The 576,716-nt window shown below is 44.0% G+C and overlaps 1 protein-coding gene and 1 long non-coding RNA gene across 5 annotated transcripts; one reads left to right on the top strand and one right to left on the bottom strand.

The window, feature by feature from the left end:
* Positions 1-117,705: 117,705 nt before the first annotated feature.
* Positions 117,706-384,066, bottom strand: ZFHX3 (zinc finger homeobox 3). Of its 4 annotated transcripts, XR_013444232.1 has the most exons (11): positions 357,252-357,383; positions 267,916-270,671; positions 262,569-263,065; positions 210,570-210,801; positions 159,465-159,572; positions 142,542-142,675; positions 142,184-142,384; positions 130,102-130,204; positions 123,336-128,759; positions 121,875-122,011; positions 119,420-119,513 (listed from the first exon to the last, which is right to left on the bottom strand). XR_013444232.1 is itself a non-coding variant. In XM_036073293.2 (10 exons), exons 2-10 carry the CDS (start codon positions 270,623-270,625, stop codon positions 117,841-117,843), a joined length of 11,082 nt encoding a protein of 3,693 aa, XP_035929186.2. In that variant the 5' UTR covers positions 270,626-270,671; positions 383,996-384,066; the 3' UTR covers positions 117,706-117,840. The 4 variants fall into 4 exon arrangements, 3 of the variants coding, with proteins under 3 accessions (XP_035929186.2, XP_077919153.1, XP_035929189.2); XM_036073293.2 differs by lacking the exons at positions 121,875-122,011; positions 357,252-357,383 and adding an exon at positions 383,996-384,066 and having other exon boundaries at positions 117,706-119,513; XM_078063027.1 differs by lacking the exon at positions 121,875-122,011 and having other exon boundaries at positions 117,706-119,513.
* On the top strand, positions 346,628-352,608 carry LOC118523620 (uncharacterized). The gene is made up of 4 exons (XR_013444233.1): positions 346,628-346,691; positions 348,881-348,979; positions 352,165-352,222; positions 352,421-352,608. It is a non-coding gene; the product is annotated as an uncharacterized LOC118523620 (long non-coding RNA).
* Positions 384,067-576,716: the final 192,650 nt, after the last annotated feature.

Genomic DNA, 576,716 nt, shown 5'->3' on the forward strand with positions numbered 1-576,716 from the left:
TCACTTTCAGGTCTATAATTTTCAAGTATAGAATAAAAGTTTCCATTTACACAAAAAGCATATTTACCCAGGTATTTAAAGGTATATGATCGTTGGGGCTTATTTTTCCAAAAAGTAAGTATTCTTGAATAAAATTTTGAGAGAATGAAAACTGAGTTTCTAGAATTTTATTCCTATATAATACAGCTCTCATAGACAAAGAGAGAAAGGGGAGGCAGGGCATGGGGAAGTGATAGAGAGAAAGAAAGAAAATAACTTTAAAAAAATAAATAATAGAAAGTGAAGTCTGAAGAGAAGAAAAAAATTAAGAATACTAATTTCCACTACAGTTAATCTGAAGCCATGTAATTAAAACTGAGGACAGTTGATAGATAAGAATAAGACCAGAAATAATATTTTACAGTAGGATTAGTTCACTTGGAGGGTGCTTAGTGCTGGTGGAAAGTGGAAAGGGGGGGGTGGAGGAAAGAAGGCTTAGGGAAAACACTAAATTATGTTACCGCCTTTCAAATTATTTCTGCATATCCTATTATGGTAAAGTGGGCAGAAAAGGGGCTGCAGAACAAATCATAAGAATTTTTGTATCCAGCTGTCCACTAGTCACTAAAGAAAAGTGGCAGAGGCAGTAAAAGATGCTTTCATGTCCTGTTCATCACCATGCTGTCCTCAGATGCAAATATTGTTTGGCGCCACTGTAAAGCTAAAATTTGGTGCAAATAAAGACATACACTCTGATTTCAGATATTTCCCCCTTCCACTAATTCAGAATAACTCTGCCTTTTCCTCTTAATTTTCTATGGAAAATGCCATCTAATTCATTTCTTTTATACAATTTATCAAAATCTAGGACTGGCTTTTTATTCTTGTATCAGAATTAATAGTGTATAGTATAACTTTCACAAGGCAGAACTATTCTTCTGTTCCATTGCTTCCTCTAGCTTCAAAATAAAGTATTACAATATCTTAGACATATTCTTTAAATGGACCTTTTTTTATTCTTAATCTTTTTTTTTTGTTTGTTTTTTTGGAGCTGAGCAGAAAACAATAAATTTACAGAATGGCAGAATTGAGTGTTAGCTTCAGTATAAAGTATACAGGTTGTGTGTATGTGTGTTTGTGGGTGTGTGTTTTGAAGGGGAGACTCTGAACCATAAGCAGAAATCATCAGATAATGAGTCTAAGTGTTAAAGGTGAATAAGAACCTCATATCCAAATAAAAAGTTGAGTTACTAAGTAAAAGTCCTTTGGGATAATTAAATAGAATAGAAATATCTGTGTACCACTGTTTCCATTCAATTCAGTAATCTTGCTCCTATATTTATAAAACTAAAATTTGAAATAACATTTTTGTTAAACGGATTTTTTTCTCTATCCATGGAATGCTCAAATCAAAATTTTAAGATTGAAAGAAGAGATGAGAAAAATGTCATTGATACAGTCTCCATTCACCACGTGGACAAGGCAACAATAACTTTATTGCCTGTACCTCAAAAATAGTTTTTATAGAGCAGTTGAATTACTTAATCATTAAATGATTTCTCTCTCATCTTTGTAATAAGTACTATTCCAAAAGCACAGAGTAAGAAAAGTAATTTAAATATTTTATATTAAATAACATGCTATAAGATGAACATACTTTCTGAAAGATGTTCATGACTTCTTTGAAGAAAACCTATAACAAATTATTATTTCATCAATTTTTTTTCTTTCTTCATTGTTGGTTTCTTCTTCATCCCCATTTTAATCTTTCCTTTATCTGGAAGAAGTATAGTTACCTATCAAAACTATAATTTTCAAACTTCTATCACTTTTTCATTATATTTCAGTTAATCTGTTTGTAGTGTCAGTACATGTTAGGCTGAAGACTATTGGATCCAGTTTAATGACAGCAGGGAATGTAGGAGTCACAGAAGAGTGAAGCATTAGTTGTATTCATTGGTTGGTGATTCCTCCTATGGAAAAGCAGCAATGTTTAAAGGCCTGAAGATTTCTGAAATGTATTTGTGATCTTATTAAATACAGTGGTTTCCAATATTTGGAATGGTCCATGTAAAATCCCTTTGAAAATACCATGTCAGGCTAAATGTTTACTATATCATGAAAGTTTGATGATTTGATAATATACATAAAACTGGCCATTTAAAGCAGTCCCTGTATTTCAAACATGGGAGTTTTTTAAAGAGCTATTAGTGTGTCATTCCATATGCTGTCCCAAAATACTGAACACCACATCCAAAATATAGAAAATAGACCGAATAGAAGAAATAAGCAGTTATGAGCAATTATAGGCTAATGCAATAAATCAAGTCATTCATGAAATGTGTTATAAAGTTGGTAGGATAAATTTTGAGCCTTAAGTTTCCTTCCTGTTTCTACTTAATTCATTTACATTAAAAGGGACATTTCTAAAACAGGATTCTGACTACCAGTCCTAACAGTTTTGTGGATTTATCAACCTGAAAATTGCTATCAAATATTTCAAGGTAAGCTGTTTCAAAAATCTTTTTGAATGTATGACTAAGGTAACAGAAAAGTAAGGAAAATTATTTCCCAGTAGCCTAAAATTAAGATGATAAAGAAATTGGGTGTGAGTTAATAGCCATAGCTGCCTGTAGGAATTTGCTGGTCTCAGTAACCAAGGGTCTGTGGTTTTAACTGCCGTGTAGGACTTGGAGCTGTGAAAGGCACAGAATTGTAGGTGAGATTCCAAATATTCCAAAGACTACATCCCAGGTGAAAGGGCAGAACTAAAAAAAAAAAAAGAAAAGAAAAAAAAGTCTTCCCAATGGGATAGTAAGAGCTCAAGAAAACTTGTCTTACTAGCTCTGGGCTCTGGATTAAGGGGATGGGGGTAAAGAGAGAGACAGAGATAGAGAAACAGAGAGAGAGAAATGAAATAACTAGTTTCCTTTACGTATCCATAGCCAGAGGCCTGCCCCCATTCCTGTTTGGGTTCAATTTTACCTTGTTTACACAGTTCAGGAATTCCTAAACTCAGAAATTGAAATAAAAATCAACCTGGGCTAAAAAAAAACAAAACCCAAAACCTGGCCTGGAAAGATCTACGCAGCACCTATAAGAAGCAAAAGCTACAATTCTGGGGAGACATAACTTCATTCAAGGATTTCCACAAATATGACCCCAGTTAAAAATGAACTCATAACCCAAAATTCGGAAATAAAGCAATCCATCCAAAGAGTTAACATTCACAAGATAGCAGTATTGATGCCCACAAATTTTCAATAATAGCATTATCAGATAAAGACTATAAAATAACTGTTATAAACATTTAAAGCTATAAAAGAAATGGAAAACAAGAGAACAGACAGTATCAAATATCCAAGCAGATTTAAAAAAAAAAACTTCTAGAAATAAAAAAATTATTGAAATCAAAAGATCCATTCTCAAAAACAAAGATTCTGAATTTCCCGAGACAAAAAATATTTCCTTCTGAGTTGAACAGTGAGATTCCTTACAGATACTTTCTTTACCCAAACCACATGCCATTTCAGCAGTGACTTCTGGATCTTTACATGTGACTCTTATAACCTTTGAGAGCTAATTTATTGAGTTCTAGCAAATCCCAAGCCAGTATGCCATGTGTTAGTTACACTGAATGGACTCTTCAAAATAAACCACACAACACTGATGTTGATCCTGTTAGATTAAGACAAATTAAAAATCTAATACATAGTTTTGCTGTCAGGTCCTAAAGTTCAAAGGTCAATATGGTATATTGCAATAAGGCTATAGGTTACCCATACCCCAATATTTTATCATAATAAACCAAATAGGGATGAAACACCCAGCAGTAGCCCATAAATCTATTAGCAGTGAACTGTCAATGTCCTATATACCAGGGTAATTTGTTAATTCAGAGCTGGGTCTCTTTTTTCACTAGACCTTGTAAACTCCTTTCTGAAACATCAATAAACCATCTGCTTTGACTTGTTAATCAAATGACTTTATTCAGTCCAAAGCAATTTTTTCCTAATAAAAACAGAGTATTTATCTCCATGGCTATAAAAGAGGATTGTTTTCAACTGTTCACTTATAGTTAAGAAGCACATTTAGTTTGGATTGATTTCCAATGCTTCGGTCATATCTTGTCACTTTCCATTTCTTACACACAGCATCTCAGTTTAGCCATTTAGGAAAAGAAAAAACAGTCAAATTCTGAATGTGGTATGGGACCATTGCACAAAAACAGGAATAAGTTTGAGGAAAGAAGTCACCCCAAATTACTGTAGATGAACATTTCAATATCCTGATTTCCCTCTGTCTGGAAGTTTTGTTATCATTCTAGATTGAATGCTCATAATAGCCACTGTTTGTCTCTCAGTTGAGGTTTCCAGATGTTTGCCTTTTAGTCAGTATTGTTCTGTTCTGAGTCACAGGGCAGATAATGTTTATAATAGAAACTTTTTATTCTCTCTTAGGCTTTATTGTGTTAGTGTAAAATAAAGTCAGCTTCAGTGAGATGGGATCATAGCATGTGAAGCTCTGCAAAGCTACCCCAGAAAATTGACCCCCTTTTCTCCAACCCACCAAACCAACATAAAATGAGTATTTCTGAGGTATCCGGGGGATATTCTCAATGCTTTGTGAATGAGCATCTTCAGGAATCGTCACGCTTCTTGCACCCTCTGTCCTTGGAGCTTACTGCCAGCTGGCAAATGGGAGCACAGCCTATGACCTCTGACCTTGAATCAGCTCCTCTTGGACTGTTAGAAAAATGATGTCTGGGGAGAGGTCTGAGCATTTGAGTTATTACTGGATTCTGCCCTCTTAAAAAACAAAGAAGAAACTCATAGATGTCCTTAATGAGCAGAGGCTTCAAATGCAGCACAAATCATGGTGCATTCTGGGAATTGTTTCTCAGGGCACAGCTTCTTTTCCTACTGCAAGTCCCTGAAAAATATGCAGCAAACAAAAAGTGTAATTAAAATGCCTAAAGTGTTTTTGCAGACTTGTTTTGATTCTTTTTATTCAGACATTATTTGGTGAGCCACCATTTAGATTTTTTTATGTTTGAGGTGGCATCGTAGGGGAAGGATCGTCAAACAGTCCTGTTTCTCTCAATGTCCTTTTATCTACTCAGTTTTACAGAGAGGAGAAAAAAATCTTCTAAGCCCTTAATTCAAGTCTTAGGCTCTTTGTTGAGCCTAAGAAAGAAAATAGGAAAAACATCTGAGATTTTATGGTTATAGCAATGGGTTTCTAATATTGTGGCAAGTTTTTCCTAACATTTTACTTTTATTGATTTTGACATTATTCCCATGAGATTTTTCTCTTAATATTTCCATAAAAAGTATGAACCAAATACATTAAAACTAACTGCCCCTCAGGCATGAAATTCTGCCAAATTAAATATCAATTATCTTTCACTTAGTACTAATGAATTCATTTTTTTGAATCCCCACCTTCACCCTGGCACTGTGTCTTCACACTGTCCATAAGTAGGAGAGATTACCAATCATAAACTCATTAATGTTCTCCACACTGTAGCTCTCCACATTGTTGTAGGTTATTTTTATGAGGACAAGGAGAGCCTATTAATGGAAATCTTGATGAAAACAGTCCTTTAGATATGGTTGAGTAATATAATCTTTGCATGAGAGGAGCTGATGGACAGATTCCCAGACTTTAATATTGAGAAGGATAAATTGGACTGGAATAAGAATGGGAGTATCAGAAAGTGGAAGAAAATTATGTACATAATTTAAAATATGTGTTAAACAACACAAATGTATATTTTTTAAACTTACACTGTCATTATCAAACTTGGTGCTGTAGATTCCCAGAAACTTCTTATTAAGGGTTAATTTATGGACTTGAGTAATATTTTGGGGGTAGAGAACAGAGCATGATACAATTATATTTAGAATTCAGAGTCAAAAAGACAATTCATACAGTTCATGCAAAGCAAAATATGCTTGGCTTGAATAACTTGAATCGACTGTCAATATGCTCCCCAAATCCCTGAATGGGTAGGTTCTCTTTTAACCTTGTTGATTTGCCTTTTTGGCTTGGTTTTCCCCTAGTAACATACAGTTTGGATTTGGGTTTTTGTAAAACGTTTCACAGAAAGTTTTACTAAGACAGGACAGGAAAAAGAAGAAAAAAAAAAAAACACTGGTTTTAAGAGGCAGACTAAGTCAATGACTCAGAATCCCAAGAGGATTGGACAGCACAATTGAAGGTCACTTTTTTTTATCAGAGATGAAGAATCTAAGAGGGTGAATAACGTGCTGGGAAACATTGTGGTTAGATTAGGTTAAAAGATCAAAGACTGTGCAGAATATTTATGAAGTTGACTAAGCAATATGTAGAAACAAATAATAGGGAAATAAAAATTTGATTAAAATGTTCCTACCTGGCAAAGCAATAATCATATAAAAGCTAGTATATAATTGAAAGGAGTACAATGATATATTTCTTTTCCTTCTAGTAGGACTACCCAAGAAGATTGTGTTGCATTTTGAAGATCTTAATAAAAGGAAATTAATAAGACTATATTTTTAGGCATTAAGAGATTAAAGAAACTAATGTCTCAGTCAAGTTTAATAGAAGTTAATGTGTATGGCTTGGCTAAGCAAAAACTAGATTTGGGTTTTGTAAAATGAAAAGGGGCCATAAACATTTAAAATTTCAAGGATAAATATAAGCTATCTAACATGCCACTAGGGGTTATGTATGTAAGAGATTAAAATTATTTCTTGTTTCCTTCTTTTTTTAAAAAAAAGGTTTTATTTATTTGAGAGAGAGAATGAGAGAGAGAGCATGAGAGGGGGGAGGATCAAAGGGAGAAGCAGACTCCGTGCTGAGCAGGGAGCCTGATGCGGGACTCGATCCTAGGACTCCAGGATCATGACCTGAGCCAAAGGCAGTTGCTTAACCAACTGAGCCACCCAGGCACCCTTCTCATTTCCTTCTAAACATGAAATTTTTAACTCACCATTAGGAAATTTTAGCTAAGATTCATTAGGCTAAGTTTTAAATGTGTTCTATAATGTTTACGCTTACCATTTATCTTGATCTAACAATTCACTAAAAAAAATTCCAAATTAGTAAAAAAAAAAGATAAAATGGTTTCTGTTATTGGAAAGTTTCCTATTATAACATATCTTGGTCTTATTAATAAGATGACATTTTCTGGATTTGGTTCTTTCCATTTCATATTTTACACATATAGATATGGATCTCCTAATAATGTTTTAAAATAACAGTTTACATGGGGTGCCTGGCTGGCTCAGTCAGAAGAGCATGCAACTCTTGATCTCAGGGTTGTGAGTTTGAGCCCCACGGTGGGTATAGAGATTACTTAAAAATAAATAAACTAAAAAAAAGAAAATAACAGTTATATTTAAATAGAAGATTAGGATGTTAATATATGTTTTTTATGTGCAAAATTGCCAATATATTTACTTATCCATTTGAAAAAGATCATTTGAAACTAGAAGTTTGCTTCATAATTGTCTTTACTTTTTTTTTTTAAGATTTTATTTGAGAGAGAAAGAGAGAGAGAAAAGCAAGCACAAGCAGGAGGAGCAGGAGAGGGAGAAGCAGACTCCCTGCTGAGAGCGGAGGCCATGCAGGGCTCGATCCCAGAACCCCCGGGATCATGACCCGAGCTGAAGGGAGATGCTTAACAGACTGAGCCACCCAGGCACCCCTTGTCTTTCCTTTTCCCTAATTACATTTGATGCGTGGCTGGATCCCAGGACCAATGAGATCATGACCTGAGCCAAAGGCAGCCGTTTAACTGACTGAGCCACACAGGCACCCTTACCTAGTTACATTTTAAAGATGCAAATATACTAGGGCTTTTTGTTTAGAAGACAAATACTTCCATTAACTTTTCTTTAAAGTAGTAACTTTATGACTGGGTGGTCAATTATCATTATATAAAAGTATCTCTCCAGTTATTTATGTTTAGTTTAGAGAGAGAGAGCATGAGCAGGGGGAGAGGCAGAGGGAGAGGGAAAGAAGCAGACACCCTGCTGAGTATGGAGCCCAACACAGGACTCCATCTCAGAACCCTGAGATCGTGACCTGAGCCGAAACCAAGAGTCAGACACTTAACTGAATGAGCCACCCAGGTGCCGCTCTAGTTATTTATTTATTTTTTCTTTTTTTATTATGTTATGTTAATCACCATACATTACATCATTAGTTTTTGGTGTAGTGTTCCATGATTCATTGTTTGCTTATAACACGCAGTGCTCCATGCAGTACGTGCCCTCTTTAATACCCATCACCAGGCTAGCCCATCCCCCTCTCCCCCCTCCCCTCTGGAACCCTCAGTTTGTTTCTCAGAGTCCATAGTCTCTCATGGTTCGTCTCCCCGTCCCATTTCCCCCCCTTCATTTTTCCCTTCCTGCTATCTTCTTCTTCTTATTATTTTTTTTAACTTATATTATTATATTATTTGTTTCAGAGGTACAGGTCTGTGATTCAACAGTCTTACACAATTCACAGCGCTCACCATAGCACATACCCTCCCCAATGTCTAGTACCCAGCCACCCTATCCCTCCCACCCCCCACCACTCCAGCAACCCTCAGTTTGTTTCCTGAGATTAAGAATTCCTCATATCAGTGAGGTCATATGATCCATGTCTTTCTCGGATTTGACTTATTTCGCTCAGCATAATACCCTCTAGTTGCATCCACGTCGTTGCAAATGGCAAGATTTCATTCCTTTTGATGGCTGCGTAATATTCCATTGTATATATATACCACATCTTCTTTATCCATTCATCTGTCGATGGACATCTTGGCTCTTTCCACAGTTTGGCTATTGTGGACATTGCTGCTATAAACATCGGGGTGCACGTACCGCTTCGGATCCCTACATTTGTATCTCTGGGGTAAATACCAGGTAGTACAATTGCTGGATCGTATGGTAGCTCTATTTTCAACTTTTTGAAGAACCTCCATACTGTTTTCCAGAGTGGCTGCACCAGCTTTCATTCCCACCAACAGTGTAGGAGGGTTCCCCCTTCTCCGCATCCCCGCCAACATCTGTCGTTTCCTGACTTGTTAATTTTAGCCATTCTGACTGGTGTGAGGTATCTCATTGAGGTTTTGATTTGGATTTCCCTGATATGCTGAGTGATGTTGAGCACTTTTTCATGTGTCTATTGGCCATTTGGATGTCTTCTTTGGAAAAATGTCTGTTCATGTCTTCTGCCCATTTCTTGATTGGATCATTTGTTCTTTGGGTGTTGAGTGTAAGAAGTTCTTTATAGATTTTAGATATTAGTCCTTTATCTGATATGTCATTTGCAAATATCTTCTCCCATTCTGTCTGTTGTCTTTTGGTTTGTTGACTGTTTCTTTTGCTGTGCAAAAGCTTTTTATCTTGATGAAGTCCCAACAGTTCATTTTTGCCCTTGCTTCCCTTGCCTTTGGTGATGTTTCTAGGAAGAAGTTGCTGCAGCTGAGGTCGAAGAGGTTGCTGCCTGTGTTCTCCTTTAGGATTTTGATGGACTCCTGTCTCGCATTTAGGTCTTTCAACCATTTGGAGTCTATTTTTGTGTGTGGTGTAAGGAAATGGTCCAGTTTCATTCTTCTGCATGTGGCTGTCTAATTTTCCCAACACCATTTGTTGAAGAGACTGTCTTTTCCATTGGACATTCTTTCCTGCTTTGTCGAAGATTAGTTGACCATAGAGTTGAGGGTCCATTTCTGGGCTCTCTGTTCTGTTCCATTGATCTATGTGTCTGTTTTTGTGCCAGTACCATACTGTCTTGATGATGACAGCTTTGTAGTAGAGCTTGAAGTCCAGAATTGTGATGCCGCCAGCTTTGCTTTTCTTTTTCAACATTCCTCTGGCTATTCGGGGTCTTTTCTGGTTCCATACAAATTTTAGGATTATTTGTTCCATTTCTTTGAAAAAAGTGGACGCTATTTTGATAGGGATTGCATTGAATGTGTAGATTGCTCTAGGTAGCATTGACATTTTCACATATTTGTTCTTCCAATCCATGAGCATGGAACGTTTTTCCATTTCTTTGTATCTTCCTCAATTTCTTTCCTGAGTATTTTATAGTTTTCTGAGTACAGATTCTTTGACTCTTTGGTTAGATTTATTCCTAGGTATCTTATGGTTTTGGGTGCAATTGTAAAAGGGATCAACTCCTTAATTTCTCTTTCTTCTGTCTTGTTGTTGGTGTATAGGAATGCCACTGATTTCTGTGCATTGATTTTATATCCTGCCACTTTAGTGAATTCCTGTATGAGTTCTAGCAGTTTTGGGGTGGAGTCTTTTGGGTTTTCCACATAAAGTATCATATCATCGAGAGTTTGATTTCTTCTTTGCCGATTTGGATGCCTTTTATTTCTTTTTGTTGTCTGATTGCTGTGGCTAGGACTTCCAATACTATGTTGAATAGCAGTGGTGATAGTGGACATCCCTGCTGTGTTCCTGACCTTAGGGGGAAAGCTCTTAGTTTTTCCCCATTGAGAATGATATTTGCTGTGGGTTTTTCATCGATGGCTTTTATGATATTGAGATATGTAACCTCTATCCCTATGCTCTGAAGAGTTTTGATCAAGAAAGGATGCTGTACTTTGTCAAATGCTTTTTCTGCATCTGTTGAGAGGATCATATGGTTCTTGTTCTTTCTTTTATTAATGTCTTATATCATATTTATTGATTTGTGGATATTGAACCAGCCTTGCAGCCCAGGGATAAATCCCACTTGGTCGTGGTGAATAATCCTTTTAATGTACTGTTGGATCCTATTGGCTAGTATTTTGGTGAGAATTTTTGCATTCATGTTCATCAAGGATATTGGTCTGTAATTCTCCTTTTGATGGGGCTTTTATGGTTTTGGGATCAAGGTAATGGTGGCCTCATAAAATGAGTTTGGAAGTTTTCCTTCCATTTCTATTTTTTGGAACAGTTTCAGAAGAATAGGTATTAATTCTTCTTGAAATGTTTGGTAGAATTCCCCTGGGAAGCCATCTGGCCCTGGGCTTTTGTTTTTGTTGGGAGATTTTTGATTACTGCTTCAATTTCCTTGGTGGTTATAGGTCTGTTCAGGTTTTCTGTTTCTTCCTGGTTCAGTTTTGGTAGTTTATACATCTCTAGGAATGCATCCATTTCTTCCAGATTATCTAATTTGCTGGCGTATAGTTGCTCATAATATGTTCTTTTTTTTTTTTTTTTTTTTTAAAGATTTTATTTATTTATTTGACAGAGAGAGACAGCGAGAGAGGGAACACAAGCAGGGGGAGTGGGAGAGGGAGAAGCAGGCTTCCCGCGGAGCAGGCAGCCCGATGCGGGGCTCGATCCCAGGACCCTGGGATCATGACCCGAGCCGAAGGCAGACGCTTAACGACTGAGCCACCCAGGCGCCCCGCTCATAATATGTTCTTATAATTGTTTGCATTTCTTTGGTGTTGGTTGTGATCTTTCCTCTTTCATTCATGATTTTATTTAATTGGGTCCTTTCTCTTTTCTTTTTGATAAGTCTGGCCAGGGGTTTATCAATCTTGTTAATTCTTTCAAAGAACCAGCTCCTAGTTTCGTTGATCTGTTCTACTGTTCTTTTGGTTTCTATTTCATTGATTTCTGCTCTCATCTTTATTATTTCTCTTCTCCTGCTGGGTTTAGCCTTTATTTGCTGTTCTTGCTCTAGCTCCTTTAGTTGTAGGGTTAGGTTGTGTATTTGAGACCTTTCTTGTTTCTTGAGAAAGGCTTGTATTGCTATATACTTTCCTCTTAGGACCGCCTTTGCTGCATCCCAAAGATTTTGAACAGTTGTGTTTTCATTTTCATTCATTTCCATGAATTTTTGAATTCTTTAATTTCCTGATTGACCCATTCATTCTTTAGTAGGATGCTCTTTAGCCTCCATGTATTTGAGTTCTTTCCGACTTTCCTCTTGTGATTGAGTTCTAGTTTCAAAGCATTGTGGTCTGAAAATAGGCAGGGAATGATCCCAATCTTTTGGTACCGGTTGAGACCTGATTTATGACCTAGGATGTGATCGATTCTGGAGAATGTTCCATGGGCACTAGAGAAGAATGTGTATTCTGTTGCTTTGGGATGGAATGTTCTGAATATATCTGTGAAGTCCATTTTGTCCAGTGTGTCATTTAAAGTCTTCATTTCCTTGTTGATCTTTTGTTTAGATGATCTGTCCATTTCAGTGAGGGGGTGTGTGAAAGTCCCCCACTATTACTGTATTGTTGTCGATGTGTTTCTTTGCTTTTGTTATTAATTGGCTTATATAATTGGCTGCTCCCATGTTAGGGGCATAGATATTTACAATTGTTAGATCTTCTTGTTGGATAGATCCTTTAAGTAGGATATAGTGTCCTTCCTCATCTCTTATTACAGTCTTTGGTTTAAAATCTAATTTGTCTGATATAAATATTATCACCCCAGCTTTCTTTTGGTGTCCATTAGCATGGTAAATGGTTTTCCACCCCCTCACTTTCAATCTGGGGGTTTCTTTGGGTCTAAGATGAGCCTCTTGCAGACAGAATATTGTTGGGTCTTGTTTTTTATCCAATCTGATAGCCTGTATCTTTTGACTGGGGCATTTAGCCCATTTACATTCAGGGTAACTACTGAAAGATATGAATTTAGTGCCATTGTATTGCCTGTAAGGTGACTGTTACTGTATATTGTCTCTGTTCCTTTCTGGTCTATGTTGCTTTTAGGCTCTCTCTTTGCTTAGAGGACCCCTTTCAATATTTCTTGTAGGGCTGGTTTCGTGTTTGCAAATTCTTTTAGTTTTTGTTTGTCCTGGAAGCTTTTTATCTCTCCTTCTCTTTTCAATGACAGCCTAGCTGGATATAGTATTCTTGGCTGCATATTTTTCTCATTTAGTGCTCTGAATATGTCCTGCCAGTCCTTTCTGGCCTGCCAGGTCTCTGTGGATAAGTCTGTTGTCAATCTAATGTTTCTACCATTGTAGGTTATAGATCTCTTCTCCCGAGCTGCTTTCAGGATTTTCTCTTTGTCTCTGAGACTCGTAAGTTTTACTATTAGATGTCGGGGTGTTGACCTATTTTTATTGATTTGAGGGGGGTTTCTCTGTGCCTTCTGGATTTTGATGCCTGTTTCCTTCCCCAAATTAGGGAAGTTCTCTGCTATAATTTGCTCCAATATGCCTTCTGCCCCTCTCTCTCTTTTTTTTTCTTCTGGGATCCCAATTATTCTAATAATGTTTCGTCTTACGGTATCACTTATCTCTCGAATTCTGCCCTCATGATTCAGTAGTTTATCTCTCTTTTTCTCAGCTTCTTTATTTTCCATCATTTGGTCTTCTATATCACTAATTTCTCTTCTGCCTCATTTATCCTAGCAGTTAGAGCCTCCATTTTTTATTGCACCTCATTAATAGCCTTTTTGATTTCAACTTGGTTAGATTTTAATTCTTTTATTTCTCCAGAAAGGGTTTCTCCAATATCTTCCATGCTTTTTGAAGCCCAGCTAGTATATTTAAAATCATCATTCTGAACTGTAGTTTCGACATCTTACTAATGTCCGTATTGATTAGGTCCCTGGCAGTCGGTACTGGCTCTTGTTCTTTTTTTTGAGGTGATTTTTTCCGTCTTGTCATTTTGTCCAGAGGAAAATAGATGAATGAAAGAACAAAATGCTAGCAGGGTAACAACGACCCTAGAAAAATATACACTAAACAAATCAGAAAAGACCTGCAAGTGGGGGAAAAGAAAGGGAATGAAAGAAGAAAGAAAGAAAAAAAAGAAAAAGAAAAAGATAAAAACAAACAAACAAAAAACCCAACAGAATATGATCAAATATGATCAGGCTGGTACATAGATCAGTGCCACACACTAGATTTTGGGTGTGTTTTGATCTGTTAGAAGAAAGTGCCTCCCAAAATTTTAAAGAAAGAAAAATATATGACAAAAATAAGGGTAAATACGGTGAAGGAATGGAATATGACTGTAAAGATGAAAATTATAAAAGATTTTATAAAAGGAATTGATAAGAAGTTGGTTGAAAAAAGAGGATTAAAAAAAAAAGGGAGAGAATGTGATCAGGCGGGAGACTAGAATAAAGCCATATGCTAGAGATTTAGGGTATATTTTGGTCTGTTACAAGAAACTGTATCCCAAAATTTTAAAGAGAGAACAACTTATATATATATCAAAAATAAGGTTAACTACTCTGAAGGGATAGAATATGGCTCTAAAAATGAAAAATAAAAAGTATTTTTTTAAAAAGGGATTGATAAGATGGTGGTTGAAAAAGGGAAAAAGAAAAAGAGAAAAAGAAAATTGAAAAAAAAAATTAACTTTGAAAGACTAAACAGTCATGGGGAAAAAGCCATGAATTCTATGTGCAGTATTCCCCTAGCACTGGAGTTTTGCTGTTCTCATTGATCGATAAACTTGGTTTTGGCTGCCTGTTCTTGCTGATCTTCTGGGGGAGGTGCCTGTTGCAGTGGTTCTCAGATGTCTTTTCCTTGGGTGGAATTGCCCCACCCTTGCCAGGTCCGGGCTAAGTAATCTGCTCGGGTTTGCTCTCGGGAGCTTTTGTTCCCTGAAGCTTGCCATACAGCTTTGGAGGATGAGAGTGAAAATGACGGCCTCCCAATCTCCACCCCAGAGGAGCTGAGAACTCGGGGCCCCACTCCTCAGTGAGCCCCCAGAGAAAAGCAGTCAATCACTACCATCTCCCCGGTCTGTGGCCGCACTCCGTGCTCACCGGCCTGTGATCCAGTGTTTCTATCTCTGGCACACGACCCCATTTGGAGTCTCCAAACCCAGCAGATTCCTGCGGTGCGCTCCCGCGCTGCTCCTCCCGGGGGACGAAGGGGAGTCTCCCCGGATCTGCCGCTTGTTGGGTCCCTGCTGGAAGAGCAGTGGCCCGACTGTGCCGCGGACCACGGTTTATGGCAACCCCGAGCTGAGAGCCTGCGCCTTGGCTCCCTCTCTGCAGCTGGCTTCCCCGCTCCGATACCTGGGAGCTCTGCCGCACTCAGGCACGCCCGGTCTTTCTGTGACCCTGAGGGTCCTGAGACCACACTGTTCCCGTGAGGGTTCCACCCCCTGCGTGGCCACTGGAGCAATGTCCCTCAGTGGAGCAGACTTCTAAAAGTTCCGACAGTGTGCTCTGCTGCTCTGTCACTTGCCGGTAGTGGCTGACGGAGGCCCCCTCCCCCCGCTGTATATCTTCCTGAATATCGCCTCTGATTCAGTTCTCCGCACGTCCTACCTTCCAGAAAGTGGTCGCTTTTCTGTTCAGAGTGTTGCTGCTATTCTTTTCTTCGATCTCCTGTTGAGTTCGTAGGTGTTCAGAATGGTTTGATCCCTACCTAGCTGAATTCCTGGGACCAGGCGAAATTTAGGTCTCCTACTCCTCTGCCATCTTGCTCCTCCTCCCTCTAGTTATTTATTTTTATATACAGATAGGTACTCAGTGAACTGGGATGCTGGTTAAAAATGCAGTTCTGACTCAGCTACATTGGAGAGAGAATTCAGGAATTTGCATTTTAAATATATTTTTTAAAGATTTTTTTTTTATTTGAGAGAGAGAGCATGATGAGGTGTGGGACAGGAGGGCAGGGGGACAGAGGGTGAAGGAGAAGCAGACACCCCTCTGAGCAGGGAGCTGGATGGGTTGGGCTTGATCTCAGGATCTGGAGATAAGGCCTGAGCTGAAGGCAGACACTTAACTACTGACCCACCCAGGCACCCCAGGAATTTTCATTTTAAACCAGCATTATAGATGATTCTTATATAAATGATCTGCAGGCCATTTGTGGAAACTTACTCTGGCAGTTAAATAGGCTTTTTAAAATAAGTAGGTATGGAGTTTAGCTTCTAGTAATAATGTTAAAGTAAGTAATCTGAACCACCTCTCCTACTGAAAACAATTAGGAAAGCTGTTTTTTTGAAATAGAAACAAAAATCTGTTTGAGGCCTTGTAATACTAATAGTATAGTGAGAACCTATGAGACCAACTAGGAGGACCTTAAAGAAGATGAGTCTGGCGTTTAGAAGTGTTTTCCCCCTGGAGGTGTCTGCCATTTCTTGTAGATCCAGGTATCTGCCGTTTCCAATAAAGATGGCTAAAAGGCTGAGAGGCTAAGTAGAGATACTCAGAATCATGAAGTCTAGGGGAAAACTAGAGTTCAAGGCCCTCAAAGAGGGGAGTAATACCTGATTAACTCTAAGAGAAAGGATGAACCTAAAATAGACCAGCCTAGCCAGGGACTGAAAACCAATTTTACATGATTTCAAATCTTGATTTGATTCAGGTGATACAGAGTTGCTAGTAGCCTTACCCACTCCCAGAAATTTTTATAGAGGAAGATAAAATTGTCCTGGGCCATCAACTGTTTCTCTGCAGTTTTTTATGTACACTTAATGGTGGTCAATCAAAATAGAAAGAGGCACAAGAAAAGATAAAATTGTATTGTAGAAAATCAAGAGAAATAACACCCAGTACAAAGAGACTTACACAGACAATTTAGATGATGGGGTTTCTAGACACAGATTTCACAATAAGAATACTTAATATATGAGGACATTATATATTCTGATGTTAATTCCTTATCAGATATGTGATTTTCAAGTATTTTCTCCTGTTCGGTGGGTTGCATTTTTACTCTACTGATAGTGTCCTTTGATGCATACATTTTTAATTTTCATGAAGTCCGGTTTGTTTACCTTTATTGCCTGTGCCTTTAGCATCATTTCCAGGAAATCTTTGCCAAATCCAGTGTTGTGACATTTTTGTCCTATGTTTCTTGTAAGAGTTTTATAGTTTTAGTTCTAATGTTTCTGTATTTGATCCATTTTGAGTTTAGTTTTGAATATGACTTAAACAACAGAAATCAATTTATCACAATTCTAGGGGCTAGAAGTCCAGTATTAGAGTGCTAGCATGGTTGGATTCTGGTAGGAGCTCTCTTTTTGGTTTGCAAAGGACTGCTTTTTGTTGTGTGATCACATGGCAGAGAGAGAGAGAACTTTAGTGTATTTTCCTTTTCTTATAAGGGCACTAGGCCTACACATCAGGGATCCATTTTTTATGACTAAATTTAACCCTAATCTCTCTTTAAAGGCCTTATCTCCAACACAGTCACATGGTAATTAGGGCTTTAAAATATGAATTTTGGGGTCACACAGTTCAGTCCATAGCAACCATATATGCAAGGGTTTATTTCTGTGCTGTTTATTCCATTTGTTTGTATGTCTGTTTCTATGCCTGCACCACACTGTTTTGATTACTGTAGCTTTAGTAAGTTTTGAAATTATGAGTCCTCCAACTTTATTCTTTTTCAAGATTGTTTTGGCTATTAGGGATCCCATGAGATTTCATACAAATTTTAGGATGGATTTTTCTATTTCTGCAAAAAGCATCATGGGAATTTCAGTGGGAATTATGTCAAATTTGTAGATTACTGTGGGTAGCATTGACATCATTACAGTATTAAATAGCCTATCCAGAAGAGCCTATTCTTCTACTTAAGTCATTTTTAATTTCTTTCACCAATGTTTTGTAGTTTTCACTATACAAATCTTTTACCTCTTTGGTTAAAATTTCTAACCATTTTATTCTTTTGGTTGGTATTGTCAGTGGAATTATCTTAATTTCCTTTTCAGGTTGCTTGTTGTTAGTGTTTAGAAATGGAACTGATGTTCGGTGTTGATTTTGTAGCCTTCTATTTTGCTCAATTTGCTTATTCTAAAATTTTTTTATCAAATCTTTAGGGCTTTCTACATGTAATATCATATCATCTGCAGAGATAAATTTACTTTTTCCCAATTGGATGCCTTTTATATCTTTCTTGCCTAATTGCTCTGCCTAGAACTTATAGTACTATGTTGAGTACAAATGGCAAACACAGGCATTCTTGCCTTGTTCCTGGTTTTAGAGGAAAAGCTAACAAGTCTTTGACCTTTGAGGATAATGTTAGCTGTGTGTTTTTCATATGTGGCTTTTATTATGTTGAGATATTTTCCTTCTATTCCTAGTTTATTTTTTTTAAGATTTTATTTATTTATTTGACACACAGAGAGCTAGAGAGAGAGAGAGAGAGAGAGAGCAAGCACAAGCAGAGGGAATGGCAGGCAGGGGAGAAGCAGGCTCCCTGCTGAGCAAGGACCCTGAAGTGGGGCTCAATCTCAGGACCCTGGGATCATGACCTGAGCCGAAGGCAGCTGCTTAACTGACTGAGCCACCCAGGTGCCCCTACTGAGTGTTTTTTATCATGAAAAGATATTGAATTGTATCAAATGCTTTTTTTGCATCAGTTGAGATGGTCATATAAGTTTTTTTTCCTTCATTCTGTTAATGTGGTATATTCTGTTAATTTTTTTCTTTGAATGGGCAATACTTTGCTTATTCTTTGTATGCCTTGTGATTTTTTATGTGAAAACTGGACAAAAACTGAATTTTATAATGTAGGAACTCTGGAAATCATATTCTCCCTCTTTGCCAGCTTTTGCTGTTTTTGTTGTTGTTATTTTGTTGTGTTATTTGTGTTGTTGTAGCCTGATTCTGTGCTGGGGATCAGCCTGATATGTAAACTTAAGGTCTTTCTAGATCTATTCTGTGCCTTCTCCTTTCTTTGGGCCTTTGCCATGACTTTCTAAATCCCTTTTGAATTCATACTCCTTAAGTGTCTGGCTTCCAAAAGAAAAAAAACATAAACATTAAGGAGGTATAGGGATAAAAGTGTGTGAAGCCTTTAAATCTCCTGGAAGTCACTTTAGGTGGAGGTGGAGGGGCTTGCAGCAATGGCTGTCAGGAGCAGCAATCAGCAGTCAAAGCCCAGAGCCCCAATATTTAAAGGACAAGGTCTGGTTCCCCACTGTGACTCTTACAGGCTGTATACAAACTGCTTCAGGAACATGTATACAGCTACTTGCCATGAGGCTACGGAGTGGGGGATGGGGAGCTGCTGCTGTATTAAGAGCTAACAGAAATTATCACTGTTTACTCTCCAAGACTTCCGCTGGAAGTCTACGAGCTTTCAGATAGACTCCGGAGTTCCAAAACAGTTACATCAGACAGATTCTGTTGGTCCAATTGTTGTCTAGGTGGGGAGACGGATTTCTGATATGTCAGTGTTTCCTACTCTACTGTCTTCCCAGAATCCTCTGCCCCAGACATTCTTTTTTTTTTTTTTTTTTTTAAGAGACTATTTTTTTAAAGCAGTTTTGGGTTCACAGCAAGATTGAGAGGAAGGTACAAAGATTTCTCATAGACCCCTTGTCCACATAACAACCTCGTAATCTTCCCCATTGTCAAAATCCCCCCACCAGAGTGGTACATTTGTTACAGTTGATGAACCTGCCCTGACACATTATCACCCAAAGTCCATAGTTCACGTTAGAATCCACTCTTTTTTTTTTTTTTAAGATTTTATTTATTTATTTGACAGAGAGACAGAGCGCACAAGTAGGCAGAGCGGCAGGCAGAGGGAGAGGGAGAAGCAGGCTCTTGCTGAGCAAGGAGCCTGATGGGGGGCTCGATCCCAGCTTAACGACTGAGCCACCCAGGCGCCCCATAGAATCCACTCTTGATGTACATTTTATGAAATTGGAGAAATGTGTAATATTTATCCATCATTATAGTATCATACAGAGTATTTTCATTGCCCTAACAATCCTCTGTGCTCCACATATTCATCCTCCCTTCTCCCATCCCCTGGCAACCCCTGATGTTTTTACTGACTCCATAATTTTGCCTTTTCTAGTATATCATGTAGTTGAAATCATGACATATGTATGAAGCCTTTTCAGATTGGCTTCTTTTGCTTAGTGATAAACATTTAAGGCTCCTCCATGTCTTTTCATGGCTTGATAGCTCATTTCTTTTTAGCACTGAATAATATTCCATTGTATGGAAGTACCAAAATTTGTTTATTCATTCACCTACTGAAGGATGTCTTGGTTGTTTGCAAGTTTTCGCAGTTATTAATAAAGCTGCTCTAGAGGCGCCTGGGTGGCTCAGTCATTACACGTCTGCCTTCGGCTCAGGTCATGATCCCAGGGTCCTGGGCTCGAGCCCCACGTCGGGCTCCCTGCTCTGCGGGAAGCCTGCTTCTCCCTCTCCCACTCCCCCTGCTTGTGTTCCTGTTCTCACTATCTCTCTCTCTCTGTGTCAATTAAATAAATAAATAAATAATCTTAAAAAAAAAAACCAAAGCTGCTCTAAGTATCCATGTTACAGATTTTTGTGTGTACATGAGTTTGTAAATCCTTTCAATAAATACCAATGAGTTTGGTTGCTGGGTCCTATGGTAAGAGTATATTTAGTTTTGCAGGAACCTGCTAAACTGTCTTCCAAAATGGCTGTACCATTTTGCATTCCCACCAGTAATGAATGAGAATTCTTGTTACTCCACATCTTCACCAGCATTTGGTGTTGCCACTGTTCTGGATTTTTGCCATTCTCGTAGGTGCATAGTGGTATCCAGAAGTCTTTTTTGCCTCAAAATATCACAACTTCTTTTTTTTTTTTTTAAACTCTTCAGCTCTCTTATAAGATTTTTATTTTTTTTAAAGATTTTATTTGTTTATTTGCCAGAGAGAGAGAGAGCACAAGCAAAGGGAGCAGCAGGCAGAGGGAGAAGCAGACTCCCTGCTGAGCAGGGAGGCCTGACGTGGGGCTCGATCCCGGGACCCTGGGATCATGACCCAAGCTGAAGGCAGACGCTTAGCCATCTGAGCCACCCAGGCATCCCTCAAAATGTCATAATTTCTTTTGTCCCAAACTGGCAATGCGGGGCGCCTGAGTGGCTCAGTCGTTAAGCGTCTGCCTTCAGCTCAGGTCATGATCCCAGGGTCCTGGGATCGAGCCCCGCATCTGGCTCCCTGCTCTGCAGGAAGCCTGCTTCTCCCTCTCCCTACTCCCCCTGCTTGTGTTCCCTCTCTCAGTGTGTCTCTCTCTCTGTCAAATATATAAATAAAATCTTAAAAAAAAAAACAGCTGGCAATGCTTCTACTGATTCATCTCTCTTAAAAACTGCTGGAGATTTAATATTTGATTCTAATCAACTCTGTATGCCAAAAACCACACCCCTGATTCTTTTTGGGACTTGCCCTTCTTTCTATACTTAGATTACAGATACTTGGGGTGCATCACACTTTTGTGGGACTATGCCTTTTATGTTTTTAGAAGTCATCTTTTTTCCTTCAGTGGGCTGATACAGAAGGCACCACCATAATTCTTCCAGAGGTCTTAAGAAAATGTCTAACAGCCATATCCTTAATTTGGTCTTTACCCAGTGCCCTAGGTTTGGTCTTTTCCTTGAAGCTGTTTCTTACTAGCTACAGCTTTTTATTGGATGAGAAAGTTTTATTTTCCAGTCCTGAAATGTCTGGGCAATTTATAATCTCTTTAATTCTACCTGCAAATGGACCACTTCTTTTCTGAAGTCCTCTCATTCTTGTGGAATCTTACCAAATAAAATAGTTTGTGCACTTAATATTTTCCCTCAAAATCTACTCCCCTGATTCTATAAGTTTATTAATTTTCTGCTAGATTCCATGCAATGTTTTTACCAAATGTTTGCCATTATATGAGTCATCATTTTTCTGATCTCTATTTCCTTGCCATTTTTCCAGCTTCCTATTAGAGTTCCCTCAATACCTGCTTCCTGGTTCCAAACCTTATATATTTTAGTTTTTTGCTATTGGAGCACCCCACTTATAGCTTATCTCTTCTATATCTGTTCACTTTTACTACAGTAATGTTCAGTAGCTTAAAACAAAATAATTTATTCTTTTTGATGCATCTTGGGGATGAGCTGATCTGGGCTCCAAACTGGAGTTTAGGTCCAGGTCTACTCTTTTTCCTTGGACCACCAATGTGGTCGGGGCACATTCTTATGGTAATGTCAGAAGCATGGGCAAGTTCAGCAGAACAAACACATTTCAAGACTCCATATGCAGTATAGCTACTAACGTCTCAAGGCAAAAATGAGTAATGTGACTTACCCCAAAGTCAAAGCTCAGGAAGGTATTCTATCTCTAATAGAAGGAACAGCAGTCACATTGCAGAGGACTTAGAACATGAAGGGGTGAAGAACTATGGTCAATAATACAATGTACCAAATCATTGAAACACTAACCAAAACAAATATGAGAAAACTATACTCATATAAAGTTGTCATTAAAAAATATTAGAAATAAATGGTGATGTTTCTTGACCAAATACTTAATTCACCTGTAAGCAAAAATAATTCTGAATATGTATGTACCCAATAACGTAGCCTCAAAATATAGAAAATAAAAATTTATTATACAAACAGGAGAAATACGAAAATTAATAATCATGGGAGTTTTTTTTTTAAGTTTTCATTTATTTGAGAGAGAGAGAGAGATAGCAAGAGAGAGCATGAGTGGGGAGGAGAGGGAGAAGCAGGCTCCCCACTGAGCAGGGAGCCCTATGTGGGGCTCAGTCTCAGGACCCTGGGATCATGACCTGAACTGAAGGCAGATGCTTAACCGACTGAGCCACCAGGTGCCCCTGATCATGGGAGATTTTAACATACCATTCTCAATGACTTTTACAACAAGCAGACAGATATTAATAGAAGGAAACTTTTAACCCAAATAACAAGCTTGATTTATTTATCTTGTATGTAGAACTTGAGAATGCGTATTAAAACTACTTAATATCCTTTACTATTAAGTGCACACAAAACATTTTGAAAATTTGACTGTAGGCCAGTCATAAAGAAATTATGAAATTTCAAAGGATTGAAATCATACAGAGTATTTTCTCAGGTCACCATGGAATTAGATTACAAAAGAATAACATAAAGATAATTAGAAAAGCCCCAATATTTGTAAATTAAAAAAAAAACACTGTTAAATATCTCATGCCTCAAGTAAAAAAAAATCACAATGGGAAAATAGAGAAAATTATTAAGTAAGTGATAATGGAAATACTATATATCAAAACTTGTAGGTGTATAGCTAAAGCATGCTTACAGGGAAAATTTTGGCTTTAGATGTATATGTTAGAAAAGAAGAAAAGCTGAAAACTCAGCTACCTACACATCCATCTGGGGAAGGAAGAAAAAACAAGTTGAAATGAAAAGAAACTAGAAGGAAAAAATAAAGATAAGAATAGAAATTAATGAAATAATAAACTCAACAAATCAACAAAGCCAAAAGTTGTTTCTTTGAAATAAGAAAATTGATACTTATTCCTAGGCAAGGCTCATCATTAAAAAAAAAAGAAGGCATAACTAACTAAATTGAGGAATTAAAAAGTTGGGAAACATTACTATATATCCTAATTCACCATATGGCAACATATAATAATGTTAACGGTGTTCTACATTGTGGCATAATTTTTTTATTGTATAAATAATATATATATATAATATAGAAAAACAGATACCAAAGTAAAGTATTGTCCCAATACTTAGGAAAAAATGTTGCTCAATCCTAGGTGCACACTGGAATCATCAAGGATGCATTCTTTAAATATTGATGCCTGGGCCCCTTGGAGGATTATTTAATTCAGAATTTCTTTTTTTTTTTTTTTTAAAGATTTTATTTATTTATTTGACAGAGAGAGACACAGCGAGAGAGGGAACACAAGCAGGGGGAGTGGGAGAGGGAGAAGCAGGCTCCCCGCAGAGCAGGGAGCCCGATGCGGGACTCGATCCCAGGACCCTGGGATCATGACCTGAGCTGAAAGCAGTCGCTTAACCGACTGAGCCACCCAGGTGCCCTAATTCAGAATTTCTAATTGTGTCCTTGCATCGGTATATTTTAAAAATTGCCATGTTGATTCTAATATTCAGTCACATTTGTGAACAACTGATAGAGGAAATAACATTTTAATGTTGTCCTTCAAGTCTTTTTTGCTTGTATAAACATATACCATATAATTTTTATATATTCTTACTAAGCACACAAGTTTGGTTTTAAACTCACCAACGTGGGGGCACCTGGGTGGCTCAGTCATTAAGCGTCTGCCTTCAGCTCAGGTCATGATCCCAGGGTCCCGGGATCGAGCCCCGCATTGGGCTCCCTGTTCCGCAGGAAGCCTGCTTCTCCCTCCCCCACTACCTCTGCTTGTGTTCCCTCTCTTGCTGTGTCTCTCTCTGTCAAATAAATAAATTAAATAAATAAATAAATAAATAAATAAACTCACCAACATGTTGTAAACGTCTTTATATACCAGTAAATATGCTTCTACTGCTGCATTTTTAATAGTTACATAGTATTCCACAATGTGAATTTATTACCATTTATGTAACTAATACACTATTATTGGCCATTTGAATATTCAGTAGTATAAACAATGCTAAGAGAATATCTTTATAAAAGTAGTCTTCCCATATCTATAAAACGCACTTGTTAAAAAATCATTTATCCAAATATATTCTTACTGGATTAATGCAAATAGTTTATTTGACAGTTGGTAACTGAGCTGTTATCTTAGATGCTTGCCCAGGAATCATATAGGCTATTAAGATTGAAAGAGATGTATTAATATCTGTTTGGCTAACCATATTATCCCCAACATGGCTGTGCCTGATGTACAGAAGGCATACAAAAATATTTGTTGACTAAGGGAATGAATTTAATTCCTTGGAACCAACTTGAATATCTGGAGTATGTGGAGCAGTCACATTCAAAAGAAAGATAGTATAACCTTAGGAGCAAACCTAGTATGAGAAGCCAAACTTGGAATTGTGAGCTAAAATCTTTTACTTTCAGATTAATGATTAAGAACCAAGAGAGTTATTGAGGTTTATGTATACCTTGACTTTAAATATGGTCATTTTGGCATATGGATTTTAAGCTACCATTTACTGAATGTTTTATATCCATTATCTCACTGAACCTTCACAACCACCTCAGATAGTGTATATTACTATCTAATTTGAAAGGTGAGGTTCAGAGAAATGAGGTAATATGCTCAAGGTCATAGAACCAGCAGAAGACAGTAGATGGGAATTCAATGCTGGTTTGTCTGGCAGGAAAGTAAAAAAAAAAAGCACCTTATTAACCACTGTGCCTCCCATGTATTTTGTTTTCTACTGCACTGGAGCAGAATAAATTTTGATAGTGCAATAAAAGATAATATTCTTATAACCAATACATAATTATGGAGAAATATTAGACAATTCAGATAAGCAAGAAGAATACAAATTATACCTATGATTCTATCATCCTTTGGGGGAACAGTACTTTTTATCTAACTGAAAGAGATATTTCGTAACTCTGAAATTATTACAATCCCTGTCATTCATTTTTGTTCACTGTGTATAAACTTATTTTGAAATTTGGGTACTTGACATGCATTGAAGAAGCGGTACAAGGTATATGTTTTAAACTGACCATTTGCTTTTTTTTTTTCCCATAGCATTTATTCATTCTTTCATAATTATAAATATTTATTATGTTTATAACCTATGTTGTTCCAGTCATTCTGCTACCTTTTGAGAATACAGTGGTGCTCAAAAACAGATATGGTCCCTGCCCTAATGGAGCTGTCCGTTGATCTGAAGAGAGTTTCATGAATAAAAAATGACATAAATAAATGTAAATGTGCTACTGTAATAAGCACTAGGCAAGAAAGCAATGTGAGTTTGTACGAGGAGAATTTGACCTAATCAGAAAGGCTTTTCTGATGAAGTAATAAGTAAGCTGATATTTGAAGGAAAGTTGAAGTAGGGAAGGAGGAGCCTTACAAGGAAAGGTAATAATGTGTGCAAAGCCCTGAGACAAGAGACACCTTGAGAATAAGGGAGATAGAAAAAAGGCTGGCATGGCTAAGGCCAAAGAAACTAGCTGGAGACTCTTATACAACATGTGGCTGGAGAGGAAGGTAGGGACCAAACTGTGCAAAGGCCCTGAGGCAGGATCATACCAAGTACACTCAGCAGCAAAGATTCCAACATGGCCAAAGTGGCATAAGCAAGGCGAGAAAAGTGGTTAGGGAAGGCAACAAGGTGCCAAATAGTATTGCAGTGCTCTCCAGTAGCACTTTCTGCAGTGATGGAAATTCTTGCTCTTGTCTGCTGTCCACTATGTTAACCACTACTCACTTGAAATTGAACACTCAAAATATGGCTAGTATAATTGAGGAACTGAATGTTTAATTTTATTTAATTTTAATTTTAATAGTCTTTAGCTGTAGTGTCCAATATGGTAGCTTTTGAACACTTGAAGTAAGGCTGTTGTAGCTAAGGAATATAAATTTCAGTTAATTGAAATTGAAATTGAGGTTGCCATGTGTGGCTAGTGTCTACCATATTAAACAGTACAGGTATAGCCTGTGGCCTTTTGGCTTTTACTCTCGAGTAATTGAACTTGAATTACCTAAGGCTTATAGCTAAATTGGTGTTTTGCTTTACTTTTAAGCAAAGTAACAAGAACTTAAAAATATACATAATTTCCTTGACTGTCATTTTTAATTGATACCTTGAGACATATCTCAGAAGGTGAAATGTAGTTGGTTAGAGCACATATATTTTTTCTTTCCTGCCTCAGCTTAAATGTCTCTTGGTCGTTAAAGCCACCTCTGATTTCCTCGAGGTGAAGTAGTTCCTCCCAGTTCTTGTAGAACACTGCACTTTCTCTTCTTGTCTCTAGTCTTTGTACACTAACCTATGTTGATATTTGTATAATTATTTAGTATCTTCACAACCCCCAGCCACACATAAGATTATTATTTAGGGCAGGGACAGTGTCTTACTAACAGTCAATCTATATATAGCACATGGAATTATAATAGGCCCTTAGTGAATATTTGACAACTGAATAAAAGGATAAAGAAGTAAATGATTATATAGCAGTCTCTTTTCCACTATACTCATCTATCTGCATATTTATCCTTGCTGATTCTCATCCGCCCACCTCAGGCCATTAAGGACTTCCCTTAATCTTCTATTCAACCCAGTTGCTTAAAACTATTGATAAACATAAATCTCAATACTGTCCTTAATCAATTAAGCAGTCTTTATTGAGAGACCTTTTCCCACCCACCAAAAAGGGATTTAACCATCTTAAAATGAGATCCAAAAGAACTAGTAAAAAGGTAGCTTGGTGTCCTCTAGCTCAGAACTGAACTACTCTACAGTGACAACATACTTTGTCCCTTAAGACTTCTCAGCTTTCATATAAGTCATAAGAGTCTACCTCATTTTAAATGAATTGCCCATTTTAAGACAGAGTTATGATGGTGTGTGACAAATGGCACTTGTCTCATGGCATTTACTTAGCTGGCTTTACACAATTCAGTCATCCTTACGTTACCTAAGGATGTGTATACTCATATGATGAGTTTGTTTTGGGGACATTCTCTCCAAGAACCCTTTGTAATGATTCTGCAGCACATGACAGTGACTGATTTATTTTGATCCACAATGGGACTACTTTCTCTACTACATCAGACAGTTGAAGGACTGTCAGAGCATCTTCAAACAATTTGTATGAAACGTATAGTGATAGAGCCAAAGTGAGCATCCAGTGACCTGGGTTTCAGTCTTAGCCTGGCCACAACTCAGTGTGTCTGTCACCTTCAATGTACTTAACCATTCTGTACTTCAAGTTAGAGTCTGGAAAGGGAATCTCTCTTACTCTCTACCCTCTTTCAGTGATATTAGAAGTAGTAAAATTATCCACTTTAGTGAAACATAGTAAAGTCCTTCTACAATATAAGTTCTATGCAAATATTACTGAGTATGTTTGTGCAGAATTGGTGATTTTCAAGCCAGATAGAACAGTAGCACCTATTCAAGTTACCACCACAGGGGACTTCTTAAAAGGAGGTTGACTCCACTATATGATAGGTTAGGATTGTTATTGGTATATATTTCTCTTTTCCTGCCAAAAGAAAAGCCTTGAGTCTAGAAGGAGGAATTAAGAATAGTAGTTGCTGAGGAAACTAGTGCCACAATGAACCGTGTGTAGGTCAGTTTGTTTTTTAAGCAGGTCTGGCAATTACCTTGGAATACTAGGCCTTCATATTTTTTCCACGTTTTTTCTTTATGCTTTACCATTCCTGATGAAAGAAACAAAACAATAAAAAGAAAAGCTATAGGTTACTCTGAAAAGACACCAAGTTTCTTAGGGGAGTGGTTGTCTTAGATGGCGCTCTGACTATAGCACTGAGAGCCACACTGGTCCAATGAGTAAAGCCTGGCCTTTTTGGATCATAACGTGCTATACATTTCTATTCCTATCGCTGCTCCCAGAATTTCTTATCTCCTGCCCTGGCAAATCATAACACATACACACACACACACACACACACACACACACACACACACATACCCATCCCTGTCCAGTGCACCCAGTAGGGGGGAGGGGGCAGAAAAGACGAAGTCATTTATATAATGTGTCCCCCTGCTGAGCCCCTAATGGCCGAAGCCTTTGTTCTGCATTCAGTGGCTGCATGTGATGGGCAGGAAGCCGCAGTCTCCCTTTGTTCCATGGCCTTATTCAGCAATTTAGATCCATCATAAAAATCAAATATGCATGTTGCAATCGCCTTGCCTACAACAGCTTCAATTTTCACCTTTCTTTAATTTGAACTCCACAGGGGAAGAAAGAGAATGAAGGGAAAAAGGGAGAATGGGGAGAGGAAAAAAATTGCTTTGTATTTTTGCTTAGTGGACTGTGAAAATAGGCAGTAATGAAAAAAAAATTTTTTTAATCTCCTAGATGCATCCTATTCAAAACAGCACATACCACCAAACCAGGCCAGTAGAATCCCTTCTGAAAATGCCCTCAAACCATGCTGGTTAATTGAGGCTCCAAAACTGGATGCAAAGTGATGGGATAGAGGAAAGTATGAGAGCATTCAAAAGGGTGGAAAGAGGAAGACTGTTTTGGGTTTGAGAAGTCATCCTGTTCAGAGAGATGACATCTACAACACTTCTAATTATGACCAAAAAAGAATATTTTATGTTCAGCTGACTGTCATGAGTTTCTTTTGTAGAATAAACGATTTGGGAAAAGGGTTCACAGATGGAATGAAAGAGAGATTACATTTAAAAATAGATATTTCCTCTCCAAATAAAAATGAACACATTGACAGAGATGTTTTTGTCCACTTATTGATTTGTACACTATATTTAAAATTTTCCCAGAACTTCAAAGGATGTGTTCCCTGGGGTTCAAATAAATTTGCATCAGCAGCTTTGGTATTGATTATTCAGAAAAATACAGAAACCGTTTACCTAGTCCATTATTAGACTTGAGCAAGGACTTTACAGAGGAGTTCATGCCCTAAATATAAACAATATGGCCAATATTTATTTGATTTATTAAAAAAATAAAAGATCTGAAGAACTTTGCCTCTTTATGCCTGGTTTTACTTAATATTATAGATTTTGAAAGCTCAAGCTAAAGTTGAAGCTGAACAGTTTGAAGATCCTTTGCCGTTCTTATAAATGGAGCTTGGGTAATTCCAGGGAGATATGCTGTAGGCAACATTAGACAGCCGCAGAACATAATGTAGGATGGATGCAAACTGAAAGCGTGATCTTGGGGATCATTCAAGGTTGAAATGCCTTTGATTGTCTTGAGTGGAACTTCTCCTGGAAGATGTACTGAATGAGTCTGGGATCAAAACCAATTTTGCAAGTTTGATCCAGTTGTAATATGGAAATCCACCAGATTCTGCTATGACTAATTAGAGATGTGTGAAGAGGGTTTCTCTTTTCCAACATTATTGATTTTTCTTTCAAACCCCCCAGTTTCACAGGGAAAATCTCTGGCATTTAAAAGTGTTCAATTTAGTACAGTTCACTGATGCATGTAATCTTTGCTAACTGCATCCCATTTTCTCTGAACTTGGTTTTTCAGGCCCTCTTATGTTCAGGGTATATTTTAGGTTTACTTTCAGTTTTAAGTGAAATCAAGGATGCACCCAGGACATGTGAGCACCGAGAGGATAAGTTTAATATTTGTGGGGTTTTTTTTTTTTAATTGCAATTTTTCCCTCCCCTCTGTTGGAAATAGAGGAAATTATCTATGCCCAGAAAAAAAGGTATAATTTTTAAAAGTGGAGTCCACAATTTAAGCTTCCATCTGAGTCAAGGGATTTGTTTATCTCTTGAATCTCATCTGGAAAATGTGAGAAAATTAAGATGGTAATAGTGCCTGGAAATTTACAACATTGGAGGAAATCTGTGATTGTATAGCCTAACTAAGGCAAAAGCTATGGCTCTATGCCACCTCAACTCCTTTCCACCTCTTCATTTAACACTGCCCTATGTCTCTTAGACTATTGTGGACAGGTATCAGACCCTCTAACTTTTCGTTAAAGTCAGGGCCATATGCTGGCATTTTATGTTTTCAGCTTCTCTTATGTGAAAAAAGATGCTGCACAGATGTATCAGATGGTAAATGTTGCAATTAGAGAGTGAAGCCTTTCCTCTTTGAATGTAAGATAATTTAATGTGTAAGGGTTTATCTTTGATTGAACATTTTCCTCTCCCGTATCAAATGGGAACTTTTCATTGTCCTCAGTTCTGTCTTCTCAAGAAATAAACTGTAGAAAGCATAGAGGAAAAATTGTTCAGGTATTTTCTTGGCCAGGCTCCCTTTTAAGGCCACCTGGTTTATATTTCCAGTCATTCCCCTTACTTCCATGATGGGTTACTTATGCTTTAAACAAAATACTAGTTTTATTTTCCCTCAAGATCTCAGTGTCTCTCAGAGTGCCTCTGTCTCCTCAGTATTCTCCAACTCTAAGAGAGGCTGAAAAACAAAGAATGTTCTTAATTTAACTAGATTAAGTATGTACCTATGTTACCACCCAAATGAAAGAGAAAATTCTAATGAATTCCTTTTGACCCCCCCAGTTTTCTGATTCTGCTATCCCAAAATATCTTACCTATAAATATTACCTGCTAGTATGTACCTTGCTTGTGCTATGTTACTCTGTTGTCATATTATCTTTCCTGGTTTTATAATAGCTGCTGCCTTTATAAATTCGTCAGAGAAGGATCTTGGTTTGGCACAACCATCTACTATTCATAACAGCTTATAAGCTATTTCTCTTTGAAATAGTATATAATAATAAACAATGACAGCCAAAACTTTCTTTTGCACTCCAGAGGAAATAAATAACCCGATTAAATTCACCTTATTCTTACAGAGTTTTTATATTGTTTTAGATTTAAATATTGCCAAGTGTTAACCTTAAATTGTTACTTTGACAGAAATTTGATAGTATAATTATGGCCTTTATAATTAATCATGTAGAAGATCATTTAATTAAATAAAAACTGAAGGAAAAGGAACATTCTGATTGAGTTTATTCCATAAGAATAAGAGGAAGATTGACTCAAAATAGAAGCAGACATCTGTGGAAATGAAGAAAAATCTAGACTTCTCTTTTAAGGATATTATCATATAGAGATCTAGGAAATAGCACAGCTTCAAACATACTCCTTAATAGATAGAGTAAAGCTGCATTTTTGATGGCAGACAAAGCTATCATCTTTGTTCAGACTTTGAACTACTACTGTAGCATCTTCTACCCAGGAATCTCAAATTCCTGCAAATTCTATACATAGTAGTTATTACATGTTAAATATATAAAGCATGAAATTTCTTTTCCTACAAGTCCCTGAGAGTCTATAAATTAAATCTCATTGTTTTTAGAACTTTTTCTTTGGGTTCCTCCTGATTATCCCCAATAAAGGGAGACCTGTGCCCTATTGGTATGTCTTTTAGAGACTTATATAGCACAGGAGAATTTTCTATTTTCTGATTAAGAGATCTTGCTTCCCTAAAAAATATGAGGGGGCTAGATGGATTTTGTGAGTGTGTGTGAAATACACTAGAACGTTAGTTTTATTTGTTTTTTTTTCATAACTCTGTGCTTGGCATGGAGTGGGTACCTAATAAGTAGTAATGGTTGAATGAATCCATAAAAGTCTGTTGTCAGTTTAAAAGTGATTCTTTTGGGATGCTACGTATTTATTGTATCAATGTCCACAACAGTTCTGGAATTGCTTTCAGAGTTCAGAGCCTTTGGTATAGTCTTTTGAATATATTCATCTTTTCATATCAGTTAACATTTACTGAGTGCCTGTAGTACATATTTTTAAATACCATGATTTCACCCATCAGTAGTTCATTTCTTTTTCTTAGTTGAAGTATAGTTGACACACAATGTTGTATTAGTTTCAGGTGTACAGCATAGTGATTTGACCAGTCTATATGTTAGGCTATGCATACTGCAAGTGTAGCTACCATCTGTCACCATACTGAGCTACTACAATACCATTGACTGTATTCCCTATGCTATACGTATTATCCCTTTGATTTATTCATTCCGTAACTGGATCTCCTGTATCTCCTGTTCCCCTTCACCTATTTTGCCCATCTACCCCTCCCCCACTTCTTTCTGGCAATGATAAGTTTGTTCTCTGTATTTATGGGTTTATTTCTGCTTTTTGTTTGTTTGTTCATTTGTTTTTTAGATTCCACATATAAAAGAAATAATATAGTATTCTTCCATCTCAGTCTGACTTATTTCACTTAGCATAATATCCACTAGGTCTATCCATGTTGTCTCAAATGGCAAGATCTCATTTTTTATGGCCGAATATATTCCATTGTGTATATTCACCACATGTTCTTTTATTTATTTAAAGATTTTATTTATTTTAGAGAGAGCAAAAACACAAGTGGGGGAGGGGCAGAGGGAGAGGCAGAGAGTCCCAAGCAGACTCTGCACCAAGTGCGGAGCCCAACCTGGAGCTCAATCTCATGATTCTGAGATCATGACCTGAGCCAAAACCAAGAGTCAGCCGCGTAATCGACTGAGCTACCCAGCCACCCCATATATACCACATATTTTTTACCCATTTATCCATTGATGGATACTTAGGTTGTTTCCCTGTCTTGTCTGTTATAAATAATGCTGCAGTAAACATAGGGGTGCATATATCTCTTCGAATTAGTGTTTTTGTTTTCTTTGGTTAAATACCCAAAAGTGGAATTACTGGATCATATGTTATTTCCATTTTTAATTTTTTGAGGAAACTCCAAACTGTTTTCCACAATGGTTGCACAGTTTACATTCCCACCAACAGTTGGGAACACCATCCTCACCAACACTTATTATTTCTTTTTTTAATTTTATTTTATTATGTTATGTTAATTACCATACATTTCATCATAAGTTTTTGATGTAGTGTACCATGATTCATTGTTTGTGTATAACACCCAGTGCTCCATTCAGTACATGCCCTCCTTAATACCCATCACCAGGCTAACCCATCCCCCCATCCCCCTCCCCTCTGGAACCCTCAGTTTGTTTCTCAGAGTCCATAGGCTCTCATGGTTCGTCTCCCCCTCCAATCTCCCCCCCCTTCATTCTTCCCTTCCTACTATCTTCTTTTTTTTTTTCAACATATAATGAATTATTTGTTTCAGAGGTACAGGTCTCTGATTCAGCAGTCTTACACAATTCACAGCGCTCACCATAGCACATACCCTCCCCAATGTCTAGCACCCAGCCACCCCATGCCTCACGCCCCCCACCACTCCAGCAACCCTCAGTTTGTTTCCTGAGATTAAGAATTCCTCATATCAGTGAGGTCATATGATACATGTCTTTCTCTGATTGACTTATTTCGCTCAGCATAGTACCCTCCAGTTCCATCCACGTCATTGCAAAAGGCAAGATTTCATTCCTTTTGATGGCTGCGTAATATTCCATTGTATATATATACCACATCTTCTTTATCCATTCATCTGTCAATGGACATCTTGCCTCTTTCCACAGTTTGGCTATTCTGGACATTCCTGCTATAAACGTGGGGGTGCACGTACCCCTTTGGATGACTACATTTGTATCTTTGTGGTAAATACCCAGTAGTGCAATTGCTGGGTCGTATGGTAGCTCTATTTTCAACTTTTTGAGAAACCTCCATACTGTTTTCCAGAGTGGCTGCACCAGCTTGCATTCCCACCAAAGGTTTCCCTTTCTCCGCATCCCCGCCAATATCTGTCATTTCCTGACTTGTTAATTTTAGCCATTCTTACTGGTGTGAGGTGATATCTCATTGAGGTTTTGATTTGGACTTCCCTGATGCCGAGCGATGTTGAGCACTTTTTCCTGTGTCTTTTGGCCATTTGGATGTTTTCTTTGGAAAAATGTCTGTTCATGTCTTCTGCCCATTTCTTGATTGGATTATTTGTTCTTTGGGTGTTGAGTTTGATCAATTCTTCATAGATTTTAGATACTAGCCCTTTATCTGATATGTCATTTGCAAATGTCTTCTCCCATTCTGTCCATTGTCTTTTGGTTTGTTGACTGTTTCTTTTGCTGTGCAAAAGCTTTTTATCTTGATGAAGTCCCAACAGTTCATTTTTGCCCTTGCTTCCCTTGCCTTTGGTGATGTTTCTAGGAAGAAGTTGCTGCGGCTGAGGTCGAAGAGGTTGCTGCCTGTGTTCTCCTTTAGGATTTTGATGGACTCCTGTCTCACATTGAGGTCTTTCAACCATTTGGAGTCTATTTTTGTGTGTGGTGTAAGGAAATGGTCCAGTTTCATTCTTCTGCATGTGGCTGTCTAATTTTCCCAACACCATTTGTTGAAGAGACTGTCTTTTTTCCATTGGACATTCTTTCCTGCTTTGTCGAAGATGAGTTGACCATAGAGTTGAGGGTCCATTTCTGGGCTCTCTATTCTGTTCCATTGATCTATGTGTCTGTTTTTGTGCCAGTACCATACTGTCTTGATGATGACAGCTTTGTAATGGAGCTTGAAGTCCGGAATTGTGATGCCGCCAGCTTTGCTTTTTTTTTTTCAACATTCCTCTGGCTATTCGGGGTCTTTTCTGGTTCCATACAAATTTTAGGATTATTTGTTCCATTTCTGTGAAAAACGGGGATGGTATTTTGATAGGGATTGCACTGAATGTGTAGATTGCTCTAGGTGGCATTGACATCTTCACAATATTTGTTCTTCCAATCCATGAGCATGGAACGTTTTTCCATTTCTTTGTGTCTTCCTCAATTTCTTTCCTGAGTATTTTATAGTTTTCTGAGTACAGATTCTTTGACTCTTTGGTTAGATTTATTCCTAGGTATCTTATGGTTTGGGGTGCAATTGTAAATGGGATCGACTCTTTAATTTCTCTGTCTTCTGTCTTGTTGTTGGTGTATAGGAATGCCACTGATTTCTGTGCATTGATTTTATATCCTGCCACTTTACTGAATTCTTGTGTGAGTTCTAGCAGTTTTGGGGTGGAGTCTTTTGGGTTTTCCACATAAAGTATCATATCTGCAAAGAGTGAGAGTTTGACTTCTTCTTTGCTGATTCGGATGCCTTTTATTTCTTTTTATTGTCTGATTGCTGTGGCTAGGACTTCTAGTACTATGTTGAATACCAACACTTATTATTTCTTGTCTTCTTATTTTAGCCGTTCTGACACGTCCAAGGTGATACCTCATTATGGTTTTTTTTTGCATTTCCCTGATGATTAGGGATGTTGAGCATCTTTTCATATGTCTGTTGGCCATCTGTATATCTTCTTTGGAAAAATGTCTATTCAGGGGCTCTCCCCATTTTTTAACTGGATTATTTGGGTTTTTTTTGGTGTTGAGTTATATAAATTTTCTGTGTATTTTGGATATTAACCCCTTATTGGATATATAATTTGCAAATTTCTCCCATTCAGTAGACTCTATTTTGTTTTGTTGATGGTTTCCTTTGCTGTGCAAAAGTTTTTTATTCTGGTGCAGTCCCAAAAGTTTATTTTCCTTTTGTTTTCCTTGCCTGCCAAGACATATCTAGAAAAATGTTAAGACCAATAAAGAGTTTATTGTCTATGTTTTCCTTTAGGAGTTTATGGTTTCAGGTATTACATTTAGGTTTTTAATCCATTTTGAGTTTATTTCTCTGTATGGTATAAGAAAGTGGTCCAGTTTTATCCTTTTGCATGTAGCTGTCCAGTTTTCCCAGCATCATTTATTGAAGAGAGTATCTTACCCCATTGTATATTTTTGCCTCTTTCGTTGTAGATTAACTGGCCATATCAATGTGGGTTTATTTATGGATTCTCTGTTCTGTTCCACTGATCTATGTGTCTGCTTTTGTGCCAGTACCATACTGTTTTGATTACCATAGCTTTATAGTATCTGGGAGTATCTGGCTTTGTTCTTCTTTCTCAAGATTGCTTTGGCTAGTAGCTCATTTATTTTCAGTTATAGCAATTGCCTGCCACTTTACCTTTATGCTGAAGGGGGACAGTGAAAAATAAGAAATGGTTCTCTTACTCCAGAGTTAACATTTAGAAATGTATGTTCAAATTAATACAGTACAAAATACAGTGGTTTAATAGTTATAAGAGAGGCCTACCATGATGTAGAAGAGGTATCAGGGTGAGCTTCATGGAAGAGGTAATATTTTAGGTGGATCTTGATGGATATGGATAGGAAAATATGGGAGAAGGGTATAGCAGGCAAAAAAAAAAAAAAAAATTGTAAGCAAAGACCCAAAAGCAGAAAAGCACTTGGTTTAATTAGAGAATGGTGAATAGTAGGTAAAGTAGGAAAAGAAACAGGGAGATAGAACTCTGGAGCCAGGGTCCCTGGGTATAATTCTCAGTACTGACACATATTAACTGTCCTTTGACAAGTGACTTGAACTCTGTGTCTTAGTTCCTCATCTTTAAAATGGGGATAATATCTTTATCTCCTTCCCTGGGTTCATATGAAGAATAAGATACTGTATGTAACGCACCTAGAACAGTGCCCAGCACATAGCAAGCACTATGTAAGTGTTAGAAGGCAGGAGAGTGGAGAATCTTTCCTGGAAGGCACTGAAAGTTTTTGAGCAAGGGGGCAAAGAGATAAGAGCTGTGCTTTGATAGGATGATACGTAGTACTGTACATAACTGAGCATCAGAGAGAAGTTAGCTGGAAGACAGATCTGGGAAGGGGAAATGAGGGATTAGATTGGGGCATTGGCTGTGGGAATGACAAGGAAGAGATGTATGTAAGAGATACTGCACAGTTCCCAAGACACGCACATACTAACTTTTTAAGTTTTTGAATGAGAATATCTTTGTTTCTGAAACAATCAAAAGTCATTTTGAAATAAGTCTAGTAAACAAGGTGGGAGATTTTGGGTTATAAAACAAAAAATAGGTGAATTTAAAAAGTAATGAGATGGATTTTGTTTTGTGGCTTCTTAAACTGATACTAAAGGTAATTCCAAAAGAGATTTGCTAGATAACAGAAAATGTATAGTACATTTATCAGTGGAATAAATATATAATTTCCCCAGGTTATTACTGTAGAGGAAAATAGTCACTTGGTTGTATTAATGCGAGTGTACGTATTTAATCATAGGTAATATTGCATGTACTACCTTTTTAATGAAAAAAATTTAATAAAGTTTAAAAATAAGTCCTAATTTGTAATGATAATTCCTTGAATACCATCTTATAGAAGGAGGATAAAAAATACTTGAATGATAAGGACCAGAGTTTGGTCTTTCATTTATTTTACTTATGATGTCCTGCTGAAGTGTATAGCTTTTGGATGCTGCCGCATCTTGATTTTCTTTCTTTCTGTTACTATTTGTTTTTGTATTCTATTAAAATGAAAATAGGAAGGATGGGAAAGCCAGGATTTGTTAACTTTAGGTACTGCTAAAGCTGGGGAGGGGACTTACATTATATTTGAGCTGCCTGAAAGGCTTTGCATAGCTGTTTGAAGATGCATTCATACACTACCATTTTCTATATTCTGTTTGGTTTCTTAAGGGTCTTCTTACCATATTGTTGACCTATGTGCAGTTCATTGAATATTGCCCTATGTGCTAATAGCTTTCACTTATCACCTTGCACCTGCTCTGGGATGGTGATAAAGGGCCACAACTTTTCCTAGAAAAATTTCATATGATGCATTGAACTTAATATTTTACTTAAAACACCCTTTTCAAGCAAATGAACCACAATGCAAGTTTGTAAGGTGTAAAGTGGAACTGCTAGAAATGTTTCCAAGATAAAAGTACTCTTTATAGATATAAATCTTTTTTTTTTTTTTTAACAGGAAACTCACTTTATTATTTTTAAAATTTTTTCTTATTTGAGTATAGTTTTCAGACACTGTTGTATTAGTTTCAGGTCTACAACATAGTGATTCAGCTTCTCCCATATGTTATGATGTGTTCACCACAAGTGTAGCTGCCGTCTGTCAGCATATAATGCTATTATAATATCATTGACTATATTCCCTGTGCTGTGCCTTTTAGTCCCTTTTGTTCATTCCATAACTAGAAGTTTGATTTTCCCATTGCACCCATTTTGCCCATCCCCTCACCCCTTTTCCCTCTGGCAACCATCAGTTTGTTCTCTGTATTTATGGATTTATTTCTGCTTTTTGTTTATTCATTCATTTTTATTTTTAGATTCCACATTTAGGTAAAATCATATGGTATTTGTCTTTCTTTGACTTATTTCAACTTACATGATACCCTCTAGATCCTTTCATGTTGTCTCAAATGGCAAGATCTCATTCTTTTTTATGGCTGTATAATATTTATGTGTATGTGTGTGTGTGTGTGTGTGTATACACTACATTTTTAAAAAGATTTTATTTATTTACTTGAGAGATTGTGAGAGCAAGAGCACAAGCAGGGTGGAGGGGTAGAGGGAGAAGCAGACCGCCGAGCAGGGAGCCCAGTGTGGGACTCAGTCCCAGGACCCTGGGATCATGACCTGAGCCAAAGGCAGACGCTTAACCGACTGAGCCACTCAGGCGCTCTACACTACATTTTTTTATCCACTTGTCTATCAGTCGACACTTAGGTTGCTTCCAAATCTTGTCTATTTTAAATAATATTGTGGTAAACATAGGGGTGCATTTATCTTTTCGAATTAGTGTTTTTGTTTTCTTTGGGTAAATACAGTAGTGGAATTAATGGATCATATGGTATTTTTATCTTTAATTTTTTTTAGGAATCTCTATACTATTTTCCACAGTGGCTGCACCAGTTTACATTCCCCCCCAACAGTACATTAGTTCCTTTTTCTCCACATTCTTACCAACACTTGTTTTTTCTTGAAGACATAAATCTTTAAAAATGATCAATTAATGAATATATAACAGGATATACATTTGTGCAATAATAACACCACAAAAAGAGAGTGATTACTATTTTCAGTCAGTGAGGAGGGGCTCTACACCAGGAGTGGGGCTCTTTTCTACCAGGTATGTCCAAGGAACTAGACATCTGTTTTCACTTCCCATATGGAAAGAAGGTTTGAAATAATGTGTGATATCTTAAAAATGAAATAGAACTCCATGATGAATTAAGAGCAGAAACCTGACTGGAAGTCATTATGAAAGTAGTCTCTGCCTCTTGTTGAAAAGACAAGACTCAGTAGGAAAAACCTATAGTCATCACTAAAAGTCAAGACTTAGATTGGAGATATTGGAAGGAACTGGGACCTCTTTGTCAATTCCAACATAGGGTTTTATATTGATACATGTTATCAGAGCCTTATTTTGCAAATGAAAGCAAACAATCATTTGGCCGTGAAGATGCCAGTAATTTAGTGTTTTTGAAATGTAGTTAGTGCTGAGGTTAGAATTTGCTACCTGTACCTTCTACCAAATTCAAATATGCTGGTTCTTGCCAAACTCTGTAGTGGATTGAGTGGCAGGAAATAGATTCAGGCTGCTGATTCTTCAGTGTAACATCAAGCCAGTGAACTAGGAATAGGATGGAACTCATTAAGGGCATTTCATAAGTCCTAATAAACCAGCAAAGGAAGTGTATGAACATTCAAGAGTATGAGATTGAATTCTCAGCTCTAGATGCGATTCTTCTCCTAACACCCAGAAAATTTCAAAATAGCTCTGGGTAATAAACAAAAAGTTACCTGCTTTGATTTGCAGTTTTTCATTTGTTAACTATGGTGCGTCTTCATTTGTTCAGGCTGCTATAACAAAGTACCATAGACGAAGTGGCTTACAAACAGCAGAAATTTGTTGGAATTCTGGAGGCTAGGAAGTCCAAAATGAAGATACTAGCAGATTTATTGTCTGGTGAGAGCCTGCTTTCTGGCTCATAGATGGCCATCTTCTCTGTCCTCACATTGTAGGAGGGGTGAGGAATCTCTCTGGGGTCTCTTTTATAAGTGCACTATCCTATTCATGAAGGCTCTGCTCCCATGACCTAATCACCTTGAAAAGCACACCTCCAAATACCACCCCACTAGGGGAATAGATTTCAGCTTGTGAATTTTTTGGGGACACAGATACTCAGTCTATAATGTTGATTCTAGCTGTTCAGAGCAGCATAACTTGTACTAGTCAGAGAAGCAGAAATAAAAACCGGTGTTTATAGGGACATTTCCAGCAAATGAAAGCAAGAATTATTGTTTGTTGGGAATGGCAATAAAATCTTCAAAACTCATCAAAATAACACATTTTGTTGTTTTTCTGCCACTATCAATGCTGTGAAGGGAGTTTGGAGAATAACTGGGCATACAGCTATGCCAATAATTTAAATTGACCTGAGGGCCTTCATACAAATAAGACTCCTGTTAGCAAACAGAATTCTCTGATTTGTCAGTGTTTTTGATATGACTAGTTGATACACAGATCAACCACCAGTGGGATATTGACTATTGAAGTATATATAATCACCTTATAAATTGTGAAGCATTGCCAAATGTATCTCTTTTAGGATTGCCCTATTCCTATTGCCTGGTAATGGTCATTCTGCAAATATTTACCAAGTGCAGACTATGTACCAACTACTCATCTAAATACCAGAAAAATAATAATGAATAAAACATAACATTTTATATATAAACATATAAATAAAACAAAAATACATAAAATAAAACAAAATTAATTAATAAAGAACCTCAGAGAGTGATAAATGCAGTGAAGAGGAAAAAAAACAGGCTATGGAGATAGAGGGTAAGGAAGAGAGTGGGTTGTGGGCAGGGAGGAAGGAGAAATATTTTAAATAGGTTAGTCCGGAAAGGTCAGTTTGAGGGTCTGACAGCTGAAGAGAGCCATGGCTGTTGAGCAGAAGTCAGCCATAAATTGCAGGTAGGGGGACAAGAATTGCAAAGACACCCTGTGATAGGAACAGGCTTGGTTTATTCAAGGAATGACAAGAAGGCCAGGTTATGAGGTGAATAAAGCTCAATGGGACTTGTAATCTTACAGGCACAGAACAGCAAATGAGTGATGGAAGATACACAGTAAAATATTTTTACTCACAAATTTGTATTTTTCTTTTTGCATGGGTTTCTTCTTAGCTAAAGAGACAAGATGAACGATTTTAAAGAACAGAATTATCTTGACTGTTTTACTCCTTTCCCCTAGTGTCCTAAGAAAGCTTTACCTTTGAATACAATGTCTCCGTTCTTCCTCCTCTGAGTATCCAGAAATATCCTCTCCCATTGATTAACTTTTTGATAAAATTTATGGAGGAAATATAGATCAGTCATATATGCCTTTTTATCAAAACCCTTATCAAAGGAAATGGAGGAGGGAAAAATGCTGAATAAATATGTGTTACAATAATTCTTCTTTTGATGCAAAATCTGCCTTTGTTATAATAGATTCAGGTCATTGTGTTCCATCAGGTCCATACCACTTAATATGTAAATTTGGACAGGTTACTTAGCCTCTTTTGAAACTCCATTTTCTCATCTATAATATGTGAAGGTGACTACTCTTTATCTTGGAGGTTTGTGAGGATCACATGAGATCATGTATATGAAGTGTTTAGCACAGTGCTTGGCACACAGTCAGAATAGATAATGTTTATGGAGCACTTACTGTTAGGTTATGAATGTCTTCATTCCTTCCAGTCACCTCCCAGTAAACCTTTCTGCAAACTTCCTCAAGTAGCCCCAATAAACTTTTATGTTGGCTTTTCCCCCAGCTTGTCACTGATCAAATATCTTTTTCTCCAATGTCCGGCTGAAAGAAACTGTATATTTATGAGACCATCTTTTGGTAACAAAAATGCCAGGAGTCAGTGGTCTATTAAAAACCTAGTATTAATTTAGGCTCCCTGTCAAGCTCCTGACAAAGCCTATATGCACTGTGTAGCTATACCAAGGATTCTAGAGCATAGGTGAAAACGTGTGAGTATGTAGCCCTTGATCTCCTGAGCTGCATTTGGCAAGTATCCAGCCACTCATTTTTTTGTCTAATTAATGACATTCCTGGCATATGGAGATCATATAACACAGAATCTGTTCATACTCTGCCTGCAAAAACCCACTTTGTTCTCCTACCTGCAAAAAAAAAAAAAAAAAATTGACAACCTCTGCTATTCATTTCTTTATTGTGTCATTTTGAATGCACATTTTGAATTCTCCCTCCCTCCCCCTTCCCTCCCACTCTCTTCCCTCCGTCTCTCCTTACTTGTTCTTCCCTCTCCTCTCCCACTCCCTCCTGCGTTCCCCTGCATCCCATTCTCCTCCCTCCCTTCATGTCTGTCTCTCTTTTCTACTGAAGGGAAGAGAAGCTTTTTGGGGGAGGGGATATAATAGGAAGCTAACATCATCAATTGAACTGATAGTAGAAGTTTTCTTGAAACTCAAGGATGGTTTGCTTGAGTAATGCTAACATTATCATGGTCCTCTGAGAAGACTATGACCATTCCCACCACCACATTTTAGCTTCTGCTATTCTCCTTGCTTAGAATGCTTTTTCCTTTTCTTCCATCTTTCAAGACCAATCTTAAATCTTATCTCTTTGAGTAATCTTACTGACTCTGGACTTGATGGATCTTTTTTCTTCTCCCCACTATGCTGTTTTATACTTTTTGCTATTTAATTCATATTATTGAACCGTTTGTACATAAGTTTAAAGGCTTATTTTCCCACTTAGATTTTTTTTTTTTCCAGAACAATGACCAGGTCATATACATTTTTAGTTTCTTACTGTTACAATCTTTCCCCACCCCAGCCCTCATCATGGTTTTAAACACCTGGACATTACATCTTCTTTGGGGAAGAAGGCATGTTAGCAAATTTCTATATCTTTTGAACAGAATCAAAGACAACTGTATATTTTATAACATTATAGATACTACCCAGGGCAAAACTTAGGTCTTATTGTAAGAAGCCTACCTACAATAACCAATCTAAGCCAATTTGAATGCCTCAGGGCCTACTTCCATACTTCGTTTCACCCCAAATTTCCAAGGGAGTTTAGAATGTCTGAGTCTCAGCATCCAAGTCAAATCTGGAGAAGTCATGCCAACCCCCAAATAAATTAAAAGTATCTGAGGAAAAATTAGGCTTTTTGTTTCTCCTTTTATATACTTTTGGTTCATTTAGCCTCATATATATCACCTCCAGAAAGAAGAGGAAGAATGAATGCCAGTCATTTAAGTGTTTAAATTTTTTGTTGATAGCTTCAGTAATTTGGTTAGAGAAGTTAAGGAAAATTCTGAACTAAGAGGAAATTTAGAGACTCTGGTTTTCATTTACCCGCTCCTTCAATTTGTCAGTTAATGACAAACCATAAAAATGGATTAACGCATAAAGGGAAGATCACTATATATCCTCAGAAGAAAATAATACTTATTGAAGTTAAAAAACATGGGACATTTAAAAGTAAGGAGGATGGTAGCTAATGAGCTCTGTTATATAAATTCAAGAATATCACTGAGATCCTCAATAAACAGGCTACCTAACAAAGGATGATACCTGTACTCAGTAACTACATCCTGCTACATGAGTTTAAAAGGGAGGAAAAGAAGACAGTGCTGAGCAAGAAGCCATGTATACCTGGATGTGCTCTATTAAAAGAGGCGCTTGATTGCTCAGTAATTGCAGAGCTAGGCTCTTGGGGAGGCCTTTGTCATCCCTTCTTGGCTGACACCAGACGATAGTGTGGCTCTGTGATAAGAAACAGAGGACCAGTGTCTCCATGGTAACTAACCGAGTTCTATATATTACACTCATTACAAATGAAGATAGATAGTAAAAAAAAAAATAATGTATTAACACAGAGAGGGAATATATATATATATATATATATGTGAGTGTATGTATGTATCTTCTATCTAGAAAGTGAATAAAATAAAATAAAAATGTGATTGTGCAAAATGGACAAGGTTGATAGGCCTTTTTCCCCATTGGTGCAGGTAAATATTTCATTTTTCAGCTCCTCTGATGGTTTTGTTCTGAACCCACCCAGCTGTAGCTTGAAAGATTAATGATGGGCAGCAAAAGAACCTGAGAAGAGGCAATGAATAGAAACCAGCACCAGAGAAGAAAGAGTTCTGCCTGGCCTTTGGGACAAATAAATAAGGATTTACTAAGTCTGCTAGTTGCATCCACATAGCAGGAAAACCTGGAACCCATTAGAATGGAAACTGGACATTTTTATAATGTAATAATTCCTGGAGTTCCAAACTCACACAGACTAGTGACAGGAAAAAAGAAAAGAAACAGGGAAGGAAAATCAGTTTCCTTTCTAATTTTCTCTTCTGTAGGTATTGATTTTACTTTAACACAACTAACTTGACTGTGTCTCTCCTCACATAAGGCCATTACACCTATATGTAGATCTTTATAAGGTTAAACACATTTTCTAAAAGCTCAGCCTGCCTATGTCATGCATTTTAAAGAAAAAGACCAAATTAAAGAAGTCATCAGTGAGTAAACCATTAACACTAGAAATTAAAAGTTTTGATTCAAGACATAGAATGCAAATATTTGGTCAGAGAACAAAGACCCAGGAGCTTTTTGCAATGGTTATATTAGCTTTGATGTATTAGTCTATCTGCTCTTAAATGAACGACTTTACACTCTGGAAGGAGGACCCTCGGTAACCCAGCAGGGATTTTTGCTGATCTTTAAGTTTGGTTTCTGTGTTTCTTTCTCAGTCAGTCCAATTTCTGAACAAGTATTTGGGTCATTGCTAGAAAGGGTATAAATGTATTTTTAAAACAAAATGGCTATTTCACTTAATCTACGTAACATAGTTGTCTGCCTTTCATTTTTTCTTATGGAAGTCTTGCTCTTCTACAAGTCTTGTGAAAACTCTTATTAGAGTCTTCCAAGGTAGGGATGAAAAAAAAGGGATAGTGTAGGTACATACCCAAGAGGAATGAAAATATGTGTCCCACACAGAAACTTGTATACAAATTTCATAGCATTATTCATAATAATCATAAAGTAGAAACAACACGAATGTCCATCAGCTGATGAGTGAATAATATAATGTGGTATAACCATACAATGGAATGTTATTTGGCAATAAAAAGGAATGGAGCACTCCTACATGCTACAACATGGATGAACCACCCAGGTGCCCCAGAATTGGACATTTTAAATGGATTAATTGCATGGTATGTAAATTATATCTCCATAAAATGGTTACAAAAATAAATAAAAATCTCTTAGGTAGAGATGAACATGATAGTCTATAAGATGACCGTATGTCCTGACTTGTTCAGAATTTTGCCAGTTTTGGGGGCACCTGGGTGGCTCAGTCATTAAGCGTCTGCCTTCAGCTCAGGTCATGATCCCAGGGTCCTAGGATTGAGCCCCGCATCGGGCTCCCTGCTCGGCCGAAAGCCTGCTTCTCCCTCTCCCACTCCCCCTGCTTGTGTTCCCTGTCTCGCTGTCTCTCTCTCTGTCAAATAAATAAATAAAATATTAAAAAAAAAAGAATTCTGCCAGTTTTTGCCAGTTGGGCCAATAAATTATTGATAGCTCTGCTTTCACATTCAAAAGTGTCCTATTTGGATGATAAACTATATGGTAGCCATATATATAATCAGGAGTACTATGACTTTCTGAAGTGTATCCTAAAGTTACCTAATGAAAATACTACTTGGGATTCCTATTAATACTGAACTGTGTCCCTTCCATGGATTCAAATTTAGTAGGTCAGAGGTGGAAACTGGTGTTTTGTATTTTTGATAATTATTTCATGAATACTGTGAATGCCAAAATGAATTTAATGATTGCCAAAAATTCGATGTTTTACTTGTTTATAAAAAAGAGGTGACCTAATGACCTTTTGGGGCAAAGAGAATTCCAGGGAGATATGAGAAGACTGCAGGAAATGACCAGTCATGGGAGGCCAGAAAACAAATTCTGACTGTGATGAGGATCTAGAGAACAATGGGAGTGGAACAAGTGATGCTGCTGCTGCTTTTTTTTTTTTTTTTTAGGTTGTCTGATTTATTCTTTTTGTCTTCAAATTTTTATTTAAATTCTAGTTAGCTAACATACAGTACAATATTGGCTTCAGGAGTAGAATTCAGTGGTTCTTCGCTTACATATGACACCCAGTGCTCATCACAACAAGTGCCCTCCTTAATGCCCATCCCCCATCTACTTCCCTCCATCAACCCTCAGTTTGTTCTCTATCATTAAAAGTCTCTTATGGTTTGTTTCCCTCTCTCTTTTATTTTTCCCCCTCCTATGTTTATCTATTTTGTTTCTTAAATTCCACATATAAGTGAAATCATACGGTATTTATCTTTCTCTGACTGACTTATTTTGCTTAGCATAATACACTCTAGCTCCATCGACATTGTTGCAAATGGCAAGATTTCATTCTTTTTGATGGCCAAGTAATACTCCATTGTGTGTGTGTGTGTGTGTGTGTGTATACACACACACACACACACACACACACACACACACACACACATACACCACATCTTCTTTATCCATGCATCAGTTGGTCAATATTTCAATTCTTTCCATAGTTTGGTTATTGTTAATAATGCTGCTAGAAACGTCAGGGGGCATGTGCCCTTTGAATCTCTATTTTTGTATCTTTTGGGTAAATACCTAGTAGTGCAATTGCTAGATCATAGGGTAGTTATACTGTTAACTTTTGGGGGAACCTCCATACTGTTTTCCAGAGTGGCTGCACCAGTTTGCATTCCACCAGCAGTGCAAAAAGGTTCCCCTTTCTCCGCATCCTCACCAACATATGTTGTTTCCTGGGTTGTTAATTTTTGCCATTCTGACATGTGTGAGGTGGTATCTCATCATGGTTTTGATTTGTATTTCCCTGATGAGTGATGTTGAGCATCTTGTCATGTGTCTGTTAGCCATCTAGATGTCTTCTTTGGAGAAATGTCTATTCATGTCTTCTGCCCATTTCTTAACTGGATTATTTGTTTTTTGGCTGTTGAGTTTGATAAGTTCTTTCTAGATTTTGGATACTAACCCTTTATCAAATATGTTGTTTGCAAATATCTTCTCTCATTCTGTAAGCTGCCTTTTAGTTTTGTTGATTGTTTCCTTCACTGTGCAGAACTTTCAATCTTGTTGAAGTCCCAATAGTTCATTTTTGCTTTTGTTTCCCTCGCCTCCGGCAACATGTCTAGTAAGAAGTTGCTATGGCCAAGGTCAAAGAGGTTGCTGCCTATGTTCTCCACTAGGATTTTGTTGGTTTCCTGTCTCACATTTAGGTCTTTCATCCATTTTGAATTTATTTTTGTGTATGGTGTAAGAAAGTGGTCCAGTTTCATTCTTCTGCATGTGGCTGTCCAGTTTTCCTAACACCATTTGTTGAAGACACTGTTTTTTTTTTCCATTGGATATTCTTTCCTGCTTTGTTGAAGATTAGTTTGCCATATAGTTGTGGGACAAATGGTGCTTCTAAAAATATCTTTTTCTTCTTCCTTCTTAGAAGAAAACAGATCTATTATCTATTGTTTTGTAAGAATGAGTGAGGACAAAACTGGTAATGGTCCAGCTAGAAGTTTTTTCTCCAGAATGGCCCAAAGTAGAGGCAAGTAGGTTCTGGGATATCCCTGGCTGTTACAGTCCTACCACAGAGCCCGATATCCATTGCCTTCACCCAGATTCTTCTGGCTGGTTCCATCCCACAGCTCCTCACTCAAAATTTTATTATTGAGAACCCTTCAACACCCAGGTTTGGAGGCAAAAAGTAGAAACCTCAGGTGAGGCAGAGCAGTCTCAGAAACATAGGAAAATGCAGGAAACTTGAGCATAAGGATAATTAAAAAAAAAAAAAAACTGCCATAGACTGAAGGTTTGTGTCCCCCAAGATTTATATTTTGAAACCTAATCTCCAGTGTGATGCTGTTTGGAAGTAGAACCTTTGAGATGTGATTAGGTCATGAGGGCTCTGGAATGGAATTAGTGCTTTTAAAAATGAGACCCCAGAGAGATCCTTCACCACTTCTGCCATGTGAGAGCACAGTGAAAAGATGGCTGCCTATCAGTCACGACGTGGGTCCTTGCCCAGACACTGGCTCTGCCTGTGCCTTCATCTTGGACTTCCTCGCTTTCAGAATTTTTAGAAATAAATTTCTAGGGTGCCTGGGTGGCTCAGTCAGTTAAGCATCTTCTTTCGGCTCAGGTCATGATCGCAGGGTCCTGGGATTGAGCCCCACATCGGGCTCCCTGCTCAGTGGGGAGTCTGTTCTCTCTCTCCCTCTGTCCCACTGCCCTGCTTGTGCTCTCTCTCTCTCTCTCTCCCCCTCTCTCAAATAAATAAATAAAATATTTGAAGAAAAAAGAAATAAATTTCTATTGTTTATAAGCTCCCCTGTCTATGGCATTTTGTTATAGCAGCCTGAGCAAACTGAGACAGCTACAAAAAGAAGCAAAGGAAATTGGTCCATAGTTTCTTAAAATGAATATGAGCAATGATGGGGCATATAGCAAAATATGAACCAAACTTTGATAAGAAGCATTCCATCATAATATGCGTATGTAAAAATATGTATGTTATGAAATATTTGAAGTTATTTGTGACTTACTTGAATCAACATTAACTTCTGTTTAAAATGTTTAGTCTTCATTGCTTGTTGTTCATATTGAAGAGCTCTTCACAGTCTCAGAGTCTGAATCTGAAATGAAAATTGTGGTGAAGAAGCCTATACTTTCCCACATGTGCAGAATTGTCATAAAATGACTTGAGGAGAAAAAAATTGTTACAAACCTGTCCTCTCATTTGGCCAGATTGCTTTAATTCTCAGCCCTTTTTTTTTTTTTTTTTTTTTTTGCTTCTTTAATCAATCAAGAAAATGCTCTCCTGCAGATTCATAGCTCAGAAGTATACTCTTCCTTGCTCCTGTCCATGCCCAAGCCTCTTGATCTCCAGGGAAAAGGTTGACATCTGGGGAGATTTCCTCCTTTCACTTTGTTCCAGCAAACTGTTTGAAATATTCTGGCTTTTTATTGAAATTTGAGTCGTCTTTCTCTCTTTTAGGTACTGTCTAAAAGTTTTCAATGTTTTAAAAAGGATTCCTAAAATGTTTTTAAAAGGATTCCTAATTAGTTGAGGGAATGCAGCCCAGGGTGAATATTACTATTACTAAATAACAGCACAGATTGAACTTTGATGGTTTCTAAGCTGCTGATTTTTTTTTTTTTTAAAGATTTTATTTATTTATTTGAGAGAGAGAGAATGAGAGAGAGAGCACATGAGAGGGGGGAGTGTCAGAGGGAGAAGCAGACTCCCTGCCGAGCAGGGAGCCTGACGTGGGACTCGATCCAGGGACTCCAGGATCATGACCTGAGCCGAAGGCAGTCGCTTAACCAACTGAGCCACCCAGGCGCCCCCTAAGCTGCTGATTTTTAATGGAGCATTTCATGTATGCCTTTTAGGTTCCAATATAATAGTAGTAAGACATGTTAACTCAACAAGTCAATGTGGCAATATTAATTATCTCAAGAATATTTAGATGTCCAGGTTTGGTGCTTCTGTATGATTGGATACCCATGCACTGGCAATGAAAGCAGTTTAACATTGCCTAAAAGACAAAGATTTGGCAAAGCTTTAAAAAGTTTTGACTGCAAGGATTACAAATTTTAGTCTAATGATGCAGATTTACTGGACCCTAGTAAACAACAGGAGTAAAAAACATTTTCTAGAAGAAAAACCCTGGGATGAATTCCAGGTAACTGATTTCAGATGAGATTCTTAAGTAACAAAACATCAGCAGGTTTAGTAGACTCACAAACATGAGGCTACTTAGGACTCTAAGATAATAGACCCAAGACACCAGAGACTAAATACTAGGCAAGACCATGACTTTGAATTTTGATTATGGGCAGGAAATGAGGACGTTCTGAACAATGAGGATGCCATCCAGAGAAATGGTAGCAAAGCAAAACCAGTTTAAAAAAATAACTCTGATGTATATTGGGAGGGACTTTATTGAACTTGAAATCAGAAAATAACAGCCTCTAAGATTTTATTTGTTGCTTCTCCTGATCCTGATCCAGTATTTCGGTTCTAGGCTTCCATTAAGATGGAAGTAAATCCCAACAGTCAGCCAAGGGCCAGGCTATGATAAGGGTTTCCATTTTAAACAAATTCAAATTTATTTAAAGCATTGGTGTGTTTGTGGACTACATGGGTTATGCAGTTAGAGCAGGGTAGCAGTGAAGAACAAAGGCTGACATGAGATAGACCTACTTTCCTCCACTTCCTTTCTATGTGGCTTTGGGAGGGGCTATGATTTAATCTGTATGACCTTTGATCGGCCTGCAGTGAGTTTTGGTAGATACTGCCTGTCTTCTAATGTGGTGTTACTTATACCCCACCAGCAGTGTTTTAGAGTTCCAGTTTCTCCACATCCTCATCAGCTTTCTGGTGAGTAAATGATGACTTCTGATTGTGATTTTTGTTTGCATTTCTCTGTTGACTAATGATTTTTAGCATATTTTCTTATGTTTATGAGACCCTTGCATATCCGGTTTTGTGAAATGCCTGTTCCAATCTCTTGCCTGTTTCTTAAAACTGATTTTTTTTGCCTTACTGATCTGTAATTTAAAAAAATACATTCTGGTTATGAGTCCATTATTGGATATGCGTATTGCAAATACATTCTCCTACTCTGTGGCTTGCCATTTTAGTCTCGTAATGGGGTCTTTGTTGAGCAGTAGTTTTTAATTTTAATGTCACATTTATCCATTTTTTTCCTTTATGTTTACTACTTTCTGTGTTGTAAGAAATCTTTTTAATACTTAGTGGCTTCATTTTAAAGTTTATAACTTTAATACATCAAGAATTTATTTTAGTAAAGATATGAGGTAAGGATCCAAATTGTTTCTTTTCCAAATGCTCTTTCAATTGTCCAAAAACTTTTAAAAATAATTCATATTTTAAATGCCACTTTTAGGGAATTTCCATCAGAGTGACTTCATAAGTTTATGATATGAAACACTCTTAACACTTAGCATTGTTCAATAAAATATTAAAACACCGAAAGACACAGGTAAACTGAAAAACAGATAAATATCTCTGTGGAGCCTGTGTGGGGCAGTCAGTTAAGCATCCAACTCTTGGTTTCAGCTTGTCAGGATCTCAGGGTCATGAGATCCAGCCCTGTATCGGGCTTGCACTGAGATTCTCTCTTTCTCTCCCTCTGCCCCTCATGCTTGTGCTCGCACGCTCTCTCTCCCTCTCAAATAAATAAATAAATCTTTAAAAACAAAAAACAAACAAAAAAACCCCAAAGGGCAATATTATTTGGCTCCTGTGAGATAAGGAGTACTTTAAGTGCTACCTTATGAATCAGGAGTATGAATACCTCATTACCACATGAATTCAAGGGCTATGGTAAGGGACCTTCTCATAAAGAAGGCTGGTGAAAAAAAAGTTTCTGGTCACTGTGTTGGGCTGTGACTTTCAGAAAACTTCAGGATACATTTGAAGGAAGATAGATTCTCACAACCAAAATAAAACCAAGCTGCTTGTGAGCTTTGTGACAGCATCAGAGATATCCCCCAGGTCTACTTGGGACAGGAATCCTAACATGCCATTATCAGACTTCATTCTGGATTGGGGAATCAGGATTTGGATCAAGGTAAACCTAAAGCTACCTGACTAGGGGTTGGGTTAACACTTGAGAAGAGAAAGAGGCGGGGGAAATAAACCTCGAAATAGGTCAAAATTCCAGAGAAACAAGTTTAATTATCTGAGAGAAACCAACCAAATTAACAATCAGAGTATGAATTTACTCCAGAGAGAATCAATTTCTTGGAAGTTTAAGGTAAATATATTTAGGTTGTTAAAGGAGATAAATAAGGAATGCCTTCAATAAAAAAAAAGGGGGGGGGATGAAGAACGAAGAAATTACTTCTAGAATGAAGAGCACACAGAATGCAAGAATACAATGAAGTGATGGTAGAACAGCAGGAGGAAATAAAGCATTGGCTTTAATTACTTAGGAAGGAAGTAGAAGGAAATAATGGGATCAAGAGAACCTTGAAAGGAGCACAGAGTGAGTATTCAAAAAAGCCAATAGAGGATAGAAATGAGAAAAGTGAACAACATTAAATAAAAATGAATAATTAGTTGAAAAGGTTTGTGGGAGAAAAAAATATACAAGACAAAGGAGTTCTAAATCATGCATAACTGTAGTCTTAGAAGAGAGCAAAAAGAAAATAGAACAAATATTTGAAGATATAATTCAAGAAACATTCCCAAAGTGAAAGTTCTGGATCTATACATATTGAAAGGGCCACACACTGAATGTTGAACAAAATTGACCCCAAATAGTCAAAATATTTTGTAGTTAAGTTACAAGATTCCAAAAAATAATGAATTCTTCATTCAGGCAAAAAGATTGTGTCACTTACAATGAAACAAAGTATCAGGCTTACCTCAGTAAACTTTGGTTGGGTTCTCTGGGAAGCAGTTGCTGAGGTAGATTTAAGAGTGCAAATAACACCTTTGAAAGGAAAAGGAAGAAGCTCGGTTGTGCTGGGAGAGGGATTAGTCCACAATTCTGGCCTAAATCAATCTTTGTCAGCCCAATGAGTTGTTCCAGAGCAAAGATCCCCTATTAGAAGAGTCCTGCATTTGTCAGGCATTAGCTAGGCCCTGGTACCTCCACCTGGTTTAGTCATTGCTGGGACTGCCCTAAGAAGAATGTGCTTTCAGCTACTGCTCCTTGGCTCGATCATTCCCCAGCTTCTGCACGGAGAAAAGCATGACCTTGATTCAAAAGCTGAAGCAGACCCTGCTGAAACTAATAGCTAGGGGTTGTCAACTAACCATACTGCTCAGACCTGGGCAGCAAATCCTTTCCTAAAGGGAGATCTGAGCAGTACATCTCCATGTCTGCCACAGTTCAACCCTCGTAGGATGCAGATATACTCCATATTCATGAGGGTAGCAGCTCCTCTAGGACTCTGGTGGGCCTCTGTTCCAGAGGGCAAACTTAGAATAAGGAAATTCACAGGATGAACTACAGCTTCACTCTTGCAAGTTTGTCTCAGACCACAACAGATACTCATTGTCTCTCCATCTTCTACTTTTATTCTAAATTCCTCTCACTCTTAGCTACCACCTCTGCTTGTCTCACTGACTTGCCTGATAGGGTAACCCAGACTCTCATTTTTGAGGACAATCACAATTCAGTGACGTTTGGGCAAGAAAGTACTAACAGATGTCCAGTGATGTCATCTGAATTTCACACATACTCCTTTCTGCCCCACTATGTAGCAGAAACCCTAGTTTCTTCTGCTATCTATGGTTTTATCCCCTGACAAGGTGGTGACTCCTCTTAGAAGTAGCCCAGAGTACTCATTTGGCAGCTATAGCCTGTAGCTCAAAAATACCAGTTTGAAGGAATTCTTGTTACATCTCTTTGTGAGAGTATTCCCTCTTTGAGGACCAGGACCTCTAACTTTGTAGAGCCCAGAATTGCGGACCTGGGAAACACAAAATCACCCTGATAAGTCATTGGAAATGATGATAAGTGGAACCCTGTCCTACTTTTACTCCTTGGTTCCTGGATGCAGTGTCCTGTTGAGGAGACCAGCACCACATAAAAGTCTTGGATTCATTGTGTATACCATGAGCTGGGGATGGCTCCCCATCCCTGAGGGGTTTTACCCCTGAGCCAATACGTCAGCTCTACCTTTAGCAGTCTGTTCCAGTGCTCTGTTAGACCAGCAATTTCTAGATGGTTCAACAGGTGAATCCCATGGGCCCATGTCTACACTCCCTTTATTGTAAAGTGGCTGGATGCTATGTTGTGTGGGATTCCATACCTTTGGATCAGGTTTTCCTTAATCTCCTAGATAGTAGTCCTGGATGGGGCCTTGAGACAAAGAAGGGAAAATTCATATCTGGAAAAGATATCAGTTCCTGTAATAAAAAACTACTGGCCCTTCTGGGATGAAAGGAACCCCATGTAATCAACTTTGAATCCCATGGGTTGTTGCCATATTCGAAGTTTAGCACTGGTGTCTTTTGCTGGCAAACTGGATGCTTACAGATAATGGTAGGTAGATTAGCCTTGGTTAATGGGAGTCTGTGGTGCTGGGCCCATGTATCCTCTTTGTCTGCAGCTCTGGTCACTTCATTCAGAAGTCCATTGTTTTGCATGGCCAATGACAGAAATATGCTAATAGTAATTACCAAGTCATTTTGTTTACTTGCTTGTTTAACGCCCCTTCCATGATAGATGTTTCCTGGAAAACATAAATGTGTGATACAAAGATCTTCACACTTGATGCCTTCATTCTCATAGGCCTTTCCATATACCTTTGCCCCAGATCTCCGTATCTCCAATCTTTCAACCTTTTTTTTTTTTTTTTTAACCTTCCAGGTCCCTGGCCGGTAGGCTAGGCCATTTGTCACTGCCCATGAGTCCATGCATAGTTTTACCACAAGCCACTTCTATACAGAGGAGATAACCACTGCCTGAAGCTCTGACTGTTGGGAAGATTTTCAGTTACTACTGTCTTTCAAGGCCACTCCTGAATGAGGCTGTAATGCAGCTGCCATTCATTTTTGGCTTGAGTCTAACCCATTCATTCCATCAAAATTTAAAATGTATTTATCTCCTTCATATGATCTACATAGGTGTATTATATTTGGGTATATTGTATTTAGGTGTGTTGTACATACCTCACAGATATGAGCTGAAGGAGAGGCTCGTGTTAACAATAGTGGATGATATAGTGCTCTGGTCTACCTGTTCGTAACAGCTTCTGTGTACCCTCTGGTCCTCCTCATGATTATCCTATATGTACTATTTCTATCTTATAATGGATTACTGTTGGGCCTACTTAACTTTATGACTTGAGTTCAGTAGTTCTGAACATATGGTCACTAGATGTCCTATGGTCAAATGTTTGATCTGTCATGTCCCAGTATCATCCCAGAAGCTGGTTTGTTTGTTTCTTTTAGAATTATATCATCATCATTTATTAATATTTAATTCAAATATAATTGACATACAATACTTTATTAGTTCCAGGTATACAACATGGTGATTCAAGGTTTGTATACATTACAAAACACCACGATAAGTATAGTTACACATCTGTCACCCTACAAAGTCATTACAGTATGATTGACTATATTTCCTGCGTCATACTTTTCATTCCTGTGACTTAATTATTTTGTAGTGGAAGTTTGTTCCTCTTAATCCTCTTAACCCAAATCACCCATCCCCCAAAACCTCTCTGGAAACTATGAGTTTATTTTCTGTATTTATGAGTCTGTTTTTATTTTTTTGTTGTTGTTTGCTTTTTTTTTTAATTCCACATATAAGAGAAATCATTGTATTTATCTTTCTTTGTATTTATTTATATTTCATTGTATTTATCTTTCAAATAGCCTAATGTCCTCTAGGTCCATCCATGTTGTTGCAAATGGCAAGATCTCATTTTTTTATGGCTGATTAGTATTCCATTATGTGTGCATATGGGCGTGTGTGTGTGTGTGTGTGTGCGTGTATTGCGTTTTCTATATCCATTCATCTCTTTATTTTATTATGTTAGTCACCATACAGTACATCATTAGTTTTTGATGTAGTATTCCATGATTCATTGTATCCATTCATCTCTTGATGGACACTTACGTTGCTTCCATATTTTGGCTATGGTAAATAGTACTGCAATAAACATAGAGGTGTGTGTATCTCTTTGAATTAGTGTTTCCATTTTCTTAGGGGAAATACCCAGAATTGGAATTATAGATTGCATAGTATTTATATTTTTAATTTTTTGAGAACCCTTCATACTGTTTTCCATAGTGGCTGCACCAATTTACATTTCCACCAACAGTGCTTGAGGGTTCCCTTTTCTCTGTGTTCTTGACAATACTTGTTCTTTCTCCCTCCCTCCCTCCCTCCTTTCCTTCCTTTTTTTTTTTTTTTTTTTTTTTTTTGATACTAGCTGTTGTGACTGATGCTAGGTGTTATGTCATTATGGTTTTGATTTGCATTTCTTTGTTAATAGTGATGTTGAGCATCTTAAGTGTCTGTTGGCTGTCTTTATGTCTTTCTTGGAAAAATGTCTATTCAGGTCCTTTCCCCATTTTTAAATTAGGTTTTTGTTTTGTTTTTTTCTTTTTTGGTGTTGAGTTGTTTTTCTTTTTTTTTTTTTAAGATTTTATTTATTTTAGAGAGAGAGCATGCATGAGCAGTGGGGGGCAGAGGGAGAGGGAAAGAATCTCAAGCAGACTCTACGCTGAGCATGGAGCCCAACACGGGGCTCGATCCCACAACCCTGAGATCATGACCTGAGCCAAAATTAAGAGTCAGACACTTAACGACTGAGCCACCTAGGTGCCCCATGAGTTCTTTATATATTTTGAATATTAACCCTGTATTGGATATATCATTTGCAAATACTTTATCCCATTCAATGGATTGCCTTTTTGTTTTTTTGAGTTTCCTTCACTTACAAAAGCTCTTTATTTTGTTGTAGTTCCAGTAGTTTATTTTTGCTTTCCCTTGCCTGAGGAGACTTACCTAGAAAAATGTTGATATAACTGACGTCTGAGTTTACTGCCTATGTTTTCCTTTAGGAATTTTATGGTTTCAGGTCTCACATTTGGGTCTTTAATACATTTTGAGTTTATTTTTGTGTATGGTGTAAGAAAGTAGCCCAGTTTTATTCTTTTGCATGTAGCTTTCAATCTTCCCAGCACCATTTATTGAAGAGATGGTCTCTTCCACATTGTGTATTCTTGCCTTCCTTGTCATAGATTAACTGACCATATAAGCATGGGTTTACATTGTTACATTGATCTATGTGTCTACTTTTGTGCCAGTACCATACTACTTTGACTACTATAGCTTTGTAATATAGTTTGAAATCTGGGATTGTGATACCTCCATCTTTGTTCTTTCTCAAGATTGCTTTGGCCGTTCAGGGTCTTTTGTGATTCCATACAAATTACAGGATTATTTGTTCTAGTTTTGTCAAAAATATTATTGATATATTTTTTTAAAGATTTATTTATTTTTAGAGAATGGGGAGGGGCAATGGGAGAGGGAGAGAGAGTCTTAAGCAGACTCTGCACTGAACATGGAGCCTGATGTGGGGCTTGATCTCATGATCCCAAGCTCATGACCTGAGTCAAAACCAAGAGTTGGACACTTAACTGACTGCACCACCCAGGCACCCCCAAAAATACTATTGCTATTTTGATAAATATTGCATTGAATCTATAGGTTCTTTGTGCAATACAGACATTTTGACTATATTAATTATTCTAATCTATGAGCACAGTATATTTTTCCTCTTATTTGTGTCATTCAGTTTCTTTCATCAGTGTCTTATATTTTTCAATTGACAAGTTTTTTTGCCTCCTTGGCTAAATTTATTCCTAGTTATTTTATTCTTTTTGATGTAATTGTAAATGGGACTACTTCCTTAATTTTTCTTTCTGCTAGTTCATTAGTGTATAGAAATACAACAGATTTCTGTATATTAATTTTGCATCCTCCAATTTTAATGAATTGATTTATTAGTTCCAATAGTTTTTTGGTGGAGTTTTTAGGGTATTTTATATATAGTATCATGTCATCTACAAATAGTGAGTTTTACTTCTTCCTTACCAATTTGGATACTTTTTTTTTTTTCTTATCTGATCACCATAGGTAGGACATCCAGTACTATGTTAAATAAAAGTGGCAAGAATGGACATCCTTGTCTTTTCTGATCTTAGAGGAAAAGCTTTCAGCTTTTCACCATTGAATGTGATGTTAGCCATGGGTTTATCATACATGGCCTTTATTATGTTGAGGTATGTTCCCTGTGTACTCACCTCATTGAGAGTTTTTATCATGAATGGATGTTGAATTTTGTCAGATTTTTTCCATCTATTGAGATTATCATAGGATTATTATCTTTCATTTTGTTAATGTTGTATATCACATTGATCGATTTGCTGATATTGAGCCATTTTTGCACCCTGGAGTAAATCCCACCTGATCATGATGTATGATCGTTTAATGTATTGTTGAATTCAGTTTGCTAATACTTTTTTGAGGACTTTTATATTTGTGTTTGTCAGTAATATTGGGCTGTAATTTTCCTTTTTGTAGTGTCTTTGATTTTGGGATCAGGTAATGCTGGGCTTGTAGAATGAATTTGGAAGCATTCCTTTCTCTTTAATTTTTTGGAAGAGTTTGAGAACAGTAGGTGTTAACTCTATTTGAAACATTTGGTAAAATTTATTTATGAAGCCATGGTCCTGGACTCTTGTTTGTTGGGATTTTTTTTGATTACTGATGGAATTTCATTACTAGTATGCAGTTTGCTTAGGTTTTCTATTTCTTTCTGGTTCAGTCTTGGAAGAGTGTATGTTTCTAGGAATTTATACATTTCTTCTAGGTTGTCCAGTTTGTTGGCATATAATTTTTCATAGTAGTTCTTACAACCCTTTGCATTTATGTGATGCCAGCTGTAATTTCTCTTACATTTCAGAATATGAGTCCTCTCTTTTCCTCGATGAGTCTTGGTAAAGGTTTATTAATTTAAAAAACAGCTATTCACTTCATTGATTTTTTTTCTGTTGTTTTTTCACTCTCCATTTGATTTATTTCCACTCTAATCTTTATTACTTCCTTGCTTCTACTAACTTTGTGGTTTATTTTTTTCTAGTTCCTTTAGGTGTAAGGTTAGATTGCTTGATATTTTTTTTTGTTTTGTTTCTTGAGGTGGGCCTATATCACTATAAACTTGCCTCTCAGAACTGCTTTTGCTGCATCCCAGGGATTTTGAACCATTGTGTTTCCACTTTGTATTTGTCTCCATGTGTGTGTGTGTTTTTTTTAATACTTTATTTATTTGACCTAGAGAGAGAGCACAAGCAGAGGAAGCAGCAGGCAGAGGGAGAGGGAGAAACAGGCACCGCCGAGCAGGGAGCCTGATGTGGGACTTGATCCCAGGACCCCAGGATCATGACCTGAGCTGAAGGCAGACACTCAACTGACTGAGCCACCCAGGCACCCCTCTCCATGTATTTTTTGATTTCCACTTTGATTTCTTTACATTGACCCGTTAGTTTAGTAGTATGTTATTTAGCCTCCATGTGTTTGTGTTTTACCATTTTTTTCCCCATAATTGATTTCTAGTTTTATACCCTGTGGTTGGAAAAGATGCTTGATATGATTTCTGTCTTTTTAAATTTATTGAGACTTGTTTTGTGGCCTACCATGTGGTCTGTCCTGGAGAATATTCCATGTACACTTGAAAAGAATATGTATTCTATTGTTTTGGGATGGAATGTTCTGTAAATACCTTGGTCCATCTGGTCTGATGTATCATTCAAAAACACTGTTTGCTTATTGATTTTCTTTTTTTTTTTTTTTTTTTAGTTTTAAATTTTTTTATTGTTATGTTAATCCCCATACATTACATCATTAGTTTTAGATATAGTGTTCCATGATTCATTGTTTGTGCATAACACCCAGTGCTCCATGCAGAACGTGCCCTCCTCAATACCCATCACCAGGCTAACCCATCCTCCCAACCCCCTCCCCTCTAGAACCCTCAGTTTGTTTTTCAGAGTCCATCGTCTCTCATGGTTCTTCTCCCCCTCCGATTTCCCCCCCTTCATTCTTCCCCTCCTGCTACATTCTTCTTCTTCTTTTTTTCTTTCTTAACATATATTGCATTATTTGTTTCAGAGGTACAGATCTGAGATTCAACAGTCTTGCACAATTCACAGCACTTACCAGAACACATACCCTCCCCAGTGTCCATCACCCAGTCACCCCATCCCTCCCACCCCACCCCCCACTCCAGCAACCCTCAGTTTGTTTCCTGAGATTAAGAATTCCTCATATCAGTGAGGTCATATGATACATGTCTTTCTCTGTTTGACTTATTTCGCTCAGCATAATACCCTCCAGTTCCATCCACGTCGTTGCAAATGGCAAGATCTTATTCCTTTTGATGGCTGCATAATATTCCATTGTATATATATACCACATCTTCTTTATCCATTCATCTGTTGATGGACATCTTGGCTCTTTCCACAGTTTGGCTATTGTGGACATTGCTGCTATAAACATCGGGGTGCACATAGCCTTTCGGGTCCCTACTTTTGTATCTTTGGGGTAAATACCCAGTAGTGCAATTGCTGGATCATATGGTAGCTCTATTTTCAACTTTTTGAGGAAACTCCATACTGTTTTCCAGAGTGGCTGCACCAGCTTGCATTCCCACCAACAGTGTAGGAGGGTTCCCCTTTCTCCGCATCCCCGCCAACATCTGTCATTTCCTGACTTGTTAATTTGAGCCATTCTGACTGGTGTGAGGTGGTATCTCATTGAGGTTTTGATTTGGATTTCCCTGATGCCGAGCGATATTGAACACTTTTTCATGTGTCTGTTGGCCATTTGGATGTCTTCTTTGGAAAAATGTCTGTTCATGTCTTCTGCCCATTTCTTGATTGGATTCTTTGTTCTTTTGGTGTTGAGTTTGATGAGTTCTTTATAGATTTTGGATACTAGCCCTTTATCTGATATGTCATTTGCAAATATCTTCTCCCATTCTGTCAGTTGTCTTTTGGTTTTGTTGACTGTTTCCTTTGCTTTGCAAAAGCTTTTTATCTTGATGAAGTCCCAATAGTTCATTTTTGCCCTTGCTTCCCTTGCCTTTGGCGATGTTTCTAGGAAGAAGTTGCTGCGGCCGAGGTCGAAGAGGTTGCTGCCTGTGTTCTCCTTTAGGATTTTGATGGACTCCTGTCTCACATTGAGGTCTTTCAACCATTTGGAGTCTATTTTTGTGTGTGGTGTAAGGAAATGGTCCAGTTTCATTCTTCTGCATGTGGCTGTCCAATTTTCCCAACACCATTTGTTGAAGAGACTGTCTTTTTTCCATTGGACATTCTTTCCTGCTTTGTCAAAGATTAGTTGACCATATAGTTGAGGGTCCATTTCTGGGCTCTCTATTCTGTTCCATTGATCTATGTGTCTGTTTTTGTGCCAGTACCATACTGTCTTGATGATGACAGCTTTGTAGTAGAGCTGGAAGTCTGGAATTGTGATGCCGCCAGCTTTGCTTTCCTTTTTCAACATTCCCCTGGCTATGCGGGGTCTTTTCTGGTTCCATACAAACTTTAGGATTATTTGTTCCATTTCTTTGAAGAAAGTGGATGGTATTTTGATGGGGATTGCATTGAATGTGTAGATTGCTCTAGGTAGGATGGACATCTTCACAATATTTGTTCTTCCAATCCATGAGCATGGAACGTTTTTCCATTTCTTTGTGTCTCCCTCAATTTCTTTCATGAGTATTTTATAGTTTTCTGAGTACAGATCCTTTGCCTCTTTGGTTAGATTTATTCCTAGGTATCTTATGGTTTTGGGTGCAATTGTAAATGGGATCGACTCCTTAATTTCTCTTTCTTCTGACTTGTTGTTGGTGTATAGGAATGCCACTGACTTCTGTGCATTGATTTTATATCCTGCCACTTTACTGAATTCCTGTATGAGTTCTAGCAGTTTTGGGGTGGAGTCTTTGGGATTTTCCACATAAAGTATCATATCATCTGCAAAGAGTGAGAGTTTGACTTCTTCTTTGCCGATTTGGATGCCTTTTATTTCTTTTTGTTGTCTGATTGCTGTGGCTAGGACTTCTAATACTATGTTGAATAGCAGTGGTGATAGTGGACATCCCTGCCGCGTTCCTGACCTTAGGGGGAAAGCTCTCAGTTTTTCCCCATTGAGAATGATATTCGCTGTAGGTTTTTCATAGATGGCTTTGATGATATTGAGGTATGTACCCTCTATCCCTATACTCTGAAGAGTTTTGATCAAGAAAGGATGCTGTACTTTGTCAAATGCTTTTTCTGCATCTATTGAGAGGATCATATGATTCTTGTTCTTTCTTTTGTTAATGTATTGTATCACGTTGATTGATTTGCGGATGTTGAACCAACCTTGCAACCCAGGGATAAATCCCACTTGGTCGTGGTGAATAATCCTTTTAATGTACTGTTGGATCCTATTGGCTAGTATTTTGGTGAGAATTTTTGCATCCATGTTCATCAGGGATATTGGTCTGTAATTCTCCTTTTTGATGGGGTCTTTGTCTGCTTTTGGGATCAAGGTAATGCTGGCCTCATAAAATGAGTTTGGAAGTTTTCCTTCCATTTCTATTTTTTGGAACAGTTTCAGAAGGATAGGTATTAATTCTTCTTGAAATGTTTGGTAGAATTCCCCTGGGAAGCCATCTGGCCCTGGGCTTTTGTGTTTTGGGAGATTTTTGATGACTGCTTCAATTTCCTTAGTGGTTATAGGTCTGTTCAGGTTTTCTATTTCTTCCTGGTTCAGTTTTGGTAGTTGATACATCTCTAGGAATGCATCCATTACTTCCAGGTTATCTAATTTGCTGGCATAGAGTTGCTCATAATATGTTCTTATAATTGTTTGTATTTCTTTGGTGTTGGTTGTGATTTCTCCTCTTTCATTCATGATTTTGTTGATTTGGGTCATTTCTCTTTTCTTTTTGATAAGTCTGGCCAGGGGCTTATCAATCTTGTTAATTCTTTCAAAGAACCAGCTCCTAGTTTCGTTGATCTGTTCTACTGTTCTTTTGGTTTCTATTTCATTGATTTCTGCTCTGATCTTTATTATTTCTCTTCTCCTGCTGGGTTTAGGCTTTATTTGCTGTTCTTTCTCCAGCTCCTTTAGGTGTAGGGTTAGGTTGTGTACTTGAGACCTTTCTTGTTTCTTGAGAAAGGCTTGTATTGCTATATACTTTCCTCTTAGGACTGCCTTTGCTGTATCCCAAAGATTTTGAATAGTTGTGTTTTCATTTTCATTGGTTTCCATGAATTTTTTTAATTCTTCTTTAATTTCCTGGTTGACCCATTCATTCTTCAGTAGGATGCTCTTTAGCCTCCATGTATTTGAGTTCTTTCCGACTTTCCTCTTGTGATTGAGTTCTAGTTTCAAAGCATTGTGGTCTGAAAATAGGCAGGGGATGATCCCAATCTTCTGGTACCGGTTGAGACCTGATTTATGACCTAGGATGTGATCTATTCTGGAGAATGTTCCATGAGCACTAGAGAAGAATGTGTATTCCGTTGCTTTGGGATGGAATGTTCTGAATATGTCTGTGAAGTCCATTTGGTCCAGTGTGTCATTTAAAGTCTTTATTTCCTTGTTGATCTTTTGCTTAGACGATCTGTCCATTTCAGTGAGGGGGGTGTTAAAGTCCCCCACTATTATTGTATTGTTGTCGATGTGTTTCTTTGCTTTTGTTATTAATTGCCTTATATAATTGGCTGCTCCCATGTTAGGGGCATAGATATTTACAATTGTTAGATCTTCTTGTTGGATAGACCCTTTAAGTATGATATAGTGTCCTTCCTCATCTCTTATTACAGTCTTTGGTTTAAAATCTAATTTGTCTGATATAAGGATTGCCGCCCCAGCTTTCTTTTGGTGTCCATTAGCATGGTAAATGGTTTTCCACCCCCTCACTTTCAATCTGGGGGTGTCTTTGGGTCTAAAATGAGTCTCTTGCAGACAGCATATCGATGGGTCTTGTTTTTTAATCCAATCTGATAGCCTGTGTCTTTTGATTGGGGCATTTAGCCCATTTACATTCAGGGTAACTATTGAAAGATAGGAATTCAGTGCCATTGTATTGCCTGTAAAGTGACTGTTACTGTATATTGTTTGTGTTCCTTTCTGGTCTATGTTGCTTTTAGGCTCTCTCTTTGCTTAGAGGACCCCTTTCAATATTTGTTGTAGGGCTGGTTTCGTGTTTGCATATTCCTTTAGTTTTTGTTTGTCCTGGAAGCTTTTTATCTCTCCTTCAATTTTCAATGACAGCCTAGCTGGATATAGTCTTCTTGGCTGCATATTTTTCTCATTTAGTGCTCTGAATATGTCCTGCCAGTCCTTTCTGGCCTGCCAGGTGTCTGTGGATAAGTCTGTTGCCAATCTAATGTTTCTACCATTGTAGGTTACATATCTCTTCTCCCGAGCTGCTTTCAGGATTTTCTCTTTGTCTCTGAGACTCGTAAGTTTTACTATTAGATGTCGGGGTGTTGACCTATTTTTATTGATTTTGAGAGGGGTTCTTTGTGCTTCCTGGATTTTGATGCCTGTTTCCTTCCCCAAATTAGGGAAGTTCTCTGCTATAATTTGTTCCATTATACCTTCTGCCCCTCTCTCTCTTTCTTCTTCTTCTGGGATCCCAATTATTCTAATGTTGTTTCGTCTTATGGTATCGTTTATCTCTCGAATTCTGCCCTCGTGATCCAGTAGTTGTTTATCTCTCTTTTTCTCAGCTTCTTTATTTTCCATCATTTGGTCTTCTATCTCACTGATTCTTTCTTCTGCCTCATTTATCCTAGCAGTTAGTGCCCCCATATTTGATTGCACCTCATTGATAGCCTTTTTGATTTCTACTTGGTTCGATTTTAGTTCTTTTACTTCTCCAGAAAGGGTTTCTCTAATAACTTCCATGTTTTTTTCAAGCCCAGCTAGTATCTTTAAAGTGATGATTCTGAACTCTAGATCTGACATCGTACTAATGTCCGTATTGAGTAGGTCCCTGGCAGTCGGTACTACCTCTTGTTCTTTTTGTTGAGGTGATTTTTTCCGTCTTGTCATTTTGTGCAGAGGAGAATAGATTAATGAGGGAACAAAATGCTAGGAGGGTAACAACGTCCCCAGAAAATATACTCTAAACAAATCAGAAAAGACCTGAAGCAGTGGGAAAAGAAAGGGAAAGAGAGAAAAAAGAAAGGGAAAGAAAAAAAGAAAAAAGAAAAAGATAAAGATAAAAACAAACAAAAGCAGAACAAAACAAAACAAAACAAAAGCAGAATGTGATCAAATATGATCAGGCTGGATTATAGATCAGTGCCACACACTAGATTTTGGGTGTATTTTGGTCTGTTAAAAGAAAGTTCCTCCCAAAATTTTAAAGAAAGAAAAACTTATATATGTACAAAAATAAGGGTTGATATGATGAAGGGATGGAATATGACTGTAAAGATGGAAAGTATAAAAAATTTTAAAAAAGGATTTGATAAGTTGTTTGAAAAAAGAAAGAAGAGGATTAAAAAAGAAAGAAAAAAGGGAGAGAATGTGATCAGGCAGGGGAGTAGAAAAAAACCATACACTAGAGATTTAGAGTATATTTTGATCTGTTAGAAGAGACTATCTCAAGATTTTAAAGAGAGAACAACTTATATATATATATATGCCAAAAATATGGGTAACTACTATGAAGGGATAGAATATGACTTTAAAAATGAAAAATAAAAATGTTTTTTTTTTTAAAAAAGGGATTGATAAGATGTTGGTTGAAAAAGGGAAAAAGAAAAATTCAAAAAAAAAGAAAAAAGGAAAAAAGAAAAAAAGTTAAAAAAAATAATTAACTTTGAAAGACTAAAGAATCATGGTAAAAAAGCCATGAATTCTATGTGCAGTATTCCCCTAGCGCTGGAGTTCTGCCGTTCTCATTGATCGGTAAACTTGGTCTTGGCTGGCTGTTCTCGCTGATCTTCTGGGGGAGGGGCCTGTTGCCGTGGTTCCCAAATGTCTTTGCCGGAGGCAAAATTGCCCCGCCCTTGCCGGTCCGGGCTAAGTAATCTGCTCCGGTTTGCTCTCCGGAGCTTTTGTTCCCTGCAAGCTTTCCGTACAGCTTTGGAGGCGGAGAGTGAAAATGGCGGCCTCCCAGTCTCCGCCCCGGCGGAGCCGAGAACTCAGCGTCCCGCTCCTCAGCGAGCCCCCAGAGAAAAGCAGTCAGTCACTCCCGTCTCCCCGGTCTCCGGCCACACTCCGCGCTCCCCCGGCCTGTGACCGCGCCTTTCTATCCGGCACCCGACCCCGGGTGGAGTCTCCAAACCCAGCAGATCCCCGCGGTGCGCTCCCACACCTCTCCTCCCGGGGGAAGAAGGTGAGTCTCCCCGGATCTGCTGCTTGTTGGGTCCCTGCTGGAGGAGCAGTGGCCCGACTGTGCCGTGGATCACGGTTTATAGCAACCCCGAGCTGAGAGCCCGCGCCTGGGCTCCGTCTCTGCAGCCGGCTTCCCTGCTCCGGTACCTGGGAGCTCTGCCGCACTCAGGCACCCCCGGTCTTTCTGTGACCCCGAGGGTCCTGAGACCACACTGTCCCGCGAGGGTTCCACCCCCCACTTCGCCACCAGAGTGACGTCCCTTAGCGGAGCAGACTTCTAAAAGTTCCGATTTTGTGCTCCGTGGCTCTATCACTTGCCAGAAGCGGCCGACGGAGGCCCCTCCCCCGCCGTTTATCCTCCCGAATAACGCCTCGGATTCACTTCTCCGCACGTCCTACCTTCCAGAAAGTGGTCGCTTTTCTGTTCAGAGAGTTGTTGCTATTCTTTTCTTCGATCTCCTGTTGAGTTTGTAGGTGTTCAGAATGGTTTGATCCCTATCCAGCTGAATTCCTGAGAGGAGACGAAATCCAGGTCTCCTACTCCTCCGCCATCTTGCTCCGCCCCCTTGCTTATTGATTTTCTTGATGTTCTATCCATTGATGTAAGTGGGGTGTTAAAGTCCCCTACTATTATTGTATTATCATCAATTTCTCTCTTTATTTCTGCTAATATTTGCTTTATACATTTAAGTGCTCCTTTTTTGGGTGCATAGATATTTTCAATTATTATATCTTCTTGTTGGATTGATCCCTTTATCATTATGTAATGCCCTTCTTTGTCTCTTGTTACAGTCTTTGTTTTAAAGTTTATTTTTTCTGCTGTAACTATTCTACCTCAGCTTTTTTTTCTCACTCCATTTGAATGGAATGTTTTTTTTTTTTCCATCTCTTCACTTTCATTGTGGCCTTAAGTCTGAAGTGAGTCTCTTGTAGGCAGCATATAGATGGGTCTTGATCTCTTATCCATTCATTTACCCTGTGTCTTTTGGCTGGAACATTTAGTCCATTTACATTTCAAGTAATTTTTGTTAGGTATTCGCTTATTTCCATTTTGTTCATTGTTTTCTGGTTGTTTTGTATTTTTCTCTGTTGCTTTCTTCTCTTGCTCTCTTCCCTTGTGATTTGATGATTTTCTTTGCTGCTATGCTTGGATTACTTTCACTTTTTGTGTATCTGATAGAGGTTTTTGGTTTGTGGTTACAATGAAGTCCTATCCTATATATAGTTCTATATGTACGTGTGTGTATATGTATATGTGTACATAGTGTGTGTGCTATATATATATGCATATACATTAATATATATGACAGTCTATTTTAAGTTGATGGTTACTTAAGTTCACATTCTTTAAAGCACCACTCTTCCCTCCACATTTTATGTATTTGATGTTTTATTTTTTATTTTGTGTATACCCTAATTATTATAAATATAATTGATTTTACTTTAGTCTTTCAACCTTCATACTAGCTTTATAAATGATTAACTTACACCTACTATGTTTGCTTTAACCACCTAAATGTTTTCCTTTCATAATTTTCTTATTTTTAGTTATGGCCCTTTCTTTTCTGTCTGTAGAAGTCCCTTTAACATTTCTTTTAAATCACTTTAGTGGTGATGAATTCTTTTAAGTTTCATTTGTCTGAGAAACTCTTTATCTCTCCTTCAAATGTGAATGATAACCTTGCTGGGTAGAGTGTACTTGGTTTAGGTTTTTTTCCTTTTAGCACTCTGAATATATTGTGTCATTCCCATCAGGCCTACAGAGTTTCTGCTGAAAAATCAGCTGATAGTTTAAGGGGTTTCCATTGTATGTAACTAGTTACTTTTCTCTTGCTGCTGTTAAGATTACCTCTTTATTTTTTTGACATTTTAACTATTTTCTGTCTTGGGCTCATCTTTTTTGGGGCTCTTCTGTGTTTCCTGGACCTGGGTATCTCTTTCCTTCTCCAAGTTAGGGGTGTGTTCAGCTATTATTTCTTCAAACAAGTTTTCTGCCCTTTCTCTCATCTCCATCTGAGATTTCTATAATGTGAATATTAGTACACTTGATGTTGTCCCAGAGGTCTCTTAACCTATCCTTACTTTTTAATTCTTTTTTCTTTTGGCTGTTCAGTTTGGATGGTTTTCACTACTCTTTCTTCCAGATCACTGATCCATTCTTCTTCATTTTCTAATCTGCTGTTGATTCCCTTTAGTGTATTTTTCATTTCAGTTATTGTATTCAACTTTGTTTTTTTTAATATTTTCTAATTTTTTGCTGAAGTTCTCACTGAGTTTATCCACTCTTCTCCCAAGTCCAGTGAACATTTTTATGACTATTCTTGAGAACTCTTTATCAGGTAGGTTGTTTATTTTGATTTTATTTAGTTCTTTTTCTGAGGTTTTGTCTTGTTCTTTTGTTTGGAACATATTCTTCTGTCTTTTCATTTTGTCTGATTCTCTGTGTTTGTTTCTTGGTATTAGGTAGGTCAGCTATGTTTACTGGTCTTGAAAGTAGTGGCCTTGCATAGAGGTGTCCTGTGGGAACCCAGAAGCTTAATCTTCCCAGGTCACCAGAACCACACATTCCAGGGTATCCCCTGTGTGGACTGTGTGTGCCCTCCTCTTATGACTGGGCTGTGACTGCTGAGGGTGCACTGGTGGGCAGGACTGGCCCCCAGCCCAGTTGGCTGCAATGACCTGCCAAGACTACTGTGGACACACTGGGGGGTGGGCAGCACTGGCCCCTGGTGCAGTTGGCTGGGAGGTCCTGCTGCTGGTGTCCTGGTGGATGGGATTAGCCCCCAGGACAGCTACCTGAGAGGCCTGGTTTCAACTGCTGTGGGTCTGCTGGTGGGTGGGGCTGGACCCCCCACCTTTCTAGGGCAGGAGTTGCTTTGGAAGGGTGTGCATTCTGGCTGGGGATGCCTGCTGATTGTGGTGGGGTGGGAGCTGCTTTTGGGGGGATGCTAATCCTGATCACAGCTACCTTCCAGGTGTGGTGGGGCAGGAGCCACTTTGGAGGGGTGCCTGCCAAAGTGGGCAAGTTGGGTAGGGTGGGTTTGCATGGAAATGACAGGGAAGGGTGAATAGTGCTAGCAAGTTAGATATACGTCAGAACTGGCTCCCTTCAGAATCCAATCAGCTAGACTAAAGGAGGGGAGAAAAAAAAAATAGGTGCCAGCCAGCATTTCTATTCCTAGAGAAAGTTCCTACAGATTTCTGCCTCTCAGGCACCTGCCCTGTAATTAGTAAATAAGTCTCCTTCAGGAATAACCTAGGTGCTTTTCAAACTGCTGCCTCCGCTCTGGGTCATAGCAAGGTATGGTGTCCTGGTGCTTTAAGAGTAGAGTCTCAGTTTCCTATAGCCCTCCTGCTCTCCTGGAATTAAGCCCTGCTGGTTTTCAAAGTCAGATGTTATAGGGGCTCCTCTTCCCAGTACAGATCCCCAGGGTTGGGTGTGCTTGATGTAGGGCTTGATCCCCTCACTCCTGTGATATTTGGGTCACCAATGACAGGAGTTTGGTTCCCGACTTCATCTCTCCCCTTCCTGTCCTTCTCTATGTGGCTTTTTCTTTATATCTTTAGCTATAGAAGAGCTGTTTTGCTAGTTTTCAGGTTGTTTCAGTTATGGAAAGTGAACTACTGAAAACTTCTTGGTGTAGTATGTTTTGGGGGGGAAGGGTAGCTCTTTGGTAGTTAAAGAAAGGGAGGTGGGGGGATGGAGTGATTCAGTGATGGGCAATAAGGAGGACATGTATGTGATGTGATGAGCACTGGGTGTTATACGCAACTAATGAATCATTGAGCATTATATCAGAAACTAATAATGTACTATACATTAGCTAGTTGAATTTAAATAAAAAAAAGAAAACGCTTCTATCTACATAAAAGAATGTTTTTTTCTATGGTACTTAATCAGTTAAAATTTGCTCTGTCCTCTGGAAGTACATTTTTATGATTTATATTTTCCTAAAACACGATTCATTTCAATAATACTTTCAATAAATAGAATTAAACACAGTAATCTGTTATAATTTTATATTTTTCCATTTCTTTCAGTTTTATTGAGTTATAATTGATATACAACACTGTGTAAGTTTAAGGTGCACAGCATATTGACCTGACTTACATATATTACAGAATGTTATTTCCTCATTTTTAGTTTTTGCATTTATATTTTCTACCTTTTTTCTTGTTTAGACTAACTTGTTAGCTAAATGGTATGTTGGCACTCCAATTTCTTGAACTGGGAACTTAAACTTTTATGTGAAGAAATTAACATAAATTATTAAGTTTATGTATTTTTTTCTGAGCACTGTGGTTATCCTATATGGTCATATATATGCTCTCCTCTTGTCTTTTTATTTTATTTTTTTAAAGAATTGTGTAATCTTGGGTTTGATTTCCTTTTTGTTCCAAAAGTTGTTAAAGTTGTAAAAACATTTCTAGGGTGTTTTTCCCTATTTAATCAGAGAATTTTATCTGTACGATTTCTACATCTTGGAATTTATTGATTTTTTTTGAGGGGTAATATATGATTAATTTTTGTGAATGTTCCAAGGTTCTTAAAAAGACGATACATTATGTACATATGTATATAAATAGAACATGTATATTAGATATGTATTGAACGTAAATATTACTAATTATCAGATCTTCTTTGTGTATTAGTTATCTTTTGCTCTATAACCAATTACCACTGAATTTAGCATAATTAAGCAACATTTATTATTTCATAGTTTCTGTGGATCAGGAATCCAGAAACAGTGTATTTGTGTTCTCTGGGTTTCTCACAAGGTGGCAGTTAAGGTGTCAGCCAGGATTGGAGTTTTCTTAAGGCTCAACTGGGGGAAGATCTGCTTCCAACTTACCTGGCTCTCAGGAGGCCTCAAGTTCTCACTGCCTTTTGGCTAGAGATATCATCTCCTTGCCAGATATGCCTCTCCACGGGGCAACTTACAACATGGTAGTTGGTGTTCCTCAGAGTGAGTGAGGGAGAAAGCAAGAGAGTGATCAAGATGGCAGCTAGAGTCCTTTTGTAACTTAATCTCAGAAATGACATGTCATTACTTTGCCAGTCTTTTGATTAGAAGAGAGTCACTAGGGACAGCCTACACTCAAGGAGAGGATTATACAAGGGTATAAACACAAGAAAGCAGGGATCAGGGTCATGATCCCAGGGTCCTGGGATTGAGTCCCACATCAGGCTCTCTGCTCAGCAGGGAGTCTGCTTCTCCCTCTGCCCCTTCCTCTACTCGTGTGTGTGCTCTCTCTCTCTTTCTCCCTCTCCCTTTCTCTCTCTCACAAAAATAAAATCTTAAAAAAAAAAACACGGATCACTGGGACTATTTTAGAGGCTATTTATTATAGTCTTCTTTATGTCCTCAACAACTCCTGTCCCTGGCATATGCAAAATACACTCATCCCCCTCCAAAATCCCCCAGAGTCTCACCCAGTTTACAGCATCAGCTCACAGTTCACAATCTTATCATCTAAAATCACATCCAGTTGTAGATGAGGGTCCTCAGGTATAGTTTCTTCAATACAACTTTTGGCAGTGCTTTTCCATCTGTAAAACTCCTCTCTACCCACACAAATGTAGAATAGTGAGGAAGGCATAGGATAACCACTATAGACACTTTTGTTAAAAAAGGGGGTATATGGGAGACACAGAAGAGTCTCTGGTCCATTGCAATTCTGAAATCCAGTTGGGCCAATGTTAGAAGTTCCTTGATTAGGTCTGAATACCTAGGAATGATTCTTCATGGGTTTTGGATCTGCTATCTGGGCCCCTAGTTTTACCCTCAGAGTTATCCTTTCTTTTTTAAGAGAAGTATTGTGTTAGAGTCCAGAAGTTGTTTCAGCCTGCTTTTCTTGCCAGTAGAATTTGAGGGAGTCTCGTGGCTTTTAAAAAAATTTTTTTACTGTACTTTTCATTTGCTCCCTTTCAGTTCAAGCTGGCAGAGTTCTTGCTGATAAAATTCTTGAAAAAATTTGTGGGCCCCCTGTGAATCTCATTAGGGTCCGCTCCATTATATAAAAGTCACAACCAGAAAACTATTCTAGATGAGTCCTTCTTTATCTTAGGCTCCTAGATGTCAGTAGGATAAAGCTCTTGAGCTTCTTAGAGACCCTATTGTTTGAGACGATCTGTGAGGCATACCCTTAATCTTTTAAAAAGGCCCTTTGTGTGACTCTGCGTAGTACTTTGAAGGTAGCACCTTTTATCTTTCATAGTCTAACAAGTTTTTAGTCATATCCTTGGTTTCACCTTTAGACCAGGGTTCCCCTGGCAGTGCTACTGTATGAACTTTTCTTAGAAGTTATTTCTTAATGTTAGCATCTTTTAAATCTGGAGAGGCTGCAAATTTTCAAAATCATCAAGTTCTGAATTCCTTCAAAAAATTTTTTTTAGTTGTAAAATACATTTAACAAAATATCATATAGACTGGGTGGCTTAAACAGTAGAGATTTATCTTCTCACAGTTCTAGAGGCTGGAAATCCAAGGTCAGGGTGCCTGCATAGTTGGCTTCTGGTGAGAGCTGTTTTCCTGGCTTGCATACTCCTGCCTCCTTGCTGTATCCTCACATGGCAGAGAAAGAGCTCTGGTGTCTCTTCCTTTTCTTTAAAGAGTGCCAATTCTAACTGAGATCAGGGCTCTACCCTTATGACCTTGTTTAACCTTAATCACTTCGTTAAAGGCCCTATTTACAATAAAATCATATGGACTGTTAGGCCTTCAACATTTGAATGGAGGGGGAATGACACAGTTAAGTCCATGGTGACAGTGTATCTGGGGTTTATTTCTGGGCTCTTTATTTCATTGGTCTATATGTCTGTCTTTATGCCAGTACCACACTGTTTTGTAGTAGCTTTGTAGTAGATTTTGAAATGGTGAGTGTGAGTCCTCCTTTATTCTACCTTTTTAAGGTATTTTTGGCCATTCTGGGCCCTATGAAGTTCCATATTGTAGGATTTTCCATAATTTTAGGATGGATTTTTTTTTTAATAATGCAAAAAGTCATTGGGATTTTGATAGAGATTGCTTTGAATCTGAAGATCATTTTGGATAGTATCAACATTTTAGCAGTGTCTTCTGATCCATGAACATGGGGTATGTTTCCATTTATTTATGTCTTCTTCAATTTCTGTTTTCTTTTTTTTTTAGAGGTAGTTGGCATATAACATCATGTAAGTTTAAAGTATACAATGATGTGTGGATATGTTGCAAAATGATAACCACAATAAGGTGGTTAACACACCCATCATCCCACATGGTCACCATTTTGAGTGTGTATGTGTATATGTGTGTGTGTGTGTAATGAGAACTTTGGACATACTCTCTTAGCAACTTCTAAGGATATAGTACAGTATTGTGAACTATAGTCACCATGCTGTACTTAATCCCCAGGACTTATTCATCTTATAACTGGAAGTTTGTACCCTTTGACCACTTTCACCCATTTCTCCTGCTTCTGGCAACCACCAATCTGATCTGTGTTTCTATGAGTTTGGTTTTCTTAGATTCCACATAAAAGTGAGATCATACAGTATTTGTCTTTCTCTGTCTGACTTGATTCACTTAGCATAATGTCCTCAAAGTTCCTCTGTGTTGCATGTCAGGATTGTCTTCTTTTCAGTGAATCAATGAATGAGTAATATTCTAGTGTGTGTGTGTGTGTGTGTGTGTGTGTGTGTACACGCGCATATACTCATATACATACCACATTTTCTTTATTCTTTCGTCTGTCTCTGGATACTTAGGTTGTTTCCATGTCTTGGCTATTGTAAATAATGCTGCAGTAAGCATCGAGGTGCATATATCTCTTCAAGATGGTGATTTCATTTCCTTCAGATAAATACCCAGAAGTAGGATTGCAGGATCATATGATAGTTCCATTTTTAATTTTTTGAGGAACCTCCTTACTTTGATTTCCGTAATAGCTGTACCCATTTACATTCCCAACAGTGCATGAGGGTTCCCTTTTCTCCACAACCTTGCCAATGTTTGTTATCTCTTGTCTTTTTGATAACAGCCATTCTAAGTGGTATGAGGTGATATTTCACTGTGGTTTTGATTTGTGTTTCTCTGATGATGAGTGATGTTGAGCACCTTTTCAGCTACCTGTTGCCCATTTGTATATCTTCTTTGGAAAAATGTCCATTCAGTTTCTTTGCCCATTTTTAATTTTTTGTAATTTATTTGTTTTATTTTTTTATTAACATATAATGTATTATTTGTTTCAGGGGTACAGGTCTGTGATTCATCAGTCTTACACAGTTCACAGCGCTCACCATGGTACTTACCCTCCCCGATGTCCATCACCCAGCCAACCCATCCCTCTCACCTCGTTCTACTGCAGCAACCCTCAGTTTGTTTCCTGAAATTAAGAGTCCCTTATGGTTTGTCTCCCTCTTTGGTTTCATCTTGTTTCATTTTTCCCTCCCTTCCCCTATGATCCTCTGTCTTATTTCTCAAATTCCTCATATCAGTGAGATCATATGATACTTGTTTTTCTCTGATTGACTTATTTTGCTTAGCATAATACCCTCTAGTTCCATCCATGTCATTGCAAATGGCAAGATTTCATTTTTTGACGGCTGCATATATATATATATATATATATATATATATATACTACATCTTCTTTATCCATTCATCTGTTGATGGACATCTAGGCTCTTTCCATAGTTTGGCTATTGTGGACATTGCTGTTATAAACATTGGGGTGCACATACCCCTTTGGATCACTACATTTGTATCTTTGGTGTAAATACCCAATAGTGCAATTGCTGGGTCATAGGGTAGCTCTGTTTTCAACTTTTTGAGGAACCTCCATACTGTTTTCCAGAGTGGGTGTACCAGCTTCCATTCCCATCAACAGTGTAGGAGGGTTCCCCTTTCTCCATATCCTCGCCAACATCTGTCATTTCCTAACTTGTTAATTGTAGCCATTCTGACTGGTGTGAGGTGGTATCTCATTGAGGTTTTGATTTGGATTTCCCTATGCTGAGTGGTGTTGAGCACTTTTTTCTCTGTCTGTTGGCCATTTGGATGTCGTCTTTGCAGAAATGTCTGCTCATGTCTTCTGCCCATTTTTTTTTTTTAAAGATTTTATTTGACAGAGAGAGGGAACACAAGCAGGGGGAGTGGGAGAGGAAGAAGCAGGCCTCCTGCAGAGCAGGGAGCCTGATGCGGGGCTCGATCCCAGGACCCTGGGATCATGACCCAAGCCGAAGGCAGACGCTTAACGACTGAGCCACCCATGCGCCCCATCTTCTGCCCATTTCTTGATTGTATTATTTGTTCTCTGGGTTTTGAGTTTGATAAGTTCTTTATATAGATTTTGGATACTAGCCCTTTATCTGATATGTCATTTGCAAATATCTTTTACCATTCTGTCAGTTGTCTTTTGGTTTTGTTGACTGTTTCCTTTGCTCTGCAAAAGCTTTTTATCTTGATGAAGTCCCAACAGTTCATTTTTGCCCTTGCTTCCCATGCCTTTGGCGATGTTTCTAGGAAGAAGTTGCTGCAGCTGAGGTCGAAGAGGTTGCTGCCTCAAGGATTTTGATGGATTCCTGTCTCACATTTAGGTCTTTCAACCATTTTGAGTCTGTTTTTATGTGTGGTATAAGGAAATGGTCCAGTTTCATTCTTCTGCATGTGGCTGCCCAATTTTCCCAACACCATTTCTTGAAAAGACTGTCTTTTTTCCATTGGACATTATTTCCTGCTTTGTCGAAGATTAGTTGACCATAGGGTTGGGGGTCCATTTCTGGGAATCTCTATCCTGTTCCATTGATCTATGTGTCTGTTTTTGTGCAAGTACCATATTGTCTTGATGATGACAGCTTTGTAATAGAGCTTGAAGTCCGGAATTGTGATGCCACTGGCTTTGCTTTTCTTTTTCAACATTCCTCTGGCTATTTGGGGTCTTTTCTGGTTCCATACAAATTTTAGAATTATTTGTTCCATTTCCTTGAAAAAAGTTGATGGTATTTTGATAGGGATTGCATTAAATGTATAGATTGCTCTAGGTATCATAGACATTTTCACAATATTTGTTCCTCCAATCCATGAGCATGGAACGTTTTTCCATTTCTTTGTGTCTTCCTCGATTTCTTTCATGAGTATTCTATAGTTTTCTGAGAACGGATCCTTTGCCTCTTTGGTTAGATTTATTCCTAGGTATCTTATGGTTTTGGGTGCAATTGTAAATGGGATTGACTCCTTAATTTCTCTTTCTTCTGTCTTGTTGGTGTATAGAAATTCCACTGATTTCTGTGCATTGATTTTATATCCTGCCACTTTACTGAATTCTTTTATGAGTTCTAGCAGTTTTGGGGTGGAGTCTTTTGGGTTTTCCACATAAAGTATCATATCATCTGCAAAAAGTGAGTTTCACTTCTTCTTTGCCGATTTGGATGCCTTTTATTTCTTTTTCTTGTCTGATTGCTGAGGCTAGGACTTCTAGTACTATGTTTGAACAACAGTGGTGATAGTGGACATCCTGCTGTGTTCCTGACCTTAGGGGGAAAGCTCTCAGTTTTTCCCCATTGAGTATGATATTTGCTATGGGTTTTTTCATAGATGGCTTTTATAATATTGAGGTATGTATCCCTACACTGTGAAGAGTTTTAATCAAGAAAGTTTGCTGTACTTTGTCAAATGCTTTTTCTGCCTCTATTGAGAGGATCATATGGTTCTTGTTCTTTCTTTTATTAATGTGTTGTATCACATTGATTGATTTGTGGATGTTGAACCAAACTTGCAGCCCAGGAATAAATCCCACTTGGTCGTGATGAATAATCCTTTTAATGTACTGTTGGATCCTATTGGCTAGTATTTTGGTGAGAATTTTTGCATCCATGTTCATCAGGGATATTGGTCTGTAATTCTCCTTTTTGGTGGGTTCTTTGGTTTTGGGATTAAGGTAATTCTGGCCTTTTGAATGAGTTTGGGAGTTTTCCTTCCATTTCGATTCTTTGAAACAGCTTCAGAAGAATAGGTATAATTCTTCTTTAAATGTTTAGTAGAATTACCCTGGGAAGCCATCTGGACCTGGGCTCTTCTTTGTTGGGAGATTTTTGATTACTGCTTCAATTTCCTTAGTGGTTATGGGTCTGTTCAGGTTGCCTATTTCTTCCTGGTTGAGTTTTGGTAGTTGATACATCTCTAGGAATGCATCCATTTCTTCCAGATTATCTAATTTGCTGGTGTATAGTTGCTCATAATATGTTCTTATAATTGTTTGTATTTCTTTGGTGTTGGTTGTGATCTCTTTCATTCATGATTTTATTTAATTGGGTCCTTTCTCTTTTCTTTTTGATAAGTCTGGCCAGGGGTTTATCAATCTTATTAATTCTTTCAAAGAACCAGCTCCTAGTTTCGTTGATCTGTTCTACTGTTCTTTTGGTTTCTATTTCATTGATTTCTGCTCTGATCTTTATTATTTCTCTTCTCCTGCTGGTTTTAGGTTTTATTTGCTTGCTGTTCTTGCTCTAGCTCCTTTAGTTGTAGGGTTAGGTTGTGTATTTGAGACCTTTCTTGTTTCTTGAGAAAGGCTTGTGTTGCTATATACTTTCCTCTTAGGACTGCCTTTGCTGCATCCCAAAGATTTTGAACAGTTGTGTTTTCATTTTCATTCGTTTCCATGAATTTTTTAAATTCTTCTTTAATTTCCTGGTTGACCCATTCATTCTTTAGTAGGATGCTCTTTAGCCTCCATGTATTAGAGTTCTTTCCGACTTTCCTATTGTGATTGAGTTCTAGTTTCAAAGCATTGTGGCCTGAAAACATGCAAGGAATGATCCCAATCTTTTGGTACCGGTTGAGACCTGATTTGTGACCCAGGATGTGATCTATTCTGGAGAATGCTCCATGTGCACTAGAGAAGAATGTGTATTCTGTTGCTTTGGGATGGAATGTTCTGAATATATCTGTGAAGTCCATTTGGTCCAGTGTGTCATTTAAAGTCTTCATTTCCTTGTTGATCTTTTGCTTAGATGATCTGTCCATTTCAGTGAGGGGGTGTTAATGTCCCCTACTATTATTGTATTATTGTCGATGTGTGTCTTTGATTTTGTTATTAATTGGCTTATATAATTGGCTGCTCCCATGTTCGGGGCATAGATATTTCAAATTGTTAGATCTTCTTGTTGGATAGACCCTTAAGTATGATGTAGTGTCCTTCTTCATCTCTTATTATAGTCTTTGGTTTAAAATCTAATTTGTCTGATATAAGGATTGCCACCCGAGCTTTCTTTTGACGTCCATTAGTATGGTAAATGGTTTTCCACCCCCTTACTTTAAACCTGGAGGTGTCTTTGGGTCTAAAATGAGTCTCTTGCAGACAGCATATCAATGGGTCTTGTTTTTTTTATCCAATCTGATAGCCTGTGTTTTTTGATTAGGGCATTTAGTCCATTTACTTTCAGGTTAACTATTGAAAGATATGAATTTAGTGCCATTGTATTGCCTGTAAGGTGATTGTTACTGTATATTGTCTCTGTTCCTTTCTGGTCTATGTTATTTTTAAGCTCTTTCTTTGCTTAGAGGACCCCTTTCAATATTTTTTTTGTAGGGCTGGTTTGGTGTTTGCAAATTCTTTTAGTTTTTGTTTGTCCTGGAAGCTATTTATCTCTCCTTCTCTTTTCAGTGACAGCCTAGCTGGATCTAGTATTCTTGGCTGCATTTAGTGCTCTGAATATATCATGCCAGTCCTTTCTGGCCTGCCAGGTCTCTGTGGATAGATCTGCTGCCAATCCAATGTTTCTACCATTGTAGGTTACAGATCTCTTGTCCCGAGCTGCTTTCAGGATTTTCTCTTTGTGTCTGAGACTTGTGAGTTTTACTATTAGATGTTGGGGTGTTGACCTATTTTATTGATTTTGAGGGGGGTTCTCTGTGCATCTTGGATTTTGATGACTGTTTCCTTCCCCAAATTAGGGAAGTTCTCTGCTATAATTTGCTCCACTATACCTTCTGCCCCTCTCTTTCTTCTTCTTCTGGGATCCCAATTATTCTAATGTTGTTTCACTTTATGGTATCACTTATCTCTCGAATTCTGTGCTTGTGATCCAGTAGTTGTTTCTCTTTTTCTCAGCTTCTTTATTCTCCATCATTTGGTCTTCTATATCATTAATTTTCTCTTCTGCCTCCTTTATCCTAGCAGTTAGAGCCTCCATTTTTGATTGCACCTCATCCATAGCCTTTTTGATTTCGACTTGGTTAGATTTTAGTCCTTTTATTTCTCCATAAAGGGATTCTCTAGTATCGTCTATGCTTTTTTCAAGCCCAGCTAATATCTTTATAATCATCATTCTGAACTCTAGTTTTGACATCTTACTAATGTATGTAGTGATTAGATCCCTGGCAGTCAGTACTGCCTCTTGGTTTTCTTTGAGGTGAGTTTTTCCATGTTGTCATTTTGTCCAGAGGAGAATAGATGAATGAAAGAACAAAATTCTAAAAAAATGCTAAAATGGTAACAACGAGCTCAGAAAAATATACACTAAACAAATCAGAAGAGACCCAAAACCGGGGTGGGGGGGGAAAGAAAGGGAAAAAAAAAAAAAGAATATGATCAGGCTGGTGAAACTAACAGATCCACACACTAGATTTTGGGTGAAATTGTCTCCCAAAATTTTGAAGAAAGAAAAACTTATATGTATACAAAAATAAGGTAAATACGATGAAGGGATGGAATATGACTGTAAAGATGAAAATTAAAAAGGATTTTAAAAAAGGAATTGATAAGAGAAGAAGTTGGTTAAAAAAAGAATGAAAAAAAAAAAAAGAATGTGATCAGGCGGGAGACTAGGACAATGTCATACATTAGATTTAGGATATATTTTGGTCTGTTAGAAGAAACTTTATCCCAAAATTTTAAAGAAAGAAAATCTTATATATATATATAAAATAAGGTTAAATACAATGAAGAGATAGAATATGAGTGTAAAAATGAAAAAGATTTTAAAAAAGGAATTGATAAGATGTTGGTTGAAAAAGGAAAGAAGAAAAATTCAACTAAAAAACATAGAAAAGTAAAAAATAAAATTTAAAAAATTAGCTTTGAAAGACTGAAGCATCATGGGAAAAAAATCCATGAATTCTATGTGCTGTATTCCCCTAGCGCTGGAGTTCTGCAGTTTTCATTGATCGGTAAACTTGGTCTTGGCTGGATATTCTTGCTGATCTTCTGGGGGAGGGGCCTGTTTCAGTGATTCTCAAATGTCTTTGCCTGAGGCAGAATTGCCCTGCCCTTGCCAGGGGTCAGACCAAGTAATCTGCTTGGGTTTGCTCTCTGTAGCTTTTGTTTCCTGAATGCTCTCCGTACAGCTTTGGGAGGACAAGAGTGAAAATGGCGGCCTCCCAGTCTCTGGTCCTAGAGTAGCTGAGAGCTCGGGGCCCCACTCCTCAGTGCGCCCTCAGAGAAAAGCAGCCAGTCACTCCTTTCTTCCTAGTCTCCGGCTGCACTCATGTTCATCCGGCCTGTGACCGATCATTTCTATCTCTGGCACACGACCCTGTTTGGAGTCTCCAAACCCAGAAGATTCTGCGGCGTGCTACCGTGCCTCTCCTCCCTGGGGAGAAAGGGGAGTCTCCCCGGATTTGCCACTTGTTGGGTCCCTGCTCAATGAACAGTGGCCTGGCTGTGCCTCTGATCAGGGTTTATGGCAACCCCGAGCTGAGAGCCCACTCCTTGGCTCTGTCTTTGCAGCCGGCTTCCCTGCTCTGATACCTGGGAGCTCTGCCACACTCAGTCACTCCTGGTCTTTCTGTGACCCCGAGGGTCCTCAGACCACACTGTCCCAGCGAGGGTTCCACTCCCTGCTCAGCCACTGGAGCGACAGCCCAAGTTTCCATTTTGTGCTCTGCTGCTCTATCACTTGCCAGTAGCCAGCTGCCGGAAGCTCCCTCCCCCCGAGGTCTATCTTCCTGTATATTGCCTCGGATTCACTTCTCTGCATGTCTTACCTTCCAGAAAGTGGTCACTTTTCTGTTCAGAGAGTTGCTGCTATTCTTTTTTTCGATCTTCTGTTGAGTTTGTAAGGTGTTCTGAATGGTTTGATAACTATCTAGCTGAATTCCTGGGACCAGACCAGATTTAGGTCTCCTACTCCTCTGCCATCTTGCTCCTCCCCTCTGCCCATTTTTAAACCAGATTATTTGTTTCTTAGCTATTGAGTTAGATGAGTTTCATATATTTTTGATGTTACTGTCTTATCAGATATATGGTTTGCAAATATTTTTGCCAATTCTGTGGGTTTCCTTTTCATTTTGTTGGATTTTTTTTTCTGTGCCGAGGTTTTTTAGTTTGATGCATTCCCACTTGTTTATTTTTGCTTTTGTTGATTGTGTTTTTTTTGTGTTATGTCCATAAAATGATTGTCAAGACCAGTGTCAAGGATCTTTTTTCCCTATGGGTTCTTCTTAGATTTTGTGTATTTTTTAGAATAGGTTGAGGGGAATAGATATTAACCCTCCTTTAAATTTTGGTAGGATTCATCTGTGAATCCATCTGGTCCTGGACTTTCATTTTTTGGTACGTTTTTGATTACTGATTTAATTTTGTTACTTATTATTGGTCTGTTTAGATTTTCTATTTTTTCCTGGTTCATTCTTGGAAGATTGTATGTTTCTAGCAATTTATCCAATTTTCTAAGTTGTCCAGTTTTTCTGGCGTGTAATTTTTCATAGTATGTTCTTATAATCATTTATATATCTGTGATGGTGTGGTGTCAGTACTTCTCTCTCATTTCTAATTTTATTTATTTGGGCCCTTTTGCATTTTTTCTTGATGAGTCTGGCTAAAGGGCTGTCAATTTTGTTTATCTTTTAAAAGAACCAGTTCCTGGTTTCATTGATTTTTTTTTATTATATCATGTTTGGTTTTTGTTTGTTTGTTTTTTGTCTCTGTGTCATTTATTTCTGCTCTGATCTTTATTAATTCCTTTCTTCTACTCACCTTGGGCTTAGTTTTTTATTTATTTTCTATTTCCCTTAGGTGTAAGGTTATTTGAGATTTTTCTTATTTCTTGAGATAGGCCTATATTGCTTTTCTTTTAGAACTGCTTTCATGGGCACCTGGGTGGCTCAGTCGGTTAAGTGTCTGCCTTCAGCTTGGGTTGTGATCTTAGGGTCCTGGGATTGAGCCCCATGTCAGGCTCCCTGATCTGTGGGGAGTCAGTTTGTCCCTCTCCCTCTGCCCCTGTCCTCCCCTCCGCTCATGCTCTCTCTCTCTCTCTGCCACCCCCCAAATAAATAAAATCTTTGAAAAAAAAAAAACTGCTTTCACGGTGTCTCAAGGATTTTGGACCATTGTGTTTTCATTTTCATTTGTCTCCATGTATTTTTTTAGTATCTTCTTTGATTGCTTAGTTGACACATGTATTGTTCAGTATCATGTTGTTTATTCTCCATGTGTTTGTGTTTTTTTCCAATTTTTTTCTTGCAATTTATTTCTAGCTTCATGCTATTTTGATTGGAAAAGATGCATGGTATGATTTCAATCTTCTTAAATTTATTGACGCTTGTTTTATGGCCAATTATATGATCTATTCTGGAAAACGTTCTATGGACGCTTGAAAATAATGCATATTCTGTTGGTTTGGGATGGAATGTTCTGTATATATTTGTTATGTCCAAGTGGTCCAGTGTGTCATTCAAAGATACTGTTTCCTTACTGATTTTCATTCTTGATGATCTATCCACTGATGTACATGGGGTGTTAAAGTGTGGTACTAGTGTATTACTATCAATTTCTCTCTTTATGTCTGTTAATATATGTTTTATATATTTAGGTGTTCCTTTGTTGGTTGCATAGATATTTATAATTGTTATATCTTTGGCGGTCCCTTTATCATTATGTAATGCCCTTCTTTGTCTCTTGTTACAGTCTTTGTTTTAAAGTCTTTTTTTTCTGCTCTAAGTATTGTAATCTTAGCTTTTTTTTCCACTTACATTTGCTTAGTGAATTTTTTCATTTCTTCACTTTCAATCTGTATTTATCTTTAGGTCTAAAGTGAGTCTTTTGTAGGCAACATATAGATGGGTCTTTATATTTTTTCCATTCGTTCACCCTATGTCTTTTGATTGGACCCTTTAGTCCACTTACATTAAAGTAATTATTGATAGGTATGTGCTTGTTGCCATTTTTTTGTTTTGTTTTCTGGTCGTTTTTGTAGTTCTTCCTTTCTTCTTTTCTTGCTCTCTTTGTAATTGATGAGTTTCGATAATTTTGTATTTGGCTTTTTTGTGTGTGTGTGTGTGTGTGTCTATCATAAGTTTTGGGGTTTTGGTTACCATGAGGTTCTTGTATAACATCATAAGTAAATAGCAGTTTATATTAACTTGATGGTTATTTAAGTATTTAAGTTCAAATCATTCTTAGAAAGACAGAAAAAGGAAAAAAAACCTTTTTCCTCTTCTCTTCCCTTTTTACTCCTTCCTCCATGTTTGATGTATATGTTGTCATATTTTACATCTTTTTATTAATTTCTTATTTCTAATCATGGCCATCTTCCTTACACTAAAAGAAGTCCCTTTAACATTTATTGTAAGGCTGGTTTAGTGTGATAAACTCCTTTATCTTTTGTTTGGGCAACTCTTTATCTTTCCTTCATATCTGAATGATAGCCTTGCTAGGTAGAGTATTCTTATTTGTAGGTTTTTTACTTTCAGCACTTTGAATATATCATGCCACTCTATTCTGGCCTGAAGAGTTGCTGCTGAAAATGAGTTCATAGTTTTATGGGCTTTCCCTTATAGGTAACTTTTTCTTTGTCTCTTATTTATAACTCTGTGCTTCTTGTACTTGGATGTCTTTTTCCTTCTCAAGGTTAGGAAATTTTCTGTTATTCTTCAAATAAATTTTCTATACCTTTCTCTCTCTTCTTCTTCTGGGACCCTTATAGTGCAAATGTTTGTTCACTTGATGTTTTCCAAGAGATCTCTTAATCGTCCTTATTTTTAAACATTCTTTTTTCTTTTTGCTGTTCAGCTTGTGTGCTTTCCATTACCTTGTGTTCCGGATCACTGATACCTTCTTCTTCTTCTTTTTTTTTTTAAGATTTTATTTATTCATTTGAGAGAGTGAGAAAGAGAAAGAGCGTGAGCACGAGCAGGGTGAGGTGCATGGGGAGAGGGAGAAGCAGACTCCCCACTGAGCAGGGAGCCTGATGTGGGACTCGATCCCAGGACCCTGGAATCATGACCTGAGCCTAAGGCAGACACTTAACCGACTGAGCCACCCAGGCACCCTGGATACCTTCTTCTTTATTGAAGAAGATTCTTCTCTTTATTGAAGGTCTCACTGAGTTCTTCCACTCTTTTCTCCAGCCAGGTGAGTATCTTTATGATCATTACTTAAGTTCTTATCTCTGTTTCATTTAGTTCTTTTTCTGAGTTTTTTTCTTGTTCTTTCTTCGGAAGCATATTCCTTTGTCCATTTTGCTTGACTTTCTATTTTTGTTTCTGTGGATTAGGCGGAATGACTACTTCTCCTAAACTTAAAGGAATGGTCTTGTGTATGGTGTCCCCTGTGTAGGTTGTATATGCTTGGTGACTTATGCTGGCTGACTGGAGCTGTGGCTCTGTATGCTAGTTACTCTTTTAAACTGTGCCATGTCTTCATCTCTCTTGCTGTTCTCTATCTTTGGTTATTCAGAAGTTGTTCAGTCAGCCCTCAGTTCTTCTTCAGGAAGAAGTGTTCTATAAATAGTTATAATTTGGTATGTTGCATCGATGAGGTGAGTTTAGGGTCTTTCTGTGTCACCATGTTGGACCAGAACCTTGTCTTCGGATTTTGACAGTTTGATTACAGTATGTCTTGGTGTGGGCTTCTTTGAGTTCATCCTACTTGGAGTTGGTTGAGCCTTTTGAATATTTATATTAATTGCTTTCATCAAATTTGGAAAGTTTTCAATCATTTTTTCTTCATTGAATCTTCTCATAATCTTTCTTCCCCTTTCTCTGTCTTTTCTCCTTCTGGGACTTCTGTGATGTATATGTTTTTCCACTTGATAATGTCTGTTCACTGTTCACTTTTCTTTAGTCTCTTTTCTTTCTGTTCATCAGAGTTGATCATTTCAATAGTCCTTTCTTCAAATTCACCAATTCTTTGTTCTGCCTATTCAAATCTGCTTTCAAATCCCTCTAGTGGATTTTTCATTTCAGTTACTGTACTTTCCAGCCCCGCATTTCTTTTTGTTCATTTTTATGTTATCTTTTTGTTCATTGTTATTTCCACTGTGTTCATACATCATTTCCTTGACTTTCTCTGTATCTTCCCTTGGATCTTTTAGCATCTTTAAGACAATTGTTATAAAATCTTTGGTTAGTCTGCCATCTGATCTTTGTCAGAGATAGTTTCTGTTGATTCAGTAGATCTATTGATTCAATTAAACAGATTTTCATTTCCCAAGGTTCGCTTTTTAAAAAAATTTTAATTATAGGCTCTCTCTATGCCAGCAATCAGCCTGAAGTGTAAATTTAAGGTCAACTCAGGTCTTTTCTGAGCCTGTACCTTTCACTGTGTATGTATAGTGACTTTCTAAATTCTCCTGTATATGTGGTTGCTTTTTCATATCATAGTCTTAAATGTATGACTTCAACAAGGGGAAAAAGAGAAAAATGAAGTGGGGAGAAATGTGCACACACTTTAAATCTGCTACAAATGGCTTCAGTTGGAGGGAGTGGGTTTTCAGCAATGGCAGTGAGGATTCCAACACTGGCTGCCTATCCCTATATCTGTATCTTTGCAATCTGAAGCAGCAATCAGTACGTTTCACTCATATATGGAATTTAAGAAACAAAACAAATGAGCAAAGGTGGGGAAAGAAAAGAGAGAAGCAAACCAGACTCTTAACTACAGAGAATCTACTGATGGTTACCAGGGGAGGTGGGTGGGGGGATGGGTTAAATAGGTGGTGGGGATTAAGGAGGGCACTTGTTGTGATGAGCACCTGATGATGTACGAAAGTGTTCAATCTCTATATTGTTCACTGAAACTAATATAACACTGTATATTAACTAACTGGAATTCAAATAAAAACTTAAAAAAAAAAAAAGCAGCAATCAGTGATCATAGATCCTCAGTATCTGGAGGACAGACACCTACCCTAGTTTTGTCAAGCTGCATGCAAGCTGCTCCTGGAACATATACATGGATGCCTGCCACCCATCTAGGGAGTGGGCAATAGGTAGATGCTACTGAGCTAAGAGTTGATATTGACCTAAATTAATTTACTGTCCAAGATTTCCCCTAGAAGTTGCAGGCCTTTGAATAGACTTCAGAGTTCCAAAATTATTAGATTTTGCCTAACACATAGGGAGATGAATTCCTGGTGCTTTCTGCTCCACCATCTTAATTCCTAAGTACTGATTCCTTTTTATTTAACCATTCTTCCCTTTATTTTATTATAAACAACAAGAAAAAAAAGTGGTAACTCTAGCAGTTTGTTTGGGAATCTCAGCTAGGTCGCCCAGCTCTTTCAACATAAATTCTGCTTTCCATGTTACTCAAGTCAGTAAATAGTGTTACTAAACTTTCTGCCACTACATAACTAGGATCTCCCTTCTACTTTCCAATAACATGTTCTTCACTTCCTTTTGTGCCCTTAATGGCAGCATCCTCAAAGTCCAGATTTCCATTAATTACTCTGTTCAGGGGAGTTTAAAATGACCATTTTCTAAAATGCCCTTGAAAATGCTTTCAGCTTCTGCCCACTGCCTGGTTCCAAAGCCAAGGCAGCACCCCACTTCCAGATATGAAAACCTGTATTAGGAATCTATTGCTCTGTAACAGATTGTCCCAAATCTTAGTGGCTTCAATCAACAAACATATATCACAGTTTTTGTGAGTCAGGGATCAGGCATGGCCTAGCTGGTCCTTAGGCTCAGAGTCTGACAAGGCTGCAAATTGCTGGCTGCTGCTTCAGCCATCTTAAGGCTCAACTGTGGGAAAATGCACTTCCAAGCTCATGCACTTACTGTTGGCAGGCCTCAGGTCTTCACTAGGTATTGGCTAGAGATACCAGCTCTTGCCAAATGGGCCTCTCCAAAGAGAGCTTACAGTGCAGCAGTTGGTATCTCTGAGTTAGTAAGGGAGAAAGCAAGAAAGAGAGCAAGATGGAAGCTAGCGTCCTTTTTAAACTAAATCTTGAAAATAACATTTCATCACTTTCGCCATATTTTTTTGGTTAGAAGAGAGTCAGTAGGTCCAGCCCACATTCAAGGGGAGAGGATTACATAAAGCCATCAATACCAGGAAGCAGGGATCATTGGGAGCTATTTTAGAACCTGTTTACCACAGTGGGTTATACCTTTTTTATTATTGTTATAAAATACTTCTTTTATTTTGGACTAATGCTTTTTTTCCCTGAGCGCCTGTTTCCTGCACTCTTTACCAATAAGGTATATTAGCAAACTTTAGATGTAATATGTCAAGTTTTTAATTTCTTTTTAGAGTTTGAATGTGTTTCCTATATTTGAAAGTCATTAGTAACTTATTTTCTGTGAAGGATGTTTCATATTTTGGGGCACTTTTCTCTTGTATTACTGGTCTTTAAATTTATTATTTTGGGTTTTTTTTGTATTATATGAGGAAGTTAGCCCTTTTTCTGTCATATGTGTGGTTAATATTTCTCTCATTCTGTCATTTATCTTTTGATTTTTTTCATGATGTTTATGCCAACTAGACTTTTAAAAAAAATTTCATGTAGTCAAATTGATCAAGTATCTCTTTTATAGAGGAATCATACCCTTAAAAATAAAATCTATTCATGTTATTTCTTGATAATTTATCTTTGGTATCTCACTGTTACCTTTTTCGGATAAATTTGAATCTTCTTATCCTAACATATAAAGTTTTTATCTCATTCCTACTTAGCTCTTTCCTTTCATCTGTTGAACACATTTCTTATGAAAGTACCACTGAGGTCACATGTTCATATACATTGGCATCATTTTCTGACTCCTTCACATACCTATGGGAAGATACATAAAGGCAAGGACTTTTGAAGGTACTTTTGTAGGCCCAGAGCCTTCCACAGTACATGGCATGCTTACTTTGTTGAGTGAATAAATGAGTGGAGGTGATCAGAGAACAAGCAAAAAACATGACCATCATACTGTCACCTGTTATTTTCCTCTAATTCTCACCTTTTTCAAAAAGACAGCATAACTGTACTAGTTCAGTTTATAGCTATCTCACAATTTCACAATCCCCGTAGTGGTCTGAAACAAAATGATAAGCAGGTTTCTGTGACAAAGAAGACCAGCAGCAAAAGAATTCATGTCCTAGTCTCTCTGGAAGCCAAGTGTGGCCAAGTGATCAGGTTCTAACAATGTAATATGAGAAGTAGTAAGTAAACTTAACACCTTTAAAATAGAAGGGGCATGTTTTCCCCTCCCTTTTCTCCTTTCCTACTGGCAGGAAATGGGAATGTGGGCACAGGAGCTGGAGAAATGATCTTGGACAATGTGATGGAAACTGGGTGTTGAAAGTAATAGGATAGAAGGAGTCAGGATACCAGAAACAATGGAGCCACCTTTTCATCCAACACTGCTCAAACTTGGACTGTTATATGACACAAAAATTAACTGTTGTCTTGGTTAAGCCACTGTTATTTTGGCCTTTGTTACAGAAGTCAAATCTGCATATTAACTGACATATACCCTTGGGTATCATTACACCTGTGGAATCATTCCTTGCTAATCCTTTGTTACAAGTCAGTATCAGGCAGTTAGGGAATTAGAAGCATAGAAGGTTTGGATCAAGGAAATGATAACACTATCATAAAATTGAAGGAGGAAGAGGAGAAGAGAGAGAACAAGAGATGAATGTTAGCTGAGGTCATCATTGAAAAGCCACTTGTGATGAGCTAATAAGTCTGCTCTCCATGACTATGATATAGAGTCAGTCAAGAACGTTTTCAGGACCAGACAGGGATACATGGCAAATGAACATCCCAGAAGAAGAAAATGAAAGGAGAATGGTATGAAATAATATAAGGAAACACAGAAAAAGAGCAGGCTGGACTGTACTCTGTGGCAGTAATTTAATGAGGCCTAAAGCCTGTGATTGTTAAAATAAAACAGTCAAAAATACCAATGCAGGGGGTAAAGGGCAAAAGATACAGTCCTGGCAAAATGGACCCTGGGCTCCTATTTCAGGCACCTGGTTCCCATTAATCTCTCATCCTTACAGACTCTTACAGAGCCTCCTGCCTCCCTAACCTTGTCTTGAGCTGGTATGTAAATTAAACCAGCAGCTTTAGTCTTTATAACATTATAGCAGAAGAAACAAAGATAGTAAAAGTTGTGGATGGAGCCAGAGTCCATAGGATCCAAATATGTAGTAGCAGAATGCCCCAAATGGGGAACAGGGACAAGAGAAAGAACTACCATAAAACCAGATTGTATTTCCTTTTTTGAACCCCTATCTTTCCTTTACCCCTTTGTAAAATATGCATACATAGGTTGGGTTAAGAAAACCCTTTCCAGTTGGCCTTTTTCCAAGACGAGGGTACAGCTGGGCCGAAGGGCCACATGTTGAAGTTATTAATATGGCTATGCCCTTCTCCCCCACTGAGTTCACTGATCAAAGGCCCTGCCAGAGCAGCAATGGATAGCCTCGCATAATGGGAACTGAAATTCTACTTAAGAAACCAGCTTTGCCAAAACACACTACCTTTTTAAGTGAAACATTCCATGCACATATTAACCTGATTACAAAAAGGAAGGGAGATCTTTTTTCCTTCTGTACCCTGCTAATAATTTTCTGTCAAGTCTGATTTGGCTTTAGCTGCACTCCCAAGTTCTTGTGATGTGCCCCGATCACCAGTAAACTAAAAACAGAAGGTGCTGCACAAACTCTGAGACAGGATACTCTGTCCATGAATATAGACACTGCAGAATTCAGTTCCTGGCCAACAGGGAAGGCCAGTGACTTTTCCAGTCTCTGACAACCAGCAGCCTGCCTCTGATTCACACAGTCAGTGAGGAAACACATGGAGAAAATGGTGGAAATAATTAAGGGTTCTTAGAGTTAGCAGAAGCATCGACTCATTACACAAGGCCCCTGCCTCAAAAGGGAGTGAACCAGTGTGCTTATTAGAAAACATAAACCGTAACAAAGCATTTTAAAGTCCCAGTCAGTTCCAGCCCCAAGTTGGAGGGCCAGGTTGAAGAGTTGGTTAGGTAAGAGAAAAGGGAAATAAACCAGACTTAAAGAAAGCAGTATCATTTTGCTCTGCTTGGTAAACAGAAAGAAAAGTTTTATGGTTTATTTCACCGTATTCCAGGATAACTTGGTTCCTATATAGCTGACAAAATTTTGTCCTCAGGGTATCAACGATCTAGATAGTATGCAGTTGTCCAAATAGAATACCAGTTCAGGAAGAGTCTTAATATGATTGTCAGCTTTCTTCTTAGACACATCAGAGGGCAGTCTTTGTTGGCAGATAATCAGATGTGCTACATGTCTTTTTTTTTTTTTTTTTTTTTTTTTAGATTTTATTTATTTATTTGAGAGAGAGAGTGAGAGAGAGAGAGAGCACAAGAGGGAGGAGCGGGAGAGGGAGAAGCAGACTCCCCGCCGAGCAGGTAGCCCGATATGGGACTCGATCCCTGGACTCCAGGATCATGACCTGAGCTGAAGGCAGTCGCTCAGCCAACTGAGCCACCCAGGCGCCCCGTGCTACATGTCTTCTTTGAGAGCCTCAAGCACTAGGATGTGGCACATTGCAAACTCTTTGTCAAGTTTTACATTCTCTCAAATTCAAAGCCCCTTTGCCTACGATTATAAACAGAGCTGAGCAGTTGATATATCCCAGAAAAGGTCCAAAAATGCCCCAAACAAAAAGTAAACAAAAGGCAGCAAGGTCTAAATTAGTCTTTTTCTGTTTGTATTTGACAACTGTTAAAATCGCTTGTTAACAAGGACCAGGGAAGATTCTTTTCAGTGATGTCCTGCAAGACTTCAGATAGGTGTCCTGTCAAAACACATTAAGAACTCAAAGAAGTTTTTACCTGAAGAGGGTAGGCAACTAGATATTGCTAGCAAAACTACCACATAATTAGACACAATATTCCATTATCCTTAGTATATCTGCTGGCCTGTTTTTGTTTTTGTTTTTTGTTTTTAAAAATACTTTCTCCTATTATGAGAGCTATCAGATTAACCCACAGTGGATGTCCTAGATGTCCTGGACTAGATGCCCGGCGTGGTACTTCTGTTGACATCCCTCCAGCTGTCTTTCCTAGACTAATGAAAGACTCATTGCTTTACAGATTAGAATATCTTATTGGCACTGGGGTTTACATTCTTGTCATCTTGGGTAATCAGAGAAGGCTATATTCTAGATTGACACTGTTTACAGTTTCTCATAGTTAAGGTAGAGAAGATAAGGAAAGGTGGTTACTTATAGAAATACACTTGGCCTTTCAGTCTTGCTTGTCACTAAATGAGGAATGACCATTGCTGGAATTCACAACCATATCAGCCAAGAATCTTCAATGATTCACTTCTTCTTGGCATTCAGTAGAGAAGAGCATGGCTTTAAAGTGCTGAGTCCAAACCTAAAACTGAATAATCTAGGATGCTTTAATCTTGAGTGCTTACCTTTATAAATTTTAGCTGTAATGGTTGCATTTAGATATCAAAATGTAGGAAATCGTAATTTCTTGTGTGTTAATATAGCCAGTCTTTATATATAATGGACCTTTAAATTAAAAAAAAAGCTATGACATAAATTATTCTTTAAAAAAAAGTGAAGTTTCAGAAAATATTTCATTTCCTTTAGTAAATGTCTTTTCATTTATATTTACCATACTGTGTTATATTTTGTTTTACCAAAGGAACATTTCAGCAAGGTAAAAGAGGCTTGAGCAACATGACTATTTTACTTAAACTTCTTGACTGTGAAAATACGTAGAAGAGGAAAAGATGTCCTATAATTTCCTCAGTATACTGTATGGAGGGGCATTTATAATCAGTCACTGGAAATGGGATCCCAAACCACATACATGGAAGGAAGAAAGGAAGGAGGGGAGGAAGGGAGGGTGTGGGAGGGGAGAGAAGGAGAAAGAAAGAAAGAAAAAAGCAAGCAAACAAGCTGAGGAGTATGTACATGTAGTCCTTATTCTAAAAAGGATTTGAGACAGCAAGCTGAAGAGTAGGTAGGCAAGACACTAGAACCTAGTGATGACCTAGTGATCAAAATAAAAGATACACAAATGGGCCTTTCAAAAAGAGGATTCAGTGAAGTATTCTTTGCTGAATGAGTTTTAACTGTTGCATAGAATTTTCTCTTTTTTCTCATATTCCTAGTACTAAAATATTACTGAAATTACCAAAATTTTGCAAAATTACACAGCACATTACTGAATAAAAGCTCTATTCTCATTGTCTCCGTTTTCTCCTTGTGACTATTATCATCCAGAAGAGTTTTTTGAGTGTTTGAAAAGCACATGGTGATTTATTTACAGCCGCCCAAAAGAACAGAACATTTTTATTTTATTTTATTTTATTTAAAGATTTTATTTATTTGACAGAGAGAGAGACAGCGAGAGAGGGAACACAAGTAGGGGGAGAGGGAGAGGGAGAAGCAGGCTTTCCGTCGAGCAGGGAGCCCGATGCGGGGCTCGATCCCAGGACGCTGGGATCATGACCTGAGCTGAAGTCAGATGCTTAACGACTGAGCCACCCAGGTGCCCCAAAACAGAACATTTTTTAGAAAAATCTTAGAACTGTTTATGTGCCAGCCACCTCATGATTCTGGACATTTGCTTTAGTAGATTTGCTTTGCCATTATATTCAAGTGATGTGAATAGGAGTAAATATTCAGGTTGATGAGAGAGAAATGCCTTCATTCCCAAGTGACACACATTTAAACCTTGTCAAGTCACCTGTTAGTTTCTCTTGTTCCTAGAACCAAAGTGACTTTTTAATCACTAGTGTATAAAACTCTACTATGGTGTTACTGTACAAAAACACTTAAAACCAGGGTTGTGTCTTGGTTCCAAACTTAACCCAAGGAGGTAAGCTGTGGCTATAGGAAGCAACATCTGTATCTAAATCTTTTCTTCACTGGACAAATCTGAGATGGACACTCTTTTTTGTCCCACTATAATATTAGACTCGTGGTATAACATGTAATTTTTGTTTTGTTTATGTCTTAAGTAACATTTAAAACACATCTTGTAAAAGTAATACACTTGGTATAAAGTTCAAACAGCAAAAAGGGAATATAATGAAAATTAAGTCTCAATTCCACCCTTGGCCCCCAGTTCTTCAAAAGCAACCACTGTTAGTAGTGTCTTGTGAATCCATCAGAGATACACACACACACACACACACATGCACTTCTTTATAAATAAAACATTTGTTATTTATTTCTGTATACAAATGCTAGCATACTATGCAACCTGCTCTACCTCTTACATATTTTTTAATTTATTTTATTGTGGCAAACACACATATACAGAAAAGGGTTTAAAAGTACAGTTTAACTAAATTATATAAACAAAATACCATCACCTATGTTAAGAAATAGAACCCTACATCTCCAGCAGCACCTTCCTTTATCCACAAGCCCCTTTCTGATCACCATCCTTAGGGCAGAGGTAACCACTGTCCTGGTTTTTATGGAAATTACATTCTTTTATTTAAATTTCACTAAGTAAGTATTTATTAATAAAGTTTCCAGTTTGGGGTTTTACAAAAAGTGCTGCTAGGAAGGACATTTTTATATTGCATGCAAGTACCTGTTGCTGAATTTCTCTAGGGTATACAAGTAGGGGTGGAATTGCTGGGAGATATGGCAGGCATGTCTCCATCTTTACTGTATAAATGCCTGAGTGTTGTTCCCATTTACATTCCCACTATTAGTTTACAGGAGTGCTTGCTGATCCAAATCTATGGTAACACTTGGTATCATCAGATTTTTAGCTAATCTGGTGTATATGTAATAGTATCACATTGTGCTTTTAATCTTTATTTCCCTAATTACTGATGACATTGAGCATCTTTTCACATGTTAATTGGCATTCTGAATGTCTTCTTTTGTGAAGTGCCTGTTCAGATTTTTGCCCATTTATCTACTTGTCTGTTTTCTTAATGACTCGTAGGAGTTCTTTGTATATCCTGAACACCAGTGCTTTGCTTAGGTATACTGTTGTAAATGCTTTCTCCTACTCTGTGGCTTTCGTTTCATATTCTTTATACTGTCTTTGATGTGCTGAAATTCTTAATATAGTCACATTTATCAGCATTTTCCTTTCTTAAAAATGACTTTTTGTTTTAAAGATTTTATTTATTTATTTGACAGAGAGAGAGCACAAGGAGGGGGAGTGGCAGAGGGAGAGGGAGAAGCAGATTCCCCACTGCGCAGGGAGCCAGATGTGGGACTGGATCCCAGGACCTTGGGATCATGACCTGAGCTGAAGGCAGACACTTAACTGACTGAGCCACCTAGGTGCTCCAAAAAAGGCTTTTTAAGAAAGAAATATCCCCCATGAAACTATTCTTCTATCTTCTAAAATTTTGTTCTTTTGCTTAAAGAGATTTTAGGTCTATAATCCATGTGAAACTGATGATACACAGGGGTCCAGTTTCATACATTTTCACACCTAGATACCCAGTTTTTCTAATACCTTTTACTGAAAGGACCATTCTTTCCCCACTGCTCTGAATTGCAATCTTCATCATAAAGTAATTATCCATGTATACGTGCATGCATTTCTGGGCTCTCTGTTGTCCATCTGTGTATCTATTCACACTGTTTTAATTACTATAGCCTTATATCAAGTCTTGATATCTGGTAGAGTGTGATATTCCACCTTGTTTCTTTTTCAAGAGCACTGTGGTTCTTCTTGGTCTTTTGTATTTCCATATGTCTTAGTCTGTTAGGGCTACTGTAACAATATACTATAGACAGGGTAACTTACAAACAGCAGGAATTTATCCCACTTCTTGATAAATATCTGAGGTCAAGGTGCCAGCATAGTTGTGTGAGGGCTCTCTTCTGGGTTTCAAACTTCTCACTGTATCCTCACATGGTAAGGGAGTGAATTAGCTCTCTGGGGCCTCTTTTATAGATCCCTAAAGGCTCTGCCCTTAAGACCTAATCACTTCCCAAACGCCCCACCTCCTAATACCATCACCTTAGATATTAGGTTTTCAACATATGAATTGGCGGGGGGGGCAGGTACAAACATTTAGACCATAGCAACATACAAATTTTAGAATTAGCTTGAGTGCTACAAGAAAGTTTATTGAATTTTGATTAAGACCCTGAATCTTCTACATCAAATTATAAGGAATTGACAGTTTTGAAAAAAGAAGAACAAAGCTTAGGGGACTTGTAGTACCTGATTTCAAGACTTACTATGAAGCTACAGAAATCAGGGCAATATGGTGTTGATTTGCATAGATATAGAAATCAATGGTACAGAATAGAGTCCAAAAATAGTACCATACATATATGGTCAATTGATTTTCAACAAAGATGCCAAGATAGTTCAATGGAGAAATGATAGTCTTTTCAACAAATGGTATTGGAACAGTTGGACACCTGTATGCCAAAAAATGAACCCCAGTCTATGCTTCACATACTATACAAAAAAAAAACAAAACAAAAACAAACCTCAAAATGAATCACAGACTTAAATGTGAAACCTAAAATTATAAGACTTCTACACGAAAAGATAGGAGAAAGTCTTTGTATCTTTAGATTAGCATAGATTTCCTAAGTCACAGGAAGTATATAACACAGAAGAACTGACAAATTTGACTTAAAATTTGAGAGAGAGAGAGAGAGAGCACAAGGAGGGGAGGGGAGGGGCAGAGGGAGAGGCAGAAGCAGACCCCCTGCTGAACAGGGAGCCTGACGCGGGACCTGATCCCAGGACCCTGGGATCATGACCTGAGCCAAAGGCAGATGCTTAACCAACTGAGCCACCCAGGCACCTTCTTCAATATAAAATCTTAATGAAATGAAAATATGCATGGCAAATGAGCACATGAATATATAGTCCAAGTTATCAGTCATAAGGGAAACACAAAATCACAATGAGATACCAGTAGACATACCTTTTAATACTGTTATAACTTACAAAAACTGACACCACCAAGTACAGTGGGTGTTAAAGCAGCTGGAACTTTCATGTATTGCTGGTGGAATATAAAATGGTATAATCATTTTAGAAAACAGATAGTGTATTAGTTATCAATTGCCACAAACAAATTATATACATTTAGCAGCTGAAAACAATACACGTGTATTATCTCAGTTTCTATGAGTTAGGATTCTGGGCAGGGCTTTCCTGGGTCCTCTTATGTTCAGAGTCTGCAACAAAGCTGCAATCAATGTGTCAATCATGATTGGGCTCTCATCTGAGGCTTATATGGGGACAGATCTGTTTTAAGCCCATGTCGTTGTTGGCAGAACAACAACGTTCCTTGTGAGCTAAGATCGAGAGCCTCAATTCATTGCTGGCTATTGGTTGCTCTCACTTTGTTGCTAATGGACCATTCCATATGGCAACTTATTTTATCAGAATCAAGAAGGAAGAGAATGCATAGAGAAAGTCTGCTAGCAAGACAAAAATTAAAATTTTATGTAACATTATCATGGAAGTGACATCCTTATCACCTTTGCTGTGTTTTATTGTTTGGAAGCAGATTCTGCCCATACTCAAGGGAAGGATATCACAATGGGCATAGATACCAGAAGGCTGGGATAATTGGGGGCCATCTTAGAGTCTGTCCACCACAGGCATCTTCTTAACTAAGTTATATGTTAAATTTATCACATGACCCAGAAATTCCATGCCTAGGTATTTGCTCAAGAGAAAAGAAAATGTGTGACCACACAAAGATCTGTACATGAAAATTTATAGCAGCTTTATTAAAAATTGTCCCAAACTGGAAACAACCTAAATATGTATCAACTGGTGAATGGATAACTAAATTATGGTATATCCAGGCAATGGAACAGTATTCCAAAATAAAAAGGAACTACTGATAAATCTAATAACATGGATGAATCTCCAAAGCCTTAAGCTTAGAGAAAGAAGCCAGACATAAAGGACAGGCACAAAAGGAAAGCTACATACTGTATAATTCTGTTTATATTATATTCTATAAAAGGCATAGCTATAATGGAAAGAAAGCAAATCAGTGGTGCCTTGGCTGGAGATTGGGAGAGGACTGACAAAAAGGAGGGCGAACTTTTGGAAGGTAGTAATATATCATTCTATATATTGATTTTGGTGTTGTAGATACAATATATATGTTTGTCAAAACTCATAAGACTGTACACCTAAAAAGGATGATTTTTACTGAGTGTACGATTACACCTCAGTAGGTCTGACTTAAAAATAAGTCTTTAGTACTCAAGGATTTTTTTTAAAGGTAGTAGAGTTTGAGGTTTAGCTAATAGATAAATTCTGTTTTGCTAATCTTCAAAGTTGAAGACTTAAATGTTTGTCTTTTTTTCGGAATGCTGATTTCTCCTCTGTGGCAAGAATGTCTCTTCAATTAATAGACTGCTTACTGAACTGAGAGAACATTCAACTCAACATTTCCCTTGTAATTTTGAGTATTGAATACAAATGTATAAAGGCATAAAACTTAAAAAAGACATTAAAACCATCTTTCTTAACATATAAAACCCAAATTGTAATCAGTACTTCTACTTCCTTCCTGGATTATACAAGATCTTTAAAAGCTTTTAACTCTGTTTACTCTCTTCTAACCTAAATGCTAATGTTGAATATTTTAATTCCATATATTTTTTAAAACTTCATTATTTTTTATATATTTATATATTTATTTCTTTATTATTTCTATTGTTATTATTTTATTGCTTTATATATTTCTTTATTTTTATTATTGAGATGTATTTGACATATAACACTGTATTAGTTTTAGGTGTACAACTTAATGATTTGACATGTGATCTATTGCAAAATGTTTATTACCACAGTAAGTTTAGTTAAAACATTCATCACCACACAAGGTTATAATTTTTTTTCTTGTCATGAGAACTTTTAACACTTACGGTCTTGGCCACTCTTAGAAATACAGTATTGTTAACTATAACTGGAAGTTTGTATCTTTTAACCACCTTCACCCATTTCACGCATATCCCAGCCTCTGGCAGGCACCAATCTGTTCTTTGTATCTGTAAGTTTTTTTGTTTGTTTGTTTTGTTTTAAATTCCACATATAAGTGAGATCATACAACATTTGTTTTTCTCTGTCTTATTTTCACTTAGCATAATGCCTTCAAAGTTCATTCATGTTCTCACAAATGGCAAGTTTTCCTTCATTTTAGGAATGAATGCCTTTCCATTGTGTGTGTGTGTGTGTGTGTGTGTGTGTGTGTGTATACCTATACCAAAATAAATAGTAAGTGATGAACATTTAGGTTGTTTCCATGTCTTGGCTATTGTAAATATAGAATGCTTTGGGTAGTATGGACATTTTAATAATATTCTTAAATCCATGAGCATGGCTGCTGTGAACATGGGAGTGCATATATCTCCTCAAGATAGTGGTTAAGAAAATGAAATAATCATTCAGATAAATACCCAGAAGTAGAATTGCTGGATTATATGGTTGTTCTATTTTTAATTTTTTGAGGGAACTTCATACTGTTTTTCATGGCGACTGCATCAATTTACATTCCCACCGACAGTGCACAAGGGCTCCCTTTTCTCCACATCTTCTCCATTACTTATTTCTTATCTTTTTGATACTAGCCATTCTACCAGATAAGAGGTGACATCTCATTGTGGTTTCAATTTGCATTTCTTTGATGATTACTGATGTTGAGCATGTTTTCTTGTACCTGTTTGCCATCTGTGTCTTTGGAAAAATGTTCGGTTCCTCTGTCCATTTAAATCTGATTTATTTTTTTTCTTGAGTTGTATGTGTTCTTTATATATTTTAGATGTTAACCCCTTATCAGACATGCATTTGCAAATATTTTTTCCCAGTTGGTAAGTTGCCTTTTTATTTTGTTGGTTTCCTTTGCTGTACTGAACCTTTTTTATTTTATTTTATTTATTTTATTATTTTTTTTATTATGTTCAGTTAGCCACTGTATAGTACATAATTAGTTTTTGATGTAGTGTTCAGTGATTCATTAGTTAAGTATAGCACCCAGTGCTCATCACAACATGTGCCCTCCTCAATACCCATCACCCTGTTACCCCCTTCCCCCACCCGCCTGCCCTCTGAAACCCTCAGATTGTTTCCCGGAGTCCATAGTCTCTCATGGTTCATCTCCCTCTCTGGTTTCTCCCCCTTTGGATTTCCCTCCCGTCCCCTCTAGTCCTCCATGCTATTGCTTATGTTCCACCTATGAGTGAAACCATATGATAATTGTCTTTCTCTGCTTGACTTAATTCACTTAACATAATCCCCTCCAGTGCCATTCATGTCGATGCAAATGGTGGGTATTCATCATTTCTGATGACTGAATAATACTACATTGTATATATGTACCGCATCTTCTTTATCCATTCATCTGTTAAAGGGCATCTCTGCTCCTTCCACACTTTGGCTATTGTGGACATTGCTGCTATGAACATTAGGGTGCATGTGCCCCTTCTTTTCACTACATCTGTATCTTTGGGGTAAATATCTAGTAGTGCAATTGCTGGGTCGTAGCGTAGCTCTATTCTTAACATCTTGAAGAACCTCCATACTGTTTTCCAGAGTGGCTGTACCAGCTTGCATTCCCACCAGTGTACTGAATCTTTTTACTTTGATGTAAGTAATCCCACTTGTTTATTTTTGCTTTTTTACCTTTGCTTTTGGTGTCAAATCCCCGCCCCCCAAAAAAATCATTGCTGAGGCTGATGTCAAGGAGAGGAAGTTTATTACCTCCTATATTTTCTTCTAGGAGTTTTATGATTTTAGGTCTTACACTCAACTCTTTAATCCGTTTTGAGTTCAATAAGTGGTGTGAGATAGTGGTCTAGTTTCATTCTTTTGCATGTAGCTGTCCAGTTTTCCCAACACCATTTATTGAAGATACTGTCCTTTCTCCATTCTATATTCTTGCCTCCTGTGTTGTAAATTAGTTGACCATAATAAGCATGGGTTTATTTCTGGGCTCTCTATTCTGTTTCATTGATCTATGTGTCTGTTTTTCTGCCAATATCATAGTTTTAATTACTATGTATTTGTAATGTAGTTTGAAATCAGGGAGCATGATGCCTCCAGCTTTGTTCTTTCTCAAGATTACTTTGACTATTTGGGTTTTTTTTGTGATTCTAAACAAAGTTTAGAATTGTGCGTTCATGAAAATGCAATTGGAAATTTTGATAGGAATTGCATTGAATCTATAGAATGCTTTGGGTAGTATGGGCATTTTAACAATATTCTTCTAATCCATGAGCATGGCATATTTTCCATTTATTTGTGTCTTCTTTAATTCTTTCATCAGTATCTTATAGTTACCAGTGTACAGGTATTTCACCTCCTTGGTTAAATTTATTCCTAGGTATTTTATTCTTTTTGATAAGATAAAAAATGGGATTTTAAAAATTTCTGTTTCTGATAGTTCATCATTAGCATATAGAAATGCAGAAGAGTTTTGTGTATTGATTTTGTATCCTGCAACTTCACTGAACTGATTTATTCTAACAGTTTTTAGGTGGAGTCTTTAGGGTATTCCATGTATAACATCATATCATCTGCAATAGTTACAGTTTTGCGTCTCTCTTTCCAATTTGGATGCCTTTTATTTCTTTTCCTTTTGTTTTTTCCTAATTGCTCTGGCTGAGATTTCCAATACTATGTTCTTAGAGGAAAAGCTTTCAGTTTTTTACCATTAAGTATAATAGCTGTGGGCTTGTCATATATGACCCTTATTATGTTGAGGTACATTCCCTTTCTACCCACTTTGTTGAGAATTTTTATCATTAATGGATATTGACTTTTGTCAAATCCTTTTTCTCTATCTACTGAGCTGATCATGTGATTTTTTTTCCCCTTTATTTTGTTATTGAGGTATATCGTATTGATTGATTTATGGATGTTGAACCATCTTTGCATCCCTGAATAAATTTCATTTGCTCATGGTATATGATCCTAGTAATGTACTGTTGAGTTTGGTTTGCTGATATTTTGTTGAGCATTTTGCATCTATATTCACCAGCAATATTGGCCTATAATTTTCTTTTCTCGTGGTGTCTTTGTCTTCTGGTGTCAATGCTGGCCTTATAAAATGAGTTTGGAAGTGTTCCTTCCTCTGCTGTTTTTTTTTTTTTTTTTGGAAGAATTTGAGAAGGACTGGTATTAATTCTTCTTTGAATGTTTGGTAGAATTCACCAATGAAGCCATCTGGTCCTGGACTTTTGTTTGTTGGGAAGTTTTTGGTTACTGATTCAATCTCTTTATTAGTAATATATCTGTTCAGATTTTCTATTTTCATGATTCAGTCTTAGTAGGTTGTATATTTTTAGGAATTTGTCCATTTCTTGTAGATTGTCCAACTTGTTGGTATATAATTGTTCATAGTAGTCTCATGATTCTTTGTGTTTTTCTGGTATCAGTAATATCTCCACTTCTCATTTTATTTATTTTAGTCTTCTTTTTTCTTGGTGAGTCTAGCTAAAGGTTTGTCTTTTCAAAAACCAAGCTCTTAGTTTCATATATCTTTTCTATTGCCTTTTTAGTCTCTACTTCATTTATTGACACTCTGATCTTTGTTAGAATCTTTCTTCTACTAAGTTTGGGTTTCATTTGTTCTTTTTCTAATTCATTGAGGCATAAAGTTAGGTTGTTAGAAATTTTTCTTAAAACTTTTTTTTTTTTAAGATGTATTTATTTGAGAGAGAGAGTGCGTGGGGGAAGGGGCAGAAGGAGAGAGAGACAAACAGACTACCTGCTGAGTGGGGAGCCTGATGCAGGGCATGATCCCAGGACCCTGAGATCATGACCTGAGCCAAAATCAAGAGTAGGACACTCAACCGACTGAGTCACACAGGCGCCCCAGATAGAGATCTTTCTTGTTTCTTCAGGTAGACATATATTGCTGACAACTTCTCTCTTAGAACTGCTTTTGTTGCCTAAGTTTCATAAGTTTTTATTATTACTCTTCCATTTTCATGTGTTCCAAGATGTATTTTGATTTCTTCTTTGGCTATGCAGGGTAATTGTGGCTCCTATCAATCCAGAAAACCAAGTTTAAAGTTTGAGATTTCATGGGCTTCCTAGGGAATTTGAACCTAGACTGTAAATCCATGAGAGGCCTGTTCCATTTCTGGATTATCCAAACCCTTAGGTTGTAGTCTCTTGGGGTCTTAGTTTATTATAAACAGTATCTCCTGTTAAAATCCTCTTTTTGGAAGTTCTGGGCTTTAATTTCTATACTCCCTTAATGATGGTTTCTTAATATTATGAAATTCCTAGATGATCAGACTTTTAAAAAATAATATGAATGAGGATCCACATAAATCCATGTTGCCACTTTGTTTTTAATATAGTTTTTAGATATCTTTTAATGCATAGGTATTTGTTTCCAACTCCTTCACTCTCTTTGCAATTTATTTGATAAAGAACTGTTTGATCTAGAGAGTTTCCCACAGAGTGCTTTTTGTTTAGTTTATTGCATCTCTGTGCTATAGTGTGTACCTCTTCTCCATATACCTTGCGCATTAGCTTGCGCAGGCTGCCATAACAAACACCACAGACTGGGGGACTTAAACAACAAATTTGTTTCTTTACAGTTATGGAGGCTAGAAGTCCAAGATCAAGATACTGGCAGGACTGGTTTCTTCTAAGGACCTCTCTTCCTCACTTGTAGATGGCCCTCATTTTCCAGAGTCTTTACCAGGTCTTCCCTCTGTATGTTTTTGTGTCCTAATCTCCGATTCTTATAAGGACACCAGTCATATTGTAATAAGGCCCACCCCAATGACCTCATTTATCTTCAATTTGGACTTTATCTCCAAATACAGTCACATTATGAGGTGCTGGAGGTTAGGACTTCAATATAAGAATTTTAGGAGGACATGATTAAGAATTAACACCTGGAGAATTGGTTGCATCTAGAGACTTGATCATTTCTTTTTATTTTTTAATCAAAGTAACTTCATGAATGATGTTATATTCTTCCATAGGTAGTCACATAATGTTTGTTTGCTTTCTTGGTGGTATAGAATAGTAGGGAGTAAGGTAAATAGTATTAATGTCTAGAAATGGGCATGCCTTTTCTCTGTTAGGGGATTGAGTCAGTAAAATCAGCAGTTGATCAGTACACCATGAACTTCAAATTCTTTTAATTGTATGCTGCTGTTGCCCTGTGTTTAGGTCAGTGGTATGAGTATCAGAGGGTTTTTCCCAGTGTTTTTCCTCTTCCCTTAGGCTTTCAGTCGCTCCTGTATGTCTGCGCCATGAAGAGAGTCTTTCTAAAGAAAGACTCTGAATGTTGCTCATCACTTGATGGTAGGTTCGTGGTGGGAGCAGTGAGGGGTTTTCTGTTGTCTATGTTCAGCCTCAGTTTTAGGGAGTCCCTGCATATCTTGAAGGGGGCTTTTTCAGCATTTTTGCTCTTTCTTCTTTTCCTTTTGGCAACCAACCTCTATCTTGTCTTTTGTATTTGGCCCTGGGCAGTTTTCTGCTCCCTCCTCAGTGGTAGCATATATCAGCTTAATGTAGGATTCTGGGCCCAACATCTTTTCCTGCCCCTGCCCCCGTGATGTAGGGTTTTTTTCTTTCTACCTCCTCCTCCAGCCACCAGGTGTCTTTTGCCTGTGACTTGGGGCAAAAGTCCTCTTTGATGCTTTTACTTTGGAGAAGAGAAGGGTTTGGGGAAGCAGGCAATGCTTAGTGCTTATTTCCCAGCACCAGCTGATTACCGCCCACAGGTCTGTACTAGTTTCTTCAGAGCACCCAGTAGAGGCCTTTGTTAGAGTTGCAAGTGAATGCTGTCACTTGGCCATTAACCTTCTGTTAAATTTGTAGTTGGTTTCTTTCTCCTGTGCTCTGCTAAAGGTGAAACAGTCTTGAGTCCTCTCTGTCCTTGGAAGGGCTTGGTCCTCTTTGGAACCCAGATTACTTCATTATTATCTAACCTCAGCTCTCTAGTGGATTAAAAAAATAATTTTATAGATTATTCATTTTTTTTTGAGTGGGAGTGGGAATCTGCAGCTTTCTACATTTTAGTGGGAAGCAGAGAAAAAAACCTCTTTATGTCTTTTTGAATCTTAAAATTTCTTTTTCAGTTTCTACTTTTCTTGAAGGATTTTTTTTTTCCTTGAAGGATTTTTGTTTACTCATCCCATTTTTAAAAATTAACTTTTATTTCTAATCTTGTTCCAAGTTATCTGAATTCTGATTATTCTAATGTTCTTTTATATCTAATATCTTTTCAAAAGTTTCCTTTTGGCTCATTTTGAAATATTAAGCTACATAATGTTCATCTATTCATGGGTGTGTCTTTTCTTTCATTCTGTTTTTTAAATAATTACTTTTTACAGGATTCAACCACCATCCTATCCTGTTAATAATTTTTATGTGAAATTAGTTTTCCTGAACTTTTAGGAGTAGATGAGTTGGGATAACATTTTCAGTTTCCTGGATCTAGTGATCCCTATTACATTATTTTCATGAAGTGTTCAAAAGTATGGTCTCATACAGGAAAATTCTTGGTCTCTTCTCCCTCCTCAATTTTATCTCGTGTTCCTGCTTGCTTGCACACTAGCTCTCTCACATGTCCTTTCTTTCTCCTCCTTTCCCCCCCTCCTCTTCCTGTCTCTATTATCCCTGTCATGCTCAATTTGAATTATCTTGATGGGAGTTTCTTCTCATTGGGGTGAACTGAAATTCTAGTCCTTTCAGATCTTACCTTGCCTTGCTCCCATAATTAGAGTATGCAGAACCTTCTCCTAGTTTCAGCTGTTCTCAGGAATACCTATTGGATATTTTAGGGTTTCTCTTTATTCAAGCTCATCTGATACTTCTCAGACACTTGTTAATGCCATGTAGCACATGTAGCTTTGGTGGTTTGTTTCTTTCTATTCATATTTTGGGGTTTGTGAAGGTATCTTAACACCTACTTTTTTGGTAGATCTTGTTTGTGGATTTTGGTTTTGTTATTCTAGTCTTTCTGTTTTCATGCGGGCAATTATGAGAGATTTTAAAAGTTAACTTCTGCTTTCTGTTATAGTTAACTTAATTTCACCAGAATTTCATTATCCTCTCTTGAATGATAGTTTAGCTGGGTATAGAAATCTACATTGCCCTTTCTTTTCTCTCAGCACCTCATGGCAGTTATTCTGTAGTCTCCTGTATCTGTTATTGCTGATAAAAAAAAAAAAAAAAAAAAAAAAAAATCTGCTCATGGCTAATTGTTTTATCTTTACCAAATATTAAATGTAAAAATTGTAAAAGCCACCAAGGAGGAAAATAGCTAACCCATTACCTATAATTTCACTGAAGTGTGTCTCATTGTGGACTTACTTAATTCATCCTCAGTACACTATATGTACTTTCAATCTGAAAAGTATTTTTCCATTCTGGAAAATGACCATGTCATTATCTCTCTGATGATCACTTATTAATTGAATTCAGTTTCTATATTTTTCATATATAGTACTTTTAATTTATTTTCTTTAGTTATACCTGTTTGCTTTTGTTTCACAATTAGTAGTTATTAATGGATCATAGGCCATTAGATTTTAAGTAAATCCATCTACTGATTATTAAGTTCTTGGTTATCTTGGTAAATTTTTTTCATGTGATTTGGAATTTTTGGGGGGGGACTTAAGTGAAAGGTTTTTTTCCCCTCATATCTCTTTTTTATATTCACTTATCCCTCAGTAGTGGCTTTGCAGTTGCCTCTGCACTGGCCTTAAAAGGTTTGGTGAAAGTTACCCATGAAATATTCTGGGCATGTTGCTTTTTTGGGAGGAGAAGGGGATGTTTACTTATAGAGCTCTTTGATAGCAATGGATGTTTTTAAAGTTATAGGGGATGCCCTATAAGTCAGACCCATTAACCTGAGCTCTAAAAGTCTGCATCTTTTATTCTATACTTCATTATTTTGCATTTATACATAGTGTATGGAAATTTCTTCACCGGTCTGAGATTTTACAGACAGAAAATCATAAAAATATTCCATATATATATTTTTCTAATGAGCCAACCAAAGAAACCAGCTGGTAAAAACTGAAGGCAAATTTCAGACTTCATAATTATTGAATACTCTCTACTAGGGTTATATTCTGATGTTCATTCTAGGTTTGGTGTGAGGCCTGGCTTTCAAATGTTCTACAAACATTTCTATTTTGATTAGAAAACCATAACCATGTAACTCTTTTCAAATAACTACTTAATGCCATCCTTTAATTTGGTGAAAACTACAAAGAGTTTCGACTGGTACTTCTAAATACCTAGACTGTTTTTTATTGCAATTATTTTTTTTTCCTAAAAAGCAAACATTTGCCTTGTATAGTTTTTAATCCTATCACATTTGATTTTTTCATTGATTCTATTTTCCTTTACTCTCTGCTGAAAAATATTCTCCCTTACTTTCGGGCTTGGGACTGAAAAATTTTTAAAGTGTTTGAGCCCCATTATATATAATTTGAACTGTACTCATTTAAGACCTCTCTTCCTATTAAAAATCATAAAGATGAATGTGACGACCCTTTCCTTTATTTATTCTTTAATTTACTCAGTCATTCAAACATTAAATATAAATGTAGGATAGCAAGTGATCTAAGCATAAAACATATACATGTATCATTGCCAAAAAGACATTATGTGTATTACCATAAGGGGTCAGAAAAGGGTCTGGGAGGATGTGATAAGATGTCATGGAATAAGTGACATTGCCAAACCTTTAAATGTAGAGGGGAAAGTACAGGGTGTGTTTGGAAGGTAGGCTAGTTTTAGTGGAGTAGATTATTTACAAATAAGTATAGTGGGAAAGGTACCCTGGAACAAATCTTGAGTTTGCAAAGCAAGTAATGAGTTAACACCTTAAGAATTTTATGTATTATGGATGTATTATATACCCAATTTAATTAGAAACAGATGTTTGCCAAAATAATAAACATACAAAAAAAAAACAAACTATGATTTGAGTTTAGGAAGAATAACTAGTTCAGTGCTGGGGACTGATTTTTATTATTCCTTTGTATTAGTGCAATGAGTTCATCTCCAAGTGTGAGCCACACTTCCAAATTAATGGATCTCCTTGAGCCACACTTAGGTGTCCTGAAAAATGATCTGAGTGAATCAAGACCATGAAATGGAAGTGTTTTGTTTCATTTTGTTTTTAAGACTTAAATAACTTTACGAATAGTGATAGCCCTTATAGTTAAGTGGGAAGACCTAATATAGTCTTTTACCATCAGAAATACATCTACTGCCATGGTGTGACTTTGAAACCTAAGAAATGGTTTTCCCATTCTACCTGGCATTATGGTATGGCAAAAAGTGGCTAGAATTTGTGCATTTACCTACCCTTCTTCCACCTCTGATTATTGTGATTAAGGAAAAGGATGAATTAGTTAGAATCTTTATCCTAAGAGTTACCATGTCATGTTCAGAGAAGTCTGCTGGGGAAATAAGACTCCTATGTTAATTCAAACCTTTTGGGAAATTTCATAAGCGTAGATAGCACTGTAAAAAGGAATACAGGACCTTACTTGCATATATCTAAAAACTAAATTTGACTTTTGCTTCCAGCTGAGATGGAGTAACAGAGACCAGACTTAACCTTCCCAGCTGAAACAACTAAAAAGACAAGACAAAATACATGAAAGAATGGTTCTTGAGTCATTGAACATCACACAGTAAAGGACAGTGATTGCTGAGAGATGAGAAACAAACAAGGTAAGCCCTATGATTATTCCATCTTATTGTGTTGAGACTGTTTCCAGGCCACAGCACAGGGTATGGAACCTAGGTGGAACCCAGCAGACTCTGACTTAGGAGATAAAGCTGAGTCTGGGGAAAACAAGGCAGCCAGAATTTGCAGGACACAGTACCAGAAAAGAGAGACCTCTGGAGATCTTTACAGGGTCTCCCACAAGTATTCACAAAAGAGCTGACCAGTGCTTCCATGTTAGTAAACTCTGTAAGGCTGGGAAAGAACTAGCCCAAAGGATAAGATGGAGCAGCACCTGATGTTCACACAGATTGGTAAAGTTCATGGGGCATTTTTTTTCCATGAGACATTTGAGTAGAGTTCTCAGAAGGGTCCTTTGCAGTAGTAGGGAATAACTAGCCCTCAACTAAATAGTGTTTTCATCCTACCCAACAAAATTAAAAAAACAAGACCCACAGGGATCAAACTGTTTTCAAATCACATAAGTACATCACATAACAAACTGGAAATTTATAGGAATACAAAAATATCTACTCAACAAAGCAAATTCATAATGACTAGGATCTAATCAAAGATCGGCAGACATGCAAAGAGGCAGGAAAACACAACTCATAATGAGGAGAAGAATCACTCAATTGAACCAATGTAAAACTTACATAGATATTAGGATTAGAAGAGGATGACAGTAAGGCAATTATTATAACTGTATTTTCATGTTCAAAAGTTACATAGAGACATGGAAGATATAAAAAGCTCTCAAACTTCTAGAGATGAAAATGGTATGAGATGAAAAAACACACTGGATGAGATTAATGGCACATAAGAAGAAAAGATAAGTGGACTTGAAGGCACAGCATTGGAAACTATGGAAAATGAAGCCCACAGAGAAAAAAGTAACCCCCTGCCCTCTCCCCAGCTCCCTCCTCCAATGAAACCAGAGCATCAGCAAGCTATAGGTTAACCTCAAATGGCTGAACATATATAATTGGAATCCCTGCAAAAGGGGGGCGGTGGGAAGCAGGGGGGAAAGGAAAATATAGTTGAAGAAACAATGGCTGAAGAATTTCCATTTTTGATGAAAAGTAATACCCCAGAGATCCAAGAAGCTCAACAAACCCCAAGCATAAGAAGTAAACCCCAAAAAACAGAAGTAAAACTACACCAAGGTACATCATAATCAAAACATGATGTGATAAAACTAGTGGTAAAGAAGAGAATCTTAAAAGTAGATAGAGGAAAAAAATTATTAAAAAATAAGGATGACAGCAGATTTCTTGTTGGAAACAATTCATATGAGGCATCACTGCAGCAACGGCTTTACAGTTTTGAAAAAACAAATCAATTCAGCTGATTACAAATCAGATTTTGAAAATTATTCACTGTCAAGCTTAGAACCATGTAACAAATCGAATGCAGACACCCTATGATGAAATCCTATCTATAGGTAATATGTCAAACTGCATTTAAAGGTTATTATCCTCAGAGAAAAGGAAAAATCACCCACCAGTCATCCTCCATAGCTTTTACTAATCCTCTCATACCAGTGTCTGTACTCTTATTTCCAGTACCATCACTGTTTTAAAAATGGATAAAGTTCACAGATGGAACTATAGCTATCTAAAGCCTGTATCACTGATGAGTTCTTATATGCAGAGGCTATCATGGAAACATTCTATTCGAACCTTTTCTCTGTGCTGGTTTTTTTTTCCACTTGTTCCCATGCCTCTCCCAGATGTTTATTTTGTAGGTTACTAGAATAATAGTATTTTTAAAACTCTTCCTGTGTTTGGGGGTGGAAAGATCCTCTTGCTACATTCCCTTGTGTGTATTCTTCTTTCAGTTTTGTCTCACATACAGTTCATTCACTCTCACAGTCTCATTTTATTTATTTATTTATTTTTTTAAGATTTTATTTATTTGAGAGAGAGAGAATGAGAGATAGCACGAGAGGGAAGAGGGTCAGAGGGAGAAGCAGACTCCTTGCTCAGCAGGGAGCCCGATGTGGGACTCGATCCCGGGACTCCAGGATCATGACCTGAGCCGAAGGCAGTCGCTTAACCAAGTGAGCCACCCAGGCGCCCACTCTCACAGTCTCATTTTAGATGCTACAGCTCCTAAGCTGTGTATCTGAACCACCTCAAAACAGGCTGTGGCAGTGGGCAAATTGTCCCAACTTACTCCTTTTTCTCTATTCTGTAACCCCAGACATTTATGCTGCTCACCTGTCAAGGGATGATAAAGAACGACTATGTCCACTTTTGCAAACAAAAGCAAATTAAAGCCATTCTTTCTTCTGACCAAATTAATCACTAGAAATGGGGCACCAAGAGACTGAAATGCAAGCTCCTGTACTGTATTCCTGTACAGTTCTGAGCAGAACCTCCCTGAGGGGCCTCTGGATCCTCTGAGATATGTATGGACAGGGAAGCATCAGATATAAACATAAGACAAAGCCTTGATGGGACTGATTTATACAATTGCAGCCCCCAAACCCTCTGTGAATTAAAGCAAGACTTAGCTGCAGTCCCAAGGGACCTACAATAAGAGAGACTTGGAGAGTTAAAACTGACAAAAATATTAGCAACAGATATTTATTACTCAGTATGTACCAGGCAGTGTTCAAAACATTTTCGCATATATTGTTTAATCTTTGCAGCAACCCTGTGAAGCAGGTACCATTATCCTCATTTTACAGTGGGAATAAATAACACAATCAAGGTCACAGTGCTGGAGCCAGAATGAACACCATTAGTCTGATTCCTGAGCCCACACTCTCAACCACTCTTCCTTAGCACCTCTCAGGAAATCGGGGGGTGTGGGGGGGAAGAAGGAGCACTGGACAAAGGATAAACACATGGTTAGTGCCTGTTCCCCTCGCTCATTACCTCCCTCTCCTGAATGCCTGGGATGTCACCCACTTTGCTTACCTTGTAGATCATTTTAAGGAACAAGCAAGAAATAATTTTCAAAAGTACTTTTCAAGTGTTATGCAAATATAAGGTATTATAGAGGGGGTCTAAAAGACAGCAACATATAAGGCTGCTTAAGAAAGAGTAGTGTATGGAGAATGGGAAGACAAGGAAGAGCAAAGGTCAAAAAGAAGTATTTGGGGGCACTTGGGTGGCTCAGTCGTTAAGCGTCTGCTTTCGGCTCAGGTCATGATCCCAGGGTCCTGGGATCGAGCCCCGCATTGGGTTCCCTGCTCAGTGGGAAGCCTGCTTCTCCCTCTCCCATTCCCCCTGCTTGTGTTCCCTCTCTCACTGTGTCTCTGTCAAATAAAATCTGGAAAAAAAAAAAAGTATTTGGCATTACACGGAGGCAGAGAATATTTACTGATGCCTTCCTTAGCTGCTACTCTCAGCTGCTTCTTTGTACTCATTTCTTAGCCTGAAGAATCTTGGCCCAAGAGTAAAACTGTTCATCTGAAAGTTCCTATTCCCATGTTAAGGGATTCATAAATTGGATTACATAGTCTCTTTGTTCCATATAGGATAAGAAATGAAGCAGTCATAAAGGATCAAGAACAAATTTATTTTTGCACCTATAATTTAAAAACTCAAGAAGATAGACTGAGAGGAATCTAAACTAATTGGCTAAGACATCTTAAAAACATGTGCCTTTAATTTAAAAAAGGATGAAAGAGGAAGGGAGGGAAGAAGGAAGGATGGAAAGAAGGAAAGGAAATACCCACCTTTGCTGTGAAGTAAAAAGTAATGGAAAGCTGCCTCTACTTTAATGGCCTTGAGAGTACTAATTTCTTTACAAGTTTTGCCAGAGTCTTGGCTGGTCCACCCCCAGCAGTAACGTACAGAGCCTGAGTGAGCACATGTGTCCTGCTGTAATTAAGGCTGCAGAGCAGAGCGGCAGGTGCAAACTTCTCATCCTTCAACTTGACTCTTAAACTGCTTGTGCTCTTGTAACTTAAAGTCTAAACTTGTTAAAAGTGAGATTTGGAAGGTCATTAGTCTATAACAGGAGCTAGGCACTACAGACATTTCTTTAAGGCAAAATTAGAAACAGCTACCTAACACATATCAGCCGTTTTAAGATGTTGCCGTTTCACATTTTCCAGGGGGGAAAAACTATTAATTCCAAGGAGATTAATATCCACATGAGCATGATATTGAAGCCAGATTGGAAGCCTTCTTTTCCCTTAAGAAAAAGCTTTTCTAGTAACAGAGTCCCTTGCCCAACCCTCTTTCAATGTATTTCAGGTGCTTAGAGATTTTCTGATACAAAGGGCTCAACCATCACTGAGGTTTTGTCTTATTTTCTTGTTAAAAATTTATCTGTAGAAGCATTTGAATTGTAGTCACTTTCCTTGAAAGAGCTGAGGCAGCAAAACCCCTCTGCAAAATAGTTCCATTTAAAATGTTTCAAAGTGATCCTGCCAGATCCTAAAATAATTATAGCTTAGAAAGGCAGACGTGGCTTTGGGTCTGAACAATTTTTATCATCCTGTACCTTTTCGTGGGGTCAGAAGAACGATCAGTGACATAACTGTGTGCCAGGAAAACATACTGACATAGAAACCATGTGCTCCTATGGGAACACCCAAAAGAAAGGTACAATGCCTGGGGAAAGACCAGGGTTTTATTAGGGATAGTATTAGGGATACTACTTGTTTGGCACAGAGGTTCTAGCATTGGCACGGGAACCGACGTTTCCTTTCTGAGCACTAGCAATGCCTGTGCCAGTTGTAGAACGCTTTGAAATTTGTAGCGAATAGGGTCACTGCCTCTTCTTGAATGCCTGCTCCCGGAACTAAGGAAAAAGACTTGGTTGACAATGGCTGTCAGAGCCAAGAGAGGAGGATTTCATAGCTTAACTCCTGGGGTAGAAAAGACCTCTGTTGGCCAAGGGCAGATGCCACAGACCTTGCAAGGACACAGCTAGCCTGCAATGCTGTCCAAACCCAGCTACTAGAGTTTTGTAAATTATTTATCAGCTGTGGCTCTAAATTAGAGATGAATGGAAGGCCTTTGGGCCTGATCTTGGATATACTCCTTATTAATGAATTTCAGGCATTTTGTGCTGTAAGAGAGAGTTTTTTATAAGAGGACTCTTGTATGTAGGAATGACTAACGCTATTACTGTTTTGCAGACTGTTCTTATCTCAAATTCTGCTCTAAAAGGCGTTTAGAAAAGTCCTTTGATAGGAAAGGTAAATGTAGTGGATCACCCACTTAATTCAACTTACCTTTCATATCCTTCTGTCATAAACAGTGGATCCAATTCCCATCTCAGAAAAGTTTAACTTACCTCTCTTCCAGCCATCAGCAAAACTTACTTGCTCATGGTTGTGCCAAGTGTCCACAATTCTCATAGAAACATTTGGAAAAAAAAAAAAATACAGGTACTATTAAGGCTCTCGAGGGTCAAATATTACCCAAGCTGTCAGACTTACCCTTCTCAATGAAATAAGCTAGTCAGCACCACGGCCAAAACTTGCTGCACTTTCATGAACGCCAGAAGATAGGAAATACAAGGACACTTAGAAATACTAAAGAGCTATGTACCTTGGATTAAGTACATGCAACCTCAAGATACTGTTCAAATTTACACTTTGCCAGTATCAATCTCTTTCTCTCTCACACATGCGCACACACAAAATCTGAGGGCATAAGACAAGAACTTTTGCTCATATTTTTTTAATGTATCACAATGAGCAGGAAACATACTTGATGAAATATTTTCAAAGGAGTATATTCAATTACCATCTACAATCAACTTAACTATGACAACAAAGTTTTTGTGACAAATTTTTTTTTCAGTTTGAAAGTTCCATGTGGTTCTGTTTGTTAGTCTCCATGTATTTTGGTACAGTTCGAGATCAGCATTGTTACAGTAACAAAAAAAGCTAACAAGACTACATTATAGAAAAACACCAAGAACATCATTTTTGGTTTCACTTGCTCTATTTTTTTTTGTTTTTTTGTTTTTTGTTTTTTTGTACATTGCAAAGGCTGTTCATATACCTCTTCACCTCAGGGTCACGTTCATTTATGCTTTCTTTCCTACCCAAACTTGCCCCCCTCCCCCCAAGAAAGTAAACAAACAAAAAAAACTAGTCAAAGCTTTGTTTCACAGTGGGCAGTATCTCAGCGCCAACAAACAACCAACTCAATTTATGCTTCTATTTAAAATGTTTTAATTTAATTTATTTAAAAAAAATATATGTCCATGAACATCAAGTGCACTGGCTTGGGTCACTGCCTCTCTCTCCTGCAACTTCCTGCCATGCCTGATAAACTCAGGTTTAAACACATGCCGTCTGTTTTACTTTATTTTCAATCATGTAAAACTTTGGCCACATTCATCTCTTTAAATAGCTTTTAATTAAAAAAAAAAACTTCCTAGATTTATTAAACTTTTCCATGTGTGTGTGTGTGTGTGTGTGTGTGTATGTTTCCTTCTTAAGTTTCTTTTTGGAAGGATGGAGGAAGGATGGTTGAAATAAGTTCCATTCGGTGGGTTCATATGGTGCCATGACTGAATGGTGTCAAGCACCAACCCACTCTTTGGAGTATTTGAAAAAAAATCAAACAAACCAACCAACCAACCAAAATATGAAGTGTCAATAGAGGTGAAGAACTAATTTAAAAAGTGAGTTGAGATATCCTGTTCAGCTACCTACTATGCAACAGGAGTTAAATTCGCCTAGTAAGACCAATCTAAACAGTTGCGCATTGTAGTGAATTCATGCTTTGTAAATGATACCAGTCACAGCCATAGCGGATGTCAACCCACAAACATCTAACTAGCTCATATTTGACGTCTAATTGTCACCATCACTGACTGCTTTGCTACTTCTGAGTTAATGCTGAGAATTTTTTTCTTTTTTGAATGAACATATATGTGGGTGGTAGAGTTGTAGAGGAAAGCATCAAATGTGCAACCCACTCCAGGATAAAACAATCACATAACCCCTCTGAGAAACACTGGTGGGTGGAAGCATGCTTAGCCAATCTACCCAACCACCTTGCTGTTGCCAAATATACCCACAGGTCAAGGCATGGCATAACAAAACACTGACAGTCACTCTGCCTCACAGAGGGAGGATGGCATAGTAGCTCAAAACAAATAAACAAACAAACAAACGAAACACCATTGTGGAGGGGGTGGCAAAATTACAAGGAAATGAACTTAAAGTTGAGGGGAGAGGGAAAGGGATAGAAATTGCACTATTACCAAGCAATATCATTTTTAAAAACAAAGTTTTCAGAAAAAACCTAGCAGAATTTGACATGTAAAGCTAGTGTTAAATTGTTAATTAATTGGTATCACATAGAGAACCAAAAACAAAAACAATTTTTTTTCTATATGATACAGACACAGAGTAACATACAACAGTTAAATGGCAAAAAATATATATATATTTCATAGAGTTACAAACAAGATAAAATAATGGAAAACAAAAAACTGTACAACTTTAAAATTTAAAAATGTTCATCTCAAACACAGGGAGAAATACAAGAATTCTTGTTAAAAGAAAATAGTTTGTTAAAACAGCAAATGTTTTTGTGTACTTGTTTTTGACACCTTATGCTACAACTGGATACTGGTATGAATAGTTAGATGGTACTCTTTAGTATTTCTACTTAAAAAAATTAAAAAAAAGGAATTTGCACTGTGCATCAGCCTAGTTAGAAATATATACAACAGTTCAGGATCTACTCTTTCATTAAACCAAAAACAAATTCATAAAAATAAAACAGTCCCGGCTAAAAAAGAGAAAAAAGAAAAAAAGAAATCCATTTTCAGATCTTGGAATGCTCCAGTCTTTTGCAAAGTCGTTGAGTGGCTTCAGCACTGGGGAAAGAAGCCCGAAAGATGACCAATGGAACCTGCATTCACAGTCTTCAAAGTTCCCTTTTGAAACATAAGGAAGAGAACGAAGGGGAGAAGGATTTCACACTTTCGGGGCAAGGGGAGATTGTTTCTGTTGATGTTTGGCTATGAAAGTGAAAAGCAAAGCATCTATTTGTCTCCAAAATCTACATTTTAGCAGCACAAAGTTTTCCTTTCAAAGTTCAGACCGTTGTTTTAAGATGAGAAAGGGTGTATGTTGCGTTGTGTTATGTGTTACAGGAATACAGATATTAACATAAATACAAGTGCCTCACATACGGTTCCTTTTTGCTCTCTGTACCTTGCTATCTGCTTCTTTGTTGGCTGCACTCTGGATCACTCGCCGCTCAGACTGCCTAACACAAGGACAAAACTTTGAAGTAAAAAATGTGTCTTTTGGTATATGGAATTGTCATTAACAGTTGCCTCTCTGCTTGCAGAAGAAGCACATAACAACCTGGGAATCTTTTGTTTTACTCTTTCTTTTATTAAACTAAGTCTTGTTTGTTTAAATCAGAAACAAATTCTCAAGTAACAAGAACCCTTTCCCTTTTTTCTGCATCAGCAGTGAAAGGGTGTGTCTTTGGATTTTATTTAAAGCATGAAATTTCTTTTTCTGAGAGGAAAGAAAACAAAAACAAAACCCCTAACCAAAAACTTTTTTAGAAAGAAAAGCACACAGCCCAATTACACAAACCAAAACAAATGCTTTAGTTTAGGAAAAGAATATTTGAAGCATCTACCAAACAAGGAGGAAAAGAAAGGATAAAAAGAAAAGCTAAAGGAAGGATAAATAAAAAATAAATGGCACAAGGCTTACAGACATAGGTAACTAGAATTATATGCCTTTAAAAAGTTTCAACTCCCCAACCAAAAATAATCTGTGAGGATCCTAATGACCCCTAGAACCTTTTGAAATTCTTTCTTTAGTTTTATAAAATAATTCTGCAGCTACCCTCTAAGAAATGAAGGCAGCTACCTTAAGTGGGAGATTATAGGGTGGGAGGAGGAAAGAAAGTGGAATTAAGGGACAAAGGGGAGAAAAGCTTAGGCGAATCAACGGATTGCAATCTATCTGCTAGGAATGAACAAGACAACATCAAATGAGGAGCTGTCAGCTGGACCATACAAAAAGCTAAATGTACACAAAAGGTTTTTTTTTTTTCCTTTTAAATCTACCATACTGCTTCAGTTCATTTCCAATGCAACAATCTACTCAACACCAAAAATGGTCATATCTATCATAAATACAGAAAGTCAGTTTTTAAAACTTATTTTTTTAAGCTACAAGTCCTCAACACTCTGTGTGTGGGTTTTTTTTTTTTTTTCTGAAAGTGGGAGTGCTTAACTTTTCCCCTTGAAATTGGCTTCAGCAGAAAAGCTATCCTTTAAATCCCCAGAAAGCTAAAGCAGTTCACATTGTTTTTCTCAAATACTTTCTGCCCGTTTTTAAATTAACAAAACAAAAAATCTTTTCTGGAACAAAAAAAAAAAAACTGAAAAAATAATATATTATAAAACAATGATTCTGAAAACAGAACAAAGTGTGAGCGATTGACCTGAGAATAAAAAGACATTACATTTCTTTTTTTTCTTTTAGCAAGCCATTGGTATCTGAATGCTAAGATAGCAAGAAATTTAAAACTGTAACAAGGTGGACTGCTTTCCCATACAGTGCATGCCGGGCTCCTCCTGTGCTATCAACGTGGGGTGTTTATTGAAAAGGGGCAAATATACAAGGGGTTTAAGCTCCAAAGACATTAGGGAGGCCCTGCGGACTTCTGTTTCCCAGACCAATAGTACCTTCAAAAGGACACAATGTAACAGGGTTAAGGTTTTTTTTTTTTTTTTATATTAAAAGAAAAAAGAAAAGACAAGAATGTAAAATCACCGGCATAGATAGGTATATGGGAAAACAACCCACGCTTTTTCTTTTTTTTCCTTTTTTTTTTTTTTTTTTTGGTTAGAAGCTTTGGAATTGCAGTTAGTCTATTTTTGAAATTGGTTTCTTATTAATCTTTTTATTTAAATTCATTTGTTTGTATTGTTCATCTTCAAAGCTTACAATCTGAAGGTGTCCGTTCCTACACTGGTCAGACCACTGTCCTTGGGGCAGCTGGGGTCTTTGGGACCCTCCACCGGGCTCGCCGGTCCGTCGGACTTTTGGCTGAGATCCGTGTCAGACTCCTCCGAATAGTCGTCTGTTGGCATCGAGGGCTGAACCCCTGAGGTGCTGCATGAACTTGAGGTAACCGTTGAAGATGAGGAGAGAGGAGGAAAAGAAGGGGGCTTCGCGGCCGAAGCCCGGGAGACCACTTGCGGCCAAGACTTCCTGGAGGCGTGGGGGGAAGCGGAGGACGAGGAGGGGGCGGCGGCCGACGGGGGAGGGGGGCTGTCGTTTGAGTGAGCGGCAGACTGCGAGGTAGATGCGGTGCTAGGATCGGGGAAGCAGGCAGAGTGAGGTAATAAACTAGGGTGCTCTTTGGCGTTTCTTGCTGCTCTCGTGATTGTTCTGTGTTTGTGCAAGGCCGACTCGAGATGTTGACTCAGAGCTTCCTCCCCACAGAGCGCGCTCTCGCACGCCAGGCAGTGGTACGAGCCGCCGCCACTCCCGCCGCCGCCGCCGCCGCCGCCGCCGCCGCCGCCGCCGCCGCCCGTGGGGACGTGAAGCACCATCTCTTGCAGGTTCACCACAGACTGGCCGAAGAAGCAGAGGGACTTCAGGTGGCTCCTCGCCGCCTCCTCGTCACCGAAGCCCGCCTGGCACTTGCGGCAGACCAACTTGTACTGCACCTTTGGAACAATGAAGGGGTCGTAGAGGGAGTCCGCACTTTTGCTTTCTGCTTCTGGCTCTTCGGGGGGTTTCGGCAGGAGGGGGGACACCTCACGGGGTGCGCTTTTCTGCTCTTCTGGTTTGGGGGATTCTTTGGCAGGGTCTTTGTCTGGGGAAGCAGCCCCCTGGGGGACTGGGGTTTGGCTTGCTTTGGGCTGCTGCTGCACTTTTTGCTGCTGCTGCTGCTGCTGGAGCTGCCGCTGCTGCTGCTGCTGGATCGCCTCCTGCAGACTCTGCTGGTATTGCTGGTACTGCTGCAGTAGGGAGCCCGGGGACAGCCCCATCAGGGCCTGCGACAGCGCGGGGCTGTAGGGGAACAGGCCTTCCATGCCATACATAGGCTGCAGGTACCCGCTCTGCAGGGCGCCAGGGATCTGGGGGGCATAGTAAGGAGAGAAGCCTGGTACAAAGTAAGGAAGGAACTGGCTCGTGAGCAACGCTGTGGGGTCCGAAGTCAAGGCTGCCTGCAGGGCCTGCAGCTGGGCAGGGTCCACGGCATACTCCATGGCGGGCAGCGGGGCTGAGATCGTGGCTGTGGCCGCTGGGGGGGCCTCGCCTTTCTCCTTCTTGGGGACAGGGAGGGGCTCCCCTTTCCCTTTGTGTGCCTTTTCCTTCTCCTTTACCTTCTCACTGTCTTTGTCCTTGCGTTGCTGTTGCTGCTGTTGCGGTGGGAGCTGTGGCGCGGGCGGGGGCTGAGCTGCGGGCGGCGGCGGCTGCACCTGTGGCTGCTGCTGGGGTTGGGGGGGCTGCTGAGGGGCCAGCGCCATGGTGGCTTGTGCTGGGGTCGGGGAGCTCAGCGATGCTGAGGACGGTTTATTTGGTAATCCAGATGTGGGGAGGCCAGGGGAAGGAACTGTTGTGCTGGGCAGACCCATCAAGTTCGGTTTAGGAGACGTTAAAGCTGAAAGAAATGAAGACAGAAAGAACCACAGGTCAGTCTGGGGTGGTGAGGCTGAAGCTCAAGATATTTTACTTCTGTCACTGGCATGAAGTCTGAGATCTCAAGGTTTAAAGTTGAAAGACCCTCTCAAAACCACCATTTTCAATAGAGGGGGGTCTCACCAGAGTTGGACAGCCTTGTATTCTAATCAGTGCCCAATCCTGGGTCAGCTGCCCTACTTCCCCTTTCAGTTAAACAACTTTTAACACCTTCCTGCCACACCCACTAATTCATATGTTCTTTGCCCAGTTCCCCCAACTAGCTGTTTCCAGCTGGGACATTTGAACCAAAGGCCTTCATCAAAGCTCCACAGAAATAGTGTGGCTAAGAGGCCCCACCAGAAGTTGCAGAGGAGAGAGGTAACAGAAGAGGGCAAAATGCAAGAAATCTGGCCAAGCCCCAAGACCATGTGAAGAAACAAATGTGCCTCTCTGGCCTCCGCTGCTACAACTGAATGGATGTGTTTTAAGAGGGCAGAGAGGAGGAGGAGCAATGGGAAGAAACAAAAACAATCCATTCAGGGAAAACTGTCCCATTATTTGGCTCAGCTAGTCTGCTTTAACAAATCTGTTGAAAAATGTAACCATCTAGGAAGATGATTCTGAAGTTTGCTGGAGAAATGAGCATTCTCTTCCTACCCATTTGAATGACATACAGAAAGACTGCAGCTGCTTGAGAACGCACCCCCAGCAAGAGGAGAAAAGCAGTATCAGAAATGGAATGGCCCAAAGTGTTGGTACCACTGCTTTCTAAGCCATCGCTGCAACCTACTCATACTTATGGGTAGCAAAGGTCTTTGAGCAAGTCACCAGGCCCACCTGGGGTACAGCCCCATCTGCAGTCACACTCTGCCTATAAGGCCTTCACCCACTCCAGAGCCTAATATCCTCCCTCACCCATATTTCTCTCCTGGTTTGAGTCTTTTGTTCCAGGGTGATGGAAGATAGCCTTGCTCCTGGTACATCAAGTGGGAGGTGCATTAAGACTAGCAAGGTGGTGGTGGAGGACAGCAAAGTGGGACAGAGAGACCAGATTTGCTGAATGATGAGATGCTGAGAAGAAGTCACAGGCAGTAGACCTCAGATCATTCCATTCACTACACTTACTTAAGACAATGGACCGTATTCATCCCTTCTCTTCAGAGGGCACCAAAATGTAAACTAAAAAATCCCACAGCTCCTCACTACTTCATCTGGACTACCTTCTGCCAGAAAGCTGGGGTTGGGGGGGTTCTGTAATAGGACACTGTCACTGTGAGGAAAAAACAGAGAAGCCCAGACCTGGGTGAAGACAATGTTGGCTTATTACACTGGTGCAGCATGTAAAAACCCTCAAACTTCAGATGAAGAGAACAAGGTTGCCTCAAGGTGCCAATCCCAGAAAAATATCCATTATTGTTTGGAAAGCCAAGGGAATTTTTGTATAGCAGCATTAATTTACTCTTTCAAAACAGCAGATAGGCACCACTGAGGTGAAGTCATCCAATTTCCTCAAAGCACAGAAGGAACTGAAACCAGAAAGAAGTATCTGACTCAGAAAAAGCCGGTAAAGGTTCACTGGTTAAACTGGCATGCACAAGATGGAGAGTGAATGGATTATGAATTCGACAACTTAGGACATGGCTCTTTCTGTCTACATCTAGGCAACAGGCCTGCTCCAAGTTGTAGGTTGGAGCCAGAGCCAAAAGATCAGCGAGGCAAGGAAAAAACATCTAGAGATTTCTCCATCTCTGTGGTATCAGGCTTTCAGGAGAAAGATCCTGGTCAGAAGGCCTTAAACTGACTTCTGTATCTTGAGTAGAAGAGAAGGAAATGGTAAGGATCATTTACAGAATCCTTGCTATATTTACCAAGCTCTGTACTAACCATGTTTGATATAAGCTCAATATATTCTCAAAATAATTGTGGCCTCAGTTTTCTCATCAGCAAGATTAGAACCAAGCAAGGCATTTCATCGCCCTGATACTTGTCATGCACCTCTGGAGTCAGTCAGACTGATGTAGTATGGATTGTGTTTGATACACAGCTGCTATGTGGCCTTAGACCCCCATTGACTCCACGGAACCTCAACTTTCTACAATACATGGTTGTAGGGACTAAATGGAAGGTCATATGGGAAGAGCTTAGCATTGGACCTGACATATTAAATACAAGTTCCTTCCCCCATTCCAGATCCAGTGCTCCTGTGAGCTGTGGTACAATCAGGTAGGTGGTGGTAACTGGGACACACTGGTAACCTGGCTGCCTCTAATAATTAAGAGCATACCTTTCTATCTTGAGTCCACTCTTAGTGGTCAGAACCTGAGTAGCACTAAACATATACCTGTTGACTGACTGGCTCATATTGGGTGTTGTGGAAGGAGCACATAGCACTGGGAGCCTGGAGGCCTGGGTGGGAGCTCTGGCTCCTACCCTAGCTTGCTGAATGGTCTTGACCTCTCTGGCCCTCAGTTTTCTCATCTGTAAAACAAGGGGAATAGATCAGACATTCTAATTTTTTTCACATTATTATGAAATGTTGGGCCATCCCAAGCCCTTCTGCTAAGATTCTGGGCTGCAAGGGTAATTCAGTGCCTAGACGCTTTCCATAGCTTGATTCTTGGCTTATGTCTAGTTGGCTTTAGCATAATTCTGTGACCTTACTTGCCAACAACTATAAGCAATGACTTATAGATTTTAATGCTTTTACCACTTCAACCCCTGGGAACAGGGACCCATTTTCAGGCAAGGAAGCACTCTGAAGGGCTCTCCTTTGGTAAAGTTACACTGGTCAATGCAGGCCTGGGGGGTGGGGGGGAATCTTGCTGACTTGTGCCTAAGTTTCACAGAATCCTGGAGGTCCAATTTAGGAAAGAAAGCTGGCTACAGAGAAGACAGGTGAGGACAGAGGAGGAACAAGAGAGGGACACAGGAAGAACTATCAAACTCCCTATTAATAATAGTAGAAAAATAAGAGTACCAAGTATATGTATGACTGAATTAGGGGGCTGGGGGGAGCAAAGAAAGAGAGATGGGTGAAGGGAAATGAAGGAGTGATGAAGACTCCTAAAAATGAGCATTAATGTTTATTGTCTGTCTGAAGATTCAGAACCATATTGCCCAATACAAGATTCCTGGCCAGGGCATTCAAGCTTGTACAGAAGTAGTCTCATTATAATGAAACTAGTATAACCACTATTGTTCTGGCTAGGTAAGAAGCCCAGGAATAAGGATCCATTTATGAGAGCTTCTTCCTGATAGCAGTTCTGCCAGAATAGCTCTCTAAAAACAGGAGCAGGGACCACCGGTAAGGACAAAGACTTGATTTAAGTTCTCTTGAACCAGTTTCCATAAAGCACGATCCAGAATTAGCTAGGATATTCAAATGTCTTCTATTTTCAACAACTATCTAGATGGGATTGGCAATTTCACAAAGACTGACTAGAAGGGTCTATGCTAGAAACCTTTTTCTTGAAAATAACCCAGGATTTAGGATGCCAGGACCCTCAAGTTCTTCCCTGTAGCACGCACCCTGGTTGTGTTACTGAACACAGGGCAAAGAGAATAATTTCATAGCAGACTGTTCCAACCAGGAGGTCCCATCTCTGAGACTGGGAAGTCATAGAACCACAGCACTGGGGAGACTCAGTAAAAGGGACCAGAAGTTCTGTTGCTGTTAGAAAACTGGAAAGGGAAGCTTCTGCCTATCTGCCCAACATTCAGAGAGTTTGGGTGGTAGCCACAGAACAAAATGCTATTTGGGCAGCTATTTAATGCTGTAAGAATCACCTAGAGCAGAACCCACCTGTGTTGGATGGAGTAAAGCCCGGCAAGGAGGGGCTGTTGAGGCCGGGGAGCAACACAGGAGGAATGCCCTGGAGCGCCGGATATGCTGTAGGAAGGTTAAGAGCCTGAAGAGGGGCATTGTCAAACATGCCTTGCTGCTGAGCTGCCAGTCCGAGGACCTCGTTGGCCTTTTTAATCCGGTCCAACTCTTGTTGAGCCATCAACTGACGTACAGTGGCTGGGTCAAAGTATTCTTTCTCCTTGTCCAACTGGCTTCCAATGGTGTCCTTAACTTTGGAGATATGCTGCTGGGAAAAGATATGGTCACGTACAGACAGCCGAGCGCTGTACTTGATGCCACACAAAGTGCACTCTGTTTTCGGCCCCTCGTAACTTGTTTGGTTTATACCAAAATGCTTGGCCATGCTTAACTTGGACTTCTTTTCTTTTGCCCGGGCATTCTGGAACCAGACCTGAACAACTCTCTTTGGCAGTCCAATATCATTGCCCAGGACCTCACACTCTAGCATGGTGGGCGTCCTGTAGTCATTAAAGCATGACTTGAGGACTTTCAGCTGCAGATTGGTCATTTGAGTGCGAAAACGTTTCTGCCCTGGCCGATCCCCACTGTCTCCAGATTTGCCTGCTGACCCACTTGCACCAGGACTCGGGGAGCAGGGGTCTGCAAGGCTCGAGGTTTCACTGTAGTCCACTGTACCTTCATTGTCGTATTCCTTGCTGTAAAAGCTTGGGGCTGGGCTGACCAGACCAGACGACAACCGATCTTCATACTCAGACATTGCCATCATGGCTGCTTTGGTCAACCCTTCGTTGGGTGCAGAAGAGGATTTGGTTTCAGTTGCTATTCCCGTCGCACTGTCATTATCCGCATTGCCCTCGTCTCCGGTGGTGGTATCCGTGATTGCTGTGTTGACAGAGGAACAGTCGTCGTTGTCCAGCTTAGTTTGGTCAAAGTTCAGATTAACTGAGGACATGGAGGGGCTTTCAAAATCCTCAATTCCCTCCACCTTGATGGAAGAAGGGCTAAGAAGAGTTCGGGGAGACAAGTCCATGGTTTTACTCACAGGTGAGAGGGGGACACCTTGGCCGTCACTACTGCTTGGGGGTAGGTGGGAAAAGCTGGCTCCATCAAAAATATCTCCTTTCATCTGGAGTCCCCCATCACAGTCCAAGAGCATTGCAGACAGAGTTAGGTTGTAGCCAGCTCTCTTGGCCTCATGCCAATGACGGGACCGGATATGAGCCTCGAGGGCAGTCTTGGCTTTGAAGAGTGCTCTGCAAAAAGGGCATCTTCTGTGCGCCTGCGCTGGGCCCACAGCCCGGAACTGTCCTTTCCGTTCCCGGGCTCGGGTATTCTGAAACCAGACTTGGACCACACGCTTCTTCAAGCCCACCTCATGTGCGATGTGATCCAACATCTTTCGAGTTGGATTGGAGTCTAACAGATACTTCTGGTACAGAATTTCTAGCTGTTCTGGTGTAATGGTTGTCCTCAAACGCTTGTCTCGCTGAGGTTCTTCTCCTCCTGTCCCACTGTCATTTTCTCCAGGGCTTGCACTGGCCTTTTCCTCCAGCTTCCTCTTCAGAGTGTTCATTGTGGAGGTTGGAGTTGAAGGAGAAGTGGCCGAGCTGGCTGGAATCTGAGGTATAGCCCCAGAGAGCAGCTGGCTCGCCAGGAGTGGGTTACTAGGGTCAAACAGCATGAAAGGCATATCCAGTGACCTGTCCAAAAACTGGGGGTGGATGAACTGGTTCTGTGCACTCAGGAAATGAAGCTGCTGATGCTCCTGCCAGTGCTCAAATGATGGAAATGCCAACTTACATTGATCACACTGGTAGGGGATTAGCTGAGGAGGTAGGTTTGCCAACTGCTGAGGAGTCGACGTGTGGAGGGGCTTGAGGGGCAGGTGGGAGAGCTGAGAAGGACTGGGGCTCGACTGGGGTAAGGGGCACTGAGGTGGGGGTGCTTGTGGAGGAGGCTGTGGTAACGAAGTGGGGGAAGTGAGCTGTGGGAGCTTTTGCTGGGCTGCGTTTGTCTTCTGCTCGGGCTGGTCTTGTTGCTGCAGCTCTGCCTTTGGTTGTCCTTGCTTTTCTTGTGTTTGGTTTGGCTGTGCACTGGGAGGGTCAGCCTGCTTTGGTTTCTCATCACTTGCCTCTGTTTTTGAACTAAAAGTGGCCAGTTCATCAGGCTCCGCCGTGAGCTGTAAGAAAGCGGAGGAAGCTGTGTTGGCTGATGGTGCTGGGGCACTGTAAGCCTGTGAGGGCATCGGGGTGCTGCAGGAGGAGCTGGTGGGTGTCAGGATTTCCATGGCATCCATGGAATCCTCATTTTGGCTGTCATCCTGCCCCTCCTCATCCTCATCTTTGTAACACAGCTTCTTCTGATGCTTGATGAGATCAAAGATGCGCTGAAACACCAGGCTACATTTTTTGCACTGGTAGTTCAAGTTGCTTGTTCGAATATACCTATCATTTGTAAGCTCACGCCGCTCTCCATCTTTGCCCTCCCCCTGATTCTCATAATTTTTCCTGGCCTTCTGTCGGGCATTTTGAAACCACACCACTATGACTCGGGTTGGAAGGTTTAGTAAATTAGAGAGTTGCTCAAATTCGTCATCCTTTGGGTAAGCATTGGCATCAAAGAAGTCCTGTAGGACCCTCAGCTGATAGTCAGTAAACCTTGTTCTTGAAGACCTCTTGCTTCCCCAGTACTCCTGCTTCTGAGGTTCTGGTGAAGGGGGCCGCGAGTCTATCTTGAGCTCCTCCAGGCTGGTGATGGGAGGATTGCTAAAGTTGTAAGGGGAATCCTTGTTACGCTGCCTCTCTTTGAAGAGGGTGTTTCTGAACCAGTGCTTGATCACTTTCTGGGGCAACCCAGACTTGTCTGCCATTTCTTTGATCTGCTCTTCACTGGGGGAGTTGTTAATGTCAAAATATTGCCGCAGGACCCGGAGCTGGTCATCCGTGATCCTGGTGCGAGGCCTCTTGTTCTGCTGTTGGAGCAGGCTTGGATTGAGCTGGTGCTGGTACAGCTGGGCCAGGTCCGCAGGCAGAGGCTCCACAGGTCCAAGCTGAGGGGGCAGCTGAGCCGGCAAGGTCTGCAGTGGCATCGTCTGCATCATCAGTGGTGAGAAGATGGGCAGCTCCATGGGCATAGAGAGCTGGGTGAGTGGCACGGATGGCTGGGTGGGTGCAATCGTGGGTGAAGTGATGGGTGGGGCTGACGCAGGGATGGCTGGCGTGGAAGCTGGCTGAGGCGGTGCTGCAGGAAGAGGGGGTGGAGGAGGTGGCGGGGGAGGTGGCGGCGGCTCTGGGGTCTGGGGCCTCAGCGGGTACAGTTTATCGTACTGCTCGCGGTACTGTTTAGCAAATCTCTCTAGCTGTTTAAAGGGAAAGTAGTTTTGATGAACGTGCTCTTGATGACTTTTTAAGATCAAGATGTTAGAAAACAACTTGCCACAGGAGTCACACTCAAGCTTCTCCAGATTCTCTCCCTGCTCAGTCTTCCCATTCTTCTTCTGCACCTTCTGCTTGTTCTCGTTGTACTGAATGACCAGCTCAAAGCCAAAGTTCTCCAGCAGGGCCTTGGTGGCATTCCCCCTGGCATCTGAGGCGATCCGTGGTGGGAGCATGGAAGGCTCAGAACTAGCTGCTGGTGCCAGTTCTTTCTTCTCTTTAGCCTTCAAGGCATCTGGCAGCGATTCCTTAGGTCCTGGGTTGCCCTCTCCCACCTCGGCACTGTCCCTCTCTCTCTGGCTTTCTTTTTCCTTTTCTTTGATGACCAATTTGTTTTTCTTTTCGGAGTGCTGGCTGGGTTGTAGAAGGGCAGAGTGAGTCTGGGACAGAGAAAGCTGGCTTTGCTGTTGCTGCTGCAGGATCTGCTGGTGGCTCTGTGTTGGGATCTGAACCTGAGCCTTCAGATCGTCTAGAAGGCCCGGGCCCGTCCCCGTCAGTGTCAGCGCCCCGCTGGTCACTGGCAAGCTCACGTCAGGGTTGAGCTGGAACTCTGCGCTGGGGATGTAGAAGGGAAAGAGGAGATGCTGCTGCTGCTGCAGCTGCAGCAGGGTCTCTGTGGTCATGGGGAAGTGAGGAAGCAGGGCGGGGTTGAACAGCTGAGACTGGATCAGGGCAGCCTGCTGCTGCAGCTCCTGCTGCAGGTGAGCTTGAACTTGAGCCTGGGCCTGGGCTAGCGTCTGTGCTTGCTGCTGCTGCTGCTGCTGCTGTCTGGATGCAATCATATCCGCCAGCTTCTTCCGATTGGCCTCCTTGGGCTCTGAAGGGGAAGTGATGTTGGCACCGATGGGATTCCCCAGGGCCGGCATCCCTGCACTTTCAGGGGGCACTTGGCTCAGTAGATTGGAACTCGGAGTGATGCCAGCACTGCTTGGGTTGGTGGTGGTAAAGGTGTTACTACCACTGGTGCTCACAGGACTTGGGGTGGAGGAGCTCAGGGAGACACTGCTGCTGTTCCCCGTCCCATTGCTACTGCCACTTGCAGCCTCCAGCTTGGCTGCTCGGGCCTTGGTTTGATGCAACACAGACCGCATGTGGATCTCCAAAGTGGAACTCTGGCTATAGGCCACGTTACAAGTGTTACACTTGAAAGGTTTGTTGTCTGGGCTGCTGGTGGGTTCTGGCTGACCAGTTGCCGATTCTTGAAGGGCTCTCTTCAACTTATGCAGGTGGGAGACAGAATTGTAGTGCACTAGCAGGATATTCTTTTGAGTGAAAGACTCCTTGCAGACTGTACACTTGTAAGGGCGAGAAGGGTCTAGAAATTTTTCCATGGTGAAGTTGGGGCCTTTTCTGAAAGGTAGAGCTCTCTTTGGCTCTGAGCCTGAGTCTTCTTGTACTGACCCAGAGTCACTGCCCGTTGGGCTCTGTTTGTCTTCTAAGTCGCTCTCTTCCTCCTTGTCTTCCTCAACAATTATGGTGTGGTCCTCTGCCAGGGTAGGGTCTCCCATTGCCAGGAGGTCCCCATTGGCCAGAAGGCCACCATAAAGCTGTTGGATGTCAGCCTCACTCAACTCCAGATGGCTTGTCTCAAGGTGTTTTTTCAGAGCCTGAAAAGTTCGGAAACTACGCTGACAAAGACAGCACATTGTGGCAGCTCTGATCACATGGTACTGAGAATGGAGCTGCAGCTTTTCAATGGTCTTGAAAGCCAGGCTGCATTGATTACAGCGATACTTGTACACATGGCGATCTGACACAGGCAGCTGGGGCCTCTTGGCATGAACCTCATTGAAGTGTGTTTGAAGAGTGGCAGAAGTTTTGAAAACCTGATTGCACCCCTTCTTCCAGCATAGGAAGCCTGAATCTTCTCTCACAGAGCCTGGGTCAGCAGAAGAGGGTTTCAAATCTCCACTGTGCTCTGTGCTTACAGAGGGCAAGATGTTCTTTCCCAGATCCTCTGAGGTTTCTGTAATTTAAAAAAGAAACAAAAAAAACAAAACAAAAAAAAAACCAAGCCCAATGATAAAGAAGGCTTTGTTTCAAGGATGGCACCCACGGCTATCTACCTAGCAAGTCCTCATGAAGACAGACTCTCTCCACACAGCCCCTGCAAAGAGTACATATTAAAGCAAGTGCACATGAACAGAAGGGACTAAAAGGAAATACAAAAGTTTCATTCATAATAGGACTGTATCATATCTTGGATCAGTTGCTTGACTCAGAATCTTAAATTTCTCAAGAACTGGTTTGAATGTTACTGATCTTAGACTGGACTTCCCTTTTACGTGAACCTGAACTGTAAAATATGTGAATAAACGATATCCTAAATTGTGGGGAATTTAAGATAACTATTGTCCATTGTAATATAAAAAATTCTGACAATATAAGAAACTTTGGAATATGTCTTTTAGCTTAATTTGTTATAACATTACTTTTGACTGTCCTCTCTATTAAGAAATGAACATTCAAGTGGCCATTAAAATACATAAAAATTATTTTCTACAGTGATAGCATCACACCCATACATATTCTGACCCTTTTAAAGTCAGCTGTCTACCTTCTAATATGGAAAAATCACAAGGGGGGGAGGTGGGGCAGTAGTGGGGCTGAGGTCTTCCCAACTTAAATCTTAGGTGCTGACAAAAGGTGAACGATGTAGGACAGCCTCCTAAGTGGAGGTCTAATGACCCATCTAGCTAGGAACCACCATAGGGCACCAGCACATGTCTAAAACATGCTCTTTCTAAATGCACCTTTTTAAAAAATTATGTTATCTTAGTCACCATACAGTACATCATTAGTTTTTGATGTAGTGTTCCATGATTCATTGTTTGTGTATAACACCCAGTGCTAAGTACACCTCTATTCAAGGTCCTAAGGCAATCCCAGAAGACTCAAAGAAGAACTTTGTGCAGAGGAAAGTTAGAGAGAGAGCTAATCCAGTGCTCTGAAATCCCTCACATGCTCCAAAAGTCCCTAATAATTAAGTCCTGAGAGATTGGGGAGTCATGGGTCTACTGACTGAGTCTCTGGTTATTCACTCCCAAAATGTATAGTCTGAGGGGACATGTGTCCACCAGAATCCCACTGGTTCTCACCTTATTTTCTTTCCACTCTAAACCATATGAATGGTATACAAATACATGCCAGAGTATGAAGTAGGTGACCAAAGTGCCACCTCCTCTCTTGATCAGTTACATTCACCTTAGGAGGACTCTGTAAGGATTCCTGGCACTCCTGCTCAGTGAAAATTGTGGCCCAATATTTCATTTTGTTTCCATTTCTAGGGGGTCAAGAATGACACTAACCAGGCTGCTTTCCTGCCTCCTCCAAAGTGGAGTTCCCGTCTCGATCTGGAACAGCTGCTGGGAGGAACATGCTGCTGGGCATCACCATCTCAGGGGTGGTCACCTGCGGAGTAAGAGGCAGAGAAATGAGGAGAGTCAAATGGAGAGGAAAGAGACCCAAAATAGAGAGATTTGTAAAAATTATTTAATAAGCAAAATTAGCCTTCACCAGTGTAAAGCGGGAAGTGTCACTTTTCATAGCTCACTGAAGATTCATGTTTATTAGACAAAGCTCACATCAGTCAAAAGTGTTTCTACGGTTACATTCTGGACATAATTAGCAGTGCACACTTGAAGAATAATCTTATTATTAATATTTTTCCTTTATGCAGAATTTTGACTTTGATCACTGACAATGTTTTGTCATGGGCTGTGAAACTTCTTGTGCAACCAATTAGGTAGATAAGTTGAAAGGCCCACCTTAAGCTGCTGAAAACATAATAAGGGCCCTAATTAAATCATACCTAGTAAAGTACACTGTAATCTTGAAGCAGGGAGCATTGTAGTACTGTTTTCAAAATGTATTCAGGCAAGAAGAGGAGGGGAATAAGAGTGAAGGAAAGGGTAAGAAGAAAAGAAGAGAACAAAGAGAAGGCTAAGGACACGCAGACACATTGGCAGATTCTCCAGGAAACAACATTTTGTAACCCTTTAGAAGCTAGATCAAGTGCAAACGAGCATTTCTTACGACTCACTTCAGCCAGGATTTCTTCTAGAGTCTTTGCTTGAGGTGCCCAGCATCAGAGGGTGGGTGCCCTACACAGCATTCTACACCAGGGCAGCCCCACCTTGACCATGGCTATTGTTTGCTAATATAGCAATTCCAGAATCAGCCTGGATCAGGTCAGATCCTCAGACATTTTTCTCTAGGCTTCTCTGACATCTGGCTAGAAGTCTGTCTGAAGAAGTTATCATTTGCCCCACATTAACATGATAAGCAGCCCTCAAATTCAACGTAAGGATAAAAGGTTCTTCATTTAAAAAGAAGTAATATCCCTTTGCCTGCTATAGGGTGGAAAAGTAGGAGGCGATGATCTTGCAAAATGAATTAGAAATGGTCTCTGTTTGACGACAGCCTGAGAAACGAACTGAACAGAAACCACAGTCACACCACTAACCTTTCTACGTGGCTTCCAGCCCTACCTGAAGGAATTATTTTCTCACGAAACTCACGTACCTCAATGATACCTGTACTTGCTGGTGCAAAGATTGGAACACCTAGTTTACTGTTCAAAATTAAATATTTTAAATAAATTACTATTAATTTTTAATGGTTTGAAGATCCTGGACTTGCTCCTAATAGCTGATGACATGTTCCCTAGAAACCTCGGTGGCAGGCTCCAGTGCTAGGAGAAACCCAGACCACTTTCCCCATAAACACCAAAACGTTAACTCCTCAATACATTTAGAGGTATTAGAATAATATCAGCAACTGCGATGCTTATTAAAGGGGTAAAAATTAAGCAACAGGCACTATGGAGAAGGGTTCTGAGAAGGCTTGTGTTTATGAAGAGCAGGTGCATGGCAGGTGAATGTGCGTGACATAGAATTCCTACTCACAGACATCCGCACCCTCACACAAAGCTTGTCGGCAGCTGGTTAAGGCTAGCTGTTGATGAATCGTTAGGAATGGAGCAGAGATTGCCAAACTCATTCCATCTATTTTCTTTTTAATAGAAAGCATTTCTGACCAGTATGGTTGGGGAGTCCAGCGGGAATCCAAGAAGTGAAAGGTCACCGATTAATTTATAGTCCTCAGCCAAGGGGGAGCACGAGGTTGGGGGCAAGAGGGGGAGAAAGGGAAAGGAAAAAAGACTCCCCCCCACCTCCTTTCTCGGTTGTAGCTGCAGGATCAGTCCTTTCCAGGGATCTTTAGGAATTATGAAAAATGAATCATGAAAAATAAAAAAAAAAGCCCTACAGAGTAAAAAAGAATAAAATTATCTAACACCTCAGCTGCACATCATTATAGAAAACTGTGGGCTTTTTATACGCATTACAGTAAGGCAGACATCCCCTCTAACAGACTCAGTACGACGGATCAGTAATTGTTTTCATACACTTTAATTAGAAAAACTCAGATGGCTATGAATAATAATGGAAAAGAGAGACTTTTGCACTTGAAAGGTTGAAGTCAATCAAGTGTGAATGACGGCAAAAAAGAAAAAAAAAAAAAGACACCAATTCATCAGCCCTCTGTTGTCTCGCCGCGACTTTAATCATAATTCCTGATTGGGATTCAAGAAGGCAGTAAGCAGAGGTTCTTTGTCTGCCTTCACCTTCCATCAATTAACTCTTCCTGAAATATAATCATCAACCTCACATGCTCCTCTGCATCTTAATCTGGGCCTCCAAACCTGTAAGTCTTGCCCCATATGTGTTTAAGTAATTACTTTTATCTACCTGCATCTTCTCATCTATAGTGTACCCAAATTCTATCGCGGGGGGGGGGAAGGTTTGGTATATAAAATTCTGATGGGCAAGAAACTCCCAGGAGGCAAAGAGGAGAATATCCCTAAAGGGAATCTTGAGGATCTAGAAATTCTGGTGGGGTTTATCTGTGCATGTGTCTCAACAGAGAGGTTGAGAATGGAAGCCTCCTTCCCGCACAGGCTACTGGAGGGCCCCACAGCGGCTCTAAGACACTAGAGTTCCTGTGCCCGAGCCCATTCCTCCCTCTCCTACTAGTTTCTAAAGGTTTTCACTCAAACTTTACATGTTTTGTAAAGAGCCATAAATATACAGCTCGTGGAGGAGTTCTGCTCAATAAGGAAAAGGAGAGTTGGCTAAAGGCAGAGTTCCTTCAACACTTGCCTTGGCATCCCCCTTGTTTTCCAGTCCTATCAGACTATTCTAGCCACAGCATCTGATGGAGAGCTCAAAGTCATGGGAAGGGCAGTCACTCAAGTGTGCTGAGCACAGTTCTATGAAGACCTTCCCTTTCACTACGTGCACTGGAGCATGTAGGTGTATGAGAGGACACGACCTGATTGCAGCCTAACCAGAGCCATCCCGGATGTGCCCAAACCTCAGAAGCCCTCAAATAACTGGATGGCACCACCTTCCCCTACGGAGAAAACGCACGCATGCAGTCTTTCCTCCCTCCCACCTCTCTCCCTCTTCCCACTTCTCCATCCCAGGCTCAGAAGCCAAACAAAAAGTTACAGGTTTGGCCAGATGACAGTACACAATTGGTAAAAACAAGTACATTTTCTACATTTCACTATACCACCATATAGACTGCATATTCTCATAATCTGTACACCCACAGACATCCAATGTTAAATAATGTCCCCAATACTCAGTGTATAGAGGGGACCTGAGACTGTTAAAACAGACTTTTGGGGCACCTGCCTGGTGCAGTCGGTTGGGCAACTAACTTTTGGTTTCGGCTCAGGTCGTGATCTCGGGGTCATGGGATCGAGTCTCGCATTGGGCTTGTGCTCAGCACAGAGTCTGCTTGGGATTCCCTCTCCCTCTCTCACTGCCCATCTGCATGCACACACACTGTCTCTCTAAAATAAATAAATCTTTAAAAACAAAAACAGACTTTTAACCTAAAGTATAACAAAGCTTGCTTTAGTAAGAAAATTCAATTAATTAGAGCCATTATTTCCTCAGAATTTGGGTCTTCCAAGATTGGCCTTGGTGATGCAAAGGGCAATTCCATGGTAATCTTCTAGATACCACATATGATCTCCACCCCCACCAGAGTATGCAGAGTTGGTGGGAATGTAGGAAAAAAACAATCATTTGATCTGGGGTGCTGAGAGTCAGGAAACAGTAGCTCTGCTATCTTCCTAACAAGAGGTCTCATGTATACAAGAAAAATGTGGAGTTCTGTTCTGATGCTAGAAATCTTCAAGTTTAAGCAGTTCTCATAAATAACAATAGAAATAAAAGCATTCCACACTGATACTAAAAGTCTTAAAGCTTAAGCAATTTTAAAACAACTTAGTGTTGAGAAGGAAGGGCCTCAAGTGACTCTCTGCTCACCCATCCATTTGACCATCATTCACTATATATTGTACAGGGTCCCTGTATTGCATGCTTGCATTGCATCACAGTGAGACACTGTCCTTGTGCCCAAGAAGCTCACAAGCCAGAATATTAACCTTTTAGACATCATAACCTCAGAAAATCTGATGAAGGCTACAGATGCCTAAAGAAATAGTTTCACACAGAGACTACTGCAGATAATTTCAGGAAATCACAGGCTCCCTTGGGGGAAATTCCATGGACTCAAGTTAACTATCTTTAGATAGTCACCCAGAGGTGACCTGGGTTCATAAATACCTAGGTTCCTACCTCTATTGGGTTCACCATTGTTTTGGATTATGATTTGATGCCTTTCAAGCTTCTATCAGGTGAGCTGGACCCTAAAGCCCCAAGGACACTCCTTATAAAACCCAGAAGCTTGGATGTGGGTCTGGTCCCCATTATGATATTTGGGAGGGATCACTGGTATTTATTCTTTCTTGGTATCTAGGTATTCTTTCTAGGGTATCTTTCTGAAAGGCTCACTATTCCAAGTGAAAAAATACATTTGCCAAAACCTAGACTCCCCAGGAAGCCTCAAATCCTTCACTTTTCAGTGGAAATCAATAGAATGAAGAACCTCAAGTGGAAGGAAAAAGAGGCAAAGCCTCAGACACAGGCCTTCCTGATACGGACCTGGCCAGTCTCTACATCCTTGTGAGTAAGGAGTTGGTTAGGTTCAAAAAATGAAGTTAAAACCCAACGGCTTCCAGAGCTAAGCATTCTAGCTGGTGGTGTATGTGAAGGCTGCAGTGGAAGTCAGGTTGCTCACTTCTGCACCCAGTCAACCGCTGGGCCTGCCAGCAAGTCTCTGGACTTCTGCAACCAGAGAACCAGAGCGCCTCTTGGCAGCAGGGCCTCAGAGCCGTTTTCCCTTCCTTTACTACCTTGCAAATGCGCCAGGCTGGGCACTGGACCATGGAGGTTAGAGGCCTAGTTCCTCTCTCTGTTTCCTTTCTAAAATGTCTTCTTTGTGGTTGTCTATCCCCCCCACTCCTTTTTTTTTAAACCTAAAACTCATGAGGAAAAACTGCAGGGCCACGTTCACATTCGTGTGGACCAGAAACCAACATAGTCCTAACCAGAGTTTAAAAACTAAGAATGAGAAAGACAAAAAAGAAAAAAAAAGGAGGTGTGTGGGAGAATAGGAAACACAGGAACAGTTAACACACACTCACACATACATACACACAGGGCAACAGAAAAGAGAGTGGAGAAGGAGAATGGATTGGAGAGAAAAGCTTCATTAGACTCAGAGAGGCAAGCAGTGGCAGTATACCAAGGTCACTTCTAATTTAGACCATCTAATTGGCAAACAGGCTCCAAATGGCTATCATCTCACAGGGCTTGGAATTAATGAAGCCCGATTATTTTCATTACCTTCCTCTGAGATAGGGACAAAGTGAGAGAGCTGGTACCCACGCAGGTGCAAAAGCCCCAGGGCTGGTGGCCACCCGCTGCCCCAGTTGGAGGGGGGGGCAGCCAGCCAGCCTGTCCCAGAAACTCAGAGATGCACAGGCACACGAGCACAGGGAGACCTAGACAATGACTGAAAGAAATCACAGGAGACAAACTACGGCTCCTGAGTGGGGGGAGGGCGAGGGAGAGAGACACGGATGGAGAGAGGGAGAGAGAGAAAGCTGCAGGCAGTGCAGGGCCAGAAGCAGAGAAGGGAAATCTGTGCGTGTACAGCAAATACAGGATAATTAAGAACTACCAAAGGGAGAAAAGATGAAGGGCTAGAGAAAAAGGTGTTCCTGGGCTGCTCAGGAGCCCATCTCCAGTATGAGGTTATATGTTGTTAAGTGACCGAGGAACAAAAACAATTTCCCCATATTAATGCTCCAGGAGCCCAGTGGTGTGTCCTGTCACTTAGAAGGACAGTGATCAATTAGAATAATTTAAGAGTATTGAAATGCATGGTAGGTGGTCTTTCCCATTCTCACGCAGGGGCCAGAAACATGTCCCCCCTCACCCTCACCTCTCCTTCCCCAAAAAAGTGGGAAAATGAGGGTATAGAAAAGCAACTGCTACATTCCCACTACCAATCTGAAATCTCTTAACTTCTCCGTAAGTAGGTGAGAGTTCTGTGGAGCCGACACTGGGGGCAGCCTGCTTGGTCAGGTCTGGAGGGGGCACTTGTCTCATCGCCCTTAGGCTTTATAGATTTCCTTCTTTCATATGACGTGTATAAGGACAGTCTTTGGAGGTCTGTTTCCAATAGGCCAAGCAGAATGAAGTGCTGCGGATGCAGTTTCCATAGTGGAGGACCAGAGCTGCAATTGTTCCCAGTGGAGAATATTTTTCAAGCCCCTTCATCGGTAAAGAGAAGGGGGCCCATGGAAGACACAGATATGAGATGCAGAGCATAAGCAAGCAGCTGTTACCATAGCAACAGACATATTAGACACTGCAGGTTCCTGAAAGCTGTCTGATAAGGTATTATTAAATGAAGCCTCCTCAAAACACTCTCCATTTACAACTGAACGGAAAGACATTGTGTAGAAAGTAATCTATTTCCATTTATCAGGGAGAAATTTACTTTTAGAAGGACTGAAACCCAATTCAAGCCAAATCCTGCGACCTTGGACCCAGACAGCAGAAAATGTTTATCAGAATTTATAGCTTTCGATACCCTGGACATACCCGATGTCTACCAAGAATTGTCTACTGGGTGGGTTTTGCTGGCTTTTCCTATTCTGCAGCCGACCGCAGCTAACAGTCAAACCATCTGGCAAGGAAGGAGATTCACTCCTCTCACTGCCCTTCATCCTAGCCACTCAGGGACAAAGCCGATGTAACTTTCTCCTCTTAGAGGATGAATGACCATACACTGGCCATTCCTTAACGACGTGTTTTTAAAAATGTAGCTCTGATTTGGGGGCATTTCTCTTCATGCTGTCTTCCGAGTTTTCTGCTCCAGTTGACCAGGAACAAACAGATATATAGTCAGAAAGCCCAACCAATAGTTTCCCATGGCCAATTCTCTAATAAAATTACAGTAAAATACCCTCGAGGGGCATGATTTTAACCACAGGTTTACTATAATCACTTAGTTGTAAAACAATTGAAAATTCCATTTTAACACCAAACTTTCCAAAGGAAGAACAGTGGCATCTGTTTTGATTCATCAGGGCAAACTCCAATCTTCAAACAGGATTCTGGGTTCACCCTAAGCTACAGCCACAAATTCCCCTCTAACCCTGGTTGCTCATCTTTTCCCACTGAACTAAAGGATCAAGGTAGAAATGTTACATCATCTCAATGCAAACCATGCTCATAGTTTGAAAAATCAATTCAATACTGACAGCCATGCAGTAACTCCATCTTCTCATGTAGAGAGTACCAAATCATCCTTACATATACCTTTAGGTAAAGAGTGAAACCCTTATATGATTACATTTCTCATAACTTTCAACTTTGTTTCTGAATCCATTAACTTTCTCTGTTGCTAGCAAAGTGACTTCTTATAATCAGTACATTTCCCACAATGTGCACACTTTATTTTTTATATATTATTTTTATGTCTACATTTCTAATTATGAAAACAATCCCACTTATAATTGCGCCAAAAATAATAAAGTACCTAGGAATAAACTTAACCACAGAGGTGAAAGACCTGGACTCAGAAAACTATAAAACACTGATGGACGCCTGGGTGGCTCAGGTGGTTAAGCGTCTGCCTTTGGTTCGGGTCATGATCCCAGGGTCCAGGGATTGAGTCCTACACTGGGCTCCTTGCTCAGCAGGGTGCCTGCTTCTCCCTCTGCCCGCTGGTCCCCCTGCTTGTGCTCTCTCTCTCTCTCTCTCTGACAAATAAATAAATAAATAAAATCTTAAAAAAAAAAAACACCAATGAAAGAAATTGAAGACAACATAAAGAAATGAAAAGACATTCCATGCTCGTGGACTGTAAGAACAAACACTGTTAAAATGCCTACACAACTTGAAGCTATCTACACATTTAATGCAATCCCTATCAAAATACCAACAGAATTTGTCACAAAACTGGAAGAAACAATCCTAAAATTTGTATGGAATCACAAAAAACCCTGACTTGTCAAAGCAATCTTGAAAGAGAAGTACTGGAGACTTTCCAGACTTCAAGTTTATATGACAAAGCTGTAGTACTCAAAACAGTATGGTACTGGCACACAAAAAAAGACCTACAGATCAATGGAACAGAATAGAAAACCCAGAAATGAACCCATGACTATATGGTCAATTAATCTTCGACAAAACGGAAAGAATATGCAATGGGAAAAAGACAGTCTCTTCAATAAATGGTGTTGGGAAAACTGGACAGCAATATGCAAAGAATGAAACTGGACCATTTCCTTACATCATACACAAAAATAAATTCAAAATAGATTAAAGACCTAAATGTGAGACCTGAAACCATAAAAATCCTATAATAGAAGAGGCACCTAGGTGACTCAGCTGGTTAAGTGTCCAACTCTGGATTTCAGCTTGGGTCATGATCTCAGGGTCATGGGATTGAGCCCCGCGCTCAGTGGGGAGTCTGAGATTCTCTCTCTCCATCTCTCTCTCTGCCCCTTCCCCTCCTCCACCGTGCTCTCTCTCTCTCTCTCTAAAATAAATACATCTTTTTTAAAAAGTCCTGTAAGAGAGCAAAGCAGTAATTTCTCTGACATCAGCTGTAGCAACATTTTTCTAGATATGTCTCCTGAGGCAAGGGAAATAAAAGAAAAAATAAACTATTAGGATTACATCAAAATAAAAAGCTTCTAACATAGCAAAGGAACAATCAACAAACCAAAAGACAACCTACTGAATGGGAGAAGATATTTGCAAAAGACATATCCAATAAAGGGTTAGTATCCAAAATACATAAAGAACTTAAACAACTCAACATCCCCCCCAAAAATAAACCAATTAAAAAATGGGCAGAAGACATGAACACAGACACTTCTCCAAAGAAGACATACAGATGGCCAACAGACACATGAAAAGATGCTCAACATCACTCATCATTAGGGAAATGCAAATCAGAACCACAATGAGATACCACCTCACACTTGTCAGAATGGCTACAATCAAAAACACAAGAAAAAGCAAGTGTTAGTGAGGATGTGGAGAAAAGGGAACCCTCTTATACTGTTGGTGGGAATGCAAACTGGTGCAGCCAAAGTGGAAAATAGTATGGAGGTTCTTCAAAAAGTTAAAAATACAACTACCCTATGATCTAACAATCCCACTACTGGGTGTTTACCCAAAGAACACAAAAACACTAATTGGAAAGGATATATGCACCCCTCTATTTATTGCAGCATTATTTACAATAGCCAGACTATGGAAGCAGCCCAAGTGTCCATCAATAGATGAATGGATAAAGAAGATGTGGTGTGGCGCATATATACACAACGGAATATTATTCAGCCACAAAAAAGAATGAAATCTTGCCATTTGCAACAACATGGATGGATCTGGAGAGTGTAATGATAAGTGAAATAAGTCAGAGAAAGACAAATACCATATGATTTCACTCATATTAAGAAGCAAAACAGATGAACAAAGGGGGGAAAAAGAGAGAGGGAGGCAAACCAAGAAAAAGACTCTTAACTGTGGAGACCAAACTAATGGTTACCAGAGGGGTGGCGGGGGTGCACTGAGTAACGTATAGAATTGTTGAATCACTATATTATACACCTGAAACTAATATAACACTGTTAACTATACTGGAATTAAAATGCTTTTAAAAAATGTCTCCATTTCTGTAGAAAACATCTCTGTTGTCTGCTGTGGGAAGATGAGGTACACAGCAGTTTCAGTACAAGATGCCAAGTGCAACAGCTTTAGGGAGCACATTTCTCCTACATAATTATGTTGTCAGGAATTCTTCTAGAACAGGGTTTATTAGCCTGGTTCCATGTATGAATTTTAAGGTATTCTTATGCTCCCTGGCATTGTACACACAGTTTTGTATATGCAGAATCCTCAACAGTGGTCTTAACAGTTGTTGTCCAGCTTTACTGTGCATAGGATAACCCAGTAAGGCTATGGAATCACTTTTATTGGAGTCTCCAAAAAGGTTGAGAATCACTGCTTGAGAAGGTGCTAGTTAGTGAGTAACATCCAGAAATATCTTCGGGATCGGTGCCCCAGAAACACAGTAGTAACACCTTGTCTTTCAAGACTCTGTTGGTAAATGAAGTTCCTAATGACCACCTGACTCAACTACGTGCAATGTACACTACTTTTGCCGCTATAAAAAATGATAAACAATGGATATTTGAAATATAATTTATATTCTAGTCCCTAGTGATATATAAATGACACCTACTGTTTAATGTAAACCGGTCATACAGATCACTATAGCTCATATTTCCTAGACCAGATTTATATTAAACAGGAAAAATAACCAGCTGAGCAAAAGAAAAATGTCATTAAGTATTGAAAATGTTTCCCACATCTCCTTCTGTTCCTTCAAGGTTCCTATGGTTCCAGGCCAACAGTGGGAAGTGTGATGAGGCCTGAGAAATTCCCCTTGGTGTTTCCAAGGTTGGTGAGAATGCCAATATAACATAGAAAGCCACCCATCCAAAGAAGAAGGTTTCCACTCTCAATCTTTTCACGATGTTCACCAGTCTATCTGAAAATACCCACGGAAAGTGAATTTATACTTGAAAGATCTCTGAAATGAAACTTATGCTAGGTTACCTTCAAGTTTCCCATTGGCTGCTAAAGTTCTCTTAACCAACTGAGCCACCCAGGCGTCCCAAAGTTTTTTTTTTTTTTTTAAAGGTTTTATTTATTTATTTGAGAGAGAGAGAATGAGAGAGAGCACATGAGAGGGGGGAGGGTCAGAGGGAGAAGCACACTCCCTGCAGAGCAGGGAGCCCGATGCGGGACTCGATCCAGGGACTCCAGGATCATGACCTGAGCCGAAGGCAGTCGCTTAACCAACTGAGCCACCCAGGCGCCCTGGCTGCTAAAGTTCTCTTGATGCCTTATAAGTTCCTCACGACTAAACATCACTTAGAACACTATTCATTCATCTTGCATAACGAAATGGAATGGGAAACGCCTAGAGGTTATATGCCTGTGACCTGCACGTTATAACGTGGAATTCTCTAGGAAGAATACCTCTCTGGGAACAGACGAAAAGGCAACCAAATTAATTTATTCCACTACTGAAATAAGTTAGAGGTGAGAATAATTCTCTTGGGTAGTTTTCCCTCTAGTGATCGGGAAAGGGCTTGCACAGCTGTCTCATCACAGACAGAAAAACCAAGATATTAGTATGATCTGTAGTATTTTGAAAAGTTTTCACATTACAATTAGATTTAAATCTTTACCCTAAACTTTTGGGCCGTGTCACAGAAGTCACTCAGAGCCAGACTTTTAAAACCTGTAGGTGTAGCAACATCATGTTCAAAATGCAAAGCCCTTGTCCACGAATCAACACGTGCTATCCCACGGGCCATTTTCCTCTTCTGAGAATCAACGTAGTCACTTGAGAAACTCCCACATTACAGGGTCACATTTGTAGCATTGGAAAATACGGGCTCAAGTTTCAACTCTGCCGCTTACAAGTGGAATCAAGTCAGCTAACTTGTCTGAGTCTCGGTTTCCTCTGCTGTTAACGTAGACACATCAAACTCTTATTCTTTGAAACAAGGCTGTTGTGAGGATGAAAAGAGACTAAGCGCAACCTAGAACATGACCTACTTATTAAAGGTTTGGAGAGTCCGAAGAACAACTTCTTCACGTGAATGGTGAGTTAATCTAGACCTCTGCATCAGACCAGGAGGGGGGACGATCGGGGAAGGTGGGCAACACAAACATGCTCAGTGCTTTGGGCCACGGTCACACCACGGCCATGCCGAGCTGAAGGCGGGTACAGGAGAACAAAGGTCACAGAACTAGGATCACTTCTGACATGTCCAACTCTACACTGGCTTTTTCATCCAACGGCACAGAATCTTGTCCGTGTTCCTCCATCACCTGTGACCTCTGGGGAGAGCGACGCCACGGGTCTTACCGTCATTATGAGTTTCTCCACGCAGTCAGGCGCCACGCTGTGGAGGTGGGTGAGGTGCAGCTGGAGATGGATCTTGTTGTTGAGCATGTCCTGGCACAGGGGGCAGCGCAGCATGGGCTGCACGGAGTGCTGCGTCATGGCATGCACCCGCAGCCGGTTGACGTCGGCATTGCTGTACTTGCAGTAGGGACACTGGTACATCTGTGGGGAACACAGCCACCCCTCCGGCTGAATCTCCAGTTCCCACCGGTGCCTGTGTCTGCCCCGAGCCCGCCCACCCGAGACTGCGCTTCCCGCTGGTGTCTCCAACACTCCCCCCACCTCCCGCCCGGACCAGCAGAGCCCCTTCTGGTCTCACCTGCTCTGGTTTGGTCTCCTCTGATGTTTTGGGTCGCTTTGAAGAGAGAGGAGATTCCGAGCTACCTGTGAAGGAGATGCGTTTGGAGGTTGCAGGAGAATCTGTCAGCTCCTTCTCTGCTTGGCTGGACGACGCTGGAAGAAAAAGCAGAAGATGCGATGTAGCAGCCAGACCAGGCCAGCTCCCAGAGGGTTTGTGTTGGGTGAAAATCAACATTCATTTATAGCACAGGATTTTCTTGAAACACCAAAATTCAAGTAGGATGAGCATCCGGACTGACTTATCAAGCACGCCGGAAAAGAAGCAAGTGTTCCTTTTTCCCCCATGAATTTCTGTCACTACTTCAACAACTGAACGCTAAGAAAAAAAGATAAAGAAATGGACTAAAATGCTTGGGGCTGGATTAAGCTAAATTCAGTGTATGGACTTCTCCCAATCAAGAGACACTCTGCTGGCCTATGGGGGGCAGTAGGGCTGAGAATGGGTGGGAGAGTCTCACCAGTTGCTTTGCCAACCACCAGTCAACTCAAGAACCAGACACACTCTGCTTCCACAGATGTAATCAACCATGTGCTCCCAACTTTACTGTCCCAACTTTACCGCTTGGAATCACAGCACAGCACGTCACAGGGGGCATAATAAGTGTGACTTGAGAAAGGTTCACATGGATCTGCACACAAATACTTGGGGGAAAAATCAAGTTTGGGTTTAGCAACCTGCTTTTGGGGAAAAAGTAATTGAAGAATGGAATAGGTAGGGCATGAATCCAACTTAAAATCTAGCCAATGCTCCAAGCTCAAGCATTTATTCAGAGTGGGCGGTAAGGGGGAAAGTCTTCTATCTGCTTGCCCAAACCACACCCCATTCCACCAAAAAACAAAACAAAAAAACCAACAAAAACCACTAATTAATGAGGAGAGTCACATGAGACTTAAGTAGCATACAGTGTGGGTAGAAGGGGTTCTCTGAAGCATGGAAAAGGGTCTGGAAGATTTTGACGAGAAAACTGCTGGGTTAAGGGTTTAACCAGGATAAGGCGGGAGGTGGGGGGGCTCTCCATTGTAACAAATCCCAACATGGTTGGATTTGGTCATTCCAAAACCTGGTCAGTATTCAAGGGTTGGTTCTCTCACTTGTTTTGGACGCATAACTTCCTTTTTCATAATCTGCTAAAAATGATTAGTAAAATCCTGAAAATGGTAGTGAGAAATATATACCCGTTCCCCTCATTGAAAAATAATTTGACTCGGCATTGAGGTCACTGGTTTAGAAAGCCTAAGTTTTGCTCTTTCATAAAACTGCTGCCCGTCTCATCTGGTCTGGTTACCTAGCTTGTGTTTCCACTTTAGGCTCCACTTTGAAATCTGTTCTGACATGGATACCAAGATGCTGTCATTATAGATGTGTGCTTTAATAAACAATTTTAGAAAATCAATTTTATTCATTAAAATCATAAGGCCACAAATAATTTTGAAAAAAAATTGCTAAATGCAGGAAATATTCCAGGAAGTTAATGCTCTTCCCAGAATGCACATCTTGTGACCTTTAAACCCCAGTATCTTGGTAACCTGGTCTACATAAGTTCGTAGGGCATCTATTATTTAAAAAGTACAAGGACAAGCATTTTACACACAGACCCCTCCTCCTCTCAACACACACATTCATAACAGTACTTTAATCTGTCTCGAATCGACTTCAAACCCATTTTGCTCTTAATGGGAGTTATTCATTTTCACTTGAAAGGTAATACATGACGGCTGGATATTTAATGTGATGGACTGGCTGCCGATTAACTACGTGCTGTAACATTCTAGACCAGTTCCCCCACGGCCCACTTCCCATCTCCCGGCCCCTCAAGGAACCCCATGTCACAGGTTTCCAACCTCACAGTGTGATGGGCTCCTATCTGAACACTCCCACAACAGGAGTCCTTAACTGATGGTTCAGGGACTTAAGTGCCCCCCACTCCCAAAAGGTTCCTTATTCTCCATCATTTTTCATTTTTGCTTACTGGTTATCCTCTCCATATTAACAGTTCAAATGCATTCTACAGAGGGGGTGAGTGGAGGCATGAGGTGATATTTCAGATGCTTATTTGGTATAGCCATCCCTTCCCCATTTCTACCTCCAACCTGTAGGCACTGGATAGTCTCTGTGCTGAGTTAGGAAAGAGCCGCTATCTGCTCCTCCTCCCACTGGAGGCAAACCAAGATAGAGATGCCATTCCAAACACCCAAACACCCCGTCTTTTTGTTAGTCTGCCTGACCTGAAAACAACACTCTCTCTTATAGGACCATGCACTCTGTTGTAAATGCTCTCTGTCTGCCACTAACCCCCTTCAGAAAGGTTGTCCACTGTGCCACTGCAGGGCCACGTGAGTGGATGAACGCAGAGGCTACGACCACCCAACTCATCTCACTCGCTGGGAAGCGAAAGGCAAACACAGGGTAGCCCAGTGAGGCGTTAGCTTCCTCGTCCGACAAGAGTCCACCCTCTCCCTTCAATGTGGAACGCATGGTGAATTGTGACGAGGTTGCAGAGGTGAGAATTCTGGTTTCAGAAGCCACTATTCTTTCCCCCCGCATGGAGCAGGGAACTTTTATCACCTTTCTTTTTTTTTTTCAAACTCTCAAACTGCTCTGGAATTCTAAAGCTTCCTTTGTGAGCTCAAGCTAAGGAGTCCTATGAAGTGTTTTAAAAAATAAAATCAGCATGATCTCCCTTGTTCCTCTTTCTCCGCAGTAACACACCAATATGAAATACTGCACCTGCTGGTGTAAAAAACTTCTGGGGCTCATCTCCCTTCTATCCTGGACAGCCTGCATGTTTATTCGATCTGATCTGTTTAGAAGTGGACATTAGCCACCTGCAGCTCACTAGCTCGTTCCCTGAAGATAAAGCTGTGCCATTCTTGTAACAGATCCTATTAACACCCGGTTACAATCCCATTGTGTTTCCCTGGGTGATGTAGGGATTGCTCCTAAGAGTTAGGTTAACTAGGCCGACAGCCCCCTCCAAGCTTGACCCCGGACATTAAAATGTCAATCTCTATCAAGACATGGCACCGAGGTCTCCATACAATTTCTGTAGACGTGCAAACAGTTGTGCAAGTTCTCCATCAGCATGCTGGATGAGGGTTGACTACAGGCCACAGACAGTCTGAGGTTTCCTCAAGCTGCTTCTCTCTGAACTACTTCAAAAGGGCCAGAGTCTCAAAATCAATTTCTATTTCAGTTCTGTCACCAGCATACATTGTAGGCCTAAGTAAATGAGGTTGTACGAATACCAAGAGAGAAAGTACTGTGGTTTTCTGCTTTGAAGACTTTTCTAAACTTTAACTTAAATTCTAGGAGAGATGTCACAGTCTAGGAAACATTATTTAAAAAATCAATTACTGGTCACTTTAAGGCCACTGTGACATCACAGTAGTTAATTGGAAATACACGTACTTCAGAGACAAGCCTTAGTTTAAACAGTGCCTGGAACCTTTGGTTATATAGGCAACCAAAAGCCAAACAACTTGAAGGGTTACTACCTGTAGTGGGTTTTATAATAATGACAAAATGAATTGGAAACAATCTCGGTCTCTTACAACAGGGCATGGTCAAGTAAACAATGGCAGAGCTACTCTACTGGGTGCTAGAAGACATTATGAATGATAGCTGTGACCCAATGTAGAAAGTTCTTGAGAATGCTGATCAGAAGAAAAATAAGATAGAATATATATTACACCATGATACAGCTATGGAAAAAAATAGGTACTAGAAAAGGAGACTAGAAGAAAATGACTGTTATATTTAGGTAACGGAATCATGGACCATTCTCCCATTTTCTAAGATTGCCAGGTAGTTATATTATTTTTAATATTATAATTAAATAGCTCAGCATTTAAATTCAACTGTCCATGGAAACATTGATATTTGGATCCATACTGTGTGAAACATCGGGTGGTATTTTTTTTTTTTTTTTACTTTGCTGGTTAAAGCAATTTTCTCATTTTTGGCAGCTATGTCATACAAAAATATGTGTTAAATCTCAACGAATCTTCCACAGGCAACATGCTGGGCTCCTGGCACTTGGAAGGGGATAGAAATGTGGCAAGGACCCACGCAAGGGCATGCGCTACAGATTACATACTCTCTAAAGCCAGGCAGATGGAAGAGTGACACTGGGATGGTGGGTCCAACCCCTACCACGGCCTGATAGGATGTTAAGCTGTGCATTCCTTCCCACACAAACTTTCTAAGGAGTGAAAAAGCACTTGCTTGTTAGGAATTATGGTTGTCCCACCCAACTTGCTGATGAGGCACAGAAAGGACCAGCATGTCCTTCTTATGGGGTATGAAAAATTACAAGTTGCCTTTCCGGGCCAAAAGCCACCATTTCTCCCCTTAAACTCTGATGGGCTGGCCACCAACTGACAAAGACAAATACGAGGAGAGTCAGACCCGATTCATGACTCTCTGTCTTACTTTCCACACAGGAGGCAAAACAATTTCATCCCAAAAGGAAACATAGTAATCAACGCATGGCTTCCTTAGGAGAGAAAATCATTCGTGCACAGAGACATCAACTTCCAGATTACCTGTGCTTTTAACATATTTGTTTGGAAAGTATTTAACCTCTAAAAATAATTATTTGAAAAGGTACCCCTCTTGTCATACTTAATTAGAGGAAACGGGAGAAAAGGAGCACCAACCTGAAATCATGCCAGTTTTCCTTGCAATTTTCAAGAAATGGTCGCACACAGAATAATTAAAACAAGCCAAGTGAAGCTTCATATAGGAAGTGACTTACTTTAAAAAAGAGGTTAAGAATAGTATAAACTTAGGGGGTTATAGAATGACCAAGTATGGTTGAAAACACAGCCTCTGTAAGTTCACCTGTTAGAACCAGTCTTCCAATTCCAGTCCTCATTATTGAATTAAAATCTGAGTCACTGAGATTTCGGCCACAGAAAACTTAAAAGACGTATTCGCAATGCCATAGACCACCATGGACTTAACGCCCGATTTGTTACCTGGTGATGTGCTCTGTACAACTCTGAAGCCAGGCAAGGCATGGAGTTGCTGCCTCATGAAAAAGAAAACTTAAGAAAAACTGGAAATGAAGAAGTTTTTACTTCCTCCAACTACAGCCAAGACATCAACAAAAATCCAAAGTATGAGTAATTTCTGTATTTCATGAGCAAAATTCATCACATCACTCAACACACCAATGGGGCTGTTGGCATGGTGGATATTCTATGCCAAAGGCCAGCCTCCCTCTGGCCTGCGACCTCCCTTGGGGAGACCCTGGGCATGCACTGAGCTGTTCATGTTGCTGGGAGGTTTCTTCTGCATTTCTTCTCTTCATGGTGGGGTGGCAATTGGATTCTCCTCTTCCTTATGGGGGCCCCAAGGTGAGCCCACTGAGGGCCTAGGCTGCTGCCCGACATTTACCCCTTGTGGAGAAGCCAAAGGCAGCCACCACCTCGTCTCAACCGTCAAACTCTTAGCTGAAGTACCACTGACAGCCCCTCCATCTAAACTTCCATCTCCCAAACCAGCAACATAATGGAGGAGCCAATTAAATGATTATTAATTCATGCTATTTTCCGTAAGCCAGAGGTTCATCGCCTTGTGTTCCGTAAACCAGCTTGCCACCTACCCCAGAAATTTACAGCAATCTTTCCTCTATCTCCACTGACTAGGGGGAAAAAAATTAACACAACTCCGTATCAGTGTTTGAGTTGGGATAACTACCCCCAGCACACTAGACTCAGAAGCTTCACTAGATCTGAAAATGGTCATTTCAGCTCATAATTACAATGAAATGAAAGGTACAGTGTGCTCTTTCCATAGCTCTTCTCCTTCAGCTTCTCATGAGCCTCAGACTTCCTCTAGACAACAAAAATGCAACGTTATCGCAGGCTAATCTGTGCTTCTGGACTTTGTGATCTTTATACTGTCACTGAAAGTGGAGCTGCTCTGGCCATTTGCTTGCAATTCCTTCCCCAGAGGCCAGGGTAGGATTTCATACTCCCATCTCCTATGGAACTACTGCACTTGATCAGTGGCCAGAGATCTGGCTAAATTCTCTTCCTCCCCTAATACAGAGAACACCAGTTCCTCTAAAGGATTTGCTTTGCTGCCAACTTGGTCTTTAAACATGCATGGTCTCATTCTGCCTCCAAGCACTTAAAGATGTTTCAAAGAGGAATCGGAGGCATGCACTGGTTACACACACCCAGGGGGGTGGTCTCTGTGCCGTGGGCTCCTCTCCCTTCCCTGCTCAGAGGTGTGGGGTATGTCTCAAACTCCAGCGCAGTGGGGTTAAGAACCTTCTATTCAGACACAGTCTCATTCTCTGTAACTGCAAGCTACTCTGCTTGTGTATGTCCCTGGAAAGCATTTTAGAGAAGTACAACCACCTACTCAAGAGGTACAAGAATAGGACTAGATGGGGAGAGTAAGACATAGTGGAATCATCAACTTACCAGACATGTCTTTCTGTTTCTATAAAGGGTTTCAGAGAAAATCTGAGTAATAATACTACAGATGGGTGTAACTTGTACTCAGGGAACCGCTACTTATTTTTCTCTTCCAAGTCAGATGTGAACTAGATAGGCCAACACTTTGGAAATGCAGAAGATCTAGGTACTGCTGTTGCTATTATTATTATTGCTGTTGTTGTTATTATTTTAATGATTTTCTTTTTGCTTTTTATTTGGAAAGAATTACAGATTCACAGGAGGTTGCATGAACAGTACACAGAGGCCCCGTGTCCCCCTCCCTTGTGTTTCCCGTAGCCAGTGTTCTGGCAAAGATTTCTAGGCCTTCAATCACTCTTCTTTGTGACCCTGTCTCTCTGACCAAACTTCTCTCTCACTTCCAATCCTGCTATCTGAGATGATATCTGCCAAGGCTCAGGCTTCGGGCCTCTTCTAGGCACTTCTGCCTTTCGGGAAAGCTCAGTACCTACTGCACCCAGCAGGGGCTCAGGACCTGCCATTCAGTTAAATGAGAAATAGTTCTCGAAACCTCATGCATGTCACGAGATCACAGCCCCAAGGTTCTCAGACTCAAGTGTGAGTCAGAAATCCCTGGGAGGACTTGTTAAAACACAGATAGCAGGCCACACCCCCCAAAATAGGTCTGATTCAGAGAATTTGCATTTCTAGGGAGTTCCTGAGTGATGCTGATGGCTCACGGACCTTACTTTGAGAACCGCCATCAGAGTCGGGGCTTTCTGTAATTGGTGGGGACCAGAATTAAATGAGGGGGCCCAGCAGGTGTAGGTGGATCTGCCAGTCCACTTCCAAATGACTGCTGCTGACAAGACACTCTCATCCTCTCTGCTCACGGAAGAAAGCCAGGCCTGCTCTCAAAGCTAGATGTCTCCCCCCTCGGGCCAAAGGTGAAAGACTAAATATGGCTGTCCCTCAGGGAACCTGCCTGCTCTAAAACAAATGTAGACACAGTTTCAAAGCCAGAAATTCAGAGGAACAACCTCCATATGCTCTGCTGGTAGTATAATCCAAAATCATGACAGACCGCCTTGCGTATGAAGCCTCGTTCTTCCTGTGAGTCCTGGAGAACCTCTGTGAAAAGGGCAGACACTTGTGGGCTCTGCCCACTTTGCAGAAGGAGGAAGCATCTTTCCAGGCTGGCTTGCCTGGTCTTGGCACCCGCAGGCCTCACCAACCCAAGGTCCCCTTTGCTTCAGCCCTGAGAGGGATGCAGAGGTCCACACCAGCCCCTGCGCATACAAGCCACCAATCTGGGAAAGGAGGGTCACGCCGTGCTGTGGGGCCTCTGCTTTCCCAGTAAGCAGTCTCAGGGTGGAATGGCGGGCCCGTGCTGACTGCTGGCTACTGCCCTTGCTTTGCATCTTGGGGGAGAAAACAGTGCTAAGCCCCACATCAGAGGCATCAATCTGTTACACTAATTCCTTGCTGAAATATGCATAAGGCTGCTTAACTGTACTGATTTGAGCCCCCAAAAGGCCATCGCACAATTCGGTTTGGAGATACCTTGCTCCCTGTGTATCAGGTTTGAGAAGGAACCACCTTTACAAAACAGAACCACCAGCTACCCCCTTTTAGACCAACAGTGGCTGACAGGTTATTTAATAACTTCTAGACACTGGGCTGCCACCATGAGCTTGGCTTGTGTGCCGGGGGCTGGGGACCCCAGGGGTCAAGCCCTGACTCCTCGCTTTGAGGTCTTAGTCAGCCTGCCCGCTTCCGGCCTTTTGTCAGTTCCCGCAAAGCATCCTGGCCTCCTGAGCTGTGCAGACATGCCGTCTGCAACCGTGGTCACAGTGTCCTTGAGGACGGAGGGCCACGGTCGGGGGTACGGGAGGGGCTGCACGATCAGTCTGCCCCCTGGCTTAATTACAGGATTGTGAAGACCAGGGATTTGGAGAAAACCAGGGTGGCAAGGACCTCAGAGACCCTTGCACTGACAGAAGAAAAAGTCCAGAGGTCAAAACAAGGGGGCAAAGTGGGTCATTCAGAGACTAGGCCAAAGTTAATTAACAGAGGTTCATCCAGTCCCCATCAAATCAAACATTAATTAGGTTAGTTAGGGTCTCTGAGCCCCAGCACAGCACAGATTCCCAGAGACTGAATAAAACAATACTCTTCCCGTTTCTTCTCCATTCCAAACCTATCTTCCTAAAATACTTACTAAATTTTGAGAATGAAAGTGAACTTGTGAACATGAACACATAAAATCCAGGTCCAGCATAGTGACAGACACCAAGAGCACTGAACTGAACTTCTCAGCACCCTTTCAAATCAACTTCCCCCATGATCTGCTCAGGGTTGTTTTTTGTCTTTTGGCTTTTTGGGTTTTTTTTTTTTTTTTTTTTTTTTTGCTAGTTCAGGTTCAGCAGGACAGTGTGAGAATCTGTACTTGGGGAAGAAAGACATCATCACTCAGGCCCCTTCAAGGGTGGAAAATGCCAACGATTCTCCACTTTCCTGTGTGGGTTTAAAGGACCAAGAAGACTGGAAAGGTCTCATCTTGGTCTTCTGCACAGTACAGAGAGAGGAGGACCCCACACGCATTTGCACCCCTGCTTTCTCCGTACCCCTTGGGTCCCACATGCAGTTGGCTCAGAGCACTCCGAAGGGCTGGGGAGGTGGCTCTGGCGCACCTTCAGGGACTCCTCCAGAACGGATGTTTCCCACATGCTGTTTTCCTACGACCGAGGTCCCTTTATACAAAGGCCTCGGTCCCCCTTGCTAGGTAACGAAGCGCAGCGGTTTGCAGCGCTGACCACACGTTGGTTCCCAACCTGGCTGTGTGACCTTGAGCATTCCACGTGATACAATGAGCTCTCAGTTTCCTCATCTGTCAGCGGGATCGCAGTGTCTACTCACAGGGTTTCTGTGAGGCTGGCGAGAGATCAGGCATACAAAGCCTACCACAGCGTCCGGCACAGGGTGAGAGCTCAAACACTGCTTGCTATGGTTTCATTTTTAGAAACATCTCTGGGAAATAATACGGGTCCATGAGAGGCCTGGTTTTTAAAGAAGCACAGATACCCTACATTTGCCGTTTCTACATATTAACATGGAGCAATCCTACTAACCCACAGGTTTGATGTCTAAAAAGCACAAAGTAGAATGACTTGGACTTGAAAATGTTTATAGTCACGGTATTTCACCAAACCAATTGTTAATGAAACACTCAAACAATATCAAGCACTTGCTAAGTGCTGGAGATGAAAGAAATGAATGGATGCCATGTTGGGGAGAGATGAAGAGGCAGGGCACCGAAGACTTTAGGGCAGTGGAAATACATAATGTGATATAATGATGGATATATGTCAGTATGCTTTTGTTCAAACCCACAGCATGTACAACACTAAGAGTGAATCCTAAGATAAACTATGGACTTTGGGTGATTTCTGATGTGTCAACGGTTCATCACTTGTTAAAAAAAAAAAAGTGCCATTCTGGTGAGTGATGTTGATTATGGGGGCAAGCTATGTATGTATGTGTAGGGGCAGAGGGTATATGGGAAATCTCTGTACCTCCCTGTCAGTTCTATTGTAAACTCAAAACTGCTCTAAAAAGGGAAAGTCTTATTAAGCAAACAAACAAAAACGAGTGAATGACACAAAGTTCAGATCATAAAGAGCTCACAATCCTGTCTGACAACTAGTGAAACGGGATTTTCAAGTCTCCTCCTCCAATCTTCACATAATAAGAGAAAGCTACCATGTTATGTATTCTTTAGCTTTATGATGTGGGGAATATATCCAGCATCGACAAGGCCAATTGGGGTTTGAGCACAAATCTGGCACCCAGGTGTTCACCATCTATGTGTCGTACTCCTCTAGTCTGCAAACAGAGAGAGTGTTGGGCCAGGAAGAATGTGAGAGCCTAATGAAAATGCTCAGCTATCCCCTGAGGAAGGCACTATGGTGTTTTTGTTGTTGTTTTTTTTAATCATGATCATGATTCTAATAACAGAGGTGCTTCCCCCATCAACACAAAAGCTCATACTGAAACAAAGCAAGATTCACATGGCCCCTTTGCATGAGTAATATGCAAATCTATAAGGTATTTCTTAGAGTGATGAAAAATGATTTTCTCCTTAATCTACATTTCCACTGCCCTTTATCTACACCTTGATGACAGTTCTCATCACACTGTACCACAGTTATGTGATTACATATGGTGTCCCTTCTAGAAAGTGAGTTCCTTACTTTTTTGCGTATGCCGTATCTGCCTTAGATTATCTCCGCTCATTTTGTTACTGCATGTAAAAATATTTGCTCCATTGATGTGGTCCCTTTCCCTCTCTTACAATTTACAATATAAATTCTCAAAGCCAAGACCTCTGAATTACTGGAATTCAGGCGAGTCCAGATATACACCACACCCTATATCTATTTTTGCTTCCCAACATAAAAATAGTTCGAATGGTTTGTTTCCAATTGTGAGGCAGAATTCTGCCTGCAGTCACTTTGAGCAGCCAAGTTATACTGAAAGAGACCTGGAAAAAAAGGAGGGTGGGGAGTGGAGGTGGGGGAGGGGAATGGAGGACTCTGGAAAAGCCCACAGAGCTGCACAATTCCCATCCGTGTGTGAAACGTAAAACCAAAAATGGTTTCCGTTGGCAGGAATGCGAACCACAAAGGAGCCATGTGAGCCAGGCTCCCAGCATTCCCTCACACACACCCTACTGCAAAGACAAATTTACTTTTGGGTAGGTAGGAAAATGGAACCAAATGCCAGAAGGACAGAGACTCAGGCTGAAATGATTTGGGGAGAGGTATGGTGGTGGTGCTGAACAGCCTGGTTTCTAGCCAAAAACAGAGCTGGGTTGGGGATCCACTCAAAGGCGCCCACACCAATCTCCGGGGGCTCCTCCCCTGATGTCCTCATCACACGGAGCTCGGACAACACAGGACCAGGTGAAAGAGCATGTGGAGCTCTGATACCCCGCCAAGAAAGGCGGCCTGGGACTGTCCGACCCTCATGGAAAAAGCCGAAGGGGCCTCTCTGAACTCTCGATGCAGGCTCCCGACCCATGCCATCTCACCTGGTGGGAGACTAGGGGAATCCTGGCAAGTTACCAGCATTCCAACTTTAGAAATTATTATTCCCCAAGATGCTCCCGTACAGCTATTCCTCCCCAAATTCTATTTTTTAAGGAATTCCAGAACTGTTTAGTCCAAACCTGCCATTCTACAGATTTTGAAACTGAGGACCGGAAACCTGAGGTCGTGGAGCTCGTCTCGGCGGCCGAACGAGGCCTCGAGCCGGGGGCTTCGGACTCCTAAGCAGGCCAGTGCTTCTCCAGACCCAGAATGCTCCCTCTCCGCGTACAGTCTTCTGTCTTAATGGACTCAATTTGGAGGGAAAGAAAGGGGGGGGGTATTTTTTCAGCCCCTTTCCATTCTCTGTCACAGATCACACTTCAGGCACTAAGTTCCCCATACAATGGCATCCCTATTTATACAAAGCTGTAAACAACAGGGAGACTAGGGGGAGGGCTGGTAATAGATTTCCACCAGGATGTGCCTGACCTGCTTTTTTTCAACCTCAGTAATTAGAGAGGCTGTGGGTCTGTAGGAATTATTCATATGCAGCAAGAGCCGTACACTATACATTTATGTTAAACATGTCAAACCCGATTGAAATCATGCCTGCCAGCACCATATTCCATAAACACACTTTTCCCCTCACAGTCGCCCAGACCTTGCCAGCCCATTAATACCGCCTTTTAACAGCAATCTTCCATAGATTCAAATCAGGGACACTCCACTGCACTAACTGCTCTGTGTTACGTGAGCATCATGGATTTAAGGAAAAAAAATTAATAAAATAAAATCCCTTCAGGCCATTCCCCTAGAAAAACAACACTCAAACTACAATTCTAACTCGAAATTTTCCAAAAATACAGACACAGACATCAATTAGGGATTTCGGAAGCATTATCATGTTGGTATTTTCAGTTGGGCTATGGGCCCATCATTGTGTTTTCAAGCACTGACACCCCCTGGTCATCTTGTCTCAAATTAGCTTAACTAGACCCAGTTTAGTGCTCTGTGGCTGGAAACCATGGTGGCTACAGGATTTAAATAACCATCTTGCTATGATTCTTTGCCAAGAGTTCAATTTTTTCCCCTAATTATTGGTGATAAAGCATCACATTAATTGTATACCACTTAATTTATAGCAATTAACGGTGGATTGGATAATCACTGCATTAATTATTGTTCAGTTGCCGACACTGGGGCCTCTTCAATCTAGAACACACACTTTTAAATCCACACTGCTAAAAGAGAACGAGGGATCGTTTTCATGTTTCAAAAGAGAAAACCACAAACTTGGATGGTGGAAATTGCTGTGCATTAGGAAAGAGACTGAGCTTCAAAGAACCCTCCTGCACCCTCCGTTGGCCCACAAGAGTGCATCACACTCACCCCGAAGAGGTGGGATCGCTGAAGGGTTTATCAAGGGCCACCACCTGCCATCATGGAGCCCTCAAGAGCCCTCATCATGGAACCCAGGATGTGGTGGCGGGTGTTATCCATCCATGTTTTACAGATGAGATGCCCGAGGCTTTGGGAGGCCAAGGCCATCTGCTGAGTGGTCCGCTTCACCAACCTGCTTTCAGACTGAGCAAGACGTGGACCTACTATGAGGTAAACTCATGGTGGACCATCCACCTGGCTGTCATGCTCCTGTCACTGCTGTGCCACTTTGGGAGAATGCTACTCTCCACACTCAGAATGGAGGTGAAAGCAAGATCGAATGACTCTGCTGAAAAATCGCATTCCTGGAGAAGTGGGACACTGTACTGGTACGAGCTCGGGCTCCGTCCTAACAGCAGGGATGCTCAACAAATCTGAACCTCGCTGTGTGCCTTTTGGCAACCTGCACGAGCTCAGCCGTCCCGGGCTCAGTTTGCTTCTCTGCACAATGGCAGGGGGCCTGGGGGGGTGCGGGGGGCGGGTCACTTACAGCACCTGTCTCACAGAGTGAGGGGTAGGAACCCAATGAAATAACGTGGGTAAAGCAGAGCTTCCCAACTCTCTTTCATATCGCGGCGCACATAGAAAATGGCAAGTGAGTACAGGCAGATGAAACTGCAACTGACCCCGGCTTCAGCAGCGCCCCCTCCCCTGGCCACCCCCCCGCCCCCCGCCTCCCGGGCCAACTCAAGGGCTGTACAGATCAGTACCTGTGCACCTGTGAGCCATTCCCGGCACGCCTGCTGGGAAGGACAGGTGTGGTGCACTAGAACGGTGCCTGGCACCCAGTTAGAGCTTGGTGCAGCCTTAATAGTAACTGGGAAGTTAGCGTAGCTGGGAGGCACCCTTTCAGGGGTAGTGTTGCTCCTTCTGAGTATCTAGAGCTGCGCTGTCCAGATTTAAAGAGCCACATTTCAATTCATTATAATGAAATACAATTGAAAATTCGGTTCCTCAGTGGTACCAGCCACGCTTGAAGGGCTTAGGGGTCACTATGGCAGGCAGCTACCATACTGCACAGGGCGGAACATCTTCATCAGCCCAGGAAGCTCCGTGGGACAGCGCTGGCCTATAGCAACGCTGTTCTGAGGACTACGGCTCTTCCTGAAAGCCCGGGGTGTGCTCCGTTCCCAGAGTGACAGTTCCCACTGTCACCTCATGGAACCTGGGATCAGTGGAACTCTGCCCAGTGCCCTGCACGTGGGAGCGACCCAGCCCCGGGCCCTGGGGTGGATGCTGCTGGGACTCAAAGCACCATCTTGCCTGCCCCGCTGCCACTTGAGGTCAAAGACCTGACACCTCCATAAAAGAAGCCCAAGGACGGTGGCCAACGGACACCGAAATGGACACCAGGAGTTCCCTTCCAACATAAAAATAAATGACTAAAAATTTTTAGTAAAGATTAGCCATTCCTGCACAAACCCCAAACTACATAATCAATAGCCGAGAAAATGCCAATTATCCAGGCTCATTTGAAATATTATTAATCCGCACCGTGAGCAGCCACTAATCAACGGTACAAATTGTGAAATCACTATTTATTTATTTGCTGGGAGGAAGCACTCCCCATCACATTTAATCAGATAGGAACAGCTCAATTTAGGGCATAAATGGAACAAACGCAGATTTTTTTTTTTTTTATATAAAATAGTTAAGGATCCCAAAGAAAGCTGCGAAGAGGTTGCTGCCACCTGTATCGATTCCAAGATCAAATCGGCTCAAGTGCCTTAATAAAGCCTGTCATTACACACTCAGACAACATAGACGAAATTATGCTTCGGGTCAAAAGAGGATCATTTGCAGGAGTCAGCAAAGAATTTCCCCTTCTCTCTTCACTACTATCCGACTAAGGGGCACCTCTGAGTTACTCGTCCACGGTCTCTCTCTCTCTCTCCTCTGTCTTCTGGAGATAAAGTACAGCCTGCTGCCTGAACGAATGAACAAACGAATGAGAACGTGGGGCTTTATGAAAGACGCTCATTTTTACGGCGCTCCCAGTTGCCTGGCACAGGAGGAATTTCACAAATGGCAGTCACGTCGTGTCACCGACTCAGTGTCCTTAGCGCGCAGAATGCAGGCACCGCCCACACAGACTGTCGACACCATCCAGTAAGTTCTTACGTGCTGTCCTTCCTCCGCTTCTCAAAATTCCTCAAAGCCACAAGCTGTCTGGCGACAGTTTCACGTTCACAGGAAAGGACCCGAAGAGAAACTGCTACTAGTTTCCCTCATCTTATTTAACCAGATTATTAAAACAACAACAAAAACCTTCCTAAGGTAGAGCTTCCTACATGCCAGGCACTTTCTAGGATTCCCATATTCAAATAATCCTCACGGCAATCCTCTGAAAGTAGGTACTACTTTTAATCCCCATCTCGGGTGAGAAACGGAGGCACAGAAAGGTGAAGCCACAGTTTCACAAACTGTGAAAACGAAGGACAGACGGCCTGGAAGGTTACTCGGCCTTCCGACGGTGTGCGTGAAACCCTCTTCCCCAGGTCACCCCTTTCTGCAAAGTCTGTGTCCAGCTCGCCCTGACAGTACAACAGAAAGCCGGATCTCGGTCGGCGACCCTCCCCGGTGCAGAAGGCCTCTGAGGAGAGACGTCTGCGCCCTACCTCCTGGCCCGCCCTTGCAACCCTTCCCAGGGTGCTCGGCCCCATCCCTCAGTGTCTCTCAAGCGCGGGCCTCTGGCCACCACAGTCCCAAAGGGGACGGTTTCATTCACTCAACTGCAGTGACACCCTGTGTCTGTGTCCCAGGAAACACTGAACAGGGCCTACTCCGCCCCAGCCCTCCTGAAATTTGGAAGCTGTTAAGCTGCCTCTCGAGTTTCTCTTTTACAGACCGAATAGCCCCAATTTCTTCAGCCTCTTTTCGGAGGTAATATTTCTCAGCCTTCAGTGATTTTCATTGCTCTCTCCTGGCCTCTTGCCAAGATTCTGTATCTTGTGTAAATAGTGAAGGCCAACACTGAACATGATTTAAGAACAGTCGTGCCTGGAAAAGTAACAAAGGCCCAACCAATACAGACCTCAGAAGGTAAATATTTTCTCGAAAAAACACAAAGTATTACAATATTAATAATGGAAGGCAGTAAGAATTAGGTTGACCAAGTAAAATAATTTCTGTTGCTTGTCATATCATTTCCTCTAATAACTGTGGTGGTTTCTGGGAGACTTATCTGTCCTGAGAAGTCTTCTCAGAAACAACTTTGCTCCTCTCCTCCACAAGGTCTAAACTTTTCCTCTCCAGCTCAGCTCTTCTTTCCTCCAATACAGCGATCCTATCATCACAAGAGATGCCTGTTGCCCTTCTCACAACACCAAGTTTTCCAGAAATAGCACTTCCTTCCCTGACTTCTGCTTGTTCTGATTTCGGTAACATGTCCTGCCTGGCCTCACTGCCTGCCCCACTTTGGGTGCACTTCAGGGTGTGGGCGCTCGCCCTGGAGGCAAGGTAGGAGACACAACGTGTGGAACAAAGCCCCCCCCTTCCCTGCTGACGGCTTGGAGATTCAGGGGTGACCCCAATCAAGGTGTACAGGGCAAACCCCTCCACTGGGCCTGGGGAGAAGGGGCCTAGATGACTGGACCTTCAACGGAGAAAGACTCACACCCAGGGCGATGCACGCCAGGGAGGAGCCACGGAAGAAAGGTGACCTCACCAACACAGAAGCCCGTGGCATAGAGCCAGACACCTGGATGCTCAATAAACAAGCTGGTCTGGGGGCCATTTAGGAAACGCTTTAAAAAATCTTTAATATAACCTAAGAGAAGGAGAATGAAGCAGACCACTCAAAAAAGCAAAACCCATATCCTTCTCCCGCTGTACAGAACCGACAGCTTTTCTGGGGAGATGAAGGATGCGTCTGCTCCCTGACTTGGCCTCACGCTTCCAGGGGAGAAATGTCGGGACCTCGGGGGCCACACACACACTACCTGTCCACTTGCTCTGGTCCTTCTCGCCTCCACTCTCCTGGTCTTTAGCAAGCTCCTCTGGATCAGCAGCCGCGTCACTGGGCCCTTCAACATCTTCAATGGCTTCTTCTGAAAGAGAAGAAAAATGAAATGTCAAGGATCAAAAGTGGACAGAAGATGAAGGACTCTTGGCTCCTACTCCAAAGAATTACGGAGCACAACACAGAGATGCCAGTGACTGTCCCTCGTGTCTCCCCTGTGGCCCCCAAAAGGCTGACTGTACTTCGGCCGCGCCAAGGTCTAGGTAAGCAGCGGGGCCTTCCCATCCCCACTCACTGGTAGGAGACTGACTCGTTTTTAGACTTGTGGATGTTAGGTATTTCCAGATGGATTCTGAATGCCTCATTTGAGCTTTTAATACTGGAAAGCCAGTCCTGTTGAAGAAATAACTCCATCTAAATTCCTGAAGTTGCATGCAAGTCTTTTGCACTTGAAAATGCAAGAAAGGAGCCACATGTCGGCTCTTGCCTAGCCCCAAGCCCAGCGCGTCCTGGATTTGAACCAGACCAGACCCTGTCGCTGACCCTTCAGAGGTCTCGCGGTGTGGGTGCATGTGCCAGACCGCGGCGGGAGGTGTTGTTGGTTTTCTGTTTGTTTGGTTTTTAACAGTCACTCAAAGTTTCAAGGATCACAGAATATCAGTGATAGGATTTCATTAATGTGAAGAGTTCTAGAAAACAAACAACATCTGTACAAACAACATCTGTAGGCCTGCCAGGCGTCAGTGGCGAGAAGCTAGATTTGTAGAGAAAGGGAAAAAATGTGCAAGAGAATCATGTATTTTCCTTTTGAAGTCAGTCCATTCTTTACCCATCACTGGTTTAAAACTAGCCATGGAAATTCTCTCCAGCTCAACATATAATGCTTTGGGTGAAGACAGAAGAATGGTCATTTCCAACATGAGGCTACTCCTGCGATAAAACTCCACCTGCCCAAGTGGAAAGGAAGAGGCTAAGTTACCCTATCGGTGCTGAGGGAAAGGAGGCGAGACATTTCTCTTCTGCTCTCCTGGCCCTCTGGATCATTATCCAAAACACTCATTAAGGATGGGTTAAATGAATGAATAAGGCAGGCTAATTGAGGTGGGTTAATGATGACATTATTCGCAGACTTTGAAGAGCACACCTTCCTGGGACGAGAACCTGGCTGCGCACATCCATCACCTGGCTGGAACCAGCCCGGATGCACGGGGACCAGGTATTGGATTCGGGGCTCTGACCAATGTCACCCTAGGTCTCTGGACCCGCTACCCTACCTTTCAATATTTCAAGGTGTTACCCTCCCCAACCCTGCAGAAAATAGCTTCTAAATTTCATCACACAAAAGAAGTAAAACGAGTTCAGAATAAAATGACCTCAGAGGGTTTACAAAACACTTGAGGAAGAAAGTATCTACTTAGAGTCAGATTTTCCTAATTCTTCCCGAAAAGACAATGGAAGTCCAAAGACTGGAAAACTGAACTTGGGGTCGGGGAACATTCTTCATTCCCTCCAATAGGGGATTTATGAGGCAGTCATGGGGAACACAGATGAAATAAGAGCATGCTTATTTTCACCCCCAAGTAAGAGGGAAGGAAGGAACCCCACATCTAATTTCTGTATCTCCCTTTTGTCTCACTGCACAGTAAAGTTAACAGCAAGTCTCCCCATACCCATCCTCAGTTCTGAGAAAAATCAGGCAACCATGGTTTGAGGTCAATCTGATATACGGTGCCATATGAACACCATACATCACTGAGTAGAGAAAAAATGTTATATACAAATGTGAGTCAAAAATAACATGCGTGTTACACGGTATGATGTATGCACAGTCTTCATTATGTCCAGGCAGGATGTTCAATGCACATTTTTTACACTTTTGATAAAAATGTTCAACACTGTAATTATAAAATTCATCTTTGAATGGTGATACCAGAATTCAGTCAATCAATATTAAATTGGGCCTACCCGAAGGAGCAAGGGCCCTTAAAATATAATCATTTGCCCCCGTACATGCTGTGGCACAAACGCTCTGTAGTGGTGTAGGTATGAATCAAACCTGATTATGCAGAGATGGCTGAATGGCTGAACCTCTCTCTCTCTCTCTCACGCACACACACAGGCACCTTAGGTGGAGAGAGTCTGACACCTACAAAACAGACGACACCCTGCTGTGAACAGTGTCTGAGGTGCTGCCCTGCAGAGGAGGGAAAGGACTGGCCCACCGGGAGGCCAACCCCAAGGCCAGCTCTGCTCTCCTCCACGTCACGTGGGCTGCAGCCATGGGCACAGAGTTGAGAACTCACAGTCACTCTGGCGCTGACCCCAGTTCTCTGAGCCTTTCCAAACGAATCTTATTCAGAAGATACAGAGTGTGAAGAATAAGCACATCGTGGATTCGACGAGCAAGGAAAACCGCACAGTGCTTTGTGAATATTCCTGGAGCCCTCATTCCCTCCCTGCCCTACAAGCAGAAAAGTGAAGGCAGCTGAGGAGTTCCAAAGAGAGGACGGAGGACAGAGGTGAATTCAGGAACTTGTGTTTCTCTCCCCCTTCCCCATTTTCTTCTTTATTTTTAAGATTTAAATATCAAATCCTCTTCTTTTTCAGTTCCCAGGCTTAATGTTATCATTTGTCACTCACTCACTAAAAGGCTGTTATATGCTTGGTGGGAGAAGGAATGATCAGGAAACTCCTGGACAGCTTCCTTCACAAGGGGATCAGAGTCCTCACCCCCAACTAAAAACCGGGTCCCGATCAGCCGGGCAGGCACTTCCCTGCAGTTCCACCTACGACCTACAGGTGTCGCCCTCTGCATGGCGAGGCCTGGAAGGGCAGCGCGCTGCGGAAGCAGACACTGTCTGGGCCTCCCAACCTGAGCATGTGGAAATAATACACGTCTTCAAGTGAACTGTCTGGTCCTGGGGAAATAAAATAGGACATTCATAAGCAGTTACACCATCTGTCTTTATACCATCATCATCAACAGCAAGAGGAAAAATAGCTCTTTAAAATGGATGAAAGCCCAGGCTGACAGTAACCAGAAAACTGTGAGCTCTGAATACCAATAAAGGTAGAGAAATGATGAAAAAACAGAGATACAAACTATGAATTTGTCTGGACGGCTCAGACCCACAGTGCTTTGCGGGCGGCCCATGTTTAATGGGTCTCCAAAGCCTAAAGAAACCCCCACTCACTAAGACCCAGGCCGCGGGCCCCCAAGGAAGGGTCTGGTGTCCCTGCATAGGAACCACGATGTGGGGACCCGGGGAGCAACGGCACCCACACACTCTGAGCTCCTGGGGCTGGTTATCTAGCCCTCGTTCCCCTCAGGGATGTATATTTGACCCCCACGTGCCGATTGAGCAAGGAGGGGGGAGGGCAGTTTCCCCCAGATCACAGATTGCATTTTCCACCCGTGAAGTCAGTGGCAACTGGCCGGGGTCATTACGGAAGTCGATTTTTTCTCCCCCCTAAATAATATCAGCTACTGACAGATGGTGGGAACCAGTGAAGACTTGATGGACTGATGATCTGGTTTTATCTGGAAAATCCTGTCTTTCCCTCAGTTGACGAAGTCGTTTCCCTTCCCTAAGACACACAGCAGTCGCTGTGCCACTTTGAAGACTGAAATGGACAAATCAAAACCATCTTTTCCCCAGGAGTTTAGTACTATTTCAGAACCAAGCAGAACACACCAGGCATGTTTTCTCAAGGGCAAAGCCTGGGCCTGGGTGAGGAGGTCATCTCGGCTCCCTACGCCCTGCCTGTTCCTGGCAGGGGGCAGCAGGCCCAGCACAAGCCAGGTAAGAATGTCTGCTTTTTACAAGACTCCAGAGAAGCTGCAACAACCTCTACAGCAGAAGCCGACTTTGACGGGTACACCCCAAGGGGGCCCTCAAACGAGGGCACCCATCCTATTTGAATGTATTTTCACGTTAAAGGGCTAGGGAACCAGAAGCAAATCTTGAATGACTGTGAGGTCTTCCTGGTATCCCTTCTGCCTTCAACCTCCACATAAAACAGCGGCCGCAGGTCTTTAAAAAAAATCGATTTCCATCCCTGCCTCCTTTTCACAACTGCTTCTCCCAGACAGCACTTACTAGCACTCAGGCCAAACCCAGCCCACTCACGCCTGTCTCCTGGCTGAGCGCACGGCCCTCAGGTGTAAGAATTTCAAAGGGAAGGGTTCCTGGGGCACCTTAGGTTTTGAGGTGACGATACCACGGCTGCAGAAAATTTCCCTTCAGTCGGGGTGGTTTTGCTCACCACAAACGCCAACTGTTTTCTGAACATACCTTACACGTAGCATGTTGGCGAAGGTGACTGCATGATTCCCCCACGTGTGGTGACAGCTGCTCCCGAAGGAGGTGTGCGTGCCAACCGGCAGCCCCGTGGTGATGTGCAACCATTTCATGAACAACCTGGAAACGTGTGTGAGAGGAGCCCCGGGCAGAAGCGAGAACGGACGTGGCGTCATGCTCAAGTCGGCGCTCACCGCCACCGCACGCATCCCCCCAGTGCGTTACCCAAGGAAACGTGCCGGGTGGGGTGCCGGAAACACAATCCTGCTCACCCCGTACCTGGGGTACCTGGGGCCGAGGGCCACGCCCACTGGGTATCCTTCACAAACTGCTCTCAGACTCGAAGGAAGGGGTCAGTCAATGACTGAGACGAGGCCCTCCGTTCCCAACTCTTAACAGGAGGACGGAGATCAATTCAAACCTTCCCCCAAGCCCAACAAAGCCCCTGGAGTGCCTCGATGTGACAGAAATCTGGAAATTCTCCTAAGAATCAGGGTGTCTGTACCCAAGGCTCTCGGGCGATCATGTTACTTAAATAATACAATGATCCGGGATCCCTGAAGAACGAAATTGTTCTTTCCTTTTTCTTTGGGGTGAGCCATATTTGGGGGGGGATAAAGTGCGTTCGCCTGTCGGCAGGCTCAAGAGCCGAGAAACATTAGCTGTCATGAACCACAATCAAATCGGGTTTGAAATATTTAGCAGTGGCTTGGAAAATGCGGTGGTGCAGCTCTGACAGGCGAGATGTGCACAGACACCCACTTTCCATTATAATGGAAATATCAGGCCTGTTCTGAATATGTATAACCCAGAAAAATGTATTGATTTTTCATTCGGCATTAAAATAAATGAAATAGCCTGCAGCTGTCAAAAGCCTTTTGTTAAAAGCTCATCTTTCCTGGAATGAGGTTTACCAGAAACAAGTTTTAATTGTATATAGGACCTCTTCTTTGAAAACAAAATAACCAGTCAGCCTACTTTGAAGATAGGGTTAAAGCTTTTCCGTTCCCCATTTTCAACCTAATTAACCAAGGACAACCACAGAAGCAAGTGAGAAAGGGCTGCAACGTAAGGACCATCAGGAGTACCCCGGAAGGTGGCGGCCACTTACGCTGGGGTGTCCAAGACTGTGTCCTGTCCTCTTGTTCCTGTAAGTCCTGTGCAGGTGCTGCACTCTGTGGCTAGAGACTTTGTTTAGGACACTGTGGCCCATCTGCTGTCCTTCTGAAACGCTGGTTGGCACAACTGGAAAACAAGGGCAGAACACTCCAGTGTGCCCAATCCTGTTGGCCTTTGGTTATCCACAGGAAACCTCTCATGGCTGAGCCTCTTCTACAGAATATGCATGCTTTATTTTTGCAAATACAGGTCAAATCAAATCCCACCATATAAAAGATGACTCTTAAGGTCTAGACCGCTTGCTTCTAATAAGATCCAGTGTGTTAAAATTCTGCTATACCAGAAACTTGTAACAGGATATGATCGACAATGCTGACGGCCAGATAACCCTGTTGCTCCCAGCTCTTCGACCCGAGTCCTGTCTTCCCTCTCCAAGCCAGGGAGGAAGAGGGAAATGGTAGCGATGCTCGTGACTATGCCAGTCCCCATCCCGGACATTTTGGCAAGTCTGGTTTCACTGAATGACGACCATGGGTCCGACCAGTGGGGGACTCTCCATGTGCCCTGGCCTTCCTCCTAACTGCACAGTAACCTCCAGATCCAGGATGTGATAATCCATTCTACAACATCCCCAAACACGTTTTCTCAAACATTTACTCCAGGGTTTTATTCCAATGGTGTCTCTTGCCAGCCCTGGCCATGTGGCTGGAGACTACGTGAGACACAGCTTCGAGCAGTTAGGTTTTCTGGTCGACAATACCGCAGTCCCAGAAATTTTCCCTTAGATGAAGGTGGTTTGGCTTACCACAAATGCGTAGCGTTCTCTTAAGACACCTTATACTTAGCATCTTGGTGAAGGTGACTGCATGTTTTCATGCCGACACATGGAACGGGAAACTTAAAATCTCCCTTGAAAGTTCCTTGTGGGGAATCATCTGAATATTACTTTTAACTTCAGGCAAAACTGGTCCATTCTACTTTCTACATCTTAACAGGGTAGAGATTAAGTGAGGGAAATGCCAAATCACAAGACGAACGGTCCAGGAATCCAAACTGACGCTGGCCAGGGGAACATTTTGAAATACAACTATCCCAGTGTACACAGGAAACCTTAAAGGGGCAAAGATGAGGGGGTGGGGTGTGTGTGTGAGGAGCGTGAAGCGGGAAGGGGCTCCAAGGCTGCAAGCCTGCGGCACTCATTGAAGTCATCAGAAGTGTAATATTCTCCCACCTTCTCAGGGTAAGACGCCGTTTCTTTCCCAACAGACATGAGGACAGACAGAGAAGACAGGCAAGCTGACCCCCCGCACTCCTGCTAGCCCAGGTCTTTCCGAAGTCCCTCTCTTGCACAGGATCTACGGGACAGAGCACGGGGGAGGCAGAGGGAGGCCTCCCCTCCAGGTGGCCCCAGTCTTTGGTCCTGTCCATTTTCTCACCAACCTAAGCTCCATGCCAGGCCGGGCCAGCCAGCCAAGGCCCCCTCTCTACCAGCTACCAGCTGGGGAAAGCTGTCCAGGGGGTGGGCGGGTCGGGCCCGGTGCTGCGGCAGGGAATTTTCCCACCCTGGTCACTTCTCAAAAAATAATGTGGCCAAGGTGCTAACCAGTTGTTTTAAACAAAACTGCCTTGTCGAAGGTGATGTTTCTACACGTGGATTTCAGTCCTCCGAGGGAAAAGGGGACGGGGAGCAGGAGAGGAAGTGAGGGACGCGCTTGGCTGGAGACACACTTCCTTCCTCCAGGGATGAGCTCTCGTGCACTCGGATCCTTTAAGGGATCATTTCACCACAAGACATCTTCTGACCACTAGGTGTTCATTTACCAAAAACACCTGGGGCCACAGTGCCTGGAGTTTCTGGACAGAGCCTGAAAGGCGGTGGAGGCCTGCCAGCCCTCGGAGGGGGCCTTCGGGAAAAGCTCTGCAGGAAAACGCAGCACTGAAGGACCTCGGCCTCCTCGCTGCCTCCACCCTGACCTCGTTTCCCGGCCCCCACCCTGGCGACCCTGCCTTTTGGCACCAGGCTTCAAGAATCAACACGCCAAGGGCAACTCCGAGTATTATTAAAATGAATAATTGGAGAATAGAGACCATTTATGCTTTTGTATATTTGAAGATCGTGCCACTGTTTATAGAAACAAGAAAAATGGGGATCGTGTGGCAGGAGGGAGCCTGGGAAGGCCGGGCGTGCGGCAGCCTGCGTGCGCAGCCCCTGCTGGCTGAAGCCAGGTCGGCCTCGACAAGAACACAAGCCTGCGGGGGGCGTCTCTCCCTTTGCTCTGTACTTATCGTCACCTCTGCCTTGCGCATCAACGGGAGGGAGCATCTTACGGGTCCAAGGTGGCCGCGGCCTGTGGAGGTCTCCCGGAGAAAACATCCGCTCCCGGGGCTGCCCTCCCGAGCGGACAGCACGGAGCGCCCGAGCGCCCGCTGCAAACTGCTCTTGTTGTGCGGGGAGGGACGGGCCCTGCCATCTCCCGTCTCCTGGGCAAGGCCGCTTGGTCCATCTCAACAGTCTGTCAAAACGCCGCTAAAATTACAGGGGTGGGTGGGGGTCAGGGGAGGAGAGAAAGGGAGGAAACGCCTAGAGCCAGGATTGCAACAAGTTCCATTTATCTGTGTTCTTAGCAAAAGCACCTGGGCTGCCCCCTGCAGAAATGCAGAAAGGATGAAAGCAAATGTGCGGTGACAAAGCACAGGGAACTAAATATGTCCGCTGACTCGCCTGGTGGCTGTTCACACGAAGAGCTGGTGCGCGCGCTCGCTCGCTCTCTTTAAATAACCGAAAGATGTGAGTTCCAGTGTGTAAGACACAAACCCAACCCTGAGACGGTGTCGGAATCCACACCGAACAGGAAACCCAGCTCTGTCCCAGAACTCCGAAGGAGCCTGAATCCAGCGGGGATTATCTCCCTCGGATTTCCAGAGCCCCGACCGCCGCTCTGCTCTCACACATGAAATGTAAAAAGGCAAATTCCCCGAGCATGTTTGTAGCGGAGCGTGATGTGATTGTGTTGTCATTTATGGGAAATAATCGCAGACCCATCTCTCCCCGTTCCCCCCCCCCCCCATTTTCCAGTCCAAATAACCATGAAAAATTACACTTCAATGTCAGGGCGACGACAAAGGAGGCGCGCTCTCTGGGAGCTCAGCGGATTTGCAGGGGTTTTTCCTTTCTTTGGACAAAAACTACCTTCAATTGTACTTCATTTAAAACGTGATCTAACAAATGCATTTTGACAAGTTCCTTTCTCTTTTGCTCCTTTCTTTCAAACAGTATTTTGCACAGTTTAACCTCACACCAAACTGGAATGTTCTGGAAAGAAGAGGCATGCAAAATAGAAGGCCCTTGAAACCAAAAAGGGTGTTTTATTTCCCCCTCTGGTAAAAACAAAGTAGTGGAGGAAAATAATGATTCTAACTCAGTGTGCTGCCGAGAACGCATGGAGGAGGGGACAGAGTAAGTCACAGAGTCTTAACAACAGAGTATCTGACGGGCAAAGGTGAGAAAAGCCAAGGTTAGTAGAAAGACAGCCTTGATGGAGGAAGAAGGGGCCTCATATGTTTGCTCAGTACAACAGAGCATTTCGTGGATTTGGAGGCACCATCTAAGGTGTCTGGAAGTATGGTCAGAATTGGGGGTTCATGCCCACACGGGATGAGGAAGAGAAGCCTCTTTGAGGGGGTCCCATCTCCCTCCGAGTCCTGCTCCTCTACAGAAAAGGACATCTTTTGCCCAAACAGATCTGCCTGAAAGCTTTTTAACATTCCAGGTATGAGGCCTAAGCAGTCCCTACAAGCATCTGTCTTTCAGTAACACTCTGCTTGAAATAAACACTGCCCAGCTTCCATGTTTGGAGGGGAGAAGACAGGACAGATAAACACACATGAGTGATAGAAAGAGTGTAAATAAAAAAAAATTTACAGTTTCCATTAAAAAGACTGCTATCATCCTTCTGCGTTGAAACTGACTTGGTGTGTGAGGGAGAAAGCTTACGCTTCATGCAAAAAAAAAAAAAAAAAAGACCCTATTTATTTTTAATTGGAAAATGTTGGGAACACATGGGTGAAGAGAGTCGAGCAAAGCCTGTAAGTGTACTTAGGCATCTATGTACAAATGAAGGTGTATGGGAAACGAACGGGATGTACCAGAAGTGATATTAGATGGCGGTGATTAGAACCTAATGGGTCTAAGTGAGACCGTGCGGGATGGCTCTTGTAACAGGACGGTCCGCCGCTGATGGATGCAATCTGTACGGGAATGACAGCACGGAACGGAAGGTGGAGGGGAGGCAGTGCAGACCCAAGGCCTTTACAACACTGGGGAGACAGGAGGTGACATCACCCAAGGGAATGGTAGACCGTGTGGGGCAAAGATATACAAAAAAAAAAAAAAGCAAACTGAAAGAGAAACAGGTGAGCATTTTGTGGCTGGCCATCAAAACAAACAGCACCCAACCCAGAAAAATAAAGCCGTAGGCTCCAGAAGTCTAAGTCACAGGCTAGAACAAACGAGGGGCTGGAATTCCCAGCCTGTGTGTGGCCTCAGTCTTACGCCCACAGTGTCCGAAGGGTCTGGAGCCTGTTAAGAAGTCAGCCTTGTCCCTGGGAAGCACCGGGTGCATGCAGAAATAGGCATCCACTCCCACTCGTGGACAGCAGCGTCACGGCCTGTCCACGAGCTGCATTTTGCATGAGCATCAGCCACTGGTAAAACAAGCTGATTCATAAAAATAAAGCACAAACAAAGGCCGACACTTTCCAAGCCTAACCCAGGAAAAAGACATCAGGCCAACTTCGGGCAACACCGCACCCACAAAAGCACCGGCTAAGCCTGTTCTCCTTCGGCCAGACCCGCGCATGCACGCAGACGCACGCGGACCCCCGCAGACCTAAGGGCACCGGGAACCGCAGAAGCCCGCGCCAGACATACACGTGAACCCTGGCGACAGCCCGGAATGGAGTCTGACACCTCCGCGCGCGCGGGCCACTCTTCAGGCGCCTACCGCGCGCTCACTGCCCGGTGCAAGCAGAGAAGAGCCCGCCTCTGCCAGAAGCGTTTACGGTCACACCGGAGACATTTAAGGATGCGTCTACACGGGGAAAGCAAAAACCTGGGCCGTTCTCCAAAACCATCGAGTCCCCCAGCACACTTCAGCCTGAAAAACCAGGCGGCAGCAGCAGCGGCATGTTTCAGCTGCCATTTCCTAGGAAATTGCAAAGAAAGTGAGGCAGGAAGCTGAGGGACTGAGAAAATCCAAAGGTTTATGTTCCAGAGCTTTCCTCCATCCACGTGAGGAAAAGCAGACGGGGCTGCTAAGTTGTTGTCATTTTTAACACGCACCTTGTACAGCTCTTCTGTGCCCAAAGGGAGAGCGAAAATTCTTGGATCTTCTTCCTCCCTTTGAGAAACTTCCAAAGTTATGCCAGTGGTCGAATACAAAGCCTCTAGATTTAAAAAATTTGGATCCCGTTCAATGAAATGTTCTTTTCCTGGGGTTTGACAGAAGACCACCACCAGCACGCCTGCCCTTTCACGATGATTTCAGCTGAAGCGGCCCGTCACCAAATCTCCCAGAGCTGCTAACTAAACTTAGGCTCAGCCTCAGGACTGGGTGCACCTACCGGGCCTTTCCTCCCGTGAGAGGCTAGCCTGTGCCCTAAGGACAGGCTAGAATCCCCGGAAAGGGAATGCAGTCCATCACACGTCCCCAAAGTGACACCGTAATGCATCTTAAGGCACAAAAACAGTCATAATCATCAAGGCAAACAACTCAATAGAAGAACCTAAATTCTAGACTCTTACTCATACTCTCTCATGGTGGGAACATTTGACAACAACTAACACACGAAACCAAAGGGAAAGAAAATGGTGTCAAGACACGAGAAGGTCACTGAGGATCTGGGCAGAAAGTGTAAATTCGGCGACCAAGAGTTGGACAGTCAGGAATAAGGGATCTGTGGCAACTGACAGCACACGGTCCTACTTCACAGAAGTAATTGTGGGGGCGCCTGGGTGGCTCAGTCGTTAAGCGTCTGCCTTCGGCTCAGGTCGTGGTCCCAGGGTCCTGGGATCGAGCCCCGCATCGGGCTCCCTGCTCGGCGGGAAGCCTGCTTCTCCCTCTCCCACTCCCCCTGCTTGTATTCCCTCTCTCGCTATGTCTCTACCTGTCAAATTAAACAAATAAAATATTTAAAAAAAAAAAAGAAGTAATAGTGGACATTTACACTCTTCTGTGTACATGCTGCACCAGGAGAAAGGACTAGAAGCTCCCGGAAGGGAATATCTTAAGTCAGAATCCTCCCCAAACTTCCGAAAGTGGACAACTCTTCCTATGGGAATATGGACCCTGGGGCAGAGAGAGAATATGGAAATGAAGCCTGCAATAAGTGAAAGGGTTTGCTTCACTTTGTAAGGCCAACATTTATGGCAAGGAAGGGAATAAAGCAAGCCAGGGATGTGAACGAAAAGTAGCCGAAACACAATGCTGTCTTGAAGATGAAATCGCTCAGTGATTAGGAAGAAAAAACGAGAATGACTTCTCACTTACCAAGCAACAATTTTAAATATCAAAAGAAGAAGAACAGGGGGAATAGGAGGATTTAGACAGTAACCAATGAGCAACTTTCAAAAAAAAAAAAAAAAACCAAAACCAAAAAACCGTATCTTTATATTCAATATAAACGATGGCTGGAAAAAAAAAAGGTCAATTTCTGTGTGAAAAGACTCTACGAATTGACTCAACTCCTGGAAGACACTGGTGACAAGCTGGAAGAACAGAAAACTGGGCTTTTAAGAGAAAGGCACGAGTGAACAGATTTAGGAGGAAGAACTACTGGCCGTTTGCAGAAACGTGGTCATCAGAGGGATCTGCCTTTGTTTTGAGGGATTTGAGGGAGCTGACAGCAAGCGCCTCCATTTTCCAGACCAGGAGACTGGGGCGTGGAGAGGGGTGAGGCTCAAAGTCCACGGGGTCAGGAAATCCATAGGAGGACGAACGGAACGAGCACAAAGACGAGTGAAGAAAGAAGCAAAGGCCTGTGGAAAAGCTGGAAGGCTGAGGCAAATGGATTCCAAGAGTGGAACCATAGTTGTTCAAAGCAGCATCTAGCTTTTCTTTCCATTTTGAGACAAAAGGCATAATAGCAAGGATAAAAATGGGCTCGCCAAGACCAATAACCATCCCCTAAGAACCTAGATATCCGTTAGTTTAGGCAAATAGTATCCTGTTAACTTCCTGCCCCGTGGCAATGTGGTACCCGGAATGAAACCATCACGTTTAAAGACAGAACAACCCATAGTTCTCGCACATCCCCCCCACCACCTGGCTCTTTCCTACTCTCTCTCTCTCTCTCTGTCTCTCTCTCATTCCTACTTTGTCCCTCTCTCCCTCCCTCCCCTTCTCCTCCCTTCATGCTCTTTCTGGAAGGGGGCTGTCCCAGAACTACTCCTCCCAAATGGTGCAGGGCAGAGCCTGTCAGAGATCTTCTGGATCCAGGGTGAGGTCCAAGGGGCTGGTGTGGCCCCGAATCCCTGCCTCGGAGAACTAGCAAAAGCCAAGTAATTGCTTTTTCTCCTTCCACTAATAAGCTTTTCAGCAGAGGAAGAATTCACCTTCCTGTAGTCAACAGACCCTTTTTTCCCTGCCTCTCCTCGCTCCAAATAATCTAAAGTGACTGCAATTTCAGTCCTGGCTCTCTAGCATTCAGCTCCACCGGCTGAGGTCAGAGGGTGTCAAGTGAGGGCTCTCCATTTCTTTTCGACTCTGCCTTCACACCACCCATGCTTCTTTGTAACTGAGGCAACCTGCCTCCCCAGTCCAGCCATTATGTGCACCACCAGCCCACGGCACACACAGACTTCAGTCAGGATTCCAGGAAATGTTTTTAAGGCCTAGAAAACACTGGGGGAGAAAAAAAAATCTCTTTGCTGTAAACAACTGATTAGTAATGACCAACTTCAGATGCTCGGGTGACCTGAGCCACTCATTTCCTGGTTTTGAGAAAATGCATCACGCTACAACATTTGTGTGTGTGTGGTGGTTAAACCATGTGGCTGGTTGTGTGGTTTTCGGTTTAGCTGAATGCAAATGACTCCGGTTGCTGAATTTGTTTCTGACGACGTCGCTACACACTCATGGTGTTGGAGGCTTCGAGACGGGCTTCGTGCCTGTGGAACCGGCTGCAAGGAGGCTGCTCGGGGAGGGGGGGGGGGGAAGCGCCCCACCCCCTCCCCTGCCTCATTTCCCAGATGAATGAAATGGGATTTCAATTAAGAAGGGCGGCACCCGTGCCTTCCCCTCCTCTGTCTTCATGGAGAGCTAAGGGGGGGCACAGGCAGAGTGTGAGGCAAACAAACACATGGACAAAGGGAGATGGACTGAGTGAGAGGAAGAACAGGTGTGTGAAGGGTCGGAGGGAGGCCCCGCAGGTGCCCGTCCCATGGAGAGGATGAACGGAGGCGCACGTCCAAGTGCACGAGGCCAGTTACTGGAAGAGCAGCCCCAAGCGGGGTAAACAGAGGCAGGTCTGCAAAGAGGCTGCTCACTGGGCCTGCAGCCGATGCCTGTGAGGTTCTGGAAGGGGAGGAGAGAAAGGGAGAAGCATCCAGGGAAGACGTGAACACCTGCACACACACCCGGAGGAGGTGGACGCTTACTCCTGGCTACAGCCAGGCCTGTGATGGGAATTTATTTCCCTCAATTATGTGCTCTCGTCCCCAGTCTCAGTTCATCAGCACAGTGCAGCCAAGTCAATGAAAGGCTCCATAATGAAGTAATCACATGCACGGGGATGGCCCCGCACCTGCCTGCTGGGCCCTGAATCAAGCTGACATCGGCCCTCCAATCCCTCCCCAACCCCGTGTGCTCCCAGGCTCCTTGTCAGGTCACCCCCATCCTGCCCCAAGAGGCTCTGGCCCGGCTGCCATTTTCTTGACCCCATCACAAATGCCCTGATTGCAAGAGAGGAGGAAGGGACTAGCTACGTGGGACTGGGCAGTATGTAACGTTCCATCCCTCCCTTTTCTCCTACCTGGGAAATCCTTCGCTGCAAGGAGCCTGATCCTAAAAACCAGTACCATGTGCCCAGAAAGACTCCATTTGCTCAAGTCATTGGTATCTAATAATAATAGTAATGGGGGAACACAACTGGAGTAGATTTCACAGGTGAGGGAACGGAGGCTCACAGAGGTTACATGAGTGGCAAAGGTCACGCAGCTCAGAGGCAACAGAGCTGAAGCTGAGGCCCACGCTCTTCACGACCGCCTCGAGAGCTGCTGCGTTGTCCCAAGAGAACTTAAACTTCTGCTCACGCCGTCCGTCCGCCCGTCTGCCGCATGTTCGTGGGGCATCTCTTCTAGCACTGACAACACAGCTGGGAACAAGAGAGGAAGACTCCCTGCTCTCGAAGGGCAAGGGGGAGAAAAGAGGACGGGGGGGTTAAGACAGACAAGCTGCCACCCAACAAATGAACATACTTCAAGTCAGGTGCTGATGGGGGAGGATGAAAAAGTAGGGATGGGGGACAAAAGAAATCCCAGGGGTCACTTCCTACTGGCAGCTTAGAGAAGACCTGGAGGAAGCAAGGGCGCGAGCCACAAGGGCCATCCAGGCAGAGAAGAACGGCACGTGCAAAGGCCCGAGGTGGGAGCAGAGAGAGAGAGGAGGGCCCCGAGAGGAGTCAGACAGGTCATGGGGGTGAGTTCCCGTGGGCCAGAGGCCCCGCTAACACGCAAGGGACTTCCACGAAAATGACAACAAGGGGCTCCTCTTCAGCATCCCGTCCTCTGGGCAGACGTGGCCCCACACTCCCCACCCTGCTTGGTAAGCCGAACCTGGGATGGATTCCTCCCCTTGGGAGAGAGCTGCGTGGGCGAGATCCTGCCCAGCCTCCCACGGTTACACTGCTAGGGCTTTCCAGTACAAGGCTAAGGGACCTCCCCAAACACACGTATGTGTAATATATACGATCTCCTTGAGCCTTTCCCTTTCCCGGGGCGGTGGGCAGAAGCTGACCGTGAGTGCAACAAACGCAAAGAGGGGATGGGGAAGCCTGACCATCCTTTGTCACAGGCCGCGCGGCAGCACTGGATGGTGGGGGCACCCATTCAGCAAAGCACCTCCCTGAGAGGCTGGAGAGTCCGCACCAGGACTGGGGCGAGGGACGCAAGGCTCACGAGAGCTGTAGCTCCAAGCCAGGAACGCCGACCATTCTGCACGTCCCTTCTCTGAAACCGTACTGCCCTTTCACATACGTGAATTTCAACACACTTTGCAAACTTAATAATCATATAAAGCTACGTGACCCCGGCAGAGCTGCTGTTTCAATGCCGGCTCTTCCCAGCACAAGATCAATCTGGGGGCGGGGGTGGGGGGGCGGGGCGGCGCTTTGCTTTTCTTAAATGGGCTGTTGTGGGAAAAGACTGCTCCACTCGCCACAACGTAACAGGTGTCTCCCCCTAGTGACACACACACGCAACACACACATGCGTGCACACACATACACGCACACATGCATACACACGCGTGCACACACATACACGCATACACGCACGCACACATACACACGTGCACACACATACACACATGCACACGTACACACGCATGCACACATGCATACACACATGCGTGCACACACATACACGCACATGCATACACGCACACACATACACACGCGCACACACACACGTGTGCACACATGCACGCACACATACACACGCACGCACACATACACACGTGCATACACACGCGTGCATACACACATGCATACACACACGCACACATACATGCACACACACACACACACACGCTTCCGGCGGCAGCACCACCCCCCGCCTCTGCTGTCCCGGGGCTAGAGCCAGGTAGCGAGGTACAGGTAGATGGGCATCACCTATCTCCGCGGGCTGCACTTGGCCCCCATCCTCAAACCAGCCATCTCTAAGTACCCTGGGGCCTCCAAGACAGAATAAGTGGGCAAGCCCTCAAGTGTTCTGGGTTCTGTTGTTAAACATGAATGGTGAACCCGGAACACCTATGGAGGAGCTGCTCTGTATGCTGTGTCTCTGGCCAGGACACCAGAGGAGCTGGATCTTGGCCAGAAGGGAGAGAGGGAGGGGCCCTGCAGAAAACACAAGAAGTCAGAAGGGGACAGGATGGGGGGGCAGCCGGAGGAGCCCCTTCTGGGCTTGCTGGGGATCCACAGGACTGCCCAGAAAGGCAAGGCCAAAAGCCAGAGAGGAACAAGAAGGCACCAAGCAGGGGACTGTAGGTGATGAGCGAGGAGGCAAAACCTAGAAAACTGGGAGCTGAGTGGAACAGGATGCATAATGGGCCAGACCCATCACGGCTTAAGGCGCACATTAATTCGGATTTCCGCAGTGACCAGAAGCCTGAGGAGCCATAGCCCCTTCTCCAGTTCATTCCATTCCAATCATCAGGAGAACTGTGTTTTGGGGAAGGGGCCAGGCCTGTTATTGGAGCCTTAACTTGGTTGCTGCCTTTTACAGTACACTTCCCAGAATAAACTGCCCCAAGACTTCATCCATCACCAAAAAAGGCAACTGTGAAAACACTCATGGCCGGCCCCTTCCCTCACACCAGCAGTCACCCTCCCCTCCACTGGGGGGGGGGCGGCGGGGGGAGGTGGCTCGGCCAGTACTAATTGCTCTTGTGGATGCTGTGCGGTGTGGGGGCCGTTCCCAGCGATGAGCAGTTAGGAACTTCCCAAATCATTAACCTTTCTCGGAGTGCATTGTACTGGGAGGTGCTCCCTCTGCAGCCTACTCAGGAGCCCTATTGATCTGCCGCACACTCGGCGCCTTCGAAGTTGTTTATGATCGATATGCAAATTGCCCATGGCATTGATCTAGTATTAATTTTCAATTAGGGAATCCACAAGGGGTCTCTGAGGGTCAATACCTAACAATGCAAAGGAAACTCTGCTGAGGAGTACCGGGCCTGATGCTGATAAAAGCTTCCCTAAGCCTCCTTCTCAATAGTTCCAGGCCCTCGGGGCTGTCACCTTCACTTTGGCTCATTTGGTTCCCTACTAAGTCAGACCCCTTCGGTCGGCAGCCTCCCAAGGCTGGCTCTGGGGTTGTTGCCCTGAACTCCACCCCCCTCCCCAACACCACCACCCCTGCCCCCCAGCCCGGTGCCACAGGGACACTCCCTGGCCTGCCAGTGCGTTCCCCTGACGCCCGCCCTCTTGATCGGATGCCCCAGGAAATGCCTCCACGTCTCCCCATGCCACACCCAGCCCCAGGACCACTCTCTCCCCCAGCTCCCCAACCACACATACCTTTTTCCTCCCTCTCTCCCTCTCCCTCGTTTCTGCTTAGTCACGGAACGTCACCTTGGCACGCTGCCACGGCTGGAGCTGGCGAGCTGCACGGTCCCCAGAAATCTCAGGCAGTCAGGCAGAGCCGCCAGGCTGCCAGGTTATGCTTGGCAAACAACCCACTGATGTCATTTCAAAAAACCAGCAGGGGGAAGGAAAAAGGCACAGCTTCAAATCATCTGTTTCTCCTTCTTTCTTTCTTCTAACAAAATGTTTCTTCCTAAATGAAACATGGGGGCAGGGGGCTGGAGGGTTGTTAATGACTTTACCACTCGCTCATGGTTCCCAGAAGAGGCCTCGGCCCGCCCTCCAGGAGTGTGCAGGGCAGTGCGTGTGAGCCACGGATGGGGGTGTCCCCGGGGAGGGTGTGCCCAGCTGGGACTCGAGTGACCCGGGGACTCAGTCATTCCATTACGGCCCCTAACAGCCCCTGAGAGACTTGCGTGGGAAAGCTGGGCAGGCAGGAGTTGGGAGAGGAAAGTGTCCTGCTCCCCTCCCAGCAGGTGTGGGGATGAGCAGGGTCCAGCTGCGCTCCAGCCTGGGGCCCAGCAAGGACTCTGTTCGCCTTCCCTCTCTGCCAGGGGCTCTGCGTGCTCCACGTTTTCTGCACATCCTCCAGTTGGAACAACCTTCCAGAGTCTCAGGCTCTGTCATACCCCACGGAACCCCCTGAAGACCCACCTCCACGCCGGGAGGGTGGGTGCCTGCCCACTTTCGGCACTGCCGCTCCCAGCGCGAACCGGCGCATTAGCTAGCCAGGCTAATTGGTTTATGGATAACATTAATTACCATGTTGCTCATTAATGGATGAAATCTTTATTGGTGCCATTGATCAGCGGACTTGTTAGCTGGCCTCCTAACCAATGGCGGATATAACAAGCTCTCTTATTGGCATATCAATTAATGCAATCAATTCCTGGCCAGAGGCTGCCATTCGCTTCCCTGGTTGTTCAGGGGTAGAAGACAGAGCCATGTCAAGCATGCCTTTCTTTAGAGTTCCCACTTCTCAACTGACTTCCAGGTGGCTTCTCAGCCGCTTGGGGCTCATCTAGCCAAATTAAAAAAAAAAAAAAAATCACACCTACCCTTCCATGTGAAAATCACCTTTCCATGTTCCACTAGTGATGTAAGTGCTATCTATCAGGATACATAAGCTAGAAGAAAAATGGGAAGCGCCTGGAGACTGTTAAAGCAAACAGGAGGGCTGAAGGAATCAGGAGATGTTTCTAGATTGGACACTGATGGAAATGATTTGGTCCCCAGACCGGCCTCTGGACAATGATCACACAAGCCTGAAAACAACAAACCAGAGGCATCAGCCCTCTGCCCACCTGGGGAAGCCTTCCCAGACCTCCCAACCTCCTCGACGCACAATCACATCTGCTGACCACACCTAACGGCATCCACCTCACTCCATGCCTCCGACTGACCGGTCCTGCAGGAAAACCTCGCCTGCTCACCTTAAATCCCAAGCTCCGGTACCAAAAAGGCCTTTTCACATTAGGGACCACCACGTGCCCAGTAAATCTGTGCACACAGGGGCACTCTGATGTTTGTTGAAACGCATACAATAAATCTGTTCAACAGCACTTATATCCCTATAAAGTCACAGTTGGGGAAAAATTTTCTCGAGGCAGCAACACGTCTTTAGTTGTTTCAGAAAAGGCTCAGGGACTGGGTGTAGGTGGATCCCCAGGCCCAAGGATTTGCAGCTGGACGTTACTGACGACGAGCGAACACGAGGGCATTAACGCTCCGGCAAAGGGGATGAGCCGACAGACCCGTGGCTCTGGGAGGGTAAGTGGGGAATGCCTGACCCCCAAGACGTGCTTTAAAAGGATTACCTGGAGTTTGCCCCCAAAGGGAGAAGCTTGGAATATTATTCCACATTTGTTTCTAAAAGCCAAAAATAAATGTAAAAAGGGAAGAAAATCACTACTCTACTCAGCGGTGCCAGTGCTATTAATAAACTTTGCAAGCACAAACATTTAATTCAAGGAGAGAGGGTAGAAGCAACAAGAATTGGTTAAAAGCAGACAGGGTGGGAAAGCCAGCTGCTTTGGGTAGAGCGGTGACAGAGCACGGGAGGGTGGCTGAGGCTGTGGCTCGGGGACATAATTCTCAGCATGTGGCAGCACAGCTCGGGGCTTCTAGGATAAACAGTAGAAATATTTCCTCTGATTTATAAATAGAAAGTGACATCTTTCCACGTGGACCATCAGTACCTTCCACATTCACAGGGCAGAGGCAAGTCCTGAACAGACCGAGGCAGGGGCCAGAGAGAGATGCCCCAGCCAGGGGTCACCCTGACAGAGAGCAGAGAGGAGAGGGGCAAGAGGCCTCAGAGGGGAGGCCAACACCTCCTCAACGTGCAAAGTCCTTCTCCATGGAGCAGAAGCCTGCACACTCTCCGCCGTGGTCATCCGACAAAGGTGACGGGTAGATACCCAGACGAGGGGCCCGTCGCCAGCCACTCAACACCACGGTGATTCTTTCAGTCAGAGCAGCCCCAGGGTCTTCCAACGGCAGGAGTCTCTGGGCGCCTCTAAGGCAGAGTTCGTAGAGTACAGTGGTCTCGGAACAGCTCGCTGGGGACCCCCATAATACTTGCAGGGGTTCTGCGAAGTTTGACTCCAATTTTAAGTTGTTTATTAAATTACTGGTTCTTACTAAAGGCTGTCATAATAAAACCTACTCAAATATGGTATTCGCCAAAATGTGACACCCTGGAGGTCAGGCCATTAACTCTGGCCACGCTAGAGTTTGTGTGGGCCTCAGAGTGATACGTCTGCCCTCCCTACTTAATCGGAGATTCTTCTGAGGCTGCAAGACACAATGCTTATAAAAAACAGCACTTGGAACTCCTTCCACATGGTCAAGGATTTGCAGAATAATGGAACCAAAATGAAATCCATAAACAAAACAGAAGCGTAGCTGATCCTATTTAACTATACCTTCCATAACTCTTGATTTTGATCAAAATGTTGATCACCTCTGCTTTATTCCCATTTTATAAAGCTTTCCTAGAAAAATTATTTATATATTGGGTGAAAATCAGATTTCATTTTCTAGAGAAGAGAGCACTACTTAATAAAAGTTTACAAAGCACTGTTTTGTCTGAGGTATCGCTCTAGATGAGGAGCAGAGTGCACTCTTTGGAGAGCCTCTCTTAGAAGCAACATGGATTATTTATTTATTCATTTATTTATAACATGGATAATTTAAAGTTTCGAGAAAGAATGTAAAAACTCACAGCCCTCCACTGACAGAGCATGCTCACACACACCGCATTCACTCTCAATACTATACGGGCGCGTGAAAGACCACATGCCCAAATGGAGAGAGCTGTGCCATGGGATGATGAAAGCGGACTTCAAAGCATTGTGTTATGTTGTGTATTTGCTTTCCAATAAAAAGTGAAGAGGGAGCACGATCTCTTCATGATCTGCCATGGAAGCAACACTCAACTCCCCTTAAGAAAGGGTTGCCTGATTCCTCTGCAACAGTGGGCACAGAGAATGCAGTTGTCCTTGTCTTAATACTCTAACCACACAGAAAGCTTCCATGGTTGTCTTTTCTCCCACAGACTAGAGCTTAGAAGCTCTCTCTCCAAGACAGAAAAGAAGGGTTGTCTAATTTGTTCACCGATTGATTCACCAAGTCATTAAACATCTCTATGAGTGTGCATTGACTAGGTTCTAGGCATTGTGGATCCAACTGGACCACAGCAGATCCCACCTTGGGGGACACAAGATGGCTGAGTTACATCCAAACTTGCCACTGAACCATCGTGTCGACACGCACTCAGACAAGAACGTCACCTCTTTTACTAGGTCTCTGCTCACCTGAGGGACAGATAACAAAGTTGGCCCTCCATGTTCTAAGAGAGCTGCCATGCTAGGGCTCTAAGTTGGCCCCATTCAGTACTCTCTGGGAACATTGGAATCATTGCAGAATCAAACCGCGTCCACTCTAAAAAGGCTCTTCATTCCCAAGACCCTGGCCCATGCTTCCCTGACTCTTCACCTGGGTGATCACATATCAAGGTTCTTCCACACCAAACACGATAATAAACCAAATCTTATCAGAATTGAGCTATAAATCTGTGAAGACTCCAATAATTTCTAGCCAAGGGAATAACACCACAAAAGTACTTTTTAAACTAATTACTCGGATTCCGAAGCGCAGCCCTAATGAGCCTTCTTTTCTGCCCAGAACTTACTAAGAGGAGAGACTACGTTCTGGTGCAGTAATTACCGCTTTCCCCTTCAAACTTCTAACTGGAGATCGATGCTGCATTTTAAGACCCATTGATTTACAATTAGCCTGGCTTTCCTGCTAAAGTGTTTTTTAAGCAGAGTTTACTTTTATTTTATTTCAAAATCTCTGAGATCTGGTTCTTGGATTTTACACCCTCACGAGAGGGGACTGGAAATCTCCAAGAGGAAGATACTCATCAGAACAGAGAGGAGGAGGGGCGTGGAAGTCAGAATCAGGAGGGTGGGTAAGGGGAAAAGGGAACTTAGTTTGCAGGATCCATGCGGAGACAGAAATTTGAACAAAAAATTTTTTGAAAGCCAAAACTTGTGCCAAAAGGGGAAGGAACGAGGAAATCCGAAGAGAGGAATCAGGCGGCAGGGCGGCAAGGGGAGAGCGCGGGGCTCGCGGCCTCATCAAGTATAGCTGCTGTCAGGGCGGCTGGAGCGGCTCTTTATTGCCTCGGCTGCTTATGAGCATCCTCGGGACGGGGGAGAAAAAAAAGAAAAGAAAAGAAAAAGCTTTGTGCATCTTTGCAAAACAAAGCACTAGTTAAAAATAGTGTGTGCAGCAGGGACAGTGTGCTAACATGAGGGTCCTGGCAGCTCCAGCATCTTGCACAATCTGTCCCATGAGGAGAGCAGAAGTAAGCGAAGCAATTAAGAATTTCATGCTGATTGCTTCGAGCATGTTTTTCTATGCCATAAAGATAATAGCATAAAGGATACAGCCTTGCTTCCCTCCCTGCCTCCCCCCCCCCACTCCCCTGCCTGGCAACTTCTGCCTTCTGTCTTTGGGACTCTTTCTTTTCTTCACCTCCCCTGGCTGAGGACTCGAGATGCTGGCTAGCTGGCCTGGCACCCCTTGGTGGAATCGGTCACTGCCACGCCTGGACAAACAGTCAGTGCTCGTGCGCGGGAGCTGGGCCCTCCCTGCTGCTGGCCCAGGGCAAACCCAGAAGAGGAGCCATGAGCTGGGCTGCGTTATCGAAGCCCCAGAGATGGAAGGGCCTAAAAATGGGGAGACGGCCCCTGAGGCCGGGAGATCCAGGCTCTCCACGGCCCCTCCTGCCACTGCTGCCCTGGGCCCGTCCCTAGGGCCTGCTCCCAAGAGGGACGGGAGAAAGATGGTCCTGGAAAGTGAAAAATAAAATCCCCCAACGACTCTAAAGGGGGGGAGGGGACAAAAGCCACTAACTTTTTGCTTTTTTTTTTTTAATGTTATTTTATAGCAAGATCGTATAGGCCAATTTCAAAGACTAATACAAAAAAAGTGCAATTAAATCCTTGAAAAACTGACAGATCAGCAAAACAAAACCACCCTGAGGAGAGCCCGATTGAGCCTCATTAAGAAGGAGTTCAGCCTGTTTTTAAAACCCTTCTTAACCCTTATCTGGGTACCTCCCAGCAGTGAGGGCTCCCAATGCGGCTGGCATAATTAGTGTCAGAATGGAAAGTGGGGGGGAAAAAATCAACGTAGGAAATAGAAATTAAAACATAAATTTAAGGGGGGTGATGTTTCAAATGGAAAAACCGTTCCAAATTCAAACAACAAACTCCCGTCAGTCCATCTGAGAGCAATGGGGAGACAGCAAAATGCTCCACCATGCCCAGAGATAAATATGTTCCAATTAAACAGAGGGCTGGGGCCATGCGAGAAGATTTATGCTGCAATGCGCCACCGCCAACCTCTCTCCCTTCCCCCCAAAATATATTCCCCATTGTGGTCACATCAACTCCAGGAGGCTGAGTTAATGGCAGATGGACGGCAAATTGCACTGACCTCTACATCAGTTATAACCATCACGCCTGACAATGGGGAAAATGAGATCTGGTGACAAATTCCCGCACCTCCAGCCACCAGGATCCCCCAAAGCTGATGTGGACACACATGTGTGAAACAGTATGTGCGTGAGGGCCCGCGAGCGGGTCACACGTGAAGCTACTGGCCTGTAATAAGGAGATGTGGCGCTGGGCTCCGTTATAGGACAGCCGGCGCTACAGAGGGAATACTCTGGAGATGGGGGAGATGGCAGAGAGATGAAGCCATTTTATTAAATCAGGCAAATTCTAATTTATTCTGCAGAGACCGAGGAAAGAAAATGGATTCATTCTCAGTCTACCTTCTGAGCCCGCTCTGGTCACCCCAGCAGAGGAAGGAGGGGACAAAAGGTGCCAATGGCTCACCTAGAAACCATGGGAAGGTGTCCCCCTTTGAACGGCAGCCATGAAAATAGGCCTATTCCAACTCTTGCACCAGGAATTTGGAAAAGAACGCTTACACCGGAGAAACTTAGGGGTTTTCCTCTGGCCTTCGGATTACTCCAGCAGGTGAAGGGGCTTACAAATTTGATTCACTGCAATATGAAATCAAAAAGGTGACAGCAGCCGAGAGAAGAAGCGGGCAAGGACTGAACAGGAATCGTGGGACATCTCCCCCAGTGGCAGCAAACACCCCCTGCCCAACGGCGGGCACAGAAATGGTGGTTTCCAGGAACGTTGGAAAAAATGGCAAAGAAGAACACCTAGCACAGACGCTGCCTTTCGTCGACAAAAGGCACTTGTGTTTAGACCCCAATGCAAAAACCGAGGTTTTAATGAAACAATCCAATGGAGTTAGTTTAGCTCTCCTGATGGGCTGACATTTCACCTGTGTCTTGGGGTTAGCTTGGCAATGAGCTCCAGGTGGTGTGAAGGGAAGGGACCCAGTGACACAGGACGTGTACCTGTAAAGCTGGAAGCTCCACCTGGCCGTGGTTCCCCCGCCACGTTCGAGAACAGAGGGGAAGCCACTGAGACTGCGAGAGATAGCAATGCTTCCCAAGTCGGCCACCAACACTCTCCCTTCTCAAGAGCTGTGAACGGACATGAAACTGGGCGTTCCAGGAACCATGTCAGCCGGGATGGAAAGAAGGCAGCCAGCCACCTTCTGCTGGACCCTGTTGAATCAACAGCTTGGGCCGACTTCACCCCCAGGTCAAGCAGAATTTGCCAAGTGCACGGGGTCTGGCTTATAGGAACAGACAGGCAGGGTGACCACTTTTCATTCCAAGGCTCCCAAGGGGCATTCCACCCCCGGGACAGTCAACCTGGAGATCTCCTCACAGATACCTGCAGGCTCTGCTTTCTGACCGTACCTCCCCAGGAGCTAAGTGCAGCTTTGGCCACCATAACCCCACATCCCCCTACCTTCCCAGCATGTTGGGAACACGGTTTTCAAATGCTTCCGACTCTGAAAACGGCCATGTCAAATGCCAAAGAATCCAAGATGGCCAGTCAGGTAATCCTGACCAACGACCTCATACATGCCTAGCACTGAGCTCTCTTCCAAGGCATTTCTAATCAAATCACTGAAAAGAAAGCCTAGTAACTGAGTGCATTAGTTGGCAAGATGCTCTGTCCCATGTAAGACCCAAGGCTTACCAAATTACAGGGTAATCAGTACACTTCCGGTTTTACAGACCTCCGCGACACCATTTTGGTTTTTCAAGAACAGGAAAATCTTCAGACTAACCGATAACGGAAAAAATTAAAACAACAACACGGACTAAGCAAACTTAACCTGAGGTATAAAAATGCAGAGGGGTCCGTCTTCCCCATCTTCAGGCTGCTGCCCTGCTAGGTTTGTAAAGAACTGGGAAGTCTCAGGATGACTCTGAAGACTCTGTAACTCATTCATTCCACTGGAGGGGAAAGGCCAAGTTGCCTTCCCCACCAGAATCCTTCATCTCTCAGACAAAGAAAGGTTTTTTTCTTGCCCTTTCCACCACCTGCTTGTGTGAACTGCCTACAAGAGCAAGGAAAAGGGACCGCAGCTCCTCAGCCTGAATGCGAGGCAGCCAATCAGAACTAATCTCTGCGCTGGAAGTAAATTCAGTCTGTTCCATGATCTGGTACCCAGGAGGGCTCAGGCGGCGGGGGGTGGGGTGGGCTCGCTTCCCTGGGTATCCCCCACCCCAGACCCCCAAAAACTAACCAGGGACTTTCTGGGCAATGCCTTTCCACCACAGTCAGCCATGGAAGAAATTATTTGAGATTAAGCCCAAAACTAAATCCAAAGCAACGAGTTTGACTTTATGACTTATTTATTTATTTCTTCCTTTGCGAACAGAAGGTTAATATAAGAGCAACTCCTTGGCAAACCTTTAAGGGTAATTCAAGCGACACTGATGTGAATCAATGTTCTCTTTGTGAACACATTACTTGGCAGAAACTGGCTTTTTGTAACCCCCTTAAACCTAGCCGGCAAAACAAAAAGAAGGGGGAAAATGTCCTTCAAACAAAAGGATGAGGTGAAAATAAAGAGAGGGTCGACTGCACTTTATTCTCTTTCATAGAAGCAAATGGATCTAGTGCTTTTATACATTAATCAATCAATATCACTGACTGTACATCAGCGGGGTAGCCAAGTTATGAATGACCTTTCTGGCAAAGAGGACACTTTTAATGCTCATAAGACTGCTCATAGCTTAGCAACTTTCCGAATTTATGCCTGCATGATTACCCCTTAGAGGCGAGTGGCCGTTAGCGCTGCACTAAATATGGCAAGGTTAGTCATTTCCAATTTGTGCAGAGGGAAGGAGGGATGTGGACATGCTGCCCCATTTCTGCACAGGCTGCCACAACCTGGATGAGGTAGGAGGGCAGAGGGCCTGGGAGGCACAGTCCCCGCCCCAATGGCAGGCTAGCTTCCCTTCGGAAAGCTGGCCGGGCCTCCTGTTCAGCTCTGGGCCAATCCAAACAGGGAAGTTTCAGGGAGCTAATCTAGAAAGCTGTGCCCAGCTCGACTGCAGCTCCTGCCTGCTGCTCACACTTCGCTGCTGTGTCTGCCCGACTGGCCACAGCAGGGCATTCCCAGGCCACCTCCGCATCCTCTCCCTGCCGGCTCCTGTCTGGGTCTGCAAGCCCTCCCCACGCAGACTGGACTTCTCCAACTGGGCAACACAACTCCATGTTTCCAAAAAGAGAACAGAGCTTCCATCTTTCGGTTGTTTTTCTTTTTTGAAGCAATCCACAGAAGGGCATTTCTACCAAAAAGATGATGTTGACTTACTCTTTCTAGAAATAACCAGCTCGGATAAATAAACAGTTAAGCCAATTCTCTTTCTTTCCCCCTCTTACCAGCTCAGCCATTCTCTTCATGTCCAGAAGGCAGGAAAGTTCTCTGGATTCCATTCTTTGTGGGTGGAAATGGGTCAAAGGGCTGTCTGTGGGCGTGGAGTTCTGTGACAACCATTATTGTCTCAATGAGGCCGATGGGAGGCAAGAGACAAACCCCCACTCCCCATCACCACCTCAGCTTTCTCCCCCACCTTCCCTGTGCTAAAAACCTCTGGAAAAATCTGTTGGTTCATCCACAAGACCCCGCTTATTTCTGTCTCCCATAGAGGGAGAAAAAAACATCTGGGAACTTAGAATGTAGCTTTAAATTCCTCCACATTACAACAGAAGAAACCCTAGGCTCAAGCTCACGGTGCTCACTAGAATTCAGGTGGAGGTCAGGGCCGAGGGGAGCTGCGCCTTGCCCCGCTGTGCAAGATCATGCCAGAGCGCTGGTTAGACGAAATGCAACAGTTTGGTTGTGGCCACTTCTGGTTATGGACATAAGGACACCTCTGTCCGGCCGCTCCTGGTTCATATTCCTGAAGTCCGTGGAGTTTATTTAGGGAGGACCCAACTCCAACAGTGTTCTCGCCAGAAGCTGAGCCTCCAGGCCACAAGATCCTGAGTCCAGTTTCCAGAAATGGGTGATCAACAACAACAAAAACAGGGAGAAGAGGAGCTTGTTTCAAGGGCTGTAACTGGGACGTCTCTGAAGGGGTGGAAAGTTCTTCCATCGGTGCCTCTCGGGGTGATGGATGTTTGTGGCTCCTGGCGTGGTGGGGAGGCCACGCTGCCCAGCAGCTGCGGCCCCGCATTCCCTTCCCTGTGGACAGACAGAGGCCTCCTTCTCAGGGGGCCATCCTCAAATACCTAATGCTGCTCTTGTCGCCAATTTTTTCCATACATTCAGATTCCCATCTAGGAAATCTACTTTCTGTTTAGGGCAGGGAAGAAAACACGGAGTCTGTTCTAGTGGGTCGTCCCTGAAGGAGTGGGTCTGGGCTGGAGCACAGACATCCCTTTCCTGTTTCATCAGGAATCATCCTGAACGTCTCCATTTTCCCATGGGAAGCTGCCAATCCGCATATTTTAACAGCTGTTAAAAAAAGACTTGCTAAAGCACACTTTTTTCCCCTTTCCATCATTTAACAAATACCAAAAACTTGTCCGTCTCTGCCTCCTTCATAATATACAAACTTCTAGGTCCCCGTTGGAGCTGCCGTCCTATGTCCGTCCCTCACATGCAGGGCAAGGATTTGGCTAAACCCTCCGTCCCCCGTCCTTTCCAGACCTTGACCCAAGCCTAGCTGTTACTCTGCCATCTCTCGAAAATTTATCCCGTGTCTCACAACTAAAGATGATGAACTTTTTCTTTGGGGGGGGGGGGGGCGCATCAAATTGACTTTACAGGCTCTTAGAGTTTCCCCAAATGACAAACACGACTTTCACGACTTTCCTTCACGTTGCTGTCCTCCCTGGCCAACAGCAACCAGTCCGCTGATGCCCTCCCCTTGTACCTTCTCCTCCACCATCCCACCAGCGGGCCAGACGGCAGACAGGCATGTCCCCCGTAGGTCTAGACTTCTCTTCTGGAAGCGCCTTGGTACCTAAGATTCCCTACAGCCACAGGGCTGTCTTGTTCCAGATGTCCAGACAACAGCATTGTCCCCCTTCTGCATAGTGAAATCTCTACATAAAGAATAATATCAGCAAAGATAAAGGGGCATTAGATCTTTCCTCCGGGCATTTGGTGGAAACTCTCACATTAGTAATGGTGCAGAGTGAACCTAACGCCCGGGGCGAGGGGAGACAGCAACTCGGATGTGGACAGGCCACCCCATTTCAGCTGAGCACAAGCACCGCCTCACGGGTATCCCTGTAGCCCCAGGTGTGAGAATTAGTCCCCCCTTGGATCTTGGACGAGGCCTCAAAGTCTGTAAAAAGAAAATATTTTCCCACTCGCACACACATTTCGCTACACCAAGGACTCCTTATACCCTCAGGAATTTCAGTCCTATGAAACTCAGCACACCCCTAAAGGAAGCTCCAAAGGTCTCCCTGCAAACCAGAGTCTGGGACTGGAAGAAGACATCACAGAAAATTCTATCAGAAAAAGTAAAATCAACAAGATGCAAAAGATTCAAGAATGTGAAAGTGCTTCTGACTGAAACATTTTGCACAAGAACAGGTGTAACTATCTTCTGTCTCCTTTTCTGTGTCTCCCACTTCCTGAGACAGAAGCCTCTATGTGTACAGGAACGTGTGACAAGGTGTAAACTATGCAACCTGCAGCTGAGTCCAACCATGTCAGGCCACTCCTAAACTCCTCTTTTCAGAGCATTCAAACCCCAAACTCTGGGCCCTGCTTACAGAGGTGGGTCCAGTGATCTATGCTACCTGCCTCCTCTTCCCCAGGACACGCCAACCCCACTGGCCTTCCTACTGCCCCAGGGCCTTTGCACCAGCTAGGCCCTCAGTCTGTCACCCATGTTCACTACCATGCCTGCGAGGCTTTGAAGGTGCCTGACACAGAGGAAACTTCATGAAATACATATTAGAAAACATACAGGCACATGTACGCACACAACTACATCAACTAGTAGCGACTCAAATTACTACGCGCCCATGTATTTGTATGTGGTTGTGAGGGGGTGCTTACCCCACATCTCAGGAAGATGCAAAGTATTCCCATGCCACTCCAATAGCTTAAACATTAGATCTTGCAAACAGGTTGTCATGTATCAGAAGACATATATATACAACTTGGAAAGCTTCCTATAAACTTGTGAATGAAGTGCCATATCATGGAGTAGAGAGGCGCATGACCTCTCAGGTGGCCCATGTTCCCCTGAGCCTCTCCACACAGCCACCCGTGCTCCCAAGTCACACTGGGGATGCACACTGCGGCTACCCATTCCAGTCCCAACAACTGTGGCCTAAATCAGAATCTGTACCAAGAATGAAAGCCATCATCATCCACATGGCAAGCTGTCTGGAAACATCCAGATGTTACAGTTTGAAGATGGAGCCTACGGCAATCCAATGGAAGTGGTGTTCAGTTTCTGAGTCGTGATGATGCGGACTGAAAACGGACAGTCTCCAGAATCCTGGAGGATGTGAATGAAGATGGGGGTCAGTGTGTCTCCAGCTGGGAGAGCATGAGCAGGTGCTAGGTGAGACGAACATCTGTCTACCTACCAGAATATTTTAAAAAAGTGGAGTCTGCATTCTTTCCTACCCTCAAGCTAGTGAGAGCCAGCTGAACTACCTCCGTGAACTACTTTATATATTAGCGTAAGAACCTAAAAGAGTTTTTTACGCTCTCAAAATGAACCTGTGATCTGAAGGACTCCTACCACCAAGTGTTCTCAGGGGACCACCATGCAGCCAGGCAGAGCTGGAATCAAATGACAAGACCAAGGACCGGGCTGAGGACCAGGCAGGCCGTAAGGGGAGGAGGCCAATGGGAGAAGGCACTTGGGGCAGGACCTCACCACGGGCCCATCACTGTCATCCAGGTGGGCTCCCATTTCACAAACAAGCACACTGGGTCCTGAGTGAGGCCACGGCTGTTTCAGATGGCCTTCCCCCTTGAAGGTGGCTCCATGCTGGGTCATGTCGGGAACCTGGGCTGTGACAAACCTTTGTTAGCACTAGTGCTTTGACTGCTCTCTAGTGAGCGTCAAAAATGAATGTGGACCTTGCCCCCACCCAATGTGCCAATAACGGCAGGAGTCAAGACCCACAGTCTATAGGGTGGGGTACAGGAAAAAGAAAGAGGCAGGCTTCTTGCAGCTGAGATAGAAGGGGCCTCTCATGGCCTATGACCAGCCAAGGAGGCAAGTCACCAATGTGTTCAGGGTTACCTCTAGCCCACAACAAAGTCCTCCACCATTAGGGCCGGCTCCTCCCAAACCCACCACTGATGAAGGCCTTGGTATCTGCCGGGAAGGCCCTCCGTGGGGCTGTGCGTCCTGTGGACCAAGGACATTGCTTATGCTACGTGTACTTGTCTGAAGCATGAAATGTGAAGCAGGGCTTCCCGTGCTCCCAAGGACAGAGGAAATGCCACCTTGAAGATTCTGCACAACTCCAGGGCAGCCGTAAGTGGGAGAGGCAGACCAAGGGCTTCCCCAAGCTCCACCAACACTAGACCCCTCCCACAGGAAGGAAATGGGTGTACTGAAGCTCAGACCAGAAAGATAATGCGAGGCTTCCGGCCATGAGAAGCCCAAAGTGGAGGGAGAAAAAAAAGGAACAAAGAAATCATTGTGGACAGATAAAACGAAAATCTGGCAGGGCTCTGTCCTAACAAATGATCCAAAAGTGAAATGAGACTAACTTTTCTCCCTTGGCAAATGTCCTGTAGGTCAAGGCGCAGCGCTTGGAAAAGAGAGCAGGAGAGGGAGAGAAATGGGAGAGACTGAGGATCAGAAAGAATGTGCCAGGCTTCATGCTAAGTAAGGCACTCTGATGTACATTCTCTCACTTAACTGTCATATGAGAATTAATGAGACAGACCCCCAAGACGCGCACGGCCATCCCCTTTTACAGATGAGAGAATCGATGCTTTAGAGGTGTGCAGTTGGGAGCCTGAAGTAAACATGCAAACATTTTTGTATGCCTGCATTTTTCTTGGGTGAGGATCATTTCATTCATCCAATTACCTGAAAAGTTCATGAATCTCTGGGTTAGGTAACTTGACCAAGGTCAGCCAATTCAAAAAAGCTGGGCTCTAAACTCCCACGTAACTTTTAAAAGCTCTTGCAACCAGGTCTGATCTGAGAGTCTCCAATGTTCACTGCATGAAAAAGGAAGGAAAAGAACCACAGAAGGGTTTCCTCAGGGTTGAAGAACTGCAGAGGGAAATGGGATGGACTGTGGGTCACAGCAGAATGTCCGAGGACATTCACGGGCCCTTCCAGTCTATTCCAGAGGATCTGCCAAGCAATTTCACCTTTTCGAACACATTCAATGTCACAGGAGTGACATTTTTTCATGGAACCCAATCAGACTGCCCTATCCATCACAGACACAGGCACAAACCCACCAACCGACAGGGGCAACTTTACCTGATGTCAAAAAATGACCTGGCAATGAGAGAAAAAGCAGTAATAGAAAGCCACATTCCCTAAATTATAGGCTTCCTGGAAGGAAGTTCTACAAAATATGAAAGGTCATTATCCTTGGGGAGGTAGAAGTCTTATCCTCATGGGCTCTGTGATTTTCCAACCCCTCGTACCCACATGGCATTTTAAGACATAATAACCATGTATTGCTTTTTCTATTTTGGAGGGGAGCTGCACATACACTAATTAAAAATGCATCTCAGTGACATGAATGTTTCCCAACAATGGGCTGAAGAAAAATGACCCGGAGGCTCCAGTGTTGAGTCTCACTAACCCAGCATGAGACCATCCATTGGCATTCTCACCACCAGCCTCGAACACACCAGAAACCAGTCATCTGTGTCCTTGCTGAGAGAACAGACCCTTAATTCTACTTCACAAAGTGAAAGATGGCGGGGTGGCATATTATGAGATTATCCCAAGTAGTCACACAAAATTCAGAAAAACCAGCACTTTATAAGCAGGGTAGGGCCAGGTCCAGAATGGCATCACCCAGATAATAGAACGCTGGAAATGTGCACCTTATCCAATGCAGAGGTAGACCTTGTGTCATTCAGAGTAGGAAGATTTCTTAATTGTGGCCCCCCCCAACCGCTCCCCCCCAACCTCTTCTATCTGGAGGAGAGAAAGACACGTGAAACACATTTTGGAACATAAAACATGCCCAAATCTGGAGCAACACTGTGATCTTATGAGCTAGTGCCCTCTGGAGTCAATGAGCAGTTGGACTCTTCTTCCCTTTACTGCTGACACCAGCTTAAACCTGGAATCCACATTTATTTGCTTGGATTCTCTGTTTTTGCTCATGCAGTCACTTCCTGTCAACTTTCTGGCCAAGGTAAAAAGTAACAGACCCAGGAAGAGGATGAGCTTTTGCAGAAACGGAAGAGAAGTGATGCTGTATATGATCCGGCATTTTTTTCTCAAGGTGGTGGCTCTCCTCTTCTAATGATAACCCCGGTCCACGCACCAACCGGTTCAGGTGGTTTTTCTGGGGTAGTTCTCACTCATCATCAAAGGGCTGAATGACTATGGAGCAGGACAAAGACAACAACAGCAAAGAGGACACAACAGAGTAAGTGTGTTGGACAGGGCGCTCAGAGCTCATTGTAGGACCCACAGGAATCCAGCAAGATGGCACCCAAGGAAGCATGGACTTGGTTGAGCTATGAATCAACGGGATAGATCCTGGATCAGGGGCTACTAATCAAAGTAACACAAGAAAAGGTCCCTGCTTCACAGAGGTTTAAGATTTTAGGCATGAACAGTAAGAAGATATTACAAAGTCAGCAAAACAAAGTTGTCAAACCCTTCTGGAACAATATGAGATAAATAAACAGCACATAGTTAAAATTATGTGTAAGAATCTGTGGTACTGATTAAGCGATACATTTCCTTGGAAAAGTGGGAAATGAGGGGAGAATGTGCGGTTTCAAAGATAACATCCTTTTCATGTTCCTTTCTTCACGACACGGGCTTCTCAACTTACTCTCTCCCAATGAGAGCATCAGGATCCACCTCGGTACCCACACCAGACACCTTGCAATCATCCTTGGCTGCTTTCTCCCTATTTCTTCCAGATGGAATCGCCTAAACAGCAGGAAGTGTCTCACTTTTTTTTTTTTTTTTAAGATTTTATGTATTTATTTGACAGAGAGAGAGAGACAGCACAAGTAGGGGGAGCAGCAGAGGAAGAGGGAGAAGCAGGCTCACTGATGAGCAAGGAGCCCAATGCGGGGCTCAATCCCAGGACCCCGGGACCCCAGGAACATGACCTGAGCTGAAGGCAGATGCTTAACCGACTGAGCCATCCAGGTGCCCCTAAGTATCTCACTCTTAAACCCCCATTCCACTAGCCCAGATCCTCCCTCATCTTGTACTTTACACAAGCTTCACCGTCAATTATCAAGTATCACTATAACAAGTGATCAATGGAGAGAGAAATCAGTATCATGTCCCTCCGTCACAGGATGCTCGAGAAAGAACACAATGTCACTTTTTTGGAATTTCTACCAAAACACAAAGGCTGATTCTAATCATGAGGAAACACCGGACAAACCCAAGTTGAAGGACATTCTACAAAAGAATGGACCTGTACTCATCAAATATTTTGAGGTTATAAAAGAAAAAGGAAAGACTGACGATCCATTCCAGATTAAAGGGCATTAGAGAGGACAGCTGAATACAACAAGTGATCAAGGATTTTCTTTTCATGGAAAGGGCATTATTGGGAAGAGCAAGATCTGTGGATTACCAAGAAGTTTTGTATCAATGCTATTTTCTGATCTGGGTAATCTCTGTGTGGTTATTTAAGATTGTGTCCCTGTTCTTAGGAAATATACACTACCATATTTGGAGATCAAAGGCCACCATGGCTGAAACATACCCTGAAATGGTGCAGAACAATAACAATGTGCACAACCGCATATATATTTTATACATGGATGTAGGGGGTGAGAGGTTGTGAAACAGAGAGCTTGGTAAAGCAAATGTAGTAAAAATTAAGATCTGGGGAATCTGGATAAAGATATATAAGAATTCTTTTTCTCTTTACTTTTCTGTAAACCTAAAATTATAACAAAATCAAAAGTTTTTAAATAAGTACAAATTTAAAATAAAATACAGTAAGATTCCTAACACCTCTAGTGCAATTATATAATTTTTCTATTGTTAAGTATTCCCAATTATGCACATTACTGCATAAACATCGTAGATTGTATGGAAATTTCATTTACTATTTATTGTTTTCAAGCTACTAATGAAAATATTAAATAAAAACAGAGCTCTCACCAGCACATGGAGTTCCCCTCCACACAAAGAGCCCAGAAATCAATATATTATTCCTATTTATTAGTCTTTGTTTTAGTCAGGGTTCAATACAGATGAAGGTTTAACACATGTGGAAATTTCTCTTTAGGCTCTGATTTTGATTAGATTATGGGAAAGAAGGGAGTTTTTATGTGTTTGTTTTTAATAAATCTATGATATTCGCACTTGTAATCCTATTTGTCTTTCAAAAAAGCAGACTGTGTAGTGGAGGGGAAAAGGGAGGAAGCTAGATACAAAAGATGGAAGAAAATGGGACTGCAATTGTTGATCCTGGCCCAACATCCTCTCTCTAGCTAGAATGACCTGCTCACCGGCCCCTGAACTCCTCATCCAAACTCCTGAACTTCCTTCCACACCCCTGGGTCCTCTTCCTCTGCCTGTTCCTACCCATCCATTCTGCCAGGAACAGATTAGCCTGCTCCTTGGAGCTTCCCCAGTTACTCAGCTCAAGAATGCCTCACACCTTGGAAGGTCCAGGATATTTACTGCCCTGCCCTACTATGTGAGAGTGGGTCATCCTAAACCCTGTTGATTGTGTGTGTGTGTGTGTGTCATGTCCCTAAAAAAGATCATGGGGGGGATCATTTCTTCTACTCTTTTATAATCTCTCAGAGAAACTAGCGCTTACAACTAACAGGTGCATAAGAAACAGCTGCAAAGCTCCACATGCCCCAGAGTTTCCAGTGCAGAATGGGGGGAAAGAGTTACCACTGAGTAACCCTGAAAAAAAACTGCTGAGAGATAGAGAGCAGTGAATGTTTCTGAAGTACATTTAGAGTCCCCAGAATATAAGTTTGCATTTGTACAATACAATTTCCCTTTTCAATGAGAATTCACGTACATTATTTCATTTCATCTTATTAGTATGATGGGATTTGTTCTTGATAATCCACAGCACTATGGTTACCCATCATCATCCCATTATCATTACATGTTTATAGATTTTCCTCTTTATTACTCATTTTATTTTTTCCATCAAGTATATTTCAAATACGAGGTAGTAATTACCAAGTTCTCTACGCCTTACACTTAAAGTCTGCCATTTTTCCCCCCGATCATAAAAGCAGTAAGTGCCTATTGTTGATAATCTTGAAAATAAAAAAAAAGTATGAAGGAAATAAAAATCACCCATCATCATCTCAGTATATTTATATATGTTTTAAAGGAAACTAGGACAGTTACATAGGCTTTTGTGTTTTGCGTCCCTGTCTATGGAGCTTCTTCCATATCCTTAAATATTAATCAAGAACATTCCTAATGGCTATCCAGATTTCCACCACATAATCATAATAGTTTACTTAATCCCCTCCTTATCTTTTAAAAGATGCATGGCAGAGATTCCTAATTGCCTTCGTAATAACTATCCTTCCTCGTGAACACAACACTCAATACCCCCGGTTAAGAATGGCATCTCCCAGTCTCTACCGTACTTAGAAAGACCAAGTTCCAGCCAATGAGATGCAAGAGGAAGCCAGTGGGTGTGGCTTTGTGGCAAGCTCTTTAAAGAGCACGCTGCAGCGGCCAGGGCTGTCTGCAGAGACGCAAGGGAGGTGGGTCCCTACTGATCCTGGGGGGCCTTCACTCCTGCACCTGACTGCCCTCCTCTCAAGATAGTTATGTCAAGGAAAATGAAAACTCTAATTCATTTTAATCCACTGTTGGGGTGTCTCTGTAAGTCACAGCTGAAAGCTATGATAAAACAGTATTTTTGTCTGTTTCTTCCCCCCCACCCCACCTTCTGCTACCTTCATAGTCTATGTAACATAGTCTATGTAACTATGTATATAACTAATATACAAACCAGATGTTCTGTGATCAACCTGAGACAGAAGTCTGGCACAGGGGACTGGCACGGAGCCTTCCCTAACCTGTGGATGACAAGCCCGAGTCAAGAAGCCTGCAGGGAATGATACGGGCGTTTGTTCGTTTCTACTGTTCCTACAGCTCCAGCTGAGAGTGACCAAGAAAGCTGCCTCTCACTGGTTCAAGTAACTCCCATAAAAGAATTCCAAAGTCGCAGGCTGCTAGACTGCTTGGCACACTCTCCCATCCGGAACACAGCCAGCTGGGCGTGGCAGAAGCCAGCAAGCTTGGAACGGCGTCTGGGCTCTGGGTCTCTTTCTCAGGGTCTGAACGCAGCCCTGCAGGGAAGCCTTCCACCCAACACAGCTCCTCATGGAAGCCCCAGCACTACCCGGCATAGCCCAGAAGCCCAGGGGGTCTCCAGACCCCAAGGGAACTTTGCTGGAACACACGACCGACAGGCCAGCCTGCCAGGGGCCAGGACGTTCACTCACACAGCAGCTGGGCTGAAACCCCAATGCAGTTTCTACTTGGTTCAAGGAACTGGAATCACAGCTGTACCTAGAAAAGCTGCTTCTCTACTGAACAAACCATTTCCCCCATAAAAACAGCAGACAAAGTACTAGAAAGCCCTAATGTAGCCCAAACTTCAAGACTGGTATATATTAGGGCTCACTGAACTACCTGCTTAAGTCAGGTTTAACGAGATGACAATGCTTTAATCCTACTGCTTAAAACAACGGCTGAAGTGTGCAAGTCAAGCTTCCAGCCTTCGTGAGAACGGAACGGCGAACGCGATTTCATCATTCTCAGGGGATGCCGCGGCCTGAGTGGTCTCGGCACCAGGGTTCCGAACCCTCGTGCTCCTGCAGTTTCAGAGCCACGGAGGAGCGGGAAGACGGCGCTGGGCCTGTGGTGCCTCCAGGCCACACCCAGGCGGTGCCACACAAACGCATTCACTTTGAAACAAGCTTACTTTACTGGCCGAAAGGGAAAATGAGCCGGAAGTCCTGTGAAACCAGGATCCTACGTACTCTGTTTTACCATAATTTATGAGACAGTCTTTCTACTCAGAAACTAAAGACTACTGGTGTTTCCTAAAACGCCGGCACACAGTATCAGAGGTTTTGGCCTAAAGCAAGTCTTCAGATGATCTGGGTGCAAGTATTTCATTGTTACGGTAAGGGGCTAGAGCAGTCTAACAGAAGCGAATTCTCTTGTTCTCTGTAAATTTAGACTTCTTCGGCTAGAAATGGCTTAGGGGTCTGGGCACTTGAGAACCAGGAGAGAATAAGACAACGGCGGGCGCTTGCTCTCACATTTCGGTGTTGTCACAGTGTGCCCTGGTCAGCCTGCTGTCCCCAGCCTTCCAACCACTTCCTCCCCACGTGGTGCCGCCCATTAGAGTTTTATTAACCAAATGCTTGAGGGTTTGTGTATATTTATGTTACCTCCTCTTCTCTCCCTTCTGTTCTACCCGGGCACGTTGGGGGGAAAAAAAAAAGTTATGATGAACTTTAATAAAAACAAAATTAAAATGATTAAACCTTTCATATCCTTTAGAGATAATCTCTCTTCTGCTGGCTGGTCAAATCTGGAAGAAAACAAGCGCAAACCATAGCTTTGCTGCTGCTCTTCCCAGCCACTCCCCCCCCTAAAGAAACAAACAGAAAGGCTGCCTGTGGCCAGATTTTTAAAATAAATTAAATCTGTCCTCACACACGGAAGCCAGGTGTGGCTGAAAAATTCTTTTCAAATATCTGAGATATATACCAACATCCTTCCCTCCAGGGGTCTTTCAACATGAGCCTGACAATCCCAAGGGGAGGGGGACCCTAAAACAGTTACTGAAAAAGAGTCACTATGTCCCAATTAGCCATGTAAAACTTGTCTTACAAAAGGGACCCAAAGCCCTGTGTCTGCATACCATCTAACTGGAAACCCCAGAGAAAACAGTACAGTATGGCACAAGTCTCCCTGGTCTTATGTGTTCTAAGGAAGCCTTCAGATCTGCCTGGGGTCTGGGCACATGTCCGTGGAGAATAAAATGGCTGCGGAATTAGATCAGGCCTGTCTGTCAAAGGATGGCTAGACACGCACATCAGAGCCGGGTCATTGGCCCTTCCAGAGTGGGATAATGACCTCTGGGCACGCAGCAGCAGGGACACCAAGAGAACAAAGGTGTTAGGGCACTGAGCCCTTTTTGGATTACAGTAGCAGGCAGTGAAATGAAATTCTCATTCTAGAAATGCACATCACAATCTTATACACCGAGTTCTGTGGAACGGGAACGCCCATCAGAAAGAAGGTGGAGGGTGGGAGGATATGAAAGGTTCCGATCCTCTGCCTTGGTCATCCTCACACATACCCTGCCCAGAGACAGTGTCTCATTCTTGTGCTTGGTGTTTACATTGTACCAGAGACAACGCATCCTCAAGTCAAAAGGACAAGTCTTTCCTGTGCTTCACACTCAGGCGATGAGTCACCAGTTAAGGATTTTGTTTTTGGAGAAAAAAGCTGCTGACCCCTGGGCTAAAGCAGAGGATTCCAAAGTGCTAGGCTGAGCCCCAGGAGCAGCCTCTAGGCAGTTCAGGGTCAGTGGTGCCCTTTCTACCTGCAGTCACCCCTTTCCTCCCGGCCCCGCGGGGTGATGGGGAGGGACATAACTCCCATCTGAACTATGGTGGACATGCAGATTTCCATAGCAACCTGACTAGTGTTGGTCATGCTGTCACCCCCCTTTCTCAGACCTTGCCAATGACTTCCCATTTTGACAGGAATCAAATTCAAATCCTGACTCCTTGCCAGGGCCCAAGGGATTGGGCTGCCTGAAAGGCATCTCCCTGCCCTCTGCCTCCCCGCCAGCCCTCTGCCTGCCCTCCTGCCCTGACCCCAGCTGAGGGGCTTTGGGCTTGCTGGGCCCCTGCCAGGACCGCTCTCACTCACATCCTCCCGCTCAGCTCCAATGTCACCTCCCCAGAGAGACTTCTTCTGGGGCACCTTATATAAAACTACTCCACCATCTCACTCAGCCCTGCCCGGCTCTATTTTTACAGCACCTTGCACAAGTGATGTTCTGTATTTGTTTATTTGGTGTCTGACCCCCCGACGAGAGGGAGAAACCCAGACTCTGCGTTGTCTCCTCTGGCAAACTCCCCAGAGCCTAGAGAGGTGCCTGGCCATGCTAAGGACACGTCCATGTTTGCAGGGCTAACGAACCCCACTTCCAGACTCAAATCAGTTCCCTCTTCACCAGCCATAGTTCTTCTCTAAAACCAAGAAAGGTCAAATCTTGTCTTTTCCCTACCTATGCCTTACCTTTACCTCTTCATTTCCCAAGTCTTCGGCACCTGCCCCTCCCCCTCGTACCTTCCCTTTTCCACCCTTTTTCAAGAACTGTGGCCCAGTTTTCATTTTGTTCTGAGTTTTACTGCCAACATAGCCTTTGTTGTTGCTTTGTTAATCATTCGAGACCCACCAAGCCAAATTCCAGCTAATATCTGCTATAAAATTCCAGTTGTATGACCATAAAAATGCCCTGAGTGGACACAAGTTTGCATGGCCAAGGGCGGGGCCTCATCCTCCTCACATCAGGGCCTCACAAGGCTCCGGTGACAGGCTGGAACCACTCGAGTAAAGACCCCTGCCCCAGCTGACCGGATCAGAGCTGCCCTCTCCACTCCTTGGGGTTTCTCAGTGCTTTTGGAACTGACTCACACAAGAAAAGCACAAAGGACTCTGAAAGTTGGGAAAACCATGTAAACCACTGCCAAGCGTCCGAGAAGACCCAGGCTTGCACTCCGATGCATGCAGAGTCACAGATAACTGTTGCCCCTTTGCTCATCTCAGTCTTAATGGGTTTCTTCATTTCCACACTGAGAATCGAGCAATGGACCACATTCCCTTCTAGATATGAAAAACCCTGTCCCTGAGGCAAAGCGCTACTTATCCCTTGGATGAGTCAGTCAACCCACAGCAAGGAGGGAAGACACAGTGGGCAGAGCATTGCCCTGAGCCTTGGTTCCAACTACCAGCTTAGCTGCTGTCTGGACCTGCACTGTCCAGAACTTTCTTCTGCTCTCTGTAGTGTCCAATATGGCAGCCACTAGTCACATGAGGCACTGAGCACAGACAGCCCAGAACGGGGCACCTAGAGACTTGAGATATCTACGCTTGGCTGTGCTTTACACTGCTGCAGGAAAGGAAAGCCCTTCTGGAGGTTGGCTTGGAAGCCTGCATCCCAGGCTCACACTTGGAAAGATCAGAATTGGGAAGGAGGATGTGCCCACCCTATGGACACATGGGGATAGGCCCTAAATGAAAGTTATTAAGGGTGAAAACCTCTGCACTGGGATCTTTATATAATGTCAAGCATGGAGTATCCACCGCAGAGTAAGGTAAAAGCAAAGAATACCAAGTCCTTCAGGTACTTCCAGCAATCCAAATGCTTTGGACGGAAGCCCAACCAATTCATACCATATAGAATCGTCTGCCGTAACAGGTCACAGAATACGGCAAGGCCCTGGGGGCATTTACCCCAACCAGAGCAAAATAAAAACAAAACCAAAAAACCAGGGCTACCCAACATTGTCCACAAATCCCATGAGTTCCGCTCGCCCCTGAAAGCACCAATGGGCAACAGTAAGGAGTCACGATGGCTATAAATTCCTCGCACACACCTTCGACACAACCAGCTTGCTGGAGCGCCCAACAAGGGTGAGCTTTATTGATGCTGACAGGTTTCACGGGCATGAGAACACCGCTGGTGACCCTCCTCATGGAGGGGTGGTTCCCCGGGGTCCCCCCAGGAGGAGGTCTGAGTGGAGGCTGTGTCAGGACAGGCGAGAAAAGATGGTGACTCGGGCTCAGTGGGCATGTGCTCCGACCCCTCCCCAGACCTGACAAGTTTCCTCGAGCACTTCTGCCTCCCTCTGGTGTCCCCTTCCGAGGAGCTGGCTCTGCTTCCTCACAGGCCGGGGGCCTCAATGAGGATGGAGGCTGGAAGCTGTGGGGGCGCTGGGAGGGACTGACGCCCTGCGTCTCCTCGACTTCCCTTTACCCCCGCGTCCACCACCACTCCCACCCTCCCTCCACATCCAAGAAGACCATGGAAAAAGGAACATGAAACAGGCCTCAGATGTCCTCAGAAAGCCCAAGTTACAGACTGAATTGTGTTCCCCCCCAAATTCCTATGTTGAAGCCCTAACCCTTCAGTTGCTCAGATGTGAGTGTCTTTGGAGAGAGGGCCTTTGAAACGGTGATCAAGTCAAAGGAGGCTGTTCGGGTGGACCCTGAACCAGTCTGACTGGTGTCCTTATAAGACACACAGAGAGACGCCAGGGAGAGGAACGCAGAGGAAAGGACACGTGAGAACAGGAGGCGGCTGCCTACAAGCCGAGGACAGAGGCCTCGGGGGAACCAAACCTGCCAATAACTGGATCTTGGACTTCCGGCCTCCGAACGTCAAGAAAACAAATTTCTCTTAGTTAAGCCACTCTGTCCATGGTATTTTGTTGCGGCAGCCCCAAGCAAACTAAGGCGGTCCAGAAGGAAAAACTCTGTCCTAAGCTCAGGATTTTAAACCACTCAAAACAGTGGAAGAAAAGAGCACAGGTTCTTTTTTTTCCGACTTCATGAGAAGACGACAGTTTGGGATAAAATTTTAAGTTAAAACAACGGGTCTGTTCCAAGAAAAATCATACACTGTCCAATTTTTAATATTCTAATTGAAGCAAAGGTCAAGGATCTTTTAAAAGCAATCAATAGCTCCTTTTGTTAACATATACACCAAAGGTCTCAAGATAGTCTTGAGGTACGGACTATAAAAAGCCCTTCAACATGCACTCTGAAAGACGCATCTTTGGAAAGCCCGATCAAACTCCCTCAACACTGCTGAGAGGCTTACATGGCTCTCTAAAGTATACTGCTCTCATACGGAGAAAAGGAAGCAGAGAGAGAGATGGGAAAGCAATAAAAAATATGCCCACTCAGCCTGGCAGAAAGCAGGTAGGGGGTGGGCACCATGTTCTTTAAAATGGAAGCCAAAGAACGTTTTAGAAAATGCAGCTCAAAGCCAGCCTGGGCCTGCCCGAAATCTGAGGGATCCCAGGGAGGTTCCCAGCACTGCCCAAAAGAACTTACTCAATTATTCTATAAATCTGTACTGTCCACCAAGGTAGCCATAAGCCACATGTCACATTACGCACCTGAAATCTGGCTAGTATGACAGAGAAACTGAATTTTAAATTTTCATTTGACTTTAATTGATTTAAGCCTAAACAGCCCCATGTGGCCATTGCTGCCATATTGGACAGGCAGGCAACGTATCTGGAGAAGTTCCCTTGCTGCTCTCGAGGGACCCAGGGACCCAACAATCAGGGAACTATGGGCAGTGCTTACACTGATTTGGAAGGACAGAAAACTTTTCACTTCTAGTCGATGTTTAAAAAAAAAAATCATATGTGGCTATAATTCTCATAATTGGGTCACAGTTTGAAGGGGGTTCCTTAACATCTCTAAGTCTGAGAAGCCTTTGAGCTATTTCTGTAAGCAAAGGGATGCATGTTCTAGTTTCCTCCCTGGCCCCCAACCAAGGTCAGGAACAAGTTTAATATAGAACCTAAGTAGCCCAAGAAATGGATTCTTTGCACATTTCTAAAGGCAAGACAAATACAAGTCATTATTTCTCTTGAAAAATACATTTGGGCAACACAAGGGGTATTAAGTGCAGGGGCTGGGATGAGGGATCTGCACACATGGCGGGGCTGTTTCCTGAGACAGTGGTCATCACAAGGCCCCTCTCCTCAAATGAAATCCAGGCACAGAACTCCAGCCCCCAACGCAGCAAAAACACCCACTCACTGGCTAGCCATCCATGTTCTCCTCAAGGTCAAGGTGCACACTTTCAAATTCCTTGGATACCCCCCCTTTGCAGAGGTGAGCTGGCATAAAGGTTTCACTAAAGTAACACTTGGTGTGATACGTCATTCTAAGTCTCCCCTGGGGATTCCTGTGTTTTGGGGCTCTCGGGCATGCCCTTCAACAGGGCACCACCCAATGCTGACCCTCAAAACACACACACACACACACACACGTACATCTCTCCTAATTCCAATAACCACCAGCAGGTGCCTTTTTTCTTTTCTTTCTTTTTTTTTGCAGTGCCCCTTAGGAGCAGCCTCCCTAGAAGGCAGTGGCCATGATGTTGCTGCCTCTCAGAGTGGGTCACACTGGGTGGCCGTGAGGGCACACACGACTACCTACCCAAGAGGACAGGATGGAGGACAACTGAGAGCCACTGACCAAGAGCAAGGCTAACTGGCCCAGCAGTGTGTAGCCATATGGGCAGCCCGCGGTACAGGGCAATGTATGCTCCAGTGTTTTATACTGAAATAAGACAAATAAACAAATCCCTAGCAGCTTTGATCATTCCATGAAAACAAATCAACTAGTGAATGGCAGATCTAGAACAGGTTTTGAATAATTTCTAAAAAGGTCAATGTCTTGGTGTGGATGTTAGTGTCTCCTGGAGAAGAAAGAGAAGAAATAGATGACACCGGAGGTTGGAGGCTCTGGACCCACTGCGCAGGCGACTACTATGATGATGTCCCATCCTCTTTAGAGAGACCCTTCCAGACCAGGAGCACAGGAGAGCAGTGAAACTGTGCTTTGCACGTGTCCACCTTCCAACAGACCAGATCATTAGCTTATTTTGCAGAGAGCAAACAGAAAAGTTTAATTGCCCTTAATTACCCAGTTCAAGAAGGCTCCTAGATAATGGCTCTCAGATTTCTTGCCTGGTATCAACGTAATTTCCCTGACTCTGGCTTCATTATATTCCTAACTTAGAAGCAACAGCCTCTCGAAGATGCCTTTCCGTAACAGACGCTGAAGTTCGAGAGCAGGCTGGGCCGTCACCACAAAGGTTTCTTGTCTGAAGAGTCAGATCCCTGGCTTCCACACTGGTCTGGCGGGTGGGGGGGAGGGGTACGGGGGGAAGGAGAGGGGAGGACACACTAGCATATACTTAGAGGAAGGACTGAGACAAGGAATATGTAATCAGAAGCCATCACAATTACAAATGTAAATGAACAGGCAATTGGCGCTGACCTTTGTAGATTGTTAGAGGACTAATTAAGGCAAATCAGGAACTCTGTTCCAACAGAAAAACAAGACAGTGTACACCCTAAGAACTACTCCTGTCCTCTCCATGTAGATCCAAAATGCAAGAGAATCAGACAGTAATCAAACTACGGATGCTTTCCAGGGACAAACAGCAAACTATCTCCATGAACAAAAGAACCAAGACTTACTCCTTGGTATACTGTGAGTAACCATGCTGGTGTCTTTATCTACAAGCACCATGGACGCGTGAGCTCTTGCCATGTGCCTGGCGCTCTATCAGACTCCACAGAAGTAGATCCCACCCCCGAAGCAGCCAGAGACCCCAATTACAAACTTTTGGTTATTTTAAAGCTTTCAAAGCTTTAAGAAAAATACTTTTCAAAAAGAGAAGCGAAGTAATCAAACGAACAGAACCAAATCACATTATTCCATAAACTCCATTTTTTCCTTTAACGATACCATACTCTCTTTCGTGCTGATCCATCATGATCTCTCTTTATCCGTGTGTTGTAAAGCATCTTTCCCAAAAGCACACTGAAGTTTACAATCCTATTGTCCATAGAGTCCTTATCAGGGAATATATTTAAGACAGATAAAGTCACATTTTCTCCACTCCTCCGTAAGTGCTTTAAATTTCACTCACTCCAATGTGTTTGATGTGCTTTTACGTGCAATGTCTTTAGTTAGAAATATGTTGTCCCTATGCCTTCCCCAAGTCCCATCAACAAGACACAGTAAAAAGGAAAAAAGAAAGAACGTTGCTGTTTGGTTTCACAAAAACAATGCTTCAGAATTATGGAACTGGCCATAACATATATCAATGTTATGGGGAAAATTACACTAAAATTGCATATAATTTAGCTACTTATAAAAAAAAAAAAGACATACTTCATACTTAGTATGAAGGGCAGCCTTATGCCAATTTTGAAAAATAAAAACAGAACAAAAGGAGAAAGTTGAAGAGAGAACATTTTCTTACTCTCTTAAGCTGTAGGAGTTCAGCAAACCTTCCCGAAAGTTGATTTGAAAAAATAATCCATCAAGGGAAGCCAGTGAGTGTTTCAGTACGGGTTGTCACCAGATCCCGGTCATCACTTGGCCGGCCCCTGCCTCCCAACCCCAGGAATTCACGACCTTGAGCGCCAAAGATGGGTCAGTAAAGGGGGATGCCAGCTTCCGCCCCAAACAAAATATTCTCTTAGACTCCAAACAGTTGCGTCCTCTGTAAACTGAGTCATCATCTGATCGCCTCGAATGCCTGGGCTGGCGTCTCGACCAGGGAATCCACATGGAGAGATGAGAGGAGACGTCAGCGGCGTCCCCCAACTCACACACAGTCTTGTACACGGCACGCGATCGAGAACCATTCAATTATATGCGGGCAAAGTTTGGAGATCTAGGACTATGTGAAGGAAAAAGTAGTGAAGGCAAGGGTGAGACAGAAAAAAAAGGAAGAGGAGGAGGAGAAGGCAGGGGGACAGCAGGAGCACAAAGGGCCTCTTGTCTCCTGGAAGCTCGGGGCACTGATAGAGTGAAATTAACTACAGTTTCACCCGGGAGCCAGAAATGCCTTTTTAATAAGCAAACAGGGAAGCTGATCCTACACATGACCCACCTATGAGAGCTTTCCATCTTTCAAGAGCTTCTGGTCAACTAAGGGGAAGTAAACAGCCAGTGACAGGAACTGAGAGACATGACCCAGTGCGTCAGGACCTAACAACAGGCCTTCTCTACCTCTACCTGGTTGTGCGGATGAAACGAGACCAAATCGCAACAAAGTCCAGACGCTACGTGGTCTTGCAGAACATACACTCAAGACAACAACCACACAACCAGGCCAGGGGAGACTGGGAGGTGGGGGGAGACCTCATCTGTTTAAGTTACTCCCTTTGCTCTGAGCTGTGTATTTCCAAGTCATTTTTTTTTTTTTTAAAGATTTTATTTGACAGAGAGACAGAGAGATAGAGAGAGAACACAAGTAGGCAGAGGGAGAGGGAGAAGCAGGCTCCCCGCAGAGCAGGGAGCCTGATGCGGGATTCGATCCCAGGACCCTGGGATCATGACCCGAGCCGAAGGCAGCCGCTTAACCGACTGAGCCACCCAGGCGCCCTCCAAGTCATTTTTTAAATGGGAAGGCCCACTGTGTGTCTGTCTGTCTGCCTGCCTGCCTTTCTAGTGTGGGGGTGAGAGTGGCAAGCATAACCACAAAACTATCACACTGGGTTAAAGATGATACGATATAGGACGTGGCTCGCCCACTGACGTAAGGGTAAAGCTTGACCCCATGCAGGACCACGTAGGGGACAGTAGCCTAATTATTAGCGCACCTCCAACAACCGAGACTTGGCCCTCTGGTGCAGGGCAGGACCTCGATGGTTTATGTCTGGCCATGAGGCCTCTCTGGGGGTTACGTGATCGGTGACAGGGGTGAACCCTGACCACGACCACAAAGAGGTGAAGGGCAGCGGAGACCTCCAGTGTTTCCTTCTCCATACTTCCAAATTCACCTGGGTTGGCAGAGTAGGCAGTAAGCTGGACTGACTGGAAAACATACTGACTTAAGGGAACAGGTAAAATTTGAAAGGCTATGTTTGCCCACCATCGGGAAGAAACTCTTCTAGTGTTCTCTCCACCAGCCGCAGCAAGGGAAGTCTGGGTACCTGCAGAAGGGGACAGGAGACTGAGCTCAGAGAAGAAAAGAAAGGGATTTCTGCTGTAAAACTTTCTGGTGCATGGACAGCAGAGGAGGAGAGGAGGGAAGAAAGACCACCGTCCTTTAACGAGATGTTGACAGGAGGCCAGTAGAGAAAACTCTAGACAGCACACCAGTTACGTGCAGCTCACAGTCAGAACAAGCAGAGTCCCCAAACGGTGCTCAAAGACTCCCCGAGGCTTCCTTACACTACACGAATGACGTTTCCCACTGAAGATTAATGTCCTGACCCTTACGTGAGAGAAGAGAAAACCGGGAATATAGGATCAAGTCTCTGTTGATAAATTTGAAGTTGATGACCTTCATTCTGTGAGGTCCACAATGTCCCTTTTCTTAAAAAACATTCTTTCAAGAAGTTAAAAGCCAATCCCTGGGGGGAGGGAGGATATATTTTAAGATGAGTTGTCATAAAGGGGTTTCTGAAAGGGCACCCAGTTACTTTTAATGTCAATGTGAATATTACCTAATAATTTGTCCTTTTGTCATGATTGAGGAGTACGGACGTAGCCCGAGCGCGAGTGGGAGGAGGGCGCAGGGTGGGGAGGGAGGAGGGTGGAGAGCAAAAACATGACTTCAGGCCAAAGACAATACAAAAGGATTTTGAAATACAGAAAGGAAGTCTATCATCTAGACTAAAGTTGCTCATACACTTCAGGGGGAAAAATAACTCCTAATACGCATTAAACGAGAGAAACCCAGAAGGCCATGGTGTAAGAAAGCAATTCCGAGCGGACTGCATAAATAGGAGTATTACATTATAAAACAGGGAACTGTTTGTTCCAGTCCATAGACCCCGGGTGAAATGGCAGCTGTACACTATTTAGTTTGGGGCACCTCATTAATAAAAAGGGAATTCTGAGTAGAGTGAAAGAAAGAATTGAAGGGTGAAAGGGACCAGCTTTTAACAGAAGATTAAAACAATGACGTGTGCAGAGCTGGCAAAAAGAAAGAAAGAAAAAAGAAAAAGAAAAAGAAAAATTTAAAAACAACAACAACGAAAAACCCAACCCTGAAATAAATAGGTCTGCATTTATGGGTGGAGGAAGGAGAATCCTATAAAATGACTTTACAGCAAAATAATGGGAATGGCAGGATCACACAGAGGCCAAAATGTGGAGAACGGGGACCCCCACAGCCAGATGGCACAAGGGGACAGATGGGTCTGTGGGCGCCGGTCTCATCCCCCGCTCCTGAGCGCGCACACATGGAGAGATGTGCACACACACCAACCAGAAGCCCCAGAGATTACGACATGTGAACTTTAACCAGAAGGGGCATTTGAAAATCAAACGGGAAAGGACAGTTTTGCAGTGATGCAGAGGTGATGAAAATTATCCTGGTACCCAAGAAATGATCCTCGTTCCCGAAGAAATGATTCACCCAGCCTGCCAGGAGGACTCGCTTTTCCACGGTGATAATGAAACCTCAGCTACTCCAGCAGGGAGGACACAGTCTCCCACTTCCGGATATCCGGTCATTTCATTTACTTGGAAAAAAAAAGAGCAAAGGAGCAGCTGGGGGATGGGGGCAGGGCAGGGGCACAGGGGTCTGCAGGGGCTCAGGAGGGACACCTCCAGGGAAGAACGAAGCTGAGAGAGCAACTGATCTGGCAGGGCCTTCAGAGATTAGGAAATGTCTACTCTGGCAGAGGGCTAGCCATGAATTAATCATAGGTACCTAGAAAACCAGGGAAAATAAAAAGTTGTACAAGAAGGTAAATGAAATTATAAAACTCTACATGGCTCAGCTGTGATTAATATTTATAGAGTCAGAATAACGAAAACACTGAATATTAATATAACCCCAAATTATTATTTAATCATCATGGAAGACGGAGGGAGGGGAAGACTGGGTATGCAGGGAGGGCTGGGGAGTGTGGTGTAGGGGGTGGAGGGATGGTGTGTGTGTGTATGTGTGTGTATGGAGTTTGGGGTGTCTGTGTGTTAGTCTGTGCGTGGGGTGTGTGTGAGGAGGAGTGTGTGATTTGTAGAACGGTGTACTAGTGAAATCCTCATCTTTCAGAGTAGAAAGCCAACAGGGAATGTCTAAAACAACAACAACAAAAAAACAAAATGGTAGTAGAAGCACACTGAGAAATATGGAAATAACAAGAGTAGCAAAAGAAACAAGTGGAAGTTGAAAGCTATTGCTCTGGGCACGGGGATATGGGAGAGGGAGGGTCATGCCATTTTTTCATTACGTTTCTATAACTTGTTGCCTTTAGAAACTATAAAAATGTGAAATTTGGTAAAATTAAGATTAAAAACCCCACTGGGCCACTACAGCTCGGTGGCAAAGGGTGCAGCGGGTGATGGGCGGATGAAGGAAAGCCCTGAGTCTCCAGTGTGGCCAGCCGGGGTAACAGCGTGCCACCAGGAGAGTAAGTCTGGAGGGGACAGTGGTGAGCTCAGAGTCTATGCCGTGGCACCAACGAGAAATCCGGGGACCTACGTGACAGCATCTGGTAACGCCAGGAGATCAAAGCTTTAAAAGGCCGGGAGCCAAAGGCCAGGGCCTAATGCCCGGCTGACGCCAGCATGTGGGGCAGACTGTGGACCACAAGCCAGGGACAGGCATGGAAGGATGCTCATGAAAAGCAGGAGGACAAGAGAGAAACACAGGCTGGGAGCCCAGGGAAGGGAGCTGCGGGACAGGACTGGGCAATACTTCCAGAGACCACAGAAAGAAAAGAAGGCGTCCTAGCAGGTAGCTACTGGATTGGGTAAATCCAAGGTCAATGGTGAACTCTCAAGGGTGGTCTGATGATGGGGGGAGAGAGGCTATGGTAAGCTGAGGCGTGGACTGGAACGAGGCACCTGCAGTTGGAGGACAGGACAGGAACGGGGGCAGAAAGTGGAGAGGTCCCCCCAGAAGGCCCCGACTCTTTGCGGACAAGCAGGAGGTGCGGGGCCATGACTCGCAGAGCCCACCCTTGAACCCAGTGAACATGTTTACAGCAAGCATTGGCTGTATGGGATCCTCTCTGAAGTTCAATCTTCCACGCCGGACTTGGGGCCACAAACCGCCCATTCTTACCACCGAGACTGACATCATTTGGCATTTGCTTTATGTCCCTCTGAAGCAACACACTGAATGTGGAGTCTAGAACCAGAGGAATTGGGGGACAGGGGACAAAACATGACAAAACATCTCCAGGTGTCCTGCTCCCTGGGCAGCAGCCCGTGACACCTGAAGAAAAGCGGTGCTGAGTTCCTTTGGTTTAAAAAAAAAAAAAGAAAGGGCACGAATGCTCGCCATGTTCCCTCTGGAACACAAGGGTCCCCTGTGAGGTCGGTGACGGACACGAGAACCAGTAGCAGCCAGCCACAGGCTCCCCCACCCTGGGCCTCCCGGGCCTGCGAGACCACTCACCCGGCTCGGTGGAGGGGCACCTGCGGATGGTGAAGATCTGCCCCAGGTCCTCGTCCTCCTCCGGAAGGCCCTTCTGCAGCCGCTGCAGCTTGCGCAGGCTCTCGCTGCGCTGGTGCTTCATGGAGCGCACATGCTGGATGAGGTTGAGCTTGGCCTTGGTGGAGTAGTTGCACAGGACGCAGTGGTAGTAGCAGCTCTCGCCCTCCACTCCGCTCTCGTGCTGCTGCAGGTGCTGTGAGGGCAGAGGAGAGGGACACGCCGTGGGTAAGCCCCTCGGAGCCCGCCACCGCCACCGCCACGCGCCCGCCCTGGACCGGCCGCAGCCCGGTGCTGAGACTCCTCGGAGGGGTGGGTCCGTTTCCACCAGTGTACCTCCCTCCAAGGACCAGCAGCCGGCGGACTCTCGTTCCCATGTCCCCCCAGTGCCCCCCCTCCTCCCCTGTGGCTTTTCACAGGGCTGCTGCTGATGGATCGGACCCTCCCCATGCCACCTGGGTCTTCCTGGCACGATAATCAAAGGTTCCCCCTCTCACCCTCCAGAGCGTCCTGCTTTATTTAGATGAGGGCTGGCAAACAGTGGCTCACGGGCCAAATCCAACCTGCTGCCTATTTTTGTAAATGAAGTTTTAACCGAACACAGCCACCTCCGTGCATCTGCGTAGTCTCTGCTTTCAAAGCACCAGAGTTTGAGTCGCTGCAACAGAGACAGCATGTCCCACAAAGCCTCAACTATTACTATCTAGCCCTTTGCCGAAAAAGTTAGCCAAACCCTGCTTTAGGTGACCGCCAAAGGGTCACCCTCCCTGTACCGAATCCCAGGTCACTAACACAAAGCCAAAGCTGCCGTCTGGCTTTTTCACAGGAATGACAGGTCAAGTTTTTATACTTAGAACCACAGTCTATGAGGAGAAACGAAAATTAGATTTTCCTTTGGATTAAAAAAAAAAAAAAATGACAGAAAAATAAACTTCTCCAGACTGGTTCCCTGTCAACATCTGAAGGTCATTTGGCTGTAGTGCATCAGATGGTCAAAATTACACCCTTTCTTGTGTTTGTGTAGGTACAGTACTGATTCCAGAACAAGGAGGCCCCAAAGCTGGCAGAAAACAGGCACACACAGGATTAAAGTGAGGGGTGCAAGGACAGGAGAGGTCATGGAAACAGTTAGCGGACCCCAGACTTCCGTGTGTAGAAGACTCAGAGATTATCCAAGGACAAAATCCACAAACTTTTTGTGCCTCAGAATACGATGAAAGCTATGGGCCCTTTTCACTAACTGTTGGGGAAGTGACATGCTCCTGGTATAGAAAGGATATGTCCTTCATTACAAATGACCCATTTTAGGAGAAGAGGGAATTTTTCCATCGGCTGCACATAAAGCAGGGGAAACAATTCCAGAAAACTTAAGTCAATGATCCAAGGTAACCCAGCTAGTTAGTGGGAGACAGAGAGAGAACTAGAACCAAGGTCTCCCATCCCCCAGAATCCTTTTGGAGGAGGAAACTCAGATCATGTGTTTTATGTGCTTATGTTATTACCCGCTTTCTCTGCACTCACAGCCCCAGACCCCAGAGCCTGGTCCAAGGACCTGCAGAGAAGACACAACAGATGCCTTGGAAATAATTTGTGTTGTTCCTCTCCTTTCTGACCTGTGCTTGTCCCATGCAGGGCCCACGTCATGAAAACTGTTGCTCATCCTGCTCGGACAGCCTTCTTATACAGATTATAATTTGAGACCCTGAGAAGGCAGAGCAGTTAGAATGCCCTGCACTCCATCCAATATTAAAAATACCAGAGTGGCCCTACCAGCACTTCCTATCAAATGACACAGCTCTGCGGCTCAGGTGCTCATGGGTGTATATTTTGTTCACTGGAAAAGTATGAAAATTCTAGAAGCACGTTTGAGCCTTAGTGCAAGAGGAAATATGAATGCACCAATGTCGCAGATAAATTACTGTGGGGGAGGGGAGGGAGGAGGCCCAGGTTCTCAATCATGTAAACTGGCTAAACCAATCCATAATAACTCTTGCTCTGAGGCCAAGGTATAGGTAAAAATGTGAAGGACTTCATAGTTACCAACAGACAACAATCCCTTCTTTAGCCCCAAATGGGTGATGTGACACACTCAGGAGCAGAGCTTTGCAACAACGTGACACCCCAACCAGGAACAGCCACCCTAAAAGAATTTCACAACCGGAAGGGGTCTGAAGAACCAGCGAGCTCAATGTTAACTGGTAAGGCAACTATAACGACTGATAATAAAAAGCTACTTTTCCGAAGGGGTACGTGCACCCCGATGTTTATAGCAGCAATGTCCACAACAGCCAAACTGTGGAAAGAGCCAAGATGCCCATCGACAGATGAATGGATAAAGAAGATGTGGTATATATATACAATGGAATATTATGCAGCCATCAAAAGGAATGAAATCTTGCCATTTGCAGCGACGTGGATGGAACTAGAGGGTATTATGCTGAGTGAAATAAGTCAATCAGAGAAAGACGTGTATCATATGACCTCACTGATATGAGGAATTCTTAATCTCAGGAAACAAACTGAGGGTTGTTGGAGTGGTGGGGGGTGGGAGGGATGGGGTGGCTGGGTGATGGACATTGGGGAGGGTATGTGCTATGGTGAGCGCTGTGAATTGTGTAAGACTGATGAATCACAGACCTGTACCTCTGAAACAAATAATACATTATATGTTAAAAAAAAAAAAAAAGAAGAAGATAGAAGGAAGGGAATGAAGGGGGTGGAAATCAGAGGGGGAGATGAACCATGAGAGACTATGGACTCTGAGAAACAAACTGAGGGTTCTAGAGGGGAGGGGGGTGGGGGAATGGGTTAGCCTGGTGATGGGTATTAAAGAGGGCACGTACTGCATGGAGCACTGGGTGTTATACGCAAACAATGAATCATGGAACACTACATCAAAAACTAATGATGTAATGTATGGTGATTAACATAATTTAAAAAAAGCTACTTTTCTTGAAATAAATTTGAGCGGATTTTTTTTTTTTAAACAGTTTATCCTCTGTTTGCCTGGTCTGAGACAACGCTCCTTGCAGAGGATTTCGGGAGGGTGGAATGCACCAAAGCCCTGTTTTCCTGAGGCTGCAAGCCTGGGGAGGAGGAGGGTCTAGTGGGCTAGATGTAAAGGAAAAGGATGAGCTTGCCCATGTTCATTCTCCCCGACCTCTCCACAAAGTCCCCCCCAAAAAAGCCAGAAAGTGGACTAAGATATTCCTGGGAGCAAGGGTTTGGCTTGGGATTAAGGAGCAGGAAACTTTACAAGAGCCCCTACAAGGAAATGTATACCATTGTTTTGGGTCACTGAAACCAAAAGAATTACATTTATTAGAGTTTCAACAACAACTGATGAAATACAAGATAACAGAGAAAACAGCCATGGAATCCAAAGCAATAAGTATTACCAAGGGATTTCGGTAATATTATCAACTATGAAATCAGAACAGGAATCACTAGAGCTTTAGCCCCAAATTCCCATTACCTTCCTGTGAGACAGGATTTCCTTGCAATAAGGCACTGGATCTTAAACATAAAATTTTAATATGGATATGAAGGTTCCTTTCCAAATGGCTGGAGTTTCCAATCTCTGAGCCAGAAGAGAGGATAACATGGCCAAAAAAGAGTTGGATGGGAGTTGAGATGTCAAAAGTCTTTTGTCCTCAAATCCATGGGCTCTTGGGTAATAGAACTATATAAATCCTGAATTGTCATGAACATCATACTGGGGAACTCCTGATTTAAAAATAGTAAGATGAAAACGTTCCAAAACCATTCTACACTCGCACTCATGATGACCAATGGCAATCTCTTATGCCATGAGGAGTTCTTCTGTCTGCCATTTGAGAGCCATTTTGGAAGGGAAATGGACACACGCTACAAATGGTAGAGGAAACGAGGTGAACAGAGCCAAGGCCTCCTCCTCTGATCCTGGTCTAGGGAATATTTAGTGTCTTCTCTTAGAGGCTTGCACAAAAGCTCAATTCAAAATTCCAAGCTGGCTTTTGAACTCCAGGCTTATTCTTTAACACATTAAAAAAAAAAAAAGGAAAAAAAATCCAGAATAAACCATTTTTTGGTTGTCAGGAAACACCTGCTTATAAAGGTTACACCCCAACCCAAAATTAGGCTCACAACCTGAGTCTACCTGCGTGTCAAAGATCCTGTTCTTAACCAAATTTTATAAGTTCTCACTCAGTACCTCTCAAGCCGTCCAGCCTGGAGCAAACAGGGACCCAAAGCTAGCAGTTAGGGTCCTGCCCTCTGTGACCTTCTCCACACCATGTGGTCATTTCCCAGGTCTTGAGCTGGTCAACGCCCCGACCTGCTGGCCAGATGCCCTCTCCCTCCCAAGTGGCACTGGCTCTATCCCCAGGATTCCACCCGGGGAACCTGCCTCATCAGAAGCAGCGGGAGGCGCTGGGGCTGGGGAGGCCAGTGAGGACCCCACCAGGGCAAGCCAGTCAGCCAAGGACACGCTTGCCCTGCAGAAGAGAGTAGATGTTTTCATCTGGAGAAGGAGAGAGTCTAATTTGTTCCTGACCCAGCTAATTAGAATACCCTCAATTGGGATCCCAATGTATTTAATTAAATTCACTGTAATATATGAAGAATCCACCAAGGCACAAGTCCCAGTGGAACACTCAATAAAGGAGCTGCCTCCTTTCAGAGTTCTTGCTCTTCTCGCCAGGCAGGACATTTTTCTCCCACACAAATCCTCAACTCCCCAGCCCTCTCCCTGTCTACTGCAGAGCCCTCCCATTCTTGGGGAGGGGGACCCAGGTTTTACTTTCCTTTTTCCACTTCTCTTTACTCTGCATTCAAGACTCTTAGCTGCTTACCTCGATCAGGCTGGGTATACGGCTTGAAAAGGGAAACAAAGCAACGACTTCAACTGTGCCCGAGTGTGCTATCTGGCGTGCACGATTTGGTTCACATGGACCCCAAGAAAACCGGCTGCTATGCCCAGTGGGCAAGGTTTGGTTCTGATTCCCTTCTAAGTGCCGCAACCCATCCCACCCTGCGCTAACACACACACACACACACACACACACAGAACACGCCCTACCCCAGGGCCTTAACCTGCAGATGATTAAGACCGTGACACTGGTGACTTAGAGGACATGCCAAGGGGATGTGAGGAGGGCATCCCTTTGGCTTGAATAACCTTGTGAGACTATACCAGCTGGACCCGTGAAAATCACGGGCTTAGTCAAGAAAAACTGCCCTCTATCTACAAACTCATAATGATGAAGACGCACGACCAACTAATAAATCAAGAAAGAAAAATCGACTTAGCTAAAGAATGGTGGCAACTGAGGTCTACCCCAACTCACTGGGGCCAGGGACCTATGACCCCTTGAACCTGCCTAAGGGTTCCCGTGATTTTCCTCAATGTCACCGGCTGGTTTAAAAAGTGCTCGCAAAACACTGGGGTATATGAACTGCAAACATACGGTCCTTTCCAAAGAGAGAGACTTCCACACTTGGCAATATGATTTACTTTCTGAAGACTCAAAGAAGTACACTGACCTCTAAGAAGGAAATAAGTATCCAGTTTGACTCATTCATGGAAGAAGAGCCCAACGATCTCCAACTTCTCCAAATTACCTCCATGTGGCAGGTAACAGACTGTCCTCACCGTGAGCAACTTGGAACTTGACTCACACACACTGGCGGCCAGTATTTTATACTGAAAACAAGGGAGTGTGGACTCACTCGTATTGCTCAGGGACCTCTTCCTGAACCTCTTTCTGATCTTGCTGGAGCTCTTTCAAAATGCTTGTCCCATCTGGATTTAGCTGCAAGGTGATGCTCCTGTTCCCGGACATGGAAACATCTAATGCCCCCCATCTTCCCTTCTGGGTCTGGCATGTTGGGGGTGGGGGAGGAGAGAGCTCAGAGAGGAAAAGCCCTCATTGTAATAAGAAGCACCTCCAATAATGAGCCTGGCACGTAAATCCAAGAGCAAAAAGCAAATTAATAATTAAAAAAGAAAGGAGAGAAAAGAAGCCAGCCCGCGTTACTTTGTAGGATTCGACCCCATTAATATGTTGCGCTCGTTCACCCTGGCCAACAAACTGGAAGTCAAAGGGAGGAAAAGAGGGCTCTTGTTAGAAAATAATTCATCGTGAAAATCAAAAAAATGTGTTCCTGTTACTTGTTTCCCAGGAAAACTAACCAACTTCTGTCAGAGAACATTGATTTCTGTAAATCTGGCGGGGCCCCGCTCCTTCCTCCTCCCCAGTGATGGAAACTTCTAACATCTGGTTCTTCATGCATGGAATGCAAAATATTGATTAGGTTTTGTCAAAGCCTTCCCTTTAAAGTAGAAATGGACAAAGTACATTCACACACACACATTCACAAGTGAAAACACACAGGACTCATAATGAAGCTTCCTCAGGGGAGGAACACCTGTTACTATAAACACACCCTCACCTACCCCCTCACACTTTCCCATGCACACAATGCAGCTCCACTCCTCGGGCAAGTGAACCTCTGTGATGCATGGGGCAAAGCAGCTCTCAGGCACCCCTCCGAGCAAATAGGCTACCCTAGGGGCTACCAGCCGCCTCCTGCTGAGCAGAGAAGAAGCCCCACAGCGGGCATGCAGAAGGAACCCCAAGACACCTGTTGAGGTGCATCTGAAGTGCATCCAGCCAAGGGCAGGTGGAAGGGCACCCCAGTCCATAAAACGGAGGTCCCGGATGGAGGTGGCCACTCTTACATCGGGCCTCTGGAGGTGAAATTATAAACCACAGCCTGCCAGGGGCCCCAGCTTCTGCCCTCTGGGCAAGAACTATAACCATCCTCAGCACTTCCAGTGAGGAGGAATGGGAAGATGAGAGTCCAGAGTTAGTTTACTAACTCCCCACATTGTGAGGTGAAATAAGGAAGGTGTAAGTGGGTGCTGTGCCCGTTCTCGACATTTAGCGCTGAGAAGACACCCACAGCGACTTGTTCTCTTCTCCTTACGGCCCATCCCCACGAGGCAGGTAGCCTTTGGCTCCTGTCCTTGGAGAAACCCAAAACTCGGAGAGGTCATGTGACTCCCCGCAAGGTCTCACGGAGTATGGAAGAAACAGGACTGGAAGCTGGGGCTTGATGCCAAGTCCACAGCCGCCCAGCTCCACGGCGCTGACCGCAGGGGCGCTCTGGAACATGAGATTCCCCACACCCAGGTATTCACCTTGGATGCTTAAAAAAAATAAATCGTTGCAGGTGCAATGCGACCGGGAATGGAGGCAGTTAATTTTTTAATCAGTGGTTGTGTTACAGTTTCAAACTTAACGTCACATTCCTAGGAAAGCTTCCAGAAGGTCAACCTAAATATATATGTATTTTCTGTTTAATGTTGGCTTTTCACCCACTCATGCCCTCATCCTTGGCACATGCTAATTTAGTCCTATTTCACTGTCGGAGCCCTGCAGACACCATAAGATACAAGCCCCAACCATGATTTATAAGAGAAAGTGAAAGGAAGTAAAAATGTTCCCTTAGATCAATCCATTTAACGTTACTCTGACCTATTTTCTGGTTTCTAGGCCAGACTCCTTTTGCCCTGGACAAGCCATGAGTGTTCACTCTCTGTATCTGAGCTCCAAGGCCGAAGGCGAGACTTCCCATCCCTGCATCTTTTCCCTTTCCTGAATGACATCTCCTGATTCAGAAGTCTCAATTCCAGTATTTCCTTGAGAGACATACAGCACATCCTCAAAGGAAACGGACAACGAGAAATCCAAACATGGTCTCTCGTGGAATGCTGATGCCTTCCCATAATAGATTTCATTCCCCTCTGTTAGCGAAACTCCAGAAAGGAGAGGGAGCTTACCAGGTATGTAGGGGTTCTCCCAAAGGAAGGGGCCCATCAGAGCATGAGGTCGTATGTAAGCCAAATTAGGGCTAGTTTCCCTGAGGGTCAAACGAGCATCTACACACAGAGCTCAGAAGCTGAAGGAGGTATGTGGTGGGTGAAATCACAAAGTGGGTCCCACAAGGCTAACATCAAACTGACTGCCCTCCAGAATCTACCAAAAGCTCCTAGGATCTGAAAATTACCCCTTCACTAGGATAAGACACTGGTTACAGTAACCTTCCCCACTCATAATGAGGCATTTCTTCCCTAGCACTACTTTCCAGTTCTCACAGATATCAAATCCCAAATAAAAATAAGGGCCGCCATCTACATGCCACTCTAGGGTGTCCTCCAACTTCACGCCAATATGTTGCCAATAATGGTGGTTTAAGGTGCACTCCGGATTGAGGCAGCCCGGTGGAAAACCCTAACTGTGCTACCCAGGGCAAGTTATATACACTGTGTGGTCTCCGTTTACTCACATGCAATACTGGGACAATAAAAGAACTTAGGCAGAGCACTGCTGGGAGGATTCAATAGGATATGGATAATTCATAGGAAGTGCTTAATTCAGTGCCTGATGCATAGTTAGCCTTTACAATAAGGCTAGTCTTACCATTACTTTTCAAACGAGTTAAGGTTTGCGATTAGGAATAGAAATGAAGGTCTACTGAATTTACCTATTTGACATTTCTCTCCTTACAACCAACCCTGCCTGCCCCACACTCCCTGCGACACCCCCCAAACCCCAAAGAGGAATCCCTAGCTGACAATAAAGAAAACTGTGATATACAGAAATTATAACATGGAGGGGATACTGAACACGCACAGGACCCACTTCTTCCTTGTAAGAGGTGCTTAATTTTTATTTTAAGTCACTTGCCCAAAGTCATGCTGCTGTTGCAGGCACAGCCAGGACCCACACCTCAAGCCCACGTCCTTGCCCCAGAACCATATGCCCATCAGGATGTCGGCATAATGAAAATCCAGAACCATATTCTTTATCATGTCTGCCAACATCCCAGGTGAAGGCCAGCTGAAGGAAGGAGAACCCAGCTGGAATGGCTCACAGACACCTCCCTGATGCCCTAAATCCGCTCTGAAGGATTTGTGTATTTCGCTCTCCAGTCCCATGACAGTCAACACAGCAGAGACAACACATGCCCGGTGGTCAAAACAGGTGCGTTACTTCATCTGTAAAATGAAGATGTTTATACTTGCCCTGTCTTCCTCGGAGGCAATTTTCAAAACCACATGAGAAAACAAATGTGCAAATCCTTCGGAGGATGTGAAGGACTACCCAAGTATTTGGCCCAGCCATCATCTTTCTACCCTGGGTCCGGGTTCTGCTTCCGCACTCCTGATTGGCAGGTACAACCCGGCGGGTGTGGTTGTTAATGATGCGGACGGTGTTCTAGCTCAGTGGTTCTCTAACTGGAGCGCGCACCAGAAGCACCTGAGGGTGAGTGATGCCAGGATGGGGAGGGCACCCCAGGGTTTTGGTTTCACCTGCTCTGGGGTGGGGATCAAGAATCTGCATTTCTAACAACCTCCGGGGAGATGCTGAGCCTGCTCATCTGGGACCACATTCCGAGAGCCACTGCTCTGGACAGCAATGGCCACAGACCAGAGACCCTGTAAGAAGAAATATTTCCAGAGTCTAAAATCTCTGTACCCGCCTTTTCCCAAGGAGTGTTTCAGATTCTAGCAAACCGCAAGAGATAGATCACACGCACGATGCCAGCACACAAGAAGTCACCTCTTCAGTGGAAAAGTCACACGGAAGCTGCTGCCTGCTACTAGCATGCTCCAGATACTTCATAAAAGTAGGAACTGGCCCTATTCATCTCTCTCGCCCCTTCTGCACCTGCACTCTGAAATTTCCCAGGGCTGTCGCTGAAAGCGTGACTCTTGATGGCGAAACATGAGGCATCACTTTTTCCTCATGAGCTCTGCGTCCTGCTGAGCGCACCTGTCCAGATGTCTGGCTGGAACAGAGCCCACGAAAGAATTTCAACCAAGTATGAGAAAAATAAAATGGTCTTTAAAATTCCTCCCATGCTCTTGAACTTTCTGGCTGTTGCTGCTGAGAGCATGAATTTGGCGCTCAAACCTGGAGGCTTGTCTTGAGCTCCCATGACTTGCTGACAAATACCCTCATCACCTTCATTATGAGAGGAGACAATAGGCAGCCAGCATGAGATGGACCGGGGTGTGGGGGGCAGTGAGCACACACAGGGCTGAGTTCTTCCAAGAGGTGCTTCAGGTTTTGCTTCCTTTTTCCCTTGAAAGAGACAATGGGAAGGTGACAAGGCAGGGGACACAAATTCCCTCTAAACAAATGCCTTTGCAGTCGATCATCGTGGCTACTAAGGCATTTAACCCTTTCTCCTTAAGTTCCATGGATTTTGCTGAAGGCTGAAAAAGATGGTGACCCTGGCGGGAGGGGGACAAGAGACCAAGAGAGGGAGAAGAGAGAAATGGCTCTTTGAGGAAGTTGAGCTGAGTCTGAGCCGAGAGGCCAGGAGATGGCCGGCTGCAAAGAGGACAGCCACGTGGCCGGAGGGGAGATAGTTTTGCCAACGATGACACGGCTGGTTTCTCTGCCCTGCTCTCGGGTTCCCCCATAAATAACCCAGACAAACACCCAGTGCACCAGGTTTTGCACTCCTTCCCCCCCTTTTTAGGTCTCATTAAAAGCCGATATTGTTCGGTCTCAAGATGGAGAGCTCAGCATGGATTTTACTGAACGTTAAATCAACCAGCAAGCGTAGCCAGCAAACTCTGTGGCACTTTAACTTTAAATAATGCAATAATTATTGAATTTCCTTTTTATAACTGAAGTGCTGGAATGTAAACAATGGGGCTGTAATTGCAGGAAGGGGGGATCAATAGAGGCAATCGTTTTCAGCCATGTTAATTGTAAATACAATTGCTCCAAGATGTCAGCCTTGTTCTTCTTGCTCCCAGAATCATCCTAACGGATGACAGAGTCCAACTTTCCCATTACAGCTGTTCGTTCCTTTAAGAGGTTCTCAATCAGGTCTGATCAATCTGTCAAGATAATGCATGGAGTAAGTAAGACTCTTCCAAACACAGGCTCCCAATCAATAGCCCGGACCAGCTTAATGAGGTGGGGCTAAGGCCCAGAGGGAGGTAACAGCCCCCAGCTTGTGCCTAGGTTTGGCAGGCCGGCTTCCTCGCATGGCCCTGATAAACAGATCAGCCCTTAATGAGGACATTACTTATGCATGCTTCAGCAAGCAGCAAGGCATCCGTCCCTTGGGACAGACGGACAGAAAACAAAATAGATTAACAGAAAACAATATGGTGCCAAATTAGGTCTAACTGAAGACTTTTCCCTCCTTCTTCTTCTTTCCTTAATTGTCCAGAAGAGTGGAGGACATCAATTAATCATTCCAATGGGCATGAGCTCAAAGACTGGGAGCACTCATAGGGCTGGAGTATCTCTGGGTGTCTGCTGGCCTCCCTTGGTTGTCACTGAATATTAGCACCCTAATCTCCTCAACACCATTTCCAGATCACAAGGGGGGCCTCTCACAGAAGGGTCCCAACACCAACCAGCAGGAGAGAACAAAGACATGGCTGAATCCTGAAGTCTGACAGCCACACTGGAGGGGCCAGGAACTGAAGATGGACAAGAACAAAACCGCTACACCTCACAGCCAACACTGGTTTCTGAGATCAAGTCTTGGTCTTGAGAATGGTTGTTCCCTCACAGAAGAAGGGGTGGAAAGTCAAGAGTCTGGAATCCCATTTCACATGGCCCAGCACCCTCTGCGAATAGCACAGGCACTATGGGAGTCTAAGTTCTCAAAAGGATCATCTGGAGGGCTCCACGGGGCGCTCAAGAGCTATCTTTCCTCCCTTGGAAGCCACCATGTGGCTTCACATTTGTTCTCGCTGACTGGTTATGAAGAGCAGTCCCTTGTGTAAGTCCTTGAGAAAGACCACAGTAAGGGAAGGTCTCACCCAGAATACAGCAGGTACTTTTCCCAGTGGCTAGGTTTCCCAGAAGGGGTTCTCAAAAGTGTAGCCCCTGGACCAACAGCATCAGTACTCCCTAGAAACCCCTTCAGACCACATCTAGACCCACAAGAGTCTGGGGGTGGGCCCAGAAAACTCAGTTTTAATAAGCTCTCTGAATGCTTCCCACGCAAGCCCATTTGAGGGTCACTCTCTTCAAGGGTGAGTTAGGCAAGGCAGGTTCGAGCAGTGATGACCTACAAAACTGCAGAGAATTAGCAAGCTGGCCTTTTCTGGATCAGTAACCGTTCAGTGTCTAAGATGTAGCTGGAAACCTACACTTTCCCTGAGGTCTGGATCAGAGCCCACCACCCACCTGCTCCAGAATGCAAAGCCTCTGGGAGTAATGACACCAAAGGAATGAGGCCCTTGTGAAAAGTTCATTTTATTAGTGGGGAAAGATCATGGAATGGGCCATACCACTGAACTGCAAAAGTCAACAGTCCCATAATATGAATGAAGTAAAATGAAAATAAACTGGGTCTTTATAAAGATATCAGGATGAGCAAAAGAGAAGAAAATAAAGACATAGCTGGAGAAATGAGATCCCTCTTTTGTGTAAAGGCCCAGCACTCCCCAACTTCCATGTTCTCCTTACCTTACTGGGTTACAAACCACACCTTGCTTCTCTGCTGCCCCATGCACAGCAATTCAGGCTGGGAGACTAAGCTGCACCTTTCTGTCTCAGCACAGCTCCTGATCTGAAAATTGTTGGCCGAAAGTCTGAACAAATGAGAAAAATCCTCTAATGCTTCATGGTTACTCCTGGTCTTGAGCTTGCCAACCTTTCTAATCTAGTCCAGACTCCCTCCCTCCACCTCAGCCTTTCCATCCTCCACTCCATTCCACACCTGACATAAAATTAGCCTCCTGGCACTTCCCACCTTACCCCCCAACCCTACTCTTTCTAGTCGCTGGTCTCAATGGCTTTTCCTGACTGGAAACCCTCCCGAATGACCCCCTCCACTTGCTGAAATCTGCCCAGCTCTGCGGGTGAGTAGCGGCCACCCCTACCTGGACGTCTTTCCCTATCATACCCAAGCTAGAATTCTTGTCTCCACCACCTCCGGGGTCCTGTAGCAGGAGGGGATCCCCACCCGCATGTACCGCTAATCACTTCCAGGCACAGCGCTCACTTGGTTTCCACGTGGGCGTAGCCTACATTCCTTGATGACCGAGACAGGAGGCTGGGACTGAGAGGATAAGCATGTTTGCTAATATTTACTGCTTGCCTGAATAAGATTTTATGGCAGGATATAATTACCATAAACGGTTGTACTCAGTTACTTATCAGTATATGAATCGCAGAAGTGCTTCTACTCCCCTGCTCCGAATTGGCCAAAGTGTCCGCCGGCCGGAAGACAACTTAGTTGGTCACCATCATTCTATCCCCCCACTGTGTCTATGTAGTTACACGGCTTTAATACCGGCAGGCTCTTTCACGAGAGCTCGCTTGCGATTAAACTGACAACTGCCGGACTTAGGGGTGCGGACGACCATCTAGAAGAAGATCACAGAAAACAGGGACAGAGAGCCAACTCCACAGATGCCCCCCCGCCCCAGGTGGGGGATGGAACTCAAGCCATCAGGACTCTGCAGAGGAGTTGGCCGCGTCCACCACACCTTTGCAGATAAAAACAATTGAGCATGTATTTGAGTTCTAAACGTGCAGCGTCTCCGAGAGCCAAGGGCAAGGGGGGACCGTGTGCAGACCCCTGAAAGGAGACAGCTGCACGGGCTGCCTGGGCGCTCCTGGGACATTCGCTGAGCAGCTGGACTGTCTCCAGGTTGGGAAAGTCGGGATGAGGACTTTTTTTTTTTTTTTTAAACACAGACACACGGGCTCATCTTTATTTTCTTCCCCAACTCCCCAACCTCGTCTACGACTGACTGCTGCTGAAAACCGCGCCTGCGCAGACCCTCGATTCTCGTCACTCCCTTAAAAGAACTGGTTACATCTACTTCTGTGCATTTCCTGAACTACCAGACCTGTGACGAGGGGAACATTCTCCACCTGGGCTTAGATGGGCTGCTTTCCCTTTCTGGTTTATGCCCAAACTACGGGCTCCCCAGCCTGCTCACTGGCTGCCAGCCCAGCTTACAAGAGACCCTCCCCAGAGAGGTTCCAAGCAGTGTGGTGGGAGACACAGTCTCTTGGTTCTGCTCTCAAGCTCCCAACTGAATGTGGCTGGGAGGCCAGTCAGAGAGATTTTTTTTTTTAAGCTTATTTTAAATGGTAAAATACAGGAAGGTTTTTCATCAGCCAGTCCACATCGACCAAAACATCCTCCCCTTAGAGTCACCAAGTTCATTCTGTTTCAGGAGGCCCAGCAACCAGTGAGGAGATGGGAAGAAACCCCAATAAAAGATTTGCTGGGGACGACAATTTTATCCCAGACAGACGATGGTTTACAAATCCTGCTAGAGAACCAGGTGGCATTTTCCTCAGTAAAATTCCAGCTCCAGAAAACTGCGTTTAAAACACCAGCCAACTGGGAACATTTCTTTAAGCAAAATGGCAGGGTTTAGAGAAGGCTGGAGGTAAGGTAAGTAAGAAGTTTGCTAAGATTTCCAGCTCGGGGCACTGGGATGCTGCGGCAGGCTTGTTAAGCACGTCCGTGGTTCTTATGCTTCTAGTGCGTGGTGACATCTGGACACAAACCTGCCAGTGCTTTCTTCCCAGGGAGACGATGTTAAGATGAGGCCAATTGACCACAGCAACTGGCAGGTGACGTCTTTGGAATCTCAAATCCAGTAACCTACTCTGCAAGTATTAATAGAGACTACAGATACTTTTTTAGTGGGTATTTTAAAGGCTTAAGTCTTAAAACGTCAATTTCTCAATGACCTTTCCAGATTACATTATAATGACATGAAGCCAGAGGAACCGACAGTCAGTCCCAGTTTCTGGTAAAACCTGTATTTTTATGGTCTTTAGTGGTCTTTCTTTGAGCTTTGGATTCATTCATTCCCCATCTGTCTGTCCATGTTCCTGTTTCTGGTTTCCTCAAATAACAATGAAGGGATGATTAATCTCTAAACATTATTTTCATCATTCTCTGTCCCTAAGAAAGGTCATCCACTACAGAGCTTTTCACCCACCACTCCCTTGTACCACCCTTGTCTCCTCCTTGGTCCCTCAGTGGTGTCTCTCTGTCTCTGTCTCTCTCTCGCGCGCGCGCGTGTGTGTGTGTGTGTGTGTGTGTTGGGGTGGCGGGTGGGGGTTGGTTCGTGCCACTCCGTCCTCCTGTACACACTTCCATTCCAGCTCAGCCTTTCTGAACATCCCATCTCCCACCCTGTTTCTGTCTACAGGGATCCTTTCTCCTCTGAACTCAAAGGCTTAATCTCTCAGCACATCTTTTCCCACTGACACCTTAGACGGTAGTTATCAGCATAACGTATGTGGCCTCTTCTCCAATGAGACTGGAAGGTTCCTGAGGACAGAGACTACGTACCCTCCTACTGGACACACAAGAGTCAGGTCATTTGGTAGCAAGGACACGGGCATAAGTCAGGAGCCTTGCAGAGGAGAGGGGGCCCTGACACTAAGTTCTCTCTTCGACTGTGAAATGCAGTAACACCACCTCACAATGAGGGGCCGTGAGACTCCAAGGAGTGAAGCAGTGTGAATGGACTTCAGAAGTGGCCAAGCAAAATTTTTTTTTTTTGAAGTGGTCAGGTGATGAGAAAGAATTGGTGGGAAGGGGCACCTGAAGACTCAGAAAGTCTTCCCTACCAGCAGATTTCATTGGGGTCCGAGGTCTACACAAAGATGAATTAATTACTTGATCGCCTGTTCACTTACCCCGCTAATGAAATCATGGGATTTTCAGGGGGAGGAACCTGTTAGGAGGACCAGCTTGCCTCTGGGTGTGAGTACTGTTGGTCCCAGCTGCGGTCCCCAGCGCTAACATGACTCATGAGATGACACAAATTGCCAGTAGGCTTTGTTATTCTATGACCTTCAGCAAGTCACCCTTCTTTCCTGCTTCAGTGATAAAATCTGGATGGCAATACTAAGAACCTACTTCATGGCATTATTGTGAGGAATGATGATGGTGCACAGCTAATAATGACCAGGAAGCACTTTGTCTTTGTAGAGAGCTATATTACTTAACATTTAGAATAATACCCACTGTTTCAGGTTGAGAAAGCATTCAGATTTTAGCTAAACTGAAGGCTGAACATAGCCACTAAGGAGCAGTGTCCTTCCCATAGAAACGCTGAAAGCTACTCAGTCTACTGAATAAAATGACTAGCAGTACATTAGCGAGAAGCTGAGGCAGGTTTAGTTACCATGAAACCAGGGTCATTGCATTCAACATCTAATAAGCAGATTCTTAAGATCACAGAAATAAACCAGAGCCAAGTGAGCTGACAACAACTGCATTGGGATAGAATGATTTTTTTAGTCCATGGCTTCCCCAGATTTCAGAAAAATACAATCTCTTAAAAGACACGTTTCTATCATCTAGACCAGCAGTCTGTAAGTATCAGGACGGTAACTATTTTAGGCCTGGAGGGCCATACGGCCTCTGCTGCAACTGCTGAACCCTGCTCTCACAGCACAAAAGTGGTGATGGGCAATAGGAAAAATAACATGCATGGCTGTGTTCCAATAAAACTTTATTTATAAAAACCAGTGGCCGGCTGGATTCCCTCCTCTGGCAGTGATGTGCTGACCCCTGATGAAAAACACTGTGAAAAATTTACTCATTTGGAATATGAAAGAAGAGGGGAGAGGAAACATACACACACACACACACTTTGTTGAGCAAAATAAGTTCCTTACAACTTGTCAAAACACAGTAAGAGCAAGGCTTGCAAACTTGATATTAAAATAAGCAGTTTCAAACTGAAGATCAACAGTAACTCAAGTACCATTTAACTGGGAATTATGAAATGACTCCAGAACAATTAAACTTCACCCCTTGTTTTCACGCTTTTGAACGTAAGAACTTGCGTGTAAGTATGTTCTCTATCCGTGGCAATCCTTCTCAAATTCTGCATCTCCTTCTATAAACACGGTGAATAATGCCGCATGAGTAAGTGAGGGTTATCCATTTATTCAGAACTAAACAATACCTGTAACTGAGTCAACTTTTAACTAACCTAATGGTGGAGTTACTAACAACAACAAAAGGGTAGTAGGCTTCTTCCGCGTGCCCGCCAGTAGCTGAAAATAATGCAGGTCTGAAAAGCAAGGGAGTGAAACTAAAAGGAGAAAAAATTAGGTCACTCTCATCCCTGGGTACCTTCCTGCACATCCTGCTCTTACTCCCTGAGCATCTCTGGAAAGGAGAATGCTAGCAATGATCTTGACATCCAACAATGAGCGGCCAGCAAGTCTGGATTTAGAAAAATAAAACATTTAAGTGTTTGCTCAATATCACCATCTCCATGTATCTAGCCCTGCATAGATTTCAAAGGGTTTGGCCTTTCATCAGTTCAAGTGATTCTCACTACCACCTTGTGAAATTAAGGGGAGGCAGATGCCTTTCTTCGCCTTGGACAGAGGAGAGAGTTAAATCAGAGAAAGCAACCTGGCAGGAACTGGGGGAGCCTGAAGGTATGGACTACGTAACTCTTTAGAGTTTAAAAAAAAATTCTTCGTTAACGGTTAGCACTGTAAAAATCTGTGAGTTTCCCACACAACTGAGGGGTTTTTTTTTAGCTCTTTTTAAACAAAAAAAAGACAAAGGAATATCTGTTTGTACTGGCTCCACATTCCCTCAGCTCAAAAATTATCTGGGTAAGGTGGGACAGGCGCTCTGCAAACCCCCTGTAGGGGCCTGGGCTGTGCCACGTGTACCAGAGTGGGTGGCTGGGGTGTGAGGGCCGGGGAAGCTGGCCCCGGGCCTTCCAGTCCTGGTTCAGCGCGGGTCACGCCACACTGTGCCACCTGCGACCAACCCAGTATAAAGACACCCCTGAAAAACAGTGCCTGCTTGAGGTGCATACCATACAGCACCAGACTCACGCCGTGAGGGAGCTCGGGATGGATGTGGCTTCATAAGGGAAGCCAACTTAATTCTGCCAAGGAGTTAATATTTGCTAATTGGTAGAAAAAGGTAAAATTAATGAGGACATTAACATAGCTATTTAAAAACAGCTCCATGTTTCTCCCATTGTAACACATGGAACTATCAGGAAGTAATTGAGGGAAAAGGACACTGTCAATTCTCAATTATCTGCATGAATGAAGCGCTCAGTGACACGGATAATCCAAGTCATTTACATTTGGATTTAGAAAGTAACATCTTTTTCCTTCGGAAAACTTACCTTCCTAATTACAGCTTGCCGAATGTGAGGGTGCGATCAGTTTACCTTCTCTGCTGAAGAGGAAAGCTGCTAGGGAAGGTAGAGAAACCCGCAGGGGGCTTCGGACCCCCCGCAAATCACCCACGGCAGACAAAAGATCACCAACACTGGTTGTCCAATGTGGGAGCCATCTGTCACATGTGACTATATTTAAGTGAAAGAGGATTAAATAAAATGAGAGAAGTTCAGTGACACAAGCCCCGTTTCAGGTGCCCCATGAACGCAGGTGACTACAGCGGCTACCATGTGGGCCGGCACAGAAAGAGAACATTTCCGGCGTCACAGAGAGTTCCAGCGGCCGGCAGGGACTTCGAGGTCCAGGACCATCGCTAGTTCCCTGGATTCAGGAGAAAGTGGGGGGCGGGGTCCGGGGCAGGGGGACGCAGGAGATGCTCTGTCTGCTGCCACTTCCATGGAGACGAAACGGAAACACCAGCTCGTTTAATTTCAAGCCCTGCAATGTCGACTCTGTCTAGGGAACGGCACCAAAAATAAGCATTCCATTCTAAGTAAAATGAGGCTTTTTAATTAACAAAGCAGAAAACGAGTGGATAAAAGGCAAGGCAGGAGAGCCCGATTTTAAGTAAACATTTGCCATCGGTGCCGCACCTGGCATGGCCACGCAGCCCGGGGCGGCTGCAGGTAAACAAGGGGGAGAAGGCGGCCTCGGGGCGGGGGGGGGGGGCGCGCTTGGTAGGGGCCTCGCTCAGGTGCCACTGGGAGCCGTGTCAGGCCCAGTGCCACTTCACATCCTCATTAATTATCTTGAAAGGAGAGGGTTAGTAAACAGCCAGTTAATTAAATTCTCAGATGATGCTAATTTGGGAGGCTTTAGAAAGACTGGCAAGGGCAGAGGCAATATAAATGGGACCTGGATGGGTTCGAAGTACGAATGGAAAATAAAATTAAGCTCGGGCAAACAAACACCACTTTAAATAAGTCTTATGGAAGAGCCAAGATATGTCCGAAGAGGAATTTATGTGGAAAATAGCTGTACTGAAACGAGAAGTTTTTGCAACGTCTGAGGCATAGAATCAGAATGGGAGTTTTTTTTTTCTTAAAGGTTTTTTAAGATCTTTAATAAAAGTGTTTATATACGCTCAGAAAAAGATCTGTAAGGTACACCAGCTGTTAGGAGTCGTTGCCTTGGGAGAGGTAGGATCACAGGCAAGGGGACGACGCAGGGTGGGGCTCCATATTCTTTTAAACTGATGGAACATCTCTCAAACAAGCACACACTGTGAGGTTTTTAGTTGTTTTTGTTTGGTTGCTTAAGCTTTTTAGTTCGAAATCATTTAGACGTAGAGACGAGGTGCTACTCAGCTCCCCTACTGTTAACATCTTACATCTTCACGTCTGGGACGCTCATCAAAACCAAGAAACTGACATTGGTACAATACTATTACTAAAGAACGGACTTCACTCAGATTCCGCCCACTTTTCCAAAGTTCATGCCCTTGTTCGTTCCAGGATCCAAACTCAAATCCCATACAGCATTTCGTTGCTGCACCTCTTTCCAATCTGTGACGGTTCCTCCGTCTTCTGTGACCTGGACACTTTCAAAGAGCTCGGGCCGGGTATCTGTAACAGCAGCCCTCAGTCTGGGTTTATCTGATGTTTTCTTATGATTACAGTGAGGGTCTGGATTTGGAGGAAGTACCCTTCCCACTGTGTCGTCTCAGGGGTATGTGACATCAACAGGACTCATCCCTGTTCATGTGAACCTTCATCACTGGCCCCTTCCCACCAGGCTCCTCCACAGGCAAGTTACCCTCTTCCGATTCCATCCTGTATTCGTTAGAAGTGGATCACTAAGTCCAGCCCACACTCAAGAGGAGGGGAATGAAGCTCCCGCTTCTGGTTATTATGGCGTTAGGTAAAATAAAAATAACTCCTAACACAGATAAGCTCCTCCAGGCAAAAAAGAAGTATCTAGTGAAAATGTCTATCAAGAAAGTCAGAGTTGTTGTCATTGTTTTGAATCCTCAGGTTCTCAATGACAGGGATGAATAAATGCCCACAGCTGCAGAATCCTTGCCATATGACAGGCGGGGTTCAGCCTGCTTACATGCATTATCTCACTTAATCCTCATAGAAGGATGCTTCAACATTACAATGATCAACTCCAAATCACAGATGGGGAAATGTGGCACAGAAAGGTTAAATTTCCTGTTCATGTTAACACAGTTACTATGTGATGAGGCGGGATTCAAACTCAGGCCCCTGGATCTAAATATTATGCTGTCTAGAAAGCTCTGTGCTCTCCTAATTCTCCATATACAATTCCAAAATTTCAAGCTACTCAAATGGAGCAGCAAAATATAATTGAGAGAGAAGTGACCTGGGGTAACATGTCAAGAACCAAATGGGACAGAGGCCTGTCTAGAAAGAAGCGCACTCATCGTGGCATTCAGGGGGTTAACAAAACCGACATGCTCTGAGGGGTCTCCAACAGAAGGCTGTAGTCCTTCACCTTCATAGTGTGGCAAGAAATACAGAGCACCTGAGCTGGTCAAAGGGACTCCCCATCAACAGCTATGCAAGATGCTCAAAATCCAAGGACCGCAATGCTCACTGATATCCCAGCCCCTGTCTGTCAAAGAGACAAGCCAGGAACTGTCTCCTCCAATAACATTTACTACTGCTACTCTTCTGAGGTTCACTGTGACTGAGACGTAATAAAGCAGGGGTCAGGGTTGGAACAGGTCTGTCTGGCTGTGGAGACAGAGGATGCCAAGACAGAAAGAGACCAACAGCCCAGACAGAGCAGGGGAAACTTAGCCCAAGACCCCCCAGATCTATAACATGGGCTTGTTTAATCCCAACTGTTAACGATTTCATATTCTGACATCAAAAAGAAACAAGGAAATGAGCCACTTCTAGAAAAACAGGGAAGCGTGGATGAGAGCCCCTACTTGCCCCCAAGTACCCACATTATTCAATTCCCACATTGATCTTGACCATTCTCCTTTGCCACACAGAAAAAAACAATGAAGTAAGCAGGAAGCAATAAGGGCCCCCTTCCTGGATGCCCACCCCATACTGTCTTCTCCAAATATCTGGCATTCATTTCTCCTCCACAGAACCTGGCCTTGCTTTGTTCTCTGTTCCAACTGCAAAACTCTGCCTTTAAAAATGGTGCCAACAAAGGAGCACATCACACAAATTATTCTCCCACCACACTGGTCCCACCTCACGAGGGGGTTAGAGGTCAGATCACCCCTAGACACCTAGCGTCACAGAAGACGGGGAACAGCAGGGACGGCCCATGGCTCTCATTCAATGGGAAGGTCCCAGTCAGCACGGCTGGACTCTGGTTAAACGTGTCCACCGAGCCAGATCTTAAGGAAGACAGAACTGCCTCCTCTCAGGACAGAGTCTCGGAATTTTACAAGCCGTATACTCATTTTATTAAATGCAGAGGAGAGTTGCTTTCAGCAGCTGATATCTGAGTGCTTACTACGTGCCAGGCACAGTTCTGCCGAAGGGCTGTTCCAAAAAGAAACAGACACAGCACCAACCGCCCTAGAGGTAACTCCTTGACGCGTCAATGGAGTCTCCACCAGGCACGACTTCAGGGTTTTACATCATCCACACAAAATACAATAGCATTCAAGAGGGACGCATTTCCTGATTTTCAGTGGCACCAAAACCTGAGAATTATGGCCTGGAACATTATCTGTGGCAAAAATCTGAAGTCTTTGAGCAGACTTTTGTAAGCACCTAGAAAAGCAATGAGTCACTAGAAGTAAACACAAGTTCACCAAGTACAGAACAAGAGAATAACTTCTTTCCTCAACACTCACCCCTGTTTTTCCCCCCCAGTAGTGTCCCTACTGCAGTTCTTACTAATAGTGAACTGGTCAATCAGGGGACTATCAGAGAGGGGCCTCCTGACATGGAATGTTGTCTCTCATGATACCCCTGTGAACAATGTGTAAATAGGAGGATGGGATTCTAGGATGGCAAGGTGTCTCTCCACTTCAGGATGTTGACCCAAAGAACAGTGATCATATGTCAAAGTCAACCTGGAGGAAAAGGTCTACTGGGGGTCATCATTACCCATTGGGACTTCTCTTGTCTAACATTTCTAATGAGATGTGCAGAGAGAGAGAAGTCATGCCCATCAACAACCAGAAAGACTCTCTAAAAGCCACAGAAAGGAATGGGTAAATTAGAAAACATTTTTAAAAGGAGACTGAGGAGAATTATTATACTTTAACACCAGGCAGTACAAAACTAAAATAACTAAGTTCTGTATGGTCCCAAGTCAAGGCAAATTAATGGAACAAGAGAAAGTCTAGGACCAGATCCAAATACAAATTTAGCATGTGATACAGTGGCATTTCTAAACACTGCAGAAAGGATGGGTGGATGGCTTAGTAAATGGGACTGGGATGGACAACTAATTTAGGAAAAAAAATAAACATGGGAGAATCCTTGCCTCACAATATATACCAAAACAAACTCCAGATGGATTATGGAGTTTAGTGTCAAAACATTACACCATAAAAGAACTAAATGGGGATATAAGTGAACCTGTTCTTGGCAGGGTAAAGGGATTTCTTAGCTCAACAAAAGGGAAGGAAGCAGAAATGAAAAGATCCGACGAGATAAACATTTCAAACTCTGGAAATCTCAAAACCTAGGATGAAGAGTCAAAGGTAATGATGAGTGGGAGAGGCCGTGAAACTCGGAGCACACACGTTTCACATCTTTGATATCAAAAGAGCACTTTTAACTTGTTTGTTTATATTACGTACTTACTAAAAACTTTTTAATAGTGGAAAATTGAAAAGAAAAAAAAAAAAAAACAACCCTGAAGACCAAACAGACAGGGAACAAAGGAAATCACCGCATCTTCACACGGTGGTGCACTATGCAGCTAGTAAAAAATCATGTGGTAGGAAAATATTTAGTGATATCCAAAAAAATCAAACACTGTGAAGTTAAGAGCCATTTACAAGATATACACATAGCATCATTTAAATTCTACTAAATAATATCACATCTGTACAGAAAAGGCTAAAATGTTTAAAATTAGAACCATCTTTGTGGGGTGAGATTAGGGATGATACTCTTTTTTGTGGTTCTCCACATTTCCGTAAGTCTTGTTTGTTTTACAATGGACAAGGAGTATTTTTGAACCCCAAAATAAAAATAAATGAAAATAATATATAAATAGGACATCTTTTGAAAGGGCAGCCAGCTAATGCACTGAAACAGTACAATAAATGGATGAAGGAAAATAGCAATTTACATTAAAGTTCTGTTCTCGGGTCTGGGGAATGGTGAGACCTGGTTTAATTGTCAGTTCTATGAAAACGAAGACATCAACCAAACCCTGATCATTTCAGGGGACCGCAAGTTCCACTGGAGCCAAGGGTCTGATTTGGCTTCTTAATAAAAGAATAAAAACTTAATGATTAAGTATCTTTATCAAGGAAGGAGAAAGATTCCCTGTAATCAAACAGTGAGGTCTCACCAAGAACACCACACACCCAATAATGAGCTTTGTCACCCAAGAGACATGCAATTCAGGGTTAGGTAATAGGGATGGTAAGGAGTTTGGAAGCCACTTCATACCAAGAATTAGGTACAAATGCCAGGGAGTGTATTCAGTAGGATGGAGAAGGTGCCTACACAGAAATAACTGACAAAAAGAGGAGGGGGGCACCTAGGGAAATGAGCCATGGGACTTTCACCCTGGGGACACTGTGTAGCTGCTAAAAATCATGCAGTATAAAAACATTTAGACATCCAGAAAAGCACACGTAGCAAAGTTTAAAGAAGCCAGTTACAAAAGCAAATGATACATACAGTATCATTAACATTCTACCAAATACTAATATCATCAGGAAGACTGTGTTACCAGAGAGGAGTAGGAAAAAACTGCCTTTATCCCTGCAGGGAAAGAAACAGACCGCACCCCAACGGAAAGGATTTTTACCAATTAGAGGTATCCCTTGACTCACTGATGTAAACAAAGTGGAAATGTTCAAAGAAAGTTGAAGACCACTGTTTAGAAGTCTTTTTACAGGACAGTCCTTCATCAGGGCCAAAATTTCCTAAGTGCCCTTCGAGGACCAGGTGAGTCAGGAGCTTGCTAGAAACACAGATCTCTTGTATTTCCCCAGCCCAAATTCACAGAATCAAATCACGGGCAGAACCCCAGAATTTGTACCTGATTCTGATGCACAGCCAGATCTGGGAACCCTTGGGAAGGTGACATCTTTAATAGGCTTTAAGAAACGGTATCTGAGGTGTTTTTTTTTTTTTTTAAGGCAATACAGAAAGGAACAAAAAAGTAACAAATGACCAAATTCTATCACCGAGATACACATTTTTGGCCAGCACCCATCTTGGCACGTCTAATCTATACATACAAAAATATATTCCAATTTTACATAAATGGAATAATCTGTATACATAACATTTTTATACTATGTTAGCCATCTTTCCAATTAAAAAATACATACACACCATCGTTTTTAATAGCTGCACAGTAATCCACAGCAAGGACTTGCTATGATTTTAACCGGTCCAACTGACCAGTTTACCAACTTAAAGTAATAATAACAAAACCGAAATAAACAACGCTGTGATGAAGAGCATTTCAGACATATTAATGCCTGGAAGTCAGAGACAGCCTCATCAAAGAACAAGCCCAGGTGACATCTGGATAGGCACTAGCAAAACACGACACTAAGCTCTGTGTTCACCAACAGGACACAGGAACGAGACTCTGGATTCCCTCGTGATTAGGAATACAATCAATGGAAAAGAAGCATCTGTGTAAGTTGCAGAGCAGTTTCCCCAAGAGGAAGAGGACAACTTGCTTAGGTTGGAAAGCAAATCCGACAGAATTCAGAGAAAACTCCTTGCAGAACGCCACCAGCATTCTTTTGCCTCTTAACTGCAGAGTGCAGCTGTGAATTCTAGTCCTTGCCCTCCCTCTGCCACCACTCCTCGCCCCCACTGTCCTCAGACAGCAGGAAGGCAACAGGGCAAGAGAGGAGCAAAGCGTCTGGGAGATGCAGCCGTGAGACTTAGGACAAGTTCTTCATGGAAATGCGACCATGGTTACTTCCTTCCAGAACTCCATGGCCAAAAATATATCCAGCTTTTTTCTTCAAAAGGCAGGAGGCGCTGCTTGGGAAGCCGGAGACCCAAGGGGCTCCGGCAGGAGACCACGCAGGTAGGAGAGAGAAGGACAGAGAACGGAGAGGGAATTCGGTCTGCTCAGGTGTGACCTGACAAAGGCCCTGGGGAAAAACGAAACTGGAGGGCATTTCATTTTCAGTTGGACTGTGGGCTACCCCCAGCCCCTGATAAAGCCATCTGACCACCAAGAGGAGAGGCATGACCGAGATGGTGGACACTGCAGGGCCTCCCCTGAATGCTTCCATGTGGCCGACGGCCCCTGACCATGCAGAAAGGAATCCAGGTGTCTGGGGGGAGAGGCCCGGCACAGAGAGCAAAGAGGGAGGCGGCTGGTGCGTTTGGCTCAGCTCTCATGTGCTTGTGACGCTTGCTGGTTCCAGGCCCCAGGAAGCTGGCTGGGGCCTTGTCCTGAGCAAGAAGACAAGCCTCTGCCAGTCTCCTAGCAACCCCCACAGGCAGCATCTGAGGCAAGGCCATCTAGGGGAAATTTTAAACGGCCACATGCACAGATGCAAAACTTAAAGCAGGCCCGACTCCCATTTGGGAGGCAGCTCCAAAAACCAAGCGCCACTGAAAAGGCCCTTCGGGGGACTGACGATGGAGGCGGTTGTCCACACTTCTCCGCAGCTCTGCAGCCCCAAGGAGCACAGCCACACCTGTGAACCCGGGCCCTGCGCCCCGGGGGAGAAACAGCACACTGGCTTCCACACTTCAAGGGTCCCATAACCCCAAGTACACCCTGATGGTCCTTCTTCTGAGAACTCGGGCCCCGGGCGGTGACACCAAGCACTCTATCTTAACTCTTCTCTCCGCAGTTCCTTCGCCAAGCCCACTCCCGCTGGTATCACCTGCTTCTCAGCGGCTGTCAGTTCGCCATCATCTCCCAACTACTCCAGCAGGACGGCGAGGCCCACCCCATGTTGCCAGCTCAACTCCACCTGTTCCAGACAAATGGCCTTCCCCCCTTTGGCCACTGTCACTGTTGCTTCTCTCTCCACCTGAATTCATCCCATTCTATTCAATCCACAATACCAGTGATGCCACATGGGAGGGGACAAGTGAGGGGAGAACTTTTCCTCACCCTATAGCACATACAGGAAAGGGCCAACATCAAGGCCAGCCCCTAGAGTCACAGCAAGGAGATCCATCTGATTGGCCACCTTGAACACAGGGACGGGAGTAAAACTGAGTGCTAGATACACCTGTGTGCGGCGCCAAGCACATTTTCTGTCCACTCCAGGCGCTCTGCCTCCCACCGGGATTTTACCTATGAAACTGTCTTGTGGGCTCAGATATTCATCCTAAGATACTCCTGTCCGATGACTATGTCCTATACAGGGTTCATAGTCCTTTACCTGTGTCCGGATACCCAATGCTACTCACTCCGGGAGGCAGACAGCTCCATTTTACAGATGGCACTAAGGCACGCATTCAGGGTCCGGGGCTGGTACGTGTGAGAGCTAGGAACAGAACGGAAGCCCACCCTCTGATCTGTCTTCCTGCTCGGTCCATACCAGGGTCCTTAGAGGGTTTGTCACCTGTAGGTGCTAAAGCCACTATAAGGACTGATGACATTAGCAGTGTCTTATACTCTAAGACACTGCACCATATATAAAATTACAGCAGATATATATACACACATCTATGCATACGTGAATATATACATATATGCGTATTTATGCATGAAGAGATGTTTTTTACATATATATGAGCTGGCATCTATAAAAGCTCTAGATAGATGGAGGTATTCATATCTCTGCTGCATCAGAACTCCTCACTTCATTTATAAAACTAAAATATGACGTTAATGATTTTCCAGGGTCCCAATTTCTAGGGCCCCGATTGAGGCCAGGCAGGTGGTCTCCACAGCTGTTTCAGACACACCACAAAAAAAAAAGCACCAGAATGCCCCGGAATTAAAACGATTCCACAGCCAGCAACACCGCTTCCCAGTTCTCTGTCCTGACCTCATCAATCTCAAGTCTGTTCTCCTTGGTACAAGATGAAGTGGGAGCTAATGAAAAAGCTAAGGAAATCAGCACCACTAAGAAAATGCCAATACTCATTTGAAATCAACATAAACAGTGGACTGTTTTTTATCCTACTTTGAATTGCTTTCGTCCTTCCTGAAGGGCCTCCTGGACAGGATCACGTCTCTAGGTTCTGTGTAACGCCTGCCTCACAACACCGGTCCTCATTAAGTGTCAAAATAATAATTACCCCGGATAGAGAATGCACGAGTGGGCTAGTCATCAGCTATAACGGGGCTAGCTTGCACTTGCCCCGGGCACGGCAGTTCAGCCATCAAAATATCCTAAAACCAAACTATTCTTTCTTCTGGCTATTTATTTTCTAGCATCAAGGAGAGGCGCCCATTTTCTCTTTCAGAGTTGGTTTCAAGAGGTTAAACCTCTTGGAGGCCACATAAAACAATGTTCACTTTGTAGTTGATCACAAAAACGAGAACAACTCTAGACGTGACCGAGCTATACTCAACATTCCTTCTTCCCTGCGACCCGATGCATCTCTTCATGATGACCCCTCAGGGGCAAACACTGTGGTGGCTTCCTAGGAATGCTTCCGGAACCCCCGCTTACCTGTAAGAATAGCCACTGATGGTAAAACTATGGCGGAGGAAAGAAAGCGTGAGAGCCCAAAGGCTTCCTAACCAACGCTTCTTATTCCTGACTCTGCACCATTGCTTAGAGGTTTTGACCTAAGTTGTTTCAAGCCAGCCGAGGGGACGTCGCTCCATTCCGGAGTGGCAGTGGGCATCCTCGGGCAGAAAGGGGTGGGGTGACACCGATGCGGCAGCCTGTGGGCTGGGGGTGTAATTACAACGCCAGCCTTAAAAAGCCAACAGGCTGTTGAATGCCAAGCCTGCACTATTAATTTGCATATGACATTAATTTTGCTGTCAGTGTGTTAATGTGTGATTAATTCTGTCATGGGTTGGAGCAAGGAGAATTAGTTAATTGTCAGAAACCCTTCTCATTCACTCTCTCATTCACTGCCCCCCCCCACCTGCCTCTAACTTCCCCCCGTTTTTCTCTTCTTAGTAAATGAGCCTCCTGGGTTTTCTTCCTCCGGGGACTTCCCTCCTATGGGATTTTAATCCCATCTCCTCTGACCCTTTAAATAAATCCATTTTCAGACCCCAGAAGTGAGAACGCAGATAGGTCAGGCAGCCCCCCCCACCACGCCCCCCGCCACACACACACACCAGCAAGACTGAACTTCTCCCAGGCTGTCACGGGGTGGTTTGGGAAGGACTTACAACAGGGACACACAGGTCCCATTCATATCTGTGGTCCATTGCCAATGCCAGCGATACCTATATGCATTGTACAATCCGCTGTTTGTGTGTTATGCAAATACTGTGGGGCTGGAACAAGCTGGAATGTGGAGTTAACACAGAGCCATTGCTGTGCTATAGAAACGGGTCAGTCGGCTGCCCATAATCTAGCTGGCTTCTTCCTGCTGAACAGGCCCTGGCCACCACTGATGCAGTTTCATGTTCAGCCTAGCCATCATGAGTCCAGTGTATTTTTACTCTGACATTATTCCATCACCTAGCTGGCTAGCTAGGCTGATTTCAATAAAGTCCAATAGAAAGAATCTCAAGACCCCTAATTCTATAAAGGGCAAGGGAATTCTAAAGCCCCCTGAGGGTCAGAAAGCTTCGGGGATGATGAGCATGTTGCAGATCAGATTAAACACCCCCAACCATGGCAGCCAACATCAAATATACATGCCACTGGTCAAGGATGGGTGATTCCGATGATGACCTCCCCCAGCTGTGCCAAAACAGAGACCACGCCTGTACCCATTCACCCCATTCCTGTGTCTCTTCATTACCTTTCATTACACATTGAGTTGCCTTTTATTTATTTTTATTTTTTTAATTCTTTAATAATCTCTACACCCAACATGGGGCTCAAACTCATGACTCCCAGATCAAGAGTCACATGCTCTACTGACTAAGCCAGCCAGGTGCCCCTGAGTTGCCTTTCTTTTTGAAGGAATGAGGTTAAGAAGAAGGAAGAAAGGAATGAAAGCAAATTCACTGATTCCCCCCACCTTCGACGCTACAATCATCCAGAATTCTTCTCATTTATGGGGCTGAGAAACCAAGTGTCACCCTCTGACCACTTGTCCAGGGGGCTGGAATGGGCACCATGCAAGGGCAACAGTGACCACCAGTTTTATATCCTCTGGAACATGAATGAAAAGAGACACAACCTGCTCCTACCCACTCCTTAGCAAGTTATAGAAATACATTTCAATTTATTGAAAGGGACCCTAAATTTGTCTGAAAGCATGTTTCCAACAGTTAACTTATATTCACTATAGTAATGAGAATTAGGTAAATGAGGCCTACGTTCATGTTGCAAACAACATCTTTTTGTTTTGTTTTGTTTTGTTTTTTTACAAAGCACAGGCCTTTTCTACCTGGGCAGCCAATGCTTGTTTTAATTTGGAAAAACATATATATCAATTGGAACTTTTTTTTTAATTAACCAAAGAGTAATGTTCTTATGAGCCTCAATTGTTTTAATGTCTCATCATTTTATTTCATGTATACTCTCACAACTAAACTCTAACTAGATGCTGAAGAGAAACCAAGTATATTTTCTCATAGTAGCCAACTAAACAGCCTCCTAAGCGATGTGTATTCTCTCTCTCCTTCTCTCTCTGCCCCTCTCTCTGTCTCATTTGGTCCCACCGTCCTGCTCACTTCCTTCCCCCAAGTAATAAAAGCCAGATAAATCCACGGAAGAGGCTACTAAAGAAGAGTCTTCCGCAGCAACCCCACTTTTCAAACACACTTGTCTGGATTACCACTTTTCAAAGAACTCTTTCGAGCTCTCATGGAAGTACCGAGAGATCAACGAGCTGGAAGTGTCTCTGATCAACAGGAATCTGGGTCCCTTCTTCCTTTTCAGTTGAGGTGTCACTCTAATTGCTTTAATCTGGGCATTATTCACACATGAAACTGGAATTACTCAGCACGTGGGAAAGAGGTCCCGACCACCCATGGCCATTAGAGATCCCATGACATTTTTGTAAGTCAGCCAAATTCCAACACAGACAGTAGGCCCAGCAGTTGCTGTATTCAGAAGGGGGAAGAGTGTGGACCCCTTCGGTGCAAAGCAGGAACCAAGTTTCCTACGTCTGGTCCATTCTTAAGTGTCTATTGATGATGTCATCCCAGCCAAACTCCTCTGGGCACAGCACATCGAGTCTCAAAATGGCTAATTCTAACTTTTTTGAGCACTGACATTCTGCATGCATGCTCCTCTAGCTTCCTTTTAAAGGGAAGTCTCAAATAAGGAGAGGAGAAGCCAGGAGATAGGGTGCTGGAACCAGTGAGCTACAGCAGGGTCCTAGGACAGGGGTTTCTCGGTTGTTCTCACTGGACAACTGCCTCCTAAAATCTACTTCAAAATCTCCTCCCTTGAATTTCACTTTGAGAAATGGAACATGCAGCATCTTCAAGGTTCCACTCTTTCTTCCCCTCCTGCACAAATACCAAACCTTCCTTTTTCCTCCATACATCTTAGCCATCCTTATCTGCACCATTGTCCTTCCTCAACTTCCCAATCTGCACCCATCCATCACATCCTACAGAATCCTTTCCCACCCATTCTCCCAAGGGGACGGCCAAGCCCTAGGGAAGGAAACACCTGCTCCAAGGTACCGCTCCCTTGGCCTCCTGGCTTGCTTTGGAATCCAGAGTCAGTGGGTTGTGCTCCAGGGGCTGGTGATGGGGGAGGTGACATCATGCCCTGCGGCAGGAGGAACAGAGCTGCACAGTGACTTTGGGGAAACACTCAGCTGTCCATGCATCCAGTAAAAATATCCTGGGACTCGGTCCCAAAGGTGGTGGACTCCCCGGTACCCCGGGGAAGGACAGGAAGGTGAACAGCTCAGCGCTGGGGCGCGCAGCAGGCCCTTTGCAAGGCCGGCCCGCCCTCACAGCCACCCTGGGTAACTGTAAAAGGCTTTCCACGCCAGGCACACTCCCAGCATTGTGTGCTCTCCAGCACTCTCTCCCCCACCAAAAACCCCGAGGCCTCCGGAGTGTACGCTAACCACAAGCCTTTGAGTGGCTCATGTATTTACAAACTGAGGCATGTCGAAATCAAAGGGGATACCACATGACATAATTCGCATTAAAATGTCAACAGGCTGACAATTTATAGAGTCAATCCACGGAAGGTGGGGAGGACTAAGACTTAGTAATTGTTTAATTCCTGCTGAAACCCACGGCCGCCGTGCCTTCAGGAAGCTGGGATGCGCTGGGGGCCTCCGGCCCACACAGCACCCCACGGGGCTGGCACCATGCCAGAGCCAGGCACTAGGTTTAACCATTTAGGGCACTCCGTGTTGAGAGAGAGAAGGAAGAAAAAGGAAGAGCTTAAGTGAACATGGCAGGAGAGGGGGGCATGGGGTGCAAGAATGTGTCTGGATGTGGCTGACAAGATGGCTCAGGTGGGTCCCAACAAAGGAAAGGTGTCCTTTGTTGTACCTCGGGTACTGCCCTCATTGTTCGGGTATCCAGGGGCTAGAGATTTGAATACATGCAAAAGGCCCGCCCAGCCCTGCTTTCCCAGCTATCCTAAGCAGGTCTAGGAAGAGGGGGCAGCATTTGCACCTCGATTTCAATGGCCTCCAACCCCAAAGAAGTGAGAGCAAAGTCATGACCCAAACCAGAACCCCTTTCGTAGAAAATTACCCGTGGAAGTTTCTTCTAGCTCTTTGACCCTTCCAACCAGCAGCACTGCTCTGATCCAAGGAACAATGCAATATACATTTTTAGTGCCTGTTTCAGACTCTCAGTATTGCACACACCGGGGTATGGTTCCTCCTGGTTTCTCCTGCACTGCTTCAAATGCTCTGAACCTTCCCCAGAGAGGGCTCCGTCTAGGGGTGTGCGCTAGGGGAAGGCGGGCAGAGCTGGAAAAGGCTTTTGGTGGAAGGCGGACCAACTCCTTCAACTACACGCCCAGATCTGAGCCACGTTATAGTCTTTTAATGACGGCATAGGAAAGACACATCAAGGAAAGAGAAATGGTATTAATAAGACTATTTGGCAAAGCTTATGGGTAATAATCATTATCTGCATTAGCCCTGAAAAACCCATGTTCCGAAAAGGTGGCTTTGCTCTGTGGGACTTGCCCCTGAGGACATCCGGGGCCACGTGGCCTGTGGCAGGGCTCTCTGCACAAGCTCACTGTCTGTGTATAAACAGTAACACCTCGTTCTCTCTTCTACCTCATTAACTGAAACACATTAAAACAAGTGTGCACTGGGAGCAGAAAATGAGACTGTTAAACCAAGCTGATATAATCCTCATCAGCTGTGGGAAATGAGACCACATCAATTATGCTGAATCAAGCGCAATCACAGGGATGCTGGGCTCCCAGGCCCCCAACATGAGCAGGGGGGAAGAAGAAGGGAAACCTGCACTATAAAAAGTAGACACAGAGCATACTCCACCATACACCCCACTCCCGCTAAAAACAGCTTCCTGCCCATTCTATCACCCCAAGGTGACAGAGGGAGGAGTGGCATCTGAGAAAGTCTTTGCCCAACCATTTAGAGTTAGAGGGAGAAAAGAAAAATGAAAGTAAACTTATTTTAAAAAGCGGGGGGGGGGGGGGGGGAGGGAGAAGATATGACACATCTGTGTGATCTGCTTGGACAGGTTTTCTAAGTCTGGAGTACACTGAGGCCAACAGAAGTCCTTCGTCCTAACACCCGCAATGACCAGGACACAAGCTGCACAGGGACTAGCAAGAACAGTGCAAAACCTAGGCAGCTGGGAAGACACCAGGAATTCAAACTACACAACAATGAAACCAAACTAGCACCCGCCTTCACCTGCCACTGCCCAATGGACACCACAGCGCAGGACCGACGCTTTTAGAAATACCCATAAAACCAGCTAAGGAAGAAAACAAAGATAATGTCAGTACCTTGTTAAAATAAGGAAGATTATGATTATATTGACAGGAAACGGAAGAATCATTACCTTCATCTAAATGTATCAAAAATGCAAAAGAGTTGCATACAATAGTTGTAAAATTTTGCCCAAGGACCAGCAATGGTAGGACATGAGGATGTCCCAGATCCTGGACATTAGAATATCCTATTTGGTAGTAATAATTGCCCCGCATGTGAAATGAGTGCTACCATGCAAAGCTTTCTTTTTGCATTTCCTCATTTGGGTTCAAATTTGCAACCTTAGCATGTTATTGCCATTGATTTGCATTGCATTTCATAGGTGTTTCCAAACATAAGCCACGGACACGATCCTTACATACCCCTTGACACCAGCATGAAACTCATGTTGCCAAATTTCAGTCCTCAGAGTGCCCTTTAAATTCACCATTCAAATGACAAAGAGCGACTCTGTTTCTCAAGAATACTTTCCGGATCCGCTCACGCTGATCTAATCATCAGGCAGGCAATGAACTTGGTGAGATTTTCCTGTTGCACATACTTCGCACATCATTTCAGATGTTAAAGATTGTTTTGCATTAAGTTTTGCTTCTCTCAAATCAAGGAGGGAGGCATCTCCTCCCACTTATTGACTCAGAGCTGTAATCAGAGATCCTGCCTGGGCTAGCCATTTATTTCATTAAACCAAAAAAAAAAAGGGGGGGGGGGGAATCAGCTCTCAAAAGAGGTGGGGTAGGGAGAAAACATCCAGAACTTGAGTAGCCAAGGAGATTAACTTGCAATGTACAAATAAGGGAAGAGGAGGAATGCACGGTGTAAAAAAAAAAAAAAAAAACACACACACACACACACACACAAAAGTTTCAGCTGAAGAAAAATTTTGGAATATTTTAAATTAATGGATAACAAAGGGTTGCCATAGAAACAGTTTTGCATACTTGACTGCAGGTGTTTGCTACAGTGAATGGGGACTGGGATGGTACAGCCGCAAGCAGGGACTCAAATGTAAACACCGAAGGAAGACTCCTAAGGCAATGTGAAGTCATCCACACCACCAACACTGTGCTTTTCAATAGGGATGAACTCACTTAGGCAAGGTGGGTATGGCAGCTTTGCAGCGCTACCTAATAGCTCACTTGCGTTCAGAGGCTGTTGCCCCTTTACGATCTTCTGTGGTATTGCCAAGGCGACAAAACGTAAACAGACACAAATACAAAACATAAAGAGACACCAGAGCCAAAGGCGCTCTAGGTTAACTTAAATATAACTTTCGCTTTTCAGTCTTTGCTCTCCATGCTGTGCATTTTTGGATTATAATGTCTTTGGCGGGGGTGAATATGCATTAGCTTTAATCAGAAATACGTATTTCTGAAATATAAGAAAAGAAATAAAAGGACGTTCTCTAGGTGTGCTGTGTACTCTCAACCAGTTTCCAAGCCTAAATTCTTACCTAAATGCATCTAATTTTGGTCACATAAGGGAAAGATAGGTGTGCTGGTGGCTTGCAGGGAAGTCCTGCTTTAAAAAAAAAAAAAAAAAAAAATCAAATAGTGAAGTCCCCCAGGTTAGGCAGGGCAATATAAAATTATGTCAGTAAAAGTAACTTCACTGCTCACTCCTCTCACAACTGAAGACCTCTTAGGTACTTCTCCAAACAGGGGTCAAAGAAGCAGTAGCAAAAATAAAGCTGGACTCGGATTACTTTCTAGCTTTCCCAAATACTTCACTAGACCACCTCTGGCTCCATTACTTAGAAAAGACTTAAGTATTCCCCTAAAGAACAAAAAACGTCCTATGAACACACTCAAGGCTTGAAGGCAACTCTCCAAGCCCCCCATTCTTGAGATCAGACCATGACTGACTGGCCATGGTTAATTACTTGCCCAAACTAATTTTCCCACACTTTGGTCATGTTTCTCTCAAGGGTATTCTTTCTCCCTCCTCCAAATCAAAAAATCAACCAACCAACAAACAAACACTAGTCTTGCTATCCTCCAGACCCAAAGTGTGTCAAGTTCAAAGCTAAAGAAAACCAAATTATAAAACAACTTCAATTACGTGGCCTGCATAAGACAATAGGAAAACTAACACAGAAAAACAGTATTCATAAAGACTAATACACCATATGCTGACTACACTACAGACATCCCGTGTATTATCTCATTTAACTCACTCAAGAGCACTCTCAGGCACATCCTTTTAGTGGCTCATTTTACAGTGAGGGACACAGACGGAATAAGCTACATGTCCAAGCCACTCGGCTGTGAAAGACAGGGGCTGGGATTCAAACCCAGGCAGCCTGACATCAGACAGACTTTCTCTCTTTGAAACTCCAAGAACAGCCCCGGCTTCCCTTAACGCATCTGGACATCTTGTCTTAGAGTTTTCAATGCCTGGCATCTAGTGGGCATCTGAAATTTCTGGAATGGCCCAGAACTGTTGGGACTCCCACCACCTCTCCTGCAGTGATTTGAGGGCTCTCAACTGGCCATGCTCCTGCCTCCAGTGAAATACATGCCCTTGTCCAGAAAAAAAACAGAAATAACTCACCTGAGCCCTGTCTTCAGAGATACAACAGAACATCAATATCACTCTCCCCATGGCCTGGGAAGGCAAAGAGGAAGACGGTGGGGGTGGAGAAGAGAACTCACTTTGAACACAAAGCTTCTACGTGGTTGAGCTCAAGAACACCTAACCACTAGGTTTCAGTATTTTGCCCGCACGCTGTATTATGAGCATGTACAGTTATAGAGAAGAACTGGAAAAAATCACTCCGTAGACAACTTTATATCCACCACCCAGATGCTAAAACCAGCATTTTGCTGCATTTCTATCCATTCTTTTTTTTTTTTTTTTAAAGATTTTATTTATTTGACAGAGAGAGACACAGCGAGAGAGGGAACACAAGCAGGGGGAGTGGGAGAGGGAGAAGCAGGCTTCCCGCGGAGCAGGGAGCCCGACGCGGGGCTCGATCCCAGGACCCTGGGATCAGGACCTGAGCTGAAGGCAGACGCGTAATGACTGAGCCACCCAGGCGCCCCATCTGTCCACTCTTTTATCTGTCTTTCAATGCAGCTCCCCTTTGTAAGGCTTTGTGAAGTAAACCACAGACTGTGTATACTTCAGCATGTATGGCATTAACGGGAGTTCAGTATTTGCTTACAGGGTATTTTTTTCATATTTTTATTATTTCAACAGATCATATGAAGCAGACCCCCAATTCCAGTGAGTTATTAGTATGAGATGTTTAGCTCATAGCTGATTTTCTTTGAAGAGGTACAGTAACCACAAATGCGCGAGAGGAAACACTAGTTCCTAAAATGAGGTTAGTAATATGGCCTCAGGTTTGATAGGGAGAAAAGAATTGGCCCTTGTCTGGCTTACCCATCTCTGTACGTGCTCTGTCTACAAATCTTGCCCAAAGTCCAACGGCCCTCTCTTTGAGGAGGTCTCTTCTGATCTAACCAAGTGGATGAGATTTCTCCCTCCCCCGATCCTCCCTGAAGACTTGGACAACTCGTGTCCACGTTTGACTCTTCTTACTGAATGATCAACTCCCCTTTGTACCTGACATAGCACTGTTTTCCAAACTGTGGGTTGTGATCCATTGCTGCGATGGTTTTCAACCCAGGGCTACGCATGAGAAGCCGGCCAGGAACTAAATCAGAACCTCTGTGGGCTGGGTCGGGCCAGGCCTGCCCATTTGTTTTTAAAGCTCCCTGGGCTGAGCGTCACTGCCTGAGTGGATCTTCAAACCAACGCAGTGGGCAGAACCAGTACTTGTGTAAAACAACAGGAAAGAATAGTAAGTACCAATATGAAGCACAGGTTTTAAGGATAAAATCGAATTATAAAACTTTTGTTTCAGTGATATATACAAAATCTATGTATGAGCTGAGTCACCGAAGTAAAATCACGTAATCAAAATCACAAATCAAAAATCATGATTTCTGAATCACAGTCAACCAAATTTGCCAAGTTTAGGACCACAGTCCTGAAGAAGGTGGTACACAGTCCTGCTCAGAGAAGGTGCTCAAAGGTGTGCAGCTTGAACATGGAGGCAGAGGATAGAAGCTGACGGCAGCTCCTCTCTTACTGGGAATGTATTCTGCCACCAGGCTCATGGATCTCTTGGGGACAACCAGATCGGGGACTAATTAGCATCATTTAGACACGGACATTTGCCCAGGGAGAGGGGGAGTAAACAGAGAAGAGAAGATTCTAAAGAAATAAGAGCAGGCTTTTCAGGGCTAAAACTAATCTTTACATTTCTATGTTTAAGATTCCATCCTTGGGTATTAAATCTTCAGTTGACACTTCAGAGTCTATCTAACATCTTTAAGACACTGGGAAGGACACAAAGTTGGATGAGGATAAACAGATCCTGCTGTTGACAGTCTTATAACCAAGTGGAGGAGAAAGACTACTATAAAAATGGACCATAATATGAAGTAAAAGGGGCAAAGCACCATTAATTTTTCTACCACCACATCTATCTCTATGACCCCTGAGTAGAAAGAGTTGTGATTTGCATCGGCAGAATTTTGGGATACCGGTATCAGGACCGTTTCTCAGTGGGCCAATACAGGAGTATAGCTCTGCACAAAACTGAGGGTAAATGTCGTGGCTATGAACAACTCTGCAATGTCCTCGGCTTACACCAACATACGCTTCTGGACTCTCAATTGTAAATGCCAAGTTGCTCAGACAGGGCTGCTATACCATACTGTGGGGTGGGAGAGAAACCATACGCACGTACTGCTAGTACTTTTGTCACTCCAATAAACGCTTCCTAGGCTGGTGACCAATACTGTCCTAAAAACCAAGGATATAGCCACTAAAAAACAACCATGGTCCTTGATCTTTTGGGAGACAAATTTATGAACAAGCAAGAAAAATAGGTAATAACTGTTGACGCAGATGAGTAAACTTGGGTGAAGTGAAGAGCAGTCAGGGAAAGCCTCTTGGAGGACCAGACACTTAATGACGGCTGAATGCCAAGGTCAGGAAAGCCCATTCTGGGCAGTGGAGCCGCAGGTGCAAAGGCCCCGTGGCAGGTGCAAGCGTGGCATACTGAATGTAGAGAAAGGAGGCCAGTGTGGCCGAAATGTAGCGGGCAAAGGGAAGGGTGTTACAAGATGAAGCTGGCATGGAGCGGAGATAACAAAATAGTTTATAAGCCAGAGTCACCAGTTTGGCTTTTATTTTATGTGGGGTGGAGGGCCACTGTTGGGTCAATGCAGGGAAGTGCTATGATCTGATTTTCCTCTTCATAAAATCACTGTATATAGTGGGTTGTAAGGGGCAAAAGCAGGAGCAAGGAGAGAACTGACACAGTGAGAGACAATGGGGTGGGCGGTAAAAACAGTCTGAGGGTAGAGCCAACAGGACTTACTGATAGTCTGGCCCCAGAGAGTGAAAGGAAGAGTGGCCCACAAACCACTTCCGGCTTACTGGCTTGAGCTAATGGTAGTCTGGCAGTGGCCCTCCGCAAAATGGGGGAGCCTACGGGAGAAAGGTGTCGGGGGTTATGGTCATCAGGCCCTCTCTCTAGACCATGCTGAGTCTGAGGAGTTGATGACTGGACATTCGGCTGGAAACATCCTACAGGGAAGGAGATAGAGAGCTCAGGGCTCTCAGATTCAAGTGCCAGCAGAAGGGAGCGGTTTAAGACCGCTGGAGTAAACAAGACACTCGGGAAGAGTTACACACGGAAGAAAGGAGGGCACCTGGGCCAAGCCCTGGAAGCCAGTATTTACCATTATGTGACAGAAGAGAAGCCAGGAAGGGGACCACAGGGAGGGCCTAGACAAACCGCAAGCCTGGTGTCACAGAAGCCAGAGGGGGGAGGAGGATGAGAAAGGGTGACAGGGCTGCCAAAAAGTCACATGGGGTTCAAACATGGCCAACGGATTTGGCCACATGGGAGCCACTGGTGACATGTCACAGTGGTGGTGAAGTAGGTCACTTCCAGATCCAGGGATTGGGGGGGGGGGACACTGTGAGTTCACGCACAGGGTGGGCAAGCAGAGCACAAGGGGTTGTTGGCAACAAGACTCGGTGAGCCTGGCCTTGGGCAGGTGCCACCACCCCCAAGAGGAACCAGTCAGCTTCTGCTGGCACAGGCTGCTGGCAGGAGTGCCACGGCCACCGGCGACACCCCCCAGCCTCCCCCAGGCCACCCGCATCCTGCCATCCTGTCTGTTCCATGCCTAACGCTGAAGGGGGGCGGGAATGAAGACACCGCCTCCCTCCTGCTTCCTGACACCTCTCCTTCACCTCCAAGAACCCTTTTTGTGTCCCACACAGGCGTTGTTCGATTTTGCTAACAAAATCACGGGTGCTCTGTCTTTTTAACCATCTGATAGCAAAACTGCTCCTTTCAAACACTCCTTGGCTACTCTCATTGCAAACAAACCTGCTTTCAGTAAAGACAACGAGGTGAAGGGAAAGAAATCTGCACCTTCTCCCAGTGTCTACTTGTCTTATCTCATGCTGCCTTCCTGAGAGATACCCACGATGCTAGAGGCAGCCCCTATGCTGAGGAGCCTTACAAACCTGTTGGGGAAACCAACTCACACACGACACACAGACCAGCTCGGTGCCAAATGGTGTGACATGCACTAGGGCAGAGATACCATCCGTGGCTGCAAGAGCAGGAGAGAGCTTTCCGGAAAAGCAAGGCCATGGCACTTGTGCATAAAGGTGGGGCAGGAAAGATACTCGTCCTTAAAGTCCGATAAAAAAGGAAAAAAAAAAAAGACGTTTTGCAATCGGCCCAAAGCCCGTGTCAGCCATGTGGGATGTGTGTATCCACATTCTAAAGAAAGGAGCACTTACAGTGACATCTGTTGGATTAATTAGCTGTGTAATTAGTCTCCCCTCGGTGGAGTTGGGCTTTGTCGCTGCCGAGACTTCTTCAGGTGAGATTTTATTCCGAATGCCACACTTCAAGAGGAATAAAGAAGAGGCCAGGCAAAGAAGAAAAGCACGTGACTGTGTCTGGAGCACCGAGGGGAGTTTTGGGGTCCTCTGGGAGCCACAACGTCAGAGAGGAAAAGTCTGAACTTTGGATAAACTGCAAGCACCAAAGGCTCGGAGGTGCTCAGTATGACAGCGAGATCATGGAAATGGACAGAGTGGGGTATGGATTTGACAATGGACACATTACTGGACAAAGTACAGATTTCTTGTCCCTGAAGAAGCCATGCGGCCTTCCTATCCTGGCAGTTTGTGGCCATCACTAATGGGAACCCAGTCTGGGCAAAAATAATAACAACGGTGAGATTCTAATCTGAGAACCAGAAAGCGAACAAACACAGAGGCAGATGCCCCCAGCCACATGGCTCCCCACGGCGCTTCCTCAACCACAGCTGGCTGTAGTCACACCCGCTGACTAATGTCTAGGACACCGAGGAAATGGCAGTCCCGGGACCCACGCCTCTCGGTTTGGCTGACTGGAAGAGCCTCGGAATGTTCCCCCCAGCTCCTTTTATCCTTAAGCATTTTCAAAAAACAAGAGAGGTGGTAGAAGAAAGCAATACAGAAACATGAAGGCCCAGTGGAGGCTGAAAACCACCTTGGTGTGGGGGACACCAGAGCAGAAGGGGAGCCCTTGGGGGTGGCCCTCTCTCTCCCCCACACATATGCGCTCCCTCCCACGGGACTCGGAAGGACCACAGGGAACCAACACAAAACCCCGACATCATCATTCCCACTGTCCCAAAGGCCCTGAGATGCATCTACGTAAGAGCCAAGGATGAACTGGGTGAAACTGACGTGTGCGCGCCAAGACCACTCAGTCAACGACTAGCCTGGTGATGCCAGTGCCCCCCCGACAGGAACAGGCCACAGAATCCCCCTAGAACAGCCGTGAGCTCATTCGGGAGGCTGTCCTCCTCGGCTGTCAAAGAAGCACAGGTATCACCAGGCTGTGGTGGGTTTTGTCATTGTTCCTGCTTTGGGGGCTGGAAGAAGACAGAAAGGAATAAGAAGGTGTCAGGAAAAGGTTCCGGCCCCACACAGATTCGGACTTGTTTGCCCCAAGTTTCTGGAAGAATAATCTTCTCCTAATTCAGAGCCTGGTCTCTGCTCATGTCCCCCTGGCTTGGCCAAAGGGCCCTCTCTGGACAAGATGCGGACTGAGAAGCAAGGGCAACGTGGACTGCTTGTGGAAATGAGCGGGGTCCGCGGCCAACACCACCACCAAGCACGGACACTGGAGGCAAAACACGCCCCAGCACACGCCGCTCACAGAGACAGCCCCACACAAAACGGGTTTTTCAAAAAAAACGTGTTAAAGATCCATTACCCTGAGTCCACACAAAGTCCTATCTGGAGCTCAGCACGAAATTGGCACTCAATACACGTTGTTGACCCAGAGGGAGAAATTCTCTCCCCATTCACTTGTGTCCCAGAGACCACACGGGGGAATGTTGTCCTAAGTGCGGGAGTCTGAACCAGCAAGAGGAAAGCCAATGAACGTGACAGGTACAGGGACATCCGCCGTCAGAGAACCACCGGTGCCTGGGCCTGGTCTTCGGCCTCGTTCTGAGGGACAAGGAAACGAGGACGACCTGCTACAATATGTCGGCTCAGGTGTGGTTACAAAGGCCCAACGATCCTCAAGAAAGAGCTTGTCACCAGAGAGCAAGACTCAACAGGCACAGCAAGTGGGTGAGAAATTCCTTCCACAAGGCCAATGCACAGGACGTCCCGGGCAGACGACAGGACGGCTACAACTGTTGACTGAAGAGACCAGATATGCTTTGGAGGCCCTCGTTCTGGGTCCGAGAACCTGCCCTGCTAATTAACAGGTTACAAACCAAACACTCTTGGTAGATAAACATTTCTAACCTTCAAACTAGTTTGCCTTTTAGAGGATGAAGACGTGGGCCCTAGAGAAAGTTCCCTGATTATTCTTGATGATTAGTCCCAGTTCAAATCTACTCTCGGCAATTCCTATTAGCATCCTATGGACGATAAGAGCTCCATACAACAGCTGGGGCTCAAGCACTGGGAATTTCTCTCACCTACATATAAATAACAGGTGCACAGGGAGGCCAGAGAATCCCGAGCATGAGCAGGGAGACTGAAGCATCTGGTACAGTTGCACGGGGATTCAATGGGGCAGTGTGACGTCTGTCTTGCTGTATGACATGAAAGCACTTCAGGAAAAGGAAATAATGAAAAAATTGTTGAAAAGCAAATTTTAACAAATAGCTCTGGAGAAAATTTCAGATTTCATTATAGGGAAAGCACTTTATTTAATGTAGAAAATGTGAAAATCTGATATGACAGTTTTCTATAAATAACAAAAATTGGAAATCATCATTAGAGGCATTTGTAATTTTCCTCTTTTGTTGGGAATCACTGGGGAAAAAAAAAAAAAGAGGTTTACCAACAAGGAAGCCACTTATCTCTCTTTATGCTCCTGTCGAGCCTGCTGGCAGAACACTATGAAAGAGTTTCCTCACCATCCAGAGGAAGGGTTGCCAGATAAAACACAGGATGCCCAGTTACGTGTGAATTTCAGAGAAGTACATGAAATGACAGCATATAGGATATACTTATAACTAAGACATTATTTGTTGTTTGAAATTCACATGTAATTGGGCATTCCACATTTTTCTTCACCAAATTTGGGGACTCTACCTGGAGGTTTCTGCTGTGGTGGGTTCAGTTCTCCTCGGGGTCACCACCCCCATGTCTCTCCCTGGTTTCAATAACGTCCAACATTTCTGTGAGCAACAGATTTTCTGTCCAACATTTTTACCTTTCACCCTATATGCTGACCATCTTTTTTTTTAAACAAGTGCTGGAAACCTAATTTTATTAAATATTAAAGTAAAAAATGACTCACTGCTAAGTGTTCACGGTAACAGCCTTTCCCACCCCACTTACAGGGCATTTGTAGTTTCAAGTTATGTCGAGAACAGAATTAAGACTACGGTTCAGGGTACTGTGTAATTATTTAAAAACTCTTGCCTGTTCCTGACAGTGTTCCTGACAATACTTAATCGTTCATTTACAATTTCCCTTTCAAAACAAACAAACAAACAAAAAACCCCAGAAACACCTGCTGGAACTAGATGTATTCAAATTTGCCCTTCTCAACCAGGTCCTCAGCAAGTTGGAAGGACTGGAAATTGGGTTTGTACCTTTGTCCCATTCTATGGCACTGCTTTCCTGTTAGACTAGGCTTACCTAGAACGGTAACACATAGTATTATTCTGGAATGTGGAGGCAATGGAATTTTCACAGCAAAATTCTCCTCAGGGTTACAGAGCACCCCCTGGGGCAGCAGATGACATTCCTGCAAAGCATTCCCCAAGTGTGACTTTTCCCTCTACATGGCTGGAGGGGACGGACAGTTAGAGATTTTCCTCTCACAAGAAGATCTAGGGCTTTTGGCTTGAGGACTGGGAGGTTGGAGGCTTTCAAGTATTTTGACAATGTGGTAGTTATTAGATTATCTGAAGGGAGACCTCCTTGCTCCTCAGCCAGAATCAGGAGCTCAGCACACCTTTGGAATCCAAAAGGAGACTTATCACCAGTAGCTGAAAACAGTTTATACTGGAACTATGTGGACAGAGTCAGGCTGTCTCCTTGTTATCTGAATAAGAACTTCAGGAAAGAGAACTTCTAGAAGTTTCAGTATTTGTTCTCGGTCTTTTTTTTTTTTTTTTTCCAAAGATACTTGGTGAGTATCTCCATGAAGGAACAGTAAGAAACTCAGCCCCTCTCCCAAACCCCGGTCTCTCCTGGAGACTCCCTCATCCTAGTAAATTTGATTAAGGTAATTAATCCAAAAAATTTCACCCTGGGGAAGAGGCTGGAGAGAAACATGAAAAGGTCGGAGGAAGAAATTTCATCCACAGGACTTTCCATGTCTTGAAAAGAGAACTCTGTCTGTTCTCTCTTTTCCTTCCACAGAGCTTTGGACAAACAATACTCTGTAAATACGTTCAGACTGATCTAAATCAGCTCTGTAAGACTTAGAGAAAAGGGGACGATAAATATGGCTTTTTACATCAGCTAGGAAAGGATGGTTATTTAAGAAATTGTGGGACGAGCAACCATCTACTTTGAAAGAAAATACAGTCCTAAATCATACAATGCAGAAAAACAGAGTCCTTACAATGCACCCTACACAAAACAGATTTCTCAGGGATTAAAGACTTAAGCGGAGGGAAGAGGTATTGAAGAAAAATATCGGTCAAGTAGCACCAACCCGCTTGAGTCTGAACACTCACTCCAACAGCCCTCACTAGCTTGTGACCTGTAACCTCTCTCTGCCTTGCTTTCCCCACTTGAAAACAGGCTCATCAAGAGATGAGGAAATCAATTAATATATGTAAAGCTAGTGTAAGAGGACCTGGATTGTAATGAATGCTGTATAGGAGGCTATTCTTTTTATAATTTCATAATACTGCCAAGAGAGAGCCTCCTTGGGAAAAGAGAAAAGCTAGAAACATAAAGAAAAGGATGCACAGACCAGACATCATACAAACAAAAATTTCCTCTAGGTGAAAATGCCTCATCAGCTAAGTCAAACATGAACAAAAGACCAGAGAAACTACGGCAACGTCCCCGGCACAGCACAGCAGGGACTTCAACCCCGATAAGCCAGGAGCCCTTGCCAATCATTCAGAAAAAAGAACCAGGAAAGACAAAGGGCAAAGGCTGTGAACAGGAAAGCTGCCAAAGAACTGCAAATGGCCAATAAATACATGAAAGAATGTTCACCCTATCTAATAATTAAGGAGATCCGTGTTGTAACAATTTTGCCAACCCGACGAAAACAGAAAACTAACACCATGTTGGTCACTGCTTGGTCACTGCGTGGGGCTTCGAGCATCACCTAATAGGGAGGGGGAAAAAATGGGTCACCTTCTGTCAGAAGAGGCAGTAAAAAATATCTGCTGGCATTACATCTCGGAATCCAGCGACCCTCCTCCCCCTTCTCGGGACAGCACAAGTATAGACAGATCTATGTACACACCTGTTCCCTACCTCACTGTGTATAGGATCAGAACACCACAGATAACCTCCCTGCACAGCAGTGAGACTATCTGCCTTCTATTGTTTCTCTTCTTTTTTGCACAACATGGCACTCTGTACTGATTTTTTTCCTAAATGCTATGCTTTTTTTTTTTTTTACAACTCCTAAACTGCCAAGACATGATGATTTTTGGTAAACCTATAGCAAAGGAATGAAGAGTTCCTGTTGGTAAGCTTTCATGACAGCTAATACATGGAATACTATGTAGCCATAAAAAAGAGTGAACTAGATCTCTATGTACTGACCTGAAATGATTTTCAGGATCAAAAGTTACAAGAAAAAAAAAAAAGCTCAGAGCACAACCTGTGTCTATAAAGCTTTTTTAAGGGAATAGTATGTATGTGTACGCATTTCTATCGGCGTAAGCACAGAGAAAAGCTTAAAAGGATATAATCTAAACCTAACAGTGATTTGCTTCTGGAGAGCAGAAAAAGGGCTTTCACTTAAAAAGTTATTTACTTAAAGATATTATAACATATTAGAAAGGTATAATACTGTACACATGCAATATCATTCCGCTTCTATAAAATGCCTGTTATACACAAAATGAAGGAAATAAAAATACGTTACTGCATGGTAGGATTAGGTGGATACTTACTTTCTCTTGTACTTCCCTGAATTTTTCAAATTTCCTACAGTGAACATACATTATTCATACTAATTATTTCTACCGCAAAATATAAGGGACCCAACTTACACTTGAGGTAAACATGGAATGCCAGTCTAGTAAGAAATAATTAAGAATACAATAATGTTCTAAACGGGTCTTATCAGCTCTTTACCAAGCACAAAAAAAGAAAAAAGAAAAAAGATTTGGAACAAAAAGAGAGAAAACAAAACTATTAAAAGCATTTAAAAAAAAAAAAAGAAAGGCGCATTAGTGTCACAGTGGTTCAGTGGTGGCATATTTAGTGCTGGACTTTTTAAAACTAGGCACATCGGGTAAGATTTCAGTTGAGGGGTATCTAAAGCGTGGAGCCAGAAGGTAACACTGACCTTACCTTCTCGACATGAGGGTGTGTATAAGACTAGAATCACAGGGATGCGTGCAGATCTTGTGCATAAAGCCAGCCAATCTGCTGAACGGACGTTTTGAATGAAGTAATACGCGTGGGCTAGGAGAGGGGGCTACCGATCAAGGTGGGTGAGACGGTTCTAACGGGAAGGGAGGGCAAGGAACCTCCGCAGAGAAATGCAGAGAGTGCATTCCCACTGCACACGCTGGCAACATCACGGCCACAGTGACCACAGCAGAGAAGGAGTAACTCCCTCCAAAAAAGATCTGACCTTTCCATCTTCCTAGAGAACCCTTTAAGCTAACTGGTGGTCAGAAATGCCACGAGAGCCAACTCAGGCTCTCCGGGAATGGCCACGGGGCCCACGTGCAGTCTCCCAGCGGCCCACATCCGTGAGCCCAGGAATCAAGGGAGGGACATGAACTTCAGATGCCCTCAGAGATGCTTGCTCTCAGAGATGGATGGCATGGAGACGAACTGGGATAAAATTTACCAAAACATCTGGCTTTTCACACCTTCCAAATCAACCACAGGAAAACATTCCCCTCCTTTCATTTTTGGATGAAGGCACCAAGGTATGGAAGAAGAAGGCGAAAGTATGCACTTAAAAAAAAAAAAAAAAAAAAAATAGTCAACGTAATGAGAAAATAAGGCCTGAGGAAACCGGTTCCAGACTGACGATGTAAACCCGATGACACTTGCACCAGAGCCGCCAACACGTCGCAGAGCCGGGAGAAGAGGACGGGGAGGGAGGCGAGGGTCACCAGAGGATTTATGCTTTCTGCTTGCCAAGCAAGACAAAGGCTCCCAGTCACCACCTGTAGGCATGAAGCGTGCAGCTGTCTTCCTAGGACAGCCCACCCCCCAGGTGTAACCATCCAGGAGCACGGAGAATGCAGACTGTCAATGAAATCTTTGTCGGATTTGTTCTGTATCTTCTGATCTGTCCATCCACCCTAGGAAGGATTTAATGGCCCTGCTGGGAGAGAGCCCCAACAAGTTTATGAGTCAGGGAAAGAACAGGGAAGATGGATTCTCAAGTCATGCAGAGTCTGACGGAGGGTTTCCTACTTCCTCTCACCTTGCAGAATCCCAGTAGGGTGGCAAGTGTTCAAGTCCACTGTGTGGAGAAGGTGGGTGTGTGTTTTGAGTCAACTGGTGTCATAGTCTACCTCCTACGTTAAGCCAAGTAGAGCTGGTGTCTCACCCTCTGCCAAGCTGGCCCACGGCAGCTCACGTGGGGCCCAGACACAACTCCATGGGAGATGACCTCCTTTGTGTATAATTTAAGATTAATATGAAACCTTCAGGCTTTCATATCATACCCAATCAAAGGCATCTCGGCTGGGAACTCTTTGAGTAACAGATTCTGGTGGGGTCTTCATCTATCTGCTAAGGTCGATGGATTTCCAGTCCAATGACTCTCAGGTGAAGAAAAATATCAAAGGGAAAACCAGATTCTAATAGTTGGCAGGTGTGCACTGATCTCCAACTGTCCTTTCTGCACTCTCTCCCCCCAAGCAGAAGACACTACAAATTTCAGAGAGCTCATCATGGACGCCACATAGCAGGGAAGTCCAGATAAACACCAAAGGAAGGGCCCACACTAGCTCTGAACCCACTAGCTCTGAACCCACACACCGGGGACTCAGGACCTACGCGAGCATGGAGAAGAACACAGGGCAGGCATCTGTCAGTATCTGTCGCTCCCCTGCTCAAGGTAAGCAAGAGCACCCCACATCTCTATGGGTGGAGGGGGAGGGGGAGTGGGCAGGTCCTCAGAGAGAGGAGTGATCACTTACACGGGAAGGGAGAAAGGTGTGGAATTCACATTCTGGAGCTCAAGCCCCGAAGAGAGACAAGTACCTTCCTCACAACACACTTCCTTTCTGGCTCAGATGGATCACTGCAGACAGAAACCAAGAACCCAGCCTGCTGGGCTTCCCACAGGCTCGATCAGTCACAGTGCCCAGTAACAGCAGGTGTGAGGATATGGGCAGAGGACCACTAAGAGCTGGACCAGAGCCCACCACTCTTTAAGACACACAAAAAAAACCACTCAAGGAATTCGATCATGAGTGTTTCACAAAGTGACCTAGTGGCCCAGAGAAAAGCAAACAGCTTCCATCTGATGCCTGGGGCTCTCCAGCCGCCCCCCGGCCCCCCCACACACACACTCCCCTCCACTTCTAGGAGGCAGGGAGGAAGAATTCTCTGAACGTGAATCTTGACTTAAAAACTGCTCTCACACAATCAAAACTTGACAATTCCATGCAAGGGTGATACTATCACCAGGGTTCTTTGTTCGTTTCTGTTCTTCTCTGGGGAGGTGGAATAAGGGTACTGGATTAACAAAACCCTCTCTCGGTCCGGATTAGAAATTAGCTCATGCTTTCAGACATCTCAGTCTTAATACAGCACGTCTGTCCCAGCATTTATGACACCAAGGGAAGGGACTCTGGACTGGTGAGGTCAAACGACACACCAGAAAGCTACGCCTCTGCTTGCATCTCTTGAGACGGCTGTTCTGTCTCCTCCAACATGAAAAAGGAGGAGGAGGGAATAAAGACCTCAGTTGAAAGAGAGGGCTGGGAGACCCATTAGGAAGTCTCCTCCATCATGGCTGCTTGAGCAGGTGCAGCAGAAAGCAAGTCTGGAACTTTCCCTGACCAATAATGAATACTTTCCCAAGGAACCAGGATGGGGCAGGGTGAGGACCAGGACAGGTTTTGTTGGGGGAGAGGGAGGGGCTAGTGAGGGTGGGACCTGGGGAAGGGGTGAGTAAGGAGGGCTGTGTGTGAGAAGCCTTGTGCCCTCCCCAGGTCAGCAGCATCTGGAGCTGTTTCTCTAGCAGACAGTAAAGAACTCGATTACATCCAGTTAACTGTGCTCTAAACTGATTATGCATGTGCTGGGCTAATGGATTACATTAGCAAGAGGAAAAATAACATGCAATCAATCTCCATTTACTACAGGCCACACCAGGGCCTACAGAAAAACTGACTCTCAACCACCTCCAGTCCCCACCCCAAATCTACAGACTCGTGACACCCTAGGACAGAGAGCCCCCTCGGTGGCAGGAGAAGTCTGTCTTAGTCACACTGCAGGACAGAAAGGCTTGGTGCATGTGTTGGAATAAGCCCATCACTGTGTCATTCAGGAGTGGTTGAGAGCTCCCCGCCCCCACAGCAGAGCCACCGCGAGCCAAGGGACATTCATTACCCAAGGACTAATGAGACCAGACTAATGACCCACGGCTCCTGACACAGGGAATTCTGCTGTGAATGTGGGGGGGGTGTTCACCCCTGGGGTTGTGCCAGCCAAGTGCACTGTTAGGGGACTTCTCCTTTGGGTGCTGGTTCCCAAGTTCTATCCTGCACCCCAATATCTACGGCCCTTCCACCGGCGCTGACTTTTTTTAAGTAGGAGTTTTCCCCATCTTTTGAATTAAAAAGAGAGAGAGAGAGAAAAATAAGGCCAGAGAGGAGGACGGTCCACAGTTCAGCAAAACACAGATGGAAACACACAAAATGCCTCCCTGACACCCACCCAGGAAACCGCCTCAACCTGACTTGGTAGGTGTGACCCATGAAGGTGGTTTGGGGACCAAAAAGGGATCATCTCGGTGAATCCTCCAGGTTCCAGGCCCTTCAGAAGCAAAGCCAAGGGCGTGGTATACTCTTATGGGAGGATGCAGCGTGGAGAGTTAATCACCACCATGCACGTTTTATCATCTAAAGAGCATTTTTTTCCCCTCAGATGGAAGAGGCTGGCTTCTTGCCACTTCTAAACAACCCTCATCAAAGTTGCATACAATCTTCCATGGCCACACGCAGTACTTTGAACTAATTTTGCTCAGTCAGGTCCTTTGGAAACAGGTTTTTTCTATGGGTTTTCCATCAGGTTTTCTGGACATCAGCACCACCCTACGGCCGCCTGAGACCTCTAACTTCAACTGACCACTAGGAGCCTTTTCTTTCAAGGGTGGCCCAAAACTAAGCCATCCAGTGAGGTTCTTGCTCACTTAGAACAAGGGGTTGGCTGCTTGGTGTTCAGACCTTCCCCACTGCACCATGCCAGCCCATCCATGCTGGGGTCAGCAGTCAAATCCAGAACCTTCTAGTCCCACCACCTCATTTCTGCTTTCTCCTCCTTTCCATAAAATAGTTTCTTATCCACGCTACACAGGCCTCCCACCAAGCTGAAGACGACCAATTGTAAAATGAATCACAGTTATCAATCTCGGCAGAGACGGATATGGGGAAAGGACCTGAAGTCCTCCTTACTTGGGAGTCTCCCTTTAAAATCACCATGAGTAGAAAGGGGATTAAACTAGCTCAGGGTCAACAGAAAGGCTCCCTCGCCCAAAAGTGTGGGAACTGGTGTGAAAGGGAAGAGGGGTGGGTGGGGGGGAGGGGAGGGAGAGGCTGATGGTAAAACGGAGAAAATGCAAAGGGAAGAGTGAGGGTGTGGACGGCATGTGGGAGGAGGCTGGGCAGATTTATGGCGATTTGTACCTGATTGTTCATACTAAAGCCATTATGGGATGATTAGAGAAAAAGGTGAGGCTTTAAGTCCAGTGAAAATCAATAGAAACGTCTGGAGCAATTCTGCCTCGCAAGTGAAAGGACTATTTACAGTATGTGAGCACCTCCTCCTCACCGTTACCGTCTATGGACGGAGAGAGAGACTGGAGGGGGGCGGGAAGGGTAGGGGCGGGGAGGAAGGAAGGAAGGAAGAGAAGACAGAGGGAGAGGAGGAGGATGGGAGAAGCCCAGGGGAAGAGAGGGGAAATGTAAATATAAGGAATAGAAAGGAGGTACAGAACAAGGAAGTAAAGGGAGAAAGAACAAAGGAGCCCCCTTAACGGACCCTAAATTCTCCCCATAGCATGTGCCACCCTGTAGTCAACTATGTAATTTATTCATTGTGTTTATCACCCATCTCCCTGCAAGAGAATAGAAGCACTATGAGGGCAGGCATTTTTTTTTTTTTTTGGTCTACTTTGTGCATGGAGGTAGCCATGTGTCCAGAACAGGACCTGGCATATAGTAGGTGCTCAATATATATCTGCTGAATGAATGAATGAATGAATCCACAAACAAATGAACTACATACTCCAGGGGCATCCAGGAGAGAGGAGATTAAAGGAAGAGGAGGAGGGACGAGACGGAAAAGGAGAGTGCGAAGCACGCGGGGGAAAGGGGCAACACAGGAACACAAAGGTACACAAAAGCCACGACCGTAAGGGAGAAAAGCCAGGTGACAAGAGTCTAGGGGTAAGTATCGGGCTGCTGTCTCTGTCCATAAAACCTGCCCTCCAAAATGGGGCAGCTCTCAAAGAGAACCTTCAGTTACTAGAAGCCGCCAGCACGTTGCAGCTTCACGAGGAAGCAGGTGCCAACGCCCCTTCCAACACCAACCGGTCGCCGACCCCGCCGTGACACAGACTGTCACCCGCCCCCAGCCATCCCCAGCCCCCAGCTCCCAGCGATCCCACGCACGCCTTCCAGAGGCAGCCCGGGTCCTACCTTGTACAGCTTCAGGCTGGCCTCGTGCCTGGAGTTGACCGTGTGCAGCCGCAGCTTCTCCAAGCTGTTGGTGTAGTAGTCGCACGCATTGCACTTGAGGTGGACGGGGTTGCCGATGGCCACGCACTTGAGCCGCCACTCGTTGGCTTTGCCGCCCTCCTTGATGTGGGCCACCAGCTGGTACTTCTGCACGTGCTTGTCTGTCTTGCAGTGCAGCTGAAAGTTGGCCTTGAGCTGGGTGTTGTAGCGGCAGAGCTTGCACTGGTACGAGTCCCCCATCACGGCCTTCCACTCGTCCTCCGGGAGGCTGCGCTCCACGTTCATGTGCAGCCCCAGCATGTCCAGGTTATCCGTGGTGAACTTGTTGCAGACGGCGCACTGGAAGAGCTTCAGCGATGGGTCGTTGGTCTGGATGAAGCTCTCGCCCAGGTTCATCAGCTCCTCCGACACCAGCTGCCCGCCCCCGAGGCGCATGTCTAGGGGGATCTCACCGCCCACTGCGGGGAGGGGAAAGGAGAGGGGAAGAGCATCAGAGGCCAGGCTCACAGCACCAGCCAGCCTCCCCCACCCTCAACCCAGGTGCGAGGAGAAAAAAGAGCATATTTAAAGTGTTGCAAGGTGCTACTAACTGGGAACACCACCCCCTACCCTCCCCCTCCCCCAAAAAATCAACTTTATGTGTTCAGATCTTTCCCACGGACACTCTGAAATTTGCAGAAGGCTTTATGGTTTGTTGTTTTTTTTTTTCTTTTGGGAAAGAACACCCAGAACCATAATCTCTTGAATATTTCGATTCAGTCCCTCACTCAGATCCAAGAAAAGATAGAAATAAACATCGTTTACTGGACATAACAGAATCTGAAACTCCAGACCCCTAAAAGCTGGACGTTAGTTACAACTGCATTCTAAGATATGAAGCCTTCGTGGTAAATCAGAACCGGGCCCAGAATTTATCTACGGCAGTACAGCCCCAACAGAACTTCCTGCACTGTCCGATGATGGGCTAGTCACCAGCCACGGCTAAGTTGCAACCAAGAAACTGGATTTTCAGTTTTATTTATTTTTAATCCATTTACATTTAGATCGCCACATGTGGCTAGGGGCTACTGCGGTGGAGAGTGGACAGTCTCCCTAATTCCTCAGCACACCCCATGGGTCAATATTCTGTCTGCCTGTCAACGGGGCCAGCTCCTCCCACATGTCCCCAAGAATACGGTCACTCCCTTTTTCTGAGCCCCCATCGTGCACGAAATGTAGGTCTGCTACGGGACACGTCACATTCTCCGTTGTCGTCAGCCACGTGCAGAGCCCTGTGTCCCCATCCCTCTTTAGGGCAGGCGTCCAGACTTCTCCTCACTGAACCTCTAGAGAGTGCCCGGCCCCCTGCACAGATGTTGTGCGGGACAAGGTTAAAAGGGAACCAAAATGGTACCGGTTCAGGAAGTGGGTCAAGCTGGGTAATGACATGCAAAGGTCAGCTCGCGAAGTTCCCAAAAAGAGTCTGAGGAAGCCCTGCTCCTCCCTCTCCACCCCGTTACTTCTCAGCTCATCACTGCCCTGCATAAAGCAGGGATAGGCTCTCAATCACCAGTGGGAAATTACTGCTGCAAACTCATTTCTATCGTGAAAAGGGCTTGGAAAGAGCGGTCTTCCCTCCATTCCCGAGCCGAACGCTGAACACTGGCTTGTTTTCCGCCTCGCCCGCAAACACATGCGCACGTGAGCTACTATGTCCTTCCTGCCCCTCCCCAACTGATACTCAGATTTGACCTTTTACATATGGTTGGGCTGAGGTTATTTTTTTTTTTTTAATGACTGATTACAATCCAAGTTAGTGGCTAATCAAATAAAAGATTTTTTTTTTTAATGATTTTCTTACTTATGCTACATGAGGCACCTCTGAGAGACGATCCGTTACAGGTTCTACTGAGCAGTCTGGCTGTGTTCGAAGCCTGTGGACAAGCTAGCAAGCCACAGAAATCTTTTGCACGTGCATTCCAGAAGGCTCAGGAAGCTTTCTGCTTGTCTTCTCCTTTGCCATCTCCCCTGATGAGAGGAGCCATAACTAAGATATTCTTTTTAGAACAAGGGAAAAAAAAAAAAAAAAGAAAGAAAAATAGGAGGGAAAAAAAAGCCTAAAAGCTCCATCCCTTAATGGGGACGAAGGCCAGGTAGCAGCCATGAAACACACACGGCGTTCAGTCAAAGCGGAGACTGCCCAGAGGGTAAGACAAGGAGCAAACATATATTTGTTTCTGATGCCAACCACCTGAAGCATCAAATCTTCCCCACTTTTTAAATTTAACCTCAGCACATCAATATTGCTCTAAAGAGAAATTCAGCTGTCACTTGTGGGATGCCTGAGTAAAAATGAGAAATCCTCCGGACGCACAGAGGAAGTCCCTATCCCCATTCCAAGCTCTTGAAATGCAAATCGAAGACCGACACAGAGAAGCAGTGGAATGAAGGTAAGAGGCAAGCCAAAACACCCTCCAGGAATGGTACCTTGGAGGAACAAACCCAAGGCTTCGAATCCTATAAATCTGTAGAGCCAGAAGGAACTAATTCAGCCCCCCAAGCAGTGAAGGAACCTCACCCCATGCAGAGGAAGTTAGGAAGAGAGCCCCGGTAAGTGAGAACTCAGCACGGGTTTACTCTTGAGCTACACTGGAGAGATCACCTCGTCGGCGAGGGGGCCCCCACGTCTAACACTAGAATTCACACCCTGGCACAAAAGTCTGCGTATCAGCACGTCGTCAGAGAGGCACGTGGGTTAAAAGACACCTTCTAGACTCCAAGGCAGAAGCAGAGGACCGTCCCCCAAATCTGTGGCCAGTCGGCTCCCTGGGAAACATGCAGGTGCCTCGCAAGCGACCTGACTGGCGATGCCGTGCTCAACTTTATCGTCTAAAGGGATGTCTGGAAGGATATTTCCGAAGGCCTCCAGCCTAGTATCTTATCTACAAATGGCAGCACATCCACCCAGACCAGACCCAAGGGTGTTGACCCTCTCCTTGGAGCCCTCCAGAAAGAAAGCATCCCCGGAATCAGCACCTGCTTGGTATCACAAAAGAGAAGGTTCTGTCGAAGGAAGTGTGACAACAGTAACTTTGTCGGCCGAAGTGTATTTCACAAAAATGTTTCTCCCCCTGCAGAGCCCAGTCATACCTAATTAACACCTAGAGCCTTTTCACAAATGGCCTCATGAAAGATCGGTAGGGTTGCAGACCGAACTGAATGTTACCGCCCTTTCACATTTGCATATGTAACGTCACACGAGTACACTCTAAGCCTTTGGGCATGCGCTCCCGTACCCACACCCACTCAGACTTCCAGGATAAAGTACTTGTGACTCTCCATCTCAGCAGCTCTGTGGCCTACGGTGGGCGCTGGAGGTTTCCAGAGACTCAACCTGGCTGATAAGCAGTAACCCTGAAAATTCAAGGGCCTTTGCTTGGCTGACCTGGAGAAGGTCCTTGGAAGGAAAAGCTCTGTTCTCTTTAAAAAATAAAGTATGGATCTGCTATGTACGTCCAGAACACAGGGATCCATTCTTCTATCTCTTTTGCACCTGCCATATGCCCGTAATGCATGATGCCCTGCAGACTCACAGACACTTGTATAAAAAGCACGATATTTTTTTACCGCTTAATTCAAGCCTTAGTCAGAATTACTGGTTTTCAAGGTAATTAGAAAGATCTCACTTTGACCCAGTATGAACCCATCCGTTTTCTGTGTCTTCATTCCATTTACATTATATTTGATTTACTCCAAGATCTGCCTCCAAGATTTTAAATCTCCAGATGAGAAAACCCCAATTCCCATAGGCTTAACAAAAAAAAAAAAAAAAAAAAGTCTTACAGTATGATGCCATCCCTTGGTGTGTATCCCCTATGGTTCACTCTGGGGACAAATAAGATGATTGATCCCTGTGCATCCATTATTAACCAGTTGGTAAAACATCTTCAAATCGTTTGGTAATAAAGGATCCACAGGTCAATATTACAAAATAGAAAACAAGATTAAAGTAGCAAGGATTCAAATTTAAATGCATAGCAGGAAAAACAAATTAAACGCTATGAAATATAACTCATCAGCAGCAATTAGCACTAGAACACCACACAAAGACATGCTAACTGGTGAGGCTTGGCCCCTGGCATTAACCTAAACCATGCCAGAATAAAGGTACTTGATCACGCTTTGTTGCCGAGAACAACTTATTCTCAGGTCAGGAAGGGACTACTGTTTGATTCAGGCCACTGCCACCGGTCCCACGAGATTGGCAGGGTCGGGGGGACAGAGACCAGGCAGTGCCTGTCGGAGGCACAGGGGGGTGGGGGCAGGAACGACCCAACCATCACACTGGTCCTCGTGAAACTGATTCGTACCTTTTCTTGCCACAGAGGCTCTCCCCCGAAAGTGATCCTGATTCTTTTCATGCAAAGACTCATGGTTTTTGGCATCCAAATCCTATCCTCTTGATCCCATTCTAGGTCTATGAAGCCAGTTGGTTAGACCTGCTGCCCGGACACAGCCAACTCACCTTCTCTAACATGGGTGGTTTTTTCATGGTAAGAAAGGCTCTGTTAACCAGCATCTAACGGATATTAAAACTTTGCTTTCTCTAATGTACAATTTTAGAATTTATTCGTTCTTCATCTAGCACACCACTCCTTACGGTGCCCCAGGGCAATTTAATTCCCAACTATACTTATCACTGACAACTCACGCAAAACAGGAAAGAAAAGGAACGGGTCTCTTTCATCAAGATCCTCACGAATACACTGGACAAAGAACTTTGAGAAACCTATCTGGATGGCTCCCTGCTCAGCGCAGAACCAGCCTTTGGTTATTTGAATAAGGTACGCTACGGTTTCCAGTTGCTCTTATGGAGACGACTGTCCCTATTTAAAACTTGAGCTGCAAGTTTCCTGTAAGTTACAGCAAATATTTAGCGGAACCCAAAAGTTTCAGATAGCTGTGGCGATTTTTCAAACTGAGAAAGGGACGAAGAAAGAGAGGATGGGAAGAGAAAGGAAAGTGGACCAGATGCCAAACACCAGAGGCAACACTGAAATTTTCATCCCAGCCTGTGGAGCCGGAATATAATCGTGGGTCTGCTGAATGCATACGATCCTCCACATGCACACGAGAAGGGGTGCTTGAGAAAAATATCTGATGGCCAGACACTCAAGTTCACACAAAACCAGTCTTGAGAAAATCACAAGCAGAGCCGAATCCACGGGACTTGACAGAATCAACTGGATCAACAGGACCTCGGTCTACTCTCACTGCTCCCCCGTTAAACTCAAGCCATCAGAACACACAAACACGCAGTCAGCCTCACCTAGAGCAGGCGTCACGGTGGCCATGGGCCCGGTGGGATCCAGCTGGAATCCGCTCATCATGAACTGGGCGTCCGAGGCGGTGCTGTCCATCTTCAGGTTGGGCAGGTTCATGTTCTGGGCCAGGTAGTACTGGTAGAGCTCGGCCTCGGCGGGCGAGGGCAGGCTGCCCAGGCCCAGATGTCGGCTGTGCTGGATCTGGGTCATGTTCTGCTGCAGGAGCATCATGTTGTGCATGTGCTTCTCGCTGGTCATGTGGATGCGCAGGTTCCTGGCCACGTTGGTCTCGTAATCGCACACCTCGCACCGCCAGGTGGGTTTGGTTTTTGGTTTGGTGGGCGAGGGGGCCCCGCAGGAGCTGCCGATGTTGGCCGCCGCGGCCGCCGCCGCTGCCGCCGCGGCCGCCGCCCCGGCCGAGTGGCTGAACACCTGCTCCCCCCCTCCGTTCTGCAGGTTCTGCATGTTGTTGAGATGCTTGTCGGACTGCATATGAATACTGAGGTTGCCTTTGGTAGTTGTGGAGTAGTTACACACCTCACAGCGGAAAGGCTTGTAACCACACGTGTAGCTCTCACCTCGCGCCAACCGCGGGTGGGGCTGCCCGCTTTTGCAGTAGACACAGGAGCCCCCCGGCTCCGGGTGCTTCTCCTTCATGTGTGCCTCCAGGGTCTGCTGGTATTTATAATGCCAGTTGCACTTGGGGCACTTAAGTGTCTTACATGAGTTACGAGAATGCATCATGGTCATGTGGCCGCCCAGCGAGCGGGAGGAGCCCAGGACCGTGTCGCATTTGGGGCACTCCACGCCGCTCCCCGAGGGGCATTCCCCAACCCCCAGCTCGCAGAGGGAGCCAGCGTGCTGGTGATGGGGGACAAAGCCCCCATCGTCGCCCTCTGTGCTTTCATTTGGTTCCGGTACTGTGGCATTGTCTTTATTGGCACTTTCGTCAGCGAAGTCCAGCCTCCTGCCGCCCTCTGCCACACTGGCCCTGACACCCTCACTGTTAAAGCTTAAACGACTCCTCCTGTCCGCACCATCAAAGACAACAAAGGAAGAAGCAGAATTAGAACTAGTAGAAGCTGCGCCCCTCGACAGGGTCTGGAGCACATTAGGCATTAAGGGGGAGTTAGAAATGCTTTGGTTTGAGAGAGCAAGGTCCTTTTTGCTGCTGCCTGCCGCGGCCCCAGACTCCTCGTGGGGCCTGTCCTCCAGATCGTCGTCCAACTCGCTTGGAAAGAGTCCTTTGCAACCCTCGTCCTCCTCCTCCTCCTCTTCCTCATCTTCCTCCTCCTCCTCCTCCTCCGCCTCTTCTTCCTCCTCTTCCTCCTCCGCCTCCTCCTCGGCTGGCTCTGCTTTCTCGGAGAAGCAATCTGGATCGCCCACGTCTTGCTTCTCTCCTGCGGCTACCCCAGAGTCCTTGCCCTCTGAGGATTTGGTAGGACTGGAGGCCAGAGGCCCCAGGGGGACTGAGGTAATGGGGGTCTTCAGGACCGAGCTGGTGAGCCCGCCAAGGTTCAAGAGGGTGCTGGGGGTCAAGATGCCAGCCTGGGGCTGCTCGGGGCCCGCGGCAGAGCCGGCTGGGAGAGCCTCCTCCCCTTCCATTCGAATGCCACTAAATTTACCATAAAAACTGTGTCCGGGGCCTATGAGGTTAGCTGTGGAAACTAAAGGGTGTTGAAAGTTTTTGTTTTTTGGTTCCAAAAAACTTACAAGGGGTTCCTTGTCTTTGCCAATCCCTTGGATGATAGCGGAGATGTTCTTATTGCTAAGAATTTTCCGCTCATCTTCACTCAGGGTCATTCGATGGTCGTGCACCGCGTGGGTCACAAACGAACGGACGTACCCGAAGGAGAGTTTGCACAAGAAACACATCAGGATGGGCTTCCTCTTGCCGTAGAGCACGAAGCCATCGAATTTGGACAGGTCCACATTGTTGGGAACATCTTTGGATACGCAGGAGCTTTTGGCGGAGCCGTCGCTGTTCAGGTAATCCTTGTTGCTTTTGTGTCGCACGTCAAAAACGCGGAAGCTGTGCAGGACGGGGCTGAGCCCCGTCAGGGCTGAGGTATTCGGGAAAGCCTGGTCTGGGCCCTCAAACCATTTCCCGAAGGATGAGGCTATGTGGAAAGTGTTGATGATCTGTGGGTAGACTGGTGCAGCACAAGAAGGGTCCCCCTGTTTGCCCCCCGCCCCGGGGAGAGAGTTCAGGAAGAGCGAAGGGAGAGGCCCGCTGCCGCTGCCACAGGTGCCCCCGCTTTGGGTCAGCTGGCTCAGGCTCTCGACAATGTAGGCCGAGCCATCGGGCTGGTAGACGATCTCCCCAGCCAGGTTCTCCACATCACTCTCCTCGTCCCCCTCCTCACTGGTGTCGCTCCCGCTCTCCTCTCTCAGGGGGAGCGGGGGGCGCGCGCTGGGGCAGTGGTGCTCCATGTAGGTCTGTAAGCTGGCGAAGGAGGCCGAGCACTCGTCGCAGCTGACCTCCTTGCCGGCGGGCTCGGCGGCGGGGCCGGCCGGGGCGGTGCCCTCCGCGAGGCGTTCATTGAAGGGGGCCCTCAGGCTGTCCAGGGGCCCGTGGTTCTCGCTTGTGGACTGCTCCATGCTACTGGGTTTGTCGGGGAGGTGGGTGCTGTTGAGTTCAGTCCATTGCTGGTGCTGAGGGATACCGCACCCATTGTCCTTCCCCGAGACGACAGGCGAGTCACAGCCTTCCATGGTAAGGCCTGCGTGGAGCTTTCATTGCACCCAGTACGGATCGGACCTGAAGAGCGGAGGCAAGGGGGGAGAGGAGGGAGAGAGGGGGAAGAGAGAGAGAAAGGAAAGAGGTTAGGAGGGCCGAGGCTAGGTCCCGCACAGAGCACTCTAACAGGCTTCTGTCCACACCCACAACAGAGACCGCAAGGGCAGCGGGGACCCCAGCGATCTCCCCACGCCGTCCAACGAACGCACAGAAGGCGGCTGGCACCGGGGTCTTTAAGGCCAGGGTCTGTGGCAGGAGTGGGGAGCACAGGGAGGGGGGCACACAGGAGACTCCCTCTTGGTCTTCGGACTGTCGGCTGCTCTACCCCCTGGAGGCCAGTTTGAATTTCCGTTCTTTGCAAGCACAGCGTTCGAGTCACGGCCGGGCTACGAGCCACAGCAGAAGAGGAAGATCGCGTCACCTCGCCGGGCTGCGCCGAGGACACAGAGTGGCGGCCCTACTGCACACAGATGGCCAACACCAAGTCCGTGCTGACCGACCGCACTGTCCATGGGCCAAGGGAACACCAGGGACGGATGGACGAGAGGAGGAAGATTTTGTACCCCCAGAAAAAGGACGGTAAGCCCGTGTGGGGACACGCTCGCTGATCTGGAGGTGAAGCTGCTGCCATTGCTCTTACTGGCCGAATGTCTAGTTTGAGGAGCTCAAAGGAAAGTGACTGAGGGCTGCACGGCTCAGAGAGCAAGTCCGCAGGGCACACACAGGCTCTACCAGCCCTCAGCGGGGCCTGTGGCTACATTCATCCTCTCCGGCTCCGGGAAGCACCATCCCATTTGACAAGCAGTAAAACTGAGGAGCTAACTGTAAGAACAGGCCCAGGGCCGCCCTGACACTGTGAACCAGAAGGCAGATCTCCAAAATCCCACCTCCTCCCCACAACCCACAGAACACCCTTGCTCGCGAGTGAGCTGGCTTCAGACTACGACTGTGACAGCACACAATCTCAGCCCGAGGTAGCTGGGAAGACTCTCGACTGGTCGGCTCCCCCTCCAGCAGCGTCGATCCTGCCCTGTCTGGATGGAGCCCAGTCACCACTGGTGTGGTGGTTTCTGCTGTCAGGGATCTTAGCGGCAAGCCGAGACGGCAGCTGGGCTCGGCCAGCCCCCGTTCCACACCTGCCTCGTAGTTATTAGTAGCTGCTGGAGCAGCTGTCCTTCAGCCCTGGGGCTTTTCCGTTTCGTACTCCAAAGCGCCACTGAGCTGAATCTGCCCCCTGAGACTTCACCTCCCTGGGGAGGGAGGCTTCAGGCCACCCGCCACCTCTCTTGTTCCTGTGGTCACATCATCACAGGGGCATTCCTTCCATCCCGGCATGGATCCTAAGGCAACTCAGACTCTTGCACGGCCCTGATTGTTCGGCTGCAAAGCCCAGGCTGCCCTCCCCCCCCCCCCATACACGCCTCCTTCCTGGAGAACACTTGTTTGCTTCTCCACCCAACATCTCATTCATACACATCGGATGAAGGTTTTGGCTGGGTTTGGTCTCTCTTTTCCCCCACCCTACCCCCATCTTCCCACTCCTTTTTTCATTTCTTGATTCTTGACTGCACAGTGAGCCAACAGCTCCCCCTCGGGAAAAGACAGGGAAGGCAGGTTTACCAGAAGTCTCCAGAAAAATAACTTTTTGGAAGAATGCGTCCTCTGTTTTGTTCAAAACACACACACACACACACACACACACACACACACACACACACACCCCATCTCTCAAGCTTATAACCTCTAACTCCGTTACAACAAAGTTCCCTGTGCCTTAGAAAAGACACAGTGATTTTAAACGAAGATGACTACACTAAACCAAACCAAACAGCAAATGCAATGGGACTTCAGAAGGCTTAGCTGGGATACAGGTGAGAATCCAGGGTGGCTCTTCTTAAGGATGCGCCTGATTGGCTGGACGACATCTGATTGACAGCTCGGGCCAAAAAGGTTGGCAGGCCTGAAGGGGCGGGAGGGTTAACAGCCCGATTGTAAAATCAATGTCATAAATGCTTGGTAAGTTACAGGAACATGCTGGAAGGGGAGGCCACGATTGATAAAGGAGAACAGCTTTGATGCTTCACTAGGGACTTGAGTATCGACAGCAAAGCCAATCTCCTCTCCAGCCTAGGCTAGGCCAGAGAAACCTGCAAGCGTTTACCAATTAATTGGTGGGCTTTTCTTGCTCTGCTCTCCCCTACCTCCTCCTCCTCCACAAACCATTCAGCTAAATGACTGGGACTTTTAGAAACTCACCTAACTTTGTTTTCTATAGCCAAGCAAAAGGTGTCAAGAAAGGATGACACTGTGGCCACCTCCAAAAGCCAGATGACCCCATGGTGGTGACACTTGCCCCACGAGAGAGGCCACGTGGGATACCACTCATTCACAAGGAGTGAGGACAGCCCGTTAAGACACCAGTGGCCAAGAAGGATCCCACTTCACGATCCATGCTCTGGGCTTCCTTTCAATGCATGCTGGCCACGACAAGCAGAAACTTTTATAACCATGCTCAACAAAGTGTGGCTCAGGGACAAGTAGCATCGTTCTTCACCAGCGAGCCTGCGTAACACAGACCCTTGGGCCCCACTCCAGATCAGAATCTGCATTTTCACATGATACCCTGGGGACTGGCACTAAAGCTTGAGACGCCTTCACCAGATTAGCATCTTTTCCATGCTCTGTGCCTGGACTGCCGGGAACCAGGCGGAGGCAGTCTTGGATTCCCCCGCGGGTCCCAGAGAGGTGTAGGGATGGGGTGGACCAGAAGGGACCTGAGGACAGAGATGAAGCAATCTCTTAAACCTGCCCAATCCTTCAGCTCAAGGACCTCAGGCTATCCAGAACTCTCCCACCCAGCCGGCTGTCCCTCTCGCTCTGTTTATCAGCCAGTCAATAAGAAAAAGGTAGTTCTTACTTAAGGAGGCAGAAGTCAACTCGGCAGGTCGATCAGCACTCTGTCTGTAAACATGGTTTCCCGTAAAATCAATGATCTTCAGTTATAGAGGGCAGCCTGGGAACCCAGCGGGTCCCCACGCTCTCACACACAGCCCCCCCAGCAGCTCTGTTCAGACCCCCCAACCCCCAGCCCTGGCTCTGCTTCCCCTTCCTCGTCCTTCGCTCACGCCAGGGCCAGCTCACACATCACAAACCCACAACCCTTTCTGCGGCCTGCTTCTCTTCTGCTGCTTATGACCCCAAATTCCCTTATAAACACAGACACATTCTACTCACGACGCCGCCCCCCCGCAATACTGTACTCAACATGGTTTTGGCGTTTATGTGCAGCGTTTTAAGAATTATGTTAAACTTCAGAAGAGCACATCTTTCCAGTAAGACAGTCAAAGGGAAGATACAGGAACAATCCAGATCTCTCCCATTCATGCTCTCTGCTTAGGGTTTAAATCTGCCACTTGAGAAGTCATCTTGTACAGAAAAGTTCCAACATCTTCATCAAGAGCCCTCACCCTCGCCCCTCCCAAGTTACAATTCCCTTGGAACCTACCTGTAAAGCCCCCTGCATCTTTGCTAACGGCAGTCTTTATTTTCCAAAGATTTTTCAAAATGATAAAACTCCGTATTACACTGGGCCCCGCCACCAATGAAGTCGTTCATCTCCCTCTTTCGACTGAGAAGATGTGAAAGGACAGTTTTGTTACATTCCTTTAAGGAGACGGGGCTGGGTCTAACGCAACAGTTACTGGGAAGCTGGGGGGGGGGGGGGCGGGCAGGATACAGTTATTAAGGAGGGGAGGGGGTTCCTGCTGTTGCTCCAGCACCCAGAGAATTAAACATGAACAGTCACACTGTGTAATTTTAAATTGTTAATTAGCACAGGGTTAATTAGGCGGTCCTTTCATAAGAGGCTGTTTGGCAGAAAACCAAGAAAAGAAACAAAGGGGAAGAAAAGAAAAACAGAATCCAGACTGCGAGAAACTGTTGCCTCCGTGAGTAACGCACACGGCTGTCGCCTCCGTCAGTAACCCACGCGGCATCGCCAGAGAGAAGTGACCCAGCAGGCGCGCCATTCTCCAGAAGCAACCTGCTCTGCTGGAGGGCAAGTCAGGGGGAGCACCATTTTCCTGAAGGCAATCAGGCAAGAGGTCTCAAAAGCCTCAAAAAATGCACATGCCCTTTGACTCAGCAATTCCCCCATTCGAGGAAATCACCCAAGATACACACAGAGATACAACATTATTCACCACAACATTTTTAACAGGAAAAAAAATTGAAATAATCTGGCAAAACAAGGGGCTCTCCGAATAAATTACAGTGCATAGAGTTCCACAAGACATTATAAAACATCACTGTTTAAAGAAACTACTTACAGGCATGGGAAAATGATCACATGGGATGCTAACTGAATAATGCATATATAGGTCTGCATATGGAAATACATGAGATTTGTATCAGAACTTTTAAAATGGTAATTGCTAGGGGATGAGGTTATGGGCAACTTCATTTCGTCCTTGGTGCCTTTCTTTCCCGAAGCTTTTTAAAATGAGAACCATCCTGAGGGAAGTCATCCCTCCTTGAATTAGGCATCACGTTAAGTCCTGCAGGGACTACACCACCTTCCTAGCCACGGTGTGAGATGGGTATCACTTATATCCCCATTTTAAAGACGGGAAAACTGAGGTTGTGCAAGTTATACAGCCTAAAATCTAAAACCCTAAGCTGACTGTGCAGTCTGTGTTCTGAGCCACTCTACAGCATTCTTTTTTTTTTTTTTTCTTTTTTCAAGATCATATTTATTTGACACACACACACACACACAGAGAGCATAAGCAGGGGGAGCGGCAGGCAGAGGCTGCGGGAGAAGCAGGCTCCCCACTGAGCGGACAGCCCGACGTGGGACTCGATCCCAGGACCCCGGGATCATGACCTGAGCTGAAGGCAGATGCTTAACCAACTGAGCCACCCAGGCGCCTGACATTTTTCTTTAATGTCTGTTTCTCAAAGAGAACTTCAGAACACCCTTATATCTGACATTCAAATTCAATCTTTATGGACCTGGGGACTGTTCTAAGATCCTGGGAATCCAGGACTGCCATGTAAAAACCACATGCCCGTTCACACACATACCCCTCTCTAGGAGTGGTAGGGGAAGGAGAGTTACTTGGAGGTCTTCACACGGGAGAAGGGGTAACGAGAGTGGGGGCAGGTGTTCCAAGGAGTTGAATGGTAGGCCCATTACCCTGATTTTTTTTTTTTTAAGAAAAAAAGGAGGATTCCGAGTCCATAAACCAAAAAATGTATTCATTCATTCATTCCTTCCATATTTACTTTGCACCTACTATGTGTCAGATGCTAGGGAATCAATGATAAACAGATCTTAGTGTATATTCTTGCTGGGGAGAGACCACAAAGAAAGAGAAAGTTAAGTGACGAAAAGCACTCAGAAATAATATAAAGCAAGAGAAGAGGAAAGAATTATGTGTGTGCACATCCTTTTGGATAAAGTGATAACTAGATTTAAAAAGACATGTTGTATATTATACAGTGCAAGTTTCCCACAGTTTTAGAACAGAGTCAACAACTGCCGAATTAAAAAAAAAAAAAGGAGGTCCTGAGAAATTAGCAATTAGCTGTTAGGTTCAGTAAGAACATTCACATAAAATCAACTGAAAAATAGCTGCACTTAGATTCAATGATCTGAGAAATGCATTAGAGAGGACTTCTTGATTTTAATAAGGTATCCCAAAGTTTATCATCTCTTCATATCCATAGCAAAATGTCTTTGAGATAATAAAGTCTGGCTGATTTTATGGCTGGAAGAGGCAATTGCCTCAAGTATCCTCTCAAAGGTCAGTGCATCTAGCGGCATGCCTCAACCTTCTGTCTTGTCCCGGGTTCCCTTCACTTACATCAACAGCTTAAGGGACAAGACCAAGCACACACAAACAGTATGTGAAGTACATAAAGCTAAGAGGACTAACTCCTGTGCCAGACGGTGGCATCAAGACTCAAAATAAGATCTCAGCTGGTGGGAACAACAGGCGCAAAGAAACAAGACGAAGTTCTGAAAGACTGAGTATGAAGCCCCATATTTAAAGCTCAGGCAATCAGTAAAACCAAGAGAGACTGGAAGAGACTTGGATTAACAAGAGTTCACGCAAAGAATACTTGGGGGTGTCACTTCACTACAAAGCACAATGTTGACATGGCAGCCAAAGAGAGAAATAGGACCTCCAGGCTACAGGACCACACCACAGCTGTGGAAACTCAGCAGGGTTCACATCCCCATCCTTTTCGCTCTCTGCATGAAGAATGTCATGATCCACTCAGGAGAATCCTGTAAGAGCCTGGTCTTACAGAGCAGAGCGTGGTCACATGGCTGCCCAGCAGCAGTTCGGGAGAGCAGAAGAGACAACTCCCATTGTAGGGCAAGGCGATGACGCTCAGCTACGCCTGCTACAGCAAGGAGGATTAGTTACATGTGTTCTACCGAGCTTCAAGGTTTAACTACGAGTCATGAGGGAACCTGAACAGGAATTCAAGTTCGGTTTCATAGAAAAGAAAGTCTTTCTCAAGATTTTCAAAGCTCTCAGATGGAATGTGGACTCTGTGAAATACTGCACTCCCCAGGTTCAGGAATGGAGGAGGGGATTTTGCTGTAGCCAAAGGGTCCCATCGGCAGCCTCCCAGGCCCATGAAAGGTGAAGACGCCTGGGTTATCAAGTGGGTTCCTCAGTCAACTTTAACCTCCTTCTCTGTGATCCCATAATAGCACTTTGCATATGGAAACACACTGTAATTCTTGCATTATCACACTGCTCTAATTATCCATTAGCTGGTCTATCTCTGCCTCAAAGCTGTTCCACGTCTCATTCATCTGTCTTCTCCACCTCCAAGATGTCATATATGCTTAATAAAACTGTAGGGAAAATTAAGGTACTGGGAGAAATGAGAATAGTTGAAGAGGGGGAAAAAAAAGATGATCCCTGAAGACGGTCTGTTTCTTTTCCTCTTAGTTGAAGAAACATCCTTTCTCCACCAAATGGAACTAAGGCTCCTTGAAGAAACAGCCAATACTTGAGCCTGGAGCATCTTTGTGAGCCAGAACATAAGGAAGTGCTCGAAGAATGAAGAGAGTGTGCTAAAAAGGACAGAGGAGCTGGCTGCAGGGTCCCCCACTTGCTCAAACTGGGACAATGTGAGCAAGAAAATTACATGAGAGTAAAGGTTTACGACCCAATGTATAAAATAAGAATCCATAATTACAGACTTTTCATAAATTAAAAAAAAAATGTGGGATTAGGGAAAGTTCTTCCTTCGAACAGAAATGCAACTAATAAATGCAGAGGGAATTATGGGGTTAGAAAATCACCATTTGGGAACCATCATAATAATAACTCATTCAAGCAAGAATCAATGGATGCTAAAACTGGTGGATGAAAGTTTGAAGAGTAACAGGATATTTACACAGTCTCAAAGTATCTCCCCACAAGATACTTATTAATTACAGAAGGAAAAACAATAACTTTACAGTGGAGAAACCTGGCAGACACCACCTTCACCACATGATCAAAGTTAACATCACCAGGAATGAGGCAGACATCATGTGCCTCCCGAGAGGATACACCGAGAAGAACACAACATCCCTTCCCTGACATTCCTGCCAAAAATGCAAAACCTGAATCTAATCATGAGGGAACATCAGACAAATCCAAATTGAGGACAGTCTACAAAATGTCCCATGCGCTTCAGTTATGTCAGTGTCATGAAACGGAAAGACTGAAGAGCTGTTTCAGATTAAAGGAGTTAAAGAGACATGACAAACGAACCTAACACATAATCTGGAATTTTTTTCCCCATAAAGGGCACAATTGGGGCAATTGGCAAAATCTGAATAAGGTCTGTAGGTCAGATAATTGTCGTAGGTGACTGTTAATTTTCTAATTTTGATAACTATGGTGTGGTGATACACCTTTTCCTTTTCCAGGAAGAACACACTGATATATTTAGAGATGATGTTTCAGTTTTCAAGTGGCTTAGGAAAAATCAGTAAGAGCGTGTGTGTGTTCAGACACACATATGTACATATAGACAGAATAGGAGATAATGTTAACATGAGGTCTGACTGAAGGGTATACGAGAAATCTATGTTCTATTATTACAACTCTCCTGTACATCTAAAATTATGTCAAAACAAGGAGGAAAAAAAGTAACTGTCCAGTGCAAGACTCTCCATATTGAACCACAAAATTACACGTGAACAGCCAACCCACCCTGATCCCCATATCTTTATTTTCCTGTAAAATTCATTGTTGGCACAGCTTCAGGAAAGAAACAGGCTGCTACGCTGGACAGGGAGGTGTAGACAGAAAGACACAGAAAGTGGGCTTCTCTTCCCCTAGATGAGTGGTTCTAGACAGAGCTCTCTAGTTGGAGAAGACAAATGACCTTTCTAGCTTGGGCAGAATTTCAAGTACCACACATCGAAAGACATTTACCCAAGACATCCACGATCCTGGATCAGGGCAGATTTCCCTAACTTGGTGAATGCGGTTCTAAATATAAGGACAAGAGCAGGAACTGTAAAAAGAAAAGAACCCCAGCAACCTACAGAGGGTGAGCACTGCTACCTCTAGACTAAAACATATTAGAGAGAAAACACATGGCAATGAGTAAACCATCCCCACATCTCCCCGCCCCCAAAAACACTCAAAGGCAACCCAGATTCTGAGATAAGTAGGAAACTCATTCAAGGGGCAAAGAAATAATACCCTCATCTGTTTAGCTTAGAATCCACTGAAGAACCATATCCAATCCCATTCTATGCTTTCTACAATAACTGTATTTGTAATATTGCTACTGAGTCAAAGTCAGTAAGTGTGAAAGCATAAAAAGGTGAGATTCCATCGGCTTGGTAGCAATTCCCCTGAAGAATTATTCTGTAACTATGGCAAAGTCAGGGAATACACACATGCTTGAACAGGTCCCTCGTGTTGCAGGGGGCCCATGGCCTGGAAGGCCCAGAGAGTCGCCCAGGCCCTGGGCTTCATGTCTTGCTAATGAGTGCATCTGTGCTCTTTCCAGCGTGAACATAAATCAGCCTGGAAGTGAAAACTGCTAGCTCAGTCCATTCTGCAGGGAATCCACAACTACCGCGATATTCTGGTTGCAGTCGAGTCATGGAGGGGAGGAAGAGGGTGTTGCAAGATCCGGAGCAGAGCCAGGCAAGGAACCCAGTCTGTGTGTGTTGGAAAAAATGAGCTGCTATTTGAGGAACCCAATTTCTTACCAACTATGTGGATACACACATGGTTCGACAAGGACCAAAGCCACGAATACAGTTAAAAAAAAAAAAAAAAAAAAAAAAAAGGCAAAACTACCCAACTATTACTTAGGCTTGTTCTGAAAAAGTATCTGGGGCAATTCAACCAGTTATTCAAGTAACTGCATCCCAGCACTTAGGTAAGTACCTGCCTACGGCTTTCCACCACGTCCTGAAGACAGACAAGCAGCATCTTTGGCCATCGCTGGCCTGAATGGTTCCCTCTTGACCTCGATTTAAACCAGGAAGCACTGGGGTGCCTGGGTGGCTCAGTCATTAAGCGTCTGCCTTTGGCTCGGGTCATGAGCCCCGCGTCGGGCTCCCTGCTCAGCGGGAAGCCTGCTTCTCCCTCTCCCACTCCCCCTGCTTGTGTTCCCTCTCTTGCTGTGTCTCTCTCTGTCAAATAAATAAATAAAATCTTTAAAAATAAATAAATAAATAAACCAGGAAGCACTGAGCCCCTTCCCAGATGTAAAGCAGCATCTCCTTTCACCAAACACAGCAGCTGCCCTACTCCCCTACCTCATCAACCGCCCCTCCTACCTCGCAGGTGCACAATTCACCCAGCCCATCCTTCCCCATCCCCTGCCGCCTTCCCAGCTAAATGGGATACCTTCCCACACTGACTGTAACCAACTACTTCAGTGTTTTCTTTGCCAGCACCCAGAACTTTTTGTCTCTTCCCAATTTCCTCAAAACCCCCCTCAAAAGATCCTATTTCTGATCTCTCAGTTCTTGCTGCTCGGCTGCCGAGCAAAAGCTTGAAGAGGATGTAAAAATGTGCCATCTGGGCCCATTACGGTTTCAATCTGGCATCTCATGATGTTAAATTTATTTTAAATAATTTCTCCTGATTAAAGTAGTATGAGTTCATTACCCAAAAAAAAAAAAAAAAAATGAATATGTGCAGAAAGACTCACTAGCTAAAATAAAAATCACCTATAATTCCACCAGCCAGAGAGTCACTGGCAGGCAAGATAGTTTTTAGGGTTTTTTTCTCCTTCTGCATGTCTAGAGATGCAGATCTTCTTCACCAACCTCAGACCGCACCATTCCTTAAGTGAGCCGCCCTTTTAACTTCATCTAGCATGAAAGTTTTCCATGACATTAAATATTCTTTGGAAGTCAGAATTAATGGCTACAGAGATACTGCATCCTTTGGACATAGCATAAATCCACTAAATTCTATTACTGGACCTTTAGGCAATTCCTAATTTTGCTGTTAATGCTGCAATACACTCTTGTAAATCTTTGTAGCTATGTTAACAAAATAACTGACATAAATAAGTAACAGCTCCAATGCTACCCACTTAGTAGGGACAGGCATGGTTCTAAGCACTTTTAAAATATATATCGTTTCATTTGATCCTTGCAATGACCCATTTTACAGATGAGGGAGCTGAGGCTTAGGTTAAGTAACTTATGTAAGTCCCATACTAGCTAAGTCGGTCTTTGAAACTAGGTAAGTCGGTCTTTGAAACTAGGTAAGCCTTCCTTCCTAAAACCTAGGATCTTACCCAGGACATGACATCTCTCTTTCCTTAGGACATACTTCTAAAAGTAGAATTGCTGGCCTAAAAGATAACAATAGGTAAGGTTCTCTGGCATATGCCAATCTAATCTCTAGGAAAGCCCTTCCAACTCATGCTCAATGGCATGTGAGCGTCAATTTCCCTGCCCCTTCATCAATAGTGGGTATTATCTTGTTCAAAAAAAAAAAAAAAAGTCAATTTGGCAGGCAAGAAATGATATCTCATTTTAACTTAGATTTTCTCCTAATAAGACAGGGCCCATCCGCAGATACTTATTAGCAATTCTTATTTCTTCTGTGAATTGCCTGTTAGGTCCGCCGCAGGGGTGTACTGTCCTTTCCTTGATGGTGAGTAAGAGGGCTTTGTAGGATTTTACTGGTGATATCTCCCGCTCAACTCTCTATCACATTCCACTATCCTCGAGCTCCTGGATCAGAGTCTGACCCACTCGCATTGCCAGTTGAGACAACGCTCTGTCCTTCCTTCCAACAATCTGTCCTCGGCTCCTTCAAAGAACTGGACTCTGCCCTCTGCTTCACCTGCCCAGCACCGTCTTCTAGAGCCGGATGAGTCTCTCCTCTGTGAGTTTACAGAGAGGTCGACAGCATTTCTCCAGTTCTGAGTGCAGTGGAAGCCACTGTGGAGCTTAGTGATGATCCACACAGACGCCAGGACCCCTCCCAGAAGGCAGCATCACGGGCTCTCTGGACATCAGCTCAGCTGGGTTAGAAGGCCCTGTGGCTCCAAGATTCCGTCCCCTCTCCAAGGTCACCAACGCCCCCCTCAGAGCAGCCAGGGGCTCCTCTTCTTTCAACGTCTTCAATCTCTCCTGCATTCGGAATGGCCAACCACCCCACCTTGAGACCTCCCCTTCATTTCCCTGACACGCTTCTTTGGCTCTCCTCCTACCTCTCTGATCTCTTCGTTGTCTGCCCCTCTTCCCATTCCTACAGCTCTCCACGGATGTGCTTTCCCACTTATTTGGTAAGACTCCCTATGACTTTAACGCACAGAAACCTTTCCTCTCTGTTCTCCTCCAGTCTTTAACCATTATACTCCCCGCCTCCCCCTTGGCTCTCTGCTCTTATCTCTGTACATCAGCTACCTTAACTACTTCTGTGGTTTCAATTACTGAAATTATGTGTTGACTCCCAAAACAAGAATATCCATTCCTGACTTATCGCTTGCGTATGGGCCTCATACTTTCAGCAGACCACAAGATGTCTCTAAGTGGCCAGCCTTCCATCACTCAACACTCAGCATGGCTCAACACCACTGAACGGAAGTGCCCCTCACTGACCACTCTGGTCTCTCTGGATGGAACTCCTGGTACCATCTTTGATTCCAGAAAACAGAAAGGAAAGATCGGTCTAGCCTTCCCAATGTCATATTCATGCAGTGCCTTTCCCCTGCAAGAGCCAAACGCCAAAATATTCAAACTTACACCCTCCACACTGGTTTTAAAATAGTCTAGAATCTACCCCTATGCGACTACTCAATCATCTCTCTTGCTTCCCTCCAAGAGAAGGGTCTCTCCCCATCATCTCCACATTTTTATGCATTCTTGCCGCTGTCCCTGCAGCCCCAAGCCTTTGGATGTCCTTTCTCTGCCTCAACATTTACCCAAACCTTGGACATCCTTTAAGAAGCTCAAGTTCCACCACACAGGAAGTAAAATCCCCTCTGATCACTCGAGCCCACGAAGACCTGTCTCCTCTCAGTACTACCACAGTAATCACCACCACACTGTCACTAAATTGTCGCTCCTTGTGTCACGTGGGTTGCTTTCAACCCTCCAACTTGACGGAAAGCTGCTTGAGGGCAAAAATCAGCTTGTATTTGCCTTCATCTCTTAGTGCAGTGCTGAGCACGCAGTATGGACAAAAACTTGATGAGCAGCACACTTTTTCCAGGAAACACCATAAGTAACAGTGGAAGTGTGCTGATCTCAACACTGCAGGGAATTAATCACCAAAGACCCAATCATCCTAATTCTGAGGCTCGGGTACAATACTTGAGTACTTTAGTATTCTGTGGTTTATAGTGTCAATTTCCTTTTCCAAAATTACAGAAGGCCTGAGATCTATGGAGGCAGCCTCATTCTGGCTACCTTAAATAGTTGGTCAAGGAAACAGAAATCCAGGAAGCCAAGCAAATCCATAAGTACAATTCTGTTTGGGGCGGTGGGCGGGGGGGGGGGGGGGGAGGCAGGTATGGACCATATACCAGTGATTGCGTACAAGGTTTCTGCCTCATGAGCACTGTTATCAGAGCCATGCTCACTAGTTTAATAGGACGAGGAGTCTACTGGGGTTCTTGAATTCTTACTAGGGAGTTCTCTGTAGAACATTTAATGTGAACAGCAGGACCACCTGTTGTAGCTCAAGGCTGCACACATCCGAGAGAACCCGAACTTGGGCAGATTCTTTGTTAGCACTTGCTGTTTCAGGAAGGAATGCAGGTAGAAGCAGCCTCAGGCCTTGAGCCTCCTTTTATACAGATCTGATCTACGTGGGAACAGATGAACAACATATCACAGCTGCTTTTCTCTGGTCTGGGGCAGCACCTGGAAAACCCTATCCGACTTTCCTGGAGAGAGGAAATCCATGCTCTCCAGTAAGTCCACCACCTGTTGTACCCGGGACGATGGGGAAGGCCGGTACCGGTGAGGCGAGCGGTGGCCTTGAGGAAGCAAAGTCTCCCTCAACTGGCATCTCTGGAATGACTCTTGGAAAGGAGCGTCTTTCCCTCTTAGCAGGAAGAAAGCCACACGGTGGGCTCACCAGCGGCAGTGCACTCTGGCCCAAGGCTCTGGAATTGGCACCATGACAAAACAAACAAGGCTTGCCCTTCGAAGGCTCATGAATGGGGTCACACACACACACACACACACACAGAGGGCCTCTCACCAAGGCCAGCGCAGCAAGTTCTTCAGATCTTCCCTGGCTCATTAGCATAAACGGTCTTTTCAGCAGCTGGGAGCAAGACGCACCACTAACCAGAGCAGGAATGGAAGCTGGAAGGCCCAGCGCCTGCCGGTGGCATGAACAGGGGGTCACCACGCAAAGGTGAAACCACCACAAAGGGTGCTTCGGGAAGGATGTGTCTTGGCTGGATGCCCTCAGATTCCCCTCCAGGTTGTGTTTGCCAAGCGATCCCCCAAATTCGTATTTGGAGGGCACATGTAGACACTGATTCTGCCACAGAAGTCCCCCTCAACGGCTTCCTCTTACTCAGCTGAAGATGTGAGAAGTGCATATTTCCTACTGGGCAGTACTTAAATCCTAGTGGCCTCAGGAGTGATTTCAAATTTCAATTCCCTTCCTTATGGCCAAGTGGAAAAGCAGCAGGAATGGTCATTGGGGCCTTGGAGGACTTCAAGATAGAACTGAAGAGAGGCACAGTCTGTTTGCCCTCTGAGTGTGCTCAAAGCACTTCCAAATTCCAAAGCTTAAAACACAATTGGGTGGATATGAGACCGAATGACATGTCCTACTCTCCACAGCCCCTTCTCCATCCCACGTGGTATTCAGGAAATCCATTATGTGCACTGTTACTTTTAATCGAGAAAAACAGATTGAGACATATTTACCAGTGGCCACTTCAAAGAATGGCCCTGGGAATTCGGCAAAACAACAAAGGAAAACTTCTTCTTCAAGTGCAAGGATCCAAGAGTTCACACTTCCTTAACCCTCCGGAAACCACCCCAAGAACTAAGCGACTGTGGGTAATAATTACACCCTCTCAAACTCAGCAAAAACAAAAACAAAAACAAAAACAAAAGAGGCCCAGATGGTCTGTCTCCTCTCGTTGTTCCAAATGCAAATGCTGCTTTTGGGTCAATGGCTGCTGTGAAGCCTCACCAAGGTCCAGTTAAATAGGCCTTGGATTAATTGTGCTTGAAAGTTTCTTATCCAAGCACTGCTAAGACCGAACAATTGAGTTTGGGAACGAGTGTGGTTACATATTTTTCCTTAATGGCTTCCTGAACACCCTGGTTAGGTCTGATCCCTGGGGGCGAATTGCCAGTTCAAGTCATAAAACGTGATCAATGTAGATCAAGACCCTGTGCTAAGTGTCTGAGAGGAGAGAGGAGAAACGTATTTGTCCAAACACACAAACATATGAAAAATGCATGTTAGCAGAAAGAACTTCGGCTTCCGTTCTGACCAGGCATCACCTCTCCTTTCGCCCCTAGAGCTCTGCTCATCCCGCCGGAACTTTCAGACGGCAGTCCTAACCTTGCACAGTTGTAGAAACTGTTCTTGCCTCTCCACAAGATCCCTATATGAAGCCAGGCTAAGATCAAGCAAATCCAAGCTGGCCAGTTCATGGGCCACAGTAATACAGAGGCTGCTGGGGTTCTGGCCCTAGTGGTCTTCGTTTCAAGCTCCTGTGCTGAAAACATAGCCCCAAAGTCACCCAGTGCTCTAATGATTTTTATGCATTCCGGCAACGTGTATTTACGGAGGCCTACAATATACACAGCATCGCTCCTGGCAAGACAGAGTCCTCGTATTGAGCTTTGCTCTCATTAGGGTCCAGACGTATGAAATAAGAACCTGGACAGTGACAGGATGCTGGGAGGGACAGAGTCGGCCCTTCCCATGGCCACTGGATTCACTGTACCCACACAATTATCTAGGCTATTGCCCCCCGCCGTTCCAGAGTCTTCTGCTCGACCGCCAGAAACTGTCCTTCTACTAACCAGATGTACGCAGTGATGACCTCTGATGTCCACGCCACTGAAAACCACGGTTTGACTACTGCAACACATGGTTTGGCAGGTTGTGCAACTGCCCTGAGACCCTATGGTGCTGGGGACATTGCCGCCCCCGCACTCTGATGTATCCCTACTACACCCCCATAGGACTAATCCCTCGCCCTCAACCCACAAGGAAGTCAGCAATTAAAGGACTAGTAGGGATGTCTGAGATCAGCCGTTTCCCAAGAGCCCAGAATTTTCCCCCACCCTGGCCTGAAGGACATGCGACGTTAACAGCACCAACGAAATGGCTTTCATTCGAGCATTTATTTTCCTCTGATGCTGTCAAGTTGACAAGAGAGGAGATGATCCCATGTCTCCTGGCTCCTCTCAGGTGATCCAACAGGTTTCCCGCACCCTCGCTTGCCCTTTATATTCCCCATCCTGGTTTCTTTGGCCTCGGTTGCTCCTTAGGCTGGACTCCGTGACTTTATAGGCTCCACAGGCTTAAGTGGCAGAATATTCTGGAGGCGGTGTTCAATCTCCCCCGTTGTTACCAAGAGGTGCTGGGGTTGGCGTGTGCCCATGTTCACTGCAATCCACAGGGAGGTGGCCCGGACCAGCTTCCACACGACCAAACAATGCCCTTTCATGGAGCCTCGTGTTCTTGACACGGTACTGGGCGTTTCAGAGACTAATGTGGGGCGGGTTGGCTGGGAGGTGGGGGGGGGGGGGAGTGCGGGGCAAGTCTTGTTCTCAATGGCCTGATAAACTAAAGCATCAAGTCTACAAATTCAAATGAACCAGCTCTGCAAAGCCTATTCACCAACCTTACCTCGGCTTCCAGCTATCTCCCCCCCTCCCACCCCGACCATCTGGTTCCCTGTCTCAGGCCAGTGGGAGAAGCTGCAGTGTCTAGAATTCCTCTGGTGTCTATCTGCGGGCGACTCGGGAGAGAGAAAAAAGCAAATGCAACCCCAGAATATGCCTAGCACACAGCAATTCTACTGGCCTCAGAAGTAGGGCAGGAAAAACCCTTGCCTAATTTTAAATCATCCACATGTAAGAGATGGAGAAACTGTTCAGGGGATGTGAGGGGAAAAAAAAAAAAGAAGGACGAAGAAAAAGGACTAGGAATTTTTTCTTTTCTTTTCCTTTTTTTCTTTTCTTTTCTTTTTTTTTTTTAAGGGAATCTTTCCTAAGCATTAACTACCCAGCCCTTTCTGCCTCTGGGATGGAAAGTGTTACTCAGCTGCAAGGCCTCTTGCTAATTGTGGGTTTTTATTTTTATTTCCTATTACCCTCTCGCACGCCTGATGAGATTATTTTACCGGAACTGACACAGCTGGAAGCAGCGGCCATACGTGGAGCCTCTGAGGAGGTGATGCAATTTCATTTTCATTGATCAGAAATCAGCAGGGCAGTAAGTGATGGGAAATTCCATTAGAAGAAAACTTGCAAGCCATGAGCCTCAACTTCCTCGCCACACCCAGGACCCCCCAGGGGTCTCGCCTTCCTCTGGACTAAGTCCGCACGGAGCAGAGGATGGGAAGTGCTCTCTTCAACATGGCAATGAGAAGATAAAGGCCACGCGGCTGGCTTGGGAGAGCAACAACAGAACTCCTTTAACCAACGAGGGCATCTCAGTTCTTCTCTGTCCATTACAGAGAAGTTTTCCAGGGACCCAGAAGAGGGGCGCTCAAAATCAAGCCCCAGAGTGCCTCAAAACCAATGCTTAAAGGATCCCTTTCCGGGCGCCTGGGTGGCTCAGTTGTTAAGCGTCTGCCTTCGGCTCAGGTCATGGTCCCAGGGTCCTGGGATCGAGCCCCACATTGGGCTCCCTGCTCAGCGGGAAGCCTGCTTCTCCCTCTCCCACTCCCCCTGCTTGTGCTCTCTCTCTCAGTCAAATAAATAAATAAAATCTTAAAAAAAAAAAAAAAGGATCCCTTTCCAAGTGTCAACCAGTAAGAGAAGAGAAAGCCGCTGCACAATAGTTAAATATATCCCCCAACCACCTGTAGACATTTTCCTGAAGGCACCTACCATTTGTGAGTGCTCACTGTGTACCAGGCCCTACCCTCCGTGCCCAGCACGCACAAACTCCGATCCTCCCCTAACACTCCAGGACCAACATCCAGCCCTCTTCTCTCTTGGACAGTAGAGGAGGCAGAGTTCCAGGGAGGTGAGGGAGAGAGCCAGCTGGGACCAATGCCTTCCTGAGGGTTCGCGAGGCTCTTAATCGCAAAGGAAGGCTGAGTGAGACAATCAATGAGAAAACATGCTCACTCACACTTGAGTTTTAAGAGAAGATGCAGCACATCTGATTGTCTAGTCTACTTTCTTCCAGAGATGGCAGTTGACAGATTCTGATTCATCCATCTCCATCATCCCAGACATCCCCACCACAGCCTTATGTCCACGGCTAGAACCAGAAGTGAACTTCGGAATGCACAGAATGGCTACTGTTTTAGCAGTTAAGATGCCCCCATCCCCAGCTGTTGGCCCAGCAAGTATTACTTCACTCACCAAAGACCTATGGAGAAAAAAACAACAACAAAAAAACAAAACAAAACAAAAAACAAAAAACATCAAGGAGCTACTCAGGAAGACAAGTTCTACAAAAAACAAAAACAAAAACCAACAAGCAAAAAAACATTGCTGGCTGAGTGGCTCACCAGCCTTTCTTGGGCTGTTTTGCCATAGGAAACGTGAATTAGAGCAGAACCAGGCCATCATCAACAAAATTAACACTGCTCCAAACAACTCTTTGCCACTAAAATAGGAGACTTTTAAATGCAAAAACGATGACAATAGGTCAAACCAAAATCTATCCGTAAGCTTCTTCTGAGCATCTAACCTGTGGCTCAACAAAACAAACAATACATAAAGAAGGGGCCCCTGGCCTCCATGAGCGCACAAACCAAGTCAGAGTCCTTTATTTATGCTCTTACAAGAATGTACAATACAACATCACAGCCTAAATTGAGGCCAGGGCAAAAGAGGAAAGAAAAAAAAAAAAAAGAGGGGAGGAAAATTTGAGCCAAAAATGAAGCTTGCATGTATGTATACGGCAATAACCAACACACTAAGCAATAAATTTGGCTCTAAACTTTCTAAGTCCAGAAAGGAGAAAAACAAACCAAAACAAAACCATAATAACCTTGTTTTAGGTATAGCACTCACAGTGGCCAAGAGGAAAGAACAAGCCAACTGCTCGCTATATAGTACCAATAAAATCTCAATTACAGAAACCGGGATAAGGACTGGTAGCAAGAGGTGCCTCCACCCCCGTGTCTCTCTGCGGCGGTCGGAATGAGATCGCTGGAGCTGGAGACCATTCAGTCTTATGGCCTCCTCTGATGGACAAGAATAATGACCCCAGAGGGTGCTGGTGGTTTGCCCAAGGTCAGAGAGCTCGTCAGTGGCAGAGTTCTCTGTATCTTCACCCCACACGAACAGTGCTCTTTCCACCACACGTAGCTATTCCCTGGGCTGATTGGGGGGGTTGAAGTGGGGACACATATGGAGCCTAGAGTTGGGGTTCTGGGGTGGGGGGTTACTGTCCCAGGTAAAGAGGCCTGAGAAAAATCAAATACACTACACAGGCCTCCTATGGATACCAATTTTAACAAACCAATTGTAAAAAACCATTCTGGGGACGGCTGGATCATTTTGAAAAGTGATTTGGGATTCGATGATGTTAAGAATTTGTTAATTTTGTTATGTAAACACAACATCATCACCTAACAAGATGATAAAGTCTCATGATATCTTTAATTGGACTTAAAGTCAAAGCCAATGAACAAAATGATTAAACAAATCTAACAAAAAGTGAACTGCTGGGGACGCCTGGGTGGCTCAGCCGGTTAGGCGTCTGCCTTCCGCTCCGGTCATGATCCTGGAGTCCCAAGATTAAGCCCTGCATCTGGCTCCCTGCTCAGCAGGGAGTTTGCTTCTCCCTCTACCCCTCACCCCCCTTATGTTCTCTCTCTCTCTCAAATAAATAAAAATATTTTAAAAATATGTTTTAAAAAAAGTGAACTGTTAAGTCCAGATGATGGGTTCATCCTATTATTCCATTTTTATATAATGCATTTTTTTCTTTACAAGAAGCAAGCTCAGTCTTTAACCAGTTCAGGAGCAACTTCTGAAGAGAGCACAGCACTGGCCAGAACCAAGCTTCTCAGTACCGAGTTGACAAGTTCATGGCCAGCTAAGCCTTTTTCCAAAGAAATATGGGTTCTCCTTCCTTTAGATGAGCTGATCTCTATATCTTGCTTTCAAAACTCACCATCTGCTGACCCCACCCCTACTCTTAACCCTTGGAAGGTACCAAGCACTACCAAGCCGCTACCGGAAGAGACTGCTTGCATCACACTGTGGGCTCGGTCCCCGACACGTTTGTATGTGGTAACTATCCCTATCATCACTGAGCAGAATGGGCCCCCTTTCACAGCCTCAGATAACGTAAGAGCTCAGAGCCAAACTCTGGTTAAGAAAACCACATCCACTGAGAGTTAAAAGCCTCCACTTACTGATTTAATGGGTTAAAACATAATTTTAAACACTTTCAGTGAGTTTACAAAATAAGGCAATATTTGCCAACCACTGTTTTTGAGTTCATTGTTTTTCATCTCGGTATGAATGTTTTATAAGTCACCTTAATTGCTTTGTAAAGTCTGAACGGAGCTGCTTCCCACTGGGCTGGTTCTCTTGGGCTCGGCTGCAAGGAAGATGGCCCCATGACAAGTGGGCTTCTTGCCACATGTGGGTCCATACACACCCATCACCGTGCTGAGGCTTCCGGGAAATACTCTTAGCAACAGCCTTTTCCCCAGTAGCGTTAGTATTTGACCAAGAAAACAATCACACCCAGCACCAACCTTCCCAGGAACAAATAACAATGTTCCACCAATTTACACAGGCTTTTATACATTTTCAAACACTCTTATATTCATTTCTCATTCGACCTCCGGCAATTTTGTCTTAAGTAGACAGAATGGGAATCACAATTCAGATCTTATGGGTTTAAAGAGATCCATCAGACATTAGAGTAACTACTGTTAAGTCATTCTTTCCCTAGGTCACCGGCTGGTTAGTAGCAGATCAGGGACCAGGATTCAGTCTCCAGTTTCTACTCCAGTGTTTTTTTCTCTATGAAGATACCACTTCCTGAAAGAGAATTATCTTTCCAAACCCTTCAAAAATCACATTCCATCTTCTAAATAAGAAAAAAAAAAATCTGAGTACACCAAAAATCATCCCAAAAAAGATAGTTCACTGCTCACACCTAAAAAGCAGAGTTATAAATAATACCAAACACTGGGTTGTGCCACACAGCCAAGATCCTCGATGGAAGACATTAAGTCTCAAAATTTTACATAGATCAGAGTGTTACAGGGCTTGGAAAAGCACCTAGTAAAGTGCCAAATGCTGAAGCAAGGATCTCTGGCCATAACAAAATATAAGACATCAGCAGGCGGGAGTGCAACTCCCTCTAAAACGCTCCTGACCACGCAGACCATACTCCTGCCTGAGACCGTCTGACAGCTCGGCTCAAAAAGCTATTTGTGAAAAGAAGAAAGTAAAATGCTGTCAATGTCTAGGAGATCCTCACGGATGAGGTCAGATTTAGAAGAGCTAGTACCAACCCAGCGTTCAAGCTAAGACCCAGCCGGGTAAGGTAAAGAGTGAGGCTGGCCACAGTATTACTTCTTCGCGACCCATCTTCATGACTTAGAAGTGCACAAATCTACAGGAAATCAAAAGTTGAGGAATTGGCCTCATTCCTCATGCATATTGTATGGTTAGGAGCAGTTGAGTCCACCCTCTGTCATCATGGTGCAGCCCTCTGAGCTATAGTCCCTATCATGAGGGAAAGCAATGGAGCTTTGGTCAACTTATTAACTACCACCCACCCTCTGAGCCCGATTCATCTAAGGGACATTTTTAGGAAAAGCATTATGTTTAAAATAAAACTTTCCAATTTGTGGAACCAACATAGTCTGGGCAGAAGGAGAATGAGGACGGAAGTGGGTGGGTCCAGAACACAAGACAGTGGGGACATCCCAGTCCCCAGGGCATCCCAGTCACAGGGAAGGTGACCTGGAAAGGTAAGGTCAGAAGGGAAGGCTGAAGCTATGACCTTGTGCAGACTCTCCAACCACGTGTGGAGAACCATTCCCACCAGCTTCCCCTCTGGACCGAAAAGACCCACCATCACTCCTTGGGACCCTCCCCTCACCTGCACAGGTCTAACTATTCATGCCACCTGTGAGCTCAGCCCTGCCCATCAAGCCCATGGCTTGATGCCGAGGTCAAGTCTTGCTGTTACCACCCTGGGCCTCACCAGACAAAGCCTGTAGCCTTACATTCTTGCTGCCCAGACCCTGTGGCCTGGCTTCCTGACACTCTTACAGGGACCCTTAGCCCTTGGCTGGGAATCCCACACACCTCTAACTCCCTTGCCTGCACCTCCCTGGACTTGCCCAAGCTCAGCCCACAACCCTCCCCTCATCACACACCTACAGGCCTCCTCCCCATCGGATGAATTTCCACTCCTGCCTTTTCTTGGGCAGCCACGAAGGACAAGGAAGCCACAGGCTGAAGCCTGGCAAGAAGGCAGGAAGGCGGCAACTGCTGACACAGTTCGCTCTCCTCCAAGTCCAAGCATTGCTTCCTCTGCTTTTTCCTCCTCCTCCACTCCCCAGTGACACCATGAAACTCAAAGACTTTACAAACTGACTCTCAGAGGTGGCAGCTGGCTTCTCACGAGAGGTCACTGTCACCCGGGTTCGACAGCGCCTGTGTTCCTGCGTATGTGATGCTGAAGACCCCTAGGGTAGTCTTCACTAACATCAGACCAAAGCGGTGGAGCGACTGGATCTGGCGTGCAAGCTCACCCCCAGCTTCATGCTTACTTATACATATGCATACGCACACACATATTTACTTATTTAAAACAAAACAGAGAAGTCAAAAGAAAAAAAAAAAAACACACAGTCAACATAAACACACACACACACCACCACCCCTACCGCTGGCAAGATCTTATCCCCGAAGTTTCTGGATGACTGTCACTTACTATTACCTGGTCCCTAACTACTGGCTTGATCCGGGGGCTCCATCCCAGATGCTTCCTAGAGCAAAGAGTCCCTGTTGCCTTGGTTTCATCAGGAGAAAAGGGGAGCATCAACATGAACCAGACCAGACACAGGGGACAGCCAGTGAGAGGGACAGAATCTCAAGTGGCACCAAAATCTATCTCCAGCATTCTGTCATCTTCTGGCTGGCCAATGCACCTCAGACACTCACTGAATCCTAGAACGAGATGTCCCCAAATAGGTGTTTTTCTCTCTAAGAGTAAAATGTGGATCACAAAACAAATGCTCAGAGTCCCAGGAATGCCTGTTCCGGGAGGACGTAAGCACTGCAGCTCCCAGTTCTATTCCACACGTGTCCATCCTCCGCTGGGGAGAGTGGAGGAGGGGCTGAGGGGAGCACCGGACAGAGCCCGGGCAGGGAAGGATCAGGATCGTCACTCTTAACATGCAGAGTCCTGAGTCACAGCTGAAAACCCACTACTGTACCTGTTTTACACACCACCTCCAAAGAATAAAAATAGAGGAAAGAAAGATGCCTTTAAAAAGTTGCACTAGCCTCAGGATTCCCTGGTTAAAACCCTTCCTTCTGTTGGGCGCCTTGAGATAAAAAGCTTTATTGGACTCTCTGGCCAAGCTGTCCAATTCCAGCACTTGCCTGGGCTGGGACCAGAGCAGTCTCCCATCCAACCGTGGAAGCAGAGCAAGGGTTAACGGGAGCTGACCGCAGCACAGTTGTTAAGGTAATCAATACCACTGAGATACTAAAGCAGCATAAGCCACAATATTGATTGCCAAGCAGATGATAAAACTGTTTATTATGATAATTGCAGGGTCCCTGCAAGATGCTCCCAGCGCTTCCTAAAGCTGTTTACAAAACTAATAAAGATTTGCCATTTCAAGGTCCTCCATTTTAACCACCTCCCTCCCCCAAACACCTACCCCCGGCCCACCACCAAAAAAGCAGAGCTCACCCCCGGGGGCTATTAACACGTCCCACCCGGGGACAGCACCCAAGCCTGTCCCGGCTGGGTCATCAGTCTGAGCCGAGGCCTCTCAGTCAGCGCCCTCGCCCCGCCCCCAACTTCAGGAAAGGGAGGCCGGAAGCACAGCCGACTAGACACGCAGGGCGTTGAGATTTCCTCCTCAGAGCCCGCCATGTGATAATTGCGGGGTTTTATCGATGGAGGGGGCTGCTCAGGGCTACTTGGACTAACATCCATTTGTTCTAACACATTTAAGAAACCACATCACCTTGGTTTGTAATTAAAACTTCTCTGGAGAACTTGGTGGCCATGGAACTAAGTGAACACGGTCAAATGTCGGGTTCAGAAGGCGCATCCGCAGACACAGCCCCACGGTGACTCGGGCTGCCACCCTGGGCTCACGGCTCAAGTTCTGTCAGGCCCGACGCAAGAGCTGAGTTTTATTAACAGTGGAAATTAACTCCTTCTTGGTTGCCAACACAGCCATCTGCCTTGAGACCCAAGTTTTCACTGTTCATGATGATTATGATACTATTTTCCAGATGAACTAGATGAAGGTGGAGATTTTTTTCTCAACAGAAATAGGCATCTCCCAGGTGTTCTTCAAAGTGCTCAAGGGAAAACCCATTCCGTCTGGAGAGTAAGTGAGGTAGCAAAGCTTGCAAAGATACTGAAAGTGTGTTTTCAGAGTATGCAAGAGGGAAAAAAGGAACCCCAAGATTTGAGAAGAACCCGGTAGCCATTCTGTTAGCAATTAGAAGACAAAACCCCATCCCTCACTCAACCTTCGATGACAGTTCTGGCTCACTCCATAGCGGCCAACAGGATTTTTACCCACAACAGAATCCGACTGGACTTGGCCTTCAAAGCCACATCTGCAACTTAGGGAACGCTACTCTAAGAGTTCATGGGCCAAAGATGATCTGAAGGAAGTTGTTCCCCCTCCCCCCCAGTCAAAGCATGGAGAAATCTTTAATCAGTGCTCCTGCCTCTACCCTGTTCCACCACCTCAGCTTAGGGAGCGAAACCCCCAGCCTCCGGATTCTCTCCCCTTTCAGCTGCACCTCACGGCCCTGGCAGATCATTGCCCACAGAGCCTGCCTGTGCATACATATGCATGGTTTAATTCTGTGGGCCAGCAGAGACTCGCACCTCCTCTGCAGACACCTGTCTGCTCCGCCTACTCCCAATCACACAGAAATCAGGAGACGGGAGCCAGTTTCATGCGAAGTAAAATCCTCTTGCCAAAGACCTTGCCATGAACTCACAGATATCACAGCATGCTGGAAGGGATGCACCAAGATTAGTTTAACCTGGTTACCTGGTCTTGCAAGAGCGACTTGGCAACCAGGAACAGTTGAAGAAAATCTGAGGCTTCCCCGTTACTGCATTCACGAACAATATACTTCCAGGCCAAGTGGCAGAGAACAATCACCAACTACTGAGCTCCCAGCTGGACGCCATGCTCACTCACCAGATGCCCATGCGGCCCATGTGAACAAACCCATCCCGGAGTCTGATACCAAGAAAAAGTTGAATACTAAGTGTGACTAATTCTGCTGTTACCTCTTAACCTCGCTTACACATACAAAGTTGTACTCACAACAATAACTTGAACAAAAAAAAATATACATACCCTCAGAATGATATGGTCCACACTTGGAAACCCGCCCAAAATGGCCAGCCAAGCCTGCCTAAGTGCTAAGAACCATTTAGGAGCACTGTAAACCATTAGGGCCATTAGCTCTAATTTGACCTCAACAAAATAAATCAACCCACTAGGAACAAATTTAGAAGCTTTCGAAAGTCAAGTTCTCAAGCCCTGAAGACTCACGAGCACAGTCCATCAAAGGGAACAAATGCGCAACCTCTGAGCCATTCTCCTGGCTCCTACCTTCCCTGCAGCTGACTGATCAGAGCAGGCTCAGGTGGGACCAGGACTCAAAAATCCTCCTCAACCCACTGGATCAGGAAGCTGTGACCGGTAGAGGAGAGAGTCAGCCTGTCCTGCAAGTCAGAATCCACTTACCGTTGTGGTTTAAGGGATTCACTCTTTCCTCTGAGCTTACATCCTAGACAGTTTTCCATCTGCACTGCTCTAAATGTCCTCTTTCAAAGCATGGGGACATTCAGACTGATTTTCACAATATCCTGATGGGCTTTCAACTCTGCTGATTCTCACCTCCAGGTCAGAGTTCACCTAGTCTTGGTATCTTTAAATGGGCAGGTATCATATACATTAAGAACCAGGATCCCCCCACATTAATACATGTGTCAACACAATAAACAATCTCGCCAACAAAACGTATAACCATCAGCATATACTCTAAATAAATTTAAATTGCAAAGCCATCCTAATTTTTCATCTTTATTCTTCCCTGATAATTACTTACTGCATTTTTTAATACTGATGGTACTGCCTTGACAAAGCAGCAGCAAGGGAAACAAACTAGGGCACCATCCAATTGCACCAGCCAGTGAGAGTAGAGAGCTGAGGACACACGTACTAGAGACCAGAGAAGCAGGCAGTCCACGTGTAGGAGTCAACAACCCTTCAGTTGTTTAAATGCAAAAACATACCGTATCATCATTTCACTCATCTGCACAGGACAGAAGCAAGAAATAAGTAGGAAGGATACTGGCAAAACAAGTTAGCAGTAACAGGAGAGCTGGGACACAGCACACAGAGTTCTATAACCCAAGAGTCTAAATTGCTTAAAGCTGAGTAATCCTTTCCAGCTCCACCCAGCATGAATTTCTAGGTATCAAATTATATGTTAATTACAAGAACGTGAAGTTATATGGGGGGAGCGGTGTTCCTCAGCACCCGGGGTGGGGGTGTGTGTGTGGGGCGAGTTCAGTAAAAGAGTTTTGTAAAGCATCTTTCATGCACAGGCCTGGGGCTTCCTGGCCCAGGAAAAGAAGAGGAACCAGAGGCCCGGGTTCTGGCTCCAAATATTCCCCTGACAACTTCCCATGGCCCAGTTGCTAGAACCCTCCAGCCAAACCTTCCTAACTTATAAAGTAACACAGGGTCCTTTCCCTCTCTGAACATTTGTTACAGCGATCAAAGAGTTAGGTCTGGGCTCACCCCAAAGAGGGGCACACACCCCTAACAACAGGGGCGTGGGGAACAGCGCTAAACCTCCCGGTGCTGTCCCTCAGCCATTTCAGAGGGTCAGGAAGGCACAGCGTCCTCCTGGGTCCCAGCAGTGCCAGAGACTGAACAAGGAGTTCCCAAACGGTTCTGAAGCTGTGTCCCGGGCTGCAAGAACGTTATCAACTTAACACACTGTCACCCTGCCTCCGAGGCCCCCACTGACCGCATACTGATCTCGCCCTGATGGCAAGGGGGAGCGCTGCGGGAAGTCCAGGCCTGTCCCAGCCAGGGCCGGGTCAGACAGACAACTGGAACCGAGCACTCCTCGGCGACGGTGCCACAGCTTCTTACAGAGTTGAGAGACCCACCCCTGAGAAGCTGAGCCTTCCTTCCTTCCTTTCCAGTCCTTCCCACTTCGGTCGACTTTTTTCTAACACTGCGCCTGACAGGCAGATACAGGACAGACCCACTTCGGGGTGGGTCAGTAAGGAAAAAAAGACATAATACAGCACAGAACAGGCCACAAGCCATGGGCCTTTAGCTGGCATCCCAGCACTGCGGCCGTTTAAAAAGCTCTAAGTTCTTAACCTACTTTGGGTTCCTCAGACATGTAATGGGTGTAAAGATCGTATTTGCCCCGTGTGGTTGTAAGGGTTAATAAGACAGTGAAGTATCTGGCACAGCAGATGCTGGGTCAGCCTCACTGTTAAGGCTCAGAGAAGCAGGGAGACTCACCCACGACCCCACAGGTCACGAGAAAGCAATGCTGGGCTTGAGAACACACACTCACAATTCCAGGCTAGTGTCTTTCCCACCGCTGTTTTCCACTAGCCAGAGGCTGGGTGACAGAAGGCAGTATGTGGATGAACAATTTAAATTCGAATCATCATCTATGTAGTATCGGAACCAATACAACCAGCCCAAAGCTGTGAATCGTCGGGGATCACTGCTTGGGATGATGCTAGAGCAGGTATTCAGGGTTTTAACAGGAGAGCCGATGGAAAGAAAAAAGAATTAAGCCAACAACATAGCACAGGTGGTAAGAAGATAGAATGGTTTGGGGAGCTCAACTGTAGGCACCGCTGCCCCCCTGAGAGGCTGAACTGCCTCTTGTAACAGGGTCAACCAGGAAAAGTCACTAGCCAGCACCTCGTGGCTTCCTCCACGTATCTCTGTATGAAAGGAAGGGCTTCAGCCCCCTCCAGGCTTTCTGAGAAAGGTTGTGAGAAGGGTTACGGGCCTCCGTGACCCCTTTATAGTCATCAGCGGCTCACTTCTCCCTCTCCCATCCCCCCAGCAAGGACCGTGCAGCCTGGAGCCGGCCGCCCAGCCTTCCCCGCTAATGCCTTCTTCCTTGTACAGTGATCACAAGAGGGCTGGTTAGTGGGAGGACCTCAGGCTGACCTTTGCTGACAGGCCCCAGCTCCCTCTGTAAACTGATCTAATGTGAGGCCGGGTAATTAGCGACCAAGTAGTAATTGCAGCTTCTAACTATGTGGGACCAAGATTGCAAAAATTCCCTGGGGAGGAGGGGGCGGTGGCCCTGCTGGGGACCCCAACCCACACAGAGGCATCTGCTAACAGCCAAAAGGAGGGACTCAGCAACATTTCTGAGGGAGGCCAGCATTTTCCAGGTTTTAATTAAAGTGGGACCCGGGTAAGGAGACAGCTACAAAAGGAAATTAGTAAATAAAGGACGGTAACTAAGAAAGAAATCCATGGCTTGCCTGGGAGAGCCCATTCGGGAAAGTACAAGCTCTCAAGGCCGATGGTCATGCCCAAGGAACTTTCATGGCGGCCACAGAAGAAACACGGCAAGTGGCCTTAAAGAGGCAGCAAAAGAGAAATGCAAACAGGCAGGACACACGGCTGCCCCGCCTGCGCCCCCTGCCCAGGACACCCCCCTCACCCACTCAACTCACAGTCATCCGCCTCCCCCAACAGCTTGGCCGCCCCACCTCATACTGAGAAAATCCGAGATGCGGGGCTGTGTGGTCTACCCTAAGGGATCTGCAGGATCACCTGCTGTGAACACACACAGCAGCATGCTCAGTCCCCACAGAGAAACAAAGAGGCGGGCACTGCCAGGTACAGCGGGCAGCCCTCATCATGACTCTGAAAAGAAACACGACTGCACAGAAGAGAACATGGCCAGAAAGACTCGAGAACTGTCCCCCTTCCTATACAGCCGGGCCGTTTCGAATCCAACGGGCACACGAGCACGTTCCCTTCTCCCTGAGGAAACCCTTGGGTTTTCAACCCCATCCCATCCCGATCTGCTTTGTCCTAAAAAAAAAAAAAAAAAAAAGCCACTTCACTGAACTGCCCACGGTAACTGCTGAGCCTCAGGGGCCGCACAGTAGCTTTCCCGTGTGGACCAGATGCTCTGCCAATCTGAATTACGCTCGAGATTTCCTCAAACTTCAGCTCCTCGGCCCCAGCACCGCCCGAGGCCCCCGTGCCTTCGAGGCGTTACAGACTCTCGGCGCTGAATCCAGTGACAAAAACCAGGGTAACAGCAGCCGACAGCACTAACGGACCCTCCATTTCCTTCTCCAAACAATTAATACACTTAATCACTACAACCCCAATGACAGACTCCTCAAACACCCCTCTATTAACCCATCCCCACCACAGGCGGCAGCCCTCCACCAGGATCCTTCTGTTCCCCGTCACTTTCTCATTTTTTAATCCACAACGAGGACTTTACACCACACTGGGGTTTTGTTCTCTCTAAATCTTTTATGAGGGACCTTATCAAAAGCTTTTAGAAAATACAAGTGAATTGATGCCTACCAGGTCATCTTTATCATTTGAGAATTCGGTATGAAGAAATTACAGACTTGAACGTTATAAATGAATATTTAAGACTCGGCATTCACTTGGACACGCAGGTCTGACTCTTCCACGTTTACGTCGCCGTGTTGGCCTCGGTCTGTGGACAGACTCCTGTCTGCCTGTTAGGAAGGAATGAGGCCCTTCCCAACTTCCTGGTATGGGATCCCCGCGGGACCTTCTGGACCTACTGAGTACCAAAGAGACATGGTGTGTCAAGGAACCTCAAGCCAAGGAATGAAAGTCACTGTGGCACGGAAGGCCCGGAGGTGGCAGCCCATCCGATTTCAACCTTCCCCCCTAGGAGGACAGCAGGGAAGTAGCCTGGCTTCCCTGCATCACAGCTGGCCCACACATCCATGGGGAGCCAGCGACGGCTTCTCGGTGTTGACACCACTGATGCTCCCTCGTAACACCTGCTTGTTGTTGCTACTATTTCTAATTAGCACTCCGCAACAAATTCAGGCCCGAGAGCAGGGACAGGTTTCCCCCTGATGGATCAATTATAGATGCGCACGGGGCGGATCCTGGTCACCTAAAATTATTTTGTCGCCAAGTTCAAAAGTAAGCCATCTAGTCAAATACTTATCTCTTTAAGAACTGCCTCTGGGTACAATTCAAAAGCTGCAGTGCGATTCGGAAATCCCTGTCTGAAAGCCTTCCCGTCGAGTAAAAGACAGGGTTAAGGTGATCCACGCTTATACTAACACACGTTCCTAATCACTGGGGAAATCCTCAGCCTTCAGAGCACACACGTCAGCTTCCAGCGCCACATCTAGTCCCATCGCCAAAAATGTAAGCAGGGTGCCTGGTCCTCTGGCCGGAGGAGATGTGCCTGCCTCATCCCTGTGATATACTGGTGAAATTCACGAGTCCAGAAAATTGTCTCCGGAGTCCAGAGCACTGGGAAATTCTTTACCCTTGAGGAGGACCACCGATGTCCAGTCATAACTGGACGTCTGTGAAAAGGGTCACCATAAATGAGCTTACCAAAATCTCCTCGCTCAGCACAGACCGCTCCAACCTGGGTGTCCTAAAGGCTGAGATGGGAACTGCAGGCCCAGTGGCTCCATTATGGCAATGCAGCCGTGCAGCCTGGACTTAATGAGCTCTTGCAAGGAAACAGGAAGTCTATAAAGTAATTTAAATAACTTCCAGTCCTGAAATAAAGGAAATTAAGCCGCTGGCACAGACCTCTCTGACAGACACCTTTTTTGTCCCTCCAATCACATCCACAACTACAGCTGCCATATTCCTCTCCCCAAAGCCAGCCCCCAAATTCCCCAAAGACGAAACCTACAAAGGCTATCCGTCATTCTCGGAGCTCTCCAAGCTTCTGCAGAAACTGTAGACAAGGGACGTGGCACGGTGTGCAGCAAGATCACCAGAATCAGACTCCGAACCCCATACTGAGTCCTGCCCCTCCCTATCTACATGACCTTGGGTGAATCGCCTAAGTTCACAGGGCCTTGGCAACTGACCATGAACCCAGGAAAGGTCCTGGTCTGGACAAACGACCTCTGAGATCGTGAAGAGGGTCAAAGGAGCACATATGAGAACAGGACAAACTGAAAATGCAAATAAACGTTTGTATTATTCCGGCCACCAAAGCCCTTAAGCTCCAGAATTTTTCAATTTTCTGTTCAAGAGGCACTGTGCTATCCTTGTCTCCCACTTAACTGTGACTACTTATTCATAGGTTCTTCTACTTTTCCTAAGCCCCTAAATGTAGGTAATTATTTGTGTGGGTAATTACCAGTCCAACTAGACGTGGCTTCCTTACATGCGGGGGCTGTGGCTTTTTGTCTTCGGTAACCTCGTGTGTGCAGGCCACTGACCGCCACCTCGTAGGTTCCCAACAAAGGATGAGAATCTACAACCCATGCAGTTACCCATTCATTCTCACGTACCAATATGCTAACAACGATCATCAACTCTCTGTGGAAAGAGACCAAGCTCGTAACAACATTCGTAACCAGCTGTGAGTATACAAGAGGGGTGGGGGCTCATGTCGTCTCCCCACCCTCACCCCCCATGCCGAAACGGTCCCAACTTCTCACATGAAAAGCAAACCACAGTCACTATGGCAGTTTCACCTGGTAAACCTAAGCTGCTAGCTGCTAGAGACGGTTTCTGGCCACAGAGTTAAGTTTACTTTATTGATAATAATCAGCCAGATACAGACTGGTTTAACCAGTATTCTGGATGTAGGATCACAAGAAAGATACACTGAAAGCAACTTAGAGTCAATCTCGTTTTGCTAGCCCTCTAGTTATTACTACTGACAACTGGTACGGTGAACCCTTGACCCTCTGACTGGTAAAAAACCATTCCTTGTTGCCAAGAAAGCCTCCCCACCTCTCTCTCTGCATGAGGGCACGATCCGGTGCTCTTGAAAGAGAACAGTAGGGCCCTGCTCATAAAGGGATGCTCCCAAACCAATCTGGGAAAGAAAATCACCACCATAAACCTAACTTCGCTTTATATAAAGGCATACCTTCTTCACAAACAGGTTCCATGTGAAACTGCTCTACAGTTCCCATCGATGATGGTGGAATAAGGTCTTAACACCACTGAAGAATTAAATGGGGCTGTCTTGCCCGTGGGCCTGGAACGACTGGACTGAGAGGGTCCAGAGGTCCCTTTGAGCAAGAGTAGTCTTCCCCTAAAGGTCCCTCCATTGGGTGAGAGTTCTTTACCCGGGAGGGCTATTCCAGCACTTGAGCAATAATGCACGCGCGCCCCCCCCTCGGGCTTGCCATGGTGAGGCCCCCCAGCCCCTGCACATCTAATGACACTCGTGCCTCCCCAAGAATGTGGGGCGACTTGTTCTCCTGGCCGTGGCATCTGTCCCATCACTTTACAGTCACAACGTGGCCGGAGGGACGCAGTCTGACAAATTTCCGTCCAGGGTAGGTGAATGTGAAATGCAAACACAGATGGTCTCCCGCAGCATACGTCGCAGGACTCCCGACCAAGAACGATGATGAGCACATCTTGGGGTCTCCCTTGTGCAGCCATCCTTCATCTAAAATGGGAGCCACACAGTCGGTGGTGCGTGAGACTCTTCATTCTCAAGGTTGAGTTCAAGCCCCGCGCTGGGTATAGAGATTACTTAAAAAATAAAATCTTTAAAATGGGAGTCACATTTATAATCTTAAAATTTCTCAGTAGCCTGTATGTTAACTAAGTTGAATTTAAATAAAACATTTTTTAAAAAACTTAAGCAAGGAAAAAAATGTCTTAGCAGCCATACGAAAGTGGGGGGGAACAGGTGAAATTATAATTTTTAAATGTAATCCAATATGGCTAAAATCTTCTTTCAAATGTAATCCATCTCAAATGTATTAGGATATTTCCCCCTTGTTTTCATACTAAGCCCTGGATACGTGGTGTGTGCTCCCCTTACGGCACAACTCAACGTGCACCAGCCACATTTTAGGTGCCCGGCAACCACACGTGGCTGGTGGCTACCAAATGACAGCGACCTAAGGCCCTGGCCTCCTCTGCGGATGAGAACCTAAAACGGAACTCTACTCTGGCCTCGCTGTAATAATTCATGCTTGTTTTTCCCCACTCACAGACTTCACAGAACCCACCCCTACTTCAAGATTCTTTCCCACGGCATTTACAATTATATTTGGGTGACATGTCAAGAAGTTAAGCTGGCTGGGCCTGGAACGAACAGATTTTCAAGAAATCCTGTGCAACTTATCTGGTCAATCAGATCTTCTCTCCAGGGCTCATCCACGACTCAACTAGACCCCTGGGGTTTCTTAATTTAAAATCCTCGCAACCCTCTAACTTGAACATTCACGATGGTATGTAGTTAACTCTGTGGCGGCCACATCATGTCTCCGTGCTGGTGTGTTCTCAACAGACTCCATTCTGAACTCAAGATCACACTGAATGATTTCTGCCCTGGTCACACAAGATGCCCATATCCTACAGACACAAAGTTACAGGGAATCATCCACCAAGACTGCGTCTGTGGGATCCTAAGACACAGAAGGACTCGGGATGAACCCACCACTTTGGGAGTTGCTATAAACAGAAGAAAAAGATGTCTCCATGGAAGATAAATGTTGGGGCAAGGTTCTCAGCTGAGCGCACCAGACACATCATCCCAGCAGCTGCTCCCACGTCAGCCCCTTTCCATGCATGGACATCAGCCCTCTCCAGAGGAGTACAGGATTTGCTCTAGAAAGTGACACTCAAATACCAGAAACTGCTGCAGCCTCATCCATCCAGATTCAGCTCAAAGAGCAGTACAGCCAAGGGGAAACTAAAATGCACCGAAAGCAGTCCCGACTCCTGCCTTAGGCAAGAGAAAGTGCGTGCATCGCCTGCAGGAGAGAACTGAACCGGCTGAGGCCAGGATTTTTGCTCCTGGAGCCCCCAGGGCCCAGGCCTGGCTCCCGAGCCTGGAAATGCAGAGGGCCACATTCCAACAGGTGGACGGCTGCCCACCTGAAGTATCCTGGGCAGGGAGAAAAAGGGAAACCACCCTCTGTCGATGCTGTTTGCTGGCATCCTCCCATCGCCGAGGGTCCCTTGACCTGTCCCCAAGGCAACAGGGAGATGAGCAGAAGGCAAAGAGCACGTGGAGAGAGGAAGGAAGGAGGCGGCTCTTCTTGGCGAGCTGATGGGTGTGAGTGGTGAGCATTAATTAAAAAGCCATCCGGGAACAATGGTCTTTTCATATTTGGAGCCTGTTCTGCACAAAGCTCGGCTTGTTCTAGGGGGAGGTCGCTGCTTTTGAATTTTTTTCTTACTCATTTCCGAGGGTTGTGGCAATGTCTGGCACCCGGCTCTCTCCAGTGGAGTGTCCCCAACCAGAGGCTGTACCGGGCAGACCTCCTCGACTTCACAGGTGGTGGCATTCGGAGACCGAAAGGGGAGCAACTTCAGGAGGCTGTGCTGTTTCAACCCGCGGGCTCCCAAAGAGCTCCCGGGCGTTTCCCTGAATAGCTGCCTAACCCACGGAAACACACACTGGACGTTTTCATCGGCCAAACGCCCATTTCCCTCTCAAATTATGCTAGACGTGCCACACCCAGCAGACACAGGCCGGCCAACACACCCTCCAAGGCTTCACCAGAGACGCTGCGGGGGCACGAGACGGTGGGATGAGACCCTCCCCAGCCTCCAGCCCACTCCTGCAGGCTTCGCTCAACCCCGCAGACTGTCCTTAAACCAGGGGTACGGATGGGCGCAGGAGCTAACACGGAGCTTCTAAGAGGTTCCCGACCCTTCAACAAACCACAGCCTCTCCCAGTCCTTACAAACCCTGGTGGGCAGGCCCCTCGGATCCCACCTCCTAATATTCACATAGTGGTGTAATTCCCTCCCCGTCAGTGTGGGCTGTGCAGTGACTCACTTCTAACTGAGTCTATGAAGAGAACAAGTCACTTCCGAGATGAGGTTACAAAGAGACTGTAAGTTTCGGTTTTCTGCACCCCCTTCCCGTCTCCCTGATGGAGCCTACGTGCCGTGCGGTGTGCCGCTCTAAGGAGAGGCCCACGTGGCAAGGAACTGGGGGCAGCCTCCTGCCAACAAGGAGCACAGGCCCTCCATCCAACAACCCCAGGAGGAGCTGCATCCTGCCGACCATGTGAATGAGCTCAGAGGAGGTCCTTCCCCAGCCGAGACCTCAGGTCAGAGTGCAGCCCCGGCCGGTGCCATCACTGCGCCCTCATGACAGAGCCTGAGGCAGAGGGCCCAGCTCAGTCCCATCCAGAGTCCTGACCCACAGAAAGTGCGGGATAATAAAGGTCTGTTGTATGAAGCCACTCCATTCAGGGGTAACTTGTTATGCAGCAAGAGAAAGTTAACACTTGCCCCCTCTTCACAAATGAAAAGGAGAAGGTCTCGGCGAGGACGCGGCAGGGCCGGGATTCTCACTGAGGCCAGACACGCCGGTCACAGCCGCTTTTCCCCTCACCATGCGACCTTAGCCAGCCAGCTTACATTTCGGTCCCCGGAGCTATGAAGTGACAGCACTCGCTGGGCCTCCACGTCACCACGGATAACACAAAGATACCTAAAATTCATGCCTAAATGGGGTGCCTGGCTGGCTCAGCTGGAAGAGCACGCAACTCTAGATCCTGGGGTCGTGAGTTAGAGCCCCACACTGGGTGTAAAGATTATTTAAAAATAAGTAAACTTTTAAAATAAAAAAAGAGAAATGCATGCCTTAAAAGAAGACATCAGATTCCTTTAGAAGGTCAGATCTCAAAGGAGAGCTGGGAGACGACTAGTCTAACCTCCTCCTTTTACGGAAAAAGAAACTGAGACCCACAGTCATAAAGTAGCACAGACAGAATTCAAATGCTGGCCGAGATGCCACATGACTCTAGGGATCTGGGAAATTTCAGCTCAAATATGCTGAACATACTTCTGATTTGCTGGCCAAGAAAATCCTCTCGGTAATAACTCTGACCTTTTTTGGCACACCACTGTTCATTAACGTCCTGTGGTGGCCCGTCATCCCCTTGACATTTCACCCTCTAACTTGGCAGCTTCTCCTTCCGCACAGTGATGCGTCACAATAGGTAGACAGTGGGCCTCCTGGTTAACGTGAGAATGGAAAATCCTCATTCCCAGCTTATGCTGAGGCACAACCTAAATTTACTTTGAAATTCTAGGACACACCAGGACGAGGACAGAGCATTTCCATCGAGAAACCTAAACTGGGCAGAGGTGTTCTTGAATCTCCAGGATTCCACAAGCTTGCCCAACACGGACTAAGACTTCCATTATTTTTATAAACACACACTCCAGACACTTACAGTATAGATCATAAATATTTAAGACTAACTAGCCTAAGGACATTTTGTGAAGCATTCTTGCTAATTTTTTTTTTTTTAATTAGGCTCTTGCTAATTCTTGAGATTGAATAATCTCCAAAAGCCTTGTAGAGGTGGCTAGAGACCAATGCTATTCAAGGAATTCTATGCTGTCTTCAACTTTTATACATATGTATATTTTATTATGAAAGTAACAGATGTTCACCATTCAGAGTTCAGAAAACAAAATATTACAAAGTAACCTGCACTTCTATCACCTGGAAATAACCACTCTGTTAATATTCTGTTCTATGTATTCTTTAGCCTCTCCATATTTTAAAAGTTAAATCGAAGTTCTAGGGTATACACAGCCTCCTTTAATTTAACATCACTGTTTTCCCACATCCATTACCAGGAGACAGGAGTTTTAAATAGTCAAGTAAGAATCTGCCATATGGATGCACCAAAGTTTAAATCAATCCCCTGTGAGAGATTTAGATTGTTTCCATTTTTCACTCTTATAAATGTCGATAATAAAGTGTTTATTTATAAATTTCTTTTGTACAATTGATGATTATTATAAATGAAGGGGCTAGGTTACCCATCCTATTCTAGAAATTAAGGAACAATTAGCAAAAAAACACACAAAGATCCCTGCCCTTGTGAGGCTAATATTCTAGCAGGGGAGGCAACTGAAGTTACTAAATGTAAAAGTAATATTTTAGGGGTGCCTGTGTGGCTCAGTTAAGCATCTGACTCTTGATTTCATCTCAGGTCATGATCTCGGGGTCATGAGATTGAGCCCCTCATGGGGCTCCATGCTCAGCACAAAGTCTGCTTGTCCCCACCCTCCCCCACTGCCTCCCCCCCCCCACATTGGTGCATCTCCCTCTCTCTAATACTATGAATAATAAAATCTTTTAAAAAAAACTATATAGTATTTTATTAGGTAACACAGGCTATGGTTTAAAAAAAAAAAAAAAGGAAAGGCAGGACAGGACAGAGTAAGGAGAATCAGAAATTTATAGTGAGAAAACCTACAAATATAAATACACCTCATTTTAAAGCTTCTGAACACATACTACCAAACTACTCTTCAGGAATGGTGCATCAACTTTTCTACCCCTTTACCATAACAGGGTGTTTGCTTTCTAATAAATTCTTTGTTGGGAAATAAAATACATTCTTGGTAGAAAAAAAACACAAAAAGAGCTCAACCTCATTGGTAATCAAGTAAATTAAAACAAGGAGCTACTTATTTGACTCTTCAAATGGAATGGGCAACATGAATTTGTCCTTCATATGAGTTATTTATCCATTCATATTTTTCTTACCCATTCATATTCTTTGCTCAATTTTTGTTTTTTTTTAAGATTTTATTTATTTAACAGAGAGAAATGCACAAGCAGGGGGAGCAGTAGACAGAGGGAGAGGGAGAAGCAGGCTCTCCGCTGAGCAGGGAGCCTGATGTGGGACTCGATCCCAGGACCCTGGGATCATAACCTGAGCCGAAGGCAGACACTTAACTGACTGAGCCACCCAGGCGCCCTAAGATTTTTATTTTTAAGTAATCTCTACCCCCAACATGGGGCTTGAACTCCCGACCCTGAGATGGAGTCACGCGCTGCACTGAAAGAGCGAGCCAGGTGCCCCACTTTATTTTTCTATTTTGTGTATCATTGATTTTAAGAGCTCTTTATATGTTAAGGATATTCAGGACAAACTCTGTCAACTATATGTGCTTTCAACATCTTTTCCTGGTTTGTCCTATGCCTTTAAATTTTGCTGTTAGTGCCCAGCATACAGAATTTTTTTTTAATGCAGTAAATTGGTCTTTTCTGTTATGATTTCTTCACTAGAAGAATTAGGTCGAATATTTCTCCCTGTCTCACATTAAGATTAGTATTAACTTATACTTTCTTGTACCTCTTTCATGATTTCAGTTTTCCTTTTACCTCTCTAATTTATCTGGAATTTATGGTAATAGATGCTGTGAGGAATGGCTCTATCTTAATTTTTTCCCTATTTGGTTATCTAAGTATGCTACAACAATTTATTGCATAATAAACAAGATTGCATAATACTACAGGCCGTAAAGCACGGTGTCAGAGAACCAATGGTTTTGCTGTCAGTCAAGATCAGTGTTCAAGTCTGAGTGACTCTGGGCGAGTTACTTAAACTCTCTGAACACAAGTGAATGGAACTATTCATAGTGTCTACCTCATACAGTTCTTGCATAGATCAAATGACCTAAGTTCCTGTGAGAGTGTTTAGTATAATGCCTGGCACTTAGAAGTACTGGAAAAAAATGTGAGCTTTTATTATTTTAATTCCTCTCACTTATCTGAAATGCTACCTTTACCAAACACGTTTCTATTTGATTCCACTGCATTGAGCGGGCTCTATAATATTTTGTAACTGAGTTTTCCTGATATATGAGAAAGCTAATGATTTTTGAAATTTTGCTTTGTAACTGAACTCTATGCTAAATTCAATTTAACTGTGTACTGGGTATTCCAGGACGACACATGTGCAAATGATTTTTGTTTCTTTTTAACCATTATTTGACTTTGCTTTGTATACTCTGGCCAATTCAATAAGGCAGGAAAAAAGAAATGAGTACCCTGGGCAATCTATGTTTTATTCCCAGTTTCATTCTGCTGCCTCTCACCGTTCACCAGTGAGCTTCCAGCTGGTGGTGTTGGGGCTGCTGGTTTCTTCAAATTAACGCAATCTCTTCATAGGTTGGTTTGGTTTTTTTGTTGTTGTTGTTGTTTTTTTAATCTAAGCAAACCAGGAATAAGAGCAGAGAATTACCAAATGTCTTTTTTTGATATATATTATGTTTTTCTTTGTTCTACTTAGGTGATGCATTGAAGAATAGACATTCTAATGTTAAGCCCTTCTTACAATTCTGGGATAAACCCTATGTGGTCATGATTCTTTCAAAATGCCACTGATTTCTATCTGCAACTGTTTTCTATGGTGTTTTTGCACCTACACTCATGCCTGAGCTCAGTCCTCAGCCTTCTTTTTGTATCATCTTTATAATGATGTTGGGTTCCCAGAGTTATGCTAGCTTTGTTAAAAAAAAAAAAAAATCAACTGGAACACTTTATCTCTTTTTCTACGCTCTGAAACAGTTTATTTAGCAGGTAATTATTTTGCCCCCCAAAGTTTAAAAGAACTCACCCATTAAAGGGCTTGCATCCAGAGCTCTTTTGGAAGTATTTTTTTTTTTATAAATGTTCAGTTTCTTCTCTAGTTCCTTGTTTCAAGTTCCAGACTTCTGAGTCATTTCCCTAGAATAGCCATGTCAACTGAGATTTTCAAAATTGTTGTATTTTAAGTTACTTTATTTTTGCTATAAAATAATTCCTTCAAATATAACTTATAATTTGCTACTCTTTTTATACATCCCATAAACTCATTTTTAGTTTTGTGTTATTTGGGTCTTCTCTTTTTTTAATGAGGCATGATAGTTGTTTGCTCTATTTCCTTGAGTTCCCCCCCCCAAATACATAGCTCTCAGATCTACAACTTCAATATTTTTGCCTGTTTTCTAATTCATTAATATTACTTGCATCTCATTAGGCTTGTTTTATTCTTTCCAACTTTGACTTGAATACTTAATTCACTTCATTTTCTCTTACGTAATAATGAAGGGATTTAAAGCTATGAATGTGCCCCTGGGTATAATTTTGGCAATAACCCAGACATCCAGGTATCCAGAATTCTCAGTATTTCCCAATGATTCTGTGGCAGGAATTTCATCTCCTCTTTGACCAGAGTGATTCGGGAGCATATTTTTAAATTTTCAAATAACTGGATTTCCTTCATGGTTTTAATATTAAGTATTCTATAGAGTATAAAAACATCTCTGAAAGAAGATAAAGAAACTCTGACAAAGGGGGAAAAATATTTTAGGCAGAAAACACTACTTAAGTAGTGAAAAAAGTATTTTATAATGCTGTGACAGTCCTCTCCAAATATATACCTTCTAGAAGGGATATAAGAGCAGGTGATTCTGGGGAACTGAGTGATTGCGGGGCTCACTGCACAGGAAGAGAGGGAGAGGAAATCTCTGTACCTTCTGAAAATTTTATTATGGGCATGTATTGCCTGTTTAAAAATTCATTTAAAAAGCAATGCCATCTCTTAATAAATGGAATTAAACCATCCCAGATAGTCTGTGTAAGTATATAACCAAGTAAATTTCCATACTTTCTTTGATGAAATTTAGAGATTAGTTTCATTGAGCAAGACTTGGCTCCAAAATGATAAACATCTGTGGCTAGAAAAGAAAGGAGGTAAAAATAATTTCTAATTCTGGAACCTCCAAGTTCAGAAGAATTTAAGAGCTTCAAGGAAAAGGAAGTATCCAAAAAAAAAAAAAAAAGTTTCATCAGGTTTCAACCAGACTACCATTTTGAAACCTGAATTCACAAATGTTCAGCTGAGAAGTTTCACCCTCAACGAGCCTTTCCCATCTTAGGAATGCTCCACACATTCTGCCTCTCGATTGTTGCAGACCTCTCCACTCTTACTCAAAATGAGTTGTAATCCCAAACTAATACAATTAACTTGCGATTATAAACATTATGCCACTGTCCTTCCCACCAACTTTGCAATGTCGAGTTTCTTAAAAAAGAAAAAAAAAAAAACCTCATTATTCTGTTTTCCAATTTACGTTGAAGAAATCTGCTTCCCACTTTCTAGTTTCTGCAACTGGGAAATTCTGTATATTGTTACCATACAACGAAGGATGCCAGTAAACAGCCCCTGCCTGCGCGCACGACAGATTACACTGTGTATGGAATTCCGAACACTACCAAGTCATGTACTCCTTGGAGTATTACTAGAGAAATGTGATTTAATGCCTCACCTATTTAAAAAAAATATTCCATATGGATGAAAAATTAGTCTACTAGCCTGAATACGGGGAAGATATAAGAAGTAGTCATTAACACAACATATAACATATATTATATAATACACAATATAAAATGTAATCGTTTAAGATCTAGACCATACTATATATGCAAGGATAAGGTGGTAGGAAAGCTTAGGAACTCAGAATGTCACCAATTACAAGGCATCAGCTCCGGGCTGGCTACCAAAACTGCCCCCCGCACTGGGGCTGGAGGTGACCAGCGGCAGAATTCAGCACCATCCTCTGCACCTCACTTGATCGTTTAAGAAACTCTTAAAGGGGCAAAGCACCTTGGGACTTCGCTTGAAAGCACCGATGGAAGCGCAGCCCCTTGAGAAAGGAGCACTTAGCAAGGCATTCTGAGAGCTAAGAGGCTGCAGGGCAAAGCATGCCCAGCTCTGGGGAAGGAGACAGCCCCGTTCCCCTTGATGGCCCGTGTGCCAAACGGAGGTCCAGACCCAGGACTGTGCCCCCTCTTCGTCCCCCTGTCCTGGTGAGCCCCAGAAGGCTTAGCAGCCACTGGTGCTAAAACAAAACACAGATGACAGGAAGACCTCCTGCCCTTTGGCCATTCCCTAGCAAAGGGGAAGTGTAAAAGTGCAGGGGGCAAGGCAGGCCAGCCGCACTAATCCCTGTTTTGTCCAGCAGTAATTAATAGTATAATCCACATTTAAGATGCATTAAAGCAAAAATGCTGCGTTATCAGAGAGCTCGGTGCATCGCCCCGAGGCAGAACCTCCCCTGCTGACCTGCAGAACCAGGTCACCTCATCTCGGCCTCCTCCTCTCGGGGGAGCGGACTCTAGACACCCCATCAAAGGACTGAGCTGGCAGCCACAAGTCTCGGGTGGGCCGACGTGCTCCGTGTCCATCTTCACAAACAACCCCCCTCCAAGGCCGGGCTGTCCGGCACCCAGGCTCTACTCAAACCAAGGAGGCATTCGAATCCAGGGGCTAACACGGGACACTTTAGTATCACAAGTCCCCGGATGGGTTTTTAAGATTGAAGCTAACCACCCGCCCTGCCCCGAAATAATGCTGGGATAGCGCATGGAGAATTCTGGTGCCCTTTAACTCAGTTCGGCGGGCTGCTCTTTTTTGGCGTTCCCAGGGTGTTTCACACAAATCCCGGGGGCACCAGGTGGGTTTCTATCACAGAGAAGACGTCAGCTGCGGCCTCGCGGGGCCCAGGGAGGGGGAAGGCTCTTCTCCACCAGCACCGAGACGCTCTTTCAGAAAGGAGTGCTATCAGCTCATCAAGCACAAAGCGCGTTCAAGCCACAACCAAAGCCAGAGCCACTTCAAACCGATGCACGTGGAGAAGCAGAGTCTCCTCAACTATGCTTTGTGGTCACGGCTGACTGAGAACCTGATCTCAGTTCTGCAACACCACCCCAACTCGTGGAATAGGTATGCCTAAGAGCAGGCGGGGAGCCTCACAGTCCTGTTCAACCTCATCTCAGCTCCACCTCTGCACCGTGACAGGGCCCCATGGCCGACATGTGACGGGGGCCACGAGCAGTGGCAGCAACTGGCCTCCATCCCAAAGTGCTTCTTGGAACCTCTTTTGTCGTCATCCTGGCAAATGCGTATGAAAAAAGAGGAATGTGATAAAAATCACTTTTCTCTCAAGTTTTGAGATCCTGGCACGTGGGAGGGCAACCAACTACCTATACTTGTTCCAAAAATCGTGCCTTTATGATCCTTACCTAGAACCGCACACATTCCTCCATAATGTTGTTTAATTACTCTGTTGCCAAAAGGGGCAATTCCAGAGTTCAAACTAACACTTCCAGGGGCTGGCCAAGGAATGAAGTATCATTTGCAATTGCACTTCTGGTAGAAAATGTCTCCATGATGGTTCTAGAAACATATCCCCATGCTATGAACATGTTCTCCTCTGAGGCTGCCAAAAAAGTCATTATCCAGTGACTGGACATACCACCTGGGTACACAGGGACCATTTCTGACAACATGTCACAGACTTGCCACTCAGGCAGGCAAGGCGCCTGGTCGAGAGGTTGTACAAGGGGCGCAGAGGGGAGGCCGCCATCCCACCCACCATCTCCGGTTGCCTGTTTGTATCCTGCAGTTGACCCCTCAAGTGCTGTCATTCTCTCCTGAAACTTTGCTCTTACTCTTACGACGCCTGCATTCTTCCTCAAGAAACCTTTATAAACACATTCTTTCTCCCTCCAGGACTACTCTTGGTGCCTCACTACATTACAATTTATTTGGGGTGGAGAGAGGCTACCAAATTTCCCCTCAAAGCCTTCCCCCTCCTTCCCAAGGAAAAATCCTTTGCCTGAACAGGTACACTGCTTCATGCTTTCACAGAAACACTCGGTTTAGCTTTAGCTCCCCCAGCCGCCCAACTCCAGGCCCACGTGGGGCTTTCCTTCTTGGTCAACTGCACGAATTCCTCCACAGGACCCCTGTGCTGACAGTCCCCCAGGATGTCCATGTCCTAATACCAGGAACTTGTGAATGTGTCACCTCATATGGCAAATGAAACTCTGCAGATGGGATCAAGCAAAGGATCTTGCAAAAGAGTGCCAGGTGGGCCTGAGGTCATCACAGGGGTCCCTATAGTTCAAGAGAACTAGATATTTAAAAAAAAAAAAAAAAAAAAAAAGGACACAAGAGAAGAGTCAGAGAGAAATAGACATGGTCATGGGAGCAAGAGGTGGTATAATGGAGAAAGTGATCGTGTGCCAAGGAATACGGGTTGGTGCCAGAATCTAAAAAATGCAAGGAAACGAATTCTCCCCTCCGAGCTTCCAGAAGGAAGGAGCCCTGGCAACACCTTGACGTCAGCCCAGTGAAAGTGATTTCCAAATGCTGGGCTCCAGAACTGTTAGACAATTACTCTAAGTTGCTTTAAGCCACCAAGTTCATGGTAACTTGTTACAGCATCAATAGGAAATGAGTACGACCCTTCTGGAGAAGAGGAGAGAGTGACAATGAGCACACAGAAATGGGAATGTCCCTGAACGTCAGGATGAGCTGTCCTCCTTAGGGTCCACACAGCCTCCCCTCAAAGCTCTGTGAGCCAGCTGAATCCTCTCTTTCCCCGTCATCAAAAAATCAGAACCGAAGGTCCTCGATGCCATAAGCAACGTGTGTTTTGCGGGTGGTGCTCACTGGGACATCTTAGAAGTAGACAGAAAAACCTCCCACACTCGCCTACCACGCTTGAGATTCACAAATATCTACAATAAGCCATAGGAACAACAGAGAAACTGTAAACAAAGAATATACGTGTACAACATTTTTATCTAATAGAAGATACTGGACTAAAAAAAAAAAAAAAAAAGAAATCTATATGGAAGAATCACCAGATCCAGGGCTCCTTTTATCAGATGGACACAGCCAGGCCAAGCCAACCTCACCCAACCTTGCCCAACGGATCCCACGGGTGGGCTGGCCTGAAGCCTCACTGTGATGCCAGGCAGTCAGCCTGAGGAAAACCAGGGCCGGTGCCCATTGGGCTCCTGCAGACAAAGAGAGGAGGAAAGCTCTGGAAGGTGGTGGCATCTTGCCCACCTCCGTGGTAGCCTGGGGCCATTGGATCTTGCCATCCCGCCAGCACCTCAGAGGTGTGAGCCAGGCAGCCAACCACATCAGAAGCTGGCTGCCGGCCGGCCCCAGTTGCAGAACACCTCCACAGAAGCCAGCTTTCCAGGACCAGGTGTTACACAGCACACAGGTAACAGGCCACTGTTGACCAAACTCAGCTGTGGCGCCTTGAAGAACATCCCACATGAAGACTGGCCGGACAGCGAGGGGAAGATGTCCTGTTGCAGAGCAATTTAAATGCATTTGTGCTTCACATTGGCCTCCATGCAAAGAATATTCTTCTCACTACGCAGACGAGGATCCCACCAGGGTCCTCCTCCTTCAGTCTCCCGCAGCTTTCTTTCCATCACGAGTCAGGCCTTCTGTCCTCCGAACCCACCTTATATAACCATATGCTCTTCATTCTCCGGGGCCTACCAACCCTCCATGTTTGTCTACACGCTCCCAGTCTGGCCCGTGTCCTTAACGGTAACAATCAGCATGAAGTATCGTGTCAGAATGTTCTAGGTAGGGGTAACTAGGACTGCTCAATGTGATCTAAGCATGCCATTTCAGTGTGCATGTGCAAAGTGCGACTTTCAACGGGGTGAAGTCGTTAATAAATAAATAACCCGACCTTCCACTAAGGGCTCACGTTTGGCCTCCTACTTGACAAACATATAACTTGAAATGTTCAAAGTCTAGGAAAAGGTGAATCCTGGCAAAATAGCCAGGTAACCTGCCCAGGAGTCCAAATCTTTCTGCTACTTGACCAGTTTCTCTTTACCTATGGCTTCTGATGCCCTCCTCAAAATAAGCCAGCCCTAGAAATAGAATCCCATCTTCCCTAGCGCTTATGACTAATTTATGGCCTTCTTTTAAAGCCCTTGCACCAGAGCCCTGACTACAGTAATTTCCTCTTCTTCTATATGAATGTCCATTTACAGCCACTCTGTAACCTCTGCATGAACCGAGAATATTCTCTGTGCCTCCCACGGATGTGGGATCACGCCCTGGTGAGAGCCGGGTGGCTCTGGAGCAGAGTCTCTCCATTACAGCGGAAGCTCACTTGGGACCCTACCCAAGTGCAGCTGTATCTCCGTAGGGAGTAGCGTGAATACTCCCCTTTTGCTTTAATGAGCCTTTCTTTTAAAAAGGCAAACCTTTAAAAAGACCCTGGCCGGGTCAGCAATTAGCATGTAGCATGTAATCTTAAGACATGATGTGGGTTTACTTAACACATTCAGATTAAGGGGAGTTGGGGGTCTTAATTTTGTTTTTGTTCAGGGAAGACAGCGTGGGAAGATGTCCCCAGAAAACATCCTCTGCTGGCCACAGGAGGAGGGATACTTCAAAGGGGTATCTGAGAGTGCTCCAAGTTTTTTCCAACCCTCCCCTGCCCATCCTAAAGGTTCCCCTGGCCCAGCTACCAAAATCTAACCAATCCCATTCTCCTCTGCCGCACTTCCCTGGGCTCCCCGCCCTCACATCTAAATACTGCCTTCTCTTCTACAAGGCTAACCCGAGCCATTCTGGTCGGTGGCACAACCCAACAGCTGACTTCTCCAATCCCAGGGTCCTAGAAGACACAGTCCTGCACCAAGAGCCTTTCCATCTTAGCACCCTTACAGTCAGAGCCCGTCCGGGGACTTGTCCATCCCCGCACTCAAATGTCCGAGTGGCTACGGCATGACGGGGATTGTCCTAGGGCTAGGGATGGTGATGAGCAGCGGATCAAAGGGGCCAAGACCCCTGCTGCCGGCAGAGTTTGTGCCACGGCAGGCTCTCATGCCACAGGCGCTGCCCCGATCACAGTTCTGCACATCCTCCTCCCGCCCCTACTTTGACTCTCTTCCGGGAAGGACTTCTCCATTTGAGCTGGAAAATTCTGGGGGTTTTGCGGGGGGAAGCTGGGAAGACCGACGTTTTGATCTTATAGAAAAAACTAGCTTTGTGCAATAAATGGTCAGAATTTTCTTTAATTGAAGTTTTTAGGGGCCCCTGAACTAAATGAACCCATGCCTGGCGTATGCTACCATAGTCTCTTCATCTTGGGAATCTGAAGGCACTCTTTTGCTTGGAGACTGAAGCCCGTCTCTGTCAATTCTACACGCTGAACTCTGTTGGTCAAACCATCTCCCCGATGGATCCTCGTCTGCCATGATTTTATCCCCAGAGCTACTCTCATTCTCAAAGGTGATCCTCCCTCAAGCCAACCCTCAAGAACTCTGTATCCAGTTCTGCTGCTGCCCTAGCATCGACGCCAGTGTCTGGGCCCACAGAGACTGTGACCCAGCTTTCTAAGAACAGGGCCCAGGAGACACAGCAGAACTCCATTCCATCGCGTTCCTGTAACTACACTTCCTTCGACGCATCCTGCAGGAGTCCTGAGAGCTGTCACTGGACCTGACAGTAAAACAGCAAGACATCTGGCACTTTCTCATCCGGTCTCCAGACACAGAGTCCTCTGGGGCAAAGACCCTGTGGCCAGTTCATCTTGGGAAGCGGCCCAATGCTGCAGAAGTTGCCAACAGCAAGCGAATGCCTGCTCGCTCTGCTTTATCATCAAGGCCCAGGAAAATGGCCCTCAGGCACAACACTAAGCCCTAGAGGTGCCTTCGAATCTTCTATCAGCAGCAGCGTGCGTGTGTGTGAGTGGTGCGTACATATGACTCACATGGTATACAGGCCTCTGCCCCCCTCCCACATCTGCACACACATCCACCCTTGCTGATGCAGCATCCCGGGCCCCTCCCGGCCACGCTCTGTGGGAAGGAGCACCACTCTCCTGTCCAAACCTGAGCTGCCCCTGGGTGGTTGCTCTACATGGCTGAACTGGTACCCTCAGATGACCACTTCTCCTTGTGCAGACTGTCCTGCTCTAAAGGGCTTGAACCTGGAAAGCGTGAGTCATCAATCCTCGCAGGACGCAACTCCTCAATCCAGAATATGAGCCAGTTCCTAGAGAGATTTCTCTGGTCTCTCTTCCCCCACCCCCACCCCCATTACATAACGTGCTTGGCTTACCTACCCCCATGACCTTTCTCTACGGCCTTTTCAAGATCTCTTCTTCCATCTACCCACAACGAAGACTGTTTATTTGTTTAGCCCACTGGTAAGAAAAATGAGAGAGCTGTCTGCCATTCTTAGCAGGGCATAAACACTTAAAAAAAAAAAAAATGTGTCCTGTACTGAACCTTTTAACCTTTCAAAAGAAAGGCAGACATTCCATGTGAATTGACTATCACCCTATCATTGCTGAAAGACAAAATCCACTTCATCCTGCAACATCTCACATGGATCCTTCACATTCTTGGTCTGGGAGCTGAGCGGGGTGGGGGGGGTATTTACCAAGAACGTGGGAAAGGCCACCGTTACCAGTACACGAGGCACCAGCACCCATCCCTCTACCAAGATACCAGGATACTTCGTTTCAAGTTTTTCAAAAATAAATTGAAGGAACCACATCCCAAAAACTGCACACTGGAAGAACACTTTCCTAAGCAATCAAGATCAAATTTCAGATCAGATCAAAGGGAGATTGCCCAGAGAAACTGTGAAGAGAGCGAACACTGCTATCATTCTATCGAAAAGTCAAGATACGGTTCTGATTTCTTACGGGAAGTTTCCAAACAAAAAGGTCTGCCTCTTAAATTCTGAAAGCAGAACAACCCCCACCCAGCCTGTCAGGGCCAAGAAGGACCTCACCATATGGGACAGCTTCTGAAATACACAGAAAATGGGAAATGCAGGACACATGGGACAAACTGCCGTGAAACCAGCTGCCTGGGCTGGACCCGTCCTACTGACTTCGGCAGCGCCTGTCAGCTGTGACTCAGCAATGAAGTTATCGAGGCCGAACTCAAGTGGAACTGATCAGTTCGGACCTCCGGAGCTGAGTTCGACTCCACGATTCTTCAACACCCCACGTGCTCTGGATAGGTTTTCCATTCAAATATTCACTGGTTTACGGGAAGACCAGGGAAGTACAAGCATGGTCACTAGTCTTTGTCTATTCAAATCTAGCTGAAGGGGGAAGGGACGATAAAGCATTAAGTGTAACTGCCCCATCAGCACCTGGACAATTATGCACCAGGCAGGAAATACACCACCCGCGCTCTGCTTCATCCTCCTGATAACCCGGGAGACGGGTACAGGAGCAATTCTGTTTTTGCCCACAAGGAAAAGTGGAGACACAGAGAGTCCAATTTTCTCAAGGTCCCACAGCTGGAAAGTATCCGGGCAAGAATCCAGTCCCTGGTTTTTCTGTGACCGGGGCCTTTCGTGGTCACAGAACGCCTGCAGACGCTCTTCTTAGTTGCGTGGTCCGTATACCTGCCAGCCAACAAACTGAGCATGTGCACTGACTGCAGCTTTCAAGCATGAAATAGTTCCTGCCGGGGAGGTGGGGGGGCGGGGGATGGGGTAACTGGGTGATGGGCATTAAGGAGGGCACTTGGTGGAATGAGCACTGGGTGTTACATGCAACTAATGAATCACTAAATTCTACCCCTAAAACTCATAATACAGTGTATGTTGCCTAACTTAAATTTAAATAAAAAATTAAAAAAAGGAAAAGAAAAGAAATAGTTCCTGCCGGGCGCCTGGGTGGCTCAGATGGTTAAGCGTCTGCCTTCGGCTCAGGTCATGATCCCAGGGTCCTGGGATCGAGTCCCGCATCGGGCTCTCTGCTCCTTGGGAGCCTGCTTCTCCCTCTGCATCTCTCTCTCTCTGTCTCTCATGAATAAATAAATAAAATCTTAAAAAAAAAAAAAAAAAGAAAAGAAATAGTTCCTGCCAAGGAGCTCAATTCAACCTGTCTCTCTTCTCTACACACTCTTATTAGGGAGACGCCTGGCCACGTCAGGAGGAGGCGTGCAGCCCATTCCCTCCCTTTGTACAGGCCCTCAAACATCGAGCCCCCAGCATGCACGCAGATGGTTCTCCCTCGGTCTGGATCCTCAGCCATCCCCGGGTGGCGGGCAGGTGGCAGGGGAGGAGGAGCAGAGAATGTCTCCCTACAATCTACACCCCTCCCACTGCCTAACACCTGTCCCAGGTCGGGCCTTGCCTGCCCACTGGAGTTCAAATTCAGATTGAAACCAACCGCTAGGCCATCCTCTTAAGACACTTAGCCTCTGAGTTTTTTTCATCCAGACAATGACCGGTCCGCACCCTGCACACCTCACCGAACTGTGAGAAAGACTTAAAAGAGCACAGGCTCCAAGGCTTTGAAGACAAAGTCTCTTAAATTCCTGTCCAGTTTTCCTGGTACCAAATACGGTACCTCTCTTTTCTACTGAGAATTAAACAGTTAAACATTAGAGTGGCTAACTCAGAGGCCTAACCAGTAATACTGAGGAGACACGCAATAGCTCAATCAAAGATCGATGGGCTCACTTGGGTGAGGAAGTCGTAACCGAAGAGGTGGGGCTGGTGGCCCTGCGACAAGGGAGGGAGGGCCTCTGAGGAGGGACCCCATCCTTCCAGTCACCCAGACATCCTGGACTCTTCCTTCTCTCCCACCCCACACCCCACCTTCAAAATACATCCAGAGGGTGACCACTTGTAGTGGGATTGGAAGTGTCCCCCCAAATTTCACGTTGACCCAGAACCTCAGAATGGGATCTTATTTGGAAATAGGGTCTTTGCAGGTACAATTAAGGGAAGGGGAGGTCGTGCTGGATTAGGGTGGGCCCTAAGCCCAATATCTGGTGCCTTTGGAAGAGGAGAGGGCACACAAAGGTACAGGCAGGAAGAAGGCCACATGAAGACAGGCAGAGACTGGAGGGATTCAGCCATAAACCAAGGAATGCCAAGGATTGCCAGCAGCCACTGGGAGCTAGGAAGGATCTCTGCCTAGGGCCTTCAGGAGCATGGTCCTGCTGACACAAACTTCTGGCCTCCAGAAAGGAGAGAAAACGAATTTCTGTTGTCTGAAGACACTGTTTACATTGCTTTGTTATGGCAGCCAGAGGAGACGAATACACCACTTCTCAGCCCTGCACGGCGAGGGCCCTGGCTGGAGTCGCCTCCCGCCTGGGCGGTGCAGTCATCTCTCCCGGACCCCTTGCTTCCACCCTCAGCCCAGCACAGCTGCCGGAGGGAGCCTGCCAACCCCAGGCTGGGCACGCCACGCCTGCAGACGAAGCCCTCCCTCCCGTCAGGGCCACCACACTCAGGGCACCTCGGCCTTTGAGGTTGTAAGCCCACTGCTAGCTCATTCCCCCTCATACCTCTCCTCACCCCAGGCTCTGGCCAAGCAGGCCTGATGCTCCTCAGCCACGCCAGGCTCTCCCCACTCAGCACTTCTGAAGGGCTCTCCCCTCTGTCCAGAACCCTCCACCATCACTTACTCCCTCCAGCCCTTGCTCACATGTTGCCCTTCTCACGGGGCCTTCACGGCCCCACTTAACCTGCAAACCACATCCTCCACGGCACTCCCTCTTCCTTTCCTGGGCTTTTTTTCTTCCCCCCACAGCACTGAACATGTTTTAAAATAGGGCAGCTTACTGAATATATAGATTGAGGGAGAAGGCAAAGTATAAGCTCCTTGAAGGCAAGGATTTTTCTCTTTTTTCCCCCCTCCTGGCCCTGAGGCATCACCGGCACCTAGAACAGGGCCTGGCACACAGGAAGTTCTCAAACATTTGATGAAGGAGTGGACAAAAGATCAAGGGCAGGAAAGGAGGCTGACACCCAGAGGGAGCAGCAGCACCGAGCGCGGCCTGGCAAAAGCACCGATGCTGGGAAACGTTAGTGGGGCTGGCCAGGTGAGCGGGAAGAGCCGGCCTCACGGCAGCACGCTTTGCAAGTCCTTCCAGGAGGGTGGAAAATCCTAGGCGTCAGGGAGCCCCTGCAGGCCCCTGATCAGGAGAACAAGAAGAAGAAAACAAAGCAGGATCTCTTGAGCTCAGCATTACTGACATTTGGGGCTGGACAGTTATTTGGTGGGGGGGGCTATCCTGTGCACTGTCCGAGGTTCAGCAGCATCCCTGGCCTCCACCCACCAGATGTCAGGAGCATCTCCCCCCTGCGCCCACCCCGGCTGTGACAACCACAAATGTCTCCAGACATTGCCAAATGTCCCTGGCGCAGGAGGGGGGCAAAATCACCTCCACTGAGAACCGCGGAAATACAGAGCTTCGGTGGCAGTATACACAGAGTGAACCCAGACCACACTACCCGTAAGGGCCAGGCAGGTGACAAACACGAGTGAGCTGGCCAGGTGCAAGGTAACAGAATGACAGGGACCCACCCTGCGGAACAAAGCACATGCTCCTTCTAAGAGGGGCAGCCACTGTCCTGTTCGGGCCAGCCCTTGCTTGCCCTTGAAGCCCAGAAGGGCCAAATCGCTCCATTTTTTTTTTTTTTCAAGTTAAGGTGCCAATTCAGATTTTTACACTGAAATATGGCAAGTTTTAAAAATATAGTATGTGCTGCACAAAACACACCCGTAGGCCAGGTTTTGCCTGGAGGCCACAACTTTGCAATCTCTGGCACAGAATCTCTTGCAGGAGGTCAGCCACGAGGGGACAGGGGTCCACACTGGGCCTGTGAGCGTGGGGCTAAAGAGAGGGCCCAATCCCAGAAACTTCAGGTGAAATCAGAGAAACACAGCATGACAACTTCCCAAATTTTACTAACACGCAGGCCTTTCCCACAGGGCAAAGTAAGAGCCACAGACTTTGGAGAGTCTCTTAAAGATGGAAAGAAATCCAGGAAGTCCTTTCCTTAGATCTCAAAGGCGCCGAAGCCTGTGCACACGTGATCCTGGACAAAGCCGAGGCCTCTGCCTCCTTACACTGGTCGTCACCAGCCCGGCCATCCTGGTAGACCCTTCCCTGTCAATCCATCCACTAAAACCACCAGCCAAGGAGCAGCCAGATCGTGATCAACTTCTCCAGGTACTGAGCAATGTCACTGTGCGGAACGAGAATACTTCCTGCTGCCCCAAAAGGTTCAGCCACCCCCAGACTCCTGCTTGTGATCATCTGGAGCTAGAAGGACCCCTACGGCATCCTTCAAGCTGCTCTCTCTGTGATACAGACACCTGGGGCTCAGTAACTGTTAACGTAAGCATCTTGAGGCCTGCTGGAATCAGAGCTCAGGTGGGTCCACAACCTCAAACCCACCACGTGTGCTCTGTGTCGTCTAGACACCACCTACCATCCCAGAGCGGAGTAACCAGGAGAAGGATGCTCCCACCACACATACCATGGTGTTGCTCTCAAGGCAATGTGCCCCCATCTAACGTTAGACTGGGACAAAAAGCAACAAAGCTCTGAGTGACACCTCCATTTCTGGACAGGCTTACTGGAAGGGACGCCAGCTTTCATTGCCCCATCTATAAACTAGGGACAGTGACTTCCTTCCAGCACCGTCATCTTCCCAGAGAAAGTTCTCCTATAAACAAAGCATGTGCATTATCGTAATGAAGTAACAGCGTCCCCAGTGTGGTGCTCCATCAACAATGGACACACAGGCTGCTGCCCACACGTTTGCATCGAATTCTGGTCAAGGTCACTGGATAAAAGGTAAAACAGAGCCCCCTAATCTCACTTGCCACACAGTTTTGCTGGACATGAATAAAACAACGGACTCTCTGGCAGAGGAAGGAGGAAGCTGGAGTAAGCAGGGGAAGGGAGGGAGAGGGAGGAGTAAGGTGGATACTGGAGGCAGCAGACTCCAGGGAATTGATGGCCAGGCCCCATGGAGCCTCACAAGACCCCACAGGCAAAGAATCCCTCCTCCGCCTTCCCTTCTCCACCCACAGGCGATAGGCACCATCCATGGTGACTGGGTTGGAGATCCAGCCTTCACAACCAAGCCTGATTCTCCCTTCACCCAACCTCCAAGTAGTGGTTGCAAAGAGACCCACATACGCACACTAAACACAGTCTGGACTGGGTCCCAAGGCACGGGAACACAGAGAACTCAAATGGCGCCAGAATTCAGAGAAGCCAAGGAACCAATGGGAACCATGGACTGGTCTCTCCCAAATGTGTTAGACTGGGCCTCCCAGAACCGGGTTACCCTGATTTGTGAGCCGATTATTCAGAGAAGAATCCGGGGTCTGAAGGCATCTCAATGACTTGGCCATGTGAAAACACTGTAAATCAAGCGGGCAGACACTTCGCAGACAGACTCCACATGCATAGTTACAGAAGGAAGAGTGTGGGCTGTGCCCAATCCCAGCGCCCTGGAGTCATATGTGCCCCCGGAGCATGGGCACGGGGAGTCCCTGCCTTCCCGCCCCCACCCCCAGCACATTCCCAGCCCCTACCGCTCCCTCAGACACCCGCCCATCTCCTGGAGATGAGACACTCTTTGCCTGTCTCCCACATATGATTTCCTCATGTATCCATTTTTAAGGAACAAACTTTTTTATGGAAAGAGGAGGAGAAAGTTCCCACATGCAGAAAATTCACACCCCGGGGAGGAATGAAGAGAGGGTCATTTAGCACTTGTTGAAAGAAGACAAGTACAAGAGCGATTACGAAGAGAAGAAAATGCTTTGTTGGCTATGAAAGTTAAACAGGAGGACCATCTCCCCATTGCCACCCCGCCCTGCTCCTGCTCGTGCCCCCAGCCGGGAGGCAGCCACTGGCCCCGCACACCACACAGTGGCGGACCCCCAAGGTAGGGGAGGGCCTGGGAAGGGGAGAGAGCTCCCCTGGTCGTTTGCAGGAGCTCCACCTCTGGGAATGGATTTGATGTCAAGTGTCAGCACGTAAATTGCTATTGGCTTCTCAATAAGCAGCAGGAGTGAGCTAAGTGTTTCCCTGTATTGTGCGGGCTCTCACGGACTCAATACGGGAGTATTGACAGCACAATCACACCGTAATCCAGGCTCCACTAATACCTACACTTCCTCAATGAAAATACACTTTCCGCTTGGACATCAGCCCATTAGCTTTGGGCTGGACTCTCCGGCCTCCCTCCTCCCCCCAGCCACCCCTGGGCCCTGCGACTGGCATCTCGCCCCCGAACACCCTGGCCAATGTGAACATCCCAGCCAGCACACTGTCAGGGCCCAACCAAAAAGATAAACAGTCCGAGACCTCCAGGAAAAGGCCTGGACTCTCCATCTATAAATCACCAGTTGGGAAGGAAAGAAAAGTGATCCAACTCTTTAAGGATAAAGATCTCAGCGGTCGCGGAGGAAAACTGATGGTCCCTTCCAAAGCAAAAGATGTTTGCTCCGGGAAGATGCATGCCTTCAAGTCTGCAGAGAGTCCAAGAGACTCAAACTTCACCCAGCCCAACAGAGAAAGGAGACAAGGTACACAACCCCCGGAGAAGCTCTCGCGATCACACTGGGCACTAGGTCTATATGAGGAAGAGCCCCACGGCCTAGCAGCCTCAGGTAGGCTTACATTCCGGAGCGTCTGCTGACTTCGTGATAAGCGCTGTGTAAAACGCTAGCCATTTTCATCCACTTTCACTTGATTTCCCGAACACCCCGGAGCAGGCAAGGGGCAAGATTCTATTACACAGACCAGTGAAACAGAGAAAGTGACTTACCCAAGGTCACATAACTAGTTGGCAGTTGGTCTGAGATTAGAAGCTAGACTAGGGGTTGGCAACCTTCCCCTGTCAAGAAGCAGGTAAACGTTTTCGGCCCTGCGGGCCACGTGGCCTTTGCACTAGCTACTCAGCTCTGCCCATTGCCAAGTGAAAGCTGCCGGAGACAACACGGAAACGGACAAGCCTGGCTGTTCCCCGATAAAACCTGATTTTCACCAATTCTCATATGTCACAAAATATCACTCTTCTTTTGACGCCCCCCCCCCAACACACATACCACCACCACCATTTAAAAACGTAAAAACCGTTCTGAGCTCACAGACCATATAAAAACAGGCCTCCGGGCAGTGGTTTGCCAATCCCCAACCACTGGGGGACTGGTCAATGTCTAGAGCTCCACAACGGCAAAAAAAAGACAAATCGGGGCCATTCTCTAGCTTAGTGCAATTTTAACAATCAGCCCGGTCCAACCGCTTGCCACCAAACCCCAAACATAAACCCCAGCCCCCAGGAGTCCGACGGCAGCACTGCCGCACACCCGTAACACACGGACGTAGTCTGAAGACGTCAGTAGAAACGCTGACTTTTTATGAGCATTTCTGCACAAATTTCAAAGTTAAGAAACTCCACAAACACATGGCGCATGCCTGAGCCGCTGCTGGGTTAAGATGCTAACTGCACGAGGCGTTCCCAAAAACCAGCACAGGAAGATTCCTTAAATCCAGTGTTAGGGGGCTGGGGGGGGCGGGGCGCGTTGACACCTGGCCCCTCCCTCACCAAGAGAGAGTTTGGGTCTGTGTTCAGTTAAAAAAAAAAAAAAAAAAAAAAAATCTGGCCAGAAAGGGGTTAATGCCCTTCCCGGACTGTGATCTGATAAATGGCTGTGCAGAAAGCAGGTTCCCTCACTTTGAGATATGATGTCACTAACCTTTATTGATCCACTATCAGAGAACTTTGCTTATCTCTCGCCCGTGATATACTGCCCCTCCTGTGCTCAACTAGTGTTTAATACACTGCCGGGTGCCCCGCACTCCTCATCGCTCAACACTATGGAGCGAGGCTGCCACGGGGGACAATATTTTATAGCCAGGCCTTGCCAGGACAGAAGACGCCCTGCGACCGTGGCGAGGGAAAGACCCACTTGCCTCGGCCTTCCGGCTGCAGGTCCCACGTGCACCTTGCCCGTGGGCCAGGGGACGACGCATGGGGCCGGGCCCGAGAGCTTCTCCTGTTTCTTTTTTAAAGCAGCGCAGGCGCCAAGACCCCCTTCTTCTACCGTGACAAGACAACTGGCAGCCCGACGCGTTCGTGTGGCAGGACGCAGGCACCTCCGAGTCAAACCTCCTGTTCGAGAAACGAGCTTCCTGCCTTCCCTTTCCACGGTCGCGAGACCTCCGTCCGCCAAAAGGTGGAAAACACCGTCCACCAAGGTGCCGGACGGTCATTCAAGAAGAATCGTGCCAGAAAGGAGGCCGGAGAACAGATTCCCAAAGGTAACAGGGTTCCGGGGCTGGGGGCAGCGGGATGCTGAAGCTGCCCCACACTGGATTTGGGGTTGTTCTCCCCTCTCCCAAGCCGTATGCAAACTGTGAGGCTCAGCCTGCGCCCCACCCATGGGCCGGGGAGTCAGCAAGCGCCCACACACAGGGGAAGACTATTACAACCGAAGGCACGCAGCTGGAGTCTGCACCCCGTCCCACATCTAGCGCCTCAGAGGGGCTCCCCCCTCCACGGAGACCCCAGCTGCCCCTGGAGGAGCCCTCGGACACACCAGCTACTCCCCGTGCCATCCCTGCAAACAGAGGCAGGGGCAGCCAGGAGAAGTCAGCACGCCCTTCCACTGCCCCAGGGCACCCAGAATTTGCCTAATTGAACATTAACAAGTTGCTACAATAAAGTTCCTCTGTTGTGAGCTAGAAACCTTTTCGGCAACAACAACAGAAGTCTTGTTACAAACTGCTCTCAAAGCCAGGCCTCAGCCTCGACAGGTGTGAACAAGATTTAAACACCTCCTACAACACAATGCAATCCAAACAAAGGGGAAAGTCAATCCCAACCTCCTGGGGTTTCTCCTTGTCTAACATCTCCTTCACTCACTCAGCCCAAGGGAGCCAAGGGAAGCGTGGAGAGGCTATCTCCGGCCCGAAGCAAGGAGACCTAACCCACCCTGAAGGAGATTTCCTTCACCGCCTCAGGCACGCCGCCATCTTAGCTGCCCTCTGCCAGTTCTGCAAGGCCTGGGCTAAGAAGGGGAAGCCACTCAATGCCTCCCACCTGGTCTTGGGCCCCCATGCACCTTCCACTCTCCCCCCTCAACTCAGCCAGCTGATGAACCCCTTGGCAAGCTTCCCACATTACCTGACCTGAGCTCACCATCAACCCTCCCACTTGAGAGGTGAAGAGAGGGAGAAGACAGAGGAATACCAGAAATACTCCCAGGGAACAGGGTCTACATTGTTCTTTCTACTAACTGGGACATAGGCACTTCCCAACACTTCCTTCCTCACAGTGCTGGAGAATGGGACTCCAGGGCTGAATGTTTTGTTTTAAAAAAAAAACTTTGAGGGGTGCCTGCCTAACTCAGTCGGTAGAGCACGTGATTCTTGATCCCAGTGTTGTGAATTCAGGCCCCATAGTGGGTGTGGAGCCTACTTTAAAAAAAAAAAAAATTGAATAACGCTCAAGGTAGAAACACATTGAAGTGTGTGTTGGACAAGGGAAAGAATTATCCCTCCCATTGATTTTTTTGCTCTGGAGTATTAGAGAGAACAGAGCATTTATCTGGAGATTTCTTCTCAAAGCCAACCACATAAACGGGACTTGAAAGGAGCTTATCAGAGGAACGATCTGCCCAAACCACCACGGCGGAAAGTGGGCATCCCGGTAGGGAACTCTATGAGCCCCATTGTTCCTGCAGGGACATCTTTAAGCTGTTGTTATTGTTACTCAACTTCAAACCAGTAAGCAAGAGGCAGAGAGGGGAGTGACAAAAGGGGCACCGTGGGCAAAAGTTACAACGGACAAAGCAATGGATTCTCTCTCCCGCTTTCCCCTGCTCCAATGAGAATGCAGCATGCCTCCAGTCATTCGTATCTTGGGCAGCCCCTCTGATCTCTTCTTTTCCACAAACTCTCAAGTGTTTCTTTCTTTTTAAGTGACAAACACAAATAACCCAGCTTTTAATTAAAACAAAACAAAACAAAAACTCCCATTTTCTTCCAGTGCAAGAGAAAGACTGTCCGTCAACAATGTTTAAAAGTGAGAGACAGTTGGGGCACCTGGCTGGCTCAGTCACAAGAACGTGCGACCCTTGATCTCGGGGTTGTGAGTTCAAGCCCCACATTGGGTGTAGAGACTACTTGAAAAAAATAAAACATTTCTTTAAAAAGTGAGAGACAGGGGCGCCTGGGTGGCTCAGTCGTTAAGCGTCTGCCTTCGGCTCAGGTCATGATCCCAGGGTCCTGGGATCGAGCCCCGCATCGGGCTCCCTGCTCCGCGGGAGGCCTGCTTCTCCCTCTCCCACTCCCCCTGCTTGTGTTCCCTCTCTCGCTGTGTCTCTGTCAAATTAATAAGTAAAATCTTAAAAAAAATAAATAAAATAAATAAAAAGTGAGAGACAGTCATAAAAGACACCAGGGTAGCTCCAACAGCGGCTGCTCTCAACTTTATCGCCAAACTTGGAGCAACTCCAAGGGTAAGAGCAGCCTTGCAGAGTTGCTATAAGATGTATGTAACCACCTTGATGGAATTTGTTTTCCAGAAATTTTTTAGTAATGAACCTGTGGCATGAACACAGATCCCATACAAGGAGCTAACCTGGTTCATTTTCCTCCACACTCCCCTTTCTAAAGCAAAGCAAACGCCCCCAACCCCATGGAAGGACAGCAGTCCCCTGGTAAAACAACAACAAAAAAAACGGTTCTAAGGCTCAAGTCCCCTTTCCAGGTAGCTGGGAGGATGTAATTGGTGAGGCAGGAGATTAGAAATATCGGCAGCCTCTAAGTAAGACTTTAATTTACTGGCAGATCAATAGAGCCGGGGTTATATTGGCAAAGTGTCTACAGCTCTATTGACTCACGCAATGCCTCTTATCAATTTATCAGAAATCTGGAAGTCAGAAGATATTGTTTGAAGGGAAAAGAGGAAAAAAAAAAAAAGAAGAAGAAGAAGAGACAGAGACAGGGAGCGTGAGACAAGAGCCTGAGAAGTGAGAAACCGGGGTCTCCAATGACAAACTTGGTGCGAAGAGTTTTATTACGGACGTGTCTCCTGGGAAGAAGGCCGACATGATGTAATTCAGAGTTCACTTGTCCCCCCCTTACACAGCTCCCTCAGTCTTCTCCTGCCATTGCATTATCCATGAGCCTTGCATTCTGGGGGATGAGAACCCTACCAAAGCAGCGGGCTGCTTGTTTCCACAAGAAGCAGCTCCTTGGGGCGCCTGGGTGGCTCAGTTGGTTAAGCGACTGCCTTCGGCTCAGGTCATGATCCTGGAGTCCCTGGATCGAGTCCCGCATCGGGCTCCCTGCTCGGCAGGGGGTCTGCTTCTCCCTCTGACCCTAACCCCTCTCATGCTCTCTGGCTCTCATTCTCTCTCTCTCAAATAAATAAATAAAATCTTTAAAAAAAAAAAAAAAAAAGAAGCAGCAGCAGCTCCTTCCTTTGGGTTCCTGTCAAAGTTGTGGGTAATGCACATGTGCATCCCCCAGACCTTTTTTTTTTTTTTTTTTGGCATTCTAGTGCCTCTCTCCAGCTCCACCTTAGCCTTAGCCTCTCTTCCACAAATCCATACAAGATTTTAGGGAAAAAGGAGATTTATCCCAGTGCCTCAACACTCTCAGGAGGTCAAGAAGGGTTTATCAGACTAACAATGGCACCTGATCTCAAAAACTATGAAGAAAATATGTTCAAGTTCTATAAACAGAAGTCATGCATGAGTTTTCACAAATAATTAATCTTCATTTGAAAAGGGTTTTTGAAACATCCCAGGTAGCAGACCAAAAAAAAAAAAGGGAGGGGGGAAGTTACCATTAACACTTCATCAAACCTCAATGTCCACACCAATGAAGGAAGGACACAGGAAGACAAAGTTCCTGAGTATTTCTATCAGACAACTCTAGGGAGCAGGTCGTGAAGACATAGAGGATCTGGAGCAATCCAGTTACTGGGAGGCCGAAGGAAAAGCGATTTTACTTGGTTGGGAGGAACCACAACCTGCTTTTGACAATCCATTTTGGTTCCTGCCTCATACAACAAATTTCTGCTTAATTGCTGTTTTGCATTTCGTTGAGACATCGAGTAAACAGTACTTAAGTGTTTCCAGACAAAAACAATAACTCACTAATGACTAAGGCACTGCTAATTAAAATGCCCCTGTGATGGCATGACTGGACTCCGAGCCACCACAGCGAACAGAGAGAACTGCCCGGGCCTTGAACGCACGATCCAGAAGGTGAATGGACTGAGGGATGATGCCCCCCTCCTTCCCCCGCAGGTCACAGTGGTCCTCTGGCTGCAAAGAAGGGCGCCCTTGGGGGCGCCTCGGTGGCTCAGGCATTAAGCGTCTGCCTTTGGCTCGGGTCATGATCCCAGGGTCCTGGGCTGGGGCCCCGCATAGGGCTCTCTGCTCAGCAGGAAGCCTACTTCTCCCTCTCCCACTCCCCCTGCTTGTGTTCCCTCTCTTGCTGTGTCTCTATCAAATAAATAAATAAAATCTTTAAAAGAAAAAGAAGAAGAAAAAGAAGAAGGGCGCCCCTGACTGCGACCGGTTGGGAGAAGCGTGGAGGAAGAGGTGGGAGTGGGGAAGTGAGGGCACTGGGATTTCAGAGGGAATACTTGCTCCCTAACAGAACGTGCACTCTGGAACCTTGTGGAAAAAGTGACCCCGTGTGGCCCTCAACACTTTGAGTTCCCATGTTCCCCTGAGGAAAAAAAACAAATACCAATGTCCCACCCTGGCAAGGGTGAAAGCAAAGAGATGTGCCACACTGACCAAACAGATCCTTCGCCACACTTCTTATTGGGGGGGGGGGGTCCTAAAGCCTAAGTTCCTAATTATCCTTTAAACAAGAAGACGACAGGCAAAATGAAACAGAGGTATACTACACCACCTGGTCAGTGCTAAGGTCTTAGTTTAACCAAAGAGTCAAAATCCACAAGCACATTTGACAAACTAAGGGGAACACAGGAAACTTTTCTCCCTCCCCAAACAAGAGATCAAAACCACCAGACTTCTCCCTTCAGAGAAGCTTTCCTCTCTGCGCTCTTCAACTTTCAGTCCTACAGATAGGGGCCTCCCAACATCACTCTTTAAATCAGAACCAAGGGGAAAGAACAAGGAGTCCGGCCCTAGTCCTGGCTGGGGGCTTGCAGAGGGCTGTATCTTCCTCCTCGGGGCAGGTTAGAGACCTGCCCGTTAGCCCTGGGAGAGGGTGGGGAAAGTCACTCACACCGCAGGGGTCCAAAGCCCATCTGCATTCAGACACGGATCCTTTAGGGATATAAAATCGGAGAGGCTGAACTGTTTACAGTCACCTAAATGCTGAAGTGTACTAATCAGAGACCGAGTAGAGGGGTTTCCAGGCAGGGCAATGGCCAGACAGTCCTCAGTGCTGGGGGGAAGTTGGCGCAGGATGGGGAAAGGGGAGGAAGGCGGACACTGTCACTTCTCGGGGCTGAAGGCGAGGAGCAGGCCAGGCTTCCCTTTCCACCCCCACTGCTCCCCCCCGCCACCCAGGCCTGAGCCCTCCTTGACCCCTCGTAGGCCATCTCGATTTCCTCCCCAAGGCCATGGAAGGTTGGAGACAGTGGGACGGCAGAGGGGGAGGGGAGGACTGCCACACTCAGCCCAAACAAACCCGGCACAGCCTTTTAAACCACCAGCTCAAGCCAGGGGACCATCCCCTCCGTGGAAAGGGAACCTGCGCCACCAGGTATCACTTTGCTGCCCCCCCCCAACAGGGTCCCCTGGAGCCCTGCGTGCACCTCCACACAGCCCATGGTGGCCTTCGAGGGAGGAGGACGCTGGAAGAGGAAGGGCCCTGCCAAGAGCGTGTGGAGAAAGGGGTTGAATTCCCCTTGTCTGGCGGAGGAAGAAACTTCCCTCTCCGTCCAGGCGGGGTGGGGGGCGCCTGGTGCGCAGCAACTATTGTCAGAGAAGTGCGTCCCAGGGGAGCCCACCCCCTCCCTCCAGCTTCCAGCCACCACCGCCCCCCACCCCCGGGGGCTGGGCCGACGGGAACTCGGAGCCGCTGGATATCCCGGCGCAAGGCCTGACCAGAGCCTGGAGAACAGGAACGGTTTCAACTTGACTGGGGAAGAGGGGGGGGGTCCTGGCACTCTTTTTAAATGCAGATTTGAACTTTTCACCCGGGGTCAGACAGCTGCGCTACTTCGTCCCCAGCAGAGGCCGGCGCCGGGGGCCACTCAACCTCACACTTTCACAGTTTTTTTCCTGCCTGTCGAAGGAATCAGATACCTCCCTCCCTAAAACCCCGAACCCACACCCACCTCTCAGCTTACCGGGGGCACAAATCCCACCCTTGTCCCCCAGGAGGCCCTGGAATCAGCGGAGGCTGGCTGTGTGCCCTGGGCACAGCACTGCTGAGGGGAAACTGTGCTGATCCCGAGCATCGAACTAAGGAATGCTAAGATCAATAGTGAGAAAACCCCAGTCCTTCCCGGGGCCTCTGAACGAAGATGCATCCTCTGTGGGACTCGCTTTACCACTGCTCTGTTAGCAGAAGCCAGGGGACAGCTTTCCCTGCTACTTTACTCGAAGAGCTGTAAAGGTAGCAGGACCTAAGCCACCTAGCTTTGAGAAGAAGTCACTTCATAAATGAACAGGGAAAAATATTAACAGCCTATTAAAAAAAAAAAAAAAGGTCCAGGGGCGCCTGGCTGGCTCAGTCAGTAGAGCATGTGACTCCTGATCTCAGGGTCGTGAGTTCGAGCCCCACATGGAGGGGCGGGGGGGGGGGGAGTCTGCTTAATTAATTAATCAGTTAATTAATAATTTTTTAAAAAGAAGCTCTGTTCTCATTTTTAAAAAAAAGTCTAGACTGGGGCTTCTTGTTTCTACCACATCGCTTATCCTCACGTGCAAGGTGGTTTCTGATTTTTCCTTATCACCCTCTGTCCCTCCCTTTCACCTCCTGCAACTAGAGATGTCCACCGGCCCCAGACTAGAGAAAGGAATGTTATGTGCATGCCATTAAGATACTGTGAGAAATGAGAAATCCAAAATGAACACTAGGGGAAGAAAAGGAGAAGGGCGTTCTGGTTGGGACTGGTGACCTGGTCAAGAGCAGTAGCTCCTGCACCTTACAGCTGGGCAGCACTGCAGACTCCAGAAGGAAGGCCCCTCCACGCGACAAACCACACCTGCCAACCACAGCTGCCCGGCACGCTAGCCAGGAAGCCCGCGTGCCATGAGAGCGGAGAGTGCGAGGCTTACCCACTCACCCGAGGTCCTACATCCACACCCAGTCCTGCCACTGTCCAAAGCAGGAAGAGTGTTGTCCTCAACACACCCCCTCTCCCACCAGGGTCTGGCCCACCTTGCGGCCACTGCTGGGATTCTTTGTTTGGAAAAGCCTTCGAAACTGGGCGGATACCTCCGCTTTCCACCTGTACATTTGGGCGGCGGGAAGCAATTTACAAAACGTGTGCACGACAATGTCCTAGTTTTGCCTCCTGAAACTGCGTGCAGTCTCAGCCTGTGCCCCTGAATTCCAGTAAACGGAAGCAGCTGGTCACAAGGGACCACGGGTGACTCAGCCCCATCAGTGGAATGCATTGGAGGAGAGCAGAGCAGCATCCTAAGTCAGCCCTGCCCGGTCCGATAGGGAGCCACTAGCCCCTGTGGCTACCGAGCCTGCAAACTGTGGCTAGTCCTCAGGGGGATGTGCCGGAAGTAGGAAACACACAGGATTTTTTTTTAAGAATGCAAAATGCCTCATTAATAGTTTTCTTGATCTTGATAACACGTTAAAATGACACCATTTCAAGTATACCGGGCTAAATACAATATCGAAATTATTTCACCACTTTCTAATTGTTTAAATGTGGCTACTGGAAAATTCGAAGTTAGCCATGTGACTCGTACTGTGTTTCTATCTCGAACAGTGCTGTCCTAGAACCTCAGTCTGCCTTTCAACTTCTGATTCAACCAAGAGCTCAGTGTCCTTCAATATAACTGAGACAGAATTTTTCTGGTCTATTTTGAACATCCCCCTAAAGCTACAATGTACCGACTCCCAAGTGATACTTCTAATTGCCCCGAAAATTCTTAGTATCCAAATAACCCACTGCCCAACTGCAAGTATAAGTTAAGGAGGAAAAAAAAAAAAAAAAAAAAAAGGTGGAAGGTCAGGTCAGGTGTCTATCAGAAGCTAGACAAGGTCAGGGGCATGGTGCACCTCTTCCAAAACATCATCAATTACTTCTGAGACCAAAAGTGAGCTTTAAAAAAATATTGATAAGAAGTTGTTTGTTGTGGTTTAATGCAAGGATTGCCTATGACAAGCCTTGCCTGATAATACTCCAGCTTGATTTCTTACTGTCAAAAGCGGAGTCCCCCCCTTTTAATTGCCCTCCCCATCCCATGAAATATGCCCAGCAGGAGCCTGGTACCCACCCCACCCCCCCCCCCCCAGTATACAGACACTTTAAAATGGGGAGAGAAGGGGGAGGAGAAAGTGCCCATCCTACCACTAGGGATCACAGGCCAGTCTCATTTCTCCATGTAAATGAACTTTTTAGCCACCTCCTCAAAGAAGAAAAGCTGCACAGATGCGGAAGGCCCGTCCTGGGGCACACAATTACAGCCATTTGCATTCCTCCAGCAGCAGGATTAACACAGGAATGTGCTTTGCAGCTTTGTGGGGGGAAAAGGAGTTTAGGAAGAAAGGAATGGGGGGTACTGCTCCCTGGTCTGTCCATCCGAAGCTCTAGGACACACTTCCACCTCTCTGAGAGTCAGAAAGTGGAAATAACTCCTGCTCAGGCTTTCTAAAGAGGGGGAGGTTGAAAAGGCCAGGGAGGGGGGAGCAGGCGGCGGGAGGCGGGAGGAAGGGGGACCGCGGGAGGGAGGGGGGCCGCGGGCATTAAGGGAACTGCCCCTCCTGGTGCTTTGATCCCCTCGGTCGCTAGGAGAAACCAACTTTTCTCCTTGGGTTAATCAAAACCAAATTACTCAGGAATGTGGCAGGACAGGTCTGAGCTTCCAGGTCCCTTTGTCTTTGAGGATTTAAAATGAAAAAAATAAATTTTTTAAAGCAGATGGCAGTGGCTTAGAGGATAGGTAAAGTGAAAAGTCTGAAGGAACCTGGGACCACATCCCCCACCCTCAAAACAAACAAACAAAAAAGATACCTGTAAACGTACTCCAATCTATCCATAAGTTATTTTTGTAATTAAGTCCAAAACTCAGAAGAACTTCCCATTTTATCCTTTACTGCCCCTCAAGAAAAGACTCCCCCCACCCCACCCCACCAAACTATACCTTGTCAAACTGCAAATAAGAAACCATGCAGGGATTTAACAACACCCAAGTGCCACGACCCGGTTATAAAATGTATTATTAAAAGCAAAGTCCCCCGTAGCTGAAGAACACACTTTTTCCAAGCACAAAGCATGGGAGTATTCTGTGGTGCAAGGTGCTTCCTAGGGAATACTGGGGTAGGAAGGTGAGCAGCCAGTCGCTGTTCCAATGCATCCATCGAATCAATGGTGGCTTTGTAAGCTTTGGGATCTCTTTAAACTAGAAGAAGGGCAGCGTTTAGGGACCGGCTCAATGCAGGGATGAAAGAGTACCAGGAGTGACAGAAGACACCACTACGTATCTGCTGTCCAGAAAAAGCTAGGATCTCACCACCCAAAGTGATCCTGTCTGGTAGGAACGTGTGCTGGGTGTGCTGGACGGCCCAGAGACACTGTTTCAATAACTGGAGAGGCAACAGGAAAAGGCTGACCTCGGAGATGAAAGAAACCCAGGGGCCGGAGCTATATCAAGGCCTCCACACCTCCTCCCTAGCTCACACCTTTGGCAGGCTTGTGGCCCTGGTGGGAGGTGTGGCCTCACGCTGCAATACCCCAGCTTACGTTATTATTAGGGACAGCTAGGAGTGAGGTGTCCCAAGGCACTCGGTCGCAGAAATAAATAGCTCCTTGTGCATTATAAAATGTCGCTCTGCTTCCCTGAGAAACCTGATGAGCCCCCACTGTCCCCCTCCAAAAAATGATAAACAGAGCACCAACCAGTTAAGCTACAGAGCCTGGACTCCACAGATAAAATGAGGCCAACACACAGGCCTGACGACCAGCTCACCATAAATTGTAACTGGCCCCAGGCCTGCGATTATCTGGGAGGTTGCACTAAAGTAACTTTTAAAATACTCTTCACCTTATCTTCAGGCCCAGTCAAACACACACATACATCACCCGTCTTAGATCTCTGCCATTAGTGTTCCATTTAGACTTTCCAAAACAAGGTCATCCCAGTAGGCCCTTGCCCTGTTTCCGGTCACAGCTGCGGACTTTCACCCCCTTCTCCAACAAAAGGGGCCTTGTACACAAAATTAACCCGAACCATTAGTCTGTGCGGTGTGAGAGAGTACATTGAGCCCTCAGAATATTTACCCTCCTTCCAGGCCCGGTCCAGGGTACTGCCCAGAGGGCCTCCCCCACGGAGGGGAGGCCGGGGGAGCTTCCCCCAGAGATTAGAGGCCCAGCTCCCTCCATGCTCCTGCAGCTGCGCAGTCAAGGCCTACTTTTCGGAGAATAAACATAAAGCCTTCATTTTTTTTTTTTTTTTTTCCTTTAAGAAAGAAGGAAAAAAACCTTCTCCCAGACTCAGTAGAACATGGCTTGATTTCAGGGCTGACAAGGGCTGGAATCATCCTAGATATTGCTGAGCTGTCCAATAGGGTAGCCACCACCAGAATCATGCCAGGGCTGAGCTGTCCAATGGGGTAGCCACGAGCCACATACAGCTCCCGAGCGCTGGAAATGCAGCTGGTCCCAACTGCTGAAACAAGAGCGTCATGGCGATACTGCGGGGGGCATAAAATAGATGTATATGTTATATATTTCAAGATTTTTTATTTCTAAGTAATCTCTATACCCAACGTGGGGCTCGAACTTACAACCCCGAGATCAAGACTCGCATGCTCTACCGACTGAGCCAGCCAGGCGCCCCGATTTTAGACTTCATTCCACCTGCTTTTTTTTTTCCTACTTTTTGTTAACATGACCGCTAGGAAACATACCATTACATATAGGGCTTGGGTTCTATTTCCGTGGGACAGGGCTCCAGAGGACAAAAATGATAAAGCCTCAAACACGAGCCCATTACCATGCCCTAAAAAGAAAGGGTCTTAATTTTCAAATGCTAAAAAGACCAGAAAATTAAGCAAATGGCAACACCTGATATCTCTGGGTCAGAGGCTGGTCAACCTGTCTAACTTGGGGGAGGAAGCAGGAATCTGCCATCTTTTTTTATCCATGAGAAATAAATGTAATCTCTGTCCCAGTGGTTCTCAAGCTGGGGTGATTCTGCCTCCCCAAAAGACAGTGGGCAATTCCTAGAGACATTTTTGTTTGGGGGGGGGTGGGATATGTGTACTACTAAATGGGGAGAAGTCAGGGATGCCCCCCAACAAAGAATTACCCAACCCCAAATGTCAACAGTGCTCACACATAAGCAGGAAGCAACTAGAGCTGAGATCCACTCGAGCACATTTCAATACTCAGGTTTCCAGGGGCAGGGGGCTGGAGGGTGAACCCCTTCGCAAAATGGTTTCTCTGTATGCTCAGGAGTGGTAACAAGATTTAGTGGTATAAACAATGTGGGCACGTGAAAATAATAATAATAATAATAATAATAATAATAATAATAATAATAATAATGTTAAAACAACAGTCACTTTCTCACCAGACTGAGGACTGAGTCTCAAGGGTTGACAGGTCTGGGTAGCTCTGTTTTTCAAACTAGTAGGTAAAAAATGGGGTTTAAAATTCAGAGCATTGTGAGCCAGATCGCCCTGCATGGAAAGGGACACCACTCATGGAGGATTTCAACTGGGCCAGCCACTTGCATGCCCACCCTGAGGACAGAGAGGTTCCAGTGATGGGCGACAGAGCAGCAAGGAGCTGAAATCAGACCTGCAGGGACAGGAAGGGGACAGGGCAAGGGACGGAGGAGGCCAAGACAGGAAGAGTGCAGGGATGAATGAGAACAGTCCCCTTCGCAGAGCCAGGCTGGGAGGCAGAGCAGGAGGGGTGGGGGTGGGGGGGAGGCACATGATAATTAACTCAGCAAGTTGATAGTATTTGCATATAAATGCCTCCACAAATCACTACGAACAAGCCAGGACAAGGCAGGCCTATTAGCATATACAAGCCAGCCCGGGAAGGCCTCTCTAGGTGGGTCATTGAGTGGGCTGCTCACTTAGAAGGCCGCCTGCCAGCTTTCAGGGGGCAGGGTGGGGGGCACGTGAGGGGAGGGCTGGGGAGGATGAGGACGCTATGTCTATTTCACTCCTAAACACGTTTAGTTGCAGGATGTCAAAAAGAGTTGGCCTTATTCCCAGCCCATGAGGGAAGAGCCGAAGAAATGCTGGACCTTTGAGTTTATTTCTTCCAGGGTGCTGGGTAACAAAAGCTAGCAGAGGCCACCAGCCGCAACAAAAGAAACACAAAGGAAAAGCATATGGGGATGGGCACCATCATTTGTGGTGAGGCTACTCAACATGCTAAGTGCTGTGAAGATGGTTTTTCTCCTGAATTGAATTCCCCCTATAGATGGGAAGCGTGTGTTGTGCCCATTTTAGAGACGAAGGAAGTAAGGCTCGGAGAGGTTCAATGACTGGTCCACAGTCACACAGCTAGGCCAGACCAGAGCAGGGCTTCAGGTCTGGGATCCCGGCAGACGGGTACAGGCTAAAGCAGAGTGAAGAACAGGAGCCGGCTCCCCCCAGAAGTAGGCTCCTTTGATTCACCTCTGCTTCTCCCACAAAACCGAGCGTGAACAAAAGAACCCCCCTTATGAGGGCTGGTTCATAAGCTGCTCTCTGATCCTGAACTGACCTCTCCCCAGTTTTACTGTGTAATTACCTCATTCCTTCAACCAATGAGGAAGACTGCACCTCCCTCCCATTAGACACTGGGGAGTCTGCGCCAGGATTTCCTCTATTCGCCAATTTCTCCCCTGTCCGGACAATTGTGATAGCTTTCCCGGCAAGGGCAAAATAAAGTGACGGTCCTTTCCCCAGATGTAGGGGTTCTCCACTTTCCCTAAAGACACCTCTACCTCTGGGTTTCATACCTGCTACAGGAAAAACCAGCCTCAACTTCTTCTTTGAAAATGTCAGTGGGGGGGGGGGGGCATCTTTTTCACTACTGCCATCCTTTACCGGGAGCTACATTTTAGAAGCCAGGTAGGCCCAGGTAACAAGTGTGTATACAGCCAGGTATAAGATTGACAGTCTTTATCAAAGCCTGTCCCCCTTGGCAATAATTACGTATCGAATATAAAAGTGACACCATTCAAGAACCTGGCAGAACAGAGGTGGTATTTAAAATCAGTCACTTCAAGGGACGCCTGGGTGGCTCAGTCAGTTGGGCGTCTGCCTTCGGCTCCGATCGTAATCTCAGGGTCGTGGGATCAAGCCCCGCGTCTGGGCTCCCTGCTCAGCGGGGAGTCTGCTTCTCCCTCTCCCTCTCTCCCTCCTCCTGCTCTCACTCTCTGTCTCGCTCAAATAAATAAAATCTTAAAAAAAAATAAATAAAAATAGTAACAGTCACTTCAGCAGTGATCCACAGGCTTCTTAAGAGTCTAGAAGTCAACTTGACGCTTGAGCAAGGATGCAGATGTTCCATGGAGAAATACAGAGCTGTTACAAGGAAAGCAAAAACCACTCCCCCTACAAGCCAAATGTACATTAAGAACCAAGGCCCTGAGCCAAAGAGCATTTTAGGAAGCAGGGCCTGAAATGGTGGAAGAGACCTGCATTGTTTCTTGAGCAGTTAAGAAAAATTGTTTAAAAAAAAAAGAAGAAGAAGAAGGAAAAGTTGTTAAAAAGGAGGAAAATAAGCACACACGTGTTTTTTAGCACATTTTCACTGGACAGAAAGATGTCAGGAAGAGAAAAGTTGTCCAAAACAGGCCACTCAGAGACCGTAAGTGTGGGAAGCAAATAAGTTCACGTCTACACATATGTACTTTTTATAGACTTACAAGAGTTAAAACTCTTTTGAAAAGAGCTTTTTATACACTGAAGGGAGACTTCCATATTTGAACAGGCACTTATATGACTTTGGGGGGCGGGGGGGGCACTGCAGGGCTGAAATCAAATATCAAATTAAACCCCTTGGTCTTTTCTTCCCTCCGCTCATCTGACTCCAGCCTCTCGGCTAAAGAGATTCAAGTGAGAAGTTACACAGCTGTCTGTGACCTGGCCGTTTAAGACTGAAATGCAGAGCCCACAACAGAGATGCTCATTCAAATCCAGCTCAACCAGGAGACTCAGAAACATTCTTCTGCAGTCACACTCCTGGATGAAACTAGGCACAACCAAGAAACCAAAAAAATTGTTTTTTTGCCCCCCACCCCTCCAACCCCCCCGACCCTGCCCCCAATCTCCAAGAAGTTCAGCCCTTCTTACCCCTGAGGAAGTCTACACACTGTGTCCCCCCCACCAGCCTATAAGCTGCCACCATGCCTTGGCCCCAATCACCCAAACACCCAGCTCTTCTCTTCAGGGCAATAGCTCTCCCTCAACACACCCACACACGCTCTCACACCCACACACATTAACACCAACACACACTCTCTCACATACACGAAGTAGGGAGGTCTGAACAGTCACCAATTCCTGCCTCCAGAAGCATGAAGTGGCGGCGGCGGGGGGGGGGGGGGGGGGAGGGTCTCACTCCCAGATCAAAGGTTTGTGGCCAAAATCACTTTCAGGACAGTGCGTGAAATCGGCAGCAGATGAAAATTCCACTGTCTTTTCACACAGCCCAACGGAGCCAGTTTTCCCAGTTCAGAGTCTTCCTAACAGATGACTGGAGATATTCTGTAAACTCCCAAATGTTGCCCCAAAAGACCCACTTAAAAAAATTAAAGACAAGATAATCATTTAAGAAAGCCTTTAAGGCCATTATGTGATTAGGAGAAGAGAAGGGGAGAGGGCTATTGGCACTTCCCCATCTTTCCCAAGAGTGGTCTGCAAAGGGGTTTTCATGACTTCAGTCCCAAATCAGCAATAGCCAGAGGGAGCAGGGGGTGGGAAGGGAGAGCATGCTCTGTCCACCCCACTGCCCCCCTTCTAGGGAAGCCTGAGACCCACTTCAGGGAGGGAAGAGAATGGAACAATCTCGGAGGAGGCACAAAATTCAAAGCATGAGCAGCTGAACCACCTAAACACCCCCCACGCCCCCACCCCCACCCCCAGGACACAGGAGGACAGCTAAGGCTTCTCTGGAGGGGTGCACCAAAACCCCCAGGCATTAATCCTCGTGTTGACAAGACTGCGTGATGGCCCTCCGGTGGGAAGGGAGAAGGGCACACCCACAAGGCAGATTAAGCCGAGACATTTTACTCAGAGGCCCTGTCTGGGGTTAAAACCAACAAAACAGAAGTCTTACTCTGAAATGCAGCCAAATTTGTCACCTAGCAAACTTTCTCTGTCTCGTTTCCCATTTTTATTCACACCCCTATCTTTGCAAAAGCAAGAAACTCCAGCAATTAAGGGTAAAAGAAGGGAAGAAACATCAAAGGAAAAAAAAATCACCTCTAAAAGTTACAAATGAGAAGCAAAGGCACCTTCCTTGGGCAAAGAACTCTCTAGAAACACAGCCATCACTGCTAGACCACTCACTGCCTTGTCCTCACCATCCTGTCCCCTGCCCCAAAGAATGGAAACCAGAAAACAAAACAAAAAACACTCACGTCGTCACACTGCTGTGAAGCTTCAGCACAAAGCTGCTGTCAATTCCCCAGTTTCTGTCCATACAGGAGACATTTACCACATTGGGGGGGAGGGGAGCCTCTAACATCTGACTGTCCTCTGAACATGTGCAAAATGACAATCTGGCAGCCAACTTTAAATCATATAGAAAGGAAATCTGACAGTTGTTGATTTTGTACTTTTTCTCCTTAATCTGGATTTTGAGAGGGACTTGCCAGTGAGCCAAGATTTTCGCCAGAGTTCCTCCCTCAGGGCAATTTGACTCAATCTTAGCTTCTGTATGTTTCTCCATTTGAGCTGCCTAAGGACTCAGGACACTGTGCTTTGGACAGAAAAGGCACCCTTTCAAGTCTGATGGAGACTAGCTCCTGCAAAGGCATTCCCCTGCCTGGATTCTATTAACACCGGGTCCCTGTTTCCCTTGACCGCAGTCTCGTAACGGAGGCAGAGGATGGTGGTTCTGGGCTATGCTGTGACTTCTAACAATCACCATTATGACCTAAGTTCTCACACCAGAGCCTTTGGATACCCCTATGAAGTACACTGTAATGGAATCTGCCTTCCTGTTGTGCTTTTAGGGTAACGCCCCCATCCTGGTTAATTACACCAGACTTGGGAACCAGAGTAGGCCAAGGGGGCCGAGCATTACAGAAATAGGCCAGGCTAAGAGCGAGCAACCATTTTAATAACCAATGAAAGCATAAACCACAGCACATACCATACTTGTTGAGGTTACCGAGTCAGGTGCATTATCCCTGTAAGGCTGGCAAGTGTGAGACGCAGCTTGCAAGGTTCTTCAGGCCACAAGAATCACTATCACTGTCTCCTAGAAGATGAGGCTTAAACCTTTCAGGTTAGACAGCAAACTAGATACTCTAAAAAGTGGGTGTAACAAGTCGCTTTCCTTTCTAGTGATGAGAGCGGTTCCCTACGCTTTTATAAAATGTTGCCTAGTCACTTAAATATTTACGTTGTAACATGAGGCTGCTGCAAGTCTACAAATCATTTCTTAGGTAAGGGTCTGCTCTGGGCCCTCTAGTATTTCCAGGCTCTCACAGTAACACTTCAGAAGCACAAAAACAAAACAAAAAAGTTCCAATGCCCAAGAGCACACAGTGACAATAAGGGCACACTCTCTCTGGATCCGACTTGTGACCAGAACCGAAGGAATCAAGCTAAATCATCCACCAGCCCCAGATGATACTTGGCTAGGATTCCGCAATCACAGATTTATTCTAACAAACTAACCACCTGTGGGTCCCCCAAGGTGAGCTAGGCCTGTCCTGGGAGTGTCTAGTAATCATCATTTAAAGTCATAATGATGAAAACTGAAATCTCGCTTATTTTAGCTCCTTGCCACTGGGCAGTCCAATTGGCACTGAGTTTACACAGCAGTTAAAGCCAATCCCAAAGCAGCAAGAAGGAAGGCACTTCACTGTCCTGTTGGAATGAGCCAAACAGAGGCCTGCAGAGAGCACTGTTTTATTTGGGTCCTTTCCACCGTCCCTGAGTATTCATTTGTGCAAATAAAAGACGGAAGGGAAGAAACCAAAATTAAAGTTTCAGGTGGTTGGGGAAGCAGCTCAGATTTATTTATTTATTTATTTTATTTTGGAAGAGTTACCAAGTGTTTCTCAATAGTTCCCTGTCAATCAAAACTGTTTTCAGGAGAACTGGAAAACAGCAGCTCTATCCCAGAGAAAGTGCAGCACTTCAAAAAGAGCTGGGAGAGGGAGGTGACCCATGTCAGAAAGACAGAAGGTCTCCAAGTCATTTAATTCCCTGTGATTCCAAAAGGGCTGATTTTAAAGTGTAAAAGTGCTTGCTTCTGCATCTGCCCCATGTTGTTAAATAACACTTGGGCAATTAAATAAAACAGCAAAGTGTGACCCTAGCCCATTCTGAGAGGCACTTACACGCTCTCTGAAAACATGCTGGAAACTAAATGCAGACAATCTCCTTAGTCCTGTAATTTAAGGATGGGGGAGAGGAAAAGTTCTCCTGGCCTTCATAGCCACACACACGCTCTGAAAGGGGGCTTCGGGGTCTCTGCAAAAGAGAATGAACAAAAATGCAGGTGTGCAAACATCCAGGTGTAGGCCTCTCTCCAAGGACTCCATTCTTGAAACCCTTCAATTATTTAGAACTGTGGCCTCCTGACTTCCCACACATCCCACCTCTGTTCCTTAATCGCCCGTCGCATTCGGCTTGGGTAAGGAGAAGGATTTGGAATCTCGGGCCGCCTGTGGCTGTTGTGATAACAAGGAACAGGCCACATTCCGGCCGTGGCCTCTCTGGATCGGTTACCTTGGAAGGTATATGCTTTCCTCTCACTGCAGGCCTCTGCCCCAGCACTCGGGCTTCCTGCTCCAGCCCAGCCTCCTGGAACTCGGGATTTTTAGGGTTTCCCCTTGAAACCTATCCAGAAACCACAGCCATTAAAAGAACATGAAGGTTTGACACCTCCTGAATTTAGAAATGAGGGGACTCAAGGGGCCAACTCTGCAAACTCGCACCTGCTGCTTGATGGCAAAGAAACAAAGTTCCCCAGCTAGTGGGAGCGAGCTTTAAATTATACTCTATTTATTTAGTGACTTGTCTCCAAGGATCTCAAAGCATGGGGTGAAATAAGATGACGTGTGACTTTCTCACTATCTACCTTCAAGGCTTAAGTTTGTTTTCCTTGCTTTGCCTTCATACATTCCACCAAGCAGGCCCGGGGCCTAGGGAAAGGCCTTCTCCCTGTGCCCAAGTGGGGGCCCTCTGATCTCTCTGAACTTATCTGTCAATGGCTTTTAGAGTCTTCCAGTCCTGTTAAATGACACAAACAGGGGGGTAGAGGCAGTGATGACCCTCCTGGATTCACCTGCTGATGGGTTTCATTTAAACCAGTTTACGTACCGTGCACCACTAAGCCAGGCAGTGCACTGTGTTTTGCCATTCTTATAACGCAGGTATGTCCAAAGCAGAAAAGACCATTTTCCAGAAAGTTCTTTTCCCTCTGTAAGTCTGCAATGATTACTTTTTTTTTTTTCCTGCTATTGACCTAACTTGGGCAATCTTTCTCCTTTAACAGGACAAACATCACAGCTCTTCCTCTCCTCCACCCCTCTCCCCACGGAAATGTTTTTCCAGAGTGGGAACAAACTAAAATTAGAGGGTGGGCAAGTGGATCTCCAAAAGGTGCCTTCCAGCTCCAAACCTCTGATTCTCCCTTTAATTACTCCACAATAAGCACATTCTTCGCATTGTTTCAAACTGACCAGTGACTTCTCTTGTGCTGAAAAGGGTGCATTTTTAGGAGGAAGAACCCAAACTTTTAAATGACACTAGCACTGCAAGTATTCAGAAGGCAGAAACTAATCCAAAAGCAAAATAAGGAAGGAAGGAAGGAAGGAAAGAAGGAGGGAGGGAGGGAGGGGAGGAAAGATGGAAGGAGGAAGGGCTTTACTCTGTGCCCAGCAGAATTTAGACACTCTCACCCCAGGTAGGTTCCAATTGGAATCTACTAGTTCAAGTGCATCCAGCCTGCCCTTCCCCCACATGCCCCAAGAGAATGGGAAGTTCAGCCAAGACTTGCAGCACCTGCCCGCCGCTCTAGGCCGGCTGTGCGAACCGGGCGGGCTGGCCGGTGGGGGGGGGGGAGGGGGGGTAGCAGGGAGGCTCCACTCACCTGGCACACAAAGGCTCCGCACACCTCCAGAGGGAGGAGGCACTCGCAGGTACGGGGGCCACGGCGCGCACGACAATGGGAAATTCCAGCGGCACCCGAGCCCCGAACTTAAGCACCCCAGGCGGCATTCTCCCCACCTCCCGCCGCCCCCGGGACTCCGAGGTGGCTCTGGCTAGGTGCAGGGGGACCGCAGGCAGGGGAGGGGGGCTCATGGTGGCGGCCGGGGGCTGGCGGTCGCCCCTCCCCGGGGAGGGAGGGTCCCCCGGGCGCGCGGCGGGGATTCACCCACGGGGCGCGGCGCTCGCGTCCGGGTCCCCGGCCTGCCCGCCGCCGCCGGCTCGCCGCCCGCCCGCCCGCCCGGAATCGCTTTATGTAAATGAAGCTCAACTCGCAGTTTGCAGGCTCACCGCCCGGGGAAGGGGGGCGGGCGGGGCGGGGGGCCTTCGGGGATCCACATTACACAGCAACAAAGCGGAAGGTTAATTTGAAACTCACAGCCCCGCCGCCGCTCCGCTCCCCGGGCAAAGCCTGACATCTACAGTCGTGCCGGGCGCAGGCCGGGTACTCGGCGGCGGCCGCGCCCGCGGGGACACGGGGACACACAGCCGCGCTCCGGGCACGGGCCTCTGGGCAGGCCGGGCCCCGCGCCCGGGGACGGGAGCCCTGGGCGGCTGAGCCTGCGCCGCCCTGGGAACCGGCCCGGCGGGAACAAAGCCCGGTCCTTCCCAGGCGCTGACCCCTCTCTCATCAAAAGTCAGAGGCCGGCCTAGAATCGGGCGAGAAGAAAGGGGCGCGCCCTCGGCCACAAAAAGGAGCCTGGGGCCTCAGAACCGGAGCCATGGGTCTCTGGGCCCCATCCACGTCACAGCCAGGCCACTCTAGCATGGGGACATTAGCCAATGTGGACAGGAATTTATTTGAAACACACACCCATCCTATTAACTGCTTTACAGAGCACTTCTGTTTTTCAGCTGCAGAAACTTAGAAAAACATCCCGGCTCTCCATTGAGAGTTTAAGGATAGAGTTTTTCAAGGGAGAGAAAGAAAGAAGAGAGAAAGGAAGAAAAGCAGTCCGCAGCTTGCAATTAAGCTTACAGTCTTTTTACGAGACTTGCCTTAAAAAGCCACATCATTTCAGATAAGGCATACATCATGCCCTTCACAGGGAGATTCCACTGCCAGGTCAAATTTAATGGGGCCACCCCAGTTGGTCAAAGCAATTGCTGGACACTTTTATATCTCCCCAGGTTCACCTTTTCCATTCTGATATGCAAAGGCGGCACCACAGAAATCTCACCGGAAGTCCCCTGTCCTCCCTGTCAGAATCCCACGCTCAGTCTGATTTTACTCCTGATTCTCTCAGCACAGAAAGGCACCTGCTTTTCCCTTTCTGAAAGCCACCCACCCAGGCTGGCCCCACAGCCTTGAGAGTCCTTTCCGACTGCACAATAATGAACCATGCAAGTGTTAGAAATATAACAAGCTCACGAGGCAAAAAGCTGTATGTATGGACTCATGTTAGCATTAAGCACACACTGGGTCAGGAGGAAAGAGGATGCCTAGCTGATTAAAACTATCATGTCTCCATGTAGAAGGCGTTCTGCACAACGTAATTTGGGTTCAAATTCACGTAAATATCCAACCTGTTGGGGACAGACAACCCCTCTCTACAGTTTACATTTTAGTCCAGAAAAGACTCCAAACATTTTTTTTTTTCTTCAGCTAGGGCCCTGGGAGAAAAGACTGCCTCTAGGGAATAATGTCCGATTAGGGACAAAGGAGAGCACAAGCCAAATTCTGTCACACATGAGAGAGTGTGTGGGGAGGGGGACTGGAGAGCAAAAAAGGAAAGTGGAGGATGATTTTGCAAACCAGAGTGTGATCACTGCCGAGCTGTTTCCAGACCACCTGACTTCAGACCCAAGAACAGGTGGTGTTTTCAAAACACACTATTATTTATATTAGCCACATGAGTTGAGAACACCTTAAAGAAAACCAATTAATAATTTAATTGAAAAAGTGACTATGAATAATGCATGAAGATGATGATGCTAGCAATAACGCAAGTAACACACAACACAGAGATGTCCCTGGAAAGGTCTTCAGGAACATTTGGAGCCCCAAGCTCCTGTCTCTACCTGGGAGCAACCCGTTAGCCCGTTAGATAAAGACACTAAGAAAATGTTTATACGCCCAGAAAATCTAATTTCGCTGCTTTATCTTAACTTTTATTAACAGGGGACGACCTCATCATCTGGTGACATCATGAAGCTGGTGGGCCGACAGATAAATATCTTCAATAAAATAAAAGCTAAATGCCAAAGAACCAGCTATAAAGTAATCTGGAAGGAGGTGGAGGTGCTGGGCAGAAGGCCCTGGGCCGGGGGGGGGGGGGGGGGGCGGGGATCTGCAGGAAAGGGCTGGTGTCCCAAGCGGTGGACACCGCAATCCGCCTCCTGCACCTCACAGGCCTGACAAGTGGAACTGAGAGTGACCCTGGGTCCCTCTCCTTTATCTTAATCCAGCACCAGCTACAGACATGCTGAGAGCCGGTCAAGCTTGCCTTTGTGACAGGCAACATTTTAACAGGTGAATCCACAGGCAGGTCATCTATGGCCCCTGTATCATGACGAATATAAACCATTACCAAAAAGCTGGGGCACTACCTCTCCCGAAACTTATTTCCATCATTCGCTAAACAACACCCCTTCAGAGGGATTCAGAAACTTCTGCACTTACAGCTGGAATCAACAGTTACCCTGAAATCCATGTTGCAAATTCTGTCCTCCAGCTCTGCAAGGCCCTGGCTCTTCTGAGGGCAAGACGCCTGTAGGGAGACTCACAGCCTGCCCAGCACAGACGGCCTGGCACTATCTCATGGCCCCTGAACACTGTTGACAAATAAACCTACTCTCAGAAAAGGCCGTTCTCCATAACTAGTCTCATCTCATCTGGCAACAGCCAAAAGGATAAATATTTAAAAATAAATCAGGGAATGCTCACCTCTTCCCTACTCCTCCCCTTACCCACTCTCCGAGCCAGAGGCCAGCCCCCCGGACACTTAGCTGGCTGGTAAATTACAGCGATCCCAACTGAGCCAAACTGGCTTGTCTCTCTCCACATACACATTCACTCTCCAACGCTGTCTCCCTTCCCTTCAGCAAAGGTAAATATGATCTCTGAGCTAAGATACAGTGAATGTCAGCATTCTGACTTGTAGCTAAACCTGGACTCTCTATTTTCACAGCACAATGGGGTTTAGGGAGATTAGTGTATCCCTCCAGATCCTGGTATTTTTAGGAAAATATACATACACGTGGATTTTAAAATTAGTGCTTCAATAACCTTGAGGTTTTAACAAAGAAAAAGCCAGGAGAGGGCTTTTTCTTTGTTAAAAACAAAAACAAAAGTCCCTGAAACAAACAATAAAACATTTGGAGCTAAATTGCACGCCATGCCCTGAATTCAACCCTTCATTTCTAGGCAGTTATATTTAAGGACCTGGTACCCGCTGGGTGACCAGGCCCTCCTGGGTAGGACAGAGTGCAGGCTTTCCTGAGAACAGCCCACACTCACCTTCATAACCATGGGAGGCTGGTGTGCCAAGACCTACACACAGATGTTTTGATTCACATTTCTCTGACACATACCTCAAGGCCTCCATCTATCGCTACAATGCTAATTCCAGAGATTAATTTTTACCCCCAAATCGTGGCTGCAACAGTATCTAGTTTACTTATCCACCCTCCCCAACTCAGACCCTAAATCTCTCATGTCACACATACAAAAGACACAAATGAGTAACCATTTTCTAAAAACCATGATTGGAAGGAGCTTTTCCATATTGATTGTAAGTTACAAGAGCCCAAGTTTTAAGACAGCAAAAAATAAAGAACTTGCCTTAAAACAGCTTTAAAGCAGTAGGTAAAGAGCCTGCTTTTTTTTTTTTAAACAAAAATATTATTTCTAAAAGGGCAAAGAGAATTTGTCATGCAAGACTTTTATACCCAGGGGGATTCTTACATTTGTGTTTCTAAACCTTGAAATTGAGAATTTTAATGAAAAGGCAGACAGATGCTTAAGGACAGCATCGCAATCAGGGTCCATACGTTACAGTAGAGAAGCGCTTTGTTTGGGGCCAGGAAAAAGAGGTGGATTCCTATTTTGTTCATGGGCCATACCCACTGTCTGACACATCCCTTTGCGCTCAGCCTGATGCAAACCACTGAATTCTTGGAGGGAAGCAGGTTGGAGGGAGAAGAAAGGAAAAAGGAAACAGGAGAAGAAAGAAAAAGGGGGAGGAAATATGGCCTCTTTATATGAATCGTAGTTGGAAAAAAAAAAATCTCAACCCAGCATCAATTCCATAGGATGTACCAACAGCTCCCATACACATGTGTTAAAACAATCAATTAAACAAAATGCCAGGAGCACAATAACCAGGATCAGGTTTTTTTTTTTTCTTTTTAGTGAAGAATTTCATTTAGCTTTGCAATTCCTTCCTATCAAGCAACCAGTTCTTGGGGCAGGACACTAAGAGATAAACAAAAGATGACCCTGTTCACACTTCCCAAATGAGAATCCCATTTTCTTATCTTTCCATTTGAGTGCATTTTTGTTTGAAATCTGGGCTAATCTGACTTAAGAGCCCGAGCTGAAATTTCACATATCCTCCAAGTCAGCCAGTGTTTTAGAATTTGGATTTCTATTCAGGCTGTTCCAATCGTCAGTGAGGCCTACGGTAAAATGTGCTTCATGCTGTTTCGTTTGTCTCTCTTCAGACAAATAGAAACTGTGAAATTTAAAGAATGGATAAAAAAAAAAAAACCTAAAACAAAGAGGTTAAAAAAATAGGACAAATGTTTTTGCTTTTGTGTCTCCCTGGAGCAATTGTTTGGGGAAGTCTGCATTGACAATAACCATGAGAAGGCCATCTAAAGGCGATGCGCACACAAGGGGACTCCTTGCCTGCTGCCTTTGGTCTGGGAGAAAAAGCACCTTAGCTCCGTTCTCCAGGAACAAAAGGCCAGGGCCACAGAAGGGGGGAGAGGTTACTGGGGCTTTCACAGGGAGCCAAGTGTCAATGCAGGTTCATTTTTCACCCGTCTTAGTTGGAAAGCAGCTCAGTGAACTTCCTAATGACTGCTTTTCCCTCTCCCCCTATTATTTCTAAACCTAAAAGAACAAAACAATAATATTTTTTTAAACCTAAAACCCATCATCCTATTAGACGAAAGCCTTGGGGACATACAAAGTTTTCCCTCCTTCCTTTCCCCACCCTGCTTTTTTTTTTTTTTTTTGGAGGAGGGGGGATTCCCATTGTAGATCACATGGAAATAAGAGACAAGTGGACATTGTGGTCATTTTTAGTAGCGCCAGAGAACTGCCTTTATGTCTACAGCAAGGCAGGGAGCAGAAAAATAAACGCAAAAGGGGAAAAAAAAAAAAAAACTGAAGAGGGATAGAAGGTGATAGTCCGGAGGCCGTGGGGCAACGCCTGAAAACATTTTCTTTTTTCACAGCGTGCAGTGGCTAATGCTGGCTTCAGAAGTGCGAGTGAATCAAAGTCATCACTACAAGGTTAGGGTTTTTTTTGGGGGGGGGTCATGGAGAAGTGGACAATAAGGCTGTATTAAAGACAGAGGTGTGTGGGTGTTGTGGGGGGGGGTTGCTTCAAAGAAAGGAAGCTGAGATGAATCACTGCATGCCATGGAAATGCCAGGGCAAGTGGATGTCGAAGTGTTTCACCAGATTCTAAGCTGGAAACATCTTCCCCAGCAGGCGAACCCTAGGACGAGGCAGTGACCCGCAAACCTCAGCTTTTGAACCCGAACCTGGCCGTTTAGGAGCGTGTCCCCCCTTCCCCAGGCAGTCCCAGGCTTGGGCTGAAAAGCGAGGTGGGGGTAGGGATGAGAGGGCCCTGCGAAGAAGCACAATAAACAACTCAAATATGAACGGAAATGACATCAGCAAAGTGAAGGACCTGTTTATTGCAGATCAAAACAAAACAAACTTCCAAACCTTTTGTGTATACAAGATAACTCTATAAAAAGCCTTCCTAAAATGTCACCAGGGTCGACACATCAGCATCCCAAGAAAACGGATGACAGTTACCAAAGGGGGAGGAGGCAGAGGGAGGAGGAAGGGGGATGAAGGGAAGGAGATGGGAGGAGATAGAAAACCAGAAGGGGCCAAAAACCCAGCTGACTAGTTCCCCCCTCTGCTGATCCTTAATATTTATTGGTGTTTATAATCTAAAAGCCATGCTCTGTGTTTCACTTAATACAAGGCCAGACAGTGCTGTCTAATGAGGCAGCATTACAATCAGCTTGTAATACTGAATTTTTAATGCTGCCAAGGATTCTGTTACATAATAATACGAAAAACAGAAGCTGAAAGTGGGCTCGCGGTGACAGGACACTGGAAGCTTCAGGCAGGCAAGCGCCCCACGCCCGCCTTCCCTTCCCTCTCTCTGCCCACCCCCATCTCCCGATTTGCAACCAGCCCTCCATCCCTATACAGGAGGTCGGTATAGAAACCAAGAGGATTTCTTAGGAAATCCACTCTTTTTATTATTATTGCTATGATTATCATCTCTGATCCAGAGTTATAATTCAAGAGTTTGAATCCTAGCCTATCTGGGGTTAGAAGTCTGAGATGAAAACTGGGGGAGGCTGAAGAGACAAGGAGTACAGGAGTGGGGGGTAGCTTATTTTGAGAAAGCTAAACAATATGGGGAAAAAATCACAGCGGGGGGAAAAAAAAACTAAGATGCTGGGAGCGGGGACTGAAACCTGCCGACCATATTCACAGCCGCTGCACTCAGTTTACACTGGTGTAATTTAAAAGCATATATATAGCCGCCGTTGCTCCTCTCTGTAATACCCCAAGACTGTAAATCTATAACCACTGCAATGATTTAGTGATTAAAAACATGATAACATATTGTGTAACTGCAAACCACAGAACCCCTGCCAACTCTCCTCTAAGATAAAGAGAAAAAAAAAAATACAGAAAATGTGTTGCTTGCAGCGATCTTCCTAAACCGAAAAGATTTTAATAAAAGAACCTATATAGTAGACTGATCGGAAAAGGGTGAGTGAATTCTATGTGAAGCCAGCAAAGGGAGGGGGGGAAAGGGCAGCTTTATGTGGGATTCTTTTCCTTGTACTAACAAATTACGACCTAAACATGCCTTTTCTTTTCTCTCTCTCTCTTTTTTTAATAGTTTGTTGTAACTGGAATAACTGGTCTTGTGTGCTGTCTTGCATATTCAAAGCAGCTTTGTAATCGGATCTGGAGACCCAACCTTATTTGCCTGAACTCAATAGGGTTTTTCTTCTCCCCCCTCCTCTCTTGTTTTGTTTTGGATTCGGTATTGTGGGTTTTCTGTTCTTGCTGGGAGCAGACAACTACGCAGGAAGAGGCTCTGGTGCCTTTAAGCTACAGAGCAAACACCTGAGAGGGGGAGGCACAATTTGTAACCTGGCAGGAGGAGCCTAAAATATACACAAAAAAATAAAATCAAAGCAGCTGTAGGGGTTTTGGCCTCTGAGCAGCTGACCTGACCCCATTCTGTATATTCTTTTATTTCCCCATTGCAGGATTCCTGCACCTTGGGTCAGATTCGAACTCAATGTGACCCTGAGAAGAAGGCAGTCACCGAGCCCTGGAAAACTGCTCCATATGTAATTGGGGGGGGATGGGGGGGAGTGTAAGTGCATATGCATTCAGACTCCCCCAGTGTAGACACCCACACACTATGTCCTTACACACACACACACACACACACACACACACACACACATCTGTCAGGAATGCCAGGCCATGGGGCCAGCTCCAGCCCAGCTTTCACAGCTCACACTGCCAAGAGCCTGAACTCTCCCTAAAGCCCCCCAAAATCTTCCTATCTACAACTTTACCCATAAACACATGCATGCACAGACGAACACTCCTCCAGAGACTTTATATGTTTAAAAAGTCCACAGATCTGAATTGCCTCCTCTCTGGACCTGAGCAGGCCAGTTTATTCAGAGAAATCAATAGGAAAGAGCATTTGCAAATATTTATATAAGCCCTGTGCGTTTCAGCATTAAGTAATTAAAAACTAAAAGTCAGGGAGGGGGAAGGGAGGAGACACACAGAAGAAGGCTGTAGGCCTAGTGGGTTTTCCTGCCCACACCTCATTTCCCCAAACCACAATCCTTTCAAAACCGATTCCATGTACACTTTTTACGAAATCCTGTTCGTGCACCATTTGCTAGACTATTTCAAAATCATCTCCAAATATGGATTCACCTACCACCAAGCTTTCAAGCCTGACTGTAAGTGTCCGTATTCCCTTTTTCTCTCTCTCTCAAATGCACACACAGCAATCCTTACTTTTGACATTGCTTCAATCTCTAGTGTATTACTCTCTACTGTATTTGTATTTCTAAATTATTTGCACTAAAAGATATCTAACATTAAGAGAGGAAGGGCCCACAATGTGGTAATTCAATGAATGAATACCCACCCCCTAAACCCCCCAATACTTTCCACTTCCCTCAACCTACAGGATACCCACACCTTGGGGGTTCAGTACTTGAAATCCACATATGTAAACATATTTGCCCCCCCTCCAAAAAATGTACAGTAAAATGAAGGAGTTTTTAAATGAGCCACTATCGAGTGGACTTCCTCTATACTGTTCCAGAGAGCTGGGCAGTAAATTCTGCTCGTACTGCTTCCAAATCCGCTGAGAAGCCGACCAAGGCACTAGAGCACCCACACTGCAGATACTGTAGAAATATGTAGAAATTTACAGTAAATGTAGGTACACGATTGCAGCATGCTGCCCTATTGATTATGCAGATTGTGATCAATCTTCTCCCCTCTCCCACGCCTCTTTCTGAAGACCTCCAAATAAGTTGCTCTGTAACTAACCATTCTCCCAAAGTAGGAAGAAAAAAGTAATTTTTTAAAAAACATAATAAATCCTCAAGTGTCCCCACTGAAAGGGCTTGAGTCTTTTTTTTAATTCAAAGTGAATTTATGCAATTTGCATTACAGTCAAGCGATCACCGTATGTCATATTCTTCAAAGGTGCTTAACAACCCCCCTTTTAAAAGTCACTAGAACTGGAGGCCAGAAAAAGGCAATCAGCCTCCTTCTTCCATATAATCCTTAGATCAAGTTTCAATAACTGAGACCAGTAAAAACTGTCATATTTACCTTAAGTTGGAAAAGTTAAGAGTGGGTGATTTTTGAAAGCACTTGTAATCAAAGAATTTGCCACAGTCGAAGGAATTGCACAACATTGTTAAAAGTCAGCTGAGCAACAGACTAATTTGTAAAGTAAAATGTATTTTTTAATGTAATAGCTCCACAAGACACCTACGACTATTGAGTCTTTTCACAATTTAAATACACTGCATAAAATACACTCACATCTACTCTCCAATAGATATGGAAAAAGGTACACGAAAACGCATAATGGAAAAGAGTGAAGCAGGACGAGGGGTGGGTGAGTGGAGAATGGAACGTAAACAATCCCAGATTCGTGTGATCAAGAAAAAAAGAAAGAAAGAAAGAAAGAAAAAGAAAAAAAAAAAAGAAAAAAGAAAGGAGAAAAGAAAAAAGAAGGAAAAAAAAAAAAGGAACACTCCGATGTCTCTCAACTCAGCTGGTCAAAGAGAGGCCGGCCAGGCTAGGTCTAGTCCTGGCCGGCGGCGCAGCCCCGAGCCCCCGGGAGCCCCTAGTGTCCAGGGCAGAGCCCCCTCTGGGCGCTCGCGGCGCTGCCAGTGGGGCAGGGCGGAGAGCGCGCAGGTACAGGGTCGGGCGGCCGCCTCGCCCCCTCGCCCCCTCTCGGACCCCCGGCTCCCGCCGGGCGGCCGCATCCCCCGCAAGTCGAGCCCCGGCGCGGAAGGCGACCTCCCGGCCGGCCAGCGGTGGTGGTGGCGGCGGCGGCGGCAGCAGCAGCAGCGGCAGCCGCGGCGACTGCTCCGGGCCGGGTGCGCGCCCCGCGCGGCGGCTCAGCCCGGGGCCCCGGCGCCTCTCGGGGTGGGGCAAAGTTGGGGGCCGGGGGCTGCGGGGGCGGCGGGGGCGGGGGCGCTCGGCACCGCGGACCCCCACGCCCCCCCCGCCGGCCGCCGCCTTTGTCTCGGCGCCCGGACCCCGGCCGCCCTCCCGCCCTCGGCCCGCGCCCTGGCCGGCCCTGCCCCGCGGCGCCTCCAAACTCGGCGCGCGGGCCTCGCCCCGGGCGCCTCCACCCTCCCGGGGGTCGCTGGCGGCCGGCGGCGGCGGCGCGGGGGCCGGGGAGGAGGGGGCGGCCCGGGCTCGGCGGCGGCGGCGGCGGCGGGAGGAGGAGGAAGAAGAAGAGAAAGAGAAAGTTTGGCGCAGGGGGAAGGCGAGCGGGACGCAGCGAGCGAGCAGGGCGCGGGCGCGGGGAGCGCGGGCGGCGGCGGCCGGGCGCGGGAGCCGGGAGGGGGCAGGACGAGCCCCATGCAAAGCAGCCCGGGCGCCCCGAGGAGCCCCGCGTCCGGGCGGTGGCGGCGGGAGGAGGAGGAGGAGCAGGCGGCGGCGGCGGCGGCGGCGGGAAAAAAAAAAAGAGGGAAAAGTTGCCACTTACGCGGTTGCTTCTCCGGCGGCGGCGGCTGCAGCGGCGCTGCTGGCGGCGGCGGCGGCGGCGGGAGCTGGCGGCGCTTTTAATCCCGAAAAGAGGCGCTCGGGCCGCGGAGCCCATCAAGGCAGCAGCGGCGGCTGGCGGGGGTCGGCGGCGGCGGAGGACGCGCTGCTGGCGGCGGCGGCGGCGGCGGCGGCGGAGCTGGAGCGCGCTCGGCGGAGCCCGGGGCGGGAGGCGGCCGCAGCCGGGGAGCCGGAGCCGCCGCCGCCGCTGCCGCCGAGCAGCATGGTTGGCGGGGAGTTTACAGCCCCCGGAGCGGGCAGGGGCCACGGAGGAGAAGCGGCGGCGGCGGCGGCAGCGGCTCTAGGCTGTAATTGGGATGCAAAGCAGGCGGTGGCGGCGGCGGCTGCGGCCGGGAGGAGGAGGAGGAGGAGGCGGCGGCGGCGGCTGCAGCGGTCGGAGGGGACGCGCTGGAAGTGGGAGCTGATGAGTGAAAAGAAAAAAAAGTCTTTGGATCTTTATTCTGCTAATTAGTTTCCTGCAAAAAATGGCTGTGATTAATTCAGTGCGCATGTGCTTCATTACCCAGGCACGACGGGAAGGGCTAATTAGCCACCTTCTGGATCAATAAGATTCAGCAAAAAAGAAAAGGGGGAGGTGGAGGGAGGCAGAGGGGAGGAAGGGAGGAAAAAAAAAAAAAAACCGGGGGAAAGTGATGAGCAGGGCAAGGAGAGCAGGAAGAGAGGATGGGAGAAGAGCCCAGGAAGAGGGAGAGAGGCACCAAAAGTTTATGCATGTATTAAAAACACATACACACACACACACACACACACACGACACACACACACACGCACACACACACATACACACCGAGAAGTGAAATGCAGAGAAGCAACAATAGGAACCTGGCTAAGATTTTTTTTAAAGATTTTTTTCTTTCCTTTTTTCTTCCTTCTCTTTTCTTTCTTTCTTATTTTTTCCCTTTCTTTTTCTTTCTTTCTTTTTTTTTTTGGCAAATGCAGCAATGTTTAAATTGAATAGTCAGAGAGCATCTTCAAAGAAGAGGGGAGCAAGGGGGGGCAATAATGGAGTGGGACAGCTTAAAGATTTAAGTGAAAGGCAGAGAAGCAGCAGAGACAAAATAGAGGCCACTTTAAATTGCAAATCTGAGATTTTTTTTTAAAGGAGGAAAATTACCTCCCCCCCCAAATCAGAGGACAAATAAAGAAAATATGGAGAAAACTTTAGCACGTACCATAGACTAGACAAAATGTATATATATGATATGTTAATTTTGTCTTCTGAAATAAGATGCAATCAATCTTCTCTGGTTCTTTAGAAGGAGAGGGGGAAGCAGGAGTGATGATTAGAAGGAATAAAAGGGGGAAAGTGAAACAGAACTGAAAGGGGGGTAACTTAAGGAAAGACAAGAAAAGGAAAAGTTGCACTTGGAAACAGGTCCAACTTTCTACCTTTCTGGACCTACGAGAAAAGTAAAATCAATTTTCTAGTGTAAAACCTGGAAAGCAGATGTTTTCAGAACACAGGAAGCTATTTTGCCATCAAAAGCAGGGATGTAATAAAGGCAGTGAAAAATAATTTCAGACTAAAATCATAAGAAAGAAAGCCAATATATTTGAATAGCGAGGAAAGGTCTAGAGTGGAGAAAGGGGGGAAATTACATACCCCTTCCCTAATGCCAAAAAAAAAAAAAAAAAAAAAGTCTTACAGCTTCCTCCAAGAGTTTGGAGCAGAGTCTTGAAGCCAAAGGGCTTGAAATGAGAGGATGGATTTCAGATAAAGACTAGGAGCAGTACATCCCACCAGAGCCCAAAGGAGATCCCTGGAATCAAAGACAGCGGCCAGGGACCCTGCTACTGTACCGATTCCCAGTACATCAAAGCCATCACTTAGGCGGGTGTACGGTACCTCCAAAAAGCAAGCAAACAAACGCAGGAAGAACAAGAGTCTCAGTCTCTCCCTCTCTCTCTCTTTCTCTACCCCTTCTTTCAAAGCCTAGCCTTAGCGTCACTGCTAATGCAATAGATTTTTTTAATGACAAGTATGTATTTATGTAAGTTCTAAATATGAACTAGTACCACTGAAATTACAATGTCTGGAATAAAATAAAATGCCATTTGCACTTTAAGTGATCTGCAAACAAATGCAAAAACAACATTTATGTTTCTGAAGGCATTTTTAGTGCACCCTGTAACATCAGGTAGACACAGAGCTCTCACCAAAACTTATTTTTTTAGGAAAAAGATTTTTTTGCCAGCCTAGCTGGATTATTTATTTTAGAAGGAATTTGGGAATTAATCGGGAAATCTATTTGATTAGAAAGGAATTCTTCATTTTGAGAGATTTTCCAGTCCTCTTAAGGAGCATGCAGCTTCTTAGTCAAGACTAGGGGGAGAAAACCGGTTTAGGATTTTGCAGAGTTACCTCATCTAATCCTTGTGAATTCACTCTGGGAATAATGCTGTTTTATTTAGAGAGAAAAAAAAGAAAATACATTTAGAAAAATCGGGGGTTTCCTCTCTATGAGCCAAATCTGGATTGCCATTCAAACTTTTCCTGGCTGCTTTTCCATGCGGGACAGTTGATCAATAAAGCCAAGTCCAGGCTAGCTTGCTACAGGTTTCAGCAGTCAGTGCTTGCAAAACCTTTGTCATTTTCTAAAAATAAAAAAGCTAAAAGTTATTGTAGAAGAAGGGGCTTTTTTTTGTCCCCTGCACAATGTGTCTTTTGTGAGGTTAATGCCATTCTGGGCTCTCGATAGCCCTGGACAATGGGAACTCTCCAGGAGCCTGCAAAGACTCTGGCTTTTTTCTTTCTTGATTTTTTTTTTTTTTTTTTTAAGGGAAGGATGAAACATTCCTACAGTCCAAACACAACTTCTACTTTGATTAAATAAATATTTATCTTTATTGTAACCATTGTATATTTTTACCTTCAGTTTGTCCGGTTTCTGATTATTATTTTAAATTTTTCATTGGTAACAGTTAATCTTTTTTTTTTCCCTTTCAGTCCAAAGTGCAGGTCAGTGTAAAATGTAGCTGACTGAGAGAAGACTGGTAAATTCTGAATTTTTCCATAATACATCAGGTAAGGAAAATTGTTCAGACCTTCAGGAGTATATTTGCCTCTTATTTATCTATCTTCACGAATCTTCATAATTCTGTTTATTTTTTTCGGTTTATTTTTTTAAGATGCAGCAGAATTAAATTTCTCCCTGTAGATCTTGGAAACTCACTTAAATGCTATGTATTTATTTTCTTTTAAAAATGTAAATAGTACTAGGAGCGAACTTGTAGCTGGTTATACAAAACAGCACGGAGGAAGTCCGTATCTCCACTGGTATAGGCTATTTGGGGGAAATTCTGGATATAAATGTATTTCATGTTGCAATATAGGAAAATGTCAGCTTAATCTGGTAAATACTTATGCTAATTTTACTCAGTGAATTCGTTATAAGGAGGAGAGGTACCAAGCTTGTATGATTGAATAATGCTTAGGCGATAATCCAGCATCTATATGGATTATTTTATGTACAAAATGAAAAAAGGAACCAAGAAATTCAGAATCTAAATCCTTCATTTAGCTGGCAAGAGGGCAGAAAATTTTAGACCAATCTGTTTTTAAGACATTTACAGTAGGGAGAGAAAGTAGAATGTAGGCTAAATATTGCATTGATGTGTATATTTCTCTGCCTCTCCCTCCAATGAATGGATACAAACACAAAGATATATGCATAAATGGGTACATAAATATACATTTGAATGACTTTAGATGTCTTTGCGTCTCTGTGTGTGCGTGTATATATGTGCACACAAATATACAAGGTATACATAAATGCAGGTACTGTACAGAGCTATACGTGTGCTCTCTAGCTAGGGGTTTTTGTTTCCAGATCTGTTTGAAGCTACTTTTTCGCAAATATAACATAGAAGTGTTGGTTTAATGATGAAGATATGGATGGTGAATTTGAGTAAGAATCTGCTTCCCTGCAATTTTCAGAATCTGGGGTTGCAATGTGAGCAGCTATTATTTGGTCCAAGGGCTAAAGATGCCGTGGGCCAGTCTTAAGGGGGAAGAGAGGTGAAGGGGATCTTAGGAGATCTCATTGCCAAAGAGCCTAGCTTCTGAGCCCTGGGTTTTCTTCTGCTGTGGGCCTGGGGGACACAAAAACAAAACAAAAAAGGGGGAGGAGGAAGAAAAAAAGAAAACCGTGAGGAGCCAGGGGAGGTTGAAAGGATGCCTCTGCGCACAACTCTAGAGCTAGATCTAAGAGCAGGGTTGCAGGGTGAAGAATGTGCGGGTCTCTTTTTGAATGCGTATTGTTATTCTAAGTTTATTGTATGTATGTGTTACTGTCCTTTCATTTGCCACGACAACATATGGATTCCATAAATGCAGACATGCTGAAGTGCATCTGTCTGGGTAGTTAACACGATCCAAACATCCCTCTTCGTTCCGCTAACTCTGGCTCTTCCTTGGGTTCCCTGGCAGCGCTCCGGGCTGGCCAGCCCTTGCCCCAGGCTCTCAGCACCCTGCAGTCTCGCCCTTTTGTAGTCTCCTGGTGGGATCCAAGGTGCCTGGCCGAGGAGGCGGGCTGCTCCGGGTTCCGGGGTCAGAGGCGCGGCTGCAGTTAGCCCCTGAGCGCCAGGGAACGAAAGGGTTAAGCTGCCCGAGCTCTGGGAAGGGGCTGCGCTCATCCCGGAGCGAGGTGCAGCCACCAGCAGCTGTGATTTAGGGGTCAAGTCCGAGATCACCTTTCTCCTGCCTCTGGAAATGGCAGAAGATGAGGCAGGGAGGGAGAGACAGGAGAGAGAGGCAGCCAGGCGCGGCACTTGGCGCTCCATCCATCCGTTCCCTCCCCTGACCTCCCAGCCCACCTTCTGACCCCCAGACAAATCGAACAGTTCCCCTTTCTCCTCGGGGTGCAGGGTGAGGATCTTCTGAGCGTCCAGAACTGTTCCATCCCCCAGATCTATCCTAGGGCTAAACCACTGTGATCCAAGCCCCAACCACCAAATCAGAAAGTTTGCTCTTAATGCACCAGAGGGTGAGCAGATGGGTCTGGGTAAAAAATGCTCCCCATTTGTGGAAGACAGGGGTGCCCTTGGCAGGGTGGGGGAGTTTGGATGTTGGCGCCAGCCCCGCAGACTCGGGTCATGCTCCTCATAGTCCTGAGCGGATGTACACAGTGGTGTCCATTACATGCAGCTTCTTGCTTTGTGCCCACAATCTCAGTCCAAAGCTTTCTTTCCCCAAAACTTGGGCAGCCTGGAGAATACTTTCATCAAAATATTTTTCACGCCTGAAAGATAACCAAAACCCAAATTCAGATTTGTTTCTGAGGCGTTTCACTGGAAAAGAGCAAAGCGTCTGAAGTCCCCTTTTGTTTTGGCGCTGCACGGAAGCACCTGGTTGTGGGGCTCAGTGTCCAGGTGAGGTCCTGGGGACCCTGGGCCATGTACGCGGTGCCCACAAAAGGGGCTTTCATTGAGAAAGAGCTTCCCAAATCCACCCACCAGGTTGGACTTTAGGACAACGACAGCTCTTTTAGAAAGTTACTCCAAGAAAAAGGAGTTTCTGGTGGGAAAAGAACTGGCTGGAAATGACAGAGAGAAAGGAGAACTAGATCTCTGGGGGCACACGAGACAGGTTGGGGATGCTAAGAGTAGATAGGGAGATGAGGGCACAAGGAGGTCCACATACAAGGCATGTAGGGCACGGCCGCGCGCGGAGGCTCGGTGACGCGCTCCCCAGACGCTCCCTCCAGCTGTCAGAGCGAGAGGGAATCACCCCGATTTCCGCTTCTGCTTCCAGGGCCAAGAGTGGACCAGCTGGTCCAGTAGGCAGCTGAGGTCTGTCTTCCTAGCCCCGGCACCCCTAACCCCGCCAGAGCCTCCAAACCACAGAAATCAAACCAAATTGGCCGCTCGAATCTAGAGAGGTTTCATCCCTGGGGCAAGGGGGAGGGAACAAGCCTTTTTTTTTTTTTTCTTCTTTTGAACTCCTGATTCAAAAGAGACCACAACCTACTCTTGAGTGCCATCCCCAATACAAGGATTGTGGGTATGTTTCATTCTTTCATTCTTTCTTCCCTATTTCTCAGAAGTAAAATCTTTAAAGAATTAGCCCCAAAGTTAGAGCGCCTGGGTCACTGAAAGAGTTCCAAATGATAAAGCCTGCCCTTCATTTCCAATACATGGCGCACTGTGAAAATGCAAGGCAATTATTCAGTTCCAGGGTTTGAGTCAGATTTCCAGTTTCCTCGGCTCCTTTGCAATGGAAATCTGAGATCCAACCTTGGGGCAGGAGTCGCCTCAGAGTTGGTGGCTCTCTTGGGTTCCACACAGCCTGCACCACGGGTAAGCGCTGGCTTCCCTCTTGGTGACCTGGTACCAGAAGTTTGCACTAACGTCTAAAGCCTGGGGCGGGGGAAGAAGAGAACTAACCTCATCTCTATGCAACAAAGTGAACAACTTGAGGGCAAGAGACCCTCGGTCGGGCTATATTCGCTTTGGGGATTTCCAAGGGCATAACTTGGCAGGGGGAATGATCGAGGTTTCTGACTTGCCAGCCAGAGGCAGAAAAAAGGGATCCTTGAGAGGCACGGGCAGCGGGCTTGGGAGCAGGGCTGAGAACGGGCAACTGAGACCTGGCGCCCACTTACGCAGAGCCCGTTGGGGCTGGCGTGGGGAGTCAGTGCCCGTGCTAGCACGTGCATTGTTGACACGCAGACACGCAGGCGTGCGCTAATGGAGGGATGCGCGGCTGAGCAATCCCCGATGCCTGCATTTCTTGCAGGCATGGCTTGTTTAATAGCCAGGGAATTGAGTGCCTTCCCTCCACCCCCCACTTTTTTTTTCTTTTCTTTTTTTCTTTTTTCTTTTTTTGCTGAGAAATGTAAAAAGGGACCTATACCGTGTACATAATCTGAAGAAACATGTGCATTTTTTTTTCTCAGAAATACCTAGCACCATAATATTTCTGATTTAAGGGGCTAGGGAAATCTTTGAAGTGAAGAAAATCAGTGGGGGACGAACTATCTTTTCCTGATTTTTTTCTTTTGTGTGCCTCTCCTCAAAGCCAGTAATGGGATTTAAAATCAGAGATTCCCAGTCCTCATCCTCCCTCCCATTCCATTTCGCTCTCTTTGCCCCAGAAAACATCTGCAGTAACCGACTGCACGTCTAAGGGGACGGTTTAAAGAGAAACAAGGTTTGGGGCATGTGTCAGGTTTCCTTTTCTTTTTCAAATAAAGCTGAAAAAAAATTCCAATGACAGTTTAAGCACCAAACGACATCGAACAGATATTTTTCCAAAGCAAAAATTTTCCAATTCGTTTGTTTCCAATTCTTAGAAATAGAGAAGAAGGCAAACCCGATCTTCCTGCACACGGATGACTCGAAATTTGGGGCCGGCGCTTGGTTAGGGCCGGGAGGGGCCGGGCAGGGCGCAGCCCCGTGGTCTTGGAGAAGCCCAGTGCATGCCAACCCTGGGGCGCATGGGCTGAGGCTCTGGCTAGCTGGGCTCCCCGCAGATGTCCTGCAGGCCCACCGCATGCCAGGGCATCATGCAGGGCAGTGGTCCCCTGTGGGCTTGGCCACCTCCCTGTTTCGTTCCAGTGCTCAGCGGGGCAGCAGGAACATTCGACGCCACTTTCCTCTGGTCCTGGCATAGGGCGCACCCTTTTTGCGTCTAGTCTCCTGCCCCCTGGGCTCAGCATCGTGGAGACCAGGCGCTGTTCCCACCTCCCCAAGAACCATAATCTCAAGGATCCCGACAGCTTCCTGAGGCACTGACCACAGTTCACCAGGCCAGGGCATGCATCCTTAAAGTCTGGCACACCCAGCCCCATTTTGGGAAACCTTTATTCTCCGGCCCGGCTCTGGGCTCCTGAGAGGAAGCCCGGGAGCTCCTGCCCCTGGAGAAGCTGGCTGGGGAGCGAAAGCGAGTGCAGAGCCCCTGCCCTTGGGATCCAGGCACCCCTCACAGGTGCGTGCTTAGCAAGCCTCCTCACCGCCTCAAATGGGTGGATAAATGGCCTTCCTGGGAACAACTGGAGCACCCCATTATGCCCCAGCGGGGCACCCCCAGAAAAACCAGCAGGCCCCGGGGCCTGGCCTCAGCAGCCATCTGGGCAGGAGAAGGCAAGTCATAGGTACACTTCAGGCCTGAGCTGAGCTGCCCAAGCCCAGTGCCTGCCTCCAGCTTTGATCCCACTCCCCACAGAGGGCAGCTGGTGGTTTGATTCCCTCCCCACCAGCCTCACTGGCCTTCCCAGCTTCTTTCAGGACACAGGGGCCCCAACCCTGTCCTGTGGGGCACCATGGCGGGCACGCAGCAGCAACCACAGGGGGCAGCTGGGGGCCCTGAACCCACCTGCAGGAAAACACAGCCGCTTCCAGTTCAGGCCAGCCCAGAGTGGTTCTGCACCCCGCAGCCTGGGGCGACCTGGGAGTGGAGAGCCCCCTGGGGTCCTGCTCATCACTAAGGCTGACCAGACACTAGGCTGGTCAAGAAGGAGGGACTGGATGTGTAGGGTTAGCTAGGGCCTGACTTGTGGAGTGCCTGTGTCTGCATGTTTGGTTCTGGGTATCTCCCTCCCTCTCATTTTGTCTGGGGGGAAAAAAAAAAGAAAAGCGGGCAGATTAGTGCCGACCCTCTTTCCAGTCTGGGAGTGCTTGCAGCAGGAAGAAGTGCTCATAACGACACTTCAGCCCCGACACTTGAATGCTAAAGGTTAAACTCACAGTCTTCGGGGTAGGGCTTCCTGCCAACTGGAAAAACTGCACTCTGCCACAGGCCCCCCAGGTACGGCCAACATCAGAGCCTCCTGCCATCTGGCCACTTCAGTGAGAGGTGTCCCTGGGGGTTGGCTCTTCCCACCCCCCCCCCACCTCCGGGGAACCTCTCCTTCCCTGTTGCCCCCATTATCTTGCCCGTGGCTATTTGTACCTCACTTTGCTCTATGGGTTCCAACTAGTTCCTGCTGTGGAGTTGGAATGAACTCTCCATGGCAACAAGGATGCAAGGCTCACACAAGTGGACGCTTTGGGAGAAACCACACTTGTCCCCTGTCCCTTTGTTCCGGGTATGTGGTGGCCCCCACAACTCGGTGCAGGCAAACCTAGAGCTAATACATGAAGTTAGTGCCCAGCCCTGGAAGGGTCTGCAGGGAGACCCTGACTGTCAGGGGGCACGGAGAGGCCAGGTTCGCAGACGGGGAAGGGTCTCCAGAAGGAACAGCCTGAGGGTCTCTATCCCAGGGACCCTGTTCTTGGTGCCTGTGACCAAGAACACCTCTTCCCTTTCCCTTCCGACCCCATCCCCCCAATGATGGTGAGACTCAATTCTGCACCCTTAAAAAGAGCATCCCAGCAGGAGATCAGTGGTGTAGTAAAGGGGATGAGGTTAGCTCCTGGGAGCTTGGCAAGGGAGCCCTTTTCTCTTCTTCCCTACCTCCCTGAAAACACCTACTATGTGTCAGTCCCTCGGCAGGAACTTTACATGAATTGCATTCCATTCTCTTAGCAGCCTTGGGAAACTGGTATTATTAGTCCCATTTTATAGATGAGGAATATCAGACTCTGAGAGATTAAGATCACACAGCTATTAAGTGGCTCAGCTTGAAGTCGAACCCAGCTCCATCTGGCCTTAAAGCTATTTTTATTACACCGTCTGCCTCTAGTCAAGGTCAGGAGAACCAGGGACTCAAGGGAAAATAAAAGAGAGATTTGCAGTGTACATGGGCTGTGAGGAGGGAAAGAAAAATATCCCAGGAAGGGTTCTCTGGTTTTGATATGGATTCAGGCCTGGGAGACACATCATAGAAAGTCATGGAGGAGGTTCTCGAAAGGCCAGAGACAGAAAGGACAACGAAATATAAGGTGAACAAGTCCCTAGCCCCAGATGACAGCAACAGAATATCACCCTGAAACAATCGTCAGTGTACCCCTGGATGTGTGGGCCCGCACCCAGCCATACCAGGCCAAGATCATACCAGGCCTTTTTCATTTTCCTTTGTAAATTTTCTTACTGTGTCTGAAGCTCAGGCAAGTTCCTAACTTCTGTGAGTCAGCAGGCTGACAGGAAGGGGTGATCAGATGACCAATTACTCATGAACAAATGTGAGGAAATTCAGAAAGTGGGAAGAAGAGAGGGCAGTGACGTCTGAATGGCAGGCCCACGGAGGGTCTCCTGGTCACTGCGCTCAGCTTCGCAAGGCTGGGCGGCGGGAGGGCAGGAAGGGTACTGCAGCTGCAGGCCTGCAGCCCCCTCAGAACAAAAATGCTTGCCTTGTGGCTACTGGGCTTTGGCTACAGGAGAGTCTTCCTCCAACTCTGGCCTCCACACTTGCCACCAGGTACTGAAGCACTCCTTTGAGGGGGGCTTCTGCAGCGAGGGGAGGGGGTCATTAGGTCAGTGGCATAGGCTGACATCTCTTTGCTCTGTTTCACTGGGTTGTCTTGGGCTGAAGTGAGTGTGGAACTGGGCAGGACTGGCCAGGCCCACACCGAGGGGTTGCTGAAAGCCTTGTTAAGGAAGTCCTCCTGACCAGGCAATCCAATTACATAATGCCACAAAAATAACTCTGGGCTGGGAGTCTTGTCAGAGTGACGTATTTAGTTAGAAGAGAGGGGTATCAAATATCTATCTTTCAACCCAAGGGCTGAAAGTACACTTGTGGCACCGATGGACTCCTCCTCCCGCCACTGAACAAGGAAGGGTGGGGTGAGGTGGGGAGGGACCAGCGGCAAGGATGCACATTTCTTTCTCCCCTCCCTTTTTCCCTAGGTGCAACAAAAGCCAACTGCTCAATTTAGCTGCATTCTGCCAGCTCCTAGGTCCATACACAGAGTCAGATACTCAGATGGGTCAGGGACAGCTGACAGAAAGAAAGGAGGGGGGAGGGAGTGGGAGAAATGAGAAGAAGTGGAGTGAAAGGGTTTTTTTTTGTTGTTTGTTGGTGGAACAGGGTGGGCATGAGGCATGAGTTATCATATTATTTCTATCTAGACTAGACTAGGCATCCCACTACAGTTGACCAACTAGTCCCACTTTGTTCAAGACTGTTCTAGATTTAAAACTGCATCCCAGGAACCCCTTCAACTCTAGAAACTGGGACAGTGGGTCACTCTCCCTCCCATAGGTTTGGCCATATTTCCACAAAGGACATAGAAAATTATGACCAAGATAAGGTAGTTCATTTTGATTCAAAATTATTCAAAGAATGACCTAAATAAGCTATTTCATCATAGATGCAAAGGCCCTCTTTCCAGGAATTTGAAGAAAGAGGCATACACTCTGTCCTACCCACCCCCCCAACCCCCCCCCCCGCTCCCCCCCAGGCCACACACACCATTTTGGACTCTAGAGATTTCCAGGTGGAAAAATCACCTGTTCCATCTGCTCTGCTTTTCAGATAAAGTTTCCAGACATGCTTTTGCCATTCCAAAATGTCCTGAACTCCTGCCACAGTTTGGTTAGGGACGGTGTTATATCACTTTGAAAAGAACTCTGCTTGTAACATCTTTTTGTCACCTAACCCCTTTCCTGGGTCTCAGTTCCTCCCTGGGGCACCACGGTCACATTCTGAGCTGTACCCTTTAATATATTCACCTAGAGCCTGTTAGCATTTTCTTTTTCCCAATACTGATACTCGCAGCATCCCATCCTTTTATTCTAAACCGCGGCCTTCCAACCCATCCTTCATCTAGACCCATCTGACCCCCACCGCCTTGGAAGGAGACAAATGAGGATAAGCAATGCCCGGCCCAAGACACTCTCACAGTATCTGAGCTTCCATGTGCCTTCATCCCCACCTCGTTCTTTTTTTTTCAAATCAAAATGTCTCTAAACTCCTCGAGCTCATCATAAAAGCAAATAGCTTTCCCTCCCCGAGTCCTACTCCCTGGCTCGTCACCAGGCAATTCCACTCAGTGACCACCTTGTCGCCAGCCCGAAAGCCAGCTCGTTTAGGACGCAGCAGAGAGGAAAGGGTGCAGCGGCAGCGCCTCCGCCCTCCCCCAGCAGGCAGGCTCTGCCTTTATGGAGTCTATTTCCAGTCTGTTTACCTGGCAAGGACCACGTGACCAATCCAGAAGGAAATGCTGACATCACTGTCTCTCTCTCACACATGTGCGCCTCCCTCCCTCCAGCCCGCTCTGCCCGCATTCCGGCATCCATCCTCCCCGCCTCTCCCGGCGCCGGCCCCTCCCCCCAGCACTCGCGCCTTCTCCCACTTATTTCTCTGTCTTTCTCTGTCACACTTTCCTTTGTTTTCTTTCCCCTTGTAGGCTGTCTCAGACTCCCTCGGGCGCGCGCCCGGGCGCGCGCGCGCGCGCACGCACGCACACACTTCTGGGAATCCTTTTCCCTTCTCTTCAGCAAGCCTTTCTTCCTCTTTCAGTCTCTTTCAGATCTGGGGCCATTGAATCTTCACTGTTTTAAAAACACACTTCCTCTTTCTCTATAGATTGGAGATTTATTAAAAAAAAAAAAAAAGTCTGGAAGGCCTGCAGAACCTTCCAGGCCCAGGATGGGGGTGGGGTGGGGTGGGGGTGGTGGGGAGGGCAGAGAAAGGCTGCTCCGTCCAGCCACTCAATTTCCTGCTCCAGTGGGCTTAGAGATTTAGGTGTTGGGGGTTTGGTCAAACATGCCTTTTTTATTTATTTGTTTTCAGCCTTTCTTCGTCCAGCTTCCCTCCCACGCTTCCTCGTTGCTGCAGTTTGGGGTGCCTTCCCTTCCCCACGGCCAGACCACAGGCCCCAGCAGCTCTTGGCCTTGTGTGCAGGGAGCGCACGCACCTCGCTCCTGGTCTTTGCTGCTGCTGTTGCGCTGCCTTCTGTCAGGGGCTGAGGGGGCTGCTCAGCATCCTTCCAGCCCAGGGAGCTGGGAAGACCCTGGAGGCAGAGGGGAGGGGCAGTGGTCAGCGCAGGTGCCTCCTGCCTCTTCAAGGGGCTATTTATACGAGGAACCAAGTGGCAGGGCTCTGGGGTCTGACTGCTCCCGGAAAGCTTGCTTGGTGCACGTGGGCACAGAGCCAAAGCATGCAGTTTAGAGGAAATGTTTAATAAAGACACGGGAGTCTCCAACTGTTTATTTATCCTTACGGAAAGGTGGAGATACGATGTCCCTGGAAACTGCCTCAGAAGTGGACTGCAAGGTTGTGAGGCCAGAGGGTAGAACAACTGGGGCCTTCAAAGGGAATGGGTTAGCCTGGGCAAAGGGGCAGAAGGCAGACTGTGAGAGCCCTTTCTCTCCCACCTCCCACCCCAGGCTGTCATCTTTTGGGGTCATATACCTTTTACTTTGGGGTGGGGCAGGAGGTAGAAGGAGGCATGGGAAGTCATGCAAGAGCGAGACCATTAATATATACAATGGAATATTACTCAGCCATAAAAAAAGAATGAAATCTTGCCTTTTGCAACAACAGGGAGCTGGAGAGTATAATGCTAAGCGAAATAAGTCAGTCAGAGAAGCACAACTATCGTATGATTTCACTCATGTGGAATTGAAGAAACCAAACAAACAAGCAAAGGGGAAAAAAAATGAGAGAGAATGAGGGAGGGGGAATCAAGAAATACTCTTAATTACAGAGAACAAACTGATGGTTACCAGAATGCAGCGGGTGGGGGGCGCGAGGTATGGAGGATGGGTGAAACAGGTGATGGGGATTAAGGAGTGCACTTGTCCTGATGAGCACAGGGTGATGTATGGAAGTGTTGAATCGCTATATTGTACACCTGAAACTAATATAACACTGTATGTTAACTAACTAGAATCAAGAACTTTTTAAAAAACGAGTGAGACCATTAAGCAATCATGACTTATTACTTCGGTGTGAACTCATAATCCCCAATACTCATAAAGGTAGAACCCTACCAGGAGGACATGAGTGTTTTAATGGGCATGTTTACCATTGGGTTATGTTGAAAATCAGGAATATAGCATCCAGGGGTGCCTAGAGTGGCTCCGTCGATTAAGCGTCTGCCTTAGGCTCAGGTCATGATCCCAGCGTCCTGGGATTGAGCCCGGAGAAGGACTCCTTGCTCAGTGGGGAGCCTGCTTCTCCCTCTCCCTCTGCCTGTCACTCCCCCTTTTGTGCTCTGTCTCTCTGTCAAATAAATAAATAAACTCTTAAAAAAAAAGGAATATAGCATCCAGTTGGAAGACCCAGTAAAATCTAGGGGTAGGACCTTCAACATTAAAATAGTACTGTTCTTCAGTGTTCAGATGCATTCCTACTTCTTGAAAAACGTTTTCGGCACACATTTAAATAGCCCTGGCAGCCAGTAAGGAGAGAATTCAGATGTTATAAGGTCACATTCTGGAGAGACCTTTTCATAGGTCAATATACAAAGCCAGCAGGAGGGTCTTTTAAGGAGGTCCAGTCATAGATCTGTCTCTTCAGGCATGTTAAGATCTAAATCCTCTTTAGACATGCTGGGAATCCAGAACTTTCTACTGGATTTCTTTAAATATTTTGTACAAGTTCTAATTTTAAACTTCTAAATGTTAGAGGCCAAGGACTCACTGTTTCAAGTTGTCAATTAGGTAGACAGCTCTGTTGGTCAATTAAATGATTTTTGTGGTTTCAGAACCCAAATAAAGTGGTATGCAGAGTCTCAATGTCATTCTTACCATCTCCATGAATATTTATGGAGCCCTGGCTGAAGTAAAAGCACAAAAGAATAGGTAGAGCCCAGGTTCCAAAAATCCCTGTGGGCTTGAGATGCCTCTGTTACGAATTCCACGCTATCTAGTTAATTATCAATGTTTGTCAAACTAAAGCCCAGAGTGGTGGAGAGAGGTGATAGAGGGTTGGTGGGAATTACGCAAAAAATATACAAGGAGTTTAGGTTTTTTAATATGCTGACTTTCAACTTTGGAGGGATCTGGGAAAGGACATCCAGAAGTTCTTTTCCCATCCCTGAGTCTAGCTCAGGCTCACTTTCTCCTGTGGAGGCCCAAGGCTGGAGATGACCTCACCCAGCTTCTCATACTCCGCCCTCTGGGGGAAGTTTCCTGGATCAGTTGACAGGCACCAAAAAAAACGTCAATACGATCCATTTGTTTCACTACTCCATACCTGTGATGCTGTGGAAACGCACATGCATTTATGAATAGATTTGTATTCATGTTATGTGTTACCCCACCTGCTTCCCCAAGGATAGGCACCATATGGAGTATACTCTGTACGCATCTCCACAAATGCCCACAGTGCTAATTGGTACTCAGTGATGTGCCCACGGTGAAGTGGAGGGTAATGATAATGTGGATGATGAGGAGGAGGATGACAGTGATGATGACACTAAATTGCTAATAATGATTCAAGGATGAAAACAGTTCTGGGCAGAGAGAGATGCTCAAAAAACACAGAATGAATGAATAAAGTTTAGGACTTTCACCAAGTGTTTTCTGAGATCTGGCTCTTTTTTTTTTTTTTTTTTTTTTAATATTTACTTCATTATTACTTATTAAAAGAAGCCATCTCAGCTGCGGAGCCTGTGGCCTGGGCTCAAATGGCATAGCAATAACACAAGGTGGGGGCGCCTGGGTGGCTCAGTCGTTAAGCGTCTGCCTTTGGCTCAGGTCGTGGTCCCGGGGTCCTGGGATCGAGCCCCGCATCGGGCTCCCTGCTCGGCTGGAAGCCTGCTTCTCCCTCTCCCACTCCCCCTGCTTGTGTTCCCTCTCTTGCTGTGTCTCTCTGTCAAATAAATAAATAAAAGCTTAAAAAAAACCCAAACAATAACACAAGGTGGATTGGCAATCCCTTTTCATCAACAGTAGATTTTTTAAAAATACGATTGAGATACCTAATAGTTCTCTCAAGGCAAATCACCACAGAACATAAAGTTTTTTGCTGACAGCGCGAGCATAGAATCATTCTCCTAATCTGCTCAGGGAAGGATGTTAGAGAGGTGATGCTGGTAACACAGGAAAGACATGCCTAACGGTCTAGCATGAAGGCCTGCAAGCCAGAGGTGGTCGCACCTTGCAGTGATACACAACACACAAATCAACCAACAGTTTTTAAAACATATAGAAAAGTAAGTAAATATCAGAAAAAATTCCGTAACTACCTGCAAGAATCAAAGCCTTTTCTTAAAACTTAGAGTGCAAAGATCACCAAAGAATTGGGTTCTGGTCCCAGCTCCACCAATGAGAGCCGATGGCCTCTGGTAAGTGACTTAATGCTGGATTGTGTTTTCTCCTTGTAAAATGGAGACAACAACACATACCCTACAGAGGTGTCAGAAGATCAAGTGAGAAGCTTAATATGAGGTGTCTGTCACAATGCCTGGCACCTGGCAGGTGTTCAATATGTGGTAGAAATGGTTAATATTATCCTGACACCCCCTCCTCACCTGTCTGCACCTCCGAGGTTGGAGTGTGACGAGCAAGCAACTTTGAACGTGCTGTACAAACTAGATAGCCTTGCACACATCCAAGACATTCTTTCCAGGTATTACTGGGCTCTGGGCTCGCTCTGTTAGTACTGGTATTCCCCCCACCTCTCAAAAGTTCACATTACTCTTCGCTTTTACAAAAGGCCTACTACCTATTTTTACTAACCGAAAGACACGCGAAGACAATTTTCACTTTTACAGAAAAAGGCAAAAAGCAAAAATAGTGTCGAGCATTTGTGTTGCAGCAAGCCGTTAACAGGGCAACACGCACCCTAAGCAGCCAGAGTGGCCCCACCAAGCTCCTTCCAGATCCACTCTCAGCATCTCAGCACCAGCTGCCAGAACTTTGAACTGTGTCTGTGAACATCTGTGCTTTGTCTCGATTTATTTTGTGCACCCGTTAGCATAATGTGTCCTAAGGTAACAGAAAAGCCTAAGAGAGTTTATTTTTGGGGACTGGAAACATTCAAAGATTTTTCCATATAAATTAATGCTAATTACTGCTTCACTTTACGCCATTTTGGCTTATGAAAACTTTCACAGGAGCGTTCTACTTTCAGAAAGTGGGGGAAACCAATATTGGGAAATGGGACAGAGATAAAGACACATTATCAAGGACAAGTTTTCTCCATACACAGGTATCTGATATGCCTAATTCTGGGCATACAGTTACTGAAATGAGGAATGCAAGCAACCACCAGACTTCCTCCGGGAGGGTTTTGTGAAGATTAATAGTTAAAAATGACACAAGTTATCACGGTGCATGGGCTCCGTGCAGCACAGGAGATATGTAAATCCAAGAAATAATCATCAACATAATATCATCACCATTTCTAGAAACAGATTCTTTCCTAGGCCAGAAGAGAATTTCCAGAAGTATCTTTCCCTTTTGGAATTACTGAGTATGACAGATTTATTTCCACACATCTCACTTGCTTTCAGAGTTATTGTTTCCTCTTATTTTTTTCCCCCTTCTTTGGTGATAGAGAGGCCTGAGAACCGATTCTGTCAGGAAGTTCTTGGGGAATTTTCAGGAGGATGTACAAGTAGGTTATATGAATGACTGTGAGCAGCAAGCATCTTTTTTTTTATTTTATAAAAAATATATATTCATAACCAATCTTCTGAGCATATCTACATAATCAAAACCATGAATGACAAACATATCAGACATATTTTTTCAGAGCATAATGGATCCTTTTGGGGTAAGTGACTATCATTTCTATTTCTTCCTCTTAAAGCAGATCAGGTAACTTTTCCCCTGTTACAAAAGGGATGTGCTATTAAATCCAGACCCCAGGATAGAATCTCAATTGCCCCCTAGACATGAAATGCCAATGCCCCAATTTTTTGAATTTATCGACCGAAATGTTGGCTGGAGCAGGTTCAAGCATCTTGCTAAATAAAATATAGATTACATTTATCATTTCCCCTCAATCTACTAAAATCTTGTTACTTTTTCATGGAAGGAAATGAATCAGTTTGACAGGACTTGTTCTGTCAAGTGATATAAGTTCCCAACACTGTATTCACTGCAGATTATTCTAGAAGTGATGTGGCAATCATTTTTTCCAGGTAAAGTTCCAGATTAGGACATTATGAACCTCCTCTTTGCTTTTTTAAAAATAGAGGTATTAATCTTGCTTCTTTTCAGTCTTTCCAAGTTCTTAAAAATGAAGTTACTCTCCCATGATTTTAGCCAACAACAGATTCCCTTATAAAAAACTTGGCCCTGCAAAAAAATCTACTTAAAAAAGAGGTGTTTCTACCAGTATTTAAGGCATATTTAAAAGTTGATCATGTGAAAACAATGAGGAAGCAAACGGTTAAGGCTTAAGACCTCTACTTTGACAGGCCTGTTTCCAGATCTCTCCCATGGATTTAGACATGATCTGAATGGATTTCTGAATTGAATGGGCTCAAGGCCAAAGACAGGTATGGTAAATTTTCGGATTCTGTCTATCTTGTATGTCTCACACAAGTCAAAGCTATTATTTTCCAGAAATAAACTGAAAATCCCCTAAGAAGTAAATGAGAAAAATGAGAGAAACAATGTGGAAAACTCTGTAGTTTATACCTCCCAACATAAATTACAGCGGCCATACGGTCCACACACTTCCTAAAATCTTAGAGTTTCATAAAAACTCAATGTTTCTAGAATGCACACTACATGTTTGCAACCTTAAAGTCAGCACAGCCCCAACTCTGTAAAGACCAAGATGGGAACACAAAGGCCACATCCTTGAAATGAAATTCAGATTATGTTGGGTACTTCTGGGTATCTCTAGGGTTTGGGCTTTCTAAGTTTAATGGAGACAGATGCTTGCTTAAATCCTCTGAAGTGGCCCTTGACAGGTCAAAGCCTGTTATTTACCAATCTGTGTGAGCCTGAAATTTAAGTTCCTGTATCCTTTCTTGCGTGCACCAGGCTGATTCCCAGTCCAGATTATCCCAGCTACCTGCCTCTCACTTTAGCCTCTAGATTGCTCAACACTTCTGAGGACATAAGGACCTTGAGTTGACTGTACCCTCTATGGTGTTCTATAATGCAATAGCCAGTCATGGATGGTTGTTGACTCCTGAACAAATTTCCCAAGCCTGCCACTCCATGCCTTTTCCACACTCCTCCAACTCCCACCAACTGCACTCTTTCTTAATTCACAGCAAAAGATTTCAAACCCTTATTTCTTGAAACCATGACTGGAATGAATTTCATCAACTTGCCCATGGCATTACCTTAAAGTGCCTTGCTCTACACCCTCTTCTCCACCATAAATTGCCTTTGCATCCTTACCCATTACCTCCTTTCTCTTATTCTGCCTTGCTTCTACCGCAAATCTTTCCTGGGCTCTAAAGCCTGATCTTCACATGTCCCTCTACTCCCCCGCTTTTTATTTCTCTCTCCCTACTCCTGTCTCCATGGCTTGCCTGCCCCCACCACTCTCCTACCTTTCTTTAATCAATGCACTTCTATTTGGAAACCTAGACATGCTCTATTCTCTCCTACTAAAAAAACAAAACAAAACTAACAAAACTTCCCTTGATTCTACCACCTATTCAACCCTTCTATTCACTACCCAACTTCTTAAAAGACTCATTTAAACACGTTCTCCGGTCCGTGATTGAACACCCCCAGCCCTGTGGACAGCTCTTACTACTGGAGAAGGATGGTCACTCTTTTGAGCATAAAGCAATTTTCCTGTAGCTCTTGCTCACTGGTCCCTTTTGTCACCTTGTGAGGCCACCCAGAGCAAGTCTAATTCCCTGACACAGACAACCTTTCTCCTGTTCTGTCCTCTTCTTTCAGATCTTTCTGAGCTAGGCACTACCAGTTCCTTCAATTGTTCTTTACAAGACCTGATTCTCAGTTCTTTTGCCTCCTTGTTTTTAGTTTGACTCTCTTAAAGGGTCCTGTCCTGAGATTAAATGTAAACTATCTACATCTGCTCCTCTACCTAGCACAGTAGAGCAGGGTTATCACCTCCTTTGTTCTCCTAATTACACTTTGCTAATACAATTGTTGAATCCCCTGCTATCAACTTAAGCCTCTAAGATAGTGGTTCACAGAGTGTGGCCCACAAGCTTCTATTTCAGAATGACCCAGGAAGCCTTAATAAACGCAGATTCTTGGGCACCACCTCAAACTTGTTGAATCTAACAATCGGGGGGGGGGGGGCAACGACACCTGGGAATCCGTATTTTATTTTTATTATTATGATTTTGGGGGGAATCCACATTTTAAACAAGAATGCCAGATGATTCTTAATGCCCTCAAAACCTGGGGAGGGGGGAATGCTCTCTAAACATCTGTTGCCAAGCCTGCATCTAGCCCCCATGTTTGCGCAGATGGATTTTTGGATCCAAGACAAGAATTTCCATTTTCTTGCATTATATTTTGTCTTGTTAGATTTGGTTCATTGCCTTGGCCTATCAAAATCTGTTGAACTCTTTATTCTGCAACATATGACTTCATGACAACCACACATGGATTAAGATGAAAAACCTTCATGTCACAGCACTCAGGATTTCCCTCTACACTGACACCAATGATGGTCAACCAGTTCTACCAAACTCCTACTTCATCTTTTTCCCATAAGATAAATGGACAGATTGTCATTTGCCATGTTGCCAAATGCTTCGGTAAAGCCCAACCGCTCTTTGTCTTCTGTATTTCCCTGATCTGCTGTCATGTCAAAGAAGAAACTGAAGTATTCTTTTTTTTTTTTTTAAGATTTTATTTATTTATTTGACAGAGAGAGACACAGCGAGAGAGGGAACACAAGCAGGGAGAGTGGGAGAGGGAGAAGCAGGCTTCCCGTGGAGCAGGGAGCCCGATGCAGGGCTCGATCCCAGAACCCTGGGATCATGACCTGAGCCGAAGGCAGACACTTAACGACTGAGCCACCCAGGTGCACCTGAAACTGAAGTATTCTTGAGGGTCATTTATGTATGCCTTCTACAATCTGTGGCCAGGCAATGGAGTGTTGTGTGCAGAATCCACCTTTTCCTATGACCTTGTTCTGAATGCCTATGGCACTTAGGCATTGTATTACAAATGTTCTTGTCCACATTTTGACTCTACTACTAGAAAAAGGAGCTCTTGGACTCTGAAATTGTGTCTTATGTGTCTCTAAAAATCTCATGGTAACTAGCACAATGTCCTACTTTTCTTTGAATGAATGAATGAATTTTACATTTTATTCCCACTAACTTATTTTACCTCTTTGTACAAGATGAAAGCAGACTCTAGTGAAGACTAGGAGATTATGCTTCTTAGGCATGAAGGAAGTGGTGTGCCTGGACAGATCTCCACAGGCCCAATTATTTCTTTTAGTCACTGCCCATTCAAATGAGCTTGTTAGAATAAAGGCATTCTTTGAGATGAAGTGTGATGAAAACACTGAGAAATGATGACACAGTTTCTAAAACATCACAACTTTACTAGACTCTATGGCAATGACCAAATGAGACACAGGAAAGTGCATTTCAGAAGAACCTTGGCGGGGTGCCTGAGTGGCTCAGTTGGTGAAGCAGCCAACTCTCAATTTTAGCTCAGGTCATGATATCAGGGTTCTGGGATCGAGCCCCACATTGGGCTCTGTGTTCAGCAGGGAGTCTGCTTGAGGATTCTCTCTTTCTCCCTCTGCCCTTCCCCCCCCCCACTCTCTGTCTCTCTCTCTCTCAAATAAATAAATCTTAAAAAAGAAAAGAGAAAAACCTTGGCTTAGTGGAGCCACCTAAGTCAGCATAACATGCAAACCTATTATGGGCTTCATTCTAACTAGACCCCTTGGGATGACACAGACAAAGCAGATCAACAGGACATGAGATGGCTGGACAAGGAAATCTAACTTCCCTCTATGTCACAACTGCTAACACATCTAAGTAATCCTCTGATACATAAGATTGTAGAGTGAACAACTATAAACGAATGACAGGAAGTCATGTTTTCTATGGCTCATGTGACCTTCTTCATGGTCACATTTTGTCTTTCCTATTTTTTGTAGGCCAGAGAAGAGTCCATAAATACTCCAGAACACTGGGAAATGTTCTGCACTGGGAAAGCCAGATAGCCCCAGGTCTACTTACTTGTTCGGCATGAGGTACAGGGCAGTGATTCTCAACTAGGGGGTGACTTTGCCTCTTTGTCCCAGGGATATTTGTCAATGTCTGGAGACATTCTTACTTGTTAAAACTGAGGAAGAGGTACCACTGGCATCTAGTGGGTAGAGGCCAGGGATGCTGCTAAATACCAATGCACATGACAGCCTTCCTCAACCAACAAAGAATTATCTGGTTCAAAGTGCCAATCGTAATTATATCAATGAAAATTTTCAATTAAAAATATCCAGTGCCACTATTGAGAATCCCTGGTCTAGGGCTATGGTTCTAGTACCAAACCTGGAAAGACTGATCCATCTCAAAGGGTCATGGAGTTACCTGTTGGGAAATCTGTGAAGTAACTCATGGGTGACAAACACTGTAAGATATTTTGTGGTTCTGTAATGAGGCTGGAAGACCTATCTAGTGGGCTGGAACGGAAGTAGAGAGGCTCTGGAAAACTCCTAACAGCTATAGGTTTTACTTCAGAGTAGCTTACTGGAAAGGCTCTTCATGAACTCTGCTCAGAAGGCAGCCTCCTTCTCGACAGATGAAGGAATGCAGGCTCAGTAGAATCATGCAAGGAGCATCAGTGATCCATGCTTATGGTCATAAAAAAGCCCTGAACCACAGCTGCTAATGATATAACTGGAGACTTAAGTCTCCAGGAATGTGAGGTGGGCATGAAGCAAATGTACCAACTGGAAAGGGTGCTGTTTTGGTGCCGACTGCAAAAAAGTCTTAGTCCTATAGAACGAAAGGGGAATTCACTCTACTTGAAGCTCCTAGATGACAGATACATTTCCCCCAACTTCCTGCTATTTTTTATTTGACCAAGATTTTAAACACAACCAGTTTTATAGATCATAGGGAAGCTGGTAGATTTAATGAAGCCTCCAGATGCCCCTTGAGAGATTATTACAACTCTAATTAAAAATGGAGGATGACAGACGAGAATCCCACGGGACTCCATAAGCAAGTGGCATTCATATGTCTTCTTCCATGGAAAAGATTACTTTGTTCATGTCAGTCTGGGCTCTTTCCAGTAGTAAAAGATAACGTTGCCAAATTCTAATACATTAGGAGATTTAATGTGGTTCAAAGATCTGGGAATGTTTTAAAATGTAGGGGACAAATAAGTTTATCAGCTAAGCTGGACTCTCATTTCTTTTATTTCATACGCCTGTACTCACCATCTCTAAGATTACATGTAGCCTAGACTACAAGAGGAATCACCTAAATGAAGTCTGTCTTAGTATCAAATCTAAGCATGGAGAACAAGGGAGGTATTAGTAGGGCAAATAAGGGTTAGGGCTTCATACTCAGGGCTTTAGGGACCAGCTAGGTATGGCAAGTCAGAGTAGATTGTGGGGTCACAAATCCAGGTAATCAAATGAGGTTTAAAACATTACAAAGTAGGTCTTGAAGGTCAAGGCAGTCAAATATATAGACAGGGGAGGTCAGGGATATTGAGATATCAGTTTCAGATGACAGAACCACTAATAAGAGCTCATCTTATCACAGGAAGCTGACCTGACCTTCCAACCCTACAGTGCTGGTCATGTTGGCTAGTCATTGGAGAGTTTTGGTTCTGAAAGGGAGGTCATACTACTTAATATCCATGGTCAGAGTATAGGGGTGGGAAGTAGCCAGGGAGAGCCAGAAGCAGAAAGGTAAGGCTCACTGGAAGGCTTTGGATTGGATGGGGCTTCTGCATATGGACATTAATGCAGCCCTGGGGCCAGATTTCAGTAGCCTGCATAGTCCTACACCGGCTTCCAAAGACAAAGGTGGTACTACATCTTCACAAAATGTATTTGCATCTCTTTAGCCAATGCGCATCTTTTACCAGAAGGAAATCAAACAGGAGAGAGTTGGGGCAACATGAAACCAACTGTATCATTGAACAAAGGGTCTAATATAAGAAACATCAAGGACTCCACTGGGATTAAATCATGGAGGCATTGACCGCACTATCCACTGACACTGCACTGGCTGTCATAAATCAGGTCTGGCCTCTGACAACAGAAGCCCAGTGAATCAAGATTCATTTCTAGATAGGATGAATGCACAAGGCAGGGATTTCCTCCTTGGAGTCACAGAACCTGAGGTAGGATGTCACTCTGGGAGACTGACCCGCAGGTCTTAATAATGATCATCATGTCTTTTATTAACGACTGGCAAGATTTGGAGATTCCTCCTACCAATGTCCAGGCCTGGGGAATTGTCTGCAGGGTATAGGGATAAAGAAGTATTCCTGAGCCTCAGCTGTGGTTGCTTTGAGGCTGGAGGTCCTCAAACTCATCTTCAGCCTCAATTCCTCCCCAGATCCTAAATGTGACTCATAAAATGTGTACCCATGATTTCCAAATAGGCTGTGTTTCCTCTGCTGGGAATGTCTTCCCTCCTTTCCTTCGGTATCTACCAGAAACATCTTCTCTAGGACCCCCTCTAGGCTGGGTTACTTTCTTTCTACGCTGTGCTCTCCAAGTTTGGTGTATACAACTTTATTTAAACTATATTGGTGATTATTTGTCTACTTGATGATCTCTTTCCTGAGGCTGAAAACTTTGAGCTCAGGGACCATTTGTTTCAGTATATGAGTACAGTGCACCTTGCACAGTGTCTGCCACATAGTATATATTCAATAAATGTTTGTGGAAGGAAGGAAAGAAAGTTAGTAGGAAGGCTTAAAAAGCAGTAAGGATCACTAACCCAGGCAGAGAGCAGTGTTAGGCTCTTCCAAAGAGGATATTGACCAGCCAGCCTGGGAGAGACCACCTCATGGAGATCTACAAAGAGTTGGCAATGGCATTCAGTGGCTGTAGGGCTGTGATTCCCACTGCACTTAGTGGCAGAACCCCAGGGAATCCCTCTGTCTTGGCCAAGCTACTGACTTACCTTCCTGGAAGGCCAGCACACGGTTCTGTGTTGGCGACACTTCTGTCGAGCTAGCCAGCACCAGGTTGGCTATGCCAGAGGGTTCCTCGCATCCTAGAGGCCGGGCCTTGCTAAGTCTTGTCACTATCCTCCTGTTTCCTCTGAGGCCTCTGGAATTTGATATTATGATCTTTGATCATTATGAGTAATGGTCAAAATAGTCAACCTTAGTTTTCGTGAATTGCTTTTCTCTTTGCTGTTCCTCATCAGATGAAAGAGTTTGCAGAGCTGGGTGGGGGGGTCTCATTCAGAAATTCCCAATGTATAGTTTTTGAAAGTGCTTCTTAATTCTCAAAACATTATCCACTGGTGACAAAGATTATTATAGATGACAACCCTGAGTACATTAATAAAGATTTTTCAAGACCCGAGAACTTGACAACACAGATCTCTTCTACTTTCCATTCACCTTTGCAAACCAATGAATTCAGTATTCAGGTGACTCAGTGGAACATTCAGCACATATCCTTGACGGCTCTTAGAAATCGGTTCTGTTGATGTGTAAGTTATTCCAAAAAAGAGGTTTTAAGCTCATTGTCAAACATGGTACAGTATCATATAATCACAGAGTTGAAGAATGAACTAGAAGGTACCTTAAAGATAGACTAGTCTGAACTGAAGGTGCTAATGCCCAGCAGGACAGGAAAGTAACCTGACCAAGGACACACAGCTGGTGAGTGGCTGAACCTGGCTTGAAACCAAACATGATGGTCTTAAACCTTTTTGCTGTCCAGTATATATATATGGTAGTATATTTACACACACACACACACACACACACACACACACACACACATGCACATAAAAGGATAAAGTCCTGCACCATAGAGATTGAGTTGTCTGCGGAAACCAACAGCCCTACTGAAACAATAACCCATTTCAATTTAGGGCAGCCTGGTCGGGAATAGGCCCAGAGCCTCACCAGCCCCCCCAGAAAACAGAGCATTGTTTCCATCCAAACCTTGCACTGAAAGGAAGCCTGTCAGCTGGCAATGACCTCGTGAGACAACTTTGGGGAGAGCAAAGGGCCGAGAAGAGAAAGGCCTCATTCTCACTGCAAACAGGAAAAGGGAAGAGAAAAAGAAAGCTCTGTCTCCACACAAGGTTTGCTGGGCTGGCTATGAACTGTTCCAGTACGTTCCATCAAATAGACGCCTTCATAGAATCAAGCCAAGCGCGAACACCGGCTCTGGGACTCCCACTCCCGGGACACACACGGGCCAGCTCACACATGCTCTTGCTCTCTCGCACCCTGGGAGAGCACTTATATGGGCTTCATGAGGCTAAGTAATAAACACTTTGTCTTCACCCTGCTATTTATGGGTTGCTTGGGGCATCCTGTTCTCTCTGCTGCCCTTACCTGAACAGACAGCTCCCGCAGACCCCACACTTAATAGGGACAACAGTAAATGTGAAAGGCTCTGTGCGCACCACACGCTCCTGTTTTCCCTGCACCCAGTGCTAATTGCAAAGGAAGGTCAGTCTGCTTCCATTTAGCTATTCTCTCTGCTCCCCTCCTTGAGGTTAAATCTGTTCTCCTTGTTCCCTGGGTCCTCATTTTCTTCCTTCCTTTCGGACATCTAAGACATCTTTCAGGGATACCCTTTTCTATTCACCACCACCAGGGACTCTTCCATTCTTCCATGATGGCTCAACCCTCTAGGAAAACGAGAGCAACTCTGAAAACTGCAAACCACCAGCCGTGGCCTCCAGCAGAGGTTCTGGGGGCTCCCTGGGTGACCACGCACATGCAGAGTTAAGAAGCTGATCTGGTCCTACCTGTCGCTGACTTCAGGTTCACTTAGAAGCCTTGAGCTTCCCTTGCACGCATTGTGTTTGGGATGCCAAGGGGAGAGATGCACGTTTGGAAGCAAAGAAGTGTGTCCGGGCCAACAGACGCCTGAAAGCTGCAGGGGCAGACTCCAGAAGTGTCCACTGGAGGCAGGGCCAAGGTTGATCACTTTGGTCAGGTATGGGACCGTTTTCCCTCAGCTCCTTTGGGGGTTTCAGGGCTCTGGGAGCCGACGGGGCCTGCGTGAAGAGGATGAGTCACGGCCGCGTCCTGTCCACCCGTGGGCCATCACACAAGCCTGGAGCCCTGCCACCTGTCAGTCTCGTCTTCATCTCGGGCTGGCCCGACGCATCCTGAAAGCAGACAGGACACAGGAGGATGCGTTAACTCGGCCTCTCCCTGCAGAACCCAGTTCGCCATGGCCACAGTGATTAAATACAGGACATTATCTCACCATAATGCCCTCCTGGCGGCGTTCCCAGGAAAATTCTAACTAATCACAAAAATAGAAAGAAAAACGCACCCTGAATTCCATTCCTCGTCTTAAATGAGTGATGTGTTCACTTTTATTTATTTTTCTGGAAGCAAGGCGGGAAAAGAAAATGAATTTTAGGGCTTAGAAAAACAAGCTACTAATAGTACGAAGTCGAGCCGGGCCGCGGTGCAGACAGCCGGGGTGTAGACAGTATGGCATCGTGGGCGAGTCCCCGGCCCGCTCCTGGTTACAAACTCTGAGTTTCAAACCAGAACACCTAGCAGGACGGGGTGTGGGGCCAGGTGTGGACACACACGCACCCATGCAGGCTGGGCGCTCGGCAGCATTGTCACGGCCCCCGCAGGCAAATGTCCTTCCCACACTCCTTTTAAGCAATGCCTGCCTCTTTTTCTATCATCTTTCTTTCTGGACACTCATGCACAGTTCAGAATGTCCCCTGCCTGGAATTTTTCCGGGAGATTCTCCTCACTAATTCCTACTCACCCTTTAGAGATCAGAGCAAATGGCCCTGCATTCAGGAAACCTTCTTCAAGAACCTCTCCCCCAACTCCAGGCCCCGTGCTGGCGTTCTCAACCTTCCCTTCACGTCAGTCACATGGCTGGCCATAACTGATTGCATTGTTGGTGGTCTAAGGGCTGTCTCCTCCCTGAGACCCTTTAGATCTTGTCTTGTTAACCACTCTGTATGTGCCTGGTACGTAGTAGCTGTTTAATAAATGTCTCTGCTGGATGAGTGCTGATGGACAGGCCCAGCCTGTGAACGGTACCTTACGTTACACGTAGGTCCCCCGCTAAGAAGCAGCAAGCAAATGTGGACGCAGATCATAGGGGGGTCCACGACCCCGAGGACCATGCCTTGCCCAGATGATTCCTGCTCTTCTCCCCCCCGCCCCCACCCCGCCGGGTGTCTTCACAGAGAAACTCCAGGAGAGTTCAAAATCCTGAAAACCAGCTTCTGAGATGCTTCTCATAGTGTTCCACTGAATGAAGTGAAAATAAAGACACCTCGCACCCCTCCTACCTCTCCACCTGCCCCCACTTCTGGCATTAGAATCCCAACGCTGCCATCCCTCATCATTGCTACAGCTGCAGTAATGGGCACTGCTACTTGATGGCAAAGTTCTAGCTGAGCTAATTAAGCATACTGAGCTAATAACCTTCCATTTTGGGACCGGTATTATTCATAATTTAATGTATTGCTGCTGAAACATTAACCTTTCGACAACTGGCATGTTGCCCACAGCAGCCCAAGTGCTGACCATCTTTCAGTAAAATGAGTATTATTGTTAAAACAGGTATAAATCATTCATGGCTGCAGCTTTTGTGTCAGACCCTATGTGAAAATAAGCAGTAAGCTGGGTAATTTATTTACCTTTTGGTGATTATTTTTTATGATTTTATGATCATATTCAATGATTCATAAACATTGGCCTGGTGCCATTTTGTAATCATTTTACATTTTAAATATTGTGTGGCTGTTCTGCTTTTCATCTTTAAAAATTTCAGGATTGATACCGGGCAACTTAATCCAGACACAAATGCAATTTCATTTGAAAGCAAGGTTGGGGGGAGGTGGGGGCTGAGTCCCAACACCATTCATTTCAATGAAACCATTTTCAGCAGAGCTGTTTGGCGCGTCCCCTTGCTCCAGAGCTGCACTTACGGGAGCAAACTTTCTTTGAAGTTTAACACACAGAGGGTGCCTTGAAATCTGAATAAAAGCACAAGAAAACGGTTAACAAGCTTCTGGTTGGGAAGATGATGGGAAGGAGCCCAAGGGTGGAGGAAAGCCTGCAAACTCTGGCCTCGGGCCAAGAAGGTTGGAAGCCACAAGCCTTATTCCCAGCACCTGGTTGGAGAATGTGATTCCGTGCCCCCTGGGGGGGGGGGGGAGGGTGGTTTCGAGACTGCTCCCCCCGCTCGCTCCTGCTGCTGGCGCTGGGTTTGGGCTCCCATAACGGTTCCAGAAAGTGGCCTTTTCTTCTCCTGACAGCAAGTAGGAGCTGGAGGCTGAGAGGTGGGCAGGTCTCTCATGGCCTGCGAGCTGAAGAGACCTCCCCACATCCCACAGACTCTCTTACGGGCTTCCCTTCGCGTTTCTTCAACCAGTGAAAGCAAAGGATTCCTCCTACGCAGTAGGAACGATGATCTGATGGTGGCCGGGAGACAGGGCAGCAGAAGACAGGGAATGGGATGCGGTGTTCAGACTCCTCCTTAAAGCAGGAGGGTGTTCGAGAGCGAGCTTGCTCCTGGAGCCCATCTCATGACAGGCCCAGAGGGGAACTCAGGCAGAAGAGACAGGTGCCGTCACCCGAAATGTAGGAGGTGAGATCTCGAAATACAGCCACAAGGACGTGCCACAAACAAACACCACATCCATAGGGGAAGCCCAGGCCAGGGGAAGATTATAGATGTATTTCGCTCTGAGACAGTGTGAATTGAACGAATAGCTCTGAGATGGCTGCTTACTGTCTTTTCTACCTTCCATTTATTTAATTTCCTGTTTATAGCTTTCTTTTTTTTTTTTCATTTGATTGTCTGGTTTTAGGATTTATCTGGAGATGTCTATCATCCACCCGTCTATCTCCATATATATATATATATATCTACACATATATATGTATATCTGAAAATTATTTTAATAGGTATCATTATTTAATTTTTCAATGTACAATTCAGTGGCATCAATCACTTTTACAGAGTGGATAATTCTCACTACTATTTCCGAAACTTTTTATCACTCCAAACACAAACTCTGTACTCATTAAGTATTAACTCTCCACTCCCTCCTGTCCCATCTCCTGGAAACCTCTTATCTATTTTCTGTCTTCATGGATTTGACTGTTCTGAATATTTCATATAAGTAGAACCATACAATGTCTGTCCTTTTGTGGCTGGCTTCTTTCCCTTAGCATCATGTTTCCAAGGTTCATCCATGTTGTGGCATGTATCAAAATTCCATTCCTTTTTTAGGGCTGAATAATATTCTATTGTATGGATATACCACATATTGTTTTACCACTCAACTGTTGGTGGACAGTTGGGTTGTTTCTACGTTTTGGGCATTGGGAACAATGCTGCTATGAACATTGGTGTCCAAGAATCGGAGTCCCTAATATACAGAGACTAATATTTCTTGACCATTACGTTATTTTCTCATAAAAGTTCACTGCATGTTACATACACTGATCTACCTTTATATTGAGTGCTCTACTTGCTAGCTTGGCAGAGCTGGCCTGGGCACAAGGAACAAAGCCACTCAGGCCTGGGAATTACTCTCTAGCCATCCTGTCAACACTTCTGCCTCAGAGGATGTCTTGCAGTCACCTTCTAGCATCTCTGAGGCTGGTGCAGTTTGTGAATTCTGTACCAGGAGCTCCCATTCTCTATACTGGACTTGCTAAAACAGGCTTGCTTCTCAGGTATGATAAAGAACAAATTAAGAAACCGAATAACCTGGCATGAGTGAAATTTCCTTTCAATCATGTCAGCCAGAGCAGATGTTGTCATGAAATTTGATGTTATGGATTTATTTCCTAATATAAAGTCTAAAAGGGAAAACAGCATAAGAGCTGAAATGTGAATTGGACATGTCTATAGAGTGTGAATTGGATTCAAGACAAAATATTGTGAATGGTTAATAGGGTCAGTCTAAGCATACTTGCTAAAATAATCTCTTGGATATGCAAATATTCTGAGAACTACACTGTCAAATATCTATTGTATCCTCTTATCTATGTGTTCACAGAACTGCTACATGTTATAATAAATGAAAAATGTGAATTTAAAAAATAATGTCACCCTAAAATAATACTTTACTTTGAATAGTAATTTTTGTTGTCGTTTTTTTTTTTATTTTTTATTTTTGTCACACACCAGGCAGCCAGGTTCTTAAAATAGCATTATTTGGAAACATTAAGAGGTGAGCTCTGTGTGTCCTGAGGAGAAACAGAAGTGTGGTGGGGGTAGGGAGGGAGCAGGAACGGGTCACATGTTCCTCTTGATCTGGGTCCCTCAGTCTGCCCTTAGCACCTCCCATGCCTTGGTATTATCCCATAGGAACTTCCGCTCTCACTGTCCGGGGCCCTATTGGTGGAATTCCCTTTCCTGGGAAGATTGTCTTCAGGACATGAGTTGCTACTTTGATGTTCATCATCTCACTATATTAATAAGTCCATTACACATGAGGAAGGGGGGCAAGGAGAATTCAGATAAGGAGCACTTGGAGAGAGGTCTTAGGTATGATTGTTGACAATTTCCAAAACTCCACCATAAAACTGCTCATTAAAACTGTAAGCAAGGAGACAAACGGATTGAGTTTCATTTAATTTCTTTTCCTCTCCTTTCCCTAATTTCTGTGAGTTGGGCTAATGAGCAGAGAAAGAATGAAAAGGTGGACAACATATGGATGACCCTACCATACTGCTCATATTCTAGAACAGTCTCTGGCCCATGGTAGGCAGTCAGGAAAATATTTATCAAATGAACAAATAAACATCAGTTAGTAGATCCTCAAGAGTTGATGTGATCTGACCAGTGGGTGTGCCTTGTTTCCTCTTTGGTCTGGCCAAACAGGGTCAGCTGGGTTTGATTAAATCTGCAAATCCTTGGTAAAATTTGGCTCTCAGAAATACCAGGAAGCAGCAGAGCTCAAGAGAGCCCTTTCACCCCACTTCAGTCAGAACATCTCCCAGTTTTTTGTTTTTGTTTTTTTGTTTTGGTTTATATGTTAGAATTCCCAGGATTTTCTTAAAAACGGATTCTGAGGGTGAAACATCAGAAAACAACTGATTCTCAGCACTTCTCTGGTTCTCCTCTTCACCCATTCTTAGAGCCCACCATGTCCTTTCTCTTGTGCTCCACACTCTTCTCATCCACTGCATTCATTCTGTACCAATTGAAACCCATCTGGTCTGTATGCCATCAGCTCAGAGCCCAGCTTCCTTTGCCCTGTCCAGTCTGATGCAAATGCTCCTCCACCCCCCACCCCATTTGCACCCTTATAGCAAGGATTTCTCAGTTGTGGCCATGGCCCATCTTATCAGAGTTTCTGAGGGTACTAGTTAAATACACATATTTCTGGGCCCCATCCAAGATCTACCAAAGGAGAATTTCTCAGGTCAGTTTGGACCCCCTCAGAATTATTCATAAAGTTGAGAACACTGTCTTTTGGTATGAGTAATATGATTACCAGATTAATAAAATATCGTACTACTGCGGAGTTATCATGAGTGGGATTCTGTAAGGCTACTCCTTTCCTGTCTGTGGAGGGAAGGCACAGGATTGGGGTTTGGTTTGAAGTTGACACCTGCCATTTGTTGACAGGAGAGAGAAAAAATCTGGACGAAGTGGTATTAGCTCTTCGGGGGCCTAGAATGTAGTCATCAGAGGTGAGCATTCTGGAACCCTTTACAAAGTTCTCTGCTCCCCCCTTCCTTGGAATTTTACAACTAAAAGTGTGTACTTTGAAAAGCAATCCATTTTTGCCTTTGAATTATCCTTATTTCTCCATTTTCTCATGGGATGCTGAGGCCACACCTCTGGAGATGCTCTAAGAATGAATTTCTCAACCTTGGCACTATTGACATTTTGGGCCAGAAACTTCTTTGCTGTGGGGGTTCTTCTGTGCATTGTGGCAGCACAGTAGAACTGTGTCCCTACCCAGTAGATGCCAGTAGTACCCCCCCCCTTAGTTGTGACAACCAAAAAAGTCTCCAGAGAGTCCCAAAAGTCTGACAGGGGGCTAAATTGCCCCTAGTTGAGAATGCTGCTCTAAGAGAAATATCCAGCTCAGTGCCACAGAGAAGTATAGCATTTCTTCTGAATTCAATTTCATTTTGAGATCGGCTTCTTCCTGGCTTCCTTATTTTTTTAATGACACCACTGCTCCCACAGGCCACAAGCTTCAAAACTCAACCCTCCAGTGATCTCCCTGTTCACCACCCCTCCCAGTGTGCCCCTCACGAATCTGGGGCTACCTCCCCAGCATTGTTTCTACCACCATCACTTCTGCACCTCTAGATGAAGAATTGGGAATCATTCACGTTGGCTGGCCACCAGATGCATCTCAAATGCAGCCTTTAAATCCAGGATACATGTCCCCCCTTTTCCCCAACACTTATTTTCCTGTCTACTTTTTGAGGATGTATCTCTGCATGCTTACTGATTTCTTCCACTGGACTTGAAGCTCCCAGAACTGAGTTTCTTTGCTGTAAGTCATCTTTGCTTTTCTATAGCATAGGACCTCCCATGATGTTGGTGCTTCGAAAAATATGTGTTGAATTGAATTGAACAGGTGAATTTCTCAATCACAGGCCCACTGCTGAGGTGTAGTGATATTTCTATAGATTTTTCAACCTTCCAAAGCACTTTTGCAATCATAATCATAGCTGGCCTTTCTCTCCTTGGTATTTGCATCTTTCAGTATATCTGCATTTGCAAAGATGGAAATTAAAACCACAACAACCACCTGGACTTGAGCTTAGAACCTCCACTTTGTCACCCACTGGGGGAGGGCAAGTTCCTAACCTCTCTTAGCCTCAGTTTCACCTGCTGTAAAAGGGAGTAATAATAGCACCTAAGTTATAGGTTGTTGTAAAGGTTGAAAGAAAAAACACATGTGAGTGCTTAATGTGGTTCCTAGCCCATGTTGGGTGCTCAATACATGGGAGCCATTGGGTCCCCGTGTCCCTCCATTTACATCTCTGTAAAGGCCTCCACTGGCTCCTGGTTCTATTGAATGAGGTTTAAAATCCTGGTCCAAGAGCAACTCAAGTCTCCGGCCCCATCTCCAGGCATTGCCCCATATACTTCACACTCAATCACCCCAACCCAGACTCTCTCTCTCTCTTTCTCTCTCGTCCTTCAACAAGACGTGTGCCCCCCATCCCTCCAGGTCTTTCTGGAGCAGCTCCCTCCACCTGCAGCATCTGTCCTCCCCTTGGCTACCCATTTGCAGATACTTGCCGAGAATTAATTACTTCCTCATCCGTGTTTCCATGGTACTTTGAACCTCCCTCTATTATGGCACTTTTCATATTGAATTACAGTTAATTTGTTTTTGTATCTGAACTCCTCTGTGAGTCTATGAACTCCTCAGGGTGGGGATTAGGTCTCATGCTTCTTTCTGTCCCAATCACAGTGCCTAAAAATTCTAAGAGGTTGATGAATATTTTCTGGGTTTAATAAAATAACAACACCTTTTTATTTGCAGACCTCTTCACAGAGACATTTTACATAGATCATTTTCCTGCATCTACAGACCAAACCAGTATTGTTCAGGCATACTGAGAAAGACCTAGAAATCAAGACAAGGAGTTTGGTAATTTGGCCAAAGTTCCAAGCTAACTGGGGGTATTCTGATGCCTCTTGACATCTGTGTTAGGGGTTTATCCTCTTAGATCCCTGAGCTTCTGCTACTCCTGACCTTTGTTGTCATGTTCTGATTATTTCTGTTTCCTTCAATTAGAGGGCAAGTTCTCCAAGGGCAAAGATCTTGTCTTGTTCTTTTTTTTCCACACCCAGTACCAGGTACTAGGTGGCTGGATGAATGTTTATGAAGTAAGAATCTGTGTAATCTTACATTTCTTTTTTATTTAATAAAGTTGAAGTTCTTTACCAGCTCTGAGAAGACTTTAAATGTACACTGGTTTTAGTATGGTGTCAGTTTTTGGTTTCCAGGACTCTTGTTTTAGCATAATGAGAACCCAGGATTAGGGAAGCAGCATACGTACAAACTCTTTTTCCAAGGATGATGCTCTTCAAAGGCCATAAAAGATTGAGCAGTGAGATGGCTGCCATGCTGCTGTCCAATTTTGCTATCTTTATTGTGCCTTTGGGCCTGGTCAAATCTGCCAGCGAAGCTGACATAACATTTACAGCTAGTTTTATGAAAATGTGAATTTTTGTGCAACAACAACAAGAGAAGCTTTTGTAATTCTGTGCAAGTTGGAAAAGACTGGGGGCCAATTTGGCCTTTGAAGATGTGACTTTGCCTCCTTGTCTCCATCATTCATCACAGAGGCCCTGCTTTGGAAACTTTAAGTAATCAAAATATTTATCAACTATCCATCGACAATGATGACGATAGGCCTGTGTGCAGTTAGTCGGTCCAGTTCCAAGGGTGTTCTCATGTGATAATTATGCAAGAGTGTACTTGGTCACTATGTGGGTGATGAGAAGTGGGTCATGACATTGCTATCTTATCAGGCATTATGAAGTTGTGCTAATGGATGGGACTAACTTTCCATCTAACTCGTTTGCAGGTGAGTCACTTGCAACACCAAAAAAGTATTTAAGTATGTATTTTAAAATTAATTACTCTTTGGTTTTATTTCCAACCTTATTAAGGAAGAAAAATGATTTAAAAAAAGCTTCAAAGACACAGAGAGATCCATGTAAGCCCGTTATGCCCAGCCAACAGATGTTGTCACATCTACCTACTACAAGATAGCACTTGGCTGGTACATGTGCCTTCCCTGACTCACCCAGTAAGGTTGATAATTCCCCCCTCTGTACCACCCCTATGCCCTGAATAAACCTATTCTGTCATGTAGCTGCTGTTGTATGGCAAGTGTTTATTCCCATGTCTATGAGCATTTGGGGGGCAGGACAGTCAGTGGCTTATTTATTTTTGTATCCCATCTACCTAGCACAGCTCTTCAATTAAGGATGATGATGATGATGATGAGGTAGGATATCATTGGGTAGACTCGATTTTGGATGTGCCCCCCGCTCACCACTCACCACCCCCACTCCTTTCTCAACTCATCCCTGAGCATAACCACCAGTACCTCTCTGGCTTTCCCCACCAGCCCTCCTCCATCCCCGCCCCATCAGACCCTGTAGAGTTAGGGGCACAGGACTGCAGGGACGTTAGCTTTCTCTGCTGTGGTTAGGATAGGGTTAAAGCTGAGGTTTCTAATTGCTCCCATGAGGTCTTATTACCTGTTGATTAGGTCCTTTTGGGATCAGCATCAAACCGACAACAATAATAAACACTCCCTTCTTTGGAAGTCAGTAATGACCCTGCCTGCCCCACAGGCCTGGTGGTGGTGGGGAGGGGCTTTGTGTGGGCCTGGAAAGGGCAGGCCACGTTAAGGGACATTTCCCGTAGATTTGGTGGTGCAGGCTCTGAGGTGCAGCTAATAAGCTGATGGGCACGAGCTTGAGATTTTTGGCTGGCCGGAGGCACCTCTATTGTTATAGCACAAGGCGCCTCAGAAAGGACCCTCCACAGCCAGCCCCAGGACTCGAGAGAGGTGTCTGGGTGGTCTTTCCACGGGACTTTAGGAACTTCTGGAGAATGGTCTGGGAACTGTTTCATGTTTATTTCTCCAAATGTTTTCCTATGTACATATAAATGTGAGTGAGTGAGAGTGTGTGTGTGAATGCATGTGTGTGTATGTGTATAGTGGTTTTTTTTTTTTTTTTTTTTAAGATTTATTTAGTTATTTGAGAGAGAACGTGCATGAGCAAGTGTAGGAGAGGGGCAGAGAGAATCCTAAGCAGACTCTGCATTGAGTGTGGAGCCTGATGTGGGGCTCAATCCCATGACCCCGAGATCATGACCTGAGCCGAAACCAAGAGTCAGGTGCTTAACTGACCGTGCCACCCAGGTGCCCCAGTTTAGTGTTTTTATTACAAAAATGCAATCACGCTAAGCATTTTGTCCAGCACATTGCTTTTTTTTTTTTTTTTAACCCAACCATCTATCTTGGACACCTTTCCATGTCAGTGCATAAAGATTTGCCTCAATCTGGTGAAGAGTTTATAGTAATCCAGAATAGGACTAAAGGAAAATACATCTAACCATTATCTAGTTGAACATTTGTTTTTTTTTAGTTGAACATTTCGACTGTGTCCGATTTCTTGGTATTACAAATAAAACTGCAGTGAACATCCTTACATGTTTTCTCATGTACTTGCACAAGCACTTCTGTAGGATACATAAAAAAACTTGTGCCTTTTGCATGCCCAATAGTAATGTCTGAGTGTGTTCTTTCCATGGCCTCCAGACAGTATCATTTTATTTATTTATGACAACTTAATTATAATAAAATATATCCTCATGATATTTTAATTTGAATTTCCCTGATATGACATTGCATTTGTTATGTAATTTAAAAATATCTAATGCAAACCTAAAAAAAATTATAAGAATAATCCAAAGAATTTCCACATACTCTTTACTTTTGTCCCATTTGTTTTTTACTTCCCCTCTCTGTTTATATCATTGCTGTCCAATATGGTAGCCACTAGCCACATGTGGTTATTTAAACTTAAATTGAATAAAGTTAATTCGATTCCTTAGTTGCAATAGTCATATTTCAAGTGCTTGGTGATCACATGTAGCTCTTGGCTCCCATACTGTCAGAGCACCTATAGAATACTTCCATCATCGTGGAAAGTTCCACTGGAAAGCTCTGTATTACATAAATGCATATTTTTTGAGCCATTTAAGAGTCAGTTGGAGGGCGCCTGGGTGGCTCAGTTGGTTAAGCGACTGCCTTCGGCTCAGGTCATGATCCTGGAGTCCCGGGATCGAGTCCCGCATCGGGCTCCCTGCTCAGCAGGGAGTCTGCTTCTCCTTCTGACCCTCCCCCCTCTCATGCTCTCTCTCTGTCTCATTCTCTCTCTCAAATAAATAAATAAAAAATCTTAAAAAAATTAAAAAAAAAAAAAAAAAAGAGTCAGTTGGAAAAATCACCCCTAAATACCTCAATGTGTACTTCCTAAGAAAAAGAATATTTTCTTAAGTAGAATTTTTTTAAGATTTTATTTATTTATTTCAGAGAGAGAGAGTACAAGTAGGGAGAGTGGGAGAGGGAGAAGCAGGCTTCCCACCAAGCAGGGAGCCCGATGCGGGACTTGATCCCAGGACCCTGGGATCATGACCTGAGCCGAAGGCAGCTGCTTAACTGACTGAGCCGCCCAGGTGCCCTAAGAATATTTTCTTATATAACCACAGTATGATAGTATAAATCGAGAAATTTAACATCAATATGATATTATCTAATCCACTGATTACATTTGAATTTCACCAAATGTCCCAGTATTTTTCTTTATGGCTATTGTTTTTCCTGATCCTGGATCAAATCTAGGATCAGACCTTGCATTTTAGTTGTTATGTCTCTTTATGCCATTGCATTTTAAGAATTGAGTATTTAAGTACTAAGTCTAGACTAGGATATCGTCCGGGGTATGGAGCAGGTCTCACTTATCTTCACACGCCCAGCATTAGAGCAGGGCCTAGAATGGAATCAATGGTTAGAAAAAAAATGAATGAATGAATACATTTCTAGGTCTCCCCTTATTTCTTTCTAACTGGCATCATTTTCCCACCTTTCCTGGAATCAAAACAGAAAAGGACTACATATGATTATTCTGGAAACATGTCAAAAAGACACCTAAGAAAAGGTATTATTAGTAGGTCTATAAACTGGTACCACAGTCTTTGGAAGACATTTTGGCAAGTATTGATCAATATTTATAAAAAGAAGTCTTCTTTGCCCCAGCAATTCCACTTTTTAGGGCCTGTGGTAGAGTAATCCATGCATATGTGCACAAAAAGGCAGGCATAAGGATGTTCACTGTAGTTTTGTTTGTAATAGGAAACAAAAAAGAAATAACCTAAATGTCCACCAGTAGGGGAATGGTTAAAAATGCATGTGGTGATTTGAAGGGGCACATGCACTCCACTGTTTATAGCAGCACTATCAACCAAATTATGGAAAGAGCCCAAATGTCCACCGACTGATGAATGGATAAAGAAGATGTATATATACATAATGGAATATTACTCAGCCATCAAAAAGAATGAAATCTTGCCATTTGCAATAACATGGATGGAACTAGAGTATGTTATGCTAAACAAAATAAGTCAGAGAAAGACAAACACTGTACAATTTCACTCATATGTGGAATTTAAGAAACAAAACAGATGAACATAGGGGAAGGGAAGGAAAAATAAAATAAGACAAAAACAGAGACAGAGGCAAACCATAACAAACTCTTAACTATAGAGAACAAACTGAGGGTTGCTGGAGGGGAGGAGCGTGGGGGGATGGGCTAAATGGGGGATGGGCATTAAGGTGGGCACCTGTGATGAGCACCAGGTGTTGTATGTAAGTGATGAATCACTAAATTCTACTACTGAAACTAATAGTACATATATGTTAAATAACTTGCATTTAAATAAATTCTTGGAAGGAAAAAAGCATTCTAGGTGATTCTGATGCAGGTAGATCTAGGGAACACCTTTGAGAAAAAAAACGCATTTGGTGCATCCATATTAATTCACCTAATCATTTAAGAAATATTTATAATTGTTAACATAGTAGTAAAACACCTATTATGTGACAGGTAATGTTAAAAGTTTAGGGAATAAAGAATTGAAAAAGACAACATCTCTTTCGTGAGTTTATATTCTAGTGGGAGGATTATGGAATACACCGCAGCAGGTGGAAAAAATGAGGTGGGGCTCTACACAATGACAAGAAAAGATCTCCAGAGCATTTCACCTAATAAAGAAGCAAACAGCCAAGTTGCAAAATAGTAACAGTGAGGATACATTTTATGTTTAAAAATCCCAAAATAAACCTAGACATTTCTAAATGTACACATATGCATGTGAATGAAAGTTTATCTTTTTGGTCTGAATGGACACACATCAAGCCATTACCACCTCTGGGACAGGGTTAAGATTTCTGGGGATGGCCAGAGGACATTTTCGTTTTATCTTATCTTGTCTGACTTTGCTTTTTTTCCCATGAGAATGCTTTCATGCATTGCTAGTGAAATTAAAAATAAATAAATAAGCACACTATGGGAGGTCTAACCATCATGCCAACTAAAGGAAAACAGTCTCTATTTAAACACTAAAGAATCTAATGCAGTTACTATAGCATACCCAGAATAAAAATTGACCTGTAGGCTCTTGCTATCCACAGGAAACAGTACCAACCAATACATGAAATGCTGTGCTCTTACCAGCTTCAACTGCTAAGCTTTATTATTTATCCTAAGTTCCTACAGATTCAATATTCTCAGGAAAGAAAGAAGGAAATTAATATTCACTATGTGCTTAACATATTCCAGACACTTGTCAGATGTGCTATTTCATTCTGTGCTTGGAACTCCAAGAATTATTACTGTCCCTCCATTTTACGGATGGAAAAACCAAGGCTCAAGAGGTTTAACATATTTGTGTAAGGTCTCATATATACCAAGAGGCAGGTGATGGAACCTGGATTTATTTATTTATTTATTTATTTAAGGTTTTTTTTTTTAAAGCTTTTATTTATTTATTTGACAGAGAGAGACACAGCGAGAGAGGGAACACAAGCAGGGGGAGTGGGAGAGGGAGAAGCAGGCTTCCCGCTGAGCAGGGAGCCCGATGCGGGGCTCGATCCCAGGACCCTGGGATCCTGACCTGAGCCGAAGGCAGACGCTTAACGAATGAGCCAGCCAGGCGCCCCTGGAGCCTGGATTTAGACTCAGTTCAATGGCCACCAAGTATCCTCACTTAAGAATCACTTAAGAGAGGTTGGAGAGTGGGTTTGTGGTTGTGGAATTTTAGACTCATGGGTCTGGGTGTCTCATTGTCCTTTTCCTCGATTTTTACAGTTGCTCTAGAGAAAACTTTGGATAATGTCCTGGATACATTTGACAAACTTTTCTCCAGAGTGCCCCATTTTTCTTTACTCCTGTCTGCTCACAGCACCCCATAGCAAGGGAGATGGGAGAGAGAAATAAGGAACAGCATCAACAAAGAAGGAAGGGTAAACAGAGAAAGAGAGGCAGGAGACCACAGAGGAGTCACTAAAATGAGAAGACAGGAAAGTGGACAGAAGGAAAGGGGAGGGACCTGTGATACAATAAACTATGGGGAATCTTGGTCTCATAAATTAAAAGGATGACAACAAAGCCACACAGGAAGGATTTTCTATTTAAATAAACACTTTTCCTCATAGGGTGGGAAGGGAGAGGTTAGTGAAGGGTGGACAGGATAAAAGCATGCCAGACAGCACCCACTTTCCTTCCACATCAAGGGGAGCTGGTGGTGGGTCCTCAGCTGCTGACCCGGGGACCTGGCTGATGAGGTAAGGAGGTCTGCAGCCCCTTTTGATTTGGGCATGTCCATTCTCTCCTTCACGCCATGGAGACATTGCCTACACTTCAGGCCCAGGCACCATAGAAACCTTGCACCTTGGATGTTACTGTCTTAGGGATTTTCTTTTCTTTCTTTCTTTCTTTATTTATTTGACAGAGAGAGACACAGCGAGAGAGGGAACACAAGCAGGGGGAGTGGGAGAGGGAGAAGCAGGCTTCCCGCGGAGCAGGGAGCCCAATGCGGGGCTCAATCCCAGGACTCTGGGATGATGACCTGAGCCGAAGGCAGACGCTTAACGACTGAGCTACCCAGGCGCCCCTTAGGGATTTTCAAAGGTCTCCCTTTGCCTGAACATCTCTGGGCACACATTCAAAGCGATCTAGCAAATTTAACAGTGCAGCAGTGAACCAGTTAAAATGGTCATGGGAGAGAGGGCAGGGGCATGAAAGAGAAGTTGAGAAGAGAGAAATAAAAGAGGGAGCGCAAGAGTGAGAAAGGAGAAAAAGAGGGAGTGCTAGGGAAAGAGAAGGACCAAAAGAAGGAGGACAACAGGAAGGGAGAGGACAGGTGACAGGGGAAAGGGACAGGATAAGAAACAAGGAGAGGAAGGAAAAGAGCCGGCAGAAAGAAGGGCCAGGAAGGGAGGAGGAAGGCATTTTGCATTCCTAGGAAATAATAACCTAAGACCCTTTACCTTATCCTGAAGGTCAGTAAACCTGGCTGGGAAATCAAGAACAAGTTCTTGTTGAAGGTTAGCAAAAGCCCTGCAGAAGTACAAAAACGTCTGCCAGCAAGCCATGATACACATGGCCCACACCTATCCACACCTAAGTCCAGGCTACAGCCTGGAGAGCCAGCATCATCCTAGGTGCTGCTTTCATGTAATTATAATTCAGCCAGAACCACATACACCCACATACCACATACACCCACTATGGGAACTACTGGGGCGAGGCAAGGAGGTAAGTGCCACAAAGGCACAGGAAGGAATGCTCTAGAAGAGATAACAGGAAGTGGAATCAAACACATATGGGAGGTCTTGATTCTTACAAGATGGGGTGGAATGGTGTCAAGTTCTATATATGCGGGGTAGAAAGTTTAAATTAAGTGGTCATCCTCATGACTAGGACTCCTTTCAGAAACTTTAAGGGGTATGGATTTTGCATATGTTACTCATTTTCTGAGGCTATTTGGTGACCAGTCAAACACTATGGTTGAAGGTAAGTTGGAATTTTATTAACTGAAGTTGCGTTTTTAATATTCTTTATTAATCCTCCCTTAAGTTGTTATAAAACATTGGGCAGACTCATTTGCTGATTTTCTGCAAGGAGCTAAGCTTCGCCACCTCATGAGGCAGATGGTTGGCCTGTCTTTCATTACAGGGGCAGCTTATAGGCAAACGGTGGCCTCTGTTTCCACCCTGGGATCCTAGGCCTTGCTGTAACTATTCCAGAAGAGTCTGAAGTCAAAGAAGTATCTGTCTTCAGTTCTCTTCAGGCCTCTTTGCTGGCCACCAACTCTGAGCATGGCTCTTCCTTGTGGGAGTTGACACCTGGAGGATCAGGACCAACGCCTGAGGAAAGAAAACTTTAACCCCGGCTGTCTCATCTCCAAGTGTCAGTGGACACTGTTGAGTTACACCTTCAGGGGGACCATGCAGTCTGATTCTAGGGATCCAAGGGCCACCCGGGCCCCAAGATTATTATAGGCTTCTGGAACCCACTATCCATACTTGGCTACCTTCAGCATCTCCCACATTTCCATGCTTCTAGAATGGGATGCCAACATTTCTTGGCACCTAGTCTATGGCCAGCATAGTGCTAGGTGCTTTATATCTCCAATTCAGCCTTCATAATTATAGAAGATATTACTGTTCACAATTTTACAGCCAAGAAAACTGAGTCTTAGAGAGGTAACTGGTTCAAATTCACACAGCTCGTGATTAAGCCCATGTTCAAATCCCACTTGCCTGGTTCCAAAAGTCTCACTCTCCCCACTCCATCATCCTGCCTTCTGTCCTATGCCTAAAATTCCACAATTAGATTCAGCTCTTGGGATGCTAAAGACTATTTCTACCTTCAAGAATTTCTCTGCAGAAGTCCTGACACTCCAGAAATGCGGTGGGGGGGGGGCTCTTATAAAAATTCTGACTAATACGTTAACAGGTATTTGCTGAAGGTTACTCACTTTATGGCCTTTTCCTTAGGACAAGGAGGGCTTGGAAGAGTCAGGCTAATTTTCAAGGGGACATAATGAGAGTCTGGACCAGAAAGTGTTGTAAGAAATACTCCTTAAATTATGGAATTGCTACTGGAGGTGGCCAGGAGTGGCCTATGAAGATGCCAGACCCCAAGCTGGGAAGTTGGAGGTCTTCACTAAGCAGTGGGTGAAAATGTTGCTTTTTCTACCTAGGGATCAGTCCGACTACATATCAAAGCTTAATTTGGTAGAAAAAATTCAGGATGTTGTAGTGGGTTGGCTACTTCTGGCAGCCTTCAATAAAGTACTATAATAGACAGGCTGAAGGTGGCTTGTTTTCCAGCAGAAAGTGAAGGGAATATGGCTTTACTAAGAGAGATTCTTTCTGCCTATGGCATGTAATTCAATATGGCTGGAAGTCTTTACCTTGGGGCCCACGGGGCTGGCAAAGCCACATTTTCTATCTCAAACCGAGGTTAATACACACAGATGCAGGGAGACCAGTGGATTCCCAGGAGGTGAGATTGGGACACAGAAAAATCCCATCCTAGGCTGATCCAGCACATCCGTTAAACATTGTCTAAGAAAGGGGAGATTCACATGCTTTGTGAAGCTGTATCTGGGAGCAGTCTGAAGACTAGAAGAAATCATAAGAATCTCTCTATCCAAGGCTATTTTTTTAAATTTAAAATCAATTAATTAACATATAGTGTATTATTAGTTTCAGAGGTAGAGTTTCGTGATTCATCAGTTGCATGTAACACCCAGTGCTCATTACATCAAGTGCTCTCCTTAATGCCCATCACCCAGTTACCCCATCCCCCCACCCACCTCCCTTCAGCAACCCTTTAAAGCAGAGGCTAAAATGAATGGGGAGGCTTATTAAACTAGGCCTCAACCAAGGGTAATGCTTTCAAACTCTGGGTGTGACCCATTAGTTGGTTGTAAAATCAGTTTAATGGATTGTGACCAGCTTTTCTTTTCTCTTTTCTTTTCTTTTCTTTGTCCTTTTCTTTCTTTTAATGGAATGAAATAGGAAATATCAGCATGCATCTCATGCAGTGAGGGTAAATATTGTTGCATGAAATTTGTGATTTGATTATACATAAATACATATTAATACACACGCATGCATAATTATATACTGGTCATGAAGTAAAATGAATTTCTTATCATGAGTCATGGCCAAAAAGTTTGAAAGTTAGTCGTCTAGGCAGACAGATAAAGCATAGAGGTTTCTGGCAGAAAATACACATCTCCAGGTTTGAAATGCATGACCAAACAAAATCTCTGGCTATGGATGCTACTCAATAGAGCTGACTAGAAGCAAAAGACAAAGGCCTATAACTTTCCATGAGCTATGTTGCCACCGAAACTGTGTGACAGGGTGACAGTTATTTTCAGTTGCTCAAATCTTAGGGCAAACTTTAGGACAATCTCTAACACCCAGACTTGCAGCAAATGGTTGTGAATGGCTATAGCGACACAATTCTCAAAGAGCACATCCTTCCAGTGCCTTTCTCAGATATGCTCATGAAGGACAAATGGACAAAGATGATTTTCCTTGGTCTGTATCAGATGCCAAGAATTTTTCCTATTGCCAGAAGTCTTCATTATTTCTGTTCTACAGGATATGGTATGTTCTTTCCCCCATTTTCCCAGAGTTTTTAAAATTATGCACATTTTGTTTTTATCCACTGTGTAGATATCTTACCATTAGCCAAAGGTCACTGAACCACAAGGAATTATGCCTGGATTTCAAGGAGAGGGACTTCATAAGATGTAATTATATGAGCCTTTGGGTTCTTTCCATTTGAGGTGAATGAATGTTTATGTAGGTGTGGGCATTGGTGAAAGTATCTCTGTGGTAGATGGGCATGAACAGATGTTGAGTGGCCAAAGGGGTGGACTGTAGTTGACACTTACTGGTTGCTACTCAGCACTCATGTGTCCTTCTCCCATATTAATAGTATACAGATTTTCTTTGAGGCAACTATACCCCCATGCAGCCTACGGACTTTGTGGGCTGCTCTATCTGTGAGCTATGAATGACTTGAGACAGTCAGGACCTTTTTTACTCCTGATTCTAGTTATTCCTCCAGGTAGGTTCATTGTGTCTTGGGATGGTCTCATCAGGTACATTTCAGGATTCTTACTTGGAATGATGGAACACTCTACCACTGAATGTGAATGAGGAAACATGGGGCTCCAAACTCTGCTGGCAGTCATCTTAGGGGTCCAAGGGGAACAGGTCTTAGGATGAGGTCAGTAGTGTGAATGACAGAGTAGAGAGGAAGAAGGGCGGTGGGCCCTTCATTATACTCTTGAGCACTTGAACCAACCAGTCACATGGCCTGCCTTACTCCTGGACTGTCCCCTATGAGCCAGTAAACCCCCTTATTGAAATCCATTTGAATTGATTTCTGTTACTTAGAGAAAATATACATTTCATCTACTCTATACTTTGTTTTGCAAAGCATTGTCATCCCAGAGGTAGACTCGCTGAGCCTTTGTCCTAGGCCACCAGGAGTGTGGATTCCTTCACATTAGGTTTTAGTGACCCCAACTGGGGCATACATCTGAGACTTCTCTCTGTGCTCAATTTCCCTCATATCAAGTACATATTTATGAAATATAGAATTCTTTTGGAGCACTCAAGTCTCATTATGACTGTCTCTTGCCTATCCCTTCACCTTTGGCTCATTTCCCATCACTAGTCTTATCCATTATGTCACAATAATATCAAACTGCAGAGCTCCATACCCCATACTAACTAACTTATGTGCCTTTGCTCACACTATTTTTCTTCCTGCCAAGAGTGCCCTATCTTCTCTACTTTTTTTGTTTCACATCTATTTATACTTTTAGGCCTGTGCTCTCCAATATGGTAGCCACTACTCACACATAGATATTGAGCTCTTGAGATGTGGCTCGTGGAAGTTAGAAACTAGATTATTTTATTTTACTCTACTTAAATTAATTTAAATAAAACATTTTAAATTGGAGCAATATAAAATATCTTTCTATTAAACACAACTTTAGGGGCACCTTGGTGGCTCAGTCGGTTAAGCATCTGCCTTCAGCTCAGATCACAGTCCCAGGGTACTGGATCAAGCCCTGCATCAGGCTGTCTGCTCAGAGGGGAGTCTGCTTCTCCCTCTCCTCTGCCTGCGCTCCCACTGCTTATGCCCTCTCTCTGTCAAATAAATAAATAAAATCTTAAAAAAATAAAGTAAAAATAAACAACTTTGTTGCTTTGATAGGACTGCATTATACTTTAACTGTTGAAAAGTTGGTGTCCAAATTGAGGTGTGCTGTAAGTATAAAATATACACTTGATTTCAAAGACTTAGTACAACAGAAATAATGTAAAGTATCTCATTAATAATTTTTATGTGGATTGGGTAGTGCAATGGTAATACCTTGGATATTTTGGATTGAATGAAATGTGTTATTAAGATTGCTTTCTCTCAGGTGCCTGGGTGGCTCAGTCTCTTAAGTGTCTGCCTTCGGCTCAGGTCATGATCCCAGGGTCCTGGGATCGAGTCCCACATGGGGCTCCCTGCTCAGCAGGGAGTCTGCTTCTCCCTCTAAACCTTCTCCCTGCTCATGATCTCTCTTTCTCACTCTCTCAAATAAATAAATAAATAAATAAATAAATAAATAAATAAAATCTTAAAGATTTTCTCCTATTTTTTTTTGATGTTCAAGCTATTGTTCTGCTTCTTTTTTTTTTAATTTTATTATGTTATGTTAGTCACCATACAATATCCTATTTGTTTTTATTTCACTTTTTTTAAAGTAGGCTCCATGCCCAGCAAGGAGCCCAATGTGTGTCTTGAACTCATGACCCTGAGATAAAGACCTGAGCTGAGATCAAGAGTCAAATGCTTAACCAACCAAGCCACCCAGGTGCTTCATGTTTTTACTTTTCTAATGTGGCTACTGGAAAACTTAAAATTACATACATGATTCATAGTATATTTCTACTGGACAGCACTGAACTAGACCTTATCAGATGTCATCTCCTTGAAAAAGCCTTCCTCAAACACCAAGGCTAGGTACAGTGGCCTCCTGCCTTCTCATGACCTCCTCTTACATAGCACCTACCTCATTAATTGTTATTATCTCTTCATGTGTCTATCTCTTTCCACCTGCCCCCAGACTATAAGTTCCTCAAGGGCAGTGACCATGGTTTATGTTTCCAGGGCCTCCACAGTGCCTGGCACATAGTAGGTACTCAATAAATACTTGTGAAATGAATTCATGAATGGCTAACCATATGGAGTTCATAATCTTATAGGTATTTTAAAGTATAATTTCACATACAACTACTTTCTACATTAATATTCTGTCTTAGGGCTTCCTGATGGTCCAATTCTGGCTAAGTCTCTTGGCCACTATATGCAGTGTCCAACCTGGGGGTCTATAGAGGGGCATCCCTGGAAGCAAACCTTCCAACTCTTCCTAGAATCTTGCTCATAGGAGGGCACCAGATGGGTACAGAACAGGAGTGAGCAGACAAGAATAAGCACCAAGAGGACTGGAGGAAAGAAAAGAGGAAGTGAGGAAAGCAGGAAGACTTCTCCCTCTGCCCTTTGTGGCAATGTGAACTAAGCATTGCTGCCAAGCAAACAGTGGTGTGGAAGACTGGGAAGAAGAAGCCAGGCTGACTGTGGTATGCCACTGGGTGGAGTTAAATTTATAACAAGGGAGAGGCAACTGAAGAAAAGAAAGATTCTTTTAAAAATTCTGCTGAAGCCTAATTAAAAAAAATTCCACTCCCTCATGGTAAGTTTTAAGAGACTTTGCTTTCAGAATTATTTTCAGTCTGGTGGTAACAGGCAGGAAGAGTGTCAGATGTTCATAGATTGGATACTCCCTACCCCCTAAAACATAGGACCTGCCTGCATTGCTTTTCTGACTTGGGTTATAAGGATACAGGATATGAAGTTGTCAAGACAGAGATCTTTCCAGAAAGGAGTGTCTCAAGGATGGAAAAAAAAAAAAAGAAAGAAAGAAAGAAAGAAAAGCTGAAGTATTCTGCAGCTCCTCCCAACAAAGAGGTGAAATGGATTTTGTGGGCTCTTGCATCTGGGTTGTCCTCAGAGGATGTTAGACAACCTGATGCAAGCACAGGCTTGAAAAGTGCTTGCCCACTGGGGCTTGCTCTCTTTGGCTCCCTTTGGAACCCAACCACCACATGAAGAAGTCTAGGCTAGCTTGCTAGATCCTGGAGACATGTGGCCTGGTCACCTCCGTGGCTTCCCACCAGCTGCCGGACACATATGTGACACCATCAAGGACCACCAGGTCTCAGAAAAATCTTCCAGAGAACTACAGCTATATGAGCAAATCTAGGTGAATCCAGCAGAAGAACTTCCAGCTGAACCCAGCCCAAATCGCTGGCCCCCAGAATGGTGAGATCATGGATGATCCTTGTTTGAAGCCTCTAAGTTTTGGGGTGTTTTATATGTAGCAAAAGCAAACTAATACATTTGACTGAGAAGTGTGGAAATATGTAGAGAAACAGCTACCTTACACCTTACTATGATAGAGTGATTCAGAGTATGGGTTTTGGAGCCGGGTAGATGTGGTTCCATCACTTGCTTGCTATGATCTTTGGTAACAACGACAGTACCTTTGTGGGGTCGTAATGAGAACTGTGTCAGCCAGGGCGGCATGCGGGAATGAGGATAATTTGGGGAGAGTTTATATAGCGACACTTGTATTTACAAAGGTGTGGTTGGGGTTCAGGGAACCACAAGGGAGAGTGCAGTGTCCTGGGGCCATGTTATCATCCCGGGTGTGAAGAGGCAAGGAGAGCGCATGATGACTGGAAGCTGGAGACAGAGCAGGCTGGTCCAAGAGGGCCACCTGACAGGAGCCATGGCTTTGGGTTGAGAGATGAAGCTGTTCTGCAGTGACACCACTGGGAAGAAGCTGGAGGAATAAAAACTCTGATCTATACTTCCTCCTCCTGCTTACTTCTTGCCAGCATTCCTCATTGGCCAAACCTAATTAGAAGCCACTGAACATACAGATTACTCTCTAGTGGCCACAAGCAAGATGGAGCAGGAGGGAGAATGGACGTAGGGCAAATAGAAGGTGTCCGGTCCAAGAATATAAAAGCAATAATGCCCACATAGAAGCACTGAGTATGTACTTAACACCCAACAATCATTATTACATCATCAGTATAAACGAGGGGCAATGGGTGGAAGAAAAGGAAATGAATATTTTTTCCTAGGGTAACCTGGAGAATATTCATGGATAAGGTATGCTTTGGGTTGTGGCTTGGAGAAGTGGCAAAATAATGACAATAGTGATAAGAAGAAACATTTACTTGGACTTTACTATGTGCAGGTACCATTCCGAAGGCCTTACATACGTTAATTTATTTAATCCTCACGACCATCTTACGTGTAGGTACTATTACTATTCTGATTTCACAGATAAGAAATTGAGGCAGAAAGAAGTTAGATAAGTCAACTGAGGTCACACAGCTAATAAGTAGCGGAGCTGGGATTTGAACCAATCTCAAAGGTAGTGTGGGGCACGACATTTTTTAGGAACCAAGCTAGAAAACTCTTGCAGAAGAAGTAGGGAGTCATCTAGATGGAGTAGAGTCTAGGGTTTCTGCTGGAGGACAGCAAGAGACAGTCTGGAGAGAAAGGTAAGAACCAGATTTCTGAAGGCAGGAATGATAAGCTAAGGAATTTGACCTCCATTCTGGTAGGTGATAGGAAGCCACTGAGGATTTCTGAGAAGAGAAAGGTAGTCACAGCAGAGGACCAGGAAGATTAATCTGTGTGCAGGATGAAACTAACAAAGCAGGGAACAACCGGAAGCCAGGCAAGCAGCAAGCAGATATTGCAACAGTCCAAGCATGAAGAAATGAGGGCTGGAATAGGATGATACCAACAGAGATGGGGGCGGGGCAGGGACATTAGCACTGCACTGCAAGAGAAGGCTCAAGGGGTTTGGGGACTGATGAACGGAGTATGTGAGGGGGTCTGAAAAAAGAGAAATAGGATAGGAGGTCTGAGACCCAGGTGACAGGGTCATGATGCTGTCATATGTACCATTCAGCCACACTTAGCGTACACGTTGGGGAAAAAAGTGTGTATTATCCAGTCCTGCATGTGTTCTGGTTATAGCACAAATGTCACGAAGTTGTACCAACCCCCAGTCCATTTCAAAATAACAACTGGGTTTGTAACACCAGCTCCTGGCATATTCACTTGTGAGCCTGGAGCAAAGATGGGGGTGGATTCAAGGACTTCCCCCCTGAGGGTGTGAGAGAACCAGGGTTGCAGGATATTGTGAGATTAGTTCTGGGGAAGCTGGGAGGATGCTTGGTTGCCCGGCGACAATGCTGCCTCCACAGCGGACCTTGGTTCCCTGCAGTCCCGGATGCATCTCATTAAAAGGAAAGAGGGATGGCTGGCTGACACATTTTCTGAAGTGGCATTTTCAATGTCCCAAGTCTTGGTATCTTGTTTGTAAGTGGCACTTACAACATATAAGGGAAGGGGAAAAAAGGGGAGTGGAAGAAAGGTCTCCTAGGATCTCGAGCATACGAGGAGTTGATCTTGACTCTATGATTTCAGCTTGTCTAACAGAGACGGGGTGCAGAGCCTCCTTGAAATCCACCTGAAATGAATTAGCCTCAAGTTAAAGTAGGTGTTTATCTCCAGTCATTGCCTCCAATAGCTGACTACCTGTTGGAAGAAGGGTCTGATCGATGCAAACCAGAGCAGCCGTGCGTGAGCTGTTACACAGCGGTTAATATTGATCAGAGCTAAAGGCTGCTGATAGGAATGTGGAGTGAACTGACAGGCAGAGAAGAGGGAAGGAGGAAACAGCCTTCGCTGGTGGCAGATGTACAGAGGAAAGCCGATAAAAAGTCAATTCCACTTAACTGAATGGCTGCTAACTAAATATTTTTGGGGCCAGAGCCTTCCCAGGTAGCAGCTCGAGCATCTCTGTTCCGGAACTGAGACATCAAGCGAGAGCTGGGCATCGACAGGCAGGATTGCAGGGCTCTGGTGATGGATGGGGGAAGAGGAGAGGCCCTCGGACGGAGGGCTGGGTGGCCCTGGCCTTGGCTGAGCTGACTGGGTGCCCTGGACACCAGCCACCGCCCATGGAGGGCTGCTGACATGCACGAAAGGGACAGGAGCCGGGCTGGAGTTTGTGAAACAGTTGATTAATTAGTTCATTTAAAACGCTGATGCTCTTCTCTCAACTTAAGTAAGGCATGTTGAAACTAACTGCTGCAGTAAGGGAAAGTTGAACAATGGAGGGACCTATCACTGAGAGAGGCAGAACAGTACAGTCTAGCGTGGTTAGGAGGCTGGCTTTGGAGGGTATGGTGTTCAAGTGTAACTTATTTTCCCGTGCTTCCATGTGCTCAGAACGGTTGCATGTCTCTTTCTTAAATTCGGAGTGACTGTATAACCCTGTTTTGGCCAATAACTTGTGAGTAGAAGAGTCATGTGTCCCTTCGGGTGGAAGCATTTAATGGCTAGTGCCCAGCTTTCCTGCTCTTTGCTTTGCCACTGGGATCACAGAGCGTTGGTATGGATAAGAGCAAACCCATCTGGAATGTTAAGCTTACACATGTACAGTTGTCCAGAATTGCATTGGATTTTGCACAGGTAAGGAATCAGCTTCTATGGTGTCATACCCCTGAGCTTTTGGACTTGCTCGTTATACAGCATAACCAAAACTTTCTGACCGCTACAGGCAGATCAGGTTTTAGAATCCTATGTCTATCAGTTGCTAGCAGTTGGGTGATTTGGCCATTGCCTAATCCACCCAAATCCTGGGTTATGTATATAAAGCATATAAAAACAGCAGTAACGATAAAAATTATGATGCATGGAACGCTTCCAAGGTCTAGGCATGGCACAGGTTCTACCTATATTAACTTGTGTAATTCTCAAAGCAGCCCTGCAAAGGATCTATTATTATCCCCATTTTACAGCTGTGGAACTCAAAGTTCACAGAGGTCAAAAGACTTTCCATGGTCACACAGCTTATAAATGACAGGCAGGAATTCAAATCCTGGCAGACCCCTCCAGAGTACTTTTTTTTTTTTTTAAGTTTCATTTATTTGTTTATTTCGGAGAGCGAGAGCAGAGCCTGTGAGAGAGAACACGAATGGGGAGGAGGGGCAGAGGGAGAGGGAGAAGCAGGCTCCCCACTGAGCAGAGAGCCCGACATGGGGCTCGATCCCAGGACCCTGAGATCATGACCTGAGCTGAAGGCAGCTGCTTAACCAACTGAGCCACCCAGGCACCCCCAGAGCACTTTTTCTTAACTATTTTCCTATCCTGGTTCTCAGCTTAGGTGCTTAATAAATAACAGGTCTCCTAGTATAGACTTGGGAATAAATTCACCAATTGTCTCACACCCAAGCATTCTACATAGGAGGAGAAGAAGAAAATGTGGCTAGTATTTCTTTTGATTGTTCACTGTTCCCTTTCCCTCATCCCCATAAGCCTCTGTAAGGTTTGAGCCTGTCTGGAATATTCTATTGCACTTATTACCCCAATCCTGGGTATTTCTAAAGCTCCATATCAATTTCCTACTCATCTGTGATACAACAAGGGAATTCCTTATCACTGGAAGAGGCTGAATGAACTTCTGTCAGAGGACTCCATTCTGAAGAGTTTCTCATCTATAAAATGGGGATAATAAGCCCATCTTACTGTGTTATACTATTTTTCACTTGTTTTTTTTTAACATCATATTCTAGGTTCTAGACACTGTATTCTGTGATTTTATATGTATATGTGTGTGTATACACATATATAAGAGATCTATGATCTACTTATCTATCTATCCATCCATCTATCCATCTTTTTTTTTTTTTTAAGATTTTATTTATTTATTTATTTGACAGAGAGAGAGACAGTGAGAGCAGGAACACAAGCAGGGGGAGTGGGAGAGGGAGAAGCAGCAGGGAGCCTGATGCGGGGCTCGATCCCAGGACCCTGGGATCATGACCTGAGCCAAAGGCAGACGCTTAACGACTGAGCCACCCAGGTGCCCTATCCATCTATTTTTAAATCTTCACAGCAACCCTAGGAGGTAGATATTACATTATATCCATTGTTAAAGATAAGGAAACTGAGGCTCAGAGAATTTAAAAACTTTCCCAGAGGTCACCCAGCTAGAATGGAAGATGGGGGGGGCTAGTTCAAATTATGACTGTAAAGTCTATTCTCTTTTTTATTAAACTCTTGTGCCTCCCTCTTACTGGTGGACTTAAAATGAAATAACACAGTTAAGATTTTCTTGAAATACAGCGCCTGGCACATAATAGTAGCCCAGCAATTGGCAGACTTCTTATAATTCCTTCATAAACATTTGTTAGCAGCTCTTAAAAGGCTCCTTACCCTTATGTCCAGCCTGCAGGGGATCTGGGTGCCTATGCAGGTGGGAGAGGAGCCCCTGGAGAGCAGAGCAGCCCAGAGCAGTCAGAACCTGCTATGTGCTGAGCACGTGTCACTCAGGTTCACATTCATTCTTCACAACGACCTTCAGGATGGTGACATGAGTTGTCCCATGTCCAAAGCTGGTATTTGAACCCAGGACTCAACTTTTAGCCACTACCCCATGCTGCCCTTTCCTTATGACCATAGGTGTAGGAGAGAAGGATGGTGACTGACTACTCCTTGACCATAGTTGGAATTTACCTGGACTGACCTGTAGAGCCCATCCAGCCCTGTGGGGAGGAGGAAGAGTGCCCATCTCTTGTCAGTTGAATGACCATAAGACCCTATAGGATTAAGGGACCTTACACTAAATACCTCCTTCCTTTGTGCCAGTTGTCATGCTGGGTATCTCCTTATGACTTCCCCATATCCTTCCCAAATGGATATTACTGACCCCGTATGATTGATGAGAAAACTCAGCCTCCAAGAGGTTAACTGGTATCTATTATTGGTCCCTGTTTTCTCTGTGCTCTTATGAGACCATTTCATGATTTTGCTGACTAACAGTCCTTCTAAGTACCTTAATTAGGGGGTCATCTTTGCTCTCTGCTTGTCAAATTCTAGTTACTTGACAAATGTATTCCATTTATTGATACATCAATGTATTGACGTGTGTGTGTGTGTGTACACGTGTGTGCGCCATCTCTATGCTCAGGTTCCTTTCAACCAATATTTTGGTTATATGCTGAGGGGAGTATGCTCAGGCTATTTTGAGTTTCTGTACTGAACACTTAGCAACTTCAATAAACTTCATTCCTTTAGGTAGTAGACTTAATATTTTCAGTATGGTTTTAATTACCATCCTCCTCATGTTGAAGTCAAAACCAGGAAAAGGGAGAAAAAAAAATCTAACCTATGAGTGTTGCCAACGATTCCACTCTTTGTGAAAATGAAGGTCAGGATTCCAGAATGTAGAGGCTAGAGCTCTTTCTAAATTGTTTCTTCGGGCATGGGTACATAATGCTTAAATCACTTTGAATTTCACTGGGTTCTATTCTCTCAGCACAGGCTGTAAACATTTATCTTTGGGCTTTCCCAGAAATGTGTCTTATGGAAGGGATTAGCTGTTTGCGCATTTAAAGTTCCGAAGGTGAACTTCTCTAACCTAACCCACATAATTAAAGTGGAAAATTTCTGGTGGGGGGAAAAAAAACCATCAGGGAAAATACCATGTTTGGGAAGGGAGCTGTACTCTTAAGGTCTCAAGAGATGGCTCTGCATTCTCGGGCACTTAATTATAACTCGTCTTGCTGGGCGCTCCCATGTTTCTGCCTGTTCTGTCTCATCTCTGTGTTAAGATGATAAGCAGCTTGAGGGTATGACATCGGAGTGGAGAAGGTGGTTGGTTTTGTGGTATGATTTTTAAATACGACATTCATTAATTTTTTAATGTGAAGTGTATCAGTTAAAAATAACACATAACAAAAGAAAACAAAAGTCTTGTGGTTCTGATAAATCCTAATGGTATAAAACAAAACCCACATGCGGAGGCAGATTTGAAAATTCAAATGCTACAGATGAGTACAAAATGAAAATGAAAAACCCTGCTATCCTCACCTGAGCTCGGTCCTGCTCTACAAAAACCATCACTGTTAACATGTTCTTGTGATCTGTTCCTTCAATTTAAAAAACATATTCATAGTATAACTTTAGCAGGACCTAGAAAGCCCTCTTTCCTACTTATTGTCTGTCTGTCCTCTTGGCTATAATGGCTGATATTTCACCATTGTAAACTCATTCCTTTCCATGTGAGTACTATATGCCCACGCTATTTGTTTTATTCAATGATATTTTTAGTTAAAAATGTAAATGGCAGGAGGCAACGTTAAATGTTTGCGATCCCCCCCACCTCCCACAGCTGGAGCTCGTGCCTGAGCTAAGGGCTCGTTCTGGAGTTACACCACTTAGGCCAAATCCCGGTCTCTCTCTTGCTGCCTCTATTTAATCTCTTAGTTTCTTCCTCTGTCAGGTGGGGTAATCACAGTATTTGCTTCATGGAGTTGTCTTGAGAAATCAGGGAAAGAAGAGTACAGGAAAAGTACTGAGAACAATTCAATACCTAGCATTACATAGTAGGTCTTGAAAAGCGCTAGCTATTCTATATCATTAATGACTAAACAGGAATGATTTCTGAAACAACTGCCCTTTTGGAGTGCTTAATAAATGCCAGACATGGTCTGGAGTGCTTTACGTAGCTAGCTCTTATAATCGTCCATATAGCCACAAGAAGTAGGAACTAGTAATAATCCATTCTGCAGAGGGGGAAACCCCAAAGCATAATGTAACTTGTCCAAGGTCGTACAGCTAGGTCTCAAGGGTGAACTGGGCTTTGAGGGCACATCTGTCTTTCCACTGTGCCAGCTAAAGACCAGGGCAGTTTCGGGGGGGGGGGTTGGGGAAGGACCCCTGGGCCTGGGGAGGCTATGGAAGTGTGAGCTGACACAATGGGAGGGCAGAGGGTGGGAGGGACACCTGGAGGAGAGGAAGAAGGCTGGTGAAGGGGAAAGAGGAAAAGCTTCTAAGGGGCTTTGCCTATAATGTGATTTTCCCTGGGGCCAGCACAAGATCTGATTTCCTCTGTGGTCTCCTATGTTGCCTGGAAGTTGCTGGAAGACACAGGATCCGAGTCCTAAAACCAGGTGTTCCAGTTTTACCACGCGTTCCCTGACCTCGCAACTCACATCACTTCCCCAGCAAATTTCCTTTTCTGTAAAATGGGGATCATAAATCCTGGCTCACCTAACTACCTTATGGGGCTATTGTGAGGCTCAAATGGGCCTGGGGACTTTTCAGTGTTTGGCTAACTGGAAAGAACTGCACAGAGATGCTAGATATTTTTACTGACTTGATGTGTACCTGGGAGTCAAAGAAGGGGATGCATTTGTTGTTAAACTTAAGATTTAGAGAGGACCCCAAAAATGTGCTCCCCATGGGGTAGACCTTATGGTACCAGGGATGCTGGTATTGTCTGTGTTCTATTCAAGAACAGTGAGGGAGACTGGGAGCCTTGTGGATGAAGAGCATCATCATTATCTAGGCTCAGTGATAACAGGTTTGAGGAACACATCATCATCAGTCCTCTCTCCATTGTACTCCCACTCCCAGCAATTTGGGGCAAGGTAGGGGGGACTGGTGATGATGTCCTCTCTGATGTGTCAAAATCTGTCCTGTTGTAGAGTCGGCTCAGCTTCAGGTCCACATACTGTGTGGAGATGCAAAGCGACAGATGACATCCTGGCCATTTCTTATGAATCTAGTATCCTGTGTCTAGGTTGTATTTCAGCCCAACTTTTAGTGAAGTGGATCAATGCTTGAAGCACATAATGTAACATGATTCTTCAAGAGTTTGATTAATTGTGTCACAGTCACAGCCTCAGTTCAGGTTCAACCTTTTAAAAGTTTTATTATTGTATAAAGTGATCCATCAGGAGGGGAGAAAGGACAAACGCTCCACTTGGGCCATATGTCTCCCTTGTCTTTGTCTGCAAGTGTTCCTCTCCTGGTCAGTTCATCTGGACCGTGCTGGAGAAACGGGGTTCATCCAGACCCATGGTGGAGCAAAATGTGGACCAAGAAGGAGGCAATCAGGTACTCTGAGTGGAAGAGAGACTGCTCCAATGCATCAGCCTTGGTTTTACATAGGAAGAACATGGGGAGTTTTAAGATGTTGAGTCCTGCATCCCACCCAGAGAGATTCTGATGTCATTGGCCTAGGGTGTGGTCTTGGCATCCCCTGGGATTCTAATGTATAGCCACGGATGAGAATTATTGGTCTAGTCAGGGAAGCGCTTGGTAAAACCATCAGGTGTGTCCAATTTATTTTAGGCGTCTTTGTCCCCCAACTTCTGTTTTCTGTCTCACTGTCCCCAGGATCCTTTCTTACAACTCATCCTGCTAGAACCTGCTCCCAGCATAATCCCCACAAAATATTAGTTGATAAAGACTTAAGGGTTTAGCCCTTCCAGAAATACATACATTTTAATATAGGATTTTTAAGTTGAAAAGACCTGGGGGAATCTATCTATAGCAAGAATCTTGACCTTTATTGAAAAGGTGACTGAGATGCATTTGAGCTGATGGCTTTCCAGTCATCATCACTGTAGTAATGGTTAATACTTATTATGTGCATGGGGCGCCTGGGTGGCTCAGTTGGTTAAGCGACTGCCTTCGGCTCAGGTCATGATCCTGGAGTCCCTGGATCGAGTCCCGCATCGGGCTCCCTGCTTGGCGGGGAGTCTGCTTCTCCCTCTGACCCTCCCCCTTCTCATGTGCTCTCTCTCTCTCATTCTCTCTCTCTCAAATAAATAAAATCTTAAAAAAAAAATACTTATTATGTGCCAAACACTGTTCTAAGTATTCTCTCTCTCTCTTTCTCAACGTATATCCTCACTCACTGAATCCTCTGAACAGCCTTATGAGGTAGGTGTGCTTGCATGAAGAAAATGAGACACAAAAGCATTGAGTATTATCTCCAAGGCCTCACTGCCAAGAAATGGTAGAGCCAGGATTTAAACCCAGGAAATCTGACTCAAGATGCCATGATTTTAGCCACTCACCACTTAAATTGCCTCAGTGGTCCCCACCAAAGTCAGAATGGACCTTAAGGGTTAGCATTGTTTCTCCAACATAAGATGTTGGGGAGCTTCCCCATTATTCTTCTCTTTCAAAGCCCCCAAGGCAGTACCCTCTGTGGGAGACTGTTTTATTGGTCCTAATTATTGCCCTTCCCTATGAGAAGGTAATAAGTCTCTTGCCTCATCAACATCAGGCGTGGCCATGTGACTTGCTTTGGCCACTAATAAAATGAGAGGAGTAGTGATGTATGCTACTTTTGAGTAGGAGCTTTAAAAGCCATCATGTGGTTTCTCTTCTCCCTTCTAGTACCAGATTATTTTGAAGCCAGGGAGGAGCCGCTCCTTTAGCGCTGGGCTCAGAATAAAGATGAACTAGAGGAGAGATACAACCAACCTATGCATGAAAAATACATCTTGGTTATAAGCCACTGAGATTTGAGGGTTATTTGTTACTGTAGCATTATTTAATAAAAACTGACTAATATAACCTCTGAATACTAATATTTCTAAGGTGAAATGCCAGGAATGCTATAAGGATAATATCTTTAAATAACTAATAAACTGTATTATAATTTATCCAAGAAATTTTGCAAATAGGCTCAGAACAGCTTTGCACCTTCTACAAATCTTTTCTAGGTATCAATCCATCCCCATCTCAGAAGACGAAGAGATCATAAGCATTTGCCTAGCTCAGTATACCCAGAGTTCATTCGCCAGCCCAATACTTACAAAGATCATCGAAAGAAAGGATAAAGCAGATTAAAAGTTATTTTAGATTTGAGGGCACTGGATAGAAGGAAGAGAAAAAATATATATTTTCCTGTATAGATAAGAATTAGTACTAAGGCTTGATAAGACTCTCCCTTACCTGAGACAGGGGATGAAAGAACTCTTTAATATAAATTATCCATTCCATGCTTCAAAACCTGTTGCTAGTTTTAGTTTCAAACTGCTTACTTCTAGCTCATACAATTTACAAATGTAGAGCCCATGAGCTAAACGTGGCATGTAGAAGGCTCTGATTTAATTCATACATTGTGTGAGTATTTGAATAAAATTGACGGTCAACATTCAAAATTTGAGATATTTCCAGGGAAAAAAAGTCTACATTTCCAGCTCCTCCTGCAAAAATGAAAGCTCTGGTTACACTGGGCCTGGGAACTTTCCTCTGGATTTGAGCAACAGATGCCCATTATGCTGGGTGTATTTTCCACAGTCCCCACTGCTCCCTATTGCCCACTTCACCTATTTATATTTTTTGCTTAGTCATTGCAGCCGTTCAGGTTTGCCACTCTGGGGATTCAACTTTTTTCCTTTTTTTCCTCTTCTCTTCTGTTCTGCTCTCCTCCCTCTTTTCATTCTTATTTCTTCCACAGTAAGGAAGGAGATCTCTGGGAGTCTGTTCTGGGCCACTCTGAGAACACCACTCTCTGCCTTAATCTCAGAACTTTAAGTGACCTAAATTTGCAGTACAGCTCTCTGAGCCCTAAAGAGAGTCACTCTAAACTAAGACCATTCTGGGAGAGGAGGGAATAGATGCTTCCCTCTGGAAATCTTGACTATGCTTGTTCAACGGATTCCATAATACTTACTGATTTGCATACTTACGTAGCTAGAAGCTCTTGGAGCAGCATAAACCTCCTTCCCACTAGATAATTCTGTTGCTTAACAAACCATAACAGCTCTGATTACATGGAGAATACTAGCAGTAAATGGTTTGAAAATGACTTTACTGTTTTCTGTTATGGAAACTCACATGTAGAAACATTATGGAACTGTTTTGAAATTTCTTTAGCCTTCCAAATGTAAAATCACTAGACTTTGATATTTCAGTAATTTTACATTTAAAATAGAGTTAATGAGACCCGAATCTGCTTTATGGACACATACACTGGAGAAGGCCATCTAAAGCCATCCGGATGAAGTAGTCAGTGGGTAGGCATTTCCAAGCCTCCAGTATGTCCTTTTCTTTTTCTGCACCAAGTGTGTTGCTAGACTGACCTCTCATTGACTAAGACTTCACACAGGCTTGAGGATTATAAATCTCGGACTAGGACTATACAGATTGCAATATGGAGTGTGGGCGTGAAGACATACACTGGGGTTCCCGAACTTGGTAATAAAATCATTCTGAGAGTTCTCATGCCCGCGTTCAGCTAGCTGCAACCTTCTCCTGCTTGCCTTCTAAGGAGATTAGAGCCAGACATTTTATTTTGTTTCCGTTTTAGTTTATTTGAAGGTTTTATGATGTCTTAGTTGAGTTGCTTGTGAGATTTCCAAATAAACAGGCTGCTTTTAAAAATGGCAAGTTGTTTTTATTTATTTCTTTTAGGTGCCCGGTGACCTCTGGGTATATTAGGCAGCTTTAAATTATAATTAAAATAATAACCGTGGTCCTAAAAAAATAATAGATGTTGAATTATACAAACTCCAAATTAGGATGTCCAAAAAATCTGTTTGAAGGAAACCAGAGTAAGCACGGAATTTAAAACGTTATCTTTGTGGTAATGTGACCAAAGGAAACTTCTTTCCAACAGCAGCCTTGTTATTATTTCTTGCTTTGTTTTACCTTCCTTGAGGCTACTCAAATTTTTATTTTTTATGTTTTCTGGACTTGGGGTGTGTGTGTGTGTGTGGGGGGGTAATCTCGTTCCTTAGTTGAACTTGTTATGACTTTATAGACAAGAAAAAATAATAAAACTTGCTTGTCATCTGAGCAAATCCCTCTATTTTAATGATTTCTTGAAAATTTCTCAAGTCCATGGACACAAGCAGTAAAAGCAGACATTGTGCTTCACTGGATGCCAAATCCTCAGAGTGCTTTTGAGTCCCTCTAAGGCGTACACATCTGCATTCCTCCATCTGTCATCTTAGCTCATCTTCTTCTCCCAACCGTTCTTAAATTAAATGACTACATTTAATGGGAGATTTTCTCAGGAAAGCTTATGAGAATTTATCCAAAGACAAATTAAAACATTGCAATGTAATCACGCAACTCAACTCACTGCTTGGCTGGCCTCAGTGCTGACTCTAACCCAAAGGAGTTAATCAACTGTTGGGCCCCATATGGAGAAAAGCCACCAGAAAGAAAACCCAGTAAAGAGAAAATGGAATCCACTGTGTCAGAGTGTCTGCGGATGAAGAGTACTGCAGAGTGGGTTGTACGGTGTGCAATGGATCCAAAGGCCAGGGCAAGAAGAATAGTTGAAAAAAAAAAACACAACACAAAACAATATAAGTTTCTAGAACCTCATGGCATGACACTTAATCTCAGGGATATGGAAATTCACCTCTGTCACGCTCATTTCCCCATGGATGAATGGATAAGGATCACTAGGATAGACAAGACTCTTCAGCTTGGCTGGTCCTTTGCCCTTCTATTCCCTCATTGCTCCATGTGAATCCTTCTTAACAGTGGTTGAAGGGGGCAGTTTCCTTAGCAATTCCAACTTGTGGGAATTTATCCTCAGGAGACAACTGGATAGATTCACTAAGCATAGGGATGTTCATCAGAGTTTGTTTATAGTAACATTATTGCCCATCCATAGGGCATTAGTTAAGTAACTGATGGTACATCCAACAGTGGAATACAATGTAGTCATTGAAAAGGAACATGCAAATCTATAATTCAATGACATGGTATATTGTTTTGGATAGCACGTATAATATGATGCCAATAACATAAAATAAGATACATGTATGCACATGTGTACAGAAAAGATGTCTGATAGGAGGTAGTCCAAGTTAACAGTTTGCTTCTGGGTAGTGGAATTTGGGGTGGTTTTAATTTTCTTTATACTTTGATAAATTTCTTGTATTTTTTTTTTTTAAGATTTTATTTATTTATTTGACAGAGAGAGACAGAGTGAGAGAGGGAACACAAGCAGGGGGAGTGGGAGAGGGAGAAGCAGGCTTCCTGCCGGGCAGGGAGCCTGATGCGGGGCTCGATCCCAGGACCCTGGGATCATGACCTGAGCCGAAGCCAGACGCTTAATGACTGAGTCACCCAGGCGCCCAAATTGCTTGTATTTTAAAGAGAGATTATATATTACCTCCATAATCAGAAAAAAGGCATAAAGCTAGGTCCACATTTGAAAGAAAAAAGAAGGTAGCCTTGGTTAATGGTATACGAGCATTTGTGCTATTCTACTAGAGTCTCCAAACCCAGAGAAGTCCCCAGGAACTGAAACCTGAGGAAGACGTTTGTCTGGGTCATGACTGGCATAGGGGTTGGTGGCCCTGGTGATGCTCCAAGTCTTTATTCCCACGCTGCTACAGCCTAATTTGATAATCACTTCCACTGGAACTTTATGTTCCCCACCAAACACTCAAAGTGCTTCCTCAGATCAATGCTTTCAGTTTATCCTCCTATCATCTTTGCAAGGTAGAGGTGGGCAGGGAATACAAAGGTGCTAATCTGGGGACCTGAGGCACCAGTGGCTGTGGGATGTGAGGGAAACCAGGGCACTGCTGAGCCCAGCATGCTGGTCCTCACTCTATCCATTCAGTGCTTCTTCCCCTAAACTAGACACACATCACTTTTAGAAGTAAGAGGGTAAAGCTTTGAAAGAATCTTTTTAATAACTCAGAAATGGAACTGAAGCCTTCTGCATCTTTGTGGGATTCAAGAGTTGGATTATAATCTGCTACAATGACAGTGCCAGTTAGGAGAAATGTTTCTGGATCTCAGATGGCCCTCAGTGGGCATAATTCATCCTGATGCTGCTGGGCAATCTCCCTTCTGAAAGCCTGGAGGCTGAGATAACAGTCTCAGTTCTACTATGAATGGCTGCAAACAAAAGCAAGGGTAACCTGCCTGGGTTTCAACTTTTCCTACATAAAATGAATGGGGAGAGTGACACCAGCCTTACCTGCCCCAAGGCATCATTTGAAGGACAAAGTGATAAAAGAGAAATGAATGTCCTCATCTCTCTGACTTCTCTCCGATCTCAAGAAGAGTCGGCTGTCCCCACCCCATGCTATATTCTTGAAATACACTACCACTTAGGCTCTAAGACTTGATGTTCTTGTCTCCCCAGCGAGGTGGTGAAGAACAAAGTCAATTCAGCACCACCCAGGACCTAGCACCGTGCTCAGCACTCAGGAGTTCTCAATAAATGTTCATTGACCAGGTGAGTGGTTCAAAAGTTTGGAGTGCTCCTCCAATGGGAAACAGTAGAATTCCCACTGTGAAACTGGTGGAGCCATCTTGGTAGGCTGTAACACACAACTTATTAGCCATTTTTAAAAAAAAAAAATGACTCTATACCACGCACCATGCTACGCCCTTGACATGAATTTTCTCCTATAATTCTATGAACCTCGCTTTGTGGTAGGGACGATTTTCAGCTTTCCAGGTAATGATGCTGAAGCTTAGTGGGTAGTGCGCCCAAGAACACAGAGAGAATAGGTCTGGAATACATCTCTAAGCCCATGTTCTTGACCACCTTTCCTTACTGTGTGCCTGGGGCCAATATGAACCAAAGAGCAGGTGGGTTTAGTACCTGCTCATTTTCATCCTAACCTGGGATTTGTACAGAATTAGCTTCGCCCAAATGTTCTTTCAACTAGCTTGTATTCAGCAGGTAAAATTGAACAAGGCTATAATGAAGGCTCAGATGGGCTGCGTTTCATCATCCTGCGTTCTGACAACATCTGCTCACTTTTGGAGCACCAGCTCAAATGTGGTCCTTCTTTTTGTTTCTTAAATGCCCCCATTTTCTTTTACTTCCCTCTCAGTTTCCTCTTAACCAGCTGAGTGACAGAAACTCAATGCTGACCACTTCATTAGCTGATGACCTTGTCCCTCTGGCCTTCTGCCCCACTTGCTCTCCTGGGCAGGTTGCCTTACGTCATAAGTTCTTGTTAAAGGTCAGGACCTTGGAGCCATCAGCACTGGGCATGTTGTTTTAATATATATCTGGAGAAATCAGGCCTGTCGGATCACATTAGGCCCTATTTGTGGAGTGCACACCAATCCCCACGGTGGAGATGAACTGTTACCTTTGAAATACAATCATGGATAGTTACCAATGAGTACAGAGGGGGATTATATTCCATCAATGAGGCCCTTCTAATCTGTCTATCCCCTCATTGGTAGGGCTGCCCTTCTTCCTGTACAGAGAAAAATCCTCAGAAACACTAGTCTTGGAAAGGAGCGAGGTTGGGGGATACAGCATGTTTCTAAAGCTAGATGTGTTAATGAGCACACGAGGGTCGGTGTGGTATATGATAAGTCAGTGCTGCAGGAGCCCATGATAAACTGGCACATTGCCCCTGCTAGTCATTGGTGTGGTAATAAAATTATAAAGTTCGCAGCTACTGTTTGTTGAGTGATTACTCTGTGGCAGGCATAAGACTAAACATTTTGTATGCATTAGCCCATTTGTTCCTCCTAATATCCCTGTGAGGTTGTTACTACCAGTAAACCCATTTTATGGATGGAAAAAATGAGGTTCATAAAAGTCCAGTGATTTGCCCAAATTCACAATGCAAGCAAGTGAGGGAGTAGGGCTGATTCCAAAACTGCTTCCAACCACCAGGCCACCATAATTCTGCCATGATACTATTTGGTCTCTTCTTTGGAGTGGGATTTAGATGGTTTTCAAGAGAACCATACTGTAATTTCTCTCCTAGGGAGGGGCCACAAATATATCACTTGACCCAACAGATTTGTTTAAAAACAGAGTCTGGGACTAAGCCAACCCTTCCTCTTCTTTTTTCTTCAGGATTGGTTTTAAACTCATTCCTACATCCCGTGGGAGTCTGGCTGGACAGATCCCTTGACAGCGGACAGAAATAGCTCTCCTAGCCTATTTTTAAGGAAAATGTGATGTTAGAAAATGAGGCAGGAATTGATACCAAGAGGAGAAAAGAACACACCAAACTTCCAGAGTGCTTACCCAAAAAATGCTTAGAGAAGGAGTGGGGATACTGACAGACGAATGTTGGCAAAGACAACCTAGAGTGGGTGGAACAGCTTCTCACCTGGCCAGCGTATTTCTGTCATATTCCTTGTGTTTTGCCCACAGCAAGCTCAGCCAGGGAAGGTAAGTGCTGTTGTCCCACAGCAAACCCTCTTTTCTGTGTAGAGAAACCGAGCCTGACAAAATGCACACAGAAATGCCCGCTCGCCTCTTTCCTGGAACCGCAAGGCACAATGCAGAACTGTCTAGTAACAATGCAACTTCCTTCGAACTGTTTGGTTTTGTTTGGTGCCCTTGTCTGGCAGGTTAGTCTTTTTGACTGAGTTAACTCACCTGGTACAACATTTTCTTTCATTGAGAAACAAGAAGGCTGGAACTCACCTCTCTGATTCCGGCGAAGCTGGACACCGTCCAGTTGCGCTCGGCTAGACTTCTGGAGGCTGTAAATTATATCTTCCGAGCTAAGGAAGAGAAGAAAGAACAAAAACACTGTTGGGAAGACAGTCAGTGAACCTTTGTAGGCCAAGTGGTTAATGAGCGAGATGATGCTCCCATTCCTCTTCACTTATTTTTCTTGGGTAAGATCTATATCTAGGGGTGAAGGTTTATTAAAGTCGTCCCCACCTAGGCCAGCATCACAAGCAAACAACTTAGCTGCCGGTATTCATCCATGTTGATGAGGCTATAGATCCTTTAACTGCAAAAGCCGTCTTTGAAAATGGAACTCAGGGCAGCCAACCTCGAGATAGCATCTGATATTAATTAGAAACTATATAAGGCTCTGAGTTGAACTGAAGAAATATTGGTAGAGGGATCAGGACAAGAATGAGGAAAATCGAAAGTGAAATCCTGTGCTGATTAAAAGTGACTGTGGCCCCCACATTTCTCCCGGGCCTGTCCATCCCAGAAAAAGCATTCCGACGGTGCTAACTACTGAATACTCGCCTGGCTTCCCATTCCCTTTTCCCTGGGTAGCTGCGGTGCATTGGCTGCCGAGATGGAGCCCTGAACCTATCCATCAAGTCTAGGGAAGAGAGAGTTAGAAAAGCAAACATTATCCGGGATCAATATCTTTACAAATCCAAAGGAAACCCCAGCTCCCGAAGGGTTAAGCCAGGGAAGGAAAAGCCATCAGGCTGTTTAGTGAGCTAATGTTTTTATTGATGGGGGAGGCCTGTAAGTCCCTAACAGGAAAAATGGGGAAAGTGGCAGGTTGTTTGGCTGGGAGAAAGGAGAAGGGAAGGAACATTATGTATTTCATACTCTCATTCCCCTGCATTCAAACCCCTGAAATCCACGTAATGCAGAAGACGTTCCATAAACTTGAATAATATTCAACACAAGGTGTTTTCCTCGCTCTTGTCCCCTCCCAAAGTGGAATCCACATCTTCCCCTAACAATTTTGCTATAATGCACATCTCGGGCTAATGCCTGCACTGAAGAGCACATCTTAATTTAACAACTGTGTTATAAAGCACATCTCAAGCTAACATTCCTAGGATAATCCATATTTCAACCTAACTACCCTGGCATAACACTTCAATCTAATTCCCCCACTGTAAAGTACATTGCAATCTAACACCCTCATATAATGTACATCTCGGTCCATTATTTTGTATTTTGTAAGCCATATTTTGATATGTCTTTTCCATTAAGGAGCAGAACTGTCTGGAGACAATGACTACCTCTGCGCTGAAAGCTTCCATAGTTCTTACATTGTTCTTTGGTGACAGGCTGCTGATGGATACGCTTCTGAATGTTCACCTTTGCCATCTTGGGTTCAACTCCGACTTGTTTCTGTACTTTGAGCCTTAAGCCTCCGGCTGGGACCAGGGGTGACCAGCGAAGCCTGCTTGGTCCTGATGGGCCTTCTCTCATGCTAACCAGCAGGGTGGGCCACCTCAAATGATGAGACTCTACCTCAGGAGAAGGGTGTCTGAGGTCAATGTCAGGGTCAGGGGTCAGGGTGTAGCTGCTGGCTAATAGAGTGTAAGCTAACACTGTTGTCAAATTGCTTGGCTAAACGACAATGCCTGCCTCCTGCAGATGACCTTACCCTGGGGGAGGGGGCTATTGGCTTTATTGGAAACCTGCCAGTCTCAGAGGTGATGGAAGTGGCTGATCACAGCTAAAGACTGTTTGATTGTTGATGGAGAGCCCGTTCTGTGGTGGGTCCCCAACTGAAAGGTCTGCAGAGGTACTTATTGATGGCTAAGTTTTCCACGTGTGATGGATTTCTTTTCTGCTTCACACGCAGCTGGCTTACAGTTAGTTGTGAAGACGGGCTGCCGTGGCTCATGGACCCAGAATTTTCTGGATCTGAGAGCCACCAGAAGCTCTGATGTCTTGACTTCCAGCACCAACCTCCTATTGCCAGGCGAATGGGGTTGATGGTTCTTAAAAGGAAACCGACCCAGAGTGAATTGAAAATAGACGCAAAGGGTCCTTTAATTCCAAGTCATTTTGGTGCCCATGGAAGAAAATAAATGTATGTCCTGGAAGAGATTCTGTATTCCAACCATCAATATCTCAGCCTCAGAATTTCAACCTATCCCATGCAGAAGGAAGAAACTAAATTTCTTTATTTACTGGTGGCATATAACCAAGCTAATAGTGCCAGTAAATATTTGAAGAAAAGGAGTTCACTGAAGATTTAGAATTCCAAAATTTCCCAGCACAGTATGAATTTAAGAGAGACAGGTACAAGAGGTAGAGAATAAAGTATAGACATGAAAAATGATCTTTATGGAAGACATATGGATTGTGGAGGATCACCACCTAATACACACCCGCAACACAACCTAGTAAGATACACAATACATGACTAAAAGCATAATTGGGAGAACAGCTTACTGAAATTGCAAGGTTATCCTCTTCCCCTGTTAAGCCTTGGGAAAACTCATATAGAAATCCCTAACTTAATAGAGATGGTGAAACATCTGGGGGGCGGCAAAGTGAGGTCATGACGTGAACTTGACTGCTTTTTCCTAGGGAAGAATCGCCAGTGGCTGACTAATCAATGACCTTCCAGTCTGTTACAAGGCAAGACAAGCAATGTGGCTTTAAGCCATGTCAATATGGTGTGATGGTGAATAGGGAGGGAGACTGTGGCCTGACTCTAGTTTAGTTACTCTTTTCACCTCTGTAAGCCTCAGTTTCCTTTTTTGTTAAAGGGGGTCCTGCCGTTCACCACACACAGTTTCAATGAAGATCAATTCACATGGAGAGCCATTAGTAGATTACCTGACACAAAGTCCACATTCAATACATGTTAATTTCCTTTCCCTTAAACTGTGGCAGGACTTTCTGACAGATGACAGGTGCTAATAAATATGGGGGTCTTGGACAGTGTACCTTCTCTTTGTGGGCAAGCAAGACAACCCCTATTCAGAAAGTTTGGGCAAACTCCACTTGACTATGGGGGACGGCCTAGACCCAAGGTCAGCAGACTATGGCTACTTTTATAAATGAGGTGTCATTGGGGCACAGCCACATTCACTCACGTACATACTATCCATGGCTGCTTTTATAAGACAACAATAGAGTTGGGTTGCCGTGACACAATGTGGCCTGCAAAGCCTAAAATATTTGCTATCTGGCCCTTTACAGCAAATGTTTGCCTGCCTGAGACCTATACCAATGGAATACTCTTTCTCTCTTTTGTTTGAAAACAAAATGTTACGTGGAAATCCAATAACCAAAGCAGGTTCAACTCATCGCTGTTTGGCACAAATACTTTATGGTGGGTAGGACTGGCTTCTGAAGCAAATCCCATGCTTCCATGGAGCAGTGTGAAGACTACGGACTGGATAATTTCTGGGTATTTCTCTCTCTAAGGTCTTGGAAACTCGTGATCTCTTAAGAGATTGGGAAGTGGCACAGTGAATATACTTCCACTTGGTCAAACTTGGGCGCTTTTCATTTATTTATTTATTTATTTTTACTACTAACTGCGTGATATTGGGAAGGTTACTTAACTTCTTTGTGCCTCCATTATCTAATTTTAAAAATGAGGATGATATTCGCTACACAACTTGTTACACAGATGAAATGAGATGCTATATTTAAAGCACTTGAAACAGGACCTGGTTCATAGCCGGTGCTCAGCAAATGTTAATTCCGGTCGTCACTGGGGTTCTTAATATTCTGGGCCTTCATTTGTGCTGGAGATCATCTCCACACTGTTCTAAGTATCTCTAGAGACGTTTTCTGCGTATACATTAGCTCAGGTGGTCATTCACTCAACACGTCGCTTGTGTGCCCAAGTAACCAGTAAAATGAGCAGAAGTTTGTTTGGCGCCGGCTGCACATCTAGCCTCCTGCTCAGTCACTTCCGGCAGTTTGCATTTGTGTTTATTGCCCCACATCTTACGCGGAGTTTCAGACTGACATCACTGCTCAAAACAACTTCCTACTGCTCCATCTCCGACGGCTCCACAATTAATTTCTCAACTAGCAGTTTGGTTTCAATGCCAACGAAGTAATTAGACCTTTAAGGTTCTTTCCTGGGATTTTATCCTGTCAGTGAATGTGAAGGAAACAATAATTATTATTTAATATTTATTGAGTGTCTTCATTGTGATATGTAGATTCACGGATGTAACCTGCCTTATTGTTGAAGATGACAGCACAGTACAGTCTGCGTGTCTCAGGAAGGTAGACGGACAGTTCTAGAGGTCCCAAACGGGAAGTCGGAGTTCCCCAATCCTGCCGTTTGTCATGCTCCTCTACCAAATGGTACATGGGGGGGAGTTGACAGGATCCTACTTTGTTATCCCTAAGCACATCTTCTAAAGTTTGATTCCAAAATGGTACATTCCGAAGATGACATCCAGTGATTTCTTGTACCACACAGAGGGAGTTCTGTGGGGAGCTACATCTTCTATCATTGCCAAGAGAACAATGGAATGGACGCAATGGCCAATGCCACAGGATGAAGACTTGAGACACTCTGACTTTATCCTTCAGGTTGCCAAGGCCCAGGTGCAGAGCTGCCTACCGGAATGGCAGGTAGACGGTATCATCTACTGGCTGCTGAGGATGCCTTTCATGCAGCTGCGGGCTGATGTAGTCCAGTGACCACCCTTACCAGGTGAGTGACCTTCAGCTAGTTGCTTTATCAGACCGAGCCTCAGTTTCCCCATCAGCAAATGAAAATAACAACAGCTACCTCACAGGATTGTTTTCCAGATCAATAAATAATAGCTGACATAATTATAATTAATACTATTATTATAGAAGTAAGAAAATAGAGTGCGTAGTTCCTGTCTTGGGGTGGCTTACATAATAGCATCGTATAAACATAAAAACACATGAAAGAAACTGGAAAAACATTTACACATCTATATCAAAACAATGCAAATTCAAATAGTAGTTACGGGTGCCTGGCTGGCTCAGTCGGTAGAGCATATGACTCTTGATCTCAGGGTTGTGAGTTCGAGCCCCATGGTGGGTGTGGAGCCTACTTAAAAAAATATTAGTGAAAAGCTAATGGTCTCAGAATGACTCATGGACACGATTTGCTCTCATAATTTGATGTAAATAGATTGTAAACCCCTGAATGACAGAGGCAGTGTCCGTTCATCTTTGTATCCCCAGCATTTTCTAGCAAAGAACCTTGCATATTTCAACACTCAATATGTATCTGATGAACTGAATGGAACTGGATTTCTTTGTACATTCAGTAGACTCCTACAAAAGAAATCAAGGAACAATTAAAGGGTGCACAGATGGGAGAAGCAAGGGCCACTTGATTCAGTCGAGTGCTGAAAGCAACATTATGAAAACAAAAACAGAACAGAAGCTCTCATATAGAACGGGCAAATAGAATGGAATATTATTTGGCAATAAAAAGGAATGAAGGAATGCTGTAATGGACAGACTAATTTTGAAAACATGCTAAGTGAAAGAAGTCAGTCACAAACACCCAAATACAGAATGATGCTTTTTATATGAAATGTCCACAACAAGGTAATTCAGAGACACAGGAAGTAGATGAGCAGTTGACTAGGGCTGAGGGGGTTTGGAGGGAAAGAGGAGTGGGAATGATTGCCAGCAGATGTGGGGTTTCTTTTTGGGGTGACGAAAATGTTCTAAAATGGAATGTGATGATGGTTGTCCAACCTTGTGAATATACCCCTATCCATGAAATTGTACAGTTTGGGTAAATTGCTTGGTATGTAAATTATATCTCAATAGAGCGGTTAAGAAATTTAAAAAAAGAATGGGCAAACATATTGAGATATCCTTGGAATACTGGAAATGTAGCTACATGCCCTAAGATTGTTCAACTCTGTGTTTTAGGGTCTAAAAGCTTCCAGATAATGAAGTTTCCAGACTTTTCAATAAATGTATAAAATAGGAAACCCATATTTTTATTTACAATGCATGTAAAGTTCAGATGCACTACATATACTCTTCTTTCTGTATAATATATAGATCAGCTTATGAAGGTACAATGTAAGAAATTATAAAATAATGTAAGAAATTATAAAACTCACCCACTTTTTCAGTATATACCTATTTTTTACAACAAAAACATTTTATAAAAAGAGAGGCATATGCATCAATATGTATATGCTAATGGAATTATAAGTCATTTTAATTTTCTACTTTTTTGTATATCTGCATTTTCTAAAATTTGTACCATGAATTTACATGCCCTCGTATTGGACTTTCTGGAATTCCTCCTAATACCATGGACCCGTATTCTCTAGAACGGGAAGAGAACCAGCATCGGTGCACAAGATAGGCTGAAGGAGAATGCTAAAAGCCATGCTAAAATCAGCTCAGAGTCTCCTGAAGTAGTGCAGGGCCCAGCAGGAATGGCACAGAGCTTTCAACGTGTGTCCCAAAGCAGAACCACTGCAGGTGGCTCCCGAGGTATTGTGTTGAGAAGGGTACAAGGGCTGTCTCCTGGCTCAATGGAAAAGAACATTGGGACTGATAAGTGAGACCTGCCACGGGCATAGGAACAAGGAGTGATGGTGCCCACGCCACATTATCTTCCATCCCCAGAAAAGGGGCGCTTCTCGGAGTTAGCCTAGCCCCCTTCTGCACGTCACTAAGAAATCAAAAACACCATTAAGGTCTGCCTTAAGTGCTGAGATCTGACAAAGCAGCCTTGGAGGACTGATCAGAATTCCTTTAAATTCCTATGAAAATATTCCAATCCCTATGTGCTCCTTGAGTCAAATCCGGGATAAATTCCCTCGAAAACACCGGCCACTCTGGGGGTCTACCCAAAGAAAGAGGACGTTTCTATTTCCAGCATTGGACCAGTCAATAAACTGAAAAATGCAAGACTGGGAAGGATGGTGGATGGGGCATTGGAACCTGTTTGTTCCTGAGCAGCCCTGCTACCTCTGAGAGACAGCTTTCTCTCACGCCAACGGAAGGTATTTTTAGTTTATCCTGGGCACCAAGTAACTGTTCATGTGTTCTGGGTGATGATGAATTCATTCAAACAACAAGTCAAGACCCTGGATATCACTCAACTCCAGTCCAGTCATAACAGCTGACAAATATAAAATATAACCTACACCCTGTTAGACTTGCTTTTCCTTTTTCTTCAATATGCATATTCAATAATCTCATTCTATTCCTGGCTGTCAGAGATGCTGACAGTTGTGGGGGGTTTCTAGCTTTATCAAGGGAGATTATTTTTTAACCCAAATTATTTTCCATTGTAAATGTTTAAATCCATATTAAGTCCAGATTAATGCAGGAAGCAGCTTCAAAGGATATCGACTGGGGGGGGGGGTTGGATAATAATAAATGAAATTGTTAAGGATGGGACCCATCTCAAGAAATATTTTCCAACTAGAAAAGAAAGTTGTTTGGATTTAAAAGATAGCTAAAGGAAATATGTTTCCCAGGGATTGCTGGCCCCTATCACAAACACCCAAACTTTGTATACAAACCAGGGCCCAGAACACTTTCTTTTTTTCATGATTGGAATTAATAATGCAGATAAATCCTAAATAAATCAGGATTAGTGTTAACCGCATCTTGAGGTTTAGGATGCTATAGGAAAATGAAAAGAGGACAAAAAATGGGTTGCTTTAAAAAAAAGAAAAACCTGCCTGGGCTACTGGACAAGGTGAAGGGGGCTGAGGGAGGGGAGAAGGGGATTACAGAGAAGGGTGGACCGGCTGAGCTGAGTAATCAAAGACCTTCTAATCGCGGCAGCTCTGGAGATGTGTTCAAAGGCTCTTTCCCCGACCACGGGCTGTACAAGGTCACAAGTGAAATGTGTCATTCTGGAGGGGGAAGGGTGTCTGGGATTTTTGGATGGCATTGATATCAGGCTTTGTTAGGGGGAGGGCAACTGGATTGTCAGATTTTAGCATCTCCTCCGGATGCAGGTTCAACTTGCTGGTTGTTCAGGAGTGATCGCTTCCCCCCCCATCCTCCCCAGGCCCCTCCTGCCAAACCAGTGAAGCAAAGGAAACTTCCAGCCTGGATGTTCCTTCCAACCTGGGGAAACAATCACCACAACAGTTTTTCCCAGCGCTTTGAACTCAGGCATAGGAATCATTTTTGGACAAATAATTGCACCTTTGGATGAATTTTAATGACGCCATTTAGAGTCTTTGATGTCTCTGTGTTCCCAACCCATTTATTCCAGACTCTGTTCCCTCCTTTTCCTGGCATGAGCCCTAAAGACTGCAGATGTGGAAGACTGAGTCCCTTTCCTCTGGCCACCATTGCAGGCTTAATTTTTTATTTTATTTTTTACTTCTAATTTTTTAAAGTTTATTTATTTATTTTTGGGGTAACCTCTAGACCCAGCGTGGGCCCGAACCCACGGCCCTGAGATCAAGAGTCACATGCTCTTCCGACTGAGCCAGCCAGGTGCCCCTACATGCTTAATTTTTAGTAAATACCTCTTAATTCTTGGTAAAGAAAGAAGTGTTCTTAACCCCAAAGCACATGATTACAGAGATTTCAGCTGTCAACATGAAGCTAGGGTTGAGGCTATCCTTGCAAGAGTGTAAGGCTCCTCCCCACCTCTTGGCCCAAATTAACTCAGTAATGGTGGAGCTTTCTCACTTCCCCTTGGCAGGCTGAACTGCAGCCAGTTGGATTTGGGGTCCTTGTGACAGGACTCCCTACTGTGCCCGCTTCTGCTGGCCTCTCTCTGGTAAATGCACAGATCCCACTTTTGTCCTAATCTTCAAGCAACCAGGCTGGTCTGAGGTTTTTCAGAATTTGGGGAGCTTGGAGAGATCACATCTCCCATCTGTTTCCTGTTCCGTTTTTCAACGTTTCCTCTTCTCTGGCCTGCAGACCACTGGACAGTCAGTGGCTCCCTGTCTGCGAAACAACGAGAAGAGTCTGTACTGACAATCTTATTATCCTCCTAGTCTGCCATTCGATCTCCCCGAAGACACACTAAAATGGAAAGAAATGAGTGATGTGAGGGTGGGTGGCTTTTTTTCTCAGCCATCGATGGCATTCTTTTGTCATCTCTGTGGCCATTTGCGGTGACTCTGCCCTAGGTTGAGTACAGAAAAGGCAACGTACATTTTAGGGACTCCTGATAGTTACCATGGTAATCTGAGATTTTGGTAAACAGAAATACATTCTGGGCAAAGAACGTGAGTCAGATCTGAAATGCTTAACCTTCAGAAAACCTCATAATACTAAAGGTGGGTGAAGAATGGGGGAGCTGTGTGTATTGAAGTCCATTAAAAAAAAAGAGAAACTGAAAAGTAAGATTATGGAAATAAAGAAGCATGAATACAATTCCAGCATAAAGTAGGATTTTTTTCAGTTGGCGTGTATACGCCCTTAAAAACTGTTCAGGTTGCTCCAGAGCCGAAATAGCACACGTTTAAAGGTAAATAATCCTTAGAGCTTTAGGTTTTAGTGGTTAATAGAAAGGATGTTGTTCCTGCATGAAACTGGGAGCATCTCCGAGACACAAGGACTCTTGTTTCAAAGAGAAAGCTGAGTGGAAAGAAAGCCTTCCCCCGATCCCTCAACCTTCCACGTAAAGAGAATCGCCCCGTGGTGACAAGATGCAGCCCACTTCAAAGGGATGCTAGCAATATAACAACACACACACACTTCAGATGTATTTATACACACACACATTTATGGACATGAGTCCATATACGTGTGTACACACACGTATACGAAGCTTGTTTTTCTGGTTATGCGAAAGTCAGGTTTATGATAAGAACTATTTGATAGGTGGGTAGTTCCCATTTAAAGAAGCGATTTTGGGATTTGGGGTACTAAAAGAAAACTGGGGGTGGTTCTTTTTAAAAGATGATCATTAGAGACAATGGACTAGATTGCAAAGCACACTGAAATGGGTTTACAGAGAACTGCTACCGTGAACCCATCATTACTTCAAGAAGACAGTCCCCAGATAGGTAGGGCTGTCTCAAGGGACGCTTCTGCTTCTTAGCCCTGCATTCTCAGAGGCCACGTTTCTGAAGCTTGGCCAGAAGGGCCTGACTCTAAAGTCTAGCCTTGCACAGGAAGGAGGAGAAGTCATGAGTGGGACCATTCAGAAGCCCCAAACGTGCTATGTGGCCCCCCTCACTACCCATCCAGTTTCCTTGCCTCACCCAACAGATGGTGCAGAGTAGCTCCAAGGTTGTTTGGGCTGACAGTGACCGTTAGATCCTGGGTTTTCCATGACAGTTCTTACTTAAAACGCCCTCTGCCATTGTCAAACCTTGCACTGGCTCAGCTCTCAGACATGGGCTTTTGTTCTGGAAACTACAGTCTCTTAGGCCAACTCAGACATTAAGGCTCATCACAGTTTTTATTCGGGGTTGATGATAAATGTGGAGAAACTGGCCTGGGGGATTTAGGGAAGTTTGGTAAAGAAATGGCCAGTCAACAAGAAAAATTTTATCAGGAAGAGATAACAATTATGCCATTTTCCTGCTCCCCCTTAAAAAAAGGAGTCGAATCACCATCTTTTAGCGGTAGTTCATGATTTCCAATTATACATAATTGAAAACGAGAAAGTTCTTAAAGTTTGAACACTGGTAATTAAATTTGAATTGGATGGGATATTTGTAAGTTTAAATGCTTGAATTCTGAGAGGAAAAAACTGTGTAATGTTGTTGGCCAAATAACCCTAGTCATTAAGATTCCTATGGCATTATTTAGTGAGTTGGCTTTTTATAACACCATGAGGTTTGCTGTGGGACGTAGAGGAAGCCTCTGGCCTCACAAGGGGGAGAAGCGCCTTGGAGAAGAGCTCTGAGTGAGAGAAGCAGCTCTTGAACAATTTCTACTGATAGTTGGCTTTAGCATGTCTGCACTCCTTAAGATCAAGGAACTGAGACAAGTTGAGGAAAACGAACAGAAATGACTGTTTTTGTGAGGCCAATGGAAACCATGTTCAGATCCAGGAAAAGAAAAATGAGACAGGAAAGGGAGGGTCACATTTTTGAAGGAAATCATGTGGTATTTCGGTAATCCTTTGCTGATGAAAAAAAAATTAACGGTGCATTAATTATGTCCTAAGAACGGGGCGTTGCTGGTCTGCATCTTCGGTCTTCCTGAGGCTGCGCCAGCTGCTGAAGCCCTACCGCTCTGGGGAAATGGAAACATGGGCTTCTGTTCCTTGAGAGGGTCCCGGACACACATGGCCCAGCGCCTCCACCGTGGCCGACACCTGACCCATGCACAAGTGCAGGAGATAGGAGGCTATTTTACAAGACAAGTAATGACAACCACAGAGTTTAGGATCTTTATAAGGTTGCTAGTGTTCTGCCCGTGCAGAGGAATGCAACTGGATAGGCCAAGAAAGATATCTTCCTCTCTCCTTCCTTTCTTCCTTCCTTCCTTCCTCCCGTCTTCATTCCCTCCTTCTCTCCCTCCTTCCCTCCTTCCCTCCCTCCTTCCTTCCTTCTCTACCCTTGCCTTCCTCTCTCTCTCTCCTCCTCTTTAAAACTTTGTAAAAATCAGTCATATATATTTATGAATTTCTTTCACAGTAGTTCAAATATATACATTCAGACAAGGACAGCATAAGCCCAATTTGACCCTTATCCTTCCAGATCCTTCAAGCAAGATTAAGTAGACAGTTGCCACTTCCTTTGGAGGAGCAGGATATATCAGACAAACATTGCTATGGCAGTAAAAATGGCCAGCCATTCCCCCTTCCTTTTTCTCTGTGCTCTTGGGCAGTGCCTTCCCAGACTGTGGTCTAGCTGTGTGACTTTCCTTGGCCAACGGGGCAACAGCAAACGAGGCTTCAGAAATGCTTGAGCACTGAGGCTGGTTCTCTTGCCGCCCTCTGAAACCCTGAGGACACCATGGGAAGAAGCCCAGGTTAGTCTGTTGTGGGGTGAGAGAGTCACTTCAGCTGACCCTGAGCCCAGCACCAGGAGTCCAAGGCCACTCTTGTTTCTCCCTTATAGTCAAACCAACTCAGCCCAGGTGCATTGTCCTGCCTACCCACAGAACTGTGAGAAATGATTTCCTGTTTTAAAGCAACTAAGTTTTGGGGTCATTTGTTACCTGGCAAAAGCTGACTAACAGACCATAACCAAGTGCCTTGTTATTTTTCTCCTTTAAACTTTATTATGAGGGACACAGTTCCTTAAACATAAGGCATTGTTTGGACTTATGATTATTAACTATTACACAATGAGAGCTCTCCCTCTCTGATTAAGAGTCTTACCAAGTTTTCCTGAGGAGTCATTGTGGTCATTTGCAAAGGCTGCTTCCCATGTGTTTGTGGACTGGTTTCCTAGGAAGCAATGGTGCCCCTCCCAGCTCTCAGGAGCAGGGTGCTAAGGATGAGAGCTCCAAGCAGGGCTTGGCAGATGTGGCTTTGCATGCCCTTCCCTCCCTCACTTTCCAGGCATTGTTTTCTATCTCTGAGGCCAGTTAGACCCCTTCTTCCATCTTCACATCCCTTCTTCCTGCTTTTTTCATCTCACTCCCTAATTGCCTCTTTCAAGTTAGCTTCTCTCTCATTGTGAGGGTAAGAAAGGAACAATATCGGTATTGCTTTTCCCTTTTAAGTATAATAGGAATTCTGGCTGTTTGGGCGGGCTAATCCTAGACCTTCCAAATGGTTCTCTCATCTCTGGTCTTCTCTCGTTCTAGTCCCTTCTGGACTCTACTTCTGTTGTGCTATTGCTTCATTATTTATGTGTCATTTCATTACGAAAATGCTCACAGTAACTTATTATTGGATTAATCCTTTTATAGCACTGATCTCAGCTTGCCACTCTCCTGTTTGAAAGTGGGTCCCCACCCTCTATGGGTAAAATCCCAGTCCCTCGTCAAGGCATTCAGGGCCTTCCAGAATTTGACCTCACGCTGCTTTACCACTGGGCCTCTTCTCATTCCTCGTGTAAACATACTATAGCCAACTTTTCTGAGACAAATTTCCCTCATTGTCTGCGTGAGATTCTTCCATTTACCTCTTTACAATCACAGTCACCTTTTAAGGTTAGGCCTAAGTAACCTCTCTCCTCCATGAAGTTCTCCAACCACCTGGGCCCATGGAGCTCTTGTGCTCTTTTGAATTCTTACACCCATGAGGGTCTCAGTCACTCCTTGGTTATCGATCATGTCCAGCGTGCAGTCAGTTATCATGCTTGTCCCCTTCAGGTCTTCCAGACTTGACTGTGTGCTCCGTGGGGGAGACTGTATGTCTTCCTGTCGCCCAAAGTGCCTAGCCAGTGCGTGTGTAAGGTTGGTATACAATAAACATCTGGCAGGGTGTTGGTTCCCAACCTTTGCGTGTAGCATTTCTTGAAGTGTGATTCACGCATTCTTGCATCAGAGTGACTTGGGTGTTTGTTAAATATTCTGTCTCCTGGGCTCTTCCTCAAACCTACTGAATTTGCCTTTCTGCTTCTAAGGCCCAGGAATCGGCATGGCATACAAGCTTCCTGGGGAATTCTTATGTTCTTAGAAGTCTGAGAACCCCTCTTTTACTGCAGGTCCTCGAGTGAAAAAATACAATCCACATGTGGCCTAGACTCCTTACTTGTTTATGTAAAACTTAGGGATCCTGAACTTACTGAAACTTCTAGAATCCAGAATGATGATTTTCAACTGGGGATGGGGGTGGTCTGTCCCTGGGAGAAGGGTTTGAAAAGGCAGAGTTAAGATGATAATATGATTGATATTTAGAGAAAATGCAATTGTTCTTATGATACAAACTACAGAAAAGTGGAGTGAGATGAAATCATCTTGCTTAGCGTAATGTGCAAAGAACTACTGAACCATAAGCTTCATGATCCTAGGATCTGATTCTCTCCTATGTCCCTATGTCCAAGGTCATGTGCAGCGCACAGTAGGTCCTCAACACATAGTTATAGGCTCTGAGTGATTCTTTTTTTTTTTTTAAGATTTTATTTATTTATTTGAGAGAGAGAGAGCATGAGCAGCAGAGGGGGAGCAGAGGGAGAGGGCGAAGCAGATGCCTCACTGAGCAGGGAGACTAATGTGGGGCTCTATCCCAGGACCCTGAGATCATGACCCAAGCAAGGCAGACGCTTAACCAACTGAGGCACCCAGGTGCCCCAACTCTGAGTGATTCTTAAAACTAACTGGAGTTTATAAATGAAGATTATATATACACATCCTTGATAAGTACATTTAAACACCATGGGTGTACGAACTTAACTAATAACTATTCTGCTTTTTTTTTTTTTTTAAGATTTATTTATTTGAGAGAGAGAGAGAGAGCATGAGCACAAGCAGGGGGAGTGGCAGAGGGAGAGAAACTCAAGCAGACTCTGTGCTGAGTGCAGAGCCCTATGCGGGGCTCGATGTCACCACCCTGAGATCATGACTTGAGCTGAAACCAAGAGTTGGACACTCAACCGACTGCGCCACCCAGATGCCCCATAACTAATCTGCTTTTAAAATATATCTGCACATGACACATATTTTTTGTGTGTAGAATTTTTAAACTATAAACTCCTAGCTCATATGAAGGGAAAAAAAGTTATATATTACCGATTAATTTTTGATGAGCCTAGCTAAGTTAATTTACTTTTTAAAAAGTCTTTAAAAAATAGCTTCATTGAGATATAATTTACATACCATAAAATTTGCCCTTTTAAAGTAGTTTTAATATTTCACAGAGTTGTGCAACAATAACCATTATTTATTTTTAGAGCATTTTCATCATCCCAAAAGAAACTCCATTCCTATCAATAGTCACGCTTCATTCTCCCCTGCACTGCATCTCCTGGCAACCACTGATCTACTTCCTGTCTCTATGTATTTGCCTATTCTAGGCACTTCACATAAATACAATGTGTGACTTGCTTCTTTCACTTAGCATGATGTTTTCAAAGTTCATCCATGTTGTAGTGTGTATCAGTACTCCACTGTTTTTTTTTTTTAATGGCCAAATAATATTTCATTGTATGGATATACCACATTTTGTTTATCCATTTGACAGTTGTTGCACATTTAGGTTGTTTCCACTCTTTGGCTATTATGAATAATGCTGCTATGAACATTCATGTACAAGTTTCTGTGTATATGGATTTTTCGCTGTGGATCTAGGTTTTCATTTCCCTTGGGTGTATTTAGGAGTGGAATTCCTAGGCCATATGTTTATGTTTAAAGAATTATCTTTTACTTCTGTGATTTTGACTGCTACTACTACCACTATTACTAGATGCTAATCATTACCGAGTATTTACTCTATCCTGAGCCCTATACTAAGTTCTTCATATACGTGGTCCCATTTAACCCTCCTAAAACTCCCATTTCACAGAAGGGAACACTAAAGCTAAGAGAGGTTAAGTGACTTACTCAAAGGCCCATAGATTTGAGTTAGGTGTAACTCCAGGCCCTGCTCTTCTTAACCACTCTTCTACCTGCCCCTGGAGTATCACATTGCCACAAATAAAAATATTTATTTTCGGATGAATCTAAATTGGAAAAACAGTGAAATTATTCTAAGTTCATGGATAATAATAGAAGAGTTACCTCTAAAGAATGGTGGTTGTCTGTGAATTCAGAGTTAGAACTATATCCTTAGGAAAGAGGCAGGCTACCTATATTCTGGGTCTTCTATGGCATTATTCATGCACAGAGCTCAAATACCAGGAACATGTGGTCTTCAGGTGTTTTCCATAGCTTTTCCCTGGGGATATGACAGTGATCAGTGGGCAACGTTTCTCTTCCACTCATGTGTTTGACATGCAGATGGCTGTCTCTCATTCCATAGGGACACTACCTCTCTTTTCCCTGATTTAACCCTTCAGGGCATTCGGCATGGCTTGGTTGCCTGAGTTAATTTACTCACAATAAATATACAGTTTTCCCATGAGATAGTTTAACCCAACAAGTATGTACCGAACCAGGTGCTGGGCTCAGGAGACGAAGGAAGTAGGGTATTATGAACACCTAATAAAGACTCTTGTCCTTGAGGTCCTGACAATCCAGTTGGGTAGACTAAAAAGGCACAAGTAAAGGTGTTCAACAACAAACTCAATTAATTAGGAGTTGCAAACCACGGTTCATGGGTTGCACCTGTTTTTGTAAATAAAGTTTTATTGGAACACAGCCATGCCCATTCATTTACATATTGTTTATGGTGCTGCTGTACTACAAGAGCAGAGTTAAGTGGTTGTGACGGAGACAGGATGGACCACAAAGCCTAAAGTATTTACTATCTGGGTCTTTGTAGAAAAGCCTGCTGACTCCTGGAATAGATAAAGTACCAAAGCAAGTGAAAAGGACAGTAGTGCGCTAATAGTTCAAAAGAGTGAAAATTTAGTTGTGTTTGTGTGCCTATGTGCAGGGTGACTTTTTAGAGGAGGTGAGGCTTAATTTGGGCATTAGAAAAGGACAATGAGATGGGAGAAATGGAGTACTCCGAGGATATGTTGTAATAGTCTATATAAATATAGACAAATAAGTTTTAAAAAATGTTATTATTGATTTTAAGATAGGTCATTTAAGAGAAACTATGTGTCTCATAATAACAATAATTATATTTCCAAATGCTTTTACTCTCTTGCTTGCAACAGTCTTGTGAGGTAGGCCTTGGCGGTGAATCACCCCAGTTTGGCAGCTGAGGGTCAAGAGGCTGGCTGAAGGTCTTGCTGGAGGTTGCAGAGCTGCTGGTTCGCCCTGAAACTCTGGCAAGGTTCTGGCTTTTATGGGGAACCCACGTGAGGACTGTTCAATTTGTATCTCTGTGCAGCAGAGGAAACAATAAGAATTTTGAAATGAAATTCTTGTATTAATTTTTACACCAATGTTCCAATTTCCTGAGTCCCCATGTCCTTAAATAATACTAGGCTGTGAGAGGTTGAGTCACGGATTGACTGTTAGTTTTGACGTAAGGTTATGTTTAAATGCTGTCAAGTGAAGTACAACCTGAAGACAGGGCTGTGCTCATCATTCATCCCCTTGAGAGCTTGAGCATCTTAGATCTTTGAAGGACCAGTTCATCTCAAACCAAAAACAACGTAGCTGATACTCCTTAGAATATTTGGAAGATAGCCAACACCTACTGAAGGCTTGCCATGGGCCAAGCTCTCTCATTAACCCTTCATGTGCTTAATCCTCACAAAGACCCCAAGAGGAACGTTCTATTATTCCCTACGATACGCATAAGGCAAATGAGTCATGAGGGTTAAGTTAACACGCTTGAGGTCAGACAGCTAATAAATGTCAGAGCTGGGATTTGACCCCAGGTGGTCAGGCTTCAGAGCTTGTATTCTTATTCACTGCACCATTACATTCTGCTACTCCTTGACAAGCATGGGGGATGTAATTTCGAATCATACTCAAGAAGAATGGAACCGAAAAAATGCTATGCATAAACTGCAGGGAAAATGACCACCCTCTTCAGTGGGGTAGGAATCGGACTTAGAAAGCTGTGAGCACAGACCTCAAAAATTCCTAACAGGTTCTCAGTCCCGTGGGTATGTCAGAGGGAAGACAGGGAGCGCAGGAGGAATACACAGTCCATGCTGGAAGCAAGACATGATAGCATCCGAGAGGAAAAATGGAAATAGATTCTTATTTGGGGACAAAGATGAGAAAGGTGCAAGTGCAGAAGGTTTTCAACAGGCTGCTGAGAAAAACCGCATGGCTCTGCTGGGGCTCCTGGATTCTTAACATACCACACGTGTCCCACTGGAGTCAGCTACTTGCAACCCCAGCCACGCTCCGCCTGGCACCTTGTCTTGCATCCTTGCCTGGCTTTCCCTTCTTTCTGGAGTTGTTATGGAGGACTAAGACACTGACAGAAGAAAATCGCAGACTTGGGTCCGTGGAAAATGCAACCAGACATGGTTAGAAGGTGGAATGCACCCACCTCTCTCAGAATGCCCTGGTCCGTCCCATTAATTTCAAGCCACTGGACCAGACTCAGGGAGTGGCGATCCACTATGTCTTTCCTCCTCAGCCCTCAGGGCCAAAGCAGCCGAGCTCTGGCACACGGGTACGCATTTCATCAGCTCTCCTGCACAAGCCTTGTGAACGGGCTCCTCTAGAGAGTAAGGTTTGAGAATAGAAAGAACTTCCTAAGATATCAAAGAAAAAGTGAAAGCCATTTAAGAGAACCAAACAATTTCCAACAATAACATGGATAGTAGAGTCGAAGGTAATTCTATTTTGTACCAGATCGGGGGATAATACAGAAGAGTACAGTACAATTCAGAATGCCTGGAATACATTAAGGCCGTGGGCCTAGTAACAGGCTTATGTAATTTGATGAGCAGAAATATAAGTTATAAAATGAGGAAGATAAACTAAGAAACAAGAACATCCCTGAAGGGCTTGGGATGGGCTTTTGAATGACGCGGTAGATATTCCTTCAAATTACAGGGAATGCAGAGGGTTGTACTGAACCTAAGTAAATTATTCTCACTCCTGTGTAGCAACTATCGAGGCTTTATCTCAACACTGTTCTCAGTTTGAGCCACCTATTATAAAATAAAAATGGACACGCTGACATGGTCAGAAGCCCACTCTAGAAGTGAGCACAACGTGGGGATTTATGGAGCTTCCAATGTTGTGAGCAGCTTAGACTGTGGCCCTCCAAAAGGAAAGGTTCAGGGCTGAGTTATGGAGACAGAGCAGAGGATAACTGGGAACGGTTACAATGAGCATTTTCAGAGCGATGGCAAAGTATAAAGAACTTGAGCATGGCAATGATTTGGGTAATGTGTTTTGATGTGTTAAAGACATAGCAGGATGAAGCCACCAAGACGGTAGTGAACTCAGTTAAACCAATGAAGGGAGAGATCCAGCATTGGGCAAGAGCACTGGGGTGAATCCAACGGGAGGGAAAATGGGAGGTAGCCTGCTGCCTAATTCCTTTTTAGGGTTAATCTCCTGTGTGCTCCCTCTGATTTGGGGGAAATTCAAGGAGGATGTTTTTTCTTTCAAACATTTGAAAAAGCTATTTTCAGCTGTTTTTAGGAAAGGAGGAACAAGAGCATTCCTCTCTCAAACCACAAGAAACCTTCATGAATATGGCCAGAAATTGAAAGTAAATTTGTTATTATGCTGCTTAAGTGATTCAGGTCTTTTCAGAGTCACCTGAGGACCCAAGACGGGGAGAATCTGGCCATGATAAAAATCCCCTTAGAATGAAGTGCATTCGAATGTTGCACGCCTTTCCATAATTGACAAAGTGATGCGATACATAGCACCCTCATCGTGGTCTCAGCATTTAAAATATATCCTTGAATTAGATCAGTCTGATAAATTAGCTCCAAACTCCAGCCGCAGTGGCTTGCCCATCAGAGGATGTTTTGAGGAGCTGTTCTGTTGTCTGCCTTATCAAGACTCTACCATGAGGGCCGGGGGCTGTTTTAAGAATACTATTGTGTTGTTCTTATTGCTAAATCGGGGAAAAGAAAAACTGGTTTTGTAAGTGCATTGGCCTGGTGACTTACCTGATAAACAACACTGAGTAATAAGATTGGAAATTCTCTTAAAAATTTTTGCACGTTATTTGGTTACAGTCTCCATATGGCAAGACGGCGAGGGGAGAAAACCTTCCATTCCTCGCCCCCTGCCCCAACCACATATTTAATCCATGCGCTTATGTCAAACTTAATTACAGGACTTTTGGCATAAAATAACAGTCCACATCCTCGGAGAGAAGAACTTAAGCAGTTAATATGTGCGATTGAGTGAAATTGCTTTGCTGAATGTTTATGAGTAACCCAAGACCAGTGAAATGTGCTGATATTTTAACCATTTCAATGCTGACCTTGGGCCAAGATGCTGCGAAATAAGAAAAAAAAATATTAATTTCCTCTGATCTGCTGTGTATCGTTATTTCTTGAAACTGAGAGCTTTGGGTAAGACGATTTTATGGCACTTTCACAAATAGGTTTGTGGAGGAAAAACAATAAAGCTGGGACAATTATGGAACTTGTCACCATCTCGGAGAACTGTAGGGATTCAGCCGAACACAGCACCAAGTTTAAACCTAAGTCCATTTCTGCAGAAAATCCTCTGGAAAAGCAGAGCTCCCTACGAGGGGCAATCATTTCGGCCTTTGGGTTTTTTCCAACCCCCGTGAACCTTTTCAGACATTTCCTTTTTCCATTCATCCCCAATTTAATGTGGATGGTTTTTAAATGTAGAGATTTCTGAGCCCAAATTCCCTTCTCTCCCTTCTCTACAAACGCAGTCCCCTGCCCAGACTTTTGGGGGCGTATGTATTTACTGTTTGTCCCAAGGAAGACACACTCTAATTGCATCATGTCTCCCAACAAAACATTCCACGGACTGTTTCAGGGGCTCAGACTGTTCTGGGGGTTTTAGTATCGCTGCCCATCCTGACTCACATCCTCGCGTGAGAGCCTTCTCATCTCCCTTCCGTGACCCTTTGGAGCATTTGTACCTCTTCATTTCCCTGGCTTGCATCTTCCCTTGCTATTTCCAAATGCTCCTGAAAAGCACTGTCTCCCTCATCTGCTTCTCCAAACCTCATCAGGGTCATATTTTATCATTATTTTCAGAGCTATTGTTTAGTTCAGCACTTTAGAATCCTAGCCTCGAGAAAGGTGCAATCATGTTATGGTGTTGAGATTAGAAAATATTTGTGAAAATATCTGGCCCAATGCCTGGTCCACAGAAGACATCCTATAAAAGTTAATTCATTTGTTCATGGATTCCTTCCTTCATTCAATGTATATTGAGCACTTATTACATAAATCTAGTTTGAATCATGCTACATGTTGGGGATTCAGATATGAGAGACCCTACATTTGCTAAAACGGTTCCAGAGAGATGAATGCCATGCTCTGAGCACTTTCTACATTTCAAATACCATACCAGTAGCTTTACAAACAATTAACTAATAACTTAGAAGTGAGCTATTATTATTTCCTCATCTTATTTGTGATGCAGGTTATAAATCGGTAGGTTTGAAAGACATACCCAAGAAACACTTCTGATCCTTTTTTTTTTTTAAGATTTATCTTATTTATTTTAGAGAGAGGGCGAGAGAGAGCTGGGGGAGGGGCTGAAGGAGAGGGAGACAAGCAGGCTCTCCACTGAGTGGGGAGCCCGAGGAATGGCGGGCTCAATCCCAGGAGCCTGAGATCATGACCTGAAATCAAGAGTCGGATGCTCAACCGACTGAGCACCCAGGCGCCCCGAAGCTCTTCTGATCTTGAAGTGACATATTTCAGTAAGCTGTGAAGGTTAGGCTCAATACTGTGGTGACTCATGAGCTCTTGATATAAATGGACTTCCTTGCCTATGTCCTATTCATCATTCAGGTCCTAGATTAAATTTGCCTTATTAGGGAGGCTTTCCCTGATTCACTCAAATGTAAGCTGGGTCCCCTTATACTTTCTCTTATGCTCTGTATTTTTCCTTTGTTGTCCTTACTACAATCTGTAGTTAGCGTTTATTGTGGGATTATCCCTTTAATGTCTGTCTCCCTCAAGATACTCTAAGCTCCATGATGGCAGGGACCATGCCCGTTTTGGTCAATACCCTACACCCAATCTCTAGCACCAGGCCTGGCACATAGTAGACGCCCAATAACATGAGTTGAATGATTATTATATGTCATAACATCGATTACAAAAGTGCAGATTGTCCATAACTTTTTAATTTCGAATCAGCTGTGTAACTTTCTGAAGCATCTAGTTACTTCTATATAGCTTGTTATTGAACGATTTAGGAGGTTCCACTGGCTGGTGGCAAAGAAAGGGACAGAAGCAGTGGGTTGCCTTCACCCCAAGGATAGCTTTGCTGATAGGAATGGGAGAAGAAAGACTGAGCTAGAAAAGGTCAAATATCAGACAAGCCTGGGAGGTGGGAGCTCTGGACATGGGAAGAGAGTGACCTCGGTGTCTTCCTGTCCTTACTTCCTGTCTCCCCAGGAAGTGTCAGTCAGAGATTTTCAGGAAGGAGCGTTGTCATGGTAACCTGAATGGCTCTTCCTTTCTGGGCTGTACAGGGACAAGTGCCCTCATGTGCCCCAGCTGTCCCCATGCGTGGTGGCACTCCCTTTGAGGTTTCAGATGCAACATGGAAAATCCAGAGCAGGCAACGTCTCTAAGGACAGAACCAACTTCAGCATGTGGCAAGGACTCAAGCCCAGAGTGCAGTGGAGCCTGTTCTTGAACTAATTAAAATTTAATCTGCTAAAGCCATTTTCTTGATCATTTGGGAACCCTCTCTTGACTTTTGCAAGTTTCAAAGAGCCTCGAAAATAGAGGATGCTATATTTTTGCACTTCTCTGTGTATTAGATTTCATACCAAAAAAAGCACTTTTAAAAAAGGGACTGTAGATAGAGTAACCATATGATTTATCATCCAAACTGGGACACTTGGAGAGTGAAAAGAAGCGCTATTAATAATTACATGGGGACAACAGATATAAACTGGGCTGTCCTGAGCAAAGTGGGGTGCGCAGTTAAGAAAACTAGGGTTGGGGACAGATCAGACGCATCCACGAGGCTGTGTGACCCCATGCCTCTGACAGTGCTTGGCATACAGCAGGCGCTCAATCTTATTAAATCAACCAGAAAATCCAAAGTTGTCCTGGGTCTGCTTTCTGAACAGAAATGGATAGGGGGTCCGTTAAAATAAGGACGGTACAGCAGACCCACCAGTGGGACAGCAAGGCGAGGGACCCATGTTCCCCAAAAGTGGGCAGGTACACAGTGCAGAAATATATGTGCATTCTGTGTTTACTCATTCCTAACTGTTCGCAGTTAATTGCCATCTGTTGACACACCCGAGGGGAATGGGAAGCAGCTCTCCATATTTGCATATGCATTCTCTGCCTGCATATTTTGCTAACACTCATGTGTGGGTCTCCATTTCCTAAAATCCACACAACTCTGCCTTAATTTCATAATGTAGATGTACCGGGTGCCACACTTTGGGGGCTGACCCACAAAAAATGGCCTCCTCAGGACTCCCCTGTGGTCAGCCAGAGATGCTGGTTGCAGCTAGGGGCCTGCCCAGACTAGCTAGGCTGCTCCCGTTCCCACCCCTCCTCCTCTCGCTTGCCCGGTCTTTCAGGAAGAGTGAAATGGTCCATTGACCTCTGAGGAGCAAAAGGGCATGTTCAGCTTTTTTAGAGGTTATGGACACTCTGAGTGACACCAGAGCCCAAACCTCCAATGGCAAGGCCGGTGGGGCTGGAGAACAGGGGCGGGGGCTGGAGAACGGGGGTGAGGCCTGGACGTGTCTCCTCATCCACTGCTAACCTTGCCCTGGAACTGACCAGAGCCGATGCCCTCCTTCCTCTGGGTCTGCTGAGCGCTTCGTCTTCTTCCCATGTCTTGGGAGAGATCCGTCTCCTCTGACAAACTCAAGATTCCAGGCGGAACTTTCCCATGCCACCATCCCTCAAAATAGCCCGAGCCGAGCTGTATTTATAGCCGTGTGAGACTCTAATGGGCCAATTTGTTTGAATTTCCACTGCTTTTGTGTTGAACATACCCCTCACCCGTGGGCAGTCTCTTCAGGCCTTTATGATGGGGTGTGTTAGGGTAGAGGGGGCCATGTTCAAGATGGTAGCTGTATAGAGCGTGGGGGCTGTTTTGCATATTTACTGTTCTTTAAAGCCGGTTTTTTGAGAGAGAGAAAGAGACAGAGAAAGAGGTTTCTGTAAGTAGCCCGGACAATGAGAACAAGACCGGCTGTATGCCAAGCACGGGATCCCGGCCAAAACACATATCATTAGCTTGGACCAGCTATAAGCAAGGAAATGAGAAACATATGTTGGAGAGCAAGGTTAGGAGTGAGAGACTATGGGTCAGTGACAGTCACCCTAAAACTTTTCCCTTGTTCTTCAGCTGTGGCCTGGCCGTGTCAAATGTCATTTCAACTGCCTTGATTTCTCATGGTGGGGCTGCCTGTGTGTTTTTGGGTTTTTTTTTTTTTTTTTTTTCTTCCTCCCCCTGCTGTTTCCTGATGGGAGCTTTTTGGGGAGGGGAAAAAAGGGGCAGGGAAAGGTTTGTGTGATAGTTTTTCTCAGTTCTGGGAAAATCACAACCTTGTTTCCCGTGATGCTCTCGGAAATTCCTCACTTTCTCCGAAATAACGGAGTCTCTCCGTTTGGGATTTGGACTCGTTCAGGAGGGAAGAAAGAGGGGGAAGGCTTTGAAAGCGTTTCTTGCTGTTTCTTTTCTTAAATATAATTAGACGCGCCTCATTACCTCACACTGAAGGACTTTTGTACTTTTTCCGAGCTGTGTTTCCTGAGATCTTCGATGGGCCATGGCCTGTCGTATCCACTCACACTTTATCATATTAGCAGTTATTTTTCCCGACACCTTTGTCCTCTCCTCCCGCTCTCCCTGAGGTATCCAGAGTTGGTTTTCTGGTCTGGAGCCATACCCGGGGAGCCGGCCGGAGCCGAGCACTCACGGAAGGGCCTCCACTCCTTCAGCTGGTCCAGCTCCCTGCCCTGGCTCCTCACCACATTCGTCCTTCAAATTCTCCCCGGACAGTTTGCTAACAAGGCTGTGCTCTCTCCCATTCCGGGGTCGAGACCCCTGTTCTCTATAAAACCCAGATGAAGAACTGTATCACATGAAACTCAGAGGCAGTCCCTGGAGAACCGACTGTGGCTACTGTTCTGAGGCCCAGGACCCTTCCAGATGGCCGCCCAGAAAACTCACCAGGCTGCGACGCCCGGCTCTGGCCCAAGTCACAGACCTGCCACCAGGTATCTCCAGCCATTGCCAGTCAAGAAATGTCACGGCAGGGAGAGCGTGGGGGCTGCTGCAGCCGGAGTGACAGAGAGCTGAAGGGAAGTGCTCCCCAGCGGTCCTCCCCTACCTTTGTTCTTCTAAGATTTGGGGAACGGTGTTGGGGTGGAAACCATTTCACATAATTAAAACATTTGGTCTCTGTTTATCCTTTGCTTCCTTCTTCAGGCCTTGTTCTGAAAATAAACTTTGCTCTTAGTTTCCAGGCTCCTAAAATTCCCCCAGCGTGTGAGCGTCCTGCCGGCCTTGGGCAGGGTTAATGATTGGCTTGAGGTTAGCGCGACCTGTTTTCCCCAGGTGAGCTGTCTGCATGGTTTAGTCTTCATTCCCCCCCCCCCCCCGTCTTTTTTTCTAACTGCAGTTTCTGGAGAGCAGGTCTTGCTTCTCTGCATGGAGACTTCTCTGGTCCCAGAAGGAAACCTTACTTGTTGACTCCTCCTCAGTGCTCAGTGGATCAGGAGGGCTGTGCGTGTGTGTATGTGTGTGTATCCATTTAACAAAGAAACATGAGAGAAATTAGGGCAGCCAAACCACAACATGCAGGCGATGGGTATTTAAGTCTTATACTGACAGCAAGGCAGGATCCTGGTTCGGGGCCTGAACATCTTCCAATTTCAGGGAGTCTATTTCTCAACACTCTCTCAGTTCCCTCTCTTTCATAGTAGAAGGCAGCTGGGATTAGGTTGGAGTCCATGTGTTTTCTTTCTGTGTCCTCATTGTTTGGCTGCCTCTCAAATCTCAATGCGGCCAAAACATGCCTCGAATGCACCGCTTCCCGCCATCCCCTCTGCCACTCTCCTGGCGCGGCCACATCTACTCTTGCCTGGAGCCTGAAACGCCTTCCAAGTGGGCCCTCCATGTCCTGTCTTGCCCTCTTTTGGTCCACGCATCAATGAGAGGCCAGAGGGGTGGTTTAAAAACCCAAATTAAAGGAATTGCACGTCTCTGCTGGAAACCCTGCGGATCCCTGGCCTCCTTCTCCGACTTGCTGTTGAGCCATCCCTCCTCGGTCCTTTACGCTGCAGACACATCGTCACCTTCCTCACCAGTACAGTGGGGGTTACAACAACGCCGACGGCTAGGACTGGGAAGAGGAGACGCTTTCACACACATAAAGCACCTAGACTAGGGTCTGACCACCATAGGTGCTTAATAAATGGCAGGGCCATTTACGGTTTGCTTCCTTGAATTTGCTCAGGACTTCCCTTCACAAAAGCCTCTGTCACTCACCTTGTTCTCTCTGGTTGGGCTGGTTCTTTCTTATCCTTCAAATTTGAGTTTAAACATGAACTCCTTAGAGATCTCTGACCAGTCTATTCAAATAGGGTCCCATTCCTTCCACCCAATCCCATTATTTGGTCCTGTAACATTCTATTTGTTTCCTTCCTAGCACTTTTTCCAACTGGCAATCACGTGTTATTTGTTTACCTGAGGGCAGGGTTATGACCGCCTATCCTTATCTAGCACGAGAAACATTTGCAGAATGAATGCGTAAATGAATGATTCGAGCTCCTCTCCTTTCCTCTTCCAATACCAGAACCACTCCCAACCCACCGTGTCTCCTGGGCCACCCTCTCCTCTCCAAATCCTGTATTTATTTATCCTCTCATCCTCTTGCCACTATTGACCCTGGTCTCCTGGCATTGGAAGTTCTCTGAATCATCCAGGGGCTGCTCCATCCTTCCTCCCCTACTCAACTCTTTTCTCTTGCTGGTAAGCCAGGTTCTCCTGTGAAAGGTTCATGCTTTCATTTATATGTAAATGATAAATAATAGAATATATAATGCCCAGAGTGAGTGTGATGACTAATAACTCCTTATCTGCCAAGTGAGAAGGGTTTGGGATGAATTAACTCATCGTCTACCATTAAGAGATCAATGTCTGTGCAATTATTCCACAAATATCCAGGATCGGGTATCTTACGGCCCTACCTGAAAGCCCAGAATGATGGTAGGAAACCAGGTGGAGGTGAAATTATAGTTCCCATTTTTGATCCTTATCACCACTCATTATGTGTATACACTATATTATATGGAAGCTGTGGAACATGAGCTAAGAAGAGGTAACCTGACCTGTCCTCATGAATCTCTCTCTCTCTGTCTCGCTCTCTCTCATAACCAAGAACACCAAGATGGAAAATGCCCTCGACTGAATTTTTTATTATTTATTGATTGATAGCCTGTCCTTTTTTTTTCCCCTTAAGCTTCTGTGCACTTTGCTAATTACTTTTCTGGAAATCATTTTACTTTACCATTCACCAGAATGCTGCCACCTTTGGGAAAGAATGTGGCAGTGTGATGGAGTGTAGGATTGGTAAGGGCTACGTTTCAAGAAAGGTCTTCTCATTGAAGTGCTGGTCCAGTCGTACCCTGGAAGCTAATATAATATGAAGGCAATGATGTAATCATGAGAAATAACCCAGGGCTTGCATCAGAGCCTTTCTTTTCATCCAACAGAAGCAGCATAAAGATAACTGCCTTCATCATTTCACTCTTAGCCCCACCTAGATCTGTACCACCACTGTGACTCAGTAATGAAAGCAAGTCTATCAGCACGTTTGAGGCACTCTGTTCCATTAACGTGATCTGAAGGTGAAATCTGCATATCCCCCAGACTAAACCATTCAGTTATTTGAGTTATTAGGAAAAGACTGAATAGCTAGTAACTGCTTTAAGAAGAAGAAAGTAAAGATCTCTTCCATTATATGCAAAAGACTTTACTGGTTTATATATGTTTGGATGGGTAAATGGGTTTGGTCAAAATAAATAAATGGGTTTGATCGAAATGAATTTTCTAGAATTTACAGGTCTCCTTACCTTAAAGATGGGAAAAGTAGATTCACAGAGGAGCTCTTCCCCCAAATACACAGAACCCTGGAGGAGAGCCAACATTGCTATATTACCATTCCAGAGTCTCTGTGCTTCCACAGATCTCAGACTAAACCAAACGAATTTTTTGGTATCAGTCTTGAATCAAAGAGGCTGCCAAGTTCTATTTAACTTGACAAATGAAGTAAATGTTGATTGAGTGTCTATTACGTATAAAGAATATGAAAGGCAACAGCCTTGTTCTCAAGGAATTTATAACTTAGTGAAGGAGACAGACATAGAAACTAAATTTAATACAAAGCACTACTAAATAAAGTGTTGAGAAAGGACTATTGACAATTAGTTGTGGAGGCATCTTAGCGGAGGAGCTGCTCCGGGTGGGGGCTGTGTATGATAGTCAGCCTTAAGTGAGAAAGAGAAAGACCCATCAGTAGAATTAGACCATTTCTCTGTAGGTACCAAAACCCCTTTTAACTGGTAAAGATTTCTTCCTTGTTCTAAGCTGAAATCTACCTCTCTATGGCTTCCACTCTGTGCTTCTAGCTTTATTCTCTGAGGCAATGTGTATTATCTTAATCCCTCTCATACATACCAGCTTTTAAAATTCTAAATCTGGATGATTTTTCTCTCCCTTTCCCAGTGCTTCTTCCCCCAAAGATTCCTTTGCCTTCTCCTATTTCAGATTAAATGTACCGATTTCTTTAACTCTTTCACCTATGTCACGATTCTCAAATCCTTCACTATCCGGACACTTTTCTTTTGACATATTCCACTTTATTCATGTCCATCCTTAAACATGGCATTGAAAACTGGACACAATTTTAAGACAGGTGTTGACCAATGAGTCAGGTTCTTCCCTTGTTACCCATCCGTCTATCCACCCATCCATCCATATGATACTTATATAAGCTTCTGTGATATGAGGCACTGTTCTAGTTATTATGGGGAATAAAAAGATGAAAAACTTCAATGAGAGTCAAGTCTAATGAGATGAGGATTAGAGGGAACCATTCTCATACTAACACAACCTAAAGTTGGTACTTTTGGCAGCCAGGGGACACACAGTACTTACTGTGGACCCCAAGACTTGTAACATAGTTTCACAAAATTTATGCTTAAACAAATTGCCCTTGTTTGGTGCACTGGCATTTGATTTTTAGAACCAAAGTTCAAAACTTTACATTGATTCTATCTTTCAAATTTCAGTGCATCAATCCAGTTCATGGAGATCTTTTGGAAATCTAGACCCTGTTCTCCAACATCGAGCCCTTCTTTGTAGTTCTGGGCCTCCTGCAAACACAAGCAGCTTAGCACAGAACCTTGGAGCATATTAAGCCAGCTTTGAATCCACCTAGCTCTATAATTATCAAGTCCTCATTTCTTTATCTTGGCCATCAAGGAGATCATTTTTGGTCAAGTGTGATACTGAAATCAGAATATGGGTGCCCAAAGAATTTTACCACTTCACCGGGATAAATACTAAGTAAATAAACACTTCAATAAATAGTAGAACTGAGTACCAGGCCTTACCCAACGCCATATTTACAGAGGGATCAATCAGCTAATGTGGAAAACTGGCAGCTCCAAAAGGTTTGGGAAGGAGGATCTCCCTGCTCAACTCAGAGATACTAAATCAGCGGATTAAGTCTCCAAACTGTTTCTGGAGCTGGAGAGAATAACAGTGTTCTTTATAAGCATCTTGGATTTCTACTTTTCAAATGAAATCCACCGGGTCCTATCAGTCTGTGGTTTGTCTGCTCGGGTTTTAGCAAACTCAAGATGGGGCTGTATCGTGATTGGTTAGAACATTCTGCTCTTCGGAAGGGGGAGCCCACTGACCCCTGACCACAGCCGGTCATACAGAGAGTGTCAGAGGCGGACCAATTACCTAAGAGGACTGAGAAAAATCAAACAGAGGCCGGGCACAATGAGGGGGAAAAAACACACAGCAGGCCCAGCTTTAGTTCCACTGCTTGAATTACCACTATGTCAATAGAAGGTGATAAATCAAGGGAGATATTTACTGATTAAAATTACAGACTCCTACGGGAAACTGTATAAACAGATTGAAGAACAAAGCCTTCAGGGACTGAGCCCAGCTGAATTCATCCAGGCTTTGGCCAGTCATTTCTGTTTCCAGCCAACTCTTGGACCCAGGGGTCATCGAGAGAGCAAGTTTCTCTACGAAATCAGGCTTGCTCTGCACAGATCCAAATATTTGCAGGGAAAATTTAAAGGCATGTTGGGAAGAGATTCAGGACTTAGATCCATTCACAACGGATCCGCTTATTTCATTCTTACTTCTTCTTCTCCTTATTTTTCACTTTTGCTCTCAAGTCTGGTCTAGACTCACTAGAAGGATCCAGAACACCTGGTCTGAGTGCCCTGCCTGCCACAGATGCTGAGGGGAGGACATAGGAGACATGAGTGGGTGAGTGGGCATGAAGCCCACCTCCACAGGGAGGTTGGGGGGCTGGTAACTGTTGCCAGGGAGCTTTCTATGCCAGCCCACCTTGCCTGCCCCTTCTGGCATGCCAATGTTGGTGTTCCCAGGGGGAACCAAGCTTTGCTCTGCCATCCTGGTCTCTTCAGGTGTATTGCATGGTCTATGTCCCTGTGCTTCTTGATATGGTGACCTTCTTGAGTAAGAAAAATACCTTTGGGGATGCCTGGAACAGTTTGTATAAGGAGGGCTTTAGAGCAAGGTTGCAGTTTAGTTTCCAGAGCCCTGTGAATTTCTTTTCACCAGCTCTGCCTGTGGGAGTGTGACCAGCTCCCCAAACCACTCTGCTCAGTAAGTGGCAGTACAAGTTTGTGGATGATGGATTGGGGGCACCTGCGTGAGAGCTCTTCAACAACACCGCTGGCTCTGTTATCTACGAATGGTCTTGGAGTTAAATTTTGTCCTTCTAATCCAATTTACATTTCTTTTCCTTTTGTGCCCTTGGCTGTGAATATGCAGTCATCACTCAAAGGGAATGGGGCAAAACATGATCTGGGATAAAGAGGCTTTGATGATTGGGAGGAGGGTCATGATCATCTCTGCAATGTCAATTAATGATGGGAGTGTGTTGGGGGTATAATTCCCATTCGGGCCAGCGTTGAGTGGTTGGGTGTTTGGGGTTTTTTTCCTATTACAGGGGGGTGTCGACCTGGAGGGAGACGGAGAGCTTTTTCTTCATACACAGGAGAAGTTGGTCACTGAAGCATGCAGCCCATGGCCTTTTGTCTATCAAGTGGGGCACTCTTTTCTAATGGTCCCTGCAGAGGGAGTAGCTTTTTCTAAATGGCACAAACGTCCAGAACAGGCTGGACGAGGCCCTGATTCTTCTGGCCTTTTCCTTGGAGCTGGGAGGAAGAAAGGTGGAGAAGATCCCAACAGAGCATTTAGAAGTGCATGCTTTGCCTTTTAAAAGGCAGCAGTGGATAATAAAATGCCTGTATAATTATCCTGGCTCGCTCTCCCGTTCTTTCGCAACTGGGTTACTGTAAAGTGAGGTGAGTGTTCCTTTGTTTTTTCCTCCCTGAAGGGATTTGTCAAGTATTCCCTGCCTGAGTGAACTCCTTGTCCGGGGGTGTCACCGAGCCCATCTCTTTCCATCAGCCTCCAGAGATGGTTGATGTTACAGTTCAGACGTCACACACTGTCTTAAGTTCTGCAAGACTCTGAGACGTCCTTTTTATTTTATTTTTTCTTCCTTAAAGGAAGTTATGTTTATAGCTGCTGCGCTTGACTGCTCTGCCCCGGTGAGCCTCCTCTGAATGGCTTCCAGCGTGCGTGCTTATCTCCAAATGGAAGTACGTTTTGGACACAGAGAGAAATTAACTAAGATTTCCTAAGCTTGAGGAGGTGAAGTCAGCTGTCGCAAACCGTGGGGGCGCTCTGATCTCGTTCTTCTGCTCTGCTTGCCGAAAAATCTCTCTTTGCCCTGGAATATCATGGCCTGGAGGCCTTTAAATTAAAAACAGTTGTGAAACTGGCAGCAATTTAGAACTTATGCCAGTGCATGAATCCGTAAAGAGCAGGGCCTCAGGGATGCAGGTCATGTGTCTATAAAGAGGCCTGTTTTGTATCCTTGGTTTTCACTAAGGCAAGCCTTTGGCCTACTGCTTCTTTTCTCTCGAAGGGGAAGGTCGGCTCTTTCGGGTTGTTTTCTACCCTCCTTTCCGACTTAACCTCCCACCTGGTCCCACGTCCTAGGGTTCGAGGGTTTGCCGTGGGCACAGCGGGGCCACCGGGGACTGGGTGATTCTCGGTGTCCCCCAGGTCGGCGAGGGAAGTGGCCAGACAGGGGCTGACAACTCCTGTTTCAGAGTGACAAGAACACGGCGGGGGGCGGGGGGGTTACCAAGAGACAACACTGCAAGGGCCAGAGGAGATAATGGAAGGCTTCACAGACAACGTAAATCTGAGCCTGGAAGACCGAATGCGGGTTTTGTAAAAGATACTTTTGTCAATTTCAAGAGACGGTAGAGGAAATGCCAGACAATAAAAGAGCAAGCTGGGGATGGGCCAGTAAAATTCCTCCTTGGTGTTTATGGCCTGGTTACTTCTAAGCCAGGAGGCGATGTGACTCAAGTAGGGATTCATCTCAAATGGGCTTGGTCAGAGGGAGGGGCTGGTGGTGAGCCTGGAGGGTGCTGGAGAGCAAAACCTGGAGTCTCTTCTGGACAGAAATCTTCCTACAGGCACCTTCTCTAGTGTCCTGGCCAGTCCAGGGGGGCCTTCCTGCTCGGAGTATCCTAGAATATCCTAAGCTATCCAGCATCTTTAATTCAAAACTGAAATCCACCGATACGGACAAGGAGGCCCGAGGATTCAATGCATTGAATCCTATTTGGCAGGAAAAGAATTCACACTTAAACCTGAAAATGTAATTGTCTCCTTAATCAAATTCAGAGTTACATTCAACAAGTTATCCTGACAAACACTGACTCTCTCCTATGTGTGGAAGTCGGAAATAGGACCAGCAAGTTTGGAGGGGCCCGTACACGTGAAATTATATTACAAAGTTAAGGAATTTATACTGTCTATATGAGTGAATGTTTTGAAGCAAGGGGGTGAACAGAGCTCTGCTTTGGAAGGGCCATGGTATAAGACTTTGAAGGCATAGGTAATAGCTAATATTTCTCGAACGCCTACCGTGTGCCAAGAACTGAGTTAATTATTTTATGACACAAATTCTCTTTTTAAATCTCCATACAACCTCATGAGGTTGACCCTATTCTTGTCCTCATTTTACCCACAGGCAACCCGAGGCTCAGGGAGGTTGAGAAACTTGCCAAGGTCACACAGCTTTCAAGTGGCAGAGCAAGGATTTGAACCTAATCTGACTGACTCAAGAGTCCACACTCTTAACTATTTTACATCAAACTTACTGTATATATTGCTTGTTTCATCAAGTATCCAGAGAAAAAAAAGCATTCCTTTCATGTGAAAGAAGGGGCAAACCTCTGGGTTTGTGATCATGAGACCCAGATGTTAGGGGTGCCAGATTTAGCAAATAAAACTACAGAACGCCAGTTAAATTTGAAAAATTGTCCTAATGAACGTTTGTAACTTATTAAAAATAGCTGGATACAGGACATGTAAGGTGTCCCGACAAAATGAATAAAGACACAGGACAAAAGCAGTAAATACAGGACCCATCCCGTACGTAGAGGTATGCACCTTGAGTCTATCACACCGTTTCCGTGTGATCTTGGGCAAACCCACTCTCACTTAGTCTCATTCTCCTCAACTGGAAAGTGCGGACAGTAAAGTCTCCCTCATAGAGTTATTATGGGATTAGCTGAGATGATACAAAATGCCCCGTAGAATGCCAGAGAAAGAGTAAGGTAGTCAATGAATGCTTCGTTGGTAAACTAGGCAACTCCTTGGTTTCCAGAAAACTTTTCTTTTTTCATTCAGAAGAACACTTAACTCCTACTGAGTGTTTTATTCTTCAAAGACTTGGCCTTTTCTTCATGAAAAATATGTCTTTTAATGGGGGTCACTTCTTGATGTTTCATGTAGCCTGTATTTAAAAACACCCGCCATTTCCTCTAATAATAAAGTTACTACACAAGTAAAAAAAAGGGGGGGGGCATCAGAAACAATGCCCATTATATTATCTTCAAGCCTTTATTATGTAGGTATTAAATTTGAACTCAGAGGTCGTCACACTTGGAAAGTGTTTCCATCTGCAGCTCCACTCTGCTTTCTGTCGGTTCAATTAAGCTTGAGAATTTAAATTATCTCTCTAACTCTAAAAATATGTATGGTTACTTCTGAAAGTGGAAACTATCCCAGGGCTTTAGAAGAAATTCTGTGGGAGTGAATGTGCTCACAGCTTTCAGGCCAGAAAGGTTGACCCTTCCAGATCTTTGAAAGGTTGTGGAAAGACCGTAAAAATCAAATCAAATCAAGTCAAAATAGACAGCTTTTCTCTCCAGAAGAGCATTTGGAAAAGAGGTGGAGGGATGGAAGAGTTGTGTGTGAAAAAAACACACACACACTCAGCAGGGAACATATTTGTCTAAAAACATTAAATTAAAAACTTCTTAGAGTGACAGCATTTCTTCCATTCTTTCTCTCATTTCCAGTTCATTCTTATCAGAATTCTGTCAGCTCTCAAACTGACATTTTCCTGTTCTGATCTTTTCTCAGATAGTAAAGAGGGATTTTTTTTTTTTCTTTTCTTTCTTTCTTTTTTTTTTTACTGGGCTGATGCAAACAGCAGATCAGTCTACAGAGAAACGTCAAGGACGGTTCGGAGTCCTAAGCCCTGACCTGCCTGCCCTCTCCTAACTAGCTATTGACATTGAACTTAAAAAAGCTGCAAAGCTGAGATGAGATAATGTTTTAGAGGGAAAAGGGCTGTGGGGGGAAGGGTGGGGGGTGGGGCACTCCAGAAGTGAATGGGCTGCTGGCCTATGAGTCAAACTTCAGGCTTGTAGAAGTTCAGTTTTGCTTCAAGTATCCGGTAAAGAAAATGGAGCTCTTTCTTTAGAGCAGAAATGGGGCAGGAGAGTCTCTTCGGATGATCCTATTCCCAGAAATGTGAAGTGGTGACAATTTTATGATCTTTGGGTGTAGAAGAACTGTCACGGGGTTGCCGCGCCGGGCCCGTGAATGACTCACTGTTCATTTCACTCATGTCACAGGACAGAGGTGGACTCGACAATGCACAGATTTAGAATTTTTAATATGAACATCTATAGGGACTTTCTCCATCATTTCAAAACGGAGAAGTAAAAAGAACACTGTTGGTATTTGGTTTTGATCCCTTTGTTCTCTGGATTCTATTAGCTTAGGCTTCTGTTTACCGCCGTTTAAAGATGCTCCCACCTGAAACTGTGAGTTTCACTGGCTTCCTCTCTGTCTGGGAACAGAGACAAGGAGAGAAATGGTTTTCTCAGAAAACCCTTGACTGTACATTGTGGAGCCATCTGCTCTTATTTTCATATCACTTGGTCCGATATGTTCTAGAATAAAGTCCTGGCATCCCTAAAAATATTTCCTCCGTTTTGCCACCAGTTGGAGAGGTGATTTAGTTGACTGTTGACCAACCCGGAATAAAACTTGTGAGAGGGAAGGTTGGATTCCTTAGAGGTAGGATTTATTTCATTAAAAAAAAAAAAAATTGACTCCTGGTACACCTGGATTCTCTGTTCTTCCTTTGTGGCAATTTATTTGCAGAGAGGCACCGTGTTACTCTGCTTATAGACAAAGAGGTAGAGAAGTTCTCTAAATGTCTCTACTTTCTAGAAGCTTTCTTCTGGGCCCAGCCCTGGGGAATCCAAACCCTTTCTGGGCATGCCAAAGGCCAGCAAGCAGCTGGGAGAACTCTAATCACATGATCATTGTTCACTGTGGTGGGCAGACACCTCTGTCTCTGCCTCCTTCATGTTCATTGCTTGAGACACTTGAAATTAGGCCTGACATAGCGCTAACAAATATACCACAGGGAATGATCCTGTACTGGGCCCTAGGGAATGATCTAGAAGACTTAATAGGTCTTTTCCATCTTTAATTTCCATGGTTCTAAATATGCTGGCTGCTTATAAAGCGGCAGATTGATTTTCAGGCAGATTGGTTAGTTTTGAAAGCACTTAGTGGAGAGGATTTGGCTTCGTGCAGCCATACCCCTTGACCCTCACGTTAGTAGGTACCTGGTTTCTGAAGGCAGCCCTCACATATCTCCTTTTGCCTCCCCCTGGCAGAGAGCAAAGGGGCAAGGGGTGTTCTTGGGTTCCCCCACTGAGCTCCCTAACCAGCTACTATTGTCTCCGTGCACCGGGGGACTGATTCTTGTCTACCCGGCAATGTGTAAAAACAAGCAATCGGGGCATGAAAGTGATGTTAGTTTGGCTCACCACTCTCTTACACCCCCTCTGAAATATGCCAAGTGCTCCAACTCCGTGGTGAGCCTTGCTAGGAAGAAGTCTTTTCGTTTCTTCTGGAGATGCGGTAATTGCCGTGATCAACCCTTATCATGAGGTCCGGAGAATAAATGTCACCTGAAAGAAGGCACGTTTGAAAGAACCAAGTGGCTAAAATGTTGTGGGGTGGTGCGATTTCATATTATGCAGCTGGTGAATTCATTTTGGAAATGGCTGTTTGGGGGAAAACTTGCTATTTTTCTTTTGGTAATTGTTCCCATTGGCTTACTCCACCCCCCATCCCTCGACATGATGCAAGGAAGCAATTATAGGCAATAAAATAGACACAGCTAAGTTTGGGGAGAGGGAAGGGCCCTAGGAGTTTCCATATTTTCTTTAAGCTCACACATAGATTGCTTTTTTTTCTGGCCATGGGAAATAGGAACAATCTCAGTTTTTCCATCCATCAAACAGGGATCTAAATGATTGCTTGCATCCCAGGAAATGTTTTAAGGACTAACTAGCTAACATTTTTACACTGGTCTGGAGATAAACTACATATATGAAGTGCACAGAATTTTTCATGATGGTCGAAGGTGCTCTTAAGAAGGGGATCCAGGCATTCGCTCACTTTGCGTTCCATTTCCAGGGTGAAATCTTACAGCCGGGAAAGCTACTCGTGGCTGATGAAATGCCAGGACTGATATCGGGCTTTGAACTACTTTATCTGGATTTGAGGAGCCAGTTCCCAATTATTCAAACTTCAAGGTCACTCGTTGACCCAGTACTCCAGGTAGGGAAGAATTCCATGGGGACGAGAGAGGACAGGAGGTGTGAGGACTTCAGGGCAAAGGAAGCAGAGGGAGAAATACAAAGACCCGAAGAGCCAAGAGAGCTGCGGTTATTTTCCCTGTCAATTGCCCAAATTTGAAAGAATCATCGGTCGGCCTTGGCCGTGTGGAAACGTGCCAACTTCTAGAGTCCCCTTTCCATATGCCACCCCCTAGGAAGGAGGCAGATCCACTCCTGGAAAGGATCTTGCCTTCCTTATGTCTGCTCGGTGGCTCTGTCTGGCCTGAATGTCATTTTCAGAGGCGTGAAAGAGGCGGTGTCTCCTCCTCCTGGAGCTGTTTTATCAGGATTCTCTAAGCTTCCTATGTAACCCCTCTTAAAAATCTGAAAATGAAACAAGACATATTTCTGAGGTTGTCAGCAGGTAGATCCACTGGTTTGTGGTAAGTAATCTCTCTGGGAGGAAGTCTTGGCTCTGATGTCTGTGTTGAACGTTCCGTGGCTCCCCCCGGCCGCCCCAGCGCAGGTCTGTGCGCTGGGCAAGGAGGCGGTGATGATATTGCTTCTAACAACCAGACTGAAGCGTAGCCTCAGGCCGTCTTGCAAAGCCCCCTCCAAACAGCCTCTAATTAATTTTTATCCTGCCATCCCAATGAGTCCCAGGAGTGCAGCAACCCAACAACAAAAAACCCTCATCAAGTCATTTGGAGAAAGCTTTGACGTAACACTTGCAGATTTTAGATCTCCAAAAGAGACACTGCTGCAGGAGAAAAAAAGAAAAAAAGAAAGAAAAAAACATAAAAAACCCTCCCCTTCACTCCCCCCCACTCTACCTGTTTTTTGTTGCCTTTTTTTTTTCTCCCCTCTTCCCCTAGTTTCTCTCGCCTTTTCTTCTACAGTGGCCATAAGTCAGTCTGTGTTCTGGCTCCCTCCTACCCATAGCTCTTTCAGGGAAAACCCTCAAGATACATATTTTTTTTTACTGCTCGAGGCCAAATCCAAATTCTCTGGGGGCCGGAACCAGGTACCTGAGCCGCGCCGCCCTGGGGATCCCAACCACTTCGGAGGGAGCCTTATGGCCTCTCTGGCTTGTGGCCATGGTAGAGCCAGGCCTCCTTTGCACTGTGGGAACGCTCTTTAGTAGACATAATGCTGGAAGCCGAGGGAAGGTTCCACAAAGAGGAATTTTACCCACTGAGCACATCAAAGATGCGGCCTTCTGGGCCTTCCCTTTGGAAGCGTTCCTGGCAGGAGCTCAGTCCCACCGGCAGTCTGTCTGTGACAGGGGGCCCTCGCAAACTCCTGAGGGCCCCCGTTTAGGACATTCTCCTTAATTCCAAGGGGATCCGGAGACAAAAGGGCCCCTTCCGCCCTGGCAACTGGCACAGAAGCCTCACTCGTTGCTTTTCCCTCCAGCCCAGGGGCTGGCTCCCCGACACTTTGTCCCACCGGCCTTTCAAAGACCTGCCCACCCCTCTGTGTCCATTCAGGAGGCTTCTCTTGGGACCTCAGAATGAATTCAAATTTAGGAAGAACGGCCGTTTGAAATGATGCCTTCAGAGGTGCTGAAACCCAAACCACTGGCTGCCCCGGGCTTCCTGGGTTTTCAGAACAAAAAGGTTGAGTGACTGCTCTCTTCCTGAGGTCTCAACAGAGGGGAGTGATCCAGTGCCAGCGCCTCTGGTGTTAATTTCATGATCCCTGGGTGCCAAAGAACTTTCCTCAGGACCTGCTTGACTCGACAGCCCCTGAGAAATGGGGCCATTGTTTCGAGCGAGCTTCAGCAGCCTGGCTCCTTTAAAAGAGTTAATCACAGAATCACAGCCTAGCAAAGACTTCTCTGACAGCTTCTCTGTGCCAGGTCCAAGTGAGTGAGAGCTGATCCTATTTCTGAAGACGCCCATGGAGCCCCACTCCAGTGACTAATCGCTCGTAATTGTCCTCTTTAATTTTAACCTCATGTGCTAGTGCTTGAAACAGATTTCCGTTTGCTCCGTCCTCAGAGAAGGTAGAAAGCATTGCTCATCATACAAAACAGGCTGTTCATTTCCTCCTCCTCTGCTTTTTCCTGTCTCCTTGGACAGTAGCATGGCCCAGAGGTGAAAGAGCAAACGATGGGGAATGGGCCATGTCTGGGTCTGAAGTCCAGGTTCTGTAATTTACTAGCTGTGCTACCATGCCTCAGTTTCCCTGCCTGCGAAATAACAGTCACCTCACTGGGTTGTTTTGAGGATTAAATGAGATAATGGAAGTAATGGGCTTTGCCTTGGTTCAGGGCCTACTGTGTGCCCACAAATAAAAAGATATCCACTATAAAAACTTGAAAAAAAGGTGTCCACTGCGTGGAGTTGGGTGCACATGGAATTCTTGCCTGTTGGGGTGTTTCATTCTCCAATGCCAAGGGACACTGACAGTCCAGGCAGCAAAAGCAGTGGAAAGAGAACCAGACCAAAGGTCCAGACACCCAGGTCCTAGACACAACTCTGCTATAACCTAGTCCCATGGTCCTAGGGAAGGTACAACCTTTTGGGGCTTTTGTTTCCTGGTCTATTAAAAATCTCCACCCTGTCTTCCTTGCAGGGGGTCAGGGAACATTAAAAGAAAGGAGAGAAGGGGCTGTGAATTGCCAAGGGGAAAGTGCTATTCGAATGGGAGCCACTATGGATCCTGAAGGTTGAGAACCAACCAATTCCCTTCGGCCCCCAGATCCTGCCCACTACCCCTGGAGCCCTCTCTAGCACTGATGAGTACCTTGGCATTTTGCTGTATTCCCCTGAATTGCTAACATCCTGGGAATGAGGAGTGGGGTGAGGTGAGTTAAGCTTTATTTTCTTACTAATTTTTGGTGGTCACATTTCCTTTAACTCTCAGTTTGATTTTGTTTTGAAAGGGACAACCCCTGGCTTGGAGGGCCCCTCAGCCAAGAGGCTCATAGAGCATAGTTAAAGCACTCGGTTAAGCCCATGCACTGTGGGGCCAGACTCTGGTTATGTCTTAACTCTGCTACTTTCCCACCTTGTATCCTTGGGCCAGCTGCCTACCTCTCTGTATTTCAGCATTCTCAACTATAAAATGGGGATCCTAATAGTTCCCTTGTGAAAAGATTAAATGTATATGCATAATGTCCTTAGAACAATGCTCTGACACATGATCAGCAAATATTAAGAGCATTATTATTATTGAGAACTTCACTTCTGGGGAAGATGGTGGAGTAGGAGGATACAAAGCTCATATTGTCCCGCGGATACAACTAGACAACACCCACATCACTGTCAAGAGCATTATTATTATCACTAGAATTTTCTTCATTCGTGTGGTAATGAAGCCTGACCACGAGGTTCCTGACTCAGTTATGAAAGACCTCTTTGAGTCTAGACACTTATGTCCAGTGGGTTCTGAAGCTCCTGGGGGGTATAGCTCGATTGAGAAAATGACAAACGTTATAGACTCTCTGCAGAGAAGTTAATGCATGCCCCAAATTTCACATATATTTTTCACGGGGCTTCAACACATCCATGGAATTACTGGGGCCCATAGACCTCTGGTTAGGAACTTCTGTTTTAATGCCTTCTCATTTATTGTATTATCAGGACCATCTAGGTATAGCTTTGGATGTAGTAAAGAATACGAATCCCTGATCAAAAAATTGTATTATGGTTACCATCAACAAGAGATTCCAAAAGAAAACAAAACGTATGATGTAACGGAACCCGAACTAGAATTTACACAATCTCTTCCTCGCATACCATGCCTATGCCCTTGATGCATACCTTTGCAATTTTTGTCTAAGCCCAACATACACTGCTTGGAGAGAGAGCCTTGGAGAAATTCTCTCTCTCCCTCTATTCCTACTATTTGGCAGCTGCGAATAACCAAGGGTCCATTTGTTAAGAATTTCCAATTCTAGAGAAATGGAAGGTAAAAGTCATGAACCTCGGAGTTAACACTGAACGCTTCCTTATTTCTAGTTAAAGAAGTCTCTTATATACGGTGTTTATAGGCTAGAATTTGGAAGAACTTAAATTAAAAAACAAATAATGGCAAATACACCCTTCGATATGATTATACCCTGGACGACTCCATTGTCATTTCATAGGAATTATGGGTTGGACCCACAAGAGTTTAATTTTCAGGTTAGACAGAAGCATATTTCAAGTCTCCCAAAATACCTACTTAACAAACACCTTTTGTGTGCTTTTGATTTATTTCTCTACTTCTGTACCATTGGCTTTGCAAAATTGGCTACACAGAAATATCTGAAACCACTTTCCCACTAAACCATGGTTGTTCTAGGGGAAGAAAGGGGGTACCCCTTGTTTTTTCTACCAAGGACTGATAACCCACAGTAAAGAACTGGGTGAAGGCTACATGCAAAAATCAAAGTAACATCAATATTTTCTTTTCTCAGAGAAAGAAATGCCTGTCTTAAAAATGAAGTCTAAGGAAGGCAAGTACATACTACAAAATACATTTCAGTTTCTCTACAGTTATGTCCAATCAAACGGGCTAGAGAGAAAAAAGGAAGGGTGAAGATAGGTGACAGGGATTCCAGAAGAGTAGGGAATGCAGAGGAAGCAAGAAACCATGACCGAATGGGGTAGGGGACAAGTGGCGGGTGCAGAAGGGATATATTTGGGTAAGGCATTTGCCTCAAATGGTGAGGACAAGGAAAAGGAACCAGTAACCCCTAGTTACCTTCTTTGCACATATATATATTTGTGTCTCCCCTACTACTTCACGCATGCCTCCACCTGTTAGGTACTCAGTAAATAAATGAAAGAGAAACAAAGAGAACGCGTAAAAATCCAGAAGCTTTGAAATTAATTTTGACTTTGAAAGTGCACTTTAGCTAGGCTATGATCTTACAATTATTATCACCTGCCATCTACTTCCCTTGCAGTACTATTATTGTGGTTTAAATGCTGTTCACAGATCTTCAACTGCTTTAATCCTAGCCTTCAGAAGCGTTACCCCAAATGAGATAACTACAGCTTCCTGATTATGGTGGTGGGGTGGGTAGGATTATTCTTAAAACTGAAATAGGAATAAGCAGAATCATGTCACTAGGAGGTTGGGGCCCCCTATGGACCTGGGCCACCAGTTCCCATTCGGAGCTGTGGTAGAGCCTGGCAATTACCTATCTGTAGACAACTGCTGAAATTTCTTCTTTGGAAAATAATTTCCCAATTGGGGATTGAAAGCATCAAGAGATGTGGAACAAAGGAAGAGAGAGACATTCATTTTTTAGTCAACCCACAACAGAAGCCCCAATCCTGGCAAGTGAAAAAGTGTCATCTTGGTTTGAGAGACTCAGACTTTAGCAGAACATCTGAATTGGCATACTGTGTAGCTCTTGAATGAAAATGTTCTATATTTGGTTAATTGGCCTGCACACCCCTTATAATTACATCTAGCCCAAAATAATGGATTGATGCTCTTAGGTGGCCCTTAAAAAAATGTCATTCACCAGAAAGAGGCTTAGAGAGGACTCTACCCCATTATTTTAGTGGTGCTTAAAATAACTGCAAATGGTCACACGTCATGAAGATAGGCACTGAACAACATTCCTTGAATAAACAGGGAGCCTACTGCTCTGAGATGGTAGGCTCTCTGGAGGGCAATGGAGCCAGGACACTGGTATTAATATGGTGACCCCTAGTGTTTTGTGGTGGTAGCACGGCTTGGAATCACACCAGCACCCTGGCCTATGTAGGGCTTTTTCACAATCTTCTGATTGAAGGAGATATTGCCCATCATAACTGTTTACGTCTTTAAAACCATCATGTTAAACAAAACCGTCCTCAACTTTAATGCATTTTCCTGCGCAATATCCATTTCCAATCCCTGCCGAATAGAGTTGTCATGACATTGTTTTTTTCTTATGTGTGGCCTCCTGTCTGAGCATTTCAAAGATCAAGACATATCAATTCATTACTGCAGTTGCAATGTCATAAACAATGGATAATGGCATCAACAGATGAAATGTCGGAGGAGATGGGTATTGCTGTGTCCATGGTATGGAGCATGACTAGCAGGGATTTACTAGGAGTACCTCAACTAGAGGACAGGCAAGCACAATGGTTATGGTGAGCAACACAAATACCTGTCTTTTGTCTGTTGGATTGGTCATCTTGGTGCCCTCACCTAGAAATGGTAGTAGATGATGGGTACAAAGAATGCAATTTGATTCTATATGTTCATGTAAGTGGACGGGGTAAGTCAAATCACCAGATAACTCAAGCTACCCAACCACTTACTCACTATCTGGATATTTCAGAGAGAAAGTGGTTTTCTGGGTCCTGCATCGTACATAGTTCTATTAAATGTGATGTACGTCTCATTTCCAATGCTACATAATAAAGGTAGACATAGCCTTAGAATAAAAAATAATAATTAAAAGCAGTTCACTACTTACTAGAAAATATACTCAACATATTGTAAAAGGGCTGGGAAGAGACTGGCAGTTGGTTCACATCTCAATGCTTTTCACTTTATGGTTATTGCCCTGCTTTATCAGATATAAAAGATTCTGCTTGTCAGTGGTCATATGTGTTTGGGTGTCCGTAAAGGGAAAATAAATAAGTAGAATATTTTATTCAGTATTTTAAGACTCTAATCACAGTATCACCAAGACTACAAGTCTTTTAATTATTCAAACATGATGGTTATTCATGGTTCTTCCATACTGGTTATCTTTTTTTTTTTTTTTTTAAGTTTCAACTTCTATTGCTGGAGCAACACCAACTGACCCAAAAGAGAGCTTGGGGACATTTTTCAGTTTTCATTGGTCTATTGATAAACAAAGGCCAGAAGCTACATGTATATAAAAAAGGAGAGACAAAAAGCAAGGGTAATTCGATCATTTCAACTAGTTCTTGGGTGACGTGTTTATGGTTCCCCTTTCCTTAACTAGACCTCCAGATTCAATTGGTGGCTGGCTGATCCTTCTCTGTAGATAGCTTCGTTTATATACCAGATGAACACATAAAGAGTGAATGGCATTATCACCACTGGGAAGGGCAGAGACAAAAGGAGACCTTCACCCAGAAGCAGGAGGGAAGCAGGTTCTCCCAAACAAACTTGGACTGAATTAGATCTCTCTCCCCCACCTACTTCTTTCTTATATTCAAATACCCCATGATCTTCTTTTTGTAAAAAATCAGCTCTACTACCTCAAAACAGATCATCAACACAAAAAACACGGATACACGTCATTTCAAATTAAAAAAAGAAAAAGAAACCAGGAGATTTAAATATCAGCTCAGGGATTCTCAACTATATGAATGTTTCATTCAAAACAAAGCCTTTTGGCTACCAGGCTTAGAAGAGACTTTCAGCCTCCAGGCTGTATGTATCTAGAGCCGTCTGTGAACAGTTGGGCAACCACACTATCATGTTCTGAGGGAACTTGCTAACGCAGGATCAGAAAGGACGAAGGTGATTTGTGAAGGCAATATGGATGGTCCCTTGTAGAACAGAAGAAATGGGGTACACTTGAGTATCGAGGGGACAGAAGACCTGTGACAGGGCAAACACCCCAAAGTGATGAAGAAAATGCCATATTTATTGCTCTACTAGAATAAAATGCATGGTTGTCTAAAATCAAACTGTCGTACCAAGAAGTCCACAGTCCACTGTGTTTTGTGGCACGTTGGAGTGACTCTCCCACCATCTATGCCAATAGCCTCTCATTTCCAAGGAAGCCTGTTTTATCGAAACACATAAGAACATCTTCTTTTACCTTTTGACAAAATGAAACTGCATCCTCGGGAGTTTCCCACCCATTGCTCTCTTGGCTACTTCACTCCAGTACTATTTCATTACTTATTGATTTTTCAACACCTCTCTGCATGGCTGTAATTTACACAAGTCCTTATAGCCCTTAGTGATTCTTAACACCTCAAGGTAAGATCACCGAGTCCACTAGAGAGAGACAGCCGGCTACTATCTTTTCTGGAATAATGAAAGATTGGTGAATCTCATCGCTAAAACAAGTACCTCTGGGAGGCCATGGTGGATGGAAAGATAGCCTCACAATAGTTCAAATGCTACAATGAGAGGATGAACAATGCTAACTCCACAATGAATGTTGTTGCCTTCTTGATGAGCTACTAAATTCCACGCAACTTTTATTTCAGAAATGAAATAGTGTTTTGTAGATTGGCAGTACTTAGTTTAAAAAAAAGGCTTATGAAATAACTGTAAAGCTGACAAAGCTGGGTTTATTACGATCTTTTTTTAAGAGTCACCACTCTTGTCAATTTTTGAAATATATTTTTGCCTTTTATTGTGACCAAGTTTCCACATGGAAAAAATGCAAGTAAAGGAAAATGTGAGCAGGGTGGAAAATATAGAATAAAATGGTAAGTATCTTCTGGAGAGTTTTTGTTTGGGTAAGACACATCAGTGTCATAAAGAAGGAAAAAAACTAAAAACTATTTTTTTTTTCAGGAAAGTATCATTTTGATCCATAGAGTATAGTAAATCAAATCAAGTTGGTAGAATTTCTAGTCTCAGAGTTGAACCTTATTATTTTGCTTTTAAAAGTCTATCATTAAAAAATTATTCAGCTATTTTATATTTCTAGGGAATACTTTCCACTTTACCCATAAAATTCCTTCATGAATTTCTATTTTATATATTTAGAGTCATGGTGAGAAAGTGCTTATACAGTTAAAGAAAACATAAAATATTATTAAATAATCATATAAAAAATGACATAGTTTGATCCGAATATAGGCCTGAATTCCGTCTTCGCTTCTTCTACAAAGTGATATTAAATAAAGAATCCCTTGAAGGAGTGTATCTTAGATTGGCCTTGTGGGGAAAACACAGCCTGAAAAAACCTGATGAGTGTCAGACTGTTTACACAGTATTATGTAGTTTACCTAACTTTATGACCCAAAAGCCTTCCCTAAATGGTTCCAAAACAGTGAACTAATCAACCTAACCAATTCATAGAATTGTGGGATTTTTTTTAAGATTTTATTTTTGAGTAATCTCTACTTCCAACATGGGGCTTGAACTCAAGACCCTGAGATCAAGAGTCACATGTTCTCATGACTGCGCCAGCCAGGCCTTCCCCTATCTGCTCTACCTTTTTTAGCTTAAAACAAGTTTAGGACTCATCTAGGCCGTTTCAGTGTCATCTGTTTAAGTCAGTGAGGATAATCCAATCAAATTATCAAATCAAAGGCATTAGAAGAAGATAAAGAAAAAAAACCCAAAAGTTTTGAGGGCATATTTTACTTTTTAATTGCCTATTGCCAATTACATTGTTATTGCTGTCTTTTCTTTTAGTTGTATGTCCTTTACCTGACTGTACCACCTGATTTTCCAATATGCTAGGATGTATTGAGGTGACTGTAGTGGACAGCGGTTATTGCTTGCTCTGTCTCTCTTCCTTTTCTTTTGGAACATTCACTCTAAATTTCTTTGTCAGGAGACACCTTACTCTGCTCTCAGTCTGTTTCATTACGTAGGGTTGACCCAACCTCCTGACTCCAGGCTGACCTGAGTCTGGCCCACTGGATGCCACACCACCCCGTCCATAGTCAATGGACCCACGCTGAGACAATGAGAGCCAAAACCAGGACTTCTGCTAGAACCATTGGCCCTTGGGGTACTTATATGAGTAGGATATGAGCCTGGAGCTGCAAGGGGCTACCACATGCAAACAGCCTGCTGGGAAACAAGGCAAACAGAACCAAAGCAGATGTGAAGAGAGTAGGGAGTAAGACAGGTGTTACTGGTTGAGCTGTTGAAGTCAGCTAAGCCTTAAGCCACCTACCTCAGGCATTTTAGCCTATGAAGTAATACAATCCCATTTTTACTTAAGCTAATATGAGTTTGGTTCCAGTTAGTTTCAACTGAAAAAGCTTGATTAATCAGGGCAATTTTGTCTATGAAAGACCTATATGTTCCAAATGGATTTCTTTTTGGTTCTGAAATTCTGAAATTCTGAAATAAACCTGGAATGTTTAAGCAGGTTCACTGAATTCAAAGGAATTGAATGATTTTGTTGTCCAGCTGAAAGGAAAATGCTACTAAATAAAGCATCTTAGACTTGATCCTGCAACTTGGTCTGAGAAAGGCTCTTCTAGAGCAAGAAGAGAGATGCTGAAAGACCCTTAAATATAATAAAGAAGAGGAAGATTTTTGTTTTGTTTTGTTTTGTTTTAGGTAATCCTGAATTACATGAAATCTCCTTGAGGAAAGGCACAGGGTTTCACTGGCATCTACAATATCAAACAAAGATCTGGGGGCACAGTATGCATTTATTGGACTAAATTTATTAGGAAAAAAATTGCCATCAGCTATTAATACTGACAATATATTAAAAAAAGGAAAGGCGCTTTGGGCATGCTAGTATTTTTAAGGAATTCAATGCAATCCAAAAATGATCAGACTCTTCTCTATAGATGGACAAAATTCCCAGAAAACAATGAGAGCATAAATCAGTGGGAGGGGCCTTCTTTTTCTGTGGCTCATATAATCATTTTCTAAAAAAAAGACATTTGAATGCAAAGATTTACATTTACTATTTTTCACTCTACAGCTGCTGCAGCCTAACACCCGCTCTTCACCTCAGGCCGATGGGTAAGAATACCAGCCTTGTTAGAAGTCATAGATGTGGCCAAAATCTGGGCTAGATCCAACACTGCTGAGCCTTCGAGATTCTCTAGAATGAACACTGTTAAAAGAATGCCTTCATTTTGAACCAAATATCACTTAGGTATTTATTTCCTAAACCATCTTTTTCTGACACTAACTGTTGGCCAAAATGTGAGGCCAATCAAAAGCCACATGGAAGAGAAATCTGAAGTCTGAAAAGAAAATATGAACGATACCCAGGGCACATGGCTCAAAGAGTTTCTGTACTAAGGCAGCTCAGCCATATGGCCAGTTTGGCCCAGAATCAAAATCGAAGTCATAAAACCATCAGTAAGGCAGGGGAAGATGTTCAAGTTGCTGGAGGCAGAATGACTACACTGTATCACTGTGAACTACACCGACCAGATGGTGCTGAGAGAGCCAGACAGGAATTCCACAGAAGGAAGATGGACTTTGCCCCATTTTACCTTTTCAGATTCATCTCTCTTCCAGCCATGCTACACCACTTGTTGCCTTTCACGTAGTTCACTCTTACCTCTTTGTGCCTTTAATTATGCTGGTCCCTCTCCCTCCTTTGCTCTTCCCTGGCCCCATCAGAGTCCTGGCCATCCTGCCTACCTTACTCTGCTTTTATTTCCCACCCTTGACTTAGCTTGTTTTTTCTTTCTTCCTCATCTACTCTCTTATTGATCTCCCCAAGCTATTCTAAATTTGGCTTAAGCATCACCCCCTCCTGAAAGCCTTATCTGATCTCTCATTCAATTTAGAAGACCCTTCTTGGGGTTCCTATAGCCCCTTTGTGCCTACTTTATGAGCATCCACCCCACTCTCCCGTAGCCACTGATCTACATGTATATCTCTTCCTTATGCCTGGAATGGCCTTGACGATGGAGATCGTACATGCATTGATCTTGTATTCCTATCACTTAGTGCCTGGTGTTGGGTAGGAAGGGTGGATAGATGGCTGGAAGGAAGGAAGGGGGACTTAAGTCCTCAGGGCTCTGCTCTCATGCCACTTCCTTATAGGATCCCTCCCATCCTATTGCACTTTATGTATATACATTATTTTAAAAAGTTCCCACAGTTTGACTTGCATTATGGACAGCCTCCCCACTTCTCCTTCAACAGAGTGTAAGCTCTTTGAGGTCAAGATTCACGTCTTCTGCATCTTTCTGTCTCTAAAGATGCCTCGCCCATAGTGCATGCACATCTATTTCTGTTCCATAAACATCTATGGAAAGTTATATGGTATCATTAGGCCATAAAAAAGTAAAAGTCAGTCAAATAAATCTCAAACTGGGTAGGGGAATCTTCCTAGCTTTGGCTATTTAAAAAAAGCTGATCCATCAAACCTAACTGGTGGGGTGGGATAGGGGTAGGGAAATGCTCACAGTAATAATACTAGCTAACACTAACTGAACTCTTACTGTAGGACACACCCTATTCTAAGAGCCTTGTGTGTATAAAACCACCATTCGACAATGCTTGATAGTCATGAGTTTGACTCGCACTGGAGGCAAGGACAACTGTGAAGCTGTAACTCGGGAGAGAGAGCTGCGTCTGCTGAGTTTCATGCTTGTATATGAAAGCTGAGATTATATGGATTTGTTCTGAGAGTTAGCAGAGAGCTTCATCAATTGCTCTCTGCCCACATTTGAGTATTTTAAGCCAAAATTACTTTAAATTCCATTAACCTGTGATTTTGCAACTTGAATTTAAAAAATTCCTTTCTGGATTCCAAGATGTTTTCAGTAAATAAACAGCAGGTTTTCAGACAGGATAGAAAGACAACCAAGGTGGTGTTCTTAACCATATAGTATCCTAATAACAGGGAGTATAGATCCTGTATCTGGAGCTCTATGCAGAGACACCCCTCCATGCCTTGCAAGGCTGGGATGCAGATGAAACACAGTAGAAAATATAAATAACCTAGCCTGGAAACACTCAGATGGGGGAGCTGTTATTACTTCAACCTTCACAATAACCCCTACAGGGTAGGCACTGTTTTTCTCATTTTATGTATGTATGTATGTATGTATGTATGTATGTATGTATCAAGATTTATTTATTTATTTGAGAGAGAGAGAGAGCGTGGTGGGGAGGGGCAGAGGGAGAGAGAGAATCTCAAGCAGACTCTCCACTGAGCGTGGAGCCCAATGTGGGGCTCGATCCCATGACCTTAAGATCATGACCTGAGCTGAAACCAAGAGTTGGACGCTCAAGTGCCACCCAGGCACCCCAGTTTTCCTCATTTAAAGAAAACTGATGGTGTTGCAAGAGAAGCTAGGCAAACTGTCCAAAGTCACCCCATTAGTAAGTGGCTGAGTAGTTAGGATTCGAATCCAGATCTGTCTGAGTCTGTGTTAATCATTAACTTAAAAGGGAGCCTAATCTTACTATTACTAAGTTATTTTATGACCCTGGGAAAGTGACTTCCTCTCTGGGAGGCAGTGTTTATTGTAGGGGAAGAAATGAATAAGCAGAATAATGAATTTGGGCCTGGCAAGCATTCTGAGTCCTAGGACTCTAGGTTACCCTGATCTATGGTCTGGATCATACTCTTGACTTGAGGGCTGAGTCTCAAGATGTGGGCATCTAATGCAATTTCAGGGGCCTCTTAAGAAAGGGTGTATCTAACCTACCTTGTGGTCTCACTGGGCGTGGTCTCACTTGGCTGTTACCAGGAATAACTAATAAAAAAGCCTAAGACGTGTCCAAGTGCCACAGTGACAGATGTGACTACACATAAATTAGTCTTGCAGAAAGCTACTTGCCTGGGGTCATCATAAATTTCTGATGGTGCAACACAAGACTGATTGTATTTACTTTTGCTCTCTGTCAGGTTGAGAAGTGTGATAGGCCAGTAAAACGATTTAGTTGGCTGGTAAATTATCTGCAAGATTGATTAAAAATAGGAAGCAAGCAATTGGCAAATTGTCAATGCACAGAAAAGAATACTCAATAACTAGATCCAGAGATTAAATTAATTTAACATGGGGGCATCATTTGAGGAGGATGTTTCATTGAACTCTTGTGATTTTATTTGGACTGAAATGACTGTGTGTGTGTGTGTGTGTGTGTGTGTGTGTGAATGAAGCAGACATGTAACATGGTGCTCATCTTGGCTCTCAATTCAAGATTAGGAAAGCAGTAAAGATAATACACAAGGGACAGCCATCCTTAGTGCTCATCATTCTAAAAGAGATCATTTGGTGGAAATTAGAAAGAAAACATCAGCCATGTAATAAATTACTCTGAGTATCCCAAGAATTGGAAGCTGGCTGCTATTGTTCCCTCTTCCCGTAAATGATGTGCCCAGATTATACCATCACTCTAACACGATTATGTATGCAAATGATGCAGACAGTTATACAATTTACAATTTGGCTGAAATTGTTAAAGAACTGGCAAATGGACTTTGACAAATTGCAATTGGGGGGTTTTAAAAATGAACTTTTATCACAAAGCAAGAAAACAAGGGATACTCAGCTGGGCTCATGTAAATTCCTGGAGCAAAATGTACAAGAGAGATGCAACTGATTTGCGCTCAGCTCCATCTTAAAAACTAGCATCAACTCTTCACTGTTGTGGGGAGATGGATTACTCAAATAGCGCTCTGGTTAAATAAAACATTAATATGGAATTATCATACACACCACACATGGATTACCAATTTCGAAAGAATTAGACCACAACAAAATACATTTAATTTAGTATTTCTTGCTCTTCCCCCTAGGTCATCACTACGAACCATTATTCAGACTGGTGAGGCCTGGGGGATAATTAATAAAGAGATCTGGTCAACAGAACCCATGAAAACAGGGACTCTGCTGTTTCCAGACATTTATTTTAGGGTGTTTCCTCTTCAATTTTGATTTCTTTAGATCCCTAGGGAAGCTTATAGTTCACAATTGCCTTTCCTATCTAGACCATAGTTAAGGTTACAACTTAGTAGGATTTCTCAAGGTTTACTGGTCCAAGATTCGTACTGGCATCTGGGGTCCTCTCTCACATCATCGTGTATTCAGTATTTTTTCTATCAAATATATTTATAACAATTCTCCCACCTTCCTTTTTAAACCCTACACATGGCCACCATCTCAATATACAACCAGACAGAATGCTTAGAAAGGATCTATTTGTGCAAAATTTTAAAAAGACACTTAGACATACCCCTGTCTTGTCAGACTTACTATCTCAAATATGTTGATCCATAGATACAGAGAAAGACTCTAGAGATCATTCAGGAAACTTCAACCCCAAAGAAAGAGACAGGGAGGTATTAGATGAGACGCAGGGCTTCCTAACCACTTGTTTCCCAGTTAAATAAGGCCAGTTTCAAGTTTATTCTTCTGTTACTGCTCTTTTTTTGAAGTATAAGTTATTCACTTTCTTTTTAAATTACAGGGCTCTAAATTAGACTGCAGTGGGATGTTGACCAGTGTAGGGTATAATGAGAAGGTTACTTGTGGTTTCAACGTTTTGTATTTCTAGCCAGGGATATTTCCAACAGTGGCTGGTTAGTTCGTTTGGTTAGTAACTAGGTAATAATGAAGCCAAAAGAATGAGTTCAGCGCCCCGTAGGCCAGTTGGCTTCACTCATTTTATAACTATAGACTAGAGCTATTAAGGTTTGACTCCAGTGCTAGTTATCCACCTTGAAAACAAAAGTGACTTACTAGAGAGAGAGAGTCAAAGTCAGTGGACAACAAATAATATTTGGGAAAACAATTTCTACATCAAAGAAGATCAAAGTCATGCAAACTAAAATAAGATAACATTTTTCCTGTTAATTTCCTTTGGAAGACAGAGGAGAGGGTAGGTGAAAGGAGCAGAGCTGAGGGGAGGGGAAAGAGACACAGAGAAAACCCACTTCTGGCATGGATCAGTAAAAACAGCCACTCCAACATGGCAGATGGAAATGCAAATCAGGACAACTTTTTAGAAAGCAATTCGGCAAGAAAAGAACCAAATGTATTTCATGCCCTCTGACTCAATAGTTCAACTTCGAGGAATCTGTCCTATGGAATTAGAGAACTGGTTCTTTTCCTCCAGAATACTGTCTCCTCTATGTCCTGTGGTTTTTTTTTAAAAGATTTTATTTATTTATTTGACAGAGAGAGAGAGAGCACAAGCAGGGGGAGCAGCAGAGGGAGAGGGAGAAACAGGCTCTCCGCTGAGCAGGGAGCCTGACACGGGGCTCGATCCCAGGACCTTGGGATCATGACCTGAGCAGACGCTTAACCAACTGAGCCACCCAGGCGCCCCTGTCCTGTGCTTTAATACCATCTGTCAGCTTGTGTGACAGAAACCTCCGAGTTGGGATGATTCCATTTTTGAGGAACCAGGTAAAAAAATCTCCAGTAGAGAAAAAGATTTATGTCTGCCCAAGAATGTTCACAGCAGCCTTATTTATGTTTGTGAAAGAGTGCCAACAATATAAAAAATAGTGGGATAGTTAATAGATAATGTTACATCATATGATAAAAATTATCCCATAAAGAAACTGTTTATGATGAGTTTTCCACTGACACAAAAACTGTTCACGTATGAAAAACAGAATATAAAACCATGTAAACAATAGACTATAAAGAGTGTAAAACAATATGTGTAGACAGAGAAAAATACAACAAAATCATAAGCACGATTATTCTGGATGGTGATATTTAGAGTGATTTAATTCTTCACAATTTTCTATACTTTGAAAGATCACACATTTTTTAGTGATGAGATTTAAACAAAATGGAGACTGTTAAAATAATAGTGTTAACTGATAAACATAGGATTCATGATTGGAAGAAATACAGTATGGTCTTACTTAGGTGAAATATGCCTTGATAACTGAGTGAAAGTAATATATTGGTAAGAATGCTCCACAGGAAGCTATTTCTGGATGGTGGATGAGGGATGTCCCTTCTAGTACTTTTCTGTACTTCTCTTAAGTCATATATTACTTTCATAATCAGAGTTTGAAGAAAGTACTTAGAAAAGAAAATGTTAGCTTACAAAAGGAACCAGATAAGGGTGTGCAGACAAAGCAGTGAAACTTACCAGCATTGCCCAGACAAATCCGAAAAGCCAAAGTCACAATAAATAACAATATCATCTTTTCATTAGGCTTACCAAATGAAATAACCATTTTTTGTAAGCAAATAATGGTCAAACATTGGCAATTTCATGTGGTTCAACCCAATATTTAAGGAACAGCACACACTGTCTGCTTGTAAAATTAATTCTCAGACTGGTTATTTTTACTTTGGCCTGTTAGTTTTGCTCCCCAAATCTTCTAAAGCAGTGATTCTCAAACTTTTTTTGGCCTCAGGGCCTATTTACAATCTGAAAAGTTATTAAGGATGCCAAAGAGCTTTGGTTTGTCTGGATATAGGAAAGATGGAAATGGAAACAGTTTTTAAACAATTGACTCATTTAGAAATAAAATAATACCCCTATTACATGTTAACACAAATCACATACTTTCATAAAAACAATTACATTTCCCAAACCAAAATAATTTGGTGAAAGGAGTGGCATTGCAGCCCATTTTGTAAATATCTAGCGTCTAGTCTTTTTTTTTTTTTTTTTTTTTTATTGTTATGTTAATCCCCATACATCTAGCGTCTAGTCTTAAGAGAAGACAGCTAGATTCTCAGATCTGCTTCTGAGTTCAATCTATGGCAATATAATATGTTAGGTAGCTTCTGGAAAGCTCCAAGGTACATGTGTGAGAGAATGAGTGAAAAAGACAATGTCTTTCTATTAATATGTAAATAATTTGACCTCAGAGACCACAGGAAGCCCAGCAGTTCCCAGACCATACTTCGAGAACCGCTGTTCTAGAGCAACAATTCATGGCCATTTCAGGGTCACGGTTCCCCCAGGAACCATGCATATTCTCCCTTCTCCAAGAAAGGAGCATGCACACGCACGCACGTACACACATTCACACACACACACTCACACACACACACACGCACATGTTTGTGAGTAACTTTGCGAGTTTACCAACACTCTGATGTCTACGGACACCCAGATTAAGAATACTTAGCCTGGAAAGAAGGAAAGAAATGTTCTAGCTCCATATGCTTTTTGAAGTGCCCCAGGTCAAGACCATGCCTGGTTAAGGTGCTTCATAAATATTGGTGCATAAGAAGAAATGAAATTTTCTCAGCAAAATTCGAGAAATACCTAAAATCGCCAAAAGACTGAATGAAATTAAATGGTAAATAGCTGTTGGATCTGGTGAGCTGCGCTCTAACACTGAGTCAGCAAAATGCCTCCCCGTACAAACGGGAAGGAATAAATGCAAGCTCCATCTTTCATGTCTGTCCCAAACTTATCCTTTTCAAAGAACCTAACTGGCCGCAATTCAAAGGCATGTTGAAAAATATATAAATATATATTTGGGGGGTAAAAAAAAATCCATTAAATTTTTTGATTGCATTGAGTTGCTTATCAAGGGTGTGTGAATAATGCCAGGAAAAGATACTTTTCTAAAAATCAATAAGTTGAAAGTGCTGTTTTAGGGTTGCTGTAGTTGTTGGTTGTGTTTCAGAGTTATTCCTATTGACCTGAATTCAAAAACAAGGTATTGATTTATAAAGTACCTTCAGTAAATAAATGCACATTCTTTCAGCTAACCCTAATAACCTGTAGCATACAGAACAAGATTTCAACTCAGCTCAGTAGAGTTGAGCTTATAGTGTCACAATTAATCCTTTCTAAGAGTCACGAGGCTACTCTTATGTTGAGGAATAACAGAGATGGGAGACAAGAAAACCATGGAAAGAGGAAAGAGGTAGGAACATCTAGGCTTTTTTTTTTCAGAAAGATTTTTTTCAAATATTATTTTGGTTTTCTGAACAGTTGGGAGGCAAAGTTAACAAGACTATAGCTCTCCAATGAGTGGATGATCATGGACCCAATTCTTCTACATTATGGATCTATTTAGCTTTCTTCTTGAGAATGAATAATAAATATAAGCAGAAAGTTGTCTCTTTGGTTGACCATTGGGTCCTTTCTAGAGAAACACAAGATGAGGACAACAGCCCCAGATTTATATTCAAAGTCCATCAGGGCAATGTTGTGGCTCGGTTCCATTCTGTCATACCCTGCCATTATTTGTCAGTCACAGATGTTGGTTGTTGGGGACCATATTGTATTAAAAAAAAACAACAACCCAGTTTCCTTTAAAATCAATTTCTACCAACTACAAGTGATTTGCCCCTTGAAGAGGCAGGTAAACATCATGAAAGCAAGCTTAAAAAAGGTGTGAGAAAGCAGAGTTTCTGGGCATTGGGCTTCTTTCTGGACTCTTCTTGAGGTTCAGTGACACTTAAGGACAACATAGAAATGAAGAGAGATCAAGCAGTAGAAGTGAAAATACAAAGCAGGGCAAGTTTACCTGTACTCACGATGGAGGCATTGTGCTAGATACAAGGAAGCTGCCGTGTGGATAAACTCCTTGGTTGTCCCTATTTAGTAACCACACAGCAGGGTTTGGCAACAGCCTATGCATTTAAATTTAAGTCCCAAACAATCTTCTTTTTTAATAATCAAGTTTTCTATTATGTCTCTCAGTTACAATGATTCTGATGATCGAGATAGACTTATTCCTTCCAAGCATGTTTTTTGGGCTACCAGGATTCTCCTGTAGTGGTCCAGGGGGGCATTTTGTGGACCAGGCCCAGCTGGAAATGGGGTGGTGGGGAAGGAGCGTGGTAAGTGGGCACTGGGCTCTGGGCCTCACACCTGGCTTCAATCAGAGAAGCTCTATTTGGTCTGTTTTTATATATTGAGGCTGCCAGTAAGATTTTATTAGAAAAAGAATTCTGCTGCTAGAAACGACAATGGAAGTTTGAAAGTCACTGGTCTGGGGAAACTACGTTTAGACTAAAGTGGAACCTACACGTTAATAATTCGTCTATAGGAATTAAGCAGGTGAGTTCCCTTTAAAAAAAAAAAAACTTTCTGGTTATCCATGTTCATTATGGAAAAAGAATAAGGATATGGATATCTATAGAGACGTATGTCCTTTTTTAGAAAATGAAAATGAGATCACACTCTACTTACTATTTTGTCACTTGATTTTCTTTTCACCATAAGGGCTATTATGAACATCTCTCCGTGCCAACAAATATACCACTATATCAAACTTTATGAAGTCTCCCTAGCATGTTAGCATATGGACTTTACCCATTTCCAACAGGCAGCAAGTCTATTGAATGCCTTGTTTGGAGGCATTTGTCTGCTGCTAAAAATAACCCTGCTGTGAACATCCTAGATAACTATACAGGGCAGAACTTCCTAACTGGTACGCTGTGGCACGTGGGTATAGTGCAAGAGGGTTCCAGTGTGGGAGATGGGGCCACTCGGCCCACTTACTGCTCTGGCCCCAACCCTATGCCTGGGTCTGTGAGTGGTTAGTATTTACTTCAATACACTCTACAGAAGGACATTTTCTATGTGACCCATGACTCAAAAATTCTTAGAAAGTGCTATTACAGGGTAGGAGTGACAAATATGCCCTCCCTAGCCAAACCAGCTGGCTTAGACCCTCTAGTGCCACCACTTACCAGCTAGGAGATCTTAGGGAAGTGACCTTCATTGTGTGTCCCATAATTTCCTCACTTCTTAAGTGGAGGTAATATAATCACCAGCTCATAGTTATTGTGTTGTTTAAGTTAGTAAATGTAAACACTTAGAACAATGTCATATACATGGGAAGCAATACAAATGTTAATTATTGTTACCCTTGTATATACATCTGCACACTTTCTGACTGCTTCAAATCTGGGGCGGCTTCTGATCCGAAAGACAGAATGTTACACTCGGTATCTGGAAGCTCTAGTGTTTCTGTATGGTTTAGGACATAGCTTCCCAAACTGTGTTGAGAAAACGATTCATGTTGCCCTCAAGATGGTAATGGCAAGGCCTGAGGGATCAGAGCCCCTGGGCTGATAGCACACAACCTTTGATTATTCCAGTCTGCTGAACAAAAAGAATCATTTTTGTTGTGTGCAAAGACTTGAGAAAGGTTGGGAAGCGTGGCCCTGAGCTTTGTGTTTATTTCAGAATCTACTCTGAGACACCCAGCTTCTGCACATTTCGCTGTCCCCTTCTTTTCCCTCCACTCAAAGCACCAATTATTTGGCAAACAATCACGGTCATCCAGGCTCTTAGCCTGACCCGTGTGTGCAAGGAGAAAGAGATTGGTTTTCAATAGTAGTTTGCTGATGTAACTTCAATAGCATATTGCAATATAATATGATAATTACCACTTTTTAGAGAAAGAAAAACAAGTTAATAATCCTTTACCTACATATCATGTGACTCTTTTGTTTTCTAATACTTGGTGAGGCCCTGCAGTCTGGGGATATCTGAGGGGTGAATGTGTGATACTGAGAATCGTGTGCTGCTAAAACCTGAGGGTATATTTCAAACATTGGTGACATTTTTGTGAGCAGTCATTTCTCTGTCTTTAATTTTAGTTGCTATTTCTCCTAGTCTTTAGGTTTCAAAGTTGATAGTCTCCTCCTTAATGGGCCTGGGTCCCATTTTTGCTCTAGCTGAGCACAGATACATGTATCAAATTCTGGCTGAAAATCAGCTGTCTTCTTAGTTTTCAGAAGATGGCTCTCCTATTCCTTCCATAAGCTCCTTTAGTCTTTGTTCTTCGGTCCAATCTGCAAGCCATCTGCACCCTTTATTATTAAGAACATATTTACAGAGATTTCACAACTGTTTAATAGATATGTATCTTATTACATGTTTGATACACCTCATTAAACATATGATTCAATTGGTATTTATTTAACATTCAGTAAACACTGAGACCCCGCAGCCTAGATGGGAGCAGGGGTAGGGGGAGGACCCCAGCTCAGCATCAATGCCTCCATTGTCCTGTAGGAGCTGGTCCTGCTGCAGTCTGCTTCTTCACCTTTAACCCTTCAACACTCCAGCCCAAATGGGCTTGGGCAAAGGATCAAAGTCAGGATCCAAGCCTAAACTATAGCTTACAGCTCAAGCTACTATGGGGGCTACCATCTGGAAAAGGTCCATGTTTCCCCAGTGCCATCTCAACAACCATGCTAAGTGTGAGCTATGGGGGATCTGGTCTTTCCAGATCCATAAGTGTGACCACGATTTTTTTTTTTTTTAAGTGATTTACGGTGTGGCCATCAATACAACTCAACAGGAGGAAGACGCCAAAACCTCCCAGCTGCTCTTCCAAACCAGATCAGAGGTACCTGGAGCCCTGGTAAATGAACCAGAGGTAGATCAGGATGCTTTCTGAGTCTACCAGGCTGCTCTGTCCTTCACTCGCCTAAATCTCCAAGACCCTTGGCTAACGGCAGATTTCTTCCCACACCCCCCAGCTCTTTGAGTTCGCTTCTCAGAGGCTCAACATTCTTTTGTCGTTTCAGAAAGATCATGATACACCTGAGGACTGCATAGGGGGCGGCCAAAATGAAGCAGCGCTTTAGAGAAACATTACTCCATTTAAACATTTGAGGCTTGTTTTCTCAGGGCTTCCAGGACTCAAACATGTAAAAATGCAAAGAAGCCACAGCAACTCCTCTGTGAAAAAAGTTTTCCTTTAAGGAGGCCACATGTCTTAGCCAAACAACTGATACCAAATTGTGGGATTGAAATGCTTTCTGTGAGGGGGGCAGAAGGCAATTTAGTTCTTAGTTCTTTGCCATAAATAACGGATTAAAAAGCTTAGCTGATGCTATAAATTAAAAATGTGAAACTAATTATACCAGCCCCATAAAAGCGAAACAATCAATTCATAACCCAAGTATGTGATATGACAGCATCTACTGGGTATGACAGCTCCGGAGAAGTAGAGAGGACCCAGTAATCCTACAAGAATCCGTCCTCCAGTCCAGAACCACAGGCCCACTTGCATGCTGCGGAGCAAAACAGTAGTAGCTCTGTTGTTCTCTCTACCCATTTTTCATGACAACAGCCTCATCCTTCTCTTCCCTTTCTCCACCCTTTCCATGCAGGCCCATTACTCAAAAGAAAGGCTTACCCATACCAACAAGCACAGCTGCAGTTTTGCCAATTCAAACCAGATGGATCTGGAAGGCAGCTGCTGCCAAGACTATAATTCAACCGGGAATTCCTAAATGTTTCAACCAACCATTTAATAATGTTCTAGCTAGAGTTTTCTCCCTGTTCTAAATATATGGGTGAGGCCAACTTGGTTGGACTCTAGTTTCAGAAAAGTTCTCTGTGTCACTCAGTGAATTGCTTCCGTCTGTTTTACATGGACCATACTCAACATATCATAAGCCGCCGATGGTTCTCCACCCCCAGCTTGTCCTCTTCCTGGTATGGTGGAATGAATCACTGTTTGCAATTCTTCCTGACCTCTGTGTATTAGAACTGTACATCTCTACCCTTTGCCTTGTGACTTTGCAGTTCCTCCCACTAAAAGTGGAGTATATTTCCTCATTGCGTCGCTGGGCGACTCAACCACATGTTTCGATTTGGCTCAAGAGGCACTGCATCTTTCTGTTCCTGCTCTTAGGCTCTGTTAGTCTGCATGAGAATAATATGCGCTGGATAACACGTGGTCTCAGAAGAATGACAAGGCCCTTGGAGCTGACTTGAACCCATCTCACACCCTGGAGCCAAGCTCAGCTGATCCCACACAAGCATAGCAGAGCCAAAGCCAGCTTACACAAGGGAAAAAAAAAATGAATGTTTACTGTTTTAAGATGCTATGTTTTGGAAAGGTTTGTTACACAGCTGTTTTGTGCCAATAGCTGACTGGTACAACTGCCCCCTGAATTATCTTTCCAAAACTGTCATGTGATTACATTAGTCCCTTGCTTCATGGCTCCTTACTGCTTATAAGGCAAGTCCAAATTCTCTACCATGGCACTCAAGGCCTCCCCAAGTCGAGCTCTACCCTGAGTGTCAGTCTCTCTGCAAAACCTTCCTGACCTGATTGGTTCCCCTCCTTTGGATTTCTAAAGCACTTTCATGATCTGCTACAACAGTACTCTTCCTACTGGATATCACTAGTATTGTATCTATCTCCCTGGGAAGACTGAACTCCAGAGTCAAGAGTTAGTCTGTTCATCTTCGTAGTGTGAGCCCTAGCCTATAGTAAACAAAGTGGATTTACTTAGTAATGATTACAACCTGCCTGGTTTTGATCGGAAACATCAACAGACCATTTGCTTACAACAGACTCAAATATTGTCTGAACATTTTTAAGAAAGTAACTTAGACTCCCCAGTTTCCCAGTTCAGGAGTCTAGGTTTACACAGTGATCTGGGTTTCAGTAGGAGACAGACAGTGGTGCAAATATCATTGAAGGTCATAAAGATATGTTCTGAAAGCAAGGCCATGGCCCACTTAAGTTCTCCCTTGGGATTTCAGCCTGATCCTTGCTCTAATGTTGACCCATGGCCACTGCCCAAATAGAGGGAGCCGAAAGCAGGCTGGAGTTTGATTTTCCCAGTTGATTTGGTCACAGTTTTGCCCATAATAATGTTGCTGTTTTCCTTGGACTGACTGTTGCAGACGAGTCAGATGGAACAGGGCTGTAGCCCTAGGAGAGATCGATGCTATCGATCCTCAAGGCTCTGTGTCATTTCCAGGGGATTTGCTAAAGAAGCTACTTATGTTCCTTTTTCATTTTCACCAACTCATTACCAGCTGCCGCTGCCTTCATACGTCTCAGCAACACCTGGATGAGTGGAACGTGACCATCCGGTTGGGGTTCGGACACCAGACAACGTGCAACCCACCAAAACCTGAGCCACACGAGGAAGGCAGGTCACACTGGTCCACAGGGGTTTGGTATTTTTTGTTTTGTTTTAAAAAGGGCAGCCTGGCCCTACACTAAGCAATTGATCCCCTGGCTTAACTTTTAAATTAAGACCATTGTAAATTTGGGAACTTGAGAGGACATAGAGAGGACACCCATAATACTTTGCAAATGTCAAGTGCCTCTCGATGTTGGTTACTTTTCAAAGGTAGCTAGGTTACAATGTACCGTGGTAATGAAAAAACCCTGTCAGGCCCACTCTACAGGGTTTTAGTCAATATACATAATATTATTGGGCTTTGCAAGGATTAAAGGTTGTTTCTCTCACAGCCTCACAATAGGGCTATTTTTTTCTACTGAAGGCACAAAAGAAACCCCCCTGTTTACAGAGGAGCCCAGGACATTTTGGGGCCCCAAGGCAGTCCTAACATCCCTTTGTGTACTTCCCCCTGCTGGTGGCTTTGTAGTTAACCTAAAAAAAAAAAAAATCCAATTTCTTTTAACCTGTAGATGCCAAGAGTAAAAAAAAAAAAAAAAAAGATTGGTGATTTATATTTATATTATGGGACTTATATTGTCCACGAGCCTTTTCTAGAGTACAGATGTTATGGTTTCCTTCAGTTTGATTCTGAGAGGGAAAGCTTTTATGTCACTCCATCCTTCCCCTGCCCCCCCCAACTCTCACATCCCCTCAGTTCAGCCATATTTAGCGCAATTTTAGAATCACTCATCCCGCAGAATGGGGTACCCAAAATGGAGCCTAATACAACGCGGTCCTACCTAGATTTATACACTTTAGGAGGCTAGAGATAGCACACCAGAAAATTCTGTAATGTGTCATAACCATGCCTAAATAAATAGGAAACTACTCAGTATGTTTGGCCTACACAATTAAAAGGAATTCTAATCTGAAAATCTCACAATAGAGAAGCAGCGATTAATCTGTTCAGTGAAACTTTATAGGTGGGGGTTATGGAGAAGAATCCTGAGCTGGCTCCAGGGAATGACCAACTAATTCTTGTAAGCATCTTTACAGTGTTTTATTGTGGTAAAGACACACAAAAGTTATCATCTTAACCATTTTAAAGTGTACAATGGAACAGCAGTTCACAAGGTTGTGCAACCATCACTACTCTCTAGTTCCAAAACCTTTTCCTCACCCCAAATGAAAGCCCTGTACCTATTAGCAGTCTCTGCCCATTTCCTCTTCCCCCCTAGCTCCTGGCAACCACAAGTCTGCTTTCTGTATTTATGGATTTGCCTTTTCTGGCTATTTCATAAAAAAAAATGTTATCACATAATATGTGGCCCTTTGTGTCTGGCTTATTTTACCTAACCTAATAATGTCTCCAAGGTTCCATCCATGTTGTAGCATACATCGGTGTTCCATTCTTCTTTATAGCTGAATAATATTCCATGGCATGGATGTACACAGCCTTTTGTTTATGCATTCATCTGTTGATGGACATTTGGGTTCTTGGACCTGATTTGAGTTACTTTTCTTTTCTTTTTTTAAGATTTATTTATTTATTTTAGAGAGAGAGTGAGAGAGAACACGAGCAGGAGGGGCAGAGGGAGAAGAGAGAATCTCAAGCAGACTCCGTGCTAAGCTCGGAGCCCGATGCAGAGCTCGATCTCACGACCCTGAGATCATGACCTGAGCTGAAACCAGGACTCCGACGCTTAACTGACTGCACCACCCGGGTGCCCCTGAGTTTCTTTTCATGATAACAGAAATTCATATCAACAACATACAACTCTAATGTTGTTGTTGCAGTTTTTAACGAGTCATGTTATTAACATATTTTACTCTCAGTAGACTGTCAACATGTACTGATACTAGAGGCACTCAATCAATATTGCTTGATAAGTTCATGTCCTTGCCTCTAAGGGCTCTGTTTGGGTAGACTAGAAATGATGAAAGAATTATATGAAATAATTAGGGGATAATGTAGGTGGTCCATGGCTATGTCATACTGTGGAACTAAGAGGGAGTTAAGCCTGGGTGAAATCTGTTGACAGGGACAGAACAGGCACCCAAGACATGCCCAGTTGACAGCTAAGACCCTGTTGGACCTGTGAAGTCATTTGTCTGAGGGATATTACAATTTTCTATCACTGTTTCAACAAATGGTTAGTGAGAAGAGAGCCTGAAATGAAGGGAATGGCCCATAAGACACAGAGTAGGGAGTACTGTGATGGCTACTTCTGGACTGGCCCTACCCAGGAGTCCAGATTGGTGAGAGCTTGAAGGCTGCTTTCTTTGGTTAGTAGGGTCCCAGGAAAATGGGTCAGGATTTCCTTTGGAAAATTTATTTGGGGGAAAGCTAGGTGAATTGTAAATAATTAAAACAAAAAGGAGTGGGCTTCACTGACAATTAAGTCTGAGATGCAGTCAAAGGTTAGGTTCAAGGACATTGAATAGGTCTTGGTATACAGGTCTTTGCAGAGCCTTTTAACATGACCATGTGCATCCTGAACCTCCAAGAGGCCAGCACTCTATATAGTATTTTCTGAAGTTCTTTGACTGTGGAATCCCTCATTGTTGCTGTTTATTGTGTGGTGTTCGTGCTACACAAAAAGTACTTACCTGCAGGAGCTGCTGGGAGCTGAAATGTATATGCCCTGTGCTCTGCTTGCCACATGAAGGGACTGTGCAGCTGTGTTTAGCCAGAGGGGTTTGGTTTTGTATGTTTGTCTGTCTTCTAAGGATGGTCTCCACCTTCTAATTTTCATAAGGATGCTCTGTAGGTAGCAAAGTCCCTGGACCCTTTTTGGTGGAACACTGTGAATGAATGTGTTTGTGTGTGAGAAGGAGAATGTGTGTATGGAACAAGAATGTTCTAGGGAATTTCTGGCCAAATCCTAAATGGAGCAAGGCTGTAGTCCAGAAGCATTGTTCCAACAGCAAGATAATTGCTATAGACTAATGTTTGTGTCTCCCCCAAATTTATATGTTGAAACCTAATCCCCAATGTGATGGTATTAGAGCCTTTGGAAGGTGTTAGGTCATGAGGGTAGAACCCTCCAGAGAGGGATTAGTGTCCCCTTATAAAAAAGATCTCAGAGTGAGGACAGAGTGAGAAGAGGACCATCTGTGAGCCAGGAGGCGGGCCCCAACCAGATGCTGAATCTGCTGATGCCCTGATCTTAGAATTCCCAGCCTCCAGAACTATGAAAAATAAATCACTCAGTCTATGGTATTTTTGTTATAGCCACCCAAATGGACTAATATAGGAATTCAAAGGTTGATCCTGGGGCCACTGCACCTTGGAATTCATTAGGGACAAGGAAGCATAGCAGAACCCCATTGTTGTAACTGAGCCACCATATCTGAGGTCCTGGATATGACTTAATTCTGACCTTCCTAGAAGATTGAGCTTGAGGCTATGCTTTCCTTCTTGGTCAGGATATGGGGCCTTGGGGAGTTCAGGATGAGGGTCTGGGAGACCAGAGGCAGGCAAAGAGCTGACAGAATGCCATAGGATGAGGTATACACTAAAAAACCCAAGACCTCAGAGAGAGATGGGATGACATCACCTCAGTGTGATGGACGGGCCAGTAAGTCTTTAGGGAGATGCTGAGCTGGGCACTGAACTGGACACATTAACTCTCACCTCTGTGCTTCCTCCGCTCAGAGGTCACTGATGTTCCAAGTGAAAAGAATATTGGAGCATGAAGGGATTATGAGATTCCTTCTGAATCAACTCAAAATGAATAAATTATTTTTGATATTGCCTAGTTTCAGCGTATTTATATTTGAATTCTCTGAAAACTGGTACTCCATGTGGGATACTTCTAAGAAGATTTGACTAATCACAACATCCCAACTCATGGCTATGATCATAATGGAAAACAGGGTTTACTAGGTAAACATGCTTCTAGGATTACAGAATTGGTGGCATTAAAGCCAAATGCCTCATAAATAAAAGTAATTCTGTATGTCAGGTTGCTATCTGTGTCTTGCCTTGTAATATATATTTATGACTATATAGCTATATCTGTGATTTTTTTCACATAAAAGATATGTGACCTTCATAGACAATCTGGAAAATACAAAAAAAGAGAAGAAAATAAAAAACCCTGTAATACTTTTGCTCATAGTTACAATCTTGATGTCTATACTTTATACACTTTTAGATATAAGTATTTATTTTCTTTTTACAGATTGTTCACATATGAGTATACATTTTATACATTTTACTTTTGGGATGCTTCTTTTTATAGATTGAAAAATAAAACTGGGATCTCCTATCTATACTGTTTTTTGACTTTTTAAAAAAAATCACTTATTCATGTATTGTATATATTTTCCATGTCTTTAAATATCACTTCACAACATGGCTGTGCAGTATATCATTGTATGGACAGACTATATTTTATTTAATAGAACTCTTATTTTCAGATTTTCAGGTTGTTCTAAATTTTTCTCTCTTATACAGAACTCAGTGATAAACCTTTTTCTCCCCAACATGTCTGATTGTCTCCCAGAAAACTTTCATATGTTTTTCTTATGCTCCTCAATACCAAACACATTGAAGTTATCACTGATGGTTGTAATTATTTCCTACAGATGAACTAGATACTTACCAGGTGTGAATAATCTCTCCTCATAGGAGTGTCATACACTAAGATTGACAATACTACACTAAGGCATGTTGAAAATAAATGGCTTTAAAGTATTACTTTCCCTTACACTGTAAGAAAATGCAAAATAAAATGTGGATTTAGCCGCACAACATGTACACAAAATGCTCAGAAATTTTTCTTGCTCAAAAAAAAAAAGAAAAAGAAATTTTTCTTGCTCAAATCAGCCACATATTGAGCTTGGAGGTCGCTTCTCTGTGTTGTATCAATTTTCTTGACATGGAAATTTCCAAGGACAGAGTCATGGAGAGCAGGTCGACCTCACCTAAGCAAGACAAGTCAACTCAAATAAGCAATATTCCTCGAGTGTTGTTTCTAAGTGCCTTGCATTGTATCTCTAGGTGTGGCCTGTGAAGAAAGAGGAGCTTTTGTAGAACTGCGGCCAACAGAGTCTTGTTTGTAAGAAAAAGGACTCCATGTTGGCAGACTAATGAAAGTCTGCACCAACCACCCAGAATTTTTTGCTAAAAAGAAGTCTCTTTGGTGTTTTTAAAATGCAAGCCTGAGAGTGCAAGCCCCAATGTTTCAATCAGATGGATACAGATAGTAAGGCACAGAACATAGGCACAAAATCAAGAAGGTGAGTTGCTTTACATGAACACAGACTACCCATGACTTCCAGAGCCTTCTGCTGGAGAAGTCTGAATGGTGGAAGGGCTGAATTGTAATACTCGAACTTAGAGATCTCTCTTAAAGCTTCAGCTGGCTTTCCTAAACTTCAATCATTTGACTGTCACTTTCATGATTCTGTCCTATTCTGTACGACCTTCACTGTGACTTCATACTTTTCTTTCAATAGACTCACAATTTTACTGAAGTGGATTTAGCCTCATCCTGAGACACTATCCATGAAAACATGAAATTATGTGGTTATATTTTTATGTATGCATAAATGTTAAATTTTTGACATGGTGTTAGCGTACTTTCAAACGTGGTCTTTCAAATCACCGTGGATATGCATTCGGTACTTGAAGAAGTACTGGTTTAAGGAAAGCTCTTTCAGGACAAATATAGAAAATATGACTATTTACAGTAGAGAGTAAACATTTGAGACTTGTTTTTCTGAATATCCTTATAGGCTAAATGAAGTCAGGTTTAAGGAGATTTGAATACAGAGTCCCAACGAGCTATTCAATTATGGGTATTTGGAATACTAACTTGGCTCCCTGATGTCAGATGGACCCATTAACACTGTGTTATACATCATACAACCCTAGCACAGGTTGACTATTGGCCATGTGGATCTGTGTTCTGACCCAACATTGCATTGTCTCTGGGCTCACCTTTCTGTTTATGGAGTAGAAACTCCTGAAGCAACACCCACTTCACTGACTACTTGAACACAAAGTCACTCTCCATTCCCTTGGGAAGCCCCACTGACAGATGCCCACAGCACTCCATGTGGTCCCAGACAATCATCTATTCCCTGGAGCACTGAGCAGTCCTGGCCCCACCAGCTGAGCTGTATCCTTCCTAAGAGTCAGTTATGTGTGTCCCCAACCTTTTAATGGAAGTCATTCTTGCTAATGAAATTCATAATTAAATAAAATATAAACCAGAGGTAGATGGCTGCAAAAAAAGTTGTTTCTATGACAGCTAAACTAACTCTGTGAAAACACTCAGGTGAGTTGCTAAAAACTGCCATGTAGGTAGGACAACTGTAATGGAGGGATTCTGCACTCTGACAGCCTCTTGGATGCCTTAAATTCTCCCTTCACTTCAAAGACTGGAAACTATAGATGAGCAATATGGCAGTGGTTCGTGCAAAAAGATCTATGTTGTCTTAAGTTTAAAATGCTTAAAGTACTATATACATACATATATATATATATCCCTGCTTTAGCCAACTTTTACAATTTACAAACCAACTGTTGGTTCATCAGAGCCTTCCTACGGGCATACACGATAGTTGTTTTCAGAGCTGGGCCTGAAATACTGTTGTGTTGTATGTGTCTTGGCCTTGGCCTGTCTCATGAGATGTGAGCTCCTCAAGGACAGGGCTTCTATCTTAGCCATCTTTGCTGATTACATGGAGCTAAGGCCTTGCAGCTGCTGATCAATATTCTTAGAATTGAACCAAAATGTCTTTGTTCTCATTAATTTGAATTCCTTCAAGTCGACTGTACTTCCCACCCTAATCCAGAGTCATTTTTCCCGATGGCCAAATAACTCAGCGTGTCTGGGATAAAGAAATGTCTGTCACTGAGCTGTCCATTCTGCCAGGATTGGCTAGTAAGAGGAAAGGCAGAGGAGGGGACTTCTGGCGGCCTTAGCATGACTGAGGTATGGCTTGGCCAATTAAGTACTTCATACTAGAATATTCCACGAATGCTATAGGATGGAGAAGTAATTCATCACATATATTTAAAGTTGAATTTACCGATATTTTATGGTATTGGATATTATTTCTATTAACATTTTATGCTGAAATTACAGAATGATTCGTGAGTACTGAATTTTTGATTGCTTTTACACTTTCTGGGACACTATTAAACTTGATTTACGTTAATAGCACTGTAAGAAGATATTAACAATGAAATTTCCAAAAGCACTTAGCATCTCATAATTGGAGTTAAATGACAAAAAAAATGAGGGGATAATAAAGTAAAGAGAAAAAAGGAGAGAGAAAGTTTTGACAATATTCTTTTTAACCTGTGGTTCTTAATAAGATTTTTGTAGGAATTGTTTTAGGTTAGGAAAGAATCAAATCTCCGATCAAGAGAGATGATGCTGATTTATTAGAGGAATTTTATAATACAGAATAAAGACCTGGCTCCAGGTAGAGAGTACAGAATTTACTACTTCTAAGAGAGAAAATTTCCTGATTTCCAGAGTAGGGAGGAAACTTTAATTAACAACTTTTTCCTCTGTCCACAGTGACTAGAAGATAATCTATTTTTTTTTTTAAGAAAAGGAACTGATTTAGTCATAGCTGCTGGATTACAGAGAGGCAGACAATGAAAGCAAAGACATCAGAGCTAGAACAATAACAATAATAACAATTATTATAACGAATTTTGTTGAGCCCTTACTATGCACAGGCTCTGTGCTAAGCAATTTACACGTACAATCTCATTAATTCTTCTTAGCATCCCTATGCATTAGGTACTATCATTGTCCCCATGTCACAGCTAAGGAGAGATTCAGAGAAGCTGAATGACTCTAGCAAAGCGACAGCACCAGGATTTGAACCGAGGCAGTATGGCTCCTGAGCAGGTCCTTAACCACCACACTAGCTTAAGCGTAACTAAGTTAAAAGTAATCTGGTGAATGTCAAAGCCACATCATGCATACCTTTTGTTAGCCCTGGGTGTTTTTGCTTTTGTGGGCTCCTTCCTCCCTAAAAAATTATTCAAACTTCTGTTTTATGATTGCACTGATAAACATATTAACATTAGATATTAAAGCATTTTCTTTGAGTGGGGCACCTCGCTGGCTCAGTAGGTAGAACATGCGACTCTTGATCTCAGGGTTGTTAGTTCAAGCCCCACGCTGGGTGTAGAGATTACTTCAAAATAAAAAAACTTGAAAAAAATATTTTTTTTTACCAAAAATTTTACCATTTTAATGATTTTAAAAGAAATTAAAATACTTCTGTGGGCCCCTAAAAGTGTCACAGGCCCTAGGCGCTGTGTCTCCTGAGCCCTAATGGAGAAGTTGGCCCTGGTTAGCCTGGCAAAGAAGCTAAGACTCGAACATGAGATCATGTAACTTCATTTCTGATTACAAAGGAATCCAGAAAGTGACGGTAATGGAACACATGGAAATAACATGATAAGAAGAATGAAGTGGTTTCCATCCCCCTCGTTTTTTCAGAGGACACATGGCTTGGGTCCTTGCCTGCTCTTTGAGGAGTGCAACTTCAGAAGTGTTGAGGTCTTTATTGGTTTTATCTTTATTAATACACTTCAATTTAGTTAAACACACACACGCAAACAAACAGCCAAACTTGGATCTTCAACTGATCATACTGGCTACAAACTAACAGAATATTAGAGATGACTAGGGTCAGAGACATTAAGATTGACTACTCTTAGGATTCTGGCCTGGGCTGTTGTTTGGGAAATGATTCCCTGGAAACACAGAGAAAAGCCCACCACATACCTCAGTCCTCACTCATAGCAACAGACACTAGTTTCTGTCCCAAACAGAAATGAGATTCATCCATTAACGTTCCTCCCCAACCCAATAATGCCTCACTGACCCATTTTCTTGGATACTAACAAACTAGGGGTCATTCTGAGAAGATGCTGAATCTCAAGTCTTGGTCCAGACCTGAATGTATTCTGAATAAAAGTAATGAGGAAAAAAAATCTATTTTTAGTTCCGAAATTGCTACACCACCGCCAAACTGGATACAAGATAAATCCAATTACCATGTTAGGGTTTAGTATCTGCTTTGCTTTATGATAAAGATAATCTCAAGGTAACTCTGGTTGAATTGGATCACTTGCATGAAGTTCTCTCAGTGGTAGGCAAAACATCCTGAATGAGATTTATGTGTAAGACATTATCTGAGATTTCCCTCTTTTAAAGCCATGGTTTAAAAGGGAGTAGAAATGCATACTTTTATTAAGCAAAGAAACTATCCCAGGAATCCAGGATAAAATATTTTCCTTGCAATTTTTTAACTCATTTAAAATCATGTGATTTTACTGACTTCTTTAGTTTATAAGACTTTTAAACCAAAGAACAGATAGTGAAGTGGATGGCATTTATAGACTTCATTAGGAAATTGGGCGTTACTTACCTTAAAAATGATTGAGAATGTGAACCTGGGACTTTGTTAAGATCATAGCCAACAAAAGGCACAAAGTAAAAGGTAACTGATAAGCAAATGATAGATGATTGAATGGATAGATACACGGATAGATTAATGAATAGATAGAAAAACAGATGGATAATACAGATGAATGAATTAATAGAGACACAAAGGATAGGCAAGTAGATGACAGATAATAGAAAGATATTCATAGATCAATACCTGGTTAGAAAATGGATAGCTAGACGCACATGGATGAACAGATGACTGCGAAGCAGAATAAAGAGTTGATATATAAATGAATATAGTTAGATGAATGGAGAGATAGATGCTCAAGATTGATGAATGCACCGATAAATTTGGAATGAAGTTGCAGATAGATATAAGGGTACAACAATATCACGATTGTACCCAACTGGAATGGAATACCAATGAAGATAATGACATTTTTCTTCATGGAGCCATTTTTAAAAATTTAACTATTTTGGGGGAAGTATGGGCTGGAAGCAGGAAATCAGTCAGTCTCTAGGAGCCCTGAAGTTTCACAATAAATGTCTCAAAGATAGGAAGAAAATACATGGATGTGTCATGATTTAGCCACTGCTGCATAATGCTCCATCCTGGCCCACTCGCCCTCTTTGATACACACTAGAACAACGAGGGATGCACGGAGTGGAGGGTGCATGGGGCAGCCTTCATGCATCCTTGGTGATGCATAAAAGTCCTGCCTTTTTGCCTCTTTTTCAATTCTGATATTCACATATACCTTCATTGGCCGACCTACTCAGGAAGGTCTGATGTTGTAACTAATCCGTGTCACAGAAGGATGTAGTACCCGCAGAATTTATGAGTGGGTTTGGGCTGCTGTGATGAGTAGGGGCACCTCAGCCCGTGTGATATAAATTCCTCTGCTAATTGGATTGCTGGAGCTAATCAGAAACCAGGAAGGGGATAAAAAAAAAAAAAAAAACACAAAAACTCATATGCTTCCTCCTGCTGCTGCTGCTGGCTGATAAAGCTCACAGCTCCTCTCAGGACAGGGGGTGCTGGAATTGAATCCTCTTGCGGAGGTCTCCCTGGAGATGGCTATCTCAAAGGTGACGCATCCCCTCTGTCACCAGGCCAGCAGGAGATAGAGCAATGGGAGAAAAGAGTAGAATGATCCCAAAGAGATTTTACTACCGAACCACAAAAACAGAGTGAGTGGGGGAGAGATGAAAGAGTAGGAAATCAAAGGGGGACATCCAATGGCCTGAGAGAGCTAGAAGCTTTCTCTGCAATGAAGTGCCACTCCCCGGGACACGTGAGCATGCCTGGCATTCACTTGGGGGTATAACTTCAGGAGGCCTCATGTCCACGGCCAAAGCCAAGGGGAGGGTGCAAATTCCATTCAATACTAGGGCTAGTGCAATTCAGGGAGCTCAGTTGAACTGATGAAGCTGTAGGGAAGGTGAGGATAAAAGCCCAAGGTCCAAAACTCCTCGCCTGCTGGAAAACCATCGGCGTAGAGCAGTGAGAGAGAGGGCTTCCTCTGCTCCCACTCTTTCTCGGTTTTGGATGAGGGCAGGAAAAAGCAAGTTTGTGTTCAATGGCCTGTGTACATTTCCCACCAAGAATAAATAGTCCGTTCCAGCTGACAGGGTGAAGCGTGGGTTCTGCAGGGCACTGGTTAGACCTTGGCGATCTTTCTCTCTTCTTTGCTTGTCTAAGGCTCTACCCCTTCTCCACAGAGGAAAACGTATCCCTCATATTTGGGTCCACCAAGCTGAGTGCCCTGCAGTTCTCTTTAATCTCCTCTTTTTGTCTCTCCTGCATTCTTTTCTCTCTGTGATTTCTACTTCTTTGGCCGTATTTCTTCTGGAGCCCTGTACGTACACAAAATCCTTAGCCATGATGAGTAGGCAGCAAGCCCCTCTTGCACACAACAAAGACTTCTATTTTTTTTTTTTTCTATCTTTTGGGCGACACGATAAAAAATAACCCTGTATTTATGCAAATTGCAAAGTAGCGTGTGATAATGAAAACAAAACAGTGCTGGCCCGCAGCCAAGACATGGCACTGACGGGGGCTCCCGACCATTTGGCTCTTGATTCTTTGGGGAAAGCAGCTGTAGAGAAAGGAGAATGCACAACATCCTCGTCACACGCGCACTCACACGCGCACACCCTCGTTCGCACGCATTCCGGTACCGTCACCTCGGAGCTGGCAAGACTTGGGATCCAAATGAAGTTCTGCTTCCTACTGCCACGAGCACTTCAGCGTCGTCCCCCACGAGCCTCCCTGCCCCCTGCTCCTGATTCCCTTTCAGGAATTTACAAACATTTTCCACAGATCAATATCTGTATTGATTATTCATTGTGAGTGAGTCGTGTGTCTTTGGTGATCCAGCTCACAGAGGTAGCAGCCAAAGCCTGCTGCAGGGGAAAAAAAAAAAAATAACAGAAGGCGAGAGGGACCCAGCTCTTGCTGGGTCTGTGGCTGTCGGCAACACAGAACGGAAGAGAAAAAGAGGAAGGCACTTGAAAAACGAAGGAATGGACCAGGGTGGAAGAGAAAGAGGGAGCAATAGCAAGAAAGACCAAGTGACGATGGACATCTGGTTCCAGGGATCTCGGTGGCTTGGAGGAAACCCCCATCTTGGTCTGCTGCTCCGTGCAACATGCAGCGGACTCACTCCGCTCTGGGAGTGAGAAGTGACTCACAGTTTTGGTATCTCCTACGTAAGAGCTTTGGGGGGATTCCTTGGCTTGCTGACAAGGGAAGCAAGAAAGCAGCAGCAGTGAGGTAAAACACGATTACTTCCAACTGCCTTGCGGAGGATATGCAGTCGCTTGGTTTGACTGGAACAGCTTGCTGCTCTCTGATGGCATGCGGAGGGAGAATAATTAAAAAGGCCAGCATCACTTACTAAGTGAGTAAACACAAAGCCGTTCCAAACGTGCTCTCCAGCTAATGAGAAGCTGTAATTTCTTATACTTCAAGGCAAAACAAGACAGTGATGGGGCTTAGTGGAGTGTGTGTTTGCGTGGATATGGAGGTGGGGGGTGGTGGTGGTGGAGATAAATCGACTAATTGTTGGCAATGTTTAAAAAAGGGATTACTGGAAAAGACAGTGAAATGATGACAGGAAAACATCTTGGACCAGAGCCAAAAAAAAAAAAAAAAAAAAAAAATTCGAGGCAAATCAAGTCTGCAGCTCAGAGGAAACACCCCTTACTCCTGTCGGAGCCTCCGACAGGAATTGCCTGGTGTTCCTCAGCCAAATATGGAATATCGTGTGGGCACCAGGGGAAGGACCAGGGACCACCAGAGTGTCCAGAGGAAGGAACCACGGCATGCCAGGTTACACGGTTATGTCATACTTTAAGAAAACAAAACAGTAAAAACCAACCTGTCCTTTCCTTTTAATTGGAGCTCCTGCTTGCTCAAAATTGCTTCATTTTATTAAAAGCAACCCCTAAATGAGCCGTCCGATAAGAGGAGCTGCTGATTCTCGGTTTGTCTCCAGGAAGCTGCTGCAAGGTTACAGAAGCATCCTGCAAAAAGGAGGTTGAGGAAACGCAGTCTTCCGTAGACTGGGCTGCTGGCCATCGTGCCAGGCGACTGTCTTTGCCATTTGAACCACCATTTGAATGCGGGAGATAGTTTGGGATTCCTCTTCTGTTGTCACCCAGCTGTGGCTTGGTGAGTCCAAAACCAGTGAATAGGACTCTTTTAATACAGGGTTCCAAACACACATGACAAAGTGGAGACCCCACGGAATAAAATGAGCTGGATCTTCTTTCTTTCTGGGTGTTCAGTTAACTGAGCTATCTGGTTCTTTTTCACATGAATGGAGTTGGGGCTTTTTTTTTTTTTTTTTTAAGGATTTCTGGGACTGGAAGGTCAATAGATAAGATGTCCTCCTTCTGATTGGGGTTTTATTCTTCTTGCTGCTCTTTAAATTCGGACTCCCCAATACACTGCAAGTTTCTTGAGCAGGAGAAATATATCCTGCAGAAGTATGCCTTGGATACCCAGAGGAGGAGGAATTAAGCCAGTCGTGGATGACTCGGGCACCTTACATTGCATTTCTTTAGCATTCATAGAGACCTGTGTCTACAGTGTCTGTGTGTGTGTGTGTGTGTGAGATGGCATTACGTGTAGTGTGTGCTTGCGTATGTGTGGCTCTGTGTGTCGTTGTGTCTCTCTGAGAGGGAGGAAAAGAGAATGAAGTCGGAGCAGACAGAATGTTTGGGCATTTATGTAATTCATGCCGAGAATGCTCAATGCTGCAAGGCAGACAGCCACCCATCCCCGTTCTCTGCTGCTCTGGAGGGCCTGTACAGACCTGATCTGAATGTTAAATGCAAGAGACGAAATTAGCATACTAACCAAGGATGTCAACCCCTCCTTGCAATCAGTAAATGGCCGTCTACTCTCTTTAAAGCCGGCATCGCCAATGTGCGCCAGCCACTTAACCATGTCCTCTGTCAGGTCCTTTTTTTGTGTTTGTTTTTTTGTTTTTGTTTTTTGATGAAAGACTGGAAATTCATTAATGAGGAGGGAAGGAAGGGCTTCAAGGGGCTGTAATGAAAACAAATGATCCTCTTTAAACCTCATGACGGCCAAAGCCGGGGTGGGGGGGGTTGCTTTCTGCTCTAGGGCTGGAGAATAGGAAATTCCACAGACAACAGACCACTTGATGAGAGCCCAAGAATGCATTGCTTGGGAATTTCTTCTATGTGGCAAAAACCAGCCGTGGCCAGGATGTCTGTATTAATAAAACTTAGAAATGAGCTTTATCTTCCTAACTCTAAGTGTGGTCTACCAGATGTCTTTCCATTCCATCAGCGGTTATCAAATTTTCTTGACCTTGTGAGTGTAGGAAGAGCCTTTGGGATCTTTTGGCAAATTGCCTCAGCTTCTGAAGTAATACAAATTTTTCTTTTGGGCTATGCATTAGATTTTCCCAAAGGAAATAGTTGCTTTTTTTTTTTTTTTTTTTAAATCTCTATCATATAGAAAAGCTCACGAGGAAGATTTGACTTGTACTTCTGCAGAGCCTCACAGTAAAGTAGACAGAATGCTGTTTAAGAGCTAAGAATTGGGCACTCCTCACCAAGTATTTGGGCTGGGAAAATTTTGTTTCCTTTTTCTTTCTTTTAGCCACTTTATCCTTAGAAACAAGCTTCTTCTCTTCCTTTGTATTGTACTGGTTTGCCTTATACCAGAGGTCATACCGTCTGACAGACTTCAGGGAAGTGTGGGCACCAGCCTGAGGAGGCAATAGGGAGCAGTGGAGCTTGGGATGAACTGGAGACTGAGCCACTCACTTCTATTTAAGGGGAACAAAAGCTGTGCTTTGTGTTGCCTAGTCTTCCAGTGTTTTAAGAGGTGGTAGATATTGGTATGTTTAAATATAACTATATTGATTTTGAAATACTGGCTCAAAGTATGCTTTGTTTTTTAACAATCTATGAGTCAAATAAAAAGGTATTTTTGAGAATGGTCTTGGTCCACAGCATGCCACTTTGCCATCTTTGCTTTAGTTCAAAATACCTAGCACCTAAGAATTTTTATTTGATGGTTTCCTAATGCCCACTCTTTCTGTGAAATATTTTGTTTCAATTAAAAAATATATATATATATATATTAGCAACTACATGGTAAACATCAATGGGAGTGTATATTTTGCTGGACCAAGAGGGAAGTGCTAATTTAAAACAATAAAGACGGGAAGGAGATGGATGTCTGCATGGCCTACTTGCCTTGTGGCTGCTGGTATCTTAGCGAGCATGCTGTAATGCCATCTTTTTCTAAGGTAGTGATCTCCACGAAGGTTTTTTACGAAGGCCATAACTGGGAAGATTAAATACCTAGAAAGAAATGTGTTTGCATATTTTCATATGTATCTCCATCTCTTCTTACCATCAGTGATTAGTGCTATGCTAACATTTAAAAGAAATTAAAAAATATTTTTCTTCTTATTCATCCACAGAATTCTACATCTCAAGTGGGTAGGAAAAAAAGATAGAAATCCCCAGAAGAGAGATCCTGCATATAGTTTGGAAGAAAGTTTTTCCATGGCACCTGAAATAACCTCAGCAGTAAAAGGCACCTCAGCAAATGGTAAAGGGCAGCAAGAAGGCTCTCCCTTTCTCACACAGTTGTAACAGGGTCTTCCAATTTCCAAGGTATTCTTCACGCATATTATCCTGGTTAATTCTCACTACAACCAGGCAAGGCAGATAGTATTTAGCTTATTTTACAGATGAGGATACTCAGGCTCTGGGAGGTGATAAAACTGTATAAGGTTGAAAGCTAGTAAGAGGCATTCAGGGATCTCCTGAGTCTTAACCTAATGCCATTTTATTATTCTTCATAGGTTCTCCTAGAAATATCCTCCTCAGAACCCCACATCCAAGGCTCCTCTGTTCTTGATCTTCCCTCATCCTCCCACCTTACTCCCTCACTATGAGGTTTTCATCTTGTAATCTGTGTAATTTGTAGCCATGTGCAATTTGAAAATGCTCCTTATATCCTGCCAGCAATTAAGAACCACTACTGCGTTCCAACTGGCATTGGCAGAAACCATCTTTAACTTTCCATTCCCTGTTTTCTCCTCCTATATTGCTCCTTCCCTCAAAAGTCCACGGGCTGGCCTACATTTGCCCTGTTTTTAGCGCTTCACTTTCTTTTGCATCTCTAACAAAGCACCCTGCTTTCATTTCTACTCCCCATTAAAACTGCTTTAGGTTATTAATGACCAGTTCAATTGTGCTTTCCTTCCCTGCAGTTAAATCCTGTTGACCACTCCCTTCTCCATGACACTCATTTCTTTCCTATCTGACACTATCCTAAGCTAAATTTCCTCCTTCATTTATGGTTGCTTCATCTCAGACTTATCTTCCTTTTTTAATCCCTTTAATATGAGTGTTCCCCAAAAAGTGTTTCTGTGGTCCTCCTCTATTCTCAACTGTACACACTTTGCCTTGTGTAAATGTAAACCTTTGATTTTGATAATCATCTATGAACTGATCACTGAATTCTCATCTCCAGCCCAAACCACCCTCCTAAACTCCGTTCTGGATATCTGGCTGGTGACATCAGTGTGGGCACTCTTAACTCAATACACTCCTAACTCATCATCATCCCCAAACCCTCCCCTTCAGCAACCCTTCTCCCTCACCCCTCTCACTGCCAACCGCTCTTCAAGTTCTTGCAATTCAACTTTCCTAATTCCTCTCTAACTACTCTCTTTCACTATATTCAGACCACTCCTCTCTCTGTTTATTTCCCCAGTGGCTTTTCTACCAGCCCAGCTGTTCTCTTCATTCTCAGATGAGCCCAGCCCACAATGCATTCTCTGTATGACTTCTAACTGATCTACAGAAAGTGCAAACAGAACTATTTCGCTTGCTTCTGTGAACCTTCAGTGGATTCTACCTTTCTAACTTGTCCTTCAAAGCTCCTCATGATGAGGATCTTGCATTTTCCCAGCCCTCTTTCCTAAAATTCTTCCATTTCCCCACCCTGAGCTGTGGGTCACAGAATACCCATGGCTCTTTTATGCCTCAAGGGTTTCATACAATGTTTCCACCTCCTGGAATGTTCACCTCTACTTTTGTCATTTGGTTAACTCCTTCACCTTCAAGATTCTGTTCCAGCAATAAGCATTACCCTCTGCCCAAGACTCCTACTGTGGGTTATGTGCTGCCACAAGCCCCCTACCCCTGCCTCCTGTCCCATAGCATTCATTCCACTGGCACAATAATCAGGTTCTCCTATTTGACTGTGAGACACTTGAAGGTAGAGACCGTGACTTTTATCCGTGTTCCCAGAATCCAGCACAGTTTCTGATGTATACTGGGTGCCTAATAAATTAACATTGCTATTTTTATTCTGAGTATCATAAATGCTATTTTTTTTAGCTGTAAGATTACAGCTGAAGGTCCCCAAAATAATCAAAATGAGGGAAATAGAGCAACCACGGTGAAAAGAAGATTTCCTATGGTGCAATTCTCACTTACATCAGTTTTTTGACTTCTGTCAGGTGAGAAATGAACGCTGGGGTGGTCTTTAGGTGTTTGCTGATGTGGTAGAAACTTTGGAGTTAATTAGAAGCTTTGGCTAAAGCTGAACTTCCTTTGCAGAGTTCCTGGAGGAAACACTAAATTAACAGTTCAAGGTTACTATTAGAAAAATAGCCTGTTTCCCTCAGGTTATGCCTAAGGGAGCTTGTTCTTCTCCCTGCCATTTCTAAGATGTTTCCACTTTCCTTTGGACCTGGCTACATCTGCCACATTAAGCCTGGCCTTTCTAACAAAGGTGAAATCCCTTGAGATCAGACTGCTAAATGCTTCTTTTGCATATCTTCCAATAGCAATAGATTCTGGCACACTCGATTAATACTGGTTGAACTGAATAGTAAGGAAAGCTGCCTACCATAGAAGGAAGAATAATGGTTTTGTAAATTCCCATCTTCCACGAAGGAGAAAGTGGCATGAAATCATTAGTACCATAGTCCCCTCATAGTCCCAAGAAATAGCTCAAGACATCATTAAGAATTCCTCAATTTGCAAATACAGCCAGTTCTCATTATTCATGGTAGTTATGTTCTATAAAGTCAACACAGACTCTGAATTAGCAAATACTGAACTGTTGCTCCTAGGAGAAATACAGGGTTAGGTTCCTTTGAGCCTCTGGTCACCATATTTTTGTCAAGTGATCAAAGCATAACCTTGTTTTATGTGTGTTTCTGTTTAAAGATACCTTATTTCTAATTTTTTTTTCTTCAAATAAATTTTTTTTTAAGTAGGCTCCATGCACAATGTGGAGCCCAAAGCGGGGCTTGAACTCACAACTCTGAGATCAAGACTGGAGTTGAGATCAAGAGTTGGACACTTAACCAACTGAGCCATCCAGGCACCCCTAAAGACACTTTATTTAATATATATTGTTAATTCATTAGTATTGAACTCATGGCCAATAGCGCTTGTCTGGTTGAAGCTTATCTGAGACATGTGTTTTCTCTGTAAGTCACATCACATCCTGCCCTCACTTAATAACACTAGACCACACTTCTGCATTATGCTTAGGAGCCATTTTAAACAGTGAACCAAAAGCACAAAATGTGAAAGATGTAGCACTAAATAAACAGGAAATAAAACACCTGTCTACAGTATGAAAATTGAAACAAGAAAGCAGAGTGTTGCCTCATTCAACCTCAGCTGGGAATGTGCATAGTGAAGGACTCAAAAATTTTGCCTCTCTGTACATGTCCACAAATGACCCATGAAAATACTGCAAGTATCGCTGTGTGGGTTACAAATAAATTAAAGTGAATAGGTGAATTTGTAAGTACAGAGTCTGTCAATGAAGACTGACTGTACTACCAGAATACATTGATTAAACACTAGAGCTTTTGCTTATTTCCAAGTAGAGACTATATGATGACCTTCTTCACAGCACAATTCTGACTTTGGAGTCCATTCTTTAATTTGTACAGCACATCTTTCTGGCAAAGGATCACCTTTACTTCCTTGGAACTCTTTGCATAAGTAATTGCCGCTCACTAGAGGTTGTCTGATTGCTGGGAGTGGGATGGTACATTTTCCCCAAAGACACAAAACTGGTTTGCTCTGATATGTGAAGGCTGGGCAATCATTTAGACTCCATTGCCAGCTAGGTGAAGTCTCCCACTGCCACCCCCACTCCCACCCAATGTTTATGATTTAAAGGTGGCCTCAGCAAAATCACAATTAACTCATGTTAGGCATCTTTGCCTATATGAAGAGGATTTTTTATCACTGTCTTAAAATGCCATTCTTTTGAGGTAAATCTTGCCCTCTTTGGGTCATATCTTCACTTACATTTTACTTTGCAAGCGGCTGCTCAGAAGTTCATTTTTGCTGTTTTCTTATCCATTCCCTCTGGTTGCAAAGAATGGATGAAGAACTCTAAAACATTATTGTTACCCTTTCACACAAGCCAGAGGCAGACACACATGTGTTTTAGAAGTCAGGAAAAGGGGTAAATCAGGAATTTAGAGTATAAAGGGAAGACTAAGCTTGGCAAAATTTCAGATAATGAGTGATGAGAAGAGGCTCTGGAACTTCGTAGTGTGTCTCACTACAATTGAGCTTGGAGTTGGTTCCAACAGGATTGGAATCTCAGCTCTGTTGTTTATTCTTGCTACCATCCTAATGGAACTGGATAACTGCGTTTAGAGCGGTTCCCTCTTCTGGGAAATGGGGACCATGATACAAACCTCCAGGAATGTCTGTGAGGACTAAATGAGATAATGTTATGTAAAGTGCTGAGGTTGAAGTCTGGCAGAAATTACTATGAAAACGGGAAGTGGTAATTGTTGCTTTTGTTACAATTTTCTAGATTCCTAACTAGCCATCTGCCCTGACGTCTGGGTAATACATATTCATAGAAACATGGAAGACTGGAGTTGAAAGACCTGCTCTAGGGCAACTTCCACAATGTGCAGAGGAGAATATTGGCCGAACAGGATTAACCAGTGTAGCATTCCACAGCTAGTAAGGGCAGAATCAAAAGGAGAATGCAGCTCTCTGAAGTCCAGTTCACAACTATTTGGTAAAGTCCTTTGTGCCCACATTTCCCTTCTAGAACCTCCTTCTACAACTTTCATCTCTCTCCCACCCCTTCTTCCTTACCCAATAACCCAGTAACCATTGCTCTGTGGACTGTTATCTTCTTTGGCAGAAAGACTTGCTGCTAGTAGCAACAGCCAAGTAGAGTATTTTATTTTATTTTATTTTATTTATTTTATTTTTTAAAAGATTTTATTTATTTATTTGAGAGAGAGAATGAGAGAGAGAGCATGAGAGGGGGAGGGTCAGAAGGAGAAGCAGACCCCTGCTGAGCAGGGAGCCCGATGTGGGACTCGATCCTGGGACTCCAGGATCATGACCTGAGCTGAAGGCAGTCGCTTAACCAACTGAGCCACCCAGGCGCCCCAAGTAGAGTATTTTAGAGCAGGAATCACTGAGCATAATTTCTTCTTATTTTTTGACTTTATATATAAATATAAATATCTATCCATATATATATATATATCGCTATGAACAGATCATACTCACAGTATATAAATGTAATAAAAAGCAAAAAGGATCACAGAAGCTACAGAAGGAATGCTCTTTTAAAAAGAGATCAGTTATTTTGTAGTTCTCTGCAGTAATTTGCAAGATGCTCCTTTGGAAAAGCCCACAGGGAAATGCCACCCGAGATATATACCCCAAAACTTATAAGTGATCATGCAATGATGGGACAAGAGAACTGGGCTGGACAAACTGGATGGGGCTGGTTAATTTCCACCAAACCTGTCTTACTGAGTGGAGGCATAAAGTGGGCTGTTTCAGGAGCCAACAACCTTCCATTGGTGTGGAGCTATAGGGTGGGAGATGAGACAAGGTAATCCTCCGGGAGCTCTTGCAGGAACTGGGCAGGGCCACACCATGATGGATTATGCGGCATTTAAGTAAGAGGTTATATCCAGCAGGACATGGTATTTCTAAAACAGGGCATGATGTGCATATGAGTCCTGGAGGTGAAGATGAGGTCAGAGTCTGGAGTGTGTGACAGTCACACGAGAGAGGGGTGTACTGTTGTGGGGTTTCAGCTAAGGGAGCTGGGTACCCCACATGGCTGCAGAAGCACCAAGATAGAGCCAGCATCACAGGTCAGGCTGGGCCCATCTCTGCTCAGCTGAATTGGGTTACACAAGCAGGTATTAAAATTTGGAAGTGGTTAGGCAGGCCTGGAAGGATTGGTGCACCCTCACCTATTTTATCACATGAGAGATTAATCTTTGCTACAAATTTTTCATAATTATTCATAATTAACCTTGAGCAAATAACAGTATTTCTTAGTGGGTATTGGAAGATCTGTGGGGCAGATCCTCCTATTTCTCTATGATGTGTCCCACTCACTCTTATTTCTCAACCATTTTTGTCCTCTTTCTACTCATATGCAACTGAACTGATAAGCCACAAAAGCTGGCATAAGACGTAACTTCATCAGAATATCCTTCCTGCAAAAGATCTGGAAGCGTATTTAATCTGCCAAGGTAATAGGTTTAAGTGAAAACAGCTGATTTATCCAGCCCACTAAGCTATTCTATTTGCATTTTATATTGAACATGCCTCTAATATTTTCTTTGTTAGATGAAATTGACATTTCCATACGATGGTGAATGCTAAATTGTGAATAGCTTTCATCAGGTTTTGCTTCAGCAATTCCATCATTCTATAGGCATAGAAAAAGATCAAAATGAACACACATAAGCATCCAACGCATTGCTTCTTTTGGTATAGTCTGTTCAGTGGCTTAATTTGGATTTATGCAGCATCTCACTTATCCAGAATCCAACTATTCAGCAGCTATCTTACTTACCTGGATTTAATTGAAAGTAAAAGCCCTACAAAAGACAGAGAAGTTGTTGCTGAAGTGACATGTATGGAAGTTGAGGAATGTCAGTCCCTCAAACATTCAGTCTCAGCTGGATGTGAGGCCCCCTCCCCGTACCAGGTTTGAATGGTACACTGATGGGCAGGAGCCCTTGGAGGTCATGGCATCATGCAGGGCTGCCCTCCTTTAAAAGGAAAAATTGTGCAAGCAGGATATGGGCTCTTAGATCTTTTTTAGCATAGGATACTCATGAAGGCTATCTTGGGTATGTTGGCCCCTGAGAGGAATGGGAAATGGCACCGCTGGTCCAATAATATTTGATGCTTCTAGATCTGAAATTCTTCTTGGTGTCTAGGACATCTCCTCAATTCAGCTGCCACTTATTTAGAGGGTACCCGAGAATATCTGAACTGAGAATGGAGGACAGAGAGCTCCTCCACCTGCCTGCCATTCATAATTAACAGGAAACATCTCCTGTCATACCAACAGAGCTCTAAAATTTAATAGCAGCATCCGCAGGGAATTCCACACCCCCAGGTGTGGCTGGCAGCATACTTGAGTGGCAGATGAAGAAATCTTCTAGAAAATTATTTGTCCTGAAGAGAAGGTCAGGCATATAAACTTGACTCAAGAAGAATGACAGGGTAATAAATAGAGTGGGCAGATGTGGGGTACAGGGTATCTTCCACTGTGAAGATGATCCCTCATTCCTCCTTCTTCCTGGCCAAAGCCCAGGACACAGGTCTGAGTCTTGGTGACAAGTAAAAAGCTCAGGAGCTAGTTTCATACAGAGCCTTTTTGAGTGGTGGGACATGGGAGCCAGGAGCGCTTGGGGACCAAGGCAACGGAGTGCAGAACAACAGTGAGACGTTTCAACCTGAAGCAGACATGGGTGCTCCTGCCGTATCAGTCCCAGCTTCAACAGATTCCCCCTAGTGACTGGCATCATGATCTGGGATATCCCCAGCTTTGGCAGCAGGGAGAAGCTGGCAGACAGCGATGCCACCGGCTTTGGGAATGGCTGGAGGCAGTGCTTTTGCTTGGACAGCAGCCACGTACCCTCATGGCAGCTGTGACAGTGGCAGGATGAGGCACACTCACAGAGACTGCTATGTGGCAGAGGACTCGGAGATAGGGACAGAGAGGACGACACACATGAAGTCCCCGCACTGGGTTACTTCCCAGAGTACGTGAGGGAGGTTTTGAGTGAGAATGGAGGTTCTACAATTATAGGTCGCTGTCAAAGCCGTGCACGTGGGCATGACCCTAGTTCTACACGGGCATGGCCTGAAATTGGTTATCTCAGCAACCTCTGCCTGGAAACCCTCTGAAGAAAGGATGGGTGCCAGAAGTGGTCAAACTCTATTCTCTTGGGCATGATAACTGATTTAGAAGCTTCTGTCTCTGTTTCCCCCAGAGCTAACAGCAGTTACTCTATTGTTCTTTAACTGTTAATTTACTCGTCTGTCTCCTCTTGTGAGCTGTAAGCTCATTGAGGAAAGGGACTATATTTTATTCATCTGTAGATTCCCACTACTCAACACTGTGTCAGGCAAATAGGAGACACTGAATCAATGTTTGTTGGATGAATAAATACATGAATAGATCAAGAGATGTCCCAAATGAGAAGGCCATCTGAGATAAGGTTATGTAAATAAGTGAGGATTGTATCCCAGGACATTGTGTGGAAAGAAGAAGACCCCATTTAGAGCCTTACAAGGGCTGAAGGGATTTGAGGGGAATATGTACACTCCAAAGCTGGCTTCTATATGGGCTCTTTCAGAACCTCCTAGAACTTCCTTAGATTATAGTCCCTAATGGTGATCTAACTATTCCAAAACAAGTCACCACAACTCTGCAATAATCAGAGAGGGTGTCAGTCCCATACCCCAATACTTTAAGGTCTTGATAATTAAATAGGTTAAAGAGTAAGAAGAGGGGTGCCTGGGTGGCTCAGTCGTTAAGTGTCTGCCTTCAGCTCAGGTCGTGATCCAGGGTCCTGGGATCGAGCCCTGCATTGGGCTCCCTGCTCAGCAGGAAGCCTGCTTCTCCCTCTCCCACTCCCCCTGCTTGTGTTCCCTCTCTCGCTGTCCCTCTGTCAAAAAATAAATAAAATCTTTTTTTTTTTTTTTTTTTTTAAAGAGAAGAGTAAGGGCCCTACAACGTGAGAAGAAATGGCAGATGCATTTGTGCTGCCTTTAGATCCATGGACTTCAAGAGGGTTTGACCCTTGGCCTCAGACCATGACTGCATATACTCCAGTGAGATACAGACCTCAGGTAGCTGTGGGTGGCAGACACTGTCATAGCATAAGACCACTCCCTGTCTCCTTTTCTGAAAATGTAGCGAGAAGATCCACTCCCCTGTGAGCAGTCCCAGGCTGCTCAGCCAAGGTTCTGTAAGAGGGGCATCTTGGCCAAGTGCCCTTCAGTGGCTTGTAGGTGGCTATTAGTCTCTTGATTCCAAGCCCCAGAGTTGTGACATTCTAGGAGGGAGCTGATCCACAGTGGTCCATGGAGGTCCCAGAAGTAAAGTGTCCTGAATACCAGGGCCTGATGGTGATCACTGGGCCCTGGCTTCCTCCCCATGGCCAGGGGCTTGGAGGAAGGAGCCTTAACCAATGAAGGGCTCCTAAGTCACAGATTTATGAGTGTGTATTTCCAAGCAGGATTTCCCCACCCAGGTCTGGAGCTATGAGCACAGGGCTCAGGAGTCTGGAGGCAAATGGATTGGGAATACAGAATCTAGGCTGATTGGCTCCTTAAGTAGCCAGCTGGGTCACAACCACCCATTGAGCCCTGAGATGCTGTGGGTAGGGGAAGGCTTTAGGAAGCAGCTTGATTATGCTTCCTATGAGGGCAGGGGGAGGTGTTTCCCAGCTATATGGATCTCAGTCTCTTGATTAATCTCTACTTACTGTTAATTCTACCTTATTTATTTAAGAGATTGAGAGAGAGAGCCATAGCAACACGTTTTCCTTTTAAATGTTTGCATTTTTTTAAAGTTTATTTACTAAAGTAAATTTTTTAAGTACTCTCTACACCCAATGTGGGGCTCGAACTCATGACCCCAGATTAAGAGTCACATGCTCTTCTGACTGAGCCAGCCAGGCGCTCCTAAATGCTTGTATTTTAAAACAAGTCTATATACTCTTTGGGTATGACTTTCTTAAAATAAGCAATAATTTGAGGTATAGTTTTCCACTCTTAGAACTTTCAACTGCCTTCAGTTCCTAGATAATTAAGTTACACACAAACTAGTAATTCTAAAATGGTTCCTTTGTTTTTGACTCGTCAAGAAACTGAGGGTTATAGACATTTTCATGATATAATATTTAGTGTTTTCAGAATGGAAATATCCCTTTATACTAAGTTGACATATGTGCGTATTTGCTTCAGGTTTTCCTTCACAAAGTGTGAATGTTTGTGTGTAGATATATATGTGTATTTTAGTCTGTGTATATATATATGCATGTGTGTTTGTATGTGTGTGCACACACATAGGTACGTAGACTGTGTATAGACGGTGTCTGTGTGTATATTTTTATGTGGAGAGAGTGTGTGTGTGTGTGTGTGTGTGTGTGTGTGTGGCTATAATAGGCATCTACTCCATGTGGAGTATGCACTAGAACAAAGTGTCTGTTTTTCTGGACCACCTAAGGGCCAAGATCTTGTATTCCATCCTTCCATTGAAAGAGAGTTTTTAAAAAAACTGAAAACCCCATTTTCATTCCAAAAGGTTGAGTAGAATATTGCTTTAGAAATAATTTTAGTCATTTAAATTTAAGGCCCTGAAAAAATTCCCATCCATGGTTCGAATCTATTCTCTGGCCCAGAGCCCAAAGCATTTTCATTAGATTTGAGAATTGGATACAATTTCATTTACTTTAAGCTTTTGCTGCTCAGAATTTTGTTCTTCAGAGACAAGCTAACAAGTGTCGATGGCCATGTTGGCCTCAATAATAGTTCTCCTTTCCTTGAATGATCTATTTCAGTTGCATTATTATCATTTAAAGATGGCCTTGTGCTTACAGACACAGTCTCAGTGAATGCACCAAGAATGCTGATATTTCCTCTATGCGGTTTGGCCTCTCCAGTTGATAACTTGTTTGGAGAAAACACCCTTATTTTCCATGAAGTCATTTGCAAAAGAGAGACTAAAGACTTCTATTTCATATTATATTCTTGTTCTTACTAAAGGAGATTTCATCCTATTAACTATACTGAGACTTTTTAAAAAGTTTTAAGCATTAATTAATGAAAATTTTATTGTGGTCTTTTCAATAAATATATCTGACATATCAGTAAGAAAAAAAGACAGATAGCCCACCAAAAATGGGCAGACGACTGGAATAGAGACTTCACACAAAAAAAGAAACCCAAATGGCCAATCAGTGCTCAAATTCATTGGAATTAAGGAAATGCAAAACAAGATGCAATGAGAGACCCCTTCTATACCCCCTGACTTGGCAAAAACTGAAGTCTGGCAATAACAAGTGTTGGTATGGGTGCGACAGAACAATGGGACACTCATACACTGCTGGTGGAAACGTAAAGATACTACTATGGAAAGTAGTTTTGCATTAATTAGTGAAGCTGAACAGATGCATGCTCCTCGACGCCCCCCCCCAATAACTTAAGCAGTGGCTCTCAAAGTGCGGTCCCTATTCTTGGCTGGTAGCATCAGCATCACCTGGGAACTTCTTAGAAATGTAAACTCTCAAATGCTACCCATGTTCCACTGAATCAGACACTCTGAGGGTGGAGCCTTGTCATCTGTGAACCTGCTGGGGAAGGTGATGAGCTCTCAAGTAGAAGTACCGCCTGAGAGAAATCTGTGAGCATGGGCATAGGGCACATGACAAAATGTTCACAGCAGCAAACACGGATTCATCAGCAGGAATACTTTGCATTCTATTTACGTAATGGAATATTAGACTGTAAAGAAAATGAATGCATCCCACGGATAAAGCTTATAGTCACCATGTTGAAGAAAAGAAACAAGACACAAATGAAAAAAAAAAAAAACAAACCCTGAAGAAAAGCAAGGAAGTGATGACCATAAAATCCAGGAAAATGGTTATCAATATCGAAGAAGGAGGTATGATCAAGAAGGAACTTGCAGTGGGGGGCTGGAGTTTCTGAGGGGCTGGCAGTGTCCCATGCTTTGATGTGGGAAGTGGTTACATATTCATTTGCTTTATGATTATACTATACACTATATATATGTGCTCTTCCAAATATATATTACATCTTACAGTAAAAATAAACTTTCGTGTCTACCAAAGCTTGCAATGTTGCTACCAAAATCAAATTTAACCAAATTATAACCTGCCTACATTGCTTTGTAAGTCTGCTGGATTCTCCTTCCCATTATAAGAAGGTCTTCCATAGCATCACTACTCCTGTTCTTATTCTTTTTTTTTTTTTTTCTCTTCCAGCTAGGGAAAGAGAGTTGGGGACAGACTCTAAGACAATCATTTATATCAGCCAGAGTCATCATCCCTTCCTCTCCCTAAATATGCAGAGAAGTCCAAAAGCAACCGGGATTCTCAGTAAGTGAGGGTGATATTACCTACATGAATCTAAGGTTCTGTTGTGACTTTGCTGTTAATTTGCAGCCTTCTTTAGTGATTGTTGTTAGACTCAATTCACGCACAGTTAGATGGGAAGAAACAACACACTCGATCTTTTAAGTATAAGAATAATAACATAGGTGCTGGTTGGCTCATACTTGAGTTTTCTAAGTTTAAAGCAGAAGGTTCTTTTCAAATAATTTTGAAGTAAGGTCCTTATTTTTCTTGTGCTTCAATTAAGACAGCTGTACTTTGCCCACAGGTCTATGATGATTGCATTGATAGCCATTTACCCTTTCATGGATAATATCATTCTTTCATCAACAGTAATGATCATGTGCGTACTAACATATAAAAAATATAGCTACACATCATGATAAAACATACCAAGTGCAGTGCTTGTACATAGTAGATGCCCAATGGACACTAAACTGACATACACAGATCTGTCATATATAAAACATATCTAAAATAAAACTATTATTATAAATTGCTACACATTTTAGCTATCTCATTTTTCTGGTGTGTGTATTTACTTTTTTATTGTGTGAAAAAATATATATATATACACATACATATATATATATAACATAAAATTTGCCACTTTTAGTGTACAATTCAATGGCATTAATTATACTTGCTATGTTGTACAACCATCTAGCTGCCTGGTTTTAACCCTCATTTCAATGTCTTTGTTAGAATTGACTTTCATATTTCGAATTGCTTTTTTAAAACTTCCTCTAATACAGCCCCTCCCTCTTCCTATGTTTTATCTTTTACCATCTTTGCCAGGTCCTTAGTCTCATTTACAGCCTAATCATATGTGTTATCTCATATGTGGGGGACCAGATTTCTGTGTCAACAGGACTTTCTTTCCTTCTTCAGTTCAGCTTACCGTTGTCCAGTACTGTAAGCTGCTACATTAAACTATGGAGAGCTACAAGTTAAAAAAAAATCCATTCTTACTCGGAAAAATGCAGACTCTTGGTTTCAGGATCCTCTGGGACCCATCATGGGTTATCTAAAGTACCAAAAATTATTAGCCTGATGTCTTAGTGGAAGTACTCAGGATATTAATTCACCAGTTGTGTATAATTCCCAAGTTAGTCTCTTGTGCCAAACAGTGACTAATTAAGCTGTGGATAATGTCATGCCGCAAGCATGATAAAACAATAATGATGATGGTAATAACAATAGCTAACACTGAGCGCTGTTAGGTGCCAAGCATGGTTCTAAGGCTGTTACGTGCATTACTTGAGGTAGTCATCATAATAATCCTATGGCACATATACAATTATTAGCCTATTTTATAGATGAAGAAACCAAGACTCAGAGAGGTAAATTACATGTGCAAAGGTTATAAGATTTGAAACCAAGCAAATGGATCCCAGAGCCTTACTCTTAGTCACCACACTATTTAAGAGAAGAACCCAACAGAATGCTTTACTCTTGTGTCCCTTCTAGGAGGCTGGTTGCTCCAGGTGAAAACATAGAGAAATAGGTTAGGAACAAGAATAACACACACACACACACACACACACACACACACACACACACACCTTTATTTCTTTGGGGTTCAGTGAGGGGTGGGGCACGGAGCTGGGAGAATTAGCCTGTTAGTAATCAGTTAATAAGTGCTAAAATAAAGGCATTCGGAAAAAAATACCATGGTAGTTTAGTTGGTAGAAGATTATTTTTAGCTACTAGGCAGGAAGGAGTTGAGTACACAATGTAGAGCCATCAAAGATTCTGCAGCACAAAAGGAATATAATGAAAGCTATGCTTTTAGGAAAATAAAACTGCCATCAGTGACTATTATGGCCTGGAAGGAGGAAAGACTCAAGGTGGAAAGGCCACTTTAGAGATGTCTGTAGGAACCTACAGGACAGGTAGTGAAGGCTGGAACGAGGGCAGCGACCATGGGCATGGAGAGTCTGGGAGAGGCTCTGTAGAGGAAGGCCAGAGGGATGGATATGAAGGGTCAAGTTGACTAAGATTCCAATCCAGGTGAGTGACAGAATGGAGTCTCATGAAGAGAAACGGGAGAGCTGGGAGGAGAAGAGTGTCTGGGAGGGAAATGCAGGCACAGAATTTGAAGCTCTGGCAAGATGCATAGGGACATTGTTGAGGAACTTGAGTATGACAGGGAAGTTAGAGTGGGGACCTAGAGTTTCTGCAGAGCATGGAGAGTCAAAATCATGGAAATGGAGGGGAATGTCAAGGGAGAATGTAGAATCAAATCAAGAGTGATAAAGACAGAATCCTGGGGGAACATTTACATTTAGAGGCAATAAGAAGTCAGAAAGGATAAAGTCAGACAGATAGGAAGAGAATTGAGAACAGCATGGCCTAGAAGCCAAAGGAAGAGAATGTCTGGAGAATGAGGGGGTGACAGACAAGGTGAAAGATCATGGAAGGCAAGATGAGGCATTGGAGGAGAAGGGCCTTTCCTCCTTCAACACTTAAAGAAAGGAGGGGAGGATGAAGAAAGCTATAGATGTGGAGATGGTGAGAGGAGGAGCCCTTAGGGAGCTCATGGGGGAAAGCCATCTGGCAAACAGCCAGAGCATGGGCAGCATGGAAGTACTCGATCAAAGCGCAACAGGGTTGCAATAAACACAGTGAGCAATGTGACATGGAGTCAACAGGAGAAGGACAATGAAAGATACTGGGGGAAATGAGGGCCACCTGATTTTGGATGACACATATGGTGGATGAACTGGCTCAGTTCTATGACTTTTTTTAAAACTGCACTGAATAGGCAGGGAGCGTATATGTAGAAGCAGCAGCTGGTGGAGTTCACTCTGGTTTGGGAATTAGAGTATGTGTCCCACTGAGGGACAAGGGGTCGAGGTCACTAAGGACTGGATAGAAAGACCAGAGGACTGAGAGAAAAACATTGGCTGGTATGATGGCCTTGGAGGCTCAGCTCTCCCTTTAAGAGAACCTGCTCTGGAAGCATAACTGACTGACAGCCTCCAGTAGTCTTTGCACTTTTGGATTCATCCAATATTCGTCCCAGGCCAGGCTGCTTCCAGGCTGCTCCAGTGAGGACTAAACTGGGTGGAGGTACTAAAATGGGCCACCCTTCCCCAAGTGGGACTCTTGTCACAGTTAAGTTTGCTTGGCGACTCCTCGTTGGCTTGGGTGAAATTTTTCTCTGACCTTTTCTCTGCAGTCTGAGGCTCTTCCTCCCCAATCCCTCCTCCCTTTCTCCTTTCACAGGTATTAGAACTGCGTGGCAGTTTGAAGATTCTTCCTGCCTGACTCCCTCTCACTTTATGTTTCCCAGGCATTTCCCCCAATAAATCTCTCACATGTCTAATTCTATTTTAGTTTCTGCTTTTTTGGAAGTCCTGAATGGACACATTTGGGCTTGCTATTATTAGTGGAGGGCCCAGTGAATGGAAGATGTAGGCAATGAGGTAGCTACAAAGATGTGTAGATGATGTTCATGTGATTCTTTTTTGAATTATAGACTCACAGGAAGATGCAAAAATAGTACAGAGATTTCCCCTGTACCCTTCACCCTGCTTTCTCCAGTGATAACATCTTATGTAATTAAAACCAAGAAATTGATATTGATATAATATTGTTAACAAGTTCACATGAGTTGGGGTAATCTATTTCTCATTATGCTTCTGTCCACATCATAGATATATTGATCTCATCTCCATTGCAAAAGGCCACTTACATAACAGTTCCCTTCCAAGTCAACCAGCTCTATAACCATAAGGTTTGTAAATGCATAAATAAAGTCATTAGGTGGAGGGACAAATGGGAAATGACATATGTCCACTGAGAAGAGAGCTCCCCATCCATCCATCCATCCATCCATCCATCCATCCATGTTTGCCAAGCTTTTCCTAAGTTTCAGGAACCATATGCTGCATCTACTGCATTAGGATCCTGATATCAAAATGGTAGCAGCAGCTACCACACCTCTGTCTGGATTAAGATGCAACGAGGAACACAGATATATAGTTGTTTTCTGGGCAAAGGATATCCAGATCTGTCCTGTGATCATTTTCACCTAGGCAGTAATTCAACTGGTAGCAACCATATGCTCAACAGCCAGGATCATGCCTTTTTATGAGTCATTGTAAAGCGCCAAGTGCATTGACATATACTTCATAAATGCAAAATAATAACAAGTCAGTGAACCTAGAAGTATTGGATTCAGTATTCGAGACATTAAATCCAACTTATGCTGTTCTAGAAGCAAGACAAACAAATAAATCAACCCCAAATCAAATAAAGCCCACATCCATCCCCGGCCAGCAGTGGGTGTTGTCTGGAATGCCCTTTATGGGCGAGTGGTTCTCTCACGAAGGGGCACTTGTTAGTATTTTACCTGACACATCACATCCAATGCCTTGCCTGTGATTTGGGAGGAGAGTTTTATATCTGACCCACAGCAGACAGCAGGAACACTATGTTCTTAAAGCTCCACTTCCCTTTCTTTGATGCCAGAAAATAGTATCTGGTGAAGCTCTGGAGCAGAACAACAGTCACCCCACTGAGCAATTAGACTGGTCCTGGTGGGAAGTCTCTGCAGGCAGTACTGGGAGACACTATTTGTATTTCAAAGCCAGGATTTAGTTGTCCTTTAAGATAGAAGTCTCTTCAGGGCTGCCTGTGACTCCTTGAGGGTTTAGGCACACAACCTAGAAAGCCTGAAATGCCACGGATACCGTTCTGGCAACTGTGAAAAGCACAGTCGAATGCTTTTCTGATTCACAGTCCAGAGCTTTGAGCATGGTCTGGTGCTGTCTGATTTGGGATCTCTGGGCACAGCCCCTTCTCTGCAGAAGTCTGCCATCTTGGTTCCACACACAAACATGATTGACCTCCATCCACATCCCCTTAGTCACTTCACAGTGATGACATCCTTGGGGGCAAAGCCCAACCCCCCAGAGCAAAAGACTGATGGCAAAGCCACTGTAAGATGAGAAGGCAATAACTCTGACATCTCTGGGAGTGACACACACAAACAAGATCCCATTTTGAATAGACTCTAGAGGAGATGCTATCCTTTAATGGTCATTTCCAAAAGGATTTTACTCTCATTCAGTGGCAGCCAAGGGGAGGAGAGGCAAGGAGCCCATGCAAGATACCTAGATCTGGCCAATGAAGTGTTGAGGGGAGGACTGAGCCAAAGGGGAAGGTACAGAGCCAAGAAGCAAAAGGTAAAACAGCCATCCTAACAAGCCGACCTTGTTAATTCCTTTATGAATACAAGTGATTCCAGCCGGTTGCTGCCTTGCCCAGACCCAGCTCATCACACCCCACGTAAACAGAATGATGCTTACAGTGGTTAGGACAGTGGTTCTCAAACATTACTGTGCATCCAGTTTACCTGAGGAGTTTCTTAAAAAGGCAGATTTCTGCTCTTCAGCCTCAGAGATTCTGACTTGGTAGGTCTGGGATGGGACTTGAGAAATCTACATTTTTAGCAAGCACTCCAGTGATAGACGCAGATGTATTGCCCATCATATTTTGAAGTAACTGCCTTTCAATATTCCTGAGGGTGTGATATTAAGAAGTAAACAAGAAATACTTTCCAAATAATCCAGCCCAAACCTCTCATTTTGCAGATGAGGAAACTGAGAGCTTAGGTAACCTTCTCAAGGTCACTCAGCCAGTTAAATGTGGAAAGTCAGGACTAGAAGCAAAGACTAGTTACTGTGCCTTTTGCATTTACTATACCGTATGGTTTGTGGAAACTCCTCTCCTTTAGGTCCAGTTGGATATATACATACATAAGTAGAAACTGGAATATGTCTGGATTATTTCAAAATATTTTATATCCTTTGAAGCAATTGGTAAGAGCTTCAGCGTTGCCAAAGCAAACATTCAGAAAGAAATGGTACTTACCCTCTTGAAAATCAATGGTGAAGAAGATGACAGAAGGGACTCATAGTTGTCCTCTGAACAACCACAATGTCTGGGTTCCCCCAAATCAGTGCCTGGGATAAAACAAAGAGTAAATAGTTGTAAGAAACTGTATTTATTCCTGATGTTGCATTAACATAATAAGTACTTTTCCATAAATTGTGCTAGAATCCAATGAGATTTAAGTGTCATAATTATGCTCTTCATCTTTAGGTTAATTTTTCACTTCACTTTGTGTGGCCATGGTAAATTGAAGCTGAAGGGTTCTGTGTCTCAGCAAATTCTGGATGTGTCTTGACAAGGGCCACTGGAAGATTTGTCCATTGCTGTTTGAAGATCCCTCTGATACGGGCTACCAGGCTCTGAGAACTTCCCACTCACTTGTTTTCTGGTTCTTCTCTTTATATATGAAAGTGAAACTGAGTAGACCCTCATTTCATATGAATGGGGAATCAAAGAAATTATGCCAAGGGTCATGACTAGATCTTCACAATTTAAGAGGTTGCCCTCATTCATTGACTTGTTCATTCATTCATTCAATAAATATTTATGAAGACCTTTTATATGCCAGGCCCTTGTTCTGCTCAGTAGTATATTTTTACCCAGTGGGAAGCTGATTGGCTAGAATGAGGGTAAATACCCATCACCAGTTATGCAAGTCATTTAATAGAAAGGCTGTGGTCTTATAATATCATGTGTTGTAGAGGCAAGAGCACTCAACTGGGAATCAGGAGGTCCAGTTTAAATTCGGGCCACTTTGACAGAGCAGAATTTCTCAACCTTGACACTACTGAAATTTGGAGCCAAATAATTCTTTGCTGTGGGAGACCTATCCTGTGCATCATAGGATGTTTAGCATCATCTCTGGCCTCTACTTATTAGATGCCATTAGTGTCTCCTAGTTGTGGCAATGAGACATGTCTCTAGATATTGCCACCGCCAAATGTCTCCTGTTGGGGGGGAGGGAGGCAAAAATTGTCCCCAGTTGAGAATTACTGGATCTACTAACTACTAGTTTTGAGCACCTATTAGTGCATTGTGGTAGAGCTTTATATACATCACATTCAGTCTTGAAACCAGCATTTCAAAGTAAGCAATACTATCCCCCATTTTACACATGGTGAAATTGAAGTCCACAGATGTTAAGCAAACAACCCAATAATATACAACTGGCAAGCGTTAGAGATTTGAACCCAGGATTTTGAATCTTAAGGCTCATGTTCATTGTTCCCTACTTTTTTCTTTTGCTATGACATATTTTAAACACTCAAAAAAACCAAAGAGAATAATCTAAAAACACCGATGTACTTAGTACTCTGAATTTAACAAATGGTAATATTTTTGTCATATTTACTTTATATCTTTTTTTTTTAGCAATAAAGTGTTACAAATACAGATGAATCCCCCTTTTAGACATTTTCACTCTGTTCCTCTCACTTCCTTTCCCCCAAATAACCATTCTATTGAAGCTAGTACCATACACTCCCTGGGAAAGATTTCATACTCCTTTTACACGTATGTATGTTCACAAACCATACATAGCATTCCAAAAAATGCACAGAAAGGGTACATCTCCTTCTGCAATTTGCTTTCTTTACTCAACATTATGTTTTTGAGTTTTTTTCTATGTTAAAACTGTAGTTCTAATACTTTTATTTTAATTACAGTATTGTAGGAAACGGCCACAATGTGTTCAACCATTCCCCTCTTGGTGGGCATTTAGTTTGTCTCCCATTGTTACTATCACAAAGGGCATGGCTGGGAATGCAGCTGAGTATGTGTAAGTTTCTCTAGGACACATATCTCAAAATCTCTAGGATTGCTGGGTTGCAGGCTGCACACATCTTCAACTGTATTAAATATTGCCAAATCGCTCCACCAAATGATTGCACTAAATTACACGCCCTCCAACAGACTGTAAGAGTTTTCATTTCTTTACATCCCTGCCAATGCTCAGTATTTTCAAACCTTATGTTTGCCAGCCTGATTAGGGAGAAATAGCATATAATTATTATTTCAAAACCTTGTGTTCTTAACCACTCCTCTTACTGTCTACACTGCTGGAAGCTTCAGTTATGTAAAACGGAGAAAATACCTTTGCCTACTCATATGAGTCGTAATAAATTCTTCTGGTGTAGTATGTGAGTATATTTTGTAAATATCAAGTGCCACTTTCGTGCATTGCTGGTGGTGGGAGAGAGTATTTGCAGTTTCGATAGCAGGCAATTTGACAAAATCTACCAAAATTTCAAATGCACATGTATTTCTTTTAACTTAAAAAAATCTCAGAATTACACAAAACTCACAAAAAGAGTGAAAAGAATTCTTGGTGGGACCCAGATTGTCAAAAATGTTAATGTTTTAAAATATTTGCACTAGGGACGCCTGGGTGGCCCAGTCAGTTAAGCGGCTGCCTTCAGCTCGGGTCATGATCCCAGGGTCCTGGGATTGAGTCCCACATCGGGCTCCCTGCTCAGTGGGGAGCCTGCTTCTCCCTCTGCCTGCCACTCCCCCTTCTTGTACTCTCTCTCTCTCTCTCTAGCAAATAAATAAATAAAATCTTAAAAAAATAAAATAAAATAAAATATTTGCACTATAATTCTCAATCTCTTTCTCCTTCTCTTCCCTCCTCCTTCTTTCATCCTGTATATATATCTATAAACATCTGTAAGTGTACACACATATATATTATCTTTCCAAAATGATTTAGCATAAATACAAACAGTTTTATGATACTTTTATGATTTAACTTCTCTGTGATATGGCTATAATATTAACCTAAAATCCAGAGGAAAGGAAATTGAGGCAAGAGTGAAAACATAAAAAGTGCCAAGCTACTATGACTTAGTCATGACACATTCTCACATTAATGTGAATTTAAGAAATATCTGTTGAATGAAAGGACACAGGTGGATGGACGGATGGATGGATGGATAAAATTATACGAAAAGGAAGATGAGAGGAGAATTACGTTTAACCCTTGAGTTTGAGGAAAAGAACTTTTAAAAATACAGGAATACATTAAGGAACAGTCCTAAGGTAAATAAGCTTTAATGCACTGTTGTTATTCAACACTTTATGTAAGAATTGTGATGCTTCAGGCAGGCCACACAGCCTAGCAGTTAAGACGATGGGTTTTGGAGTCAGGGAACTGTGTTCATATTCTGACTCTGCTACACTAGCTCTGTGACATGGGGCAAGTTATTTAACCAATTTGTGCCTCAGTTGCCTATCCTGTAAGCTGGGACTCCTAGGATAGCTGTGAGGATTACATGTCATGAGTTATTACCTGTAAAGCACTTAAAACTGTGCTGACACATGATATACTCAACAGATATAAGCTATAATTTGTTTTTATCTTTATTTTATTATGGTAAGGCCATTTAATATGAGGTCTACTCTCTTAACAAAATTTTAAGGGTACAATAGATACATTTTATTGTTTACTATAGTCACAGTGTTGCATAGTGGATCTCTAAAATGTATTCATCCTGTATGAGGGAAACATTACACTCACTGATTTGCAAGTCCTCATGGCGACTACCATTATATTCTCTGCTCCTATGAGTTTGACTACTTTAGACACCTCATATAAGTGGAATCATGGCAGTATTTGTTCCTTCTGTGACTGGCTTATTTCACTTAGTATCATGTCTTCTAGATTTATCCATGTTGCTGCATATTGCAGATTTTTTTTTTAAGGCTGAATAATGTTCCATTGTGTGTATAAACTACATTTTCTTTATCCATTCATCCATAAAAGGACATTTAGGCTATTTCTACATCTTGACTACTGTGAATAGTGCTGCAATGAACATGGGAGTGCTAATATATTTTCGGGATCCTGATTTCAATTCTTTTCAATAAATATCCAGAAGTAGGGTCGCTAGATCACATGGAAGTTCTATTTTTAATTTTTTTAAGAAACCTCAACTGTTTTCTTTTCCTTCTTCTTTTTTTTTTAAGATTTTATTTTTAAGAAATCTGTATCCCCAACGTGGGACTCAAACTCACAACCCTGAGATCAAGAGTCACATGCTCTACCGACTGAGCCAGCCAGGTGCCCCTCTACTGTCTTCCACAGGGGCTGTAACATTTTACCTTCCCACCAACAATGCACAAGTTTTCCAAATTCTCTACATCTTCCCCAATACTTGTTGCTAAGTTATAATTCTTGTTATCATGAAATTTTAGAGCTAGAAGGGACCTCAGAGATGATCCAATTCATGTCTCTTATTTTCCAGGTGATGAGAGATAAAAATGGAGCTCGAGGAGAAAAAGTGGTGGTCCAACATGGCATAGTCAACCAAAGCAGATTCAACCCTAGAACATCAGTGGTGGGATTGCCAGCTGTGTTATACTGTAAATGACCGCAGGCTCCTTGTAGATCCCCCCATCAAGGGGATAAGTCTATTTCCCCACTCCTCGAATGTAGTGGAATTGAGGCTGTGTGAGATCTGAGCCTCAGCCTCAAGGGGCCTTGCAGCTTCTGCTCTCACTCTCTTGGACACTGCTGCTCTGTGATAAGGCTTGGGTTAGCCTGTGGGAGGATGAGAGACCGCATGGAGTGCAGACAAGAAGTCCCGGCGGCGGAGGCCCTCTTAGACCAACAACCAGTTGGCCAACTGCCAGACATGTGAGTGAGATGCCCCCTCCCTAGATCATCCAACTCCAGCCAAGCCACCAGCAGACCACAAAAATCACTTGAGTTGGTCCAGACCAGCAGAGCTACCCTAGCTATCCAGCCCTCCTAGCCATCCCATGGAACTGTGAGCTAAAAAATAAATATTTGATGTTTTAAGCCACTAACTTTGAGAGTGGTGTTTTATACAGCAAAAACTGATAACGAGCTCAATGATGGCCTCTCTTCAATGATACCACATTTATAATTCATCTCTAGGATGCCTGGGTGACCAGCTTATGCACCAAGATTAACTCTCTCCCCCACCCATGTGTTGCCTGGTCCATGTCCCTTTCTTTTCAGGAACACCCCTGCCTCTGGGTGGGATTCTACCAAGGGAGGGAAAGATCCATGTCCCCCAGGGTCACAGACCATAATTTTGCAGCAACAGCAAGAGAGATTTGCACAGGATGCAGGGAACTGCCAGGTGGAGAGCCCTCCTATCCCACCTCTTCCTTCACAGACTCTAGACTGCTATGCAAATATGCTGTAGGAATAAAAGGGAGGGGGCTTAGCTGGCACTGGCTGGGAGGTACTGGGCAAAAAGGAGAACATCCTATAAAATTGATAGCCAGGGAATGATTTTCTTGAGTCATATGATCCCAAATTTTCATTAATCATCCTCCTTTTCTCCCTCATTTCCCTTTTACTTGGCTTTCATTAACAGTACCCACCCCCACCCCCGTCCCCTCAAGGTGCCCACTTCCATTTCTAGAAATCAGTTAAGGGTTTCCTGGTTCCCATTAAATTTCATACCTGTATCCCTTACCCATTCCCCGCCCCTCCAAGTTCAGGCATTTTTTCATTTTTCTCTTTTAAGACTCTCTTTCTAACTGCTCTCATACAGTTGAAAAAACACTAGGCTCCTCATTAAAGTCCCAAGATTCTTCTAATCACAATCTTAGGAAGTTCCGGCTCCCCGATTACTAGGAGGCCAAGTGCAGGAGGCAAAGGAAAGACTGGGCTTAGGAGACGAGAGTGGAATCAGCTGGGGACCCAGAAATCCTGAGGGGAGGAGAGGCTGATGACAGCGAGTGAGCTGGGGTCAGACTGGCTGCAGCTGGTTCCTTCTCTTCGGGGTTCATTCCTCGCTTCTAGCTTGGTGCTGGACACAGCATTCAGCACTCCATCATCCTCAAACTGCACCTTGGTTTTCTGTGAATGGCAAGTTTCTTCATGGGACTCTTGGAATAAATAGAGGTGCTTTGATCACCCAGGTGGGAGGAAAGTGGTTTTGGCCACTCCTATCAGCCTGTGGGGTGTTTGGTACTTTTTGAAAGGTGCTTTAGAGGAGGAATGAGGAAATCTCTGTGTTGCCACCCTGGAAACTCTGGTTCATGACCTCATCAGCCCTTTTGGAATTTCCCTGGTTGGTTTTCTGTCCCAAATGGAGATCTTCCACTTTAATTGAAGTTCCTGGGCAATTGTATAAAAATGGTTGCTGTGATAGGACAGGAGACATCAGAAGGTAGTTCAGGTTCTAGTCCTCATGGGAGTTGAGGTCTGCTGGCCAAAGCACAAATGTCCCTGAAGGGAAAAACAAGATTTCCCAAGGACAGTGATATAAATGTAAACAGCCTCTGGGCGTGGGCATCACATGAGCTACTTCATCTTCCAGCAGGAATTTCCCAAACCTGACCACTCTCTCAATTGCTAACAAAGAATGGAGGAGACATGGCAATTGGAGCCATCAGTTTGGAAAACAAACCGCTTACTCTTTACAGCAAGGGGACTGAAGTTTTTCAAGAGAAAGATCTAGCTGTTCTTCAATTTATCAAAATGTGACAGGGCAGTGATTACAAATGCAAATGTAACCTTTAGGTGCTATAGGCGAAACAGTCCTCACAGCTAAGCTTGCCTGCCTGTTCCAGCCTGCACGCAGTAGGCAGCTCAGGCTGGATTCCTTTGTGGGTGCCATTGTTTTTATAACCCTATCATTACAAATTCTGCTCTGTTTGGTTTTTTTGGGGGGCGGGGGCGGGGAATGAACTACTACACACTTTAAAGAATGACTATACAGTTCCCCTTTTTAAAAAAGATTTATTTATTTTTGAGAGAGAGAGGTAATGAGTGGGGGGGGGGGCCGAGGGAGAGAATCTCAAGCAGACTCCCCACCAAGCACGGAGCCTGATGTGGGGCTCAATCCCATGACCCTGAGATGAAATCAGGAGTCAGATGCTTAACTGACTGAGCCACCCAGGCGCCCCTATACAGTTCCTTTTCTGAAGCAAACTTAAATACAAGATAATATCTACACTTTCCCCATTGTGATTCAAGAAATAGATGAACAGCTATGAGGTGCTAGCCTCCAATGAGAGGCGTTATTACCTAGAATTTTCACAAGGCTTTTCTAAAGGAGGAATATTCATCATTTTGTCTCCATTTTACAGATGCAAAGACACACTCCAAGCACTTAAGGGGTTTGGCCATGATTACTTGGTTATTGAGAGGCAGAAAAGAGATCTGAATCAGGTATCCTGAGTCTAATGCCAGTACACCTCCAGGATGCCCCTGCAGTTGAGTGTTTGGTAATGAAAAAGCAAAAACATGATTTCTGGCTTGACTGTATTTTCGTGCGAGCATGGTGTAGTTGAAGAGGGAAAAAAATATCTAAGGTGGAAACTTGACTGGGAATAGGAGAAAGGCAAGAAGAAGGGAGTTCTGATCCATTTTCAATTGTATCAAGCAAACACTTTAATTAAGCATCTCTCCCTTTGGGTTTCTTGTGGAACACCCACTCCGTCTGCTTGCAGTTGGGGAATGTCCCCTGAGGTCCAGGGGTCCAGGATCTTGGGAGGTCAACTTGTTTAATCAGGAGACACATGGCTTCAACATGATCACCCCAAACTGCAATGGGCAGCCAGGTTTCAGTGCTGAGGTTTGGGAGAATTAGAATTTGGGCATACAAAAGTATGGTGATTACTAACCAGGCTCAGATCTGTATTTATCCTGTGAAAATACAAAAATTTATAAATTATAGGATGATGGAGTGCTGTGAAATAACAAAAATTTATAAATTATAGGATGATGGAGTGCTGAACGCTGTGTCCAGCACCAAGCGAGAAGTGAGGAATGAGCCCCGAAGAGAAGATACAGATAAATTATCTGTATTTATCCTGTGAAATAACAAAAATTCAGCCATGTAAATTTTAAAGATCTAATTGGCTTTATTAAATGATTCAAGAATGGGGTAGCAACCCATCTTGCAACCTCCATCTAGAGGGGGCTCTGAGGAGAAGCTCGGGGGAGGCACTAAATGAAAGGTTTTTATAGAAGGAAGGTGGGGCGAGAAAGTTATTGGCAAAAGAAAAGGATTACTTTAGGCAAGGTGGCTTTCCCTTAGGGGGAAAGTAAAGCATCTTGTCATGCAGATTGCCTCGGTTTTTTTTGCTGGGATGGGGGGGCTGTCGGGGATGGGGGTGCGGATGGAGAGAACCCAGTGGCAGACTCATTGGCACTGACTGAAAAAGTTCTCACTGGTTACAACTACATTTCTGGGGTAGGTTGAAACTGCAACTAGATTATGTATCAAGCTCTGCTTTGGGAACTCAGTCTAAGTGACACCATTTTGGGGTTATGGTTTTTGTTTTAACCACCTAGAATCCCCTCCTTGAAAATGGGACAGTCACTAAAATATGGAGCTTCCTCAAACAAAGGATGTTACAGGATGGGTTTTCCCTTTTCAGCCATGACCGCCTGTCATGACACCTTTGGTTCGCCATTCTTTCTGCCTGTCAGAGGTCTCCATCAATAGGCTTGGTCCAGCCTGCGGTAGCCTTGAGGGGCAGCTGGGCTAGACTCTTAGGAGCAGACCCACTTGACTCCAGTAGAATCTGAAAGACTCAGCACTACTGTTTCCATTCACCTTTAAGGAGATAAGCTAACCTTCATTAAGTGAATTCTTTTTCTCATTTTATTTTTTCCAGAGTTTTATTTTTAAACTATAGGAAAAATGTTTAAGAACCAAAAGAAGGGTATTTATTTTTTCAATTCATGAAGTCCCTTCATCACCATCTCTGGGTATATCTGTTGATAAAAATGGACAGTGATATTAGCTCTATTGTTGGCCGCCATGACTGTACTTGGAAGATTTCCGAAGATTTGGTTTACTAGGTATTTCTCTTTCCATATGTCTACGGTGATGTGGGGGAAGACAAGGAAAAAGCATGAAGTAGGACGTGCACAAAATTTTTTCCCCATAATGAATGACACTGAAATCTGTCATTTTTCCTATACTTGCGTTTTTGAAGAAGTCTGGTAGATGAGTTAAACTTGGCCTAGAGTTGGCTTTGCTTGAGCACGACCATTCCCTTCCAGAGGAAATTCCATATACTGTGGAGGTTGGGGCAGGGGGAGATGCTTTAGAATGTGCACATTATTTCCCTAACTCTGCATGAATATAAAGAACAGTACTGAATGCAAGTGTTGACTGCAGCAGAGGGGAGGAAGGAGGGTGTGCGGTTGCCCAGTTACCCAACCAGAATCATGCTGGATTCCAGCCTCGCTTCCCCACACACTACCCACAGGAGACTGACATTTAGACAAACGTGTTCTCAGCTACCGGCGCAGCGCCCGATGCAGGGTATGGCTCTGAATGGCTTTGGCATCTGTTTTGTCTTGCCTCATGCCCACATACTGGGGCTGCTTGTTTTCATCCAATAGCAATTAGCACCGTGGTAAATGCCTTGTGCCCTGTGCTAATTCAGAAGAATAAGCATGTCACACTCTGCCAAGAATTACAGCTAATCACAGAGGGCTCTGGGCACACCTGCCCTTTCATTAGGCTTTTGTTTTAAAATGAGGGGTTGGTGCAACCCGAAACATTACATTCTCCTCTTGGTTAGGGATAACCATGGAGACCCAGGGGAGGCCTGGAGTGTAGGTGGGAGCGCCACTCCTGAAGACACACTTCCTCTGAATGAGAACAGATAGCAGCAGGGAATGAAGGCCACTCTTACTGGTGGGGCAACTGCTGACAGGGTGACCCAGGGAACGCTCCACGAATGTGCAGAAGCTCGGCTTTGAGCAGTGCCCAGTGCTGGAGACCATTCGGCAACCACTGCAGACATGATGTATGGGAATAAAGACCTGAACTGATGCCACTTGTGGGGCGAAAAGTTCTTTGGTTATTGTTTCCTCGTAGTGTCATCATTTAGCCTAGCAGCTGTTGTCCTTATTCTAAGAATGTACTGTTTATCCTAATTGATATTTATCATTTTAGTTTTTTAAAAAGTCAGGCTTATTAAGGTATAATTTACATTCATGGAAATTCATCCATTTAATGCACACTGTTCTATGAGTTTTGACGAATGTGAACAGTCACATACCCATTACCACGATCAAGATATAGAACAATTCCACTGCCCCTAAAAACTCCTTCTTGCTTTTTTCTTGTCACTCCTCCTTTCCAACCCCCAGACCACGTAATCACTGATCTTATTTTTGTCCCCATTATTGTTTTTTTCCAGAATGGCATATAAATGAGATCATTTAGTAAGCAGTTTCTCGTTAGTGGCTTCTCTCACTTTGCATAATGCTTTTGAGATTCACCCATGTTGCTGTGTGGACTGGTAATTTGTTCCTTTTTATTGTTAAGTGGTATTCCATGGATGAACCCCAGTTCATTCTCCAGCATTTGCATGTTTTGGTTGTTGCCCCCTTTTGGCTCTGTGAACAATGCTGCTGTGAACATTTGTGTACAAGTCGTTGGGCATACATTTTTATTTCTCTTGGGTAGACAGGAGTGGAATTCCTTGGTCCTTGGTTATAGATTTAACTTTATAAGAAATTGCCCAAATATTTTCCAGAGTGGATGTACCATTTTGCATTCCCATCAGCAATGTACGCCGGTTACAGTTCTCTACATCCTGGCGGGCACTTTATATTAGTCATTCTAATAGGCATCTACAAGTATCTCGTTGTGATTTTAAATTTTCCTAATAACTAAAGATTCTGAGATTCCTTTCATGTTATAATTTATTTTTAAAAAATCACCTCAAGGGCGCCTGGGTGGCTCAGATGGTTAAGCGTCTGCCTTCGGCTCAGGTCATGATCTCAGGGTCCTGGGATCGAGTCCCACATCAGGCTCCCTGCTGCTTGGGAGCCTGCTTCTCTCTCTGCCTCTCTCTCTCTCTCTCTCTCTCTCTGTCTCTCATGAATAAATAAATAAAATCTTTAAAAAAAATAAACAAATAAAAAAAATAAAGAATAAAAAATAAAAAAATCACCTCAAATCCACTCTGCCCAAATTCTTGTTGAAGCAAGTTCTCATGTACCTCATTCTAGGAGAGATTTGTCAAAAACCCCCCAAGTGCATCCCAGGAAAGGCAAAACATAGCAATGGCTCAGCTATGAGGTCATTGACAACAACACTGGTCTAAGTTAACTTTTCCTACATGTTGAGCTCGTCTCAGGGTGGGGACTGGGTCTTTTTATCCCCCTCCTACCCCACAGCATCTGGCTCAGCATCAAGCACATGGCAGGTGCTTCAATAAATATCTGATGATTGAGGCAAGATGGTGGCTCCTGTTCCCAGTGGACATGACTAGGATGTGCACATATGTTCTGGGAGACATTAAGCCATGGAGGGTGGATTGGCCACTTAGTGAGAGATTCTTCTGTCCTGTGGAGGGCATTAATGCTATATAGAGATCAGACGTCCTTCATCAGGCTGCTCTTCAGAATCAGGTAGGGAATATTTTTTAAAAGATGCCTTCGACCAGACACAGATTTCCCTTGAAGCTAGTGAGGGCCTTTCACTTGCATGGTACCCTGTGAGTGCCGGGACGAACTAGGTGTTATAGAGCATTCTGGGAGGGCAGAGAAGAAGCCAGGTTGCAATCAGGACACTCAAAGACATCTTGGAAGCAAGGGACCTGAATCTCAGTAATTTGCATGATTTCTGCACTCATTTTAAAGAAATACTAAACACTGGATTTTGCCGTTGGTGGTGGTGATGATTTTGTGTTCTTTTTTCAAGAAGTTTCACGAAACCTAATCTTTCCCACTGGGCTTCATTCCAGAGGCTGAGATTTAATTTTTCAGGGTGTGGCCCAGGCATGGGCATTTTTTAGAGCTAGGCATAGAGTGGAATGTGCCTCAGGGTTGAGCCATGCAGTTACACACTGTCCACTAATGACCCAGTCTAGGCTACAAGCCATGAGGGAAGATTCTGGGCACACAAGCACTCATTCTAAGCAGCAACCACTTCAACAAAATGGGTCCTCTTTGTTTCCCTCTAAAGCAGTCTTCTTGCTTTCAGTCCTTCTCTATTTTATTGTATCTCCTATGGCACCCCCGTGGGTAGGTCACGGCCCTGCTCACTCCCCATCCATGGCTTTTCCTGGCCTCCTGACTAAAGCCTACACTGCTCTTAGAGACAGCACGGCACCGCCAAGAGCAGAGGGCAGATGCCTGGGTCTACACTGCAGCCCGGCTTTCAAGTGAGAGAAAACTGGATCAGAATCCCACCTTTTGCACTGACCCGCTTTGTGAGTTTGCACCTCAGTTTCCTTGTCTGGAAAATGGGAAAGACTATAGGAACAGCCACACAGCTTTGAATGCGGATGAAACGAGATGATTGAAAAGCACTTGATAACAGACCTGGGGCATGGTAAGTGCCTGATAGAGGGTCGCATTCCACCCCGGCTGATACGCACCTGGCATCCTCCCATCCACCCACCCTGCACCTCCTCCCACTCCACTGCCCTGCTTCCCGCCTCCCACAACACCTCGACGCCTCTCGTCATCCACATCGCCTGTGCCCAGCAGGGCACTTTCTTACCACCTGTTTCTTTTCCCAGTTAGATGCTGAGTTCTTGGCAGAAACAAGGTCTTCTATTTCCTCTTAGTCTCTGTCCTAAGACAACAATATCCTCATCTACAAGGACAATAATAGCTGATATTTACTGAATGCTTACTGTGGGCCTGACAAGGGTAGGTGGTTTACATGCATTACCTCATTTAATCCCCGTCATAACCCTAGAGCCAGGTGCTATTATTGCCCTGTTTTATGGTCAAACAACTTGAACCTCAGGAAGGCCAGGTAATCGGCCAAGGTCACACAGTCCATGGGATAACATTCATCCCTGACAGAGTTTTCACCACTTATAGTGAAAATGAGACGAAAGAAGGAGCACTAACTATGGCTAAAAAACTGGCTTTTATTCTGAGATTATAGACTCTGGTTTTTCCTTCCTTCCTTTCTTTCCCTCTCTCCCTCCCTCCCTCCCTCCCTCCTTCCTTCCTTCCTGTGTTAAATGCCTTTTCATTAATGGCATGGTAGTGATAATAGATTGTAGTAGATGTTTTTAAATGACTTTACATTGCAAAATAAAATACTGGGTTTCCTATATTTATCTCTCTCAGTTGTTTTTGTGAAATGTTAGTGGTCTGTGAAGTAAAGAAGTCTGAGATCTGTTACTCTAAAGAATAGCTTTGTTTAAAAAGATGCACAATATACATTTGTTAAATCAATGAATATGACATTTATCTTCCAGTGCAAACATGTTGCCAATAGAAGAAAGGAAGAGAAAGTCTTTCAACTTCTCATTTAATTTCTTCTACCAATAGTTATTGAGTATCTGGGTTGTGCTAAGCACTGAGCTCAAGTCCGAGGAAGGACTTAAATAGAACACAGTTGCTGCCCTCAGTAAGCTCAATGCCATTTCCAACAGTTAGTTTGGGAAAAGTAAGAAGAAATGTATCTGTTAGAAATATCAGTATTATCAGTATTATTGGTATTTTGCCAAAATATTCTATCAATATTTGTTTCTCTTTTGACCCCCAGAGGAAAAAATCCCATCAGACAGAACACAACCCTGTTCCCGCTCTGTAGCAGACCATCAGCCCTGATGAGATTAAACTGATAGGGAATTCTAACTCTCTCGGTCATATTCTTGACATTCACGTGCTACAAGGAGGTGGTGCAGAGAGCAATGCATATGAGGGTTATGGATCACTTAAGTAAAAAACATTTAAAATATGAAGAATATAAATGGTCCATAGAACTACTATCTGAATAACCCCTGTCAGATATGAAAATTGGAAGTATTTTATGCACATGGTTAAAAAATTCAACTTAAAACTAGGAAGACATAAACAAAAATAAGTCCTCACTCTCCCCAGCAGGCTACTTCCATGTACCTTCTCAAAAACATTTTCCATGTGTATACAATCAAAATTTATATATAAAGTATACATAATACAATATATAATCCATCCATTTTTTTTTTAACTCAGAGGACTCATACTAACCCATATTTGTCTGCACTTTGTATTTTTCACTTAATGGTATATTGTAGGAATGTTTCCTATTAGTCTATTCAGATCTGTCCCATTCTTTTTAAAAGCCATATAGTATTCCATCTTACATTATACCAACCACACTTCTTTTAACCAGTACCCCATTTGCTCGATATTTAGTGTTTTTTTCCCCCATTTGAAAATAATGTTTCCATGATTGCGTCTGTATATATATTTCGGTGTACTTTTGAGGCATATCTGCAAATTCCTGTAAGTGGAATATTGTATAAAGTAATACATATTTAAATTTTTTATAGTTTTTACCAAATTGCCTTCCAGATAGTTGCACAAATTTACATTCCTACAAAGAATGGTGGTATATTCCCTTGCCAGGAATTAGTATTCCCAAACTTCTGTAATTTTGCCAATTTGATAGTTGACTTTTAATATCACATTGATGTTTCTACATCGTTTATTTTTGCATTGGGTTGTTCAGATTTTCTTTTTGGGTTTGTAGAGCCAGTTTATCATTCTTTTCCTTGATGGCTTCTGGTTCTTACCTTCTTCTTAGAAAGTGTTCCCACTTCAGGATACTAAATTCACCTATGCTGTCTTCTGTAACTTTAGTGCTTTTATTTATTACTTTAAAGCCTTTGATCAATTTGGAATTTATTGGGTTTATTGATGTCACTTTTTTTCTCCCTGAATGATTAGCCAGGTATCCCACACTATTTATTAATAATCTGTCTATTCTTTACTGACTTGATATACTATCTTTACTTCATACTTAGGCCTATTTCTAGATTCCATCCATCTGTCTATTTCTTTAGCAACATCAAATTGGCTTAATTATTGTTGCTTCTTAATCTGTTTTGATAATCTGATAGTGATAAATCACTCCATCACTCTTCCCTACCTCCTCCCTGAAATATCCTAGCCAGTATAGGCATATGTATTTATATATATATATGTATGTATGTGAGTGTATATATATATATATATTCACAATTACCAGCCAGTATGTGTGTGCATTTATATATAGTTTATTTCAAAATAACTACCAGTATTATTTTTTAAATTTTCTCTATGCTCCCTAAAGATAGTGAATGAATGGGGACACTATTAAGTATGATGTTTGCTGCATATTTTTGATAGATATCCTTTACTGGGTTAAAAAACTTTCTTATGACTAGGGTTCTAAGAATTTTTATATTGAACATAAATTTATTTAATTGGATGATTTTTCTCTATCAGTTGAAGTGATCATATTATGTTATTCCTTTCATCTGTTAATATGGTAGCTTGTATACTTTGATTTTTGGAGTTTGAACCATTTCACACTCCTGAAATTAACTCTTCTTCATCAATATGAATTTTTATATTTTATATACTGCTAAATTCAATTTGCTAGTTTTTTGTTTATTTGCTTGCTTATTTAGGACGCTTGCATCTAGGTTCACAAGTGTGTTTGGTTTCTAATTTTCTTTTCTTGTTTTGGTTTTGCCAGGCTTGGGGATTATACTAGCCTCATAATATAAATTGGGCAACATTCCTCTTTTAAAAAAATTCTCTGAAATAGATTAAATTAGGGATTTTTCAGTTCCTTTAAGTTTGGTAAAAATTTGTAAAACTTTCTTTTTTTTCCAGTTTTTATTTAAATTGTAGTTAGTGTAATTGTAATTGTAGTGTAATTTAAATTGTAGTTAGTGTAACAGTGTAATATTGGTTTCAGGAGTAGAATTCAGTGGTTCATCACTTACATATAACACCCAGTGCTCATCATAACAAGTGCCCTCCTTAATATCCATCACCCATCTAGCCTATCCCCCACCCACCTCCCTCCATCAACCCTCAGTCTGTTCGCTATAGTTAAGAGCCTCTTATGGTTTGCTTCCCTCTCTCTTTTTTTCCCCTCCCATATGTTCATCTGTTTTGTTTCTTAAATTCCACATATGAATGAAATCATATGGTGTTTGCCTTTCTCTGACTGATTTTGCTTAGCATAATACTCTCTAGCTCCATCCATATTGTTGCAAATGGCAAGATTTCATTCTTTTTGATGGCTGAGTAATATCCCCCCGCCCCCCAACATATATATACCACATCAGTCAATGGACATTTGGGCTCTTTCCATAGTTTGGCTATTGTTGACAATGCTGCTATAACATTGGAGTGCTTGTATCCCTTCGAATCTGTATTTTTGTATCCTTTGGGTAAATACCTAGTAGTACAATTGCTGGGTCATAGGGTAGTCCTATTGATAACTTTTTGAGGAACCTCCATACTGTTCTCCACAGTGGCGGCACCAGTTTGCATTCCCACCAATAGTGCAAGAGGGTTCCCCTTTCTCCACATCCTCACCAACACCTGCTATTTCTTGTGTTGTTAATTTTAGCCATTCTGACAGATTAAAACTTTATGAATTCAGTGTCTTCTTTGGTGGGAAATTTGTTTATATATTCAATTTTTAAATTGTTATTATTTCTGTTCCCCAAGGAGATAATGTGCTTTATATCTTCTCTTGATAATTTTAAGGGCTTTTTTTTGTATGTTTGTTTCAAATTTATTGACATAAAATTATAACTATTAAAGTTTTTAATCTGTCTGTACTTAACATCCTTTTTCCATTCCTAGTATTTGTTTTTTTTTTACTTTATTTCCTTTATCAAATCAGTAAGCAAAAAAAGAAAGAAAAATAAAGAAAGACAAGAAAAGAAGTAAAATATGTCAATAAATTAAACTTCTCATTTGCTCAGCAATATAGTGAGACTTTTGGAGAATTCAACATATGGGTACCATTTTTACTCTACCCTAAAGTCAGTAGCCATAAAGAATGATGGGGAGGGACAGGAAAGGATGATGATTATTAAATGATGATACTCCATGCCCCACTTTTTTATGTTCTTTTTTCCTAACATGGTGGATTGTAGAATACGGATTCTCCCTCTGATAGTTGGTTGTGCCCTTTGATTTAGGAAGCTGTTTGATTAGGCAATGGAGGGGTCATTGTTTTTCAATGGTTTTTCTTACAGTATTATTACTTACATGGTATAGGTTTGCATAATATTGAAATCCATAAAATGTAAGGAAATTGTACCCCTCCCTTATTTCTTTGGTTCTTAAATATAAAACCATCTTGTCATAAATTCTGTTGTGGTTATTTCCTTATTTTGTTCAAAAGGAGACAATATCAGTCTCACAGGGTAACCACTTAAGCCAAATTTTCCAGGGCTGAGGGACATTTTTGTTTTCATGGGGAGAAAGCATTATTTTGGGGTGAGCACAAATATTCCATCACCTTGGCTAAATAAAGGCTACTCAGAAACTGAAAAGTCAGTCCTTTCCATCTTCCAAGGGGTAGGAGGAACTTCTGATGATTAGAATAGGTCAAATATGTACAAAACACCAAATTTCTTAACAGGAAAGATTTTGTAGAAACTGAGAAATTGGTAAAATTACACATGTAGTTTTGGGTACCCTGAATTATTTTCATTAAACATAAGCTTGATCCTTAAGTGATTAAATCTCACACTTTTTTTCTTCTAAAGAACTAGCTAAGGGCTTGACAGACACTTGTTAAGGTGAGTCAGGAGAAGCACTGTGGGTACAATTGCAGCATTTTAATCATGGTAAATCTCAGGGCTGACAAACTGCATGTTGATGTCCTTGTTTTCCGTCTAATGAAAATATTTAATTTTCAGAATGAACTGAAAGTCACCCCAGATTTACTTAATACCAGCCCTGCCTAAGATGATGAATCATTCTCAAGGGCAGCACTGTGGCTCCAGAGTCCCAGAGTAAGGCCACTCTCTGTGGCTTTTAGCTCTAGGTGGCATCCTATTTGTCATTCTTACTGGGTGCATGAAATCTTTATTAAAATCCAAAAGTACGACAGCATTTTCCTTAGGGCCCACCATTTATAGAGGAGAATAACTCCCAAAATTGTAGAATAAATTAAATTTTCATGACTTTATTCACTTTGTAGTTGTCACCCAATGAAAGCATTTCTGTTTGTAGGACACCAATGTGCCTAATAAAAGCTGGGAGAGCAATCACTGAAGGTTTTCTGATTCATTCTACTTTAAATTCATCTTCCATGCATATGGTGGAAAGAGAGATGTGTCTTTTCAATTTTTATGTCCAAAAGGATATACTCTTGGGTGCTTTTTTTTTCTTTTCCATTCATTTGATAAATGATCATTTAAATCCAAGGAAGAAGTTTCTCAAACTGAATCAAGGTAAAAATATACATCTTAATATTCTACTCAGTTAAAATAAGGTGTGGGTTGTTGTCGTTGGAAATCTCCTGTTACACAACTTTATTGTTATCACATTGTAATTATAGTCCCAGACAGTCAAAATAATAAGTCAATCCCAGCAGGCAATGTTTTTGGCATAGTCTTCATACTGATCGAGGAAATAAGTGGTGATTGCTTGCTCCAGAGGGCAGCTTCAAAGAATTTTCCTCTCTCTGCTGTTTTTTCCTACCACTAAGTGGGGCAACCCACACTTCTGAGTTGATTCTAACAGAACATCTCTTGCAGTCTTAATCTACCTGTCTGTAGATCCCATTCATGATCTTTGCAGATTAAGATGCTAGTCATTTTATCTCACATATATATATATATATATATATATTTTTTTTTTTTTTTTTTTTTTTTGCCAGCCTTAGAGTTAATTCATTTTGCACAAATTTTAAACTAGGACAGAAGTTGTAACCCCAATGAACCAGTCAATGGTATTGGTTTTTCCCTTCAAGAAGTTTTTAGAGAACTGAGTACCAGACAGTAAACATGTTCTTGTTATCCATCAAAAAGATGCATATATCTGCCACAAATAAGCCTACTGGGTATTTTATCCTATTTGGAGTCTGCAGTATGCAATGTATTTATAGTTTATCACATATTAGTGATCTGAAGGTGATATATACTATGTTATAGTTATATGGAAGGAAAGGAAGAGCTCATATGCAATGGAATGTTGTGTTGTGTCTTACATTGGGAAAATGATTTCAGAACAAAGGTAATAAGGATCCCAATGGAAATTGCTGTTGAACTCTCTAAGTATCAATATTGAGTACTCAAGTCTTTTGTTGCTACACCACTCAAGGTCTTACAAAACATAGTAAAGGCAGCCAGATATTTTCATTCATGTGGTTCTTGGATCTTCTCAACAATGGCATTTTTCCTTGTAGTTAGAAACTTGGCAGGCAATGGAAGTCATTCCTTAATAGAACAGGCTCAAGGCATGAGGACATACAGCTGAAGCTTAAAGGAGATTGCATGGAGTATTAACCCTGCTCCTCTCAGAACAGAATCCAGTGGCTGATCCAAAGGAACAATCACCAACTCCACAAATAAGATACTGGAAGTAATTAAAAAGTATCTAAAATGCTCCTATAATCTGCTGATAATAATTACGCATGTTACGAAGGCTTGTGGAACACACTAATCAGACAATATTAATAGCAGGACATTGGGGAGTTGAAAAGGCCGCCTACCTGATTAGCTGGCCTGATTTAGGGCTAGACTTGGAGAAGTCAACTTTAGAGACAACCAAATGAGAATCCACTGGAATCCTAACACAATGATGTCTCAAAGAAATTCAGCAGATATGCCAAAATGAAACATAACATGAAAAAACCTAATTGCAATTCTAAAGAAAATTTCTGAAGTCTATAGATGGCCTGTGTGTCTTTTATTTTTTTAGATATGTTTGTAAACCAGATAAACTTCTCCTTTGTATTTTTTTCCCATCCTGGAATCATACTGGTTCCCCTAGTATTTAATAGACATTATCCCATGTCTCTGTTAATGGGTATTGCATTGGCAAGGGCAAAAGGCTGTCAGATTCTACTCCATCCCCTTTGGTGGTGACTTGTATTTTATTTTATTTATTTATTTTTTTTTTTAGATTTTATTTATTTATTTGAGAGAGAGAGAATGAGAGACAGAGAGCACGAGAGGGAAGAGGGTCAGAGGGAGAAGCAGACCCCCTGCTGAGCAGGGAGCCCGATGCGGGACTCGATCCCAGGACTCCAGGATCATGACCTGAGCCGAAGGCAGTCGCTTAACCAACTGAGCCACCCAGGCGCCCAAGGTGACTTGTATTTTAGATTTGAGAAAAAGCTAAATAGTTTTTCTTTGTTTTCAAGGTTAAAAATTTTAACAAGCATATAGCTAGGGTTAGAATTTCCCTACTGGTCTATAATGAATTTATTTTCTATTTGCAATATTCTTATTCCCTCACTTTACAGAATTCTTTTGGTTACTCTATCTTTGAAAAAAAATTTCATTTGTGTGTTCTCTACTTGAGGAACATCTTCATGTTGAATCACTTTTGGACTGTCCACATATTGATGACAGTTTCTTTTATTTGTCTTTTTTTCTTCTGCTCTTACCATAATTAATTTAGCATTTTCTTTATATCGGAATTTTATTTTAGCTAGTAAAATTTTAATCTTTGCTACTTTATCTATGAGTTCTGTAACAGTGCTTTTGTTCTTAATTTAACTTCGCAGTCTCTCTCCTTTTCTGATCTCCTTTAAAAATATGTTTGTATTACATTCTTTAACAGCATGATACAACTGCATAGGATTGTCCTCTTTTCCTTGGCTTCGTTTTTCTCCAGGTTAAGTCCTTCATTTGTCACTTTTATGCTAAGTTTCATTCATTTGATATTGATTTATTGAGTATCTACTATGTGTAAGGCACTATTCTTGATGCCAGGGAGAGAACCGTCGGGGAAACCAAATTCTCTGCTGTCATAGATACTACTTCCTAGACAGAGAGGCCAGGCAGAAACCTCCAAATATATAATGAAGCATTAAGTAAAACTTTCTCTGTAAAGGGCCAGACAGAAAATAATTTTGGTTTTGTGGGCTGTAGGTCATCTACTCAACTCTGCACTGTAGCTCAAAAAGCAGCCATAGACAATATATAAACCAATGAGTGTTGCTGTGTTCCAATAAAACTGTTCATACACCTGGTTTAGGACAACTCTTTACCAACGTTATTCTCGTGCTGTCTGTGGCTTTCCCTTTCCTTCCTTGAGGACATTCTACCTATTTTACAGCAATGAAGTATAAGGTCCTGGGTTGGAGTGAGTGAAGAGACCAAAGGCTGATGGCCACCCAGCAAGGAGGGAGTGAAGAAGAGCTCAGATGGAGTCTACATGTTGAGTCCCATCCTCTTCACTCATAAGTATTTCAAGACCAAGGGTAAAGGGTCATTCGGGTCACTTCTGGCCACAGCCAGTTTCCAGTCGCCAATGTGAAAGACTTCAAGTTTGGAACCTGATACTAGTTTCCCCCTGGGGCTCTCCAGCCTGATCCTGGGGTGACCAACTAGTCGGGGGGGAGGGGGTCCAGAGCAAAGCGAACAAGAGAGCCACCAGTGCAAGTTCCCTAAAAGAGCACGGGGGCAGAGGTGTACCCCAATGACAGCAACTGATGCAGGCTTCTACTGCTAGATTTCAATTTTACATGTGATAGACTTTACACATTGGCTTATTTTCCTAGGCCACTAAAATGCTTTTTAAATACACCTTTTATTCCTATTAAAAACAGTTTTTATTCACTGCAGAAACAAATGCAGATAGGCAAAGAGAAGAAAAAAGAAATGATATCAAATGCCCCCTCTGGAGATAACCCATGCTAACATTTTCAGGTACGTTCTTCCAAATATTTTTCTACAAATGTAAATCTATATTGGATATTAATATATAGTAAATGTATAATTTTATATTATTATATATGAAAACATTAAAATGGGCTCATATTGAATATCTAGCACTCTGTCTACAGCCTTCAATAAGTACTCCATGATGGCAAGAACATATGTAGTAGAATACAGAATGCTCTTAAAATGGTCTGTTTTGTAACCTGCTTTTTGCATTTCCTAATATATCATGAAACTTGTCTAAGACTCTAAATGTTCTTTTTGTAATGGTAACAAAGTATTCCCCTGCACATATGTACCATCATTTATTTAAAGAATCTCGCATTGTTGGAAACGTACTTTGCTTCTGTCTTTGCAGTCTTATAAACAACACTGGAATAAATATCGTTTTGTCTAAATATAAGCATATATTCTTTTTTTCCAGTATGCACTTTACAGTCAAATTTTTCTTCGTAAATATACGTCACCTGGTCTGGGCACTTGTCTCATTTTTGTGTTAGAAATTTGGTTGTAACACTTAAGAAATTCTTGTCCCTTCTGTGAGTTTTGGTTGGCTGGGTTTGTGGAGGTGGAAGCAGAATGGAGAAGCATGTGAAGGTCACCGTGTACCCACCAACCCTGGATTAGGACCGGGATACTGATGCCCTGGGAGGCGGTACCCACAAGGAGATGAGACCCACCTAGCTACTTGAAGAGATTAAGGAGATCCAGTAGAGAGTAATTGTGAGAGCCAGAAATCCCATTGTGACCATTTCTACCTAACACCAGGAGAGCTCCATTAAACCATTAAATACTAAAAATGGCCTGAAAAAAAAATCCAAAGGGTGTCTCTGGCCGACAAAGGGCACAAAATTCATAGTCTGGGTTGACATTTAGCCCTTAATGCACCATGACAGCCTCAGGCTCCATGGGGTATGTCAGAACGGGGGATCCGACAGAACCTTCTCCTCCTGCTGTCTGTGCCCCAGCCTCGTGCAATAATGTTACAGAAACCTTTGCGTCGAGATCATAAAATGCTTGTTTTTTGACATATGAAGCCTGGGCTGGTCAAGTCCATCAAGAAAATATATACTAAGATAGAGCTTTCCATTTTATTCATATTTATACTTTTTATTTAAGCCCCCCACCCCCACCCCGCTTATTTTCTTGAGAGTCTAGGACACAGCAGACTCCTGGGAAGTAAGTATTGTAAAGTTGGCAGGTAGAAGGGGTTTTTGGCTGTTGTTTTTCAAACATATTACACATATTTTTACATTATTAAAAACACAAGCACAGGCACAACACCATTTCCCCAGAAGCCTCTTCGGCTGACTCGTGTCAAGCCTAGTGATTTATAAGATTGTTTGCATATATTATATTTTAAAATACATATTGCTTTGGTAAAATGTGTATTTATTATACATTTTGGAATTCATAATCTGTGCTGCAAAAGCTGCCTTTGCTGGATCTGGGACAGTCTGTCATGCCCAAACATTTCTGGAAGGGACTACCGTACAAATGCTTTAGACTGAGCCGACAAATTCTGGCCTTTGCAGCTCCCGTCGTGTGTGTGTGTGTGTGTGTGTCTGTCTCTCTCTCTCTCACATGCGTGTGCACATGTGCACACACACAGGCCTTCTCCCCCTCCTCCTGAAGTGACCTCCTGAAAAGGAACAATTCAGAATTCTATAGATCAAGCCACCACAAATCTGGGAAATGGCTCCAGGAACCCCTGCGAAGTATGTTCCTGGGGTTTACCAAGCTCTGAGGACAAAAGCTGAATCTGAAATCAAATTGTGCAGCTGACGTATAGGAGGAGTGGTCCAAACCTGCATCACCTTGATATGTGTGTGTGTGTGGGGGGGGTGCAGAAGTGTGCATGTGTGTGAGGTTGTGCGTGTGAGGGTGTGTGTGTGTATGTGTGTTTATAAGAGAGAGCGGAGAGAGAGAGAGAAAGCAAGGGGGAGAGAGAGGTGGAAGGGGGGGGAGAGAGAGAGAGAGAGAGTGCACGCCCCAGCATCAGGCTTGTTCAAACCCTGGGAAAACAAACACCCACATTCCCATTCACCATGAGCCTTACTCTGAGGAGTGCTGCTGTTCCTCCCTGGTACCATCCCCTCACACACAGGATTGAGAGCATTGCACTGAGCATCTGGGCCAGGAAGGCATGGACTGCCTGTGTCCCCATTAATGCTCTGACCCTGTATGTTTGCTCTTAGATGTCCAGTCGCAGTGGGGAGCCCAGGAGGAGGCTGGGGGTCTGGCTCTTCATCAGCCTGGCTGCCCGCGTCTCCTGCCTGCCATCCGGTGGAGGGAGAGAGGGGGAGAAGGGTAACAACCATGGTGCTGGGGGTGGAGAGAATGGAAGGAGACAGAAAAGGAGGCTTTGAAAGCACCCAAATGTGAATCCAGCCAGGGGAATTAGGGCTCCCAGCCCCAGACAGAAGCCGGGCTCAGCAACCCTCCACGTGATTCTGTTTCTGGATCCTGTCCTATTAGCGTAGAAAGGGAAAATGAGCCCAGACGCTGAGCCCTCCTTGCTGATACACGCTGCCAGCTCTTTAATGACAAAACCGAAGGGACGGAATCCCATGAATCTGCTCCTTCACTGAGAGCCGAGGATGCTTTTCTTTACCTTTGGAAAATGGGAACCAGCTTGAAAAAACACAAAGGCGCTTGCTCCCGGAGGCTCTGTGACTCGGTCCTATTTAAAGCTGCCGGCCAGATGTGCCTACTTAGCTACTCCACCCGCTGTCCACAGCAGAGATGGATTTCTTTAGTCTTCATGTTATCAAACCTCCGTACTTTGTCACCCACTAACTCAGTTTCCCCACAGATGTCTGGGTGCCCTTCATCTGAGGCTTGCAGCAGCTGCGAGCAGCACAGCCACACACAAACAGGCAGCTCCGAGAGCCAAGATTATGTCTTCAGTGCATTACGGGCCCAGGCAGGGCGGATATCTTCGGTAAATAACCGTCCGTTTTCACATGGATTATTTAGAATTTCTGATGAAACTGCAGAAATGTCAATGCAGGGTGGAAGGCACCAATCAGAGAGCGGCTCCATGACCCTTCTTTTCTTCAGTCTGACTGCTATTATCTTCAAGGGGGGGAGAAAACCTCCTTGCCTCTTGTTATACCTTTTTTATGATCTAGGATGCTGTTAATAACGACTTTGTGTTACATAAAACAGATCCATTAATGTCACCAAGTCCCAAAAGTACTGAATCAACCTGCTCCTTCAAAGAAGAAGGCATACAGTGGAGGAACTGAAGACCTGAATGAAGAGGGGCTCCTCCGCCCGAGCCCTGGCCCGATCCAGCGTGCAACGGAGTATTTATAGGGCTGTGTGGCTGAGGAAGAGGAAGATGCCTGTGTCTGGCCAAACATCCTCCGAAGGGAACAAATCAAGCTTGTGGTTTGGGTTGGTGATTTAAAACCCCTCTAACACCCCTCTACACAGGCTCCTGTTCTAGCTGCGCCGAGCGAAGGGGCGAAGGAGGCATGTGCTTCCCTCATCAGCAATTACGCCACCGGTTTGGTGGGAATGTAAGTGGGTGATTCAAAACCACATCTTCAGGGGAGCCCAGCTGTTTGTTTTCAGGGTGGAGGAAACCACCACCCAGCTTTGCACCCCGTGCGATGTGCCCCAGATACTCGTCTCTAACAAGAAACGGATGGGGCAAATGAAGCATTTCTTGCAGCTCTGAGGCAGGGCTCTGATCCCTGCTGAGATCCCTGGCTGGCCTGCCAGGCCCTGTCACCATAAGCGCCATCCCCAGGCTGCTGGCCACACGCAGGAGCCTCATCTGCCCTTTCCTGTATGCTCTAAGGTCTCAGTCCTGAGGGTCAGCGGGGGCTAAAGAGATAACCAGCCACTGACGTGCCATTTTGGAGAGAAAGAATTTAGCAGGTGAACCAAGATGTGGACATAAACCAGGAATAAGGGTGGGAGTGTGACAGAGAGGTGCCTTGCCAGGTGGGACATCCACACCAGGCTCCCTATGCAAAATTACTCAGGATGCTTTAGGATGGCTCCTTCTTTGGTTCAGGACTGCTGAGCAAAGGTAGTTTCTGAGCATCAGTTGTAGTACGAAGATTATACAGTAGAAGCTATAGTTATTAGAGTGTAAATCACATATGCACATAGACACATAGAGAAGAACTAAGCTCATATCTGTAAATCACAAGGTTTCAACAAGTATTTATTGAGTACCTACTGTAAGCCAGGCACTGTGCCTAGAACTGAGGGACTCAGTGAGCAAACAGACTCTGTGCCTTCCTTCATGGAGATTACAGTTGAATAAAGGAGAGAGCCTCTTACCAAAATGATGAAGTGAGTATAAAATTGCAGAGTCTTTAGCACCATGAAAACCTGATAAGGAGACTGGACTTTATCTGGGCAGTCAGAGATCTCTCTAAGAAATGTGGTGAAGCTGAGAAATGAAAGACAAATGAGCATGAAGCAGGTGAAAAGGCATTCTAGCCAGAGAGAAAAGCCTATGCAAAGGCCCTGTGGTAGGCAGGAACATGAAGAATATAAGGAAACAAGGATGCCATGGGGTTCCACATCAGCTAAAAATATTCCAAACCTGAAATATAAGTTGAGAGTTGGTGCCTAGAGGAAAGTCATCTGCTGTGCCAAGTAAAAGCCAACTGTCAAAGAAAGTTTCCAGAAGAAATGAAAGTGGACAGGGAAGAAGGACAGAAAGGAGTCCAAGCTGGGCCTGGGGCTCAGAGAATGAGCTTAATGGTGAGACTGAGTTTCTTCTATAATGTTACACATTACACAATAGGGCTCCAGCTTTCACTGGGGACCTGCCCCGCTGCTCTAGTGCAGTGTCCCCCCTCCCCTGAGCTCTGTAGGTATCAAGTGGGTGGTGGAGGGAGGAGCAACAAATGGGTTTCACAGAGCCACCAGCCTCTTGGCCTCTGCTTTCCCAAGTTCCCAGATGGCTTTGGGGTTTAGCTTTGCTCTTGGGAGGAGAGTTAGGCTCCTGGTTAGTAGAGCAAAATCCTATTCGAAGCAAACCCCGAAGAGCATCATGAATGAGTAAGTGGGAAACCCAGAACACGAAGAACAAGAACAAAAAACACGGCATTTGGGAACGGCCTCAGGAGAACTTTCTGACCAGGGCTGAGTGACCTCCATAGTTGACCAGGAGACGCTGGAAGATGTAAAGCCACTAGAAAGATGCTCCAAGAGATCAGCTGATCTCTCCGTCCACAATGTACCAAACCCAACCAAACCCCAGAGCCCTAGCACGGAGTTCATTAAGCTAAAGCCCAGCTGCTCTCCAGGGCATTGTAGGGTTATCCAATCCTTCTGACAGTGCCCAAGGTTTGTACTCCCCAACATTCAGATCCCATGCCTGCTAGGTATACATTTGCCTAAACCTGGGTTCCTCCCCACCAATATCACAGGCTGCCTCATGAAATCTTAGCTCACAACCTCCATCAAAGGGTAGGCAGGACACCAGAGGCTGGTGAGAGAGATGCACAACTTGAAATGAGAACGGGCTCCCCGATATAGGGCAGAGGAATTTGGCCAGCTTGCCAGCGAAAGCAAGGACTCTGAATTTTTTGAGAGTTAAATTTTCTTCTGAATGAAGGTTTATTGGCTCCTTGCTGGTTAGGAGATTATACCCCCATCCTCTAGGGACATGTGTGAGGGATCATGTAAATCCTGCATTCTGGCAGAAAGAGAAAAATACTAATTTTTACATTAGTGACATCTCAACATGGAGTTGTTCGGGAGAGCATCTGCTCGCCCCTGATTAGAAAGCCTGAAATGTGGACAGCATCTGTTCGTCTCACCTCTCCCTTTCTCTCCAATGGAAAGCAACCCTAAGAGTCTTGAGCACTTGGTGAGCAGGTGTGTTGACCCTGATGGACTAGGTAGGTGCCTTTGACTATTCATATTCTGGAACCAGAATTCATCAATACCATCATGGCCACTTCAGGAAAGCTTGACATGCTTTTGTGAAAATACTTTTCATCGTTCCACATGAGAGCTCTGTATGACCCTGCCGCAGTTAACTGGGCTAGCTTTAGAGCTGGCTTTGAGCATTCCATATAGTCTGGGAAGAACTTTCAGGTGCTAGTCATTTGTCAAGTTTCTTGCTTTTCCCTTTGTTTGATGTTTTATCTACATTTGCAGAAAAAGTCTTGATAGTGTCCTCTGTATGTCCCCCCTGATAAGGAGAGAGCATGCTCAGAATTGTGGTTGCTAAGTATTGACATAATGGAGGATCTGAAGTGCTCTTTAAGACCCATGTTGACGTTCACCATGTTACTCATCCTACAAATAGTTGTACAGATTCAGGAGAAAACTACAAACAAAAATAAAACAAATGTAAACATTGTCCACTGCCATTTGTAAATCTAGAAGGAGAAGGAAATTTAAAATTTACAGCAAAAAAGGTGGAACCAGGGCAGGGCAATAACCTTATCTGGTGATCAGTATACCTTACTGAGTACAGAATAGGGTGTGGCCTTGGGTACAGAATTTTTTGAGGGAGATGGCCACAATGTCTCAGACCTGTAGGAATGGGATTCAGAGACTGCAAAGAAGTTCCAGGTTTCCCTACTCCTGGATGATGGGGCATTGCAGTGTCTACAGCTTTAATATCCAGCCCAAATCTAGGACATTCTGACATTTGTGAGTTACAGATTGGCCAGGCTTCATTTTAATAGAACACTGTTAAGAGGCCGAAATAAAAACTCAAAATATTTAAATTCTGGAGGGAACTGGGCAATAATCAAAAAAGGGATTGTTTTGTATGGCCATCAGTTCCTTCCAAGTCTTCCTGAAGGATCCAAGAGGAATTGCTTGACTTTTGATGCCTTCTATCGTGTGCTCATGTCAGTTTGTGTGGGGTACAGATAAGATAAGCATGGCACCTGACGGGTCACCAAGGAGAGCCTGAGGCTGTGTGCGGTTGGGACTGGCTATGTGAACCCAGAGAACTTTGATCCCAAGACATCAGTCATCTTAGTCTGTGCAACAGGTTGAAAATAGAAAGGATTCCTCAGGCTGGAAGTAGGGACTTTTTGGTATGGTCAGTAGGGGATCTGAATTTTTAAAAAGGAAGACACAATATTCACTGAGAGTTTTAGAAGGAGCCAAGACAGGGCGCCTGGGTGGCTCAGTTGGTTAAGCGACTGCCTTCGGCTCAGGTCATGATCCTGGAGTCCCTGGATCGAGTCCCGCATCGGGCTCCCTGCTCAGCGGGGAGCCTGCTTCTCCCTCTGACCCTCTCCCCTCTCATGTGCTCTCTCTCTCTCATTCTCTCTGTCTCAAATAAATAAATAAAATCTTTAAAAAAAAAAAAAAAAAAAAGAAGGAGCCAAGACAACACAGCTGGAATCCAAGGAGGGTGTCTACCACGGAAGCATGTGACCTCCAGGGAAGTAATTCTAAGTACTCTGGAACAAAAGGGGACAGATACTATACTGTGTCTAAAGGTAGAATCAGCCTTAAAAACTAGCCGGTGTGTATCACAGGCAAACCTTCAGAGAGGGAGAACACAGGTTTGGGGCGGGGAGATGGAGCAGAGAAAGGAACCATTGACAGGTGTGATAAACCATTATAAGGTTAGGATTTTTGAGGGAGAACTCATGTGCAATACCAAGAGACACAGTTGATGAGAAATTTAGGAAACAAGGTTGTGAAAGAGACTCTGAATCCTACTAGATCTGGAAACAACCCATAGCATCCTTGAGTAGGTATCCAACACCAATAGGGTAAAGATGTACTGATTTTCAAGAGATCACTGAAATTTCCAGGAAGGGGAGTATGAGTTTAGATGAAAGCCAGGAATGACTATAAATAGTACATCTGAGATTTCAGTGCCTGTAATGTCCCTATAGTTTAGCCATATTCTATTTTACGCTATTGGTGCATAAAGCAATAGTGAGAAGACCCCTAGGATTTGGGAATGAAAAAATGAATTAAAGGAATATGGATTTTAAAGTTTCATTCTTTGTAGGCAGTCACCTCAGAGAGACAGACTGACACACACAGGGCAGTATCACTGTGCCTATGAGACATGTCAACATATGTAATGGAAGGGAATTTCATCGGAAGCAGGGTTGGTTAGCCCACAGCAACAGAGAGAAAGGAGATTCATGGAGACAAACACTGGCAATGCCTAGTAAAAACCATTCACTGGAGCTGAGCAGTATAGTAGTTTTGTTAGTACAGCCAAAGTGGATAGAGATTCAGTGAGTGTTGGCCAATAGCCTTCAAATATTTGGGCTTATTGGTAAGACCATCATTACACATTTACTTAACCTGTCTTACTATGATCAGATTCAATGTTCACTAGAAAACCTTTGGATTATTCCTTGGTTGTCTAACTAAAAATTTCCGTAAGAATGGGCTCAGCATTACAACTGCAAATTCTGGTCTCTGGGACAGATGCTTCTTACTGCAAAGTAATACAGCCAAATATATATATATATATATACACACACACACACATACATATATATGTTATGAAATATGCTTACAAAATTTCATATATATATATATTTAAAGATTTATTTATTTGAGAGAGAGAGAGAGCATGTGTGTGCAGGGGTGGGGAGGGGGAGAGGGAGAGAAAGAATCTCATGCAGACTCCCCTGCTGAGCACACAGCCTGACTCAGGGCTTGATCTCACGACCCTGAGATCATGACCTGAGCCAAAATCAAGAGTCCACCCAGGCACCCCTAATACACTTATATTTTGATGATGATTTGGGTTCCCACGTACTCCTATTTTTAGTCACAAAAATAGCTGGATGTGTTGAAATACTTATTACAATGGGTTATATTTTTTATTGTAAAGTTGTAAACTGCCCTTGTTTTATTTCACAAATTTGTTTCCTAGCCTATAGGTTGAGAATCGCACCCTAGAAAGGGATCAAATCGCCCAGGTGATGGATGCCATACCATGAGCTTCAAAGTCTCTCCCTAGATAAGCAGTCCCTCCCCCTACAATGGTGACATGTTGATTATCCTTATGTTTTCTACAAACATCAGCCAGAATTCTCAAAACTAGAAAGTAGGTGGCTGGGTCCGATGTTTATTTTGGAGACAGAACAAGGAAGAAGTCATTAAGTAGTATGCTGATTTGCAATAGGCCTGGGAGCAAGGAGCCCAAATGGAAGAGCTATGTTAGCCGTGGGAGAGGCAACAGTGTGGACCCTCTAGTTTTGCTTGGTGGATGGATATCAGTCTTAACACCCACAGCCATGCTCTTCTAAGAATGACTAACCCTTGACTGTCTACGGATTGAGCCAGGTGGGGGACCACTCGAAATCTTTGCTTCTCTCTCTTCCCATGTCCAGTTTCCTCACTGTTTGGCACTTAAAGAGTGATTGAGGAATTGATAGAAAACACAACTCAACCTGTGTCTGGACATTTGCTGTCAACTGGAGGAACAAGTTTGAAGAAAAGTATTTAAAGAAAAGTGTGAATTTTCTCAAGGCTTAATTTGTGCACTTATTAAACCTTTCTAATTGCCTCTAAGAATTAAAGTCCAACTATACAACTGGGTTTCAGCACATTTTCTGAAATTCCACCACCTTTTTGTACCGTGTTTGAAATCCCCCCAGAGTAACGTGCCACATCCCCAGGGCTGCTCGTTTTCTATTTCCAGTTCTAGGTAACAATATTGAGGATGTCAGCAGATCCATTTGCCTTTCAGGGAATGGCACAGACAGGAGGCTGCTGTGAAGTGGCTGATGAGGGGTTAGTGAGAGCAAGGGAAGAGGCTGGGCCTGGGTGGGACAGGGGACTGGGTGACAAGGCTGCCCTTTCACACCTGGCCAAGGGACTGGGAGAGCAAGGGATTGTGGTGAGGGAGGAGATGCATGGGCAAGAAGGGCGGTGGCAGAGGGAGCCCAAAGCCCTGGTTGGTCTTCACCCATTAGGGACCTCCTTGCAGGAAATGGCTTTCTCCAGGCAGTGTGGGGCAGCTTCCTGCGGCTCCTTCCCTCTCTGCGATTGCAGTGGTAGCTGGAATGGTGTCCCGGCCACTGTTGTGACTCCCTGAATGGGGTCCTCTGGTTCAGCCACTGTTCACGCATTATCCTCAGAGAGGCTCACAGTCCTAGGCCTTTCATTACAATCCCCTCTGTGTGTGTGTTTCAAACCATAGTATCCTGACCTCTGTACACTGTTTGGAAATAACTCAGGCAATTGGTTCATATTACCAGCTAAATGCTTATGAAATTTCATTTTAAGAGACATAACTGAAAAAGCATAAAAATGTCCAAATTCTCTCATTTAAAAACATCACTACAAGCCAAGACCTTGTATGATAATGTGTAAGTGCAACGTTACAACTGAATTATGAAGATTGCGGAAATAAAGTCCGGGAAGGAAGCATGAGAGAACTTTAATGGGTCTTCCATACCCTCAATGTGGGAAATTAACACGAAACAGCCACATTTCTAGGGCTCACTCTGAAAATATATCCGAGAACAGACAGTACTGTTCTAATGTGAAGATAATATATATCAACACAATTAGAAAATTACTCTCTTTGAGCAGGTTCAGGATTGACTCATACATTAAAAAATCTAACAAATTTATCAGACAACAATTCTGTTAATGGCTTCCTTCTTGCTTCCTATCCCTCTGTTTCTCAGTCCCTTATTCAACGACATGAATAAAGAGAATCCATGCCCTTGATCAGTTATCCAAGACAAACTGTTATGTACTGGGTCTTAGTTCTGCATAGATTCTTTGCATTGATTTGCCTAGGACTAACTATTACTACTAATGACTTCAACCACGGTAATATGATAATAAATGTCTATTGAGCATCTACCACGGGCCATGCACAATTCAAACTGCTTTATAAGCACCATCTCATTTACTTTCGTAATAGTCGTGTGAAGCAGAAATGACGATTTCCCATTTTTTTAGATATGGGAACTGAGGTTGTGAAGGGTTAAGTAATTGCCCTGGGTCACTGAGCTAGTGAGCTGTGGAGCTGAGAGGCAGACTCAGTCTCAAAGCCCAAGTGCTTAGTGACGTAGGTGCCGATTCTAGGACAAACCCACTTGAGTGTGAAGAGGCATTGTCATTCCCCAGGCAACTGGTCACCTTGTTCTCTTACATTGACACAGGAGGCTTGCTACAAATATGAATGCCTACAGCAGATACACAATCCCTGTTTTTGCCCTTAGCTATAATGGGGCTTGAGTAGGTAGAACCAGGTAAATGAAAGCTATCACAGGTGGAAGTAAGCCGGATCCTTCCACCTGCAACTTGCTTTCTTGCGTATGGAAGTCAAAGACCACAGATATGGATACATATCTGATACAACGTGAATTTGTCATTTTAAGAGAGAAACAAGAAGTAGCAGAGGGAGAATGAGCATAGGCTTTGAAGACACAGCAGGCCAGGTTAAAAACCCTTCTTTTATTATGTGACCTTGGCCAAGTTACAGAACCTCTCTGAGCCTCCATTCCTTCCTCTGAAAATTGTGTGATAATAACTTTACCATGTGGGGTTGTTGGGCAGGATAAATAAGATGAGATAGCACTTAGGATAGAGCCTGGCACATAGTGTGAACTTAATTAATATTAGACTTTACTTATGTCTACTCCTTCAATCAACCATTTCTGTTGCTGATTATTATAGAGGGCAATTAGGTAGAAAGCTCACAGGGTATATTTTAGGCTTCTGGGCCTTACCATGTGATTGAAATGGCCAGCTGTGATGCTATTAGGATACAAGCCAGGCCAGCAGACAAGTTTTTACTGAGGATCATCACTCTAAAGGCACAGGGGGTGTGCGAGGGAGATGCAGTAGGTGGAGGAGAAAGTAACATTTGGCAAGTAGCTACCATATGCCAGTTCCATAGCGAAAATTCATTTTATTACTCTGTAACGATGCCCAAAATAAACTCTCTACTTTGCAGAGCTTCAGGTATGCCTGGGACAACTTAAGTTCACTGCATAAATGCACAAAGATTAAAACTATGTGTATTTTTGATACCTTAAATAGCATCAATATCTGTGTACCTAATGGAGAGGTGCAAGGAGATATAGGTCCAGAAAAGGGTGCTCTTTCGTTCTCATGTCAGAAAATCTTGAAAGTGACTAATTTCCTCTCTAAATTCAAATTATGATTATTATTATTTTACAGGCTGGGATCCCTAAGCTGGCCCCTAGGGTGACATAGAGCATCTGGACCCAAAGACTCCAGTCCTTAGACAATCTGTTATGATCTATAGGCCTCTGAGATACATGCTCCTTCATTTATTTTTCCAACCAGAAAACGAAGTAAGTTCCAGCAGGAGAATGTGCCGCTGAGTCCCCTCACAGAGCCAGCATGTCTTCTGCGGACATGCTGCTTGGAGCCCCCCCAAGAGGGCGAGGTAACGTAACAATAGCATCTCCTCCCCCAACCACCTCCTGACCAGGCAGTTCTACCTCCAACATCAAAGCTGCCGCATGAAAATTTAATTTGAATTTAAAATCCCTGACAGGGCCCAGCAATGGGGAGGCAGGGGTTAACCACGGAGATAATGAGGCTGCTGCTGCCACTGCTGATTCTGTTGACAGTATTGTATCACCTAATGAATGTGGCGATATAAATCTTGATGAGGGGCAGGCTCGAGTCTCGGGAAAGGTAATGATAACGAGGAGGGGCAAGAGCCCATGCTGCAGATGAAGAGGGAAACCAATAAAATGTCTCAGCCCAGGAGGGGCGGGCTGAGGCTGGGCCCGGCCAGGGTCGACCATTTGGCCCTATTTATGCAGGTTGCCCCGTATTCCACCATGCACATTCTAGGGACTACCAGGTTCGCAGGAGTTAAGGAAGCAAAGGAAAAGTGATGTGGAGCATTCTGTGCTTCCAAGTCAGCTCTCACAAAGCACAGAACTACAACAATTACCAACAACAACTGGGGTCATCTCCTAATCTCTCTCCTCTCAGTGGCAGAAAGAAAACGGATTTGATAAATCTTACTGATCCATGGCATCATCTGAATCTCTGCTTTACTTTGATTATCATATACTACCATGAATTGCTCTGCCTTCTTTCAGCTAATGAGTTTGGTGTGATTCCTCTGCTATTGTTTCTTCCCAAATATGTTCCAAGAGCCACTTGGTAAGACAAAGGACCCTTCAAATAGCCCCGCTCTAGAAAACAAAGACACCAGGAGGCCATTATGGAGGCGAGGTCTGATGTGGTCCAAATAGCTTGTGAGCGTTTGAGCAGACTCTTCTAGACTCTACCTGGAGAGCACTGACAACAAAGGTAATCTTGGTATGGCCTGCAGGTGGCTCTGGGCCCCAGCGCACAGGGGCTCTAACAGCCAAGAATTCTCTGGTTTTGCAGACCAATGGTCCCGGCTTTTCCAGTACAGGAAGGCAAGATGCTGGAAACAGCCCAACACACTCATGCTGGAGCAGAATACAATTCTTAGGTGGAGAAATGAGCCTTAATACTAGAGCATCAAGAGGGAACTGCATTGCTCTGGGCTGTGTTGGACTGGTCAAACTTCCTCCGATTCTAAAACTCAGGAAAGAGATTTCTGACTGAAAAACAATCTGGACATGTGCTCTCACACTTGACAGCATCTTGAAGGGGCCATCTATCTCTTTCTAGGATCCTCAGATCTGGTTGTGGGTAAAAGTAACGTGGCTAACGTTTCAAAATATAGATTCTTGGGCCTCATCCCCAGAGAGGTTTGATAAGTGTGGCCTGGACAGAAAAGCATCTTTGTCTTTCCTTCTTTTTTTCTTTTTCTTTTTTTAATTCCCTAGAGGTGTTTATCATATACTACTGGCTGAGGAAATGTCTTAGGTAAAGATGGGAAGCAAATAAGGGAGGAAAAAAATGCGAAAGCCAAGGCAGGGTTTCTTAAGCTTGGCTGTACCGGCATTTCAAACTGTACCATTCTTTGTCGTGGGGGGCTCTCCTGTGCGTTGTAGGGTGTTTAACAGCATCCCTGGCCTCTACCCACTAAATGCCAGTCACATGCCCCAATCATGACAATCAAAGATGTCTCCAGACATTGCCAAATGTCCTTCGGACAGGGAGGGGTAGGGAGGTGCAAGATTGCCCCCAGTTGAGAACTCCTGACTGAGACAGACCTAGAGGCTTTGCGGCCTAGGTATGTTAAAGAAGTGAATGACATTCTTACTGGATGACAGTGGAAAATCATTGCCAAGTCTCGGATGCCTTATTGCAATGAGCCAGTCTTTCAATTTGAGATTGTAATTCCTGCAACGAAATCATATTCTAGTGCTCTTGATGCTGTTGTTAAAAGAAGCACTCTTTTAAGAGTGTGGTGACCCTGAAGAGAACCCTGCATTTTTTAAAAAATTTTTTATTGTTATGTTAATCACCATACATTACATCATTAGTTTTTGATGTAGTGTTCCATGATTCATTGTTTGTGCATAACACCCAGTGCTCCATGCAGAACGTGCCCTCTTTAATACCCATCACCAGGCTAACCCATCCTCCCACCCCCCTCCCCTCTAGAACCCTCAGTTTGTTTTTCAGAGTCTATCATCTCTCATGGTTTGTCTCCCCCTCCGATTGCCCCCCCTTCATTCTTCCCCTCCTGCTATCTTTTTTTTTTTCTTAACATATACTGCATTATTTGTTTCAGAGGTACAGATCTGTGATTCAACAGTCTTGCACACTTCACAGCGCTCACCATAGCACATACCCTCCCCAGTGTCTATCACCCAGTCACCCCATCCCTCCCACCCCACCCCTCCCACTCCAGCAACCCTCAGTTTATTTCCTGAGATTAAGAATTCCTCATATCAGTGAGGTCATATGATACATGTCTTTCTCTGATTGACTTATTTCGCTCAGCATAACACCCTGAGAACCCTGCATTTTGCATCAACCTTTCTCCTGGCTTCAGTTTGCTGGCAGGAGCATCCTCGGGCACGCCCTCCTCCATTTACATAGGAACCATGAGGCCACGCCCTTTGTGAATTCCCCAGGTGCACCCTTTCTCCTGCACCAGCCACACATGTGGACACCCTCCTCTCATCCCATTTGGAACTGACCAGAAAATGAAAAATGCTCTTTTATTAACAAAGGGAGAGTTGAGACTTAAAGGAACAGAAAAGATGAAAATCCTTCAAGATTCCTATTAGCAGGACAGAGTCCCCTTTCTCTTTCTTCTTCCCCCTTCCTTTCTTCCCTCTCCCCTCCTATTTCTCTCATTTCTCTTTCTCTTTCCTCTTTCTCTTTTTTCCCTCCTCTCTTCCCTCTCATCCTCTCCATCCCCTCTCTTTCTCATTTTATTCAATTGGCTTGCCCGGCAACCTTACAGAAACTTCTCTTAAGAGCGGGCCTATTGCGCCTCGCTCTCAAATTGCCCCCAGAGCCCACTGGATATTCCTTCAGATGTCTAACAAGCGTTGAACACAACTGAGGTTTAGAGAGACACAGAAATCAATACTGCGGCTTCCACCAGTCACGCTGAGGGATTAGTTGTCCCAAGGAAAAGCACAGACAGTTGAATAAGAGAATCATGACTCCGAATACCCTAACAGGTTTATGAACTAGAAAGCAGCCTCTGGCCTTGATAACCTCCAGGTGGCCTACAGAAAAAGGCGACTGTGAAAACATTCACTTAGCTTTCTCCCCTTTTGTATTAATGAGGTCAAGCGTTGGACCTCAGGGGGTCAACAGTGGTACTCGGAGGAGCGACTGTTTAGGCCAACGGGCAAGGATGACCATCTGAGCAGTGGTGCTCAGAGTCTCCGAGTGGTCTCCTGGATTTGACGAAGTCAGTGGTCACATCCCTCAGGACAGAACCTGCAAGGACGCTAGGTCTGGAATCCAATAGGAAAATAACAGTGCCTTGGACTATCCGCTGTGAGCAGGCAACATTAAACAGTGGCAGCAATTTATATCTTAAAAAGCATGGATGAGAGATGGGAGATTGGCAGGGTATGCAAATTATGGGGAGTCTCTAAATGGGTTCTGAAGGAGCAAAAGAGCAATGGATAGATTTTAATAGGTTCTCCACTTCTCATCTCAGTAAGTTTAAAAACGTTCATGCTCCCACTGCCACAGTTCACACTCTGGAGGCCGACCTCATGAACCAAGATGGATGTTCCAAACTCCTCACGTATAAGGTGTAAGGGAGACGTGGTTGCATGCAACAGTTTAAAAACAGGTGGAGGCAAAAATCTAAATGATGTCAGTTTCAACAAAGGAAGAAAGAGTCACTTTTCAACTGGACCTACAGGATTGAGTGAAGTGAAGAATTAAGGCTATTATCTGTATAATTCAAACCAAAACCTACCTTTCTGTGAATTTATAGGACAATTTAGGTCCTAGCTGAATAATTCAGAAAAAGATAATCACCTCAATTATTTAGATGACCATCTCTTCCCCTTATATAGTCCATCTCTCTAACTCACATGTGGAAAGTTGACAGCAATTAAATCTCTTAACCAAGCCGCCCACAGAAGGCCAAGGATTTGGGCTACAAATGCGGTGGCTCTGAAATACTATCCGTAGAAACTGACCAGGGTAAACACATTCATATTGAAGACACTTGCCCTGAATCAGTGAGTGGTGCTCACCCACCTGACTGAATTTCTAAAACCCTACATTCAGGAAAAGGCACGGAGGTCATTTCCTTACAGCCAGATTCCCTAGGCCTGCCTGGATGTCACTCATTCCAGAAAAGAGGAATCAGCGCCCTTCTCTGGCAGCCTCTCATCTGTCCGAGCCCCCACTGAGCTTGCACAAGAATGTCATTTCTGGGCTGTGTCTGGGTGAAGGGTGTGGATGGGGAATATGTGCATCCAAGGCTGGTTAGTGAGCAGCATAGGGAATGACACCATTTAAATAGGGCTGATGGAGAGCCTGGGAGACACTTGATCTAGTTGGCAAGGGTCATGGGGAAAGCAGTCCCCCTGGTGACTCCAGGACAATGGGGAGGTTATTCTGGCTAGCCCAGTTTTGGCTCTTTCTGTCTGGGGTTGTACCTCCAGGTCCCCACATGTCTCTCTGTGTGTTTGTGTGCACGTGGCTTTATGTGGACAGAGGCAGGGTGTCTGCCATGTCCAGGCTGGTGGGTTCAGCTTTCTTTTGTGCGAACATTAATCCGCCTGGTCCCATCCCCCATCCTTTTCCTGCACATTAACCTAAAATATGAGCGCATGCTCGGGTCTTGCCTGGGCTGGCTGTGCTCCTGTGCCCACAGCCTCCCTGCCCCCTTCCTCCAGCCCTCTTATCTAAAGCAGCGTGTCACTGCAATTTTATGGTCAACATTACAGACTCAAGCCCTCCTTTGAACCAATCAAACTGCACTGAATATGTTAAGGGAATCCAGGCTTTCTGGAAGGAGCCGCGTCCTGAGCCGCACCACCTGACCTCTCTAAGAGCAGCCCCCATAAATCTGCCTCACGTGATGGGAGATGGGCTTTTCAGGATCTCTCAGGGTGCTTTGAGGTAGCACTTCTATGAACTCCTTGCCACAATAAATAATGCTACCTGCAATATGTCTTTGGGAGTGTGTCAGCAGCTGCTGTCCTGCCATGAATTTTTATTCTTGTGCCGTCTGGAAGATAGATTCCAGATTCAGCATTTCCCCGCACTTAGTGTCAGATCTCTTTACCCCCTTGCCCCGGCAGAATGACAGAGACCACAAATAAAATAAAATAAAATAAAATTAAAAAAAAAAAAAAGCAGCCTAGGAAAAATGGCTCAGGACCAGAGGGAAGGAGCCATGCTTACCTCACAAGAGTGGAGGGAGCCACCAATGTGACCACAGTGACTAGGTGGGAGGAAGGAGGAACAAGCCAGGCAATTCAGAGTCCTTAAGAAGGATGCAATTCACCTGGAGTGGTTGAAGAAACGGGTTTCTACCAGGTAAAGCTGTTGGATGAGGGGAAAGCCCATTTTGAGCCAATAATGCATTGCAAAGGAGAGCAACGGAAATCAGTTTCTGAGGCTCCCTTAGGTTGTCGTTGTCCTGGTCAGATTCTAGCAATCGGTCCATGAAAAGAGGACAATGGAGTCAGAAACAGTCTAGAGATGACATCTCAGATGAGTTGTTGTGGTCTGAAAGCTAAAGATGAGGAAGAAAGACACTACTATAGCTTAGGAATTATAATCAGCTGACTCCCAGATTTCACTGACTTGCATGTCTCTGCCGAGCTAGAAATGAGCGCCCACATGGCCGGGTATGTTTTATCAGCTCTGCAACTTGAGACCTTCTGGCAGGGCTGAAGCCAATATTCACCAGCACAATGCCCAAGAATTTCCGCCCCTTTGAAAAATCCCATGTCCCAGGAAGCTTCTGCATTACTAACGTGCCAGCCATATCCATTACAGTGGGAGAGAGCACAGGAAAAGAAGAAAGAAAATATGACTTTGATATGTTAACATCTCACAATGGTAGATTATTTCATTTTGTATGCTGCTTCCTCTTCAGAGAGGGGAAAATTCAGTTAGCATCCTGGCAGGAATAATGCATAGTCCTAGCTACTATGTACATTGAAATCCACATAATCCTAGTCTGATGACTGAACCCAAACTTTGGCAGACTTCTAGATCAAAGCTTCACCAACTGCAAAGTGCATAGGAATTACTTGGAGATCTTAAAATGCAGATTCTGGTTCCGTAAGTCTGGGGGCGCCTGAGAGTGCCTTTCTAACAAGCTTTCAGGTGCTGCTGACTCTGCCAGACCACACGCTGAACAAGGTTTTGGGTTCTATCAAGTTTTTATGTGCACAGTACTGCTGTCCTTCCCTCCAAACCCAGGAGAGAGCCCGTCTGTTCCTTCGTTCCCATGTATTTTGTTCTTGGTTCTCCATACATTTTTTTTCAGAATTAATTATCAAGATAGAGCTTCAAAAATTGTTGTAGTTTGAATAGTCACATTTAATACTTTAATACATCTAATTCTCCAAAATGAAATGATCACCTCATTTAGGGATAATGACAAGAGTGCATACCTGAGACTCTTTGTTAGGGTAAGATCTGGATCAACTGAACTTCAGGGTCCAGCAATGATAGGCTGCAAGGCCTCATCCAAAGGGACTCTGATGGCTTATGCAGAGTGCTGGCCTGGAGTGGTAGCCTCCTAAATAATGTCCTACCCAGCCAGAGTCAATGCCACATTATCATCTCTAGCCTCCCAAGGCAGTGTGATCAATTTCCCAGCTTAGGACAGTACTGAGAGAAGGATGCGGAGCGAGGTGGGAACCAAATTGAAACCTTTGCTGATTAAGTTGCTCGTGGCCAACAGATAAGTGGGACTATGGGTTCACTCAACATAACCCGTTTCTCTGCAACACAAGAGCAGCAAGATCACAAAACTGGCAACCTAAAATGGAGGTGCTTAACAAAGGTCAGTGACAAATGCATTTTTTGATGGGAAATTAAAGTTTCCTGTGGTTAATATAGTCTTTGATGTAATAATTGTGGAAGTTTCTCATATATCCCAACGTGTCACTGAGAATATCGCAGTCCCTGTCGGTCAAGTCATCTGAGGCCAAACATGATCACTCATTTGTAAACTGGGCTTTCTGCCTGCTGAATACCTTTCAAAAACAGAAGCTCTCTCCTAATTGCCTGGGTTGACCTATATTTAGAAACCTGAAATGTGCTGGTGTAGTGGAGAAGCCAGAAAAATGTTGGAGTTAATCACTAAATCAATCTGGGCTGACCCCAAGAGGACAGTGAGCACTGAAGGTTGTTGGTCAAGGAGCTTTTGGAGGCTGGACTTAAAAGAACTCTCCTGTTTCTCTGAAACTGGAAAATCTGCTTCTTTCTGCAAAAACATATCCTCAGAATAGAATTTGGTCTGTTCTAGGACAGCCCTTTGAATCTCTCGTGCCAGTAACCAAGTCAAGGTTAACTCCATTTTGTTCTGGTGTACTCTCTGGGCTCCCCCCGTGACTCGCAATGGCAGAGTGGCAATGGGAACTACAGATGGACAGACAGAAGCAATATGCTGTCGAGTGAAACCCAGCTGCAAGACCTTTCTTTTCTTCCCTTCTCATCTTGGTCATCTCTCCTCCTCCTACAGCATCTTTTTGGTTTCTTGGTATTTTGGGTCGTTAAAATTTAGACTTTAAACTTTCCTTAATCCCCGTAATGATGATAATTTCTTGAAAGTTCAGAGTTTGAAAAATTGGGGGGAAATGACGAGAAGTATTAGGTATTATTTTCATGTAAAATGAACTGTGGGATGACATTTGGAAATGGGTAGCAGGTACCCAGAAGGTTAGTAATTACCTTTACAGGAACATGAAACAGAAAGTCTAGGAAGTCTCTCGATTCTGTAGAACCAGCACTCTAGCCAGCAAAGCTGTCAGCTCCTGTGATTTCTGCAACCTCGCGCTCAATGGTGGCTTGGCTTTCAATGCTGGAGGATATAAACAACTAAAGGGGCCCCGGGGTGGGGGCTAGAACTGTTAGAGATAGTTATGGATCATCTGATGCCTGCAGAAAATACTTATCAGATAGATCAGTGATGGAAAAATCTGGGAGACCTGTCTTGAAATTTAGGTTTGGATGTCTAGCTAGTTAATTTTAAGGTTAAATTAAGACATGTGAATGACACACACACATATTTTTAATTCTTGCACTGAATTTTATAGAGCTAAGCTAGGAAATGAGGAAGTTAAGTAATGTTGGAACAGAACGAATTATACATCACCAGCAGCTGTTTATTGAGTATTTACAGACTTGTTTTTGAGAAGATTTTCAAGGGTAAGACATCTCTGCCTTCAGGAAATTTATGTTCTAATTGTTGAGATAAGACTAAGTTACTAAAATAATTAGAAATACATAGATGGGTAAGTTATGTGCCAAAGGATACTAAATGATAAGATATGATACAGATCACGTAAGAAAGAGCTTAGAAAAGCAGAATATCAGTGAGAGACTTAAAACCCAAGAAAGGTTTCCTATGCATAGGGTTTGTGTAGGAATCAGGAAGGGTATTCCAAGGAAGTAGAACAACATATGTGAAGCCATGAAGTCGAATGTATGCTCATGGAGCAGCAAGGAGACTGGTTAAAATTATTTTTAAACAGAGGAGTATTATAATGAAAGCATGTTTTGGCAAACGAGGGAAGTGCCCTAAACCCTCAAGCATATGTTCCCAGGTACTGGAGAGATTAATACACCCTAAGAGAAGAGGGAGTTACGCTCCTTGAACTTGATCCAGTAAGAAGACAGTACTTAACAGAGGGACGAGACGACTGTGAATATAGCAAGGATCGCCTAGCACTGTCCCCAATGGGTCTGAGATCTGTGACAAGAAAGCTATAAGAAAAAAAAAATAAACAAAATTCACCCAGAAAGCTGTGTTGTTAAAATTCTACACAACTTTGGGGGAACATAAACAGTGTGCTTTGGGGACTTTTTTTTTTTTTAAGGGACAATGGTGAAACCATTAGGGGTGGTGGTGATGGAAATGAAATGGGAGCATTCCACCCTGGTAGGAAGGAGAATTTCATTATTGACATTATTGAGACACAATGATAATAAAAAATGGGCTAATTTTCAGTTGGTTTTATTAATTGTTTTTAAACACTATTGACAATGCACTCCCTTACTCTTTGCAGTTGGGATAGACTGTTTGCACTGTCCTCCTTCCCCCTCATTCAGCTGAAGAGACAAAGACCAATAGTTCTCTACTTGGGGGCGGGGGGGGGGGCAATTTTAACCCTAAGCGAATCTTAGCAATGTCTGGAGACCTTTTTGGTCATTACAACTCGGTGGGGAGGTGTACTACTGACATCGAGTAGGTAGGAGCCAGAGATAAAATATCCTACAATGCACAGAACAGCCCCACAACAAAGAATTATTCAGCCCCAAAAGTCAGTGGTGCTGAGGTTGAGAAACCCTGATATAGACAGAGATGCTCACTGAAGCATTATTTCTAACACCAAAATCTTGGAAATAATCTTTATTGCTAATAATAGAGGAATGGTCAAATACACTATGGAATATCCATATGTCCGGAGGATGTACTTTGCCATCAAATTTCCAAATATAATTTCATTATGTAAGAAATTTCTCACAGTTTAATATTAAATGAAAAAGGCATCTAAACTCTATATACAGGGGCGCCTGGGTGGCTCAGTCGTTAAGTGTCTGCCTTCGGCTCAGGTCATGATCTCAGGGTCGTGGGATCAAGCCCCGCATCGGGCTCCCTGCTCCTCAGGAAGCCTGCTTCTCCCTCTCCCACTCCCCCTGCTTGTGTTCCCTCTCTCGCTGTGCCTCTCTCTGTCAAATAAATAAATAAAATCTTTTAAATAAAAAATAAATAAATAAATAAAATAAACTCTATATACAATGTGATCCCAATTTTGTAATGACAAATGCACGCATACACACAACACATACACAACACAAGAAACAGGTCTGGGAAGTCACCAAAATGCCGACGATAGTTATCTCTAGATGGTGAGAAATAAATGATCTTTATTTTCTTATTTGCACTTATCTGTATCTCCCAAATATCTTACAGTAAGTATGAGATAATTTTCTAATAAAAATATAATAATTGTCAAATATCTCAGTAGTTTGAAACACAAGCCAAACTTAACAAGATAAAATATAACTGGACTGTGAGATATGCACACATAGGTTCAAAGCTTTAATTATCAAAGGCAGGAGGAGGAGGATCTTGCTTATGACCAGTCCATGTATAAATTGTGTCAGTCAACTGAAGCTTAAAATAAAACAGGAGAGGCCAGACGGGATTGCTAAAAGAACTATGGCAAACCTACGACAGCTTAATAAATTAAGATTGTACCAGGATGAGGTAGGTAGCAGTCCTCAGTAGGGCAAGTGTGCCCCTCAGGAGGGCTGAACACAGGCCACATGACATATTTTAGGGTGACCACTGAAAACCTGGAGCAGGTCCAGATGAGAGCAATCAATAAAGTGAGGGGTTTGGGAATTGTGTTACGTGACAGAAGGGTGAAAGAGATAGAGATGTTTAGTCTGATGACAAAAACGCTTAGGAGAGAAGTGAGTGCTGTCTTCATATATTTGGCAGGCTGTCACGTGGAAGAGGGACAAATGTGCTCTGCATGGGCCCAGACCACAGAGCTAGCACTAACCACTGAGATTAACTGATAACTTATCTTCTTTCACATAATTTTCAAACAAGAAAAGAACACTCTTCTGAATCTAAGAGTTGTCTGAAAATAGGGTGGCTAACTTGGGCCATCATATGGTCCCCATCACTGACTTAGCGACAGTGTGTCAGGGTTGGTGTAGAGTGAACAGAGATCTGAGAAAAGGGGACAGTAGTGTTGCTGCTAATGTGTTCCCAGCACCTAGTGCTCGATGCATGAAGAAAGGCATAGTAGCCAACATTCACTGAGTGCTTTCCACGGCCATGCGCCAGGAATGGAGCCAAGTGCTTCCCATGATCTAACGTGTTCCTTTCAACTTAACAGCATTTCCCAGATGAGAAAATGCAGACTGGGGTAAGTTGAGGACCCTGTCCAAAGCAACAGCTAATAAACTTATCAAGGTCTTTAGCAATGCTAATAAAGGCAATACTCATCATCATCAACATAACTGCAGGAGCAAACACCTGTATAATGCTTACGATAACCAAACATAGTGCAAAATGCTACATCCATATCCCCATTTCACAGATGCGCCTTGGGAGGGTTGAGGATCTTGTCCAAGGCCAGCAATGTGTCAGATTCCAGCGCGATGCTAACCATGGTAATGTTCACCAGCATCGTTATATTAAATGCAGCTGCAAACACCTGTGTAGTGCCTGCCGCATGTCAAACACAGTTCCAAATGCTGTACCTACATAAACTCATTTAACACAACTTCCTCTTTTTATCCTCATTTTACAGATGAGGAAGTGCCGACTTGAAGAGGTTGAAGCCCCTGCTCAAGGTCACACGACTCATACGCGGTAGATCTGGGTTTTGAAACCTGGTATATTAGACTCCATAATGGTATGATAACAGCTACTAACAATTCTCACTGTCATCACTGTCAAAGCAGTAATGGCACAAACACTCATATAGCAAATACTATGTGTCAGGGACACACAACAGCCCTATGAGATAGTGTGCTGATTCACTTTATGGGTCAACTTGGAGGGTGATTTTGGATGAGGTTAACAAATTTAACCAGTAGACTCTGAGTAAAGCAGATTGCCCTCCACAATGTGAGTGGGCCTCACCAAATCAGTTGAAGGCCTGAAGAGAACCAAAGAACTGGCCTCCCCCAGACTGTGTTTGGACTTTATCTACACCATTGACTCTTCTGGGTATCCACCTGCTGGCCTTCGGACTGGAACTATACTCTTGGTTCCCCTGGGTGTCAAGCCTGCTGGCCCACACTGCAGATTTTGGACCCATTAGCTTTTATAATCATGTGAGCCAGTTCCTTATAATAAACACACACACACACACCCCACTGGTTCTGTTTCTCTAAAGAACCCTGACTAATGCAGGTAGATACGATCATTATCTTCATTTTTAACAGGAGAACACAGAGATTCAGACATCAAACGGCCTGCTCAAAGCCACACGACTACTAAATGGCCAAGCCAGCATGGAAACTGACCATCTGGCTATGTCGTCTGAGTTCCTATGTGAAGTTCTCTGGAGCGATTTGCTCTATCAGCTGTGGCATGTTTTCCTGACGGGGTGACGTGAAATGAGGAGATTACAGAGGTAGCCTCCTGAAGCAGGAAAAGGAAGAGTTGGCTGGGGAGAAAGGATGTCACCTCTGGGCTTCTCGCTCTACCAAATGGCCTTTTTACCCCCTCCAGATAGCCTCTATCACTTTAGGACATTTCTCAATAATCGACAGATCGAAGGCAAAAGGACCCAATACCTTGGCTTCCTCCTGTTATCATTTGATTCAAGTGAAAAAGAATTCACTGACTACTTTATGCTTTTCAATAAGAGGAAACTATTCCTATCCCTACCCTACACACTCATTGAATAATTTGTGTTTCAAATACAGAATGTTCAAAATAATCCACTACATGAAATTTCTTCTCGGCTTCCACCTGATGAGAAAGAAGCATGTGCACTATTATTTTTCCAAAGCTTTTCGAGTCTTCCCTGATTTCAGCAATTCCTGTGATAACATTTCTACCTTTTGGTTTACTAAAAGGAAGGAAGGAAGGAAAAAAAAGCCCTCTTGATGTTTTCAGTTTAAATTTCACTTTTGCCAGATTTCCATTAATACCGGTATCTCTTTGGACCATCCAAAGTGTATTCTCTTTTGGTGGCTCATCTTTCACGTAATTTCTAAACAAAAAGACAAAACAGACAAAAGCAGCACAAAAACATGCCATGGGACCAGGTATTGAAAAAAAAAGGCATTGAAACAGACCCAAACAGAAATACAATGGTTTTATTATATGAGCCTTCAGCAGTAAAGAAGAAAGAAAAAAGCAAGGTTAGCAAAAGAAGGAAGGAAAGCAAAATGACTAACAAACGCAAAGTGCCTGAGGAAATGGTATTTTCTTTGTATGCATCAACATATGCTCAAAGAATATTTCCCTATGAGGATGTCATTGCTCGCTCACTTCCCGTTTACAGTTATATGTAAGAGAAGCTTTTAAATCCATTTGCAGCCCCCATGGAAGTTGCAAGGAGGAAGGTGTTGCTGCTAAAGTAGGAGATGCTAAGCCTGAAAGTCAAAGATATGCAAGACGCAACCTCATCCAGCGTCCACCACTGCTGCCCAGGCTGCCCCTGCCTGGTCCAGCTTTAGCGACGGCCATGAACAGCTGCGCCACACTGGCCGGTCCACCGTGAGGGGCTCTCGGAGGCTGGTCTCTCCTTTTCTCGGATGCTTCATCACAAAGAAAGTGGATATGAAGAGGCAAACAAATTTAGGAGCTTCTAATCCAACGCAAACCCTAGGCGTTCTATCAGAGACAGCGGGTTTTGCACCCCAGGTGAAAGTTTCCGTTGTGCACCTGTTTCCCATCACAACATAACCTTGAGCATCAGTGAATGTCATCTAGGAAAGCCAAACTGAATAGGTAGAAAGTGTGGGGTCTTAAGCAATAAAATCTAAAGGCAACAGGACACTGGGCTTTTTATACAGACACATGCTTCCTGTCTTCCTTGCAATCCTAGCCTCTCCATTCTTCCTTCTCTGTATCCACCCCTATGCTCTCGCCCCTAAGCCTTTTACTGTCCACCCACCTCAAGGGTCACTGCGTGGGCACTGGGTCATCCCTGCTGCCCGCAACCCACAATGACCTGTTCTGTCTCTGACCTCAAATGACTTATATCATCTCTACCCTCCGAACTGATAGTCAGTAGACGCTACTTGGTATTGTTCTCAAATGGTTCCAAGTGTATAGGGTCTTTTCTACCAAATAACACTCTATGTACCTTGAAAGAAAGGACCTTGTCATATACTCGTTGGAGATTCTCCACCCTCACTAGATCTAATACTTTGCTGACCTCAGTAAATTCTTGCTGATAAACTGTTCAGTTTGTATCCCCTCTGCGTCCATACCTCCAAAGAGTGCAATGCGTAGGACTTCACTTTCATGCTGCCTTCCTGACCAGTAAACGCAAACCCCCAAGTCATAATCTCACATAGAAATTATGGTATGGGTGGGGAAAGGAAGTGCCATTACTGAAGATGCTTTGCTTGTGTTTACGGCTAAGAATAGGGAAAAGCTTGCAAGGATTTCCTGACCCATTTTGGTATCGGGCTCTCGGCCCTTTCATCAGAAGAGCACAGACATTTCGCTCAATCTGTGAGAATCTCTGACACAGAAAGAGGAACCTTGAGACAAGCCAGGCCTCTTTTTAATAAACACAGGAGTTGTGAGATGAGCAGGTCCAGGGTCAGGGAAGAGGTGATATTGAATTTCATTTCTCAGCTATATGCTAGGGAATGAGGAGTATTCTTGGTGGTGGTGGGGTGGTGGGGGTGGGGTGGGGGAGATCTGGAAACAACACCCAACCACAATATTGATGGGAGGGGGTCTGATTGTTTAACTATTGCTGAGGTTCAGTAAGATCTCAAGGTGAGATTTCCAGGTTTCAGGTTTGTTTTCCCTTTAAACAGAAGCTGGGGGCAGGGTGGGGGTGGGGGGTGGGCATTGTTCTGGCTTCAGCGTTAATCCTGCTTTCTTTCCGCTTGCACCTGCCCATGCTACCTGGCAGAGCCCCCTTCCCCCCTCCAAGTTTATTTATTGTGGCTATTTTACCAGCTATTGGCTCAACACACTCCACTCAAATATTCATCATTTAGCTCTCGGGGTAAATCGTATTTAATCAGCACAGGAGAGAAAATAGCATAATTATAGATGCCGGATGCCATTACACTCAGAAGAAATTAAACCCTGTCTCAAGCCGACCAGTGGTTGCTGTGATTGCATCACCACTGGGGTTACCGAGAGGTTAGTGGCCATTCGGGGCCAGCGGTACCTTGTAGGATGCCTGACCCAGAAGAGCCGTAAGGAGACACACCCGTGCGCACACAGATTCATGGCATCAAAAACTCATCAAACGGCGGCCAGTAAATTAATCTTTTATTGTTCTGAGAATGTGATGAATGAGAGAGTAATAAAGCAAGGCCCGTACATGGAGATGTAGGGATGGTAGATAAACAGGCCCAGAGAATTCCAGTCCTTAAAGCTGATATAGGGAATTCCTATTCCCAGTCTTACCCAGGGTACTTTCTGCCAATAGCCAGAGTGATATGGACAATGAAAGACAAGGAAGCAGGAAAGCTTTTCAGTGAAGCAAAAGCATTCATTTGGGGCCTGTGGGTCCTTACAGGAAATCCCCCCATCCGTGGAAGATGTAACAGAGAAGGCTAAACCAGAACCACATCAGCCCTAGTCCCAACCATAAGCAGACCTGTCTTGCCTCACATGCAAAAGTTTTCATGTCAGTATTGCTAATGAGGTGTGCTGTTTGGGGAAATCAAAAAGGGGGAAAGTTGCTAACGGAAAACCCAACAATAATATTAGCATCAGATCCCTACCTACTTTCTGCCTCCTCGAAAAGGCTTTGGGGTCAGCTTCCAGCCCGTTCACGCCCAGTCTCTGCCCAGACATGCCCAGGGCCACCTGCCCTTGTCCAAGTGACAGAATAAGAGATACCCTGAATCTCACAATAACGCTTTCTCTCCCCTGGCCCTAAACCCCGGGTCAGCAACCCTGTCCACCATAGAGTGCTGTTTGTAAAAATTCAAAAATGTCCAAAGATGCAATTAGGCTTTACTTATCACTACTGGGTGACTGTTCCTGCCTTTTTTTTTTTTCCCCCTCCCCTATTCTTTTTTCTTTTGGCTAATAATGCTTCTGAGGTTTGGATAAGTAACTAAGAGGAAGGAGATCTCCTTCTAGTCCATCCTGCTGCCGACAATTAAGAAACCTCAAAGTAATTTTTGAAAATGTCAGCGTCTCATTTAGCAAAAGGATAAATAATAAATGAAGCGTAATCACTGTCCTGTGCTGGTGGTACAGCTTCGCGGTGTCATTAGTAAACTAACGGTATAATATCTTTGTGTCACAGTTTAATTATATCTTGTAATTAGTTTCAGCAATGGATTGCATAGAGTCAGGCCCCCTGAGCTAAACAAAAGGTAATAGAACTTTCAGCGCCCCTGCATAAATCAATTATGAAAGTGTCCTGCGTTATTTGAAGCTTGTTTGCTGTAATTTTATGCACCAAGCTGAACTGGTCCTTCTTGCCTACGGAGGGCACTTTACGCCACCTTCCAACCGAGGCTTGCCTGCAGCTGAGCCTGCAGTTGGGCCCACACGCAGCCTGGCCTGCTCGGTGCATCTGTCAGTACACGCTCAGCAGTAAATGCCACGGAAGGGGTGAGGGGCGGAAGGGGAGGGGAGCTGTGTTGGGGTTGCGGGGTGGTGGGGCGGAGGGGAGGGGGGGAAGAGATGTGTGAGGACCGGAGCAGGTAATAGATGCACCATGCACAAGAGAGCAGGGGATAAAATGGGAAAAGATGTGAGGCTCTGGGAGAATGATTCTTTATGCTTCCCTGAACAAAGACGAGAAGGTTAGGAGCATCAGAGGCCAAGCAACGTTGATGAATATGGGCAGGCGGACACGACACATGTCCCTTTATCATTTGTCCTTTCAACATCCCTGCTCTCCCCACGCGGTTGGAATTGGAACCGGTGCAGGTTACTTGGCAATAGGGAACGGAGAAGGAGAATCCACATCTTTAATTGGGTCTAATTCGGGTCCTACCGAGCTCAGAAACTGTAAAGGGCTTCCGAGCATAGTTGAGGGCTTAGCTATGGTCACCAGGCCTGTGTGGGAGAGTCACGGAGTCCCTGCTGGGGGAAGCTAAGAAGAAACTCAGGGGCGGGGGGTTGGTTAAGTCCAAATGCCACCAATACGTGTGATCCCGTCCCTTTTTTGATCAAACTGCAAGGCATAGCAGAGGGTGGGGGTGGGGTCCACACTCAAAGTCCTCATCAAGTCGTCTTTGGAAGTAAGTCTAGTGCCACGCTGGCCTTTCTGTTTATACAACAATTTACAGGTTTAAACGAAACCCTGCTTGAAAAAGCAGACTGAATCTTCCTATTGTGAGCACTTCAGCAAATTTAACAAAAGAAAGAGCCCAGGCGAGGAAGAGAAAGAGAAGGGGGTGGGGGGGAAGGTCCAGTCCTCAGACTGGTGTGCTGCAATCTGGCTGGTTGCTATGGCGACGTGATGGCTTGTTCACATGGCAACATACCTTAGGTCCACTATTAAAATGATGAGAGTGAACTCGGTTGCGTTAAGGAGAGCGCGCTGTATGCTAAAGCAAGTCTTTATCTCCAGAGAGAGCTGGACAGAGACTAGCAACCAGTACAAATGAGGGAGAAAAGAAGGAGGAGGAAAAGGTTGGAGGTCTGGAAGAGGGAAAAACCACAGGGATACAATGACTGAAAAGAAAGATCCTCAGCTCTGTGTCTAAATTGACGGCCTGATATTCAGAAGACAGACAGTGAGGCTTGTTTGATTAGGAATTCACCATCCAAATCAGCCCATCGGGCTAATGACTCCTTATTTAAAAAACACAGTCCAAATGAACCTGCAGTACCCTGGCTCCAGAAAACATCAACAGTGATCTGAACCAAGCCCACGAGCTCCCGCAGTAACGAATAGCTCAGCTACAGCCACTTAAATAAAATACTCTAATAACAGCGAAGGCGGCAAATTACACAGCATTTATTTATTGAATATGAAAGTCCATCGACAGCCACAGATCCACATCATATCACTTCAGAGTTAGCGGGGAACATTTCCTTTGGAAATCTGGTTTCAGGTTTCCTTTAATGTGGTGACAATTTTTTTCCCCTGCTGACGTCGAGGGGTGGCGATAATTCTGCGGATATTATCCCCACAACCCTTCCCCCCTACCTGGGCTTGATTTCTGTCTGCTGTTGAGCAAGCACTGCTATGGCCTACAGACAAGAGAGCCAGGAATTACAGGGCTATATAATCCCGCTGCGGGCTCCAAGTGATACTATGAACCATGTGTGAGATGCCCGAACCCCCAAATTCCCACTCCCCTCGCTCGTTCTGCCCCCCTTCCCACCTCTCTATGGCTATGGCTGGCCATGCTTTATTAAAAAATCTTATTACCATAAAGTCTGTGGCCTCACAAGCCACAAAAGTCTCCGGCTTTGGAAACAGGATGCGGCAGAAAGATGAGCTTGGCATCATCACTTTTTTTAAATGACAATTGTCCTCAGTTCTACATGTCAGCCACTGACCTGGTACCTACTTTATGCCAATGCTCTGGATGCATGGGTGCCAGCAGAGGGGGACCTGGGCCCCAGGAGCCCTTGGCCTGGCAGAGGAGAGGGGACACGCAGCTCTGACAGCAGCAGAGACGAGTACTAGGACAGAGAGCAAAGCCAATTTCCGTCGCTCCACTCCAAACATCAGGTTTTCCTCAGTCTTAGGCTGAGAAACATCACTCTTCCATATTTCTTAGGGTCCTATAATATGCTTGGGCTTCCTCATAAATCTATATAAACAAACCCAGTGCGGGGAGACCATGCTTTGTCACTAGCTAGCTGGGTGACCTCTCCAAGCCTCAGTTTTCTGATCTGAAAAGTGGGAGCATAAGAGTACCTGACCTCCTCAGATTGGTGGCAGAATTAAATGAGGTAATAGTTGTAAATGGTTATGCTCGATCCAGGGCATTTACATTTTATGAATTGTCACTACTCCCTGTTGACCTAGCCAGGCTGTGGCAGGCAGCGTTAATCCCATTGCTACTTTAGCAACAGAGAAAAGCATAATTTTCAGATATGAATCTCTTAACCAAGAGGCCAACAGACTTTTTTTTTAACCTGTTTTGGAAGAGTCCAGTGCAGAACACAGCTCGGATATATTTGTTCCAGAACTTTCTTTCCTGGATGCCCCCAGGGAGGCAGGACTGGCAGGCAGCTCAACTTGCCTTCCTCTGCTAGACACCTTTCATTTTGTTTTGTATTTTGACTACTGACAAAATAGCAGCTTTGTCCCTCTCCCCAAAATGGTGGGGAAGCATCTCCTCATAAGCATGGTAAACTACATGCAAAAAAAAAGAAGAGGGAGACCTTCTGGTGTCTATCAGCTTTCCATGACAGCTACGCTCACGTTCCCTCCTGAGGACCAAAATAACTACAAAGTGTACGAAATCGTTAAGCACATAAAAATCCCAGAGGTAGAGGCTGGAAATAAAACTCGTGATTTCCCAACCAAAAGGCATCAAAGTCCAGCCCTCACAGTTCATTTGGCTTCCCTGCGCTCAGTGCCGGCACATCTGCCTCTGCTCAGTAAGCAGGCAGCGCTGGTCATGCGCACCCAGCTCGAAGAGGGAGGGAGGCCCCGAGACCTGCCGGTGGACGAGTCCGGTGCGCATAATAAAGACAGGGAGGTGTAGGGGGAGCCCAGACACAGATGAAATCAGTCAGAAAGCGCTGAAAAGGGAGAAGACATCTGAATCCTCATGACTGTTTTTTGCAGCTTATGATATACTTTTCACACGTTTAATGGCGAGGCAGCTAGGTTTAAAGAAACTTCCCCATTTAAATGTGCCATAACAGAATAATAAGGTTATATAGCATGTCGTGATGTACGGTTCCATCAGGTAGCATGGTGATAGGAAGATGCTGAAATGTGAGGAGGAAATTTAGAAAGGGACATCCCCCTGCCACTGTCGAGCAAACCCAGGAATGTCATGTGGCTTCTGGTATAGGCGGACTTCCTCTCGGTTTCCAATCTTCTTCGACAGGCCTTGATTTGGGAAGTGTTTTTTAGGAAGAATTCCAACAGAAAACACTGAACTCCTGATGTGTTCTGGGAGCTCTGCTGAGTGCTCCAACCATGTAGCATCCAGTTGTCTCGACCATTCTAAGGCATGCCTCAGCTACACTCATTCACTCTCCTTACTGAATACCTACAGATGCTTACAGTCTTGCTAAGTGTATTTCAACATACTCTTAGTATGAAAAAGAGTTTCCACCTCCAAGGACTTTATATTTTAGTTGGAAAATAAGGTGTTCATATGTGCAAAGAAATATGCTATAAAAAAATTAAGGCTAAAAATTAAAGCTAGATCAGGGGTTGGCAGATTACTGCCTGTGGGTCCAAACTGGGCTGCTCCTTGTGTTTGTAAATAAAGTTTTATTGGAACACAGTCATGCCCTTTCATTTACATTTTGTCTATGGATACTTTCTCCCTACAATGGCAGAGACAAATAGTTTCTAGAGACACTGTATGGTCCATCTAAAATAGTCACCATCTAGTCTTTTACCAAAAGAGTTAGTCAACCCCTAGTTGAGATGTTCTAGGTTCAGAAGAGGAGTGATCACAGTGGCTCGGAGTAAAGGATTCACGGAAAGGATGGCTCTTCATAGGGCCTGTGAGACCTGAAAGGAGTGGAGATGCCATTCTTGGTGGGGAGGAGCAGTCAGGACAAAGATGCAGAGGGAAAAAGCAGCATTGTTGTTTGAGGGACAGAAGGAGAGCCATCTGCTTTCAGTGGCCAGTTTCATTCCAGAGCAGCCAGCAGAAAGGATGATCAGAGAGGTGAGAGGTGAGTCAGCAAAATGTGGGATTCCCAAAGGCAAGGAGGAGGTGGATTTGCAGGAAGTGAGGAAGAAGGAGGCCCTGGCTATATTTCAGCAGAATAGGAGTGTGGAAGGTAGAGCAGTAACAGGAAAATAAAGAACGGGAAGCAGTGAGTCTGGGTCACCTGCTCAGGAAGTTTGATTCAGAAATGAAGGAGGATATAGGTTGGTAATTTGAGTGAAAGGCAAAATTGGGTGTAGAATTTGGCAGGTTAGGGGAGAAAAGGAAGAAGCATACAGAAGGGACTGAGGAGCTCAAAGCTGGGAAATGAGGAGTGTGGAGAAGGTGGGTGTGGAGAGGGGTGGATAAGCTGGGCAACGCTCCCTGACATCAGCAGATAGCAGAGATGGGCTGACCTGGGGCTAAGAAGATGGGACAAGTGAATTCAAGATCTGTTCAGGAGCTACAAAGGCTCCTTGAGGTATCATAGAGTATCACAGCGTCTCTCCATTGTAGGCCCCATCCACTTGCTTTGATGACTTCCCTCAGCAGGGGTCCATGGCTTGGGTCCAAGTGTATGCTAGAGTGGTTCAGGTTGATATTGGCCCAGGAGAAAGTCCAATGGATGGGAACATCTCTCACATGAGTGAAAAGGGACTAGAGTGGCTGACAAGAACATTTGGATAGGGCAGGCAGTCAAGCGTAGCCAGATTAGAACTGATGGACAGGGTCGACAGGAGGTGACTAATATGCATGGCAGTGATTGAGTTGGAGGGTTCTGAAATTCACTGAGAAATCAGGACTTGATATTATTAGATTGATTTTTCCTGAAACATCAGTGTCATTCTTGGAGGGCAAAAGCCTCAGCCCATTTTTTAATCATCATGGACAAGTTGATAGTGTTGTATTTTCTGCGGTAGGTTGTAGGATTGATCTTTGAGTGTGGTAGGCATTACTACCATTCACCAATATCCATTCTCCTCTTTTTCTGGGCACTTAAAGATGTGTACTTTCCCCCCACCTTCAAGTAAGTCATGACAATTTGACATGATGTGGCCAATGAAATGGGAATAGATGTGACTCATATCACTCCTTGGCTCGATTATTTAATTTTCAGTGTGTGATACTCCAGAACTGTTTTTTTTTTTTTTTTTTTAAGATTTAATTATTTATTTGAGAGAGAGAGAGAGCACACAAATGGGGGGAGGAGGAGAAAGAGAGGGGGAGAAGCAGACTCCCCACTGAGTGCAGACCAGATGTGGGGCTAGATCTCACGACCCTGAGATCATGGCCTGAGCCAAATTCAAGAGTTGGACGCTTAACCGGCTGAGCCACCCAGCCATCCCAATACTCTAGAACTTTTTAACCCTACTGTGGCAATCATAGAAGAGGCCTTGTGTTGAAATGGTAGGACCATGGATTTCTAAGAATGGAGGACAACAGCCCTGGAGAGTTACCTGGACCCTCAGCAGTCTTTGAGTGACGGAGTTGTTATGAGCTAAATAATGTTGTTGAAATTCATGTGTTGAACCCCTAAACCCAGAATCTCAGAATTTGACTATATTTGGAGATAGGGCCATTGAAGGGATAATTAACATAAAATGAGGCCATGAGGGTGGTCCCTAATCCAATGTGACAGGTGTCCGTATAAGAAAAGGAGATTTGGACATACAAATAGACATCCGGGATATGTGTGTGCAAAGGAAAGACCATGTGAGGACAGAGTGAAAAGACAGTCATCTGCAAATCAAAGAGAGAGGGCTTAAGAGAATCCAAACCTACTGACTCCTTAACCTTTGACTTCTAGCCTCTAGAACTATGAGAAAAGAAAGTTCTGTTGTTTAAGTTATCCAGACTGGGGTATTTTGTTTTGGCAGCTCTAGTGAAATAATACAGGAGACAAATCTTTTTTTTTTTTTCTGTTAGAAAGCTTGTTACCACAGCACGACCTCCGTCAGCCTGATTAATACAGTGGGATGCTCTAGGTTGGACGGCAGAAACAGGCTCTCTGAGGAGATGGCATATAATTTGAGAACTAAATGGCAAGCAAGAGCTAGTTATGAGAGAAAATGAAAGAAGAACATTTCAGGCTGAAGGAATAGATAGTACAAAGTACTGGGTTTGCTTGTGGCAGGGAAGAGAGGAAAAGGCAAAGTGGAGGTCAAAGCCAGATCACATACAGGTCATAGGCTGGGTTAGGGAGTCTGAACTCAATTTTATAGGCTATGGGGAAACTCTGTGGGATTTTAAGCAAGGAAGTGATATGATATATCTGATTTAGTTTTGTTTTATTTTTGTTTTAAGAAGATCTTTCAGAATTCTGTATGGAGAATGACCCACAGGAGGGAAGAATGGAAACAGGGAGATTTTTGCAGTAATACAGGCACAAGATACAACGGCACCTTAATCCAGGATGGAGAGAAGCAGATGGATTTGGGCATTTTGATTCAGTAGCTTCTTTTTCTGGGTAGCTATAAAGGTTGGAATCACAGTGTACTGACAATTTCATACTTCTATTTATAGTGTTTATCATGAGAAGATGCCAGAATTTTTGGCAGAAGAAAGAATAAGGTCAATTTTATGGAAAGAACACGGATGCAAGAAGTTATATCATAGTTTCCAAAAAGGAAACTGAAGAAGGAAAGTAGACTGAGGAGCACAGCAGAATGGAGAAAGAGAAGAGAAGGCAGCGACAAAAGTGGGCAGAAGGAAAGTGTATTACTGATTTAGGATGGGTGTGACATTAGCCACCACACTCAACATTACACAGTAGAAAAGGCCACTGGTAGGAGGTATAGAAATGGGTGAGGCTTCACCTGAACTCTGTGATTTCAGGGCCACTGGCAGGAACTATAGAATTTCTGGAGTGGATACCCATGAAGACTGAAAGGGTGAAGTTAGAGTTGGCAGACCCTGAGTGTGGAACACAGGCTTGAGAAAACAATCATGCATCCTGTAGTTCTCAGCCCCAGTTTTATGACAGCTCAGAGTGCTTCCAATTACCTTAGAGAAAGCAACATTTACCCTTGATCACTTTTATTCTAAAAATCAAAATTGGACAGGCATAAAATTAAACCATGAAAAAGCTTATATATGTATAATGCTTTTAGAATTTACAAATCTCTTCCATGTATATTAGGTCTCATTTGACTCTTTCACCACCTCTTGGACTTCTGGGTAGAGGATGGGTTATAGGAAGGAAGAAGAAGAGGGTAGTCTGGAGTAATCTAGGCAAGAGGCAATATGGGAGTTTAGTCTAGGATGATGACATGAAGATGGAGAGAAGTGGATGATTAACTTAAGGACAATTCTCTCAAATTCATTAATTTATAAATTTAATAAACATTTATAGAAATCTACTATAGCTCAGACATGGTGACAGGGCTTAGGTGCTTAGAGATGTTGTCTAGGAAGAATGACTAAGATTTGGTGTGGGAGGTGCCGGGGCAGATGTGGAAACAAATAATTATGGCACAATAGGATAATGACTCTAACTGAAGTATGAACAAGGTCTTAGGATCTAGAGGTGAGTCTGATAACTCTGCGTGTGGAATTTAGAGAAGCATTCCATTGGGGGATGGGACATCTGAGTAGGGCCTGGGAGGCTGAGAGGGGAGTTTCCTGGAAGGGGAAGGCAGGAGGGCACACCAGGTGGAGGGAGTAGGATATTAAGAGGTATGCATATGCCAGTATTAGGGAATGTGGCCCAAATCTGTAAGGATAGGAGAGATGGTGCTGAACAAGTGAGCTGAGACCACATCATATCATGAGAGACTCAGATGATTAGGCTAATAAGTTGGCATTTGAGTCTCAAGCAGTGGGTGTGCCAGTGAAGGTTCGAAGCCTGGGAGAGGCATGGTCATTTTACAGATGGGGACACAGAAGCTAAGAGGCTAAGTGACATGTCCATGATCTCAAGGTCTGCTTTGGTGAGAGCAGTAGTAAGGTGCAGATCACCTCCCTTGTGACTCAGAGCTCTTCCTGTTTCCTACCTACCTCCTCCTTAAAGTCTCATTGCATTTATATAATGTGTGCTCATTTTTCCTCCAAGTAATTTTCCATGAAAAAAGTTCACAAATCCAGAATATTGGGATTAGCCAATATGATTTTTATAAAATTTTTCAATGACACTTCATATTTCCTAACATAGGTAAATCATAAAGAATAATACTATTCTGTATTCCTATTATATACAGGGGCCATTCAAGATTTTGGGAATCTGGAAGGAATCTACATGGCAGACAAGAAGAAACTGAATCATATATCTTTCTTAGGTTCAATAACGGGCTAATGTCCAACAGTCAGCAAGTTAACACATCTATTCTGAGCTGACATTCTGGCTCTCTGTGCAATGGATAGTGTGCGCATATAAGTTTTAAAAGTGAAGCTATAAAGAAACGAAGTACTGATACATCTTAAATGTGCATGAACCTTGA

The sequence above is a fragment of the Halichoerus grypus genome, chromosome 15 (genome assembly GCF_964656455.1).
Source record: "Halichoerus grypus chromosome 15, mHalGry1.hap1.1, whole genome shotgun sequence".
NCBI lineage: Eukaryota > Metazoa > Chordata > Mammalia > Carnivora > Phocidae > Halichoerus > Halichoerus grypus.

What these genes read in the sequence shown, in the direction of transcription:
- ZFHX3 (XM_036073293.2), bottom strand. Translation starts at nt 270,625, where the DNA reads ATGGAAGGCTGTGACTCGCCTGTCGTCTCGGGGAAGGACAATGGGTGC. An exon ending in CACCGTGACGCCTGCTCTAG is followed by an intron (nt 263,066 to 267,915) that starts GTGAGGCTGACT and finishes CCCTCCCCGCAG; the next exon opens with TGGGCGGTGAGATCCCCCTA. An exon ending in CCAGCCTGAAGCTGTACAAG is followed by an intron (nt 210,802 to 262,568) that starts GTAGGACCCGGG and finishes CTGCCCTCACAG; the next exon opens with CACCTGCAGCAGCACGAGAG.